Source organism: Lissotriton vulgaris, chromosome 1_1 (genome assembly GCF_964263255.1).
Source record: "Lissotriton vulgaris chromosome 1_1, aLisVul1.2, whole genome shotgun sequence".
NCBI classification, from domain to species: domain Eukaryota; kingdom Metazoa; phylum Chordata; class Amphibia; order Caudata; family Salamandridae; genus Lissotriton; species Lissotriton vulgaris.
In genome coordinates this window covers 332,693,620-333,158,429 of record NC_141685.1, presented here as the reverse complement: position 1 = coordinate 333,158,429, position 464,810 = coordinate 332,693,620, and the positions used below count along the sequence as shown (strand labels likewise).

At 46.8% G+C, this 464,810-nt stretch overlaps 1 protein-coding gene across 1 annotated transcript; it reads left to right on the top strand.

The window, feature by feature from the left end:
- The first annotated feature begins 103,726 nt into the window (after nt 1-103,726).
- Nucleotides 103,727-444,607, top strand: STIL (STIL centriolar assembly protein). Its single transcript, XM_086952397.1, has 17 exons — nt 103,727-103,953; nt 125,450-125,544; nt 125,990-126,094; nt 127,133-127,248; nt 152,321-152,508; nt 184,774-185,021; nt 199,819-199,902; nt 266,746-266,832; nt 289,713-289,860; nt 291,582-291,691; nt 319,456-319,570; nt 332,083-333,096; nt 365,424-365,574; nt 380,356-380,581; nt 439,033-439,228; nt 440,456-440,712; nt 442,632-444,607. The coding sequence occupies exons 2-17, from the start codon at nt 125,459-125,461 to the stop codon at nt 443,401-443,403; spliced, it is 3,903 nt and encodes a 1,300-aa protein (XP_086808523.1). The 5' UTR covers nt 103,727-103,953; nt 125,450-125,458; the 3' UTR covers nt 443,404-444,607.
- Nucleotides 444,608-464,810: the final 20,203 nt, after the last annotated feature.

Here is a 464,810-nt window from a genome sequence, read left to right as displayed (position 1 = left end):
CAGTTTCAGCAGAGGAGACCCCTTGCCTCCCACTGCAGCTGAAGCATTTCAGCTGTAGGAATTAACCCCCTCCTGGGAGAGTTAGCTCTTCCCAGAAAGGAGTCAGTTTCCATAGAAGTTTTAAGGCGTGGGCAAAGCGGCTCTGGGCCAGCCTTTCAAAGGGGGTGGGGGGTGAAAGAGACGGCTCTTGCAGAGTCTTGCCCTCATTACCTTGAATAATTTTTAAACACAATGTTGTAAATAGCGTTTTACTATCATTCATTTTTTAGTCTATTACAGACATTTTGCAGACAAAATGTGTTTGTGTCATGCAACATCCATTAAAATAGTTTATTATAGCTCAATACAGGACCTCACATATGAGAAATGGGAGGATGTGACAGAGATTATTTGCAGTAATATTAGTGAACTGCTGTTGTGTTACATACTGAATACAAACATCACTATCCCTGAATATTAGATGTACACACATTTAGTATTTGACCAAATAAGGCATGAAAGAGCTGAGACTGGATCATAAAATCAAAGCTGGTCCGAACAGGGACAACCAAAATACATTTCGCCCAGCGCCCCCAAAATCCCTAAAACGTCCCTGAAAGTTTCTTTTAAAATTAAACTGGCAGGCGCGCAAAATGCCAGCCAACCATGTGTTGTTTAAACAGCCTGCAAATTGCTAAATATGGTTATAAATGAGAAGTATGTATTAATTTTTAATGTTACTTTTCTGTCTTTATTCCCTTTTATTATCAGGCTGGCAGCTCTAGAAAACAATTACAAGTTCTTTCTATTTATATTTGCTGTTCAAGGTATGCTCAGACAAGTGCTGAAAATACAACTTTAGGTGTCTTCTTATTTTTATACCATCTATGACATCAAAATAATGAGCTGGCAACCCTAATCATAAGACTGGAAGTTTGTTGAGGGATCAGCACATTATTTATTTCCTCAACCCTGATCCCTGGTTACTGCCATAATAGCAATAGTTTAACACATTTGAAACCCTTCGCTGCCATCAATAACATGCTGAGTTACTTCAAGTGTCTGGTAATGCACCCTGCATTCAGACCACTCACTCCTCATTCTCGCCCTCCACTTTCACCCTCACCCTGCACTCACACTGATTCCGATGCACTCACACCATTCACCCACTTACCCTCCACTCACAGTGATCACTCTGCACTCACAGCGATCATAATGCGCTCACACTGATCACTATGCGCTCACAACATTCACCCACTTACCCTCCACTCACAGTGATCACTCTGCACTCACAGCGATCACTCTGCACTCAGAGCGATCACTCCACTCACAGTGATCACAATGCACTCACACCATTCACCCACTTACCCTCCACTCACAGTGATCACTCTGCACTCACAGCAATCACAATGCGCTCACACTGATCACAATGCACGTAGACCATTCACCCGCTCACCCTGCAATCACACTGATCACCATGCACTCACACCATTCACCCACTTACCCTCCACTCACAGTGATCACTCTGCACTCACAGCAATCACAATGCGCTCACACTGATCACAATGCACGTAGACCATTCACCTGCTCACCCTGCAATCACACTGATCACCATGCACTCACACCATTCACCCACTTACCCTTCACTCACAGTGATCACTCTGCACTCACAATGCACTAGCACTGTTCACTCTGTACCTCACTCCGCAGTCACATGAGCCCACTACTCAACCTCCAGTCATGACACTTTACTCACCTGTCCTCCTCACTGCTCAATCTGCAATCTCACTCCAATAAGCCCACCACTAACCATACATTCATTCGTCCCACTCTGTACTAACATGCGCACCCAAATTCATATGGTCACCTCATTCACTCACCCTTGTACACAAGTATGGGCATGTTGTGCCCCATAAAGGTTTTCGTCCTAAATTACAAAAGGAAACATCTAAATGCACTGCAATCCAGCCTTCCAGGGGCCCCTCGATAGAGACAGTTCGTTTTTTTACTGATGGGCTGGAATAATTCCTAAACAGATTCTTACAAATACAGTTTTGTTTAATTTCTTTTTAATGTAATTGATGTGAGGGAGTCTATTACTATTTGCAGAGAAATGTGTTTGTTTCATGCAACAACCATAAAAAAGTTAACCATAAAAAAGTTAGACCCAAGCGGATCCTCACATATGAGTAATTGGAGGATATCACAGATATTATTCACTGTAAAATTAGTGGGCTGCTGCTTTGTTACAACAGTGAAAACACATCACTATCTCTGAATATTAGATGTAAACGCTTTTAGAATTTCGACTACAGTGCCTATGCACCGTTAGTAGCCTGGCTAAATAGGCTATGGCAGAGCTGAAAGCAAATCATTTAAACTCAAAGCTGTACTGAACAGGGGCCCCCAAAATAGTTTTGAACCAGGGCACCCAAAATCCCTAACATGTCCGTGCCATCACAAAGTCTGTCAGACAACATTACTCTGAAGTAAACTAGACAACATCATTCATTTATTATTAGTTCTATTTTTTTTAAACATAAGCCTGACGTGCCCCAAACCCACACTGCTTCAGGCAAGCAACTTATCGTACCACTAAGGAATTCTCCATTAGGTGTTTGTTCAGCGCCTTCTCTGTGGGCTTTCAACAGGCTTCGGATCCATAACTGGTTGGTGGGCAATTATCCCATTATAATGCTGCCTAAAACGGTTGTTAATGATTTCTAGAGAAGATTTGTTTCTCGTGTACCAGCTCAGAGCTAGACAGTGCTTGAAACATCTGACAACACTGTCTCCCTTACAATCCCTGTCTTGACTGAAAATGTCTGCAGAATATTCAGCTTTGGGAGAAACTGCTTTCAAAACTCTCTTGCCTTTCAGCTCGTCCTATTTATGTGAGATTGGGTTCTCAGCACTTGCGGTATCAAAGACTAAGTACAATATACGACTGGATGTGGAGCACAACCTGAGGATGGCAGTAGCAAAAATCCATCCACAGATTGATTGTCTCTATAAAACAGGCACACCTGTCACATTTATGTTGGTGGTGTTATTATCAATCCATGTTATGTGTAAAACAAAGCATCTTAGTAAAAACTATTTATGAACATTTTATCTTGGAAAGTGGTGTTTTAAGCTGCATAATAAGCCTCTGTCATTTCACCACACTCACTCACAAACGTGCAGTTTACTAAAGACTCCTATTGTATTGAACATTATTTGCTGGATATGCCCGGAATGTGCGCATGGCGGCCGATTCCAGAAATTTCTGTCAGGTGGGGGGGCCCAACATCTAAAAAAAAATCATCTGGGGGGGCTCAACCTACAAAAGTTTGAAGACCTCTGCCATAAGGTCTCTCTCTCTCAATTACACAGTACTTTTCCACTGTAGGGGTTAGTGACCTGGAGGCAAAAGCAATGATGACTTCTTTCTCGTTCTCATCTATTTGGGTAAGGACACCACCTAAAACCTTGCTGATTGCATCAGTGATTACAATGGTGCTTGCAACAGGATCAAAACCTTGAAGATTTTGCTGATAGCTTCTTTAATCATTTCAAAAGCTTATTGACATTCAACTGACCAAAATAAATGACTTTACTTTTCAGCATAGCTCTTATGGCACGAGTTGTCTCTGAAAATGTGTTCACAAATGTGGAATTAAACTCTGCCAAACTCAAGAATGACAATAAATCCTCCTTGAATTTGGGTGATAGAGCGTTCACAATTGCATTAACTAATTTTTCTTTCAGTTTTATTCCTTTGCCAATTTCTTCATGTCCTATGTATGTAACCCTTCTGTCTGCATATCTGCACTTGGATACCTTCGTAGTTAATCCTTTTTGACTGAGAATGCATAACACCATCCTTAATCTCTCATCATGTTCTTGTTTATCCCATCCCATGATGAGGATATTGTTGTACACACAAGAGTGGCATGTGTTATGTCACATCCGTGCTTTGGGAGCCATTTACTTCTTTTGTTATTGTTTGAAGTGGACATGAGCCTGGCTTGTGTCTATTTCATATGATGCCCTGGGGTTGGTTAGACTGCTGGCGTGTGTTGGTATCTTTCCAATCTTCAGGGGTATGTATATATTTAGCATGTATGATGGTTAGGGGCATTCTGGATGTGGACATGCTACAGTTTACTTCTTTTTGTAATAAAGCCTGGTTTTATATATACCAGAGTCTCGTTGTTTCTGGTGTCCTCCCTGTTCCTACACTGGCGACGCTGGAGCACAGGCCGACGAGTGACTCAATTTGCAGTGTGGTTTTTTGGATTTCGTTTTTACTCTTCTTATCATTCGAGGAAAGTTCATGGATTCTTATTGGTTCAACTATGAACAGACCCGCCTCTTTGGTCTTCCTTGTTGCGTACGATTGGTTTTGAAGGAATTATAACAGCTCTTATTGGAAGCATTGCCATTTCCTTTCTCTATCCCGATTAATGGGTTGCCTGCGGCGTCGTCAAAGGAAGTTGGTCAGAATTCACCATTGGGGGTTTGTTCGGCATCACAGAGTGTTTCTTCGATGTTGGCTTCCCACTTAATGCAGCTGCTGTGCTCTGCCGACTAACAAAGGAGGATTGATTCGATTTAAGTGACGCATATTCATTCTTCCATGATTAAGCATCGCATGTAACTGCTTCTTGGCTGTTATATTATTTGTGTGGTACTAACAGTGACATACACAACTTTTCTGGGAAAGACTTGCTGTAAAGTGTGTCATCCTGCATTGAGACAACTGTGACTACCTTTTTTTTCTTTCTCTCATGTATGGCAACTTTCCATTTCTCAGTGGTGTTTTCATTTCTCAATATGAGACAACAGTGACTACTTTAACTTTTTTAATATAGCAATTTCTGAGGGCTGTGTTTTAAAAACAATTAATTTGTAGTATATCTGGTATTGTGCCTCCACATTCTTTTCTCTCAACTCCAAGAGAACCACCTATGGACTGGGAAACATGGGAGGCAGAAATGTTAGCATTTGTGGAATTGTTAGAGGGGGAGGATTGTGATCCAGAGAGGAAAGTATTGCTATTGAAACATTGTCTGGGAGGAATTGGATTGAAAGAATTCAGGAGCCTGCCTGTGTTAGTAAATCCTGCTAATATTGATCCTTTACAATATGCTTCTAAACAGTTTTCTCTATGGTAAGAAGACAAATGCTGTCATGGAAAGTTTTATATTTTATTCTAGGAAACAGCGGCCAGACAAGACCATAGAGAGTTTTGTCTACACTCAGGTCATTAGTTGTAACATGTGACTTTGAACATGTCACACATGAGCATATTTTAAGGGATCAAATACTTATGAGAACCAACAACAAGAAAATTCAGTAGAGATTGTGGTCCACGTCAGATGAGTCGCTGAATGATGCCATAGAGATAGACAAACCTATTGATCATTCTGAAAAATTTGTACAAAAGATAAGGGGCAATGAGAAAATTGAGGTGCACATTGTAGCAAAGGATGGAGATAAACCCAAAAAAATTAATGGGTCTTAAAAATGAGATAGTACAGAGACTTGATTTGAAAACAAGATGGCAAAAACCTGAATGAAAAAAAATATTGGTTTATGTTTTAGGTGTGGTAGTAGTTTCCATTTGGGTAACTCTAAAACGTGTCCTGCTGTGGATAAAATATATGTTCCAGATGTAACAAAAGAAGACATTTTGCAAAAGTCTGTAGATCAGCTCTTAGGAGAGTGAATGTGATACAAAGCTATGATGAATGCAAGTCTGCAGGGGAATATTGTGACCAGGATATCAACACTGTGTTGAATATCAGTGATGACAAAAATGTAACCACATTTCCAGCTTTTGACAATATTATAGATGGTGTGGGCATAACAAGTTTGGTGGACTCATGTGCTTGGTATACAATTATAGACTATCATTTGGTTAGGACGAAATGGCCTAATAACATTTTATTGCCCCCAGACATTGCTCCTGGAGGGTACACTGGTTTTAAAATTCAGTTGGTTGGTTATTTTTGGACCAATATGGAGTTTGTCGGATGCCAAATGTCTAGAAAAATGTATGTTGCGAAGAATGGGCAATCTTTATTAGGTTGGCCACATCAAGAAGAATTGGGTATCAGGTTGGACCCTAGAGCTGACCCTCCTGTATAGTCCATTGGGGCCTCTAATGAGGTCACATGTAGTGTGAATTCTGGGAATGACCTTGACTTTGTGCAGGAATTGAAGCATACATTTCCTGAGCTTTTCACCAATAAACTGGGGATGTACAAGGGGTTCAAACATTGTATCAGGTTGCATGATATTGTTAAATCCTCTCGCCATAGGGTGAGGAATGTACCTTTGTCATACGGGAGTAAATTGAAAGGCATGCTACAGGATATATGTGAAAAGAAAATCATTGAGCCAGTGGAATCTTCCCCCTGGGTTTCTCTGGTAGTGATTTTTATTAAATCCACTGGGGGATTGCACCTCTGCATAGATCTACGCAGTCTTAATACGGCTATATGGTTGGATGCTCATCCACTTTTAAATCTTTATGAGATGGTATTCACTTTAGCAGGAGCGCAAGTGTTCCTGTGTCCTGAAATACCCAATGCATACCATCAAGTGGTGTTACATGAGGAATCTAAAAATGTGACCGCGTTCATCACTCCTGAGGGTTTATTTAGATTTTGCAGAATACTATTCTGTTTGGCGAGCACTGCTTCAGTGTTTCAAAGATTACTGAAAGAAACCTTAGATGGTCTAATTAGGGCAGTCGCTTTCCAAGGCAATATATTGGTATTTGGAAAGGAGGCAAAGGAAAATGACTGTAATGTGAAGAATGTTTTGGCTGCTTTAGCAGCTAAGGGCCTTACTATACACTCAGACAAATGTAGATTAAGGAAACATGAGGTTGAATACTTAGGGCACTGTATCAGTGGAGTTGTAATTAAACCTAAAAGGAATCATGTAGAAAACATCAGTAAGTCACCAGTACTTATATGCAAAGAACAATTGGTGGCTTTTCTTGAGTAAATTAATTCTATGCAAAACTCATACCTAAATATGCATCCATGGTTGATCCTTTTAGATGCCTACTTAAGACACACGTGAAATTTAAATGTACTAATGTCATGACCACTGCCTTTGATACCTTTAAAGACCTGATTGTGAGTGCACAGTGTCTCAAATCTTTTGTGGTTGGTAATCATTTTGTTATCATGGTGGATGCCGGCAATTGTGGGTTGGGTGGAGTCTTAATGCATGAAGAACATGGTCAGGAATGGATTGTGGCGAATGCATCAAGGGCTTTGCGTGACGCAGACAAGAATTACTCTGTGACTGAGAGTTATTAGCCTGTGTGTGGGTGGCTAAACATTTTATGTCCGTTTTGTGGAGAACTAAGTTCACAATCAAAACTGATCACAAGCCCCTTGTGCACATGTTTGAAACAGGTGGGGGGCATACCATGTCTGCTAGATCAGCCAGGTTGGCTGCTAAGTTGCAGAATTTCCCGTACCAATTGGAGTATGTTCCTGGCAAGATCAATGTACATGCAGATTGCATGTCTAGATTGCCTTTGCCTTGCTGGAGACCATGATAATCTTGATTTGGATGAATGTGAAGTAACATTCACAGTGCAGGACATCAATTTACTGGGTTCTGAGTCTCCTATTGTGGAAGAACAGATATGGCATGGGGAGATTGAGAGGGATGGTTAACATAACAAAGTGAAACTATTTATTTTAAAAGGTTGGCCAAAGGAGAAGATGGGGCCAGGTGAATTGATGGGTAAATTTAAGGTACGTGAGGAACTAGCAATAGAAAATGGCATTGTGGTATGTGGTGACAAGTTTGGCACTCCTTTCAATTTGAGGAAGTCCATTGTGGATATTTCTCAAGAGGGTCATTTTGGCCTCTCTGCCACGAGAAAACGTATCAAAGTGAATGTCTGGTGGCCAGGCATTGAATCCTTTATGGAACTTCAAGTGAAGTTGTGTGACAAAATGCAAATAGTGACAAGTCAGCTAAAGCCTTGCCCACTGATCCTCAACCAGTGCATTTTCCTGCAACGCCGTGGCGCAAATTAGGACATGATATTACTGGCCCATTTGCCATTTTACCAAGACAAGAAGCCTTTGGAATTGTGCTGATGGACCTACTACTCTAAATGCCCTGAGAACAAGATGGTGAAAGATGGTACATTCAGAAGTGGTTATGGAGTGCATTTTGGGATGACATTTTTTGTAGAGAGGGCATTTTCCAGGAACTCATGACTTACAATGGACCCCAATTTTCCAGTAAACAAATGGAGAATTACTCGCAGACATGTGGGGTTGTTCATAAAATAATTGCTCTTTTCCACCCTGAAACTAATGGTCAGGTTGAAAGATCCAAACATGACGTTTAAGAAGCCATTCTATTGGCTGTAAAGGGGGGATTAAGTTGGAGGAACTCAGTCTATGTTGTTGGCCTAGAGAATTTCTCCCAACTCCATCACTGTGGTAAGCACATTTGAGCTATTAAGAGGACACAAACCCAGTACCAGATTAGGCCCATGGTGGTTAAAGGGCAAGAAAATGGCGCATAGGGATATTGCTGAAGTGGCCTTTAAGGAAATTTGAGAAAATATGTAATTTAAGATGTAGGAAGATTTAATAAAAAGGAAGGGCATTACAGGGAAGCAAGTGGTGCAAGTGGGCAATATGGTTAATAAAAATAGGCACAATGGTGGGCAAAGGATTTCCTAATTGGTCTGACACTGTACGTGTCATTGAAGTTTTCAGTAATGTTGTACGTGTGGATGGTGGAGGAGTGTGGAATCTCACAGAGTCTCCTTGTTCAGGGGCGAGACCATATCTTCTGATAAGCATGTCACCAATATTTTTTAGGATGTGCCAAGAGGTGAATGTTTTAGGGATGCTAGCAGGAATGGGTTTTCCAATGGCACCTGTGTGGATTTGCCCAGTGGCACCTCCCGAAGTGTGAGATCACGGCGACCACTTGTAAGACTTAAAGATTTTATTCTTATGTAATATATATATATATATATATATATATATATATATATATATATATATATATATATATATATATATATATATATTCACTCCAACACACTTCCTGGTAAGGATGATGCTCGGACACCCAGGTTAACTTGCAAGTAACGTTTTATTTTAGCAAGTAGAATAACGACGCGTTTCGCCATTACGGCTTGCTCAACTCACCAGTTCAATCTAGTCGCCATCTTAAATACGTGACCACATAAAAACACCAATGTGCAAAGTGCAAATAACAGCGGACATTTTGGCATGGACCAATGGCAGTTATAATTGCAATCAAATGTGAAATATATCACAGTTTCAGATCCAATCATTACTCATTCTGTTGTAAACATTAATACAGTTGAAATGTGAACACGAATGGTAACGAAAAATAATCAAGGCAATGTACGCTACAATTCATGTGAAGTACATGGTAAAAATGCCAACATGATTCCAATTGGCCAGGTTTACAAATTGGACATGGAATGTTATCATTTCTTATATAAAATGCCAAGAACAGGACTCCAAAAAGTTCAGTGACACGTGATAATACACGGTCAAGTAAGCTGTGCGGTCATTGGTTGTTGTCATGGTTTCGTTATATGACGGCAGTTCATTTGTCTCCCAAATTGAGTTACTTGGGAGAAAGTTCAAATATCCCCGGCTGTTACCATGGTATCGTCCTAGATACAAAGGCATCCACTACTTCCACGCCCCAGTGGGCAATGATCAGCATGATCATAATTAGGAGTCCAATATGGCCACGTTGTCTTAGTATATATATATATATATTCATATTAAGATGAGAACTGTTTTGAAAACAAAGGTGCGGGCAGTAAACAGACCCTCCAGGATATCGCGATTTCGCTATTTCGCGATTTGCCGCGAAATCGGCACTTTATAAAAAATGCCGCGATTTCTACAAAAATGCCCGCGAAATCGGCATTTTTGTAGAAATCGCAGCATTTTTCGCTATATCCTGGGGGGTCTGCTTTATGTGGCTATCGCCTGTGCCTCTGTCTCCGATGCTGCACCAAAGCTCCTCAGATACTCAGCAGCATTGAAGCGTCACAGCATGATGGCAAACCTCACACCTCAAGCCCTTGATGACATGTTAAGAGGTGCTTCGAAGGTGACTGAGAGGGAGGGGCTGCAGGTTCAGGAGCTGCGACATCTATTCACATGCAAACAGCCCTGAATGTGTCATGTCTCTGCTATTTAGAGAGGGGCTCACACATTCCATTTCTACCCAGGGCCCCAAACATCCGAGACTCGGCTAGATTACACCCCTGATTACACAGAGGCAGCACGTGGTTCTCTTCACAGAGGGTAATTACTGTCACTAAATTGTAAGCAAACCTCGGTTCTTCAAACATGCAGTCTATAATTTAAGAAAATACAGAAATGGCACAATAGCACCCACACTGATTAACAGAGTATGGAGGACAATCAGTTCAATCAGTTCTCTTAGAGTATCTCCTGTAAGTACTGTACATCACAGTGGGGGATGGCATTTTGGACAGAGAGCCTGTCTTCTCGTTGTCTTGTGCAGGAGGGGGCGAGGAGCCCAAGATGATACTAGAATACTGCATGCCCACCCCTGTGCCCACCCTGGTGGATCCTGTTCCCTCTCCTGTGATGGCTCTTGCCCTCCCCTCAGTGATGGCTCCTGTCCCCCCATGTGGTGGCTCCAGTCCACCCCCGCCTGTGATGGCTCCTGTCCCCCCATGTTGTGGCTCCAGTCCACATACACCTGTGATGGCTCTTGCCCCCCCCTGTGGTGGATCCTGTCTCCGCCCTGGGTGGCTTCTGTCCCAGTCCTGGAACGGCCCCTGCAGCGAGGGTGAAGTTCTTCTCAAAAGGGCTCAGCTCAAAATTAATATGGAAAGGTCGGCGAGTAAGTAAGTGAAGGGATGGGTGAATGGCTGGATGAATTAGTGAAAGGGTGAATGGATGAATGAAAGATTGAATAAATGGATAATGAGAGAGGATGGATGGATTGATGAGAGGGGAAGGATGGAGAGAAAATGTAAATAGCTGGATGTATGGGTGAAAGGGTAGCTGGATGATGGATGAGGGAAAAGATGGATGAGGGGAAGGATGATGGATGAGGAGATGGATGGATGGATGGAGGGGAAGGATGGATGGATGAGGGGAAGGATGGATGGATGGAGGGGATGGATGGATGGATGAGGAGAAGAATGGATGGGTGAGGGGAAGGATGGATGATGGATGAAAGGAAGGATGGATGAGGGGAAGGATGGATGGATGAGGGGAAGGATGGATGAGAGGAAGGATGGATGGATGAGGGGATGGATAGAGGGGAAGGATGGATGGATGGGTGGGTGAAAGGATGGATGGATGATGAGGGGAAGGATGGATGGATGAAGAGTGGGTGGGTAGATGGATGGATGGATGATGAGGGAAAAGGATGGATGGATGGATGATGAGGGAAAAGGATGGATGGGTGATGAGGGGAAGGATGGATGATGAGGGGAAGGACAGATGGATGGATGGATGGATGGATGGATGATGGGTGGGTGAAAGGATGGATGGAAGGAAGGATGGCTAAGTGAAAGGGTCGATGGAGAGAGAAAGGGAGGATGGATGGATGACTAAAATAGTGGATGGGTGGAAGGATTAGTAAGTGAAAGGATGGCTAGATTGGTGAAAGGGTAAATGGCTGAATGGATGAGTGAATGGATGGATGGGAAGAAGAGTGGATGGATAAGTGTACAGATGGATAGGGTGAAAGGGTGGATGGATAATGGAGATGAGTGAAAGGATGGATGAGGGGATGGATGAAGGGATGGATGAGTGAAATGATAGATGGAAGGATACATGATGGATAGGTTTGCAAACGGTTGAATATGTTTGGAAATGGCTGGGCTTACTTATATACTATTGCGCGACCTCTGATGTGTCTGTAAAACGTACCTATTGTCCTGAAGTTTTGACCTGAATTTTGAGCTCCTGTCCTGAATTTGTGTCCTGAATTTTGACCCTTTGTCCTGAATTTTTACATTCACCGTCCTGAATTCGCACTAATGCCAGTTGGTCACCCTATTCGCTGGCTTGGAGACGGAGCACCGTGCAGAGATGTCTGTCCCTCAAGATAAACAGACAGAACCACTCAGCCAAGAGAGCTGAGGCGCACACGGGACGTGGTATCTGCAGAGGCGCGCTGGACAAGGGATGAAGTCAGAGGGTTGAGCTCACCTATTGCAGACCATTTCCCCCTGGGAGTGAGCCATGGGAAAAATCCTAGAGGCGAGAAATTTAACACGGGCGTCAAGTGGCCCCATGTCATGGGTGTCAACTTCAACCAGTCCCCGCTTTTAAATCGGAGACGATTTGCAGGCTGACATTTTGCAACGAAACTACAAGTACCAACATGCAGTTCGCTACTGTTTAACAAGTGACCACTTGGCGGTTTTGACTGCTCTTTCTCTAGTGGTTAGGTCTGTCGAACGGGCATCCGGTGGGATATCAGGTCGTGTTCAAAATACACTGTACTATTTAACGTGCTTACTAATAAAAGGGGCGATAGGTATAGCCATCATTAGTGCAGCAGGTACAGTGGCACCAAGCTCTAAGGCTATTGCAAGACACAAACTGACCTGCAATGGTACGCCTCTTCTGGCGCAGGGCTTTGCAACGTGACGCATCTGGGAGATGCGTCACGTAGTAAATACCCCGCACCATGGTGCATCTTTTGCGCCGCCGCTGCGTCACAAAAGTGACGCAATGGCGGCGTAAAAGCAGCGCAAGGGGCTTGTAAATCTGCCCCAAAGTGTCTACATTGTAAAGAAACCAAATGTGCATAGCTTCATGTTGTTAAATAACTAAAAAAACTAAGATATCTGTGTTTGTTGTAGGAAAAATGGCCACATAAAATGCCGCAAAATTGCCGCTAAATTTCCATATTTGTGCCGCTAAATTTCCATTTTTGTGCCGCTAAATTTGCTAATCCATGCCGCTATATCCTGGGGGGTCTGAGTAAAGACGAGATAAGGTTAATCACAAGATATAGCAAACCGGCCAACCTTATTAAAACAATCATCAAAAAGGAATGGCCTATTATCCTGACAGATCCTATTTTTAAATAAGTTATTTCTATCACTCCCACTGTCAATTTTAGACGTGCATACTCTATGCGCAATGAGTTGGTTAAAAATAGCCCGGAGACTGTTAACACTGACAATTGGTTAACACCATGAAAAGGCCTCTTTAAATGCAGCACATGCCGGGCGTGTAAGTTCGGCATTAACACCACCACGTACACTACCCCTTTTTCAAGCAAAGGCATCGCCTTGAAAGCTCATTATACCTGCTGCACAGACTTTGCTGTATACATTCTCAAATGTAGTTGCAATCTTTATTACGTAGGCAGCACAAAATTACAAGTCCATGTACGGATTTTACAACATCTAAGAGCGATTGTTAATTCCGACCAGGCTTACCCTGTGGCACGCCATCTCAAAATTTGTCATGACAATAATCTTAACTGTTTACAATATTATTTCATTGACGCTGTGGCACCCAACAATAGGGGAGGGAATAGGGAAAAGACCTTACGCCAATTGGAGTCAAGGTACATAGTAGAGCTTGACAGTAAGTCTCCAATGGGACTTAACTTAGGGGAAGACCTGTATAATTTTTTATAGATATAATGGTGTTTATCTGCAGTGTTCCAAGGGACATTGCCATGATGTATTTTTAAACCAATAGAGGCATGTTTTTTCTTCTTTGTTTGGGCTTTACTCATGAAATTACCACTGTGTTTCATGCTATGTACATATTTTTCAAATGATACATGAGACTAAGCTTTCAGCATCCCTCTAGCTTTTACATTTCGGATGTATATAAGTAGGACAATACCAGGGATTCTCCTGACTCTCCGTAAAAGTTCTTAACTTGCACCATAAAGTAGGTGAAATATTGATTGATCCAGATATAATGAATTATCTTTCCCTCTCTGTGTATCCATGATTATAGAAAGTATAATGACCAATACACCGTCTAGTGATTTTAACATTCTTTATCATATATTGGCCCTGCTGCCATATATTCACTTTAAAATACATATGAATCCCTGAAAGTACATTATGTATATCTAATTCTTTTCCTTTTTTCTAGAGGGTTGACATTTGTTAAGCACTTTTTTTCACAATATTTAAGGAACACATTATGGACACCTTTAGCATAGACATGGTTCCATTACAAGGGCAGCCCAATGAAAGGAGGGTTGTACACATACACATTGTTTGATCCAATGGAACTCCAGGAAGGTGAGCATTTTCGTTTTACTATGCAGAGCTCAGATTAATATCACCTACCCATATAGTTTTTTTGATTAGTATTCAGACTAGTATAAGAGAATTGCAATCTATATGAGTGGGGTTATAAAGATGTAATTGCGCTGCTTAGTTGACCGATCATGTTCCCCATATGTATTTGTACTATTGATGTTGCTATTTTGGGCATAACTGTGTGCACCCCCATAATCTCTCACCGTATACACGCCAGGCTCATATATAAATATTTCTACACTACAACCAGTTCAAAAATTTATACCACAAGGAATGTACATTCCTTGTGGTATAAATATTTGAACTGGTTGTAGTGTAGAAAGGCAAAGGACCAATGGCTATATAACACCACATACATACATGTCCATCTGTTTGCACGTAGCACTTTAATGGTGCAATTGCGGGTTATCGTAGCATTATTGAATGCTTAATAACAAGTTTTTAACTACAGACTTGTCCGCACGTAGCACTTTAACGGAGTAATTGCAGCCATATCGTAGCGTTACTCAATGCACTAAAACGTGTTTCTAACATTGCATAATGTTATAATTAGGCTGTCCTGTTTTCAGTTTCTATTTTTGGTAAATTCTGGTGGGGTTTTTTCAGCGTTTTCAATATCTTAAAAAACAGTTGTTATCAGTGGTTACACATTTTCACGCCACTAAAAACAAAAGAAAAAGTGTTTTTCCGGTGTTTATGGAACGTTTTGCTTTTATCATTGCTTGCTTTCTGCACTGAAAGAACATGGTATATAGACAGTGTACGTATAGTGTATATTAGGTCCAAAGAGATTTTTGCAAATTAATCTTATTGCTTTCCTTTCCTGTTGGGATGACTCTTTCTTTGATGCCACATAAAGCACAAAATGATAAATATTTGCATTTTAGTTCCTGGGCATAAGAAAACAGTGCACCAGAATGGACTAAAAAGACAATAGCATCCCTCATTAACTCAGAAGATTGTAAAGATGCTTTCAACATACCATCTAACAAGAGGCAAGGATCTCCTACAGGGAATCACTTCAGCTTTGGTATCGATTTTGACAGGTCATCACACAAAATTTTTATATACGTAGGTGAATCACTACAAATACGAACAATATCACTCCAATCTTTGTTGAACTTGGAAATAACCTTTTTCTGCAGAGCATAACAAGTGACACTGCATTCCATGTTTTCCAAAAGTCTGGTGTCACGTTTTCACCACTATTCCAAATGCTTGGTGATATATATATTTGTCACTATACCTTGCATTTAACGTTTAAAGCCTGAGGTGTTGGATATTCACCTACTATCAATACTGACACACTAGAAACTATGGTCTGATGTATTAAGGGTTTTTACCCATTCTCTGTGGGTAAATGTGATGACACATATTAGGAAAGATTTTTATGAAACTAGCCATTTTACCGATCAGTGAAAGAATCAAATGCAGCCAAAATATCAAATGGGAGTTTGATATGTCCTGATTCTCCACAGTTTATAAAATAATTAAACTAAACCTAAAACGTGAAACTAAACCTTGCATCTTTAGACCAAAGGCCATAAAACTGAAAAAAGTAAAAGGAAGAAGAAACAATACTCTAGTGGCATCCCTAAAGAACAAAACTCAAGCAGAATAATGTTAGGCAGTGTTTCTTACTGCTAGCTTGTATAACAAAGTTACACTTTATTGACCCCTTCAGTAAGAACAAAATGACTCTTTCACATTCATTTTCCTTTCTTTGAATGACATTTAGTTTGTGTTTGTGCAGGTTTTTTTCAGTGTTTATATGTTTTCACCGGTGAGGGCTATTTTTCTTTCAGTGGGGTTTTATCAGTTATTATAGGTTTAAACCTAAAACCCCACAGCCTAGTTATAATTCATATGCATATTTTAGTGATGCCCTGTACAATAATAAAACTGAAATTAACATTTTTAATCATGTATTGTTGAACTGGCAACATGATATATAATTAATTGTATGTGATTTGTGGGCTAAGAGCAACGTATTGTTTAAGCAAGTATTTTTTTCCACGTCCATTATGCTCAGTGCCAAATGTGGGTTTTTTGTTCACCAACAAGCCTGCTGGTCAGGCGAAACGCGTCCGAGGGCGACAGAGAAATAAAACAATTTTGGTCTGCACAAGTCTCGTCACTGGTAGTTTTTTCTGCCTGGGAGGTGAAATATATATATATATATATATATATATATATATATATATATATATTTCACAACTCCCGTCTTCCACGAAGGGAATAAATCAGCACTCACAAAAGTTCCTTTCCCAATCCTTTTTATTTCATTGTCATTACTCCTGCAATGCAAAGTAAGAACCAACGCGTTTCGCAACCACCTGTCGCTTGTTCAAGCGACAGTTGGTTGCGAAACGCGTTGGTTCTTAGAAGGGAGTTGTGAAATATATTGAAGCGGGGCTCTGCTTGGAAGTCATAGCACCGGTGAAAAGAGCGCCATTGGACCGCAGAATCGAGCCAAGGCTGTGGATATATATATATATAAAGTTACCCAAACGGAAGGAGCCAACATCAGGTAAATCTGCCTTCAAATCTTTAATGGGGGTTCACGAGTGAAAGTCAAAGCTGTAGCACATACAAATAAATTCAGCCTTTCACCGACGCATTTCGTGCTCCTGCACTTCTTCCTGGGCTTGGCTGGACCTGGCGTGCACACAAGATATTCAAAGCACCTGGGTTCTCCGTAAATACCTGCCTCAGTGGGAGGGGCAAGATGGCCGCTGAAGAGTTGAGCTGAGCAGTCGCATCACTTTCCTCTCCTGCCTAATATGGACTCAACAGGTTAGGATGCTGTGCTCCCCCTGATGGCCTTCGAGTTTTTGTGGCAAGGTGGAGTGAAAGAGTACTGTTGAATCGAGAAACAGTTTCGAGTGAACAGTGCGACTTGGAACTGGATAACGTCGAGTACCTGCAGGCTCCTGAGAGCGATAAGGGGCGAAGAGTATCTGGCAAACGAGATGCCCCCCCGACCACCACCGCGACAGGAAAAGCAGAGAGAGGGTGCGGATCCAGTGACGAAAGGAGCGGTGACTGGGGAGGCAGCTGCAGGGAAAACCCCCGGAGCAATCCGCAAGGTGCCTGCTATACCAGCGAAAAGAAAGGTAGAGGCTCGCGGTAAAACTCTGGTGCTCCAAAAGAATACGTCTGACAGCCGGACAACATCAAGGAACGTTAAAATGGCGGAACTAACAGCAAAAGGAGGTGATGCGAGCAAAAGCAAAGATAGCGGGATGCGGCAGCCTACCTTGACGGAGGTTTTCTCCACGATTGCCCCCGGACAGCCTGAGGAAGCACCGAAGACGCAGGAACCAGGAAAGAGCGTCCGCGTGTATGCTGCGGGAGCGGCCGACGCCGCAGAGAATCCGGTTGCCAGGCAACCAAGTCAGAGCACAGAGGCGGTAGGGATGGCAGACGTGACTGCAGAGGCTACCGCAGCAGCGACGGAAGGAGCAGCTCGCACACCACTGCAAGCGAATCAGAGTCCTGAAACAGCAGAGTCAGCAGAGAATTGAGCGGTGGAGTCAGCAGGTATAGCGCCAATGCCGGTGAAAATAATGATAGTGGGAGACAAGGAGAGGCGCTCGTGTGTTCCCCTGGGGAACGCTGATATCCTGGGGGCTCTGATGATGGTGGAGGCCGAAATGAATGAAGGGAAAAATAATACTCAAAGCCAAATAGTAAATACTTGGGGCAGCATGGAAAGCCTGGCAGACAAGAGTGCGCAGGGGGGGAGCAAAAGAACAAGCACCTCACAGAAAAGCTTGATGGGGGCTCAATAGATGGAGAGTGCTTCTTTTCAGTAAATGAGGACTCAGAGTCAATTATATCATCTGAAGGTAGCCTGGAAGAGGATGTAGATGAGGAGGTTACAGACTCCGGGGCCAGCACTTTCGGCAAAGAATCTACGCAAAAGAAAAGGCCTTCAAAATTAAGGAAGCGCACCTCAGGGTCTCTCCCCGATTACGATAGGCAATTACTATGGGACTATTCAGCCACATCCCAGGTCTATCAGGATAATGGCAGCAGTAGGGGTCCTACTCCTGACACCCTACCCCAGCAAAACTCTTTTGAAGTACTATTTGGCACCCTGAAGGAGATGCAAGCAGAGGCAAGAACAGAAAGTCGTAGAGCAAGGCAGGCCTCAAAAAAGATACAGGGCTCACTGAGGAAAATAAATAAACTGTATAAGGAAGTGGAGGTGAGAGTCACAGAAGTAGAAGAGCGCACAGGCAAACTGGAGGACGACGTGGGAGATCGGCAGGCATTCAAGATAGAGCAAGAGAAACTGGCAGAAGACGAGCTGGAAGATGGAGGATTTCGAAAATAGGCAGAGACGGAACAATGTCACACTTTTGGGTGTGGCAGAAGGGGCAGAAGGGCAAGATGTCAGACAATTCGTTGATAATCTGTTAAAAGGAGACTTTCCAGAGTCCCAGTGGCAGTGGGAAAGGGAAGTACAGAGGGCACATAGATTCCCCTTTACAATGAGGAAAACCCGAGGCACGGGAACTACAGGAAGTGAGGGCCAGGGGAACCTGCTCAGGGCAATATTGGTTAATATTGGGAACTTCCTATTGAGAGAGGAGATAATTGGTAAGGCAAGGCCTGATAGCAGGAGGACATTCGAAGGTATTACTTTTTTCGCCAGGCCTGATTTCTGTCACGTCACTGTAGAGAGGAGATGGAAGCTTAGACAGATGATTGCTCCCTTTCAGGCTTTAGGCTTGGAAGCATACCTCCTCTTCCCCGCTAGGCTCAAAGTAGTTGTAAGGGGAAAGGCCTGGATGTTCTCTTCAGAGATCAAAGCCCAGCAATTCTTGGAAGAAATGAGGAAACAGAAAGGTGGTTAAAAGGGAAGGGCCTAGATGTTTGTACATAACGTATTCCACAAAGTTTACTTAGTGTAGGTATAAGAAGAAAGGGTAGCACAGCACATCAAAAAGAGAAGCAGGATTGGCACAATTCAAGGCGGGCACTCATAGGTCTACTGACCTATTTGCCTGTAAGGGGGGGGGAGCAGGAGGGGAGGGCAGGGAGCAGGGGGAGGTATGGGGAGGAAGGGGGGTGAAAAAGGGGCACGAAGTTTTGTTTCTTTTTTGGCAAATCACACTTGTGAAAAAATTGTACCAGAGTGCATACAATATGGAAACTGTAATGTATTAGAATTTGAATGTATACAGTACGTGAAGAGGACTGTATGGAATCAGCAGACGAAGATTTTTCTTAAACAGATAGTAGTCTCACTGGTAGGACAAGGGGTATATCTATATGGCGTGTAGGATTGCCTCGTTAAATGTATGTGGGCTTAATGAAGTAAACAAAAGACTTAGAGTAGCTGCTTTTCTTAAAACATTGCGCCTTGATCTGGTATGTCTGCAGGAGACCCACATAGAGAGTGTTAAAGGTTATCTTTTGGAGCAATTGGGTTTCTCACTACTAGCGAACTCCAAGCAAGGGACTAAGACCAGAGGGGAGGCAGTATTAGGGAGGAGCGGAGATGCAATAGTGCAAAGGAAGAAGGAAATCAGTGGGGGAGGTGGATACTATTGGAGCTGGTTTTTAAGGGAGATACTTTCACGCTGGTTACAATTTATGGGTCAACAGAGGATGACCCGGATGTTTTTCAGTACCTGGATGTTGAGTTAGCTCAGTGGCCCGAACCAATTGTCTGCTGCGGAGACCTCAATTTGCATGATCTTAGTAGCTCATTTGTTCAACCTGGGGTACACTATATAGGAAGGAAAAAGAAGGTGTATAGAGCACACTCAGACATGGTATTTCATAATTCCCTGGAAGATCCCTGGACGAAGTGGCATCCGCACTTAGACGGTAGTACATTTTACTCAGCCCCCCACAAGGTTTTGGTTCGATTGGACTGATTTTTAATTTTGAATAACTTGATTACTGGCTCAAAAATCGAAAGACATCCACGACTGGTTTCAGACTACAGCCCACTAGTAGTGACACTTAAGCTGGGTCAGATTAAAAAGAGAGAGTTTTCATGGACTTTTGAACGTACACTATTACAAGATCAGGTATATCAGGATTATATGATCAGGTGGATAAAGGAATTTTGGGATATAAATAGAGGGACAGCACCACCGGGGGTTGTATGGGATTCATTTAAGGCGGGGGTTAGGGGGGAGACATTAAGTTTTGTGTTATTTATTCAAAAGAAGGAGAAATTAAGGTCCGAAGAAATTCGACTAAATCTTTTAAAACTCGAGGCAGACTTAGCAGTAGCTATTTCCCAGAATTCCCCGCTCGACCAGCTACTGCTTAGGATTACCATAACTAGAGCCGAAGCCCTTGAAGGGATGGCTAAAAAAGTAGTGGAGAAGTATTTGACTCAAAGGGAGAAGGCATATGAATTCAGTGAGAGGGTAGGCCATATTTAAGCGGTTCGTAAGAGACAGGCGGCAGCAAATTCTGACGTCAAGAAGATTGTTGATGCACAGGGCAACTCTTTTACAGAGGCTGGTCAGGTGAGGGAAGCTTTTAGACAGTTCTATGTAGATCTTTATTCATCTGATAATGTAGGGGGTTTGGAAGAGATAGAGGGGTACCTGAGGGATGTCCTCCCTCCTGAAATTGAGATGGACGACAAGGAGGAGTTAGAAGCCGCATTCCAATTGGAAGAATTTCTTATGGCTCTTGGTAGCCTACCCTCGGGGAAGGCAGCGGGCCCAGACCAGATCCCAATGGAATTTTTTAAAGTGTTCCAAACGGTGTTAGCAGCAGATATGTTTAATATTATGTCACTAGCTCAGAAGGGGGAATCAATACCTGATTCCTGGGGGGCTGCCGACATTACAGTGATAGATAAAAAGGGTAAACCACCAACGGCCCCAGGATCGTATCGACCTATCACATTAATGAACTCCGATGTGAAAGTGTACTCTAAAATGTTGGCTAAAAGACTATCAAGGATAATTGAGAGATTGGTAAGTCCCTCCCAGCATGGGTTTATCCCAGGTAAGGGCACAACGCAACACGTCAGGCAAGTAATTACAATGTTCGATGCAGCAGATACTCTGGGAGACCCTATGGCAGCACTCTTTTTAGATGCAGAAAAAGCATTCTATAGGGTCTCCTGGGGTTATCTTTGGGCTGTCATGAGTTGGAGTGGGATAGGGGAGGGATTCATTAAGGCCACTCGAACACTATATAAAGACACCAAAGCTAAGATCAGGGTTAACAGGGGGCACTCTGCTTGGGTTAAAATCAGTAGAGGGACTAGGCAGGTCTGTCCCTCATCTCCCCTGTTATTTGCGCTTTACTTAGATCATTTTCTCTGCCGATTAGAACAAAATCCGGAGATACCAGCAATGCTGATGAATGGCTGCTCGATAAAAACTTTGGCGTACGCTGACGATGTGGCCATTCTGACACCTAACCCGGCAGGGGCTATTGGGGATGTGGAACTGGAAGCCCAAAAGTTCGGCCTAGTATCGGGATATAGCTTGAACAGTTCGAAAACGCAGATCGTAGAGAATAGATATGTAGATGTGATGGTAAGGTGGTTGGATCGGCAGTATACCTGGGAATTGCAATCTCAGCAAATTTAGAGGGCTTAGTGGGAAATAATATGACTCCTTTAATGACACGAGTAAACGCAGACCTGAACAGACTGAATAATCTACATTTATCATTAGTGGGCTGTACTAATGTAATTAAGATGCTGATCCTCCCTAAGTTTCTCTTCCTTTTTAGATCCATTCCTTTATTATTTGAAACAAGCTGGTTTAATGCACTACAGTGGATTATGAATAGATTTATATGGGCGCAGGGGAAGACACGGAGGGCCTATAGGTTCAGCTCCCTCCCGAGAGAGAAAGGTGGGTGGGGAGCACCGGATTTTAGATTGTATTATATGGCCGCTTCCTTACAATATATGCAGGGACTAATTGGTGGGGCAAACCTTGATAGAAGAGTTGCCAGCTTCTCCACGAAGGTATATGCAACAGTCCTCGGGGCAGAAGCAGGAAATTGCTTGTTAAATAGTATCGACTTTGCATATTTCAAAAGAACAAGGTTTAAAACAATAGCTGCCGCGGTAAACATTTGGAGTGCTTTTTTGAAAAAGTCAAAATTAGGGAGATACAACAGATATGTTAGGATGTATAAAAATAGGTCATTTCCTCCAGCTATATTTTCAGACACAACAATGGCAGACTGGGTGGCAAGGGGGAATCACACAAATCGGCGACTTTGTTAATTCTGATGGGATGATGCAGTTCAGTGATATGAGGAATAAGTACGGTCTGGATAACAGATGTTTCTTTAAGTACCTTCAGATTAGGAGCTTTTTAGGTAACAAGCAGGGTGGGGCTGCTGGGTTCAGTAGAAATGACGTCCTTGAGAAAATAAAGCTGTCCGGGGATTGTACAATACGATCCTTTTATGCAAGTCTGGTAAAAGGGAAAAAGGATGACTTGGAAAAGCATAGTAATAAGTGGGCTGAGAAGTTGGGTGGTGAGCAGGTTTGGTTCCAAGAATCCCTAGAATTAGGTCGAACAGTTCTGTGTTCATCCCCTTTGCAATCCCAACACTATAAAACCCTTTTCTCACTGTTCTTTACGCCAGCCAGGATTGCAAAGTGGGGTGGTAATACGGTATTTTGTGTCCCAGATGCAATTCCCTAGAAGCAGACAGTGTCCACATCTTTGCCACCTGTCCTCAACTGCACACACTATTGAGGGACATAGAGATATTTCTGAACAGGTCACTGAGAATACAAATTGTGCTCACCCCTTCTTGGATTCTCTTAGGGGTTGGTGCAGATGAGGAAGCGGTATCACGGGAATTCGTGTTTGTAGCCATGGCAGTTTACAGATTAACCATAGCCAGGGCAAGGCTTGATAAAAATCCCCCGGGAATGCAATCCTGGCTGGCCAACCTATTATCTGTATATAATTTGGAAAAGAATATCTATGCTCGGAAGGGCAGGAGGAAGAGGACCTTGGGTTTAAGAATTTGGGACCCAGTAAATAAGTGGAAAGAAAGAATGGGTAATCACTGAACATCTGGAAACATATCTGTGTGTTTTTGTTAAGACTGATAAAAGTTGAATATACTTTGATTTTGTACTGTATACAGATAAAGGTTTTGAAGTGTTGAAATAATATGTGAAATATTCATGTTGAATTGTATAAAAGTAAAAGTGTGTATAATTTGGAAAATAAAAATATATTTAAAAAAAAAAATACCTGCCTCAGTGGGAGTGGCCGACCGCTCAGCCTGCTGGTATTTGTGGTGCTTCGGTGTTACTCAAGTGAGTCCGTAGTGCATCCCTAGTCGTATATTAAAACAATAAAACCACAGTAGGTTGTTGTGACATCTTCGATCTTTTCACTCGCATCTTGCGACCTCCAGAATGGCCCTGTCCCTCACTGGTTCTGCCGGATGGCGTCATCCAGGGTCTGCTTCACTGCAGCAAGCTCCTTCCACAGCGTAGGCTAGCCGTTATATTCCACAAAAAGTTACCCAAACGGAAGGAGCCAACATCAGGTAAATCTGCCTTCAAATCTTTAATGGGGGTTCACGAGTGAAAGTCAAAGCTGTAGCACATACAAATAAATTCAGCCTTTCACCGACGCTTTTCGTGCTCCTGCACTTCTTCCTGGGCTTGGCTGGACCTGGCGTGCACACAAGATATTCAAAGCACCTGGGTTCTCCGTAAATACCTGCCTCACTGGGAGTGGCCGACCGCTCAGCCTGCTGGTATTTGTGGTGCTTCGGTGTTACTCAAGTGAGTCCGTAGTGCATCCCTGGTAGTATATTAAAAAAATAAAACCACAGTGGGTTGTTGTGCCATCTTCGATCTTTTCACTCGCATCTTGCGACCTCCAGAATGGCCCCTGTCCCTCACTGGTTCTGCCGGATGGCGTCATCCAGGGTCTGCTTCACTGCAGCAGGCTCCTTCCACGGCATAGGCTAGCCGTTATATTCCACAAAAAGTTACCCAAACGGAAGGAGCCAACATCAGGTAAATCTGCCTTCAAATCTTTAATGGGGGTTCACGAGTGAAAGTCAAAGCTGTAGCACATACAAATAAATTCAGCCTTTCACCGACGCGTTTCGTGCTCCTGCACTTCTTCCTGGGCTTGGCTGGACCTGGCGTGCACACAAGATATTCGCAGCACCTGGGTTCTCCGTAAATACCTGCCTCAGTGGGAGTGGTCGACCGCTCAGCCTGCTGGTATTTGTGGTGCTTCGGTGTTACTCAAGTGAGTCCGTAGTGCATCCCTAGTCGTATATTAAAACAATAAAACCACAGTGGGTTGTTGTGCCATCTTCGATCTTTTCACTCGCATCTTGCGACCTCCAGACTATATATATATATATATAAAACAAGTGAGTGACAATACCGTAGTAAATCTTTCTTCCATTGACCTTACCAAGGCTGAGCAACAACTTTTAAGCCTTGGTCTCTCGTTTTGCCCAGCTACTGATTTTAACTATGCTAAGACCCGCATAGATGTTTACATGTACATCAGAAAATGGAAGCTTAAAAAATTCTTTGAGATTAAGGAGGGCCTAAATAATAAAACAACACAAGGAGTTGGAACGACTATTAATGTTCTTCCCAACTTGCCCATGCTTCCGGCTAGTGACACTCGAACAGCACTTACTGTATTAAATCTTTTGGGCAATGACGCTCTCACTGAAGAACTCGCATCCACACAGGATGAATTGAGGGCAGTTGACATTCCCCAAATTGGAGCCAACACCAGTCCTTTTAAACCAACGTCTAAATTCAACCCTACCATGCCCAGAGACTCTATTGATGTGTTTCAAGACGTGGTAGTAGAGGATCTAAAGCGACTACATCACCAGATAAAGCATAAAAAGCGATATAGAAGCAAACAGGAAACGGACTACCATGCTTTGGTCAAGAAATTAAGCAGTGATCACAATATCATAGTGACCATGGCCGACAAGGGGGGCAATGTGGTCATCTGGCCCCAAGAGGAATACATTAAGGAGGCAAAGCGACAGCTTGGTGACGATACTTGCTATTCGATCACCAATATGAAACACTTTGAAGCTTCGAGGGAATCACTTAAGAAACTACTTTTCAAATATAAAAGGGAAGGTATGATTTCCTCACAAGAATTTGAATTCCTCCACGTCGAATTTCCTGTATTGCCAAAACTTTATTTACTCCCCAAAATACACAAACTATCAAGACCAGTGCCAGGCCGACCGATCATTTCGGCCATTGCAGGAGTGGCTGAACATGTCACTGAATACATTGATTACTTCCTGCAAAGCCTGGTCCAAGAATTACCCACATATGTCAGAGACACTGGCGATTTCCTGGCCAAAATTCAAAACATCCAGTGGAATGAACAAATGCTCTTGATCACTTTGGACATAGAGTTGCTCTATACTAGTATAGAGCATGTGTGTGGTATCAAAGCTCTAGAGTTTTTTCTTGGTAATAGACCCATAAATTGTTACCAGCACAACAAAGTATCGATCGAATTAACATCCTGGTGTCTCCACAATAATTTCTTTCTTTTTGGGAGTGATCTATATCTGCAAAGGCGTGGGGTCGCAATGGGGGCATGTTTCTCTCCCAGCTACGCGTGCTTGCACGTGGGCTGGTGGGAGGAACATGTCCTCAGGCGGCAACATGCCCAAATTTATTCTGATCATGTTTTACTTTGGCTCCGTTACATAGATGACGTTTTTTTGTTATGGCAGGGTGACAAACACAGTGCACAATTGTTCATTGATTCTATCAATGTGAATAATGAAAATCTGAAATTCACTAGCTCCATCAGTGAATGTGAGGCAGAATTCCTGGATGTTAAAATCCAGATCCGCAATGGCCGGATTACCACCAAACTACATCGAAAAAGTACTGCTGGCAATAGTATTTTGCACGCCAGCAGTGCACATCCGCGCCATGTGGTAGATAACATTCCCCTAGGTGAACTATTGAGAATTAAGAGAATCTGCAGTACAGACTCTGATTTGGTATCCTGCACCAATGAAGCTTTGGCGAGGTTTCGCGCTAGGGGTACCGTGAATCAGTCCTTACAACAGCCATGGCCAAAGCCAAGACTAGATCCCGTGCTTCCTTACTTGAAACCAACAGTAGTGCTAACACATCTTGCACCTCTGATGAGGATACCACGAACCCTAGGTTCCTCACACCATACAGCAGACAGGCAAGGCAAATAAAATCTATTCTATCTAAAAGATGGCCAGTCCTTGCTACAGATCCTGTACTCAAACCTCAATTAGCAGAAGTTCCCATTGTCACCTTTAGGAAGGGTCCCTCCCTCAGATCCCACGTCTGCCATGAGTTTCCTGAATTAAGAAAAAAACAGGAATGGTTGAAAACTAGATCAGGCTTTATACGCTGCACCTCCTACAGGGCTTGCAAATTTGGCAAAAGTACTCGGCAATACAACACGCCATTCAGTCCAGACCCTATTCAAATCAAGGGCCAATACAATTGTAAGACTGAATTTGCCATATATGTTTTAACCTGCACATGTGGACTCAGGTATGTCGGCAGTACACGACAACCAGTACACGTTAGGATCCTCCAGCATCTACGTGCCATAGTCAACAACGACCCAGCCTACCCTGTAGCCAGGCACTTCAAGGCAATGCATAATAATAATCTGGAGTGCCTGTCATATTTTGTCATCTCCGCAATAGATAAACCCAGAAGAGGCGGGGATAGGGTAAAGATGCTGAGAAGAATGGAATCTCATTTCATTCTTGAGTTAGACAGTAGATCCCCGAATGGTCTTAACAACACGGAAGACCTACATGTGTTTTTATAACCTAAGCCCTGTTCTGTCCATTACGCTTTGCATTACTTTGGGTGGTGGGGTTCAGTTGGTTCATGCCCCCGCCCCTTTCCACATGTCTCACAATTTGTCTCCTTGTTGGGTTGTTGCACGTATTATTTATATATTATTTCACGGTGATTGATCATTTAGGTGTTTGCATTTATCTTTTCTGGCACACTTATTTGAGGACATAGACATAATAAGTTTTTTTCTGTGATCCATGTAAAAACATGTTTTTACAACAGTCCGTTTTTTGACTATGATATTCCCATGATTAGATGCCATATAGCCCAGGCCTCTCCATTTTTGCTGCTACAGTCATATGTTTACATATTATGCTGTTTTGCACTTTGATAGTCACAGATGTAATACAATATTGTTTACATTCAAGCATATTTTGCACATAACCAATAGTACCATTACTGGTTTTTAATTGCATCTGTTACAACAACAACTATTATTTTTAAATTTGCACTTTGCACTTTAATATGCTATTTTGCACTATTAACATCTAAGATAGGCGAGGGCTATCTGTATATACAAATATTTGTTATACACAATTTTTTGGTATTTGCATTTTACGCTTTGTATAGAAAAAAGTTTTCTAAATCTTTTTAACTTTTGTATCATGGGTTTTTATCTTTGTCAATTTAACATATGGATTTTAACCTGTTAAATGAATTTTTCGAACTGTTGTTATCTCAATACTGTTTGGAAAACAGACTAGGCTACCATTCACTAGTAGTTTGTCCTCGCTGTTTATTATCACGTGGTGTACTATGAAAAAAAGAGAAAAAAATGCACTTTTTTCACTGCTCAGTGATTACTATTTAAAACGCATGCATTACCAACTCTGACTGTCTGTGAGCAAGGGCGGATGCCCGAAACGCGTCAGATTGCTTGGTTCAGCTTTTGAATAAAAAACTGTGCTTACAATTACTGGATCCGCGTGGTTTCCTGGGTCGCTGTGGTCGGAGCTCGGGAGATTGCATTTGTTCGATATATATATATATATATATATATATATATATATATATATATATATTTTTTTTTTTTTTTTTTTATATATCCATACTAATATAATAAAGAGAGAGCCCAAACCTTTGAGGCGGGTAATCTCAGGAACCACAGCACCAATCACAACACCCAATACATCGTTGGAAAGGGCAGTTACAGCAGAAGGACATAGGCTATGCAGACGCCCACCATATACATTTAAAAGTTAAAATAACCGTACCAGCAAAGTAGTCCCTTGTGGGCGTGTCTGCGTTGTGCTGTGGGCGTGTGCTGGGGGCATGACAAATGCTGTGGGGGTGTGGTACGTTCCGCCCTTCATGCCTTGTCTCATATCGTGTGCTAATCCCACCCTGCTCCCTTTAAATACCCCTGCACCCCATAATTATAACCCACCCTTAAACACTAACCCATCTTCACCCTATAAAAAAACCCTGTACCCTAAAACCCAAACCTATCCCTAAACCCTAAAAATACCCCTGTACCCCAAAACCCAAACCAAGCCCTAAACCCTAAAAATACCCCTGTACCCCAAAACCCAACCAAGCCCTGAACCCTATACATACCCCTGTACCTCAAAACCCAAACATACCCCATAACCCTTAAAATACCCAGTACCCCAAAACCCAAACCTACCCCTAAACCCTAAAAATACCCCTGTACCCCAAAACCCAAACCTAGCCCTGCACCCTAAAAATAACCGTGTACCCCAAAACCCAAACCTACCCCTGAACCCTAAAATACCCCTGTACCCCAAAACCCAAACCTAGCCCTGAACCCTAAAAATACCTCTGTACCCCAAAACCCAAACCTAGCCCTGAACCCTTAAAATACCCCTGTACCCCAAAACCCAAACCTACCCCTGAACCCTAAAAATACCCCTACACCCCTAAACCCAAACCTAGCCCTGAACCCTAAAAATACCCCTGTACCCCAAAACCCATACCTATCCCTAAACCCTAAAACTACCCCTGTACCCCATAACCCAAAACTATATCTGTACCCTTAAAATCCCTAAACACCCCAAAACATATACCTCAGTACCCCAAAACATATGCCCCTATACCCATACTTACCTTATCCAAACATTTAAAAAAACATGCTTTTACCATTCATGCATTTACAACGAATTTCGTTGTAAATGTATGCGTGGGAAAAGCACATAAAGTGTAATGCCATGCGTTATAATGGTATTGCGGAGTCATGGTACTTTCGTAATGAAAGTATGCGGAGTGATAGTATGCGGAAAGAAAGATGCAGAATAATGGGGGTTTACCCTCCTCCGGTAAGTACATTGGTGGCACGGCGGCCCACATCTCCAGCAACATACTTTCACCACCCATTTGAAAAATGCACAGGTTTCTCTCATTGATGGCCAGCACCGACATACACTTTTAGACACACCTCCCGCCACAAGTTCTAGAATTGCGAACTTTAGAGCTGGGGAGCTACGTTCAAATCTCGGCATCAGCTCAACATCCTGTGATTCCTGGCAAATCGCGTTGTCTCCCCGTGCCTACCACAAATGAATGTGTTCTTCTGTAATGTAAATTGTGCTCATGCCATGTTGTCGAGTTCGCGCTATATAATATTGCAAGGAAAAATAAAGTAGGGAAACTCGAGTTCACACACTACTGAACGTGCACTCTTAAGTGCATCAGCCGTGCACTGTGAATCAGAGCGTTTCACAGGCCTGTCACAGATAAGAAATGCTATCAAAACGAAATCCTACAAAACAATATACAACTGGCCGGCAGCAATTTATGCCCGGACAACGTCGGGACGGGCTGCTAGTTATATATATACAGGATGAGGACACAACAAAACATCGAAACAGACTAAATGATCTGGAGATCCGAATAACCTCATTTGTTTTTCCTTATATATTTTTGTGACGGGGTGGCGGGTCAGGGGGATGACAGTGATGTTATACACGCAGACGGATGGTCTGCTCTACCGTTGACCCCCCTTTCTGTCGTCCTCATCCAGACTGATGCCTCTGCTGCGGTACCTGAGGATTGGTGGTCGGCTGTCCCGCGGACCCCCCCTGTCATACCTGCACTGTCTGATGAAGCCGGTCTGCAGGACTGGGGCACGAAGGAGACCGATAGTGTATGGCACTTTGCTCCGATAGAAGAACACGGTCCCTTTAACTATGGACTGCGAGCCGGTGTAACCACGCCCCCTGCAAGCATCGAGGAGTCAAATGCCGGAAGGGAGAAGGAGACGACGGACGGCGTTTCCCTGGAGGCGGAAGGAGTATTGGAGTGGAGACGGAGAGAAGCGGAGTCGAGTTGCGAAGGGAGAGGAGGAGCGCGTGGAAGGAGCCCAGCTGAGAGCGACAAGCCAGGAGGCCACCGATTTGGCGCTTCGCCCTGCCACGGTCCCACGGGAGGAACGTGGCTGGACAAGGTACGGGGTTCTGTGGCTGGCTGGGTGGGGAGGAGTGACCCGAGCAAGCCGAGAGACCCAGTGTAAATAGTATACAGTCTGTAGATTCCCCCCTCCCCTCACGAGCACTTCGAACGGCTGTTGTTAAATGAGCACTTGGTTTCCCTCACTCCCCGGGCCCTGGCAAGTCGTGTACGGACGTCCCAGTGATTGTGCCTGTTCTTCTCTTTCTTTTCTGGGACGCCTCCGGACGAGTCCACGATACCTTGACGACACCTCCTGCCTTCCCTACCAACGCGAGGGTCGAGATAAAGGACAGCATTCTGGAGTATTCCGGATTTACAAGAGGTGTCAGGACGGAGACCTCGGACTTTGCCAAATTACGAGTGACTTCTAAAAGGCGTAAAGCTTACTTAAAAATAAAGCCTTCATTAAGAGCACTTTTTCCTGACTCTGCCTCGTTGGATCATACCTCACTGAGTCCTGAAACCTCATCCGCGGGGTTGCACGCACCTGCCCCTTTACAAGTGGTGTCAGAAGTGGGATTACCATCCCAGTCCACCTGTGATTCCGAGATGGACGCCCTGTTGCAGCATCTAATAAAGGGACAGGAAAAACTAGAATGGGCTGTTGAACGCCAAATGACCTCGGCCCAAGCTGACAGAGACCTCTTTAAGAACACTATAGCGGCTCAGATGGATAGTATGCAGAAAACAATGATTCCTCCCACCGGGGCGGTAACCCTGGAGAGCAGAGGCCATGGGCCAAGCCCGTCCGGTATCTCACTACAAAAATACGTACATGGTGAAGACCCGGACGCCTTTTTAATGAATTTCGAGCGGGCTGCCAGAGCGCTAGGGTGGCCAGAGGAGAAGTGGCCCTTCTTCCTGGCCCCGCTCCTAACTGGGGAAGCCCAGTTCGCCTATCAAGTGGCGAATCCGGCTGGGAATGCTACGTATGCCGTGATAAAGAACGTGATACTTGATCACTTGGGGCTTGATTCCGAGGCCTACCGTCTCCGGTACCGCAAGGAAAAAGGGGTTCCGGGAGAAAATCCAAAAACCCTCTTCTTTCGCTTGAAGATGATGGCGGATAAGTGGCTGAAGGCGGGTACCAGTACCAAAGAAGAGATCCTGGCCCAAATATATCTGGAGCAGTTTATGGAGGCGCTCCCCTACGGTTCCCAGAGGTGGCTGAGGCAACACTCCGGGCTTACAGTAGAACAGGCTATCGAGATGGCCACCAACTACGCCCGAGCGCAACCACGGGGCATGGGATGGGAACCGGAGAAGGCCTCCAAACACCAGTCCATAACCAAAAGCGACAAGAAGACAAAACCAGCTCTTGAGCCTTTCCGGCCTCGGCCCCTTCGGATGGAGCCTCCAGTACCCCGGGGTCCCCAATGTTTCGAATGCGGCGAGTGGGGCCACATTGCTCGCCTGTGCCCCAGGAGAAGACCTCCCGAGGAACCTATGGAGGTGGGGTACCTACCAAAGGCTGTCCTATATTCAGCGGAGCTAGGAACCTCATTTCATGTAAGTATGAGGGTAAATGGGGTTAGTATTAAAGCCCTCCTGGACTCCGGGTGTAGGCAGTCAGTGGTACAAGAGAAGTATGTTCTGCCCCACCAATTTGACCAAGATGCCACAGTACACATACGGTGTGTACACGGGGACGTCAGACCATATCCTGTAGCCCAGGTGTCCGTTGCTGCTGACAACCAACCAGCTTGCACCGTAAGGGTGGGAGTTTTAAAAACACTACCAGAAGAAATGATTTTGGGAGTGGATAACCCGGGCTTCTTGGAACTCTTCAGAAGAACCGTATATGACTTACCCCTGTCGAAACAAACAGCACAATCGACTCTGCTCACAGAGGAACCCTGGGTCCTAGATCGAAGCTTCCGCTTCGCACAAGCAGAAGATAGGACCCTCTTCAATGCATGGGAAGCGGCACAAGCATCCCAGGATGAGTCCGACGTATCGTACCCTCGCTTTGTGATAAAACGGGAGCTCCTGTACAGAGAGGCAGCGAGGGGAAAGGAGTTACAACTCTTGGTTCCAACCTCCTTCCGAGAACAAGTGCTTTTCTTTGCACACGCTCATTTGACGGCAGGTCATGCGGGCAAGGAGAAGACGACAGAGAGCATTATCAGGCATTTCTACTGGCCTGGGATATACAGGGACGTGCAAGAATACTGTCGTAAATGCGAGATCTGCCAGAAGAAGAACACCCACAAACCCCCGGCAGCCCCCCTACAACCAATGCCAATCATAGGGGTACCCTTCGAGCGTGTAGGGATGGATCTCATAGGGCCCCTCCCGAAAACCCCCCGAGGACAGCTGTACGCCCTGGTAATAGTGGACTACGTGACCCGATACATTGAGGCCTTTCCCCTGAAATCCCCCACTACCGCCAATGTGGCGGAAAAGTTCGTGGAACTGTTTTCAAGGGTGGGATTCCCGAAGGAGGTAGTTACCGACCAGGGAACCCCCTTCACATCCCGCCTCATGAAAGAAATCTGTAAATCACTGGGGATCCATCATCTAAAGACATCCGTCTACCACCCCCAGACCGATGGCCTCGTAGAGAGGTACAATCAGAGCCTCAAAAACACCTTAAAGAAAATGCTGACCTCCGAAGGCCCTGCCTGGGACCGGTTACTTCCGTTAGCCCTGTATGTACTCAGAGCCCAAAAACAGAGCAGCCTGGGTCATTCCGCTTTCGAGCTGCTATATGGAAGGATACCCAGGACCTTGCTGGAGATCACGAAAGATGCATGGGAAGAGCAAGGGGATATAGAAAAAAACACCCCCCTGGAATACACCGCACAACTGAGGTCCAAGCTGGGGAAACTACGCAGTCTGGCCTATACAAACCTCGAACAAAAACAGAAACAACAAAAGAAGGCCTATGACCGAGGGACCCGACTCCGGAAGATGAGAGTAGGTGATTGGGCTTTAGTACTTTTACCCTCTGTCACAAAGAAAACCGAGTGGGAAGGCCCTTACGAAGTTGTAGACACTATAGGTGAAACCACCTATCGGCTACGACTCTCTCCCGCAAAAACCCAGACCTACCACATAAACATCCTGAAAAAGTGGATTGGTCCTCCTCCTCAGAGGATTCATTTGACCATCCCGAACAAACAAACGGAGGAAAACACCATACGTCACTTAGTCATTAATCCGGAACTGTCGAATAAGCAACAACGAGAGCTGCATGCCACCTTGACACCCTTCATGGCTATCTTTTCGGATTTACCGGGGAAAACCACCTTAGTGGAACATAGGATTGAGACGGTTCCCGGGAAGATAGTGCGACAGCGGCCATACAGAATCCCCGCTGCCAGGAGGGAGGCAGTAAGACAGGAAGTAAGAGACATGTTGGACTTAGGGGTGATACAACCGTCAACCAGCAACTGGGCCTCCCCAATAGTTATGGTGCCCAAGCCGGATGGCACTAAGCGTTTTTGCTTGTACTTCCGGGCCCTGAATACGATATCTTCTTTTGACGCCTACCCCATCCCCCGGGTTGATAAATTAATCGAGAAGCTCGGTGAAGCGGTATACATCACAACCATCGACCTGACCAAGGGGTACTGGCAGGTACCCCTTAGAATGGAAGACCGAAAGAAGACCGCCTTCATCACGGACGAAGGGCTTTTTGAGTTCAAGGTTCTCCCCTTTGGGCTTCAGGGCGCCCCCGCCACTTTTCAACGGCTTATGAACCGCATCCTAAAACCTTTCCCGACCTTTTGCTCTGCCTACCTAGATGATATAGTCGTCCATAGCAAAACATGGGAAGAACATCTGCGACACCTACAGGCCATTCTCAGGGCCCTGCAGGAAGCCGGCCTCCATATCAACGGAAGGAAGTCCCGGGCGGCTTTCACCAGAGTCAAATACCTGGGGTATGTGCTGGGCGAAGGCACCATCGCTCCACAAGGTGAGAAAGTCCGAGCCATTAGAGACACCGGTTTCCCCTCCAATAAAAGGGAGCTGCGCGCATTTTTGGAACTGATCGGGTATTACCGGAGATTCATCCCCAGATTTGCAGAACTGGCCACTCCTTTGACGAACCTCCTACGCAAAGACGTGAAGGCCAGGGAGATCCAGAATGCCCCCAAGGAGGCCTTGAAGGCCTTTCAGTTGTTAAAGGAAGCGATCACATCAGCCCCCGTTTTGATATCCCCGGACTTTAACAAAGCCTTCATACTCGCCACGGATGCCTCAGAAACCGGCATTGGAGCTGTCCTGTCGCAGACGGACACGGACGGTGTGGAGCACCCGATCCTGTTTACGAGCAGGAAACTATACCCGAGGGAACAGAAGTACTCCACTGTGGAACGTGAATGCCTTGCCATTAAGTGGGCGGTGGAGAAGCTTCAATATTATCTGGAGGGCCGTCCCTTTGTCCTTCACACAGACCATGCCCCACTGAGTTGGATGTATCGCAACCGTTCTCTCAATCAAAGAGTCCTCAGGTGGTTTTTGTCCCTCCAACCGTTTTCCTTTACTGTGGTTCACAAGAAGGGTTCTGACAACGGGAACGCGGACTTCCTGTCCCGGGTCCACCCTCTCCCCGATCGGGAGAGTCCAGGTGGGGAGGTGTGTGACGGGGTGGCGGGTCAGGGGGATGACAGTGATGTTATACACGCAGACGGATGGTCTGCTCTACCGTTGACCCCCCCTTTCTGTCGTCCTCATCCAGACTGATGCCTCTGCTGCGGTACCTGAGGATTGGTGGTCGGCTGTCCCGCGGACCCCCCCTGTCATACCTGCACTGTCTGATGAAGCCGGTCTGCAGGACTGGGGCACGAAGGAGACCGATAGTGTATGGCACTTTGCTCCGATAGAAGAACACGGTCCCTTTAACTATGGACTGCGAGCCGGTGTAACCACGCCCCCTGCAAGCATCGAGGAGTCAAATGCCGGAAGGGAGAAGGAGACGACGGACGGCGTTTCCCTGGAGGCGGAAGGAGTATTGGAGTGGAGACGGAGAGAAGCGGAGTCGAGTTGCGAAGGGAGAGGAGGAGCGCGTGGAAGGAGCCCAGCTGAGAGCGACAAGCCAGGAGGCCACCGATTTGGCGCTTCGCCCTGCCACGGTCCCACGGGAGGAACGTGGCTGGACAAGGTACGGGGTTCTGTGGCTGGCTGGGTGGGGAGGAGTGACCCGAGCAAGCCGAGAGACCCAGTGTAAATAGTATACAGTCTGTAGATTCCCCCCTCCACTCACGAGCACTTCGAACGGCTGTTGTTAAATGAGCACTTGGTTTCCCTCACTCCCCGGGCCCTGGCAAGTCGTGTACGGACGTCCCAGTGATTGTGCCTGTTCTTCTCTTTCTTTTCTGGGACGCCTCCGGACGAGTCCACGATACCTTGACGACACCTCCTGCCTTCCCTACCAACGCGAGGGTCGAGATAAAGGACAGCATTCTGGAGTATTCCGGATTTACAAGAGGTGTCAGGACGGAGACCTCGGACTTTGCCAAATTACGAGTGACTTCTAAAAGGCGTAAAGCTTACTTAAAAATAAAGCCTTCATTAAGAGCACTTTTTCCTGACTCTGCCTCGTTGGATCATACCTCACTGAGTCCTGAAACCTCATCCGCGGGGTTGCACGCACCTGCCCCTTTACAATTTTGTATGTGGAATGCGTTGTAAAGAGAAAAAGAAAATGAAAATTAACAAACGATGTACTGTGGCTAAAACGAACTCAACCTCAACAATCGATCTGAAGAGGAGACGACAACACTGTGGTGAAAACGTCTTTTTATTTTCTATCCTTGCCGCTTATCAACGCGTTTCGCCTGACCCAGCAGGGTAGGTCACGATTAAAGTTTACGATATACAAACAAACATACAAACAAACATTTAAAGTGCATCGGTGTCACATGATACATCACGTGACATGTAAAATCATAGAACTGAACGACAGATTCACACAGGCTTCTGTGGTGCATATTTCCGTCAAAACAAATAAATTCATTACGGGGTTAGTTTCCAAACAAAATCACATAATAATTATTATGCAAAGCATGGTACAGTTATTGTTATAAGCATATTGGCGCCATAGAACGCAAAATACTCGCGCCCATTATTGCGGCCCCATATTAAAATGAAGGGAGTAATAATCAAAAATTATTACGCACAGTTCAGCCCAAGTGGGCAATTTAACCTCATCCAAACAAACTGTAGCCCATTAGCTTATATTCAATGAATCACACTTGAATAAAAACCCCAAATTTTATGGCGGATTGACCTCAAACTCCAGAGACCAATAAGTTTGCAAATCTAGTGCCAGTATATATATATATATATATATATATATATATATATATATATATATATATATATATATATATATATATATATATATATATATATATATATATATATATATATATAATCTTACGAGTTGTCCTGTCGCAGCTGGAGCGCTGATCAGTCGGTGCCAGCGATGGGACCAGGGCAGTGTCTCACGTGAGATACCAGAAAATCGCTGCACACACCTTGATACTTGTTGCAGTTCCTTTATTTCAAACGTGACAAACACCCTACGCGTTTCGAACCGTAGTTCCTGTTCACGGTAGCTTACATGCATGGTCCCTTCATTATTTCTATACATTTCAGCCTCTAAGCACGCCCTCTGGTTGGCTAGGGCATGCTGGGACATGTAGTTTCAATTAATATTTATGCCATTGTGTTTTTTAGAATGTCGTGGGTTTTTGCAGCATTGAGGAAATGTTTGACGTTACTGCATGGGAAGCGTGTCCCCAGTTTGCCAGGACAATATCGCTTTGTGACGCTCGTGATTACACGTGCGTGTATAATCAATTCTCTGTTTACCTGAGGGTTAATTACAATGCGTAACTATGTGGACTGAAGTCCATTTGGCAATAAAGGGCTGAGTGCCCTATGTCCCCAATGTATGCAGCAGCTCACGACATCTGCATTTTTTCATAGAGTATTGGCAAATCTTAATTAACAAAAATAACTCCGTTGTCGTAACTGTGATTAGCAAACAAAAAAGTGATGAAAAAGTAGAAAAAGAAGAAAAGGATATTGTTCATGAGAGCGCATTATTATGAAAAATATTCGAAGTTATAATGCTTAATGCAGTATAGTCTGTGACATAGTCCTCATAAGTGAACATAAAGTTCTTCATCGCCGTTGAGGCCAGCAGGCTGTTTCGTTTTAAACCTCATGATTAGTTTAGACTCAAGACGTCTCCGTTTTTGAATGCGATTGCCTCCTCTCTCATGCTGTGGTATAGTTGCAAGTCGAAAATATCTCACATCTAACCACGTTTTGTTTTCATGATTTGCTAGATGTTTCGCAATGGCATAGGAGTAATCGCTGTTCTGGATGGCTCGTATGTGTTGGAGTATACGTGTTTTGATCGAGCATGTTGTGCTTCCAATGTAGGATTTTCCACAGTAACATTGGATCATATATACAACAAATGACGAGTCACAATTAATGTTGGTTCTAATTACAAAGTTCTTGCCAGCCGCATCTTTTAAGTTTTTGATGTTACGTCCTATCTTGCATGCTTTGCAGATTGCACATTTATTAAATCCTTGTTTCCTGATGTCAAGCCAAGATTCCGGTTTTTTCGTTTCGAAATGACTTTGAGTTAGTTGGTCCGCAAGATTGGGTGCCCTCCTATAGGAGACTAGGGGATGATCTCCTATCGTTGTTCCAATGTCTGGGTCTTTGCGTAGTACGTGCCAGTACTTCATCATGGCTTTTTGTATCTTGTAGCTTTCTTTACTGAAAGTCATTATCATCCTGGGTTGATCAGCTGTTTTTTTAGCTTCAACTTCTTGTGTGGCAACAATGCTTTTTTTGTTGATGAGGGTATCTTCTCTTGATTTGCATCTTGCTTTTGTTTCGCATGCATTAAGATCTGTTGTTTTGTAGCCTCTCTGTTTGAAGCGTTCTTTTGTTTCCTTGAATTTCTTTTCCATTTCTTTTTCCTCAGAGCAATTCCTTTTCATCCGCAGGAGCTCACCATACGGAATGCTCTTTTTCAGTTTTTGGGGGTGAAAGCTCAGACCGTGGAGAATGCTATTGGTCGCTGTTTCTTTCCTATGGACAGTTGTTTGGATTTTTCCATCTGCTATATACACCTTTGTGTCTAGGAAGACTATTTCTTTCGCACTGATGGTATATGTGAATTTCAAAACCACTGAGTTTTGGTTGAGGATGTTGAAAAATGTCAGGAATTCTGCCTCAGTACCCTTCCATAAGAGGAAGAGATTGTCAATAAAACGTAGCCAAAGGGCCACCTTGGCCATGTGATGGTCGTTTTCCTCTCTCCAAGCCACGCCCTTCTCCCACCAACCCATGGTGAGATTAGCGTAGCTTGGAGAGAAAGAAACTCCCATCGCTGTGCCACAGCATTGTTTATAGATGGTTTTGTTGAAGAGAAAGATGTTGTTGAACAGACACAATGTGATCATTTCCATGATCATTTTTGAATGTTCTCTCTGGGTGATTGGTTGTTGATCCAAAAAATATTTGATCGCTGTTAGTCCAATGTCGTGGTTTATAGATGTGTATATATATATATATATATATATATATATATATATATATATATATATATATATCAACGTCTTACATAGTCCAGGCTTGAAGAAACCTAGATCCATTAATGTTCAACATGTAGTACCTCCGTACACAGTATATTGCTTGCTGCGCCCATGTGGGTTAAAATACATTGGGGGTACCATCCATCCAAACAAAATACGCATCTTGGAACACATGCGAGCTATATCTACAATAGGTGCATCGGACCCAGTAGCTAGACACTTTGGAGAAAAACACCAAAGCAATAGGGATCTATTGAGATTTTGGTTAGCCTACACCACTTACCCAATAGTTAAAGAGGTGGTGACAGAACCCTAAAATTGCATAGGGTGGAATTCAGGCACTAATAACACTCGCGGGCCAATACAAAGTGTTCCAACTCCAGTAGATGAATTTGGTTTTTTACGGGAGGACCGCCTGAGAAGTCTCAGGTCATGGCAACCGCGTCAGGAACACAACAAGAAAAACAAAAACCAAGGTGCAGAAGGCGCAAGAACAGAAGATGGGGCAAACAAAAAACAACAAACAACAACAAAAAAACAAACCTACAGAGCAAACAGGAGACAATGAATGACAACGTCGAGTACAACAACACAGTAATTAACCTTTCAGACAAAGCGCTCACAAGAAAAGAAGAAGAAACACTGACACTGGGTTTATCGTTCTGCAAAAGAACAAACTTTGACTACATACAAACTCGTATAGACCTGAACCAGTTCATTAGGAAATTGAAATTGCGCAAGCATTTTATTAACACTCAAGAGAAAAACATGAATCGAGATAAAGATCAAATCCCTGACAGTGCCCATGGCAGTTGGACAGTGGCTGATATGGATTTTATCCAGGAGATGGCGGAACTGGATAAGGATAGAGAAAATGAGGGACACATTTGGAATACAGATATGGCAGCACAACATGCCGGTATTAACATCCATGAGTCCTTAAGGACACCATTCAGACCAAAATCCACCTTTTGTCCATTAATGCCAAAAGACAATCTAGACATCTTTTCGGACAAAGTGATCAAAGACCTGAAACAGTTGTCCCTGGAGAGTAGCAATAACTTTTTGAAAACAAGAAGCAACGAGAGAGTCGAATATGACAAAGTAATGGAAAAAATCAAAAAGAGAAAGGACATCATGGTACGAATGTCAGACAAGGGAGGGAATGTAGTACTGGGGCCCCAGGAGATGTATAACAAAGAAGCCTTAATACAGTTATCTGACAGGGATTGTGATGTCAGAATTAGTGCAACCAATGTAACAAACATACAGGAAAGATACCATCAAAGTTTATACACTTGGAGGTCCGCAGGGTTGATCACTAAGTATGAATTTGAGTATTTAAAGAACAATTACCCAGTGACACCACATCTCTATCTCATCCCTAAAATCCACAAAAATGAACTCTGTCCCCCGGGAAGGCCCATAATATCGGCAATTGGGGGACTTTTTGAAAATACGAGCAAGTTCATTGATTATTTTTTGCAACCCTACGTACAGAAATTGCCTTCTTACATCAAGGACAGTGGGGATTTTTTAGCAAAAATGTATGATGTCAATTGGCAGTCAGATTGGGTCTTTGTAACTTTGGATGTACAGAGTTTGTACACCAGTATTCGACATCGTGAAGGTTTGCATGCCATCAAACACTACCTAGGCACCAGGAACATTGCACTACATCAGCACACTGCCATGCTACTACAAATGATAGAGTGGTGTCTCGAAAATAACACGCTCATGTACAATAAACTTCTCTACAGGCAAATTCAGGGGACTGCCATGGGTACTTGCTTCGCCCCCAGTTATGCTAATTTGCATATGGGCTGGTGGGAGGAGCAAGTACTCATGGCAGATTTTAGCACGCAAATGTCAACAAATGTGATGCAATATAGTCGTTACATAGACGGCATTTTCTTAATATGGAAGGGCAGTGAGGAGAGTGTAAGGGAATTTGCTGAAGAACTGAATGAGAACTCTTTGAACTTAAAGTTCACATGTAATACCAGCAAAACCTCGATTGTTTTCCTAAACTTGGAACTATTTGTTTCCAACAACAAGATTCAAACGAGGACCCATCAAAAACCTACTTCCGGCAATACTATCTTGCATGCCGGGAGTTTCCACCCTCCCAGCCTGATCACCAGTATCCCCTATGCTGAGTGCCTCAGAATGAAGCGCAATTGTAGCAATTATTTCATAAACCTAGGCCACTGGGAAGAGGAGGAGGGCTTGGAGTGATTTACAAAGATAAGTGGGACTTTTCCCCTTTACAGATCAATGGGGTGGCGGGGGTAGAGTTACTGGGGTTCTCCCTGCAAGAACCAAAAGGTAGGATCCTGACCGGACTGATATGTTACAGACCACCTGGTGCGGAAACACAATACCAGGCGCTGTTTGATACCATTGCTGCCCTTGCCCTGTCCCACTCCAGAATGTTGATCCTATGAGATTTTAACCTATGGGACAACGGGTCCCTGGGGAGCCATCTGAGGGATCTGAAGGACAACTGTGGAAACTGGGGCCTGGATCAGTTGGTACAGAAACCAACCCATTCAGGGGACATATCCTAGATATGGTCTTCGCCAACAAGACTGAGACTAGTATGGTTGATATCCTACCTCAGCACTGGACTGACCACTCCCTAATCCACTTCGAGATCTCCATATCTACTGAGGGGAACAGAAGTGAACGACCGGTAACCTATAGGAAGGGACGGAACTGGTCTAAATTACCGAAGGATAAAACAAAGCCTATTTTTATGAGCAATGTTTCCTATGATCCAAAGGAATCGGTAGACCTGAACTATCAAAAATACTGTAATTACATCATAAAGATCCTGGATAGAATTGCCCCTCTGAAAATTGTAAAAAATAAGACGAAACCATCTGCCCCCTGGTTTAATGAGGAGCTGAAATCCCTTCGCAATGCACGCCGACAGGCAGAAAAGAAATGGCGAAGATATTATTCAGAGATGGACAAAAAATAGCTGAAAGTGGAACAGGCTAAATACAAAGGAGCCATCGCCAAAGCTAAGGCACTCTTCAATGCCACTACTATTCTTCAGTCCCCTAACAGTACTAAAACCCTTTTTAACATAATAAGGGATCTCTCACATCCCACCTGTACGAGTAATAAGGTGGTTGCTACACAAGAACTCTGTGATGAGATTGCGATCTATTTTCAGGAAAAGATCGCTAAAATTGTGGGGGGGCTGAAGGAGGAAAGGAATAGCTGCAAAGATGCAGAGGCACAGATAGAAGAAGAGGAACCCTTACCAATATTGTCATCACTGGAAATTTTCACCCCTCTTACAGAAGAGCTCTTTCTTAGACTGGCCCAGAATGTATCATCTGGGTCCCCTCTAGACCCCCTTCCGTACAGGATCTGGAAAGAATATGGGCCAGAGTTGTTCCCCTGGATGCATCAGATCTGTTGCCAATCTCTCGAAGAAGGCAAAGTGCCGGAAGTATGGAAACAGGCAGTGGTTACCCCCCTGCTTAAGAAGCCTTCGCTGGACCCTACTATCCCGGCGCATTTTAGGCCCATCTCCCTCCTGCCCTACCCGATAAAAATTTTGGAGAAGGTGGTCAGTAGATCCTTGTCAGGTTATCTGGAAGATAACTGCCTTTTGGCTTCCGCCCAGGCCACGGAACAGAAACTGCATTGGCAACCATGCTGGACACCCTTCGAATGCGAGCCGACAATGGCAACTCCTCAGTCTTGGTGCTGTTGGACATGTCGGCCGCATTCGATACGGTCAGCCATGCAGTTCTGCTAAGCAGGCTGGAAAAACTGGGCGTGAAGGGCAAAGCCCTGAGGTGGATACAATCCTACATGACAGGTAGACAACAGGTGGTAACCCTAGCACCCTTTTCATCGCCCAAGTCCCTGGTCAGTCATGGAGTACCTCAGGGCTCCTCGATCAGCCCTATTCTTTTTAATCTTTATCTGCAGCCCCTGATCCCCATGATCAAATCCTTCGGTATAGATCTGATAAACTACGCCGATGACACACAATTGGTGTTCTCCTTAGAAGGAAGACAGGCGGTGACCATGGAGACCTTCCAAAACTGCATGAACAAGGTGTCCAGGTGGTTGACAATAAACTCCCTTCAATTTAATGAGGGGAAGACAGAGGTTGTCTACTGTTCGTCAGCCAAGCTGAGTCAACAACCCTCCCATGAGATTAGGCTCGCGCCGGGAGCAGAACCTTGCATCCCAGTTAAGACCGTGAGCAATCTAGGGGTACTGTTTGATGCGGATCTCCAAATGACCTCTCAGACCAATAAAACCATCAGTGTCTGTTATGGATTGTTGAAGGCACTCAGACAGATTCTGCCCCTCCTGCCTGACGAATCTAGACCACTAGTAGTTAGGAGTGTGATTCTGGCCAGACTGGACTATTGTAACTCTTTATATCTAGGGGCCCCCCTATATATCCTACAGGGGCTCCAGAGGGTCCAGTCTATAGCGGCCAAGCTGGCACTCAAAAGACCTCGTAGTTCTTCCACTACGTCGGCGCTAAGAGATCTACACTGGTTGCCAATCGGGAGTAGAATTGCCTTCAAGTCCCTATGTATCGTGTACAGAGCCCTGCACAATACAGGACCTATCCCTCTACAGGAAAGGCTCTCCTGGTATAGTCCTTCCAGGTCCCTGCGCTCTGCTAGCCAGAGTCTGGCAGCTACTACCAGGATCAGGAGATCGAGGATGGGAGGCAGAGCGTTCTGTACCTCTGCCTCCAGGCTGTGGAACGAGCTTCCCCAGAACATCAGACAAATCGACACCCTACTGGGTTTCAGAAAGAGCCTGAAAACCTGGCTGTTCGCCAAAGTATAATCCCCCTGACTCTATTTAATAGCTCTGGCGGCTGGTCTATATGTCATGACAGCTAGTGTATTGTTTACCATCTGATTACCATCTGATTACTTCCTGTTTGGGCGCCAGGATACCCGTAGGGTGACAGTTGCGCGTTACAAACAATAAATACAATACAATACAATACAATACAATACACAAGATAGCTTTGAAACATCTAAAGAACAGTTGTTCAAAAGACTGCGCTCTCGAGGTTACTCTGAGAAGACTCTTAAAACTGCAGAGACCAAGAGCATGACTAAGAGCAGAGATAATCTTTTATTCAAAGACACTATACCTGGAACATCTAGTAAAAAAATTGAGACACCACGAATCATTACAGGGTATAATGCCTATCATACACAAGTACGCAGAATTTTGTATAGGCACTGGCCCGTAGTACGTAGTGATCCCACACTAGAAACATCATGTGCCAAGTTGCCGCAGATAACATACAGAAGGGCCAAGTCGATGAAGCAGGAACTGGTATCCAATATCCCGAGCCAAGTTAGTAATATCAACTGGCTTCAAAGCAAAAAAGGATTTTTCAAGTACACTAAGTGCAAAGCATGTCAACATGGCATAAATACTAGCAAAGTACAGCTCCCACTTAGGAAGACACCATTAGAAATAAGAGGGAACTTCAATTGTAAAACAGACTATGCCATCTATGTTTTACAATGTACATGTAAAAAGCGTTATGTTGGTAGTACATTGCAACCAGTACATGTAAGGATTTTACAGCACTTAAGAGCTGTTGCCAACGATGACCAAAGCTACCCTGTGGCACGCCACATTAACGCTTTTCATGGAGGGAGAGTAGAAGACCTGCAATATTTTGTCATCGACAGTGTCAGCAAGAACATAAGAGGAGGTAATAGACTCCAGGAAGTGAGAAAAAATTCCCACATACGCAAATCTTCTTTGACACCCGCTGACAGACGTACACGGTGGTGAGGCAAATGCTGTCCTGCCAGAGCCCTGCCTAATCTGCGACAAAAAGTCCTCACTGCTCTCACCACCCTGCACGCAAAATTGAGGTGTCCCAGTAGCACTTGAATTTCTTTCACAAACGCCTTCCGTTTTGTCAACATAACACCCAACAACTCCAACATCTTCATTTTTTTTTCTGGCAAGCGAGCTTGCATTGCCACTGAATCAATTTCAATCCCCAAAAAAGACAAGATTGTGGCCGGGCCCATTGTTTTCTCAGGAGCCAAGGGCACCCCCAAATCCTCCATGAGCCCTTTGAAAGTGTCCAAAGCTGTCTGGCACTCCGCAGAGCCCGGGGACCCAACAAAAAAGAAATCATCCAGATAGTGCGTTACCAGTGAATGACCAGACTGGTGTGTAAAATGCCATTGTAAAAAGGTGCTGAAACATTCAAAAAGGGGCACATGATATGGAGCAACCCATCGGCAATGCTTTGTCCACGTACCATTTCCCGTCAAAATGGATACCCAGGAGACTCCAATCATCTGGATGGACTGGAAGCAGCCGGAAAGCAGACTTAACGTCACACTTAGCCATCTCAGCAGCTGCGCCTGCGGTCACAACAAGTGACATGGCCACGTCAACTGAGGAATATGAAACCAAAGCAGCATCCGCATCAATAAGATCATTGACAGATGACCCCTCCGGCCATGATAAATGTTGAATAAGTCTGAATTGCCCCACCTCCTTCTTGGGGACCACTCCAATAGGTGAAATAATCAAGTCACTGATCGGCCAGTCATGGAAAGGGTCTGCCATCCTTCCTTCATGTACCTCCTTATTCAATTTTTCTTGCACAACTGCACTATGTTGAGATGCTGATTTCAAGTTGTCAGCCCAACGTCTCTGCCTTGGTCCCAAATAGCCCAAATGAAAACCAAATTGAAAACCCTCCAGCAATCTCTGTTTAATACCTACATCCTCAAACTCCTGAAGTGCAAGTTGTAACTGTGCCAGCTTAACTGGCGTAGGAGCATTTGGGCCCAGTACCCTGTGCACCTCTACCTCCCCGACCCCCTTGAAACTGCTGGGACGTCCCAGACCCTCCTGCACTTGACTGATTCCCTTGCTGGCCACCCGCTGGTTTATAACCTCAACATCTAACCAAGGGGTGTCGTCTACCACAGCCGGAGCATTCATGCCTATACCTGCAATATTCTCTACTACATGACCCCTTGTTAAATTCCCAGCATGTGCCACTTCCTGACTGTTTATTGGACGTACTCCCCACCCCACAATGGGTGAGCTTGCCTTGAAATGGCCGGTAAATCAAGGGTAGACCACTGGCTGTAAAAATTGTCTTACCCCCTGAGGCAGCCCCCATCTTATGCTGCCATAAACCTGTATTCAGCTCCCCCCATTTAGCCTCTGGATCACATGCCATCCTAGCCCTAAATTCTTCATCATATTGGGCCCAAGCATATCCCCCTCCAGTTAATTGCGCCTTCCGAATGACATCCATGTATTTAAAAATAGATACGCTGCGCTCTGGAAACTTTTCACAGTACACACTTGCATATATCAGAAATGCTGCAGTCCAATTCTCAATAGTTAACGGAACTCTTGGACGCTTTGCAAGCTCATATTCTTCCTCCCTAGAACCCTCTTTAGATCGTGTTTCACGATGGAGGAGTTTCAGTATTTCAACATACTCACCCTTCCAAATGCGCTCCTTGGTAGACAACATTAAATGAGCGCCCAAAGGTTTAGTAACACCCATGTAAGTCAATTTTTTAATCTTCAATTCCTTGCTGTCAAGAGGTTCCTTAACGCCTCCAGTAGCCTCAGTATTCGTACTACTTTCAACTTTTCCCCCAGCAGACCCCAAAACTTCATCCGTGCCCACAGCAGTGTCCTTCACATACCTCCCTTTCAATAGCCTCCCTTCACCAACCCCAGCAAAACCAACCACCGCAGTCCCCACAGACACCATTGTAGGTTTGGCCTGTGTAAATGGCTTCTCACCTGGCAACAGAGAAACAGCTCTCACAGATTCCGCCCGTGTTGCTAAAACATCAACGCATAGGCCGCCCTCGAGGAGCCCTGACTGGCGGGCTGCGCTCTCGTCTCTCCTGAACTGGCCTTGATACAATCTGGTTCTGAAAAACACTACAAGACACATTAGAGGGCTCCCCCCCATCCACCTCACGCAGTTTACCTTCTTCAGGAGTATCGTTGTCATAATCCAACACCACCGCCTCCATATCAGGAGGAAAAGCAACACTTCGGCTCTTACCTAACCCTTCATCAACAACGTTACTTTTAAACTGATTAGAAGATCCTCCTGGCTGGGGAGCAGACTGTACACGCCTGTACCTCCCCGTGCGTTGACTCTGTAGCTCCATAGCCGATGGTAAGGTAGACCACCTAGACCTGCTATTCGGCGGGGCCAGCGAGATCGCACCAGACCTACGTGTGCTGACCGCGACGGGCTCCCTCGGTGGAACAGAAAGGGCCGCGATAGGCGCTCTCCTCACTTCACCTCGGCGAAGCTGGGCTGGGCCACGCCCTACCGAGTCTGGACCGCCGCACCGATCCCCCTCCTGAAAAGAAAAAGTTTGGACTAGTGTGCAGGGTTCCCTAGACATAACACCTGCCCCACGCTCTGGCCGCTGCAATACCACAGTACCAACTGACCTCTCCTGCTACCTATCAAGTGACAATCCCCTACCAAAACTTGTCAGATGCACCTCCCTCCCCGGAGAAGCACCTACCACATCTTCTTCATCACTCCAGTCCAATCTAGTATTGGAAATCACAGAATCACCTCCACGCAACAACCCCTCCGACATTGCCTGTTCCTCATCCTGCCTCAGTGCCCTACCATGATCACAAGCCCATGTCCAAAACTTTCTAAACCAGAGTGATGCGCCTCAAATTGATAAGGAACAGTCCTGGAAGGCCCCTTGAATGAAAAACCACCTACCTGCCCAAAACCACTACTATAGTGAGAAAAAGTACCAGGCACCACATCTCCAAAGGCAACCTCAGGCACATTCTGACAAGGCGCAGAAAAACTATAAGCCACTGGCCCACCCTTCCCAACCCTACCCTCGCCCTGAAGAGAACCACATGACTTGCTGGCATCCCTTGTACCCATGAAATCCACATCCCCTTCTCCACTGGCAGTGTGCAGCCCTAGAGCCCGAAAACTCACAACCTGCCCCACACCACTACCATGACGAGAAGAACAAGTTACCAATTGCTGAGCGTCAACAGGAAACTTTTGAAAAATATTCTGAACACCTAAAATTGACCCACCAACCCCAGCTGATGTACCTTCTGCTTCAAAAAGGGGGGCAGAACTAGAACCCCCCACCCCCATTTGAGCCCACTCCCCTTTACCCCTGGAACTCCCCAAAACAGATAATGCACCTCCCTGAGAAGCAGGGGTTGAAAACAACAAAGGGCTGCCAACATTGCCCTCCTCATTGTAAAGCGCAATCCTTGAATCAGGACCTGAAGAAACCTGACCACTTTGAAGAACAAACTCCCCAAGGCCCCCTGCCCCACCTATCTCCTGACCACCCCTACCCCTCACCGCCACAAACTGTGTATCAGCTGCAAATTGCCCCACAATATTCGGCTCAACAAGCTGCAACATCCCCTGACATGAGCCCTGCCCATCACCCAGCTGAAAAGACCCTCTGCGTGCCCCACGCTTCGAAAAACCAGAAACCGGCACAGACAAACGCTCAGACACAGGGTCGGAGGCGGAGCGCTTCTTGGATCCTCTCCGCCCTCCTCGCTTAGAGCCCGGCTTTAAAGACGGTACTTCAACGCCCCTTACCTGCGGGCGAGACGCGAAAGCCGACTGCTCCGCTACCGGCACATCAATCGGCCCCCCCGCCTCCACAGTTACAGGCGGATGCACACCGGGCATAACAAAACCCTCCCCACCCCCCGAAACAGGGCGCGCTTCCTCAGAAGGGGCCGGCTTCCTCGTGCGAGACCGGCCCCTTTCACTCACCTGACCCGCCCGGCGCTTCTTCGGTGAGGAGCACGCCGCAACCACCGCAGCAACCCCGGCAGAGGCCTGACGCTGGGGACGCGCCGGCCCCCCGCCAACCACTAAATCCATTCTGCCAGCCTCAGAAAGTAAACGCAAGGCTTCCAAAACACGAAAATCCTCCATGATGAAGAAAAACGCTAGCTTGAAAGACTAAATTTACTAAAGGCAAACACTCTAAGACTACAAATTTTTTTTACTTTCTAACCTCCAAGCCACCAGGTCACCAAACCTAAAATGGTGGCTGGGAGGAGGAGTCAGGGACCTAAATAGCCAGCCTACCAAAAACTAGCAAAATAGCCCAAACATCTAGAATGTTCTGAGCTTAAACCCCCTGCCCCCCACGCAGCCCTCCCAAATTGCCCGGGGGGGACCTCCCTGCGGTCGGCTGCCCACCCCACCCAACCCCCCCTTCCCCCACCTGCGAGCGGCACTGAGCACAGATGTCAGTGGCATCCCCCCAAAAGAAGAGGGGCTAGTGAACAATGGGTACTACCAGCACACAGACTAGAGCAAAAGGCTCTCAGGGTTGGCTGGGCATTGCGGACCGCTCCGGGGCCTGAGAAGCGAAGCGCTGTGGAGGCAGGGGGGGGACATGAGGAAGCCCTGGACTTGCAGCCCGCTCCCACGCAGGAGTACTATTGTCCCAATATTTATTTATTTATTTATTTATTTATTTATTTATTTATTTATTTTTAACACTTATAAAGCGCTACTTATACCCTTGGGCGTCAAGGCGCTAAAACCATTATTGAAGAAAGTGAGGAATGAGGGAATAAACAGATTTGACGGTTGAGAATGGGTTACTGAGAGAAAAGCCAGGTTTTCAGGAGTTTGCGGAACTGGAACAGCGTAGCACTTCGTCTGATGTTAAGAGGCAAGGTGTTCCAGAGTCTGGGGGCCGCCACCAAAAAGCGACGGTCACCCCAGGACACTGTTTTGGTACGTGGGACAAGCAGTTGGTTAAGGGTGGCTGAACGTAAAGCTCTTGTAGGTTTGTAGAGTTGAAGTTTGTCTCTTAGAAAATGAGGTCCTTGATTATTGACTGATTTGAAGACTATACAGAGGGCTTTGAAGTGGATTCTTTTTTGTACAGTCAGCCAATGGAGGTCTTTTATGTTTTTGGCAATGGGTTCGAACTTTGTTTTGCCGGTAATGAGACGGGCTGCTGCATTTTGTATAGTTTGAAGTTTTGTAGTAACTCGGGTTTGCGCATTGAGAAATAAACCATTACAATAATCCAAGGATGAGAGGACAAGAGCAGAAACCAGTGTCTTAATCGCAGATTCGGGAAGAAAAGGACGTATTTTGCGAATCATTTTTAATTTTAGGTGCGCTGTGGATACTGTCTTGTTGGCGTGATCCATGAAGTTCAGTCCATCATCGAAGATAACCCCCAGATTCCTGACCTTCGAAGACGGTGTGGGAGGAGTACCGAAGGTCTCTGGCCACCAACTGGTGGACCAGGCTGGGGATAATGGACCGAAAATGAGTACCTCAGTTTTTTCTGAGTTTAGCTTTAAGCAGTTTGTCGCCATCCAATCTCCTATATCTAGGAGCCCTTTCTTGAATTTTTCAGCTACTTGCTCTCCGTCACCTTTGATCGCCAACACTAGTTGGGTGTCGTCGGCGTACGAGGTAAGGCTCATCCCATGTGCTTTGATGGTCTTAGCTAGGTCCGACACATAGATGTTAAAGAGTGTCGGACTAAGGGATGAGCCTTGAGGAACTCCACAGGGGGCGGAGAGTTGTGCTGATTGAAAGGGTCCTAGGATGACCGCCTGCGTTCTATTGGCGAGGAAAGAGGCTATTAGGTTTTTGGCCGTATGACAGATGCCAAATCCTTGGACACGGTCGACCAAGATGTTGTGGTCGACCGTGTCGAAAGCCTCTGATAGGTCTAGCAGAACCAGTATGGCAGTGCCACCTTGGTCCCTAATAACCCTGATATCATCAGCGGCTTTGATCAGGGCTGTCTCGGTCCCGTGATATTTTCGGAACCCAAACTGCGTGTTGTCAAGGAGCTGGTGTACTTCAATAAACTCAGAAACCTGGGTGTTCATGATCTTTTCGATTGTCTTTGCAATGAAAGGTAGACTGGCAATTGGTCGGTAGTTTTTTAGCTCATTTTTGTCGAGCGAGGGTTTTTTTAACAGAGGCTTTAGCAGAGTGTTTTTGAGCGGATTAGGGTAGTGGCCTGACCGCAATATCAAATTGCAGACCTGTGTGAGTGCCGGTATGATAACGTCTAAGACTGGTCTGAGGACAGATAGAGGGCAGGGGTCTAGGGGTGAGCCTGATTTGATTGTCAGAAGTGTGTTTTTTATTTGATCCTGGGTGACTGGTTGAAAGCACGGGAAGGCATTAGCTGAGGGGGAGGTGACGGATGATATGGAAGCCGGAAGTGATTTGGAGGAAAATGCTTGATAAATGTCATCTACTTTAGAGTAGAAAAAAGATGCAAGAGAGTCACACAGAGATTGTGACGGGGGGGGGCGTGAGATCCGGGGAATTACCAGATAAAGCTTTGGTAATGGAGAATAGTTGTTTACTGGAGTTCCTGGCCTGCTCGATTTGGTCAGTGTAATATTCTCTTTTAGCTTGTGCTATCATATTTTTATATAGGGCTACGGCTTCCCTATAGGCAGACTTACTACCGGCATCATAGTCTTTTCTCCAGGTTCTCTCCTTGCTGCGGTTTATCTGTTTTTGTGTCCTAAGTTTATCGTTATACCAAGGAGCGGTGGGTTTAGCTCTGTTACTGGAGTGTTCCTTGGAAGGGGCTGATTGGTGAGATGCCTGGCCAATCCAGTCATATAATTGCTGGAGAGCTAAATTGGGGTCTGCAGCGAACTCTGGGCAGGTTTGTATGAGTGTGAGCTTCAGGTTTTCTAGATTTATATTTTTCCAGTCTTTAAACGGTAATTTGGGTACCGATTGGGGATTGTTGTTACAGTCATTGCTAGTGGCAATATTAGCAAAGATTGCAAAGTGATCTGTCCACTGCATGGGCAAAATATTAGTGATTTGGAGTCCTTCTAAATTGGAAAAAATGGGATCCAAAATGTGGCCTGCTTGGTGAGTGGAGGACATAACAAGCTGTTTTAGCCCTAAGTTGGCTAAGTCAGTGGTGAGGGCAACGGAGTCGGCAAGGTGATCAAGATCTAAATGAAAATTCAGGTCACCGAGAACCGTAAAACTGCCTTCTGTGGCTACAGATTCCATTATGGTATTTATGTTGGACAGAAAAGCAGTTTTTGATCCCGGGGGCCGATATATTAATATACCCTTAAAATTGAATGAAGGGGAGATGTTGATAGAAAATTGCATGGCCTCACAGGCGGTGGAAGGAATGAAGGTTGTTCTAACAGGGTAAACATCTCTGGCGATTATGGCCAGCCCACCCCCTCTTTGTTTGGGGCTGTCCTGACAGTAAGCCTTAAATCCCGGTGGCACGGCGATGACCAGATCTGGCTGTGAGGAGTCATCTGTCCAAGTTTCAGTAATGAACAAAATATCAAGAGCATAGTCAGTAATAAGATCGAATATTTCCTGCCTGTGCTTACCAAGAGAGCGTGCATTTATAAGGGCTATGGAAGTAATAGCACCTGCATCATGGTTAATTGGAGTGCCGATGGTTTGATGGGGAGGAAGAAGAGGGATAGGGTAGAGGCAGTGAGGACAAGCGGTGGCCATGTCTTTATGGATTTCTGAGGGGTTAATTTTTAGACATTTGAACGTGTCGAGTGGACATAAGGCAAGTAAGTTGTGGCTGGAGTAAGTTATAGCACTTCCTGATGAATTTTTGGCAGGATTTATGGCCCTGGGCCCGGTCCCGGCGCGGACGGGCGCAGACGGGCTTGCCTCTGGCGCGCCTCCGGCGCGCCGCCGGCGCGCCCGCTGCGCCCGCCCGCTGCGCGGACGGGAAGTACCTTTGATTTTATGCATGAAAGGGGCGGGAAGGGGAGGAGCGTTCGATAGACTGGAGCGCAGCCCTTCCCTGCTCAAGATGGCGGGTGAGTCACGAGTAGTCACGTGACCGCGACCGAAAGGGCAGCGCTGATGTAAATGAGCTGCAGTTGCGCAATGCAGCGCGCGATGATTTCCAGAAGGTAATCACAGGATTTAGCCACCAATAATGTATTTAAAAATACATCTACAAGGTTATAGCCCTATGAACGGACAGTAACCACAATTAGTGCAAAGTACGGTATTTAAAAACTACAACAGGGATAGAGAAGAGGTCCCCCGGCTTCCGCCTCAGGGGAGAGCAAAGTTAAATATGCAGCGGCACAGAGAGACGCGTGGGGCCAGCTCCCTCCATCCCTCCGGGACGGAAAGCTAAGCTGCCGTTTGGTAATCGGACCAATTGCGACACAGGAAGCACAGCATTAAGATTCTGCCTGGCCCCCTTACGCTTAAGTTGGACACTGGCCAGCCTATCAGGCCTTGCATCATCTTCCCTGTAGTTCAGGGAGGGCTGAGACCTCCCCCTCGCATCTATGATAGGGGCCAGAGCCAGCTGCTGGGGACTGAGCTGCCTAGGAGGGGACCCCCTTGAGGACAGCAGGCCTTGCGGAGGGGGCCCTACATACATACGGATCGTGGGTGGGCCACTTTTGCAGTTTTACACAGGCTTGCACTGCCTGGACCAAGGTTGATCATACAGGTTAAAGTCAACACCCTGGGGGGTCTAACGGGGCACTGAGCCTTCAGGCAGACTGAGGATACAGGAGGCTCGGGGGAACCCAGCTCTACACCTCCAGCTGTGGCAAGAATCCCAAGCCCCCCCCCCACCATGGCTACCGGCAAGGGTAAAAAGGACCGCTCAGTCAAGGATCTCCTTACGAAAACGCCATCCGCCAGCACAGTAACACCTGCCTCCCTCCCAGGGGTCTCAGTAGTTAATGAAGCATGGGACATAGAGGGCCCCATCACCCGCACCTTCCTGGAAGCTCTGTTTGCCTCCCTAAAAGATGAACTACAAACAAAGAAAAAGGTGTTGGCTGGAAAACTCCAGGAGGTGTGCAAAGTCGTAGATTCACTAGGTACAGGGTGGACAAGCTTGAATCTCAAAGATCTACCCAGGATGAGGAGATGGAACAACTCCAACAAGAGATTCTCTGACTCAGAGGCCAGCACCTAGACCTCCAGAAGCATGCAGAGGATTTAGAAAACTGTTCCTGGCGGAACAAAATTTGCATTCCAGGTACCCAGCGCGGAGGGACAAAATGCCACTGGGTTTGTGGAGGAACTTTTTCACTTCATATTAGGTGCCCCAACAGACCAAAAAAATTAATTTGACCGCACGCACAGAGTGGGCACGAGAAGCCCCTCCCCCAGCTGATGTCCTCACTTGTGCACATGATTTCCGGCTCAAGGAACGTCTCCTCCTCATAGCAAGAGAAAATCACCCACTCGAGTTCCGGGGGTGCCGGCCCATATTATATCAGGACCTTGCGGCATCAACTCTGCAAAAAAGGAGAGAGTTCAGGCCAATCACAACCCATTTGCGATCTATTGAGGTCCCGTATTCTTGGAGCCACCCATTTTTGCTGATATTTCGTTAGAAGGGGAAGATCCATCAGGTTTGCTCACTAAGGGAGACTCGGCAAATGCTGAATCTCACAGAGGTCCCCCCTGCGGACACCTCATTGGCCGCCACCGCGGATAGAGATCACAAATTTTTCAGGTGACAGACAGCCGGTCGCTCACCGGCTCGCCTACGCCTGGACCTGGAGATAATCGCCAGAGAGAGAAGGGCAGTCCTGGCCTCCCTGGGTGAAGAGACTGATCCCAGTAAATAACAGAACTGGCAATCCTTCACAGACCCGCAGCAGAGGGTCAGGTCCGGGTCCTTATGGTCCTACCTTTTTGAGCTCCTCGTCATTCTGGCGGGGAGAGGCCCGGGTGGCACGGGCGGCGGGACGGGACCTGCTCGCATTTTTAACCCTCTGACATTGGTCTGACCACCCAGAACATTGACTATGCTTTTCACTTACAGTTATTTATTTGTTGTAATGTTATGGGGTTGAATGGTTCTCCTCCATCCTCAGATATACGGGACCCTAACCCCAAGCATCACTTCGCTGCTGGGTCGCTAGCCTTCTGTACCCCCCCCCCACCCCCCCTGGGTAAAACACAAACAAGCCTTGTTATCTTGCCCCATAGGCAGGCTCCATATTGCTAACCCCGTAGATTAACGAAATGACCCAACCTATCAAGATAATCACATGAATGTAAAAGGCCTCAACAATCTGGTCAAATGAAGAGCCATACTCTCCTATCTCAAAAAATCAGAGGCACACATTTCTCCTTCAGGAGAAACATCTTCTTTTAGAGGACTCACGCAGATTGTGCTCCAAGGCATTTCCCTATCAGCTATTTTCCTCCCACACAACCAAAATGGCAGGGTGGCCATTCTTGTTTCATCTAAGTTTCAGGGCGAGTTGGCCCTAAGCAAGCATAGCTTAAGGGAAGGCTACTGGCCCACACCTTACAGATAGGTTCCCAAAATCTCACCATAGGCACTATGTACGCTCCAAATGAGAGACAGGAGAAGTTCCTACACAGCACAGTTTCAGATATATCTAGATCATCGGATCGGATGCTTTTAATGGGGGAGACCTTAATCTGGCCTTTGATAAGGAAGCAGACAGATTAGTCCAAAGGCAGGGTCAGTCGGGAGCTCTAACGGAGGAGGGTAAACAGATGCTTGGGGAAACTGTGCTGGTCAACGTCTGTAGGACCTTCCACCCCAGAGATAAAGAGTACACCTTTTATTCCCACTCCCCTAAGACCTACATAAGGATAGAATACTTCCTTGCTACCGAAGATGTCATATCCACGGTCCAGCAAACAGAAAAACAAGCCCATTCCCTATCAGACCACTCTACAATGTGCCTGACTCAGGCCCTCCCAAGCACCCAGACTCAGCCCGAACCTGGTGCCTTAGAGACACCCTGCTGCATTGCCCTGAGATAGTTCAACAAATTACAAAAGTGCTAACGGACTACCTAGCTGTGAATGACACGCCAGAATCCCCCATAGCGATCTTATGGGATACCCTAAATGCGGTTATTAGGGGGGAATTTATTGCAATCGCCTCATTGATAATAAGATCTATGGAGACAAAAGGGGCCAACTCACGAGATCAGTGCAGGAGCTCGAGAGCATACACCAGAGAACAGGTGCCCCCTCGGAACTGGAGACAGAGGCTGCCCGAGATCAATTAGCAGGCCTGGACCTAGATAGAGAAGAATACGCAGCGCTACGACTCTGACATACCTTCTACACTGGGAGGGACAAATGCAGGAGACTATTAGCTAATACACTTAGAGCACAAAGGCAGGCCTCCATGGTCTCATCAGTGGTCAACTCTCTGGGGCAGGAGCAGACTTCAGACTAGGGCATAGCCAAAACTTTCTGTCAATATTTCGGGGAACTATATGAAGCACAACCTCTCACCCTGGGCACGTCTGCTCAATATGCGCAGGATGTCACCCGTACCAAACTAACACCTGACTCACTGATTAAAATAGAAGTGATCTAAATATTTTCCAGACAAAAAATGCTCAAATCCCCAGGCCCGGATGGCTTTCCCTCCATTTTTTGTAAAACTTTCTGCCCCATACTGGCGCTGATACTCACAAGATTATACGACTCCATCTGGATTTCTTCCCCATTTGCACCAACAATGCTTGAGGCCTCGGTTGTAGTGATACCTAAACCTGGTAAAGACAAACGCCACTGCACGTCCTACAGGCCAATCTCCTTCCACAATATTGATTTTAAACTATTTACAGGAATCTTAGCACAATGCCTGTCCTCCCTTATCCCAGGTCTGATAGACTGAGACCAGGGAGGGTTTGTGCCCAACTGCCAGTGGCCTGATAACACAAAATGCCTCCTGCATATCATCGATAAAGAGCAGTGTTTTGATACAGAACGCATGATTCTTTCTTTTGACGCTGAGAAGGCGTTCAATAGGGTACACTGGCCATACTTGGAGGCAAACCTGAGACACTTCGGCATTCCAGAGAGATTCCTGGACTGGGTTCTAAGCAACGGTACAGAGCAGGAATATCGCCACAAAAATATCGCCTAACATAAATATCGCCGCAAAAATATCTACAGGAAGAAATATCGATGACAAAAATATCGTCTGACCAAAATATCGACAGACAGGTAAGTAATATCGTTAACATTAATATAGTTGTAATAAATATCGTTTACAAAAACATAGTTTACAATAATATCGTTTTTTAAATAATTATAAGTAATGTAGTGTTTTTAATGATTATTTTTAGTCAAAGTAGTATTTTTAGTAGTATATTATTATTTAATAATGTATTTTCAGTTGAATTTAGTTTTAATAGTTCCGTAGCGGGGTGTGGGTTTATAGGGGAGTAGGGTGGGAAGTAATTTAAATATAATGAAATAATACATTAATTAATGTTTTAAATGAATATAAATAGTGTAATAAATAATAGTTAATTAATTTCAATTAGTTAATTGAATAATAATTATGTAATTAATTATGTTAATTTTTTAATTATTTTTAGGTGTGTGTACAGGATTTTTTTAGTGAAAATGTTTTTGGGTAAAGGGGTATTTTTAGAGTTCAGGGTCAGTTTTCAGTTTTTGGGTAAAGGGGTATTTTTAGGGTTCAGGGTCAGTTTTCAGTTTTTGGGTAAAGGGGTATTTTTAGGGTTCAGGGTCAGTTTTCAGTTTTTGGGTAAAGGGGTATTTTTAGGGTTCAGGGTCAGTTTTCAGTTTTTGGGTAAAGGTGTATTTTTAGGGTTCAGGGTCAGTTTTCAGTTTTTGGGTAAAGGGGTATTTTTTGGGTTCAGGGTCAGTTTTCAGTTTTTGGGTAAAGGGGTATTTTTAGGGTTCAGGGTCAGTTTTCAGTTTTTGGGTAAAGGGGTATTTTTAGGGTTCAGGGTCAGTTTTTAGTTTTTGGGTAAAGGGGTATTTTTAGGGTTCAGGGTCAGTTTTTAGTTTTTGGGTAAAGGGGTATTTTTTGGGTTCAGGGTCAGTTTTCAGTTTTTGGGTAAAGGGGTTTTTAAATATAATGAAATAATAGATTAATTAATGTTTTAAATAAATATAAATAGTGTAATAAATAATAGTTAATTAATTTTAATTAGTTAATTGAATAATAATTATGTCATTAATTATGTTAATTTTTTAATTAATTTTAGGTGTGTGTACAGGATTTTTTTAGTGAAAATGTTTTTGGGTAAAGGGGTATTTTTAGGGTTCAGGGTCAGTTTGGAGTTTTTGGGTAAAGGGGTATTTTAATTATATATATGTATTATTGTTGTTATATAAAGTAATGTGTAAAATTAATTTATATGTCCACATTTATTAAGTTTATAATTAAAAAGTGTAGTAAATTTGTTTGAAATAGTTAAAAAATAAAAGTAATGTAATGTATTTTGTTAATAGTACTTATATTTATTTATTATTTAATGTAATTTTAATTATTTTAAAAAGTCGATATTTTTTACATCTATATTAATTACAACGATATTTTGGAGTCGATATTTATGTACTTACCTGTTTAAGTATAGGGTGTCGATATTTTTGTAAACGATATTTTTGCAACGATATTTATGTCAGCTATATTTTTGTTATCGATATTTTAACACCCTACCCTAAGCAACTATACCAAACCCGGGGCATCAGTACGAGAAAACGGGTTCACTTCCATTCCCTTTCCCATTCAGCAGGGAATGAGGCAGGGGTGTACTCTGGCCCCGCTCCTCTTCGCTCTATATATGGAGCCAATGACGCAACAGATTTGCAACAATTCTCTAATAACAGGGGTGCACTTTGGAGAGGAAGAACATAAAATGAGTTTATATGCAGACGATGTTGTGGTAATGCTTGAAAATTCTATGGTCTCTCACCTCGCCTTTATGGATGAGCTGGAACACTTTTCACGAGCAGCAGGTTTTAAGGCTAATGTCCACAAGTCCAAAGCCCTTAAGCTATCTCTATCTAATGCAACGGTAGTGGATCTGAAACAGGACTACCAAATACAATGGTCCTATACCGCTATACCTTACTTAGGCCTCTAACTCGCTGCAAGCATACACCGCACTATTACATTGAACTATACAGCACTACTTCAGCATATACAGGAAAACTTGCAAGGCTGGTGGCTGTACGCACTGTACTGGGTAGGCCGCATTGCAGTGGTTAAAATGACAATTTTGCCACAAATTGTATTTCTTTTTCAGACTCTCCCATTGGAACCCCCCTCCAGACTCCTACGCTCCTTACAGAGAGAACTGGAACGTTTCATATGGCTTGACAAGAGGCCCAACTTCATAGGGAGTTGTGCGATAGATTGCCTAAAGAGGGTTGCATGGGAGTCCCACACCTGCAAGAGTATTATTGGGTGATCGAGCTGTGAGTACTTGTGGAGTGGTCTCTTCCGGAATCGAGGAAGCATTGGTTTTTCATGGACAGGGCTACAGCTGGTCAGTCCCTCTGGGAGGCCCCTTTGTTCCCGAGGGAGGGTCGCCCGTGCAACCTCTATCTTTCGCTGGTCACTCGGTCCCACTGAGGGCCTAGGACAGGACAGAGTGGCTACGCCCAAGCTTTAACAACGCTTCCCTCACCATTGACCCCCATTGTGAACAACCCTGCCTTCACACCAGGGATGAACACAGAATCTTACAATCAATGGACCTAAGAGGGTCGCAGGTCTATTTGCCACTTCTTTAATGAGGATGGCCCTTTGATGTTCTAAGATTTCATCACACAACAGGGCCTCCCTGTAACAGAGCACTTTCGATATCACCAAATCAGACACTGGGTACGATAACCTGGTGTGCGCGAGAAGTGGCTGGTGACCAAACACTCAGATTCTCATCTGATAACAGAAATCTATGGCCTGCTCAGAAGCTCTCCCAGGGACGATAAATCACTGGGCCAAAAGAGATGGGAGAGAGAGTTGAGAAGGACACTCTCTGGAAAAGAGTGGAAAGACGTATACTACAGAGATCGGTGTACTGAGCACAATGTTGCTAGCACAGAGACCGCAACAACAAAAGTCACTTATTGGTATATAACCCCTCAAAGACTCAATAGAGGTAACCCAGCTCTGGATCCACTGTACTGGAGGGCCTGCGGGTCACCAAGTACACTGAATCATCTGTTATGGAAGTGCCCTAATATAGCTAGCTACTGGTCACAGGTATTAGACGACATTGATGCTCATTTTGACATTCAGCTCCCTTGCTTTCTGGCCTATACTCTACTGGGATTGCCAAACGCTCTCACTTTCCCGCTTCAGTCATGAAGAGGCCGGCAAATAGTCCTGGCGCCGGGAGCCACTTTTCAGAATATTCTTTCTCATTTGGGACGTGGCTCCTCCAGTTTTGGTACACATTGGGGATGGAGAGGATGTCTCTCTCCCTTTCAAACCAAGGGGTCTCATTCCAAGAACTCCGGGAACCATTTCTATCACTACTCACTTCGAAATTCCGGGAGCTCACATGTCCCAAATACCTTCGATTACTATGGCTTGCGGAGTCCCCACCAACGACACCATGAGTTGTAAACAGACCCATAATCACTCTGGATATATATATATATATATATATGTATATGTATATATATATATATATATATATATATATATATATATATATATATATATATATATATATATATATATATATATATATATATATATATATATATATATATATATTCACTGAAAAAACCATAGGTTATAGACAATATATAGTTAGGAATTCGCATTTACAAAACCTTATTTTACTCACACAAAACCATTGAAATTCCATATATAGTTAGTTGCACTAACTATATATCGCGCACCCGCAATCCACTGCTGATGATGTCACATATTACATCATTCATGACATGGTCAGTGACATCACTGATGACATCACTGATGACATCTCAAATGACATCACTGATGACATCACTGATGACAACATCCAGTGACTGTATGTTTCTGTAAAGTTAAAATATGTCTTACATATTGAAGAATGAGTGGATGTATAAGTGTCTGGATGAAGGATTTAGTAGGTGCATGACTGACTGTATGAGTGAGTGATTAAATGTGTCTCACTGAGTGCATGGGTTAGTGACTAAACTGTCTTAATTTGTGCATCAATATGTCTGTTGTCTGTAAACTGTTGCATGTGTTGATAAGTAGCTATATGAGTAACTATATGGGTTATTGATTGGTTGCCCAAGTATTTGTATGGGAGACTGAGTGTGTGTGTGGGTGGCTGGGAGGTGTATGACTCTGTGCATAGATGTGTGAGCAGTTGATTCACTAGATGTATGGTTTCAAAAGTGCATGTGGAAACAGCTGTATGGGCGGTTGACTGTGTGCATGAGTGTATTGGTGAGTGAATGGATATCTCAGTGCTACATGTCAAAGTAAGTACATATGTAAAACACAGTACATGTGAGAGTTGACATATATAAATAACTGTGCATAAGAGCCAGTGAATGTGTGAGTGGCTGTATGGATCATTGTGAACTTGTATCAGGGATTGTATAAGAGAGTAAATATGTGTTAGTATATGTTTGAATAAGTAAAGTTTGTATAACTGTATAGTTGAGGAAATGGAGGTGTGATTGATTCTTTGCATGACTGACTAGGTGTGTGAGTAACTCCATGGATGAGTGACAGTCTGTGAGTGTCTGTTTACACTGATTGTATCTAAGGTTATATTAGAGTCTGAAGAGGTTCATCGTATTATCACATGAATGATATCATCAGTGATGTGATCAGTAATGTCAAATGAGATGTCATCAGTGATGTCATCAGTGATGTCATTTGAGATGTCATCAGTGATGTCATTTGAGATGTCATCAGTGATGTCACTGACCATGTCATGAATGATGTAATATGTGACATCATCAGCAGTGGATTGCGGGTGCGCGATATATAGTTAGTGCAACTAACTATATATGGAATTTCAATGGTTTTGTGTGAGTAAAATAAGGTTTTGTAAATGCGAATTCCTAACTATATATGGTCTATAACCTATGGTTTTTTCAGTGAATTTTCAAGGTTTTGTAAATGCTAATTCCTAACTATATATGGTCTATAACCTATGGTTTTTTCAGTGAATTTTCAAGGTTTTATAAATGCTAATTCCTAACTATATATGGTCTATAGCCTATGGTTTTTTCAGTGAATATATATATATATACATACATATATAAACATATATCATCTGTATATCTATATAAATACAAACATAAATGCATGCATACATATACTTATATGCATACAGATGCATGTTATTTACATGAAAGTTGAAAAAACACTAATAAAAGCAAAGCTAAAAAGCCACCTCATTACAAACAGAATGGCTTTAACTTAAACGAGGGCGAGATCTATTGCATTTTCAATGCTTGTTTACTTTGGTTCCATCAAGAAGGCATTCAGATGTGTCACACATTTGCCATAAATTCTGAATGTTAGCACTCTAGTTGCACATTAGATCACTGTAGTAAAGCTACTGCTCACCAGGGACGTCTGCTGCTGGTATTCAAAGTGCATGTTTCAGTCTGCATGTCACAATTTTTTTAATGAAATAGAAGAGGATTTGAGAAGTCACTCAAAATGATCCCTAATTTTTCTTTCTGAAGCACTAATCATACTTTCTATGGCAAAATTAACCCCCTCATGTTGTTCCTTTTTAAATTGAGTGTTTTCAGACTTACCACTTCATTCCAATCAAGATGGCTTCTGGTGTGCCATACTTTTGTCATAAGTAAGACTGTTAGCGCTCTAGTTGTTCTTTAGAACACTCTGGGACATTCTGTCATTGGGCTATACTTGGGGTACATCTGGGTGATATTTGGGCTACATTTAGGCTCTTTTGTCTCTGGTGGCCATCTTGGGAGACTGTATGTCAGAATTTTTTAATGAAATTGAAGAGGATTTGAAAAGTCACTCAAAATGTGCCCTAATTTTTCTTTCTGCAGCACTAATAATACCTTCTATTGCATAATATACCCCCTCATTTTGTTCCTTTTTAAATTAAATGTTTTAAGAGTTACCACTTTATTCCCATCACGATGGCTCCAGGTGTGCTATACCTTTGTAATAAGTAGGACTGTTAGCGCTCTAGTTGTTCTTTAGAACACTCTGGGACATTCTGTCATTGGGCTATACTTGGGCTACATCTGGGTGATATTTGGGCTACATTTGGGCTCTTTTGTCTCTGGTGGCCATTTTGGGAGACTGTATGTCAGAATGTTTTAATGAAATAGAAAAGGATTTGAGAAGTCACTCAAAATGTGCCCTAATTTTTCATTCTGCAGCACTAATCATACTTTCTATGGCAAAATATACCCCCTCATGTTGTTTCTTTTTAAATTAAATGTTTTAAGAGTTACCACTTTATTCCAATCAAGATGGCTTCAGGTGTGCCATACCTTTGTAATAAGTAGGACTGTTAGCGCTCTAGTTGTTCTTTAGAACACTCTGGGACATTCTGTCATTGGGCTATACTTGGGCTACATCTGGGTGATATTTGGGCTCTTTTGTCTCTGGGGGCCATTTTGGGAGACTGCATGTCAGAATGTTTTAATGAAATAGAAAAGGATTTGAGAAGTCACTCAAAATGTGCCCTAATTTTTCATTCTGCAGCACTAATCATATTTTCTATGGCAAAATATACCCCCTCATGTTGTTTCTTTTTAAATTAAATGTTTTAAGAGTTACCACTTTATTCCAATCAAGATGGCTTCAGGTGTGCCATACCTTTGTAATAAGTAGGACTGTTAGCGCTCTAGTTGTTCTTTAGAACACTTTAGGAGGCTGCAGTAGAACACAAAGGAATCAACTGACAGTCTCTGTCCTTGTTGGATGTACATGTTTTACTGAGAATGTCAGACTTCATTTTCACATGACTGAGAAAGATAATGTGAATTTACAGAAAATATGCTTTCAGTTTAGCTTATAGATCCCCTTCCAAACCACTGTGGGAAAATCATGAGATATTAGTTTTCTTTCAAACAATATTCATGATATCACAGCAGAAGGTTTTTTCACATGGTAAAATCACCTTAGAACCCACCACAATTCCTAAAACGAGTATGGTACCATCAACAAATGATTTATAATGTAACTAAAGTCATAAAACCCTCTATTAACTACAATGCTTTTTAATGAGGTGCTATCATGTATATTGGTCCCAAGATGGCTGCCAACACTTCTTGGATGAAGTGCTGACAGCCAATCAGATCAGATGTGTGGTTAGGCTCCGCCCAGATATATATCTTTTTTTGAACCTAAATTACTCAAAATCCACTGGAGCACATATATTGACACCTAGCAAAGGCACATCGGGCTAAAAGTCCCTACAATTTTGCCAAGTTTCGTGCAAATCCATTCAGCCGTTCGAGCTAAAAGTGAGGCCAACTGCCCTATGGAAATTAACATGGGAAAAACGTGTTTTTGGACCCCCCTTTTTTCTCGGCCCCCCCTTGATGAAACCCCCCCAAATTGTCAGGGGCTGCTCAGAAACAAAATGTTCCATTTTCCTGAAAATTTCAGCCAATTCTGTCCACAAACGCCAAAGTTATTAGACATAGAATTTTCAAAAATCCCATAGAGAAAAAATCCTAACTATATATACCTACTGGCGACCGCCAGTAGGTAATATATATATATATAGGTAATATATATATATATATATATATATATATATATATATATATATATATATATATATATATATATATATATATATATATATATATATATATATATATATATCACATCCCAAGGTGCCCCGGAACACAAGAACGCCACTCCGCATGGATAGGAAACATTCCTTTTATTTTGCACTAACACGATCACAGCCCCAGTTCGTTTTTTGAATTCCCAACGCGTTTCATTGCCTCATGCAATTTCTTCAGGGGAAATGGGGAGACACAGCAAAACCCGGTGCAGTACTTCAAATGGTTTTATGGTTTGCACTTTTTCCCACAATGCAACGGTTTCTCAGTTACAACTGCTTGCTGGACTTTGAAGTACTGATTCAATCCCTTTCAGTCGGGTCCGGTTTTGTAGCCTTTAATGTTTTTAGCCCATATTTATTTCATGTTCATCGCCCTCCAGTGGGCTCCAGGCCTGCTTTCGTGTTTTATTTTGGCAATCCATCGCGCTGACAGGCTGCTTCAGTAACAGCCTCTTAGACCTGCTTGCTTCTCAGGAGGTGCATTCTCCGCGGCTCGGAGCCTGCCGCGTATTTATCACATCCCAAGGTGCCCGGAACACAAGAACGCCACTCCGCATGGATAGGAAACATTCCTTTTATTTTGCACTAACACGATCACAGACCCAGTTCGTTTTTTGAATTCCCAACGCGTTTCATTGCCTCATGCAATTTCTTCAGGGGAAATGGGGAGACACAGCAAAACCCGGTGCAGTACTTCAAACGGTTTTATGGTTTGCACTTTTTCCCACAATGCAACGGTTTCTCAGTTACAACTCCTTGCTGGACTTTGAAGTACTGATTCAATCCCTTTCAGTCAGGTCCGGTTTTGTAGCCTTTAATGTTTTTAGCCAATATTTATTTCATGTTCATCGCCCTCCAGTGGGCTCCAGGGCTGCTTTTGTGTTTTATTTTGGCAATCCATCGCGCTGACATGCTGCTTCAGTAACAGCCTCTTAGACCTGCTTGCTTCTCAGGCGGCGCATTCTCCGCGGCTCGGAGCCTGCCGCGTATTTATCACATCCCAAGGTGCCCTGGAACACAAGAACGCCACTCCGCTTGGATAGGAAACATTCCTTTTATTTTGCACTAACACGATCACAGACCCAGTTCGTTTTTTGAATTCCCAACGCGTTTCATTGCCTCATGCAATTTCTTCAGGGGAAATGGGGAGACACAGCCAAACCCGGTGCAGTACTTCAAACGGTTTTATGGTTTGCACTTTTTCCCACAATGCAACGGTTTCTCAGTTACAACTGCTTGCTGGACTTTGAAGTACTGATTCAATCCCTTTTAGTCGGGTCCGGTTTTGTAGCCTTTAATGTTTTTAGCCCATATTTTTTTCATGTTCATCGCCCTCCAGTGGGCTCCAGGCCTGCTTTCGTGTTTTATTTTGGCAATCCATTGCACTGGCAGGCTGCTTCAGTAACAGCCTCTTAGACCTGCTTGCTTCTCAGGCGGTGCATTCTCCGCGGCTCGGAGCCTGCCGCGTATTTATCACATCCCAAGGTGCCCGGGAACACAAGAACGCCACTCTGCATGGATAGGAAACATTCCTTTTATTTTGCACTAACACGATCACAGCCCCAGTTCGTTTTTTGAATTCCCAACGCGTTTCATTGCCTCATGCAATTTCTTCAGGGGAAATGGGGAGACACAGCAAAACCCGGTGTACTTCAAACGGTTTTATGGTTTGCACTTTTTCCCACAATGCAACGGTTTCTCAGTTACAACTGCTTGCTGGACTTTGAAGTACTGATTCAATCCCTTTCAGTCGGGTCCGGTTTTGTAACCTTTAATGTTTTTAGCCCATATTTATTTTATGTTCATGAGTGATGTCACTGACCATGTCAGGAGTGATGTAATATGTGACGTCATCAGCAGTGCATTGCAGGCGCGCAAGTTATAGTGAGTCCAACTAACTATAACGTGGGAATTTCAATGGTTTTATGTCAGTAAAATTTCCAGCTAACTATAACTGGTGTGAAACCTATGGTTTTTTCAGTGAATTTAATAGGTTTTTTAAATGCTAATTCCTAACTATAAATGGTGTGAAACCTATGGTTTTTTCAGTGAATATATATATATATATTGCTTTGAATCTTCTAGCCCTCTGGTTCCCCACCGGCAGAAGTCACGGCACGGCAGCAGGTAAGCCTTTAACAGTTCTTTATTGTTCCTTACACACCATGTGCAAAATTCAGTGCAAAATAGGACGGCCATATATATATATATATATAAGGGATTCACATCGAGACTGGAGAAGGGGGGTGGACCTTTGGGGATGGTAGTTGGGGGAGTTAATATTCACATATTAGCACTGGCGCGGAACGTTCAGCGCAGCCAGTGGGTTAAAGACAGGTTCTGTCAAGTAAATCAATAAAGAAATATAAACATAAAATACAACAATAATCATAGTTCAGTGGGCTCCTTCAGCCTCTGGGCCCTGGTGCCAATGCACCTGCTGCACCAATGGAAGCTACACATCTGCCCAACATTGCTGGTCTGACAATGTTCTTTCTTTCACAAATACATTATTTCTCTCCCTCCGTTCCCACCCAATGCAGGGCCCAGCAACAACTGCCTCATGCAGCTGCTGAATATTTATTTTTTTAATGCATAATATGAGTTGGACTACAAGCAGGTTCCATGACTCGCCATTTACTATTGCAGTGTGTACGGAAAATGATATGTGCATTGCAAACTGTGCTGATACAGTGGGAAATGAAGACAGGGTCTTCCAGTCCTATGTGCAGTGCAAAGGGATACAAGATGAGTCCCTTAGGAGAGCGCTGCCCTGGGTAAAGGGGATCCTTATCGTCGACAAGAACAGAAACAAAAGCATCTCTGGCCTTCTCTCTCATGTTGTTAATTCACTTTAGAGCAGGTCTGGGGAGTGCATCACTGAGCCAGGTAACTGCCTGCACGTCGCTCAAGAAAATGATTTCTCTGTTGGTTCCACATGCTGCAGTGTGCATTTTTCCACGGGCTAAATTGTGGGGTTATACATAGAGCACGAAAGGCAAGGCCGGACTGACCGTAGAGGGCACCAGGCATTTCCCTGGCAAGCCGCTAGGGTTGGGGGCCTATTTTGTTACAGGGTCGTTTTTGCAGCATAGCTTCAATATCTGCCGCTTTAACGAAATCGGCCGACACCGGCCGTGGCAAATAGCTCGGCCGCACCCCCAAACCACCCCGGGGGGCCGGCAGACCACTTTGCCAGGCCTGGATTTCGTTCCCAGTCCGGCCCTGACGAAAGGGACCCGTTTTGGTTGCCTTTTTAGGTCGAGCCTGGGCAGCGCATGCGCTGCTCTGCAAGGCATGCTGTATTGAGGTAGGGACTTGAAACTCTGCCCACATTTTTCATTGGCTTGTGTCATTGGCCACTGTAAACTGTGTAAACTGTGGCTGTTCATTGGTCAAAAGGCTTAGTAATCCCTCCTTAGAACCGCCTTGTATCATTTTCTAACCTCCCATGGTGACTTCCCCTGTTACCTGTGTTTTTGCTTGGTAGGCTTTAACCCCTTTGCTGCGGGGTTAATCCCCCACTGTGCTGGGGGCGAGGGGGGCGCGCACAGCGCTCCCATGCTCATGACGAGCTCAGCTCGTCATGAGCTACGGCGCTCCTGTGCTCATGACGAGCTCAGCTCGTCACAGGTGTATTGCCTCCCCGTGGAACGCTCAGCACGGCGGGGGAATTCTCCCCGCACCTGAGCGTTCCACGGGCCATGACGAGCTGAGCTCGTCATGAGCACCGGAGCGCCGTGGCTCATGACGAGCTCAGCTCATGACGAGCTTTCAAGGTGTTAATAATAGCCTTGAGCACTATTTTCTCAAATAGCTTTGTCCTGCTCACTGTTGAAGGCAGGAATCACTGTCCTAAAACCCTTTTTAGGTCTCGCCTAACCCAGCGCATGCGCTGGTCTGGCGAGACTTTTAGTGAGGGCTCAAAATTTTTTACCATGGCCAACCTAGAGCTACAGTGCATGTGCGCGGACGCGCGCTTAGGAGCAGAGGCGCCATATGGCAAACCTCGTCATGCTCATTAAGTGCCCGCAATCACTTTCACTTTCGCCCGCGATCACTTTCGCGGCGCCCCTTTGATGTTCTCGTTCAAAGAACATCAAAGAACATGTTGTGTTAATGCTTTGCTGCTGCCCGTTTGACTTACAACGTACTTAGTCTTTCCACAAACTTGATGTTTGTGTTCCTTTATTTTTAGATGCTTTTAGTATTACTGTCACACACACAACCACATAATACACTCGCAACCACAAGCACACACAACCACAACACACACAACCCCAATCACACAAACACACACACAAAACCACACAAGCACATACACAACCACAACAAACACAACCACAACTACACAAACAACCGTACACACAACCGCACACACACACAACTGCACACAACCACAACCACACACATAAACACACACACACACACCACACAACCACAACACACACAACACAACGCACACACAACCACACACACAACGACACACACGCAACCACACACACAACCACACATACAACCACACACACATACACAACCACACACAACCACACATACAACCACACACACAACCACACCGTCAGTGCACACTTTCACCAGGCACAGACACCATCAGTCGTCAGTGCACGCTTTCACCGGACACAAACACCACCAGCCATCAGTGCACGCTTTCACTGGGCACAAACACCACCAGCCGTCAGTGCACGTTTTCACTGGGCATAAACACCACCAGCCATCAGTGCACACTTCCACCAGGCACACACCACCAGACGTCAGTGCACACTTTCACCAGGCACACACACACCACCAGCCATCAGTGCACAATTTCTACAGGCACACACACCACCAGCCATCAGTGCACACATCAATTGTTAACGCATCCACAAATAACTATTGTAGAAATCGCAGTATGGCCCACTTTAATTTTAAACATATTCATCTGAAGCGCAGCATGCCACCATTGCTACAAAAATAAATACACATTTTTTTGGCCTACAATTTATAGACGTTTGTTGCAATTGGTGTTGCAATATTTAGCAATGCCAATAGATCAAACTTAAATAATGCAAGACCTATTGCATTGCAAATGCTTGTTTTTTATAGCTCCTGTAGTGTAGCGCTCTAGTCGTTGCGTTATGACGCAACAACGTGAGCGTGGCGGCCATTTTGGATACATAGCACGGAGCAAGCGAGATAGGCGGACGTGCCCCCGGCGCTCTCTTGATTATATTAAATAAAGCTATATTACCTCCCTGCTATCAGCGACCTTCCTACAATTGGTGACGAGGACGGGATAGGGGCGCGAGAGGCGCCCCCCGGAGTTACAGCGCACAACAGCCATGAGGAGCAGCTGGTTGGTTGCAGGTACAGAGAGGGAAAAGAAAGCGTGGCAGAGGAGCGTGGCCACACTACTATCACAGCCCACCACAAAGGTTGCTAACTGAGCCCAGCTAGCAGAGCACATCAGAGACAACAAAGGAGGAACAGTGCTCACTAGGGATAGTGGAGACTGTGAACCTAGTCCACCGCTTTGCCAGTACAAGGAGCACAGACTCCCAGAGGAGGTCCAGCAGGGCAAAGACCACCCACAGTGAGTGAACAGGCCTGCACAGGTGGTAAAGGGAAGAGGGGGTGACACCTACTGGAGTGGGGAGAAGCCAAGCACCACGCCCAGAGTAGTCCACTGACCCCACCTAAGGTCCTGGCGGAAATAGCCCAGCACAGCGCGCTTCCTCAGAGCCCCACACGCCAGAACGCGCAGAGAGCCCCAGGGAGTCCAGGAAGCAGCGAAGAAGCACCCGAGAGACAAGCGGAATTGTGCGCCCAAGCCTCCTCGCTCACGACACTGGTTCCCTTCCTACCCAAGCCGGGTGATCACTCAATGAAATGGGAGGACTGGAGGGAGTACTTCATGAACTATCTGGAGGCGTTAGAAGATGAGAACGGAGAAGCATTTCCCAGCATGAGAAGGAGGAGAATACTACTCCACAACCTAGGACCAGAAGGCATAAGAGTTTTCCAGAATCTAGTCCCTACGCCACGACAAGCGGCTAACGACGATGTGTTTCAACATGCAATAAAGGACTTGGAACAACCATTACAGACCAGCAGTATGCACTTCTATAGACAGGTACAACTTCCAACAAAGGAAACAAGCTGTGGGGGAGTCTATAGACGAATACGTAGCTGCGCTAAAGAAACTGGCCATCATTTGTAAGTTCGGCGCATTGCATGACAAATTCATTAAATACCAAATAGTCATGCACACCACAAATTCAGCAATCCAAGACAAGCTATGGGTAAATGGGGACGCGTCCCTGAAGGAAGTCATTTCTATGGTAAAAAAAGCAGAACTATCCAAGAGGTGCGCAGAGACAGCAAAAAGGGAGACCGCCACAAGACCCATGGTCAACAGGATCTCTGAAACCAATCCACCGGACAGAGGCAAGACAGAAGCAGGAGATACAAGGGCACAGACCAAATGGACGCCCAAATCATCGCCGATGAAGAAGCCCGTGAATGACGGAAAGAACACATGCTACAGGTGCCGCAGCCCGTCTCACGCGTCCCAAGACGAGTGTTGTCCAGCGTTCCGCGCCAAATGCATGTACTGTGGAATCATGGGTCACTACGAGAAAGTGTGCCGCCGCAAGCAGAGAAGATCTGCAGTCAAGTACGTTGCGACGGAGTCAGAAGTAGACGGAGAAGAGGAAGAAGATGAAGACAGTGTATTGTGCATTGAGGAACACATACTGGGCATTGACTGCAACCGCTCCAAAAATCCAGTGTGACCTGATCATTGGAGGAGTACAAATAAAGATGTGGCAGATTCAGGGTCCCCGTACACCATAATACAACACAAAGTATGGGATGAGCTCTTCAAACAACACCTGGGACCTCAACTGGAGCCACCGGACATAAGAACCGTCACGTTCACGGGAGAGCCCTTTCACATGGTAGGGTACCGTACATTTAAATTTGAATTCAAAGATCCTAGTGCGGAGTGCAAACTGTATGTGGCAGAAAAGGGTCCTTCAGTGCTGGGATGGATGGATCAAGGCGATCTGGGCATACAACTGAATCCAAGCGGTACGACACAATTCCTGATGACCAGTCCTAAACAACCGCCTGATGTCACTAGAATGAAGGAGGACTATCCTACAGTGTTCGGTGGCAAGGTGGGAAAATTAACGAAGTTCAAGCACAAGATCAACCTTAAAACAGATGCCAAGCCGGTGTGCCAGTAAAATTTCCAGCTAACTATAACTGGTGTGAAACCTATGGTTTTTTCAGTGAATCTAATAGGTTTTTTAAATGCTAATTCCTAACTATAAATGGTGTGAAACCTATGGTTTTTTCAGTGAATATATATATATATATTGCTTTGAATCTTCTAGCCCTCTGGTTCACCACCGGCAGAAGTCACGGCACGGCAGCAGGTAAGCCTTTAACAGTTCTTTATTGTTCCTTACACACCATGTGCAAAATTCAGTGCAAAATAGGACGGCCATATATATATATATATATAAGGGATTCACATCGAGACTGGAGAAGGGGGGTGGACCTTTGGGGATGGTAGTTGGGGGAGTTAATATTCACATATTAGCACTGGCGTGGAACGTTCAGCGCAGCCAGTGGGTTAAAGACAGGTTCTGTCAAGTAAATCAATAAAGAAATATAAACATAAAATACAACAATAATCATAGTTCAGTGGGCTCCTTCAGCCTCTGGGCCCTGGTGCCAATGCACCTGCTGCACCAATGGAAGCTACACATCTGCCCAACATTGCTGATCTGACAATGTTCTTTCTTTCACAAATACATTATTTCCCTCCCTCCGTTCCCACCCAATGCAGGGCCCAGCAACACCTGCCTCATGCAGCTGCTGAATATATATATTTTTTTAATGCATAATATGAGTTGGACTACAAGCAGGTTCCATGACTCGCCATTTACTATTGCAGTGTGTACGGAAAATGATATGTGCATTAAAAACGGTGCTGATACAGTGGGAAATGAAGACAGGGTCTTCCAGTCCTATGTGCAGTGCAAAGGGATACAAGATGAGTCCCTTAGGAGAGCGCTGCTCTGGGTAAAGGTGATCCTTATCGTCGACAAGAACAGAAACAAAAGCATCTCTGGCCTTCTCCCTCATGTTGTTAATTCACTTTGGTGCAGGTCTGGGGAGTGCATCACTGAGCCAGGTAACTGCCTGCACGTCGCTCAAGAAAATGATTTCTCTGTTGGTTCCCCATGCTGCAGTGTGCATTTTTCCACGGGCTAAATTGTGGGGTTATATATAGAGCACGAAAGGCAGGGCCGGACTGACCGTAGAGGGCACCAGGCATTTCCCTGGCAGGCCGCTAGGGTTGGGGGCCTATTTGTTACAGGGTCGTTTTTGCAGCATAGCTGCAATATCTGCCACTTTAACGAAATCGGCCGACACCGGCTGTGGCAAATAGCTCGGCCGCACCCCCAAACCACCTCGGGGGCCGGCAGACCACGTTGCCAGACCTGGATTTGGTTCCCAGTCCGGCCCTGACGAAAGGGACCCGTTTTGATTGCCTTTTTAGGTCGAGCCTGGGCAGCGCATGCGCTGCTCTGCAAGGCATGCTGTATTGAGGTAGGGACTTGAAACTCTGCCCACATTTTTCATTGGCTTGTGTCATTGCCCACTGTAAACTGTGTAAACTGTGGCTGTTCATTGGTCAAAAGGCTTAGTAATCCCTCCTTAGAACCGCCTTGTATCATTTTTTAACCTCCCATGGTGACTTCCCCTGTTACGTGTGTTTTTGCTTAGTAGGCTTTAACCCCTTCGCTGCGGGGGTTAATCCCCCACTGTGCTGGGGGCGAGGAGGGCGCGCACAGCGCTCCCATGCTCATGACGAGCTCAGCTCGTCATGAGCTACGGCGCTCCTGTGCTCATGACGAGCTCAGCTCGTCACAGGTGTATTGCCTCCCGTGGAACGCTCAGCACGGCGGGGGAATTCTCCCCGCACCTGAGCGTTCCACGGGCCATGACGAGCTTTCAAGGTGTTAATAACAGCCTTGAGCACTATTTTCTCAAATAGCTTTGTCCTGCTCACTGTTGAAGGCAGGACTCACTGTCCTAAAACACTTTTTAGGTCTCGCCTGACCCAGCGCATGCGCTGGTCTGGCGACACTTTTAGTGAGGGCTCAAAAAATGTTACCATGGCCAGCCTAGAGCTACAGTGCATGTGCACGGACGCGCGCTTAGGAGCAGAGGCGCCATATGGCAAACCTCGTCATGCTCATTAAGTGCCCGCAATCACTTTCACTTTCGCCCGCGATCACTTTCGCGGCGCCCCTTTGATATTCTCGTTCAAAGAACATCAAAGAACATGTTGTGTTAATGCTTTGCTGCTGCCCGTTTGACTTACAACGTACTTTCTCTTTCCACAAACTTGATGTTTGTGTTCCTTTATTTTTAGATGCTTTTAGTATTACTGTCACACACACAACCACATAACACACACGCAACCACAAGCACACACAACCACAACACACACAACCCAAATCACACAAACACAACCACACACACACACAAAACCACACCCAAGCACACACACAACCACACAAGCACATACACAACCACAACAAACACAACCACAACTACACAAACAACCGTACACACAACCGCACACACACACAACTGCACACAACCACAACCACACACATAAACACACACACACACAACCACAACACACACAACACAACACACACACAACCACACACACAACGACACACACGCAACCACACACACAACCACACATACAACCACACACACACACACAACCACACACAACCACACATACAACCACACCATCAGTGCACACTTTCACCAAGCACAGACACCATCAGTTGTCAGTGCACGCTTTCACCGGACACAAACACCTCTAGCCGTCAGTGCGTGCTTTCACTGGGCACAAACACCACCAGCCGTCAGTGCACGTTTTCACTGGACATAAACACCACCAGCCGTCAGTGCACACTTCCACCAGGCACACACCACCAGACGTCAGTGCACACTTTCACCAGGCACACACACACCACCAGCCGTCAGTGCACGCTTTCACCAGGCACACACCACCAGTCGTCAGAGCACGCTTTCACCAGGCACACACACCACCAGCCATCAGTGCACGCTTCCACCAGGTACGCACACCCCCAGCCGGCCGTGCTCACTTCCACCAGGCACACACACCACCAGCCATCAGTGCAGAATTTCTACAGGCACACACACCACCAGCCATCAGTGCACACATCAATTGTTAACGCATCCACAAATAACTATTGTAGAAATCGCAGTATGGCCCACTTTACTTTTAAACATGTTCATCTAAAGCGCAGCATGCCGCCATTGCTACAAAAATAAATGCACAATTTATTGGCCTACAATTTATAGACTTTTGTTGCAATTGGTGTTGCAATATTTAGCAATGCCAATAGCTCAAACTTAAATAATGCAAGACCTATTGCATTGCAAATGGTTGTTTTTTATAGCTCCTGTAGTGTAGCGCTCTAGTCGTTGCGTTATGACGCAACAACGTGAGCGTGGCGGCCATTTTGGATACATAGCGCGGAGCAAGCGAGATAGGCGGACGTGCTCCCGGCGCTCTCTTGATTATATTAAATAAAGCTATATTACCTCCCTGCTATCAGCGACCTTCCTACAATTGGTGACGAGGACGGGATAGGGGCGCGAGAGGCGCCCCCCGGAGTTACAGCGCACAACAGCCATGAGGAGCAGCTGGTTGGTTGCAGGCACAGAGGGGGAGAAGAAAGCGTGGCAGAGGAGCGTGGCCACACTACTATCACAGCCCACCACAAAGGTTGCTAACTGAGCCCAGCTAGCAGAGCTCATCAGAGACAACAAAGGAGGAACAGTGCTCACTAGGGATAGTGGAGACTGTGAACCTAGTCCACCGCTCGGCCAGTACAAGGAGCACAGACTCCCAGAGGAGGTCCAGCAGGGTAAAGACCACCCACAGTGAGTAAACAGGCCCGCACAGGTGGAAAAGGGAAGAGGGGGTGACACCTACTGGAGTGGGGAGAAGCCAAGCACCACGCCCAGAGTAGTCCACTGACCCCACCTAAGGTCCTGGCGGAAAAAGCCCAGCACGGCGCGCTTCCTCAGAGCCCCACACGCCAGAACGCACAGAGAGCCCCAGGGAGTCCAGGAAGCGGCGAAGAAGCACCCGAGAGACAAGCGGGAATGTGCGCTCAAGCCTCCTCGCTCACGACACTGGTTCCCTTCCTAGCCAAGCCGGGTGATCACTCAATGAAATGGGAGGACTGGAGGGAGTACTTCATGAACTATCTGGAGGCGTTAGAAGATGAGAACGGTGAAGCATTTCCCAGCAAGAGAAGGAGGAGAATACTACTCCACAACCTAGGACCAGAAGGCATAAGAGTTTTGTGGTAAATTAATTTACCTAGTCATTTTTTCCGTATAATTATCATTACAAGACAGCTCATTCAAATGAGAGGCAGAGTCCGTGGTATCTGAGTCATACGGGGTTTATTTGGAGAAACCTCGAGGTTGGAGATCATGTTCCGTCACCACTAGGGTTCGGGAAGGGACAGTCAACGTTTTATTAACATTACACATTATACATAGTAAAGCAACATAATTGAATCCAATACAGTAGGCGTAACAGGTGAAAAGAACGAGATAAGAACACATGTGCGTAACAGGAGGCGTGAAAAGAAGGCGTGTAATAGGCGTACACGGATGTGTGCACTGTACATGTCAGAGAAACGTCACTAGAATCGTCACATATGGGTGGGTGCATAGAGAAGGTTGCAGAATCAGCAGAAAGTGCGGATGCGCGCGCAGCTAGCATGACGTGACATAGATGTGGTAACTGGGGAGAACTTTAACACTAGTAGAGGGGACAGAAGTCTGGGATGTCAGAACGACCTGGACCTATAACATATCTAGTATCTTATGTTTGGAGGATGTATTATCTGGAGTAAAAGGTCTCTCGGGCAGAGGCTATTCTATACGGAATGCTAGTGCGTGCATATGTGTCTACGTGTCTACGTGCAGGGTCATGGGCCTACTATGGCAACGGGAACTGTAAATTACTTGCATGGAAACAGGAAGGCTTGCTCTTTGCTCTGCAGCCGGGGAGATGTTTACCTAAATCACTAGACAGGAATGTATTTTCGAGGAGGCTGAACAGATAACTTGAAGGCAAAATGCTGTCTTGGCAGGCAGGCCAAGTTGAGCCAGGCACCGCTTCGCTTGGCAGGAAGTAAGGCAGAGGTCAGGGATACGTGTCCATGCTGCAGCTTTCAGAGGCACGATGCAGAAAGCAGAAAGGGCTCGGAGACAGAGATCAGGGCCTAGCTCGGCAGAGCCAGGAAAAACGTAAAAGTGTACCATGTAAAGATGTTGGCATGGCATGGTTAGGAACTGAATTATCGATCCATTCATGGTGGATCTGAAAGAGGACATGTTAACGATGGACGCAAATGTATTTGCGTCTTCATAGTCGGTCATGGAGGGAAATCACATGTACTTTAAGCACGTACATGGAGACGCTGGGGTACACGTTAGGGGACATACTTGACCATAAAAATTTCAATTACCTCATTCCCTCCTTGTCCCCTACGTTCCCTTCAGGATATATCAATCTTCATGAGTCCATCTATCTGTTCATATAACATCATTTGCTCATCTTTTTTCATTCGGGCACGAGAACGTGAACTTGGACGGGGAATACACGATGTGGCCCACAAGCCGCAAATCGCTGGCCCACATTGTAGACATAGGCAACAACTGAATACTATGAGTAGGGCTATTCCAAGGAAGGATAGGACTTTCCATCCCCAGGCTGATAACACGCTCCAGAGCCAACCGGACCAGGTCCAGGTGCCTGGATTCTGGTGTATCTGACTTGCAATCTTGTGGAGCCGAGTTATGGCTCTGTAGACTGACGGTGCGTTATTTGGAATGAAAACACAACAACTGGATCCGATGACTCTACAAGCCCTGCCCCTATCTGCCAGGATGACGTCAAGGACGAGACGATTTTAAAGAACGACAAGTCTCATAGCAGACTGCTCTTCTGTTAAGTTACCTAGGGCAAAAGTAGTTTCATTCACTACTGCTTCAAGGGTTCTGGTTAATTTACGTATCAGTTTACTGTTTGAGACAGTTCCTAAATAAGGAAAGAATCCTTTATTGAAATCGGTGTATTGTTCACACGTTGTTTCAGTGTAATCGACAATTGGGAGTTCTCTCTTGGGTCTAACATGAATGAGATGAGAATTTCTATGGTAATCAGGTGGGGCTAGAAAAACAGGTGGCAATAGGAATGCAATGTAACAAGTGCCATCCCAGTCTGGAGGTAAACGTAGATAAGCTGTATGGCCACAAATGAAATAGGAATGTCGGGAAGCTTTGAATGTAGACTTGCCTTTATCACTGAATTCAATAACTGTATTGCAATCGCTGTGTCCTAGATGTACTGAACCAATCTTTCTAACGCATAGGTCACCTTTTACTGGCAAAACTGTAATGAGTGAGTTCGTACTAGTTTCAGACTGGACATTTAAAATCATGAGGCTAAGTGTAAAATTACCTAATCCATATACTTCGTTTTCTAGATCGGTACCTGTCATTTGGGGAAGACCCTCCTTGTCAGGGAAACATGCCTTATTCATAACTGTATTCAGGTCTCCCCATATCCAATTACCTTGGGACACTTGGGACTTATTATCTAACGAGGACATTAATGTAAACCACGCACCACATGAACCATTATGTGTAAACGGGTAAGGAAAAAGAGGCAAGGCTCCCATCATTTTCTGGTAGGGAGGGAGTCGGCCACATACCCAGCAATTAGTAGCATTGCTGGTCTGATGAGAATGATGTAACATACGGATGAAAGAATTGTTACGCAGTGCAAGTCTGTAAGAAAGTTCGTGCGGAGGCAGATCACTAAAGGTGTGGTCTGCAGTGTCATTGAAAGAAGAATGTGCTTGTATAGGAAAATATACATGTAACATATAGCTTAGGCTTATAATCGTAAGACTCAGAAAAAACATGACAAGTAAAGTAACAATACAACGGCTTCGGAGATTCTTGCAATATTTCTGTTTCTTGATCTCCTGTCTATCTCTCTCTCTATGTGGATTTAGCTTGTACATGTCAGGAACCTGTCTAACCGCTTCACCCAGGGGGGGACTTAAACAATTAAACTGTCTGACTTACTAGACCTCAACTTTAATTTGTACTCCTGGGACGGAGTTTTCTCTACCAGGGGGAGTTTAGTATCAATGATTGGAATGCGGCAGTCCTGGGAAACAGTTTTTGGTGGAAGTCCATAACATTTCTTGACGTGGCTCGAGTGGAGCCAGTTTTTTCTTCCTTCGAGTTTCACTGCAGTCCTTGTGGTCATCAAAACGATCTTAGGTTCCTTCCAGCGGGGCTCCAGAGGGCTCGACCGGTCAAAGTTGCGGACGTAGACAAAATCCCCAGGGAGGATCTTGTGTGGCTTCACCTCGGTGTTGTCTGGAAAGGCTGCTGCGACCTGTGAACGACATGATTGTAGTGCAGACATCAAGGAAGCAAGGTAATCTGTCAGCATATTACTGTCAACATCGGTTAATTTACGGGGCAGAGGCGTCCCCCACATATTCGGTGGCCGGCCAAAAACCACCTCATACGGGGATAGCCCTGTCCTAGAATGGGCTACCATTCGCATATAGAAGAGGGCAACTGGAAGGGCTGTTATCCAGTCTACTCCTTCTTCTGCACAGACCTTGGCAAGACGTGTTTTCAGAGTCTGATTGTGTCTCTCTACTAATCCAGCTGCTTCGGGATGCCGAACACAGTGGAACTTCCACTGGTACCCTAATAAAAGGGAAACCTGCTTCATGAGCTCGGACGAGAATGGCTGTCCGTTATCTAAATACACGACACGAGGCAAACCAAACCTCGGGAAAAATTTGCGAACCAACTGCTTGGCAGTGGTCACGGCAGTGTAATCCGGGACTGGATATGCTTCTGTCCATCGGGAAAGTGCACATACAACTACGAGGACATACTTGAATCCTCGACAACGGTCCATCTGGATATAATCCATCTGAAGGACTTCAAAGGGGTGATCAGGAGGATGAAATCCACCTTGCTCTACGGGAATGCCTTTACCTGGGTTGAACTGACAACAGATCATGCAAATACGCACTTTCTGTTTTGCTGCTGCTCGTAAATGCACCAAAGGTTTTGAATACTGTCTAACATAGCTTTTTCTCCTAAATGTGCAGGACTATGTGCTGTGTTAATGATAACTTGAACCATAGAGTCGGGGAGGAAGCATGTGGCTTTTCCCTTCGTCATCCATCCCTGTTCTGTCTGGATCCCTCCTAGTTCTGTCCATTTCTTGATTTCATCTGGGGTAGCATGTGTCTGTATGTCAATTACATCTAGTGCGGGATCCCTAACTGTCATGCAATGTGTTGGAACTACTGTCTTTGTCATATCAGTCGTATGAGTATGAGTCTGTGCTGTATGTTTGGCTGTTCGATCTGCCAGGTCGTTACCCTGGGAAATGGTATCTGTGACTTTCGTATGTGCCTTGCACTTCATGATGGCTATGGCTGTAGGAAAATTTATTGCTTCTAACAGAGCTTGAATGAGGGGACCGTGCTGTATCTTGGCACCGTGGGAAGTTAAGAAACCTCTCTCTTGCCAAAGGACTCTGAAGTCGTGTACAACTCCAAATGCATAACGGGAATCTGTGTATATGTTTACTTTAAGGTTCTTGGCTCGAATACAGGCTTGGGTCAGAGCGATGAGCTCTGCTGCTTGGGCAGACAGGGTGTCAATACGATGTGTTTCTATGACTTCAGTTTCAGAGGTCACTGCATACGCGGCCACCAACTCTCCTGTACTGGTTCTCATACATGAACCATCCACATAAAGTGTCAGGTCTGGATCTGGTAATGCGATATCTGTCAAGTCTTGTCTGGGCTTCGTCATAGTGTTAATGACTTCCACACAGTCATGTGCCATAGGGTCTGTTGTACTTAACGGTAAAAGTGTAGCAGGATTCAGTGTATTGCAGCGTCTGATTTCTAATTGTGGCTGGAATAACGTCAATTCATAACCTGTCAGTCGTGCTATAGTCAAGTGCTGAGTCTGTGTTCTGTTTAAAAGAACTTCCACGGAATGTGGAACCTGTACTGTCAATTGGTGTCCTAATACTATGGAATCACTCTGTCTGATTGCTAGAGCTGTTGCTGCTACAGATTTCAAGCACGCAGGCAGAGCCTGGGCTACTGGGTCTAATGTACTAGAAAAATAAGCACATGGTTTGTGTGAACCAGCTTGATCTTGGGTGAGTACTGACAATGCAGTACCTTCGCGTTCTGTGACAAAAAGTGTAAAAGGCTTGCTGTAACATGGTGTCGCTAAAACAGGTGCTTGACATAGGGCTTTCTTCAAGTCGTCAAAAGCTTGTGTATGTTCCTGAGTCCAAACTTAAATAATGCAAGACCTATTGCATAGCAAATGGTTGTTTTTTATAGCTCCTGTAGTGTAGCGCTCTAGTCGTTGCGTTATGACGCAACAACATGAGCGTGGCGGCCATTTTGGATACATAGCGCGGAGCAAGCGAGATAGGCGGACGTGCTCCCGGCGCTCTCTTGATTATATTAAATAAAGCTATATTAGGAGGACAGTCGATGTCGCTGCCTCCTGGGTTGTCAACTGTATAAGGGGCTTGGCTAGATATGCGTACTGAGGGATCCATTGTCTACAGTAAGAGGTGAGGCCTATGAAGGCCCGTACTTCCTTCTGTGTCTTGGGTTGTGGCATATGTACGATTAACTGGATGCGATCAGGTGTTAGCTGTCTCCCCCTCTTGGACAGCAAGTGACCAAGGTACACAACTTGCTGAACACAGAATTGCAGCTTTGAAGGAGACACTTTGTGTCCCTTGTCGGCCAGAAAACAAAGAACTGTCAGAGATGCTTGTTCACATTCTTGTTCACTTCGAGCGGTGATCAATAGATCATCGACATACTGAAGTAGGGCAGTGTTAGCAGGCATGTGGACACTGTCAAGTTGTCTTTTCAATGCTTGGCTATAGATACTTGGACTTTCCGTGAACCCTTGAGGTGCACGTGCAAATTTAAAGCTTCGGCCATTTAAACTAAATCCGAAAAGGTACTGGCTTTCTGGATCAATGGGAACACTAAAGAAGGCATTCTTGAGATCGATTACAGTAAAGAACGCCGCTTCGGAATCAATAGCAGTCAATAGGGATGAAATATCTGGGACCACTGGGAACTGGGGTATGATACATTTGTTAAGCTCTCTAAGATCAATCACTAATCGATAAACTGGGGGTGCATTTGGATCAGTACGTTTAAGAATCGGAATGATTGGAGAATTACAGATATTGGAGTCAGTTTCTACAACTGCTCCTTGAGCAATGAGCTCGTCAATGATTTTCAATAAGGCTGCTGCAGCCTCAGGTGGCAATTTGTATTGTCGGATTCTGGGCAGAACAACACCTGGCTTGAGTGTAACACGACATGGTGTGATATGCATACAACCTACATCAGTCGGACCTTGTGCCCATAAATGCTGTGGTACATTCTGTAATCGGGGATCAAAATCTCTCAACACATAGTGACCCTTGAAGTCACGTAGAAACAATCTCACTCCTTCCGGAGAACAACATATTACAGCTCCTAGAGCTTCCAGCGTTTTAATACCTAGCAGGTTTTCTGGACATGACTTTGTAAGCAATAAATCTGTAGTACGGGACAATGGACCAACTGCAAGGGGAACTGGATTCGATACTTCATTAACAATAGGCTTTCCTGAAAATCCAAGGGAAACATTCTGTGAGCCTGAGAGGGGTGCCCCTGGAACCTCGTCATGACTAATGGTAGTTCTGCTTGCCCCTGTGTCAATCAAAAATTTTCTGTCTTTTCCTAATACTTGACTATGTACATAAGGACCGTCTTGATCTACCGGAATCTCGATGAGAGGCAAACCCACTTCCCTCTCTAGGCTGTTTCATGAATACTGTTGGTAATCTGGATACTCTGACTGTGCATACTGGTACATCTGTTGTGTAACGTGTTGTGCTGCGGCAATGGGCTGGGGCTCTGGCACCGCTACGGTCTGTTGCTGAACATGTTGTGGAACAGGTTGCGGATTCTGTTGAATATTCTGTTGAACATATTCTGGTCTAGGCTGACGTGGTCTTTCTTTCGTTTTGCCTGTAGCAATATTATGTTTCAGAACGGCACAATCACTAATAAAATGACCTGGCTGTTTGCAATAATTGCAATTTCCTTTAACAGGACCTGTAGGACGACTAGTCTGTGTGTTCTGCGTGTTACCCCTCTTCTGACCATCTGCTGGAACAGACTGGGCAACTAATACTTTCATTTTAGTGTCTTTCATGCGTCTCTGTTCATGATCGTGTTCCTCTCTGATTCTATTCTGGTGGTACTGTAACATTTGTAACATTTGGGAAGGCGTATTTGCTTGCCATGTACTTTCGACTTTCAATACTCTGTTCTTAACCTGGGGTAAGGAATTCTCAACTAATTTGGTTACGAAAAGATGTGGGAACGACTCGCTACTTGTTTTCAGGCCACTATTAATAATGAAACATTTCTCGAATCTAGAATAAAAATCACTAGTGTCTTCGTCTGGTTTCTGTTTGCAGGCTGAGATTGCATCCCAATCTTCCTTCTTGACTGTCAATAATCTAGGCAAAACCTGTACTAACAATCCTGGTAATGCTTTAGTTTTTTCGCCAAGACCTAAACCTGGGGTACGTCCTTTTTCTTCATCTTCTAATTCGGCCCAATTAATCTTTTTATCTCCCACCTCCCAATCCTTCTCTTTCAGTTTTTCGTAAATCCCTGCTGGCAATAATACCTTTAACATTTTAAGAATGTCTGAATATGTGTAATCGCCCATAAGTAACATATCTTTCAATTCACGGTGGAACCCTGCAGGATCTTTATCGTGACAAGGTACAATTTTCTTCATTTCCAATAACTCCATTTTAGTCAAAGGAGTGTATACAAATACGCGTTCAAGCGTATCATCTGGCTTCCGGATTGGATATACTTCTCGTAAAGGATTCTGTCTGTCTAGGTGATATGGCTGTCTAACTGGGGGTGGAACTGAAACAAGACATGGAGTCAGGAACGTACTATATTTGTGACGTTGTTCTAAAATGATATCAATTAAATCGGTACCTAGGCCTCTCCATCTTCTCAGGAGTAGGTCTTGCAATAAATTATACAGCGGACCTGGATCGGACTGTTGGTTTTCATACTGGATAATGAGATGTTGGGTCAAGTATATACCAGCTAGTCGCTGTTCTTCTGGAGTAAGACTTAAAAACATTTGCACTACTAGGTCATCTTTATATATACTGTCATCCCCGGCCCATTGGACTGCTGACCGGGCTAGTTCCTGATCACGTAAGGTAGTGAGTTCATGATAACCTACTCTTTCTTTCAGGATTTTATCAGTAACTTGGAATATATGTTCAAGAGAACATTGCTCTGGTATCGGGGAAAGGTATCGTTTCTTGCTTTCTAGACGAATGGGTCTGTCAAAAGGACTATTTAAAGGATACTGTTTAGGACTTTTCGCTCTACCTACATACGCTAACAGGTCTTGAGTTACTGTAGCATTCTCTTGTTCTTCCTCCTCTGAGGTATCTTTATCGTCTGACTCGGGAGGCCTATCAGCCTCCCGTCGGGCATGTATTGCTACTATTTCTTTACGGATCTTTCTTGACATGACATCTATACAATTCTGTTTATCATGTTTACAATCTGCAATATTCTGACTCCATTTTGACAATACATTCATCTCTTCTTGATCAAAACCCGGTCGATCTCGTTCTCTTATCAAACAATTAATCAAAAATCGCAATAATAAAGCTTGTGTATCAACTTTCTGATATGCCATGGCTTCACGAATACATTCAGGGCCTTCTCCTATTTGAATAAAATGATATATCCTGTCTAGATGTTCGGGCATTCCGGGTAGTGTAATCAGGTAATCTGTAACACGTCGTAAACGTAACGAGGCTAACATCATGGTCCCAGTCTTGCCTGGTACTGAATCATATCTACAATCTGTAAGGTATTGTTTAAGCTTTTCAGAAGGGGTCGCTTTCGGGGTACGCTGTGTAGCTAATTCTCTCATTGTCAGTCGCTGTACTTGTGGCGGGGTTTGGTGGTGGCCTCCTGTGGCACCTCCCGAAGCGGAAGCATGTGCATAACCTGACTGTAGGGTAGCTGTGCCAAACGGATTATGCGGACCAGGAACAGGAGGAACAATAGGAGAAGTGATAGCAGGTGCGGGAAAATGCTGACGTGGAGGGGTCGTGGCTTGTGGTAATTGATCAGCAGGAATAAGCTGTGGCAGATTATTATTAGCAGGTTGTACGGGTACATTGGTATATGCGGGAGCTACATCATCTAAATAGGAGGAAAGGAAAATATCTGCTGCGGTCTTAGGGTGACGTACTTTAGTCGGAATCAATGGGGGTGGCAAATTACTGGATACTTCCGGGTCGGCCTTAGGCAGGCCCTCGGCAAGAACTGGATACATGCCTGTAATGAGTGCATTTCTTTGACGGTCTAATTGTTCTGATCTGACCTGTTCTCCTTCTTCTAGTAACTCTTTTTCTTTGGCTTTTTCGGATTCTTCTCTACTTCTCTCTGTTTTTCTGAATTCTTTTTCTGTTCTTCTATGCGATTCTTTACGCCACAATTCTATGGCATCTTTCTGAGATTGTCTGGCTTTCTTTTTCCATAATGCTTCTTCTACTCTCTTGATGCACTCGGCATCCCATGTCCCTGAGACAGGCCATCTAAACTTCTCTTCTAAGTGCTTGGTGTAGTCCACCCACAAATCTAAATACAACACAGCGTCTAAGCCGTGCTTGTGGTACATAAAATATCCTGGAGTGTCCCTAGGCGGGACAGGCACTGCTTCTTCGAGTATCCCTTTCCTAGTTCCTATCTGACGTAACTTTGAAAATAACGGCATTTTTACTTTGATTCGAACACAATAAACACAGCAATGAAAAGCAACCAGTCATTCATACCACGACGTGAAACACATTAAAACATTTCGAATAGATACTGTCTAGTACATAAAACACAATACTTGGAATCACGTGAGAATAATGCTAGAAGGCTTGAATACTGAATCACTGACTTACTGAATTACTAGATGCACTGCTAAACAGTACAGACCGGTCCCATAAAGAGACACGTCATACCGTGCTCACCTAAGTGAACACGTACGGACCAGGACTGTGTACCCAGACCTGTCTTTACCGGACACAAACTAATGCACCCGTCTAGATACGTCCCTAGCAACGGTACTCACCGGGAGCAATACTTGAACCTGAACTTGAAGGCCTCGGACTGGACCGGACTTCTACTGGTACTGCTACTACGCATGCGCCTCGACACATCAGAACAGGTGGGCCTCTGGATACCTCGGACACTGCTACTCTCGGCTGGGCTCTGGTCGGGATCCTCCGCACTCCTCACCGCCTCGTCTGGATGTCGACTGCAGTCTCCGTCACCTCCATAGGCCTGAGGGAGATACAGGAAAACCTGCAGATGCGCATAGGTGTCCGTCACGGCTGTGGCAGGGGGCAAGGCCTGCGACGCATCGCCGGCGCGTGGGGTGGGGGAGGGGTTCCTATTCGGGCGCTAAATTATGTGGTAAATTAATTTACCTAGTCAATTTTTCCATATAATTATCATTACAAGACAGCTCATTCAAATGAGAGGCAGAGTCCGTGGTATCTGAGTCATACGGGGTTTATTTGGAGAAACCTCAAGGTTGGAGATCATGTTCCGTCACCACTAGGGTTCGGGAAGGGACAGTCAACGTTTTATTAACATTACACATTATATATAGTAAAGCAACATAATTGAATCCAATACAGTAGGCGTAACAGGTGAAAAGAACGAGATAAGAACACATGTGCGTAACAGGAGGCGTGAAAAGAAGGCGTGTAATAGGCGTACACGGAGGTGTGCACTGTACATGTCAGAGAAACGTCACTAGAATCGTCACATATGGGTGGGTGCATAGAGAAGGTTGCAGAATCAGCAGAAAGTGCGGATGCGCGCGCAGCTAGCATGACGTGACATAGATGTGGTAACTGGGGAGAACTTTAACACTAGTAGAGGGGACAGAAGTCTGGGATGTCAGAACGACCTGGACCTATAACATATCTAGTATCTTATGTTTGGAGGATGTATTATCTGGAGTAAAAGGTCTCTCGGGCAGAGGCTATTCTATACGGAATGCTAGTGCGTGCATATGTGTCTACGTGTCTACGTGCAGGGTCATGGGCCTACTATGGCAACGGGAACTGTAAATTACTTGCATGGAAACAGGAAGGCTTGCTCTTTGCTCTGCAGCCGGGGAGATGTTTACCTAAATCACTAGACAGGAATGTATTTTCGAGGAGGCTGAACAGATAACTTGAAGGCAAAATACTGTCTTGGCAGGCAGGCCAAGTTGAGCCAGGCACCGCTTCGCTTGGCAGGAAGTAAGGCAGAGGTCAGGGATACGTGTCCATGCTGCAGCTTTCAGAGGCACGATGCAGAAAGCAGAAAGGGCTCGGAGACAGAGATCAGGGCCTAGCTCGGCAGAGCCAGGAAAAACGTAAAAGTGTACCATGTAAAGATGTTGGCATGGCATGGTTAGGAACTGAATTATCGATCCATTCATGGTGGATCTGAAAGAGGACATGTTAACGATGGACGCAAATGTATTTGCGTCTTCATAGTCGGTCATGGAGGGAAATCACATGTACTTTAAGCACGTACATGGAGACGCTGGGGTACACGTTAGGGGACATACTTGACCATAAAAATGTCAATTACCTCAGTTTTCCAGAATCTAGTCCCTACGCCACGACAAGCGGCTGACGACGATGTGTTTCAACATGCGATAGAGGACTTGGAACAACCGTTACAGACCAGCAGTATGCACTTCTATAGACAGGTACAACTTCCAACAAAGGAAACAAGCTGTGGGGGAGTCTATAGACGAATACGTAGCTGCGCTAAAGAAACTGGCCATCATTTGTAAGTTCGGTGCATTGCATGACAAATTCATTAAAGACCAAATAGTCATGCACACCACAAATTCAGCAATTCAAGACAAGCTATGAGTAAATGGGGACGCGTCCCTGAAGGAAGTCATTTCTATGGTGAAAAAAGCAGAACTATCCAAGAGGTGCGCAGAAACAGCAAAAAGGGAGACCCCCACAAGACCCATGGTCAACAGGATCTCTGAAACCAATCCACCGGACAGAGGCAAGACAGAGGCAGGAGACACAAGGGCACAGACCAAATGGACACCCAAATCATTGCCGATGAAGAAGCCCGTGAATGACGGAAAGAACACATGCTACAGGTGCGGCAGCCCATCTCACGCGTCCCCAGACGAGCGTTGTCCAGCGTTCCGCGCCAAATGCATGTACTGTGGAATCATGGGTCACTACGAGAAAGTGTGCCGCCGCAAGCAGAGAAGATCTGCAGTCAAGTACGCTGCGCCGGAGTCAGAAGTGGACGGAGAAGTGGAAGAAGATGAAGACAGTGTGTTGTGCATTGAGGAACACATACTGGGCATTGACTGCAACTGCTCCAAGAATCCAGTGTGACCTGATCATTGGAGGAGTACAAATAAAGATGGTGGCGGATTCAGGGTCCCCGTACACCATAATACAACGCAAAGTATGGGATGAGCTCTTCAAACAACACCTGGGACCTCACCTGGAGCCACCGGACATAAGAACCGTCACGTTCACGGGAGAGCCCTTTCCCATGGTAGGGTACCGTACATTTAAATTTGAATTCAAAGATCCTAGTGTGGAGTGCAAATTGTATGTGGCAGAAAAGGGTCCTTCAGTGCTGGGATGGATGGATCAAGGCGATCTGGGCATACAACTGAATCCAAGCGGTACGACACAAGTCCTGTTGACCAGTCCTAAACAACCGCCTGACGTCACTAGAATGAAGGAGGACTATCCTACAGTGTTCGGTGGCAAGGTGGGAAAATTAACGAAGTTCACGCACAAGATCAACCTTAAAACAGATGCCAAGCCGGTGTGCCACAAAGTGAGAAACATCCAGTTGGCGATCAGGGAAACGGTACAATCAGAGCTTCCGAGGCTAGAGGACAATGGCATCATTGAGCCGATAGATAGTGCGGAGTGGCTGGCACCGCTGGTGGTAGTGAGGAAACCCAATGGAAAGGTCCGCCTGTGTGTGGACCTGAGAGAATTGAACAAGAACATAATTGTGGAAAGGTTCCCGCTGCCAAGGATAGACGGAATGCTGGCGAAAACGAAGGGAGTGAAATGGTTTTCCACCATAGACCTCGCGTCGGTGTACCATCAAATAGCCTTGCATCCCACAAGCCGGAAACTGATGTCTTTCAAAACCCCGTTTGGTTGCTACCAATTCTGCAGGATGCCTTTTGGACTAGCGTCGGCAGCGGCCGTGTTTCACAAACTGATGCACAAACTGTTCCAGACCACTGACGGTGTAAAGTATTTTCAAGACGACATATTAATAATGGGCAAGGACAGAGCAGACCACGATGCAAAACTGTCCACGGTGTTAAAAGTCCTGGAACGCAATGGACTCACGGCAGAATGGGAGAAATGCTGATTTGGGATGACGTCTGTCACCTACTTGGGCCACGAGATTAGCGATCAAGGCGTCACGCCCAAGCATGCCAATACTAAAGCCATAAGCGATGCACCACCACCGAAAAGCAAGGAAGAGGTTCGCTCTTTCCCTGGAATGGCCAAACTTTATAGTAAATTTGTTCCGCACTTCGCCACGAAGACGCACCACTTGTGCCAACTCCTCCGAGACAAGACATGCTTCGTCTGGACGGAGGAGACACAGGAAGAATTTCAAAAGATCAAAGTAGACATAGCAACAGCCGTACCCCTTCAAGGGTTTTGTCATCAAGCAAGATCCATCCTAACGATGGATGCGAGTGAAAAGGGCCTGGGAGCAGTCCTTATGCAGGAAACGCAAGAGGGAGAAGTGCAGTGCCAAAATGCAGACAAGTCACAAAGCATGATGCGCAGGTCCTTGGGTAGGTTTGACAACCCTTCTAACCCATGGGAGGAGTTGTCGATAGACATCCTCGGTCCAGTGCTGGACGCACAAGGGGTTCCTAAGTATGTGGCGGTGCTTATGGACAGGTATTCCAAGTGGCCGGAAGTCGACGTGCAAGAGGTCATGGAGACGGAGAGGGTCCTGAAATTCCTTACAGTCACGTTCCTGAGGGAAGGGATCCCACGTTCCATCATGAGCGACAATGGACCTCAGTTCACGTGGGAAAAATTGAATACCTATATGGAACCCCGCTAGTAATGGATTGGCTGAAAGGTTCAATAGGGTTGTTATGGGCTCCATACAATCAGCAATAGGAGCAGGAAAAACTGGGAAAATGAATTGTGAAGCACGATATGGGCATACAGGATCGCCCCAACCTGCACAGGATACAGCCCCTCCAAAAATCCTAAGAGGTCGAGACCCTTTTACGAAAGACAATGTGGCTTGGAAGGAACGCACCGTCAAAAGCAAATGGTCACCTGCGGTGGTCCACTACAATTTGGAAAAAGCACAGAAAACATATACGGATTACTTCAACAAAAGGCGCAACATGAAGAAAGAGATGTTGGAGAGAGGAGAGTGGGTCCGAGTCAAACTGGCCCAGTTGAAAAGGAAAGGAGACAGTAAGTTCAGTGCGCCCTTACAGGTAAAGAAAGTTTACAGCAGAGCAGCCTTGCTGAGTGGTGGTAAGGTCTGGTCTCAAGTTTCAAGTTTATTTATTTATGATAACGGAACTCGATTGAGGTCCACATAATAATTCTAGCAACCAGTAAAAAGCAATAAAATACCCTAGAAAAGTACATGATATCAATTTGTCAATATAACGGTAGGAAACATTTAAAATAATGAAACAATTTAAAGCAAAACATTTCATTTGGAGGGTTAAACATTGCTTCAATAAAATCAGAGGCAGTAAGGATACCCATTTGGAGACACATAGGTCTTAACCATTTGCGTCTAAATGCCATACGTGCCGGACAAACAAAAATGACATGATACACGTCCTGGGAATTAGAATTACAAAAATCGCAAATATCGGAACAACCGTACCATTTAGACAAAAGACAATTCAGAGGGAGTAGATTTTGCCTTAGCAGAAGGGTAAATCGTCGGACTCCATGGGGAGATTCCAGGATATGTATAGCTGAGGTTTTTTCATTTGACAAAAACTACTGGTAAGAAACATTCCTCTCTTCAATTTACTCGCCCCTCTGTCTACTCTATAGCCTAGCTCCCAGGAAGCCGACTTTAATATCGACTTTAGTTGGGCCGCGGATAGTGAGAAAAGATCTAATTCATCTAACTGTAATAATGCAACTGCCTGTCGAAAGTTCTTTACAATTAAAGAATAAGCATTAAAGGTACCCAACAGTTCATTTTTTATGAGATGCCTCAGCGTACCCGGCATTCCTTTAGCTAGGTTAAAAACCCAACGCACCACACTCGCAACTGCCTGGGCCCGGAACTACGCAAACCGAATTCCTGTCTCAGGGAGGACGTAGAATTCGCAGTACTTACAGAGGTGAGGTTGTGTAATATTTTTCCTTCAATGGAATCCAAAAAATTCCAACTTATCATATCCACTGTTTCTAGTCCATACATAAGGGATGCGGGGATTTTTGCTCGGAATACCTCGAGCAATATGGAGAAGTGCCTTCTACCTGTCGCCTTATAAAGAGAAACAAGGCTCTTCCCTTGAGTGAGAGCTTTCCTGCTATTGTTCTCGATATGGGCTGTGTCACTTAGACTACTCGTGACAACCTTTCCGAGGAAAGGATAGGATTTGACTACTTCTAATCTTTCACCCCCAACAGACCAGTGGTAATTGTCATATTTGGATTTTTTACTTCCCCGGAAACACATTATTTTACTTTTTGAAATATTTATTTTTAGAAAATGGGCCTCAGCGTAGGTATTCAGGGCGTGTAGGTGATCATTCAAACCTTTTGGGGTAAGGTCCAAAATTAAAATATTGTCCTCATACATTAGGCATACTATTGGAGTTCCCCCTAAAACTGGAGCAATGCCATTACTGGATAGTAATAAAGCCTGAGGGAGGTCAGCTATATATAAAGAGAACAGCAGAGGAGCCAATAAGTAACCTTGTTTAAGTCCATTAATCGTGGGAATAACCCTAGATAGTCCTCTCTCCCCTCCCATTAATACTCTGCACCAAGTCTCTGTATGTAGGGCAAAAACTAACCTTAGTAACCTAGAGGGCATCCCTAGATCAAATAACTTACTCCACAACAAAGATCTGTCCACCTTATCAAAAGCCGTAGAGAAGTCAATAAAAGCACCATATACACCTCCTCCACGGACTTTGATGTATTTTTCTGTCAAAACCTGGAGAGCGGTAAGATTGTCTAGGGTACCATGTTGTTTCCTGAAGCCGGTCTGCTCAAGCGGTAGTATTTCTGTCGAAGATACCCAGTCATTTAGATAATTAAGTAAACATTTCGCAAAAACCTTACCAATGGCATCTAGGAGGGCAATTTGTCGGTGGTTTTGAGGTAAATCTCTTGCCCCCTTTTTAAAGAGAGGAACCAATAAACTCCCTTTCCAGGAATGCGGAACAATGCCTTTGGTAAAGCAAAATCTAAAGACTGGATATAGAATTTTTCCCCATAAAGTACTATGAGATTTTAGCACAGAAATAGGGACTTCATCAGGGCCCATTGCACCAGATGTGCGCAGACCCTTAATGGCGGAAACAATTTCCAATTCGGACGGAGGACCATAAGGTAACAAATCCTCCTGTAGCTTACCTGGGTCAAACATCACATCATTGCCACTATATAAATGCTGAATTAAATCAACCCAAGACTGCTCATTAATAGATATCGGTAAGGGTCTAGATCTTTGCCCGCATCCTTCTCCAATTAATGACCAGAAAGTCTTAGCCTGCCCACTTCTGGATGCCTCACGGAGTTTAACCCATAGGGCATCTTCTTTCTCTCGTTTTAATCTGGCCTTTATCCTATTTCTCCTTCTTCTTAAAAGAGTTATCCTTTGATTACGTTCAGGGATAAAGGAGAGGTACTGATCCCTAACCAATTTATTTATTTCTATGTTTATATAACGAAGGTCAAAGGGGATTTTTGGAGTTATTCTCCTGGGAGGAGACTTTTTTGCTTTAGATTGTAAGTTATGTAAAAAGGAAGCAAAACACAGTAATTCATTCCCTTCCCATAGGTGTAAGTTCTCTACTGTGTGTTCCAATATACTGACCAAGCTTTTAATAGCCCCTGGGTGCCAATAACAAATCCCTTTTTTAGTATTAAGATTCAATAAGTCGTCCCCGATATTCCATGCATTCCTTTGAAATAGTGTTACATTTAATTTGACAGACAAAACATTATGATCACTGAGATCAGTGATAAGTACAGCCAGATCCTTCAGAGAACTAAAAAAAGAACTATCTACTATCATGTAATCAAGGATCGAGCCACCATTCCTTGATTTATGAGTACAATGAGCGGGACTATCCGAAGGAAGCCTTCCGTTAATTATAATACAATCTACTTCGGATAAACTCTCCAAGATTAGTTTCCCTCTTTTATTAGTTTTAATGTTCTCTGGGAATATGGCTTTAGGTATCAGGAGTGTTTCCTCCTTTAACTTATTCCTGAATAGATCCAGGGCACTATTAGATATTTTGCCATTTAAATCTCCTAATAATAGAATATGAGGGGGAGACTTAGATTCCTGAAGATTCTGTATAAAAGAACAAATCGTCTTTATGCCGGCATTATAACATAAATCTGGAGGTATATATGCATTTATTAGTACAAATGAGTTCTGAGGGGCATCCATAGCTAGATTCGTCAAAGTTATTGCCTGAAATAATTTATTTGGATCCAGGTAATGAGAATAATTCCAATTAATTTTATTGGACAGTAAACAGGCTAGTCCTCCCTTCGCGCGCCCTCTCGTAGAAGGGGTGGCGCTACCCTCTAATACATAAAAATCTTTTACCACCGGGAATTTCCCCGCCAACCAAGTTTCCTGCAAGCAGATCACATCTGCCTCTAAAGATTGCAAAAATAACAACTTTTCTGGGCTCTGTGATAGTCCAGCAATATTCCACGATAATATTTTGAAATCAGCGTTAAAAATGGGAATTCATTCTAGAAAAAAACCCAGACTTGTTTGATAGAATAGCGGGTAACCAACTCCACTCCAAATCGGCGTCCTTTGCCGTAGTTTGTTTTTTAGACTGAGGGCTATTTATAATCACCTGTCGCTCATTTTTTAATATGCGTATTTTTAATTCCTCAGGCACTACAGAGGATTCATCTGAAGGACCGGAATTTATACACTGAAATGATGACATTTTTTGGGGTCTTCGGCTTCCTATTTTGAACGGAAAAAAAGGGTCAACATCAATCCCCCTCATTTGCAGTTCCTCGGCCCATTGTAAAACATAATTTGCTACCAATTTGGAGTAAAATTTTACCCGTGCTATCTTTCCACTCTCTGCATTTATTAGTGTTATTACATCTAGGTCTGCAGATTGGATTAGTTTTAGGCTCTCTATTTCAAGAAAACAATTAACCAATACGGATCTATTTAAAATTAGATCTGGGTCAAAAAGAGGTATGAAGTCCACGAAGAGGGTGGCCACATTTTCTCTAATCTTAGGTACCATCTTGGATTCATGTTCAGTTGCAACCGCATCTGAGAAGGGGATAGCCAAAGGATTAAGGATTGATTTTAGTTTAGGATCAGAAATTGATTGTGGTTTTGGATCATTCACCATTTTGATCTGCTCATCAGGACAGGACTGGCTTGAGTGAATCAAAGGTTCATGTTGTGTCTCTGTGGGGATCAACTTCGTGAATCCCACTGGGTCTTGCAACGAATTAGATTCAGAGACCTCCAGGTTAGAATTTTCCATTGAGGGCTCTTGATCGCATTCAAAGGTGATTTTCCTTTGCCTTTTTTTATAAAATCTACGGTGTGGTTTTCTTTTTTTGCCTCTTTGTTTTTTTGGTACTGCTGTTATAGATTTGTTCTCCTTTATTGGAGAGACCTTGTTCGGAAGAACAGTAGGGGTAGCAGTTTCTTTATTTGTTTGAGAAATAAAGATAGGAAAAATAGGAGGGAGAATCCTAGTCGAATTATCGTCTGGAATGTCAAAGCCTCAATCTCTTGGTTAATAAGTGCCACACAATTACCATTAGTTGGATTCACATTCCTATTTACGGGAAATTCGGAAATACCCGCTGCATGGGTGTTAATTTTAACCAGAGGATCTAAAACTATGGCCGGTAGGAGGACCTCAAGATTTGTTTTAGTATTCGTTTCCTCATTTACTTCCTTACTGGGATTTTTTGTTGGAGTAACTATTTTTAGAGGTGTAACAACTTCTGGTCCTTTTTTCTGACTCAGTAGCGCCTTTAGAATCAGGGTTACTGTATCAAATACATTATCCGACCCACTAACTAATTTTTCCAGAAGCTGTAGAATAGACGAGATAAGTTGCTCTAGAGAAGATAAGGATTTAGATATTACGTTATCGTCACATGGATAAATATTAGGGGGATCTTTATTTCGTAAGTGAACGGGGCTAGGGAAGGAATTCACTTGAGAAATGGAGAACTCAGAATTTTTAGAGGGAGTGCTACTAAAAAGATGTAACCTGGGGGTTGCTACTATGTCTTGTGTAATAATAGGGTTCTGCACTTTAATTAATCGCTTCTGGGACTCTAAGTTTATATCTGGTAAAGTGAAGTCCTCTGGTAAAAGATTTAGAGAAGGTGATGTATCAAGATGAGTTTTTTGGTCTGCCTTAAGAGGAAGAGGAAAGTTATCTACTACAGCCGCGGCAGAAGAGGCAGAGATGTTACCTAAATCTGCTACACTTGCTGCTTTGGCTTGGTTTTCACATAAATAAACAAAGTTTCCCATTTGGTTCTTATAAGGTAACTCTTCTGTAAGGGGCAGGACTGCTATACCCGATAAGGTACTATCACCTTTAGTAACAGCAGGATCCCACACCTGCTCTTTGTTGTTAATATCTTCAACATGGCCCTCCGGCACTACTTTATCCTTTCCCTTGTCCCATTGAGAATAAAGTTGACATTTACTTTTTAATTGTAAAGCTGACCCATCTCTATTCCGTAAGGGATTGGATTTAGTCTTGGAACAGGCTCTACCAACTAATACTCTTCCCGATCTTAATTTTTTTGTCGTCATTATAAACAAGAAGAAGAATACAAAGTAACACTTGAATAGATTAGGATAAAAACAAAGTATCCTACAAGCAAATAACTATAAGCAGAAGAGCTCAGTGAGTCAAAATGAAGGGGAATAAAGGGGTATGGCCCAGCCCAGCCTCAATCGGTCTCAGTCGGTCCCGCCCTTGTCCCGGGCTTCTCCCGGGACGCTCCCGCGCGCTCCCCCGCAGCGGAGATGACGTGCGCTGTTTATGGGGGGAGTGGTGAAGGGGGGCATGTCAAAACAGGGAGAGCTGCCCAGGTGACTCGGGCAGGTCAGCAACAGCAGGGACTCCTGGGAACCGGAGTCCAATTGCCAGCACGCTCGCAACCCTGCTATAACTTGCGCCCACAGCAGTTTTTGCCCACAAAAGTCAAGCGCCTCGAAGCGGGACCCGCGAAGCGGGTCCGGCGAGAAGTAGCACTTTTAAGAGAGTAGGCACTCAGGATTTCGCAGCGCCAGTGCCCTACGCCAACAACAAGGGTCCAGTCCCAGCAGGAAAACAGAGAAGAAAGACGAATCCCACGATGGATGCAGGTCCGGTGGTTTTGACTGAGATGAGGGGGGCGTGTCAAAACAGGGAGAGCTGCCCAGGTGACTCGGGCAGGTCAGCAACAGCAGGGACTCCTAGGAACCGGAGTCCAATTGCCAGCACGCTCGCAGCCCTGCTATAACTTGCGCCCACAGCAGTTTTTGCCCACAGAAGTCAAGCGCCTCGAAGCGGGACCTGCGAAGCGTGTCCGGCGAGAACTAGCGCTTTTAAGAGTGCTTTTAAGAGTGCTTTTAAGAGAGTAGGCACTCAGGATTTCACAGCGCCAGTGCCCTACGCCAACAACAAGGGTCCAGTCCCAGCAGGAAAACAGAGAAGAAAGACGAATCTTGGCCCCCACAAACGGCACCCTCGCTGGGGCTGCAGATGACTGTGGCTGTGTAACTGTGACTGTGGTGCCGGTTTAGACGACCAGAATGCTATATGCTTGCTCACCGGGCTCGCCACACGCTATTCTATCCTCTCCCACCTCAGCTGCAGGTCTTGTGCCGCTCTCTCCCGCGGACCTGCTGCAGCCGCGGGTCTCACCGGATCGCTCCCACAACTCGCGGCTCTCACCGGATCTCCCCCGCGGTCCGCGGTATGATGCGGCCGTGTTTCTCCAGCCGTTGATATCTACCGCTTTCACCCTTCAGTTCGGAGCTGCGGCTTCTCAGCTCACCGCAGCTATCGGCAACTGTCAGCAGCTCTCGCTTCTCGAGGCTGGGGCTGGGGCTGGGCGGTGCAGCGCGGCCGGCGGTGGCGGTTCTACTGCTCTGCTCCGTGAAGAGAATGGGCGTGTCTGCTCTCTGCTCTTAGCGTCTCAGCGACTCCCTCAGCGTCTCAGCGACTCCCTTGCAATCCGCACCTTCGTTCAGCTCTGGTCTCAAAATCGGATGTCCAGGTGTAACAAGATACTGCAGTGGACCAAAGCAGAAGGACCGCCGACGGAAGACCCATATGAACAACATAATGAAGATCCACTGGAGCGAGAGGAAGGAGCGAACTCAGGAGTAAGTGAGAGAGAGGCAGAGTTGGAGAAGAGTGATGATCTGGGAGGCCGAGAACACCAGGGTAGCTCCAGCGAAGCACGACCGGGGGAGAGTATGCCGTGCACAGAAAGAAGAGGAATGAGGTCCCCCCCGTGAGCGTGCGGAAAAATCCTACAGTACCCCGGTGAGACGCACTTGTGCCGGCAGAATGGTGGTAAGACCAGTAAGGTATCGAAACTTTGAGATGGGTGAGCTCCACTAGTGAGCTGTGAATTAGACTTTGAGACATTATTCTCCCCAGTTTTCCCGTCGTACTGTCCTCTGTTGCTCTTTCTGTAAAGAAAGGGGATATGTAGTGTAGCGCTCCAGTCGTTGCGTTATGACGCAACGACGTGAGCGTGGCGGCCATTTTGGATTCCTAACTCGGAGCAAGCGAGATAGGCGGACGTGCTCCCGGCGCTCTCTTGATTATATTAAAGTCATATTACCCCCTGCTATCACGAGTGCCTTAATCCTTTGGGGTCAGCGACCCTCCTATAACTCCCATTGGCATTTGTAAAACAACACATGCGAGACCAAGGGCCATATGTATGAAGCCTTTTGCGATTCGTTAAGGCCCAAATTCGCAGAATTTCGGCCTTAGCGAATCGCAAACGGCCTTTTTACTGATTTTCCAATGTATGAATGTCCGCTCATGACAGACGGCCACCGGGAACACACGGAGGAGGGATACCGATTAATAGCTCACCGCCAACCAGGAAGCACACCCGTCTTCCATGGTTTTCTTCTTTATGGATCCCCTCCCGGTTTTCGCAATTTACATGACCTGATTCAGAGGCCCTGCAGTCAGGAAATCTCTTCTACCACTAAAAAACAGACGTCACCAGTCGAGCAGCATATGACTTTAACTTCGGGATTACCGGACAACCCATCCTTTTATAACCGGAATTCTTATAATTCCATTACTTCTAGTGACAGCATCTCGCCAATTTACCTACGTGACACACCGGCATAAGGCCCAGACCTTACTCAACCCCATCATATTGGTTGATTCTAAGCCCTGAAGAGTCGTGTTGACTCAACGGCACACGACGAAACACGTGTCGGCTGACTGTTAATTCTCAAGTCTGGACCCATTAAAACTCCATCCTGCTGGGACAGGATTCACACCAAAGGATCTGCTTCTATGTTACTTTAGTGTTGTTTATCACCAATCTATATAATTGTGAAACTTTGCTTGTGGTTGCGAGAGCTTAGCTGTTCAGCCATATGTATGAAGCCTTTTGCGATTCGTTAAGGCCCAAATTCGCAGAATTTCGGCCTTAGCGAATCGCAAACGGCCTTTTTACTGATTTTCCAATGTATGAAAAAATAGCAAAATAAGGAATCGCAAAAAATTGCGATTCCTTATTTTGCTTAAGCATTTAAGGAATCGCAAATTTGCGATTCCTTAAATGCTATGTATGAAGCTTTTCCCAATTGCGATTCCAGGTTTAGAAATCACAAATTACCACTGTTGGAACTGGGGTCACCAGTCCCCTAGGGTAGCATGGCACGAGCGGGTAGGCATCAGAAAGCATATGTGTTAAGCAACCATGCAGCACACGCAACCACTGAGTCAGAAACCTGGGCACGCAATTAGTGACACCACTCCAGTGGGTTTGTGTAAAAACTCAGGTTAACTTTATTAAGATAGAGCTGGGTCAGGGTATTAGGAATTCATCATAAAATTAGCTTATTAACTTTCCACTAAAATACATGTGTGAGAACACTTGGCAATAAATACTGGATGAATAAATAATAAATATTAAATATTAAATAACCACAGGCCTGACCTTGGCCTGGTTTCTCATCATCACCTGTAAGAAATACATTGTAAGGTCATGAATACAACACTGCGTTAAGTAATGAGGAAACATTTCACTAAAGGTGTGACATCCTATTAGCCTCAGCCTTAGGCTCCTCCTCCCCTATTAGGGGTAAAACTTATGAATGCATAAAGGATGTATCATAAATAACTTTAGGCTTCAACAAATATAACACTCAAGAGGCAAAACATTTCATTATAAATAAATGACCTCTTGTGTAGGTTAAACCATCTCCCTATTTAGAAATAAAACACCTCACTGGGGAAAACCAGCATTTCATTTAGGCATTTCAACATAGTATACATAAAACATTCCCTTAAAGGCAGAGCATTTCTCTATGTAACATTCTTTGTTAGAAGTTAGGCCCTTCCACCTTACATGAGTGATAACCAGCTGCTCAATAAAGAATCAGGTATGGTCTTCTGGTTTACCCCCTTGGAGGTAAGTAATCAACTTTTCCTTGTAAAACACACTCCTGTAGGAATAACGTTTTCTTAGATAACTGAAAGGCATCGCACTAGGCAGAGTTAGACATTTAACTACCCAGTGCCAAATATTCCTATAGGGTTTTCCATCCTAATATGCAAGGCTAAACACTTCCTTATGTAGAACAGTTAGTTAACCAAGGTGAACCTCTCCTTAATCAGGAGTAAACACTCCACTGGGTAAACATCCCATTAGAACCTGGACCCCAATTCACTAGGTATGGCCCCCCATTTCCTTTAGATAACAATAACCAGTTACTCAACAGGCAAGGGGACCCATACATTTGTAGAAAATCTGCATTACATTAAATGTATGCACTTGGCCTGTGCACTTCCCACATCTCCTGGGGCTACTGAGTATATGATATCTCCCCCCCATGGCCTTTCTAATATAAAGGGTCTCCATAGGCAATTCAGCAGGGCTAAAAATAGATTCCTGGCACAGTTCAAAGGCCCAGTAGACCTGTAAGCACTTTCTTTCCCCTCCCCTCCACCAAGTGATACCCTCACGGTGTTTAGGGGTCCTGGCCCAGGTCAGGGGACTCTCCGTTAATCTGGGCCAACGGGGCCCAACAACAATCTTCCCCAGGGGAGGGGCGAACTCGAGGTCTCATGCGACCTTCCGCCCTCCTCCCCGGGAGTTTACCTGCCTTCTTCGGCCCTTCCCGGGCCCTTGCATAGGTTCTGGAGCCTCACACGACCGGGCGCGGTGCAGGGAGCAGCTACAGAGCTCCAGCGCCGGTCGCGAGGCAGTTCCGAGCGTTGCAGGGCAAATCGGAGGGGGCTCTCAGGCTTCACGACGCCCTCCGCGACGAGTGCTGGGCCCGGGCGGGCTTTCCCCGGGACTCGGGCCGGGAACTGGGAGGCTCGGCGGACAAATCCGGAAGTTAGGAAGACGGGGGCGCGGCTAGAGACGTGGCGCCCCTGTCACGTGATGCAGGCAAGGGCTTCGGGGCCTGTCAGGCCTAGCGCGGCCTGAGAGAAATTCCGGCGGCCCTCTTCTTACACCGGGGGCCGCCGCAACAGGACACAAAACAGGGCAGGAGGCCCCCAGGCAATCGGAGCGGCCTCCCCAAGACTCCGGGGGCCGCTGCAGCCACTGCACGCGATCGGATCCGCTCCACAGGCCAGTTGACAGGGCGTGCTCGTCAGCCCTTCACAGCGCTCCACAGGGGGCCCAGCAGGGGAGCAATTACCAGCGCTTTTCACACAACACCACAGGTGAGCGCTGGAGAGGAAATTGCGCGCTTGCTGACACAGCGCTTCACGAAGCTCCACAGTCTCGGGCACCACAGCGCTTCAGGGGTGGGGGAGGGCGCCAAACAGTACAGGACACAGCAGCTCGTGGCACCAGTGCCTGGGCAGTTATAGCGCTTGTAAGGCAACTTATTTAATAGCGCTTCCAGTCCTCCACGCCAGGGTACAAAGCAGAGCAGCACTCAGTGATTTTAGCGCTTTCCCAGTTTACTTCGAAGCGCTTTCCCAGCACTGTTCACAGCAGGCATTCACCACAGCGCTTCTCAAGGAGGCTGATCACAGTCGTCCAGGCACAGGTCACAGTGCTCTATAGGCACAGGCAGTCTTTAGCGCTTTATAAGGGTTCTGGCTAGGAATGCAGCAGGACAGCAGTCCCAATAATAATTCAGTTCAGCGCCTGGCAGTACAGGTAGTTTAGTCAGGGATAGCTAACACAGCTCAGGCAGAACATATAGTTCAGTAGAATCCGCAGGACAGACCACACGTCCGTGGCAAATCAGAAAGAGGGATCCCAGATGGCGTCAGGGGGCACAGGGAGCAACACAGCGCCAATACCTGGGTGGTTCTTCAAATGTCCTGTGGTGATTCAGTCTCTTCTTGGCGCTTTATGTTCCTTGCGCCTTTGTAAGTTTCTTGGTTATTGATTCCTTGATTTCTTCTTGGCGCAGCTGTTTCTTGCGCCCTTAGTTTAGTTACTTGGTTTTCCGGTTCCTTGAAGGGGGGGATAAATTGGTGGCTGGTGTTCCACGTTCTTCTCAGCCAATCCCTTCAAGGGGTCCCTGGGGGTTCCCTTCCGCGGGGCTAGGTCAGAGGGGGGGGAACAGGATACCTCAACACTTGTAAAGCAGCACACTAGGCCCTGTCATTCCAGCATTTAAGACCCTGCCCTGACCCCTACTGCCTATCCTCCTGCGTAGGTACTTCCCCAGGTCTTCCCCTCAGCTTCTCTCCTCAGGAAAGTTCCCTCCCTTTCCTTTTATAGTGCCAGTTGACAGTTGGTAGTGTCAGTTGGTGTCAGTTGGTGTCACCTCACCTCTCCCAGAAGGTTCCAGAGGCTTCCAGGAGGTTCCACCATTCTACCTGTGGACAGGCTGGCAGGCTAAGATGGATACATTGCCTGAGGGTTCCAGCCAGCCCCTGGCTACTAGAATGCGCCCACTAAATCACGCTGCTGCAGCAGTGGTCTGTGGCGGCCATGTTAGGGGTAGGAAGTACCTGTACTTTAACACTAGTTTTAAACTACACAGGGCATTCTCCACCCCCCAAAGCCTATACAGTGTTGTTTCAATAGGGGCATTCTAAATTAACAGGGGATAAAAAGCGAAAACTTTCTGGGGAAAGGGCCAAGTCTCACAACCACCAACTTGTAGTTGGTGGTAATTTGCGATTTCTTGTAAATATGCACAATTGTGCATTTGTGAGGGTGGCATATGACGCACATACATGCCCATTGGGCATGTATGTGCGCAATATGCACACACATGTAATTTACAGGGGTGCAGCAGGGTGTCCTTGAGACACCCCTGCACCCTTGAAATAATTCTCAAATTGCGATTATGAAATTGCGAATTTGCAATTTGAGAATTATTTCGCAAATTGCAAATTTATTTCGCCTCCTGGCCCATAGGAATGCATTGGAAATTATTCATTAATTGCGAATTCGCAAAATGCGAATTCGCAAATAAGGAAGATTAAGGAATCGCAAAAAAAAAGCAAATTTCTTCATACATACCATTTTGCGATTCCTAAATAGCGATTCCTTAAAAATCGCTATTTAGGAATCGCAAAAGGGTTTGTTGATACATATGGCCCCTATTGCATTGTAAATGCTTGTTAATTACTGCAGCTGCTCAGACCCAGCAAGACCACTTACACCCCTGTATGCTCTTTTTCAGCCACTTTTCCGGCCCGCTTCTACAGCACTTAGGAAATCAGTGACGATTCCTTTATTTATGCACACCAAACTCTTGATAACAGGCAATCTTTGACAGGGCTGGCTAATATTGAGTCCCCATCTCCAGTGCAGCCCAGCTCACAGTGTGCTGAAACTTGCAGGAGCCCAGGCTAAGACACACGCCAACGGGCAGCCAAATCCCTTTTAGCCTAAAAGACTTTGCGCGCTTTGTGCCTCTGTTCGTGTCACTGTTGTTAACGTGAATGAACAGCTGTTTTACGTAGCTTCGGCCACGCCCTGTGTTTCCGTAGTAACGAGGAGACGCGAAGCCGTCAGACGATATCCACCGCGCAGGCGCTGAAACCGAGCCTCCCTTTGGTTTTTAAAAGGACGGTTACACAAAACATTTCAAACCCGCGGAAGAAGTGACGCGCGGTCATTGCCGGGCTGGGGCGTCATTGGTGGAGAGATGGAGCCCGGCCGCATCTGATTGGCCATAGCTCGTCCGGAGGAGGGGGCGGGAAATGGAAGACATTTTGAGTTGTCTGTGTTTACATTGTGAACCGAGCATTCGCATTAGTGTTCTGTAAAGTTATCTTGCCGCTTTTCCTCCCGCCAGACCCACTGGTAGTTTTGGAGGGGGAGGTTGTTTCCTGTTGGTCTCTGGCTTATGGCCTTTCACCAGTGTCCCCTGAGGGAGCATCCAGTCATCCTCAGAGCCTGATGTGCGCGATCCCATGAACGACTACCGGTAAGACCCCCCTCCCTCGCCAGTTTCCTACAGAACAGATTTGGGAGCACTTCTCAGTGAATCTGCTTTCACTGGAGGCAGAGTGGCCCATACCGATTATTTGGAATGGTCTTATTTAATTACGAACGTGGATGTCTTTGATGATGGAATGTCCACATCTCCAGATAATTCATTGGGGTTTCTTGAGTTTTAACCCAAGCTACCCCCATAAGCGTTTCTGGAGGAGACCCCATATTATTATTTATGATTGAGGACTCCTAACTGGTGTTTTGCTAAATGGCTCCATGTGTGATACTGTCATTCAATTATTGCTGTGTAGCTGGCACCTCAATATGTTCTAAGACTTGTAGTACGTTATCTTTTTTGTGTTATTAGTATAGACAGGCGTTCAAACTGCAGGCAGGGGTAGTGTTGGTAGTATAGTTCACTTTTTTGGGAGAGTGCTGTTGTCATCTGAAGAGCCAGGTCTTGAGGTCCTTCCTGAACTGGAGCAGTGTGGGGGCTTGCTGAAGGAGGAGCGGGAGGTCATTCCAGGCCTTGTTTGTAAGTTAAGAGAAGGACTTGCCTCCCATTCTGGTCTTCTAGATGCGAGGGACAGAGGCCAGAGCGAGGTCGGCTGATCAGAGGGGTCTTTTGGGTGCATGGAAGAGGCAGTTGTTTAGGTATATATGACGGGTGTTGTGAAGGGTCTTGTATGCTTGGGTGAGGAGTTTGAAGGTTATTCTTCTTTTTACTGGGAGCCAGTGAAAGTCTCTGCGTGTTGGGTGATGTGACTGCGACAGAGGATCTCCAGGATCAGTCTGAATGTGGCGTTTTGGACGGTCTAGAGTTTTTGAAGGAGTTTCTTGTCGTTTTTGGCGTAGAGGGTGTTGCCATAGCCAAGTCTGCTGCTGATTTAAAGCGTGTGTCAGTTTTTCTGGATTCAAACGGGATCCATCTAAACATTTTTCGAAGCATGCAGAGGGTGTTGAGGCACGTATCAAAGCTTTTAGCAGAGCTTTTGCATAATGTTAACAGCTGCATGGAATTTGAAGCCGGAATATCAATTTATTTTGTTTACACTGATAGGAAACGAAGACATATGCCAAATTCTATTTGTGTGCATGTCAAGACCCTTCCCTTTTGCCTCCAAGAAACACATACTTATATATTGCCCACAATTTGCTTAAAAGAGTATTAATTTCTGTTATTTCATTCGAGCCCTAAAGTTTAATGTTTTGTCCAACTAGCTTAAGCTGGTAAACTGTCATTCTAGTCTTTGTGCATTTTGCTGCCAACACATTGTTCTATGTTGGTGTCAATGGCCTGGTCCGTGTTTTGGGGAACCTACTAAACTGAGCATATGTGCTATCTCTTAGGAGGAAAATTATGGTGTACATAGAAAGTAGGGGGGTTGGGAGGCCAACTTTTTTTTATTATTGTTTGGTTTTCCTGTACTCTCATTTGCCTGCTTCGTATGTATCTCAGTTGGCAATCCTTTTTCTTTCAAGCACTATTGTTTGCTTTTGTATTAAGCACCATATGAGGTTGCATGCTTTTTTTTAGCTGTCTCCTTCGTGTACTTTCTCCCACTGTTCTCGATATTGATCTGACACCCAAGTGCTTCTCTCTGCCCCTAATTGCTCTTGCCAGCGTGCTTTCCCCTTTGCCTCCTCACACCCTCCATGTTGCTACCCCTCAATTGCGCCTTCCTCCTCTCTCCTCACTGTTCCTTCTACCCTTCCGCATCTTCCATGTTGCTTGCCCCCAACCCCAGTGTTGTTTTTGCATCCTTCTTGGCCACTTGGTATCGGTAGCTAAAATTCAACAAAATATAATGGTGTGGCAGTTCTTTCTTTCATATGTGAGGGGCTCTAAGGGTCTGCTCTTCTGTGATAATTTCGGAGCAAAGTAGTCGTTTTGATGAACATGTTTTAAACATAATGGTTGACTGAGTTAGGGTAAAGAGCAACAAGGCGGGCAGGGAGAGGCGCACACGAGGGAGAGAACAACATAAGCAAAGGGAGACGCACACTGGCGAGAGGGAAACACAGAGCATGGGGGAGAAGAACACCGATGAGAGCGCAGCATGACACTTGGGAGGAAAGCAGGAGGGAGACAGCTGGTAAACACATACACTTTCATGAAGTGCTTAAGCAAAAAGAACAGCATCTCTAAAAGTGAGCAATGGTAGGAGACAAGCAAATATTTAATACGCTGAAAGTCACTGGCAAAAAGTATCCCTGACTTGATGAGTTGAGGCGAGAAAATAAGACATACATGTAACACCATGGACGTAAACCACATAAGCAAATAAAAAGTTCAAAATGATGAGGAGCCACAAATGTACAATTTACGAATGCTGCTAAACTATCTGTTGGCTAGGCAGCAAGTACTTGGACACGAAGCCAAGCAACATGTACCTTTAGTCTCAAACAATGACAAATGTGCCCCTGTTCGTTTGCTGTTTCCTGTGTCGTAGAGGCAACAGTTTTGAGTCAGTTTGTGGAATGAGCCACTGTTGCTCCTTGAGATCCAATTTTCAAATTGCCAGAACACCCAGTATGGTATTTTAGCAAACATTGACTGCCTGCCGTCTCTGCAGCTTCCCGTGGTGACATTCTTTACTTCTGTAAGTGTTCCAACTTGTTCTGAGTTGGAGTAAAGTGTTACTGAAGTTATGCTACAGCACCTCTTAGTGATTTTTTTCGGCCTCGCTGCTAGCGGTGAACTGTGCAGCAGTGCTCGCGCAGCGCAAGGCACTTTGGATGTGAAAAACTGGGAATGTGAGCTGACTTAGAAATGGTGTGTTTCCTTTTCAGCTCCCCCATTGGCCTTTGCGTGTGTCTTATTGTAAAAGACTGCACGCAATTGGCCAGAGGCACGCGCATAGCTCCTCCCATGGCCTATTGGTGTCTATTACGAGCACCAAGCGCGTAATAAACACCAACAGGCCGTGGGAGGAGCAATGATCGTGCCCAGGCATAGGCGTGACGCGCGCGCCACTTGTTTTTCTTTACTTTTGGTATAACCGCAGCACCTGCACTTCACTTTTTCATGTTATAAGAAAAGCGCGGGTGCCGCAATTATACCAAAGGTAAAGAAATAGGAAAAAAATCTATTTCTTTACTTTTGGTATAATCGCGGCACCCGCGCTTTACTTTTAACAGTAAAAGTAAAGCCCTGGTGCCGCGATTATACCAAAGGTAAAGAAATCATTTTTTTTTTCTATTTCTTTATTTGTCGGGTGGCAAGCCACGCATTACAAATGAGTGATTGATGGCGTCTTGTAAGGCCTGGTGACGCGGCAATAATACGGATGACATCCGGGCTCCCAAATGCATCTAAATTATTTGTGCACAGGCGATTTGGTCTAAATTATGGCAAATCATCAACTGCTTTAGTGTTAGATGTAAAAACGTCCACATTAAGGATCTTGCAAATGACGCAGCTATTAACACATGGTCCACTTGTTAATGATGCGACATCCGTATGGGTAGAGGCTATGGGGGCTTTGGAAAGGATGGATGAATGCCTCCACCAACCCCATAGCCGGAGAACTCCTCACATTTTTTAATTAAAAAAAAAAAAAAAGATTAATATAGTATGTATTTTGGGGGAGGGGGTGTTACTACCTAACTCGCCCCCCCACCCCACTCTCCAGTAGCCTCCATCATCCTTATTAAAATAAATATCTCCATTTACTTAGGTCTACCGCTGAAGCATAACAACCCCTTTACCTCTACCCCTCCCTTAATCCTATAATCTCCATTTACCAACCCCTATAACCATAAAATACTACTTACCCGTGTTTACCTCTATTAACCTGTTAACTCCTAAAGAAGTGGAGTATATGCTTTGTGGACTAAACTGCAGAGTAAATGGTACATACCACCCATCCCTGCTGTCCCGGATGTTGTGGTGTTGCCTCCCACGGGGCTCTGGGTCCCACGCCCTTCCATGTGACCAGGTAAGCTTGCTGGCAGGAAATCCAATGTGCGTATGGGACGGCCTGACCCATCTGGTCCCACGTATTAGTTGCGCAAAGTCAAAACAATAAAGGACTACTATACTTCTAAAGCATATACTGCTAGTTAGTGATACCAATCTTACATCTGTCTGCTGAAATCTGACCTCAATCCTGCACTCTGATTCTGGGCTCAGTGGCCCTGAGACATGACCTGTCAATCACTGCTTTCTGAAGAACAGTGTGTCCAGTTGCTTCTCTTCTATCTCCAGATCTCTCTGCAGGAGGCATGGGCAATTGGGTGTGGATCCCAGTAGCAGTGCATTTTTTGTGTAAAAATAGTGCCAGGAACCAACAGAGTCCACTGCAATTGGCATCACTCAAGGCACCTGCCCCATATGGCAGTAGTATGTTCAGTCAAGTGACATTTTGGAATTTTCCAAGTAATCCCAAACTGTAGAAAAGGCCTGGAAGAGCTAGATTTCTTACTTAAAAAAACAAGCATTTGCAATGCAATAGGTCTCGCATTAGGAAAGTTTGAGCTATTGGTATTGTAAATGACACATTTTTTATTTATGTTTTGTTTTTGAAAATAGCTAAATTAATATCTTTGTCATTTACAATGCCAATAGTTATAACTTTCGCAAATGTGACACCAACAGCATTTGTAATGCAATATGTGTTGTATTTACGTGACTTATGTATTGAAATTACAAATAATAATGTCTTTTAATTTTTTCCAATAATTAATACTTAAATCAAAGTGATTGTAATTTATAATGGCAATAGCTTAAAGATTTGTTAATAACTTTTGTGAAGATTATGTTCAGTGTATTTTATTGTGACAAATCCAAACAGAAGTGAAATATTAACTTCTTTTTGTTACATTTGTAATAAAGCTTGAAACATTGAGAGAACATATTTGAACCAGGTGTTGTTGAATGGTTGCACAGATTGATGCTGTGGTGGCGCTGAGGGATGTTGTGATGGCTAACGAGTGATGCTGTGGCGTTCAGTGATGCTGTGGTAGCGCATAGTGATGTTGTGGTGCCCCTAAGTGATGCTGTGGTGGTGCTGAATGATGCTGTATGCTATGCTATGTTTTGCTATCCGATTGTTTTTTTTTTATGCTATGCTATGCTATCCTATGCTTTGATTTGTTGTGCTATGCTGTGCTGTGTTTTGTTATACTATGCTATGTTTTGTTATGCTATGTTTTGTTATACTATGCTATGTTTTGTTATGCTATGTTTTGTTATGCTATGCTTTGTTATGCTATGCTTTGTTATGCTATGCTTTGTTATGCTATGCTTTGTTATGCTATGCTTTGCTATGTTATGCTATGCTTTGCTATGTTATGCTTTGCTATGTTTAGTTTTGCTATCCTATGCTTTTTGTTATGCTATCCTATGCTTTTTGTTATGCTATGCTATGCTTTGTTATGCTATGCTATGTTTTGTTGTGTTTTGCTATGCTATGCTTTGTTATGCTATGCCATGTTTTGTTATGCTATTTTTTTGTGATATTATTCTATCTTTGCTTTGGTATGTTTTGTTATGCTATGTTTTGTTATGCTAAGCTTTGTTTTGTTATGCTATGTTGTGTTTTGTTATGCTATGTTTTGCTATGCTTTGCAGTGCTATGTTTTGTTGTGTTTTGTTATGCTATGCTTTGTTTTGCTATATTTTGTTGTGTTTTGTTATGCTGTTCTGTTGTGTTTTGTTATGCTGTTTTGTTGTGTTGTGCTATGTTTTGTTGTGCTATGTTTTGTTGTGCTATGTTTTGTTGTGCTATGTTTTGTTGTGCTATGTTTTGTTGTGCTATGTTTTGTTGTGCTATGTTTTGTTGTGCTATGTTTTGTTGTGCTATGTTTTGTTGTGCTATGTTTTGTTGTGCTATGTTTTGTTGTGCTATGTTTTGTTATGTTGTGCTATGCTTTGTTATGTTATGCTATGCTTTGTTATGTTATGCTATGCTTTGTTATGCTATGCTTTGTTATGCTATGCTTTGTTATGCTATGCTTTGTTATGCTATGCTTTGTTATGCTATGCTTTGTTATGCTATGCTTTGTTATGCTATGCTTTGTTATGCTATGCTTTGTTATGCTATGCTTTGTTATGCTATGCTTTGTTATGTTATGCTATGCTTTGTTATGTTATGCTATGCTTTGTTATGTTATGCTATGCTTTGTTATGTTATGCTATGCTTTGTTATGTTATGCTATGCTTTGTTATGTTATGCTATGCTTTGTTATGTTATGCTATGCTTTGTTATGTTATGCTATGCTTTGTTATGTTATGCTTTGTTATGTTATGTTATGCTAGGTTTTGTTGTGCTATGTTTTGTTATGTTTTGTTATGTTATGTTATGCTAGGCTAGGTTTTGTTGTGCTATGTTTTGTTATGTTTTGTTATGTTATGCTAGGCTAGGTTTTGTTGTGCTATGTTTTGTTATGTTATGTTTTGTTATGTTGTGCTATGTTTTGTTATGTTGTGCTATGTTTTGTTATGCTATGCTGGTGAGGGTGAGGGTGAGGGGGGGGTGAGGGGGTATGAGGGGGGTGGATTAGGGTGAGGGGGATGAGGGTGAGGGGGTGTGAGTGTGAGGGGGTGTGAGGGTGTGGAGTGAGGCAGTGTGGGGATGAGGGGGTGTGAGGGTGATAGGGTGAGGGTGTGTGATGGTGAATGAGGGTGTGTGAGTGAGTGTGAGTGAGGGGGTGTGAGGGTGAGGGGATCTGAGGGTGAAGGGGTGCGAGGGTGTGTGAGGAGGTGTGAAAGGGTTTGTGTGTGAGGGTGAGGTGGTGTGAGGGTGAGGGGGTATGAGGGTGAGCGGGTGTGAGGTTGAGGGTGTGTGAACGTGAGGGGATGAGGGTGAGTGAGGGGTGCTGACGGCAGATTTCGATTGGGCAGTACTTGCTACTTGCTGCACGATCGTCAGCTGTCGGATGGGGAACACAGATTGTTGTAATTGTTGTCACCCCAATACTGTTGGTTGTGGACTGGGCAAGTATTTGATAGTTGTGGCGTGTTTAGGGTTGAGCGTTAGAAGATGTAGGCTTGTTTTTTAGGTAGGGTAGTATATGTTGGTTCTGACTTGGGCACTTGTAAATTGTCAGTAACTGGTTGAAAGGCACTGTGAACAGGCTGGTGCGGTGAACGGCACTTGGTGGCTTTGGGATAGAAACCAATGCAGTTTGCCAGCATTTGTATGTAAGTCGGGAAGTATTAGTTACTTAGGCACAGAGTGTATGATGAACAACACTTTTTGGTTGCAGAATTAGAAATGGAAGTGACGCTGTTGGTGTTGCTGAGGTAGTCAGAGTACCGTTTGTGAGATGGGCTTTAGAAGAAGGAGGCTAGACTGCAGTGGACGTTGGTAGTACTTGTGAAGTGTGTTGGGCGGCTGCGAGACAACCAGTACGTTCACTGTCAGTGTCTGGTGGCAGCGCTCTGATTTTGCGCAATTAGCTGCAGTGTAAATCTGTGCACTCACGCTCTTGTCCAGCTCTATCTTGACCTTCTTCTGTACCATGCTCTTCTGGATCCTCTTGCTAAAACTTGCGTTCCCTGCAACACAACAGCAGCGTTCTCCTCCCTCCTCCCGCAGACAACAAATCTGCCCCGCTCCGGGACCAGGGGCGGGTAGTTCGGGACCCGCAGCAAGCACCTCCGTCTCGTCGCTGCCATCCTCAGCCAAGGAAGCAGGAAATCCATTCATATTTCAAAATGATTCGGCCCGATGCGCATCTGCAAACTGAGCTGAGCACAGAACTCAGTCGCATACGAAAGCGGTGACTGGGATGCCAGTCTGCACAACTGTTCTGCAGCGTAGCAGCCTTCTCTCGCTGCACTGCAGCTCTGTTTTCGAGAAGATTGCTTACACTTCAGTTCGGAGCAACGTCACTGCGTCTACAGAGACACTGGTGTCCATAGAAATGCAGCGTGAGAACCAGGAAGCAGCGGGCCAGACATAGACACTGAAGAGGGACTAACAGTTCCAACATTACTGCTTCAAAGTGCTGTTTGTGGCCGAAGACAGTTGACGGAAATTGAAGGATTAAGCGCTTTTCGGGAAAACCCGCAAGTACGTTTTTATTCAGTTTCTTTTACAAAAGACAATATTGACCCTTATAAACGTTCCAGTTAAAGTAGGAAAAAATTATTCATTGCAACATGTTGTCATATTTTTTATGTCTTCTATAACGATATACCAATTCTATGCCTTTCTGCAAAATAGTTTTAGATCTTTGAGATAGCGAAATCCAGGGTTCAACATTTACCACTGCATGATGGCCGTTAAACGTATACCATAACCTGGCGTGGTCATTTTGTAGTTTCGAGCCGGCGGAGACCAGCCATGTTAGAAAGGAGGCGAGAGTGCGACTCACCGTCTGTTTAATCTGCAGTAAAAACAAGCTACAATAAAACAAGACCGAGGGCATTGCTGTGGGGAGGGGGGAGGAGAAATGCGACACGACGGGCAGCCGGCGGAGACCAGCCATGTTAGAAAGGAGGCGCAAGTGTGACTCACCGTCTGTTTAATCTGCAGTAAAAACAAGCTACAATAAAACAAGACCGAGGGCATTACTGTGGGGAGGGGGGAGGAGAAATGCGACACGGCGGGCAGGGGGCGGAGCGGGGAGAGCGGCGATGAGGGTGTGAAGCAGCGTGGGAGGGTGATTGATGGGCGGGGCAGTGCTGGGGAAGCCTTTGATGTGGCCTGGCGGCCATGGAGAAATGCTGCTGGCAGTGGGAAGGCTCGGCATGCTCGTCCACGAGGAGTCACATGACTCTCGTGCACTGTCCAAAATCCGCCGAATCCGCCTGTTAGGAAAGGAATTTTCTGGGTTAGCAGTAATAGGTTCGAGTAAACTCGACCTAAAAAGTATTTAAACTAGTGCAACTCCCAGTCATGAACACAGACAAATATACACACAGCGCCACCATGTGGTGAGCTCTCATAAATTAATCTTGGTATTCAGAACTAAGTGTCAGTGCCTTACACTGCAATTCCGGCTCGAATTAAGCACTGCTTGCTCACTGCCAGTAGACCCTGGTTCCTGATTTTTGGGGTTAGTGAGTAGGCAGGGGTTACCATCAGGTTGACTTGGAACAAGCGCTAGATTGCAGGCCCTCCATAGAATCTGGCAGTTTGGTCTGACTCCAGTCACTCTTGTAAATACTTATTTTAAGGGAAGGAAGGCCGTGTATGATTATTGCAGCTCCTGTTTGGCAAACTGGTGCCACATACCAATCCCCCTCCACACACAAATCAAATCTGACTTTCATGGGTTTCATGGTCACATCTGGCAGTCACAGCTGCCCTCTGTCAAGTTTCTTACTCAACCCCTTCTGGTGTCCACCGTCTCCTCCTGTTCATCCACAAGGAGGCAATACAATATTCTCCTAAACATATTTTGGGGATGTAGCCAAGAGTACGGCGTGTGCTTTGGCCCTGGGGTAAAAGGGTACTAATCTGCATGCACCCAGGGCGAACCAGTCGTTAAGTGGAAGTACCTATCCAGCCTCTCGCCCTGGCACCCTTTAATGGTTGCAAATTCCCACCCATTCCTAATCTCGACCTAATGAGCATGAAACGTCTTCAGACGACTCTGGTCTACACTTCAGCCTCAGTCCCTCGGCACTGATTGGACACTAAAGACGTCAGTCACGAGTGGGAAGTACTAACGGAGGCTCATAGTGGCAGCAGAAGGACCAAGGTAAACGGGACGCTGCTGGCGGCTGACACGTTTACTTTGAAGTTTCAACTCTTTGGCCCCTCAGTAGCAAGTAGGAGGGCAAAGGGGGGGGGCGGGGGGGGGGGTGAGGATCAGCCCACGGGTGATGTCATGGGAGAGGCACAAGTCCCTTGCCCATGGCATTTTTTAAATTAATATGCCTCCTGCATATTGCAAGGCTTGAAGGGGGCGCCACCCGGTGTTCAGTGGGACTGCTTACCCCAACTCTTTCCTCAGGCCACTGCTTTCAGTCTGGCTCTGCCCTACACCGGTGAGCAGCACCATTATTTCCTGCGTTCCCTCCACATCCCCAGGTGCCTCAAGCATTGCCTGGTCCCGTTCCACTGCTCATAAATGGCCATGGCTTGCACTTTACGCGACTCGCGTTAGAATAACGCATTGCTGGTAATTTTCCCGCATTACTGCAGTGCCGGAGATTGTCACCCAAGTTTTTTTGCGTGACAATTTCCGTCATTGTCCTGAAGTGTGATAAAGCAATAATGGCTCAGTTTCTCGCTTTACTGGGATGGAGCATACAAGCTGAGCTCTGAGTACCCGTTTTCAAAGGCCACAAGATGTCGCTAGTGTACAACAGGCGTATAAGATTCTTAGTAAGACCTGTAAATATACTGCTATCACAAACTCATATCCAAGCCAAATGAACTTCAGAGATTTGAAGACCAAAACACATGCCTAATTAATGTAAAAAAAAAACCCTGGCTCAAGCCATAGTATCAAACAGATGTGGATGTCCAGCCGCAACAAACAAGGGTTCGAGAAACATTCCAAAACTGGGTCAGTCTAAACTGTAGTAAAAGAGGGGACTGATTGGAGAACTGTTCAGGGAAAAGGAGGAGGCGGGTTGAGATGTGACCTAGCGACCAGAAATGTTTAGTTTACTGACTACCTTCTACAATAGCCTCCTAATAATTTAATTTTCTTTTGAGACCGCATGACTCGTCGTTTTCATGATGAGCTTTAAAGTAAAGTTGCAGCTGCTGATGAGGCCTCAGAAATTAGCTAGTAGGCAGCTGAGATCGTGGTCCACGCTGGGGCTCCTCTGACATCCTGTAGTCTGCCTCAGGTCACACATGCCAGAGCGCCTGGACAGACTGTCAATTGATCATGATCTGATCAGGCCATTAATTTGATTAATTTCAAGCCAGGGAGAAGCCAGGAGACGTAGTCTGGGTTGGCGCAGGCTGGTTCAGGTAGGGAATCTGTTTAATTTATTGTTTCTCTGCCATCCCGCCCGGCAACAACTGTTCGACCTAGGCTGTGCCATGCTACTACTAAGTGTGGATGACATTATACTGTTTGTGAGAAAGTGTCACTCATAATTGTTCAACGTCACTCGTAGTTGCACTGAAATTATGAGAATGTCACATATTAGCAATTTGAAACCTTGGCGGGTATGTTACACGTCTGGGCTGCTGACATGGTCTGTACTTGCTTTGTGGCACTCGCAGCAAATTCTATGGACTAGCACCCTGGTGCTGCGAGTGCAGGAGTAAAGGCGCCCTGGTGCTGTGGGTGCAGGAGTAGACCTCTCCATGGACAGTTCATTCCTCTAGAATGTCTGTTCCACAAAAGATGTGTGATTGGGGTTTAGATTGTGTGTATGAGGCAGAACTGGCACCTGATTTACTCCGCCCTTATAACCGCAATATGTGGTGTCTGCTGGGCCTCCGAGTTTGCTGCCAGGGCTCCCAGCGCCTATTCGGAGGCTGCAGTTTACATCCCAAAGTACTAAAGCTGGGAGGTGTTCGGAACCAGCGTACCTTCTGGCGGCCAGACTCTAAGCCTTCAGTGTTGGAGAGTCTCCTGCACGAATGTTGTGACTTGGTTGGGGAAATAGATTTTTTTTCTCTTTTTTTTGTCTCTATGCAGAGCAATCTCGTAGTCCAGTTACAACGTAAACAAGCATTTGCAAAGCAATAGGTCTCGCATTTACTAGAGTTTGAGCTATTGGAATTGTAAATGACAATGCCTTTTATTTACTTGTTGATTTTTATAACCTAAATAAAAAGCATTGTTATTTACAATGGCAATAGCTTAAACTCTCACAAATGCGAGACCTATTGCATTGCAAATGCTTGTTTCAATAATTGTTATTAGCATATCAAATATGCCGGAATGTGTGGAGCTGGCAGACTTCCATCTCATTGATATCACCCTTTTGGTTATCAGGAGATCTTAGTGTACAAATCTTGTGGTGACCTTTTTAGTTTTGAATCTGGGGAAGGAATAATGTTATGGCTCAGTATTACCTCCAGTTCCTTTAGAGTTTTACTGCAATACATGTGGAATACCCTGCAGTTATAATGTTACCACACTTGTATTGTCATGCATTTTTAGGTCTCGCTGTAGCCTAACAAGAGGGCTTTGGAATGCAGATTATGCCAGTGCATGTGAGGCATTCAAGCACGAAGCTGGCATCTAGACTGCTTTCGCCAGCAAACGCTCGGCCTCACTTCCTGCTCCCCTCTTACTTTCATTATCGCTCACACACCATATGCTCATTCCCTCCCACCCTTCTTTTGATGCCAGAGGGCTTTGGAATGCGGATTATGGCCAGTGCATGTGCCTCCTCACCCTTTGCTCCCCCATCAGACTTCAAAGGCTGCCCCTCCCCTCCCCCCATCAGACTTGAAAGGAATGCTCTCCCTGCTATCTTGTCCTTTTAGCCCTACACTCGCCATGCATTAGCTAAAGCTCACCAGTGAGCCTTTTGCCCCTCACTAAAAGCTCCTCTCCTCACGTCTCTTTCTTGCACCCACGCTCTTTCTGTTATTCCTTGCTCTCTTTATCTCCATTCCTCACCTGTAGGTATCTCTCATTCTCGCGCTCTCCCTCACTCTCCCCGTAAAATCCCTCTCGCTAACCTGCTTTCCCTTTCAATGCTGAATATTGAAAAATATAAGCAGTCGCCAGGTGTTTTTAACAATTTTTTTTCCCTTTCTACGTGCGCACCACTCATGTTATTTGTTTCTTCTCCTCCTACCCCTCTCTCTACGTCTTTCTCGCTCTCGCACCCACGCTCTTTCTGTTACTCCTAGCTCTCCCTCCAACTCCACCCTCCAACACTCGGGGGCACCACCACGTCACTCGGGGACACCACCACGTCACTCGGGGGCACCACCACGTCACTCAGCACCACAACAGCCCTGTCCTTGCTTGCTACCAACAAGCATTGCGATAGCCAATAGGACTCGCATTAGAAAAGTGTAAGCTATTGGCTTTGTGAATAACGATGCAATTAATTTATATATTTTCAAAGCCAACACATATTAAAAAAATGTGTCATTTACAATACCAATAGCTCACACTTTCCTAATGCGAGACCTATTGCATTGCAAATGCTTGTTTAATATATTCCTATTAGCCCGCTGCTGGGGGAAATCATTCACCTAATTTCTTTGAAGCTGTGCACTCCTACAACAGTTCTTACCCTCCCAAACTGAATGCTCTTATCTCTTGCTTGTGTGCTTCTATCCTCCTCCGGAGCGCTCTATGTTCCCATGTAGTGTATTCTTACCCCTGACCTCTGTGTTGCTTCCATGATTCTCTGTGTAGCTTACTCTCACAGGCACGTCCATGTTGCCTCCACCCCTCACAGCTCGGTGTTGCATCCCCACTCTTGCAACCTTTGTATTGCTTCCACCAACCTGTCTTTTCAGGTGTTGCCTCTCCCCACCTACTTTTAAAAAACACCGAAGTATCTAAAACTATGTATTGTATGAGTTTTGATAAATAATTGCATGATTCAGAGTACAAATCACAATCGAATCTCTCTAATGACACATGTGATATAAGCAAAAAAACTTAAATAAACTCTGACATAGATATTAACCCCTTGCATGCTGCCGCAATTCAGCGCCTGTGCGGCACATTCCGATCGCGGGTGCGGTCATGGCGGCCCCCAGCCGTCATCCGCTCAGGAGCACTGTAGTGCATGATGGCTGGGGGCCGTCATCAGCATGCAAGGGGTTAAAGATTGGTTCAACACTGGCCCCTTCTGTGTGAGTCCTTCTGGAAGTGTGCATGCCCCAAAGACATATAGGCAACACACTCCCTGTTATGACCATAGAACACAACAAAATGAGCAACACAGACAAACTAGTTCTTGGTCTGTGAGGAACTCGCAAAGTTTAGCAGTCTTGAGAACGCCCTCCTTGGGAACTACACATGATACAAGAAAGGGAACGCAAACAAAAGCAACTACTCGCAAAACAAAAAGGGGAAACACACACCAGCATGCATACATACATGCATGCGCGCACACACACACATTCACACTCAATTTAAAAGCTGGACTGTCTCTGTCAGATAATGGATGCAAAGGCCAAACCCTTCGTAGCTCCCTAGTTTGCGGTACCAACAAATTACATATTCAGAGACCAAAACATATATGTGTGTGTGTGTATATATATATATATATATATATATATATATATATATATATATATATATATATATATATATATATATATTATATACATATACAGTGAATATATATATTCACAGAAAAAACATAGATTTCAGGCCTTATATAGTTAGGCATTAGCTTTTAAAAAACCTTTGAAATTCACTCAAAAAACTATAAGTTTTAGGGGTGTTATAGTTAGCTGGACATTTCACTCATACAAAACCATTGAAATTGCTCCTATATAGTTGGTTGTACTAACTATATTTCGCACACCCGCAATGCTCTGCTGATGATGTCACATATTAGATCATTCATGACATGGTCAGTGACATCACTGATGACATCTCAAATGACATCACTGATGACCTCATCCACGTGACAGTCACATACACCTTTTCATACACTAGTAAAATCTTTCATCACTCTTTGTAAAATACAGAGTACCATATTTGAATCCATTGTCACAGCAATACAAGTATCTAAAAACCCACTCACTGATTTATAGATGTATACACACATCTAATCACTTGCCTGTAGATTCACTCATACATGCTGTCAATGAACAATAGAACACTATCAAAAATACTTATACACCTATATCAACATTAAACAGCACACGTCCTATTCACATATGAGGTCATCCAACTCACTTATGCAAATAATAGATCATATTTACATATTTACTTCACTACACACTTATACAAACACCACTTCATCTATTCATTTAGATAGTAAGTCATACGTAGTGAATTATAAAATCATTATTACAAGTATATAGTTATCCATACGGTCACTCACACAATCATTGAGTCTTATGTATACTTATTTATTTACAACAACTGACACATACACTGCCTTTTATTTTTCTAGTTTGTTGGACATGTACCATTGAGAAATATATTTGCTCATCACCACACCCATAAAGAGATTCACTCACCCAAACGGTTAGAGCATGTAGTTTTAACTTCATATATCTACTGAATCAACTATTCACACATCTTTGGACAGTCACACACCCCCCACCGAACCACACAAACTTTCACTCTCCCATACAAATACTCAGTTATCTAATCAATAACTAATATAGACTTTCACATAGCTAGTAACCAACTGTAGAACCAGTGTACACAACAACTGACAAAGTGATAGATATTCACACAGTTTAGTCCCTATCCACTATATTAGGTGAGACACTATAAATTGGTCAAGTAAACAGTCAATTACACTGCTACTAAATCCTCCATCCAAATATTTATTTATATGTATCCACTCATTCTTCAATGTAAATTGCTATATATATATATATATATATATATATATATATATATATATATATATAATGCATATTTAAATAACGAAGCAAACCACATTCACTGGATGATGTCATCAATGATGTCATTTGAGATGTCATCAGTGATGTCACTGACCATGTCATGAATGAACTAATATGTGCAGTCCATAATTTGTGCCGGAGCTTAGCACCGGCACTTATTTATGAGGGCCGGGTCTACACACGTCTGTACGTCATATGGCATTGAGCATATAATGACCTAACTCAGTTACTGACTCCGTGCAGACAGTGTTCATTTAATCTCCCTAGTGATGAATCCCGGTAAAGAGTGTTGCTGCGGCTGCTGTCAGAGCTAAGATTCATATGATCTGAATCAATCCAGACTCGTCCGGACTCCTATCATAAATATTTACTGCCAATATCCATATCGCATGCGCATTGCGAATCTGCCATAGGCGCCACCGCCGGCCCTTACTTCAGTGTTGCCGGGAGGATAGGAGGACAATGATTGGCCTAGATTTAGGTTGACGGGGGTAGGCAGCAGCGTGAGCAGGCAGCGTGCGCAGATTTCTTTTTAGGATGCCACGCCCCGGCACACGAGTCAACAGCGGATGACAATGAGGGCATGCAGCAGCACCAGCACCTGCAGACTAGGCCTATTAGTTAATAAACAAGCATTGGAAATGCAATAGGGCTCGCATTAGGAAAGTTTGAGCTATTGGTCTTATAAATGATTTTTTTTTTATTTGTGTTATTTTTCCAAATAGTTAAATTAATAGCTTTGTCATTTTCAATGCCAATAGTTATAACTTTCGCAAATGTGACACCTATAGCATTTGTAATGCAACATGTTTTGTATTTACGTGACTTGGATGTATTGATATTACAAATAACGAAGCTTTTAATTTTTTTAAAATAATTAATACTTAAATAATTTATTTAATTTGTAATGGCAATAGCATACATTTTTGTAAATAACTTTTGTGAAGATTATGTTCGGTGTTCTTTATTGTGACGAAAATCCAAGAACAGAAGTGAAATATTAACATCTTTTTGTGATTTGTAATAAAGCATGAAAGCTTGAAAACAGCTTGAAACATTGAAAGAACATATTTGAACAAGTGATGCTGTGGTTGCGCTGAGTGATGCTGTGGTTGCGCTGAGTGATGCTGTGGTTGCGCTGAGTGATGCTGTGGTTGCGCTGAGTGATGCTGTGGTTGCGCTGAGTGATGCTGGGGTGGCGCTGAGTGATAATGTGGTGCTGCTGGGGTGGCGCTGAGTGATAATGTGGTGCTGCTGGGGTGGCGCTGAGTGATAATGTGGTGCTGCTGGGGTGGCGCTGAGTGATAATGTGGTGCTGCTGGGGTGGCGCTGAGTGATAATATGGTGCTGCTGGGGTGGCGCTGAGTGATAATGTGGTGCTGCTGGGGTGGCGCTGAGTGATAATGTGGTGCTGCTGGGGTGGGGCTGAGTGATAATGAGGTGCTGCTGGGGTGGCGCTGAGTGATAATGAGGTGCTGCTGGGGTGGCGCTGAGTGATAATGTGGTGCTGCTGGGGTGTCAGTGCTGAGTGATGCTGGGGTGGCGGTGCTGAGTGATGCTGGGGTGGCGGTGCTGAGTGATGCTGGGGTGGCGGTGCTGAGTGATGCTGGGGTGGCGGTGCTGAGTGATGCTGGGGTGGCGGTGCTGAGTGATGCTGGGGTGGCGGTGCTGAGTGATGCTGGGGTGGCGGTGCTGAGTGGTGCTGGGGTGGCGGTGCTGAGTGATGCTGGGGTGGCGGTGCTGAGTGATGCTGGGGTGGCGGTGCTGAGTGATGCTGGGGTGGCGGTGCTGAGTGATGCTGGGGTGGCGGTGCTGAGTGATGCTGGGGTGGCGGTGCTGAGTGATGCTGGGGTGGCGGTGCTGAGTGATGCTGGGGTGGCGGTGCTGAGTGGTGCTGTGTTGGCGGTGCTGAGTGGTGCTGTGTTGGCGGTGCTGAGTGGTGCTGTGTTGGTGGTGATGAGTGGTGCTGTGGTGATGAGTGGTGCTGTGTTGGTGGTGCTGTGTTGGTGGTGCTGTGTTGGTGGTGCTGTGTTGGTGGTGCTGTGTTGGTGGTGCTGTGGTGGTGGTGCTGTGGTGGTGGTGCTGTGGTGGTGGTGCTGTGGTGGTGGTGCTGTGGTGGTGGTGCTGTGGTGGTGGTGCTGTGGTGGTGGTGCTGTGGTGGTGCTGCTGTGGTGGTGCTGTGGTGGTGCTGCTGAGTGGTGCTGAGTGATGCGGAGTGATGCTGTGGTGGTGCTGAGTGGTGCTGCTGAGTGATGCTGTGGTGGTGCTGAGTGATGCTGTGGTGGTGCTGAGTGATGCTGTGGTGGTGCTGAGTGATGCTGTGGTGGTGCTGAGTGATGCTGCTGGGGTGGTGGTGAGTGATGCTGTGGTGGTGCTGAGTGATGCTGCTGGGGTGGTGGTGAGTGATGCTGCTGGGGTGGTGGTGAGTGATGCTGCTGGGGTGGTGGTGAGTGATGCTGCTGGGGTGGTGGTGAGTGATGCTGCTGGTGCTGCGGTGGTGCTGAGTGGTGCTGTGGTGGTGCTGGTGCTGTGGTGGTGGTGGTGGTGGTGGTGCTGTGGTGGTGGTGGTGGTGCTGTGGTGGTGGTGGTGGTGCTGGGGCTGTGGTGGTGGTGGTGGTGCTGGGGTGGTGGTGCTGGGGTGATGCATAATAAATAGGGCTCCCGGTTTTATGGTATTTATTTTTTTGCCATTTCCGTCTGTATTTATCCATATTTATTTTTTGGGCATTTTTTCTGTATTTATCCACATTTATTTTTGCCACGAGCAAAAGACGACGCTACAGTTAGTATTTTTCCACATTTATTTAAAGTGACGCTGCACACATGCGCTCGGCTGTTATTGGTCAACACTATACATTCATCTGAGAACTTTGCCATTTGCAGAATGTCCCAAATATGCTTAAAAGTGCTATCACAAGCCATTTGCCTCAGAGCCTTGCAGTTTCTGTCATCGGCAAAGTGCCACATCCCCCCCCTGCCACTGAACACCATCCTGCCCCACTAAGAGAAATACCACTGCCTTCAGCTGCAACCCAATTTTGCCCCGCTATAAACACCTGGAAGCAATTCAATTCAAATTATGCACTTGACTACAGTAATATGCTGCACTTATGTGAGTTTAAGCTATTGACATTGTAAATGACAATGTGTTTTATTTATGTTTCAAAAATCAAAACATAAATAAAAAGGCATGGTCATTTACATTGCCAAGAGCACAAGCTCTCATAAATGGGAGACCTGGTTGCATTACAAATGCTTTTTATTTCAAGTAATGCAGTGTGCCTCTACCATTCCAAGCAGATGACCAGGACAGCACCACCTTTGCTATTCTACACACAGCGCTGTGTGTGTGTGTGTGTGTGTGTGTGTGCGCGCTAGGAAGATGAATGAAAGCAATTAGCCCCTTCATTCTTGGGGGACCCTCTGAAATAACTTTCCTACTCAACTAAGTAACTTTTTGATATTGGGTTTGAATCCGACCATTTCTGTCTCCTCCTTTCATCATTCTAAGGTTGATAACCGGGTTAGGTGATCATACGAACACTAATTATGAACTCACTGAAGGCAATTCACTTTCACACTTTCACAATTCACACTCCATGTGCTGTATAATTTATCGATATAGCGGTGTGAATGGTTAGCTGTCCTCCGTGCCACCGTTTTCCACCAATGAGTGTCCAATAACTTCCTAGTTTTGTCAATGGCCTATCTGTGGCATTGCTCGGAAAAAATACCCTCTTGGACAGCTTCCCATCTTTAATGTCGGTTATATTTGGGACCCTTACACTGTTTTTGTTTGCTGCAAGGAAGCAGTCCTCCTTCCCCACGGAGAAAGATGTGCAAAGCGCCACTGGAGGGCACCCAGTTTTCCTGAAAATAAATATGTACACACGGCCACGACAGTCCCTGTCTATCATTTGAAAATGACATGTTGCTTATATGTCGACAGCCGTACGCTGCATCTCCTGTGGGCACAAATTGCCCCTCACTGGTTGAAAATCTCCTCTGCCCCCAACAGAGGCCTGGCACTGAGGGGCACCGGGCGAGCCAGTGCCTGTATGTTCAGCTGCAGCCTGGTAAGAGCCTGGGTAATTGTGGCAGGGGAGAGGGGAATTCCGCTCCTCTTTCCCCCCCTCTGTCTTCTGCAGAGAAACAGGAGGCAAATAGAACAATAACTTGACGTAAAGGCTGCTGCCACAGAGAAATTAAATCTGGCAGCTATCAGTGCGATCTTAAGTGGTAAAGAGCTTCTCGGTGTTCAACAGTAAATGGAGCATGAGCTCTGTTTGTAAATATATCAGCTTGAATTTATTTGTGGAGCATTAAAGCTAGAATGTCGGCGGTGGGCTCTCGGTGTCCGGCTCAAGAAGACACATGAGGGGTGGGGGCTCTCACTCTTGAAGTGCGAGTAGGGATTTTATAGCAAGGTCCAGGGGGCGATGAATCAAGCAATATGGCTATTTGTAGCCAGACCACAGTGGTCCCTTCCGAGCCAGTTCCGATTACAGCCGCTCTGAGCGCCAAGCAGAGGCCTAATGGAGCAGGGGGGCTTCTGCCTTGGGTACTTCTAATCTACCCGACAGAGTTTATCGGAATTAAATGGCTGGTAGGGCCGGGGGGGGGGGGGGGCTGGCAGCAAGACAGTGGGTAGAAGGGTGGTTGGGCAGGTAGATGTTCGTTTTATAGAGAGGAAGTGGCGGTGAAGCAAGGATGTCATGTCCCCTCGTGCAAGAAGGTAACATTGCCCCTCTCCTCATTTGATAGTTAAAACCAGTCTTGATTGGATTTTAGTGTGCTACTCGCACCCATAGACCCGGTGTCACTGTGGCCCTGTTGTACGTTTGATAGGCAAGCCCTTGGGTTGGGAGAAAAATACCAACTGTAGTGACGAGTGTGCATTCACAACAGGGATGGCTACATGCACTAATTAAGTCAGTGAAAGACAAGGAATACGAGATTAAGTTTCCAGGTGGGAGTCAGTCCAGAGCAGTGAAGCAGGACCCCGCTAAATTATTACTCTTAATTAATTGACAATGATTAAAAAAATACTCGTTCTAGAATACAATGATTTAATTCTAGTGATTCTTCAGTGGCGCGCGCAACACACTGCCTGGCATTTACTTCTAGAACGATTTTATTTTAATCGTGGTTAATTATTTAAATGTAAACCTGTAATTAGCGTAGGGTCGGACGCGAAGAGGTGTTCTAAGTGCATGCAAGAATAACAAGAACGTTTGGTGGTGTGTGAGCAATACAGCTCCAAATGTTTTCGTTTTTCAATACACACACTCTATACGTATTGCACTCTGGAGAGTGAGATTAGAATGAGTTTTGGTGGTGACCGGAGCAATACTGTGAGAGTGCGTGCATTAAAAAATGAAAGTATTTAGTGGTGTATTAATCACACACCACCAAATGTTTGTTTTTCAGGACGCACTCGTCTTGGAAGAGGTGTCAGTTCACACAAGAAGATACACATATGAGGACTGCCCCGAGTTAATTAATATCGTAAAGTAAACTCCCATGTGAGTGTTTTTCCGTGTACATTGGGGGATCTTTATTTGTTTCTCTTACTTGGGTCCGCCAGCATGGTGTCAGAACTGGTGCAGAGGAGAAAGAGAGATTGCAAAGGGTCAACAGATTGGGGAATGATCGACCAGGAGCATGGTTTGATAGAGCAATTTTTCGGGTTACATCAACGTAGAAAGCAAGTCATTAGTTCACAGAAGTTCACAGAAGTTCTACTCCACAAAATTCAGATGGGTGGAACAGATCGCAGGAGAGAAGAGCTACGTTGCTACAAGCTTTAGTATTTGGTAAATGCTTAAACATAGGAAATAGCTGAAGAGCTCTCTTGATGGAGGTTATTAAGCTGGATTTATGCATTTTGTGAACACTGTACATTATAATTTATTCCTAGTGTTTGTAGCGGTGCTGAAATATATACCTGGATTCTGTGGACGCTACTGTACACGTTTTTGCAGTATCTGTGACTGTCATTGCCGCATCAATACTCATTTGGTTGTGTTTTATTCATGTATTTATTTACAGTTTTAAAAGATGAGCGTACAGGTACATTTGAAGAACCTCCCTTCCCATATCATGGAAGCAGCTTTAACCAGTGCAACAAACAACTCGAATGTCAGGTATTTAAATTCTGCACCCATATTTTGTGTAACTATTTATAATTTCTCTGGCCTTGGCTGCCTGGCTGTTCTCGGAAGGTGTTTTGTGTTGTGCTAAACAAGATTGGTTTGATGATCCATTAGGGTTTTCCACAGCTGCCCATCTATAATTCTTGGTGATGACGTCTGAGGTTTATGGGTTTCACACATTGGGTTATAGTCTATTAATTATTTTGAGTTGGGAAGGTAATGCTTTTTTAAGGCTCACTGGTCAGTACTCATTAATACCTAATGTAAATGTCTGATTAGTTTAGGATTCAAACTTTAATGCAGTAGTATTGGTGTGTCTATAACGTACAGGACTTTGCTCCGTCAAAAGGATTTTAACATTGTTCTTGTTTTCCTGGTGAAAAATTGATCTAGTTGGTCTTGATTACTTTTGCATTTTTCTAAAAACATTTTTTAGGTGTGTATCAACAAGGTCACCCCTTGCATTTCCCCTGTCAAAATCTGCACTTTGGGATCCAACTCCTATGGGGGATACCATTGGTTTACATCTTGGCTACTACCGGTAAGTGTATGTCCTGCTGCGGAACTGCAGTATATTTTTTTTTATTGAGTAACATAAGATATAAACAACATCGCAGATACAGTGATACGTAACTGAGATGCAGTTAGACGACCAAACATAGTTACCATCAGCATTTGTCAGTCAAAACATCTCAATACAAGCAAGGCATATGCAATTCTTATAGTTAAAAGTGTAACAGACACAAAACACTGAGTCTGTTGAAAATTGTCTTCGTCCGTGCGCTTGCTATTTCTTAATATAGTTTTTCCTTGTCTTTTGGTGGTGGGTTATAGGCATTGCAGTCAAACCATGTTACTAAAGTAGTTAATGGTATTGTATTTGTAACTCATGGCTTGTCTTGAGAAAACTGCTGTGTGGTTACTTCACACTTTTTGTGGCAGTAATGAAGGGGATATACATGGTATGTTTATGTTAGGACATTGGGTTAGAGTTACAAAAAGAAAATCACAGGCCTCTGCTCAGGAGGCACTCATTACCACCCATTGTCCCAGCAATGTTTGCATACTCGCAAAGTCTTGAGCAATGCTATGTGTGAAGACTTAGAGGCTTATTTTCAAACCCCTTGTGCCACTTGTATGTCAATTTTTCCCATATTAAGTGACGTGCCGCCCGCACAAGGGGCTTGTAAATAAGCCCAGAGTCTCTGTAAGTAGTATGGAGACAGACCGGACCGAGGGAGTAATTCATGCTCTGTAGGCCTTTATTTGAAAAATAAGCTTTCGAGGGAGGGTAAATGCAGGAAAACTGATAAATAGAAATTCTTATCTTGTAATTGGACATAGTGGCAAAACTAAAAGAAAAATGGATGACGTTTTGTGTTGCAAAGTTCCAACTATAATAACAGAAACAGTTGTTCTTTTGGAATTGCAGCTTATTGATGTTTACTTTATTCTCATGGAATGTTTGAAGTATTGAAAGCCTAGTGGGGCAGATGGAGTACGTGGTTGTGTGTGAAGATGTGTGCCCTTCATCCAGTTGTGAAAAAGGAATGTAATGTTTTATTTTTTATTTTCTTAGGAATCCTAGGTTGCTAGTGCTGGAAAAAGTTGTGCGTCTAGCCTATCTTCATGCTAAAAGTGAAAGGAAGAAAGCATCTTCATGCTTTTTGCTTGGCTCTTTAATGGTGGATGAAGGTATGTTTATTTTAAGTTGTAACCAAATCTCTCATTATATTTTAATATGTAGCTTGGTAAAGGACACCACTTGTGGAAGAGGATGTAGCCTTGCGGCTAGAGCGGTCGACCTCGAAGCTGGAGAACCGGGTTTGAGTCTCGGCAACGACGCTCAACATCCTGTGATTCTGGGCAAATCACTTAATCTCCCCGTGCCTAACGAAAGTGAATGTGTCCATCTGTAACAAAACTGGTGCTCATGTAAAGTGCTCTGATACTTGATTTCTCTGGTCTAGTTCGTGCTATATAAAGCTATAAAACTCTAAACTTACTTGCTCTAGTATCCTTAGATATGCCTGCATTCTAGCTTTTAAGACACTTAGGGCCTGATTACTATGTGGTTCTGAAATCATTGTGACCGAATCGGTTTGAGAATGGTTTCCGACTCGGATCGGGAGAGTGGAAGCCTATGTTCTGACCAAATGCATGGACTCCCATTGAAGAAAGTGGTGGCTAGGGAAAATCGGGCACCCTGTGGCGGGCACCCCCCTGGGGCCTGCCACACTGTGCATGGCTGGTAAGGGGTGACCCATGGGTCTGATTGGGAAGGCTTTGGGTGCTGGGGGGGCCCACTACAGGCCCCCAAAGTCTAATTTCGACTGCTGATTCGAGTCGGACGGCACGATTTGGAAAGGCTGTCCAAATCCTGCATCGTAATCGGTCGTTCAGAAACGCGGCCTGTAGAGACCTATGAGTCTGCTCTTTTACGGCTCAGTCATTCCAAATGCCATCTGGTTCAGATTAGGATATTCCTAACGCCTAACTCGCATTGTTATAGGTCGGTCGGAAACCTTTCCGATTCTGTTGGAATGACACTTTCCCGATCCGAACAGACCAAATACTGTTAGGGGGCCTTCCAAACCGCATCGTAATCTGCCCCTTCGTAGCACATCAAGCAAGTGTGCTCGGAAGACTTATTTTCCGTTACTAAATAAATATTGTAGTACGATAAGGATCATTCATACCACTCGCCTCCCTGTCAAAACTACTTGGCCAGACATAGCTGAGGTCATCCTTCGATGTCACAAGGTTAATTTCAGCACTTATGCAGGTAATACTCACTTGCCTAACCATTATGAAAGCAGAATCTAGCAGTCAAGGCCTCTCTGCAAGCTAAGCAGTCTTGAACTAAATAGACTAAAATGATGTTGCAATCCCTGGTTCAGCATAGTTAGTTAAATATTTCTCCCCTTACCTATTCCATGTGTGACTTCAGTATCCGTTGGCAAAGTGTAAGCTGCACAATAGCGCACTTTCCCTTTTCCAGCAGACATCATCCATAATCCCTGCTTTTATTTCAGGACCAGAAATGCAAGATACTTATTTTTTTCCCTTGTGAACACCTAGTCTGCTTCAGCATCAAACTGCTCAAAACGATATGTTTTGGCCTTCAGTGGGGGTGGCATCTATGAGCATGGTAGCTGTGCAGATATACCAGGTTAGTGCACCAGATATTGCCTTTATATGACCCTGGTCTGCAACGTTCCAGGCTACCTTCGCTTCTCTGTTTTGTGAGGGAGAGGGTCGCTTACATGAGAATATACATAATGTTGATGTAGGTTTAGTAGTCTGTTCTCTCCAGACAACCTGATCTCTTATGTAATGAAGATGTAAGTGACTGGCGCATTTAGTAATTCTGTTGCAAATGCATCTCTAATTAGAAGAACCAGGTCTAGCAAAATCCAGTGTTCTGGTTAGGTCGTTGCGGAAAGCTGATCCTCCGCTGTAGCAAGAGCAGAAAGTATATTTCATAATTAGATCAACTGTGCTTTTAAACAGGAAGGAACAATGCAACAGTAGTTATGTCAAAAATGGAACTGGCTAGCAAAGTGTTTCAGACGGGGTCCTCTCAAAGCATGGCACTTGAGTCGCTGAACAATGTTTTCTTTTATGCAATCCTATTTTAAATACAGCTTTTGTTGCAGCAGTATCCTGTTGGCCCCTATGCTGACATGCTAGAGGAACACAGAAGAGGATCTGTTAAAAGCTGGATTTCCAGCGCGCACTGTTTGTCAAGTGCACGACCCGGACCTCCCTGCTCCCACGTTAGGCCAAGATAGGGCACCATCCGAGACAGCCCTGCTCACCCCCTTAGTAGCTTGACACTAGCAGCCCGGCTTATCTCCAAGGCATGAGTGTTCAGTATGTGCAACCATGCCCACAGCAACCCCAATGATGTCACCACAAATGGACTCCATGCAAGTTTGTATAAAACAAGTATACCTTATATAAAAAGATATACAAAATGACCTCACAATACAACTTCCACGCATATACAATGGGTATTATTTTTTCCTGTGGGTTGGGTGGTTCAAATTCCCAACCACCGGTTCTAACCAACAGTTACGATGACTTTTAACCGTTCTCAACAGGTTAGGTACGTCTTATCACTAGATTCACACACGTTGCAAATACAAGGAATACTGCCCTACTTAACAATGGGTTCCTCTACAGTGCTACAGTGAAACAATGCAATGCGTAGAGTCAAGATCCTCGACTGAGTTAACACAAGGTATTGCAGCTCGAATTGCTACCAGCATGCCCTGTTCAACGAAGGAATACAGCAATGCGTTGCTCTGCAATTACGTACAGTGCGGTAGGAAAACCATGCAATGCGTATCACCACCAGCATGCCCTGTGATAGGAAGGAATAAGGTAATGCGTCACAGTGCAATTCAGTTCAGTGCAATAAACAATCAATGCAGTGCGCTACGCTATGATCCTGTATCCTGCAAGAGCAACATAACGTAGTGCGTAGCGCACTAACCCCCTGAGTTCGTTAAGCACATCTAGTGTCGGATATTGTTCGATAGTTCGTTGGCAGCAAATATACAAAGTGTTCTACAACTGTTTTTAGAAGTGTGCGACCGGTTGCCCCAGCACGGATCAGCAATGACACCCAAGTTCCACTCTGGGCCCTGGCCCTGGCCCCTGTACTGCCCCATCCGGGACCAGCGTGGACCGAAATCTGGGCAGGAGCAACAGGCGCACACATCTGCCAGCAGCGAGAGGCCGAGAGAGTGTCCCTCCGTGCCCTCACCCCGCCTCAGGAGATGATCCACTCTCCTCTCCTGCTGCAGCCTCACTCCAGAACCTTGTCACCACGGGCAAGGCGAGCTCGGATCATTAGTTCAGATCCTGCAGGGCTGCCTTCCACCTGACGCTGGTGCTACTTCACATTGCCTTTGAGGGCTCTTTCACCTGGCTCTCCTCTCCAGCGCTGTTAGAATTTCTTGGCTCCCTGGTGCTCATCGCTCCCCGGTACTCCTCACTGGCACCTTCGAGACACGCCCACGTCCAAGACTCGCTTTGTCTCCTGGTGCACCCGGCCTTCCGGCGCTCTCCGCTAACGCCCGGATCGCACCACGGCATGCACACTGCACGTCTAAGTTTCGCCTCACCACCAAACGCTGATCCGCGTGTCGGAGACTCACTCCTTCTCAGTGCCCACGATGTCCCGGCACTCTCCACTAGTGCCTAGACTGTACTGTGACTCGCACCTTCTGCGCGTCCCGAATCTCAGCTCTCTTCCACGTTGCCCACAATCCACGGGCACTCCAACACCTGTAGCTGCACCAAGACTCGTACGCTGCTGGTCAGAGTCTTGATTCGTTCTGGATGCCCACGATCACCTTCAGACCCTGTGTAACCTAGAAAGTAATTACAAAAGACCAGCCTGCCTAGTATCTGGTTGTTATAATACAAACCTTTTTAAAGAACTTCCCGAAGAATATCTTACACTGTGGCCAAACATTCTAGAACAAACAAAACCCACCGGCACCAAAAATAGCAAACCTGGCGAATACATGGTGCTACAATTCAGTGCTCAATCTTGAATGGTCGTTTCACTAAGGACAATCCACCGAACTGGACAAGATCAAATGGTCATATTCACTCCTTCCTGGATTACACCATCTGTAACAAGGAAATCCTCCCCGATCGAGAATTGCGCCATAGTTGCTCGAGTTGGTAACAACAATCACCGTCCTCAAGTGATCACCATGTCATTCCATTTAGCACATCATGCCGCGACAAGTCAAACCTCAGGAGGGTATTATACCGAAAATCTCAACAGCCTGAAATGGTCCGATCCAATTATACCAGTAATAATGGGCAAATTTAGAGACCTGCAAGACCTAAGGAGTACCGATGAATTATCGCCAATCATAGCATGGGACATCTTCTCTCGGGAACTGCTCAAAAACTTTTCTCGTACTTCAGGAAAAAACAAAAAATGCAACCTAGCCATAACAGATGAAATTAGGAAATTAAAATCAATACCTAACAGTATGCTAAGACAAGTTCGTAGGCACCCAGGGGAAGATCAGATATTCAATAAATATAAGGTAGCCTAGAAAGCACTTCGACCAGCAATATTCCTTGAAGAAAACAACGTTCCGAACTGTTCTGGCTAAAACTGATACATGCAAGTAGAAGCCATAACCCAAAAGCTTTCTGGTCACTCGTCCGTTTCAAAACACACAAGTAAGGAAGACAAAGTAGCGCCAACATCTCTGAAGCCCAATGGGTATTCTATTGAACAACTCATTTCGAGGAACAAGAAAAAGAAGTTGATCCACCGGCAAAGTCCCCGGTAATGGCCCAACAACGCAACTGCTGCCAACCATTAGGCACAACGGATGCTGATTCACCAAAGAAAAGGACGGCACCGGCAACTAATATTAAAACCTCGCCCAGCCCCCAGAACCATCTCAACATGTTCTTACAAACATGGGATCTATCATGGAAAAAACAGTTTGAATTATAACTGAGGGTTGTTTAAACAAGATACAGAATTCTGGGCCCATAAACTGGTACCCCTATTTCCAACTGCTGGACCAACTTGGTTTTACCAGAATCGTGGCGTGGCGCCATCTTACACCCAATCTATAAAGGAGGCAAGAGATCAGACCCGAAAAATTATAGGATGACCACTCTACTGGACGTAGAATAGAAATACTATGCCAAACTTCTCCTTCAAGATCTGGTGTCATGGGCAACAAAAAATCATCTAATACCTTTTAACCAGACAGGATTTGTTCAAGAATCAGGCACCATAACAAATTTGCTTGCAATATCTGTCTTGTTGGACAAAGCGGCTTCCTCTGGATTGTTAATGCATGGCTGCTTCGTGGATTTTAAGGCCGCCTTTGACCGCGTACCCTGAAGTCTATTATGGCTCAAATTGCTGAAATGGGAGATTCCACCAATGCCTCTACGAGCAATAATTGCGCTACACACCAACACATGGATCTGCATAAAACTTGGTGACGGATCATATACCTAAAGGAAAATCCAAACATCACACAGGGTGAAACAAGGATGTGTGCTAGCGCCCCTCCTCTTCAATCTCTTCATCTCCGACTTGTCAGTCACTCGACAAAGTTATTTCTCATCCACCAAAACTCGCCAGGGCAAGAGTTAGTAATTTATTGTACGCGGATGACTTGGTGCTGCTAAGCCACACCAGGGCTGGCCTGCTGAGACTCCTTGATCAATTGTCCCTTTAGACCACCAGAAACAAACTGGAATTGAACCTAAAAAAGACAAGGGCAATCGCCTTTGGGTCAAGGAAATACCGAGGCGGCGGTTGGCTGTACAAAGGCATAAGTTTTGCTAAAGCCATCTCATATAAGTACCTGGGGGTCCACATGGAGAGAAGGGGCTCATTCTCTAAACATAGAGATGAGGTAGACGCCAAAGCTTTGACAATCCAGGTGGCATTTAAGACCCTTGCCAGGCAACTTTAGCTTCAATGGCTTCCTGTGGCCCAAAGAGTGCGCTTTAAAACTTTGGTCATCGTCTATAAATATATCAACTTTAGGAACCCACATGTCAATATCAACTTTAGGAACCCACATGTCTGCACAAGACTCTTCTGGGACGCAAATGACATTACTCAAGGGCAAATACGTGCGGTCCCACTGGGCTTTTTCTACCCCCGTCCCACACAACAAACTACCCAAGACACAACATACAGGAAAAATACCCCAAGACACAAGGTTCAACTTGCTAACTGGGCAACTCAACCTCTAAGCTCACAACTGACCTTAGACCACAAACATCAAGTGGCTCTGACACCTGGCTTGGAGCTAAGAAACCGTTTCGATGCCCTAACAAACCTTGACACTAACATCTGACTGAGCACCCAGAAGGGGGTGAAGAAACCGTCAGGAAATAGTGTGGTCAACAGAACTGTCAAGCTAATAACATGGAACATTTCCGGCCTACAAGCCAAAAGAGATGATACACAATGGCTTGAAATCATTAAGCAACAGGACGTGGTTGCACTACAAGAAACTTGGGACACCGAATGTAACTTCTGGGTAGAAGGATATGCATCCTTCTTCAAAGCAGCACAAAAGTCAAATAGGGGCAGAAGTAAGGGAGGCTTAGCACTCTTAATTTCGGTAAGCCACATGGGGGCGATGAAAGTTATAAATGTCAACTCCCCTAACTGTTTAACTCTAGAGGTTTTGATGAATACGGGGGAAAAAATACTCTATGTAAATTTTTATAATTCAACAGAAGGGTCACAAGGAAGTGAAAATATCCTAATGTTGGCTGATTTTTTAAACAATTATAAGAAGAGTCAATCTACTTTTGTTCACTATATACTCTTTGGTGATTTTAACACACACCCTTGTCATCTAAACTGTTATAACGGTGGTTTCCAAGAAGATGATTATTTGACTCACCCGCACTTTGAACACTCCGCAAAAGGGGGCGCTCTAAAAGAACTTCTGATAAATATGGATATGTCAGAACCCGCTTTTGCGAATTCTAAAGACAGAGTGGTAACTTATAGTGCTAGAGGTAGTAATACTATCATTGATTTTATCTTTGGGTCACCTAGCATTCTCATAAACGTCATCTCATATAACGCCATTATGACGGCATTTAGTGACCATAATCCGGTCATTATGGAACTGACCAATATTAATCCTACCATAATAAACTATGGTCAACAGTCAATCTACCCCACTGCAATTCGGGCACATGACCAAGGTAGACGAGTCAAATGGTCTAGGATTAACGTTGAGGACTTTTTTAATAACTTGTGTGATAAATTAAGTGCTGAACTAAATATATGCAGGGATCCTTTGACCACAGGAGGGAATGTTATCAAAGCTTTTGAAACCATATGTAAAAATGTTGCTGAGACACTTACATGCAAACCCACCAATAAGTCACGTAAAGCACAGGGATGGTTTAATGCCGAATGCACCAAGGCACATAAAAAACTTCTAGAGGCTCTAAAATGCAAGCCACGTAACCCAACTGAAGTGTCCCAATTAAGGAAAGAATATAGGAGTACGACTGAGGCTCGAAAAAGAGAAATAAAAGACAAAGCCTGGTAAGCACTATATGACAATCTAACGTTAAGGGATAGTGCAAAATTTTGGTCTATAGTGAACTCTCCTTTGTTTAATGGTAGAGAGAATGAGTCACTAGAGGTGAATATCACCGAGAAACAATGGTTAGACCATTTTGAAACCATCTATGGAAGTAAGACCACCACTACCCCGTTTACCCCTATAGATTCCTTAACTACAGACACTCCTCTAAGGGTAACGGTAAAAGAGGTACTAAATGCCATAGAAAATACTGCCGGCGGGAAAGCCCCCGGCCCGGATGGGGTACCGGCTGATATGTACAAAGCACATCCTTATATATGGTCTATAGTACTTGCAAATGTTTTTAATTTAGCATGTATGAACACATCTGAAATACCGATCACTTGGTCACACTCGGTCATCATCCCAATTTTTAAGAAGGGGCAAAGGGGTGATCCCAGGTGTTATAGACCGATATCGTTACTTGATTCATCTTTTAAGATACTTGGTAAGGTCATCTTAAACAAAATTAACATGTGGGAAAAGGAAAATGCAATTCTATGCAATACTCAATATGGATTTAGAACAGGGAGGGGTACTGAGGAACAGTGTCTTAATTTATATATGACCATTTGTAAATATACTGTTGCTGCTAGGGGGTCGGTCCACCTTGCTTTTATGGACTTGTCCACAGCGTTCGACCTAGTAAATAGGTCGAAGTTGTGGACGATTCTCTCGGAGTTGGGTCTGGACCCTGCTCTGATAAACTTTTTGGCCTTCCTGCACAATGACTTGACTGCATCAGTCCGTATGACAACGGATGGTAAATGCACCGCTGGGTTTAGATCAGTAAGAGGGGTTAGACAGGGGTGCATTTTGGCCCCCATGTTATTTTCATTGTATATCAACTCTTTGTATTCCGTTTTATCAACAGCTACCCCAGATATACCTAACATGAGTGGGTCACCGCTGCCTGTACTGATGTACGCCGATGACACGGTCCTCATTGCCAGAACCCCTAATGGTTTACAGTTGCTCCTTGATTCTTTCGGGGCTTTTATGCAAAAACTAGACCTGGTTGTAAATATGGAAAAATCGCACGTTATGTCTATTGGGAAAGGAAAGAAAACCACAAAAACCCTACGATGTAATGGAGTCATTTTGACCAAAGTTAAAACATTTACATACCTAGGTGTTATTTTTGATGACTTGGGCACCTGGACCCCACAGATTGTAAATAAAGCAATGGCTATACGGCGGTCATTTGCAGCGATACTGGGTTTTGCAAAGAGACTGGGGGGTAAACCTACAGAAGCCATACTCACCCTGTATAGAGCCAAAACCCTGGCCCTGGCTAGATACGGGGCTGGGATCTGGGGATTCAGGGACTTAGTTCCGATACAGAAGGAAGAGAATAGGTCCATGCGCCAATTATTGGGTTTACCACAGTCTACACCCATTTTCTCTGTCCTGACGGAATTAGGGCAAGGATACATTGAGGATACCCTTAACCTGGCCCCACTACTTCTTTGGGTGAAACTATGGCTGAACCCCAGCTTGACTCTAAATCGTCAAATTATCAGTGACTGCATGGGGAGAATAAAATGGCTGACCTATATCAAAACTGTTGCTACTCAATTGGGTTGTGCTGACCTGTATAGTAACCCGGAAAGGCTATGTAAAGAGGATGTCACATGGATTAAAGCCCAATTTCTAAAATCGAGAAACGTGTATCGTGAAGCCCAGGAAATTGAGAAAATCACTGTAAGGGCTCACTACACTGTATTATCAACCATGTCCATTCAGCCCTATTTGATGGTAGTGAATAGGCCATATCATCGGTGGCTTCTCACGAAATTCCGCTTCAACCAGATGCACCTCCTTCTGGGTGAATATCCGATTTGGAATAAGCCAAGGGATCATGCCCCATGCAAATGTGACTCTTTCACTGACCAAGACCTGACTCATTTTGTATTTTTCTGTCCCTTTTTTGCGGAGGGGAGAGGAAAATATATACTACCACTTTTGAGGAACAGGGGATTTACGCAAGTGAAACCCGCTATGTTGTTTTTACAACTCATGGAGACCCCCATTGTAATGTTTGGGGTTGCAAGCTTTTTGGTAGCAGCGATGAGAGCTAAACGACTTAGATTACTGAATACCTCAACCGCTGAATGAATTATGTATATAACAAGGTTTAGCCCAGCCCAACCTATTTCCTTATGAGTTGTATAATTTTGTTCCCGGTAGTATCAGTGTAATTGAAAATGGCAACGAAGTACCTATAGAATCAAAAGTGATGGTTTAATTAAGGTACATGACTTATCGTTTAAAAAGTAAATAGTAATATTTGAACCTGATTCTCCCTGCACAAATGTTCTTTTACCGTTTTTAACGTTTTTACGAATGCTTGCTATATGTTGTACAGTATTGGTTTTAAAAATGAATGAAATGTATGTCTATTCCATTTTTAAATGTGTATGTGTTTGTAGTATACTTTTATGATTTTAATTAATCGAATAAAGTATTTTTGACCCTGACCCTATAAAGCCCTCAATGGACCGTGCCCTTCCTATCTAGCCAAAAGATTCACTCTCTACCTCTCGACCCGTCAGTTGCGATCTACCTCCAGAAAGCAGGTGGTCATCCCCAGATTTAGAAGAGCTCGCCTGGGTGGACAATCTCTGACGGTAAAGGGAGCTCAAATGTGGAACGCCCTGCCAGACGCTCTTAGACACGCTCCCAATCTGACCAATTAAAAAAAACAAGCATTTACAATGCAATGGTCTCAGCATTATTAAAGGTAGAGCTATTGGCATTGCTCATGACATTTTTTTTCATTTTCTTTTTTTAAAAAAACATAAATAAATGGTATTGTCATTTACAATGGCAATAGGTGAGCATTAGGCAGTAGTAGAGAGTATTCCCGGACACAGAGCCACACACACAGACAGAGCCTGTGTGTGTGTGTGTGTGTGTGCATGGCTCTGTCTGTGTGTGTGTGTGTGTGTGTGGCTTTGTGTCCGCGAAAACGCTCTACTACTCTCTAATGCTCACCTATTCCCATTGTAAATGACAACACCATTTATTTATGTTTTGAAAAATAAAAAAAATGAAAAAAAATGTCATGAGCAATGCCAATAGCTCTATCTTTAATAATGCCGAGCTTGGGAGGAGGGGTCACTGATCTGAGAGCTCCGGACTGTCCCTGGACCATGAAGGGGGCTTCCTGCATGCACTTTGCAAGGGGGCCCCCTCAAGTTTCGTTACACCACTGGCATAACGTTACTCTTTGATGGTAGTGGACGGGTGTGGAGAGGAGCTTTATGGATTCTGTGGTTTGAAAATAAAACGCTGCCTGTGGTGAATGGACAAAGTGGCAGGAAAGATGAGACAGTGACAACAGGGTGACAGAGTGACGAGGAGGGACCAGACTATAATGAGTGCACGTCTAGCTGTGGTGCACCGGAGCTTGTGGTTGTGAAGGCTATTAATACAGCACTGCCCAGTTCCTAGCGCCTTGAAGTGGAGGCTGGGTTTACTATCGGAGCTGATCACCCCAGATAACGTGTCTACTCTCCGAGTGTAGTTTCCCAGGGCCGGCCTGTGCGGAAATGTTGCCCCTGTGGAGTACGGAGGTCGGGAGAGCTGTCAGAGGTGGGAGCGCACGGACCCTGCTGGGGACACACGGATGTCTCTGGTGAGAGCACGATTTATTTCCTAGCCCCAGAGCTGCATACAGTGAAAAGCTCAAGGGACTATACTGAGAACACCCAGTTTCACAGTCCAAAACAAGTAAGATGTAATGGTTTGTAGAAGTGAAAATGGCCCATTGTGTGTTATCTGCTCAGAAGGGCAATGTAAAGTGAATCTTGCCTTACTAGGACATAACAAATTGTAGAAAATATTTAAATCAGAAATCTACCTTGTTTAGTCTTTGTCTTCATAACGACTTATTGAGGACTACGATGTCATCATCAATGCATACAAATGTCAACACTGATAAAGAGCAAGTCAGGGTCTAGGGCATTTACGAGACTTCAACCAGCGTAAAAAAAAATTAATAGAAAACTTGAATGCAGTAGATTTACTGTAGACCATGACCCACATACTCCAATCTGCTTCGAGGCATCCAGAGTAGTGTGCTGGTGCAATACAAATATACACCGTTGCTAGGTTTTCCAACAAAAGGGACTGGAGAATAAGAAGTGCCCCATGATGGGCCAGCAAAAACAACCCACTAGTAAGACTGCACAACAGTAATTCATAATTCACCTGCCATGGGCCCCAGCCACTCCCTTTATGGTTAGGGCATCCATTTAGAGTGGTCAACTGCCACTATACAAATCATACAATCTGAAAGGGATAGTGGTCTGTCCGGGTGAAGAAAACCACTTTAGAAACGTTAACATTTCACAGCAATGTTATGCTTGCCGATTTCACAAACCTTATAGATAGGAAATAGTGCTATTATTTTGTGGATGGGTTTACTGGCCAGAAAGACTTAAGTACCATGGACACAGTCATTCTCTTTCAAATAAAAACGCGCCAATGCAACAGGCAGGTCTGTGGGATTGATGAGGAGGAGACATCCTACCAAACTAGCCACTTGCATTTATGTAAACTAACTCCCAACCATAAATATTAGCATCAAATGAGTACTTATCGCATAGTATGTTTATTTTTGCTAAATTCTGCATTTCTCATTACTTTGACGTGCAAGGGGCTGTGCAACGCTTTATAATAAGTTTGAAATTAAACGTATAGAGACACCAAGTGGAAAGGCAAGTAATATCAAGAATTACAGAATTGGGACTCATGTCCGAGTCCGATTTCCCACAGTTTTTTGATCCATGCAATAGGCATTGTACGAACCGGACCATAGCTGCACGTCAGCACTCACATTCTGAATGGTCTTTAAATATATATTTCCAGTGATAAAAAGCAGTTTAAAAACAATGTACCCAAAAAAGCTCACTCACGACTACCTCCTCCCCTTGCACCATTCAATACACAGGGAACAGGCGATCTGTGATACTACGACATCTGCTCGCCCAACCTGCTCCCGGCTCACCACTAGGCCTGCCCATCCAAGAAACAGGACGTAGGACGAGGTTTACCTACGACGGCCTCGGTGCAAAGATATTAATTACTGCAGTGTGTCGACCCCGCACTCAGCGGCAGCAGGACCCGTTTAAGTGACCCAGAAACAAAGTGAAAAAAATAAAAGATATAAAAAAGCTCACTCACGACTACCTCCTCCCCTCGCACCATTCAATACACAGGGAACAGGCCATCTGTGATACTACGACATCTGCTCGCCCGGCCTGCTCCCGGCTCACCACTAGGCCTGCCCATCCCAGAAACAGCACTCTGTCCTGATCAGATACCTAAGTGCAAAATATATTTCTGAGGGTAAAAATATGACCTTAAAATGTACATTATTTAAAAAGTAACAAGGGCTATATTTTGGCACTGTAAGTAATTCGACTTGAAGCTTACTTAATGAGGATATGGGTCACTGATTTCAGGCCGTCGCTCGTGTAGGGCAGTCCCCCAAATAACTGCTTTCCACCAAGGGCTTGTAAAATGCATCGGTGACATGTTGGTGCAGGCAGTCGGGCATGGAGCTGGACTGCGTCTGTTAGAGGGCATCATGGTGGCGCACATCGGATCCGGGGGTGAAGCGTGACTCCTAGGGCTGGAGCACACAGGCGAGCCTGGGGATGGAGTGTGACTCCTAGGGCTGGAGCACGGCCGACAGGGAGCCACGAACAGCGGGAGCGGTTTCGTATCGCCAGAACACCGAGAGGGGGGACAGCGGGAGCCACAACAGGGAGGGGGCGGGAGGGGGACAGCGGGACGGGAGAGACTCGTGGGGAGGGTGGGGGGGGACGGGAGAGACTCGCGGGGGGGGGGGAACGGGAGAGACTCGCGGGGGGCGGGGGGGACGGGAGAGACTCGGGGGGGGGGACGGGAGAGCCTCGGGGGACGGGAGAGCCTCGGGGGACGGGAGAGCCTCGGGGGACGGGAGAGCCTCGGGGGACGAGGCGCGGGGGACGGGAGAGCCTCGGGGGATGGGAGAGCCTCAGGGGACAGGAGAGCCTCAGGGGACGGGAAAAATAAACGGCAAAAACAAAACATGGAAAGAAAAATAAAACGGCAAAAACAAAACGGCGGCCACAACGACTTTCGGATTCAGGGCGGGAACGAGGACAGCGGGAGCATGCGACCTACCTCATGTACAACAAACAGCTTAATGGCGGCCGGCGCTCCTGAAATTTTTCCGAATTGGGGGCGTGGTTTTGATGTTCTGAGTGACGGACAACGTCACTGTCTAAAGAACATCAAAAATTACGCCCCCAAATCCGAAAAGGACGGAGCTTGTTTGGAGTGACGCATCTCTCCTCCAATGGCTGGCCTCCGTTTAGGAAGCCAGCCAATGAAGGAGAGATGGGGCACGGAGGCGGGACCTTCGGCGCTACTCAGACTCATTAAATCTCCGGCCTAAGACTGCGCAAGCGCAGCCAGGCCTTCGACCTAAAAACTGCTTAAAACTCACCTCTTTCAAGTTCATGAATAGCTGACTCCTTTTTCCAATTTTAAAAAACTGCTTAAAACTCACCTCTTTCAAGTTCATGAATAGCTGACTCCTTTTTCCATTCTGATCCAGTTTCGTCCCCGCGCCTGGACAGTCTGGACTATCGGAGCGCGTTATGAATCCACATATAACATATAACAGGGGGGCACCATCCACATTGCACTCCGCTACTCCCTCACATTCCTCTGCTCTCAATCCATCCGACTTCAGTGTAATAGATGTGAAAAAAAATGCGACACATACCCCTCACTTCCTGCCCACCTCCCTCCACCCACTCCAACCTCCCAATTAGGTCGAGACCAAGTCCTTCCCCCACCCGCACATCATCCCCATTAACCATCCAACGCAACATTTGGGGAACACCCGTTAGGGTGAGAGGATCGGCAACGAATACTCGCACCGGGGTGCAGTTGCTATATTAGAACCATGTGTCCCATCTGTGCACATTAACAAAGTATGCGACCAAGTGTCCATAACCCCATGAAACATAAAACACATGTTTAGGAAGGTATCACCCGCCCACCACACGTTCTGCTCTCAATAACACATCAGCTTTTGTTTGCAATCAACACCAACAAGGAATTAGAAGAAGACAGGCCCGCCTACGTCCGGCAAATCAAATATAACCTCACCAACATTAGTCTTTTTCCTCCAGGCCTGATGCCCCTGCTGCGCCGTACATCAGGCCCAGCCGAGGTCTGGATTTATAAATATGCTTTGTGAATTTCAGGGCTGACTTTGCGTCCGTCAAGAAGTGTGCCTGCTCCTCATGCATTATCTTCAATTTGGCCGGATATAACATTGCATAGGGCAGTGGTTCTCAAACTTTTTCGGCCCACGGCTCCCTTAACTGATTGCCTATTGCCTGTGGCTCCTCATTATGTACATTTTTTTGTTAGGTGGGGGGAATGTAAGCCCAGCCTTGCTAGTACTTCCATTTTTCATCCCTGAAAATAATTGGGATGAAGCAGATGAAGGTATTATAGTCATAAATGTAGGAAAATAAAAATACAACAGGCTTACTCAGGTGCGCCGTCTTTGAGAAGCACTTACATCAGTTTGCACTCAAGGTTGAGTATGAAGATGATCTTTTCCATGATGTGAGCATTAGAAGTATTTACTTATGAAACAACCTAAAGTGGAAGCTAACACTGTTATGTTCCAAAAAATATTTGCACATGTTTTATATTCATTAGGAATTTATGATCTGCCACTGCACTATGTTGGTATTTACCTTGTGAATGCTCTTAATTTTCTGTTACCGAAGTTCCTCTCCTGGCTTTGCTGTAGCAAATGTGTTCTTTGCTCTGCCACCAAAAGCTACTGCTTTGTCTGTGGTCGCACATGCAGTGTCTGCGGGTCTTGCAGCGATGCAATAGGCATGTGTATCTACTACTGGCCTTTGAGGTTTCTTTGTCAGGACTGCCAACACTTCATGGTTATGTTGAATGTGTTTGCTGGGTGCACCCTTTAATTGCGCACCTGCATAATTACTGCCTGTACAAAGGCGTGAATGGTCTAGTTTAGTGTGTTTGTTAAAACGTTTTTGAGGGCTAATACCATTTTCCGAGTCGGTGTTAGCCTCGTAAAAGGTGTAAGCGATGGTAATGCTTAGAGTTTGTTAATTCATGGTTTCAGAAGTTTACTCTGAATATTTCCATGCTTTCTTCTAATTTGGTTTTGCACAAACTTAGAGGACTGCTTTAAATTCGAGCCTTTCCCTTTTGTTACCTGTTCTCAGTGCGGTCTGTAGTCTGCTAGGTCAGGCAGGACTCGTGGGTCATTCTGATAAGGAGCATAGCAACATCACACTAGTGGGAGACTGCAAATAAACTGTCCCAGACTTCCAATACATTATTTGGCCTTGGCAAAAACGACGGAATAATAAAGGTGTCGGAGGATCGTATTCACTGAATAGACGGTCTGTGGTGTCACTACGTGAAGCCAATGGAGCATTTTTCAGGCACAGGTTTTGTTTTACACTTTGTATTTAATACGAGTCTTTCACTGAAGAAAAAGGTTGCTTACGCTGATTGTTCGTGAAGTAGGTTGCTTACTAGATGGCAGTGTAAGCAATTATTTATACAGCATTCCTCTTTACACAGATGAATTAGAAAGCCAGCCTGCGTCATTAAGTATATTAATAAAATGACTTCTTTTTAACTTAAAAAGCAAGCATGAATTTGCTACTTGCCCAAAAGCATTCAGAAAAATTGATGGGTTAACACCATTATTCAAAGCAACACTGCTTATTAGTGATTAATAAAATGAACTTTTTCATGTTACTGTATGTGGTCCCAATTATTTTGGTTTTCCAAGACAGCCAGAAAATCAGGGACCTGCAAATTTAATAGTCTTGCTCAGATCGCACAGCTTTCCAGAAGAATGATGACCTGGCAGCGGCCTCGCTACCAACTGATATCTATTGTAGAATGAAAGAAAACCAAAGCCTTTCAAATCCCGGGCATGTGCTTGATAGCAGTGTGTTTGCGGCGCCCCAGGCTAGTTTTGACGGCGCACTGGGGTGCCGCGGCGCACAGTTTGGGAACTGCAGGCATAGGGCACTGAAGCAGCCTGCAGTAGTTTCTTCGCTGGTACAAACTCCCTCCTGGCCGCCTGCACTACTGGGGTGTAGTCTGGGAAAAAGGACAGTGTATCTCCCTTATAAACAACTGGGGCCTTAGCCCTAGCCTCCCTCAGGATAGCGTCTGTCAGCATAATTCATGAGGCGCGCAAATATCAGGCGAGGCGGGGCACCAGGCTTAGGTCTTGGCCCCAGTGAACCTTGTGCCCTCTCCACTATCATTACTGTGGACAGCACTGAGCCAAACAGATTACGCAGTAACCCATCTATAAATGTCTTCATTTTGGAAATGGCGGTGGATTACGGCAGGCCAATAATGCGAAGATTGTTGCGCCTCGAGCGCGCTTCGAAGTCCGCATTTTTCGCCGTATGACTCCCAGTACCTTCTCCATCTGTAAGATTTGGGTCTGTGATTCAGCTTGCGAGTCCTGCGTGTCAGTCTATTTTCTAGAACGTCTAACCTGTGCTCATGCTTATCCACTTTCTTCTTTACAATATCCAGCCCAGTCGCCAGCGCGTCTATTTTACTATCTATCGACTTCATGCCGGCCCGTAGCACCTTGTGACTCCGATTGTTCACCCATTGCTTCTGTGGCGTGCGTGCTGCGTTTATTTTCAAATTGCAGTTTGGTTTCTTAAGGGTCCGCCTTTCCCATTTTGGTAATGATAGCCGTAGATCACTGTGGAATGATCAGCCCTACTGCCCTGCACAAGCTCAGTCACAGTAGTCCCCACTGTCGTGAGGCCAGTCAGTGCCACCCTCTCGCATCACTTTTGCAGCAGTTACAATAGGGGGGGGTCGACCAATCTCCAGGTCCATATGCTATCAGCAGCGGGTCAGCTTTCCCCGTCCGCGCCCAATCAAATCTGGAATTGCACCACAACTCGGGGCAAGTCAAATGTAATCCTAGCAGTGAATCCAATCAGACCAGCGTTTACTGTAGCGATGCCCCAGCTCAGCCACAGGTGCAGCCAGTCATTCCCATCAAGTGCTAAACACCGCTCGTCCCAAGCGACAAGCCCGCGGGAGACTTAAAGGCACAATTGGACCCTCAGCGCACCTAGAGCGGCACACACACAGGGCACACCGTGGGGAGCGTCGGGCCGCCGCACCCTCAAAAGCCGTACAGCCCCGACCCCGCCTGGCACCACCACGCATATACACTAGTGCACTCAGACAGGACCGCACCGCCTGACCAACTCCAGGGCCAGCCCGCACGTGTACTCCACTTACTGCGACTCCCTCCAGTCGTTACCAGCTCTGCGCTCCTCGGCGGGCCCATCTGCTCCTCCAGGGCCAACCTCACTCGTCACTGCAGCGGCTCTGGATCCTCAATCCATTCTCGCCCTAGCCACCTCGCGCGCAACACTTAGCGCGGCGGAAGCGCACAGGCAATTGCACTCCACAGTGTTTTTTTTCCTTTAATGCCAGCCGATCGCCCGCCGCGTTTTCAGATCTGCCCAGTCTTGCCCACCGCCAGCAACCCCAGATCCAGCACTTTGTTGAACCTCCCGGCTCAGTTCCGACCAGCACCCCACAACGCAGTGGCTCAGCTCCACCGAGCCCGGTAACTTCCGCCGCCACACGGTGCGGGCCAAACGTACAGATGTCCGCCGTCCGCTCCACTCTGCTCTCACTTCTGGGGCTGGTTCACCTCACCAGTATCAGCGCCGCACTGAGTTGAGCCCCGCACTTTCCGGCTTTCAGTAGCACACTTCGGTAGTCGCGACTTAGGCCAGCACTATCTTCCCCCCGGCCTCATCGGTGAAAGATGGATTTTTTTTTAGGTGGTTACACGGCGGTCGCGGAAGTGAAAACCTCACCGCTTATAGACACCGTCCCATGTGGGTTTGGCAGTTCACAGACGGTCCTGAAAGGGTGGTATTCGTCGGATTGGGAATCCGGCTTGCGGAGCTCCCTCAAGAGGCAGCCATTCCGCCTCGCGTCGAAACCACACCCCATTCATGATTAATTTTTATAGCACTTCCAAGACTGCTATCCCCTGTCCCCTGAACACCCTCCGTCCGTTAATGGATACGGTGATTCCAGTTATAACTAGAATATGCAACTTAATGTTTCATACAGGCATCTTTCCAATCCACCTAAAGAAAACTTTATTAAAACCTCTCCTAAAAAAACCTGGCCTAGATAAAACAGAATTGAAAAACTTTAGGCCCATAGCTAATCTACCACTCCTTGCAAAAATAGTAGAAAAAGCCATGAATGTTCAACTCACGGAATTCATCGAACAAAACCATCTGCTCGATGAATCACAATTCGGCTTCCGTAAGTTTCATGGAACGGAAACAGCGCTTATTAAAGCGGCGGATGATATCCGATTAATAAGAGACCAAGGTGGTGCAGCACTTTTGGTGCTTTTGGATTTATCGGCCGCCTTCGACACGGTTGACCATAAGATCTTGGTCAGCCGTGTCGCAAGGATGGGCGTGCAAGGCCTAGCTAAAAATCTTTTAGCATCTTTTCTGGCGGAGAGAACCCAGGCCGTCACTCTGGGTCAATTCAAGTCCGCAGAGCTGACACTGCCATGTGGGGTACCACAAGGTTCATCCCTTAGTCCGACACTTTTTAATATCTACGTGTCGGACCTCGCAAAAACCATCAAAGCGCACGGGATGAACCTTACCTCATATGCTGATGACACCCAGCTGATCCTAGCAGTCAGACATGATGGGGAAACAGTAGCAGAAAGTTTCAGAACAGGTATGCTGGCCATCGGACATTGGATGTCAGCAAATTGTCTGAAACTAAACTCTGAGAAAACGGAGGTGGTCACTTTTGGCCATCTCAGCCCCAACTGGTCGCCATCATGGTGGCCTTCATCATTTGGAACTTTGCCAAAACCAGCCACAAAAGTAAGAAATTTGGGCGTCATTTTTGACGACAAACTAAATTTCATGGCCCATGCCAATCAAACGGCTAGTGTAGCATTTTTTAAATTACGCTTGATAAGGAAGATTCTCCCTTTTCTCCCAAACAATGTAGGCAAAACTTTGGTCAGTTCCTTGGTCCTATCGGCATTGGATTACTGCAATGGACTGTTTTCCAATGCCCAAGTGAGGGTCATCAAGAAAATGCAAACAATTCAAAACGCTGCAGCCAGACTTCTTTCAGATACCCCCAGATTTAAGCCAATAGCCGAGACCTTAAGAAGTTTCCACTGGCTCCCCGTTAGGAGCAGAATTAAATTTAAAACATTATGTATTGTCTATAAATCGCTACATCATCAAGCACCCCAATTTTTTAGAGACAACCTTGTTCATTATGCTCCCCCACGAACACTTCGTTCAACAACACAGAATGATTTGGTGGTACCTCGGACCAAGCTGGTCAACTGGGGAGACAGACGCTTTCTGGTCACGGCCCCAAAGCTGTGGAACACTCTCCCGCAATCTATAAGATCCTGCACAACCCTCATCTCTTTCAGGAAGAAACTGAAAACTTGGTTATTTAGCCTCTAATAAGTTTAATAGAGTAGCACAGGAGAGCAAACATATGAACAGCGCCGAGACGCCTGCGGGCAATTGTTCGCGCTTAACAAGTGTTAAAAATAAATAAATAAATAAATAAATAAATAAATATCACAAAGGCAGTATCCTTTACCCAATTTGCCCCTAGGCTGCCCCAGCAGAGTGGCATAGAAGACCCAGCCAGTAATGGAAGCATCTCCCTACAGTTAGAAAACAGTGGAGTTACTGATGAGCTGTGTAGGGATCATTTTGCCACAGTGCAGTTGTTCTGCTTATTGCTATTAGCCAGGTGATCCAAAGGTGGGTAGTAGCCTCCATTCACAAGTACTTGACAGACAGCGCTAGTATCCAGCCAAACAATTGTGTAGGTGTTTTTTTTCTTGGTCAGGATTTCTTATGGCCTTTGCAACATCCGAGGGAGACTCTTTGTGTGGGAGTTGGCCTGTCCAAGGCACAAAGAGAACTTTGTGCTGGGCCGGTCTGATTTGATATAATGAGGACCTTTCAATGGACTGGTTATTGTCAGCCTGATATTCTTCACTCACAGAAGACCATGACATCCCAAGAGGTTGGCTGTTTGATTTTTGTAAGAAAATAATATTGACACACTTCAGAAACGCAAAAACCACAGTTGATGGACAGAATGCAGAACAATGTCATACATTCACCCCAGTACAGAGATCTGGGCCTAAATCCATCATTTTTTTTGCATTCCACACCACCCCATTTCAGACATGGCCATATGCAAATCAGTCTGACCCTGTGCCTCATGGGAACAGTCCAGCCCGAACTGCCAAGCCATGCCTTCCCTGGACCGGAAACAAGCTTCCGAGGACCGGTTTCTGGCATTCCAGCCGTCTTCAGCCCGGCTTGCTTGAATCCAGTGGTGTGGAGAGCATGGGACTCACGTCTGAGCATACCCATCCCACTCGGGGCGACAAATGCAAAAACCACAGTTGATGGACAGAATGCAGAACAATGTCATACATTCACCCCAATACAGAGTTCTGGGCCTAAATCCATCGTTTTTTTGCACTCCACACCACCCCAGTTCAGACATGGCCATATGCAAATCAGTCTGACCCTGTGCCTCATGGAAACAGTCCAGCCCGAACTGCAAATCCATGCCTTCCCTGGACCGGAAACAAGCTTCCGAGGACCGGTTTCTGGCATACCAGCCGTCTTCAGCCCGGCTTGCTTGAATCCAGTGTGTGAAGTGCATGGGACTCGCGTCTGAGCATAAACATCCCACTCGGGGTGACAAATGCAAAAACCACAGTTGATGGACAGAATGCAGAACAATGTCATACATTCACCCCAGTAAAGAGACGTGAGTCCCATGCTCTCCACACCACTGGATTCAAGCAAGCCGGGGTGGTGTGGAGTGCAAAAAAACTATGGATTTAGGCCCAGATCTCTGTACTGGGGTGAATGTATGATAATGTTCTGCATTCTGTCCATCAACTGTGGTTTTTGCACACTTCAGAAACAGTAATGAAAGACCGTAATCTTCAGGAAAAAATTATCCAGCTCCTTATATTTTGAGCGAAGGGAACACTGAATTGCTTTTTAATTTATTTTTGATTTCATTTGTGGTAATTATGCAGCACACCCCTACCTTCATGCTTCAGTGGACAGCTATACATGAATGATCCTAACAAAAGGACATGGGGTAACGCACAAGTCAAAGTGCAAGAAGGATACATATTTCCAGACAAAAGAGCTGAGAAGGAAGGGACTAGGCTTATGTTCAGATATATGTTGAGTTGGGTTGGGCAAGGATGTAGTTAAGTCTGACAGAAAAGGAGCCTGGCGATCAGTATCAGATCAATGTCTTCCAGATTATGAATGCATGACTTGTTTACTTGTATTTTTTTCTTTCTTAGTCTTAGCAATATTCAGCTTCATCAGGTAGCTGGTATGGGCGACCTTGTCAATGATCTGAAGGGCTTTTAAATGTATTTGTGTGCCAGAAGAGACATCCATCATTGATGTGGCCGAGCTCACCTTGGCCAGTGCTGAGTCAGGTGGCAGCGTGGACGGTGGCCTCCAGAGGTTGCAGAGGGTCTGGAGGACTGTTGGCACAGCTTTATCACCATAAAATATCTTTTTTCACAGTTCCATCATGTGATACTGCTCTTCCTCACCGCATTGTGTGCCCCCCTCAGAGCCCGCTATATACCTGTTTTTTTGTGTCACTCTCCTTTGTGTCATTTGTCTGTGGATCATGCGATTATTCTTGTTGTGTATTCTTACTTGATGTAGATATTGGGTTTTTGACCTTCCTTCCACCCTTTTGTAAAGCGCTCTGATAACCTTTGGGTTCTTGTTCGCGCTATATAAAACTTTATAAATAAATAAATACATGTTAATGTGGATGTGAAAAGTTAGTACACCACATTAAAGCAGAAAATCATTCTTCTGCTCGCTTTGTTTCCATTTTTTTGTTTATATATTCTTTTTACAGTTGGAACAATATATCAAGCATTGGCATAGCCAATAGGTCTCGCCTTTGGGACCTTATAAGTGTTTAGCCATGCAACGGTTGATGTTGTTGCACCAAGGATATTGTGCTGCATAACTAAATACTTATAAAGGCCCCAAAAGCGAGACCTATTGGCTATGCCAGTTCCGTGTGCCCTAGACATCCCAGTTCTCCAGTCTTTCACTCTTACGCCATATTTCTTCCGACATATTTCTGATACCCTCCAGCTGCATATTACACACTTTCCCACAATTTCAATTGCCACATATGCAGCTATCTTGTTGAAGTAGACTTTTGTCTATGCAAGCTTTGCTGTGCATTGGGAGATAACTTTCACTGTAATCGAACTGAGCCTAGATGGAAAACTGTGACCCCTTTTATCTTCAAATTTACCTTTGGCAAGTTTTTAATAAGCGGAGGCAAACCTATACCGAGTTTGTTTCTGCAAGTTTACCTTGTGTTACATTAATTATTGAAGCAGTTCCAATGCTCACTCCAAGGCAGAGAAAGCATAGCATTTTGCGAAGTCCATGGAGTGTGGCTAGAAAAAGGAAACCTCAAATGCACCCCGGAATTCTACGACCTCAGCAATGAGCGTAACACTCCATGGTTTATGGCAGTCCACGTCTCATTACAGGTAGTCTAATGGCTGGATTTCCCCGGTGCTGTAAGTGATTCATTCTGCCCTTTTCTGTGGTGTTCCGGTCACGCACACATCTCTTCCGCAGGCCCGCGATCCACAGCCCAATTTGGCTGGAGCTCAGAAGAGCCTGTTTGTCCCCTGTCTTCTGACAATCCCTGCCTAAGCCCGGGTGAGGGACTTGGCAGAGGCCGCCGAAGTGTCGGAATGTATGCAAACACTTGTAACCAGGACTAATGTCATGCTTAACGTGATAGCCAAACAAGGCCTTCTCGCAAGATTTATATGCTAATTAAGGACTTCTCAGAATCCCGCAGATCCATAAAGAGGTTTCCTGACAAGTGGCCCGAGGGGCTGCCAGATTTCTCCTGTCGTCAATTCATCATGCCTGAATGGGAGAGATCGCTGGAGAAAATGTGGCAGTGGTATGGGGGGTGGTGGGAGAGGTTGCTTGGGGGCTGGGCGGGACGTACTTACGAGGGGGCGGTGGAGTAATTGGACAGGAGATCTCCAATCCAATAGTGTAAAGTAGAGAGATATAAAATAACATGCACTGCGCGTTTATTGTAAAACAAGCGCTGAAATGCAAGCGGGGCTGCGAAAGTGAAACAGTACTCGTGCATGCGGTGTGGGGAGTGTGGCCATAAGCACACACAGCGTTTCCCTTGCGGGAGCGAGCAGGGGCTCCGTGTGTTGGCAAGTTGATTACAAACATATGGTGTCAAAGCTCGCTCCCGCAAGGGAATCGCCAAACGCGTTGCCATTGAAAGCAATTCAACACATGCACGTTTTTAGTGCAAAAACTGAATCAATTCCAAAAGGTGTCCTCCTATGCAGTGCGTGCGTAGGCGAGACCTAAAAAGCATCTCTTACACTGACGTCATACTGAAAGTGAAACTATTCTGTACCGACTTGTTTCACTTTGATCGGTGCTCAGGTAGCATAGTGCTGTGTCCCAAGCCACAAACAAAACTGGAAAGAAACTGTTTGAACAGGGACATTGTCCCCTTTCCAACAGTATATCTACCAAGTAGATCCTTCTTTTGCAGAGACCCACCCACTGGTTGCCAGGATTTGCATTTGTGGGGAGAGGTGGGCTCTGTTATTGGCCACAATCACCCTCCCTCCCCATGGGCAGATGGAAAGCCCACTGGATCATCCAGGATATAATTAAAAATAAGTGTGGCAATCCACCCTGGGCTAGGGCTGTGACCTCACTCTATGAAAGTTCTAAAGAGGGGTCCATTTAAGGGTATTTACCAACAATCTGAAACCTTTTGGATGCCACGCCATTTAAAGAGGGGGCAAAATGCCAATTTCCTCTTATTTGTCATACTTGATGGCCACACTGTACCCTACAGACACCTGTGCGTTTCTGAAAACTAGAGACCCCAGTGAATCCAGGGTGGTGTAGCCAACAGTATTTCCTTACCCAGGATTCCCTGCCAACGTCCAACATTGGCCAAAATCATGCATTTTCCTCACATTTCTGCGAAGGAAAGTTGTCAGAATCTGAAACATTGTGGTCCAATGGTTCTGATAAAGATGGTACCCCGCTTATGTGGCTAATCTGATTACTAGAGACAAGAGCGGACCAAACCAGAGACCATGAGCAGACCACACCAGAGACCATGAGCAGACCACATTGACTTCAGATGGTCACAGTTTTAATCACTTACACCTCTGTTTACCCCTCACCCTTCAATTGCTACGGATCAGTTTCACGCTTTGTTACTGTGTTTTCCTTGGTGCAATTTTTTATGTTTTTAGAATGAAACCGTTTTTGTTTCTAACCAGTCTTCAATGCTGCTGTATCCTCTGTATTATGTGCATCTATTCAAAACATAAAATGTGTCTTGCTTGTAACTTTCTCCTTTTACTGCTTTTTGCCCCCTAGATGAAGAAGGTATAACCCTAACTGTAGATCGCTTTGACCCTGGCCGCGAAGCAACTGGTTGTGTGGGTAAAGTCCCTACTGCAGCTCCTCCTGGAGATATCATAATCCCTTGTACAGTGAAGACTTCACAACATTCTTCAGGAGAAATTACGTGGCATACATCTGAAAACTCCAGTGCCACACTTAAGGTGATACCAGAGTTCATAGTTAAACATGTCTGTTAAGTTATCCTTATGTTACATTTGTTTGAGATCATTATTTCCCCGAAGTTTTGAAGTTTGTTCAAATAAATTGTTTAGTTTAGCGGGTACAATTAATGGCAGGGTGTTACCTCCTTTATTATTAACTTTTGGGAATGGTATGTTATTATACTGTGGAATTATTCCTCATGGGATCTTCGTTTATAGACCTGAATTGGTATAACCAACTTGTTGAATGCTGGAGAGGCTTTAAAGTAAAGAATGTCTTTAGTGTAAAACTACATTTTTTTAAAGTAAATGTCAAAGTCTATCTGCAGGTTAAATTTGGTAAATCTGATGTGTTTGTTCAATTTAAAAGAAACCAATTTTAGATTTAAACAAAGTCATGGAAGGAAATGAAGCGTTTAGAGAGTACCATGTGAAGCTGCAGAAACAACACCACCTCCTTGAGAGCAGCCACACACCCTGTGTCAGAAAATGGCCAGTAGTGGCAGCTGAAATATCATTTCTTTCTCGTCACAGAAGGCAGAATCCTTGATCACTGGGATCTACCCTCAAAACTATTTTTGATTTGTTTAGATTTTTTAATTTTATTATTTTCAACATGTGTGAAGTTCCCAGTTTCCCTTCTTGTAACACGCAAAAATATGTCAAGGATCCTAAAGGGTTCTACAAATGAATCCTGCCTGATATGTTTCACTGAGTGCCCTTTTTGTGAAATAAATATGATGGCACACCCTCGATGAAAAAGGGGAATTCAACTTGGGGGTAGACAAAGTTGAGGCGGAAAGGTGTCCATGCAAGAAAAGTAGAAGTGATACCTAAGGAAGAGCCTGTATTTACATCAGCAAAGTCCACACTCCGAAAGAACATCCCCTTTGGGAGATATGAGGACATGTTGTGAGTATTGCTGCCAATCCTAATCTGCTTTTGAAGTGTTCAGCATCACTGTGCGCTTCTTCATATTCTGAGATCCAGGTTGGCAGTTAAGATACTTTCAACACCAAGTACTTTATGTTAAGAACTACTAGAACCGTTGCAACTTGTAGTGATGCCAAACCCTCCCTCCCTGCACTGAGAATGATGCTAAATCCTCCTTCAATGTTAGAGTTGTCTTTGGCATCAAATTTTATTGATGGCAAGCCAAGTCCGGAGTTGTGTAATAATTTCCAACTAGCCCTGTTCATCCATATATGCGCTATCAATCTGTTTTAGATCCATTGAACAGTTTTCATGTTCAAACACTGACTTCTCTAAGCTGCCACATACACAAACTTGCCAATCCATGAGGAATTCCTTTCACTTATGCAATCTGAACCCTAATGTTTTAAGAAGGGAACTTCTAAGGCTGCTTCATATGTGGAGGGTTATTTGGACATCGATAATGGGATATAGCCTAAGAATCCAGAGTTAAGGAGTCGCCATAACGCAGAGGTCTTCAAACTTTTTTGCTTTGAGCCCCCCTAAGCAAAATGTTTTGAGGTCGGGCCCCCTCCAAAACATTATGTATAGATTGGGGGAGCGGGCAGGACATTGCTGCGTTCACGGGCAGCCCCCGCAAACAATTAATCACAGAGCTAAATAAACCATGTTTACAATACTTGTGCCTCAGTAGGTACTAGTACTCTAACAAAACAATGGCATTCCTTGGTACCATTCTGAAAAAAAAATCAAATACTCAGAGCAAATTTAGCCGTCACATGCCAATAATGCTCTCCACGAGTCTCAAATATATCTAGAATGTGTTTCTGAGGAATTGTATCAATTTCCTCAGTGCACAATAACAGTCACATGAAACACTTGATTCACTGAACATAATAAAAAAATTAGCCAAGTGTCCCCACTGAAACAGAACCACAAGGAAAAGAAAACAAAATCTTTTGAGGCCAGCAACTTTAACAAGAAACCTAACAATGTGGGGACATTGAAATTAACAAGGTGGTGCCATTAAAAGGCCAGGAGACTACTAAAGATGATTTCTTGTAGTTTGTTATGAGAAACACACATGTACTGGAGTATGCTGCATGGAAATCGATCTGCATTTTCCCCACATTCTTTCATTTATTCCCTTGTTGCTCTGCTAGTGTACCTCTGACATACCTACCGACAGTCTCACATTTCTGATTTCTATAACCTCTTACAATTTTCTATTTGCCTTTTCCATCCATAGCCTGTTCAATTCATCTTACTATTCTACCTCATGCCTCATCTTTTTCCACCTAAACCTTCGTTCGCCTTCCTCCTCTTCCTGTCTTCATTTCCTCCACCCCAACTCCTTAACACCCCAACTAATTCTTATAATATTGTATTGCTTGCACTTTTTCCCTTAAATAATGAATCCACTACTACAGACCCAAAAAGTAAATAACAAACATTACACTTTATGACACCAATAGCTTTAACTTTTACAAATGCGAGACCTTTACTGTAAAAACACAAAGCACTTACTTTTTTTCTTTTTAAGCAACCTCCAGCACATTTACTGACCCCGTAATCACTGTACTCCGGAATAAATGAAGACAGCCTGGAAATGCGGGAAATAAATGTAGCCACACTACCAGGCCATCTGCATTTACATGCAGAGACATTTGTGCCCTCCTGGAAACCTATTCACGCCCCGCAGGGGGGCGCACCCCCCAGTTTGAAGACCTCAGCCATGCACTTTTTCCCTTAAATAATTAATCCACTACAGACCCAAAAAGTAAATAACAAACATTACACTTTATGACACCAATAGCTTTAACTTTTACAAATGCGAGACCTTTACTGTAAAAACACAAAGCACTTACTTTTTTTCTTTTTAAGCAACCTGGAGCACATTTACTGACCCTGCACTCACTGTACTCTGGAATAAATGAAGACAGCCTGGAAATGCGGGAAATAAATGTAGCCACACTACCAGGCCATCTGCATTTACATGCAGAGACGTTTGTGCCCTCCTGGAAACCTATCCACGCCCCGCAGGGGCGCGCACCCCCCAGTTTGAAGTCCTAAGCCATAACTGTATCCTTAATGTTTGTGTGTGTGCGTGTCATCGGCTCTTCCATGACTCGTTTCCTTTAAGTTTTTTTCTGCAAATCTTCCTCTTGGGGGGGAAAAATTGAGAAAAAGGAGCATTTTGTCTCTCGCTTATGTGCCTTGCATTCATATTCCTATCCATTTGCACTCTTAAATTTAGGAGCCTGTGTTTTTGCCCTGAATCTGCATTTACTCCACTGATGAGTGTAGGAAGCTGGCGCTGTATGTACTATACCAAAATGAGGTATAGTGTGCATAGAGTCCAGTGGACCCCCAAAAGTAGGCAGAGGTAAAAGTAGATACCACCTTACTCTCTATTTGTGGTAGTGTGGGCTTTATTAGAGGGTAGTTTTAATCATGAGTTGTACACTCCCAGCCAGCAAATTATGTCACACACTCAAAGCCAGAACTCAGACTTGTTTTTATAAAATTATATTAAGTTATGTTATTTTATTTCTTGAACCAAGCCAAGCCTGGCACAGGTAAGTGAAATATATGCTTTGCAAAACATTATGCTGTGCTTGCAAGTTCAAATGCATTTGTTTGAAATACAGGTAAGTCAAGGTATTGAAATTACTGTACAGATTACTTTTCAGTTACTTTTTAGATGACTGTTTAAGTTACTTTTTCTACTCCGTGTGATATGCCTAGATATCACACTGGGACACTCCTAGAGCAAAGGTGAGTAAAATCAGTTTTGCACAATTGACGTTTTTCAGGTTTCCATACAAATCGTCTCCAAACTTCGAACATTTTTCAGAGAAAAATAGTCAATGTATTCCTGTAGACAGAAATGAAGTTATCGGTTACCAGGTAAGTGCTCAGTCTTTGGTGCTGAGTTTCTAGGGTTAGAACAAGGGTTCCACCCAGAGTCAAGGATTTACTCTTGTTACACCCTTAGCGGCACCAGGGCGGCCGGGTGCAAAGTGCTGAGGCCCAATGTTAATCAGTGGGGGATAGGTGGCCTCCGGTTGGTGACTGCCTACGGGCAGGCCACAAGGTTGTGGGAGCAAAGTTCCTGGGGTTTAGCTCTGGACAGTTAGCACCCAAATACACCCACAGTGGCACAGGGGCCGCTGGGTGCAGGGTGCTGTTTTGACGTCTGGTGTCCTGTTGGTTTCAATGGGGATTCTCCGGTTTCAACAAAGACTGCAGGCTCTTCAACGAAGATCTTCTGGAGGTGACCACGGTTTGGAGAGGTAATTTGGGATGCTGGGACACCATCAGTTTGGCCACCCTAGTCCGTGGGGCTTTGGGGCAGGGGTGTCTATAGGCGTTTGGTTTCTACTACCAGCTCCGTTCGCGTTCGGGGTGGGTCTCAAGAAAGAGGCTGCAGGCTTCGCTGGAAGATTCGAGGTAGGTCAGAGATCACCAGATCTTGGGTCAGGATCACCAGGGAGACCTCCTCGTGGTGTTGGGCCACTTAAACTTGGGCTGTGGGCGACTGGAGCAGAGTGGTGCAGACTCGCGGATTTGGCCCGAGCCAGAGTCTGTGGGTGAACAAATCCGGTGTTCACAGGAGACAGTCTTTCCTGTGGATGGCAGGGCGGGTTCTTAACGTTGATGGCTGCAGGACACACTAGCATTTTGCTTCTGCAGGTTCGACGTGGGGACAGGCCGGTAGGGCTGGGGCCAAGTCAGTGGGTGTCCTCCTCTTCTTAGCTTCAGCATGGCTGTTCGATCCTTCTTCTTGGTCGGTTCATGTCTGAGGAGGCAAAGTTCGGGGTGGCCCCTAAATACTAGCTTTAGGGCTTTACAGGTAAGTAAAGTTTGGGACCAATGGGTCTATTCCTTGGGGTGGGTACACCCCCTATTTTGCCACCCTCCAGTGAGAGGGAACCATGGGCCCGATGTAGGTAAACGGGATTTTCCGATTTCAAAATACCGAGGCGGGCCGAATCGGTATTCTGAAATCGGAAAACGAGATGTAGGAAATAAATACCGACTGAAGACCGATTCGGTCGGCATCGGTAATGAGATTCGGTACGTTCCGATTCAGCTCGGTCCGAATCGGAAAGTACCGAATCGGCCAACAACGAATCGGAAAATACCGAATCGGCTACCACCGATTCGGATATTTCCGATTCGGCGAATACCGATTCGGTAAAAGCCGATTCGGTAAAAACCGATTCGGCAATCATAGACCCATGGCGAAAAAGCCCATAGGAATGCATTGCATGACCCGAATCGGCTTTTACCGATTCGGATAATACCGAATCGGATTTTACCGAATCGGATTTTACCGATTCGGATTTTACCGAATCGGTAAAACCAGACTCGGCAATAGGCGATTCAGCCAATGAGGTGGCTCCCCCTCCCCCACCCAAACAGGGAGTGGCAACCCTGGCAGGTGCAGCCAATTAAGAAGTTTCTAGAAGTTTCTGGAAAGCCTGCCTGAGCCCAACACACAGTTAGCAGCAGTGGGAGAAGGAGGTTGCAGACTGAGCAGGAGCAAGAGATTATGGCAGATCAGGCAGGAAGCCAGAAGTCCTCCCAAAAGAGGAAGCCCAAATTCACCACCACAGAACTACAGGTGCTGGTTGAGGAGGTGGTGAGGGTGCACCGCCAGCTCTTTGGCAAGCTGTCCCTCAACGTGCCAGACAGCACCAAGAGGCGATTGTGGGCAGAGATCGCCCAGAAGGTAAATGCTGCTGGAGTCACCCCCAGGTCCATTGAGGAACTTAAGAAAAGGTTCTATGACCTCCGCAGCCTCACCAAGAGGAAGCTGGCCGACCTCCAAAGGCAGGCAGGACTCACCGGAGGAGGCAAGAACCCGGCGCCACCCCTCACCGAGCTGGAGGAAATTGTCTCCAGCACCATCGAGAGGGAGAGCATTGTAGGGATCGGGACCCTGGACAGCACAGCGATGGCCACAGCTACAGGTAAGAAGCATGCGCATCATGACACACCCTACCAGACACCTCCCCATTATACACAATGCATAGGCAAACACCAGCACTGTACTGTCACCAACATACAAGAGACAAGCATCATGGTACATGTAGTCAGCAGGAGTTAGCCAAATATGTCAGTGCAGAATCACAAGACAGGAAACAGTGTGACACGGTGTAAGGAGATGCAAGGACATGTGGAATGCCATAATTGTACTGACTGTAATACATCGGCACTCAGTTTACAAATGCTTCTTTGTACCTAGGGGCACCATCAGGCGGCACCACTGTGGCAGCAGAGGGAGCTACGACTTCACATACTGCAGTGGCAGGGCCGAGCACCAGCCAGCCTGGCCAGGAGGAGGAGGAAGAGGATGAGGAAGGAGACACCCCAGGGCTTGGAATGGAGGGAGTCCTGGTGATTGATTTCCAGGCAGTGCACTCCCCAGTACTGCCCAGCTCACCCCCCTTGGAATTTTCCCCATCCAACTCCCCAACACGGCAGACCATTCCGCCGACAACATCTCCTGCCACAACCGTGGCCTTGCCACCCGTCCTACCTGTCCTGGGAGCAGGGGCTCCGGGACCGGCCAGCACCACACCACCACCAGTGGCACCCCAGCCCACTCAGCAGGCCGGAGGCAGCAGTGCCAGACGCCGTGCCACCACCACCACCACCACCACCACCACCACTGCTGCACCAGCACGGGAGGGCAGTGTGTTCCTGGGCCTGGAGGGCCAGATGGTGAAAATCCAGCGCCAACAGGCCAGATCCACCATGGCCTGCCAACGCCAGCTCCTGCAGCACAACCTGCAGATGGGGGAGTTGGTGAAGGGGTTCCAGGCTGTTGTGGACAGCAACAAGGAGGTGGCAGCAGGGTTGGGCAGGCTGACCACTGCCATCACCCACTCCTCTGCCAGGCAGGAGGAGCATGAGGTTGCGCGCAGGAGGGATGCCCGGGTGCTCAACCGGGCCATGGCCCGCCTTGCAGCGGCGACTGCACAGCTGTGCCAGCGTAGCGCAAATCAGGAGTCGGTGCAGAGTCAGCATACTGCAGAGCTGACCAGGGGGATGGCCAAGATCACCACGGCCATGGAGGCCATGTTAATATCGAACGCCGCCTCCAATCCTGCCCTGGACCTGGGTGATGCTGGTGACAGCAGCAGCCGCAGCAGCCCGGCCAGCGCTGCATCAGAGCCAAGGAGGAGCACCAGGCGCTCCGCTGATGCTGCTGGCCATTCGGAGGGGGCCGAGGGACACCCCAGTGGGTCTGGAAAGCGGGCCAAAAAATAGGCTGGCAAGGGGGGATGATCATACCAGAAGCCTGGACTTTATTTGTTTTGACAGACTCCATTTTTTTATGCACTTCAGTGATGTAACTGTGGTGCATCACTATTAAAAAGTTTATTTTCCAACCAACATTTAGCTGTCTTTGCATCTGTACTCAGTCAGAAATAGTTCTCAGTGATCTCCTCACGTCTGTATCTGCCATCACATGGCGTACACGCCCCAGCTGGCTGTGTCAGTGGCACAGCTTCGTCGTCGTCATAGTCCTCGTAGTCAGACAACTCCACCTCAGTGCCCTTCTTGACCGCAAGGTTGTGTAACATTGCACATACAGCTATGATCTTGCAGCAGGTGGGGGTATACTGCCTTGCACCTCCACTCTTGTGCAGGCATCTGAATCTACTTTTCCAGATGCCAAAGGTCCGTTCAACAACATTCCTGGTGCGTATGTGGGCACGGTTATACCTCCTTTGGCTGGGTGTGGAGGGGTTGAGGTAGGGGGTGAGTATGAATGAGCGGAGGGCATATGCACTGTCGCCTGGAAGAGAAAGGGGTCACATTAGACACATGCATACATGTATTACACCTACCTACTATGTGTTATGGGGGTCTGATGATGTGGCTCACCTAGGAGGTATCCTTCTCCAAAATCGCCAGCCATCAGCCGTGCATATATGCCGCTCTGTTGGAATATATAGGAGTCATGGGTACTCCCTGGAAATTTTGCTACCAGGTCTGTGATGGTGCACTTGGCATTGCAGATCACCTGCACGTTGATGGTGTGTGTCGATTTCCGATTGCGGTATATGTATTCGGTGTCCGCTGGTGGGCAAATCGGAATATGCGTGCCATCTATGCAACCGATGACTTGGGGAAAGTGTGCCATCTGGTAGAAGTCCGCTTTGGTTTGTAGCAGTTCTGCGTGGGTTGCAGGGAATGAGATGTATTGGTCCATCCTGTCTATCATGGCGTCAAGGAATATGTGGAAGAACCTTGACAGGCTGCTCTGGCTCACCCCTCCTGCTGCTGCTGCTCCACTTTGATAGCTGCCAGACGCTACCAGGTGTAGGCTGCATAGCACCTGGACGTGCGCAGGGATGGCGTGTGCCCTTGGGGTGTGGTGGTCCAAGTATGGCTTAAGGTCCCTGATGAGCTCAAGTATGGTGTCAGAGTCCAGCCTGTATCTCTGTAGGATCTCAGCCTCAGTGAGCATGAACAGGGTTATCCTCTGTCTGTAGACCTGTTCATTTCTTAGCCATTCCCTCAGTCCTTCCTGCTGTAGCCGTAGCCGCCTCGCAATGACATAGAAAGCTGCCATCCTGCAAGTTGCAATGCATTTTGGGACTGTTTATATGGGTTGGAGTTGGTTACCACCTGATTGCAATCCATGGTAAATACCGAGTGAATTCTACCGATTTTGAGCCGATTTCGGTGTTTCTGTGCCTCCCTACATCTCCCCAACTGTCGGAATCGGGGAATTTCCCGATCGGAGATTTATACGAATCGGCATGTTTTCCGAATCGGATCATGTCCGAATCGGTATTTTTTCCGATTCGGTAGTGGGACCGAATCGGTGATTTTCCGAATCGGTGTCGCTAACGAATCGGTAGTGGGACCGATTCGGTGATTTTCCGATTCGGTGTCGCTAACGATTCGGTAGTGGGACCGAATCGGTGATTTTCCGATTCGGTGTCACTAACGATTCGGTACATGGACCGATTCGGTCTTTGTAACCGAATCGGTGTTTTTCCGATTCGTTACATATCCGATTTTCGGTATGTACGTATCGGATTCTTTCACATTCGGTACACATTCCGAATCGGTTATCTATCCGATTCGTTCTGTTTTTGGTCCCCTACATCTCGATGGCTGTTTACCGATCGGTAAGGGCCAAAAATCGGTATTTTCGGCCGATACCGATCGGTAAAGCCCTACCTACATCGGGCCCCATATGCCTCACTCTGGTTGGCTAGGACCCCCTATCTGCAACATGGCGGTAACTATGATTTGGGCTTCACCTCTCCTCCCCCACTTCAGGGGTGAGGCTGGCAAAGGTGGGCACACTTCTCCACCTCACTTGGTTTTCCTGCCACTTCTCCCGCCCAAAGTGTGGGTCAGAACTGGTGGGAGCCTTTTACTGAAAGCAGCAACAGGCCTGAGGAAGCTCACAAAGGCGGCATGCCTTTGAAGCTTCCCCTTCGTGGACCCTGCCCATCCTGGGAGAGGATGCTTGGCACCTCATCCCAGGATGTGCATTGTTTCAGGCCCCTGAGAGCAGCAGGCTCTCGACCCAGGGGTCCAGAAATAGATCTGGTGGGGGCAGCTGGCGAGCAGCCACTCAGCCTGGACACTAGGGTTAGGTCGTTTTTCAGAGGGCATTTTGAAGATGTTATCTCTGTGTGCATTTTTAATTAAATCATACACTGGCATCAGTGTGGGTTTAATATGCTGAGAAGTTTGGTTCCAAACTTCCCAGTTTTCAGTAAAGCCATTATGGTACTGTAGAGTTCGTAATGATTAACTCCCAGCACTTACAATGTCTGAGAATTGACCTAGACACTGTAGGGGTTCAGGGCCCATGCACCTGTACCCTCCTCACTGGTAAAGTGCACCAAGCTAGAGGGGTGCCTGACCTATGGCAGGGCAGTACGTTGCAGGCATGGCACACATGGATGTGTGCCATCTTGACTCGTCACTTTGTTCTGCACCAAAACATACAGCCTGCAAAAGGGTGTGGGGGGTGGTGTGTGTGCGTGTGTGTGTATACGTGTGTGTGTGTGTGTGTATACGTGTGTGTGTATACGTGTGTGTGTGTATACGTGTGTGTGTGTGTATACGTGGCCTCTAAGGCTGGCACAATATGTGCAGCAGCCCTTAGAGGCCTTCCCTGACCACAGTTCCCTTGGTACTGTGGTACAATTTACAAGGGACAGACCTGTGGCCAAAGAGTGCCAATTGGGTTTTGTTTTCAATACAGTTTTAGGGAAAGAACATAGGCCCTGGGTACCTGTTTGACAGGAGTCCAGGGCACACTCAGTCAAAGTACATCAGCAGTTCAGCAAAAAGTGGGGGAACCATGCAAAAAGAGAGCACTTTCTTACAATGAGTCAGTGTTGTGAGCACTTGGAGATACCCCAAGCCTCTCATTGTGTCATTGTTACTGAACTCTGGCAGTGGACAGAAGATAGTTTGTTTTTAGCTTTGTCTTTGCTCTGTCTTTCTTCGTTCTCATCCATACTCTGGTTCTCATGACGCACTTTATGTAGATGTTGCTAGGTAAGCATGCCTCACCCAAGGCAACTGTTTTTTTTCTTCATGCTGCAGTAACCCCAAACTTTCCAAGCCTACTCTTTCCATTGATGTCACTGATCTGTTGTTCCAGCCCCCAGACTTTTCATGGATCTAAGTCTGTACTGTACTTGCACCATGTTGCATCCATATAGCTTGTGCTTCCAGCGTTCAGAAGGGAAAGCAGTTGGCAGTAATGAATAGTTTGTCTCCCAAATTTAGTGTCACATATGTGAGGAGACTTTAATAATCTACATCCCACGGTCCACTCGCAGTGGAAACGATTCTGCTCGTGGACATACAGGCATAATATAAGCACCTTGCTGTAATTCCAGTTTATTGCTAATGCTTACTGTGTGACCCCTTTTATTGCTCACCAATACCAGAGAGGTTTGGCCCTGAAGAAAGCCCCCAGCACCTACTTTGGGCTTTTAAGGGCTGAAAAACGTTCATTTAGGCTTCATATTAGTGATTGTGCGCGTCCTTAAACCAGACATTGTGTGCATGTTGTTGGGCTCTGATCGCTAACAGTTTACTCTGTTTGGTCTCCCTATCTGTCCTGCTGTCATGCTGTCATGCTGCATGTACTCCATTTTATGTTTGGGGACACTCCTTTCCTATTTTATGTTTTGGATAGCCCGCTCTCCCTAAACTCCAGCTCAGTGTTTACTTTCGTTCCTTGGTTCCTTCGTTGAAGTGTGCAGTAGCAGCCCGGTTCTCACCTACCGCCACCACCACCGCTACTGTTGGGCCCTAGAGAGTGTCCTTTCACAGAGCAGGGGGCAACAGTAAGCCAGCTGCAAGATCTATGACCAGAAATTGGTGCAGATTAATTACTCTCTGAAATGCCAAAAAGTTTCCAGAAGAAGGACTGTAAACCTCCAACAGCCATATTTACTGACTTAATCCTAGCAAACTTTGTGAGTACCATGTGTATATCTGCTCATAGGACAATCTACTGAGCAAGTGCAAAATCCACTTGCTAAAGTTATCAATTTTTTTTCTCCATGTGAAACATTTCTGATAGATACATCTGCCAGTGGATTCCTCACCTTGTGAACAAGGTGAGGAATCCACAGGCAGATACTGTATCTACCAGAAAAAGCGTTACCGAAGGTAAGTAACTTGTTCATTTCCCCTTTGTGCAGAAACACCTTTCTCTGCCTCCCAGCCATTTCAGGGGTGTGACCTTCTCACCTTGGAAAAGGTTTTGCATCTGCTTTCTAAGGAAAACATTTACGAATATCTGTAGAGTGCACACACTCAATCCACATTTCAGCTCTCTAACACCTACTTTTAAACTAAACTTACACTAGTGGAAAATCTGACACATGACATCTGGCTCTAAAAATCATAGTGAATTTAATTTATTTGTAAAATGTAATTCCCCTGCTACAGTTGCAGCACTTGGCATAGCACACAGATGTTGTAAGCAAGGAAGCAGAGGCAGAAGTTGAACAATAACATCCTCTCTTTGTGCTGCTGCTTCATCCAACAGCATTTAATCTTCATGCACAGCAAAGACAGCAGCCATTTGGTATCCCTGTGAAGCTTGAAGACAACACTGCTGACTTTAAAAGTCTGATACACATCTTGTATTACAGTGATCACCTACTGGTTAGTGTCATCAAGGGTAACTTCTCCTTTGGAGAGGCTAATACAAAACCATCAGGCCTTCCCTCAGTCTAGAAGTTGTCCCAGACTCTCAGAAATGTGGCTAAATCACCCATTTTCTACAAAAGAAAACCCTGATCCTGAACTCCATCAAACTACTGCCCTATGTCAATTCTTCCCTAGTTGGGTAAGAACCTGGAAAAGGTGTCTCACTGCAGCTTACTAACTGCATCAATTCTAGACCTCACCTTGCAGATACAAGATAGCAGCAACAGCTGCCATCTTTGCCAGCTTGTCCGGACAACAGCCTCCAATACCATAGATAGGCTGTCCTGTTTTTAGTGTTTATTTTTCTGTGCTTATTGTTTTCCAATCCTTTTGCAATCAGTGTTTATCAGTATTTATTCAACTGCCTAACCCCCAGATATACAAAAACTGTGTTTTTGTTTTTTGCGGTGATTGTTATAAAGCACCCAGTTCATTTAAAGGAGAAGTAATGCTGGGTATGAATTGTCTTCCCATTGGCAGTGTGTGCAATGGAAATATGTCAGACTGTCTGAAGCATAGACATCCTGTGTATTGTAGTCTCCCTCACACTCAAATTTTAGTACCTTCACCCACATATTGTTACCTCACACTCACCGTCAAGACACGATCTTGTTTACAGGACTATTAATGGATTAAAAAGTATGGGCGTTGCTTTCAATTTCCTGGACACAATTGGGGGTCATTCACCTAGTCATTACTGTACATTGTCTTTGTATGGGTGGTCAACCCTGGCAACAGCATTGTACCTTGTGTAATCTTTAAAATTAAGATTTACAACAGATTAATTTGTATCCCTGCATTTTAAAGCACCTGAAACTTGATACTTAAAACATTTTTGCAGCAGCTTGTCTTCACTCTTTGCCTGACCGCATTAATGCTTTGCTGCGGTTGTGTGGACATTCATAGCTGCCATGGCTAGCGTCTCGCTTTAATTCAGCCCAGACCTTTTAACCGACATCACTTTGTATTCTTGGGCTAACATTGCAACTATGGCTCAAAACACCCAGCAATGAAGTGCAGTTGGTTAAAAAAGCCAGGATTAGCTGATAGTACTGTGTGGAAGTCGTGTCAGGGTTTCACTACTATCCCATGATGTGACCACTCTTTTCACCGGTACCTGTCACTATGCCTTGCAGTGAATGCTTAAAGACTGGAGTGTTTGGTAGTTGACCTGCTATCAATATATACTTTTAGAAAAGGAGGCTGATGAATCAAAGGGTTTTACCCATCCTTTGTCTGGATAAATGTGATAGTACATATTTGAAAGATTCCTATGAGCCTGCCATTTCACCACTAAGCAAAATAATTAAATACTGCCATATGATCTAATAAGATTTTAATATACCCAGATTCTCTGCACGGTATAAATCAGGCTTAAAATCTCCTTCTAAACCTTTGACCTTTAACTCAAGCTCATATATCTGGAGAAAAACAAAACAAAAATAACCCCAATATTTTAGTGACATCCCTTAACACAAAATCAAGCATCATAATCTTAAACAAGTCTTTATTGCTGCTACCCCCCAGAATATTGCAATTAGCAACAAGACAAAAATTGTGAATTCTGCACTTTCGTGTAAAAAAATAAAAATAAATACCTTGGTGTTTACGAAAGTACCTGCACACTTAGTAGCACAACAAGGATGTGGGCTTGGAAGACTTATTGTCTGTTAATAATAATAAATAAATATGAATGCGGTACGATAAGGATCATTCTTCTTGCCTCCATAGCAAAACGACTTGGCAGTCTTACTAATTTAATGCTGATCCTCCTGTTATTGGCTCTGCTCTGTTCTCAGCCAATAAAAGTTAAGTTTACTTTATTTTTTATAAGACAAAAGTATGCTTACAACCTGCAGATCTAACGTCTAGTAATGCTACCACAACTTTTCATCTTATTTGAGGTGGTTAAATCATATTAAAAGTAGTCAGCTCTTGCCTTAATACCACATCCTCTCCTCTACCCAGCACACCTTTCTGTGCCTTTGCTGTTATTGTGGTAAACACGCCTCCCTCAACAGCCCCAGGGCAGTTATGGCACGCCTCTCTCCTCTCCTCCATTGCCCTACTGCTTCCGCTACTCCATTGTACCCTCCCCTCCCTTTGCCCCCTACAGCCCTGCACTCCTTGGGAATACTGGCTGTCAAATACTAGAGCAGAGTTTTCAAATTTAAATATGCACTCTCTGGCATCAGGTGCCCTCCTGTTCTGTGGCATGGTGCTGCTGGACACACTGCCAGGTCACAGAAAGTAACTTGTCAGTCTCCAGTAGAGACTGAGCGGTACTTTTGTGACAAACACAAGTTTTACCTGACATAAAAATACTGCAAATTTTGTGTTGTGGGATTGTACATTTTGCGCTTTTCCCCACAAACCATGTGCAAAATCCAGGGTGGAGGGGAGTCTGTTGTTTCACTATGTTACATTGTGTTAGCCCCTTAGGAAGAAATACAAATGACTCCTCTCTCGCTTTCCTTTATTTGAATGGCATTTTAGTTTGTGGTGGTGCAGCTGTATATCAGTGTTTGTATGTGTGCACTGGTGTGGGATGATTTCCTTTCAGTGAAGTTTTATCAGATCTAGGTTTAACCCTAAAACGGATAGTCTAACAATAGATCATGTGCAAAGTCTCTCCCCTCTTGATCAGCGATTCGCAATTAAAGGATTTGTGCTAAAGTGGTTTGAATCCTTTTCTTGCCAACTTTCTAATCAACAATGAGAAGTTGCCTTGCCGCTGGTAAGTTCCAATTCTATTAAGGACTCGGAGGCGAGGATTATGCCTTACTTTCTTCACATTATTCGCACAGCAGCGAGAAAAAACATACAAAAAACTACTTTTCCCATGAACAGTTGGGAAAACAAAGAGTTTCAACGGTAGTCCTTCTTCACTCTCCGCACTCCAGCAGCTCCCAATATGCCCTGCAGCTGCTCTCTCTCTCTCTCTCTCTCTCTCTCTCTCTCTCTCTCTCTCTCTCTCTCTCTCTCTCTCTCTCTCTCTCTCTCTCTCTCTCTCTCTCTCTCTCTCTCTCTCTCTCTCTCTCTCCGCACGCGAAGCCCATGCTCCAGCAACTTTACGTGTCTTGTTTGGTACCATCGTTCCCTGCAAAATACACAGTGTCAGATACCGACCAGCTAAGCAGCTCAGAGAGATCACAGTCAATAGCATACATAGCCAGTAAGAATGGTAAAAACAAGTTACTTACAGTCCATACAGGGAGGGTCCACTTCCATGAAGTCATTGGGGGGATAATCCTCTCCTCCGAGTCCTTAATAGAATTGGAACTTACCAGCACCAAGGCTAGGCAAATTCGCATTCTATGGCAGGACCGGAGGCTTCGGATTATGCCAGTTCAAAGCTTGTCGACAACCAGCCAAGCCACTTCTAACACTGGCTTGAAATAGAACATCTTAAAGGTGGAGTCCGAGGACCATACGGCCGCTCTCATCAAGTCCTCCAATCTAGCCCGAAGGGTAAAAGCTTTAGAGGCCATCGCTTCTCTGGTCGAATGAGCGCAAAACTGCTTGGTATCGATCCCCGCCTCCTGCATCACCCAACGTACCCATCTGGCGATAGTTGGGGATGAAACGGCCTTAAACGGTTTACATAGGGCAATGAGCAATTGTCTTTCGCCCGGAGGGCGAGTATCTTCAGTCAAGTCTTCATAGGCACGGAGGCACTGTACAATACACAGTTTCGGGGAATCCGGAAAATCCGGATAAGAGATCACTCTCGAGAAAGACTTAGTCAGTCTACTCACAGTAAATGACACCCCATCCGGGGAAAAAACTCTAGCAGTGATGTCAAGAGCTCGCACGTTGGAGACGCGCCTGCAAGATACTAGGCACAACGACATTGCCCTACATCCGCCCCCACGGGATCAAAACGCCGTCGAAAACACCAGCGACGCCACCTATGCCAGGCTGATCGATATCTCCTGGTCGTGCTATCCGCCCATGCCTTGGAGAGCAGATCCTCTGCTTTTCCCGAAAGGCCTGGGAGCATCCAGCGACGCCCGAGATCCGCCCAGCCATCAGACGCAGTGATCCCTCCTGGACTAGTCGGTGGGGAAACCCATCCGGACTGAGCAGAATGTGAGGAGAGTGGGGGAGTAGGATTGGAGAATCCCAAGAAAGTTCCAGAAGAACCGGAAACCAAACTTGAGATCTCCAGCATGGGGTGATCAACGCCACCTCCGCCAACTGACGGCGAAGCAATGCCAACACTCGCGTTATCATTGAAAACGGGGCAAATGCGTACCCCTGCTCGCCTGACCAATCCTGGAGAAAAGCGTCCGTCGCCTCCGCCAACGGATCTGGGCGCCAACTAAAGAACCTCGGAAGTTGGTGATCCAGGCGAGACGCGAACAGGTCCACCGAGAAGGGACCCCATTTGTCCGCCAGCCGGGAGAACACCTGAGGGTCCAGCTTCCATACACTGGCGTCCAACCGGTGGCGGGAGTGCTTATCGGCCACTTCGTTCTGCCGCCCCGGCAAGTACTCTGCCGTGACCGATAACTGCCGATCCAAGCAAAAATGTCAAAAGTCCTTGGCGAGGTCCGCTAATACCTTGGACCTGGTTCCCCCGAGATGGTTGATATAGCGGACCGCTGATACGTTGTCCATCCGGAGGAGAACACAGGACTGAACCCTGTCTTTCGTCCAGCTCTGGACCGCAAAGGAGCTGGCTAGCAACTCCAAACTGTTGATATGTAAGGACTGCTCGTGGGCCGGCCAGGCGCCTCCTGTGGAAAAATCCCCGCACCTGGCTCCCCAGCCAGAACGACTGACGTCTGACTCTATATTCACATCCAGAGTGCACCCGAAAATCGCACAGCAACTCCAGGCCTCCATGTGCGTCAACCACCACCGCATATCGTCTCTCACTTCTTCCGACAGCGGAATCATCTGAGAATACTCGGGCCCTTCCTGAGGTGGTGCGCCTTCAGGCGCTGCATGGCCCGGTAGTGAAGAGGCCCCGGGAAGATGGCCTGAATCGCAGAGGACAGAAGACCCACTAAGTGCCACAAGTGGCGCAACGACGTGAACGGCTTCGCCAGAGTCTGGCGTAACTCGTGCCAGATCTTCGCCATCTTCCTGGCGGGAAGACTCCGGGTGGACGACACAGAGTTTATGTTGAACCCCAAAAAGGTTGCACACTGAGCGGGACTCAGAAGGGATTTCTTTTCGTTGATAACGAAGCCCAGCCCTTGAATAAGGTTGATCGCCACCTGAAGCTGGGCTGATAGTCGCTTTGGACACTGGTCCATGAAGAGCATATCGTCCAGGTATACGATCATTCTGATACCTCGAGCCCGCAAAGCCTCCACCGCCGGGCGTAACACCTTTGTGAAGCTTCACGGCGCTGAGGAGAGCACGAAAGGTAGCGTGGTGAACTCGTAAACCTTTCCGTCCCAACTGAACTGGAGGAAACTACGGTGGGGAGAGAAAACCGGCCCTGCCAAGTAGGCGTCTTTTAAGTCTAGCCTGACCATCGAGTCGGAAGGACGCGAAACATCTCTCAGGAGATGTATGCCTTCCATCTTGAAATGGCGGTCGACCAACCATTCGTTGAATTCCTTCAGGTTGATGACCGGGCGCCGGCCCCCGTCGACCTTGTCGACTAGAAAAAGATTGCTGAGGAAACCCCCAGGGTGTTCTTGCACGGCACAAATCGCCCCTTTTTGGAGGAGGGCGGACACCTCTTCGCGCAGTAAGTATGCATCGCGCTGGCAAAAGGTAACGGTACGAGGAGGCTGAACCGGACGGCCATGAAACTCCAGCTGGAAGCCCTGGACCGTCTGCAGCACCCAGGCGTCGCTCGTGAGAGAAACCCACGCTGGAAAAAACTGCACCAAGCTCCCCCACCCCCTCCCCCTACCCGCAAACTCGCTGAAGGCAGCACACTCACCTCTTCCAACACCTTGTTGTTGCCCTCTCTGGCTACCGCGACCCCTGAATCGCTGTCCCCAAGTAGGGTAGAAATTGTTGAAGCAGGTACTGTCGTGTGCCTGCCCCCGATCGGAGCAGTTGCCACGACCGAACGAGCGGCCACTGCCACGTCTGGCCTTGTCAAAAACCCGAGGGGGGAAAAACCTTTTTAATGTTGGACTGAGCCCTGTTCAGCGAAGTAAATGTGGCAACAAACTTTCCAAGTTCCTTAATGAAAAGGTCCCCAAAGAGGCCTACTTGTGCCACAGCGCCTGCCTCAGAGGAAGCGAGGTCACCCAACTTAGGGTCAATTTTGATCAACAGTGACCTCATCCTCTCAGTAGAGAGGGCACAATTTGCGTTGCCCAGGAAGACAATGGCCCGTTGAGCCCAGTTGGATAGAACCTCCGGGGATATGGGACCGCCAGAGAGTTTGGCCTCCTCTGCCATGTCCAGGATTTTAATCATGGGCCCAACTGCGTCCAGAAGCTTGTCCTGGCAAGTGCGCCAGAACCTGTCAATACCCTTCCGGGGATCTCTAACCAATTTCGCCAAGAACGTCGCCATCTTAGGGTCGATGTCGGGCGTTAACGTCACCTTACCCTCTAGGGTGGGGGAGGGCACTCCGCCCTGAGGCGGTTACGGGAATCCTTCTCTACCGGTTTGCGCAAGTGACTTGCAACATACTGGGCTACCTTGTCACCTGGAACCCAGTCCGAAGACCGGGGGTGGACGATCTCATCCGGGTCCAACATGTCAGATGGATCGGCAGAGGAGGTGGCCTGGGACGGGAGCCACGACCTCGAGGAGCAGGCCTCCTTGTCAGGGTCTGGGGAATCTCCGTCATCCTGGGGCTCAGGTGACATAGTGCTTGGCGTCGGAGAGGGATCCTCCACCGGGACAGAAAAAGATGGAGTCCCCTCATGTGCCGCAAAGGCACTCTTAATGCGGGCGAAAGCCTCTGAGTCAACCCCCTCAGCACAAGGCGTCTTAGGTGGAGGGGTTGGGGTGGGCGAAGGGGAAGGGACAGGGGCAGGGGTCGGCGCAGGAATCAGGGCCGCCAACTAACCGTGCAGTGAGGCGCTGTTCCAGCGGTACCATGGCTTGGTCAACTGCCCTATAGATTGAATCGTCCACCGCTTGGTAGAAGTAGTCATCCCAAGGGGCGTAGCTGAGAGGGTCTTCTTCCACATATTGGCCATGGTCCCCCTGCATATTGAGGTCAATTAGGCTCTGCTGGGAAGAGAACTAAGGCACAAGCAATGAATAATGGTCCTAACAGGCACCAATTGAAGCTGGGAGGGAGCCCAGGCTATACGGGGTAACACAAAGGCACCCAATTCACGGGACAAGCCCTGGGAATGCTGCAGCCTTTAATATCGCAGGGCGCAAAGCGTCCCCTGCACCAACACTGGCACTTATTAAGACCCCTCGGGTGTCAGGGAAAAGCACAATACAACCCAGAGCAGGCGTTTATAAGTGAGGGGAGAACCTAAAGATTGCGACCCCGCAGGGTGTCAGGCCGGGAGGGAAGGGGCACCGCCAACAGACTGAGGCCAAAAAGCTCCCAAAAAACGCTCTAAAAGCATTCCTCAAGCGCTCCAGCCAAAGAAAGAAGTTCGCCCCCTGGCGGCGAAAATCTCGCACCGCACCACTAAAGGGATCAGGGTCGCGTGAGGAGGGCTGCCAAGCGTCCCGCGATCACCAGGGGACTCTGTGAAGAGAAATCAGGGCAGCGCTTCCCCCAACCACAAAACGCTACCCACACAGATCCCCAACACTAAGGAGAAAATCAAAATCCACTTAACTTGCTGCTGAGCAGCAAAGGAAGAGGAAGCAGCTGCAGGGCATGATGGGAGCTGCTGGAGTGCGGAGAGTGAAGAAGGACTACCGTTGAAACTCTTTGTTTTCCCAACTGTTCATGGGAAAAGTAGTTTTTTGTATGTTTTTTTCTTGCTGCTGTGCGAATAAAGTGAAGAAAGTAAGGCATAATCCGAAGCCTCCGGTCCTGCCATAGAGTTGCAGAAGTGCTTGAAACTAATATTAATGTGAAACATTGTTGAATACTTGAAAAAATAATTGTTGAACTATCAAAACATCAAAAAAGGTATGACTTCAAAACCAGGCTATTATTCTGAAGCAACTATTATTCATGAAAGCTGAATTACCATCCTGTAAAGAAACCAATATCAAAGAAGAGTGCTTGGATTTGGTATTTGAGAAAGCGTGTATTTTAATACAAGAATATATGGGATGCAGTAGGAGACATATAAATAAGAAAAATATTAAGATTACATCATCCCCGGAATGATAATGAAGCATTAACTAGAAAATATATTCTGTACACCGTGTTTAAATTACATAAGCTAGGCAATCATGCCTTGTGCCTAATTCAATTAAGTTGTTGGGTATGCGAACCAAAAATAAATCCAAAAAGTCTTTTTAACGCACCTATGCATACAAGAAGCTGCAGCTTCTGGTTGGATTTCTCTTTCTTTAACCGCATCGCTGCGGCGGCTTTTCCCGCTGTCTGTGACGTTTTTAAAAAAACCCGCGTTGTAGGAGAGTAGGGTCTGCAATCCTATGATCACCCAGATTTTTCGCTTTTGTTTCACTGGTTTACGACTTTCTCTGGCTGTGGGCCTGCTAATCAGACCCACAGCCTGGCTGTTCTCTTTCTAAATTACGATATGTACCCTAGGTGCATCTACCAATTGGTACTGGGCCACCTTATCAGACCCCGTAACGCAGGGCATAGGTGTACCCAGGGCCGCCAGGGGCTGCAGCATGTATTATGCCACCCCTGGCTGGCCTCCTAAATTTGACACAACTGGCTGCATGACAGCTGGGGCGAAGTCGTGTAATCACACTTTGCTTTAGATATAGTAGCCCTATATCCAACCATACAATGGGCACTCGAGTTCCTATCAGTCACTCCTATGGCAGGCCTTGACAATCCTGAAGGCAGAGTGCATGGGCTCGTGTGAACTAGGTTCTGGCCCGAGCCGAGCCCGGTTGCAGCTTGCGGAATCAAGACCCAATGGCTGTTCCATGATAACGCGTACCACATCGGTAACTTCGGTGTCGCGTTATCAAGACATGTCGAGTAAGGTGTCATACGAATCGGGATGCTGCCCTCTCACCAACTCTGGCGGTGAGGTTAGCATTCCGCCCTTCTAGAGGGACACGACATGTACGTAACTGTGAACCCCGGTTAAAGTTAACTAAAGCCTCAGCTCCTAAAAATGGGTGCTGCCACCACAGACACGAGTCTGACCTCCTGCTGCTGGGAGTCCTTCCAGCGAGGAGAGCTTGGACAAAGGGTTTCCTGTCGAGGGCGGTGTTCGCACCGTCCCAGACAGGGTTTGTGTATTCTGGGTAGGTAGGGCTTCTGCGAGAAGGTGACTGCGGAGTGGCACCCCGGTGCTCACTACGCATCTGCCGGTTAGAACCAGTTCCAGGGGCGACAGCCCTGGCCTGGGGAAAGTCCGGCAGGGGAGAGGGGTGTAACTACCCCCCTTCCTGGTCCCACCCTTAGGGCAGGACCTAGTCATGTACCCACCCCTTTCTTTAGAATAAAGGCCGGAGCGGGGACCCTTCCAAATTAGATCATCTTTGAATCAAGAATACTTTCTACGAAAGGACTTCAAGACTCTTCTCAAGATTTCTCCCTTGTGACTAAGGAGTAGTCACCCTGCATCAGCGGGCACCATCTAAGAACTCTGCGGTTTGCTGCAAGTCCTTCCTCAAGGATCCGACGGCCCAGCTCGACGAGAACCGGCTTCCCTGGCACCTCTGACCTCTACCCACGTCATCAGCTCAGCTGTGATCTGTGGGTGCGACGAGACCTCGAGGGACCGGCCATCATCAGAACCTGCACGCTCTTAACCAGCACGACCATCGAGGTAACTCTCTGGTGAGTGCTCTGGGGTCCGAGAAGCCCCGACCCTGAGCCGCTCCAGCCCCGAAGTGCAGTCTCCCAGCATCTCCACGATCTGCGTGGGGCCCTTCTGCTCGCTGCTCAGCACGTTGTCTGGTCACTAGCCGCTGGCTTGTGCCCGTCCTTGACAACGACCGACAAACAACTCCGCTGGTCTGGTTGCTCCAGACTGGCCCTTGCTTCCATCTTTGCGAGAAGCACCCCGGACCCTCCGGGTCCTCTCAAGACGCCATCTTAGGCCCACCACGTGGCCCTGAGATTTGCCAAGGCTTGTTGCCCCATCCTGGGCCCAGCGACGCCGACAGCATCATCCTTCGTGGGACAGCTCGCACCTCCACCGTGGTCGCCGACAACGCCTCCTGGTCCGTGAGACTGCAGAGCCTAGCGTCGCCCACTCACCTAGTCGAGGTGACGGCCAACCGGTGCCCTCCTGGTACCCTCTGACTACTGGCTAGTAGTACGAACTTGGTCCCCTCTGCTTTCAGGTGTCAACGATCTCTGATCCAGGCTTGGATCTCTACGAACTATTCATCACTGGTCGCCGGCCAGCAACTCCTTTTCTTCCGGCTCCTGGCTCGTCAGCGAAGACCCCGACGCCTGTAAGACTTGTGCAGCCGCAGCCCTCGTGGCTAGGTAACTCGGCATTTCGGTGCCTGCATAGCCTCTTTACTCTAGGGTCCCGAGTCCCTCGCTTCCGACTTGCCTTATCGGGTCCGCCCGAGACCTTAAACTTTCCGTGTCCTCGGACACTTGTTTTAATTGTGCACTTGAAGTATCTGCCTAAAAGATTTGGTTTGTGCTTAGTACCCTGTCCTCACAAAGAGTACAGGGCTGTTGTGATTCTTAATAAATATACTGTTTATTTTCATAACACTTGTGTGGTGTCCTTTCACGGGGTGTTCAAGGGGTACAAGTGTGGTAAACAGCTGGCTTAACACGCCCTCTCGAGTCTTTAGCCTTAGACTGCTCGTATCCACGCTACTAGGATAGCTGGTCTATAGGTTGACTTACAACCAAACACCATAAGGGTCGTTGGAACGATACATAGCGGTCGCTAGAATAGCGAACGTTGCATATCGGGCCAACGTCTCACATTGGTGAGCAGCGGTTGGGATTTGAGCTTGCTGTTGTTTTACCACACGTATCCTAAGAATATCTTGTTGAAAGATCGCACAAGTACTATTAGTACATATAACTAAAGCTTAGAATACTCTGAGTTCTACTGAACCAGCTGTTGTAGCTCCTCAAGGCTTAGCACACCTTGGCTACAACTCTTAGCAGGGGAACAGTAGATAAACACGTAGTGTAGGGAGGTGCATCACTTACACCACACTAGAAGCAGTATGTCGGACAAAGGAGGAAACTCTGGGTCTCCCCTTGTGTCAGTTGACCCTCCACAGGTCATCCCTTCAGGATATACTGTGCTGAACTTCAAGGAGTTACGACAGCTGTGTCACTCCATGAAGATCAAGCAGGGGTCTAACCCCACAACGTCCTTTCTGATTGGTCTCTTGGAGACTTATGATGCCAGAAGGGCTGAGAAACTTCTTAGCTCTTCTAATCCAGAAGGAGACATGCCTCCCCTCGAGGGAACCAGAGACGATCCTGACCTCATCCACCTCGCAACTGAGAACGAAGATGTGGAGGATGATGAGGATGAGGATCCCTCTGGGGATGAGACAGATAAGGGACAGGTAGAAGTCGTCAGACTAAGCAGGTCCAACTTAAGCAAACATGATAGCGGTGCTGGGGGACCCCTGGGGCCACTATCAGGTCAGGTTAACATTTGGAATGGACGAGCCCGATCTCTGTCAAGAGACTCTGGCAGATCCCTTCAAACCAATGGCTCTCGCAACTCTTCGCAAAGAGGGATGACGTCCCCTCAGCGGAGAGTGTACGAAGCTAAGGAAAGGGCAGCTAATCTGAGGATCGAAAGGGAAGAACTTGCCCTGGCCAAAGAAAGGCTTGCCTTTGCGAGAGAGCAACAGTTAAGTGGGGTAGTCCCCACTGGTGGCAGCAATGTACCTAGCAATAGGGAAAAGAGTTTCGATACGAAACACCTTGGTAAGATAGTGCCCCCCTTTAAACAAGGGGACGACATCCACAAATGGATTACTGCTTTGGAGAGGGCCTGCACGGTGCAAGGTGTTCCCCAGAGTCAGTGGGCAGCTATCTTGTGGCTCTCCTTTGAAGGTAAAGGAAGAGACAAGCTCCTCACCACAAGGGTGGAGGATGCGAACGATTACCAAGTCTTGAAAAATACACTCGTTGAAGGGTTCGGCCTAACCACTGAGCAGTACAGGGTGCTGTTCAGGGATACCCAGAAAACGCAGTCTCAAGATTGGTCTGACTTTGTCGATTGTGCCACTAAGGCTTTTGAGGGCTGGTTGCTGGGCAGTAAGGTTACTGATTACAAAGGATTGTATAATTTGATGATGAGAGAACAAATTTTAAACAATTGTCAGAACCAGTTGTTGCATCAGCATCTTGTCGACTCGGATCTGACCTCTCCCCAAGAATTGGGAAAGAAGGCAGACAGATGGGTTCGTACGAGAGTTAAACAGAACCAGGGCCAGAATCAAGGTGGTCAGAAGAAAGCAGACCAGAAGGGTAAAGATTCTAAGGGGGAACAAAATGACCAGAAGTCTTCGACAGGTCCCCAACAACCCAAAGAGGGTGGGGGTCAGGCTCCCCAAAAGAAGAAAGAAGGCCAATCCAAAAGATGGTGCCAGTACTGTAAAAGTAAATCTCACTGGTTTAGTGAGTGCACCAAGAAAGGAGGAGGGCAGACTCCTGCCACTGCAGCCCCTAAGGCACCTGTGCCCCCTAGTACAGTCAGCAGTGGTAGTGCGCCTCCCAAGGGTTTAGTAGGGTTAACCCTGGGTTCTGAGGGGCGTGACAACTTAGTTGGCACACTCACTCAGGCTGTCCTTGTCAGTACAGGGGACGCGGACGTGTCCCCTGACATAAGTCCCAATACCCTGGGCAAATACCGACAGACGCCTTTCATAAATGGAAAGATGGCTCAGGCCTATAGGGACACTTGTGCCAGCGTCACCATGGTGACGCCTAACTTTGTGGACCCTGGACAGATCATGCCAGGTACAGAATTCCTGGTGACCAATGCAAGCAATGTCACTACCAATCACAGTATGGCAATTGTAGCTTTCTCCTGGGGAGGGGTAACTGGCCAAAAGAAGGTTGTAGTTAGTCCAGACCTCCCAGTGGATTGTTTGTTGGGCAATGATTTGGAGTCATCACAATGGTCAGAAGTGGAGCACCGGACTCGCATGGAAATGTTAGGTTTGCCAGCACATGTGTTCGCTGTGACTAGGTCACAGGTCAGGAAATGCCCCACTGAACAGGTGCTGGATCCTGGAACAACGGACCAGACGCCTCCCAAGAAAAAGAGCGGTAGGGTTAAGGCTGCGCCTTCCCCCTTGCCCCAGGTCGTGGATCAAGTCTCAGAGGAGGCTGACCTACAGGAATTGAGGGAAACTGAGCCTAGGGAGTTCGAACTTGATCAAGTTGAATTCTTGGGTTCAGGGGGACCCTCAAGGGAGGACCTGGGGAAGGACCAGTTAGACTGCCCTTCTCTTGAACCCCTCAGACAGCAGGCTGCTGCTGAGGCTGCTGGGAACGCCACAGGTACCCACAAGGTATACTGGGAAGACGGACTCCTGTACACTGAGTCAAGAGACCCCAAGCCTGGCATGACCAGGAGGCTGGTTGTACCCTTGTCTCAGCGTGGTTTCCTACTTACCTTGGCCCACGAGATTCCCTTAGCAGGTCACTTAGGCCAGACAAAAACGTGGGACAGGCTTGTCTCACACTTTCACTGGCCCCACATGAACGAAGATACCAAGGAGTTTTGCCGCTCCTGTGTCACCTGCCAAGCCAGTGGTAAGTCAGGTGGCACGACAAAGGCCCCCCTTATACCAATGCCTGTGGTGGGGGTGCCCTTTGAACGGGTGGGGATCGACATCGTCGGTCCCATGGAACCACCGACAGCCTCAGGGCACAAGTTTATACTGGTGGTAGTGGATCATGCCACCAGGGGGAAGCTATTCCCCTTAGGACCACTACAGCGCCTGTTGTGGCAAGAGCCCTAGTTGGAGTATTCTCCAGAGTGGGCTTCCCTAAGGAGGTCGTCTCCGACAGAGGTGCAAACTTTATGTCGAGCTACTTAACTGCTATGTGGAAGGAATGTGGTGTCAACTACAAGTTCACTACACCCTATCATCCACAATGCAATGGGCTTGTTGAGAGATTCAACAGGACCCTAAAAGGGATGATTCATGGACTACCTGAAAAGCTTCGGCGTAGATGGGACGTCCTGATCCCCTGCCTCTTGTTCGCCTACAGAGAAGTCCCACAGAAGGGGGTTGGCTACAGCCCTTTTGAACTTCTGTACGGGCATCCTGTAAGAGGACCCCTGTGTTTGGTGAAGGAAGGATGGGAGAGACCTCTCAAAAAGCCTGCAGCCAACATAGTGGACTATGTGCTTGGCCTCCGCTCGCGGATGGCTGAATACATGGAAAAGGCATCTGAAAACCTTAAGGCCAGCCAAGAACTCCAAAAAGCTTGGCATGACCAAAAGGCTGTCTTGACTGTTTATCAGCCCGGACAGAAGGTGTGGGTGTTGGAGCCAGTGGCCCCAGCAGCACTCAAGGACAAATGGTCCGGGCCCTACACCATCCTGGAGAAAAAGGGAGAGGTCACCTACCTGGTCGACCTGGGAACTCCCCGGAGCCCCCACAGGGTGCTTCATGTCAACAGGCTAAAAGCATATGTCGACAGGAAGGACATGAGTTTGCTCATGGCCCTAGATGAGGGACAGGAAGAAGAGAGTGACCCTCTCCCCGACCTGCTCACTCAGAATCCTGACGATGGATCGGTAGATGGTGTTGTCTTTTGTGGCAGCCTCTCCGAACATCAACAGAGCGACTGTAAACAGGTTCTTCAGTCGTTCCGACATATGTTTTCTCTAACACCCAGTCAGACCGATTGGTGCACCCATGAGGTTGACACTGGTGACAGCTTGCCATCAAGAGTAAAATCTACAGGCAGCCTGATCACGTTAGAGACTGCATCAAGAGTGAAGTGCAGAAAATGTTGGAGCTGGGAGTCATTGAACCCTCGGATAGCCCTTGGGCTAGTCCCGTAGTTCTAGTGCCAAAACCTCACACCCAGGGTGGTAAGAGAGAGATGAGGTTTTGCGTAGACTACAGGGGTCTCAATGCAGTCACTAAGACTGACGCCCACCCAATACCAAGGGCAGACGAGCTTATCGATAGATTGGCTTCGGCCAACTACTTAAGTACGTTTGACCTGACAGCTGGGTATTGGCAAATCAGGTTAGCTGAGGACGCCAAGCCTAAAACCGCATTTTCAACCCCTGGTGGGCATTATCAGTTCGTGGTGATGCCCTTTGGTCTGAAAAATGCACCTGCCACCTTCCAAAGGTTGGTGAATCAAGTCCTTGCTGGGCTGGATGACTTCTGTGCGGCGTATCTTGACGATATTGCTGTCTTTAGCTCCACCTGGGAGGATCACCTGGTCCACCTGCGGAAAGCGTTAGAGGCTCTGCATGCAGCAGGCCTCACTATCAAGGCCACCAAGTGCCAGATAGGGCAGACACAGGTTGTATACCTGGGCCACCTTGTAGGTGGAGGCCAGGTTCAGCCCCTGGAGAGCAAGATACAGTCAATCAGGGACTGGGCTCCTCCAACTACCCAGACTCAGGTTCGAGCTTTCTTGGGCCTGACTGGTTACTATAGGAAGTTTGTCAGGAACTATGGTTCAATTGTGACACCATTAAACGAACTGACAAGTAAGAAAATGCCAAAGAAGGTTCAGTGGACAGCGAGCTGTCAAAAAGCATTCGATGACCTAAAGCAGGCCATGTGCACGGCACCTATCCTCAAGAGTCCGGACTACTCCAAACCATTCATTGTCCAAACAGATGCTTCTGAGTTGGGTGTGGGAGCTGTTCTTTCTCAACTGAATTTTGATGGTCAAGACCAGCCCATTGCTTTTATAAGCAGAAGGCTGACCCCTAGAGAGAAGAATTGGTCAGCTATTGAGAGGGAGGCCTTTGCTGTGGTTTGGGCCCTGAAGAAGCTGAGGCCATACTTGTTTGGCACTCACTTCAAGATTCAGACCGACCATAAGCCCCTCTTATGGCTAAATCAGATGAAGGGTGAAAACCCCAAACTGCTTAGGTGGTCCATTTCCCTACAGGGGATGGACTTTACAGTGGAACATAGACCTGGTACTGATCATGGCAATGCCGATGGGCTCTCCAGATATTTCCACTTAGAGCAAGAAGACTCACCTGGTCAAGGTTAGCTTATTGTTCCGACGTTTGGGGGGGGGGGGTCATGTAGGAGAGTAGGGTCTGCAATCCTATGATCACCCAGATTTTTCGCTTTTGTTTCACTGGTTTACGACTTTCTCTGGCTGTGGGCCTGCTAATCAGACCCACAGCCTGGCTGTTCTCTTTCTAAATTACGATATGTACCCTAGGTGCATCTACCAATTGGTACTGGGCCACCTTATCAGACCCCGTAACGCAGGGCATAGGTGTACCCAGGGCCGCCAGGGGCTGCAGCATGTATTATGCCACCCCTGGCTGGCCTCCTAAATTTGACACAACTGGCTGCATGACAGCTGGGGCGAAGTCGTGTAATCACACTTTGCTTTAGATATAGTAGCCCTATATCTAACCATACAATGGGCACTCGAGTTCCTATCAGTCACTCCTATGGCAGGCCTTGACAATCCTGAAGGCAGAGTGCATGGGCTCGTGTAAACTAGGTTCTGGCCCGAGCCGAGCCCGGTTGCAGCTTGCGGAATCAAGACCCAATGGCTGTTCCATGATAACGCGTACCACATCGGTAACTTCGGTGTCGCGTTATCAAGACATGTCGAGTAAGGTGTCATACGAATCGGGATGCTGCCCTCTCACCAACTCTGGCGGTGAGGTTAGCATTCCGCCCTTCTAGAGGGACACGACATGTACGTAACTGTGAACCCCAGTTAAAGTTAACTAAAGCCTCAGCTCCACAAAATGGGTGCTGCCACCACAGACACGAGTCTGACCTCCTGCTGCTGGGAGTCCTTCCAGCGAGGAGAGCTTGGACAAAGGGTTTCCTGTCGAGGGCGGTGTTCGCACCGTCCCAGACAGGGTTTGTGTATTCTGGGTAGGTAGGGCTTCTGCGAGAAGGTGACTGCGGAGTGGCACCCCGGTGCTCACTACGCATCTGCCGGTTAGAACCAGTTCCAGGGGCGACAGCCCTGGCCTGGGGAAAGTCCGGCAGGGGAGAGGGGTGTAACTACCCCCCTTCCTGGTCCCACCCTTAGGGCAGGACCTAGTCATGTACCCACCCCTTTCTTTAGAATAAAGGCCGGAGCGGGGACCCTTCCAAATTAGATCATCTTTGAATCAAGAATACTTTCTACGAAAGGACTTCAAGACTCTTCTCAAGATTTCTCCCTTGTGACTAAGGAGTAGTCACCCTGCATCAGCGGGCACCATCTAAGAACTCTGCGGTTTGCTGCAAGTCCTTCCTCAAGGATCCGACGGCCCAGCTCGACGAGAACCGGCTTCCCTGGCACCTCTGACCTCTACCCACGTCATCAGCTCAGCTGTGATCTGTGGGTGCGACGAGACCTCGAGGGACCGGCCATCATCAGAACCTGCACGCTCTTAACCAGCACGACCATCGAGGTAACTCTCTGGTGAGTGCTCTGGGGTCCGAGAAGCCCCGACCCTGAGCCGCTCCAGCCCCGAAGTGCAGTCTCCCAGCATCTCCACGATCTGCGTGGGGCCCTTCTGCTCGCTGCTCAGCACGTTGTCTGGTCACTAGCCGCTGGCTTGTGCCCGTCCTTGACAACGACCAACAAACAACTCCGCTGGTCTGGTTGCTCCAGACTGGCCCTTGCTTCCATCTTTGCGAGAAGCACCCCGGACCCTCCGGGTCCTCTCAAGACGCCATCTTAGGCCCACCACGTGGCCCTGAGATTTGCCAAGGCTTGTTGCCCCATCCTGGGCCCAGCGACGCCGACAGCATCATCCTTCGTGGGACAGCTCGCACCTCCACCGTGGTCGCCGACAACGCCTCCTGGTCCGTGAGACTGCAGAGCCTAGCGTCGCCCACTCACCTAGTCGAGGTGACGGCCAACCGGTGCCCTCCTGGTACCCTCTGACTACTGGCTAGTAGTACGAACTTGGTCCCCTCTGCTTTCAGGTGTCAACGATCTCTGATCCAGGCTTGGATCTCTACGAACTATTCATCACTGGTCGCCGGCCAGCAACTCCTTTTCTTCCGGCTCCTGGCTCGTCAGCGAAGACCCCGACGCCTGTAAGACTTGTGCAGCCGCAGCCCTCGTGGCTAGGTAACTCGGCATTTCGGTGCCTGCATAGCCTCTTTACTCTAGGGTCCCGAGTCCCTCGCTTCCGACTTGCCTTATCGGGTCCGCCCGAGACCTTAAACTTTGCGTGTCCTCGGACACTTGTTTTAATTGTGCACTTGAAGTATCTGCCTAAAAGATTTGGTTTGTGCTTAGTACCCTGTCCTCACAAAGAGTACAGGGCTGTTGTGATTCTTAATAAATATACTGTTTATTTTCATAACACTTGTGTGGTGTCCTTTCACGGGTTGTTCAAGGGGTACAAGTGTGGTAAACAGCTGGCTTAACACGCCCTCTCGAGTCTTTAGCCTTAGACTGCTCGTATCCACGCTACTAGGATAGCTGGTCTATAGGTTGACTTACAACCAAACACCATAAGGGTCGTTGGAACGATACATAGCGGTCGCTAGAATAGCGAACGTTGCATATCGGGCCAACGTCTCACACGCGTTACATGACGAGCTCAGCTCATCATCAGCATACGAGCGCCGTAGCTGATGACGAGCTGAGCTCGTCATCAGCAGCGAAGAGGTTACTGAGTTTGTATCGTTATCAAGCACGGAAACCTTCAAACACGCTGCATCACTACCCAAAATGGGATTGTTTTTCTTTTGAAATTGATCAGTTGTCTTCAAGTGTTCCCAAAGACCTGGCTCAACCTCAGCTGATGCACTATTACCTGGGGTAAGTTAGTGGAGACAATTATTTGGAAGGTTTTCAGGATTTCTATACCAAAGTATGATTTTCTAATTTTAAGACTAATATTGATACTCGCTTCCTCTTCTGGCCCTGCATTATAATTACCCCACCCGCCCTCCATCCCCCCCAAGTTCTCCACCTTGAAATCAACCTTTAGTGTACAGGTCTCCCCAACAGTTTTCTCTTGGTGGCACATTGGTTGTCACTGATACAGTGCTTATAAATGACAATGTCACCAGTGTATAATCGTGTGCGTTTGCTCAATACGACAAATATTGCATTGGTTGGAATCTTCGTGTCCAGGGTACCTGAGGATCTTATTTGGATAGGCTACTTTTCCCACTAGCTTGGTTATGTTCCTTAATGTGCACTTAAAAGTGAACGTTTTCAACTCGCCATGGGGTCCATGATCTTCATTGCCGTACTGTGCACGTGTTGCCAATTGATTCCATGTCTCTTGGATGTGTAAAGGCACCACAAGGATTATGGTGCAATCTAAGATAAAACAAATGCTTCATAAGACTGCAAGAGATATTACCATTCTTCTTCCACCTTTGGCCGGCGTTTTTATAGATCACTGCTAACTCCCGTTCTCTGCCATTCACCTCTTTATTAAATGCATACCCGTCCTCTGCAGTAGATCAAAGTGTGAAAGCAAAGATTTAATTTTAGATCACACGTCCTTCAGGTGAGTGTCAAAATTAAGGGTGGGGTAGGGTTGCTACTACCCCGAAAATACAGCAATGGTTAGCATTGAGTTAAAGAAAATAGATGTTTTTTTCTGTTCTGTTGAATGTTCTGAGTGCTGCACATATGCATAGATAGTCATCGTTTACAAATATGAGGGTGCCCTTGATGGAGACTTAGAGTTACCGTTAATTAGCTTTTTTCAACTGCATTTCAATGTACTTGGAGCATTTTCCTATATCTTAGTTCTTTCAACTGCATCAGCCTAATGAAACTCTATTGTTTTGTTTTAAAAAAAGGAATTTCATTGCACAATGAAGACCTAAATTACACTGTTTTCTTGTTAATGCCATATTGTACATTGTTTATAGTCCATTATAAAGTAGTTTCTTCAGTTGCCATTTTGTGTACAATGAAAATTCTTTTTTTGTTTGTAGTGTCTGCAAAACCATATATGCAGTAGAGATGCTTTGGATGTTTCCAAACTACTTGCTGTTCAAGCAGTAATCGTTTATACAGAGAACATGGACCACCTCAATTTTGATCTTCATTGGTCCGCTGTAACAATGGCAAATGTCTGTGAAAGCATTCCTGTGAAGCCTGTCACAATCATTCCAACTGCTCTGGCCAGAAACTTAAGCAGTAATATAAATATTGCTCATGTACAAGGGAAGCACAAAAGCGGGTGAGTTTTGCATCCAAATGTGATTTGAATGAATTGTTTTCTTAATATGAGGAAAATGGTGTTGGGGACTGTAACATGGGGGGCAGGGAAAGGCAGGAGACATGTTTTCGTTAAAGTACTACCAGGCTTTATTTAATGGAAAAGTATGTCGGTAGAGGTTTTCCTGGGAACGGCTCTCCTGGGGGATCTGCTCCTCTCCAGACGGTTCTTTCTCAGCACACCTTCCTCTCTTCGCCGCGTCAAACTGGTTCTCTGTTTTCCTTCGTCGGGCTCCGTGGTGACCCAGTCTCCGCCGGTGGGGAAACACAAGAGATGGATGTATCAGGGTACACGCTTACTCAACCTTTGTGCTCTGGGTTTATTAGTGAAAGTGAGGGACGTGGAAACCATAAATTAGAAAGGGCTCAAGGGGTGCCTTTTACTCTTCCCCTTTCTTCCAACCCAGCCCGCTATACATTCACGCACCTCTGTAAGCCACACCCCTCCTGGGGAGCGGCTGGACGAACCGTAGTGCCGTTGGCCTCCTGGCTTCTGCTTTACAGCTGGGCTCCGTTGGGTCTCTGCCTCCTCAGCGTACTCTTGTCTCTCCCCTCCGCTACTGATGTTCCCCGCGTCTCCTCCTCCGCTACGGATGTTTCACTCGTCTCCTCCTCGTCTGCTTCCAAGTACCGATCTCTCCTGCACTCTTGCTCCACGCCGCACCTCTCCACTCACTGACCGCTCCTCCGGTGTAAAGACACACCTGTGCATTCTCTCTGACTTCTTTTAAGGCAGCGCCGGACTCCTCTGCAACACTCCCGCCAGACCAGTTAAAGGGCACGACACCTGCGTCCTCAACATCGCAACTGTACCACTCCTTGTGCCCGCTCCACGTAGGGGGTGGTGTGGGCTGTGGAAACAAGAGGGAGGGGTCACAGGCTCGCACGGGGGTACAGGGGCCGGAGGCCACCCGTCCCCGTTACAGAGACGTCCTTTGATAAATGTGCTCCTGTGCTGAAGAACGAGAAAATACAATTGGATTGGTTGGCGTATCTAAAAAATTCTCCCTTTTGATTACTGTACAGTAACTTTCATTTCTGTTATCTGTGAGCGTGGGGTGACGGCTGGCAGTTTTCTGGGATGCTCTTTGGGTATTTCTGTCCTTGAGCTGGTGAGACTCCTCATCTACATATATCCAACCCTCTTACCTGCCTGAAGGTTTTGTTGCACACTTGTTCCAGTCCTCCCTTGGCAATGCGTGATGGTATATGCAGTACAAGGCAGTCCTTACTTAGAGTATTTGTCTTTGTTTTCGCCATAAAGTGCTGGATGCATAGCCATTGACACAAGTGTTGCATCATTATCGACTCATCGAAGGTAAAAATTATTTTGGGTGTCTGCTGAATTTGTTCCCAACAGCTCACAGGTGTTAAACACCTGGCTGTAACAGACAACCACCAGCCCCTTATAAGAGGGGAGTACTGTGTGCAACAGTATATGAAGGTGGAGCTGCACTATTTTCAAAACCTATTCTAGTCCTCTAACTTACCTGTTTTGATTACCTTTTACCTTCCACTTGAGCTTTCTTTCCTTTTTGCTTTAAGGCTACTATAAACACGGCACCGCAAGGACGAATTAACATGCAGATGGCAAAAAAAATACTGACAATCTCGTACACTGAGGAATTTTTGCTACACTATTCTGAGCCCCTTAACAATACTGCTCGGAGCTCCGCCCCACTGCTGACGCAGTGGTGACGTAGGCCGAGCCCTAAAAAGAGACTAGTTTGCAAAACTGGATGGATGAATGCACCAAACTTGTGATAACTTTGGGACAAGTAGGACCAATCGCAAAGTTTCTGCTGCCAATCTACTGCACCACAATGTGCAGCATGAACAGGTATAACTTCTATTTGTGGATGAAAGTCACATCTATAGTTGGCTCTGTTCCTTACCCTAAAGGAAGAACTCGCAAGCGAAAAGCATCCAAAGAATGCAAATCTACACTCTGAACTAGAGCAACGTTCCAACTTGCTCAACCTCTTCAAAGTTCTGATGCACTCAAATACACATGTAGGAAACTAAGAAGTAAAACAAGCATTTCCAATGCAATAGGTCTCGCATTAGAAAAGTTTGAGCTATTGGTATTGTAAATGACAATTTTCATATTTATGTGTTGGTTTTGAAAATAGCGAAATTAATAGCTTTGTCATTTACAATGCCAATAGTTTTAACTTTCGCAAATGGGACACCTATAGCATTTGTAATACAATGTGTGTTGTATTTACGTGACGTAGATGTATTGATATTACAAATAAAAACGGCTATTATTTTTTTGAATAATTAATACTTTGAGGCATGTGTGCTACTGAATTCATATCTTGTGCATAGATCGCCGCCTAGTGTTGGGTCCGGATGATTGCACTTTGTTGTCTTGGAAGAGTCTTCGAAGTATCACGAGATAGGTGACTCCTCCCCTGGACTACAGTGTGCATGGGCATCTTCTCCATCCTCAGATTGTTTTTTTTCCGCCATTGGGTTCGGATGCAAACTCCTATACTCCAACTTTGGAATCAAAAACAAAACTTTTCTAAAGGACTTCGATTCGACAGTATTGTTCTCGCTCGGTAACACTCTACTCGATCCAGCCTTCCATCTCGAAGCGGTCGTCGACTCGGGCCGTTGGGCCTTTTCGACGTGAGCCGACCGTCGATGGAAAGAAGCCTGTTTAAAAGGTGCCCACAATGCCAATCCAAGTTCCCACATACTGATAAGCACTCAGTATACAACAAGTGCCTTTCCCCAGACCATAAGGAAGAAAGCTGTCCAGCCTGCGCACAGTTTCGATCAAAGAAAACTAGTCGAAACCGATGTGCCGCTAGGCAAGAAATGCAGCGACAGGCACCGGACCCGGACAACATCTTCGATGATGACTAGGATCTACAAAAAGCTCCAGACTCGGACCTAGAGATCGTCCCCGTCGAGGACTACTCGGACCCCGATGACGACATCCCACCGGGGCAAACCGTACGTACCCTGCCCCCGACTCCTTATTCTCCTTCTCCAAACGGGGACAATGAAGTTAACACAGGGGATGAACCACAGCCTCAATATGATTTCCCACAGGATCCTGAACCACAAGAAGAACCATGGGAAGAGCCAACAGACCCTTACAACACCCATCCCATCCCTGATATATCCTCTTATCCTACTAAGCCGTCACCTACTGATGACACCGTAGTTTTTAATCAACTCATAGACAGGGCAGCACAATTCCACAACGTAGATATGCATAACGACCCTGTTGAGGAAGACTTCTTGTTTGACACCTTTCCTACATCAGAAAAATGTGTCAAAACACTTCCCATGTTAAAGGGAGTTCTGAAACATGCACCTGACCTATTTAAGGATACAGCCAGGGCACGGTAATCGACCCCAGGATAGAAAAAAGTATAGGGCAGCTCCTACAGACCCTACTTACATCAGAGGGCAGTTACCACTTGATTCCCTGGTAGTGGCCAACCCCAAACCACTGGGGAAGCACCTCCCCCCCGACAAGGAGTCAAAAATACTAGTGGCATCAGGAAAAAGGGTAGCAGCACAAGCCTCCAACTCATGGAGGATCTCTAATACACAAGCCCTACTGGCTCGTTACGACAGGGCGCATTACGACCAGCTAGAAACCCTAATGCAACACCTACCTGAGCCTTTCAAAGCACAAACCCAGGATCTCATACAAGAGGGAAAATTCATCACAAACGCCTCCATCAAATGCGCGCTTGACGCAGCAGACACTGCAGCTAGGTCAATCAACACTAGCGTCCTACTACGCAGACATGCATGACTGCGTATTTCTGGTTTTGAAAATGAGGTGCAGTCCACCATTCTTAACCAGCCTGTTAATCAGGATTTTCTATTTGGCCCTGCTGTTGACACCATTTTGGATAAAATGAAAAAGGACACAGGCGGCAAAATCAATGGGGGCATTGCAATTTCAGCAACAAAGAGGCTCCTTTCGTCGCTCCTCATACAGAGCGACTACACGAGGAAATACCTCACAAACAACGGCCTCATACAAAAGTAACACACAAGGTTCCTTTAACAAGAACACAACCAGAGGAGGTTACAGAGGTAACAATAACAAGGGGAGAGGACGTGGAGGCAATAACACCAGAGCCTCCACTGCCTCAAAACAGTGACTCCATTACGCTACCTCCAGACCACTTAACACCGGTCGGAGGCAGACTCCAACAGTTCCTGCCTGTCTGGAACGCAATTACCACAAACAGGTGGGTGAGAGAAATTATCCAGTCGGGCTACTGCCTAGAACTGACTTCTACACCACCAAACATACCACCCAGACATCATCCAATGTCCAGAGAACACATCACCCTGCTACAACAACAGGTGAACTGCATTCTAGAAAAGGGGGCCATAGAGCAAGTCCCTTTCCAACAGCAAGGGACACGAGTGTACTCCCTATATTTCCTTATTCCCAAGAAGGACGGCTCTCTCAGACCAATATTGGACCTCAGACCCCTAAATCAATACATACTGTCGGAGCACTTTCATATGATAATACTTCAACAAGTGCTCCCGTTGCTACAACAAGGAGATTTCCTAGCAACACTGGACCACAAAGATGCGTATTTCCACATACCCATCCGTCCAGCCCACAGAAAATACCTCAGGTTCACAATAGAACGTCCACACTACCAATTCAAGGTTTTGCCCTTCGGGGTTACCACGGCTCCAAGAGTGTTTACAAAATACTTAGCGACCGTGGCAGCGCATCTCGGGAGGCAGCACGTCCATGTGTACCCTTATCTGGACGATTGGCTAATACAAGCAAAATCGTACCAACAATGTGCAGCACACACTTCTCAAACAATCCAGTTGCTACACAGCTTAGGCTTTTCAATCAACTACACAAAATCACATCTGCAACCGTCCCACACACAGCAGCACCTGGGAGCCACCATAGACACCTCAGTGGCAAAGGCATATCCAAACTCAGCGAGGATAGCCAGTATACAGACACTCATTCGCAAATTCCTGCCAAAACACTCTGCCAGCTCAAGTCTTCATGTAGCTCATAGGCATGATGGTCTCCTGCATATTCATTGTCCCCCATGCCAGACTTCAAATGCGCCCATTACAGGAATGCCTAGCACGGCAATGGAACCAGGCTCAAAGACAACTAAAAGACCTAGTGTTGGTAGACAGTCGCACTCACAACTCTCTGCAGTGGTGGAACCCACAAAACCTTTCCAAGGGGCGACTGTTCCAAGAGCCGGTTCCACAACTAGTACTAACAGCGGACGCATCACTGACAGGCTGGGGAGCCCATCTCCTTCAATACACAGTACAAGGGCTCTGGACAAACGAACAAAAAAGCTGCATATCAACCAACTGGAATTGCTAGCAATATTCCTAGCCCTAAAAGCATTTCAGAAATACTTGTACAGCAAGACGGTGTTGATCCGGACGGACAACATGACCGCGATGTACTATATCCAGAAACAGGGAGGAACGCACTCTCCACAGCTGTCCCATCTGGCACAAAGCATATGGAAGTGGGCGATTCCCCAAAAACATTTTTCTCCTAGCAGAACACCTTCCAGGGAAGGACAATCAGGTTGCCGACCTGCTCAGCAGGCACAGCCAACAACTACACGAATGGGAGATTCACCCCCAGGTTCTCCAGCCATTCTTCGAGGAGTGGGGTCACCCAGAAATAGACCTGTTCGCCACAAAAGAAAATTCGAAATGCCAATACTTTGCCTCCAGGTTCCCACATCCATTGTCACAGGGCAATGCGATCTGGATGAACTGGTCAGGCAGATTTGCGTACGCTATTCCCCCCAGCACCACTGATCCCACTGGTGGCACGCAGACTGCGGCAACACTCCCTCACACTAATCCTAGTTGCTCCCACATGGGCGAGACAACCGTGGTACACAACGTTCCTGGAACTCTCAGTAGTTCCCAATCAAAGACTGTGCCTTGCATCTCATCTTCTAACTCAGAACCATGGAGAAATCAGACACCCAGATCCCAATCAAATGAACCTAGCAATCTGGCTCCTGAGGTCTTGGAGTTTGGATACCTTTACTTGCCCCCAGATTGCATGAACATCATTAGGGAGGCAAGAAGACCAACCACACGAGCGTGCTATGCAGCTAAATTGAAGAAATTTGTTATTTACTGCAACAATAATCAAATCAACCCCTTCAACGCTTCAATACAAAACATTATATGTTACCTGCTGCATCTACAAAGATGTAACTTAGCATACTCTTCAATACGACTACACCTCGCTGCTATAGCAGCACACCTTCAAAATAGGCAACACCTTTAACTGTTTAGAATACCAGCAATCAAAGCCTTCATGGAGGGTTTAAAAAGGGTGATTCCTCCTAGGCACCCCCCTTCCCCAGTCTGGAATCTGAATATAGTACTCACCAGACTCATGGGCCCTCCTTTCGAACCTTTACATTCATGGGAACTACAATTCTTAACGTGGAAAGTTGCATTCTTGGTTGCCATCACCTCACTCAGAAGAGTGAGCGAATTACAAGCACTGACAATTCAAGAACCTTTCATGCAGGTAAATGCCAACAGGGTGGTTCTTAGAACAAACCCTAAATTCATGCCTAAGGTTGTATCCAATTTCCATATCAACCAATCAATAGTGTTCTTTCAAAATCCACAGTCAGTAGCTGAAAGAGCCCTGCACACACTAGACGTAAAGAGAGCTCTACTTTATTATGTGGACAGAACTAAATCCTTTAGGAAAACAAAACAACTGCTTGTTGCTTTTGCACCACAACACATAGGGAATCAGTTTCAAAATCAGGAATAGCCAGATGGATAGTTAAATGCATTCAAATATGCTATCAAAAGGCAAAACGCAGTTTAACCGTCCCCCCCCAAGAGCACACTCCACAAGAAAAATGGGCGCATCCATGGCTTTCCTAGGAAATATTCCTCTTGAAGATATCTGTAAGGCAGCCACATGGTCCACCATACACACTTTCACAAAACATTACTGTGTAGATGTGCAAACAAAACAGCAAGCTGCTGTAGGCCAGGCTGTCCTCAAAACTCTTTTTCAAACTGCTGCAGCTGGCACAGGTAGCCACCGCTAGAGGAGATACTGATATACAGTCTATGCACAAGATATGAATAGAGCAGCCCACATGCCTCAAACGGAATATGCTACTTACCAGAATGCATCTGTTCTTGGCATGTAGGGCTGCTGACATTCATATCGCCCGCCCTCCTCTCCGGTGCCTGTAGCAGCTACAGCATTATCTCTGGCATGGCCATCTCTTACTTTACTATCTCCATCTTTGCCACAATGGCGAAAAACAATCTGAGGATGGAGAGGATGCCCATGCACACTGTAGTCCAGGGGAGCAGTCACCTATCTTGTGATACTTCGAAGACTCTTCCAAGACAACAAAGTGTAATCATCCGGACCCAACACTAGGCGGCGATCTATGCACAAGATATGAATGTCAGCAGCCATACATGCCAAGAACAGATGCATACTGGTAAGTAGCATATTCCTTATTGTAATTTATAATGGCAATAGCTTTTGTAAATAACTTTTGTGAAGATTATGTTCATTGTATTTTATTGTGACTAAAATCCAAGAACAGAAGCAAAATATTAACATCTTTTTGTGACATTTGTAATAAAGCTTGAAACATTGAGAGAACATATTTGAACTAGTTGTTGTTGAATGGTTGCGCAGATTGATGCTGTGGTGGCGCCGAGTGATGTTGTGGTGGAGACGAGTGATGCTGTGGCGTTCAGTGATGATGTGGTAGCACATAGTGATGTTGTGGTGCCCCGGAGTGATGCTGTGGTGGTGCTGAGTGATGCTATGGTGATGCGATAGATAGATAGATAAAGTGTATCTATGTTGCATTGAGTAGAGTGTAAGTATGAGGTGTGTAATTATATGCCCTGAGTGGTGTTATATGGAGTGCATTTACGTTGCATTGAGAAGAGTGTAATTATGTGGCGTGTAATTATGTGGCACTGAGTGGCAATATGGGGATTGTATGTTGTATTCAGTAGAGTGTAATTTTGTGGCATGTAATTATGTGGCACTGAGTGTTATTTGGAGTGTATGTTGCATTGAGTGCAGTGTAATTATGTAGCATATAATTTTGTGGCACTGAGTGGTATTTTGAGTGTGTTACATTGAGTGCAGTGTAATTATGTGCCGTGTAGTTATGTGGCACTGAGTGGTACTTGGAGTGTATGTTGCATTGAGTGCAGTGTAATTATGTGGCGTGTGAGGGTGCGCAGAGTGTGAGGGTGCGCAGAGTGTGTGAGGGTGCGCAGAGTGTGTGAGGGTGCGCAGAGTGTGTGAGGGTGCGCAGAGTGTGTGAGGGTGCGCAGAGTGTGTGAGGGTGCGCAGAGTGTGTGAGGGTGCGCAGAGTGTGTGAGGGTGCGCAGAGTGTGTGAGGGTGCGCAGAGTGTGTGAGGGTGCGCAGAGTGTGTGAGGGTGCGCAGAGTGTGTGAGGGTGCGCAGAGTGTGTGAGGGTGCGCAGAGTGTGTGAGGGTGCGCAGAGTGTGTGAGGGTGCGCAGAGTGTGTGAGGGTGCGCAGAGTGTGTGAGGGTGCGCAGAGTGTGTGAGGGTGCGCAGAGTGTGTGAGGGTGCGCAGAGTGTGTGAGGGTGCAGTGTTTACAGTGTGTGTGTGTGTGTGTGTGTGTGTGTGTGTGATGTGCCCACTATGAACTGAATATATGCAAGCACAGGTGTACAGGATCTGGTAGTCCACAAGGCATGGCTCTTTGTCACAGAGAGGTCGATAACCTAGGTAGGTGTCAGGCCAGTTTGCCAACAATTAATCATGCTTGGGCCCTAGAGAGCACACACGCCTGAACTGGAGAGTCTCGATTCAGCACATGGAGGATATTCAAGGGGGATGACTGTTCTTGTGTGGGCTAGACCTCCTGAAGTGCAAAGTGCTTTTAGAAACTCAGAAGCCTCCTACCCTCTGAATACCTGAGAGTTCTAGGAAACAAAAGCGCACTGTTTGCCTCGTCTCCTACTAATGGCACATTTTATACAGATCTTAGACCTGCCAACCTGTATATAAAATGTCACTGTGTGAAAAGGGAGGGGGGGGGGGCAGAGCTTCCTGGCGAGATCTCCCTAAGAGACAATCTGCCCTGCACCAAGTGCACCACCTCTAACCACACAGACAAAAAAAGAAAAAAAAGCAGCCAGGACTGCCATAAGTATTAAAGTAAAACAGGGTCAAATGCTGCGAGACACAGGAGTCTGACTTCTAAATGGTTGATCATAACCCATGCCCTCTCGTCAGTCCTGGATATGCTTACAGAACCGCAGAAGAACACACACTGTTAGTGTCTGTGCAAAGCGCATTACCAGCACCCTAATTCAAGCAAGTACTGGTGCTGTGAATTGCATGCGAAAGTATTTTGAAGGAATGGGATAACAATAGCAAATGTCCATTAGTTTAACGCCTGGTTGACCCTTGGCAGGGCTGCAGTCTAACCGCGGGCACTTACCTCCGTATCCTGCTCCACTCACGGACCCCAGACATGCTGAACTAGCTTATTGCACGAAGCAGCCATCCAATCAACAAGGGGAACATCGTTGGTACTATCTTGCTGTGTGTGTGTGTAATACAGAACATAGCAAATACACTTGCCCCAGTCCGTCCTTATTACAGCGGGACATACATTGCAGAAGAATTGACGAAATACACAACACTTTTTATATTAAAAACTACTTAAGATGTGTAATAGAGATATGACCAAAGAACCCCTAGACCACGAGGAACCCTCTACCAGTAGAGATAACTGATTTTGCGTTGTCTGGCTTTTACATAATATGGAGTGGAGAGACGGATTAGTGCCGTAGCCACATCCAACATTCACATGTGAAAATTATTCAACTTGCACCTTCTCATGACCTCATTATGTAAACAAATTAATAAAACTGAAATGCAATAAAATCAGCTTCTGGCACTATTCTTATATGTTCAAGATGCCCCTTTCTCGTTTACACACACACACATCAAGGGTGGTATCAACAGATTTTCCCTGCGTGTTAGCACCGAAGCAAGATGTGGAATAAAGGACAGAGTTGTCACGGGATTACCAAGGAGGTTAAGTAGCACGGGATCACCTGAACTCTTGTGTGGCATAGAATCACAGCGCCGTGCTCGTATGGTTTCCTGACGCCCCGTAACCCACTCAACCAAACTTAAACTTTACACTCCTATAAAACCCCAAGCCGCTTGGTGTCAGCGCCAGGTGGATGGGACCACAATGCCGCTTTATATATTCAAGTCAGGAGCGATTTCCCATTATCTGCTTCTTTTTTACTTAGGGGCATCTAATGGAAAGTTTGTTTGGTCCAGGAAAATGCAAGTGTCGCCCAAAAACAGGCGGCCTGCCTCCTCTTTCGAAACCTATTCAGAGGCCGGGGCTGGGCTATTCAGCATTTCGGACATCATCCGTTGAAGCCCACGAAAACATTGCTTCAGTAACTGTCAATGAACAGCAAAGATTGCAGCCTCGGTCAGTGTGACTCGCCGAAGAGGCGCTTCCACGCCCTGTCCGGGTTAGTAAGCGCTATATAAATGCAATTACAATACAATACAATACAATACAATGACTACTTTACAGATATTGAGGACTCTGGAAAGTGCGGCCTGCCTCCGCTGCAGATGTGAAGGGCCGGCATAACGGTCAGTGGGGTAGGTGGGGCTTCAGAGTCTGCTGGGTGTCTTCGTCCCTAAACGGGATTTGAAATTCTCACATGAGAGTAGGCTCCCGTCTTTTGCAGTTCATGAACACCCATTGAAAGATAAGGGTCCGCAATTTCACTTTATTTTGATCGCGGTGCTTGTACTTTGATATGTAACAAGTCCATGATATTTAAACAAAACAAGTGGAATCAAAAACCATGGAAAAGTCTTTTTGCGACTCACGCTGTATAAAAGCAACTGAAATAAGTAAACGTTCAGTCTGTTGTTAACCTTTGAATATTAGCAACGTAAGCCTTTAGAGAGCCGGTGACAAGGGGATACCAAATATTACACAACGCCGGGGCAGCTGAACATTTACCCTGTGAAAATCCACAACAATAAGCAGCTTACGGGGAGAAGTTTAAATAGCGGAGATACAGGGTGCGTGTATGATTAATGTAGAGCATGTCCGTGTGTAGTGTACAGTAGGGACTCCCTGGCCATCTGAAATACAACTGGTAATGTAAAGTAAAGTGCGCTGTTACCGTCAGTCGAGTTTGTTTACCTTCGGTCGAGTGTTTACCTTCGGTCGAGTTCATACTAAACAAACACGCACTACAACAGGAAAAACTAGAAAGTCATCAAGAATTAGGTGGACGACGGAAGCGAGAGTAACACAGCTGGGGGAGTGGGAGAGGGAGGGGGCAACAGACATGGGTGTGGGAGTAGCTGGTGGGGAGGAAGGGAAAATAAGGACACGGTGGAAGAAGCAAGAGGAGCTTGAGGGAAGACGAGTCGGTTGGGTGGGGGGCGGGGGAGAAGGGGAGTGAGCGAGTGGGAGGGAAGCGCTGGCTCTCGGCATTACGTGGGCAGGGGGCGCATTCCTTGGAAGTGTGAAGCAGGCAGGCGGCTCGGGGAGCAAATGGTAAGCGCGTGCACAAGCACATGCACTCTAGGAAATCCGCGATGGTTTCAGAGCTTGGTTGAACCACTATACTCTCGTCCTATTTATCGCTTGCGCGATTAATAGGACAAGACCTAAACATATCGCCCAGAGTCCACTGGTTTGGAAAAACCTTAGATGCGTGAAAGTGCAACAGAACCCTATGAAAAGTTATCACAAGAAGAAATGGAGCTCTTAGCTCAATATAATAGTCCTTAGAAGAATATAACGCCAAGCAGAATAGGACATGACTGTAGAACGGAGAGATTCTATAGTAGAAACATACGCTACAAATACTCGACATAGAGTAAGTCACATACCCATAAAAGGGGTATAATCTCTTGAGACTAGCTGTTAAGGAGTTCGAGGCTAGCTCTTAAGCAGAGAAAAGTGAAAATAAAACTAAACCAGCTACCCAGCTGCAAATACCATCTGGGAATTAAAGACCCAAACCCGTAGACTAATAATCTCATAAGACAAAAGCAGTGCTTTACACTTCAACACTACTAATTCAATGAAGGCCATAAACATAGGGACCACAGGATAAATTACCAAGACCTGATGAGATCCAATCACAAATTGCCAGCAATGTGGCGCTGGGCTGCGGAATAAGCATGGCTATCAAATACATTGATTCCTTCAAAAGGTAAGTCGTTTAGACCATCCAGAATATTCACGGAGAAACTGGAATCACACAACCAAGTGTGCCTCTTCAGAGCTACTGATCTAGCCATAGCTCTACCAAAGGAATCCATTGTGTCCATCGCCGACCTGATAGAGAACATGGCCATTTCACGACAATCTTCTATCCGCTGAGAAAGTTCAGCTCTAACTTACTGCGGGAGAGAAGGAAGTAGGTGGTCAACAGAATTCCAGGCAAAAGAAGCCCTTCCATACACACAGGACATGTTGAGCAATCTTCCAGCTGTACTAGTGGACACAAACATATTTCGGCCACACGTCTCCAACCACCGAGACACCCTGCTCGGTGGAATACAATAGGAGTATCTAAATTCAGCAATATTAAAGCTGCTTGCACAACAATCATTTTGAGCAGGTCGATGACGGTGTGCAATGGCACGCCCAACAGAAACTCCTGACATTGGCCTTGCCCAAGTTCCCAGAAGAATGTTGTATAGCAACTCTCCAAAAGGAAGTAAAGACTCAACCCCAGTTCCTCATTGGTGGAGTAGACCCAACAAGGGATCAGAGGACATGGACACCAGAAGAAGCTGCAACTTTAAAATATCAGCAGCCTTTTTAATGACCCCAACAAAAGCTGCACTAGCCTCTGTCGCTATTCTATTTGGTTAAAGTAAATCATAGGTAGGGGACGGTTGTAGACTAACGTCCCCACCAAAAGCCAAAGAACCTCCTGCATGAGGTTGGCCAAGAGCACCCAATTGCTTAACTCTACCCCAGTGTTGCAGTCTCTTCCTGCAACACTGAGGAAATGGCAACCAAGTTAGCCTCATCCTCAATTTGTAGAGGAGAAGGTGCAGAAGCCTCAGTGGCAATAAACTGCGCTTAATGGCATAGACGCGGCGTCGTAAGTCCACCGCACAGCGTTGAGGAGGTGATAAATCCCCCTCTGCGTACCCCATGACGTCATAACAGGAAGCCGCACCTGGTTGTTTTCCAGCGTCGTAGGGACTCCAGCTATGGAGCTAGGGTCCTTGATCGGCGATGAGGGTGAACCCCTAGTCAGTCTCTTCAACATCTTTGGGGTCCTAAGGTGCACCAGGGAGAGATATTGAGTCAAAAAAGACTTGTAATGCTTGGAAATATATTTCCATTTGGGCCATAGTTACCCCTTCACCAGGATATGGTGGAAAGCTTGGGTCGACTCCTGCACAACTGCCTACAGTAAGAACCGGGGGGAACTGGCAACGGTGTCACGACATCGCGAGGCTGAAGGCCTATGTGACTTTGATCCCTTCCGATGAGATTTAACGGATTTTGGCGAGCGACGACGACTGGAACAGTTCCTCAACCTGCCACCAGCAGGAGCCTTAGAACGGGAAGGAGATCAGCATTTGGACTCTGAACGGGACACCCTATCCTGCAGCAACTTCATCCGACGTTCCCGTAAAGCAGGGGTCTCCAAACCGGTCCTGGAGGGCCGGATCCATGCCAGATTTTTTAAATAACTACATGTATCTCAATGGGGATATCCCAAAAATCTGGCATGGATCCGGCCCTCCAGGACCGGTTTGGAGACCCTGCCGTAAAGACTTGGGCTTCAGCCTCTTACAGGCATCTAAGTCACTACAGAGCTGTACAACACCGCCCCCTAGTGCGCAGAGGTACTGCTGAAAAATCTCCAGTTCCAGAATGACGCCGGGGGAAATTCGACGTTAAGAACTGTGTCACTACCAGATATAGTGTTTTCGAGGGTAAGTATATTTTCCTTTTTAGCCAATGTTTGGCACAAATGCTGTAAGGTTGTACACTAGCGAGAGTAAGATTACTCCCTTCTTAGAATCAAATTCTGATGGCAGGGGATCGTGCCACTCTCTTCAATTAGATCATATTGATGTACGCCTACCAAGCTAGGTAAGGATACATTAGTTCTCTGCTAGATGTGCACAGATGTTATATTAGAAGAATGCTGCTGTACGTCTCATGGTTCCTGAAATATTACATCATCACTTCTGCCTTTAAAAAAAAATGCTGTTTAGAAAAATTCGGTTTGGATTAGCAATGTCTTCCCAAGCTAAATTACTTCTCTAATGATACAACCACATAAATGAAAATCTCTCTGTACCAATTTTTTTTAGGGGGGTATTTCAAGGGGCCAGGACTATCAAGAGGAATAAGGTGAGTTTCAAGCTTTGGAAGGGATATGTGGTTACACAAGTGAAACTGGAGGGAATTACCATGTTTTAAAAACCTGCTATAGATCTTATAACTATTATGTTCAGAGTGATTAGACATCCAGTCAGGGCAAGCAAGGTCTGGCTTACCACCTATGTGCCTAAAACATTTTGTGTAATTACAGAAGCCCTTTGTGATGTGAAGTAGATACAATGTTTTGCTTCTTCTCCTGCCATGGTTCATGATTAAGCGCTTTCAGTAGTTATCCTTTAAAGCATACTCACCCATTAATGGCAATGATTTTTATTTTTTAGGTATCTTACCATGGACCAAACGCGAAAACTGTTGCTGGTGTTGGATTCTGACCCCAAAGTTTATACCCTTCCACTCGTTGGCATGTAAGTCCATCGATATATTTGTGTAACCCCTTAATTGATGTAACTTAGTATGTTTATTTCAGTTAGTTCACACTGGCCCTGCTGGTTTTTGTTTACTAGATCATATTATTTGCTGTGATGTTCAGGTTAGATTTTCAGGCCAACATGTAAACTTTCTTGGGATTTCTGTTAAATTATTTAACTTTTATATATCTTTGCCTATATCGTTGCCTAGGTGTTGGGAGCTAGCTCTTTATATAGTATACCAAAAAGAACTATAATGTGCAAAGAGTGCAGGCATTCCTTATAAGTGGAATGAGGCTTGCTCTAGCAATCCAAAGGTGCTCTTAAGGGGTTAGTGTGATCGAGCAGCCTTAGGCTTATCAGAGAGGAGTGTTGGACATCTGCTGCATGCACAGTGTCAATAAATGATACACACGACTCAATAAGATCGCACCAATTTATAAAAATAACATGTATGTGTGAATATATATATATATATATATATATATATATTACCTACTGGCGTCTCGCCAGTAGGTATATATAGTTAGGATTTTTTGTCTATGGGACTTTTGAAAATTCTATGTCTAATAACTTTGGCGTTTGTGGACGGAATCGGCTGAAATTTTCAGGAAAATGGCACATTTTGTTTCTGAGCAGCCCCTGAAAATTTGGGGGGGTTTCGTCAAGGGGGGGCCGAGAAAAAAGGGGGGTCCCAAAACTCGTTTTTCCCATGTTAATTTCCATAGGGCCTTTGGCCTCACTTTTAGCTCGAACGGCTGAATGGATTTGCACAAAACTTGGCAAAATTGTAGGGACTGTTAGCCCGATGTGCCTTTGCTAGGTCTCAATATATGTGCTCCAGTGGATTTTGAGAAATTAACGTTCAAAACAAGATATATATCTGTAACAGCGCTCCGGGCTGCGCTCCGGTCCGCTTACTTTTCGCGAAACGGTACTTTGCGATGCGAAGCTGATTGGCTCCCCGGTGTCTGTCAACATTCTAAACAGTCCGGAGCGGCCGCCATCTTATCTCTCGGTAGGATCGAGAGAGAAGAAGAGGTGAAAAACGAAGGGGGAATTTTAATGAAAGGGGGCAAGGTATACCCCTCTTGACCCCCTAGGAATGTTGTTGGGGTTATTAAAGGGTCCCGTGGGGAAAATAAAAAAAAAATTATTTTTCACGGTAGAAGCGCTTCACGGGCCGCGAACTGGGCCGCAAACTGGTAGCGAAACGGGAATTCGCCATTTTGTGCTTCGTTTTAATTAAATTACTAGGTATAAGGGGGTGCGGGAGACGTATCCTAATCCCTTATGTTTTCTGAGGGTGGCTGAGGAGGCTCATATATGTTGATACATGTCTTCCAGCGGCTGTGCGTGAGCTTTTTTTTTTTTTGCTGCGTGACGTCTGTTAACGTTCGATTCGATGGAAATCAGGAAGTGTTGACCGCCAATTTGTCAGTGCGATAAAATATTTTGTTATAAATGAATCCTTATTGATAAACATTGTCTGCGCCATCTTGCCTTTTTTCCAATGCCACAATTTTGTCGTGCACGGCAGCCATTTTAGATGCCAGGCCGGTCCCAGGCTATCACCTAGCCCTGCGGATGTAGTTTATGGCCCCAGCTGTAGAGAATCCAGACATGCCAACCCTCCCGATTCAGGCGTGAGACTACTGATTTCAGTGCTAGTCTCCCGCCTCCCGATTTCTGCAAGCGAAAACCCGGGGGCATATTACCAACAACTAGCGATAATTTTTGTCTCTAACTTGTTTAGAGACAAAAATTATCGCCGCACATCGGCGATTTTTATCGCAGATAAACCTTGCTATTAGCAAGGTTTATCGCAAATGCGATAAAAAACGGCCGCAATGCATGAATATCGCTGAAAAGTCAGCGATATTCATGCATTATCGAGCAAATGCTCTTAGCCATGTTATCCACCTCCCATTGGATAACATGGCTAAGAACTGCTCAGGGCAGGTGTTAGCTTTTTGAGATATTCGCGCTTAGCGCGAATATCTCCAAAAGTTGGTAATAGGAGATAGCGATGTTAGGGACTGTTTCCAGTCGCTAACATCTTGGCACGCCCACTTTGCATGTCATTAGTGATAAATATCACTGACCTGCAAAGCGGGGCCCAAGATGGTCGCTATCTCCTTTTAGCTGTCACTAACTGGTGTTAGCGACAGCTTGGTAATAGGGAGATAATTTTATCTCCGCTTTCTTGGCTTTTAAAGCCAAAAAAGCGGAGATAAACCCCCTTGATAATATGCCCCACGATTCCTCGGGGGTTTCAGCTGACAAGGCTTGGTATTGTGTTACGTGGTAATTCTTCCAGGAAACGTCAGAGGGTCGATGCAGGGGTTCTAGAAGGGGTGATAAACCATTTAAGCCTCATGAACAAGCGCATGGTCTTTTAAAGATCTGTGAAGTACTCGGGGCGGCGGTGTGTGTGTGTCCTCTTTCAGGAGCGGGCGGGGGGGGGGGGGCACTGCCAGCAACTTGCCAGGCCAGGCAGTGTTCAACACTTGCATCACCCTTTCTCTGCCTGCTATTGCGCTCCATGCTTCGGAAAGGTAAGAAAAAGAACGTGCATTTGAGTTTGAAATGTCCGATCCTGTAGCAGTACACTTGCAAAGCCCACACATGACAATAACCCGATTCAAGGCCCCATTCACCCGATTTTTTAAAAATATATAGCACTCCAACAAAGTAGGATTATAAAACTTTATTAACTTTTAAATATAACGAACGGAACAAAAACTGTAAATACATTTAAACATTTTTTGACAAAAAAAACAACAATGGTCAGAAGCTGTCTTTTGTGCGAATAGTCCCAAGGCAGCACAACGTGCAGACTTCTGGACGGCACCCAGGTGATGTCACCTGGGTGCGGCACTGGTTTTTGGGATCCTACAATGCAGCTCAGAAAAACAGCGTGGGGCGTCCCGGGTGGTGCGGGGGGGAGGCCTCGTCAGTAGCGGTCTGTTGTGCGAATAGTCCCAAGGCAGCAGAACGTGCTGAGATGTGGATGGCACCCAGGTGATGTCCAGTAAACTGCCGCACTGGTTTTGGTATCCTACAATGCTGCTCCGAAAATTGGCGTGGGGCGGCCCGGGGGGGGGCGTGGGGGAGGCGGCGTGAACGGGCCTCCCCAGGTGGCGGCCATCCAGCTGAGTTGCGCCCGCTCTTGCGGCTACAGCGTCTCGCTCACCATGTAGTTGAGTTGCTCCCACTCTTGCAGTGCAGCGATAGGCGGCTGCCACAGGACTCTTAAAATGGCGGCCGGCTCTTCGGTTTTGGGCCTGGTCCACTAAAATGGCCCTGGGACACCTTGGAACTCGGACGCTTGCCTGCTAGGGCTTGGGCTCCATTCTCGAAAGCGTCCCCTCAGCCGTGAAGATTCTACAAAAGTCTTGGGGGCCCTCGACTCCTGCATGCTTCCGGTGGGGAGCGGCTGCCATGATTGCTCGCGGAATGACCACGACGGAGCCACGAGATGGTGGTGCTCTCATGGTGACGCCAGCTTCAGTCTGAATCATCCAGAAACAAGGTGGGGCTTTCATCGTTTGGGAAAAAAAAATGTTCTAAACCAATGAAAAGTGTTATTTTTAGGTCATATGACCAAGCCTTCCATCTTTAGGAAACCAAAAGTAAAATGAACCAATGAAAAGTTTTATAAACAAGTCACATGACCTGTTATGCGGCATAGGGCTACAAAAAGCGTAGAAAATCCGTTGGCACGTGAGGCGGCGTCAGTAGCGGACCGGTGTGCGAATAGGCCGAAGGCAGCACAACGCGCCGAGATCCGGATGGCACCGAGTTAGTGTCCAGCAAGTTGCTGCACTGGTGTGGCTATCCTACAATGCTGCGCCGAAAGACGGCGTGTCCAGCTGAGTTCCGGTCACTCTTGCGGTACAGTGACTCGAACGCGCCGAGATCCGGATGGCACCGAGGTGGTGTCCAGCAAGTTGCCGCACTGGTGTGGCCATCCTACAATGCTGCGCCGAAAGTCGGCGTGGGGTGCCCCGTTGGCTTATGAGGTGATGTCAGTAGTGGACCGATGTGTGAATAGGTCGGAACCAGCACAAGGCGCCCTGCACTGTTGAGCCTTTTTCAATGCCTGTTTTTTGTTGTTTCCCCTCCATCAAAAACAAAAAAAATATATAAAACTGTGCAAAAATACAAAAAAATTAGAAAAGCAGTGCTTGTAAGACTGTCTGAAGCTTATTTGCACCTGCTGCAGCTTCACTATTGCCCTGGTGTGGCCAAAGATCGCCCATGACATAGGCGGCCGGCTCCCGAGGTCCGGCGGAACTTTTTTCCTTTTCCTTTCTGCTTCTTGTCCCACAATCCGTTTCACCTGAAGACAAGACCAGGTTCCTGAATGTGTGCAGGGGGACGCTATTGATTGAATGAAAATGGCGGCTTGACACAAAGCTGACTCAAGCGTTGCTGTTGATGCCATACAGACAAAAATTGGTTTTCAGTTTGTACATTCTTCAGGATTTTTTTTTCCATCCAAGGCTGATTGAGAGTTTGTAGAAAAATGGCTTCAGATTTTCCACATATTACTCTTCAACATTCTTCCTAAATGTAACAATGTGAGACTCACTAGGAGAACGGCTGTTTATCTTTCCTTTCAAAATGCTGCCAACAATATTTTCTGAATGGAAGACACCATCTTGTAGCATAAAGGGCCGAAAGGGGTTCTGGTCTGGCCGATTGTTGGTGGAGACATTTTGACTATATCTTGGACCTGCCCGGCCTCGCCTAAAATGGCGCCGGTATAAATGGGACTCGTAACTCCTTGTTGTGTACTGGTTGAACAACCTTGATATCACGAGATATGAATGCAGTTTTGATGCTCATGGCGGGCGGGGACGAGAATTGATAGAATATTTCTACATCCCTATTGATATTAAGTTCTGATGTGTTATTTATTACTGTACTATTGAAAGTTCGAATTAACGTCACCCATGGTACTTGCACGCAAATGTATATCTAGATAACTTTTTTGTAAGTGGCCCTGTCGTATTTTAATTACAAAATGTACGCCCACCTATTCCGCAACTGTTAGAGATCTTAGTTCTTGCAACCTAATGGCTCGCTCGTTACGTTCCTCTATAATGTAAATGCCTCCTCATCATATACGATTTCAGTTTGCTCCGTGGCCGGCCCACGTGGTTATAGGCCCGTATTTGTATACTGACATTTTCACAATAAATGTTTTTAAAACAAAACATGGTAGTAGTATTTACATTGGTAAAGTTTTTACTTTTAGTCACTGTTTTCGAATCAGTAAAAGGCAAGTGAAATAAAGCAGTCCAATTACATGACGGATAAAAGGTATAATATGTAGGAACGCAGTAAAGATAAATGGTCAAGGGCAGTTGTGTTTTCCACTCCTGCAACATAAAGTGATCGATAAGAATCTGATAATCAGGCGTATCGGCGACTAAGACAGCAGGCCGAGTCTCTTTTACTCAACGGCTCCGTCATGGAACGAAGAAACGCCCTTTTTCTCGAAAAAGGAATATATTTTACTTGCAGGACAGTTGTAAATTTCCGGGAAAGTACATTAGCCTGGAATATTATAACATATATGTTTAAAAAAAAATAATGTTCGAAAACAATAAAAAGCGTAATTTTTAGGTCATATGACCAAGCTTTTCATCATTAAAATAACAAAAGTAAAATGAACCAATGAAAAGTTTTATTAACAAGTCACATGACCTGTTATGCTTACGTTACGCGCTGCGCGCCGCGCCCCGGATCACTTCCCGGTGCGCTAACGCGGCGTGTCATATAACGCATTACGCGACAACGTAGGTCAAGAATATAGTCAAAATGTCTCCACCAACCAGCGTTCGGAACACAACCCCTTTCAGCAGTCCAAAAAGTTCTGTTAAATGACAACAGAGGGGACAGGCAACAAGAACCATCAGTCAAAGAGGGGAGGGCAAGTTCTTCTCTACCGGGTCATGTTGGGGCGCTACCGGAACTGATCGAATTGGTAGTCTACAGTGTTTCTGGATGTTTCAGACTAAAGCTGGCGTCAGCATGAGAGCACTACCATCTCGTAGCTCCGTCGTGGCCATTCCACGAGCAGACATGGCAGCCGCTCCCCACCAGAAGCCTGCGGGAGTCGGGGGCCCCCAAGACTTTTGTAGAATCTTCACGGCTGAGGGGACGCTTTCGAGAATGGGACCCAAGCCCTATCAGGGAAGCGTCCGAGTTCCAAGGTGTCCCAGGGCCATTTTAGTGGACCAGGCCCAAAACCGAAGAGCCGGCCGCCATTTTGAGAGTCCTGTGGCAGTCGCCTATCGCTGCACCGCAAGAGCGGGAGCAACTCAACTACATGGTGAGCGAGACGCTGTAGTCGCAAGAGCGGGCGGTAAACAGCTGAATGGCGGAAGAGGCACAGTGTAGCAAAAGCGGGCGGAATGGCAACTAAAACGGTAAAGGGGCGCCCCACTACAGCGTGTCTTCAGGTCAAACGGATTGTGGGACAAAGTCCAGAATAGAAGAGTCATCAAAAGGCAAAAAGTTCCGCCGGACCCCGGGAGCCGGCCGCCTATGTCGGGGGCGATCTCAGGCTACACCAGTGCTATAAGACTTGGGGAGGGGGTCGGAGCCAAGCGTCTTCTCCGAGTCCGTGCCATCACACCGCCCCTCGGGGGGCCTCCGTCAAGCGGTTTAGGGAGGTACCATATAACATTGTTTTCAAATGCAGTCAGGTCCACAAACGACCCTCACTTACTTTGAGAATAGTGAAGCTGCAGTAGGTGAAATAAGCTTCAGACAGTCTTACAAGCCCTGCTTTTCTAAACATTTTTTGATTTTTTTGTATTTTTGCAGTTTTATATATTTTTTTTGTTTTTGATGGAGGGGAAACAACAAAAAACAGGCATTGAGGGGGGGCGTGGCCAACTGCCGAGCATGGCGGCTGCTTAGCGAGGGAGCTCCGCAAGGCATAACGGCCTGAACACATATCCGCAGACCCATCCGAGACATCGCCCGCTCGAAGGAGCTTCATCGGCTGGGGGACTCAAGCGGCACGCACCGACCCGCTCCCGGCAACCATCTGATGCCGAGAAGTGCTCCGATCGGAGGCGGACTGCTGCGGCCTTTCACTACACTGCAGCACCGGACTGCCGTACTTGGCGGATCCGGGCGGAAGTGCGCCCTGGGCGACTAAGGCGCACTGACTCCAGCCGGCACCTGCAGACACCCGGAGTAAAGACACGATCCGACGCTCCATGCTACCAGGCTGAACCCTTGAGGAAGCGGCATCGGCTGCAATACCCCGGGCGGGCTGAACACCCCCGCAGGCGGGGACGTCCCTGACCATCGGCGGAACCGTCTATGGGGAGAAAGAGAAACTGATATCGCCGCCCCGGTTGCGAGGTGAGACAGCAGCGCGCCCGCAGATCCGTCCAGCAACCACTGGCTCAGGCCCACCTGGGGGGCTGGGGCTGATCATTGTCCCGTAGAAAGCGGGCGCTGCCCTGGAAAGACGTGTGCAGTGCAATCGACACTACTGGTGGGGGCTACGACCTCCCGGATACTGCACCCCCGGCAATACAGCTTGAACCGCAGCGTGACCCTGCCGATATTTACAAGACACTACCTGTCCTGAGGGCACAGTTAAAAACCACGAGGCACAGACGACAAGCGTGCTGTGACGCGCAGAGGAGCGGAGTACACGCGTGGTGGGCCACACAGCAGGGACACGGACGCAGATCTTTTAACGAATGCGACCCCTCGGTCGCGGTGAACTGGAAGACTGTAACTAACGGTGTAAGAATCTACTGACGGTAGGAATCCCGTCAGGCCGCGCATAGCCTGGTGTCCGGGGAACGGCTCGACCCTCGAGCAGTCTGAGTTGTACATATATAAGGGACCGGGTCGCACGACGAAGAGCGCGACGCCATGGCGGGCAAAGGCTTGAGAAGTACATCGACGCAGGCAAAACTTGATAAATTTGCATATGGTCAACAGGGCCATTCTCAGGGAGGCGGGCGCCACTCCACTGGTACACCTCCGGACACAGAAGGGGTGAAGAGAGTAACCCTGGAAGACATTATGAAAACGCTCACTGATGTACAGGCGACAGTGGGCACTATTTCTTCCGAAGTAAATTTACTGAGGGCGGACTTTAAGAAGATGTCAGAAAGAGTGTCCCAAGTAGAGGTGGTTACGAAATCACTCATTGAAGACACTTCAGACCTGCAAGTGGCGATGGAACGAATGGAAAAGGTCACGAAGCAACTACAAGACAAGCTGGATGACCAGGAAGGGCGCTCCCGAAGAAACAACGTTCGCATCTTGGGCCTTCCGGAGTCGGAGGGGAAAGGCGCCATGGACCTGTACGTAGAGGACCTTATCAAAAACAAGCTACAACCGAAGGGCCTGTCCAATTTTTTCTCTGTTGAAAGGGCGCACCGGATCCCTGGAGGTGCGGCCAAACCGGGTGCAACGTCGCGGCCTGTCCTGGCCAGGCTGTTTAACTTCAGAGATAGAGACGCCATCTTGCAGGCAGCGAGGGTCGCACCGCCTGTAAAAATTCAGAACTCGACTTTGGCCTTCTTTCCAGACTATACGGCTGAGGTGGCTAGGCGCAGGAAGTCATTCACTGAAGTGAAAAAGACGCTCCGCGATGGGGGCCTACCCTACTCGATGCTTTTCCCCGCTAAATTGCGGATTGTGGCCGAGGGCAAGACATGGTTCTTTGACACACCGGAGGTGGCACGAGAATGGCTGGATGGGTGGAGACAGGTGGGCAAACCCCAACGCCCGCACAGGGACCGCCAGAACCAACGTAGCGGGAGGACGACGGAGCACCAAACTGATAGCCCTACAACTGAAGAGGGAGCCGCGGGGCTGGACTCGGATCTAGAGAGAGACCCTCTCGACTCAGGACAACCTGCTAAGAGTTGAATGAATGTGATACATATGGACCGGCACATCTGCTGCCGTTGGGACCTTGTAGCTGATGGAGCTGAGTAGGGCGGGCATTGGCCGATGCCTGTAGGGGACTCACCGACCCCACGAGCAAGTAAGATAGATAGGGAAGGGACTAAGCACTCTGCCAAGTTGGGGATGCGGGCGGGTTATCGTCCGTGGAGCAGGGGAGCAGGGAGGGGGTGGGGGGGACAAGTTGTAATGTTATGGTTATCGTTATTGGTCATCACTACTTCTTGCAATTCTACTAGGCATGGCTCCGTCACTAGCCGACAACGGCAGGCGCCGCATCAGTACACTGGCTTCACCATATTGCTGCACACTGATACCGTGGGTAGTGAACTCGAATGGCACAACACAGCCAAGCAATTCCCGTTGGGGGTACTCCTGTAGCGACACTGGTGCCCCCACTGAAGCTCCTCACGTGGAATGTCAGGGGGTTGGGGGACAAAATTAAGCGTGGTCTAGTGCTGCAAACTATTAAACTGCATAAATCTGAACTAGTGCTGCTGCAGGAAACACATCTAGCAGGGTCCACATGTAAAGCACTAAACAGGCGTGGCTACACCATGGCAATACACTCCGAATTTACCTCTGGCTCCAGAGGCACCGGAATACTCCTCAAAAACAACTCATCCTTTTTGGTCACAGGTCACAAAAAGGACGACCAGGGGCGGTTTGCGGCACTCTCAGGCCAGTGGGAGGGAAGGGCCCTGAATGTGGTATCGGTATACATCCCCCCAGCACTACATTCTACAGCGTTGCCAGCTCTCAGCCAATTTCTTATCGACCTCCCGGAGGGGGATATGATACTAGGGGGAGACTTCAATGCTATAACAGACCCCCTACTGGACACCTTTCCCGTACGGGATCGCCACAGAGGGGCTGCCACACTCCCTGGATTCATGACGGCCATGGGCCTCACGGACGTATGGCGTCAACTGAATCCCACCGCAAAGCAATACACACATTACTCGGCACCCCACGATAGCCTCTCCCGTATTGACTACTTCCTTTTTCTGGGGGTAGAACTGGGCTTAGTGGACGGCCTTGAAATTCTGCCGAGAGGCATTTCTGACCACTCCCCGATCTCCCTTCACCTTTCTACTAGAGAACGTAAGCGAGCTAGGCTGTACCCGATCTACCCCAATTATCTGCAGATACCGGGCATCAGGAAGAAACTGAAGTTGGTTACGACACACTACTTCCGTGAAAACACAGGGTCGGTCTCCTCACCTTCAGTACTGTGGGAGGCATACAAAACGGTCATGCGAGGGGCATCCATATCGGCCATTACTGGGTATAAAAGGGAGTCCAGAGCTGAACTGGCTAATTTGGAATTGGCGTTGCACGCGGCGAACACTGCGGCCATGGCAGACCCCACCCCTGGCACAGCACATGAGCTACAGCTCCGTCAGCAGCAACACCAGGCCCACCTCACTACAGTCACTAAAGGGCACCTTGCAAGCACCGCGCACCGCATCTACGATGTGGGTGATAAGGCAGGGAGGATGCTGGCATGGCTGGACAAGCGGGGAGGCAGTAACAAGGGGATACAACGGCTATACGATGCAAGGGGGCACCTGCAGACCCACCCGGAACAGATAGTCCAAGCACTGGCTCACCACTTCCAAGGGATCTATACGCCGACACGAACGGTCACTGAACAGGAGGCTGTAGCATCACTCAGTCACATTTCCATCCCTGTGCTTACACCTGAAGCACGGCAGGAACTTGATGCCGATCTGACAGAGGAGGAGGTACAGTTAGCGATACAGGCGCTGCAGTCCGGTAAGGCCCTGGGCCCCAACGGAATTCCTGTGGAGTGGTATAAGGCGGTGAGCTCGGTGCTGGCCAAGCCCTTATTAGACATGTATAAAGACAGCGCAAAAAGGGCACTGCTTCCACTCGACCAACGTACGGCCACTATAGTAGCTATCCCCAAACCGGCCAAGCCACCGACGGAATGCGCCTCATACAGACCCATTTCCCTACTCAACACAGAAGCAAAGGTCCTGGCGAAACTCCTGGCCAGTCGTCTGACCAAGCACCTGAGTACCCTGATACACCCTGACCAATCGGGCTTCATGCCACACAGGAGTACAGCGCTGAACCTGAGAAGGGTACATGGGGTGCTGGCGAGGGCACATCTTCTCACGGAACAGGCTGCGATACTCTCCCTAGATGCTAAAATGGCATTTGATCTGGTGGAGTGGGAATACCTGTTTGCTGTCCTAACCCGGATGGGTTTCGGCCCCCTATATCTAGCGTGGGTGCGACTACTTTACACCCTACCAATGGCGCAGGTGGTTGCAAATGGCCGTACATCATCGCCCTTTCCACTGGGGAGGGGAACTAGACAAGGATGCCCACTATCGCCTCTACTGTTTGCGATAGTACTGGAACCGCTGGCAATCCTGCTCAGAGAGACGCAGCTATTCCGGGGCATCACTTGGGATGAAGGATGGGAGGACAAGGTCTCCCTATATGCAGACGACATGTTGATCTACATGTCCGGGCCGAATGAGGGGGTCCCCGCCCTGCTGGCCGTCTGCGATGAACATGGCAAGGCCTCGGGCTACACCCTGAACTGGTCCAAGTCTATACTCTATGTCCTCAAAGGCCCGGGTCCGGTATTACCGGCTGACTGTCCCCTCAGGATCACCACCTCCTCGTTTAAGTATTTGGGTATTTTTGTGACGACCGATGCTAAACAGTTCTATACCGAAAACTTGCAGCCACCGCTGCAGCGATTGCGTGCTGATGTCAAATACTGGGCTGCACTGCCACTGACCCTTCTGGGGCGGGCGGCACTCTATAAAATGATGGCTCTCCCTAGATTTCTGTATGTGCTTGAAAACTCCCCGTATGTGGTTAACCCACAATACTTTCGACAGGTGGCGGCTTTGGTTTCCAGTCTGCTATGGAGTAATGGTCCAGCACGGATAGCACAGACTAAATTGGTGAAGAGCTGGTACGAGGGGGGGATTGCATTACCTAATCTCCAACTATATTACTGGGCATCGCAGCTTAAGGTTATTAATCATTGGATCCACGTCACACGGGAAGACCCCGCTTATAAGGCAGATTGGTCACAACTGGGGACGGAGGGCATGCTTTCGGTGCTGTACAATTACCCGCAAGTAAAAGCCCTACTTGGCCCAACATTCCACACGGTGACACTTTGGCACACGGCACAATCACGCCTAGGATGGAAGGGTAAAATCACCAGGCTAACCCCGTTATGGGACACTAAAACACTGGGTAACCTGCGGACTTGTAAGGGGTTTGCGAGGTGGGACGACCTAGGGATCTTGGTGGTAGGGGACCTATGGGACAAAGGCACGGTCATTCCTTTCCCACAGCTACAACAGCAGTACGACCTGCGCCCCACTGAAACATACCGTTATATACAGGTTAGACATGCTCTATTACAGGCAATCCCACCAGACACCACACTCCCAGAATCATCGCCATTAGAGGACAGGCTACTCACCGAATTCATGGAGCAGAAAGCGACATCGCTCACATACAAAAAACTGATTAATAACCTGCCAGATCCCACGCAGAGCCTTAAGGAAAAATGGGTGGGGGAGTTGGGTGACATGGTTGAAACGGAGTGGAACGAGGCAATGGCCTCGCCACGGGAAGTAGGAATTTCGGCTAGATTCCGCCTAGTACAGCTTAAGATATTGCATCGCACCTACTACACACGCACACTACTACATAAAATACAGAGGGCACCACACCCATACTGCCTCAGGGGATGCGGGGAGGAGGGAACTCTCATCCACACGTTATGGGAGTGTCCACAAATCAGGGAATACTGGAGGCAGATCATGCGTACGGTCTCACAAGCCATCAAGGTATCTGTCCTACCGGAACCACGTAAATGCCTGCTGAATATCTGGGACCCTACAGATCTAAACAGATATGGACAACTGTGGGTCACACTGGCAGTGACAGTGGCCAAACGGGACATTGCACAGAGGTGGGGTGCCCCGGAGTTGCCGACGAAGGCAGGATGGATGAGAAACATGGACCTCCTTATGGTGAAGGAAAGAGCAGTGTATGTTTTAAGGGCCTGTCCCCGCAAGTGGAATCAAGTATGGACGCCATGGAACAAATATAGGGGCGAACCATGTGAGGCTTTGCCGGAGGGTGAGGACTCGGAATCCGAAGAGGATGAGGACTAGTGGTAGAGGAAGTGTCAGCATAATGTAGAGGGAGGTCGGGAGGCGGCGGGTACACACTACTAACGAAGGGGAAGTGCTAAATGACTGAGCCTGTAGAATGCTGAATGTCGATAGACGCACCCAATTGCAAAATGATGACCATTATTGGGTTTAATGTTTGTTTTTTCTTTTGATTTTTGTTCTTTTCTGTTTCTCTAGGATCTCGTATAGTCAATGTCGGATAAATGTATTAAAATTGCATTGCCGAGATACTCGTTAGGGACGAGGGACACAACTGGGCCATGTTATGCATATACTTGCTTTACTCACTGTTCTGATATTAGGCCGTCACTGAAAATGATACTTACTGATGCAAACTGTGTTCAATCCTTGCCCTCCTCAGGGCATGTACCACTGATGTGTAACAGCGGCTATTGAATGACAGTATGAATATCTCTTTTTGAACTCCTGACAATAAAGAATGTAAAAAAAAAAAAAAAACAGGCATTGAAAAAGGCTCAAACTCAGAACTCTGAACTATGGCACCCAACATCCAGGACTTGCCATCCGGATCTTGGCGCCTTGTGCTGCTTCCGACCTATTCACACATCGGTCCACTACTGACATCATCTCATAAACCAACGTAATGTAAATAGTTATTTAATAAAATGTTTTACCCTGTTACTTTGCTGGTGTGTTGTCTATATTTTTAATATTTGCATAGGGTTTGTCGTTATTTTGGGCGGTGTGGGTGACGGAGCCGAGCTGTCTTGCAGACCTCATGGTGTGGAGCTCAGTTCATCTCACTATTTTCGTATTTCTCATGAAGGGTTGTTCCTAATGTTTCTATTTTAGCGAGGTCAAAAAGAGATCCAATTAGTGGCCTGATTTTGCTCGATTACTTATTTTTTTACACAATTTTTCACGATTTTTCACTATCTGCAAAGACTAAACAGAGTATTGCGACTTTGTGCTTGTTTGTAAATAGAGAATGAACCAAAGAGAATCAATTGTAAAACAGTAAATGCTTGGATAACAATCAATCAAATGGAGAGACAAGCAGGCACGACGGATTACAACGGGGGTAAAGGCCTGCGTTAACTACTCTTCACTATCTGCAAAGAGAGAGTACTACTAAGAGAAAAGAGGGGAGGGGGGCAGCGTTCAAAGCACATCAGCGTGCATAAACACGAAAAAGTTTTTACCTATCACGTACTTGACATTTTACAGCTTTTGATATTTGCTATTAAAAAACCAATGAAATTCACTGAAAAAACCATAGGTTATAGGCCATATATAGTTAGGAATTTGCATTTACAAAACCTTGAAAATTCACTGAAAAAACCATTGGTTATAGACCATATATAGTTAGGGATTAGCCTTTTCAAAACCTTATTTTACTCACACAAAACCATTGAAATTTCATATATAGTTAGTTCCACTAACTATATAACGCGCACCCGCAATCCACTGCTGATGATGTCACATATTACATCATTCATGACATGGTTAGTGACATCACTGATGACATCACTGATGACATCTCAAATGACATCTCAAATGACATCACTGATGACATCTCAAATGACATCACTGATGACATCTCAAATGACATCACTGATAAAATCACTGATAACATCTCATTTGACATGACTGATCACATCACTGATGATATCATTCATGTGATAATACCATGAACCTCTTCAGACTCTAATATAACCTTAGATACAATCAGTGTAAACAGACAGTCACAGACTGTCACTCATCCATGGAGTTACTCACACACCTAGTCAGTTATGCAAAAAATCAATCACACCTCCATTTTCTCAACTATACAGTTATACACACCTTACTTATTCAAACATATACTAACACATATTTACTTTACTCTCTTATACAATCTCTGATACATGTTCACAATGATCCATACAGCCACTCACACATTCACTGGCTCTTATGCACAGTTATTTATAAATGTCAACTCTCACATGTACTGTGTTTTACATATGTACTTACTTTGACATGTAGCACTGAGATATCCATTCACTCACTAATACACTCATGCACAGTCAACCGTCCATACAGCTGTTTCCACATGCACTTTTGAACCCATACATATAGTGAATCAACTACTCACACATCCAAGTACAGAGTCACACACCTCCCAGCCACCCATACACACACACTCAGTTTCCCATACAAATACTTGGACAACCAATGAATAACCCATACAGTTACTCATATAGCTACTGATCAACATATGCAGCAGTTTGTAGAACAACAGATATAATGATGCACAAATTAAAACAGTTTAGTCACTAACCCATGCACTCAGTGAGACACATTTAATCACTCACTCATACAGTCAGTCATGCACCTACTAAATCCTTCATCCAGACACTTATACATCCACTCTTTCTTCGATATGTAAGACATATTTTAACTTTACAGAAACATACAGTCACTGGATGTTGTCATCAGTGATGTCATCAGTGATGTCATTTGAGATGTCATCAGTGATGTCATCAGTGATGTCACTGACTATGTCATGAATGATGTAATATGTGACATCATCAGCAGTGGATTGCGGGTGCGCGATATATAGTTAGTGGAACTAACTATATATGAAATTTCAATGGTTTTGTGTGAGTAAAATAAGGTTTTGAAAAGGCTAATCCCTAACTATATATGGTCTATAACCAATGGTTTTTTCAGAAAATATATATATATATATATATATATATATATATATATATATATATATATATATATATATATATATATATATATATATATACGAACCAAAATCTTTATGATCAGGTAAGTGCATTTCGAGTTAGAAATATTGACAGTTTTCAGCAGTCGACACAAAGCAACTGTTGGAGCAGTGACGTTATCCTATAGAGGAAAGATATATACTGCATATAGGTAGTTTACAGCGACTTACAGGACCAATCTTCCGGACTCATGGTGAGTGAGGCATTGCTGAAGGCAGCGCCAATAGGTGGCCTTGGGCAGCACTGAGGTTAGAAAGAGGCTGCAAGTTTGGACTGGGGGGCCAGTCTGGCTGAGCCAACAAGGGGGATCAGGTCTCATGATGCTCGGGTACGTGGGGACATCTTAGGTCCTCTTCTACTCAGACCGGGTTGGCCGGGTGTAGAAGTGTCCGGACACACTCTTGGTAGAAGGGGCCTGCACAAAGAGGCAGCAGGCGACGTCTGGAAGCATAGTTGGCAAATCCAAGGTGAGCTTTGACTCTCGAGGGTCTGTGGACCATGCTGGCTTCTTTGGCCCACTTCAACTCTGACTAGGAGGCACGGGTGCAATGGTGCTTTCCGATGTCCGGATTTTGGCGGTCTGGAGTCCTTGCAGCTCTTCTGGGGTGCCTGCATGATGCAGGGGAGAAGCTCTGCTACTCCATGTGATTTCTTGAGTCTTGGCTGAAAAATGTAAGTCCTCCCAGGCTTTTGGAGGCACAGGCATCTGCAGGAAGAGTCCTCTTTGGTGCAGATGTCGATGGCTGCAGACAGACCGGCAGGGTTGAAGCCAAATTGCTGGTCTTGTGTTCTTAATTCTTGTGACTCCTCCACATCCGTCTTCTTTCAGGTCAGCTGGATTAATTTCCTGGTGCCACAGGCTCCCCTAAATACTAGATTTAGGGCTTTATCACCTCTGAGGGAAGCCAGTTTCACGTACCAAAGAATGCAAGCCCTTTGAAGCTCCTTGCCTTGGAATTAGGGAGTGTAAAACGACCCCTGCTGGAGCAGGCCTTGTTCCTGACCTCCTGAGAAAGTGTACTCTCATTCTTCTGTGATGGCGGGCCGGTTAGAATCAGTCAACCAGCACAGTAGTAGTTGGTAGATGTTCAAGGGGCACCTCTTGGGTGCCCTCTGGGTACTTGTATTAATAAATCCATCACTGGAATTGGTGTGGGTTCCTTAATAGAAGATGTTTGATACCAAACAAATTTGGTTTCAGTGAAGCCATCATGTAGCTGGGTTACTAATTTTATTTTATTTATTTTTATCTTTATTTTTCAGTTTTATACATACATGAACAAGATATACAGTAAATTGCAACGGCAGTAACAGCAGGTATATGCAGTATGACATGTAGTATAGGCTACAATTACTGGTGCAGGCGATCATTGGAATGTGGGTGAAACTCCAATACATATAATAATGCGTTCAACAGTGTAATATACATAAACATTTTCGTTACTCCGAGCCTCTGCCCAGTCCAATAGGAACCACAGTGTGAGTGGCGGAAAAGAAAGACCTTTCAACAGCACGGACATTTGTACAAATAGTGCCTCTTGCCGACCCCCTCAGGCACGATACAACTTGCTATTAGTGATTCATGTCGGTTTGTTTCTTAGCGATGTAAGTCTCGTATAGACCCCAAATGTCCACTGGTCTCGAAGAGCTAGGGACAAGCGCAGAATACTCCTTGCAATTAGTATTGCAGAACTCTAAACTGCGAAGCCATGACTGTAGTGAAGGGGCCCTCTTGCTACCCCATAGTAGAGCAATCTCACGCTTGGCTAATCGGAAGCCCAAAGCTGCCAATTTCCTGACCCTCTTAGGGAAATTAATCACGTAGCCCAACAGTGCGATCTCTGGAGTGGGTAACAACTGCATGGAGAATATGTCCCCTAACGTGGTGTGTTCCTGAGTCCAGTATTGATGTATTTCAGGACCTGTCCAGGAGAGGTGGGCATGTCGGCAAATGGAGCCAAGCAGTTCTGGCAATGGTGGGGTCTGGACTGTCTATCCTATGGGATCGTGCAGGTGTGTGATACATTCCACGTAGAAATTTCAAATTGAGCAATTTATGCCTGCTATTCAATGAGACCTCTTTAGTTGCCCTGCAGCATTCTTCCCACTGGTAGTCTGTGATAGGCCTGCCCAAGTCCATCTCCCAAGCCGTGCGTACTTTAGCGTCCGAGAATGGTCTGGACGTCTACATTGTTTGTATAGTTTTGAAATCAAGTGTACGTCTGTCTGTCTGGCTGTTGATAAGCAGTGTCAGTGGTGGCGCCGGCTCAGGGGCCGATGGAAAGGAAGGCAACGTAGCCTGAAGCATGGAGTACATGCGCTTCAGAACAAAGGTGTCCATAAAGGAGCGTTCACCGAATCAAGCTTTCTCCGACACCGGGAAGACATGCCTGTCAGGAAACAGGTCGCCTATCTTGTGAATGTGGAATTTCTCAAGTGTGCGTTGAATCAAGACCTCCTCCATTATGTTAAGCAATGAAGGGTTTGGCAGGGGTAACTCCGGAGAATATAATTGTACAAGGCCCAACAGTCTACGCAACCTGTCCCATGCCCAGCAGGTGGTGGAAACCATCTGAATGTCACGGGGATCTCTGGGGAAGCCCATGGGAAGGATAGCGGAAAGTTTCAGAGGGAGTACTAGGTCAGCCTCAGGCTTCAAATACCGGACACGTACGTCTGGGTGGAACTAGGCGTATGCATAACAACATTGTGCTGTCCGGTAATACAAATACATGTCCGGAATCCAGTGCTTAATTTGTGCCGGTGCTTTCCGGTGCTTAGCACCGGCACTTACTTTTCAGGGCCGGGTATACACGTGTCTGTACGACTGGCTGTACATTGTTGTCACATTTGATCATGACAATAAATTACCTATACTGTCTGTGACTCGGAATGGGCGCACTGGCACAGAGTGTTTTTCTGAGATTCCTGATTCCAGTGTGCTTCGGTTCAGTATGAATTTAAGCCGGAGCAACATCAAAGTGATTACTGTCTGCATCATCATTAATCCTCCTAATGATACTGATCATGTGATGGCGTGGCGACGGCGTCATCATGGGGGCGGCGTACGGGCGTGCCCTTACTTCAGTGGACTGTTGCTGGTGGTGGGGTGGGCGGTATTCGGGAGCAATACTGGGCAGGAGTCAGACATTTATTGGCTAGGTTGGATTTGACTGTGTGCGCGCTGCGCGCAGAGTTTTCTTTCTGCTTGTAAGTTGCCCTGCTCCAGCACACCCGCAACCCGCGAATTAGAGGAGCCCGGCCACATTGAGGGCAGACAGCACCACCAGGGGCCTATCAGTTAATAAAAACAGTGGCCTGCAGCCCCGGCCGAACACAAGTGTAACTGTAAGTATTAAAGTAAAAACTTAAGTAGCAGTCGGAGACCTCATGACGTCATGCCACAATACTACGACATGCCCAGTGGTGGCGTGTCGAGCTCCGGCTCCATCCAAGATTCGATGACGGTAACGCACTCCACTGTTCCTGGCCCAGTGGTCCTGACCCGGCCCGCATTTATTTAATTCTTCATTACATCAGGAAAGGTTAGGTACGTTGGTAAAGAAGGGAAGGCCCTGCCCCTTGAAGTAGTATCCTTCCTCCCAAGATTCGAATTCCACGATGATGCATGGGCTCAGCTGGCTTGGCCTAGTAGCAGCCGCCAGCCATGCGTACACATAGCTCGAGCCCACATGCCACAGTACCTATTAAGTAATTTGTTAAATGCCAGTATGACAAGGCGGGGTCAGGCACTGTGACAACCCAGGTGGTGGGGGAGTGACGCTGGGGCAGTGACATTCAATAGTGCAAGAGTGGGGGCACAGGCACACTAACTACTCAGGGGCGGGAGCGGGCACTACTGCACTGACATCATGGGGTCATCCCAGGCCTAGGGTGGCAGGCTCGGACGAGCTGGTAGAGAGTGACAGCCTGAGGGGGTCTGGAGGATGAGGGGAGTAGTAGAGAGTGACAGTCTTACAAGGCTTGTAGAGAGTGACTCTCTTACGGGTTTGTGGTCTGGTAGAGAGTGACAGTCTTACGGGTTTGGGGGCCGGTAGAGAGTGACGGCCTGAGTGAGCTGGCAGAGAGTGACAGTCTTATGGGTTTGAGGGGATTGTAGTGACAGCCAGAGGGGGGCTAGAAGAGAGTGACAGCGTGAGAAAGCTTGTGGGGGCTGGTAGAGAGTGACAGTCTGAGAGGGGTGGTAGAGAATGATAGTGTGAGTCAGCATGAGAGCTGGCAGGGGGTGGCAGCTGTACGGGACTGAGGGGGCTACCACAGAGTGGAAGTCTGAGGGGGTTGCACTGGAGTGACAGCCTGACTGCTAGAGAGTGGGCGGTAAGAGCAGTCGTCTCGGAGGGCGGCTGGCACAGAGTGCCAGTCTGAGGGGGTTGCATGGGAGCACTGAGCAGTAAACTGCCAGCACCAAGCAACAAATACTCTGCTAATACTGCCAGCACTGACAGCATGCGCATGGACATTGTGACTGGGAAACTCACGTCCTGAGACGCTATATGAGTCACTAGAGGAAAAGAGCCCGCCCGTCTTGCAGAGGGCCCTGGGGTAACCCCCCCCCCCCCCCCCCCCCTCCACCCCCAACACACACAAAGACCCTGGGAACTTGCCACACACTAGACGAGCTATACTTTTTTGTCAACAACATTATGAATGCGTTAATGAGTTCAGAACTTGTGTGGCTGCTACGGTCGGTGTTATCTTTTTTTTATCCTGCAGCCCTTGAATAATTTATCTGTATATTTTTAAGCTGTGCATAGTGTGTAATATTTATTGTTGTGATGCGCCCTGTGCGACCAGTTATGCTCACTATCTGTCAGCATTCACAAAGTGACGTTTGTCCTCACCGGATCAGGTTTAACCGGGTGTTTAAGCTGAATTGTAAAATGCAAACCCTATAATTCCCTTTCTGAATCAATTTCACAACCGACACACTATTCAACGAGGGTCTTAGCGCTGATGAGGTGGGGTGTCTTTGATGAAGGCGGCTCTCCCTACATCTCCTCACTCACACAAAGCTCATTTGTGCCCACTCTCTGCCACGGGCCTCTTTCACTCCTGTGTGTTCTGGGCAGAGCCTGTCCCTTCCCTTCCTCAATTGTGTCCCACGCACCTCGCCCAGAGATTGTGCTCTTTTGTAGAATCTCCCAAAGTTGGCATTTTTGAGAAAGTGGGAGGGATGTGTGATTTAAAACAGATTTAAAAGTTATGATTTCCTTCCCCCAGCCACCTGGATGGTAATAGGCTAAATACAAAAAAACAGAAAATTAGTGTAACAGTTCTTGAGCGTTATATTTTTTTAACGTCCCTTTTCTATGTCAGTAGCCTTTTCAAGGTGTCATCATTCTGAGCATTGCTAAAATTCATCTGACTTTTCGCAGTGCCAGTTGAGGATGTGGGAGAAGCTAATATAGTAAGTGGGTGGAGCCAAGTGAGGAAGTGGGTGGAGCCAGATAAACGTAGGTGTGGCCTCTTACAAAAATTTGAGCACCTGCACTTCATATTTTACAAATTAAGCACTGCCGGAATCCCAAAGCCCCCTCTCATACGGAAGGGTCAAGGTCTGCCAGTTCACACGTGGTGTCTTGTCCCCCCCCAAACGAGACGCAGGAGAAGTGAACGCAGCTGAAGAAAAAAAGTCTGAGAGAGGAATAGGAATATTGTTAAAAAGATCTAAAAACCGGGGGAGGACCACCATTTTTAATTATAGCCACTCTCCTGGCCATTGATCGAGGCAACCGCAGCCATTTCACAATCTGCGATTACAGGGAACTAATATCCCTACCATAGTTCAGTCTGATCATAGTAGCAGTGTCTAAATGGATATAAACTCTGAGATACTTAACTGTATCTTGGCACCACTCAAGCGGGAATTCGCACTCCCAGGAAGTCATGCCAGCAGTCAGCGGGAAAATAACAGATTTGTGCCAATTGACGCTGAGACCTGAAAACTTACCGAATCGAATGATTTTCAGAATCGGGTTCGAGGTTAAGATGGGGCAGCCTAACATACAAAACGGTATCATCCGCATAGTGAGACCAGAAGGGGACCAGTGCGGAATTGTAGGCCGTAGTGTAAGTGTTTTTCTTGAAAGTGTCGAACTAGTGGGTCCATTGCCAATATACAAAATAATGGGGACAGTGGGCATCCCTGCCTCGTGCCGCGAGATAGAGTAAAAGGATCGGAAATAGTGCAATTCAGGCGCAGTCTCTAGCTGTTGGTTCGGTGTAGAGGAGAGCAAGGGTAGAGTCACAACATTCGGGCATACCCATATGACACATGACAGACAGGAAAAAGGGCCATTCAAGGGAGTCAAATGCCTTCTCGGCGTCTAGGAGTACGACGGCGGCCAGCGTGTCGGGATCAATCCTGTGCAGCACAGTGAACAGAGTTCGCAAGTTAAGTGAAGTGGATCTATGAGGCACGAAGCCCGATTGGGCCGGAGAAATGATGGATTCCATTAATAAAGATAACCGTATTGCGATTACCTTAGCCAATATTTTGTAATTCAGATTCAGTAGGGACAACGATCTACAGGAGCCACAGATTTTAGGGTCTTTTCCCGGTTTGGGAAGAAGAAGAATGACCACTTCTCTGAAAGTTGGAGGCAAGATACCCATTTCTAGCGCCTCAGCATAAACCTCCACCAATCTTGGGACCAAAATATCTTTATAGGCTTTATAAAAATCGGATGAGAAGCGTCAAGACCAGGAGCAGAAGAGCCCCGTAATGCCTCAATTGCCTCTAAAATGCTGTCCTGAGATATGTGAATGGACAAAAAGTCCTGCATATACCGCTCTATATAGGCCATTGCAATTTCTGCCAAATATTACCCCTGTTCACTCAGGTCACCCGTGACTCTGGAGGTGTATAATGTTTTGTAGTAGGAAAGGAACGTGTTGCATATGTCTGGGGTAGAGTGCAATAGAGTGTTGTTTGGCCCCATGAGTTCCGGGATGTTAGCCTTATCCCGCGGAGGGTGTGCGCTAGGATTCTTCCTGGTCTCTTGCCCTCTCCCTTGCCCTCTCCATATCGCCGAGCGACATGCTGTTTATTAAGGAACAATACCTCTCGTTCCGCTGCTTCTCTAAATTCGAGCAGCAAAGCTAAGCGCCGGGTTTCCCCGGTCCCGGACACCGTTGCCATTAAATCTCGGTCCAGGGAAGCGATATCTGTGGGTTACTCATTTTTAGCAGTGTCCAGCACGTGTACTTAAAATTACTTCCCTGATCACATGCACTGGTAGTAAATGAACTGGCCAACAGAGGCACATCATCTCATGGAGATATTTTCACACATGTTGTGTGGTGCACTGTGCTTTAGGGCTGTAAGGCCTGCTGCAGGGGCGATTCACCTATACTGCATGCAGTGCCTGCAGGCATGGCACACCAGAATGTGTGCCATGTTGTGCTTTCACTTTAGACTGCACCAAGACACACAGCCTGCAATGGTAGTCTGCATGAGTTAGGTGAGGGGACCCTTAGGGTGGCACAATACATGCTATAGCCTTTGGGGGCCCTCTTTGGTATCCCTAGCCTAGGAACCTAAGGATGCCATTTAATAGGGACTTACAGGGGTGCCAAAAGGATTGCCAATTGGGGAAACAATTGTACAGTTTAGGGAAGGAGCTCTGGCCCCGGGGACCTTGTTAGAGGGAACCCAGTGCACTTCCTGTCAAAATTGCATCGAATACCTGAAAATGGTGAGAACACACACTCCGAATTGTCGTTATTTATGCCATTAAAGGGGCACCTTATACCATATTATTTGGGAATGTACTGTCATACAATCCTACTGGAGGGCTGTGGTAACAAAAATTAATGAGGCATGGGAAGCATCGATAACCCCAACGCCAAAATGGTGCCTCCTGAACATCTGGGAGAAGGTAACCATTACAACAATGGTGAAAATATGGAATAAGTTGGGCCTGATTGTCGCCAAACATAACATAGCTTGCAATTGGGGAGTGGCAACGCGCCCATGCCTCAACTACTGGGAAAAGGACATTGACACATATAAATGGTGGCAGAAACACTAATGGAGGATGCCCTGGAAAATGGGTGAGAGTTTGGGGTAAATGCAGCGATGCATGGGGAAGGTTGTGTACACTACCACAGCCCCCTAGAAGAGTGCTAGGAGACTAGCAGGGGATACAGAAGGAGGGAGAAGTATCATGGATTGATAACGATGTGTCACTCAATCAAATTGTCGAATGATCCAATTGCAGTGTGCTGTCTCTCAGTGCAGTACTGCTTTGTTTTATTGTATAACCACTATCTTTCTTTTGCCACAACTTCCCCGTCCTTTGGACCCTTTTCTATTCTCAATAAAAAGATTTATTAAAAAAATTAGCATTGAATACCAGGCAAAAAGTGGGGATGACCATGTCAACAAGCATTGGAAATGCAATAGGTCTCGCATTAGGAAAGTTTGAGCAATTGGTATTGTAAATGACACTTTTTTTTATTTATGTGTTGGTTTTGAAAATAGCAAAAGTAATAGCTTTGTCAGTTACAATGTCAATAGTTTTAACTTTCGCAAATGTGACACCTATAGCATTTGTAATGCAATGTGTGTTGTCTTTACGTGACTTAGATGTATTGATATTGCAAATAACAATGGCTTTTAATTTTGTAAATAATTAATACTTAAATAAAATTTATTGTAATTTATAAATGGCAATAGCTTAAACGTTTGTAATTTAATTTTGTGAAGATTATGTTCAGTGCATTTTATTGTGACGAAAATCCAAGAACATTGCATTTGCACCTGGTGGTGGATGTGGTGGTGGTGGTGGATGTGGTGGTGGTGGTGGTGGTGGATGTGGCGGTGGTGGATGTGGTGGTGGATTTCATGGTGGATGTGGAGGTGATGGTGGATGTGATGGTGGATGTGATGGTGGATGTGGTGGTGGATGTGATGGTGGATGTGGTGGTGATGGTGGATGTGGTGGTGGATGTGGTCGGTGGATGGGGTCGGTGGATGGGGTGGTGGTTGTAGTGGATGTGGTGGTGGATGAAGTGGTGGTGGGTGTGGTGGTGGTGGTGCATGCGGTGGTGGTGGATGCGGTGGTGGTGGATGTGGTGATGGTGGATGTGGTGGTGGTGGATGTGGCGGTGGATGTCACGGTGGATGTGGAGGTGGATGTCGTGGTGGATGTGGAGGTGGATGTCGTGGTGGATGTGGAGGTGATGGTGGAGATGATGGTGGATGTGGTGGACAGTGCACACAGTCAGAGCAGCGTGCACCAAAAATAAACACAGCCCATACAAAACCGAAACAGCATGTATCCAATGCAGAGACGGTTCACACAGAACATGAGCACCGTGCACCTAAAGAACACACAGCCTATGCACAACTGAAGCAGCATGCATTAATAGTTCCGACAGTACACATAACACGAGCAGTGTGCATCAAAGTACACAGGGATTAAGCAGTATGCAGCCAAACCAGCATTTCCCAAACAGTGGGTTGTGTGACCCACAGGTGGATCGTGCGCCAGTTTAGTCGAGTTGAAAAAGTCCCAGCATATGCAAGCTATTAGCTTTTCGATATTGCTATTTAATAATAAATGTAGCAGTATTGGAAAAAATGACATGGGGGGGGGGGGGGCACACCACATGTCCATTAAACGTAGGTGAGTCGCAATGGTTGTCATTCTAAAATTTAGGACGCTCCAACCTAAAGAACACACAGCTTATGAAAAACTGCTTTTGCTGCACCCTGTTTCAGAGCAAGTACACCGCTAAAGCAGCATGCACAAATGCACACATGGATAAATAAGCATACACCTAAACACCACACAGCCAATACAAAACTCGAGCAAATCAAATGCAAAGACGGTAAAGACAGTGCCAGGTCAGCGTGCACCTAAAGAACACACAGCCCATACAAAATCAATACAGCGTACATCAAATGCAAATACTGCACACAGCCAGAGCAGTGTGCACCTAAAGAACACACAGCCCATACAAAACAAAACCAGCGTGCATCAAATGCAAAGAGGGGGCACTAAGCCAGTGCAGTGTGCTCATAAAGAACACACAGCCCATACAAAACCAAACCAGCGTGCATCAAATGCAAAGACTACACACAGAGCAGTACGAGTATCCATGCACTGCCACAAAATGTGACAAACCTAGAATGTCCTTTAAGTGTTTCCTAAAAAATATTTAACAGTAACGAGGCTTCTCAGCCTGCACCGATTGCTCGGTGCGACTATAAGAATAAAGAAAATTAATATTGTCGACTTTAGTGACTGAAAAATGTGTGATCCAATAATTTTAGCCAATGCACAATGGCCTGTTTCATTCACTTAGTAATATCGTCGATAAACGCATACAATCACATGCCTACCACCCCCATTCATCCACCCTTCTAAAAATAGGCACGGGCGCGCACCCCTTACCAAACCTAGTCTAAAGGCAAGTTTAATGATACTGTATAGAGCTGCGACAGCTGAGTGGGCTAGCGCATCTGTTGCCGGCATCTATGCCTACCCCGCAGGCTGCGGGGTCCAATGTTTACCCTTGTCAATGAGAGGAGTGCTGCTCATTTGCCCGACATCTTTAATTGATAGCGCTGCATAGCCGAAGTACTGAACAGCAAGCGCTTTAGGGGCATGCAATATATTGAGTCTGTGTTTATATTACCGCCTCTAGGGCGTATTACTGAGAACCTGCTCTAGTGCAAAGCAGCGCAACTCCAGCAGCACAGTTTATACCACTTAGGCAATGGAGGTAAAGGGAACGATGTTTGCACCACTTGGAGTGTGTCACCAACGGATACTGACATATGTTGTGTTTCCACATGATGATGTATAGAAAATCAGGTGTTTCAGGCTTTTCAAATGTGAAAGCCTTTATTGTCTTTCAGGCAAAACGAAAACAGTGCATTACTAGTTTGCGCTGTGTTTTTTCTTAAGCTTACTTTGCTAAAGACGGTTTACATAAAAAAGTGCATTTTATATGCAGAATGTTTTTGTAGTATGTATGGAACAGAGCAAATTTAAGGCGCACAGCCCATACAAAACCAAACCAGCGTGCATCAAATGCAAAGACTACACACAGAGCAGTACGCAACTGAAAAACACAAGGAAAAAGGCGAATGCACCGAAAGAACACAGCCTCTGCACAACTGAAACAGTTTGCAACATACAGCGCAACATGAGCCAGAACTGAGTGCAGAGAACACAAAGAGGCGTACACACCCGATTCCTGGGGCGGTCAGACATTGTGCGCGACGTACAGCTATAATGATCGTTGCACCCTGGCATGCTGCCCGTGACGTGTTCAGACCAAACCTACTGAAGCCTCAACAGGGCTGTACGAAAAGAAGTGCACCCAACATGTCAAAGAGGTGAATTCACGGCTGGAGACATTCCATATGTCTGAGCTGGCAATGGATGATAGTGCACCTATAGTGCAGTGTGCACGCCCCTCACAGACCTGTCCTGATGTGCCCACAGCCAAGGCCTGCACAGTACCTTGCTGTCCCCAGAATAAGTGAAACTTTATGAATTGCAAATAATTAAAAAATATATATATGGAAAAACAGTCACACAAAGTTAACTAAATATAAGGGTGAATGCTGCAAAAAAAATGATAAAACGTTTAGGCATTCTAAGCCAACAACCCAGGAGTATTGCGCTTTGCTGCCAGGTATATTTTGGTGTCGAGTGTGCCTGGTAATCTTGCAGGTCCATGCGGTGTCACGTGGCTGCTAACGAGCTGACAAGGGCTTGGCATGAGCCAGTTACCGATGCGCTAAGTGCACGTCATTTATTTTCCCTGCCGCCAGTCAGAATCCCCGGGAGCACCGGGAGCACTGGCTGCCGCGAGAGGCGGAGAATTTATTCCGCAGGAGAAGGTTTCAGACTGAACAATTAAAATGCATTATTTTCATAGAGCAGTGAGCAGACTAGCAGAGAATGCGGGAGACTTCTCGACGGCTTAGTTCCATGCGTGACTGACACGGCTGGGGCCGAATCAGTCACATGCTGGGCGAACCCGATTTGGGAATTGATGAGGAAATGTACATGACATTGCAGATACCTTCTAAAATCTAAAAGTATATGATTAAGGATGGAAGGTATATGATGTATCACAGCGGATATCAATAAGATAATATAACATTTGGTTTAAGAAGCGTATAAGAAACAATTAGGCATATAAAGAGATCCGTCGTAGGGACTTCATCACAAAGGTATTCTCAGCCATAAAATCTATTTATGGCTGAAAATACCTCATGTACGTGGGTTGCCAATCAGAGAGAAGGGGAGGGTTGAGGACAAATGCGACACGGCGGGCAGGGGAGGGGGCGGAGCGGGGAGAGGGAACAGACGGAGGGAAGGCAGATAAGGGGAGGGGGGAGGAGAAATGCGACACGGCGGGCAGGGGAGAGGGCGGAGCGGGGGCCTGGAGTGCGGCTGAGGGAACTGATGTGCACGCGCTTTTAAGCTCAATGCGCATGCGCATTGAGCTTAAAAGTCACGGGCACTGCAAGGAATCGCCACGATTCCTTGCAAGTCAGTTAAAGAGTGGTTAAGCCCCCATAGTCTCGCAAGCTCGATGCGCATGCGCATCGACAGGCGAGACATAAAAAGGAGCCCATTCCTACACTACGCGCATGAACCTGGAACATATTTTTTATTAGGAGAAATATTTCCACATTTTTTAAAGCAAAACCGAACTTAAAATGGGTTCTTCCTTTTCGCAGCATGCAATAAAATGCTGTCCTGCACATAAAACTGGGCTGTTTTAGACCTTTTAAATTCCCGGCTTCGAAAAGGAAAAAGAAGGAAATATGATTAGACAGCCGTCTACAAGAGGAGCTTGACACACTTTATGTGAAGGCAGACCTCCTTTTCCAGATCCCCCACAGTATACAGTGATGTCAGTAAACCTGCTTCTCTTACGATCAAGTATTTCACAACACTGGCTTAGTTCACATTTTGAAGCCGTTTTTGCTTTGGTTTTTTTATGGAGTTCACTTTCCTTTTCTGCTTTTCCGTACCTGCTTTTTATGCAAGAATGCTTGTGCTCTTATCCAATGCCTGTTCTCTGTAGTTAAAATGTAAATTGTTCGACATGCCTAGTATGTTGTATAGTTGTGTGATGTTTGGCAAGGGAATCTGATTTTAGGCAAAACAAATTGAAACTCTCAGGAGATCCTACCGGTACTTACTCCTACTAGAGCCAAGATGCAGCCTAACAAAAAAGCAATAAGCAGAACTCTTTACTACCTCGGCCTTCCTGGAATGAACTAGACTCTACTGGTCCAGCAGAGATGTGGCACCATAATTTCTGGCATCCTGTCCGTTCATTTCATACTTTATTAATGTTTAGACCCCGTCTTCAAAACATACATTCCTTAAAAACAAAAACATTTTATATATAATTACACCGTAAAGTACCAATTCATCATACTTCATTTAAAATCCCCAAACCCTACTATGTACACTATAAGACACTAATCCAAACATTTTATTAAGTAATTTTGCCACTGCTCAAGCCAAATCAAAGAATTCCACCCTTAACAAAAGTGCGTGTGTCATTCTGACAATACATATTATATTTTTTAAAAAGAGGTTTTAAAATCTAGCCACAGAGCCTATAAAAAATAGCTACAATCAATTAAAACATGAACATTAAAATGATGAGACCGTAGACCACAGGTGCTGTTATTATCTGGATCTAGGGAGGGGTTTCAATTTCTCGGCTCTTACATAACAAACTTTAGTAGTAGTTATCGTAGCTGGGCATCTGGGAATGCAGATACGTACAGGAATACATTTGTTTTTTCCCCTGAATCTACCATGTATTTTGCGGAGAGTTTATTCCTTACATATTTCAAGTTCGCCAACCTAGATTCTTTTTTACAGAGTGAGGCTTCAGCTATTTTTAATTCTAATTTTTCCTGCAATGTCATCCACTCTTTTCTTGACCTTCTTTGCCCACTGGCATCCAATCTAATTTAATTTATCTTTTGAATCAACTGGTATCTGCATGTTGTCATCGGTCTATCTGAGACAAGTTGCATAGGCCTTAATGTCCAACATTTCTCAGTAGTCATTGTCGTTATCTAATTATTCAACTTGGTAAAATACTAGCGATGGCACAGGCTCTCCTTTTTAACCAGTGGCTGTTAGCAAGCCAATTTAGCTTTGCTTACCTGTTCTGTGCTTTCCTTCCGCTCTCAGCAGGACTACAATGCCCAATCCACACTACTTCCTATATAGTCATGCAGAGATATATAAATACATATTGAAGTGTTAAAATTAGGGACCATCTCTATTGCTCCTTAAGCCTAAACTACTAACATGAGTGTAAAATTTCACATAGGGGAAACTGTACTGTGGATGTTTCTTTGGCAGTCCGGGAGTGCGGAGCCCCGGAATGCAGCAGTCGGACAATTAGTCCTTGAGTTTTATGTTATTAAAGTAGTATCTTCGCACAAAAGGTTCTGCCCTTAATGTATTTTCTTCCCTAAAATATTTTTTGTTAAACAATTTGCCTTTTTTGTTTCTTCATGGATTTTTATACATTTTACATTCATCCCAGAACATTTTTTCATAGGTTGTAGTTTGATATCACTGTTCTGTCACCCCCTCCCCGCCCTCTTATTTGTGCTCTGCGGAAAATCCTCTTTACAACATGAATATGGCAAAAGCCAGGTTTTCAAGCTGTTTTTTGGTCTTTGGATGTTATATTGTTTGTTGAAGTGTTGGGAGGGCACATGTGTTTTTTTAGGGAGGGCACATGTGTTTTTTTACTCCAAATGTGAATGAGTAATATGAATAAGAAATGTCCACAACCATTGCTTGGCTTAGGCAGGTATGACTGAATTCTTCCACCTGATGTGAGGATTGGTGTACAAATGGTATAGTGAGGAGCAGCGCTCCTGCTGGCTAAAAATGCTACTAATTTTCACACCCAATCAGTCCATGGTACAGGCTTTCAGAGATAAGAGCTCACAAAACATACGTGACCGTGATTATGATGAAGAATAATTTACCTGTTTTAAACCTGAAAAAACTGTCCAATATGGCGAGCCATTACTTAAAGAGGGCTTTCTCCAAAGTTCTGCCTGTCTGCTCTCGTCCGTTCTCCATTCAGATGAATATTCAGTCCAGCGTATTTCCAAAGGATTACCTTTATAAAAACGATATGACCCCACTATATAGTGCATACTGTTTAAACCTATGCCTTACTCAATCATGATGCTCTCCCAGCTTCTCACTCTCACCCCCCACCAGACCAAGTAACCCACAGATTTTTAAGAGCGGGCTGAATAATTCCAGATCTCTTGCCAAACTGCACAAGTGTCCTTTTTTTCCAGCACCACAGCGGAATGTCCGCCGTGGTGAAGGTGTTAATTTACAGTCTTTTTAGGTCTCGCTCTCAAACCTATTGTCGTCGAGATGCCTCTCAAGGGAGACAGACCGCGGCACGCGCAGCGATTCTGGTTTGTGGACGCGCACGTGAGACGCACCTGCCACAAAGCGTGCACAGCTGGCTCGAGTCAACAGTGTGAACGCGGGAAATTGAAGTGCAGCATGAAACTAAACAGGCCTTCGCGTTTAGAGCTTCGTGGCCTACCTGGTGCTGTGTTGTGTAACACTCCCCAGCCACACATCATGTGTCAGGCTGTGTGGACAGTCTAGACACATTATATAATCACACAGCCTAGACCACCACCAAACCCATCCTTCACTCTCCCTTACAGCTACGCACGTTTATATTGACAACAATAAACTATAACGCCCGTCTGACTGCCCCATCCTCACCCTTTAACTGGCTGGTACTGAAAAAATGTCTGTACATACAAATTAGACATTTTTAGATGATTGTATTTTTCTCTCCTTTTTAAGTTACTATGCATTATATATACTCGTCACCTAACCCGTGAGATCTACAAATGCTTTCCTGTGTAAAGCACTTAAACATGCCTTGGGGTGATGTCCAGTCTATGCAAAACAATTGACTAAATACTGCTCTGTTACTCTGTGCATGACACCTGTCATACGTGTCGTGTGTCCCTATACACTTTAACACAATTACTGAATATTTACTCCAACCCCAGCATCTTGATAATAGGCAGCCCTCCACCTCGGGAACGTCTCACCTTCCACCCCTGCCCAATATTCCCCCCTCCCACCCCCCCAGCCATGGCCCAGTGCTGCTCCTGCCCCAGGCGTGCACTCAACTGCGTAGGTCTGCGCCGCGCCGTTGGCCCAGGACGCAGCCGCACCTGCTCCTGCACGCGGGCGTTCTTCAGCTGCTAGCGGTTCTGCTGGTGGTCGGAGGGCAGCGCCAGGGAAGAGATGTCCATGTTGGGCTGCGGAGCCGACATGAGGAAGGTGCCGCCGAGCGCGCAGCACCCACCGACCGGAGCACGGTGAAGCCTGCAGGCGCCGCCACGGGGCACGAGCCGCAGACCACGGCAATGTGCACGCCCACAATGCGTGCGCGTCTCTCCCACCCCTCCCCATTCAAGCAGCAAGCTGCCCATTGTATTTTTTTATTTATGCGTTTTAATATAGCGTGGACTGTACCCGAAGGTGTCCGAGCATTTTACAAAAGGAACAGAACTGATCTAAGAGAACAATACAAGTTAACAAATTGCAAAAGTTACATTACATGAGGCAAAAGTGACATTACATGAGGCAAAAGTGACAATCGTGAGTTAACAAAGTACAAGTGGTAGCAAACGGTGCATTACAGGAGGAAAAAGTGACATGTGTTCAGGTTACAAAAGCGTACAAAGTACAAGTAGAGGTATAATACTGCAATAAATGGAGGACACTCGAACACAAGAACAAACTTTACATAGGCAATGGTGGCACTTGTGCAAGTATCGAGAGCAAACAAAAAGTAAGAGGTAGCAAACTGTGTGAGCCGGTACGAACAAAAAGGCACACCACTTCACCTGCCTGGAAGTGTACACACAAATATGGCTTATTGTAATACCTTCCAAGTAATGCAGACCAGTGCGCGAGCAGACTTTGGTCTGTGAACGCGCGCTTCCCACGAGCAGGTCTGTGAACGTGCTTCACATGAACAGCTTTTGCGCGTTCATTCAATTTGAGTGCTCCTCTCCGGAAGACCTGCTGCGTTAATTATAGGTCCTTTCCGGGAGAGGTGCTATTATTTAGCAGCATGGGGCGCCTGTCGGCATGCTGTTTTAATGACTTTCTTTTTATTGGCATGCAGCCTGTTTCTCTTGCTCTATAAGATAAATGGAATGCTCCGAAATAGTTCTTAAATCGTTCCTTTTCCTTTAAATGCCATCACAGCAGACCTTTCAGTTTCATCAAGTTTTTTGAAAAGGACAATGCTTTCATTTTCACAGAAACGTCTTTGTTCTCACTGCATTAGGTGTCTGCTACGTAAAGTCACATGGTGTAACCATTTGCTTCCTAAAATGTAGCTCAAATTGCCTCCAACCAACTTCCTGTTGTGATGTGTGTTTTTTTCGCCCCTTGCTGCGCTCGTCCGCTCGGGAAACTTCCTCCCTGCACCAACAAATAAACAGGACTGGCAAGCAACTACCTCAAAGGGTGCACCCACATCGGAACTTTTTATTTAAACAAAAACTTTATTGAAAATATCTTCAATGGTCAAAATCATGGAAGGACTCATGCGTACACTAGTTTATCGCAATAATAGACAAACATGAAGGTCCCTTGCAGTCTGCCAACTAGTGCTCAGCACTCACCGTGGATGTGCTGTCAGAACTTCACCTGCCGCCGACTGATTCGTCGTCATTTGTTTTTTTTTCTTTTTTCCCTCTGGCTTGTTCCAGCACGTCAGCCATATAAGCCCCGCCTTCTTGCTTGCCGGCGTCTCTTTTCATTTACTCAGTCGTCATCTCGATGCTTCTGGTGAGTCTATTTCCAACCTCGATTGCCCTTTTGATTTGTGCACAGACCTCAGTTAATTTTTCCTGCTAGGCCTCCATAGTGCTTATGGTTTTGGCAATCTGCTACGTCCCCTGACCTCCCAGTATTTTGCCCAGCTGTTCTCGAGCTCCGCACTCCCACCTTAATTTGCATGGGGTCACACCGCGAGATTACAAACACAACACAGCATTAGTACTTACATTCACACGGCCCATTGACTAAGTTTTGATTTTTTTAAACTGCTCTCTTCCCTGCTCTTTCTGCTATGCTTAATTGTGTCCTGCGTACCAATTGGTATTGGACTTGGCCTTGAAGGCTCATTATTCCTGTAACCCCACCTGCATTCAGTGCTTTTCTCTTTTCACAACACAGAGACCCAACGTTGCATGGTCGTGGTACTCGCCGTACTTACGTGGGCTTATGATGTTTTGTACCTCCTCCCAAAATGAATGTCTCTTATTCACGGAAATCCACCTGTACACGGTTGTGCTTCACACAGTGTTTATACAGGATTCCTTTAAATTACCCTATTCACTAGCGTTTCCCTGGTATTTTATCACCTTCAGGGGGTCTGACATTCAGGGCGCAGGGTTTTGATAACATTAATAATGCGTTTTCAAACCCAGTTACCGAAGCCTCCCCTTTGTTTTAAGGTTTCCGCCCATTCTGGTTATTTCTCCTCATACTCACAAGGGCCTGTGCGTTTGCTCAATCCTCCAAATAATACTCTGCACCCATCTGCTGTTTTCGTGTGCCTCTGTTGCCTGCTTGTGATCGGGTTTTCGTGCGCCTCTGTTGCCTGCTTGTGATCGGGTTTTCGTGTGCCTCTGTTGCCTGCTTGTGATCGGGTTTTCGTGCGCCTCTGTTGCCTGCTTGTGATCGGGTTTTTGTGCGCCTCTGTTACCTGCTTGTGATCGGGTTTTCATGCGCCTCTGTTGCCTGCTTGTGATCGGGTTTTCGTGCGCCTCTGTGGCCTGCTTGTGACCGGCTTTTCGTGTGCCTCTGTGGCCTGCTTGTGACCGGCTTTTCGTGTGCTGCCTCTGTGGCCTGCTTGTGACCCGCTTTTCGTGTGCCTCTGTTGCCTGCTCGTGATCCGCTTTTCGTGTGCCTCTGTTGCCTGCTCGCGATCCGCTTTTCGTGTGCCTCCAAATGCAATAGGTGTCGCATTTGCGAGAGATTAGGCTATTGGCATTGTAAATGACAATGCCATTTATTTATCTGTTTTCAAAGCCAACACATAAATAAAAATGTTGTCATTTACAATGCCAATACCTCTAACTTTTGCAAAGGCGAGACCGTTGCATTGCAAATGCTTGTTTTGTTTGTTTTTGGCTGTCAGACACCTTCAATCCTCACTTTTACATCCCCATCCCTGATGGCTTCACCATCTTGCATACAGAGCTTGTTGGGAACGCGGCTATTGACCATCCTAGCTGGATTTGCATTGAATCACGCCTACCATGCTACGTTGTCAGACTATTTGATTATCGGTTAAAAGAAAAGAACAATCAACCCTAAAATCACCTGGTCTTTATTTCGGACCCTGACGCGCATACCATTATTCAACCATTTTTTGATACTTGTGGGTCACCTTCCATTGTCATCTTCTAAACCTACCATACTTGGTGACTTTAAACTCGGAGGAGGACACAACCCGCTCTATCTTTCATAAACTGACAATATTGTTTGCCTTGCTAGTACTACCCAGATAGTCTTCAATACCACTCATACTGCAGGAAACATGTTAGATTTAATCTTGTATGAGACCTTGTAAATTACCACGGTTGACTTCCCCTCGAACCTGGCCTGACCAACACCTAATTTGTTTTGCGAGTTTAGCTACAAGGACTGCACAGGTGATCTAGCATAATCGCCCATATAGGACTAGAATTTGAAAATTGAATCAGTTCAGTACTAGTGTGACAATTGAGGGGATTGCTAGCTTCTCCTTTGTTGAATATGAGTTGTCAAGCTCTGCACCCACTAGCCGAGCTGAACCATCAACTTATCTCGGTCATTGACTGCTTTGTGCCCTTCATCTCAAAACGGGTCAAGTCCTTTGCAGGCAGATATCCCTACAGAAGGTTCACCAGAAACTGTAAATGGAATGCCTTTGAGAATGCTCGTGTCCGTTCCTTTAAATTCGATTCTGGTCAGACTTTTTTAGTAGCCTGAGAGGAAAAGGGGTTAATAACAATTTAAATCTTATTGTACAATGTGATGTTTAGGACCATACAATAAGTCTGAAACAGTAACATGAAGTTAGGATTTATTAGCAACTCGCAGCAAAAGTAATGTAAATCAATCTCAAGAACATACTGTAAAAGTAAAAAATGATTAAAGGAAGACCAAAGCGTTTTACAATATTGGTCCTCAAACAACAAAGAGCATATAAGGATCTCAGATGCTGGGATACAAGGTATGAGGAAATTAACTTGATGGCTGTAGGAATGATTCCAATCCCCCCCCCCCCCATACATTGAAAAGATTTGCAGCATCTAATAAACCCTACACTAGCCTATGGATTTTGAAAACTATTAAGTCAAAGAAGCAGGAAAGGTGTCCGCATCAGAACCTCTAGAAGTAAAAAATCATGCATAGCATGAAGCCACACAGTCCGATATCAAGAGCGGTATGTATCACTCCAAGTATAAAGGGAATTTGACTAAACCCAAGGTAGCTTCACTAATTAAAAAGGCACAAAGAACATTTGAGAAAACATGACTTCATACACATCATAATATATTTTCCAGTTCCCAGAAAAGAACTTGGCGCCCATATTCCAGTCTCCGCTTCCAAACGTCATTGGTTCTTCCCTTCGTCTGATAGTATCAACTGGTATAACTCCCTTTGTTCTTCAATTAGTCATTTGACTTTGCCAGTTCTACCTTGCCTCACCATCTCTGAAATACAATGGGCCTCTCACGAACTAACAAATGCCTTTATTCTGCACAAGCAAAGGAGACACATATGCAGAAAAACGTTTCGCATTAGTATTAACTATTTCGACTGTAAGCTTAAGGCCCACAATCACGCTAACTTTACATTTCTCTTAAAAACATATTCGGTATACAACCTGCATATAATCCAATAAATTAAATCTTTAATAATTAATCCAGCTATATCGTGCAGTACTCTTACATGTGACACAATAACTAATTTATGTAATTCTAAGCAAAAATGATAACTGGTCACAACTTATAAGGAAAGCATTAACACATATTATTCGTTCTCACTAATCACTGGCGAATACAGTGCATTAAATGCATTTTAGCGCACCATCTTTCAATCTAAACCTACAGAAAATTAATAATAGCGATCCAGATGTCCCTGAAAAGAATCAAACTTTAATATGCCCAAATGCATGTGTCAAAACCCACAAGAGATACACTTTCTTGACCTTTGGTGCACAACATCTAATCTGTATTATTGCGCCACAAGAGTACATAATGCCAAAAGTAAATAAATATGTGGCCTAGCCAAACCTAAAAGGAATGAGCCAAAATGATGCTACTGCACCTTCAAACCTGGCAGTCGGAGAGCCTGCATTTGGAACTACTCATCATAACTATTATATACATTTAAAGAACGTTTGCGCCACTACAAAGCCAGTGTCCTTGCTGCTAAAACAGTAGTCATCTCCTACTATTTGGCTTCGTTGTCGATCCCATCGCCGAACCCATTTGAGTTTACTTGGTCTTTCATGTCTTCTGAATGTGCAGCCACCCCAGTGGTCACTTTGTACTTTGAGACTGTAAAGCACTCTTCTTCTGTAATAAAGTAAGAAAATATATGAGGATATTTAGCACTTGCGTATTCAGGGTCTCTCTTTAAGGCCTGTTGAGGATCCCATTGCCAGTCCTGATGAGCCAGCTTTCCTCCAAGACCCTGACAGATATTTTTAAGGTGCTTAACAATATAAAGTCTGGTTCACCCGACATACCTGTCCACCAACCATCTTAAATTCTGTCTCTAGTCTTGAACCTGATCTTTCGTGCAACCATCCCCCCTTTTTAGGTCTCGCCTAGAGTCAGCGTCCATGCGTTGCTCTGCGAGGCATGCAGTAATTGCTCTGTGGAGTTCGAAAACACCTACCAATTTTGAATAGGTGGCTTGGTCAGCCTTTCCAAATTGCATTGCTGTCAAAAGTATGCACTTTTTTCCTACCTTGTGGCTGGTTTGTTAACACCCTAGCGAATGACCCTGCTACATGGATCATTTCATTAGAGGCCACATGATTATTTTTCTTTGGACTACTTTTTCTTTCTGCCCTCTCCTCCCAGCTCGCCCGTGTGTGTATTTTTATGTATTTCTGTATTTATTTTTTAAAGCAGAGGTTTCCCTCATGACCTGAGGATCCTTTTACAGTGTTTGTTTACTTTAGAAACATGTGGCCTGTTTCTTATGCTTTCCGTCTCCAGATCATGGTTTAGGACTTTATTTCATAAGGCTTTTGACACAAACATGCCGCTGCAAACCCCGTGCTCCTTGTTTCAGTGGCTACATGCATTCATGTTATCTTTGTTTTTCCCTCAGGCTCTGACTGGGGCCAAGGAGGGGGTGGGGAACTGCCAGGACCGCTCTGCAGGCTTGTTTTTCACAGCAGGGCTAATCATATAACACAGACCTAACTGCTACCTCCCGCTTCACCTCAGCCCCCACCGGCCCTAGCTCTTTAGAGGCATAACATTCCATGCAGTGTGACAATTTATTTATTTCTGAAAGGAAAGGGCTGTGCAGTCCTGTTTTTCTTATACATAAATAGTTCAACCTTACAGGTTCCGTTTTGGTGATGGCTTGCGTCACTTTTTGGTGACTGACTCCGTTCACAAGATATTTTTTTGTTGTGGTCTTTGTTGGGTGATGTTTTCTGTGGCAGACACAGTGTTTACATTTTGCACTATGCTTCTCCACATCTTATATTTTTAGTTGGTTTGTATAAAGATACTGACAAAATATTTTTTTCCACACTTGAGTAAAAAGTTGTTTATTTGGAGTTTGCATTTATTTTGCCTTACTATTACAGTGAATGGACACAGCACTGGATAAAACTCCCATTTCTCTCCAGCTGGACCATTAATCACCAAAGTTACCTTTACATTTTTATTGACGGGAAACCTCTGAACACACAAGGACATGTTCTTTGCAGCAGGCATCTTAATCCTCTGCGCTACTTTAGGATCAAATGAAACAGCCACTAGATAAAATTCTGCTCTCTCTTCAGCAGGAACATTAATCGCCAAAGTTACCTTTACATTTGTATTGCTGCCTAAAAAACTACTGCAGGGTGATCTCTTACCAACTCAGCTAACATGTTTAAACCCTGGATCGCCAACAATAATTTTGTACTACATAAGTGTCCTTAGTAATGCACAGGTCTAAGGGAAAGTGATCTCTCCCCAGCCAATCTAACATATCCAAAGTCTTAATATGCAGCAATCTGCAAAAGAGTTTAAGCTCCTTTCCCTGGACTTCTCCCCGCTAGATGTATACACAATGAGCGTTGTTACAAGGTTACAGCGTTGCTGCAAGCTGATCTTTTCCCCAGCTCATGTTACGTGTTTAATTTGTTGCAAAGTAAAAAATATAAAATGGGCTTTACATTTCTTCATTTTTTCACAAACCATAAACCTGACTAGTTAAAAGCGCTCCTGTTCTTATTTTATTTTTTTATCCAAGGACCTTTTAATTCTAATGTGCACAACTGCTTTCTGCACTAACAGCTGGTGGCGGATTTGAAATTGTTGATATTGTTCTTAATAGTGTTACAGAAAACAAATGATGTACGGAATGCTAACAATGCAAACATTCTCGCCCAGTCAAAAGATCAAGGTTAAATCCATTGTTCTTTTGCTCACCATGCCACCCCAGTTTAGACCCAGCCATATGCAAATCAGTCTTGACCCTGTGCCCCATGGGAACAGTCCAGACCGAACTGCCAGGCCAGGTCCTCCCTGGACCATAAACAAGCATCCTGGGGCCAGTTTCCGGGTATGTCACCCTTCTTCAGCCAGACTAGCTTGAACACAGTGGCACAGTGAGCAAGGGACCCACATCTGAGCATACCCATCCCACTTAGGACGAAAAGTGTTACAGCAAACAAATAATGGACAGAATGCTGACAATGCAAACATTCTCCCCCAGACAAAAGTTCTGGGTTAAATCCATCGTTCTTTTGCTCACTAAGCCACCCCAATTTGCCCCAGCTGCTGCAAGCTGACATTTCCCCAGCTCATGTTACGTGTATAATTTGATGCAAAGTAAAACATTTTAAATGGGCTTTAAATTGCTTCATTTTTTCACGAACCATAAACCTGGCAAGTTACAAGCTCTCCTGTTCTTTTTTTTATTTATTTATTTATTTATTTTATCCGAGGACCTTTTAATTCTAATGTTCATACCTGCTTTCTGCACCAACAGTTGTACAGTTGGTGGCTGATTTGAAATGTTTGCTATTGTTGTTAATAGTGCAAAAAGAACTATTGATGGACAGAATGTCATACATTCACCCCAGTACAGAGATCTGGGCCTAAATCCATCATGTTTTTGCTCACCATGCACCATTAATAGTGGCATTGTTTTAATATCCTGGTCACATCACTGACATTTTCCATCCAGGTATGTTTAGGTATGCTTCTTTGGACGCCTCTTTTTTAAAATTACATTTTTTATCCGAGGACCTTTTAATTCTAATGTGCACAACTGCTTGCTGCACTAACAGCTGTACAGTTGGTGGCGGATTTGGAATTTTTGATATTGTTATTAACAGTGGCATTGTTTTAATATCCTGGTCACATCACTGACCTTTTCCATTTAGGTCGTTTTTAGGTTGAGGATTCTGTCGCACTGCGTAAGCAGTGTGGGCGGAGCCCGAAGATTTTATGTTCCTTAGAGGTGGCTTGGAACCCGCCCCTCTCCTCCATTGGCTGGCCTAGTAAATGCTGGCCAGCCATTGGAGGAGAGGGGCGTCACTCGGTTCAAGCCCCGTCTTTTTCGGATTCGGGGGTGTTTTTTTAAGCTTCTTTCTTGTTTTCTTTCTCTCCTCTTCCCATTGGCTGGAATTTTACCTTCCAGCCAATGGGAAGAGGAGAGAACGAAAACCACGCCCCTGAATCTGAAAAAGACGATGCTTTCTCCGAGGCATTTCTGCTTCGCCTCGGAGAAAGTCTGACCGCAAATAAGAAACCGGTTTAGGTACGCATGAAACTGGAAAAATTAAGAGTCCTAGAAATGTATCTGTAAGTGAGTGTGTTTACTTTTGAGTGTATCTCCGAGAACCCAGTCTATTTTTTTTTCTCTTTGTGGGGCTTGTAGACTTGTTTTATAGTGGGATAAACACAACTGCAAGTTCCATGTGAGTACCATATTCTTCTGAATGCGCGCGTAGAACCTACAGCAGACCATAGCAAAACTGTTAGATTTTCTTTGGGGACTTGTCAGGAGCACGCGCAACTGGAAAGGTATGATGCACAGACACCGACATGGCGTCATTCCAGATTACTCCACTGCAGCGAATGCACGTACTTCACATTGCCATGTTGCGGGGTGACAGTCATGATTGGTCAGCCATTGTCGCAATGTGGGTGTCCCTGTTTTCCTAAGAGCCGAACTGTGCTTCTGGTTACTCCTGCTTCCTCCTCGTAGAAACAAAACACAGACCCGGCGCAGAAACAGCTGTGCCATTCAGTCAGCCTCAAGTACGAGAAGCAGAGATGATTGCGAGCACTGTTTATACGTGCAGTGTTATTGTTAATGACTCACTTGGAGCGGCGAACTTAATTTGAACAAAATCCCTCACAATAAGGTTTCGATAGTGTTAACTTGCCAGATTCTACGCTTAAGGCTAAGGTGAGCCGGTATTTCGTATACAAAACCCATAGACTCATTTATAGCTAATTGTGACTGTCAAATACTTGCGCCGATGTCAGAGTGCAGAGAAATCCCTGCGTCCGCCGTCTGCCGGGCTCACTTCGGGGCTCCCTGGCTGCAGAAGGTGAGGTAGGAGTGACTGGGGAGGGACGTAGAGGCAGGCGGTTCGTTCAACAGAAAATGGTTGACCATAGTGGCAGGCGACACAGCACACGTCTGCCGCCTAATAATGCACAAATTTGAACCAGCCCCAGATGCCTTTAAAACAGACACAGTGTGTTGTACAATGACCAAACAGAAATTCTGAGCGTAACTTTTTTTCAAGTAACATCTGGTTGAATTTCGGGTTTTTATTTCTTTTTTTTTTCTGTGAAGTATATTGTTTTTTTTTTGTTTTTTCAGAGTAGTCTGAGTTGGTTTGATTTGGTTCTTTAACTTATTGACTTTTTTTTTAAATCGCGTTAGTGCTCGTTTAAGAAAACATACAAAGCTTATATTTCCCCCCACTGCCTGATTTGCTTCCTTTCTTTATCACATATTTGTGAGGTAATTTACGGTTCAGGGAAGTGAAGTCACAACGTCAGATCGCCTTCAAGATAACTTTGAACATTCATTCTCTTCAGGAAACAAAGCAAGCAAGAAGAGTATGCGGGAGAAATAAAGGCTTGCATAGTTAAAATGCATAGTTAAAAAGCAGAAATAGGTGTTCAGAGAGAAGCAATGCTGCACCCTAGTAAGAGTTGATATCACTTTTTCGGATTTCGGCCACAGTCTGACACCTGGTTCATATACTGATTCCATAGTTTGGTGCCAGGTTCCCAGAGTGACATTCGCAGCATATCCAGGTATTAACATAATTAGTATGTTCTATTCAAAGCTCCAAGTTTCCCAGGTCCATGTGTGATGTTCAGACCCAGTCTTTTTTTTTTCTTTCTTTTTGTGGGGCTTGTAGACTTGTTTATAGTGGGATAAACAAGACTACAAGTTCCACAATTCAAAGACAAAGGCTGGGACCGTAACAGCACATTACACATTGACCTGGGAAGTTTGACAGGGCTATATATTCTCTCACTGTAGGTAAACACTGGTAGAATAAAGACACACAGCTGTACGTCTGAGCTGTACACATCTCATGCACACGCAAATCACCAGTAGGAGCAATGGGCACTTAAATTACTGCTACAAAATATCCCCAGGGCTATGTTCCCTTTACGCCCGGAGAACTAAGAGATAATTTGTAATGGGCTAAACGTTCCTATAATGTAATTTTAACAATTTTTTTCTTAAATTTTTTATACGGATTAACGTTCTATTGATGTGATGTTAGCGAATGACCTGGGACACTGTGTCCCCTGCAGCAGTGCATGTAAGGCTGAGACTTTCCTGCCAACCATCTCTGTGGCATGGGGACAGGGCGGTAGGCAATACCACTTGGATAGCACTGACTAGACTTATTTTATCTTAAACAGCTAAAACACGGTCTGTAAACATTAAAATATTTTAAGGATCTCACCAGACCTTTTTTTAACAATAAGATACTTTGGGGCAAAGATAAGCGAGTGATCCCTAATCAAAAGATCCACAAACCATTTTGCATTTCTTCCTTATCATTGTGAAAGAAGGGGGTGATTGCAGTATATTTAAAATGTGAGATTAAAGCAGACCCCTGTCAAATCTCTTAAATGCCACGTCCACTGTTATAGGAACGACCAATCAATTGATGCAATTACTGTGGCTTGGGAGACGGCCTAAACTGCTCCGCTAGGACAGGTATCGAGTGGTAGCACAATGCAAGTCAGACATTTTCCCTTGTGAACAAATTAGTGGGTAATGTTGAATTTATATAGCGCTTACTTGAATTTTGTGTGCCAGTGTCCACGACTGCTTGACCTCATATGTTAAAGCTCTTTGTAACACTGCACCCCTTGCTCGTCTCGCGCTTGCCCTGAGATCACTCGATTCTCTGCCCTGCCATGCTTGAGCATCTGATGGACTGCTACTCTCCCATGCGTTTTACTTTCTGCCCTGTATCTCCTATGCCTTATGATGCAACATTCCTGTACTCTCCCGAGCCCTCCACTCTCGGCTCTTTCATGCTAAAACTCCATGTATGCCACTCTTCGGGCATTCAGCCCCCTCTGTGGTACTTCGTGCCCCCGAGAACCCTTTGCTCTCTGCCCTCCAATGCCCAGAGCTCTTTCACGTCATATGCCCCTATCACTCCGTCTTCCATTGGCACAGTTCAATGCCATGCCCCTCATTCTGCACGCTGTCCTCTCTGCTTGTCACTCACTTGATCCGGCAGTCCATGATCATCACATTGCGCCTCAGACCGGGCAGATGGAGAAGCCCGTGCAGCCGGCGCCGAAAGCCTCCCAGTTAAGCCGGCGGATGAAAAAAAAAAATCTTAGCCCTGCAGCAGTACCTATGTGCTACCTTTGAAGTAACTTCAAAGAGACTTGTTATAGTTCTTTCAGTCTCATGATTTCAGAACAGAAGTATTTTCAATATTCTACTCAAGAAAGCCATAGTTGTTGCTTATGCAACTAACAACCATTGGCAAAGCCAACAGGCCTGGCTAGTTGTAGGTGTAATGTTACTTGTATCATATATCTGGTTTCTTTTTCCCTCGCGCTACCTGGGAGTGCAACTATTTTCGCTCTTTCTTTGTGTGCTGTTTTCCCCTCATTTCCCTAAGCTAATCCATTGCTTTCCTCACTCCTCCCCATCAAGAGAGTGTGTGTTCACCCGTGTATGCATGTGTGTGCGCACATATATACATGTGTGTTTTCTAATTATTCGATCCCCAAACCATTCAATGTTGCTGCGAAAACTCTGAGGTGCAGACGTGATGGTGCATGCATGTGTATATGTCATCATGCTGAGGTAGCCGTAGCGTCAGGAAGCAGAAATTCTCTACACAATCATTTGTTACCATATTGGGACTTTCTTTTTAGTTTATTTTTTATCTCTTCCGCGTTGGGAATACAGCTTTTTTGTTTGTGGCTACTACACAGCATTGGCAAACAGCAACTGGCTTGCTAATGCTGTCTATATATCAACTTCTGCCTCACATTTGCTGTTTATAAGTACTGTCAATAAGAGATTATAGTCTTTTCAAAATCATTGCTGCTAAGTTTATTAACATCAGAAAAAATAAATGAGTTGATCGATTCAGCCACATTCTAAACCTAGATCTCCAGCTGATACACAGATCTCATCAGCAAGTCCGTAACTCACTGACCTGTCCAAGAAGCATTGATCTTATGTATAACACTAACTCCCCAGATTCTTAGCGCCTTTAAAAACTGATGTTAATATGCCCAACTGAATGATGCTCATTTTATCAGCCCTAGAAAGATAAAAGCATGTGCCAGCTACACCAGGATTCAAAACCAACCTAAAAGTTAAACACAAATGTCAACAGTAAGTGCGTCGGTTTGTGAACATATATATATTTTGAAAATTTTACAGTATCTGGTTTCCACAAAATTTCTCAGGGCCAAAGTGCAGGATTAAACAAATCTGTACATTTCCATTCAGGTGATCGTTTGCTAATGCCTGGTACTCATTTTAGGTTTCACCTGTATAGCGCTTGCACTGTGCTTGAGAAAAAGATTGTGTTTAATGTAAACCTACAAGGGACTTATATCCTGCCTCACTCTCTCACTATATAATACTCACTCTTTCACTTTTTACTACTCGCTCTCTAATACTCTCTTTACTAATAACTCTCTCCTACTCACTATCAACTACTCACTCAACTACTCTACTACTTACTCTGTGTGTGGATGCTAATGCAATAGGTCTCGCATATGCAAACGATTAAGCTATTGGCAATGTAAATGACAATGCCATTTATTTATGATTTTGAAAAAAAAAAAGTCATGAGCAATGCCAATAGCTCTACCTTTAATAATGCAGAGACCATTGCACTGTAAATGCTTGTTCCTGTTTATCACCACAGCATCACCTCAGCTCAGCTCAGCACTCCGTGAGCATCACCTCAGTATCACTCTGCATCACAATCTCACCATCACGCCACCACCTTAGTCTCACTCAACACCACATAACTATCAGTCAGCATCATCTCCGCACCAGCACCCCACCACCTCAGCATCACCTCAATATGCCCTCGGAATGTTGCATCTGTTGATTAGCCCCAAATATCCCTCTGCTGCTTATGTTGTAATTCAGGTACTATTTCCCAACATCCACGCTTCCATGTTTATGCACCCCCCCATAACAAAAAATATATATTACAAACAAGGATTAGAACAATCAGGAAGAAGTTGCCAGCATTTCAAGGACAAAAAACTAGAATTTTTTTGTTAATTTATTTTTTTATTTACTCGTTCAGTTGTACATAATGTCTTCTTTGTAATATACAAGTTAAAAGAAATGCTTAGAAAACTATTTTATTGTAACTTTTCAACTTACTATACAGCAGACACATAGCTCTACAACATAGCCTAACAAGCATTTGCAATTCAATAGGTCTCGCAGCATTAAAGTTTGAGTTATTGGCATTGTGTATGACAATGCGTTGCATAAAATTTTTAGCATATTTTGAATTGGTAAACAGTTTAGGTGTGTGCAACTGCGAGACATATGTTTTTAATTATCGTGCCCGTGTCTAGGCACGATAATTGAAAACATATGGGCTTTGGCACGTTTGGAGGCTACTAATTTCCTTTGTGATCATGCATGTATTTTTGTATACATGCCTTCTGTTAATGTTCTGAATCATTCATAGTTCTACATGAATTGTTCTAGAAATGATGTTCTATTATACATTATTTCTATTTTAAACCCTAATCTCTGTTTTTCACAACAAAATGTTTGTAATCTTATATTTTATATAACTGTGATTAATAAGATGTCTGTAAAACTCAAACTAGGTAGACTTTAGTTGTTACAAACGTTTAGAAATGCTCCATTGCCAGCCTGTGGTCCCATTTCCACAGACCCACGTGTACAGGCGGGTATGTCCATGCCAGTTGTACTCATCCAGGCGGGCAGGTGATGGTTGCCGATCTGCTTGGAGATGGTCTCCCTCTCCTGCTCCAGCAGCTCGTAGGACACAGTCAAGTGATTCAGCTTGCTACCCTTGTTCTTCTTAAACCACATCCAGAGCAGGAGGTCAAGCAGCACCCAGCTGATGCCCAAGAACAGGTATCCGCACAGGTAGACGGGATGAGGTAGAAGATGGCCCTGCACAGGTAGGACAGCATCTCCAGGAGCAGCAGGTTTTACGGCAGTGGGGGAGAACTCCGGGCTCCCCCCCTCTCTGCTGGCACCTCTGGGGGCCCGGAACCCTGCTCCCCCATTCTGCTGCCAGAGTTCACACGAGTGTGGTGGTGAGAAAAAGGACCAGGGCACTGGGGTAAACCGCCAGGTGAGGTCCTGAAGTGGGAGCTAAAGAACTCCTAAGAACAGTGGAGATCAGGGACTGAGTGAAGAGATGCCCTGAGGAGATCCGGCTGAGGGGCGTGAAGCCTGTCAGCGGAATCACTATTGCAGGCAGCGCCTGGAGAACGAGTGCTCAAAAACCAGGCACTGACCTCCGACACCTATGGCCTCAGGTGTCAGTGTACAAGTAGAGGCCCGACTGCCAGCACTTATTTCTTTCAAGCCACAGAGGGTCGGACACACATCCACAATCCAGGTAGTAGGGTCCGACTCCCAGCTGCTCAACTCCCCGACCGGACACTCTGGCAGTGCTGAGAACCGCACTGCACGGGCACACACCTGGAGCAGTGCACAGACAGGGGCCCCCGCACCAAGCCGTACACCGTGCTGTGGTCCAGCAGCCCTTCTACTTGATGACGGGCACACACCCCTGCACCAGTTTTGTGGAACAGAAACCCCTGGGGTGGCTCTGCCTTGTTTGGACCGTTGCACACCACTGACTGGGAGTTGTGCACCACAGGAGCCGTTCCTGAACCTCTGTGGACCGGGGGAGTGTTGTGTCTGGTCAGACAGCCGTATACCTGTCCCTGGCTGAACCCGGACAGGGAATTGTGTACCTGAGCCTCGCTACACGGACAAGGTGGTGTGTACGCAAGCCTCTCCCTCTGCTGACCCGACAGAGGGGCAAGTAACTGCTTCTGATGCCCGCACAAGGAGTGCTCTGCCAGTGATGTTGCAGGAGCCGGAAGCGCTCTCCCTCTCTGAGCTGCACAGCCCAGGGCTCCGCTGTTTTATTCCTCTCCGGCCTATGTCTCATCCCGCACCCGCCATCGCAGCAGCTGCCAAGGCTGTGAGTCTCCCGATAAGTATGTCTACCTCCGGACAGGCGGACGAGGAGGCAGGGCCGAGTGACACATTAAGCACGTCACCCGGGGCGGGATGGGGGTGACGGGCTGCGAGCCACGGGTGCATTGTTAAAAGTGTGCACCCGTGTTATATATAAAGCGTGGTAGGCGTTCTCGGTATAACAGAAAAGTAAAACATAAGGCGTGCCCGCTTGTATAATAAACCCGGCGGATGCCATTACTGAGTTTGCGCGCACGCAAAACGTAACCTATCGTGGGGCGGTACTTCCGTTTTGTGAAGCCCACGGAGTGCCTGGAGGAGCAGTGGTGACGCGGGGCTCCCATGCCCGGAGAGCCCCGCGGTCGGAGGCTGCACAAGTCCGGAGTGCCGGTGAGCGGGGGAGGGGGTGTCTGTATCTCTGTGTGTGTGTGTCTGTGTGTGCGAGGGGGGGGATGTCTCTCCGTGCGTGTATGTGTGCTTGTGTATGTGTGTGCGCATGCGTGCCGGGGGGAAGTGTGCCTGTGTATGTATGCTTCCCAGGAGACAGACGGTTCGCGCGCGCGTGGCCTGCACCGATCGCCTTTTGCGAGATGCGCGCGGCCGCCACTGTCTCCTGGGAAGCAGAGTCAGCAACAAAAGATCTCTGGCGAGACACAGCGCTATGCGCTGTGTCTTTCGCTACGAGACCTAAACAGCAAAGCCAATAGCTCTGGCTAAATGCATATAAGGTCACAAAGGTGAGATCTGTTGGCTATGCCCATGCTTGTTTTATGTAGAAATGGGTACACAGTTTGGAAAGATGTCTCTCCATTACTTAAAATGGCTTAGCTGAAACCTAATATTAAACTTGAGACCGATCACGCTTCCAGTCCCAACAAATGTGATGGAAAACTGAGTAGCAAGGTGGCTTGCTGATAGACTAGATCATCTCTTATGCATTGAACAATCCGATTTTGCCTTTGGAGTAGAGATATGCATGGAGTCCAACCTAGTGATAGTTCTGGACTTCCACCGCAGCATGTGGGTTCTGGGTGTCCCGATTGGGCTTTTACTGCTTGACCTGTCCTCTGTCTTCAATGTGGTGTACCACTCTGTTTTCATCAGTGTTCTGAACAGGATTTGCCTTTCTGCAGTGGTTCCCAAACTGTGCACCAAGGCTCCCTGGGGAGCCATCAAACCTAGCCAGAGGAGCAGCGCACCAAGCACTTTAATGCATTTAATTTTGAAGGGTCTGTTGGCTTCAGTTAAAATAATTAGGCTTAAACGCATGATGTTGATGATTTGTAAGTGACATGCCTAAAGCTGTAAACGTTGTGCTTAAATGATGGCTTGTCGAGGGAGATGACCTCTATATTTCACTGGATCCCCACGTTCCAACACTCCCAAAGCACGCGGATGATGCCTAGTTTATTTTGTTGGACTTGTTAATAGTTTCGTCTTTTTCGAAATGCATTTTACACCAATGCAAGGTTATCAGGAAAGTACAATTGTCCTGTCTATTTAAACACTAAGTATTGACATTTGTCCTTGAATCATAGGTACTTCCAGTACACATTTCTTTCAGTACATGCACATTTCCAGACAGGCCTCCTCTCGCCTTGAGCACAGGGTAGTAAAAAAAAACCTATACGGCATAATGCCAACATCTGAATGCAAGAAAGGGGGACATTTAAGAAAAAAATAATAATAATAATAATAATCTGAGATATATATTTTACTTGCATTGATTTGGAAGCCATTTTAGGGAGGAGAATATAAAGCTGAATGTGGTTTAAAAGATCGTGAGTCACCCTGCTGAGACCGGTAGGTTGGCACGTATGACATGGGTAGAAATGGAAGTGCCTGCAAATATTCTTCAAGCACAGAAACACTTTGGCAATGGGGCCTACATGCATATGGGTGGGATCTAGCACTGTAAGTCGGACACAAAAGTTTGATAGGGTACTCTAAAAAAGGCATGGGCAAAGAAGTGTAACTAGGGATATTTTATTAGAGGCGCCTCCTTAGTAATACGAAACACCCTGCGTATATGATTATAATATCTTTATCAGCTTCATCACAATTATTTTCTGGGGGGGAAAAGCAAGTGCTCCCGATGCCTGGGCTTACATCTCCGACCCCCCTCCCCCCCCCCTCCAAAAAAGTAACAGTGGGGACCCAAGGGAAATGGGCAATTGGTCGAAAAAGTTTGGGAACCACTGCCTTACTAGGCTAGCGCTGAATTTGTTTCCTTCCATTCAGGCCAAAAATGAAAGCCTGGGGCGTGCAGCCAAAGCTGTTGGGAGCAATCATTGAGCTCTACACAGATACCTGGGTCCAAGTGAAAAAAGGAGATGGTCGACGCCTGACCAGGAAATTCCACACAACTAACGGTTTAAAGCAAGGCTGCGTTCTGGCCCCAAGCCTCTTTAACATCTACACTGTGGACCTAGAAAGTGTCATAAGCACCATCCCGGGGGGATCCACCAAAATTGGCCCACTCGCCTATAACAAGTCTCCAATACGCTGACGACATTGTTCTCCTTTCAAAAACCCCCATCGGTTTACAACGTTCGATCTCTAAACTGTCGCAGTACCTTGTGAACGCACAATTGACTATAAACCTAAAGAAAACCAACATCATATGCTTCTGTGGCTCTAGAAAAAAAAAATAACTTTGTCTGGAGGATTAATTCTACCCCTCTAATCCAGGTAAATCATTACAAATACCTGGCAATCTTACTAGACCACCGATTAAAGTTTAAACTGCACCAAGACCAGGGGGAATCCAAAGCAAAGCAGCTCCAATTTGCCTTCAAAACAGTCCAAAAGCAATTAAAAGGTCATTCCACCGGCCACATTCTCAACATCGTAGCTGCCAAATTTTTGCCATCACTGACATACGGTTCCGAACTACTGGCAACCCCGGACGCTACAGCGTTAAATCTCGCCCAATCTAGGCTGTTCAAAACTCTTTTCTCAATTCCGAGACACATTTCGCAAGCCCTAATCCGTTTGGAGTACGGTCTCACTAACCAGCTCCCAGCAAGACAAGGAGCACTCGTCAAATATTACTGGCGCATGAGGGAGGCAGAAGAGGAATCCCTGGCCCACCTTTGCTGGTTAGAAGTCGAAAAACAGGCCGGGCAGCCAGACTCAATATACAAGATCTTGAGGCAAGCGCTGGAGGCATTAAAACTAGATGAATCTTGGCGTCTGCCCATGACATATTCTGCCTTTAAACTGCTAACCAAGAAAGCAGTCAAGCAATCATCACTATTCATGGACAAAGCAGCAGTGGCTGACAAAAGCCATGCCTGGATCGTCTTGCCGTCATATACCCACCTAAAACCACAGGATTATTTGAAAGAATGCTTCAGGGACCACTATAAAAGGAAACTAAGCCTTCTAAGGTTGGGCTGCTTCTCGTCCAAAGACCTCACTCCCAAATGGCTACGGCAGTGGGCAACTCCCGATTGCCGCCTATGCGGCAACGGTGCAGAGTCCTTACTGCACCTCATATGTATATGCCCGGCACTCCAAAATCTAAGAAAAACGCTCCTTCGATCTCCCTTAAGAGAAGCCCAGGTGAGAACTTGCAGGGCGGCGGTGATAAAATGCCTAAGCGGGTCTTGGATTGAACTATCATGCAAAACCATAACATTTTTGAACCTTGCCTCCATAGAGCTGGAAAAAAGAGCACCATCCAAAGAGGTTCCTGGACAATAGGCCAGGCTTTGGCAGACCACAGACTCTTCCTCCCTTCTTTCCAATGGTTGTTTTTACACAGCACAAGTTAATAATAATGAGCCTCTTGTTTGAACAACCATTATTCTTTTATACTTTTTCTCCTCTTCTTAGATCTTTTTTTCCGCCACTTTTGCAGAGCACGTTATTAACTTTTATCTCGAGTCAAAGTTTATTCTGTGTTGTTTTTATGATGTAAATATCTCTTGCATGGTGGTAAGTCCACCCTTTTATGATTTGTTTTCAGGCCAGACTCAATTCGTCTCCATTTCTGTATATAAATTGTCCATTAAAATATGATGTGCCTCAGAGCTGTGCTGTATCATCCTCAGATGTGTGCTGTATCTTCAATTCTTCTAAATCTGATCAGGAGTGTGCGTTTTTAGGTCTCGCTAGACCTATTGCTGCCAAGTTCCTTTTCAAGCGACCTAGATCTGGCCACGAGCGCCGATTACACATCGTGACCGCGCATGCCCCGCCCCCCCAGCCGTGCACATCTTTTGCTCCACATTCACAGGGCAGCCTCTCACAATCACGCACGCACACAGCCACACACGCGCACACACATGTTGACACACACACACGCTGACTGACACACACACACACACACACACACACACACACAGCCCCCACCCTGCCCCCCACCCACTCACCTGGCTCTTTCTGCGTGTCCCTCTCCCTCTGCAGCGGGTCAGTGTAGGCAGCAGGCAGCCTCGGAGATCGGCGTGTCTCCTCCGGTGATCCGATGTGCACGCTCACGGCGACGTGCGCTCCCACTGCTTTCGTGCCCGGCTTGTGGTAAACCTGCTTGTGTTCGCGCGTGCACTGCTCCGCCCCGGCTGCAGAGCTGCGCGAGCGAGCACGTGGTTTTATTGTTGAGCACGCGTGCAGCGCCGAGAAGCCCGCCGGCCGGCACACAACCTTGACACAAGGCCCTGGTCGCATATGCGTGTGCGTGACACTTTTCCACATGCAAACATTAAATATTTTTTCTCCAAGTTAGACCGTGCAGGACTGTAAACAGTCTGTGCACGGAGGACGGGTCTCTCCGGTTTCTGACTTTTCGGACATGGAGGAGCGGGGCGGGCCTGCAGGCGGTCCCGTGCTGGTGAGGCGGGCCTGGCCTGATCCCTCATCGCTCCCAGCAGCCTCCTGCGCACACGCTGAGGGAGACGGGTGCATCGGAGCCGGTCGGACCTGGGAAGCTTCCAGCAGGTAGTGAGAGCCTAGGGAGGAGGGCGGGGCCACGGGAGGCTCCAGGGAGCAGTGGCGGAGGGGCAACAGAAACATCCGGATTCCTGCAGCACTTATTCGTGTTATTTATCACTGCAGTTTAGCTTCTGAAAGTGTGTGTGAGTGTTGTGGCTAGCGCAGTCTCAGTGCTTGGACTCCAGCAGCCCTCCGCCTCCATCAATCTGACTGGACGTTTCCTCCTGGTGCACACATCTTGCACTGTACATCTATGTATTGTATTGCAATTGTTATATAGTGCTTACTATCCGTATGTGGGGTTCCGAAGCACTTGCTAACATGAGTAGCACGCTACACCGTCTGCGGTGGGTGATTGGAAGGGTCGTGTCTTTGTTGTTATCCCTTGTGGGAAGTGTTTTCTTATCGTGCATGAAGGCCACCGAGGTTCGGTTGTGGGACACAGCATTTAGCACAGTGTGAGATGAAAAAGTGTGAGACTGGTGCACCGGTTCTAGAAACCTTGCAGCCTTGAGCAGCTCTGCAAATCCCTTTATGACAGAACTCTTTAAACTGTGCTTTCAAAGAATGCCTTTTAGTAATGGGTAATCAGGCTGTACCTAGTGAAAACATTTTAATAAGTCCAGTAAAAGGACACATTCCCATTAGTGGAGGAAACAAAAGTGTGAATGGCCGACTGCATCCCAATTATGACTCCTATTTTACTAAAGATGTATGGGGGCTCGTTTTCTTTGCTTCATTAGGTCTGATGGCGCCCTTATTGCAGAGAGGCTGCAGCGTGTGGGAGATCCTTTCTTTAGGTCGAGCCTGAGGCATGCAGTAGTGGAGTACGGAATAGAAGCCCTTCCAACTCTCCGCCCATGTTTGTAATTGGCTTGCGTCATTGTCCTTCGTAAACGCTGGCTTCCAATTCATTATTAGGCTTATTAGTCCCTCCTTGGTACCGCCTAGTCTGTATTTGTAACCTCCCATAACCGGACCTTTTACTGGTGTTGTTACCTGGTCTGCTTTATAAGTTGGTGAGCACTATTTTATTTAATGCTCTTCCCCTATTGCACCCACTACCTCGCAGCATGCTGCCCGCTTTTATTTTAATGTTTACTAAAGGCGGTCCACTTTACAGTCGTGTTTCTTTCCTTCTTTCGTTTAGCAGCGCAGTCCGCATTTATTGGGCACACGTATTTATTTAAGCAGTGCAGTCTGCATTTAGCGACTGCGCTTATTTATTTATCTTAGCAGCGCGGTCCCTATTTAGCGTCCGCACTTATTTATTTAATTTGTTTACTGACACCCATGCAGCGCTTACACATTCATAGAGGCTGCGCCCCTTTCTTTACACAAACTGCTTCTAAAGAAAGGTATGCGGCCTACATGAAAGGGAAAGCGCGGCTTGGGCGCTTTTACTATGCAAAAAAAGACACAGGGAGTCTGTTTCAAGAGTGGAGTCATGGTCAGGCATGATGGGAGAGGGGTAAGGGAGGCAGAGGTGTCATTCAGTCTGCTACTCTGGGCTTCTTTTATTTGTGCAGCAAGTGCAGTTGAATTGGTCCTCAGGAGTGTACGGAGCTCTCAACACCCCCGTGTACGGGGAGTAGAGTTTTTGGTCAATTTCTGAGGAGTGGGGGTGTCTGCGACGCCTAGTGGTGGCCTTAATTGAATGTAAAAAAGCTCCAATCTTCCTATTGAAATTACATATTTTTTTGTATTTGTGAATTAAATAAATGTTTCCTCATCTGTAGATTTTTCATCTGTGTAAAATGTTTCATCATCTCTGTATTTGATGAATGTTTGTTGTGTCTGTATTTTTGTGTATTGCTTTGTGGTCCGAATCCTTGAAATTGCTTATACTGGGGTCCCTGGCATTCAGTAATCACTCTGTGGTAGTCCCCAGAGTTCAATAATGTTATGTGGGGGTCCCCGGAATCCAGTCATGATTTAGTGGGATTGCTCTGAAGTTAAAGGGTTAAAAATCACTAATGCAGATAGTTGGAACCCACAATGGTGGACTACATTCCCGTCCTCGTTGGCCAGCGGCATGTGGTAGATCTTTTCAGTTATCGATGCCTGTCCAATTGATGATGGGTGTTTTATTACTGTGGAGCGGTACAGTTCTGGGTGATGGGCGTGGCCTACAGCAGTGCTGTCTGTCTTATGTGAGAGAGTGTCAAGAAGTATAAGGAAATTATAATGTAGTCTGCATGAACTACAATCGACTGTCCAACTGCGGCGTGTTATGGTGTGTGTGTGTGTGTTATATGTATTGTACTGTAATTGCCTTTAGATTGTGTTTACTACCCTATATGAGGTATTGTAGCGCTTTATGTCGTGTCAGATTTCTTGAGATTTGTTTGTTTGAATTGCAGCTTTACACTTAGGTGTGTATGGCCATGCAAATAGAATGATCTCTGTCAGTCTTCGGCTCCCATGTGTGTTAGTGAAGATTGTTTATGTGGTTCAGGAATGCTTGCTTGCTTGATGGAATGTATTCTTTCTCTGTGGAATTACCGTTGACTTTGGGTACCGCATTTTCTGTAATTGTAGTAGCTTTGCTCTATCAGACCCATGAAGTCCAGTGCTCAAAAACCCACATGCACGACTCGATTCAGCCAAAAATCTCATGCAACAGAATTTTACACCAGCTAAGTGTGCCACTGCAGATGAAGTGACTGTGTACTGGCACCATCAGTTGGGCTGGCAGTCTCCCTGGTGCTGTCTCCAAGGATGCCCTGGGGATAGCGCTTTATTAGGTCTCGCCTGTCGATGCGCATGCGCATCGAGCAAGCGAGACTATGGGGGCTCATCGACTCTTTATCCAACTTGCAAGGAATCGTGGCGATTCCTTGCAGTGCACGAGAAATTTAAGCTCAATGCGCATGCGCATTGAGCTTAAATGCGCGTGCACATGCCCCCAGCCGCCTGCCTTGCCTACTCTCTCTCACAGCCTCCCCCAGCTCCGCCCCCTCACTACTTGATTGCACGGCCGCTAGGCCGTGCCTCCCCTACTCTCCTCCCCCCTCCTCCTCTCCTTCCCTGCCTGCCTGCCGCTAGGCCGTGCCTCCCCTACTCTCCTCCCCCCTCCTCCTCCTACTCTCCTCCCCTGCCTGCCTGCCGTGTCGCACCTCTCCCCTCTCCGCCCCCTCCCCTGCCCGCCGTGCTTAAACGACAACTTGTTTTTGTAATGTCACGCTTCCAGTAAAATGTGTAAGTCCGATGAAAGATTTGTTAAACGGGGCATCTACAATGGAGCCCTTCGGCACACAATTGATGACTTGAAAAAATCCACACGCTCCCATCTACCATGACCTGATCCAGGCATGGAGTGGAGCTCGGCCCTGATTACAGGGCTTTAGGACCACCACTGTTTGCACACGTGACACTACAGCACGCGCCACAGCTCTGCGGTGGATCCCGGAGTGGACACTGCAGTCCTGCGCCAAGCTTCGCCTTCTGACACGTCTTGTGTGAGCTTGTCTTTTCCAACTCGGACTCTGCGTTCAAGCTGCGGACCTTGATCTGCTTGGCTGCTCGTAGGAGCAAGTCTGACAGCATGATGTATAATGTACACCGTACGTTACAGCGGCACCTGCTGTTTCAAGATCGATGCCTCGGTGTTATTAGAGATGTTGGTGTTAAGATGCGCAGCAGTAGGGGCAGCTCGTGCGTTGTTAACAGGCTCACAGCCAGTACATCTTGCATCAATCCGTGCCTTACACGAATATATTACTCAATTTAGACTGTACGGTACCGTGAGATGGAAGGCATGTAGTCCAGGGTCGGACTCAGGAACAAAAAAGTGTTCGGAAACCACAATAAAGTTGCCTCCATTTGCGAAAAAAGTGACCAATGTTTGCCTATCTGGCCACTTTTGAACGTGTAAAGACACGCTGTATGGGTATTTTGTAAGGTGTGGGAGACTGTGTATGTGTGTTTGCTGCGAGCATTTTTGTAGTAACATCATGGAAATCGGCGTTACAAACCCAGCCTATTTGGCCATTTAACAAGCACACCACCAGCTAAAAAAAAAATCGCCCCTCGTCCTGATCAGTCATGCTGCCCATCAAGCACTGAGTGCTTTCCCATAAGGCCATTCTGACCCTGATGCAGTGTCACCCGTTTGCTTTACAACACCCCCCCCTCCCCCTCCCTACTATGTTCCTTCCGTACCTGCAATTGTGTTGCTTCCACCAGCCCTGCTATGTTGCTTCTGTCCCAGTGGTCAAACCTGCCAAACCAGTGTTACATTCCCTCACCCACTTAAAAAAATTCACACTTCAACCAATTCAATTCCAATCAGCTCCGCCCCCTCCCCTTCCCGCCGTGTCGCATTTCTCCTCCCCCCTCCCCTCTCTTCCCTCCGTCTTCAGTAGAAATCGTGGCTGTAGAATCAAATAAGCTTTATTGCATAAAGACTTCCCGTGTCCAAACAATGTTACAATCACTTGAGGTATTGAGGCGGGGATTTGCAAATTGATGCTAACAGCCGAAGAGTCAGTCTTGAAGGATCTGACTGGTACAGGTATTCAGTCTGCACGGCACCCCACCCCCGCATTGTCCAAAGTTGCCAAGTTTTCAGTCTTAAGTGTGACATTTGCACGTTTTCAGTGTGCTCCTGTGTGATATTTCATTGCCTTATAGTCTGTGTCACTTTCTAATGGCGAGTAAAGCGGTTATGTCCGTGTAGAGAAACGTTGCACAGTAATGGTATAGAAATAGTCTTGAAACAATTGCAAACTCTTTAAACGCTTATGCTGTAACACAAATTACTTTCCTTTACGGACATGATCGCCATGAAACAATAGTGGTGTTATTTATAATAATATAGATGTATTTTATTGGTATATCTCCAGTTTGTTTAAACTGTGTTATTTTCATAAGCTACATCAGTTCTATTCAGTGATGAAAAATTATCATTCTCAGTATTCATCTGGACATGAAATGCAGCTGTGCAAACTTAAAATAACTCTGTGGGGGAGTGTTCTTGGAGGGGAAGGGGCTCATGCTAAGTATTGCCTGAGAGGCACTTATGCACACATCAAGCCTCTTTACATTCACCCCCAAAATCTTGCTAAACCCTACGATCGTCAGGTTTTTAGGTCTCGCCTCAACCCCTCACCCTCAACCCCTCACTCACCCTCACTCTCACTCATCCTCACTCACCCTCAACCCCTCACCCTCACCCCCTCACCCTCACTCACCCTCAACCCCTCACTCACCCTCACTCTCACTCACCCTCACTCAGCCTCAACTACTCCCCCTCACCCTCACGCACCCTCACTCACCCTCACCCTCACTCACCCTCAACACCTCACTCACACTCACCCACCCTCACTCACCTTCAACACCTCACCCTCAACCTCAACCCCTCACTCACCCCCACCCTCACTCACCCTCACTCACCCTCACTCACCCTCACTCACCCTCACTCACCCTCACTCACCCTCACTCACCCTCAACACCTCACCCTCACTTACCCTCAACACCTCACCCTCAACGCCTCACCCTCACTTACCCTCACCCTCACTCACCCTCACTCACCCTCACTCTCACTCACCCTCACTCAGCCTCAACTACTCCCCCTCCCCCTCACTCACCCTCAACACCTCACCCTAACTCACCCTCACCCTCACTCACCCTCAACACCTCACCCTCAACGCCTCACCCTCACTTACCCTCAACACCTCACCCTCAACGCCTCACCCTCACTTACCCTCACCCTCACTCACCCTCACTCACCCTCACTCTCACTCACCCTCACTCAGCCTCAACTACTCCCCCTCCCCCTCACTCACCCTCAACACCTCACCCTAACTCACCCTCACCCTCACTCACCCTCAACACCTCACTCGCCCTCACCCTCACTCACCCTCAACACCTCACCCTCACCCTCACTCACCCTCACCCTCACTCACCCTCACCCTCACTCACCCTCACTCACCCTCACTCACCCTCACTCACCCTCACTCACCCTCACTCACCCTCACTCACCCTCACTCACCCTCACTCACCCTCACTCACCCTCACTCACCCTCACTCACCCTCACTCACCCTCACTCACCCTCACTCACCCTCACTCACCCTCACTCACCCTCACTCACCCTCACTCACCCTCACTCACCCTCACTCACCCTCACTCACCCTCACTCACCCTCACTCACCCTCACTCGCCCTCAACACCTCACTCGCCCTCACCCTCACTCACCCTCAACACCTCACCCTCAACGCCTCACCCTCACCCTCACCCTCACTCACCCTCACCCTCACTCACCCTCACCCTCACTCACCCTCACTCACCCTCACTCACCCTCACTCACCCTCACTCACCCTCACTCACCCTCACTCACCCTCACTCACCCTCACTCACCCTCACTCACCCTCACTCACCCTCACTCACCCTCACTCACCCTCACTCACCCTCACTCACCCTCACTCACCCTCACTCACCCTCACTCACCCTCAACACCTCACCCTCACTCACCCTCAACAACTCACCCTCACTCACCCTCACTCACCCTCACTCACCCTCACTCACCCTCAACACCTCACCCTCACTCACCCTCAACACCTCACCCTCACACAGTGCAATAGGTCTCAGACAATTTCAGTTAGAGCTTTTAGAAATGTTTATGGCTTTTTTTTATTTGTAATTCTTTAGCATTGGCTACAGGAAACAAAAATGCTAAACATTTACCAAAAAAACCCATAAACAATTCTAAAAGCACTAACTCTAATGGTGCGAGACCTATTGCATTTCCAATGCTTGTTTACAACTGTCTCTGGGGTGTTATGAGGCTTTTAGGGCCCTCACATACTCGGATGAGTGTCATGCTTCATCATTGAGCTGCTTCTCATTGGGTCGCCGCTGCAATACCAGACGGGCTCCCAAGGAGGGGCACTCTGGCCGAGATATTTTTTCCAATAGCCATTTAGTGCCGTGGGGGTGAGGGGCCTGGTGAGTGTACATGATAAAAAAGTGTTGAATAAGTGAGTTAAAACAGGATTGGGAGTGCCAGCAACAATTTTAAGTTTAGAATGTCTGCTTTCTGTTTGAAGCCACGATTTATCCAGCTTTTCTGATTTCACTTAACGCTTGGTTTTTACTTTTCTATTTTCTGCCGTTTTTAAGTGGCACAAACTAGACCCTATGGTATTGGAGCACTTTACATAAACACAAGTTCTATTATTACACAAGGTCTCAGTCCATGTTTATAGGCACTTGCAGATTACATGATTTGCCCAGGATGACAGGCTGCTATTGAGGGAATGCCGAGACTAGAGCCGGATTCCCCAGCTCCAAAGGTGCAGCTCTGGCTATAATGCCACATCCTGGGTAGAAGAAGGGTGGCAGACAGAAGTCACATGAAAACTTGGCTTGTTACAGGCTTGAGATTCCAACTAAGCTGTGGAGCTATGGGAGAGTCAGACAGAAAAAGAAGACGCCATCCTTTTTCCGGGATGCTTGATACCCGAAAGAAATGTATATCTGTGTAATTGGTTAACCAGCAGATTTAAAGGCTGCTTGGGAGCCAGTGTATGTGGCTTTAATTGGTGAAATCATTTGAGGCTCCCTGGTGTCTAAACTGTGTTCTTTTTGAGAGGTACTGTAAGGGTTTTAACAGCTGAGTTCTTGTAATGGAAACACATAAAAAGAGGTTTGCACTAGGTGCAGTATGATTGTGTATTACTAAAAAAAAAGATATTTTTTAACACAATTGTTTCACCCTAAACTCTAAATCCCTGCACATTTGGTGGCAACTGTATACTGTATCTAATACAATTTTAAAATAATCTTGTGCATGTTTTCTGTTTTCAGTTACAGGCTGGAGCTTTGTAGCGCTATAAACATGGATGCCACTATTCCCTAGTTCACCAATCTGGATTGACTTAGTGACGGTCTGGTTACACGTGCAGACATCTGGTCCGTGTATAACGGGACACGATCGAGCGCTTTGGGTTTCTAACTCTGCCTGAAAGTTGGTCGAAATATTCGCCCACTCGCCTCACCACTTTCAATATACAAACAGCCGCCACTGATAGGACATGCACTGTCCTAGAGGGTAACACGCTTTAACAGGTTGGCCCTCTCCATGGTACTCACACTGGCTTCAGGATGGCTCTTGTCCTTGGTCTCTCGTTATGGCCTGGATACTACACTTCTCTCCTACAGGCCAGGACTGGAACTTGCCCTGGGCTGTCACTGTTTTTGGACCTGTTCTTTTTTGGACTGTCACACCATCTCACCCCATGATCTTTGAACAGTCGCAGTCATCTTCTAGGCCCCATCCTTCACCCTCATCCCTTAATTGATGTCAAGAGATAGTCCCACTTTGGTGAGATTTATTTCAAGTTTAATCTGTCCAGTAGTGGCGTTTGAATCGGTGGGGTAACGCAAACTGATGGGACCCCACCCCCCTCTCTCTTCCTCCCTCCCCCCCCAAGCAGAACGTGAAGAGGGCCCCCTTTTTCTACCCCTCTCCCAGATCTTAATTGTTCTTGGGCTAAATGTGCCCCGTCCGTTCTCAGTGGAAGGTTCCACTTCTTCCCAGAAGAGAGGAGAAGTTTGCCCCGCCAGTTACTTCAACGGCCCTTTGTTTTCTCTGTGTTCATTGTATGCCGATATATGTAAAAACACACTCACTCACTCTTTCTTACTTTGAATGGTGGATGCTGCAGCCTGGCGTGTCGGAGACGTTTCCCTCATTAGGGTTTTTGAAAGGCCACAGAAAATGTGACTTTTTTACCAAATGCATATTTTATCAAATGCATATTTTATCAGCGATAATATTGCGCTAAAGAGTACATAGGGTAAAAGTCAAGAATGAAGCCGACATGGGAGTAATTAAGAAACATTCTATTTTTCTTGGTATTTTCTCACAAAGAGTGTTTTTTTTGTTGAGTAACCAGCATGAAGAACACATTTAGAGCATTAAAAAAAATATTGTTTTGTACTTTGCATTATTAAGTTCTGAAATATTTTATCTGAGGCTTGGATAGCAGTAATTTTCCCCTGGTGACTACTTCTCTCTGTTTTCTAAGGTCATTCAAGTGCGCCTTATCTCACGCTGAAGCGATGACGGATTGTATGTGTATAGTTATAAACTCTGAGCAAGGAGAAAGGTCACAATGGAAACGTTTCCAATCCCATTGTAAAAGCAACGCACTGAACCACCCACGGGTTCCACCCATTGCTTAAAATACAGAGGCCAGGATAGCTATCTAGCTGTGAACATTTTTGCAACCAGTAACGACTTTTAAGAACCAATTTATGTACTAATAGGTAGGTTCTTAAAAATCCAAATCATAGTAGGTCGATTCCGACCCACTATCTCATAAATATTATTAGCTGTGACTCACTACGATTGTAAATGTAAAATGTAATGTAAATTGATACTTGTATAGCGCACTACTCGCCCGCAAGGGTCTCAAGGCGCTTGTACGAATACCGCTGTGAAACCCATCCTGGCTTTCCCTGTGAGGCGTCCACTCCTGGGCACCCCCAAGGTGGAGGCTAGGCATCCTTAGCGTTGTGGGGGCCGTTGTGGAGATTAAGCAAGCTATTGCCCAGAGTTGCAGAGTGGGACTCAATGATTGTAATAGGCACTGAGGCGAGAATGATCAGGTCCGTGGAATTTTGAGCCCAAGACCCACCAAGGCGGGGAATTGAACCCTGGTCCCGGGCTAGACCTCTGCATCAGGGTCTGCCGCTCTAACCATTGAGCCACACTTCTCCACGATTGGATGCCATCACAAGGATGGTGGCCTGCTGGGGTCAACAGACCACCCTGTGTGGGATCACAGTTCAATAAAGAAAACTTTGTAAAAAATGCAGCCCATTTGCAGTGGTCTTGTGGATCACTGCCCGTTGCCAAAGAAACTTTTTTTAGGTCTCGCCTAAGCCATTGTGTTAGCAAAGCATGGCGAGATATTAAGTAGAGGCTTTAAAAAATGCTCCCAAAGGCTTTTCCAGGCGGATTGCCTGCAGTGCATGTGTGCGGGCGCATGCACTTCGCACACCATTTGACAGCCTATGAGCCACTCTCCACACTCCTGCTGGTTTACACTTCAAAGAAATCCGCTTCCCCGCCCCCCTCCGCGCAATGCAAGAGCTTGTTGTTTACAGACAACACCCCAGCTGCTCTTGACCCGAGGCAACGCCGAGAGTTGAACCCAGTTCCTGACCTGCATGCCGCCATGTTTTTTTTTTAACCCACCACTTCCTTTTCCGTGCTCTGTTTTACTCAGCCCCCTGCTTCAGCCATGTCCTGCGCCCTCACTCGTGTACCTGAAGGCACTGGAGTGATTTACATGAGCGCCATGTACATTATACTGACACTTAGACACACTGCGCACTCACACACTGCGCACTCACACACTGTGCCCTCACACTACTTTAGGCCACACACACTGGGCACTCACACACTGTGCACTCACACTACTTTAGGCCACACACACTGAGCCCACACACTAGTTTAGGCCACACACACTGCGCCCTCACACTACTTTAGGCCACACACTCTGCGCCCTCACACACTCTGCACCCTCACACACTCTGCGCCCTCACACACTCTGCGCCCTCACACACTCTGCGCCCTCACACACTCTGCACCCTCACACACTCTGCACCCTCACACACACTGCACCCTCACACACACTGCACCCTCGCACATTGCATCCTTACACACTGCACCCCTGTCCCCCCCCCCCATCTGAAGGCACTGGAGTGATTTACATGAGCACCATGTACATTATACTGACACTTAGACACACTGCGCACTCACACACTGCACAGTGACACACTGCGCACTCACACACTGTGCCCTCACACTACTTTAGGCCACACACACTGCGCACTCACACTACTTTAGGCCAGACACACTGAGCCCACACACTACTTTAGGCCACACACACTGCACTCAATGCAACATACACTCCAAATACCACTCAGTGCCACATAGTTACACACCACATAATTATACTGCACTCAATGCAACATACACTCCAAATACCACTCAGTGCCACATAGTTACACACCACATAATTACACTGCACTCAATGCAACATACAATCCAAATACCACTCAGTGCCACATAATTACACTGTAATCAATGCAACATACACTCCAAATACCACTCAGTGCCACATAATTACACTGCGCTCAACGCAACATACACTCCAAATACCACTCAGTGACACATAATTACACGCCACATAATTACTCTACTGAATGCAACACACAATACCACTCAGTGCCACATAATTATATGCTACATAATTACTCTACACTCAACGCAACATACACTCCAAAACCCACTCAGTGCCACATAATTATATGCTACATATTTATACTGCGCTCAACGCAACATACACTCCAAATACCACTCAGTGCCACATAATTACACGCCACATAATTACTCTACTGAATGCAACACACAATACCACTCAGTGCCACATAATTATATGCTACATAATTACACTACACTCAACGCAACATACACTCCAAAACCCACTCAGTGCCACATAATTATATGCTACATATTTACACTGCGCTCAATGCAACATACACTCCAAATACCTCTCAGTGCCACATAATTACACGCCACATAATTACTCTATCGCCCTCACTCTATCTATCTATCGCCCTCACTCTATCTATCTATCGCCCTCACTCTATCTATCGCCCTCACTCTATCTATCTATCGCCCTCACTCTATCTATCTATCGCCCCTCACTCTATCTATCGCCCCTCACTCTATCTATCGCCCCTCACTCTATCTATCGCCCCTCACTCTATCTATCGCCCCTCACTCTATCTATCGCCCCTCACTCTATCTATCTATCGCCCCTCACTCTATCTATCGCCCCTCACTCTATCTATCTATCGCCCCTCACTCTATCTATCTATCGCCCTCACTCTATCTATCTATCTATCACATCACCACAGCATCCCTCAGGGGCGCCACAACATCACTATGAGCTACCACAGCATCACTGAACGCCACAGCATCACTCGTCGCCACCACAACATCACCCAGCGCTACCACAGCATCAATCTGTGCAACCATTCAACAACAACTGGTTCAAATATGTTCTCTCAATGTTTCAAGCTTTATTACAAATGTCAGAAAAAGATGTTAATATTTCACTTCTGTTCTTGGATTTGTCACAATAAAATACACTGAACATAATCTTCACAAAAGTTATTTACAAAAGTTTAAGCTATTGCCATTATAAATTACAATAGCTTTTATTTAAGTATTAATTATTAAAAAACATTAAAAGCCATTGTTATTTGTAATATCAATACATCTAAGTCACGTAAATACAACACATATTGCATTACAAATGCTATAGGAGTCACATTTGCGAAAGTGATAACTATTGGCATTGTAAATGACAAAGCTATTAATTTCGCTATTTTGAAAACCGACACATAAATAAAAAAATTGTCATTTACAATACCAATAGCTCAAACTTTCCTAATGCGAGACCTATTGCATTTCAAATGCTTGTTTGCTGGTGTCATGCTGTTGACAACCCAAATCCTTCTTAAGTTTTATAAAACCACTTCTGACGCTGTGCTACCCTTTCAGAATTGCCTCCTTGCAGTTCAGGATTAGATAGCATCTAATGTTCTGAAGTTGAATGGATGCAAAAGGAAAATTCTTCTGGTTGGGGACAATCCATAATCTGGAACAAAACAATTTGGTCTTCCTGCTTGGGCACACTTTTGATCCTGCAGAAGGAAGTAAAAAAGAAGAATCTGGGTTTGTAACCCTCAAAATCCAGATACCAGAAAACATACATGTCATGCTTTGCTCTTTTGAGAACACTGGGGATTTTGTTTTCCATTTCTTTGTCCAAACAGCTCGACTCACCTTAGCAACACTTCAGTATTCTCTCACCTAGGCTATGGGAACACTCTCTACCTCTGCCTCCCAAGACTACCAAATTGCCAAGCTACAGAGAACTCGAACATGTCTGTGCATTTGGATTTTTGCATGAAGAAGTCTGTGCATGTCTTGGATGCATGCCACACTCTCCACTAGCTGCCGATCAAAAATAGATTTCTGTTCAAGGCTGTTTGCATTGTCTGCCCAGCCTTTTACAAGAATTCCTAAAGCTGCTATAATCCGGGTCCCTCTATAAATTCTGACTCGGTCATTTAGGTAAAATGATAAGTTATTCTAGCAGGTTGCCAGTTTTCATCATACTCTTGTAGTAGGTGGTCCATTCAGGGTCGTTCCTTTTGTTCCTCAAGGTTTTTCCCATCACTCCTAACACCAGGATGCTCTTGGATGTAAATCTATGCTTTAAAAATAAAATAACAATTGGTGTTTCGTGTTAGGGTGCAGGTAGTAAAAGTGAAATTCCACATCCCTGCATTGGCGATGCCTACTTAAGCTTCAAGAGCTACTGGTCCTGGAGCACCTAAGAGGCTACCTTCCCTGACCAAGTGTGTCCCCCCTCCCTCCCCTCCTCCCGTTTAAAAAAAAAAAAAAACAAGCTAGCTCCTATCTTTGCTGAAATACTCCTACACCTTTTTTGGTATTTTTAAAAGGTGATTTATTGAGATGACTTTAGTAATATGCACTTTTGATCTTTGTGGTAGACATTATGGTAAACATTTTACACCAGAAATAGTCCATTCCTTTTTGCACAGCAACTCTCTGATGGTGAAATTTTATTTCATAACTTCCTCAGAAAATGGCTATTAGAATACTATTAAGTTATGTTGATCTTGCCTATGCATTTTATCGTCAAAATGGTCCACTTACGTTGTTGTTTAACACTACTTTTAAAAGGGTAAACGTCTGTAATTTGGACAACTAAGGATATTTTTCTTAGTGCTCCCTTTCAGGGGTTATTGTAGCGTGTGGCTAGAGTCAAATTGTTTATTAGTAAACACATTGAGCAAGAATTGTTTTTACTTAATGACTTTTGCTTTTTTTTCTTTCCGTCTAGTTGGTTGAGTGGAGTTATACATGTCCATAGTCCACAGGTGTGGGCATGTTGTCTGCGTTACTTGTACAGTTCTGCACTCCAAGAAAGGCAAGTGGTTTTAAAGTTGTTAATAAGTTCATCTAATGATGCTAAAGATTTTTACCTCCATCTAAACCCATTTTGTAGTCGAACCGGTACTTTGATCAACAGTGCAAAATCCAATATGCTTCTGTTTTAATTCTAAATCAAGATCCTAATACTGTGTATGGTCTGTGCTTTTCTTTTGAACTGCTTCTCAACAAAGGGCTATAAATGTTGTGTAGTATGTGTTAACTGTTTTACACTTCTAAAATCTGTATTGCCTTTCTTTTGCAAAACTGGTGTACTGTCCTAAACCAAAAATATTGTTTATCACTTGTAGCGTCGTCTGGGTTATTACTTGCTGCATTGAGCAAGCAGTAAATTCGCAGAAAGGGCAGAAAATACCAAGATCAACAGTATTATGCATACTAAATTTACAGTTACCTAACTTACCAAAATTCTCACAATAATGTCATTTTATATTACTAAAAAATACAATTTATTGAACAATTAATTTTATATTTCAAAATGATTTAAGATCTTGCAGCTCATTCCTTCTCTGAGATACTATCATACATGTTATTCATTCTCTGTACACAAAAACAGTCTCTTAAATTCAACATCTTAATACTACAAAATTCATGTGTTAGTATAAGTATTATGGTGAGAGTTGTAAATCACACCAACACTGTATCACTGGGTTCTTATCCTTACATCCGCCTTCTACAGGATGCTCAAATATTTCTTCATTGAAAATGCAGTATTTCTTTTCCAATCTGCTTTCAGCATGCGAGGCATCTGATAGAGACGTCTAGCTGCAGATTCCTTACCTGTGAATTTCCCAGGCATCTGACTGGATCCGTAAATATTTGTGTGAACAGTCTCCCTGCGCACCGTCGGATGGCTCTGCTCTGTTTCACACGATGGCGGCATTGTTGGCGCTGGACGTGGCATTGTGGTCACCTATATAGCTGCCACCCAGGCTCACAGACGTTAGTTATTTTCTTTCCGCACTCGTTAGCACTGATCTGGAGAAGAGCTACCCCTCTGTCTTTTTGACAGTTTTTTTCGATGTTTGTCAAAGATTTTTTTCTAGTGTGTCCAGGGAAGGTCTTCTAGAAACATAGGGTTCAAGCCATGTGACGCCTGTCACTGTGCCATGTCGGTTACCAACCCGCACCTTGTGTGTGCTTACGGTTTCTCTAATGCGACCATGACTGGAAGTCGTAATTTGACTGCTGGGCCATGGCGCAAAGGCTTTGAGGGAGTGGTCCCTAAAGCTGTTTGCGGCCCGGCAGTCGACGCCTTCTAGCGTGATTCCTTGGAGGTCTCAGTCCCAATCCAGGAGAAGGTTGCGAGACTGCTCCAGAGCCCCAAGTCTTCTTGGGCGCACACCAGATGCTCTGGACACTCTGGGAAGAAGCACAAAAAGAAGTCTAGACGGACTTTGAATTGATCCAATCTGTCAGCTGGCAAGAGAGTGGGGAATATCATTGTTCCAGGTACGGTTCTGCGGAGCCGTTATCAGGTTTGATTCTGTGCCTTCCCCCATTTCCAGGAGACAAATTTTACGAGACCATGCGTCGCATATTTTACAGGGCCGACCCCATAGCTGCTCCCTTGGGCCCTGCGGGGTCGGAGGAGGCCCGATCCGTTTCCGCACCACCTGCTCCGGTGGGGTCTCATGAATCCGATTCTGGATCGACAACTGTCGTGCCAATACAACCTTCTCTGGTGCCGATGTCTGCGCCCACCGGTGGCGTCAGCCCCATTCTCATCCCTAACGACTAGGAACAGCGTCAATCGATGCCGATTCTGGTATCAACAGGGCCTAGTCTTTCTAGGTTGTTGCCTGAGCTTTTTGAAGAGCAGACAGGCATGGGGTAGAATAGAAAGCGTTCACTGGACCCTTTAGAACACCAGTCAGACACCCCTTGTGAGAATTTGGACTGGTATGAGTAACTAGCAAAGGCTAGTGGACTGGACACCTCTCCAGATTCTGGTTTGCTCTCTCCACCTACTTTGGCTATGGAGGAGGGAGCATCTTATACAATGGGGGTGAAGCGGGCAGTGAAGGTCCTTGACCTCTAACTACCCGATGTGGTGGTCAAGACTAACTTCTTGAACGAAGTGCTTCAGCTTAGGCCTTCCTCATCCGAACCCCTATTGCCCTTTAATGGAATCTGACTGATGTCCTTCTAGGAACATGGTCGAAGCCTAGCACAGGAGATCCTCTGAACAGGACAATTGCCCACCGCCATTCCCCTGCCCTGGGTGATCCTAGTTTCCTCAACCAACACCTCACCCCTGGGAGCCTGGTACTCCAAGACTCTGCTTCCCATGGCGCGTTTCCTGCCACTCCCTGAGACCGGGAATCCAAGAGGCTAGACACACATGGGAAGAAGTTTTCTACCACCCGCCTAGCATTGCAGTCCATAAACACATTATGCTTTTTGGGCCTTTACTCCCATACCCTATAGGAAACTGTTGCACAAGCGGTGCTACAGGCCCCAGAGAAGGCCCAGGCCATCCTCTCATAAGCAGTAAAAGAAGAGAGGAATGCAGCAAAGTTCACCACTAGGTGTGGTCTGGATAGGACTTAATCACTGGACAGAGTGGTTTAGCTGACTGTGGCTTATGGTGCCATTCCTGGCTGAGAACATCTGGCTTTTCTGGGGATGCTCTTTGATGGGACTCAACTCTTCGGAGAGAAAGCAGACATGGCGCTGGATCACTTCAAGGACTCGCAGGCTACGACCAAGTCCTTGGGTTTCACATTGACCCCTCGCTCCCAGTCTGTCTTTCGCTGCTTTGGAAGAGGCTTTCAAACGCATCCGCCATGCCCCAGCCACCTTCCTGCGCAGGCTTCCTAAGTTGTGCGAGGACGTAAAAGTAGTGCATTCCGATCCTGTGGGAATGGCAGCTAGAAGTCATCTGCCACCAACTCCTTGGCAATCTGCTGGTCTGGGGCTGCCTGACCAACTCTCCTTATTTAAGTCCCCTATTTAAAATAGGTTTCTGAAAAGGCTTGTACATGTATGTTTCCTCCTTCGCCCTTCATCATATCTCAGTGGGATCTGCACCTGGTTCTCACTTATATCATATGTGCTCCCTTTGATTCACTTCACGGTTGTCCCCTTCAGCTGCTTACCTTCAAGACAGCATGTCTAGTGGCAATCACATCTGCAGGAGGGTGAGTGAGCTGTAGGCTTTATCATCCAAGCCTCCCTATCTTATGGTATCTCCAGACAGGATACTGCTTTCACCTGTGCCTCTTTCCTACCTAAAGCGGTGCCCCCTTATTCCATTTGGGACAATCTGTCACCCTGCCCACCTTTTATGCTCCTCCACGTTCCTCTAAAGAGGAGGAACAACTCCACCGCCTGGACCCAAAAAGAGCGTTGTGGTTCTACCTTAACCACACAAAGCGTTCTGGGTGGACTTCGATGGCTATGTAGGAGGTAAAAAAAAGTTGGGCAGTTCAGAAACCGAACATTTCGCTCTGGGTCATTTTCTGTATCAAGATCTGCTATGCCCTTGGTGAAAAGAGAGCCTCCTGAAGGCGTACAGGCCCATTCCACCCAAGGAAAAGCTGCGACCATGGCCTTCGCTCCTGGTGTATCAGTGCTGGTCATCTGTCAGGCAGCAATCTGGCAAAACACTGCCAGTAACTATCCTTTCATGCCGCATAATTTACTCAACCCTGACGCATAATTTAACCCTCCATGCAGCATGATACCATGGCCCTGGGCATGGCCTACCAGAGAGCACGAGCTGCCTGGTTGTGAAAGATCTCTTTTAAGCTTACATTAGGCTTACAAACCAGCCGTTGCTTAGCATTGGTTGGTTTTGCCTCTCGTTTGCCAGTGGTCTTCCTACACTTGTTTTTGTCTCTCCCCACCATGAGCAAAACTTCTTTATGATCCTTTTGAGTGGCTGACTTGCATCCTTCCACTGCTCACATTTAGGAAACTATTTTCTTTTTCATTAAGCACCTCATTTCTAGCTTTCCCTTGTGTGCCTCTTCCTCCACTCAAACAACGCCTTGCTGCCCTCGTTGTGCAGTGCTGTTCACCCACCCATCACAGCTAAGCGCAGCAGCAAAATGGCTGAAGAACAGACTTCATGAACCGTTTTTATCACGACTTCGAGCTCCGGCAGCGCTGCAACCAGACTGCAGGTTTCCGTAGCGCTATTCCACAATACTGCCAAGCCGACTCTCCCCATAAGGCCCTGTAAGTAGGTAGACTTCTCTTATCCTTGCAAAACCCTATGTTCTGCACTGACGCAAGCGCCTGCAGTTGTTTAATGTGCCAGAAGAGGGAACTATTTTACTACTAAACGTGGAGAAATCGTTCAACACACGATGTTAATTACAGTTCTTAAAAGTACCTTACAATTGTTTGCTTGCCTTTAGGAAAATTCATGGAAAATATTGTTGTTAAAAGAAAATTAAATGTAGCTGTAATTCACCAGTCCCTCAACTGCTTCCCAAGATGGTGTGTGCGTCATATCTTCGAAATAGACATACATTTCTTAATTCTTAAGAGGCCTTGAAGTTGGTGTGGGGTTTGACCAACATGCCATGCCCTAATAAAAATAAAGGTGATTTTTTTTTTTTTTTTTTTAGATAAAGCCACGAGGTAAATACAAATTTAAAAGAAAAAAAAATTCTCACTGATGCTGATTGGTAGAGATCAGAAGCAAAAGTTTGCATAGATCCCATCAACCTTTATAGAACACAGACAAGGTAGTAAGGCTCATCAAATCCGAGAGGTTACATGCTAGCATTTCACTACCCTTTGTTGTCATGTGATATCATGATTAATTTGATTCCAACTTCCTACTAACTCTTTCAGCTGTTTGCCTGCTGCACATTTAATTGTCTGAAAATGGAGAGATCGCGGCTGCTTTAGCATTTTTGTGTGATAGTGTTTATATAACGTCACACAATCGGGTTCATCCCACTAAATAAAGTAAGTCACTTCTAAACTGACCAGAGATAAAGTAGATCCGTATCTTAGTAGAACTTGGAAAATGTGATTTTGGAACAACTGAAACTGTGACCAAATGTATATAGGAGCTAAAAGGCTGAGGGTCCGTCCGAAGAGTAATTCTAGGATTATCAAGTTAAACTGCCTGCTTAAGGGGCGCCAGTTTTGCAGAAACCCTCTCACTTTTAACACACGGAGTTGCCTGGTGTATCTGTGCCTCAGTTAAATTGTCCTTTAGCGAACTTGGCAGCCGATGGAAAATGCCCTGCTTATAAATAAACCCATGCTCCTATTTAATGACGGTTTATTTATTTATCCATTTATAGAGCGCATGGTTACACTACCAGTGTGTCCCCGTGCTGCGACAGGCCCTCTGAAAAAGATGTGACTGCAATCTGCATGTGCCACCGAGTTGCACAGACTATCCGAGATCTTACCTAATATTATGTTTTACGAACAGCCAGGTCTTTAGCTGTTTGCAGAATCTACTTTCGCATGGTTCTATTCTTAGGACCATCGGTAGGGTGTTTTGTTCCACGTTTTTGCTGCGAGGTACCTGAGCTTTATTGAATAACCTCCTTTACTGAGACTTTAAAAAGCCAGCAATGGCAATGTCGATAGTTCTAATTCATAAATGAAATTAAATAATCAAGGAATGAAATTCTATTAAAAAATCCTAAAGGGTTCCCCGGTTAGGAGAGGTGTTATGATGGCTCCACTCCTCTTTGATTATTTATCGACCATCGGAATTTGAGGGATGCCCTTCCAATACTTCTGTCTCTTCCTTTGATTTTAGATTATAAATGAAAGTGCCTCTCCAGCCATTAATAAGGTTAGGCTCTCAATAAATCATCATTCATGCACTGTGCCGCTCGTCTCTGTATTCATGCATCCATTTAACCAGCCTGTGACTAATTTTGTGTTCACAACTTAACACACCGACAATAAAACACTGACAGCGCTGGGACGCCCATGGGCAGCCATGCGCTCTATAAATCTGTAAAAAATAAATAAAAATAAACACACGAGCTCATCTGCGTTTGTAATATAAATTGTAAGAATAAGGACCATCTTGCAGTGGTTTTGTGCATATTGTATCTTGTTTTAAAGTTCTTGCATGACTGCCACGCTTAGAACCAGCGTACTACCCATATTGAATTTGTGAAAGCGTGATCCAGTATATGAAAGGTACCATGTCATAATGGTTTCCTGGTTTAGATGCTGTGGCCGTGTGGTGCTTTACACTACTGATACAGTGAGCAGCAAACAAGGAGACTCTTAAGTACTGTGGGGAGTTGCAGTTTGCTCTTTAAAAAATGTATATGGCAAGGAGAATGAATGACAGGAAGCCTATAAAAGGAGAAATTGTAAATAAAGGACTAGCAACCAGCGCTGGCTCTGAAGCTCATTCATTTTCAAGTGGATGTGCATGTGTTTTCAGTCAAATTAGTCACTTACATGGCTAGAGAGCCAGTGGTGGAAGTGGGCTGACCCATTGCCCCATCCTGGAATGGATGTAAGCAGAGTGCACGGCTAATCCTGTAAGGCCTTCTAAAGAGATGGTAACAAGAATTATTACAGCATAAATCTTGTACACCTGGATCGTATCAAAAGTGAGTTATCTACACCAATATCTCTGCCTAATTGGATAATCTGAGATTTCATGTTTCAAAATACGTCTGCAGCTTTAACCCAGTGCAATAACAATCCCCTCTTTAAGGTTGGTTTACTTTAACATATGGTTTTCATATTCAATAAATCGGGCCTTTTTCTTCTGTCTGAATGTTTTATAATAAACAGATCAGAACAATGTCCTCTATAATGGCTTGTTCCAAAAGACCAACCAGGTCTGTAGCCCTTCTCATTGGCTTGTCTCATAATCATCTTAAACCTACTGTATTGAGCATAAGCTTTCCTACAAGGCAAACATCAGGCAAACTTTAAGATTACAGATACCACAGGATTATAACCTCTTAAGTGTGGTCAACAGCCTCACTACCTCCCCAGTGCGAGTGTCGGTCATTGTGTGTTCTTTATTTTAATGACGATCAGCACGCTGGACGTGCTGCAGTTCTTGCTTTGAGAGTGGAAGTAAAATGAGCCAGTAGGCTTCTTTTAATTTAGTGTTTCCCCCCCCATACCCTTGATTCCTCGAATTCTGAGAAAGATTTGCCAAGACTGGGCCCAAGTCATATTGGTTGCTTCGGATTGGCCAAGAAGGGTGTTGGACACAGACCTCCTTTATCTCTCATCGCACCCTCCGCTCCGTTTCCCTCTCGGCAGAGCTAGTCTCTCAGTCGCAGGGGCAGGTTCTACACCCTGACCTCCAGTGCCTGCACCTTCATTCCTGGAGATTGAACGGGACAGCCTGACCTCTTTCTCTCTTCCCTCCTGTTGTGGTGGATGTTATTTTATCAGCCAGAAGACACTTCACCAAATCTGTCTATTCCTGTAGTTGGGCCAGATTTGTTAAGTGGTTTGGAGAGAGGTCTATTGATCCTTTGAAGGCTCATTTGTCTGATGTCTCTAGTTTTGCCCTTTATTGGCCCAACAGGGTTGTACTGCGGCGACTGTTATGGGCTACTTGTCGACTTTATCAACCTTTCTTTGTTTGCCAGACCAACCATTGTTGTTTAAGTCTTCCATAGTCATGTGGTTCATTAAGGGCCTCACTAATAGAGTCCCTCCCACTCCTTATATTATACTTAAGTGGGATTTAAATGTGGTTCTTACTTTCCTGATCCGGCCTCCTTTCGCGCCTTCATAGTTTGTCCGTTGAGGCTTCTTACTTTCAAAACAATTTTTCTGATTGCTATTACCTCTGCCAGGATGGTAAGTGAGCTTCAAGCTCTTAGTTCTAACCCTCCTTTTACAGCCATTTATGCAGGTAAAATGGTTCTCCGGACCAGAGCTGCTTCCCTGAAAAATACCTTCTAAATCATATGCTAATACTGGTACCCACAAATTCAGCGATGTAGAAATAACCACTGCTCCTTAACTCCTTATCTTGGGCCCTTTTCAGAAATACATATGCTTATTTGATACTTGTTTTTCACTCTACATATTTCACCATATGAATCTGTCTATACTCAGTACAAAATGAAGAGCCATTGTACAGTGCAGCTCAGTTGTTTGCTCTGGTTATCTTGGGTTCTTGAGAACCTACAAACCTTATAAATCCCTGCAACCAAAAGGGTCTACAGGGGCGGCTGGTGCACACGGGCGAGATGGGTGTTACCCTGCCACACTGGGAGATTACAAAAATGTGAGATCGATCACTGAGCAGCTAGCAATAAAGTTTGCTGGCTACTCGGTGGACAAACATGTGCAAATACGTTTTTTGAGGGGGTGGGGGAGGAAGGCCTTGGGTCTGTTGCACATGCTTTTGGCTGGGCGAAGATTTCTTCTACCTGGAGCCAAACAGCCGAGCAGTGAAGAGACACAGGTGGGCAGGATCTGTGTATCACTGCCAGAATAGCTTTTGATTTGGGCGTTATTTGTATAACCCTGGGAGGAGTCAGAAACTCCCCATTAATTCCAATGGCAGGGGGCTGGGCAGTCCGTCTGAGAATGACATAATAGGTTGTGGCAGTGGCCTCTGCGTCTTCCACGAGACCCAGGCAGCAACAGTTGCTTACTGGTGTGCTGGGGTCTGTGGGAGGAGTGGCCCAAATTCAGCATTTTCCAGTTTGGATTGTGCGTGCTTATCATGCTGTGTCTGCACTCTGCAGTCACGAGGAGCCCAGTTCGAGTAGGTGACTGTTGGGTAAGCGCACTATGGGCACTTTTTTATTAGATCTCGCTGAAGAAATGCGTTAGCATTGTTTTTTTTTACGAGATTATAGTAAGCTGCTTTCAAAAGTCTACCCACTGCGGATCGCATACAGTTCATGTGAGCCAGGCGCATGCACAGGAATCCGTTCCCCATACCCCTCTCACAAAGCAAGACAGGACCAGAACATCAAAGCGGACGTTTTGATTCCATTTGCCATCCACCAGCTACTTCACGCACTCCGCAGGTCATAAACAGGACCATCTGCTCGTGAATCGGAATGCTGGCATGGTTGCCCAGCCCCCCTCCCAGCGCTGCCTTTCCTCTGCTGAGCTTCAACCGGTGCCCTTGCATTGCTCCCCATCATTCGCTCTACACACCGCACCCCTTTTCACTCCCTATGCAGCACAACCATCACTCAGTCACATCTGCACGACTGGACCCTTCCTCCGCATCCCCACCGTGCCCCAGATGTCTTTTTTTCCATACAAACTCCACCCACTGTTTCGCTGCACTCTGTACTCTTTTTATACACTGCTCCACCTCAATATTCATACACCCTACTTATTTTAAATTACAGTGTCTCAATTGCAGGCCAATATTTTCGCCCCTTTTGTTTCCCCACATTCATGGAGACCTGTTTCTGTTTCTAAAATATCCGTTATCAGTTTTTGAGGCCTGTTTAATGAAGTCTGTGTACAAGGTATTCGGTTTCCAGCTTGTATGTATACTGCTAAGAGCATGTATCAGTAGGATGTCTACAGTGCTCCTTAATTTTCAGTTCTACAAAAGTAAAGTATAAACCATTCTCGTCCTCCACAAACAAGTGTATAGTTATAGGTGCAATGTATATGTATTTGTGCAAGGTTTCTGTTTCCTTGTGTTTACCTTTCAGAAATTCACAAGCACCTTTCAGAGCATATATCGTTGCTTACCATCTCACCCTCTCATCCGCACACACCCTCCCACACCCTCTCACCCTCACACCCCCTCACACCCACCCTCTCACCCTCACACACCCTCTCACCCTCACACACCCTCTCACCCTCACACTCCCTCTCACCCTCACACCCCCTCACCCCCCTTGTCTAGACATGCACTCTCCACCTGTGCGGGGATTTGTATGTCACAGGGTTCCATTCCTACCCACGATTACGTTGCAAATAAGGTAAGTACCCCAAAACACTTGTGTAAAAACAACCAAATGTAAACATGTTACAAAGCAACGCAAAACCTGGGGTTACAGGCTGTAAGTGTAAGAGGAGTTTAGAGAAGGGGAAATGTATCACCACGAATTTTTGTTTGGTTAATTGATTGCTTATGTGATTCTTATCTTTGTTGATGTTTTAATGGTATGTGTTGATTGACTTTATTATCTAGGTATAGATTTTAACACTTTTGGTTTTGTTTTTCATTTTATTGATGTAGTGTAAAATAAGGGGATGCTGTTAACTTTTATATTTACAGTAAATACAGTTCATGATAATTCATCCCTAACTTTTACGCCTCACCACTTTCAGATGTCACCAGCCCCCACTGTACTAAACTTAATGCACATTGCTTTTGTAAATCTGCTATTGTGACAAAAAGTTACAGGTGAAAACATTGTTTCAAATGTTTTTTGCTACTCATTTTCAATATTTCTTCATTTTAACAATTAGTTTTTTTGGAATAGCCTTGAGGGATCTACACATATGACCCCTTGCTGAATTTGTATTTTTGTCTACTTTTCATACATAGCATTTTTGATTCAGTTCCGCAAGTTCCTGAAAGCTGGGAAGATGTTAACCAAAGCATAGGAAACCGTTTGTTGATGCCATTTTTAGGAATAAAAACGGATACTTTTATCCAGAGCACTGTTTTCCCCCTCCAAAATCAAAATGTAGCTATATTTAACTATTTTCCCTATCCCCTCCAGGGGAATCCACAAACCATGGGTACCTTTGGAATCCTCGGGATGCTGGGACAAAAGGACACAAATTTGGGGTGGTTACCTTATGTGGGCAATAGGTTATGGAGGCCTAAGCATGAACTACCCCAAATAACCAGAAGAAGGGCTCAGCACTTGGGTGTGGGTCTGTTGGGTTTAACATAGTTTTTTTATAATAAATAAGCGATGCCAACTGCCTTTTTGATAACTTTTCATAATACAACAGATCAGAGCTCTAGCATCAGACATAACATTTACCAGTGAACTAATCACTCAGATTGCCTTCATCATGGGCTAGCCACCATTAACAAATCAAGCCTACTTTAATGCATGCATGCTTTCCAATAAACGTTCAGATATACAGTTAAAAAAAAAATTGCGAATGCATACAAAATAATTGATGGCGAAGCAGAATACTGCCTCTGCAAAGAGAACAACGAGGATGATCACTGTGTAATTTAATGACACATATTGAGAGTATCAAGGGACTGACCTTTGACCAAATATGATGGTCCAGTGTAAGTAAATTTGGAAAGTGAAAAACACTTGGCTAGTGCGGGGGGGGGGGGGGGAAAGCCGGGGCTGGACAGCTCTGATTTTCTAACAATGCAACACATTAATGCCTAACACTTACAGGGTCTTGTTATGTAGATTTGTAGAGCACACTATCATCTGGGAGGGTATCCGGGCACTGAGCATGTGTGAGCTTAGCCAAATCTAGGCCTTAGTGGGACTGTTTGAAAAGCCAGTACTTAAACTTTTTGCAGAATTCAAGAACGGAGGCGGAGGCTCTTATGTGTAGTGGCAGATCGTTCCACACTTTAGGAGCAATGTGGGTTAAGGCTTGACCGCTGAATCTCGTTTCCATATATGTGGGATGTGTGCAAGCTGGAGTCCAGACAAGCGAAGGGGTCTAGAAGAATTGTGGAAGCAAATGCAAATGTTGAGGTATGCTGGGCCAGTGTTATGTAGTATCTTCAAAAGTGTGGTTGAGAAGTTTTAATTGTGTTTGTTTGTGTACGGAAAGCTAGTGGAGCTCCTTCAGGTGTTGTGTGGTGTGATGCGAATGTGGCATGTGTCGTTGAGTGATTCTGGCCACCACGTTCTGAATAGTCTGCAGCCTTCTGGTAAGTTTTTAGGTTGCACCCGGGCAGCGCATGCACTACTTTGCAAGTCGTGCTGTAATTATACTGTGACTTGAAGCACCTCCAAACTTTTCATTTAGTTCCTGTTCGTGCCCTTCATAAATGCATGCTTTTGGTTGGTCAGCGTGCCTTATTAGTCTTGTCTTTTTTGTGTTTCAAACCCTCCCAGGAGACTACCCCCATTTTACCTGTTCGTGCGTTTTTTTCTATAGGTTCCGTTGTGCGCACTATTTTTTTTTTCTTGTTTCCCTCGGCTTGTGCATCTGCAAAGCACCCGCTTCATGGACGCTGTGCTTCATTTTTGGGCCAGCATTTGTATCGCAGGTTTAATTGTTTTACATTGGAGGCCTTGCACCTTTTAACGATGTGCCCACTTTTATTTTCACCATCTTGTTTTGTTTCCTGCTTGTAGCAGCCTGCTCCCCCTGTGCTGTCTCTCCCTACCCCTTCACCCCGCCCCCACCACCCCTCAGAGAAGGCTGCTTGTATTTTAAATTATTTTCCCAAAATTACAGATGTTGTGCCGACGCCAAGACCCAAACTCCTCGGTCGGCAGCTTTGACTGCACACCCTTTGTTGCTGTTTTTTAAATGTTGCCAAATGGAGTCCTTTATAAGCTCAAATGCTGTTCCAGTCACATTGTGTGCTGTCTCTCCCCACCCACTCACTGCTTTCATTTTCACCATTGCGTCTTGTTTCCTGCTCGCCCTGTGCCATCTCTTCCAACCCCTTCACCCCACACCCACCACCCCTCGAGATAGTTGCTTGTATTTCAAGTGATTTGGCCAAATCATAGGTCACGCTTTCATTTTCATAATTGCGTCTTGCTTCCTGCTCGTGACAGCCTGCTTGCTCTGTGCCTTTTCTTCCTACCCCTCCACCCCACCCCACCACTCTCCTGAGATCGCTGCTTGTATTTTAAGTAATTAGCCCACAGTCACTAGACACTGTATGCTCACATGCGACTCTGCACTCTGAATGCTCCGAGGTTGCATAATATGCTGCATTACTAAATCCTTATAAGGTCCCAAAGGTGAGACCTATTCCATTGCAAATGATTGTTTTTGTTGATTTCAACCTAGACAGTGTTCCCGTAGTCCAGTTTGCTTGTTACCAGGGCGTGTGTTACAGTTTTCTGTGTGCAACAGTTTTCCGGGTGATGATTGGGAGACATTTGAAAGTCTTCCTCAGTATCTTCACGGTATGAAAGTATGAGATGGGGTCTGTGTTGACTTGGGCGGGCATGTCGAATTTGCTGTTGATGACCATCCCGAGGTTCTTTGTGCGTATGCCAGTCCCAGCTCTGTTGGCCACCAGGTGGAGTTTGACAGTTAAGTGCTCTTCCCGAGATAACAATATTTGGTCTTGTTGGTAGTCCACTTCAGACAGTTGGTCTTCATCCAGTGGGTGATTTAAGTCATGCAGGCATTGACCTTGATCCATGAACTAGGCGTCTGGTCTGAGAGTGAAAGAATTATCTGTGTGTCATTGACGTATGAGAGGTATTGATCTTGTGAGAGCGTATGATGCAGGTTAGGGGATGATCATGTGTTGTGTTTTAGAGATTCGGGCTCAGGAAAAGTCCTTGGGGAGCTCTGCAGACGAGGTTGTGTGTATCCAAGTTGTAAGATGGAAGGCTGACTGACTGGGTCATTACAGTCATGAAGGAGCCGATCCATTAGTGTGTGATGCAGTATAGGTGTTGGATGAGGACGCAGTGGGACAATGTGTTAAATGCTGCATAGAGAACCAGGCGTATGAGGGCTGTGCCAGCAATGAGGAGAGTTGCCTTGCTGTGGTACGAAACCAGATTGAGTGGTGAGTCTTGAGTGAAGGATGTAAGACGTGGTGACAGGCTATGGATCTTTTCAGAAACGTTGGGGGCAGCAGGATGCCTGGAAAAGGTATTTTGGTGTAGAGTAGTGCTGAGCTATGTTCAGAAAGATGAACATGATGAAAAAGTGATACATTGCAGTCACAGAATTTATGCAAAAATGCTTCACAATTTCCATTTTAATGCTGCAAATATCCTGGGCGGGGGCATCTGTCCATGTAACGCTATACCACTCTGCAGACTTTAATACAGAGTAATAGCAGTCCACCTTTTTATGTTTTGTTTCGTAATTCTTTATTGAAAGTTAAAGAAGAACATAGCAATGTAAGTAACTCACAGCGTGAAAACTCGCTTGGGTCTATTGTTACAGGTTCATTTGTGCTATTACAAAGGAAAACTGCATAGATCAAAGGGGAGGGAGGGGATTGGGGGTACACAAGGAACAGAAAAGGGAGGGACGGGGAGGGGATGGGGTACATGTCCACTTCAAGGAGGTAGGCTCTGTTCATAGAGTAGAACATTAGGGTTGATTATGCGGGGGATAGACGCCAGTATTATAACCTGTAATAGGTAGTAGACTAGTTCAGAGGGATTGATTACAGTCAATGATGGGGATCTACATCCATCTGAGGGAGTTGTACAGTATGTTCTAGTGGCAATTTCACTCAAAGGAGGAAGCGGGGGGAGACAGGGGCAGGCAAGCGTCTCTTAGGATAAAGCTGGGTTGGGAGCATGCTGTGTGAAGCGACCAGCACCTCTCGTCATACAAAATCACGGGGTGAGTTAGTCAGAGTGGGTCTTGGAGGAGGAGGCGAGGTTGGACCTACGGAGGAGGGGACATGTAGGGGGGCGGTTGGTGACGCTAGGTGGCCAGGGATAAGTGAGGGGAATGCCTCCTTGCCCAGGGGGGGTAGGGAGGGAAGGAGAGGCTGGAGTTGGTGGTTGGTAGGGGAGTTTAAAGGGGGAAGGAGATGGGGGCAAATAGGGAGGTGCGCAGCAGCGAGGGAAAGGGGGGGATGTGACGGGGGAACATTTGGGAAGGAGAAGTGGTTGGAAGAGGAGAGGGCGAGGTAGGGGCGAGGTAGGGGGGAAAGGGTCTGCAGACATTCAGGGATATCGAAGGAAGGGGGCCCATGTTTGTTGGAACACCTCCTCCTGGTCCTGCAGGCCATATATTACACGTTTGTGGGACACCATTTGAACCATTGCTACCATTCAGACCTCCTGATCTCCTTGGGTGACTCTCACCTTTAAATCTTTTGATTTTGACATATCCTTCTCGTAACGCATTCGCTTGCAACCATAACCAACTCTGTTCTGATGTATTGACTCTTTCTCACACAAGTCAAAAAATGCATTTTTTTCCTGTAGAAGCACACCATGTCTGCTAAATCTGATAGAGCCATCTAGCTGAATTATCCCCAGGCGTCAGACTGGATCTGCATTTTTGTTTTTGCAGCACACCTCTGCGCGCCGGGAGACAGTGCCATACGACCCTGCCCTGACGTCATTTACGGGCGCGACGTCAGCGAGGTCACATAAGTCCCTCCCGGCGCTCTGACGTCAGTTTCCTTCTTTCCTGCATACAATGCGGATCTGGAGTAAGCAGTTCCTCTGGCCTATTTTCAGGCCCCTTTTGACGCTTTGCGTTTGGAACAGTGTGCAATACCTTCGGGCTTTAAGACATATGCCTCCTGTTCGTGGCAAATGTCTACGAAGGACCCAAACCTTATCTGCTTGTGGAGCCTGATTGCGACGCCTCCCAACAACACAAGCCACAGTCCCGGCGATAGCGCCAGATGAAGCTACCTTTTGGCTCGCCTGTCCCGGTCGGAGTCGTCACAGCCCACGGCCTCCTCATCGGAGGCAGATCCCTGTGGCAGTGGGTTCCGTTCCGTTTGTGGCGGCGGTCGCTGCCTGGTTCCCGTGTGCGTTGCTTGCCCGTTCCTGGTAAGTCCTGGTGCCTGTTGCAGAGGTCCTCGACCTCCCTTCCTCCTGCTGTAGGGGACACTAGTGCCCGTACGTGCACCCTTGAGAGTCTGCCCTCCCCTATCCACCAGTTCCTGGCGCAGGGGTGACTCGGACCCAGATGACGTTTTTTGCCGTGGCCCTGCAGGCCTCCGTTGGGTCCCCTCCTCTCCCTGGAGCATCCTCTGACCCCCTCTGCGTGCGCAGTCTCCGATGGACTCGCCGGTGGGTTGGCCCCCGGTGCCGACTGAGCCCCGTGCCTCTAAGTATGGCGTCGTCGGGGCGCAGCCCGGCTGGGTCCCCCTCTTCGGCCCATAGTACCCCTAACACGCTGCATAGTCCTGTGGGGCTCTCTGTGGCATCGCAGGTAGTTGCTGGTACTCGCAGCTTGTCTCCATCGGCCCTCGGGACAGGTGTTTCTTCGGAGGCCGACCCGGCACCGATCTGGCGCCATAGACTTGCCATCCTGGCTCAGAGTCTGTTCCTTACTTCGGAGTCGGAGCCTGTTGTGGTTGAGGACTAGTCTGCGCTGGTCTGGCGTCGTAGACTTGCCTCCCCAGCTCCGGCTCTGTTTTTTGCTTCGGAACCGGAGCCTGTTGTGATTTAGGCCGAGTCTGCGCCGGACGAGGATGCCCTAACGCCCCCTTGACGCCGGATCATCGACTCCTCTCCCGAGGAAGTTCAACATCACCCCGACGTCAGTCAACGCCGGATCCGTCCTTGCCTCTCCCCACACCCACCCCCCTTGGAGTTTGTGGCTCAGGCGGGGACTCTACCTCCTCAAGAGCCCCCTTCAGTACCCTCATTAGTCCATGGGGCTTCCTCCCTTTGGACATTGGTCTGCTCCTCCTTTCAGCAGACAATCCCCTTGGAGTGGGCGGCTCTGCTTACAGCCCTCACCCACGGATGAGCTACTGTCCCTTCCTCGGAGGGCTTCTGTGGCTGCTGTTTCATTTATGAGGGTTGTTTCCATGGCTGCCCGCTTTCTGCGTATCCAGCCCGCTTCAGTTCCCCTTCCTGTTGACCCGCTGTTGGATGTTCTCCACCACGGCTCGGGGAATGTAGAGCTGTTTTGCCTTTTGAAGCCTCCCTTTATGATGCTCTTCTGGGGACCTGGGCTCGACCGGCTTCGGGTGATCCGGTGGCTCATTCCATCATGCACCACTACCGCCCTGCCCTGAACGATCCGGTTTGCTTGTTTGTCCAACCAGACATTCAGGGTCTCGTTCTGCAAGCTGCCCTTCCTTTCTTGCCTCCGCTGCTACTTCCTCCCTCCCGGGAGTCCAGATGCCTGGAGTCGTGGGGTCGTAATATTTTCGCCTCCACTAGTGCGGCTCTTCGCTCCCTCAATACAGTGTGTGTCTTGGCTCGGGCTACTTCGGCCCTTTGGAACTTTGCCAAGTCACTTCTCACTTCCACCTCTGAGGCTGCTCGTGTTGACCTCCTCCATTATATCGCGAGGTGCGTGATCTGGCAGAATTTACTATCCGATCGACCCTGGATACCGCAGACTTCTTAGGGCGGGCTATGGCCGGTTCTGTTGCACAACGCCGCCATGCTTGGTTGCGGGATGGCGTCTTCCCGGAGAATATTTGGGAACACAGGCCCTGGGCACCTGGTTGGCAGGAGCCCAGGGCACACTCAGTCAAAGCACATCAGCGATTCAGCAAAAAATGGGGGCATACCTATGCAAGAAAGATTTCACTTTCTCACAGGTGCAGTATATATATAGAGCCAGTTTCTTACAGCGCCTTATTGACCTGCCTTTTGATGGGGTCCTTTTGTTTAATACCCACGCCGACTCAGCGGTTACGCTCTTCCTTGTGGTCTTTCTCCCCTGACCATAGGCCTGTACTTGTCAGGTCGTCCTATCCTGGGGTGGTTATCCCTCCTTTCTTTTTGCAACTTTCATTTAGCGTCCACAAATTGGACTGTGCGTTTTTGGGCCTACAGTAAGCCAACTGTAGTGGTGATCCACAGGTTGTTCGTGTCTTGACCTCTTACTGTGGTTTACCCTAAGAGGTTTTTTTCTTAGGGGCGTGATATACCCCAGGTGGGGTACCTGTATGCTATTGTGTAGCTCTGCTCCGCGCCAGGCGGGCGTTGTGGTCCCTTTGGGCTCCCCTGTCTCCTGGCGTCATTATCTTACCGTTTGGGCGTTTTTCTCTATTGTGCCTTCTGGTACTGCCTCCCACATGTCTCGCCCTGCTTGCGCCTTGCGTGTGTGTCTCATACTCCTCTTCTAGAGGTTTTTTCTTTTTACGAACTCTTCAGTCTTTTTCAACACTCTTCTTCCGAGGCTGCCACCCTGCCACCGGTGCTTTAGGCGGGGTCCTGCTGTTGCGCTCGCAACTGGGTTGGTCTCATCCCTTCTATACATACCCGCATGTTGCTGACCACCGGTACCCTTTGTATACGCCTCCGCCTATCTTCGCTCTGCAAGGTCTGGCCCTATATCCCCCTTTTTCTGGGAGCAGTTGGGTGCCTTGTACTCAGGTTTGCCATCGTTCTGCACGGCGGCGTTTTTCCTTTGCACGTTTTATTGTACACTTTGGTGCCTTTTCATGCTGCTTCAGCAACAAAGGTTCCTATGGTTCCCTCCCTGGGGATAGCCTGCTCTTCTGCATGCTCATCTTCTTGGTGGTCTTGTCTGTCCCGTTCATGTACTAAACAGTCCCTCTCTTCTGAGGGGGAGCATTTCTCCTCCCGGTTGGAGGTGGTGATTCCAGGCATCTGATGTTGTTCTCCACAGCTTTGCGTGCACTTATTCACAGTTCCTATAGGCTCCTTCGGTGCCTCGGATGACACACCCTTCAGATGTCTTTTTTCCTTCGGGTGTCACCCTTATCAGTGTCTGGTGTGCCTGCGGGACACTTCCTCTTCTGAGGGTTGTCCCGGGTGCTGCACCCAACATCTGTCTCTCTTTGGGTGCATGCTTCCCCTTGGCTTTCAAGTTGCCTTGTTGAACAGTCCTGTACTCTTCATAACTATGCTTTCTTGTTACTTAGTATTGCACTTTGCGTGTTTTATGTTTCACACCTGTGGTTCTGAGCCGTTGGTCAGTTTCTGCATCTTGCCCTTCACTTCCTGGCTGCTGCCTGTCCGGCCTCCCTTGCGTAGGCCCCCCAGGTAGGCTCTGATTGTCACTCCATATTGTCCTCTAGATCTTGGTTGGTGCCAACTTAGCGCACCATTGGGCTCTTGTAGTAGTTCTTTCTTTCTTCATTATGAACTCTCTTCCGTTGTGGGATATAGCTTAGTGCCGTTATGCCATCCCGTATTCACACGAGTGTGGTCTCGCGCCCTTCAGGTCGTCTTGTGGTGCCTTTGCTTCCCATTGTCTTTTGCTTTTCCGAGCTGCTTGGTCTTCTTATTGGCTGCTCTGCCATAGCCTTCCCCATAGTCCGTCACCCTGTTGCCGGCTCAGTGCTCTCGGGCACTTTGTGTTGTTCTGTCGCAGACCTACCTCCTCCCTTGGTATGGCTGTGGTATCTATTCTAAGTTAAGGAATCTGCGGCTAGATGTCTCTATCAGATGTACGAGTTACTACGCTGTCTAGCCGCAGATCCTTAACGCCCACCCTTCCTCCCCGTTCTGCGAGGACCTTTCCAGGTGGGGTTCTCCACCTTGCCTCCTTTCAGTTGGCACTGGTCTTCATCCAAGGTGCTCGAGTTGGACTCAGACTTTGCCTTCTGCAGCCGCCTCCCTCTAGGTTGCTTCTCTTCCACTGGAGCGGTGCTTTTCCTTCAAAGGGGATTTATTTTTCCCTTTCTCTGTATTCCTCCACTCTGGTTCTTCCACTGTGGGGGTCTTCTCCTGTTCTTTCCCTCCCTCCCGCCTTCACCAGTGGTTTAGGGTCTCTTTTCTCCTCTGCAGTCGCCTTCTTTGGAATCTGTTGGGCTGTGCCTCGGCCCTTCGATCTCTACAGGGGATAGCGCCATTCCTTATAAAGTCATCTCGCAGTGGATTGTTGTTCTTCCTGTGCTCCACCCTTGTTGGCCGGCACAGTTCTGCGTTCTAATGGCAGTCTTTCTGTTATCTGTCAGGACATTTTTCACTTGTTACTTAGCATCTGGGGAGGGTCTCTGCTTCGCTTTGCGGGGTTGTTTCTCAGAGCGATACTCTGCCTTCACTTCTTGGTTTCTTGGTATACAGTGTCTGACACTGTCCTTGATGATGATATTATGCATCATCCGATTTCTTTGTTTTACAGATTTTTCCTTATTTGCACACTGTTCCCATACTTTGACAGTTTTGTTGGTGGCTCCGCGTTGTGCAGCGGGAAAGTTTCTCCGAAAAAAACTGACGTCAGTGCGCCGGGATGGACTTATATGATCTTGCTGACGTCCCGTCCATGGACGACGTCAGGGCGGGGTCGTGTGGTACTGTCCCCCGACGTGCAGAGGTGCTGCTGCAAAAAAAGAATTCCGGATCCAGTCTGACGGCTGGGCTTAACTCTAAGTTAAGGAATCTGCGGCTAGACGAAGTCTCTACCAGATACACCGTTACCGAAGGTAAGTAACTCGTACATCAAATACTGTTCACAAGATAACCAACAGTTGGGCAAAGCTTAAGCCCTTATCTCAGTAGTATTTCTGAAATCTTTTTTTTCTGTTGATCACATAAGGTCTGGTGATAGCAACACTATAAATCCAGTCCTAAAAATTAGGGTTGTTTCATAGATGATGGGAACAGCACAGTCTGAAAGATTTCATTTCTGTGAAAATAACATTTTTTCACTAAGTTCTTTGTCTTTGGAAATTCCACAGTATCCTAAAGAGCTAAAACAATGTAAAATTTGTCAAACCATATGGTGCTTGGGCAAACACATTTTTAAGGTCTAAGTTTGGGATTTTTAATTTTAAATTAGACGTTTGGGTGTTCATCCTGTTTACTTTAAAACAAAAAAATGTATTGACTTTTTACATTGGCAAGTACTTAAAGGCCACATTACTAACCAACAGTACAATCTTTAGCTTACCAATTGCCCAATTTGCACCAGCACTTCGATAATATGGCATATTATATAACTACTTCATGGCGTAGGTCCAGGCCGGCAGATGACATTATACTAACTGAGCTAACAACTGACCCTGGGCTTATTTATACTAATAAGTGGGTTGTAATAAAATACCCAGGGGCACACTGGCAAGTGACCAACCTAAGTCCCTCACGTCTGTGTACCTGGAGGTCAATTACAACCAATAGCGCGTGACCCCAGTCAGTTTGTCCCTCGTGAGGAACTACCCCCCACCAATCTCGTCTCCTGCCTATGGTTCTTTTGGCCAAGGTGAACCTAATTTACTTCATGTTAAGAAAAAAATCCTCGTGCTGCACCATGCAAAAAGCTTATGAGAAATCTGGGTTATCTTGGGTTTCTGATGTGTAGATCACTTGACACAATTTGCCTAACTTTTTGCAGCTTTTCTGGCTTGAAGCAAATTGTTACTGTTCGGCACTTTTTATGATGACTATTTTGCATCCTAGTTATTCATTTCAAATCTTATTACTAAGTCTTTACGTTTGTTTTCCCCTCGATTCTACTAGTTGTATTACCTTCTGCTTAACTTGGTCCAATTCCTGGTTCAGGAATAGGCTTTCCATCTCTGTCATCTGATCTGTCTGTTGCCCATTTGCTTTATATTTTACCTGCCAACTGTGGCCCCCTGAAAGTCGTGTTACTACTTTCTTTTGAAGCATACTGTAAAACATAAGATTTGACTTCTTATGGGAGTATCCTATATATTTGCTTTTACATCTTGAAAGCTATTCTCCAATAACTAGAAAACGTCAATTTATGTACTCTACAAATTCTGCAATTAGCTAGGTAGAAAGCTCCGATGAACATGCTGCGGTCTGAGGGTGTCCTTGGAAGATATTCAATCTAATAATGCTCTGGGCAAATTGTTAAGCATATTGTACCTCTCCCGCATCCTTGATTATTTCGGATTTGAAATCTGATTTGCAGTTTGGTATTGTATGGAGAAGGAATTAAGAGCAAGGGTTAACTACCTCTGTGGTTATGAGGGCAAACTTGGCTCTTAGTTCACGTTTTGCATCTTTCACAAAAGCCACCCATCTCCATCCTACCCAAATTCAGAACCATTCCTTGCTTCAATCTTGAATATTGGAAAACACATATAGAACCTGGGTGTGGAGGGTTCGTGATGTATTGGCAGGTGGTACCTGTTCATGAGGGTGGAGATTTTTGTTGTGTGGGAAGTAGGGAGAGTAGGCCATTCCCAAAGTGTGTCACCACATTGCTTTGCTCACCATCACACTGAAGCTGGGTTTTTTTTTCTGACCCCGGCACAAATTCTTTAAAAATAAATAAATCCAAGAGTAAGTCGGATTTTTTGGGGATAAGGCTTACCAGGCACTAAAATAAAAAGCACGAACAGTGGGTGATGTACCTTAGTGAGCCGCTGCCTGCTGTGAGATTGCGGGCCTACATTCGGGTTACCGACAGTCTGCGATGTGGATATTTTGATTAATTGCCAGCAGTCTGTGAGATTGGCCCTAACTCAGGGCCCTATTCTTATTGATTAAAATGGTGTTCTACCTGAATTGGTAAAATATTCTGCATCATCCAATCAGATTGACCACCATTATAGCCAATAAGAATTGATTACTTTGTTGGGACCTCTGGGAATGCCAATAATCTCTTTGGGTATCCCATATTTAGCTGTAATCCTGGGAATGTCTTATTTTTCTTGTGTTTGTGCTCGAAATCCAACTTTTTCTAGTACACATGCAGAGCATTTTTATTTGATTTTGAAAAACTAATTCCACTCTGTACTTAGTCTAAAAGGAAAGGCCGACTTCTGATATTTCACGATTTGGCAAATAATTTTGCTCGATCTCATACTTTTTATAATAAGAGCACAACCAAGTCCCCTGTCAATCTGTTTTAGCAGATTAGTGAAAAAGGGTAAGCAGAGGACATAGGTCCAATTGAAAAACGCTGGCGCCTAAATCATCTACATCATTTAGAGGTTTCTCTTCATTTGTCCACTTGACGCCCAAACTAATTATGGTGCTAAACGCGATATCTGCTTTAAAAGTAGCCCCAAGACATGAGTTGTGTTGGGCACTTAATTCAGACTAAAACCTCTGGTATGCACCTACTTGACTGCGTATTAGCCATTGTGTGTGTGTGTGTGGTAAAGTGTGTTAATGTGTGACATGCCCCCATACCCTACATTAGTTCCATGACTGGTAATTTATAGCTTGCCCGAGTTTTATCTTTTTGTTTTTGGTTTAGGGTACTTTCTGAGACTGGAAGTTTCCTCATCGTGCTCTACTCGCAAACGCACAAAGAACCCGAATTTTATGAATGCCTGCCTTGCAGTGGAAATAAAGAGTTAAGTTTCCAGCTTTTGAACTGCAGTGAGTCATTGCATCTGTACAAGGTAAGTCTGTTTTATTGTAGGTGCATGATGCATTTTTTAAATGCTGTGTTTTTTTAATTTTGATTTCCATGTCGGGGTACCGGTTTTTATTTGCACAGATTTCTGTGCAGAAGACGTAGATTTACTCCTTCGGAACCGGGTGCTTGTTTAGTAGTTGTAAAACACACTCAAAGATGACTATGTGATCTTATTTGAGTGAAAAACATTTAGGAAACAGAATATTAAGTGAACCATTAAAATATCTGCAACAATATATGTAACAGATGCAATTACCGTGTACAAATATTTTTATTATTTATTTAGCGATGTAAATATTTTTCTCATTTTTTTGCCATTTAGTGCTGATAAAAATCAACATTTATTTTTAATTATGTATATACAACTTAAAATACAGTACCTCTCATTTCATTCCATAGGTACGATTCTTTAATGACCTAATCCTATTCCCACACTTTCCTCCACATTCAAGCTCTATAGATCAATAAATATCTACACATACCTAATTTTGTATATCGTGCTCAATTTAGAATAAAGCTCTAATTATCCATTTAGTACATAGATGTCAATGATGACTAGACTTGTACATGATTTGCATCATCGCTTAATGTCGGATTTGAAGAATAGGTTTTCACCAGTGGACATACGGGATCTGTTTTATTCGAGAACTGACTGGTGTGATTGACCAAATGCTTGACGTAGTGCAAGTAATTAAAGAACCAATATGAATCTTCTTGAAGGGCACCAGTCACAATTGACGAATAAAAGCAGCACTCTACATCCCTCCACCCCTACACATAGGGCCTCCTGGCATTCTTGTTTAAAGACCTCCGGCAAAGAGCCCCCCTGAGGGGCCCATTGGGCATTGTTGCACCGGCCCAACGAGGAGCTGCTCTATGAGGAAGCTGACACCTCTCTGGGTGTGTGAGGGCCCTTGCTCCTTATTAGAGCCCTTCCCCTTTCTTATCCTTCTCCCACCGGGGTTCCACCATCTTCCCTCTCCCCGACCTTCTCTTTTCTTTTGTCCCTCCTTTTCCCTTTTAGGAACCGCATATCCTTTCTTGCTCCACTTGTCCATGGCCATGTATGCTGGAACTGTCTCTTGAAAGCCTCCGTTCCTCTATTTTTCTTCATTACTTCAGTGCCATAAGCCATTGAAAGATTTTTAGGAGGGACATTTTTTTGTGATGTCTTCTAATCTGTGTATGGTGCCTCTATAGTGTCAAGTGGGAGGCCAGCGACTGTTGTCATGGCACCCATGTGAAGGAAGAATCTTTGGGAAAAAATCTACAATATAGTTCCAATAGTGCGGAACCAAAAAGCATTCACTATTCTTCCAAAGTAGATGAAAGTATTCCTTTTTATCTGATTTTAGTTTCCTGTTTAGACCATCTAGGTGGCTTTTCTAACCAGTTATTTGAAAGGGATCATTAAAAGAATCCATGTAACCCACCAATCATTCCAAAATGCTATATTGCAGTGAGGTCAAAAGGTCAATAATCATTAAATGTGCTGTTCGTGTAGCCCACAGATTTTACGACTAACATTTTAGATTGTCAGGCTCAGAAAAAAATTGTACACATTTTTGTTGCACCAGTATAAGTGGAAAATAGTCTGATGCGAGATCAATTTAGAGATTGTTATTTACAAAAGAAAATTTATAAATTATTCAAATTCTTATTATAAATAGGTATCCATGTTTATACCCTGTTTTTTTTCTTCAGAATGCTGATGTTTCCCATAAATCGCCAATCCAATATGAGCTGAGCGCAGCAACACAGAGTGCAGAAATTGACTTTTTTAATGGGATTTCCAAGGAGGTTTCACTGCCAACGTAAGTGTACCATGTTTTTGCAGATTACATGCATATGCTCGCCAGCCTTTTCAGAACTGGCATAGAAACGGCTTCACTTTTTTTTCGATAGCCTCACCAAATTAATTCATAAATAAAGTATACATATATAGAGGGGGCTTTGGACCATCCCTCTTCATCCATCGTTCTGTTCCAGTGGGATTTGCATTTTAATTCTCCCACTATAGCATACAGCATGAGGCACAAGGAATTCCCAACTTCAGCCATTGGTTCTTTTGCACCATTAGTGATAACATTTTCCCTGATTACATGTATACGTTCTCCCAAACAGAAGCAACCTAGTGCTTTGTGGGTTATCTTTTTCCTTCAGTTTCATTCTTAAATCCCTTTAAAAAGAAATTCATCCTAGTCTGTTTAAAGTATGTCTTCAGGTTCCAGTAATTCAAAGCCATAGTGTCTTTTCTCTTCACCAATAATCATAATTGCGTGGGATGTTCATTAAAATTAAAAAGGTTTTTAGATACCTGTTCTAAGTGTACTTGCCTGCTTAAAGTACCTGTAATATTTAAAAAATATTTAAAAAGTGATTGCATTTAGTTTTAATAAATTTGAAATTGTAGTACAAGCATCTTGCCAGCACATTTAGGAAGTGGTACATTTTTCTGTTTTTTTTGTGGCATATGCTTGCAATAAAAGAAAACATAACCATACCACCATCTTGTTAAAGCCAAACCTGTTGACTGTGCCAGTGCTTGTTTGAGTTTTTTTTGTTTTACTAAATTCAATTTTGTATGATTTTAAATTTCCATTGCACTGGATAACCTAGTGTGTTCTGCAAATAAAGCCTGAGTTCGGTCTCCTAAATGCCTTAATTACAATGGCAAGAGAAAAAGTAAACGTTTGTTTGTGTTTTTAATCCGTCAGCACCTTGTGTACTTCAGTACCACTAGCTGAACTGTGCAATACACAGAAAGGGACAGTGCCAAGTATGGATATTTAAACCCCCAATATTTCCCTACCTCCTTAATCTTGCAAAGGTGGCCCTGCTACATGCTTACTGGAGTGTTTTTAAACAGTTGTGTCTCATTTTAGGAATAGGATAAGCAAGGTGTATTCTGTTTAACCGACTGCTTCCCAAGAACCTCTTTAAGGGACCATACAAAATTAATCTTCTGGCTCTGATGTGCGGTATTAATTGATTCGTCATGTTCTTGTGATTTCTTCAGACTTCAGATACTTGGCATGAAGACTGCTTTCCAGGTACCCGTTATTTCTGCCACGAGCCAGGATTATTCCTGACCTCATTGGAGTTTTCAATCCATTAACCAAGGTCCCACCTGATACCCACGCAGAGTATTTCCTTCATTGAGGCTGCTGTAGGCACTGCTATATTCATTACCTTTCCACCTACATAGCTAGTCCGGGACATTCAGAATATGATCCCGATGTTTCAGGCTCAATCCTGGGTCACGGTGAGGACAGCTCTGTGGCTTCTTGACTCTAACCTCATGCATCATCCTCAACCCAGATGCCAGATACGTTTGCCGGTCCTAAAGTGGAAAGTCAGACTTCGGTGAGCCCTGTATCGGAGCTGCCTTTCCATCTCTGTCCAGATCTCAGGGGACGCCACTCTACCTCCTCCCATATAGGCTTCACTGCTGGAATAAAGTGATTACCTCTGGGTTGGGGTCTGAGGGGGGGAAGGGGGCGTCACCTAGGAGAGGTGGGCTCAGTGGCCAGTCATCTCTGGCAGAGAACCTACTCCGCAGCAAACCTTTTGGAGCTTCAAATTACCCATTTGGTCCAGAAAGTGTTCCTTCCATTCATCAAGGAGAGGTTGGTGCTTGTCTTCACAGACACTGGTAAGTTAAGATTCCAAAACAGGGGGGCTTCAATGAGCCTACCGCCGTTGGAATGCAAATCTGGCTTCTCTCACAGTAGAGGAAGCTGACACCCTTTGTCAAGAGCCTTTTTGCACCTGGACAGGCGGAAATTAGCCTTGTAGTAGGTGTGTTGCACTGCCAGGCTGTGCACACCTGTAGGGCGACCCAGTCTGACGTGAGCACGACTTTGGAACTTCCAACATATAGTGTGTGGTGAAATTAGGAGTTCTAGGACAGGGTGATTCCCACTCCCCAAAGGAAGTGGTCATCTAAGGGATGTAGTGACCCCAAGGGTAAGTAGCCTACTGGTTACTACCCCTCACTTCCCTTAACGCCACTAAATGTAGTATTTCGGGAAACCCCTGATACCAAGACTATAGATTTTGGTGGACACAAAAGAAGTCGACTGAGAAGACTGCTGACTCTAGAACCAAGCTGCACGACTGTCTTGGCACCAACCCTGCCAGCCTGCCTGCTGCACCCAACGCTCCTGGAGCTCCGACTCGTCCTGCTGTTGTGCAGACTCCAAGACTCCCAGGTGGATGCCAGTGCTTGGCCAATTGCCAGAGAAACTCCCTTTGGAGTAGACAAGCTACTCCCCTGCAGCCGCAGGCACCAAAGCAGCAAGACCCAGTACACCAACCTGCCGCCAACTGGGTCTACAGACACAGTTGCTGCCCAGAAAGAGGTAGCAGTGCTCCTACAGGTCAAATCCGCCCTCCTACCAAGTATGGGCACGCCAGGACAGACCTGAGCTGCACAATACCAATCCCTGGGGTAGTGAATCCATTTCAGCAGCCAAGGCTTGTTGTACCCAGACCAGATAGCAATGGCGAGGAAGACCAATCTGCATGAACAGTGAGACTCACATGGAGAGCGGCTCAGCTGTCCTGTTTGCACCCCCCCCCCCCACCCCCTGCAGAAAACAGACAAAAAAGTGAGTCTGCGACCGCTGCCACCCAACGTCTCAAAGCACCTATGCACCCACACTCCAGAGACCGAGTGCAAGAGAGTTGTCGGAGCCAACAGGGACCTCGGAGTCACAAGAGCTAAGCCCACACTTTGGTTTGCCCAGACTGGAATACCTGTCACTGTCTGCAGCCTCTTTCTGCAGGCCCCCTCCAACCACGAGAGCGTCCTGCACTAGTTCTGACACTACTGCACCTGAGCCCCACGGCTTGAGAAGAAGTGGACCAAGGGTGTCTGTGGATTTCAAGGGTTGAGCCCCCCGGTCGGGTCCCACAGATGTAACCGGACTGTTCTTCCATTGAAGTAAATGGGACATCTGACACTGACACCTCTGCAGACGAGTGCCCCAGAGCCTCCCGAGGTGATCTGTTGGTGTGGCCTTGGACCTTGCCCCATACTCTGCTTAAGTCCGAAAGAAAAGTCCTGTAAGTCACTGACAAGTGACTGAATGCAGTACGTTTTTTCTCCATAGGATAGCATTACTGATCCAGAAATTGCACTGTGTCCATTTTTTTAAAACTGTAAAAATTCATAACTCGAAATGTACTTGCCCGATTCCGATGATCTTGATGTTTAAATGCATATAAAAGTACGTGCTATTTTGATAGATTTGTTTCGGATTTCTTTGAGTGTGGTTTCACTTACTGCCTTTGTGTGTGTAATAAATACTTAGCACGACCCTCAGATATGCAGAGCTGCTCACCCACACTACCACAAGAGACCATTTGGAGTGTCATTTGTGCCTCTAATTCCTTTAGGGTTTGCCTGGACTCTGCATACTGTCCCGCTCCCCACGGCGCTCTTTCCCGCTCCCCACGGCGCTCTGTCCCTCTCCCCACGGCGTCTGTCCCTCTCTCCACGGCGCTCTGTCCCTCTCCCCACGGCGCTCTGTCCCTCTCCCCACGGCGCTCTGTCCCTCTCCCCACGGCGCTCTGTCCCTCTCCCCACGGCGCTCTGTCCCTCTCCCCACGGCGCTCTTTCCCTCTCCCCACGGCGCTCTTTCCCTCTGCCCACGGCGCTCTTTCCCTCTGCCCACGGCGCTCTTTCCCTCTCCCCACGGCGCTCTTTCCCTCTCCCCACGGCGCTCTTTCCCTCTCCCCACGGCGCTCTTTCCCTCTCCCCACGGCGCTCTTTCCCTCTCCCCACGGCGCTCTTTCCCTCTCCCCACGGCGCTCTTTCCCTCTCCCCACGGCGCTCTGTCCCTCTCCCCAGGGCGCTCTGTCCCTCTCCCCAGGGCGCTCTGTCCCTCTCCCCAGGGCGCTCTGTCCCTCTCCCCAGGGCGCTCTGTCCCTCTCCCCAGGGCGCTCTGTCCCTCTCCCCAGGGCGCTCTGTCCCTCTCCCCAGGGCGCTCTGTCCCTCTCCCCAGGGCGCTCTGTCCCTCTCCCCAGGGCGCTCTGTCCCGCTCGTCTTCCGTGCATGCTTCAAAGTCATCAAGGAAGAAGCACTAGAAGAGATCTCCTGAGTCTCGACATCACTCTGAGAAGGACTCGAGCTTGAGACCGAAGTCGCAGGTGAAGTTGCTTCGCAAGGATGTGGAGGCTCCGACTCCGGATGTTCAAGTCTCCGATGGCAAGGCTTCGCCTGTGAATTCGCCTGTTCATTCTCCGAAGCCGATGTCGAATCCTTCTCCGGCTCAGACTCGTTCTTCTGACCAGGAGAGTGAAGGAGTAGAAGAAGATGGAGGAGAAGAGGAGGCTCTGTTGCCTGCGGGTTAGTCGACCCCGGTGTGTCTGCCTGAGGTGGAGGCCAAAGTCGAGAAGACTCCGCTCCCTCGAGAGCAGCCTGTGGGCTCGTATCCAGCTTTTCCTTCTCTAGGTCAGGACCCTACTCAGTTCCTGAATGCCATGTATGGAGTATATTCAAGAGCTATATACCCCTCTGGTGCACCGGATGGTCCCACGGGTCCTTTAGAATACAATCTGGGTATCCCCCAGACTTTTATGCCATTCATGCCGGCTCCGACGCCGCCTTTGCTTATCTCGGCGCCGCCAAAGCCTTCGATGCCAAGACCATCGAAGCAGACTCCCTCAACGCCGATGCCGAATCCAATCCGACCTCTTGTTCAGCGGTCTGGTCCTCCGGCTTCGGGCTCGACGCCGGCGACTGCTCCAACGGAGTCGATTCCGGATCCGTCAACTTCATTTATGAAGGAGAGGTCGAGGCGTGAGGCACATAGACTTCTGAAAGAGCAGAGGTATCTTGAAGCAGAAATGGAAGAGGGTGAGCTGCATGATTCAGAAGATCTTTTTGATGATCTGAGAGAGGCTAGTGGTCTTGAACTGTCCCCTGATTGGGATTTGACCTCTGTCTCTGACGCCCCTTCTAAGGATGTGACACCTTATCACGTGGTTATAAGGAAGGCTGCAGACTTGTTGAGTTTAACGCTTCCTACTGCAGAGTATAAAGCTAATATACTGACTGAAGTCCTTCATTCGCCTACCTCTGTGGTCGAGCCTATGCTCCCTTTTGATGATGCTTTGGCAGAGCCTGTTTATGAGGTTTGGAAAAGGCCGCTAACAGCCCCTGCTGTTTCAAGGCCGGTTGCAAGAAGGTACAGGGTGGCGCCTGGTGTTACGGCTTTTTTACCCACACACCCCTTACCAGAGAGCTTGGTTGTGCAGGCGGCCTGCTCGAAAAAATCTGCGGGCGCTCTCCCACAGGTTCCAGGGGATAAGGAATCAAAGAGCAGGACCAGGCTGCTAAAAAGTCTTTTCCTCTGCAAGCATGGCGCTCAAATCGACTAATGCTACTTGTCTTATGGGACGCTATATCCATGCGTTGTTGGATACAGTTAAACAGCTGGTTCCACAGCTTCCTGAGGGGGATAGGAAGGATTTTCAAGAGGTTATTGTTGACACTCAGGCTGCCGCTAGACAGGTCATTCAGAGTGGTCTGGACACTGCTGACTCTGTTCTGCAGTGGCCACAAGAAGAGCGGCGTGGCTTAAATCCTCTGAATTCTCTGCCTTGATGGATTTGCCCTTTGATGGGTCAGGATTGTTTGGAAAGAAGGCTGATGCCGCTTTAGAAAGGTTCAAGGACAGCAGAGAGACAGCGAGATCTTTGGGCCTACAGTCCAGAGGTGCTGCGGTGAGGAGGTTCAGAGGTTTTGGCAGGTCTTCCTTTCGGACCTACAGGCAGCCAAAACAGCAGCAGCAGCATCAAAATACGCTGTACAAGTCGTACAGAGGCAGGCAAAGAGCTCGTCTTACGGGTCGTCAAGCCTCCTCCTCCTCTACCTCTTCCCAACCCCCTGCCACCACAGCAAAGCAGTCCTAGATCCGCTATTCCGGATCATGTGGGCCCAGTGGGGGGCCGGCTTACCCATTTTCTACGAGATTGGGAATTGATTACATCGGATCTTTGGGTTCTCAATCTCGTGGAGAATGGGTAGGGAATTTCCCCCCAATTACCCTCCTTGCCAAGGTTTTTGTGTGGAGGACCACCTACTGCTCTTGCAGGAAGAAGTCCTGGCTCTGTTCAGAAAGGGTGCGATAGAGGTGGTTCCAGAGCAGGAGAGGGGTCAGGGATGCTACTCCCGGTATTTCCTGATCCCCAAGAAGGATGGCAGACTTCGTCCAAACCTGGATCTCAGGATCTTGAACCTTTACCTGAAGCAGGAGAAGTTAAAGATGCTCACCCTTTCGCAGGTCCTTCAGCGCTGCTGGAAGAAGATTGGATGGTGTCAATCGACTTGCAGGATGCGTATTTCCACATCCCCATTCTGAAGTCGCACAGGAAGTATCTCCGTTTAATGATGGGGTAGCAGCACTACCAGTTTGCAGTCCTTCTGTTTGGTCTTACTACTGCGCCTCGAGTCTTCACCAAGGTGATGGCAGTGGTGGCTGCACATCTCAGAAGGTCAGGGGTTCCGGTATTCCCTTATCTGGACGATTGGCTGATCAAAGCGGAATCTCCAGAGAACATGCTCCATCATCTGCAAGTCACAACTCAGTTGTTGTAGAGGTTGGATTTTTCAATAAATGTACCCAAATCTCACCTGTTGCCCTCCCAGCGCAACCTGTTCATAGGTACAGTACCGGATACTACTCCACCTCAAAGGATTCGCGACATACAGGAAATTATTCCTTTATTTCACAATGGGGCGGTTGTTCCAGTCCTGAAGGTCCTTCGTCTGCTTGGTCTGATGGCTTCATGCATTCTGTTGGTCAACCATGCACGCTGGCATATGAGGGCACTCCAGTGGTGCCTCCTCAGGCAGTGGTATCAACACAAGGGAGATCTCAGGGAGTCTGTCAGGATCTCCAGAGAAACTGCAGCGGATCTATTTTGGTGGAGTGTGGAGGGCAATCTGTCTCAAGGAAAGCCTTTTCAACTTCTCCCAGCGGTGGCCACAGTGATAACAGATGCGTCCACTCTAGGGTGCGGTGCTCATCTGGAGGATCTGGAGATCAAGGGTATTTGGTCTCCTGATGCAAAGGTTGCTTCATATCAACCTTCTGGAATTGCGGGCTATATGTCTGGCGCTCAAGGCCTTTCTCCCTTCCCTTCGCGGGCGGTCGGTTCAGGTCCTGACGGACAACACCACCGCGATGTGGTATGTGAACAAGCAGGGAGGAGTAGGGTCGCAGTGTCTCTGCAGAGAGGCTCTGCGTCTCTGGTCCTGGGTTCAGGATCATCAGATTTGTCTGATGGCAAATCATCTGGCCGGAGTTCTGAACGTACGTGCAGACAGTCTGTCGGCAGTTCTCAGCCGACCACGAGTGGAGGCTTCATCCAGAGGTGGTACGTCACGTCTTTCGGACGTGGGGGACCTGTTCGCCACTCGAGAGAATTCTCACTGCCCGTCGTTCTGCAGCCCCCAGTTTCCGATGCATGGAGCCTTGGGGGACGCGTTTCAGTTGAGTTGGGACTTGCAACTCCTTTACGCCTTTCCTCCCATACCCTTGATTCCTCTGGTTCTGAAGAAGATTCGCCAAGGCAGGGCCCAAGTTATATTGGTTGCCCTGGATTGGCCAAGAAGGGTGTGGTACACAGATCTTCTCCACCTCTCCTCATGTCCGCCGCTCCGTCTCCCTTTCAGGGCAGATCTCCTCTCTCAGATGAAGTGAAGTAGTGTGGCTCACTGGTTAGAGTCGGCAGACCCGAGAGCAGAGGACGGCCCGGGACCAGGGTTCGATTCCCGGCGCGGCAGGTTTCTGGACCAGGGTCAGCGGACTCGATAATTCTCTCGCCTCGGTGCCCACTCTGATCAGCGATCACACTCGGCAACTCTGGGCATTAGCTTGCCTCATCTTCACTAACGGCCCCACCAGACTGCTGGGGATGCCTGGTCTCACCCTGGAGATACCCATTAAGGGACCATCTCTCAGGGAAGCCAGGAAGGGTTTCGCAGTGGTCGAAGTGCCTTGGGACCCTCCGGGTAAGTAGTGCGCTATATAAATGCCTATACATACATAAATGCCTATACATACAGATGGAGGGGCAGGTTCTACATCCCCACCAGGCAGGTTCTACATCCCCACCTCCAGACCTTACACCTTCATGCCTGGAGATTGAACGGGGCAACCTGAATTCCTTTTCTCTCCCACATTATGTGGTGGATGTCATTCTGTCGGCCAAGCGTGACTCCACTAAGTCAATCTATTCTTACAGATGGTCTAAATTTGTGACTTGGTGTGGGGAGAAGTCCATTGACCCTTTGAGGGCTCGTTTGTCAAATATATTCCTATTTGCTCTTTCCTTAGCGCAGCAAGGTTTTGCTGTTTGCTACAGTGAAAGGTTATCTTTCAGCTTTGTCGCATTTCTCTCCCTGCCGGATCAGCCGTCCTTGTTTAAATCTCCTATTGTTTTAAGATTTCTGAAGGGCCTTACAAATATATTTCCTCCTGCTCATTTTATTGTGCCTCAATGGGATTTGAATCTGGTGCTTACTTTTCTAATGGGTTCTCCTTTCGCACCTTTACATAATTGTCCCTTGAGGTTGTTGTCTTTTAAGACTGTTTTCCTAGTTGCAATTACCTCGGCAAGGAGGGTAAGTGAGCTTCAAGCTCTTAGTTCAAAGCCCCCTTTCTTGACCATTCATGCTGAACAAATGGTTCTTAGGACCAGGGCTGCTTTTCTGCCTAAGGTGTTAACTCCCTTCCATCTAGGACAGTCTATTACCCTTCCTACCTTCTATCCTCCCACTCACCCTTCCAAGGAGGAGGAGCGGCTGCACCGTCTGAACCCTAAGAGGGCGGTGAGCTTTTAGCTTGATAGGACTAAGGACTATCGAGTTGATGACCAGCTGTTTGTTGGATTTGCTGGTTGCAGAAAAGGAAGAGCTGTGCACAAGCGCACACTTTAAAGATGGATAATTCTATGCATCAAGATCTGCTACGCCCTGGCTGGTAAGGAACCTCCAGAGGGTATTAGAGCCCACTCTACTAGGGCAAAGTCTTCTACTTCTGCTTCCTCTAGGGGTGTACCTGTTGAGGACATTTGTAAAGCGGCAACTTGGGTCTCCCTCCACACTTTCGCGAAGCATTACTGCTTGGATACCGAAGTGAGGAGGGAGGGCCACTTTGCGCGTTCTGTCCTCCAGGATTTTCTGGTATAGGAGAGTGGACACCCTCCTCCGAGAGTGGGGACTGCTGTGGGACTCTATTCACAAGGTGAGGAATCCACTGGCAGATGTATCCATCAGAAGAACAAGTTACTTACCTTCGGTAACGCCTTTCCTGGTGGATACAGTATCTGCCTGTGGATTCCTCACTGACCCACCTGCCTCCCCGTTGTCCACTCTTCTATACCTGAGTAACTGTGTTGTAGATATGTTTTATTAGTGTTGAAGGAAAAGTTTTATTTCTATTGCTTTTCAGCTTGGTTTCACACTGTGTGTTATCTTGACATCTGTGTACTATGTATACTGTGTAGATTTCTACTGATGTTGGTCCGTCCGTGTGCCTCGAAGGCACGGAAAAAAGGGTGGAACTGACGTCATCACGCCGGCGTGGGCCTATTATGGAGTCGGTGACGTCAGCGGAGTGGCGCGCGGTGTCGTGCCTCTGTGACGTTGCCCACGTCGGCGCGAAGCTACAAAAATAATTTCCGAATGTTGCTGACGCAAGGGGATATTCACAAGGTGAGGAATCCACAGGCAGATACTGTATCCACCAGAAAAGGCGTTACCGAAGGTAAGTAACTTGTTCTTTACTAATACTTCATGTTTAATATTAATAATGTTTTGCAGCGTGAATCTTTCTGGATTCACTATGCCGTGCATTATTCCGCCATCTCGTGGCTGGGTCTGAAATTGTAGTATTTCTTCTCTTTTTTTTGTTGTTTTTGTTTTGCTGGGCGTCAAGGTCGTAGTACCATTTGGTGTCCTTCTGTGACGTCGACAGGCTTCCTCCGGAAGCTCCCACCTTTGGTAGCCATTTTCAGATTCTTTTTTCCACTGTTGGGTCTGGATTGTTACGGAGAAGCTCCCAAGATTGGAGCGAAGAATCGCAGAAATAACGAAGATAAAACATGAGGAAGTCCTGTCGACTGCCCGTAACAACAGGAGATCAACGAGGAGCCGAAAATTGAGATCTTAGATGATCGAAGAATGCGCATGCAGGGTGCTCCCTGGACGCAGTAATGGACAAGACAGTTCAAATTTAGCCAGAACTGTCATCACAAATACACAAAGAAGGATCAGCACCCAGTCTGTAACCTGTGCCTGCCGCTGGATCATCAGAGCAACAACTGCAACGCCTACGCGGTCTTCACCCCAAAGACTTTGAGGGTGAGAGAAAGTTAGTGTCGTGCCAATCACAACATTCAGGGCGAAGGCCCACCGCCGTCGTTGTGAGACCTGGGCCTTTCCAGCAAAGAGGAAGATAATGTCGCCAGAGGGCGCCGAGGAAAGAGATATTCTGGCTGTGGACGTTGAAAAAAAGACGTCAAAAGAGATAAGGGAGTCGTCGACCCTGAAAAAACCCAGAGTCCCAGAAAACGGGCTTGAAACTGTCTAAGGGAGCCCCAGCGCTGAAAATGTCATCGACTGCGTCAGCACCCAAGCCAAAACACACCATAGAATCCTTTGATAGGGACTCCAAAATGGCAAAGGTCCTTCAGAGGGCAAAAATGTCGAAAGCCGCTCGACAAAAGAATGCTTCTGCGCCAAAAAATAGAGAGACACAAGCAACCCTTGACAAACATTTTCGGCGTCGACGGGACAAAAACGAAAGGCAGAGAATCTCGACGCCTAGACGCACGCGGCCGAGATAGAAAGGAAGAGGAAAAGGCAGAGATGGCAGATATACTGCAAAGAAAAAGAGAGTTTGACGAAAGCCTGAAGCTTTTCAAAATCCCGCCGAAAACAAAATATACTACAGGGGAGACAGTCGCCGAGGACATAAATCCACCGACAACCCCTGAGCCAGTCGAGGAGGAAGACGAACAAGAGTCATTCTAAGGAGACCATGTCGACGAAGATGACCAAACATATGCGGAATCTGCGATCTTGGAGAATCAACAATTGCAAGATCTTGACGCTGAATCACCGGAGGAGGCTGTGGAGACCTATCCTGCTAAGCCTTCACCTCCAGATGACATCGGCATGTAGTAAAGAAGGCAGCAGACACGCATTGGGTGCCTCTGGAGGAGGAAAAACCATAGTCGTGTTTTTTATTAGAAACACTAATACCTACACAATAAAGAAACCAATTTCTCCCAATGCGACCAACCGTACTGGATCAGCGAAAGGAGGCATTCAAAGAGCCAGCTACATGCTAAGCTATCACTCCAAGAGCTGAGAAGAAGTACAAACAATTTTCTAAAGACCCCTTATACATCAGGGGATCAGTGCCGGCTGACTCCATTATTGCATCAACGGCAAGGAAAATAGATAATGTTCCAGCTACAGTAGGTCCACTTCCAGACAGGGAAATTAAAAAGATGGACCTGGTAGGAAGAAAGGTGGAGAGGAGTGCAGCCAATCAATGCCGCATAGCCAATTGAAATGCACTATTGAAATGACACGCCTACCAACATTGGGAAGAAGTAGGAGAGCTGCTGAAACACCTCCCTGAACAATTCCAAAAGCGAGCTACCCACCTGGTAGAGGAAGGGAAGAACATGGCACATACTTGCTTAAAATCTGCCTTCGGTGCTGCTGAAACATCCAGCAGGCAAATGATGATCGGAATCACAGAAAGGAGAAATGCATGGCTTCGAATTTCTGGATTCAAGCCTGAGGTGCAAAGCAACATCATCCACTCACATTTCAATGGAGAGCAATTTGGGAGTGTGGTGGGTGAGAAACTCCATCAACTCCAAAAAGACAATGAAACTGCAAGATCCATGGGGGCGCTCCAGTTCAGATGCCTACGAAGAGGAACACCATCAAGGAGACCAACAGGTGAGATCAGGTAGTGCGTGCTGCTTGAGAGACGGATTTGGGGTACACCATCTCGGATGATCAATGGCAGTGGTGCTGTAGAGCGACCAAAAACGTCTCTATCAATAGCAAACACAAAATTTTTCATTTTAAGTTTCTGTGTAGGCTGTACTTCACACCAGCGCGACTCCACAGGATAGACCCATCAAGATCTCACGCCTGTCCCAAATGCGGTGGACCATTCGCAGATTTCGCTCACCTCTCATGGACCTGCCCTAAGTTGCATGAATATTGGTCCCGAGTGCACAGCACACTCATTGACATGCTACGCTTAACCTTGGCCCCAATCCCGGAGATCGCGCTCCTGGGAAACGTGGCTGAATTTCCAAAGTCAGTGCGCAGACTGGCGGCACTGAGTTTTCTGCTAGCCAAATGAGAAGTTGCACTGAGATGGTGCGACCGACGACCCCCGCTACACAGCTCCTGGCTCCGGAGCATGGCACATTGCAATCTTAACAGTACCGAATACTCAGACATGGTCCCTGCCACATCCAGGCCGGTCGACATTTGGGGCCCATACCGCGCATATATAGCAGGCACCATTGAGAATAGTCAACACACCCCTACACCTGTGATGGCCCCCGAGGGTATTGGTTGAGAGATGTGGGCGTACCCGATGTTGACCATTTGATCAATGCGCTCTTTGTGGGATCTCCCCGCCCCCCTTTGTCCAGGCGCCTCGCTGAACTGGGGAATTGCATTTTGTACATGCACGGATGGGAACGTTGAGTGGTAATGTTGCCTTAAGTGATTATGGTAGATATGTTTCCCCACTGTGGGCCTTTATCCCTATCTTGACCGTGCAATTTGAGTATGTTCAAAAGATTGTACAATTAATGATTGAGACTAGAGTGACACCTTATGAAACGTCATCGTATATTGAATTTGTATACTTCTCTTTATTTTTGTATATCTTTTGGAAAATAATAAATAAAATTTTTAAAAAAGGAGACCCAACAGGTAGAGGTACACATCAAGCAACTATCTCTCATCAAGGTTTCCAACAAACATACCAAACAGGAAACCAGGATACACAGCAGGGACAACAGCAAAACTGGAAGTACGGGGGCAGAACATCCTTTCGTGGGGGCTTCGGTGGTAGAGGACAGCCACAAAGGAGAGGACAACAATCGTCAACAAAGTGACTTCAAGCACCAGACCATGCACTCCCCAATGCTGAGTGTACACATAGACACTACTTTACAGATCCTCCAACTTACCACCCCAGCAGGAGGCAGACTACATTTTTACCATAAAAAATGGAAAGAAATAACCACAGACAAGTGGATTTTAAACATAATATATTACGGATACTGCATAGAGCTAAGCAAACCACTTCCAGACAAAGCACCAAAGAAAAGGAAACATTCCAAAGAAGAACTATCTCACCTACTCAAAGAGGTGCAAGATTTAAAGGAAAAACGGGTAATAGAGAATGTACTACACAGAGAAAAGGACAAAGGAGTATATTCAACATACTTCCTAATTCCAAAAGTACACGAAACACTAAGGCCAATATTAGACCGAAGGTTTCTAAACAAATTCATCAAGATTCAGTAATCAAAATGACTACGCTACAGGAAGTGCTTCCTCGGATACAAACAGGAGATTACATGGCAACATTAGACTTAAAGGATGCGTACCTGCACATTCCTATGAACAGAAAACACCCAAAACTATTAAGATTTGTAGTAGACAACAAACACTACCAATTCAAAGTTCTAGCCTTCGGCCTAAAATCAGCACCAAGGGTGTTCACAAAGTACCTGGCAGCGGTAACCGCACATCTTAGAAGACAAGGAATCCATGTTTACCCCTACTTAGACTGGTTAGTAAGGGCAAACTCATACAGCATATACAACAAGCGGTACAGACACTAGGTCAGCTGGGTTTCTCCATACACGGCGAAAAATCATCCATGGAGCTGGAATGCAAGAAGGTGTTCTTGGTGCAAAGATAAACACTGTGTTAGGGAAGGCATTCCCCAGCAAGAAGAGGACATCTTCCCTATTGAAGGAGACGCATCTGTCCCAGAAGTGCCATCATCTGACAGCGAGGACAGTGGGGAGACTACTAGGGATGATGGTTCCAAATATTCGTCTGCACATGAGACCATTTCAAGAATGGCTCCAAGCACAATGCTCACAAGCTACAGGGAGTTGGGAGGATCTAGTCGTTGTCACAAACTGAGTTCATCAGGAGATAGCATGGTGGAACAAAGGAAACCTAGCAATGGAGTGACCTATTACACCTCCAACTCCGACAATGACCATAACAGATGCATCCTTAGTGGGATGGAGAGCACACATGGACAATCTCAAAGTAAGGGGATTATGGACACCACAGAATGAGGTGAAACGCATCAGTATCTTGGAACTAAAAACTGTGTTCTTAGCCTTAAAAGCCTTTCAGAAGCAGCGATACGGGAAAAGGGTGTTGGTACAAACGAGCAACCCTGCAACGATGTTCTACATAAACAAAACAAACAAAAAAGGAGGGACTCACTCTGTCGCGCTTTACACACTAGCACAGCAGATTTGGAAAAGGGCAATTCCAAGGAAAATAGACATCTTAGCGATACACCTACCAGAAAAGGACAATCTAGAAGCCGACAAGCTGAGCAGACAAACAGCATCCCACGAGTGGGAACAGAACCAAGCAAAAGTGCAAACAATCCCTTCTTGAGTTCAGAAAACTGAAGACCTGGCTCTTTTAGTAGCAGTAGCACTGAGCACAGTATGTAGCACTGGAAGCGCCAAGACACCTGACAGTATTTATGCGCTGTATACATTTTACTAACATTAACAAAAAATGGGGCACACCCCAAATAGACCTATTTGCAACATCCCAAAATGCAAAATGCCAAAACTTCTCATCCAGGCGACCCTGCAAGCAGTCCCTAGGAAATACGCTATGGATAGAAGGGTCAGGGAGATTTGCTTAACCTTTTCCCCCCAATACCATTACTGAACAGTGTAATCCGCAAATGCTCATTGCTCCACAATGGGCCAGACAAACATGGTTCTCTGCACTAATGGAAATCTCAGAAGGAACAATACACAAACTTACAAAAATAATAGATTTGCAAACAATGCATAGCAGGAAAGTGCTTCATCCGGAACCAGAGAGCCTAGGCCTAGCAGCGTTGCTCCTGAGGCCATAGAATTCGCACATCTCAAACTACCGGAAAGCCCAATGGAAACCAACAACAAGAAAATGTTATACAGAAAAATGGAAGAGGTACACCCAATGGTGTCTTTCAAAGGAGTCTTTCAAGAACGATTACAAAGGAGAGAACAGTGCTCAAATACCTCACACATTTACTACAAAGTAAATTAAGTTTTTCATCACTGAAAGTACATTTAGCTGCAATGGTAGAGTATACAAGAGGATAAACAGGGGAAGGCTTCTCCTCTTGTATACTCTACTCATGTAGTACAAAGGTTCCTCTAGGGTGCGAAAAGGATCGCACCACCAAAAAATGGTGCCAGCCCCTGCTTGGAATGTGAACATAGTTCTAGCACAAATGATGAGGGCACCTTTTGAACCACTACACAAGGCAATGCTACAAATGATAACTATAAAGACGGCCTTTTTAGTGACAATAAAATCCTTACAGAGAGCTCTTATTTCTAAAATGGTAGTGACTCTAATCAAAACAATTGCCTTACAGCATAGAATCTCAACACAAAAATTTAGTTTCTCTTGATTTTTGTTTATTTATGAAAAATATTTTTCTATATTTGTTTTTGTATATTCACCCTCTTTTTGTATTGTTATTAGCAAACATTTTTAGCAAACATTTTGATACAAAATCACATTGTTTCAATTAGAAAAAGACATTATTTTTTTTTTCAAAACCATTTTTATTAGAGGTTCAATCAAGTGCAGGCACAGCCCTCCACAATCAGGAGGAGACTGTCAACAGTGAGTATGAAAAGGCACATTTATGGCATAGCATCGAGCCCCTCGTGTACAGCAATTTAAAAAAAACACAGAACACACATCCACCCACCAACCCCCCAGAACTCCCCCCAATCCCCAACTACTGCCCACCCCTTATACCACCCTAACCCTGTGCATGTGATCATTAAGCAACCAGAATAGAAGATGTACATAGGTGGGGCCGGCCAACGGCCTAAGGTGCAGGGTCCACATCCTGAGGCAATGCATCGTCCATGTCCATAGGAGGGTCGAGGGGAAGGCCCCTATAGTCCGCCCACCGTTTCCATATTTTGAAATGCTTGCGGGGGCACCCCCGAGCCTCAAAAACAGGCTGCTCCAGTCCCATGATGAAGTCCAGGCCCGCCTTCCAGGCACTAAGGGGAGGGGCTCGCTCGCTTTTCCAGGCCTGCGCCAGGTCCCTCTTTGCCACCACCAGTCCCAACAGCAGTAGGTGGCGCTTGTAGATGTTGCCCCCAATATTTTCTAACACATGCAGAAGGCCCAACCGGGGCGTACGGGGCAGATCCCATCCCAGCACCTCAGACAGGCAATCCCAAACCCCGGCCCAAAACCGAGTCAACCGCTCACAAGACCATACAGTATGAAGGAGGGTGCCCCTCTCTGAACCACACCGCAGACACTCCGGGTTGGCAATCAGACCCGCCCGCCACAGTCGCTCCCTCGTAAAATAAGCTCGGTGCAGATATTTGAATTGAATAAAGCGGAGGCGGACTGCAATGGCAGTCCCCCGGGGGGATTCGAGGGCTTCGCGCCAATCGTCTTCGTCCAAGGGACCGACATCGGCTTCCCATAGGGCCTTCAGTGTCGAGAGCGAGGGGGAGCAGTGCGTGACCAGGGATCGGTAGATCTAGGAGACTTTTTTGTCACCCAAGTCACCCATAAACAGCTTTGCTTCTATGGGACTGAAGTCTGGGAGCTGCTCCAGCCCTACCAGGCTAGGAGTAAGGGCGTGGCGGAATTGGAGGTAGCGAAAGAACTGGGACCTGGGCATGTTGAATTCAGTGCTGAGCTCCTGAAAGGATTTAAGAGTGGTGCCGGAGAGGACATGCCCCAAGGACGAAACCCCGATTGCGTCCCAGCCGTCAAAGCCCTGCAGCGACGCCAGCGCCGGCAGCAGGCCGTTACGCCACAGCGGAGTCTCCGCCGTAAGTTTGCCCCACCACCCCATGCGGTGTAGGGCCCTCCGCCAAACGGCAAACACTAACTGGGTAACGCGGGGGAGCAATCGTCTCCTCCTGGCCGAGTACAGCAGAGTGTGGAGGGAGGCGTCGCCCATCAGAATGTGCTCCAGGGCATAGGCCGGGTCACCACGGTCCCCATACCACCACTCATTGAGCACCAGGAGATGGGAGGCCTGATAGTAGGACAGCATATCCGCGGTAGCCAAGCCACCGCAGTAGGTAGAGAGGAAGCACGTACGGAGCGCCACTCTAGAGGCACCTCCAGCCCACAAGAACCTGCCTAACACTGAGTCAACACTGCGAAACCACTGCGGGTCAATCGGGTAGGGATGATTCTGCAGCTGGTAAAGAAGACGAGGCAAGGCCACCATTTTGAAAATGGCCGACCGGCCGTAGATGTTAAGGGGCATACGTGTCCACGTTTTGATGTCCAGCTGGACCCGGTCCCAGACCGGCTGAATGTTCCGGCCCCATGCCTCCGTAGGCGAGGCAGAGAGAAAAACTCCCAAGTATTTCACTCCCTCCACTGCCATCCGAAGGGATGCTGCCCATGGAAGGTCCACCGCGCCATCACCCAGCACCCAGAGAGTCGATTTGCGCGGGTTAAGATAGAGTCCCGACGCCTGGCCGAAGCCCTGCATCAGCTCCAGAACCCGGGGGCCTGTAATTCGAAGGTCGGTCATAAAGAATAGCACGTCGTCCGCATATAAAGCAATGCGGTCCGTGTGGTCCGAGCTCCAGACGAAGCCCCGATACAGCGCGTCAGCGCGGACCCTAGCAGCCAGCGGCTCCATGGCCAGCGCAAATAGGTAGGGAGAGAGTGGACACCCCTGACGTGTGCCCCGGGTAACCGGGAATCGTGCCGAGGCCGCCCCCGAGATCCGCACCGAGGCAGTAACCTCCGTGTAGAGCAGGGGTACTCATAGTACGGCCCGCGGGCAGGTGGCGGCCCGGCAAGCCTTCCTTGGCGGCCCGCGGACCTTACAGACATGTGCCACTTTAAAAAAAATATAAAAATTCTCGAGTGTCAGTAAACACCACCGGCTGCAGCAGCCTGGAGAGGCTCTGCTCTCTGGGGGCTGAGAGATTACAGCCATAGAGTGGAGCTGCAGGGGCCTCAGAAGAGGTGAAACAGAACAAAGACTCATTAAAAAGTTAATGGTCTTTAAAGACGTGTGAAATGCTCCGGCGCGGCTGTGCGCGCGCCGCCGCCAGGCAAGCTGTCTCATCCCGGGCTGACAAGGGGGTGGCAGGGGCATAACACAGGCCCCCCCCCCCCCCCCGCAGTCCCCACATTGCGGGGTGCCCCTGCGCTCCAGGGGCCCCATCAGTGAGCCAGCAGGCACCACGCACCCGTCAGGTATTATTTAAGAATTAAAATGTTTCGCACATTGCCGTCGTTCTTTTCACCAGCAGCCTGCACCCAGGTATACTTGTGTCCGCTCAGGCATGTACACCCTGCTTTGCACTATGATGTGGTAGGAGTAGCTCCATTCAAGAAAACAGTGCGAGTCTGGTGCACAGAGTTATTGTTTTTTAATGACATGTCAATCATTTCGTGGCACTGGTAAGGTAACGGCGTGTTTTAGCTTTTTTTCCAGGCTCTCTGGTGGAAAATCTTGACAGGGTTTTACAGGCTTGTTCCCAAAAGCAGTTTACGGCAGTACGTGCAATGAGGCTTCTTCCAGTCTGCCACAATTTCCTTTCTATTACGGTGCTTTTGTTAAGAACTTCAGTGTATGTCGTCTTTAACCAGCAAATGTTAAACGTTGTGCCAAGTACATCTGCACTTGAAAGAATTACTTAAATAACGTGCTTCGCAACAGGAACCAAACTGCCAACTACAACTCTGAACACTCTTTTTCTTATCACGGTGCCGGACACAGGCACAGGGAAAGTGGGTGGCCGGAGTGTGCGTGTGCTGCTGACCAGCCTTTACATTGCTGTCAGAGCACGACTTGCAGAGTTGCTAAAATGCATATTTTTAATTTTACCAGCCTTGCTGCCCTTTGCCCCCAAGAAGGCATTGCTGGGGCTTGGCGGGCTCCCGGGAGGGAAAGTCAGGGGAGGGAGAGAGAGGGAGGGGAGAGAGAGGGATAGTCAGGGGAGGGCGATGGAGGGAGAGAGGGAGAGTCAGGGGAGGGCGATGGAGGGAGAGAGAGGGATAGTCAGGGGAGGGTGAGGGAGGGGGAGAGAGGGAGAATCAGGGGAGGGCGAGGTAGGAAGCGAGTCAGGGGAGGGTGAGGGAGGGGGAGAGAGGGAGAATCAGGGGAGGGCGAGGTAGGAAGAGAGTCAGGGGAGGGAGGGGGAGAGAGGGAGAATCAGGGGAGGGCGAGGTAGGAAGAGAGTCAGGGGAGGGCGAGGGAGAGACAGGGAGGGAGAGTCAGGGGAGGGCGAGGGAGGGAGAGACAGAGGGAGGGAGAGCGAGGCTGGAGGGAGAGTGAGGGAGAGCCAAGGCGAGGGAGGGAGAGCCAGGGCGAGGGAGGGATGGAGAGTGAGGGGAGGGTGAGAGAGGGAGAGAGACAGGGGAGGGCAAAGGAGGGAGAGGGAGGGAGAGAGTCAGGGAAGGGAGAGAGTCAGGAGAGTGAGAGAGGGAGAGTCAGGGGAGAGTGAAGGAGGGAGGGGGAGGGCGAGTCAGGGGAGGGAGAGAAGGGGGAGGGAGGAAGGCAGAAGTAGGAATGGAGAGAGAGGTAGGGAGACAGCGGGAGGGAGAGAGGGAGGGAGACCGAAAGAGATGGAGGGAGACAGCGAGAGAGAGGGAGGGAGACAGCGAGAGAGAGGGAGACAGAGAGAAGGAGACAGAGAGGGAGGGAGGGAGGGAAGGAAAAGGAGGAAGGGAGGAAGACAGAGAGCAGGAGGGAGGGAGACAGAGGGAGGGAGGGAGACAGAGAGAGAGAGACGGAGGGATGCAGAGGGAGGGAGACAGAGAGAGAAAGACAGAGAGAGGGGGAGGGGGAGGGAGACAGAGGGAAGAAGAGGGAGGGATGGAGACAGGGATGAAGACAGAGGGAGGGATGGAGACAGAGGGTGAGAAGGAGGGAGACAAAGGAAGAGGGAGGGCGACAGAGGGAGGGAGGGAGACCAAGGGAGGGAGGGAGACCAAGGGAGGGATGATGAGAAAGAGAGAGAGGGAGGGAGACACAGAAAGGGAGGGAGACAAAAAGGGAGGGAGACGGGGAGGGAGACAGAGAGGTATAGAGGGAGGGAGACAGGGAGGGAGGTATGGAGGGAGGGAGATGGGGGAGGGAGAGAGGGAGGGAGGGATACAGGGAAGGAGAGAGAGGGAGGGAGGGAGACAGAGAGAGGGAGGGAGACAGAGAGAGGGAGGGAGTCAGAGAGGGAGGGAGGGAGGGAGGGAGACAGGGAGACATGGAGGGAGGGAGACAGGGAGGGAGACAGAAAGGGAAGGAGGGAGACAGAGAGGGAAGGAGACAGAGAGGAAGGGAGACAGAGAGGGAGGTATGGAGGGAGGGAGACGGGGAGGGAGGGAGACAGGGAGGGAGGGAGACAGAGAGGGAGGGAGACAGAGAAAGGGAGGGAGACAGGGAAAGGGAGGGAGACAGGGAAAGGGAGGGAGACAGAGAGAGGGAGGGAGACAGAGAGAGGGAGGGAGACATAGAGGGAGGGAGGGAGACAGGGAGACATGGAGGGAGGGAGACAGGGAGGGAGACAGAAAGGGAAGGAGGGAGACAGAGAGGGAAGGAGACAGAGAGGAAGGGAGACAGAGAGGGAGGTATAGAGGGAGGGAGACGGGGAGGGAGGGAGACAGGGAGGGAGGGGACAGAGAGGGAGGGAGACAGAGAGGGAGGGAGACAGAGAGAGGGAGGGAGACAGAGAGGGGGAGGGAGACAGAGAGGGGGAGGGGGAGGGAGTTAGAGAGGGAGGGAGACAGAGAAGGAGGGAGACAGAGAGGGAGGGAGACAGAGTGGGAGGGAGACAGAGAGTGGGAGGGAGACAGAGAGAGGGAGGGAGAGAGGGAGGGAGACAGAGAGGGAGGGAGACAGAGGGAGGGAGACAGAGAGAGGGAGGGAGACAGAGAGGGAGGGAGACAGGGAGGGAGACAGGCAGGGAGGGAGACAGGCAGGGAGGGAGACAGGGAGGGAGGGAGACAGGGAAGAAGGGAGAGAGAGGGAGGGAGGGAGACAGAGAGAGGGAGGGAGACAGAGAGAGGAAGGGAGACAGGGAGGGCGGGAGGGAGGGAGACAGAGAGGGAGGGAGACAGAGGGAGGGAGAGGGAGAGAGGGAAGAGGGAGAGAAAGACAGGGAGGGAGGGAGAGGAAGAGAGAGAGGGAGAGAGAGAGAGAGAGAGAGAGAGAGATATGTGTGTATGCTGGATCTGGTGAGTCAGTGGACGAAGACGTCTGCTGCAGGGGCCTGTGTTCAACCTCATGGTCACAATTTTTTTTTTGCTCTAGCCCCGCCCCCTCTCTCACTGACCCCGCCCCCACCGGTGCGGCCCTCGGCCGCAAACCACACTGTAAATTTGGCCCCTGTGAGAAAGTTTGTGAGTACCCATGGTGTAGAGCAAGCGGACGTAGGAGATGAAAATCGGGCCAAGGTTCAACAGCGGTAGAAGAGTGAATAGGAAGGTCCAACTGACTGAGTCAAAGGCGCTGTCTATGTCGGCCAGCAACAACGCCGCCTGGTCCTCTGAAGCACCGATAGCATCAATCGCCGCCTGCGCCCGCCGAATGTTGTGCAGCGTCGCCCGGCGCGGCATAAAGCCAGCCTGATCAGGATGTACGAGGGCAGTGATGTGGGGAAGCAGGCGGTTCGCGAGTGCTTTGGCCAAGAGCTTGGCCTCAAAATTAATAAGGGAGATAGGTCGGTAGGAGTCGTGGCGGTCCGGGGGTCGCCCCGGCTTCTGGAATACAACGATCTCGGCATGCCGCCAGTCCGGCGGGAGGCGGCCCTGCCCACGCGCTGTCTCCAATGCACGTAGGTAATGTGGCCCGAGCTGCAGATGGAATTTTCGATAGAACTCACTGGGGAAGCCGCTTGGTCCAGGTGCTTTGCCCACATTCAATTGACCCAGCGCGTCTCCAAGTTCCTCTGCCGTCAGGGGGAGGTCGAGAGCGTCCCGCACCTCATCAGACACCGCAGCTGGGGGGACCGAGGCAAGCTAGTCGGCGATGGCAGCGGGAGCGAGAGTCTCCCGGGAGGCGTACTGACCCCTATAGTAATGCGCAAAGCTTGCGGCCAGAGTAGCCGGGTCCGTGATAGCCACACCCGCAGCGTCCACAAGGCCTGGGAGCGTAAGGGGCTGCAAGGTTTGTTGACATAGCCGATGAAGCATCATGCATGATTTGTCGCCCCACTGATATACCCGGCTACGGGTGGCCAGCCACGCTTGTCGAGCCTCATTCAATAAGACTGAAGAGTGCGTTTGCTGCGCCTGCAGGAGTTGTCGCAGGGAGATGTCATCCGCCGCAGTTCTGTGGCGCGCCTCTAGTTCTTCCACCCGTTCCGCCGCCGCGGCTATGCCCTCTAACCGTGCCCGGCGAGCCGACGCGCACCAAGCCAGATCGACACCCCGCAGTGTGGGTTTCATGGCTTCCCAAACTGTCACCGCGTCCACCCCCACATCTAGATTACCTTGCCAGTACTGGGCAATAGCGCCACGAATATGCTGGGAGTAGTCGGGTCGCTGCAGATGCCACGTGGACATCCGCCATCGGAAGGGCTGGCGCGGTCTATGTAGGTCTATCTGGACCGCCACCGGGGAATGGTCGGAGAGCCCGCGAGGCCGTATCGCCGCCCCTTTCACTCTGGCAAGGTAGGCCCGTGGGACGAAGACATAGTCTAGGCGCGAAAGGGAGCCATGAACCGCTGAGACGTAAGTGTACTCGCGGCGCTCCGCGTGTAAATGCCGCCATACATCAGCCCAACCCAGTACATCCAACATAGCGCCCAACCGCGTAGGAGTGGGGACAGGCGCCACCCCGAGCCTCCGCTGCCGGTCCACAGCCACATTCACAACATCATTCCAATCGCCGCCAATCACCGCCAAAGAATCAGGGAGTTCAGCCCATAAAGCGAATAACCGTTCAGCCAAAGCCCAATGCAGAGGGGGGGGAGCATACACACACCCAAACACCACCGGCTCCACACCAACTCTCCCCTGGATGAACACAAAGCGCCCCTGAGGGTCAAGCCATTGGCGCTCGTGTGTGTACGCCAGGCGCCTATGAACAAGAATAGCCACCCCCCTGGAACCCCTGGCAAACCCGGCATGGAACACCTGATGGAAACCAAAGCGCTGGAGACTGAGGGCCTTCGTACCTAGCATGTGTGTTTCTTGGAGCATGAGCACATCTGCAAGATCCCTTTTGGCCCAGCGTAGTACCGCCCCCCGTTTTATCTTATCCAAGAGACCCCGGACATTCCAGCTAAGAATATGCAGAGCGGCGCCAGTAGGCGCCAAGCGAGGGACGTCAGCCATCATCTCGATACATCAAACCCCACTCACCCCGGCCCCCGGCCCTGGCCCCAACCCCCACAGTAGCATAGGTCAGAAAGATCACGTGCACCCCAACGAACAGTACCCCAATTCCCTCACCCCCCACACTGCCAACCCCCCACCAAACCATCCCAGACCCCCCCACCCCCACCCCAATACCTCGAGAAACAATGAAGTACCTGTCGCGGCATACGGTAGTTTAGGCACAAAACAGAGCACCAAAAGTTAGGCACGCCAATGGATCCCACTTAACCCTCAAGTACTAACCAAGCACACACCCCAAAACACGAACCTCCCCAACCCCAACAGCAGGAGGCAGCCCACCAAACATGCCCCCCCCCCCATCAATAAGCATCAGCAATAACATCGCAAATACAGTGCATTGGTCCACAGGAGTCCCGCTGAGGCCCGTAAAGGCCAAGTAATACTGCGCCAGATCCGGCCTGGACCGTTGAACAGCAATCCGCCGTGTCAGCAGGTGGCCCCAAACGAGAAGTAGAAATCAAGGGTCAGCCGTTGGGAGTCACGACCCCCCGCCAGAATGATCCGTCTCCGGCTGCGTGTCGCCCAAAAGAGGGTCCCGAGACAGGGATCTCCGCCTCGATCGGGACTTGCGGTGCCGCTCCCCTTTGGCCCGCTGTTCGCCCCGCTCCTGAGAAGAACTGCGGGAAGAGCCGGAGTGGAGCCCCGGCTGAACATGTGGGCGAAGCCGGACCGCCTCGTCAGTCCAAGCAAAGACGGCCTCCGGGGTATCAAAGAAGTGTGTCCTTGAGTTGTAGATGACCCGAAGGCGGGCCGGGTACAGCAGGGAGTACTGGAGTTTCAGGCCCCGGAGCCTGGCCTTGGCCGCCAGAAAGGAGTGTCGCTGCTGTTGAACCAACTTTGTATAGTCAGGGAAAATCATGATTTTGCAATTATCGAACAGCAGGGTGTCCTTGAGCCTCGCCTCCCGGAGGATGACCTCTCTGTCGTGGTAGTTCAGGATCCGGGCTATGATCGGGCGAGGCCGCTCTCCAGCCGGAGGCTTCTGCGTCAGGGCCCGGTGGGCTCGTTCCACCACGAAACAGTTTGATAGGACGTCCGGGGGCAGCCAACTCTCCAGCCACCGGGAAAGGAAGACGTCCATAGGCCCCTTCTCGCATCCCTCCGGAAAGCCCACAAAGCGGAGGTTATTTCGCCGTGCCCGCCCTTCGGCGTCCTCCACCCGGAGCGCTAGGCCACGCTGCGTCTGTTCCAGATCGGCGACCCTCTTCTTCAGGGCATCAACATCGCCTTCCACCGTCGTGACCCGGGTTTCTGTCTCTGTGATGCGGGCCACCGCATTGCGGAGGTCTTGGCGCAGCAACATCACGTCGGCGCCCACCGCGCCGATCTTCGCGTCCAACATGTCCCGGGATTGCGTGATGGCCGTGAGCAACGCTGCATTGTCCGGGCCGGCCGTCTGACTCCCCCCGGCCGCTCCAGCACCATTCCCCAGGCCGGTAAATTTGTCGATGGGTCCCGTTGTGGCCGCGTTGAGGCCGCCTCTGCCCCTCGTCATGGCCGCCGATGGGGCGGACCGATGGAAAGAATCCGCTACGGGTCATCTCGCAGAAGCAGGCAGCCGGAGGGACGGATACAGGTGCAGGCCGTCCCACGTCGTCGGGAGAGAATGCAGACCCTGGAGCGAGGGAGGGCTCCTCCTTCCACCGAGGCGCCGGGGCCACCAGGCCAGGGCCCAACGCCGGATCCTCCGTCTCCGGGCACGCCTCAGCCCCGCTAGAGACAAGACGGGGCGATCAGGATATGCTGTAGGTCCCCACCATCGACGTGCCGGGACCCTCTCTCCAGCGGGCACGGTCACGAGCCCCTGACTCCGGCTCCAGTGACTCCGCCCCGACAGCGCGGGCCAAGATGACTGAGACCCAGCCGGCCTCGTGGCGCCACCAGCGGGCGGATGAAAAATCGAGGCCCCGGCTCGCCACGCGGCAAGTAGGCCCAGAATGAACGGCCCTCGATGGTCGCGCCAGCGGGCGCCCGGAGCTCGAAGAAGCACACCACCGGGATCCTCTGGACTCCAGTAAACTCCTGCACTAGCAGAGATGGGGGAAGAAGAGGTAGGGCCAGGATAAGTTAGCGGATAAAGAACGGGCTGGCAGGAGCTCTACAGAGCCGCGTCCGCCATCTTCGCCCTCGAAGCCACGCCCCTCGAAAAAGACATTATTTGAATTTTCTAAGCAGTGATTTGTATTTTAGCAACCCCCAAAAATTGACTCCATCATTCTTCCATTCTCACCTTTCATTCTACTCATACATCCCAACTAACATACCACACAAGCAAGTTCACAATAAAAACACATCTGAGCAATGATCCTACTCGTTGATTCAGTTTGTATTTTGTCAAAAGATTCCACAGTTCGAAAACAAAACACAAGTCCATCAATTTAGTTACGGCTAGTTCTTCTTTTGGCTTGGTTCTTGAGTAGGGCTCACAGATGCATGTCACTGGCCTACGTACGTTTCGGTGAAACACAAATTAATATCACCTTCTTCAGGACCAAAAAGATACAATTTCCATCTTAGGGGTGGTCTGGGGGTTTATATGTCTCTCAATGAACTGAAGGTGTGTATAGATCCTCCAGGATATAGAGTAGTCCACAGGATTTTTTGGTACAAAGGTGAATCTGTTGGTTTAAGTGGAAGGCAAGAAATCGACGAACCGGTGATAATTCCGACCCGGTTGCGGTCAAGTGGGTGAACGATCAAGGATAGAAAATCTGGAGAGTAAATGCCAACATCTCCTCAAGTCTCCGAGTAGGGAGATACGTTTGCACCGGACAGGTGCGTCCATGACGGTAGGAGATCTAAGCTCCGGCTTCAGTGAGTGTGATCCGTTCTGTGGTTCCGGGTAATGGTGCTAGGCATAGGTCACTGCCAAGGGTATCATGACATGCCTAGCCCTGCTATATGCAGCGTCATTGATAGGAGACTGGTACTGGGCATGGGGTGTGAGTAAACCTATTTGTATTGTACTTCCTAGGTCTAGCGAAAGGGTTGCATAGCAGGTATTAGTGTGGGTATAGTGCACTCAAAATGAGGGCGCAGATGTGGCTTGATCTGCGAACAGCAGGTCCCTGAAGTGTGGCATATTGATTCCAAGCCATGGGCGAAAGCCACGCACTGTGCTACAGATCAAAGGTCCTCAGAGCTGTGGCATTAGATGTAAGGCCAGGGGTCTGACATGAGCAGAAGAAAAAGCTCTGAAAACCTAACTTCTATAAATCCCAAGTCAAAGGGTAGGTATTACAAGTTAAAACAAATCGTTGAAATTTGTCAGTTACGTTAATCTATGCAATACTAACTCCCTTTCAGTGTACCTCTCAGAACCTTGCACATAGTGGTCTCCTCTCAAATACATTAGTGAAATTAGATTACAACTGACCTCATACGTGACCTCACTGAAGCCTCAAATTATGATGCATCTTTTGACTTGTAGAGTAAAACAGTCTTGTTTCAAAACAAGCATACAATTAAATAATGTGTTGGTACGGTCCTTTTATGTTGTTCTATTTATAATGACCATCGCCAATGACCATGCTTTACAGACTGTGTAGTGTAGTTCTGGGCACAATGCCTGTCCACAGGATAAGTGGTGTTGAGCTTCTGGCTAGTTGAAGGCCAAGACGTTTATTCACTGTATGGCCAAACGGTGAAGCTAGTAAACTGTGGGTTGAAGGGGTGTTCAGTGGCTTCAGTGGTAGTATTGGTGTAAATGGTGAGGTGATATGTAATATCATTGATGTCCTTTATGATGTCCTGTGTAAGGTCACTATTATTACTTGGTGCGAAGGTGTTTAGACTAACTAGAAAACAAACGTTCCTGGGATTTGCTTAGCATTGCTGTGAAATCATATTGTAGTCCATGATGTTGGTTTTAAATCTGTTCTGAATCTTTAGGCTCAATCAGAGATCCTCTCCAAACAAACTATCAGCAAGTGATCATGACTCTGGAGTAGAAGATGAAGACTTTTCCCCGCGACCAACACCTAGCCCTCACCCGTCAAACCAACAGGTAATGATTTGCCACTTCTAATACAGGGGAACTCTAAGGTTTAAGGCTGCCACATTGTAAGCAACATGCAAACTGTTTAAATAGTTTTGTTTTCAGGAGTTCGAAATGCTTTATAGTGTGTAATATAGGCACTCTTGGTAGGGGCAACTGAGTTCGAAGCAAGAGAGTTGCATGCAACTCTCTAGAATTTCAGAATGACCGAACATGCAGTCTGTTAAATTGGCCAAATTAGAAAGAATTCTTATCCGTATATTTTGTGTGTATGTGTTTATGTATGTGTATAGTATTCGTTGTTTGTGTAGTTGTAGATGCACATGCTTACCTCATACTCCTGCAATCTAGTTGTGGGCTCACATGTTTGCAAGTTGTTTTTCTTTGAACATGCGATCTTGTGCTTTTCATGGGCCATTTTACTCACAGTTCTCTGATTAGTATTTATCTGAGGGCCAGTCTTCAACACCGGCACCACCTCTTGATCGTCGTCTGATTCTCTGCACGACTGTGGGCTGTTAAGTCTTTGAGCGAGGGTCAGCCCAATGGTTCATCCTCTTTGTGGGCACTGAGGGTGGCTCCCTTCTTTTCCTCGAAGAGGTCCGGTGTTCCCAAGAGGTCTTCCCACTGTATGGTGAGCGCCCACAGTTGCGCCCTAAGGTATCAAAGGGTTTTGTTCAACTTAAATGCTAGGCACACAAGACAGATGACTTAGTCTTGATCAGGCAACACACAGATTGCCTATAGATTGTTGGTACACTTGTGTCTGAAAGAAACAGTTAGTTATAGATTTCTTACCTTAGAATTACCCCCAGGCGTCAGACTGTATCTGGAAAGATTTTTCATCAGCAGTACCCCTGTGTGTCGGAAGGTGGCGTCAGTCGACTCCGCATTCGTCGTCGGTGTCGCCGAGATGTTGTCGCAGTAGCTACATAGATGCCACCCTCACGCGCGGACGTCAGTTCTGTACACCACTTTCCACGCCAGAAGCGCAGAGCCATGCAAGACACTGACCACTGGTGCACAAATCTAGGGCCCTGAAAGGAATTCCTTAACCCTAGAAGTCTGTTTGCAGAATGGGGAGGGTTGGTTGGCGCAGTAAGGAATCTATAACTAACCTATGTTTGTTACAGATATATCGTTACCGAAGGTAAGTAACTTGTTCATCTTTAAGAACCAGTTAGTTATATATTTCTTATCTGAGAATAGATACTCCAGCAATACCAACCCCGGTGGTGGGTCTGCAAACTAAGATCACACCAGAAAGTCCTGGAGAATAGAATGGCCAAAGAAGCGGTCTCTCCGGACTTGGCTGTCCAGGCAGTAGGGTTCGGTGAACGTGTGCAACAATGCCCACGTAGCTGCCTGACAGATGTCATTTAAGGGAACTCCTCGTCCCAAAGCAGTAGTAGCTGCCGTCGCCCTGGTGGAATGGGTGCACAGCCCCACTGGAGGCTCCTTCTTTGCCAAAGAATAGCCTGCTTTGATGCACAGAACGATCCACCTGGAGATGGTCTGTTTGTTCATGACCCGACCTTTCTTAGTACCCACGTAACCAACAAAGAGCTGGTCGTCCACCTGGAAATGTTTGGTGTAATCCAAGTAGAAGGAAATCGCACGTTTTGATTTCTGACGGTGTAGCCTCTCTTCCTGCTTCAAAGGATGCGGAGGCGAAAAGATGGTGGGCAAAGTGATGGTTTGGCCACTGTGGAAAGAAGGAACCACCTTGGGAAGAAAGGAAGGTCTAGTTCGAAGGACAACCTTGTTCGGATGGACAGCCAGAAAGGGAGGCTTGGAAGAAAGTCCTTGTAGCTTTCTCACCCTGCGTGCAGAGGTGATGGCCACCAGAAAGGCAGTGAGAAGTCTGAGAGGACATTTATGTAGCGGCTCAAAGGGAGCGCACATAAGATATGTAAGAATCAAGTTAAAGTCCCACTGAGGCATTACGAAGGGAGCAGGAGGAAAAAGATGTGCGTTTCTATGAGTGATTGTTTAAGACAGTAAGTATGTGTTAGTATCTGTATAAATAAGTGCAGTGGTGTGTGTGTTTATGACTGTATAAGCAAGTAAATGGGTGTGTGATAGTTTCTTTGCATGACTGACTAGGTGTATGAGTAACTCTTTGGGTGAGTGGCAGTGTGTGCGTGTCTATGTGGGTGTTTGAGTGGATATATCAGTGGCTGTATAGATGAATGACTGTGTTTATGAGTGACTGTATGGGTTAGTGAGTGTATGTGTGTGTAGGCGTATGAATCACTGAGCAGTTATGTACTAACTGCTATTGGTCTGTCTGGTTTCGATATTGGTGGTCTGTATTTTTGAGTGGGTGTATGAAAGGTTTTATTAATGTATGAGAAGGTGCATCAGATCACGTGGATGATTTCATCAGTGATGTCACTGAGCATGTCATGGGTGATGTAATATGTGACGTCATCAGCAGTGCATTGCGGGCGTGAGTTGTAGTTAGGTCTACTAACTATAACAGCCGAATTTCTATGGTTTTTGTACGAGTGAAATCTCTAACTAACTAAAAAGTCCCTGAAACCTATGTTTTGTTTCTGTGAATTCCAACAATAACGTAGCAGTCGCATGTGCAGAGTGGTGGAGAAAGGGGAGCGTGGCCTCCAAACATCTCTGTTCCTGTTCTAAGTGAAGAAAGCTTGCACTGCTGCCAGGCTATACCTGTTCTAGGTGAAGGAAGCTTGGGCTGCTGCCACGCTGCACCTGTTCTAGGTGAAGGAAGCGTGACCTGCTGCTGCCACGCTGCACCTGTTCTAGGTGAAGGAAGCTTGCACTGCTGCTGCCGGGCTGTACCTTTTCTAGGTGAAGGAAGCTTGCACTGTTGAGACATGGTTAAGGGGCTACTGATGTTGGTGGCAAAATCAGTGATTAAGAATTTAATGTGACAAACAATGTGATAATTGAGTGTACTTTTCTGATGTTAAAAAAAAAAAAGTCCTTCATGCATTCCAAATACTGCACTTCCTGGAAGGCGGAACGATGCACCAAAAATGGCAAGAACATGGAATGAGACTGATAGAACTTTTAGTGGAGCCAAAGCCCACTCCACGTATATTATAATAAGAATAATAACAATATGTGTTGTAGACAGCTGCGTTGTCCAGACATACTTAAAATGAACAGAAGAGGAAGGAGGAAAAGAAGATGGCAAGATATCACAAACAAGTAATAACCAGAAGCAGAGAAAAGGACATGTGTGAGAAACAGAATATGGTGAAGGTAAAGAAAATATGAGAATTTGTAAGAGATAAGAAGGGGAGAAGGAAGTGAGGAAAAGAAAAAGGAGAAAAACAGGAGGACAAATGGAGGGCTAAGTGAGGGGAGTTAAAAGAAATTTAAGAGATGAAAACAGGATAAAATCAATTGAGAGAAAAACGATAAAAGAGAGAATGCAAGGGGGAGATCTAGAGAATGTCAGGAATACAAAGTAAGGGTGTAGGAAATTCACAGGTGCTAAAATGCGTGTTTCACACTAAATGTACTTATCGGCACCTGTGTTTCCCTATCTATGTTTCACAGGGTGTGATAGAATGTGGAACTGTAAATACTGTAAATTGAACAGCATAGATTAATCGAGCATAGTCTGTATAATTTTTATGCAACAGTGGCAATCTTACTCCCGTACTAGTAGTTCCAGACCAGAAACCAAAATCAGCCCTGGAAAAAACTTTCAAACCAGGACCAGTCGAGTCTAGATTGGCGTCATTGTGGCATGGTTGGGTTATGACAGCCTACCCTACAATGCAAGCAGTCAATTGGCTTGAATCCCACAGAAGAAATGTCAGTGGCACAATACTGATATGCATTATACAAGCCAAAGATCCTAAACCTATTTTGACGTGCACTCCTATCTGCTGTCTAATACATAATTTCACGTTATATGAATGTTGATTACAGATGGAGGCACAACCATACATATGTTGCACATATGTGTTCACTTAAGAAAATAAGATGTTTTACGTTTACATTTATTTAAAAAAAAAAAAAAAACTTTTGAAACTCATGAAATTTTTACGGTACAACCCATGAGTATAAGTCTATTCCGAAACCTGGTGTAAGGTCCCCAGCGTGTTTAAAAAAAAGAATATGTGAAAGCAACCTCCAGCACAAAGGTGGGGAGGTTCAGGCTTGCTTACTGCCTTTGTTCAGTGCAATGGAAGAGTGAAGAAGAATATAATACTTTATTTATTGTTCAGTTAATTAAAACTTCCACTACGACAGAAATAAATTGCCATATAACACGTTGTCATAAACGGTTAGAACCTTCATGATGTATTAAAAGCTTTTAGGTAGGAACTAGTTATAAAGGTACCAATCTACAGTTATTAAATTTCGTAGATCTTATTGCACTTACACCCAACATTTCCTATTTACACTGTTGCTTAAACCACAATTCTATTTTTTCAAAATAGTCTATAAAGTCCAACATACCTTAATAGGATCCTCTGTCATCCTGATAGTAAATAATAATCATGGATAAAACCTTTGCTCATACGCTAAGGCTAATTATTTGGGCAACAATCTACATTTTTTACATTCATAAGCTTAGTTGTCCATAGTTCAATACCATTGCACCTAGGGTATACTACTGTCATGGTTGTTACTTAATCAAGGATTTAATTTACACAAGGTAATAATTAAGGTGCAGCATCCCTTTAACGGAATCCTTTCTCACTGTAATACTATATATTATTCATAGTTCAAACCATCCTGATGAGTCATATATCAGAAATGTCCATTGTGCAAAGTAAAAATTAACTCATTGTAGCTATGTCCCATACAGTCCACTTGCGCTCCTGTCAACAGCAATTACTGTTCGCACTTTGACAGTTTCCCCCTCAGAAATAGACATAAATAAAAAAAAATCCAGAAAATATGGAAAAAGGGTTTTTCAATAATACGAGGGCAAATTTTATCTGTCAGACATAGTAATATGTATTACGTTTGTTTATGACAACCAGCTGATAGCCTTCTGAAACAAACCACAACAAATTAGGCTGCCTAACTTTTTTGAAAGGAACCGTGAAGCACTCTGTCAGGAATGAATGGCAACAGCCAGGTGGTGGACCTTGGCAGGGTTGATGCAAAGTAATATTAGAGGACATTCAGAGATCCCGCTTCCGGGAGTGCAAAAACCAAAGCAACAAGAAACTGAAACAACGGAGATGCGGACAAGTTTGCTCTTGTACTTACATGTCAGGTCAGCTAAGCACTGAAGGTGTCATGTCTAGCAGAGACGTCAAATCTCACGCATCTCGAGTAACAATAACACAAAAAATTGTACTAATAAACTATCATAAGGACAGGGCAGATCTCCCACAATAGGAGGGAAAGAGAGAGATGATGTGACTTCCGATGCCCTGATTGTACCGAACCTGCCGGGTCCCTAGTTTCCAACCGTAGTCATGGGCACACCAGTAACTGCTGGGTGAAGCAATTTAAATAATTATATCAGCACTGCTGCTCAGCCACGCTGGGGAGAGCACCCAACCTGGAGGCAACAGCGTGGCCCAGATAGGACACTGGATTCCACCCTTCATGTTAAGAGGTACTGCCGGCACCTCACCACTGGCACAGAACTTACATGCAGGCCATACCGTTTTCCGTCTGCAGGCGGGCTTCCCTACTCTTTGGTGGTTTACCTCCCCCTACCCGTAAACCGCCTACGAGCCTGAGCCAACTGGAAGACCCCCGTGATCGGGAGCGGGCTGGTGAGTGGACATATGCCAACAAGGGCCACCCGGGCTGTACAGTGCGTCAGGGGCATCGGTGCTGTAGCCCCATGCAGCACTCCCTTCCATGCACCGTAACTCTGCTACTAGGGTGCTGCTGCCTTTCAGTTTACATTTTAAGGAGTGAGGAACCCAGTCTTTCAAGCAGCGCCACCAGTCTCACAGTAAGGGTACTGAGCAGGAGACCTGAACAGCATTTGGTTTGTGAGGTGTTTCTGACAATACACTGCCTCTCTGACACACGATTTACCTGCTGCAAGCCCGGCCTCTGTCCATTGACCAGCTCCCTGACTCTTCACTTTGCCAGCCTCTGTTAACTCCCCCGGTGTCCAAGCACGGGACAGCTGGAAGCCCCATGAACACTAATATTAACCATGTGAACAGAACCAATGTGTTCGAGGCATGTGGGCTGCTGAATTCATATCTTGTGCATAGATCGCCGCCTAGTGTTGGGTCCGGATGATTGCACTTGTTGTCTTGGAAGAGTTTTTGAAGTATCACGAGATAGGTGACTTCTCCCTTGGACTACAGTGCGCATGGGCATCTTCTCCATCCTCAGATTGTTTTTTTCCGCCATTGGGTTCAGATGCTAACTCCTATACTCAAACTTCAGAAGCGAAAACAAAATTTTCTAAAGGCCAAAAGGCCTTCGATTCGACAGTATTGTTCTCGATCGGTACCGCTCTACTCTATCCAGCTTCCATCTCCAAGCGGTCGTCGACGCGGGCCGTTGGGCCTTTTCGACGCCACGTGAGCCGACCGTCGATGGAAAGAAGCCCATTTAAAAGGTGCCTGCAATGCCACGCCAAGTTCCCACATACTGATAAGCACTCAGTATGCAAAAAGTGCCTTTCCCCAGACCATAAGGAGGAAAGCTGTCCAGCCTGTGCACAGTTTCGATCCAAGAAAACTATTCGGAACCGACGTGCAGCCAGGCAAAAAATGCAGCGACAGGCACCAGACCCGGACAACATCTTCGATGACGACCAGGAACTACAAGAGGCGCTGGACTCAGACCTAGAGATCGTCACCGTGGAGGACTACTCGGACTCCGATGACGAGATCCCACCGGGGCAAATCGTGAGTACCCAGCCCCCGACACCATCTACCCCAATAACAACGGCTCCGGTCAAAGCATCGCCGAAAGGCCTTAGCCACGATCATAAAGTTTTGATTGCCCCGCCATCCGGCTTGGCTCCGAAACCGAAACTTTGAGAAGCCCCAGGGCCCAGTAACATCGTCCCGAAGAAGGTTTCAGAGCCAAAGAAGGTCGCCGACCCGAAGGGCGTAGATCCGAAAGCGGCCGTACAGCCAAAGAGCGTCGAGCCGAAAAAGACTGTCGACCCCAAGAAGGCCGCACAGCCCAAAATTGTCGACCCAAAACACGTTGTCGAACCGAACAAGGCCACACAATCCAAGGGCGCCGAACCAAAGAAGGTAGTCGACCCAAACAAGCCTTCGGCACCAAAAAACGTCGACCCGACAAAAGGCGCCGTACCGAAGCACGCGTCCAAGCCAGAACGTCCTCTCAAACCAAAAACACCAGATCCGAAGACACCAGTCGATCCAAAGAAGCCAATCGACTCAGGAAAAGACGCTCAGCCGAAAAAACAAAAGACTCCAGTCGATACCAACAAAAACATCGACTTGGGAGACAACACTTCTCTGAAGAAGCCTACGGAGCACAAAAAACGCGTCGACTCGAAAGACAGTCGACCTGAAAAAAGGCCCTGAGCCGAAAAAGGCGGTTCCTAAACCTGAAGTCGTCTACAAACCAAAGCCTAAGGCGTAACCCAGGACTATTGAGGAAGAACTCTTCCACCCAGATCCCTCTGACAACCAGGCAAAAAAATGTATTGACCCACAGACTGGTAAAGTTACAATCCTGCATAGGAAAAAGAGGCCTTTGGACTTTGAACCTCAGTCCCCTATTCCAATGAAGAAAAAGGGCTTTGGGACTTCTCCCTCTAGACCCTTCATTCCTTTTCAACCTTTCATGCCTACTACTCCTTTTAATCCATACACTCCTTATTCTCCTTCTCAACACGGGGACAATGAAGGTGACATAGGGGATGAGCCACAGCCTCAATATGACTTCCCACAGGATCCTGACCAACAAGAGTAACCATGGGAAGAGCCAACTGACCCTTATAACACCCATCCCATCCCTGACATGTCTTCTTATCCTACTAAACCGTCTCCTACTGACGACACAGTAGTGTTTAATCAGCTTATAGACAGGGCTGCACAGTTCCACAACGTGGATATGCATAATGACCCTGTTGAGGAAGACTTCTTTGACACCTTCCCTACATCAGAGAAAAGTGTCAAAACACTTCCCATGTAGAAGGGAGTTCTGAAACATGCACCTGACATATTCAAGGACACAGCCAGGGCACGGGTAATTAACCCCAGAATAGAAAAAAAGCATAGGTCAGCCCCTACATACCCTACTTGCATCAGAGGGCAGTTACCACTTGATTCACTGGTAGTGGCCAAAGCACGTAAAAGGGCCAACTCCTAAACAACCAGGAAGGCACCTCCCCCAGACAAAGAGTCAAAGATACTAGAGGCATCAGGGAAAAGAGTAGCGGCACAAGCCTCCAACTCATGGAGGATAGCTAATACACTAGCTCTACTGGCTCGGTGCGACAGGGCGCATTACGACCAGCTAGACTCCCTAATACAACACCTACCTGAGCCTTTCAAAGCACAAGCCCAAGATCTCATACAGGAGGGAAAATTCATAACAAACGCCTCCATCAAATGCACTCTTGACGCAGCAGACACTGCAGCTAGGTCAATCAACACTAGCGTTCTACTCCGCAGAAGTGCGTGGCTGCGTATTTCTGGTTTTAAAAATGAGATACAGTCCACTATCCTTAACCAGCCTGTTAACCAGGACTTTCAGTTTGGCCCTGCTGTCAACACCATTTTGGATAAAATGAAAAAGGACACAGAGACAGCAAAATCTATGGGGGCATTGCAATTTCAGCAACAAAGAGGCTCCTTTCGTCGCTCCTCATACAGGGCAAACACACGAGGACATACCTCACAAACAACGGCCTCATATAAAGGTAACGCACAAAGTTCCCTTGCTAAAAACACCACCAGAGGAGGCTACAGAGGTAACAATATCAAAGGAAGAGGACGTGGAGGCAATAACACCAGAGCCTCCGCTGCCTCAAAACAGTGACTCTATCACACTACCTCCAGACCACATAACACCGGTCGGAGGCAGACTACAACAGTTCCTACCCGTCTGGAACACAATTACCACAGACAGGTGGGTGAGAGAAATTATCCAGTCTGGCTACTGCCTAGAACTGACTTCTACACCACCAAACATACCACCAAAACATCGTCCAATGTCCACAGAACACATCACCCTATTACAACAAGAGGTGAACTGCATGCTAGAAAAGGGGACCATAGAGCAAGTCCCTTTCCAACATCAAGAGAAGGGAGTGTACTTTTTCCCAAGAAGGACGGCTCTCTCAGGCCAATATTGGACCTCAGACCCCTAAATCAATACATACTGTCTGAGCACTTTCATATGATCACATTACAACAAGTGCTCCCGTTGCTACAACAGGGGGATTTCCTAGCAACACTAGACCTCAACGATGCGTATTTCCACATACCCATCCATCCAGCCCACAGAAAATACCTCAGGTTCATAATAGAAGGTCAACACTACCAATTCAAGGTTTTGCCTTTCGGGGTTACCACGGCTCCAAGAGTGTTTATAAAATGCTTAGCGACCGTGGCAGCACATCTCAGGAGGCAGCACCTCCATGTGTACCCTTACCTGGACGATTGGCTTATACAAGCAAAATCGTACCAACAATGCGCAGCACACACTTCTCAAACAATCCAGCTGTTACACAGCTTGGGATTCTCAATCAACTACACAAAATCACATTGCAACCGTCCCGCATACAGCAGTACCTGGGAGCCACCATAAACACCTCGGTGGCAAAGGCGTATCCAAACTCAACAAGGATAGCCAGTATGCAGACACTCATTCGCAAATTCCAGCCACAACACTCTCTGCCAGCTCAAGTCTTTATGCAGCTCATAGGCATGATGGCCTCCTGCATATTCATTGTCCCCCATGCCAGACTACAAATGCGTCCATTACAGGAATGCCTAGCACGGCAATGGAACCAGGCTCTGGGACAACTAAAAGACCTAGTGTTGGTAGACAGTCCATTGTCCCCCATGCCAGACTATATCTGTGTCAACAGGTCAATTCATAACAGTGCATCAGCTCCAACGATAACAGAGGAAAACCAAAATCATAAATGTATCATGGTGTCCTTCAGTACAAACAATGTTGAGGAGTTGATGTATTAGGTCGACGTTTCGGTCTTGTATGTTTTCATCTGTCAGACCATCATCAGGACTAAGCTTTTCATAAGGTAAAAAACCCCTATACAAAAACAATTATGTACAATTAGATCTATTTACAGAAAGTCAAAATAGCATCATCCATTAGTTAGTTATTTACATATAACACAATCATGCTGTGTGTAAATAATATTCAACCAAAAAGAACTGTTTCTTGGGTTGGAAACTTCTCTTATCAGACTAATTTCTCCAAAGTTAATTAGCGGAGGGCTCACATTATTTAGACGAAAACTAGTTAGAATTCATACAAGGATTCTTGACATTTGGTAAAGAAATCGTACTCTATTTTCATAGGTAGAGCTATGTTTTGGAGTTATGGTAGTTTCGAACTAGACTTTCATTGTATATGATGTCGCTTGATAAACAGCGGTCTCAGAATATTCAAGTAGATCCACATCAATTAAATACAAGTACAGATTTGTAAACGACATACTTTGTATCCACTGTCTATGTTATACTCACTATGGTGCATCAAATGGAGTGAGCTAATTCTCAAGGATGGACACTGGTACAGACCGAATGCACAAAGTCGATCGGATCTAAAAGAATGCAAGGATTAATTTAGTATATAGGCTATTATGATTTCAAAGTATGGTTGACGGACCTAGAGCCAAATCCTAGGTTACATACCTTTATAAAGCTCTGCGTGCTATTTAGAGAGCTTGTTAGATGGTGATAGGCTGCTTTATGTCCAGATATATCGGAAGTATTCTTAATATCTGCGATCAGAAGTAGCGTTTTGGCACATTCACCTTTTTCCATTCTGAAAATAAAAAAACTGGTTTGAGGTCGTATCTCATTAAATAAGAGTTCACCTGCCCATTGGACAGTAATTCATGGCCATTGAAAACTGAGCATTTCTTCTTCACTTGAGTTACATGTCCGCCATCACAATGTATATTAAAAAAAGCACTGGTTGATCCTTTGAGCGCTTTTGCAGCCACAAATTGAGGATTCCCAATAAATGCTGGAAAGCACAAATTGAAGAAATAACACACTGTGAACTAGCCCGCACTCGAACATCATGTACAAATAGTTTTGTCCTTAACCTCTTAGCTGCGTCGAACGTTCAGCACCCAGTGCTGAACGTTCGAATAACGAGCGCTGACCCGTCGGCCAACGGTCGTGCGCAGCACTGGCAAGGTAGTGCTCGCGACGACTGTTGGCCGACGGCAGCGCTTAAGGGGTTAACAGTGGCATTCGTCCCGCCGCTTTTCTCGGCACATACCTGGAAGCACCAGATTAGTAACCACTACTTGACATTTTGTAATGTCCCAACTTATGTTGCCAGTAAACCTGCCAGACAGAGGCTGATGGAAGAAAACCTTAACACAAAAGACCATGAATTGGGCAGGCGTCTTTAGATGTCACATGAGGTAAAACTGTTGGAACATTTATTTTTCCACCCAATATCAGCCTGCTAGTTTTTTTAAAGCCGAAAAAACAAACCAACTCACAGCTGAGGTATGGTATGGCACCCCTTGCCAAAGCACTCCCTCTCCCCTTTTTGGGGAAGGATCCAGTATGTAGGCCTTGGAGTCTCAGAGACCCCTCTGAGAGAGTCCACTGAGTAAAGGGAGCCTCCCGCAACAGAGATAGGGAAGTGATACCACTTCCCCTGGGATCACAGCTTACTGGAGTTTGGACGTTGCTTTGACTCGTCTACCGGTTTGTGTCCCCGTCGCCCTTCCCCTCCTCTTTCCTGGTGTTGTCCTTCACCCTCCCCTCCTCTTTCCCCCCTTCATTACCTATCTACTTAACCAGCTCCTTCCCCCTCCCCTGAATCTTTCCCCCTGCTTGCTTTTCCCCTTTCATATTTGTGCTTATTGTTTATCTTGACCTTACAAGTAACTATGTTGCCATGCTCTAATAACTGTGTAACGATGTAACCTGTAACTATGATCTGATGCTCATGTAAAGCGCTCTGATACCTCCGGGTCTAGCCAGCGCTATATAAAACCTTTAAAATAAATAAATAAGGGATCTGGGGATATTCCAGAATTTAAATGCCATAGTCGGTTTTCCAAAGTCCTATAGTCTAGAATAGGAAAACTTTCCTGCTTTCTTTTAAATACATGTGGCTTGAATGGTGTTTGCAGACAATTGCGCCATCTAATGTCTGGTTTGGAAAATTGAAGTATGTTTTTTTTAAAAGTCACACAATTGTTGCTTGGACTTATTTTGTGGTAACTACTACTATTAATTTAACAGTGTGTATTGAAAAACCTGCTCCTCAAGCCTGTACATGCAGAAATAATATATTCTACCTTTTGATAACCTAATTTTTCTAACCAGTGGCAGCTAGAATGCTTAAAAATCTATTTAAAGCTTTCTTAAATATCTCTTTTCTCTTAGGTTTCAAGAATTCACCCTTCGGTTCCAGAACTTTCTATTGTTTTTGATGGTAGTTTTGTGGAGTCTAAAGCCAGGTCCAAGCATGCAGTGAATGTAAGCAGTGGAAATCCACTTTCACCCCATTCTGTGCCTGTTAGAAACTCATACCCACTTGGAAATGTGCACAATCAAAATCAATGCTTCGATATTGATCAGCAAAACTTTGTCCCACATATTAAAGAGCATTCAGTGAGGAGACTGTCCAATCAATCGAGTTTGGAAACACCATCTTCTCAACAATCCACCATGAGGAAAAGTGGCCCAACAACAAGGAAAAGCTGCAGATCCTCCTCTTCTTCTTCGTCGTCTTCCTCACCTTCAACTCCTAGGAGTGGAGTTTCACCAGACGCTTCAGTACTTCAACAAAGAATGCAATCTCAGCACCATGGTCCTACCATAGACACTGCCACTCCTAGGCGAGGGCCACCCCCAATAAGAAGATCCTCCCCGCATTCTAGGCAGGCAGTTTTTGCGCCTCCCTCTCATGTAACACTCCAAAATGGGCAAAGACCAACAGATAGACCATGCTCCTCTCCTATCAGCGCCTGTGGCTGTTATCTAAATGGACATATTCAATATTGCCCATCAAATATGTGGCACAGTGTGGATAATATGGGCTCCAGCAGTACACCTGAAATCCATTCTGATGTCCCTGCCGAAACTTCATATTCTGTGCTTCCTCAAAATTTTGCATATCCTAATGTTTGCTGCAGCCCTGTGTGTGTTACAAGCAGCCCAACTAACCCAGGCCATCAAAGCAAAAGGGAAAACTGTTATGCTACTACTAATTTAATTTCACCTAGGAGAATGCATTCTTCACAGGCAGGCCCTTGTAGTGCATCTTGTGCAGCTCATTCTGCTTGTATGCAGTCTTCCTTACCTGCAGTATTGGGAAATGGAATGATGGGATTACCTCCGGATGCGTACAGACTCCTTGCAGAACAAGACCGGCAACTGAAATTGCTTCAAGCTCAGGTTTGTGAACTGTTTGGCCTTTCACCTGCCAATAGAAATTAGATAAACCAACTAAATTACAGCTAATTAATTTTCTTTTATGGGTACTGTTGATTTGGTGGTTAATGCCTACCCATTTGCCAGTGTCTTGCATGCTTTCAAAAATGATAAACCCTGGTGTATTGCTTGATTCCTTGCATGGTGATAAAAAATCAGAAACATTTGTATACCGATTTAAAGTGTTCCTTCAGTGGTGTTATTTTCATCTTCTGGCATGCCCTCCTTCACCTTTCCCTCACATATCTTGCATTACGATTGCTTTTCAACTGCTCCCAGTCCAGGTATTCCCTTATGAACAGGCAGGGGGCTTGCTACGGCAATCTCAAGGTATTCTATTATGGGTAGTGTGGTCAAGCCGCCTTAGGTTTAACACAGAGTGGTGCAAGACGTGAGACACACGACTTAAGAAGAAGATCCAACCCATTTATAAAAATGGAAAGTATCTCCATATATATTTAAGCATCAGAAGAAAATCGTTCAGGTAAGTACCTTTTTAAATAGGAATATTTTTCAGTTCAACACGTCGACACAGTGCAATTTCTGAGTTCTGCAATGTTAGCCTATGGGAGGATAATCTTATGTTGTTACTGGTTCTTGTCAGCAACTTACAGGACCCTTCTCCAGGAGTTAAGGTGAGTGTGGGCAAGGTCCAAGGCAGCACCAACAGAACACCACCAGCGGCTCTAGGGCGGCTGGGTGCAGAGGTGCAAAACTGCATTGGGTGCCCAATGTTATCCAATAGAGAATGGTCGTGGTAGGAAGAGGCTTCAGTAGGGGACTGGGACACCAGTCGGGTGAAACCAGCGATTGGCTTTGGTTCTTGAGATGTTGGGGACACCTTTAGTCCTCTTCTTGGGATAGGCCGTCTGGGTGCAGAGGTTCTTTGTGGTGTCTGGTTTCGCCATCCTGCAACACTCGCGGTTGAGGGGGTAGCTCAACATAGAGTGCAGGAAATGTCTGGAAGTTCACAAGGAGTCATGCCAAAGTGCATTCGGTACCTTGAGGGTGGCAGACTGGCAGAAACCAGTCAGAGAGCACACCAGAGCCAGGTAGGTTTTCAAAGGTGCCCTCTGGGTGCATGTATTGGTAAATCCATCACTGCAATCAGTGTTTGTTAATCAATATGAGATTTGTGATAGTAAATATCCCAATCGTATCGTCAGTGAAGCCATTATGTAGCTGGGGTACATGTTTTCACCAGTCTCCAGCAGATGTTTTAAAATGGCTTCCCTGGCCACTTTTACTGGCATTAATAGGACTGACCAGCACAGGGGCATATCTGCTCATTCAGGTGTGTTCTCATATGTAATGTTCAGCACCCTGCCTTAGGGCCGTCAGGCCTGTTAGGGTGACTTAGAAATATTACATGCAGTATTAAGGGACATGGCACACAGGGATGTGGGCATGTCGCTTTTTCATTTTTGTCTGCACCAAGCTATAGCAGCCCAGCATCTGCTTGGTGAAGGGTTCCCTAGGGTGGCACATATTGTGCTGCTGCCCTTAAGAACCCTCTTTAGTACCTTAGGCACCAGGGCTACCATTTACTAGAGACTTACTGGGTACTAAAGGTTTTGTAGCGTGAATCTTTCTGGATTCACTATGCTGTGCATTATTCCGCGGTCTAGTGGTTGGGTCCGGAATCGTAGTTTTTTTTTTTTTTTTTGTAGCCCAAGTGGGCGTCGACGTGCCACCCTTTGGTGTACTTCCTGTGACGTCTGCATGCTTCCTGTGGAAGCTCCCACCTTTTGTGCGCCATCTTCAGATTCTTTTTTCTCCAGTTGGGTCTAGATCGTCACCAAGAGGCTCCAGAGTTTTTAGAGGAAAGAAGAGAGAAAAGACCGATTTCTACACGAAAAAGATTGGAGAAGGAGGAGAACTTCGAGAATTTCGACGTCCGACGGAGAATGCGCACACAGGGGACCTCCTGATCGTAGAAAATGGACAAAACACCCTTTAAATTATGCTGGAACTGCCACCACAAATATGCGCAGAAGGACCAGCACCCGGTTTACAACCTCTGCCTACCGGTCGACCACAAAAGCAAGGATTGCAACGCCTGTTCCGTTTTCACCCCGAAGGCTCTCGGGGTTAGAGAGAGACAGAGAAGAGTAAACCTCCGTCGCTTTGGAACCTGGGCCTCTCCAGCGACGAAGAGGACAACATCGCAGAGGGACCAGATGACTACATGTTCGTAGAGACCGATAAAAAAAACATCAAAAGAGGTAGGAGACACGTCGACCCCTAAATCCTCAACAGACTCTCGAAAAACAGAGACGAAGCCTACGAAAGGAGCACTGGCGCCAAAAATCTCGACGGCCGCAGTTGCAACCAGGGACAAACAGCCCAGCGGAACCTTAGAAAAGGACTCCCAGTCGGCGAAAACAGGCGAAAAGCCAAGGTCTTCTAAGCACGTTCCCGAAAAGGACCGCTCGACTCCGAAGGAAAAGGATCCGAAGGCTACTTCGACGACTACGTCGAAGAGATCGGCCGAAACACTCCACACCGAACAGGCCGCCGAAATGGAAAGAAAAAACAAAGGCTTGAGGCTGAAATGGATAACATCCTGCAAAGGAAAAGAGAGTGCGACGAAAAGGTTCACGATTCCGTCGAAACCACCGTCGACAATCGTCGAAATCGAAGAAGAGGAGTTCGACGCCGAAGGGGTGCTGAAAACTCCCGAGCCCTAGGAACACAAAGAGAAAGAGGGCCTATACTATGATGAGGAAGGCGAGGAAGACCAGCGGACGAGTTTCAGCTCGCATTCCTCGATGGCACAGGACCTGGATTGGCAGGACCTCGACGCCGAAAGCTCAGAAGAGGCCGTGGAATCTTACCCTTCGAGGCCTTCGCCGCCAGATGACATTGGGGTCTACAACATGGTCGTCAAGAACGCGGCAACGGCTTATGGAGTGAAACTGGAGGAAGAAAAACCAAAGGCCTGCTTCCTCTTAGAGACCCTGCTCCCCACTCAAACAAGGAGTCAATTCCTCCCCATGCTTCAAAGTGTCCTGGACCAGGAAGGGAGGCATTCAAAGACCCAGCGACCTGCAGGTCTGTCACACCTAGGACAGAGAAGAAATATAAACACTCCTCTACAGATCCTCCCTACATCCAGGGATCCGTCACGGCTGATTGCATTATTGCAACAACAGCCAGGAAGAAGGCAAACGTTCCAACAACCACCGACAAAGAAAGCGGGAGGATGGACCTCACTGGAAGGGAGATAGAGAGGAATGCAACAGTACACTGGCGCATTGCAAACTCTAATGCCCTACTAAACAGACACTCATACCAACACCGGGACGAGGTCGGACAGCTGCTCAAACACCTCCCTGAGCAATACCAACAAAGAGCATTACACCTGGTGGAGGAAGGCAAGAATATAGCAAATTCATGTCTAAAATCAGCTTTGGATGGGGCTGTCACATCCAGCAGGCTCATGCTGATAGGAGTCACAGAAAGAAGGCTGGCCTGGCTGAGGATCTCAGGCTTCAAGCCGGAAGTACAAAACAACATTCTGAGCACACCCTTCAATGGAGAAACCCTGTTCGGGGCACCGGTGGATGAGAAACTCACCCAGCTCAAAAAAGAAAATGAGACTGCAAGGTCCATAGGGGGAATGAGAAGGGGTACCCCGGCATGGAGACCAAACGGAAGAGGGGGAAACCAGCCGGGAACCTCATATCCGACATTCCAGCAGACCTACCAGAGCCACAATCAAGCTCAGCAGTGCCAGCAAAAACAAACCTGGCAGTACCAAACTCGAGGCCAGTCCTTTCGCGGGAGGGCGAATGCACGAGGGCAAACAAGAAGAGGGGGCCAGCAACCCATCTCAAAGTGACTCCGTCAAACCAAGCGTGCCCACCCACACGACGGGTGGGGCACAACAAGGTCAACAAAAGAGGGTTACATGGACTAAACATCAATGAACATGTAACACAGTAGGAGTCAGGCTAAAACATTTCATCCAGGAATGGAAGAAAATAACTACAGACAAATGGATACTCAACATCATACAGTTCGGATACTGCATAGAACTGGAAAAGAAGCCACCAAACAGAAAACCAAAAAGAAAGGGGCACTCGGCAAAACTAGCGCTACTCCTAGAGGAAACACAAGAACTCTTCCAAAAGGAGGCCATCGAACAGTACTATTCAGAGAAAGGAACAAGGGGGTGTACTCAAACTATTTCCTAGTGACAAAAGTGAACGAAACCCTAAGACCGATCCTGTATCTAAGGTTCCTAAGCCAATACATAAAGAGAAAGATTCAAAATGACGTCCCTACAAGAGATCATTCCTCAGATTAGGGACGGAGACTTCATGTTCACCATAGACCTCAAAGATGCCTACCTACACGTTCCAGTGAACAGGCAGCACAAACATCTAAGATTTGCTATCAACAAAGCACACTTACCAGTTCACAGCCCTAACCTTCGGACTAAAATCCGCACCAAGGGTCTTCACCAAATGTCTCGCTGCCGTGGCAGCACACCTACGGAGGGAAGGGATTCACGTATACCCTTACCTCGACGACTGGCTAATAAAAGCAAGTTCCCACAGGACATACAAGGAACACGCATGGCGAATCACAGATACGCTGACAGACCTGGGATTCTCCATACACTGGGGGAAATCCCCAAAGGAACCAGAGCAAGTGAAAACCTGCCTAGGCGCACAGATCAACACCATACAGAGCAAGGTGTTGCCCAGCGACAAGAGAACACTTGCCCTGCTGAAGGAGACCCGCCACTACCAAAAGGGGCGAGCTCTGACAGGGAGGACAGCGAGCAACATCATGGGGATAATGGCGTGCTGCATACACCTGGTCCCCAATATACGGCTCCACATGAGACCATTCCAGGGATGGCTGCAACAACAATGGTCACAAGCTACAGGAAGTTGGGAAGATCTAGTGGTTGTGACGCACGCAGTGCAGGAGGAGATAACGTAATGGAACAAGAAGAACATAACAAAGGGGTAAGCCTTTAACACTACAAACCCCAACGGTGACCATCACCACAGACTCACCCCAGACGGGATGGGGAGCACACATGAACAAGCTCAAGGTGAGGGGGTCTGTGGACTCCAGCAGATGCGATCAGACACATGAACTACCTGGAACTAAAGACCGTGCTCCTCGCCCTGAAGGCCTTCCAGAAACAACTGTACAACCAGAGAGTGTTGATACAAACAGACAACACAACAAGGATGTTCTACATCAACAAATAGGGAGGAACACAATCAGTCGCACTATCCAACCTAGCGCAGGAAATATGGAGGTGGGCCATCCCACTCAAAATAGACCTACTAGCTATACAACTACCAGGAAAGGACAATGTGGAAGCAGACAGGCTCAGCAGACAGACATCAGCATCCCACGAGTGGGAGCTTAATGCACAGGAAACGCAAAGGCTATTCCGGAGGTGGGGAACAACAACAATAGACCGATTTGCAACACACCAGAATGCGAAATGCCGACACTTCGCATCCAGGCAACCAGAAGAACAATCCCAGGGGAATGCCCTATAAATAAGCTGGTCAAAAACATTTGCCTACGCTTTTCCCCCGATACCACTGATACACAAGGTACCCAGCAACATGACACTGATCCTGGTGGCACCACAGTGGCCGAGGCAGACCTGGTACTCACAAATAATGGAAATGGCACAGGGACCACCCCACAAGTTCGGGAAAAGAAAGGACCTACTCTCCATGCAAAACGGAGAAGTACTACACCCCGAGCCAGAGAGACTCAGTCTAGCTGTCAAAATGTCAGTTTAAACTGCACACATGGATGAAAATGGCAGGCCTGGCACCTGCTTAAACGGCTACTCAAGTGGGTGGCACTATTGCTGCTACAGTCCCACTAATCGCATGTAATTTATATGCCATGGGTATGTATGCCACTTTTCTAGTGACTTATAAGTAAATTAAATATGCCAAATGGGGTTAAGCTAATATTACTATGTTTTAAGGAGGTACCCCACTAACTTTAGCACCGGTTAGCAGTGGTAAAGAACGCAGAGCCCTAAGTCGAGCAAAAACGAGATCAGCAAAAAATGAAGGAGGAAGGCAAAATATTTGGGGGAAGACCACCTTAAGGCTAACAGATCTAACAAGACAGTTCCTAATGGCCATTGTTTTAACCCCTTCCATGCTCACGACGAGCTCAGCTCGTCATGAGGCAAAATTGAGCTACACTCATGACGAGCTGAGCTTGTCATGACCACACCCGTTTCCATTGACCTTCAGAACAGGAGGGGAGATCTCAAAGCAGCGATGGTGTTAAGAAGCTGAATGATGTAGTAAACAAATGCTTCTCTATATTTATATGTGCACTAAAAGAGTGCGTCTTGGTCACCTATGCAAATATATACACGCAGGTACAGGGCTAATGGAAACATAGCGCATTAGTGGTGTGGAAGCAGCCCCCGGACTACCAGAGAATCTTCCTGCTGTTCTAGTAATCTATTCAAACTGTGCTTAAATATCTACTTGTGCCTCCCAACTGGCACCTTCTGGAGGGGACCAAAAGAATCCATAATAATAAGTGTTGGTGGGGCCCACTGGGGCCCAAATGAACTATAAGTTCTGAAAAGTTTTGTTTTTGTGCCCAGATTCTTTTTATTTTCATTTTTCCCCCACACCATAATATCTTTCCCAAGTAGACGATTGCTTCTACACAACTCAAGAAATTTACTCGCCCGCTTACTATTGAGAGTCAGATGTTATCAATGTGAGCTATTTTTAGAGACTACTGTCTTGGTCTGGAGGGAGACTCCTGCTGACAAAGAGCAGGTGTTCTTATAATTAAGAAAGGGAAAGAACAATAGAGGTGCCTTTAAATTCTGTAACATATGCTGTGCGTTCAAAGACTGAGGTCAGATGTTGGCTTATGTCTTCTTGCTGATTGTTCCTAGTTTTGTCCTGGAGATTGTGTTTACAAAATCCTTTAACTTTGCAGTTAGAGAAAGTAAAGTGGATATTAATGTGAGTTTTAAAACATATAAATATATCGTTAATGAACTGTACACATTTTTCAAAATGCATTTCAGTAGTTGTGAAAGCATTTTTTTTATTTCTTACGTCTGATACAAATAAATATTTTAATAGGATCAATACAAATCAGAATGTTTACTTGGTGATTTGCAGATGATAAATATTGGCTGAAATCCAATTTCCCATTATCATTTGAATGCTAATTAGTTTTATCAGTAAAGCTGTTTATCAGTGGGAAGCTTTGAGGCCATTATAATAGAAATGTGCTGGCTGTAAATGAAAGTGCTCTACCGCATCATGCTTTAGACGTATATCTATTGAAAGTGAGTTTTTGAACATGAACATTAACTTAGAAATATTCATGCCCCCGCCCTGATAAGAATGATGTTGATGAACCAAGAAGCAAGTGAGGAGTTGTGTACCTGTTATGTGGCCAAATTTTATTATACATGGTGCAAATGTTTAGTCTATTAAATCAAACAAGAGTTTTTGTTCAGCAGATAAGATGAACTTACTCACATATTTGAAATATTTAATAATGAAGAGAAAGGTGACTCAATGAAATAAAATATTTGCCTATAATCACTCAAATGATGTTGATGAACCAAGAAGCAAGTGAGGAGTTGTGTACCTGTTATGTGGCCAAATTTTATTATACATGTTGCAAATGTTTAGTCTATTAAATCAAACAAGAGTTTTTGTTCAGCAGATAAGATGAACTTACTCACATATTTGAAATATTTAATAATGAAGAGAAAGGTGACTCAATGAAATAAAATATTTGCCTATAATCACTCAATTTGGACCAGCTTATGGGTCAAGCACATTAAAGTTAGCTCAAGTAGATAATTCAAGTCACTAGACTTGCAGGTCTAGTAACATTTTTATGATTTTTCGACACCTGACCTAATATAACCAAAACTTAGGGATAATTGTCAACTCTCCTTTCTATTGCTGAAAATCTAACATTTGCCTCCTTGAGTCCTGCATAATCAAATATTGTTTTGATATGTGGAGGCAAAAGAAACCTCACCAGATATCAATATGTAAACCGTCTCTGTTTTTATCATTGGCCTCTTGAAAATCTTAGCCTTTTATTAAGCCACTTTAGATGGCCTCTTAACTTGAATAACGGACCTATTCGGAGAATCCTTGTTGATTGCAGAAAATAGTTGGTCTAATCACCTTCTTGTTGCCCCTACCCCTGGTTACTGCAATTTTTAAGAAATATGTAAAAGCCATCCTTATGGCCTAGTTCACCTGATCTCTACTGTTGCTGAACATAGACGCTGCACCGTTTTTGTATTATTAGTTACTTGGTCGTTTACTGGTATTATATCTGTACATGATTGCTATCCTATTATGCTACTTTATTGTACCCAATAGTATATTTAATCACCCTCCTGTTGCCCCTACCCCTGTCTCTGTAAAGCGCTCTGATATCTGCAAAGATCTTGTTCGCGCTATATAAAACTTTGAATAAATAAATAAATACCATTCTCTCACATAGAAGGCAGAGGGATGTTTTCGTTTTCTTTATGCCAATCTCATCTGCAATGAGGTTTGATGAGCTTTAAGCTGTTCACGCAAATGAACCATAGTTGGTTTTCCACAGTGACAGATTAGTGCTGACAACAGACCCCTCTTATTTTACTATTTTGGCAGAGGACCAACTTCTGCATCGTAGCATCTTAATTAATACTTCTAAACATTTAACTTGTACAAATGTGCTCCGAGGGCACTTTCTGTGCATGTATACTGTTTATTACCAATGTTACATCTGGCAAAGGCCATGACTAGTAAGAGCTTAAATATGTCCTAATGCCCCTAGCCTCCCTCAGCAGTGATAATAAATAGCATATTACACTGTACACGTCCATTACCTGGTCTGTCATATTCTTTTATTTCAATTGCATTAGCTATAAACAAGTTTTTAAGAATGTGAGTGCAATCTACTTGCATAAGTCCATAGTATGAGCACTGGTGATCTAGAGGATGATGTAGAAGATGCAGCAGACGCACCTCTGACAAAACATTGAGATTTGAACTACTTTGCACTGTGATACTAAATGTCTCAATCTGCATTTGTTACACATAGTTAGTATATACGCATATGCACAATGTGTAATATGGGATTTATTGTCATTGTTGAGTGTGGGGAAGGGAGCATGATTCGGGGCAAGCACCTGGCTCTCGTCTGTTCCTTTCTCCACCCATCCAACATTCGTTATTAGCAGATGGCTGCAACAGCACTATTCCTTTGGAGTGGCTGGCTTCTGAGATCGTTCTTCAGCTTGTTGTTCTGAACTGTCGTACGGCATCCACTTTCTCAGTGGGAACTGTTTATTTGTTGGACAACATAAATGTTGGGTTTGGTACCAGACCGATTCTATGCACCCCTTTTGCATATGTTGGCCTTTAGTCATGCTAGCTTACAGTGCCTTGATAAGTACCCCTAAACCTAAGAGGGTAACAATTGGATGTGACAACCTCAGAACATAGTTTTATAAAAAGGGGTGAGCAACCCAATGTACCCTTGCTGGCTTGGGCAGATAGTATGTTTAAAAGAAGGGGCCAGCAAGGGATTTTGTTTGAAAATTATCAATTACAGCAAAAAAGGGACTCCGGTTGAATGGGGTACCCACACTATCATTAGTTAGTGGCTGGATATAATTTCTTGAATACAGATCAATGAAGTTACCACACTAACACAATGAATTGAAAAAATACAATAACCAGGTTGTTGATTCAAAAGATTATTATTTTCTTTAGAAAAGGAGAATTCAGTCAATGTTAAAAATAGGGTACAAAGAGATGCATTTAGGACATGGAAGGAGTATCTTATATGCTCCAATCAAACATCATAAGATAAGTCTATGCTTCTGGTAAATAGTAACACAATGATTTCAAATCAATACAAGAAAATAAATGATAAGTGATAAGTAGTAAGCAGGATTAGACTTGGTAGTCGACGTTTCGGTCTTTTGGGAAGTCGTTTCATAAGACCATCATCAGGACAAAGATTTTATGCATTTGTAATTGATGACCCTAGAGGAAACTGTAACAGAATGACAAAGCGTTGCAACCTGGTTGTGTTAAGACATATAAATTAAATGCATGTCTGTTCCTAAAGAATAGAGTGAAAAAAACACTTTTATAACACTTTTAGTAATGAAATACAAAAAACACATTTTTAAAAATGTGTTAAGTCGGTGTGGCGACTTAATTTCAAGTTAAGTCAACATTTCATGACAGATAACTAGCTTTTAAATATAGTTGGTTGTGAATGAAACTCACATGAATTGAGGTAAAACAACATACACCTCCAAGAATGGTCAGATGCTTGGTGAAGTTAATGGAAGCAACAGGGAAACTCTGCCAATTGTCAGGTCAGAAGTTTAGGGCAACAGAATTGCTGTAAAACAAGGATGGCAGGTTAACTGTATTGTAAACTGATTATTTCATCTAGAGCAGTGAACCAATTTTATGGAGAGTAATACCTTTGTGCTTACAAATCTGATACACAGCAGAATCATGCAGGTATCAAGGGTTGGCTTCAGTGGCAGCCGGTGAAGAGTCACGACCTGTATGTTTGGAAAAGATCGATCTTATTATAGCCTAAGCAGCTTTCTATTCCTAATTATTAAAAGTAAATGGGCTTGTCTTGACAAAACAAAGCTAACATCGTTATGGCCCAAAGATTATGCTAAGGATCAGTGAGGAGTGGACAGACCAGAAGTTATAATGGTACCGGGTGATTGTTAAAAAAATGGTCATACCATTAGAGCGATCTGTGTTGTATTTTTTCAATTCATTGTGTTAGTGTGGTAACTTAATTTATCTGTATTAGAGAAATTATATCCAGCCACTAACTAATGATAGTGTGGGTACCCCATTCAACTGGAGTCCCTTTTTTGCTGTAATTGATCATTTTCAAACAAAATCCCTTGCTGGCCCCTTCTTTTAAACATAACCTCAGAACATGGCAACCCTGACTCCTCAAGATATCGCGGTAACCGATCAAGAACCTTTCGCTCAGTCACTCATGCATACCCAGAGAGAGCTTAATTGAACCATTGTGATTCTTGTGTGGAATATATGCACTGCAATGATTAATAGATAGAAGCTGGTGAAAGTGATTAGCAGTATGAGAACAGTGAAAAGGATAAACAATTACTCAATTGTGCTAAAGCAGTATATGTATGCTGCTTATAAATACTGTGTGTAGTGTACTCTTATTATGCGCTCCCTAACCTAGTTTCCTAGGGTGGGTGAGCTGTCAAACACACCTACTGGATGATCTACCTCTCCATTACCTGTGGATGAATGTGTTCAGGTCCCCGTCTTGGTCACACATTGGACATCCCTCCTCACAGAGAGAAAACTGGAATCAGCTGGGCTGAGACTGACTAACAGCGACCTCGCAGTGACAGCAGAGTGTACTTCTGATTTAGACACGTTAAACGTGTGTTTCTATATAATTATCCCATCTATGCTTCCGTGCAGAGGCCTCAGCCAGGCTGTCTTTGTTTATCCTCTTGTGATAACTGTGTCACCATACGGACAAATAACGAACGGCAACATTTGCATAATGGATGTTTAGGAAAAGAGACACAATTGATGGACGGAATGCAGAACAAATCAAAACATTCAGCCCCAGTGAAGAGATTTAGGGTAAACCCATCATTCATTTGCTCACCATGCCACCCCAGTTTAAACCTGGCCATATGCAAATAAGTCTTGACACTGTGCCTCATGGTAACAGTCCAGCCTGAACTGCCAAGTCCGGTCCTCCCTGGCCCGGAAACCAGCATCCTAGGACCTGTTTCGGGGTTTCACCCCTCATCAGCTAGGATAGCTTGAATCCAGTGGCACAGTGAACCCAGGACATTGTCTGGGCATACCCGCCGCACTTAGGGCAATAAAGCAAAAACACACAATTGATGGACTGAATGCAGAACAAATGAAAACATTCACCCTCAGTCAAGAGATCTGGGTTAAATCCATCATTCTTTTGCTCACCATGCCACCCCAGTTCGGACATGGCCATATGCAAATCAGTCTTGACCCTAAGCCTCATGGGAACAGTCCAGCCCGAACTGCCAAGCCAGGTCCTTCCAGGACCAGAAACACGCATCCTAGACAGGTTTCGGAGTTTCACCCCTCATCAGCCAGGATAGCTTGTATCCTGTGCATTTGTCACCCTGAGTGGAATGGATATGCCCAGACGTGGGTCCCGTGCTCTCCATGCATCAAGCTATCCTGGCTGATGTGGGGTTAAACCCCCAAAACGGTCCTAGGATGCTTGTTTCCTGTCCAGGGAGGATCTTGCTTGGCAGTTCGGCTGGACTGTTCTCATTGGGCGCAGGGTCAAGACTAATTTGCATATGGCTGGATCCAAATTGGAACGGCATGGTGAGCAAAAAAAGTGGATTTAGGCCCAGATCGCTGTACTGGGGTGAATGTATAACATTGTTTTGTATTCTGTCCATCAATTGTTGTTTTTGAATTTGTCACCCTGAGTGGGACGGGTATGCCCAGACGTGGGCCCCATGCTCTCCATGCCCCTGGAGGCAAGCTATCCTGGCTGATGAGGGATGAAACCCCAAAACCTGTCCTAGGATGGTTGTTTCCAGTCCAGGGAAGATCTTGCTTGGCAGTTCCAGCTGGACTGTTCCTATTGGGTGCAGGGTCAAGACTGCTTTGCATTTGGCTGGGTCCAAACTGGAATGGCATGGTGAGGAAAAAAACAATAGATTTAGGTCCTGGTCTCTGTACTGTATGTATGACATAGTTCTTTATTCTGTCCATCAATTGTTCTTTTTACAATGAATGTTTAGGCCTTATAATAAATGCTCAAGTTGTCATGATAGTGTGCCTACGAATTGGAAATTCAAGCAAATGGTTTTAGAGGAACTAATACTGCTCTGTCACACAAGCAAATGTGTTAATTCATTGTGTAGAAAAGAAGCTGATCTACTGAGCTACTCCTCAAATTGTCTTTCCTAGCACAGACATCAACAGACATCAACAGTCTATAAGATGCCAACAACATGAGGACCAAGGCTGTTTGGCTAATAAGGATGAAGATCATGCTCAATGCACCAGATTCTGCCTTCCCCTCACATTCTCATACCGGGGTTTGGGACATAGGGAAATACAGATTTCTTCCCAGCATGATTGCTGGGATCTGGATATTCTCTTCTGTGGACATGCAGTAGAATTAGTTCCCAAACCGCCATCGAAATCTGCCACAGCTTAGCACCAGCTGGGTTCAGCAGACAGAAATACTCAAATTGCTTTGCAAGTCTGTGAGGCTGTCAGTGCTGAAGACGAACCACACCAAGGTGTTTACTTAAGGCTCTGACTTGTTTCCAAGTACTTTGGGGAGTGTTGTACATTTTACCCCAATTTTACATACATGTGGCTGATAGCAGCCAATCTGCGGTGTCGGAGAGTAGGTTTTTACCTTTCCTGCACCACTAGCTTACCAATGATGCTTCTGTCTGACTGCACCGCCCTAGCAGGCAAGACCTCACCCTTAATTGAAGTCTATTCTTATTTTGTTGGCAGGCTTTATGCCTTAGAACTTTATGCTCAGACACACAAAGTTTACCCTTCTCCTGATTCGAGAGAAATACCTCTGACACAAAACCTACATGTGGAGCAACAGATGATGGTCTGCTGATACAAGGTCTTATGGGGCCTAATATCATTCTTCCAGCCAATTTCAGCAAAGCGCGTTCTCTCTCTCTCTCTCTCTTTCTCTTTCTTTCTCTCTCTCTCTCTCTTTCTTATTTATTTATTTAGACAGCTTTATGTAGCGCGAACAAGATCTTTGCAGATATCAGAGCGCTTTACAAAAACAAGGGGTAAGAAAACAAGAGAATGATTAACAGACTTTTGAGCAAAGAATAGTTGTAGGTAATAAAAGAGTAGCAAAATAGGGTAGGTACGTGAGGGAGCATAGTCAATCAGCTAAACCAATAATACAAATAGACAATCAGATAAACAAATAGTACAAATAGGTGCAGAGTCTCAAATAGATCCAAAGTAAAAGTTCAGGTGAATTTAGCCATGAGGATAGCTTTTACTTCTTTCTTAAAAAATGTAGTGGAGGAGATAAGCCTGTTTTCTGGAGGGAGTGAATTCCAGATCCTGGTTGCCATTCCTGAAAAGGAGCGTTTATATGTTTTTTCCTTCTGGAATCTACTAGGTTTCAGAAGAAGATTCTTTGTACTTCTAGTGGTTCTTGAGCCACCAGATATTGTCAGCTTCTGAGTGAGGTAGCCGGGTGAGTTGTGGTGTACAGCCCTGTGTGTCATGCAGGCTATTTTCAGATGTATTCCGGCTTCAAAAGGCAGCCAGTTCAGGGATTTTAGGTCAGGTGAAATATGCGAGTGTTTTTTTAATCCAGTGATGAGTCTCGCTGCAGGGTTCAAAGAGGCTCTCAGGGGTGCAGTTGTAGATAGGGGGGAGTCCGCAGAGGGCGACGCTACCGTAGTCTAATCGAGGAACGACTAGGGCTTGTACTGCAGTTTGGAAGTCCTTGGCTGGGAGGAAGGGTTTAAGTTTCCTCAAGGTGTTGATTTGGAAATTAGCTCCCTTAGTTGCCTTGCTGATATGCTGCTGCATGTTGAGATTGGCGTCCAGTGTTCTGCCTAAAGATTTCGCTGAGTCCACGATGGTAGGTTGGACATTGAGTGCAGTTAGGTGCTTAAGCCAAGTTTGAGTGGTGGAGATTTTCGCGGGAGGTGAGATCAGATGGAACTCAGTTTTCAGAGCATTGAGTTTGAGGTGATTATCAGCAAGCCATGATTGGGTGTTTCTGAGCGTTGAGTTCAGAAGTTTGATGTCTTTGGGGGATTGTAATTTGAGATATAGTTGGGTGTCGTCGGCGTACATGTGAAAGTGTACATTAGATGCTTGTAGCAAGGTGGTGAGCGGTTCCATGACCAGGTTGAACAATGTTGGGGATAGGGAAGATCCTTGTGGGACGCCTAATGTTACAGGCACTGGTGGGGACATCAAGTTGTTGCTCTTGAATTTCTGAGACCGGTTATGCAGAAAGGAAGTGAACCACTTGAGAACAGTCCCAGATAGACCCATTCTGGTGTTTAACAGCTCGAGTAAGTTCTCATATTTGACTGTGTCAAATGCTGAGGAGAGATAAAGAAGAATGAGGGAGGCAGATGTCGTTTTGATCTAGGATTTGGAGGGCGTCATCAATTATGTATATCATAGCAGTTTCAGTACTGTGCCCTGCTCGGAAGCCTGATTGATGAGGGTTGAGGAGGTCAAACTGATCAATGTGTTTTGTCAATTGGAGTTTCTTTTTCTCTTTCTCCCCCTTTCTTCCTCTTTCTGTCTCTTTCTTCCTCTTTCTCTCTTTCTTCCTCTTTCTCTCTCTCTCTTTCTCTTTCTCTCTCTCTCTCTTTCTCGCTCCCCCCACACCAACCAGGGTATAGTCTACTAAATGATTTCCTTCTGCAACTGAAAATTGAGAGTGCTTGTTGTGGGGAATTGGCAATGTATTTCATGTTCCTGTTCAATGTAGAAAAGTAGCTCTTTCTGACATGGTCACCTCCACCTTTTGCCTGGTAAATGATGTGATTTTGGCGGAAAGTGCAATGGGTTCCTGCTGACCAGGTCCACAGTGCCAGAGCTTGTTCCCAAAACTGTACAATTGTTCCCCTAATTGGCAAAACCTTCAGCATCCTCTGTCATTCACTAGTAAATGGTACCCTGGTACCTAGGGCCTGAGGTACCAAAAAGGTCCCTAGAGGCAGCAGCACTTATTATGCCACTCTGAAGGACCACTCGCCAAGCACATGCAAGGCTGCCACCGCAGGGTGCGTGTCTTTGTTCCAACAAAAGTGAAAACATTACATGTCCCTAACAACTGCATGTAATATTTGTAAATCACCCCTACAGCAGGCCTAATAGCCCTAAGGGAGGGTGGTGAATATTACAAGTATAGGTTCCCCCACTGGGGTCAGTGAAGAGGAGCAAGTGGTGGATGACTGACTCCATCACTACCCCTTCAGACAGTAATGTCAGTGGGAGCACTCCTAGTAGAGTCCCAGAAAAAGTAGACACTGAAGATGCAGATCTTCAGAAACTAGCCAAGAGGATAGCATTAGAGGCTAAATTCCTTATTATAGAAAAAGGAAAGAGCTGCGCTGCACCTAGGACCCATCTCTAGTGGCAGCATCATTATAAATAGGGAAGAAGGATTTAACTCTAAAATACCCAAAGGGACTGTTTCAAAATATTCAGAGGGTAATGATGTCACCAAATGGTTTACAGCCTTTGAGAAGGCCTATAAAATGAGCCCGCTAAACAAGAAGTATTGGAGCTCTCTTCTTTGGGAGCTGTTCTCAGGAAAGTGTAGGGATAGGCTCCAGACACTGAATGAATGAGATACATTCTCTTATGAAATCATGATGGGCACCCTGATTGAGGATTTGGAGTCCCCACTGACAAATTCAGAATCATGTTCAGGGAGACTCAAATAAACTCATTCAGCCTGGATTGATTTTGCAGACAAGCTTACAATGTGCTTGATTATGATGGGCTTTATAATTTAGCATTTGCTGTGGTTTGGTCCCTGAAGAAGCAGAGGCCATACTAGTTTGGCTCTCACTTCATTGTTCAAACTGAACACAGGTCTCCGAGATGGCTAATGCAAAAGAAAGGTGAAAACCTCAAACTGTTAAGATGGTCCCTCTCCCTACATGGGAGTGGAACACAACCCTGGACTGACCATTCCAATGCAGATGGCCTCATTCCTGTGTGCTATGTCCCCTACCACTGCATGTAATATTTATCTGAAAGAGACACGTTAGTGATAGATTCCTTACCTTAGAATATCCCCAGGCGTCAGACTGGATCCGGAAATTTTTGCGTAGCAATACCCCTGCGCGCTGGTAGGCGTCGTCTGCGGCTCCGCGTCCGTCGTCGGCGTCGTGAGCGCCGGGATGACGTCATCGGAGTATATAGACGGCGCCCATGCGCGCTGACGTCAGTTCTTATTTTTTCCGCGCCAGCTAGCGCAGATCCGGAAGAAGCTCTACCCCCAGTCACTTTTTGACTGAAAACTTTTTTGATCTTTTTGATCCTCTACTTAGTCGATTCTCGACTATCGGTGCCAGGGATGCCCGGGTTCAAGCCTTGCTCGAAGTGCGGCCGACTCATGTCGGTCACGGACCCCCATCGCCGGTGCCTGAAGTGCTTAGGCCTCGACCACGACGATCGAACCTGTGACGACTGCCGGGCCCTGACGTCGAAGGCTAGGCGGGAGCGGTCCTGCAAGCGTCTCGAGCTGAGGCAGTCGGCCCGCGCCGCTCCAGGTCCCGGTCCCGGTCCCACGGGAGGTCGAGGGACAGGTCGCGAGGTCGGAGTCATCGACGTTCCGGGAGTGGTCACCGATCGTCTGGTTCCAAGTCCTCAGGTAAGAGGCATGAGAGGTCGGAGCGACACCATCGGTCCTCCGACCCGCCCCGTCGCTCGCACGATGCGGCCGGGGATTCGGGCGACACCGCCCACGCGGCTCCGCGGGAGTCGCAAGCGTCGCCGCCTGCCCCACACCTTCGGGTCCCTGGGCACGGCGCGTCGCAGGAGGAGGTCGAGAGGTACCTCATGGCCATGAGGGCCCTCCCTCAGTCGGTTCCCGTGGTGCCTTCGGGCCGATCGGCTCCGTCTGGAGGTCCTTCCGGGTCGGGCGCTTCGGCCCCGACGACGTCGGGTGCTTCGGCCCCGGCGCCGCTGGCGACTTCGGTCCCGGCGCCGCGCTGGATCCGGCTCCGGATCCGGGACCTCGCCGGTCGACCCTGCGACCTCACCGGCGACGTCCCTTCAGGTGTCGTCCCCGGCAGCCGTAGTGGTTGCCGACCCCAATGCTTCCTACGGTCCGCCTCAGGCGTCGGAGGGGCGCCGCTGGGCGCCGATTCCGTCGGCCGTCGGAGAATTCTATCTCCACGAGGAGGCCCTGGCTGTTAATCCTGGTCTCCAGGAGCTGGGTGACGAGGAGCAGTGGGAGGGGTCCGAGGACCCTCTGGCACGTGATTGCCAGTCTCATCAGGACTGGACATATGAGCTTGGGGAGGCCAGTGGTATTGACACATCGCCAGACACTGGATTTACGTCGCCCCCGACTGTGGCTTCGGAGGCGGGTTCTGCTTACAGTGTAGTGTTGACGAAGGCAGCTAAGGCCCTAAACCTTGAGCTCCCCGTCGCGGCCGTGAGGACTAATCTCCTCACTGAGGTACTCAAACAGCAGTCCGGCTCCGCGGAGCCCCTTCTGCCGTTCAATGAGGCCTTGTGTGACGTTCTGCTGGGCACTTGGTCCAAGCCCGCCACAGGTCCCCCTGTGGATAGGAACGTGGCCAGACGCTACCGCCCGGCACCGGGCGACCCTTGCTTTTTGTCCACCCACCCCACCCCCGAGAGCCTGGTCATCCAGGCCTCCAACTCCCAGTCCGCATTCCCGTCGGCCCCGCCCGACAGGGAATCCAAGAGATTTGAGCAGTTCGGGAAGAAGGTCTTCTCGTCTGTGAGCCTAGGGCTCCGGTCAGTGAACACCAACTGTCTCTTGGGCCGCTACACCCACACTCTGTGGGACACGGTTGCGGAGGTGCTGCCACAATGCTCTGAGGAGGTCAGGGCTAAACTCAGCCAAACCCTTGCGGACGGCCGAGATGCGGCACGCTTTTCCATCCGGTGTGGGCTGGATACCACGGACTCACTGGGCAGGGCGATGGCAACGACGGTGGCGGTTCGACGCCACGCCTGGTTGAGGTCCGCCAACTTCTCGGCCGATGTCCAGGCCACTCTCCTGGACATGCCGTTTGATGGCCGTCGCCTCTTCGGCGACAAGGCAGACCATGCGCTGGAACGTTTTAAGGACTCCAGGGCCACGGCCAAGTCCTTGGGCCTTGCGGCCCCACGCCAGCAATCGGGTGCCTTTCGCTCCTTTCGTGGCCACGGAAGGGGCGCCCCACCACCGACCGTCAGCCACGCGCCGCAGAATGTTCAGCAACGCGGTGGCGGCCGTGGGAACCGCCGTGGCGGTGGTCGGGGCCAGCGGCGAGGCCAGTCCACACCTCCCTCAGCAGCCCCCGCCTCAAAACCTTCCTAGTCCGAGTTTTCAGGCCCATGTGACGCCTGTGGGAGGCAGGGTTCGCCATCACCTCCCCCACTGGCATACAGTCACTTCGGACAGGTGGGTGCTGCAAATTGTCCGAAGGGGTTTCTCCCTCCCCTTCGAGTCTTCCCCTCCATCCATGCCACCTCAATGCCACCGTGTGTCGGGGGATCACTTGCGACTTCTGCAAGAGGAAGTTTCGGCCCTCTTGGCCAAGGGGGCCATCGAGCGCGTTCCTGGGCCAGAAGTAGGACGTGGCTGTTACTCCCACTACTTTCTGGTACCCAAGAAGGGCAAAGGGGGCCTACGCCCTATCTTGGATCTGCGGAACGTCAACGGCTTCCTCCGTACGGAGAAGTTCAAGATGCTCACTTTGGCTCAGGTCCTGGCTGCCCTGGACCCAGGAGACTGGATGGTAGCGTTGGACTTGCAGGACGCCTATTTCCACATCCCCGTCCTGCCGGCCCACCGGCGTTACCTGCGGTTCACGGTAGGCCACGAGCACTTTCAGTTTACCGTGCTCCCCTTCGGCCTTACCAGCGCCCCACGGGTGTTCACGAAGGTGATGGCGGTGGTCGCAGCCCATCTGCGCAGGCAAGGGGTGTCAGTCTTCCCCTACCTCGACGACTGGTTGTTGAAGGCGGGCTCGCCCCAGACAGTCGTCAGCCACCTCCAGACTACGGCCGACCTCCTGCACTTGCTGGGGTTCTCCATCAATGTGCCGAAGTCACACCTGTGTCCCTCTCAGAAGCTCCTTTTCATCGGAGCGGTTCTCGACTCGGCGCAGTTTCGGGTTTACCCACCCGAGCAGCGGGTTCGGGATATTCAGGCTCTGATTCCTATCTTCGGGCCGTTATCCCGGGTCTCGGTCAGGTTGACGCTGCGGCTTCTGGGACTGATGGCCTCCTGCATCCTTCTGGTGCGTCACGCCAGGTGGCGGATGCGGGCTCTGCAGTGGGACCTGAAGTTTCAGTGGGCCCAGCATCAGGGCAACCTGTCCGATCATGTCCTGATCTCGGAGGGCACTGCGAAACAACTGCAGTGGTGGCTCACGGACCGCGACTGGGTCAGTGGCAGACCCCTCTCTCTACCCCAGCCGGAGCACGTAGTTGTGACGGACGCGTCCCTCCAGGGCTGGGGAGGCCACATGGGAGAGGCGGAGATCAGAGGCCTCTGGTCTCCGGCGGAGTCCCGGCTCCACATCAACCTTCTGGAGCTGCGGGCGATTCGTCTTGCACTGAAGGCATTCCTCCCCTCTGTCAGGGGGAGCGTGGTGCAAGTGTTCACCGACAACACCACCGCCATGTGGTACTGCAACAAACAGGGCGGTGTGGGGTCGTGGACCCTTTGCCAGGAGGCTCTGCGCCTCTGGCAGTGGCTGGAACATCAGGGCGTGACTCGGGTGGTTCAACACCTGGCAGGTTCTCTGAATGCCAGGGCGGACGAACTCAGCCGCCGGTGCATGATGGATCACGAATGGCGTCTGAACTCGGACGTGGCGCAAGGTCTCTTTCGACAGTGGGGAGAGCCTTGGTTAGATCTATTCGCCACAGAAGAGAACGCGCAATGTCAGCAGTTCTGCGCGTTGGAGTTTCCAAGGCGGCACTCGCTCGGAGACGCTTTTCGTCGCGAGTGGAGCTGCGGCCTGTTGTACGCCTTTCCGCCTATACCACTTCTGCCCAGAGTGCTGAAGAAGATCAAGCGCGACCGGGCCCAAGTTATCCTTGTGGCTCCGGACTGGGCTCGAAGATACTGGTATCCCGAGCTACTCAGCATGTCAGTCGATTCCCCCGATTCGTCTGCCTCTTCGGGAGGACCTTCTGTCGCAGCAGCAGGGGACGGTCCTGCACCCGAACCTGTCCAGTCTCCACCTACAAGCTTGGAGATTGAGCGGCGGCAGTTGAGGCCATTTGACTTGCCTCCCGAAGTCTGTGACATCATTCTGGCAGCCAGGCGTCCCTCCACTAAGTCGGTATACGCCTGCCGGTGGAATAGATTTGTGGCATGGTGCGCAGCAAAGGCTGTGGATCCCCTCTCTGCACCCCTTTCGGAAGTGCTGCTCTTTCTTCTTTCCCTTGCCCAGCAGGGCTCTGCTCTGGGCACTCTTAAAGGGTACCTCTCTGCTCTTTCGGCCTTCTTGAGGCTACCAGATCAGCCTTCTTTGTTCAAGTCCCCTATAGTGAGTAGATTTCTGAAGGGCATCACACACATGTTCCCTCCTGTTCCCTTCGTGATGCCCCAGTGGGACTTGAACCTTGTTCTCACCTTTCTGATGTGTGCTCCCTTTGAGCCACTTCATAACTGTCCTCTTCGTCTCCTTACGCTGAAGACGGCCTTCCTGGTTGCCATCACCTCTGCCAGGAGGGTGAGTGAGCTCCAGGCTCTTTCTTCTTCTCCGCCTTTCCTGTCTGTTCATCCTGATAAGGTGGTGTTGCGTACACGACCTTCCTTTCTGCCCAAGGTTGTCACGGCCTTCCACATCGGGCAGTCCATCACCTTGCCCACCTTCTTTCCGCCTCCGCATCCCTCGAAAGAGGAAGAGAGGCTCCACTGTCTGGATCCAAAACGTGCGCTCTCCTACTACCTGGACCGCACTCGCCAATTCCGGGTGGATGACCAACTCTTCGTTGGTTACGTGGGCGCGAAGAAGGGAAAGGCTGTACACAAGAGGACCATCTCCAGGTGGATCATCTTGTGCATCCAAGCATGCTACTCCATGGCGAGGAAGGAGCCCCCGGCTGGACTGCGGGCTCACTCCACTCGGGCCACGGCGACGACAACTGCCCTGGGCCGCGGTGTCCCCCTGCAGGACATCTGTCAGGCAGCCACGTGGGCCTCGCTGCACACGTTCGCAAGACACTACTGCCTGGACAGTCAAGTCCGGAGGGATGGCTTCTTTGGCCGTTCCGTCCTCCAGGACTTTCTGGTGTGATATTGGTTCGCAGACCCACCACCGGGGTTGGTATTGCTGGGGTATCTATTCTAAGGTAAGGAATCTATCACTAACGTGTCTCTTTCAGATGCACAAGTTACTACTTGTGTAACGATATATCTGTAAGAGACATTAGTTAGTGATAGATTCCTTACCGCCCTCCCATCCTCCCCGTTCTGCGAACCGATATTTAGGGTTAAGGTCATCCCCTTTCAGGGCCCTAGTTTCAATGGCACCAGTGTTAGTTCTATCATGGCTCTGCGTATCTGGCGCGGAAAAGCTGTGTTATCAGAACTGACGTCAGCGCGCATGGGCGCCGTCTATATACTCCGATGACGTCATCCCGGCGCTCACGACGCCGACGACGGACGCGGAGCCGCAGACGACGCCTACCAGCGCGCAGGGGTATTGCTACGCAAAAATTTCCGGATCCAGTCTGACGCCTGGGGATATTCTAAGGTAAGGAATCTATCACTAACTAATGTCTCTTACAGATATATCGTTACACAAGTAGTAACTTGTGCAACAGACCTAAGGCAGGGTGGTGAATATTACATGTGAGCGCATACCTATGTGAGCAGATATGTCCCTGTGCTGGTCATTCCTATTACTTCTAGTACAATTGACCAGAGAGGACATTTTGCAACATTTTCTAGACACTGATGAAAACGAGTTCCCTAGCTACATAATGGCTTCTTTTAAAATAGGAATGTTTGGTATCAGATTGGGGGAGAGGAGTTGGCTTAACAGCTAGGGCGGTCGACATCGAATCTGGGGAACCAGGTTCAATTCTCGACAATGACGCTGAACATCCTGTGATTCTGGGCAAATCACTGAATCTCCAAGTGCCAAACAAAAATGAATGTGCTCTCATGTAACGCAACTGGTACTATGTAAAGCGCTCGGATACCCGATACCGGGTCAAGTTCGCGCTATATAAAACTCTGTTAAAAAAAAAAAAAAAAGACATCTTGTATCGGTAAACACACACTGATGCCAGAGTTGGATATGCCAATACATGCACCCAAAAGGCACCTTAGAGGTGCCCCCTGAAAACCTACCAGCCTCTGGTGTCCTTGCTGACCGGTTTCTGCCAGCATGCCACCAAGACACTGTTCTGACTGCCTAAGGGGAGAACATCTGCTCTAAGGAAACCCAGAACAAAAGACTGTCCGGAAAGAGGATGACCTGCTGATTAGCCTTCTTTGGGTGACAAGCCACCTTTGAAATGCGAATCTGGCTCTTCCCATGATAGGAAGCCGACTCTTTTGTCCAGGGCCCCTTTGGCACCTGGACAGGCGGGAAAATTGGCCAGTAATGCCACCCCTAAGGTCGATTTTCTCTGAAGCCCAAACATGTATAAAGATACTTGCTATTTTTAGGTCTTGCCTAGGCAGGGCATGCACTGTTTCAGAGACATGTGGTATTCAGTTCTAGGTACTTTGTAAGCGCCCAACGCTTTCTATTAGTTCCGTTGTCTGCCTTTTACAAATTCCTTCGTTTTCATATGTGAATAGTATACATTTGTCCCGCCTTTTGACTGTTTTGTTCCCCCCTGCAGACTGTCACTGCTACATGGTTCCATTCACTAATATTGGCCATATGTTTATTTTCAGTGCACTACTTTTCTGTTCCGCTCTCTCCTAGTTTCTTCCATCCGTCCTGCACACTGTTACTTGTTTCCTCCATGGTTGCTGCTCTCATCTCTCCCCTTTTGTCTATCTGTCCCTTCTGGCCACATCACTCATTTTTGTGAGCTCTCCACACACCTGCTGGAGTTACCGTTGCATTGCAACTTGCCGTATCGGTCATCCCCCCCCCCCCCCCCCCCCTAAATCCCCCACCCGTCCCCTCATCATCATCATCATCTGGCACATCGTTTAGCAGTTATTAGCAACATTTCAGAATCCACTTCCACTATGTTACCTTAACCCCTTCGATGCTGAGCTCGTCATCAGCCACGGTGGTCGTGTGCGGATGATGAGCTGAGCTCTTCATCTAACGCGGCTTTTAGAAAAAAGCCGCGTAGCGGAAAAATAACCGCTGCAGCGATGCGGATAAACAGCCACACACCTACTACCAACTAACGCGCACATCACATTGTTCGTGTAATTTGAGTTTTTTTTAATTTGGTTTCAGTTGCTTCTCTGCTCTTGTGTGCTGCTCAGTAAGAGTGCATGCAATTCGAGAACCTGTCCCTCTACCTTTCCCTTTTCTGGATGCGTGGATGTAGCCGTTATACATAGGTGCAACTTTGTGTACAAATGGCACGTTACAAAGGGCCACCCGACTCGCATCATAACCTCAGGGGACCGTCACCCAGAAGATATGGAGGCTGCGGAGGGAGTTGGTAACGCCAGAGTCTCAAGTAAGGCTCCGACTCCCCTGTTAAACGATAATGGGAGGTTCTCCATTACCACCGGCATTATTGCTGCATGTGTCACTACTGGCCTCTGTTGTAATCACAGCTGCTGCCGCATGCAATGAACACGGCACGCGATAGTAACTGACTTGTGACTCACCTGCACTAGAGCAGGCGTTACGTGTTCATACCTTTTCCTCCCCATTGGTTCCCCCCACACTCCACATTCCACTGTACAACGTTATTGCCGTTATGAGAACGTTGACTTGACAGTTGCTTGCCTGCTGCTGGGCTGTGCAGACGTGTATGGGGCTGTCACAATAAAGCTTCATTCAACAAAACCCTGCTGACTTGCTTCATTATAACAGCCTCCTTTAATTTTTGACTAAGCAGTTCACCGCATACCCTCATTAATGTTGAACTGTGAACTTGCTGGAGTTGCCCGGAAGCCAGCCATCCGCTCACCAGGAATGGTGCAGAGAAGAGTGAGCCAGTACTTGTGTGAGGATCTCCATTGTGTGTTTCTTTAAAATTATTTGTTTTATTGGTATGGGACGTCGCCATGCTGCTGCAGCACACAAAAGCTAACAAATGAAGCTAGTTGTCTTAGGATAGTCTGCCATAGTCAATTAATGTGTACTTGAGTGAGTGCAGTATGGCAGTTGTGCCGAAATAAAGATCTAATGAATGAATGAGTGAGTGCCCTGAAGCCTATGTATAGAGTTGTGTGCATCTGCATGTCATCATTAGAATGTTTGCAAAAAACACAGTTGATGGACAGAATGCAGAACAATGTCTTACATTCACCCCAGTACAAAGATCTGAGCCTAAATCCATCGTTCTTTTGCACTCCACACCACCCTAGGTCAGACAATGGCTATATGCAAATCAGCCTTGACCCTGTGCCTCATGGGAACAGTCCAGCCCGAACTACCAAGCCATGTCTTTCCGAGACCGGAATCAAGCATCCAAGAACCGGTTTCTGGCTATCAGCCTTCTTCAGCCTGGATAGCTTGACTCCAGTGGTGTGGAGAGCCTGGGACTCGCGTCTGAGCATACCCAGCCCACTCGGGGTGAAAATTGCAAAAAACACAGTTGATGGACAGAATGCAGAACAATGTCTTACATTCACCCTAGTACAAAGATCTGGGCCTAAATCCATCGTTTTTTTGCACTCCACACCACCCTAGGTCAGACAATGGCTATATGCAAATCATCCTTGACCCTGTGCCTCATGGGAACAGTCCAGCCCGAACTACCAAGCCATGTCTTTCCTAGACCGGAATCAGGCATCCAAGGACCGGTTTCTGGCTATCAGCCTTCTTCAGCCTGGATAGCTTGACTCCAGTGATGTGGAGAGCCTGGGACTCACGTTTGAGCATACCCAGCCCACTCGGGGTGAAAATTGCAAAAAACACAGTTGATGGACAGAATGCAGAACAATCTCTTACATTCACCCCAGTAAAAAGATCTGGGCCTAAATCCAGAAACCGGTCCTTGGATGCTTTGGATGGTTACATTGAAGCTATGCCATCTTGCCTGCTCTCCTTTCTATTACTCTGCTGCATAGATGCGATTTACATGACTTGCTGACAAGCGAACTGCTCTCTTAAGAGCACTGGAGGTTAATCTCTCTATGTACTGCTGCAGTTTTCACCAGAGCCAAATTCACTCCCTAACCAAGGCTGCACTTGGTGTTACTCATTGCCCCCTCACCCTGATACTTTCAACTGCATGTCGGTTCACTCCATGTTGCGCCTAATGACAACCTAAATTCCATGGTGCACAGTTATTCTAGCTCCTAGAATTCCTCTCACCATCATGTTTTGCAAATGCACATTCAATGCAGCTCCCGCACATAAACCACTACAGCTCAGTAGTACTACAAGCTTCCTGCACATAAATCACTACAGCTCTGCAGTAGTGCAAGCTTCCCGTACATAAATCACTACAGCTCAGCCGCAGTGCAAGCTTCCAGCACATTATTATTATTTTTATTATTCATTTAATTTGTAAGGCGCAACAGCTACCCAAAAAGGGTTTCCTGGCGCCGGCCAGATCGAGGAATGAATAGCAGCTTAATGATTATTGGTTAAAAAGCCAGGTTTTTAAGGATTTGCGGAATTGGACATACACCGTTTCATTTCGAATTGGGGTGGCGAGGTAGTTTCATAGGGAGGGACGAGGTATGCAAACGATCGTCCACCCATCTGGGAAAGTTTGACTCTAGGCACAATGAATTTCCCTTGGGTAGATGAGCGAAGGCAGCGAGGAGGCACATAGGGACTAACTAGAGACTGCAGATACTGAGGGGCCACAACTGTTTTGATTTTGAACATGTAGTTCAAGGCTTTGAACTTAATACGGTTCTCAACCCTTAGCCAGTGCAGGTCATGCTGGTGACCGGAAACAGAGATAGCTCTGGGAATACGGCAAAGTAGTCTTGCAGCGAGTTCTGAACCATCTGCAGCATACGAGTCTCCTCCTTATTGGCCCCCAGGTAAAGAATGTTACCGTAGTCCAGTCTTGAGGTGACAAGTGCCTGGACTACTGTTCTCTGGGCAGGCTCCGACAGCATCCAAATGACCTTTTTTTAGCTAATTCAGAATGGTAAAACATGTGGCAGCTACCTTAACAGCTTGATTTTGCACAGTCCGTGAATCATCAATAATGACGCCCAAGTTACGAACTTGGCGGGAGGGCTGAGGAAGTACACCCATCTCGCTAGGCCAATGTGGGGAGGGGAGGTGGCAGAGTTCCTTATTTTTTCTGAAGACCAGAACTTCGGTCTTCTCTCCGTTGAGTTTAAGGTAGTTTCCTGCATCCATGGGGCAATTTTACCCAAGCCCAACTGGAGGAGGGAAGAGCCGTGCTCTCCACTGACAGAGAGAAGATAATCTGGGAATCGTCTGCGTAAGAGAATAGGGACAGCCCAGCATCTTAAGCAACATCAGCCAAAGGTTTGACATACAGAGATGGGTATCAGAGCTGCAAGTGGGAGAGACGACTTGGAAGGTCTGATCGGCAAGAAAAGAAATAAGCCAATCTAGGGCTGAGCTACAGATGTCCAATGATCTTAAGGTTTCCACTAACACGGTGTGGGACACCATGTCGAGTGCTGCGCTCAGATCAAGCAGTATAAGGACCACTGTGTCTCCAGCATCCAGATGACGATGCAGTCTTTCCGTAACCCCAAGGAGCCTTGTTTCATTTGAAAAACCAGCTCTGATGCCCGATTGAGATGGGTGTTGGAATTTTTGTGACTCTACAAAGTCTTCAGCCTGGCTGAAGACAGCTGTAATGCCAGAAAGCGGTCCTAGGATGCTTGTTTCCGGTCCAGGGAAGGCATGGCTTGGCAGTTCGGGCTGGACTGTTCCCATGAGGCACAGGGTCAGACTGATTTGCATATGGCCATGTCTGAACTGGGGTGGCAGAGTGGGCTAAATAACGGTGATGGATTAAACCCAGATCTGTTGACTGGGTGTGAGTATTTGATTGGTTCAGATGCTCTGTCTATCACCACCCCCTTTTTGTACCGCTTTGTTCGCCATAAGTTTGCAGGGTATGCTCAGACGTGAGTCCCTTGCACACTTTGCCACTGGATTCAAGCAAGCCTGGCTGAAGACAGCTGTAATGCCAGAAACCGGTCCTAGGAAGCTTGTTTTCGGTCCAGGGAAGGCATGGCTTGGCAGTTCGGACTGGACTGTTCCCATGAGGCACAGGGTCAGACTGATTTGCATATGGCCATGTCTGAACTGGGGTGGCAGAATGGGCTAAAGGACGGTGATGGATTAAACCCAGATCTTTTGACTGGGTGTGAGTGTTTGATTGATTCAGATGCTTCGTCCATCACCACCCCCTTTGTGTTCAACAAAGCTGGACAGCTGTGCATCGATGTGCTTTTCTAAAATCTTGGAAAAGGCTGGTAACAAAGAAATAGGCCGGTAATTAGAAGGCAAATCAGGATCCGCGTTGGCCTTCTTCGGAAGGGGGTGCACCATAGCATGCATCCACTCTGGTGGAACTTTAGCTTCCTGTAAGGAGGCATTCAGAGGGTCCATAATAACAAGCAAAGATGGCGGCTCCAGCTGCTTGAGCACAGAGATAGGAGTGGGTACCTGGATTATCCTGATTTAACGCTGTCTAGGAGACATTTTAAAGAGTCTGTTTAATAGAGGCCAAAATGCCAGTTTGTTTATGGGTATATAAGGCTCCCTATCCTGGTCAAGGTGGGTATTGTCAACTGAAAACAGTGTAAATGCTGACTGTGGTGGATTTGTAGTTTGCAGTGAAGAGGGACTGTTGTGCTGTAAGCTCAATATTTCCGAGTATATTTTCTCTACTTTCTGGAGAAAGACATTAGCCAGATCTTGGCATTGACGGTTGTTTAGTGAAGGGGGCCTAATTGAGTTTCGGAGCCTGAAATCTCCTTGACCACAATGAATATTGTTTTGGAGAAGTTCAGAGCACCAGAAATAGTTGGCGATCCATGCTTCACACGAGCAGATCTGCAAAGATTGATATTCCTTTTTCTCCCCTTTTACATGAAGTTTTGGAGTCCACAGTTCCTCCTCCAGTGCGTTTCCAGCGCCTTACGTTTGGCCTTCCCTATTTTGAGTTTTCAGTGAACCAGGGCGCTGGAGGACGATGATTGTTAACGCTTTTTAGGGATAGAGGGAGGCAGGTATCAATTGCATTGAGAAGCCACTTTTGTATGATACCCCAGTGAGTGCACACCATTTGTTTAGAAACTGGCGTGTTAGAGGATAAAATCTTATTCAACATGATCACATCTAGCTTTTTCCAGTTCCTTGTTGGTTTCCTAATGATGTGGGTAGCAGTCCCAGAACTTGCTGGAGATTCCAGATGAAAGCCCGTAATAAAGTGGTCAGACCAGCATAAAAGAAGTTCTTGAGAGCAGTGAATGCTAGATAAGCTGGAAAAGATGAGATCTAATAAATGGCCCGCCACATGTGTGGGGCCAGAATTATGTAAATCAATGTTCAAGCTGCTAAATCAGAAATAAGAGTAGCACTAATATTACATGTCAGATCCTCCAGGTGCAAGTTAAGATCATCCAAAATAGAGAAATTACCAGTACTCCTAAGCAAAGGGGTTATCAGACCAGGAAACAAGGAGGCCAAGGGCGCGGGAGGGCCTGGGGGGGCGGTACAATAGTATCCCAGAGAAGGTAAACTTCGGGGTTACGGCCAACTTAAATAATGCTGCCTCACTATTCCTAAGTGGTAAGTCTTCAAATTTACACTGGTAGTCTTTCCTAAATATGATGGCAATGCCCCCACCTATTTTGGGGCTCCTATCTTTCCTAACTGTGGCGTAGTTGGGCGGCAGAGCAGCCGCAACATCAGGGCCGGAGCTTTCATGCAGCCATGTCTCCGTAAGAAATATGGCTTCTGATTGATAATTGACCAAAAGATCAAAAATGTCAGCTTAATGCTTGGGAAGGGAGCGACAGTTAGTTCTAAGGAAAAAATTATTTGTCATCTAGTGCAACATAGTTACGGGGGTGAGTTTTGTGTTTGATGACCACTGAGCCCGGGGTAATATTGAAAGAGAAGCCACAGCATGAACATTTTTGCCCTCCCTCCTCAAGATGTAATAGGGTGCAGTCTGGGAGCGGTGGATTAAGGTAAGCCATTAATTGGCTAATGGAGTAGCATGGCCTAAGTGCCCTGTTTGGACATGGGTTCATGGCTCCTGGTCCCTGTTGGGCGCAGACGGTCTTGCCTAAGGCACGCCTTGGGAGCGACAGCGGCGCGCCCGCTGCTCGTTGGCTCTATCCCTTTTTTATAGTTAAATGTCAACCAGTCAGGGGAAGACTAGACCGACACACAGCCAAGATGGCCACGTCTAGGCATGCCACCAGAAGTGAGGAGTACCAGTATGCGTTTGAACTCCCTCCACACGCTGCGGTGGAACGGGGAGAAAACAGCGACCAACAGAACGGCACATAAAACTGCTGCAGTGCAGCTGCTGACTCACAAAATCGGTACGGCTCAGCAGCAGTGAAAACTTCCTGCACATAAAACGTCTGCAGCGCTGCACTGCAGCTGCCCACACATAAAACTGCTACAGCACAGCAGCAATGCAAGTTTGGTAGGTGGTAGAAAAGATGTTTCAACAGGGTGTAAAATTATGCGTGACACCACACAATACCATTCAACATGATTGCACTCCAAATCACATAATTACACCACACATATATGTACTTCATGCCACATAGCAGCACTCCACATAAATACGCTGTAGATTATGCAACATAATTCCTCTCAACATAATTTCACTCAATGCCACACAATTCAATGCAACACAATTTAACTCCCCACAATTCCATTCCACAGCACAAATTTCCACACACCACACACATCCAATTCACCCCACAAAATTCTACATGTCATATAATTCAACACCACACCACATAATTCCACTCAATACATGCCGCTCCTCGACACAAAATACCACTACACTTAAGTCCACTAACTTAATACCACATAATTACAATCCACATAATTCCATTTTGCACAAACACCTGATCCAGCATTTCTCCTATTGCTTCTCTACAAGGCTTTCAGCAGTTTTTTACCATAAAGTTTTAAAAAATCCAAACCGCAAACACACATTCCTCCACTTCTTTCAGTGTCTTGTGCGTATACAAGCTCAGCCTCTTTATGCATCTGTAACCTTCTCTCCCCTTCATTCTTTCTTTCTCACACGCTCTTTCTACTACTGTGTATGAAGTGGTGAACGAACTGCAGACAAACAACCTATCACTCTCAATATTACTTTCTATCTATTTTACAAACCTCTCACCCCTTTCGATTCATCATACCACTTATTCCAATACACAAATACCCTATCACCACACAATTCCACAACTAAGAATTACAATTTAAACCACATACTTCCACTACAAACGTACATCCACTACAAACAAAAAACAGAATTAAAAAACAATATCATTTAGAACGCCAATCGCTTTAACTTTCACAAATGCAAGACCGATTGCATTGCACATGTTTTTTATAAATAGGTGTAGTTCTTCTTCTTGAGTTGTGTGTGTCATTGATCATTGTGCGTAGTTGCAAATGTCTTGCACTCCTCTGTGTTAAGCCTAAGGCTGCTGGACCACGTTACCCCTAATAGAGCACTTGGGAATTGCAGAGCTAGCCCCTGTCCATTCATAAGGGAACCCCTGGACTCTTTACACAGTATATCAGATTCATGATATATCGTACAAAGAGCCAGATTGCTACATTCACCCCCTTTCCAACTCCATCCCCTCATGCCTCTCAAACCACCCTCGCCACATTTAAACTGACCCAGTGTCCCCCACCTGCCCGCTCTAACTTTGGGCACTCAGAGGAAAGGAAATCTGCAGGACGAGCTGTGCCTCTCACTACATTGAGTAAATTACTTGTAGAATTTGTGTAGTGTTAAAGGTTCAGAACACTTGATGTAGTGGTAGGAATTATGTACTCTACCCACATAGTAGCAATGGCACTTCAGTCAATAATCCTAATTATTGCTGTCAATAATATGCATCAACTCAAAAGCAGAGCATTCTTTAGTGTCTGGATACGGGAGTGGGTAAACCCTTGTGTGGGACATCTTACGACAGAGTCTACAGGAACCTGGTCAGTTTCCTATTAGAACTGAACATGGCACCATCTGTTGTAATTAGGAGAGCTCTAACTAGTAGCCCAGAATCATTGTATAAAATACTGCATATTAAGGCTAAACTCTCATTATCGTATGCCTCACTAATGGAAATACATCTGGTGATTAAATTACGTACAATGTTCACAATTTCCTTTTGCATTTATTCAGATTCAGCGTTTGCTAGAGGCACAAGCTCTGCAATCCTCTTCCACAAGCACCAATACACCAGCACAGAGACAAGTGGAATTTATTGCCATGGAAACGCAGTCTACTGCGGGGCTGCAAATGACAAAAAGTGTTAGCATTGCAGTAAGCACAGGTAAATGTTTCATCGTTTTATTTCGATTCTGCAGTTTGAGCTTAACAGCCAGATGCTTTTATGCTTAATGTGTTTTTTTAAAATTATTTTTTATTTCTATATGTCTTTTTTTGTTTGACTATAATAACTACAATTGACGGTCTACACCTCAATTTTCAGGTGGATCAAGGTCACAGAAAAGTCCAAAATGTAGTCCAAATGTAACTTATTCCAATGTTATCTGATTCCTTGGAACTCTTTCAACAGCTGTCACCAAATGGGTAGTACATTTTTCTAGCTGTATCATCGAAAGGGATTCTGGTGTCTCCACAAATCGGTTTGAAAAATTCAGGAGCTTAGACATTGCTACTGAGCTCCATTGCTTTGGACGGCAACCTATTTTAAATCTCCTTAGGATTCCCTTTTTACATAGATCTGTCAGGTAAACAATTTCTGCAAGATATATCTTGCAGGATATTACCATCCTGTGAATACTCCTCCTGGGCCTCGGAGTGGTTTGGAAAACTTATTTCCCAGCTATGACTTTACAGCTCTGCCACAAGGTGAAATGCAACCTCAGTCACAACTCCACATCTGGTGTGACGCCAACAGAGTTTATAGGCACCCACCTGCATGTATACCTCTGTCATGTTTTTGTGCTTTTCATTGAAGCGGCCCAGTGCCCTGCGTTTGACTTATGAAATTCTCAGTTCTTAAAAATTGGATCTTTTATATATTCACATGCATGAATCATTCCCCATCGTCAGGTTGGGAATCCCTGGAACATTAAAATATCAGTTTACTCTGTAGAAAAGCCATAGGCCTGAAACAACATTGTACATTTAGTAGCACATTGACCTCATTATGAAAACACCCAAACTCCAGCCAATGAGGTGGAAACTTATGCTCACCTACTCTCCCTTGCCTCCAGAGGCCACCATAGCTCAGATTTCAAAGCACAACAGTGATAAAATGTTTGGATGCTCCTCGGAATGGGGAGACAAGGAGAGGGTCGCATGTGAATATATTAAAGATATTAATATTGGAGAACAGTAAGTAACTCATTAATTCTCCAAAATTGGATCTTTTATATATTCGCATGTTTGAATCCGAATAGCAAGCGGCACACAATTTAGGACAATTAAAAAGTGGGAAGCAGGCTCGCCTTTACCGAAACAGGTTTCTCTAGATTGCCTGTTCCACTGCTACATCAGCTTCTACGTCCACGTATTGCTTCATGAATGAGTGCCGGCTCTTCCACATGGCTGTACGGCAGATGTCTTTTAAGGATACCCCAGCATAGTGTGTCTCATTTGATGCCATGCTCCTGGTGAAATGCGCCCTCACTCTCCACCGGAGGGGACGCTTGTCCTTGGCATGACAGAAGGAAACACAAGCTGAGAGCCAACGAGGTATCCTTTACTTGGACAGGGTATGACCTGGCTGTGGCTGTCCATAAGGCACAAACAGCTGAGTCGATGTTTGTTTATCTTTCATTTTGTCATTTACAAAGGTCTAATGAATGTAATGCTCTGCTGACATAGATAGATTTGGGAAGAAAGATTAAATAATGACTGGTTCAATTTAATGAAAGTCAATAGGAAACTTGGACAAAACTTTGTGTTGGTTCTCAAGATTAAGTTCTCCTTTGCAGACCAAAGGAAAGATTACTTGATGATGAATGCTTGAATCTCTCCACTCTCCTGACAGATTTATAACCGACAAAGGACAATTGACCCAAAACTGGTAACCTCATCACTCCACATTTCTGAAAAGGCCACTTTTAGAAAGTTGGAATTTTCTTGTCCCAACTGATTCGTGCCTTTTGACTGTGTCCTGGTCATGTGTTGAATGGCTCCGCTTTTGAGGGTTTTTGTATTACTTCGACACTGACACAAAGGGGGATTAGGGGTGGACAGGATGGGTCATTTTAACAGGGTGACGAGGGAAGGGCCACTTACCCATTCTCATTTACACTTCACCGTGCTTCGCCTCCTCCACAAACACAAAGGAACATCACACTTGCCCTGCCCTGCCTTTTGTCACCTTGACAGGGGAATAGGAAGAACTTTCCAGACCAGATGTGGGTGTAGAGTAGGGAGTCAACCAGATATAAACACTGGACCTCTAGAGCAACTTATCAGAACACTCCTGGACCTGTGGAAGTTGTTAAAGTACTGCCCTGCTGTTTGAAGGACTGCCTTGCTGTCAGAAATGGAAGATCCCAGGCTACCCATAGTGACAGCAAGAGTCTGTTGGCTGAAATCCTTTTCGAGCTACAGGGACAAATCCAGGTTCAGAGGGCCTCCTTGCCCAGATAATCTGCTACAACTGAACTTCCTGAGCCCCAGTACTGGCCTCTGCTATGTGTCCTCATCCCCAAGAGGTACCCTCCAAGTCCTTGACCCTTGGCTAGCACCAGAGAGGACTGAAGGTTCCATCAAATCCAAGGTGAAGCCCTACAAAGCCTCTCCACACAGCTGAAAGCATCATTTGATCTAACGTCTGGCGAGGCAAAGCCTCGCCGCACAGCTGAAAGCTTAATCGAACTAATGCAGAGTGACACAAAGCAGTGCGGTATAGACCCGCACATAGGACCTAAAGTACAACTCCCAGTGGGCCGAACATGGTCTTTTGCCTGCCTGTGCTCTATTTCAGTTTGCTTCGAATTTGACCCGTTCCAGCGCATCCAGAAACCTTCAGTTGGCGCTTTGTACTTTTAATCTGATATACTTCTAGCTGCATATGCCTTACCTTTGAATTTCCAAGGCATCAGGCTGGATCCAGAAACTTTTGCTGAGCAATACCCCTTCACGTGCGCCGTTGAGTGGCTTCAGTCAGCTCCACGAGACGTCGCCAGCGTCAGTTAAGATGTCCCAGTCACCTTTATAGGTGCCACCCGAGCGTGTAGACGTCAGTTTTTTTAAGTTAAGCTCCAATCCGTGAAGACCTACCCTTCTGTCGCTTTTTGACACGTGTTAGAACTGGGATTTCTGGTAGGCTAAGGCTTACGCCAAAGTCAGGCAGAAACCTCCATTCTAGTCAGGGCAAGGGAGTCACACGCCAAGATAACCCCTGCTCACCCCTTTGGTAGCTTGGCACGAGCAGACAGGCTTATCCCGGAGGCAATGCGTAAAACATTTGCACACAACAGCAACAACATCCTAGGCACACCACGAAAGGAACTCCACACAAGGTTATATGAAAATAACACATCAGATAGTTATCACACAATATACATTGTGCCAACTGGCACGGGCAATATTCACAAGGGATTATTTACACCAGGACAGGACCACGTAGGCCACTGTCAGAATCAGCACTTAGTAGAACTAGCACTTAGAATAGCTGTAACACCAAATAAAAATTAAAAACCACAACCAGTAACCACTGGTAACAGGTAGGTACACACTACGCAATTCTAATAACCAGAGGCCTAGATCACGCATGGACACATAACCTCTCTAGTATAACATACTAGGCAAAGCAAACTTCTAAGCATGAGCACCTTTAGAAGTATAACAAAAGCATAAAGGCAAAGCACATTACGCAGCAATCACATTTAGGCCTAAACAGTATAACTACAGTAGGCAATCTCTCACTAGTCTAAACACATTAGACTCTGCCTCACATTTAGGGGCGTAACTCATAGTGAAACACAATCTCACTAACACAAACCTCCACAGCAAAAACCATCTCTAGAGGTATCAATACAGGGTGCGTAAAACATACTAAATGCATTACATTTCCTAGCACCTCATCACTTAGCCTATAAATTACATTAGGCAATTACCATCATAAGCATAGTAACATCACATTGCGCAAATATCACATACCAGCCCCCTGGCCAATTGGCCATCTCAAGGAGGGCTCAAATGCCCTGTGTCCAGAATGTCAGGGCGCGCTGCCAGGCAGCGCCAGTCAGGGGTGCGCCACCGGCGCAAACCTAAACGTTGCAGCTGCCCACTAATTGCTGGGCAGCTGATGACAATCCCAAGGGCCTAAACGCTGCAGCTGGCACTAAGTGCTGCGCAGTGCCTGTGGAAGGCCTGGCACCTCTGTGCCATCTCCGTCCCTCACAAGGACTTTTACTCAAATGGCGCCTAAATGGTGCAGCTGCCCACTAATTACTGGGCAGCTGAGACATCAGTAAAACTGCAGCATGGGCTCTCCCTAGCCCTAGAACAACACTGCGCTAAATGCTGGAGCCACATGCGGCTTCGGGGAGCAATGGTGGGGCCTGGAACTGCCCCATGGCCACTTTGGCCCCTTTTAGAAATAAATGTCCCCTTGGTGGAGCCACACGGGCTCTGGAAATCACTAATAAAAACGTTGGGGCAGCCCACTGCCATCCGGGCCGCCCTGAATGCACCTCTGCCATCGGGGAGCGCACGGGCTCCTAAAATCAGCGTGACCCCACGGAGCTTCGCAAACTCTACATACTGCACATCACGTGGAAGCAGACCTCTGCCCGGCGGGGCTGCTCACTAGAAACTCTGTCCCGTGCCTCCAAGGCACCATGATGCACCCCCGGAGCTTCCCCCCCTCTGCCCTTCGACACTCACCGGGCGTTCCCTGGCGGGCCGTCTTCTCCATACCTGCGGGGCTCTCTCTGCATGGTAGCCCCGCGTCCACATGCTCACGCCTGCCCCTTCACCCAGTCCCCCATCTCTGCACCGGGGCTCTTCACCGGGACTCGAGGAGGCGGGGTGGGCTCCCGACCTCCTCTCTCGCAAGCTTCCTCTCCTGCCCCGGGTGACTTCAGACGGCGGGCGGAACTTCCTGTTACACTACAGGCCCCGCCCACGTCTCTCTCACTGTGCCTGACTTCCTGGTCGCGCTGTAGCGGCCAGGAGCATGCTTCTCCCTCAGAAAGATTGCGGGGTGGGCACCCGCCCTGAATTAAATGCACATCGGCACGGCGGCCATCATGCAGGGTGGGCACCTGCTAAAATATAAACTAACGTCCCATAAGCGGGGTGGGCACCTGCGCTGCACTCTTAGCTCGGCCCAGGTCCCGGAAAGCTGGAAACTAGCAGTGGTTTCCCCTTTACTGAAGAAAGAATCATTGGATCCCCTCTGTCCCGCCAACTACAGACCTATATCGTTACTTCCCTTTCCGATCAAGATCTTGGAAAAACTGGTCACAAGACACCTGTCCAGTTTTTTGGAAGGTAACGAGTGTCTGGATGCGGCGCAGTTCGGTTTTAGACCAGCGCATGGAACCGAAACAGCATTGGTGACTGTCTTGAGCGACCTTCGTTCGCGTGCCGACCATGGACGAGCAGCCTTTTTAGTGCTGCTCGACATGTCGGCAGCGTTCGATACGGTCAGCCACGCCATCTTGACCAGGAGATTGGAGGAGGTGGGGGTGACGGGTACCGCCCGGGATTGGCTGGTTTCATACCTGGCCAATAGACATCAGGTGGTTGCCCTCCCCCCCTATAAATCCATCGTTAAGAGGGTTGGTCAGGGAGTACCCCAGGGCTCGGCCATCAGCCCCATCCTTTTTAATCTATACCTCCGCCCCCTGATCAAGTTAATAAAAACATTTGGCATTTCAGTCACCAACTACGCTGATGACACCCAGCTCATCTTCTCCTTTGAAGGGGAGAATGCGGTGTCATTGGAGACCTTTCACCATTGCATGGTCACCACGGCAACATGGCTGAGCAACAACTCGCTGCAATTAAACAGCACTAAGACAGAGGTGTTACACTGCTCAGTGGACCGGGTCCCTCGATCTTTGCCACAAGATTTTTGGCCTTCCTCCTTTCAGGGCACGGCGGCAGTAGCAACCTCGGTTCGGAATCTAGGAGTGACAATGGAACCAAGTCTTCAACTGGACGGTTTCATTGATAAAACAGTATCCACTTGCATGGGCCTTCTGCGCTCTCTCAGGAAGATTCTTCCTTTGCTCCCTGTTAATGCCAGACCAGAAGTAGTGCGCAGCATTATCCTTAGCAGACTGGATTACTGCAATGCACTACTTCTGGGGGCACCTGCCACGGCGATAGGTAAGCTGCAAAGAGTGCAGAACTTTGCGGCTAAGTTAGCACTCTCCCGCCGCCGCTCTGACTCCTCCTCTGCAGCTCTCAGAGATTTACACTGGCTCCCTATCCCTCAACGGATTGAATTTAAGGCGCTTTGTTTGGTCTTCCGGGCTCTACATGACTCTGGACCGTTGCCCCTGCAGGAGATGTTCACATGGTACACCCCCGCAAGAGCTCTCCGGTCTGCTTCCGCCTATTTGGCGGTTGTTCCTAAGTTCCGGAGAAAGCGTATGGGTGGCCGCTCTTTTGGTTTCACGGCATCTAAATTGTGGAACGACTTGCCACTATCGCTTAGATGCGTGGGAGACCTCCTTTCTTTTAAAAAACTTTTTAAAACTCATTTATTCCCCAGGCTAGGATAATCACTCTCTGACCCTTCTCTTGATTGTGCTTCAGGACCTGTTAGATCTCAGCGCCAGGATGCCCGTTGGGTGACAGCAAGCGCTTTACAAGTGTGTTATACATACATACTAATCACGGGGGAACCCCTTTAAGAAGTATTGCAGCCCAGCGCTGTGAAGGCAAATAAAAATAGAAGCGCTCTCAATGCGCTGGGGGCATAGACAGCCCCAAAAGTCCCCAGAGATGACCCCTGCAAAGTGGAGCAAAGGGGACCCCATGCAAAAAGATCCTCCAGGCATCCAGGTCCATCAGCAGTCCAGGGGCTGGGCAGGACCCAGGGAGGCAAGCCTTCCCCTGGGCCCATGCAGCAGCACGCCCCTGGTAGATTCTAGTTAGGAAAAACAAGAACACTGACATGGGGTCACAGCCCCTCATTTATACAGCAGATCCTTTGTCTAGCAGGGTGCAGGAAATGTGGGAACCAGCTACAACTGGTTATGGGGAACTCCTTTCACTGGCAAGGCTAGGGACATCAGAGGCACCACAGGGGGTGGAGCCAGCATTGTGGAGGGAAGGACCAGCCCGTTTCAGGTCCCAGGTGTACCCCTACCTCACATCAGCATGCTAATCTCTCCATTCACCACCGTGGCAGACCCATCCTGACTCCTGGAGCCAGGCTCACCAGCCAGTTCCAGCCAATCACACGCCAGACACAAATTACACAAACATGCCAACTTCTAGAAGTGGCACTTCCACACTAGACACAATCATGCCGCATACATCATTGCGCAGCATTCAATCTCACGAGTTTGCACATACCAAACTCGACCCTGCACTCCCCACACATCAGGAACTACCATGATCACACATATTCCCCATGCATTTCTAAGGGAGGGCAGGTCCCTCTCAGCACACACACAGAGAGCGCACGCACTTTACACTGGACCACAGTGAAAAAGTGCGTAGAGACCTAAAATCACCAACACCAGGCTACAGAAACAGGCTAGGCAAAAGCAAAAAGTTTCGGGGTGAATCTGCCAAAAGGGCCGGGTCCAACAACACGCCTTTTTTGGACTTGAAAAAAAGTTCAACTTGTGAGAGGATATCTTCGAGGAAGACAGGATTCAAACCGTGCAGTGCCTATCACCACATGATGTCAGTTACCGACCCCCACCTCGTCTGTCTCTGGTGTCTTGAGCGCGACCATGATTCAAAGTAGTGCTCGGACAGTCGTAGTATGGCTCCGAAGGCCTTGCGGGAGCGGCTATGAAGCTCTTTGCTCCTGGCAGTCGACACCGTCCAGAGAGACTCCATGGAGGTATCGATCGAATAAGAGGTGGTTGCCGGACTGTTCCCAGAGCCCGAAGTCCTCTACATCCCACTCAATGTCTTCAAGACACTTGGGGAAGAGGCAGAAGAAGTCCAAGCAGACTTCATCTTCGCCTCGACTGTCGTCTGTTGACGAAAGAGGTAAGGAGCACCGACGCTCTAGGCACATTTCTGCTAAGCCAGTGTCGATTTTGCACCTCTCTCCCTTTCTCGGAGCCAGAGCGACCCCCACTCAAGTAAATGAACTTCACGAGGCCAAGTACTGTGTTTTTAAGCGGGCGAACCCCTCTGGTGAGCCTTCGGGCCCCACGGAGTTAGAGGGGGACTCATTAGATACAAAGGATTTGACTCCGGCTTCTGTGCCGGAGGAGTTTCAGGGAATCAATCCAGTACAACACCCGTCGTGTTTCCACAACCTCCCCCGGTGCCAGCCCCATCCTTATCCCTGACAAAACTGCGCCGGAGTGATTCTGACAACGATTGAACCTAGTGGTTCTATGTTGTCGCCTGAACACTTTGAAGATGTTTTAGGCTATGAAGAGGAATAGGAAGGGTCTTTGGACCCTTTATTTATTTATATGTTTATTTAGCGCTTGAATTGACTCCCAAAGGAGTATCTCTGCGCTTAAGCGGGCTCGGAGGAGGGTTGAGGACACTAGCATGCCTAATCAGTGTGAAACAAAAAAGTCTTTAGCAATTTCCTAAATTTTGTGTTCTGGACAAAGTCTAAGAGAGTCGGGGAGTTCATTCCAGAGGCATGGGCCGAGGTAAGAGAGGGCCTTCCCCTCCCAATCTTAACCCTTTGGAACAGCAGGATGTTGCTGCAGAGCAGATGGATTAGTATGGGGAACTTAGGCCAGTGGACTGGACACTTCCCCAGATACTGGCATGCTCTCTCCCCCCAACTGTGGCTACTGAGGAGGGAACATCTTATGCCTTGGTGGTTAAGAGGGCAGCTGAGTTCCTTGGACTAGAGTTGCCCTCCATGTAGGTCAGGTCTAATCTCCAGACTGAAATGCTTCAACCTGGGGCTTCCACTTCTGAACCCCTTTTGCCATTCAAAGAAGCTCTAACTGATGTCCTTTTAGGCACATGGTCCAAGCCTAGCACAGGGGCTCCTGTGAATAGGACAATTGCACACTGCCATCGCCCGACTCCGGGCGACCCAAAATTCCTCAGCCAGCACCCTACCCCTGAAAGCTTAGTGGTGCAAGATTCTACATCCCAAGGCGCAATCCCTTCCGCCCCTCCGGATGGGGAATCCAAGAGGCTGGGTTCACTTGGAAAGATGAGTTTTTTTTTGGCTTTGCGGTCAGTGAATAATGCATGCTTATTGGGCTGTTTCTCTCACTCCCTTTGGGAGACGGTTGCGCAAGTCCTGCCACGAGTCCCGGAGGAGCCCGGGCTGTGCTCTCTCGGGCGGTTAAGGACCGGAGAGATTCACCATAAGGTGTGGCCTTGACATGACTGATTAGTTTTCTCGACAGTGGCATTGAGGCGCCATACCTGGCTTCTTGGGCGATGTCCAGGCAAATTTGACAGACATGCCCTTTGATGGATCCTGTCTTTTTGGGAGAAGGCAGACTCGGACCTAGTGAAGTTCAAGAACCCTAGAGCTACCCCAGATCCTGGCCTCTCTACTACACCTTGTGGCCAGTCTAGCTTTCGCCCCTTTTGTGGCAACTGAAGGGTTTCCATCCGTGTCAGCCCTATCCCAACCACCGTCCTGCACAGACTGCCCAAGTTGTGAGGACGTGGACGTGGTTTATTGGGATCAAGGAATGTAAGCCAAAAATCTTCGCCCACCCTGCCATCCGCAGCCTCTAAGCACTCCTAGTCGGACGCTGCAAGACAACACCACTCCAGTTGGTGGGAGAATCCATCATCATCTCCCCCGCTGGAGGTGCATAACATCAGACAAGTGGGTCTTGCAGATCATTCAGGAGGGCTATTCTATGCCTTTCCTTTCTTTTCCACTTCACATTCTGCCAACTCAAGAAATGCTGGCAGAGGATCACTTGAAATTGATCCAGGAGGAAGTTACAGCTCTCCTGACTAAAGGAGCTATATAGAAGGTCCTGGGTTCAGAAGCGGGCAGTGGCTGTTATTACAGCTACTTTTTGATTCCGAAGAAAAACAAAGGGTTGCAGCCCATTTTATGTCTTAGGACCGTCAATCTCTTCCTCAAAAAGGAGAAGTTTAAGATGCTTACTTTAGCTTACGTCTTGTCTGCCTCAGACCAAGAAGACTGAATGGCAGTGTTGGAACTGCAGAATGCGTATTTTCACATGCCCATCCTGCCGGGCTACAGGCGTTACTTATGGTTCAAAGTAGGCTATGAGCACTTTGTTTACCGTGCTCCCCTTCAGCCTTACCAGTACCCCTCAGTGTTCACCAAGGTGATGGCGGTGGTCGCAGCTCATCCGCGCAAGTTAGGGCTGTCGGTTTTCCCCTACGACTGGCTGTTGAATGCAAGCTTGCCCCAGGCTGTCGTCTTTCCACCTTCAGACTACAGCAGACCTCCTTCATTCACTGGGGTTCTCTATAAACATGCTGAAGTCACATAGACGCTCCCCTTCATCTCAGCTGTTCTGGACACAGTGCAGTTTCGTGACTATCCTACTGAGAAGCGAGTCCGGGTTATTCAAGTTGTGATTCCGATGTTTCAGCCTCTATCCTGGATTTCAGTGACAGTGACTCTGTTGGGCCTCCAAGCCTCCAGCTTACTGTGGGTAAAGCATGCTTGGTGGCGTATGCAGGCTCTGCAGTGGGACCTGAGTTTAGGGAAATCTCACTGATGTGGTTAAGACCTTGGAAAGAACTGCGAGAGATCTGCAGTGGTGGTTGACGAACCACGATTGAGTCCACGGCAGAGCCCTCTCCCTTCCCCAACCAGATCTTGGTCATGACAGATGTCACTTATGGGATGAGGCGACCATCTAGGGACACTGTTCTCCGGCGGAGTCTGGGCTCCACATCAGTTTGTTGGAGCTTGGCATGATTTGATTGGCATTGAAAGCATTTCTTCCCTCTGTCAAGGGAACGTTGGAGCAGGTGTTCATGGACAACACCACCGCCATGTGGTACTACAACAAGCAATGCGGGGTGGGATCGTGGACCCTTTGTCGAGAAGCCCTGCGTCTCTAGGCATAGCCGGAACAGCAGGGCATAACCCTGGTGGTTCAACACCTGGCAGGTTCTCTGAACGCCAGGGCTGATGAACTCAGCCGTCAATGATTAGTAGATCACGAATGGCGTCTCCAAATGAAGGTGGCGCAAGGTCTCTTTCAGCAGTGGGGAGAACCTTGGTTAGATCTGTTCGCCTCTGAAGAAAACGCGCAGTGTCCGCATTACTTCATGTTTGAGTTTCCAAGGCGGCTATTGCTCGGGCACGCTTTTCGTCACAAGTGGAGCTCAGGCCTGCTGCAGGCCTTTCCGCCCATACCAATCTTGCCTAGCGTTCTGATGAAGATTAGGAGTGACCGGGCCCAAGTCATTCTTGTGGCTCCCGACTAGACAAGGATCATCTTAAAATGAGCATTGATCCTCCGATCAGGCTACCCCTTCAGGAGGATATTTTGTTGCAGCAGCAGGGTAGGGTTCTCCACCAGAACCTGTCAACTCTTCACCTCCACGCGTGGAGATTGAGCAGCTGCAGTTGATGGCTTCTGACCTTCCTTCCGAAGTATGCAACTTTATTTTGGAGGCCAGGCGTCCATCCACTAAGACGGTATATGCCCGCTGTTGGCAGAAACTTGTATTATACTATGCAGAAAAGTCTATTTACCCTCTTTCCACTGCTCTTCTATTTATTCTAACCCTTGCCCAGCAGGACTCTATTTTCGAAACTTTCAAGGGTTATCTTTTTGCTCTGTCTGCTCTTTAGCGGCTGCCAGACCAACCGTCTCTTTACGTCTCCAATTGTAAATAGGTTTTTGATGGGGCTGGCTCACTAGTTTCCGTCAACGCCATTTGGTCCTCACTTATCATATGTGTGCACCCTTTTAGCATTTACAGAGCTGTCCCTTCTGGCTGCTTACCATCAAGACAGCCTTTTTAGTGGCGATTACATCTGCTCGGAGGGTGAGTGAGTTGCTGGCGCTGTCTTGAACGCCTCCCTACATGATGCCCTTTCCAGACTAAGTGGTGCTCTGCACCCGTGCTTCGTTCTTGCCAAAGGTGGTGACCCCATTACATCTGTGTCAGTCTATCACGCTGCCCTCCTATTTTGCTCTCCCGCATCCCTCTAAGGAAGAGGAATGTGTCCACTTCCTGGACTTAATGAGCGTTGTCGTTCTACCTTGACCGCACAAAAAAGTTCTGGATGAACAACCAACTCTTTGTGGGGTACATGGGAGCTAAGAAGGGAAGAGCAGTGCAGGAAAGGACCGTATCTCGTATTTAGTTCTCTGTATTATGATCTGCTATGCCCTGGCTAGGAAGCATCCCCTATGGGATTAGGGGCCCATTCCACCAGGGGAAAGACTGCGACTAGGGCCTTGGCTCGGGGTGTCTCAGTCCAGGACATCTGTCCGGTAGCAACGTTGGCATCTTTGTACACGTTTGCCAAGCACTACTGCCTGGACAGTCTGGTCCGCAGGGACGGGCATTTTGCCTGTTCGGTCCTGCACGACTTCCTACTGTAAGGTATTGATCTACAACCCACCACTGGTATGGTATGGTATGGCTTGGGTAACTAATTCAAAGGTGAGGAATATGCAGCTAGAAGTCTCTATCAGATGAGCAAGATACTTAGTTCGATAATGCATTATCTGCTAGAGACTCTATCTAGCTGCAGATTCCTTACAGGCCCACTCATGCCTCTCTGCTTTGCGGACCGATTTGGTTAGGACTAAGGTTGCTCCCCTTTCAGGACCCTAGTTTTGCACACGTTCTCGTCAGTTACTTTGGTGTAGAAAAAAATAAAAGTACTGACGTCCGCGCGCCTCGGTGTGTGTATATATAGGTGACTGCGACATCGTAACTGACGCCATCACGTGGTGCCAACCTGAGTTAACCGATAACTCTTGCAAGGGGTACTGTTCAGCAAACGTTTCAGGATCCAGCCTGACGTGTGTGAAATTCCAAGGTGAGGAATCTGCAGCTAGATAGTCTCTACCAGATAATGCTTTACCGAAGATAAGTAGCTTGTTCGACTCTAACTTAAAACTTTAATGTCAAAATCTATGGCGCAACTGGATTAATATTGTTCTTTTATCATTGTATTTGTTAAAAGGTAATCTAGTTTTCCCAATTTATTTGGATTTTGTATTGTGTTGTGTTTTCACTTTTGATAGTTTGTGTGCTGCATATGTTCTTTTTTACATTGCCTCTAAGTTAATCCCGACGGCTTTTGTGCCAAGCTTCAAGATGCTTAAGCACACGTTAATTTAGTGAAGTTTTATGGTCACTCCGCCAAGAATTATTGTTCTTTCCTGAGTGAGGCTTGCTCCACCCTCAACCAGTAGACTCAAAGTATGCTACACAAGTGCAGTTACATATTTCACTCATATTTTTTGTTCTATAATAAGGTTTGCTGATTCAAACTATATGCAAAACTATAGGTTCAAAATCTGTATCCTATTTTAACATGCAATTTAGGACAATATTTTTACAGAAACAATGAAAAGCACTGCTAACACAAATAAAGGAAAAGAACATGGAACATAACTGTGCATCTCCTATCTGGTAGCCGTATTTGAGTCTCACTCATGAAAATACCCTACACTTCAATCTTTGTGTAACATTGCAGAATTTGGAGGAAGGGATGCAGGTTCAAGTTACTTACCAGAGTGACTCTTTTGCTTGTTCTCATACCTCCTCACTCCATCAACCCCTTCCTTCAACTGACCTACCTACCTGCCTATTCTACTCAAATCTATTATCACACCTGCCTTTCTCTTAATAGAAATTCACAAGTGTGGAAACCAATTTGTTGTGCTGGGAAGGAGCATGACTGTGGATGAGGAGGGGTTCCTAATGCGCGCAACTAGCTATTGTTTACAATGGGTTTTCTTTTGGGGGAAATGCGATCCATACTACAGTTGTTGGGCCTGGGCATTCAAGTAGTCTGTAGAAGGCGATTTAGGACTATCAGAAAAAGTCACTAGTAACTTGTACCTTCTTGAAATTGGACATTACCCCCTCCCACCCAGCCAGTTATGTTGTGAAGTTTAGGCTGAAGGGCTCCCTTCAAACTACAACAACAAATAATCTCCATAAACCCAAAATTCATGACCAAGTTAGAATGTTTGTTAGGATTAGCAAAAACTTGTCTATCAGAATGCGGAAAAGATTTTTTGCTATTCGAAATGTACAAAAATAAATGTGTTGTGTATTGTTAATGCTGCCATAGGTTCATATCGATTTCAGGTTTTGTAGAGAATGCCAGCAGTATGCTTATGGATTTTTTCTATTAAATTCTTGGCCTTTGTTCTGGATGATAAGTAGCATAATGTACATTTTGAAACAAAAATGTTTGGAAATAAACGCTATGTTTCCTCCAGTGGGAAAAACAATTGCTCTTTAAGTGCAGTTTAACTGAAACTTTTCTAGAAAAGAAGATACATGTTCGTAAAAACATATGCGTGTACCTGATGTCATCAATATTGTATATAAATGAAGTGTTTTCTTTGAAGATCATATTTTAGTGATTATGATGTATTAGAATTGTTTGTCCAAAATACCTTTGAGGATTTAATGCTCTGAAGAGAGTGAGTAAATCTTTGTGCCATCTTAATTATAAATTCCTTATTTGTCTTCATAAGCACTCACTCTGAAGCCAAATCTAGGCTTTATAAATGGCTGGGACACATTTGCAGTGCCTGCAGATGAAATGTATATGTTTCCACCATTGCAGTTTCTTCTTTTTGATCTGCAGTGACTATGATCTGCAGTGACTAGGTGAATTTGAGCTCCCAAAAGTCAGCATCTGTCAATGATATTGATCATTGACAGTCATGAAGTAGATAATATGCCAAATCAATTATTGTTCACATGATAGGAAAATAGCATTTGATGTTAGTTACTGGTTTGTTTATTTTGATTTTTGGTAACAGAAAATGTGCTTCTCTAAAAGGTGCCAGTCTCTTTTGGAACTCTCCATGCATTGATCAGGAAGATTCTGCATCGCCTGAAAAGCAAAATGTCGATAATGCAGATGACCTCACTGTTTCAGTCAACCTTGGGGAAAATATTAGTCATGCCACCATATCTTCTTCATTTAAAGCTGTTGACATTTGTAGCTTCGCAGAAAGCACCCAGGATGTAGAGGATGAACCCGGTCACTCTTCTGATTCGCTCAGGTATGATCTGGTCTTTGGAAAAATTCCCTTTTTTACAAGTTATAGAGGCTAGTCTGTCATACTATCCCACTCCTTTGTCCAGAAAACGGTGGCTACTTAATGATTGAAACTTTAACATGTCTATCTTTATCATCTGAGGTGGAACAGCATTTGCTGAGGGTGGTGTGCAGGTTTTTTTCTTTTCTTACTCGTAATTTATCTTTTGTTTGAATGCCCAGATACTCGGATGGGAATTGCCTCCGCTGACAAAAAGGACTGGAAGAAGCTTCTCTAAACAAGTATTTGCAGAGCTAATGGGTCTCAGCTGTGAAACCTATTGGCTTTGCCAATGCTTTCTTTGGTTCGATAACTGCTGCAAATGTAGATGCATCCACATCAGTCAATTTGGAATGTCTTTATAATATTTTTACAAACTCATTTAAAGATTACTGTGGTGGATGCAATGGGTTTAATAAAAGTTTCCAAAAAGTCCTTTTCAAAAACCGATCTCCCCCATTATTTTGTATTGGGTGCCCAACGCCGTGTTGGCACTCTACACCCGGCCGCCCCTGTGCCGCTGAGGGAGTACGTTTGGTACTGCCTTGTAGCCCTCCCTGTCCTTACCTTAACTCCTGGAGATCAACACCTGACAACGCTTTACTTACTGCAACTTCGATAACCCATAGTCTGCATTGGCTACATTGTGTGCCCAACCCAAGACTGGATCTGTGAGTCACGTGCTTACCTTCAAAACTGCATTCTTGTCTTCCTCCCATAGGTTAACATTGCTAAACTTGAAAAATTGCAGTGTCCACTTTTTTAAGAGAAAATTATTTTTATTTAAATACATACTCGCCTTTCAACTTACATCTTGGTCTTAAACTAAATATTGAAAGAACCTTAGTTTTATAAAATTGGTGTGGATCTCCTTTTTGAGCAGTGTGTCGTTTATTAGTGACTGTGTATAACAAAATGTCTTGATGTCTCTGTGTTAGGCCTTAGGCTGCCCGACCACACTACCACAAATGGAGCACTTTGGCTTTACATGGAGCCCTGTACACTTCTGGGGGAATCACTGGACTCTTCACACGATATAACCCCGTAGTGGTATTTCACAAAGTGCCAGCTAGTGGTATTTCACAAAGTGCCAGCTTCCTACACTATGCAAAGGCTGTATCAATGTTGGACACAGGATCATATATGGATCGTGTCATGTGAACAAAGTTAAAAGTAAGGTTCAAAATTGCAAGCCCGTTTAAACTATGATATAAGCAGCGTCCACACTATACTAAATGAAATTTAACTAAATCCCCTCAGATAGGATTTACATGTTCATGAATTGTGTAATGAAATCTAAAAAAGAATTCAAATAACATGAATTCTCTTCCAAGGGATCCTCATAAATAGTCATAAGCACTAGAGTATTCCCGCCCATGCGCAGGACCCCGGAAACACAATCGTTTATGTGCCCCATATATATATACACCTACTTAGTCTGGTCGATACAGTGCATTCTGGGATTTGAAGTTCTATATACAGATCATGAACCATCACAGGTGTGCCGACAGCATTAGGGGGAGGAGTTTTGGGTGCAAGCACGTATTTCACACGGGACGGAGCTAAGAGGTGAAGGACTCGCTACAGTGCTGGGCGCTGAGGAAGGCTGTTTTGCCGAAATGCATTCGCCACCACTGGGATCATATGAATAAAACGTGCTGTCAGCCCTGAAATCCCCTCTGGCCTCTGATTTCTTCTCCTAAGGAATTTATCTTCATATATACTGCGCCTGCCAGGGGCGCAGCACAGCAGGCCCTGCTACACCAAGTGTCCTGGATTTACACTGGCACCCGCTGTTTCCAGCGTTATCGAGATCGAGGAATCGATATATCCGGAGACCGCCAGGAACCACAGGCTAGCATGGGAGGACTGAGGTATTTTATCTCTATTGGGCGCAATGTCTCCATTTGACAGCACATACCCATTGCGAACCTGAGCGGAACGGCTGCAGCAGTACGAGGGGGCTCAGGGCAGCAGCCGTGGACTTTTTCTTGATCTGAGGCTCCCTTCATCACTCACCTGCAGGCTTGCACAGACCTACTGTCTCTATTCACTCTCCTACGCCACCTACTCAGTCTGGCCGATACAGTGCATTCTGGGATTTGAAGTTCTATATACAGATCACAAACTATCACAGGTGTGCTGACAGCATTAGGGGAAGGAGTTTTGGGTGCAAGCATGTATTTCACACAGGACGGAGCTAAGAGGTGAAGGACTCGCTATAGTGCTGGGCGCTGAGGAAGGCTGTTTTGCCGAAATGCATTCGCCGCCACTGGGATCATTTGAATAAAGTGTGCTGTCAGCCCTGAAATCCCCTCTGGCCTCTGATTTCTTCTCCTAAGGAATATATATATATATATATATATATATATATATATATATATATATATATATATATATATATATATATATATATATATATATATATATATATATATATATATATATATATATATATATATATATATATATATATATATATATATATATATATATATATATATATATATATATATATATATATATATATATATATATATATATATATATATATATATATATATATATATATATATATATATATATATATATATATATATATATATATATATATATATATATATATATATATATATATATATATATATATATATATATATATATATATATATATATATATATATATATATATATATAATCTCCTGGCGGTCACCAGTAGGTAGTTATAGTTAGGACCTAGTTTCCATAGGAAATCCTCAACATTCGATTTGAAATAACTTTGGCGCCGGTCGACGAATACACGTGAAATTCTCCAAGAAAATGGCCTGCTCCGCTCCTTCCCTGAAAGTTTGGGAGTGATTTGTGAAGCGGGGGTTGAGAAGAAAGGGGGATCCCAAAACGTGTTTGTTAGACCTGTCAGCCCTTTGGGTGGTCCCTCCTATCTTTTATCCCCTTTCTGCCTCCTATATTTTTCTTGTGTGTCCACTATATATATTTTTTTTCTCTGATGTTGACCCTAGGTCTCTGGGCGCCTCATTATGACTTTTTAGTAATGCAGCGCAGGGGCCCTTGTAAAATGGAGGGAGAATGGGTGCTTAACACAAAATGGTGGCCTGTCAACTGTCAACGTTTTACCTCATAGTTAGGGCCATAGGTTAATATTGGAAGAGATCTAGAACCTTCCGGCCCATTCTAGTGACCGGGGCCTAGGGTATATAAGGTCAGAACCTGGGCGGCCATTTTGAGCATCATAGGGCTAGCAGGAGTGCAGGCTGTGGTGTCAGGGGGATAGGGCACTGAGAGGGTTGACTTCTCTTGAGGGTTGCTTCCTTACCGCTGTCATCACCCCTCTACCCGTAGACCTGACCTTGCCTAGGAAAGTTACATGATGAGCCCCGCCTTGGTGTCTCCACGCGAGAGGAGGAACTGTCCCTTGCACCAAGTTGATCTAAATAATTGCTGGGGCCTGTGCTGAGGGGGTATTGTGGCCCCTTTTTAGGTCTCGCCTGTTGATGCGCATGCGCATCGTGCAAGCGAGATTATGGGGGCTTATCCACTCTTTAACCAACTTGCAAGGAATCGTGGCGATTCCTTGCAGTGCCCGTGACTTTTAAGCTCAATGCGCATGCGCATTGAGCTTAAAAGCGCGTGCACATCAGTTCCCTCAGCCGCACTCCAGGCCCCCGCTCCGCCCCCTCCCCTGCCCGCCGTGTCGCATTTCTCCTCCCCCCTCCCCTTATCTGCCTTCCCTCCGTCTGTTCCCTCTCCCCGCTCCGCCCCCTCCCCTGCCCGCCGTGCAAAGGAAAGGATTAAAGCTCTTGATATTACATGCTTACTCTCTGAAGCACCTTTAACACCCGTAAACAGAATGTTCGACATCTGCCCGGACCCATTGTTTGATTTCCCACTTGACCAGATATGTTTCGTTACAACTGAGAAGCTTCACTGGATCATACTTGTTAGTAAACGTCCTTTAATCCTGGTTTTTATCTTGAAGATCTCGCTGCTCCTTGTTTACAACAAAGGAAAGGATTACTTATTTGCTGTATTACAAACGAATGCTACCAAGAGCATTTCCCGCCCGGCCGCTTTTAATTTCATTTCGCAAGCAGTTCCCCCTCCTCCCTCTCCTCCCTCTCCTGACTTTCTCCTGCCTGCCACACCTCCCATAGATTGGAATATATTATCTTATTCACTGAAGCTTCATTATACTCATTGCTAGGGTATTTCAGCAAGATCAACGGGAAGCTAATTTAAAAATTACATTTCAAGTTCAAATACTATGTAGAAATATTTCCCTTTAAATTGAAGCTCTTGATATTACATGCTTACTCTCTGAAGCACCTTTAACACCCGTAAACAGAATGTTCGACATCTGCCCGGACCCATTGTTTGATTTCCCACTTGACCAGATATGTTTCGTTACAACTGAGAAGCTTCACTGGATCATACTTGTTAGTAAACGTCCTTTAATCCTGGTTTTTATCTTGGGCATTGTTTATCGCTACCTTTCACGCAGTGCTGTATCTACAGCGCGTTTCCCTCAACTGTTCTGTCGGAGTGTTTCGTGAGCGCCCTGGTATTGAATTGCCTCGTCTGCCCAGCGATTACTATTTGTAGCGACGCTCTCACCCTGGAGTTGTGATGTTATCTGAACTCACCTTGCCTAGTGATTGCAATTGAAGCGACATTCTCCCCCTGGTGCCGCTTCCGTCAGTTGTAGCCAGTGGTTTTGGACAGATGGCTGCCTAACCCTCCCCTGCCCGCAGTGTCGCATTTCTCCTCCCCCCTCCCCTTATCTGCCTTCCCTCCGTCTTTTTTTTTTTTTTTACCCGCTCCGCCCCATCCCCCAGCTCACATCTCCACACAGTGATTCCTCTCAGCGGGAACTCTCTTGCCAGAGCGTTCGGCGGCCTCCCGCCTAGTGTGCGCTCAGCTGTTGGGCCTCAGCGAACGTTCTACCCGCTGTCTTCCTTCTGGGACTGAGTTTTTACACGTGCAGAGCGGTGTTCTGCACACAGCGGGAGCTCTGTTTTTCAGATTTCTTCAAAGGCAGTCACGAGTTCTTAGGCCACATAATCTTATCTATTTATCCTCGCAGCTGGAGCATATTTCTTCAAGTGGCAGTCACGAGTTCCTGAGCCACTGAATCATTATCGATTTCTTCGACCTGCAGCACGGTCAAGTTACCTTACTCATGTAATTGCCTGCCAGTTCTACATCGCTGACAGGCACAGCTCATTCTAGAGTGGATAGTTCTTACTTGGCTGGCTATTCTGACACTTGTTTTCATTCTTAGAGGCTCTCTTTAGGTCTCGTGACCTATCAATGCGCACCGCTCTTCCGCAGTACTGCAACCTACACCCTCCCTCACCCTCACTCACCCTCAACCCCTCACCCTCACCCTCACTCACCCTCAACCCCTCACCCTCACTCACCCTCACTCACCCTCACCCTCACCCTCACTCACCCTCAACCCCTCACCCTCACTCACCCTCACTCACCCTCACCCTCACTCACCCTCACTCACCCTCACCCTCACTCACCCTCACTCACCCTCAACCCCTCACCCTCACTCAACCCCTCACCCTCACTCAACCCCTCACCCTCAACCCCTCACTCACCCTCACTCATCCTCACTCACCCTCAACCCCTCACCCTCACTCACCCTCACCCACCCTCAACCCCTCACCCTAACTCACCCTCACTCACCCTCAACCCCTCACCCTCACTCACCCTCACCCTCACCCTCACTCACCCTCAACCCCTCACCCTCACTCACCCTCAACGCCTCACCCTCACCCACCTTCACTCACACTCACCCTCACTCACCCTCACTCACCCCCCCCTCACCCTCAACCCCTCACCCTCAATCCCTCACCCTCAATCCCTCACCCTCAACCCTTCACCCTCACTCACCCTCAACCCCTCACCCTCAACCCCTCACCCTCAATCCCTCACCCTCAATCCCTCACCCTCACTCACCCTCACCCTCACTCACCCTCACCCACCCTCAACCCCTCATCCTCACTCACCCTCAACCCCTCACCCTCACTCACCCTCAACCCCTCACCCTCACCCTCACTCACCCCCCCCTCACCCTCAACCCCTCACCCTCAATCCCTCACCCTCACTCACCCTCAACCCCTCACCCTCAACCCCTCACCCTCAATCCCTCACCCTCAATCCCTCACCCTCACTCACCCTCACTCACCCTCACTCACCCACACTCACCCTCATTCACCCTCAACCCCTCACTCACCCTCACTCACCCACCCTCACTCACCCTCACTCACCCACCCTCACTCACCCTCACCCACCCTCACTCACCCTCACTCACCCTCACTCACCCTCACCCTCACTCACCCCCAACCTCACTCACCCTCAACCCCTCATCCTCACTCACCCTCAACCCCTCACCCTCAACCCCTCACTCACCCTCACTCACCCTCATTCACCCTCAACCCCTCACCCTGACTCACCCTCAACCCCTCACCCTCACTCACCCTCAACCCCTCACCCTCGAACCCTCCCCCTCAACCCCTCACTCACCCTCAACCCCTCACTCACCCTCAACCCCTCACCCTCACTCTCACTCACCCTCACTCACCCTCAACGCCTCACCCTCACCCTCACTCACCCTCAACACCTCACCCTCACTCACCCTCACCCTCACTCACCCTCAACACCTCACCCTCACTCACCCTCAACCCCTCACCCTCACCCTCACTCACCCTCAACACCTCACCCTCACTCACCCTCAACCTCTCACCCTCACCCTCACTCACCCTCAACCCCTCACCCCCTCACCCTCACTCACCCTCACTCACCCTCACTCACCCTCACTCACCCTCACTCACCCTCACTCACCCTCACTCACCCTCACTCACCCTCACTCACCCTCACTCACCCTCACTCACCCTCACTCACCCTCACCACCACTCACCCTCACTCACCCTCACTCACCCTCACTCACCCTCACTCACCCTCAACCACTCACCCTCAACCACTCACCCTCAACCACTCACCCTCAACCACTCACCCTCAACCACTCACCCTCAACCACTCACCCTCAACCACTCACCCTCAACCACTCACCCTCAACCACTCACCCTCAACCACTCACCCTCAACCACTCACCCTCAACCACTCACCCTCAACCACTCACCCTCAACCACTCACCCTCAACCACTCACCCTCAACCACTCACCCTCAACCACTCACCCTCAACCACTCACCCTCAACCACTCACCCTCAACCACTCACCCTCAACCACTCACCCTCAACCACTCACCCTCAACCACTCACCCTCAACCACTCACCCTCAACCACTCACCCTCAACCACTCACCCTCAACCACTCACCCTCAACCACTCACCCTCAACCACTCACCCTCAACCACTCACCCTCAACCACTCACCCTCAACCACTCACCCTCAACCACTCACCCTCAACCACTCACCCTCAACCACTCACCCTCAACCACTCACCCTCAACCACTCACCCTCAACCACTCACCCTCAACCACTCACCCTCAACCACTCACCCTCAACCACTCACCCTCAACCACTCACCCTCAACCACTCACCCTCAACCACTCACCCTCAACCACTCACCCTCAACCACTCACCCTCAACCACTCACCCTCAACCACTCACCCTCAACCACTCACCCTCAACCCCTCACCCTCACTCACCCTCAACCCCTCACCCTCACTCACCCTCAACCCCTCACCCTCACTCACCCTCAACCCCTCACCCTCAACCCCTCACCCACCCTCAACCCCTCACTCGCCCTCAACCCCTCACTCACCCTCACCCTCACTCACCCTCACTCAGCGCAACCACAGCATCTTCACTAAATATATTTAATAAACTTTAAGCTATTGGCAATATAAAATAAAATCCATTTTATTTACGTATTAATTATTAATTGTTTTTTAAAGCCATTGATTTTTTTTATATCAATACATATAAGTCACATATAAGTCCCGTTAATACAAAACATGTTGCTTTACAAATGCTAGAGGTGTCACATTTACAAAAATTATAACTATTGGCTTTGTAAAGAAGAAAGCTATTAATTTAGCTATTTAGAAAAAACAACACATAAATAAAAAACAAAAAAATAAATAACACCTATAGTTCAAACTTTCCTACTGCGAGACCTATTGCATTTCCAATGCTTGTTGATCTTTGAGGGTGAGAGCTGCCCCGAGGCCACTGGATAGTTCTGGGGGTCAAGTGGAGACTGGGAGATCTTGATTCCCCCCCTGTTCTCTAGTGGTCTCACTCCTGTGCTGGCCTGTCCCATCTCAGCTGTGTCGTGGTCTGCCGGTAGGTAGAGGTCGCCTGACTTGAGACATTGATCCGGGAAGTGCCCCGTGTGGGAAGTGGGACTCCCTCCCAAAGTAAGAAGCCGGAGGGGGGGAAATTGTGCCGCTTGTACCGCCGCCCTCGCGGAGGTGATTGCGGTTGAAGCAGCGGTGCGACATCGAGGTGTCCCGACCCTAGCGCCGACCCAGCTCGTCAGTTTCAAAAGGGGCGGAGCGGCCTTGAGGCGTCCCTTCTTACACGCAGACCCAGTGAGGGCTTGTCAGCCTCATTGAAGGAGCAGCGCGATAGCGAGACGCCTTCCTCCTGCGCAGGTCAGCAGGGGGAGGCGCGGCATCACAGAAGAGGTGGCGCTGCGCTGTGGTGTTCTTCTGACCGCGCAGGCCCAGTGGAGGGTTCGGCGCCTTAGCTGGTGAGGCGTATCTGCAGCGGAGCTGAGGAGGAGCAGCCTGAAGAGATCTGAGAGCCTCGGCAGCCGTGCCTGGGTTCTCCCACAGTAGTGTCTGCTCCCCAGAACAGGTAGAGGGTGAAGGCCTGCCTTTCTGGCGTGAGGGCAGATATTCTCACCGGAGACCTACCGGTGAGGAAGTGAGCTCTCCAAGTTGCCGGTTGACTGATACTAAAAGCCTCGAGCCTACAAGTAATCAGGGGAATTGAGGCTGGTGCGGGACACAGACTCAGGGAAAATACTACAGGGCCTAGTGAATGGCTTAACTTCCTGTTCCCTGGTAGAAGCCGGGACAAGAACCAGGAGAACTTTAACTGATCAAATTACACCACACATTCCGGGTCCTGCCAAGCATAAAACCCCTGCTGGATCCTTACTAAGGCCATTCAGAGGCCAGAAGGTTGTATGTACTAGACAGAGTGTATGAATACTGGCCAAAATTAATGCCTATTCCTGTCCACTGGGGATACCCGAGTCTGATCGTTGTCTTATTACTGCAAATACCCGCTTTACTAGAAGAAGGTTGTAATTCTGTGTCATGATCCAAGGGATGTGCATACTTGATTCACTATGAAAAAGTAATAATTTTGCTGTCTAATTTATTGGAACTGTGAATTATCTACGGGAAGATTGAGGAACCAGGGTTCCTGCTGGGCTCTTATCTTAATGTGTTAAAATTTTACACTGCTAAAGGAGTAAGCTAAACTAAAGAATTTTATAAAGCATTCCATATTTTTCTAACAAGGTGTGGTGTGATTTGTTTTTAGTGGAAGTACGCTGGGCTATTGTATTAAGCGTGACGCAAATGCAACAAATTGCCTTAGAGATAGGCCTTACCACTTGAGCCAGGTGGACCGGTAACCCCAGGTCCACAGTGTTTTCCCCATGCAATTTTCCATAGGGACATTTAGCCAAAGCAATAGCCCGAATGGCTGAACGGAATTACACCAAATTTGGCAAAAAGGTAAAGTTCGGTTCGCAGATTACCCTTTTTTTTAAATGGTGTAAATCCGTTCAGTAGTTCCTGAGAAAATTGAAAGTAAAATCATAGATATATCTGTAGATGAAGTACTGTACTCTGTACCTTCCCGAGAACGAGCTTCATGCTAATTGGCTGTCAACACTCCAAACCAGGAAATGTTGGCAGCCATCTTGTGCCTCGGTAGAACCGAGGCACAAGAAAGCAGTGAAACAAACGCGCAAAGGGGGCAGGGTAGAAACACCCTGACCCCCCTAGGCCTCCTCAGGGGGTCCCACAAGGACCCCCAAGGCCCAAAAATGTTTTTTTTTTTTTTTAAATCACGGGGTACGAAGTACATTACTCTGTACGGTACTCTTTACTGTACTCTGTACTGTACTCTGACCCCCAGGGACCTCCAGTATGCAAGGGGAATTAGTTCCCCCTCTGCAAACGTGCCAGGGGGCTGCGTTGCAGAGAGGTGTAAAAAGGGGAGTGGCCTCATTACACCTCTCTGCAATGCAGCCCCCTGGAGGTTCCTGGTGGGCTTGTTGTCCCCGAGGGACCCCCAGTATGCAAGGAGAGTTAGTTCCTCCTCTGCAAATGTGCCAGGGGCTACGTTGCAGAGAGGTGTAAAAAGGGGGTTGGCCTCATTACACCTGTCTGCAACACAGCCCCCTGGTGCATACTGGAGGTTCCTGGTGGGCTAGTTGGCCCCCAGGGACCCCCATTATGCAAGGGGAATTAGTTCCCCCTGTGCAAACTCGCCAGGGGGCTACGTTGCAGAGAGGTGTAAAAAGGGGCGTGGCCTCATTACACCTCTCTGCAACGCAGCCCCCTGGTGCATACTGGAGGTTTTGCAGCGTGAATCTTTCTGGATTCACTATGCTGTGCATTATTCCGCGGTCTAGTGGTTGGGTCCGGAATTGTAGTCTTTTGTTTGGTTTTTTTTTTTTTCGTAGCCCAGGTGGGCGTTGACGGCCCACCTTTTGGTGTCCTTCCTGTGACGTCGGCATGCTTCCTGCGGAAGCTCCCACCCTTGGGCGCCATCTTCAGATTCTTTTTTCCACCTTTGGGTCTGGATCGTTCCCGAGAGGGCTCCAGAGATTAGGAGAGAAGAAGCAAGACTCAAGTTTATGGAGAGAAAAACATTGGAGAACACGAAGGAAGACTACACCATCGAAAGGACGACGAAGAAAGAAAAGATTTCAACACAGTTCGACGTCCAGAGGAGAATGTGCAATCAGGGAGCCCCCTGAACGCAAGATATGGACAACACACCAAATTCTGCCGCAACTGTCATCATAAGTACGCACAGAAGGACCAACATCCAGTCTGTAACCTCTGCCTGCCGGTCGACCACGTAAGCAAGGACTGCAACGCCTGCTCCGCATTCACGCCGAAGACTCTTCAAGTGAGAGAGAGGCAAAGAATAGCAAACTACACCATGCAGGGCAAGGGCCAACCACCGTCCCTTCCAGACCTGGGACTCTCGACCGACGAGGAGGATTACGTCGCCGAAGAAGACATCGGCTACACGGTCGCAGAGACCGATAATAAGAAGACTACAGAAAAGGTAGGAGACTCAACGCCCCAAAAAGGCCCGAAAGACTCTCGACAGTCTTCCCAAGACTCTCGTAAAAACGAGGGCAAGACCCAGAAAGCGCCGACGCCGAGAACTTCGGCGTCCGCAGCAACATCCAGGCCCAGCGGATCCTCACAGAAGGACTCCCTGGCGCAGAGGGACAGCGACCAACCAAAGTCGTCGAAAAGCGTCCAAGAAAAGGAGCGCTCGACTCCGAAAACATCTTCGAAGTAGACGACGAAAGACGCAAGACCAGTCTCTATGCCGAAAACAGCCTTGCCGCCGAAACCAGTCTCGACGACGAAAACCATCTCAACGCCATCTAGCGCACCAAAGAGAGCGGCACAAACACTCGACGCCGAACAGGCGGCGGAGTTTTAAAGAAAGAAGAGGAGACTCGAAGCAGAGATGGAGAACATCCTGCAGCGAAAGAAAGATTACGAAGAAAAAATGAAATCTTACACAATTCCTTCGAGGCCCAAGTCACCAGTAGACATTTGGTCGAGGAAGTAGAGGAAGAATTCGAGGTAGAATCTGCGTCGGAGAGCTTGGAAGATCTGGCATATCAGGAAGATGATACCCCCTATTACGAAGAGGAGGGAGATGACGACCAGAGGGCTTACCAAGAATCGACATACTTGGATACACAGGAGGTAGAGTGGCAGGACATCGAAGCTGAGAGTCCAGAAGAGGGAGTGGACACATATCCAGCGAGGCCCTCGCCATCGGACGACATTGGACTTTACAATGAATGCATCAAGACCGCAGCAACAGTGTTCAGAGTCAAGCTCGAGGAGGAGGTGCCGAAAGGGGATTTCCTAGTAGAAACACTACTCCCAATGCACACTAGGAGCCAGTATCTACTAATGCTTGAAAGCATCAAAGGGCAAGGTAGAGAGGCATTCAAGGAGCCTGCTACTTGTAAACCCATCACGCCAAGGACGAAGAAAAAATACAAGCACTCCTCAAAGGACCCACCCTACATACAGGGGACAGTCGCTGCTGACTCCATCACTGCAACAGCAAGAAGAAGGGCCAATGTGCCAACTACTTCAGGTCCACCCCCTGACAAAGAGAGCAGAAGGATGGACCTAACAGGAAGAAAAATCGAAAGGAATGCCGCTATGCTGGCTATGTTGGCTAATTCCAACGCACTGCTCACCAGACACCTTTATCAAATCATGGAGGAACTGGGGCAGTTGGTGAAACACCTCCCTCAGGAATACCAACAAAGGGCTTCGCACCTGGTAGAGGAGGGGAAGAACTTGCCAAACTCTTGCCTAAAAACAGCACTGGACAGGGCAGACACGGCCAACAGGGTTATGATGCTGGGCATCACAGAAAGAAGACAAGCCTGGCTCAGAATATGAGGCTTTAAACCGGAGGTGCAACACAACATCCTGAACACCCCGTTCAACGGTGAAACACTGTTCGGAGCACCAGTGGTCGACAAGCTCTCACAGCTCAAAAAGGATAATGACACCGCAAGATCCATGGGGGCCTTGCAATTCAGGGGAGCGAAGAGAGGGACCCCGTCACGGAGACCACACGGGAGAGGGGGAAACCAACCGGGAACGTCGCATCAGTCCTTACAACAATCCCACCAAAGCGACACCCATGCGCAACAAGGCCAGAAAAAACAGCAGTGGCAATACCAACATAGGGATAAACAAAGTGGAATCCACTCAGAGTGATAGTGATCCCTAGAGTGATGGGGAACACACAGTGTTGTTTAAATGCCCCTCACACACCAACAGGCCCCTTGGTGTCATGCTTCATCATCGGGGCCTTCGCACCCCTCTACGGGATGCGGCGTGCTACGACTCGCGGATACGCAGGAGCACTTGAAGTGAACTATGTGTGGGGGGGTGTGTTTTTTATACAAAGGTGTGAGTGAGGTGAGGTGAAAAAAGTGAGTGGTTAAAAAATACCTGGCACGTGGGAAAAAAAAATACTTTATTAAATCCCCGGCTGGTATTATTAAAATAAAAGTGCAGGGCGTGGTTTAAATAGATACATATTAGGGTATCCAGACCACTGTATCAAAAAGTCAACATGTTTCGGAGGTCAAAGCCCCCTTCTTCAGGACAATGGTTAATGCACTTACCCTCGTCTTACTCACATGTAAAATGTAAAAGTGTCAATAAAAATCACCACAATGTGTAATGTTCCTAACAATGTTAAATGTTAGTGAATGTCGTTACGCCCAATTGGCGTGAGAACCTGTGGAGACAAAATCATAGATAAACATACAGATCTATAATTCACAAGTTAAAGGAGAAGAATCAAGCTTCTCTGAAAAAACATCAGGTTGAACCAAAAATAATGGGACCCTGGAAAGGAAAAAGAAAAAGGACACTACAGACACATGGACACACACAACAACAAAAATACTCTCTGCTCAGATGGAAGGAGAGCAAACATAAAGGAATAAAATCTTACTTAAAGTTCCCAAATACAGGACTTCATGAGCCTTAGCGTATATTGGGGGATCCTTCCTTTCTAATCAGAAAACCTAAGGAATCAATATCAGGGGTTCAGTAGGAAAACTCTGTAATCAATGCGCCAATAGTCCAGAGAACAACTGCTTCTCTCAATGGTCTATAACTCACGGTTACTGCACCAGCTAATCGCCTGCCTTCCCTCAACGTGGCTCCGATGAAGTGAGCTACGAAGAATTCAAATATATATATATATATATATATATATATATATATATATATATATATATATATATATATATATATATATATATATATATATATATATATATCCAAGGCCTCTTGTAGGCCGAAACGTTATGCTGTCTGTTGCGGAATAAAAATCACTCACAGAAATCTGGGTCTCCTGTTTCTTGGTGGTACTGCGGCTGGAGTTGAGTTCGTTTGCTGTTGCATTCGAAACAGGGAAAAACAACAGCAACACATGTTTTGAGTGTTTTAATGCATATCAGTCAGAAGAAACTCTCACATAAGACTGAAAGCATATACAGCTCCCAGGCTGCATTGCGGAAACATAGTCTAAAAAGACTCAAATGCTAACTCATAGCAACATAGAGCTAAACTGGCACCGTGCCTTTTAAGGCAGTCATGACCCCCAGCTTCCCATCATGCCTCAGGGGTGACAGTTAGGTCAGTTGTTCTTTCCGGCTCCTTCAGGAAGGGTCCTGGTTACACACCTCTACTTCTTTCTGATTTTAGTCAGAAATAATCTTCACTTTTTTGAAATTTTTTGACTTACTTCGACGTCTTCCATCTTCTGATGTAAGGTTCTGTTTTTTTTTGACAGTTTTGGGCATTTCTTTCTACTCAAATTGCCATCCCTTTTTGACCCCTGCCCTTCTTGTGGTAAAAAGGCCAGGTCAGACTCTCATGAAGTCTGTATTCTTTGTTTGCCTAAGGACCATGACCGTAAGGCTTGTCCTCATTGTCAGACCATGTCCAAAAGGACTTTAAAGGACAGAGAAAGAATCTGTCTTTATGGACTGGCAGAAAAGTCTTCCAGAGGCAGGTCACGGATGAAGAAGGGCTCCAAGAGGGCTAGATCTCCATCCAGACGCAAGATCCCTCACCCTTCTACCTCAGCGTCGGGCTTGGCACTGAAAAATCTACCACCGGTAGGTTATCTGTCCAAGGAAAGTGAGTAAATTTGCACGCGACCAAGCCGACTATACAAATGGCCAAATCTTCACATTTGCACGAAAATATAATGACACCAAATGCCAACAATATAGCGACCAGGGAAACGAACAAAAGCCTCCTCAAGCTGCAGCAAGAGAAACTGGTAACAAAGAGGATGAAATTTCCAGTTTGAGCTCTGTTTCACTCACCAGCGAATCGAGTTATGATTCAACAAATAACGAACAACCTGCAAATATACAAAAAAAGAAGACAAAACAACCTTGGCAGAAGAGGAAGTAGTAAATGAAAAATCTATTATAAATCTCTCTGACGTCACATTAACTAAAGCTGAACAGCAACTCCTAGCTCTCGATCTGAACTTTTGTCCTGAGCAACCATTTAAATATGCCTCTACAAGAGTCAATGTATATTGTTTCATCCGGAAGCTCAAACTTAAAAAAATTTGGCCCTACAACAACTGAAGTCTAATTCCGATAGAAGTACCTCATCCAATCTAAGTACCTCTAATGAAGAGAAACAAATATTGGCGGCGGATGTCCCTGTACTCTTAGATATGCATGATCTTAATCAGGCAACCAATTCGCAACCTATGGGATTGACTCTGATCTCAGTACTCAAAGAAGACTCAACAAAATTAATATGGCACAAAAGGGAGCAGGCGCGACTCCTTTTAAAGGTAAATCTGATTTTGTCCCACTTATGGCCAAAGATGCTTTGGACACATTTCATGACTGCATTACGTCTGAAATTAAACAGCTGTACATAAAAACAAACAACCACAAAAGGCATACATTTAATCAAATGCGGGCCAACTACCACGCATTAATGAAAAAGTTAAGCAACAACCCTGAAATTGTGGTGAAAACGGCAGACAAAGGTGGAAACATCGTTATATGGCCCAAATCTGATTGTAAATTGTTACTTGTATAGCGCACTACTCACCCGCAAGGGTCTCAAGGCGCTTGTATGAATACCGCTGTGGAACCCATCCTGGCTTTCCCTGTGAGGCGTCCACTCCTGGGCACCCCCAAGGTGGAGGCCAGGCATCCTTAGCGTTGTGTGGGCCGTTGTGGAGATTAAGCAAGCTATTGCCCAGAGTTGCAGAGTGGGACTCCATGATTGGAATAGGCACCGAGGCGAGAATTATCAGGTCCGTGGAATTTTTTCTTGAGCCCAAGACCCGCCGAGGCGGGGAATTGAACCCTGGTCCCGGGCTAGACCTCTGCATCAGGGTCTGCCGCTCTAATCATTGAGCCACACTTCTCCACACTTACACCACTGAAGCTTACAGACCATTAAGCGACAATGCTTGCTATATTAAATCGAGCAACAAAGAATATTTCAAGGCCAATGAAAACTTGAATAAGCTCCTATTAAGATGGCCTCATTTCTGGAGATGAATATAAATTCATGTATAACGAATTCCCAGTCCTTCCAGCTTTTTACCTAATACCGAAGGTCCATAAAGGAACTATGCCCAAACTCGGTAGACCGATTATCTCAGCGATCAACAGCATGGGAGAAAAAGTTGGGCAATATATTGACTTTTTCCTTCAAGACCTGGTAAGCAACCTGCCCAGCTTTGTTTGTGATACGAGTGACTTTTTGAAAAAGATAGAAGACCTTGAGTGGCAGGACGATATGTTGCTAATAACTTTGGACGTTGAGTCCCTTTATACAAGTATAGCCCATAACTGTGGTCTTAAGGCAGCAGGACACTTTCTAAGTCTCAGACCTGTGGAATGTTATGAGCATAATAAGGCTGTATTGAGTTTAATGGAATGGTGTTTATATAATAACTATTTTGTATTCGGAAAAGAGGTGTGGAGGCAACTGAGGGGCGTTGCGATGGGAGCCTGCTTCTCCCCCAGCTACGCGTGTTTACACATGGGCTGGTGGGAGGAGCGGGTTCTCAACGCAACGCACCAGGTGTGGGTGAAGGGAAAGATCATCAAATACCTGCGATATATAGATGATATTTTTATGGTGTGGCAGGGAGACGAGAAAGAAGCATCTGCCTTCATTGAAGAAATCAACAACAACTCCCTTAACCTGAAGTTTACATCTCATATCAGTGCTAAGCAGGTTGAATTTCTTGATGTCAAAATCTATATTGACGATTACAATAGAGTACAGACTACACTGCATAGAAAGCCTACTGCAGGTAACGCCACCTTGCACGCCTCCAGTCTCCACCCCAAACATACTATTAACAGCATTCCTTTTGGTGAAATTTTACGGCTCAAAAGAATATGTAGTTCCACTGACGACTTTGATAGATGTGTGGGGGAACTACGAGACCGGCTGAAAATTCGAGGCTATTCAGACACTATGTTTGAGCAGGCATTGGTCAAAGCCAATTTAGAACGAGGGCCAGCCTTTTCCCCACTGACACTACTAGCAGCCAGGCTGTAGTGTCTACCCCTGCTGTAGATGAGTTACAAAATAATTGTCCTAGATTTATAACAGCCTTCAGTGATCAAGAAACTAAGATCAGACAGATCATTAACAAGAATTGGTCTATTGTTCTCACAGACAATATATTAGGGTGCATGCTACCGAATAAACCATTAGTGACGTTTCGCAGAGCTCGCAGTATGGGGGCAAGTCTGGATCAAAGCAGTCCTGAACTCAAACATAAGGCGAATTGGATGCAACCTGCAGCTGGGTTTCGCAAATGATCTAGTTGTAGGGCCTGCAAGTTTGGTGTGAAAGAAACTCATTACCGCACCCCTTTCAGTTGCACTGAAATTCCCATCACAGGCAATCACACCTGTAAAACAGAATTCGCCGTCTACGTCCTGGATTTTACAACCCCTCCGAGCCATCCTTCATAGCGACCCCTCATATCCGGTGGCTCGCCATTTTCAAAGCAAACACAATAAGGATGTGAATTGCTTAACTTACTATGTAGTGGCAGCGATACCTAAACTACTAATAGGAGGCAATAGAGAGCTCAAACTGAGACAATATGAGTCTAACATGATCCTTGAGTTCGACAGCAAGTGGCCCAACGGACTGAATAACACTGAGGACTTGCATATCTTCTTGTAATATGTTCTGTCTGGGCTCTGGTATTGACTCCCCAAGCATGCACCCATAGCCCCCAGGTAGTCAGGTTCCCTGTTGCCTGTGGGGATGATTACCTGTGACATATTTCTTGACCCTTTAGATGGTTTTTGTGCTCCACAATGGCTAGTCAGGCTCCCTGCCATTGTAATGTATCCATCAGTTCTCCAGCTTCTTCATGTGTACATACGTGTGCATATATATCCAATATTCTGTTTTTTTATCAGATCCTTGCTATCACTTTTTTATACACAGGGTGTTTTATTCACTTTTAACCATGATAAATTATTAAACCAATATGTAATGTTTTAATTAACTTTTTTTCTAACAAAAAGAGGTCTTGTTTAATCCCAATTGTTAAGATATCATTTATGCATTACAGTTACAGGTTGATTTATCATGCACTGCAGCACTTTATCCCGACTGTTTGTACGTGTCATATAACTTCTCGCACTTTAGGCATCGACCGGGTGTCACCATTAGCAGCACTATAAGTTTCCCTGCCATTTCTTGCTATTATTCTCCGCTGATAACATAACATTTACTATGTATTACACTGAAATATGACGTTATGTTATAGATAACAGAAAAGAAAGGATTTATCCTGCTATAACAAATGAATCGGTAAAACAAGAATGTTTTTTACTAGATTGTCAATATGTTTATTTTCATGTGGCGCATTTTACATTGATATCTGCGTATTTTGCACACAGAAGTCCTATGCACAGTATGTTTTCTATCTTTATGGTCACATGACCAGATTGGAGGCGGGATGCAGGCGGGTCACTAAGCATTATAAAAAGAAAAAAGTTACATTTGGTCATTTGCATGTGAACAAGGGCTGTCCAAGCTCGAAACGCGTCTTGCCCTTTTATCCAGCTGAAATGCAATATAGAACCTGTAATTCGACTTGGTGGCCAGTCTCCTGCTTGCTTCGCTGATCCGAGTTGTGATTGGAGGTGGCGTTTTGGAGGTTTCGCGCATATATATATATACTAGCAGCCTGTCCCGACGTTATCCGGGTATGAATTGCTGCCGGCCAGTAGTATATTGTTTTGTAGGATTTCGTTTTGATAGCATTTCTTATCTGTGACAGGCCTGTGAAACGCTCCGATTCACAGTGCACTGCTGATGCACTTAAGAGTGCACTTTCAGTAATGTGTGAACTAGAGTTTCCCTACTTTATTTTTCCTTGCAATATTATATAGCGCGAACTCGACAACATGGCATGAGCACAATTTACATTACAGAAGAAAACATTGATTTGTGGTAGACACGGGGAGACAAAGCGTTTTGCCTGGAATCACAGGATGTTGAGCTGATGCCGAGATTCGAACATAGCTCCCCAGCTCTAAAGTTCGCAATTCTAGAACTTGTGGCGGGAGATGTGTCTAAAAGTGTATGTCAGTGCTGGCCATTATTTAGAGAGACCTGTGCTTTTTTCATATGGGTGGTGAAAAAATGAGTATGTTGCTGGAGATGTGGGCCGCCGTGCCACCAATGTACTTACCGGGGGAGGGTAAACACCCAATATTCCGCAACTTTCTTTCTGCATACCATCACTCTGCATACTTTCATTACGAAAGTACCATGACTCCGCACGCAATGCCATTATAACGCATGGCATTACATTTTATATGCTTTTACCACGCATACATTTACAACGAAATTCGTTGTTAATGCATGAATGGTAAAAGCATGTTTTTAAAAAAATGTTTGGATAAGGTAAGTATGGGTATAGGGGTATATGCTTTGGGGTACTGAGGTATATGTTTTGGGGTGTTTGGGTATTTTAAGGGTTCAGATATAGTTTTCGGTTATGGGGTACAGGGGTAGTTTTAGGGATAGGTATGGGTTTTGGGGTACAGGGGTAGTTTTAGGGATAGGGATAGGTATGGGTTTTGGGGTACAGGGGTATTTTTAGGGTTCATGGCTAGGTTTGGCTTTTGGGGTACAGGCGTGTTTTAGGGTTCAGGGGTAGGTTTGGGTTTCGTGGTACAGGGTTATGTTTAGGGTTCAGGGCTAGGTTTGGGGGTACAGGGGCATTTTTAGGGTTCAGGGCTAGGTTTGGGTTTTGGGGTACCGGGGTATTTTAAGGGTTCAGGGCTAGGTTTTGGGCTACAGGGGTATTTTAGGGTTCAGGGCTAGGTGTGGGTTTTGGGGTACAGGGGTATTTTTAGGGTTCAGGGCTAGGTTTGGGTTTTGGGGTTCAGGGGTATTTTTAGGGTTTAGGGATAGGTTTGGCTTTTGGGGTACAGGGTATATTTATAGGGTTAAGATGGGTTAGTGTTTAACCCCTTCGACGCGGATGACAAAGCCAGCTCGTCATGGGCGTTACCTGCGCTACGCGGATGACGAGCTGGCTTTGTCACGTTACCCGCGATTTTCAAATTTCAGCGCACAGCGGGAAAACCCGCTAGCGCGCATGCGGTTAAGGGTGTTGGGGTATTTTAAGGAGTACGGGTGGGTTATGATTATGGGGTGCAGGGATATTTAGTGGGAGCAGGGTGGACAACCGGAGCTGGAATGTACAGAACCTGGGAAGAAAAAACAATGAAATATGGGCACAATGCTCGCTTTTTTTTTGTAGCCGTAATCCCGTGCCCCGCACACGCCCCCAGGACAGGCCCACAACATACGTTATGAGACATGGCATGAAGGGCGGAATGTACCACACACCCCCAGCACACGCTCACATCACAATGCAGACACGCCCACAAGGGACTAATTTGCTGGCACTGTTCTTTTACCTTTTAAATGTATATGGTGGGCGTCTGCATAGCCTATGTCCTTCTGCTGCAACTGCCCTTTCCAACGCTGTATTGGGTGTTGTGATTGGTGCTGTGGTTCCTGAGATTACCAGCCTTAAAGGTTTGGGCTCTCTTTATTATATTAGTATAGATATATATAGATGTAGATAGCTATATAGAGATAGATCTAGATAGATAGATATAGATATAGATAGATAAATAGATATAGATAGATAAATAGATATAGATAAATAGATATAGATAGATATAGATAGAGATATGTGGGGCACATATATGATTGTGTTTCCGGGGTCCCGCGCATGGGCGAGAATATTCTAGTGCTTATGACTTTGATGAGGATACCGCTGGAAGAGAACTAGGATTACAGGTAAGTGCTTAATCCCAATGTACACTCGCCCTCAATCTATCATTGAATTCACTTAGGAATTATGTCCTAAAGTTTGACATCATGGATATTTTTTCAAGTATTTAATTTGAAAAAGTTCCAATTGACCAATATTTCTTTGTTTTTTTTTTTTAAGTTGACATTTGACAAAATGAGCTTTCATAGTGATGAATATATTGTCATCTTTTTAATTATTAAATTGTAGTCAACTGTTAAGATTTACAGCCCTGAAAAAGGTATGTGAGATCGAAAGAATAGCGTTGGCCGTTTTTGTGGTAATTTTACAGCACTAGCTATTTTGAATAAAGTTTCTACGTTTGTATTCTTGCCAAGACCACAAGTTGATTTTTCTCTGCTGCTCACAAGGGAACCTTTTTTATGTATTGTGTACTGGTTGTTAGAAAGTGCCTCTCTCAGCCACGGTTTATTATTATGTGACCATTTTGACAGCTAGCTCCTGAAAGTGGGGTACTCATTTGCTCATACTTGTATACACTATACCAAAGTAAGGTATCGTGTGCACAGTCCAGTGAGTCCCTAAAGGTATAGCAGAGGCTAAAGTAGATAATACCTTACTCTCTTTTGTGGCAGTGTGGTTGAGCAGTCAGGCTTATCAGAGTGTAGTGTTAAGCATTTATTGTACACACTCAGGCAAGAAATGATGCCACAAACTTAAAGACCTTATTCAGACCAACTATTTGTATAAAAAGTTGTTACTTTGTTATTTTAATAGAACCCAGAATTACTTAGTTGCAGGTAAGTGATACATTAAAAGCAATACAACTTTTCTCAATATGGTGTGTACTGGTTTTGTATAAGCATACAAGTTACTAGTATAGAAAATAAGTTGTAAACTTTTTGGATTACTTGAAACTATTTCTGATTATTTCTAATTACTCCTCAGTTGCGTTTCTCAGCTTAGTGCAAAACAATACAGTTTAGGTGCTGCAGTACATTAGAAAGCAGGACAGTTCACTTGTAGACACTGTTACTTTGTTGCTATGGAAGGCAGAGCCAAAACTTAGACCATTTTTCAGTAAAAGGCCACACTACGCAATCCTATGGGAAAACGAAGTTAGTAATTGCAGGTATGTACAATGACTTCTGGAGTGGCCCTTTAGGGGGTAGAACCAAGGTTTCCCAAAGTTCAATTCTGCACTCAAGGTGCACCACTAGCAGTACTAGGGCGTCTCGGTGCAGAGGGCAGGGGTGCCAATGCTAGTCAATGGGGACTAGGGGCACAACAGTTGGGGGCTGCTCACAGGCAGGTAAAGCAGCCTTGGAAGTCATTCTTTAGAAGTTGAGGAAAGTACAAAGGGGGACCCAAGGCAGCACTAAAATTACTACGCCAGCCTCACAGGGGTGGCCGGGTGCAGGCGGCTCACACAGCGTCAGGCGGCCAATGTTACCCTAATGACATAGTCGGTTCCTGTTTTAGTCTGCAGGCTCAGACCAGGGGGTCTCTTCGACGGAACCAGCAGCCAGGGGACGAAGTTGAGATGCCAGGCGACGTTGGGACATTGTTGGTTCTGGTCCCCACAACGCAGGGCCAGAGTATGCAGTGTTTCTTCAGATGTCTCGTTCCTCCCTACCACGCAGGTCGCTGTCGAGGGGGGGGGGTCTTGGTGCAGAGGCTGCAGGTGTCGCCAAGAAGGCTGGGAGATGTCACCCCTCAATGGATTCAGACCCGGGACCTCTGGCCAACTTCTTCTGGACCCAGGCTGTGAATGTTTGGTGCAGAGGTAACGCTGGAGTTCTTTTTGGCAGTCTTGGGTCTTTTTCGAAGCTGACCAGTCCTGGGTCTTTTTCGAAGCTGACCAGTCCTCCCAGGGCTTTTGGAGGTCACTGGTCTTTAGGCTGGAAGCCATCATGCTGCAGGGGTTTCCTGAAGGTGCAGGCAGGCCAGTAGAGCTGGGGTCCCTGCATCTTCTACTGCGTCGACATCGCCACCCTTCTTTAGGAGTCAGGAACTGAAGAGTGGGCTTCACCTTGCCTCCCCCACTTGAGGGGTGAGGTTAGCAGAGGTGGGCACACCTTCTGGGCTTTCCTGATATTCCTGCCTGTCTTGCCACTGAAAAGGGAGTGAAGAGCGCTGGGGGTAGCTCTGCGCTTAATACAATTCTGTTTATTAAGAGAGGAAGGGAACCTGTTCCTGCTAGCAGGAGTGGCTGGGGGTCGCGTTTCAAAGGTGGCAAGGCCATTGCCACAGATTGCTCTTCCACTGGAATCAGTGCATGTTTATTATTCTGAGATGTTTGAAACCAAACATCCCAGGAGTCCATAAAGCAGTAATGATGCTAGGAAACTCCTAATGACAAGTTTCTGGACAATACACGCAGTATAGTTTTACTGTGCACTTATAGTAGATAAGAATGGCCTTAGATTTTATAGGAGTCTGTCTGTATATGCAGATCGGCCCTCACATGGGGTATAGTGCTCCCTGCCTTAAGGGTGACTTATCTAGGCCTCATGAAGTGCTAGCAGGCATTGCAAACCAGGATGTGTCACCCTGAATGTGTAGCCAATGGGTCATTGGTTACATCCCCTCCAGGCACACTAATGTAGGTTCCTCTTAAGTGAAGACTCCAAGCATTCCTTGATTCTATGTTTTTATTAATTATTCTTATGATCATAATCCTCTTTTCATCATGTTCATATAATCATTTTAGATACATTTTACTTTTAGAGCTCCAATGCATTTCGGGCATTTCTTGCCCTTCCTCAGGGAGCCAATCTGTTGAGAACGTAAAGAATAACTGTAATGCCCGAAATGCATTGGAGCTCTAAAAGTAAAATGTATCTAAAATGATTATATGAACATGATGAAAAGAGGATTATGATCAAAATAATCGCAAAAAATCATAAGAATAATTAATAAAAATATAGAATCAAGGAATGCTTGGAGTCTTCACTTAAGTGGAACCTACATTAGTGTGCCTGGAGGGGATGTAACCAATGACCCATTGGCTACACATTCAGCGTGTTATTCAAAGACGCCACGGCACGGAGAGCGTCACCCAACAGAAGCACCTTCAAACCTATAAAACATAAAGGAAATTGCTCAAACAATACAAAGCTGCGCATCAATCCCAAACTAGTAAACCAGGATGTGTGCCGTGTCGACTCTACACTTTTAGGGGCACCAAAACATGCAGGATGCAATGGCAGTAGGGCATATTTGTAATGAGAGGTCTCTGAGGGTGGCATAACACATGCTCCAGCCCTTGGAGGCCTTCCCCATGCTACCATGCCCTTGGTACCATAGGTATCCCTTACAAGCGAAATTAAAGGTATTCCATAGTTTTGACAATTGTGGAAACAATGGTACAGGTTAGGGAAAGAACACATGCCCTGTGAACCTGATTGGCAGGGACCCAGGGCACACTCAGCCAAACTGCATCAGATATCTGGAAAAAAAGTCATGGAGGAACCATGCAAAAAGGGGCACTTTCCTACACTTGACTGCTCCTGGAATTAGGCATGTAATCCATAGCTATAATTGCAAATTTGTCTAATAATTATTTAGCTAGCCAGGGTGTCACTGTTCTGCCGCTATATACTAGTTCTTGGCATAGGTTTAGCTACAAAAATGAAGTTGCAACTGTTAAGAATTAATCAAATAAAACAATGAATACGTTCTATTGCAGCCTTATGCCTAGGTTTGGAGTATATCCGAGAGTTTTATGGAATTTCCACATAATATTGGGAAGCTCCATCTTTAAAGAAAACTAGCTTGTGTATTTTCAGAAGTGTCAATCTAACTTGTGTAAGTAGAGATGAACTTAATAGAATATTTGTTTTCATGATAGGGAAATGTTTCATCTACATTCTTACATCTGATAACTTATTTTTTCAAACCCTTTGTCATCTTATAAACGGAAAACATACAACAAAGCAGCAACATAACCGAAGGTTGCATTACAAGAGCAGCACAGTCAAACATGGGTTATATCATGATGAAAAGTATAGTTGTGGAGCACTACAGGGGAGTCAGAGTTTTATTTAAGTGCAAACATAGCCAATGTATTTATATCCCGCCACCTGCTCTGACCTATACATCGCCATCCGATAGTTGCTCCTCACTATCCTTGGAGTCCTCCTCCAAGGTGTCTCACTAAGCCCCAAAAAGCTATTAATCTGAAAATAACTACATCCTTGCAATCTATCACTATATCCACAGTGTAACTATGTATGTCAAATGTTTGTGAATACCCACAAGTGTGTGAATGTTCACCCACTTGAGTATTCCAGCCCAAAATGTCCACGTTCTAGGAGGCTATGTGCTCACACTGATTACAATGTGATGATTACATGGAAGTACCTCAGGTCAATCCCCACGCCGCACGGCTCCTCCTGAGACTCTGCCCCACTTTATCGCCGCTGGTGTGCCCGGGGGGACTGCTTCCTCGCTGTACTGCTAACCTTTGTTTTTCCCACTGTACATTATTTCTTTATTTTGTGCATTGTTCTTATTTAGGCTGTTTCCTGTGTCTTAGGCGTTCCTTTGCGCCCTGCAGCCCGCCCCCTTTTGCCTTCTGCTGTCCCGTGCCTCGCCCATTGGCCGCCCCGCTCCCGCCTCCCAGCTGCTCCTCCCTCTCACTTGGCCTCTTACGGAGGCCGCGCAGCGAAGGTGAGTGTGACCTGACATTAGGTCACTCCCCACGCCGCACAGCTTCTCCTGAGACTCTGCCCCACTTTACCGCCGCTGCCGAGGGTTCGCCGCTGGTGTGCCCCGGGTGACTGCTTCCTCGCTGTACCGCTAACCTTTGTTTTTCCCAAAGACGCAAGCCCTAGGACCCAGAACCGCTCTCGTACCTCAGCATGAAAGAATGGGAGAACCTGCTGGTGACCTACACTCGGGACTCCCCAGCTAAACATAACAGCAACTCCCCAGGTGAGCCAAAATAACAGGGGCACCAGGAAGCAGGAGAGACCCATGCATTGGACAACCCAATAACCGACACAGGATCAGGAAGACCATCCGAGGAGGTGCACAAAACAGACCCTGGAAGAGCCTGGACTAGCCTGCTAAATACAGTGCAACTCCTGGTGGAGGTCCTTCATATCAATCGGACAAAACGGACACGCAGCTAACCTTACTGAACACCATGGCAGTTTTCATGGTAGCTATGACTGGAAGCTAAGAGCTTTAAATACTCTTCTTCAAAACACACAAGATCACACAAGCCTACAAATTAAGCTGTGGATTCAACCCTATTGGTGACAAACTAGCCTCTCTCCCCTCCATGCTGAGCAACCTGTCCACACAACCCAAAAGAGCATCCCATTGCCCAAACACGCTGCCTCCAGAAGACAAACCCATTACAGCGACACAAGAAACCATGGCAACACACCAGGCTACAGCCCAGGAAGAAACACCCTACTCCACCGATACTCCAGCCAAACATAATGTAATAAAGTGGGCCACAAAAAAGCAACAACACTTAACCAACCTGCAGGTTCTTTCCTTAGCCACCTACAGGATAATAAAACAAAACGCAAGGCAAAGACCTGCCCAAAGGAGAAAAGCCCGAAACCAAAAACCGGGCCCAAATTAGGAAGGCTTGCTGCGTCTATTTAGACCACTATCATCTCCGACGTCAGACCAGACAACGCAAGAAACTACAACTACACCCGAAGGGAGACAGTCACCCCATAGATGTCGAAATGGGATCTAACCAAAACTACATCGGAGACATGCTCTGTGAGGGAATGTTGCAGCTACCCATGAAGTGCGTGAAGGGAGATATAAAACCTTTCCACTTTAATAGCAACATCAACAACCTCCGAAGAGATGAAGATCCAGCAGGAAATACCACTAACCGCACACTGGCTGAAACAAATTTACTAGATCCGTAATCTAGCAACTTATTAACAACACTTTCTAACTCCCGAGCTGCAAATGCACCCCAGGCAACTACGACAAGCCCAAGTAGACACAACCACTTACTCTCAGATTCCGGGGAGCCAAACTACAGCAAGACAAGTAAAACCTACCTCACAAGTTATGTTATGTTATGTTCTGTTATCCGGATTTATTGAGCGCACAGATGCCCCAGCAAAGGGGCGTCCTGGCGCTTGAACAGAACAGAGAGCCGGACAGGTAGTCTAACAGAACCACAACACAACAGCACTAAGGAGCTAGGGGGAAGAGAAAGGTTTTAACGGCCTTCCTGAAAGAGAAGAGCCCATCAATAGCACGTATGTGGGCAGGAAGGGAATTCCATAGCTTGGCGGCAAGAACTCTAAAAGAGCGGCCGCCAGTCCTGGATCTCTTAAAGCGAGGCACTATGGCTAGGTGGAGACCAGAGGACCTCAGAGAGCGTGCTGGAACGTAAGGGGAAATGAGATGCTACAGAATCTGAGGGGGTGAGTGTTTGAGGATTTTAAACGACAGACAGAGAGATTTGAACATTATTCTCTGAGCAACCGGGAGCCAGTGGAGTTTGTGAATGGTTTTTCTGGCTGAACAGAATTTGGGTAAGCCAACCAGAGCCCTGGCGGCAGCGTTCTGGACGCGTTGGAGACGGGAGAGTTCAGCCTGATTAACTCCAAGAAGAAGAGAACTGGCATAGTCTAGCTTAGACAAAATCATGGCTTGTACAATGAGTTGTCTAGTGGGAGCGTCGAAGAATTTAAAGGTGGATCGAAGCTGACGCAGAATCCCAAAACACGATGCAGCAATCTTTTTGGTGTGGATAGAGAAGCTCAGTTGGGAATCAAACCATACCCCAAGATTTTTTACCTCAGTGACGGGGGTAGGGGTAGGACCAAGCTCGTGCGGCCACCAGTTATCGCCCCATAGGTGAGTTTGTTTCCCCACAATGAGCAAGTATAAGTATAAGTATAAGTAAAACTCCAACTGCTTCATCACACAACCAAGCATTCAAGGGAGGTCGAAGGTTCCAGCCCTACCAAAGCAAGATCCGAACAGCTTGGGAACCCTCTGGCTGGGAAACATTGGCAACCACTTGAAACCGAATCCAACCTAAATAATCAAAAAAGCATGGCAGACATCAGGCACCTGGCTTCATAGGGAGCATCTGCTAATGAGATTAACTTTCAGTCCTCAAAAAAACACAAAACTACCTCGACTGGAAACTCAGGCAGGGAAGCCAACACCCTCAAGTTCATACCTGAATATACATCAAAAGGTCCACATCCAAAATCGAGAGAACATTCTCCGCCTGCTGTCTCACATATCAACTCTGACAGATGTAACTACTTCGGATCTGGTCTCAATAGAATTCGTCCGACGTGAAGACTCCTTGGAGGGTGTAGAAACAAAGACTACATGGAGAACGTCATCCACCGCACAAAAATACTCTCAGAAAGCTGCATCTTCAGAAGTCTACAAAACCGGGAAAAAGGAGTACATCATAATAATAAAAGTTTATGTACACCCAAAAAGGAAAGCCAAGGCAGCAAAGCATCTGAGCAATTTCCTGGAGACATGCATAAGCAAAGGGGCAACAACAGACATTATTCTTCCTGGGGACCTACATCTTAATCTAACTGGCTCCTTGGTAGACGATGAAGTGTGCTTTCAAAACTCGATCTCGAACATTCCACGGCAGTGAAAAACCCCACCAGGCGCCCGGTAAGCGCCTACTTGAGGACCTTGAACACCTCAACGTCAGGGCGATCAACTGCAGATTTGCCGGCGATAACCCTCCTGCAATCACTCACTATTCGTCAACAGTAATCACTATACTAGACTACACTTTACTCTCCTTATCTCTATTCAACCAAAATCGCCTCATTCCAGCTGGGCGATAAAGCGGACAGCGATCACCGCCCTCAAGAAATTACGTTCAAACATGCCTATGTTCGATTGATCTCGGACCCTCCAAGGGTCAGTTTACAACAAATTATAGAAGAATCAAGTTCGCACATGCAGCAGGCAGGTGTCTATTGCAAAGCACAACACTCCACTTTGTGTCACAGGCTGAATCGAGCGAAATTGAGAAAGGGGAGAACTTCATCACAACAATGGCAAAATCCTATTCCGGCCTGATTAAAACAAGGGCACCACAAAGCCACAGTAGCATGAAGCACATGTCAAAATCACAAAAAACTGAAACCAAACTCATCAAAACCTCAATCAATTGCACGCTGAGATACCGCTGATACAATCAAACTGACTAAAAGCACTCAGCACTGCTACGACAGCAAACGGTGCAGTTAAGGAGACAACAATGGGAAGTCAACAGATCCATAGAAGATGAGCTCTGGGCGAAACTACACGCCGATACCAAACAGAATGATCGCACAAGATTCTGGTGAACAAACCTCTTTGTCCGCCCCTCATACGAGGGAATATCATTCAATATCTCAGAAGAAGACTGGGTAAACTACCTCAGGGTCCATTTCCATCAAGAAAACTAACCCCTGGCCACAGGAACAAAACCCACAATCCACTCAGGAAGTAGTGTGCAAACGGAGATCCACCAGGCTAAATGTAGTGCCTCAGACCCCAAGCATCAGGGGGGAACCTGCCAATGTTTGCACCCTCAAGCAGCAAAATTAGGACAATCAAGCTGCAAATTGGAAAGGGAAGAAGAGAGGGGGCCCCGGGCCCCAACGAAATTCCACCGGTTCTGTATAAACAAGATGCAGACCTCTGGGCCAAGTCCCTTGAACATCTCTTCACCGAAATAAGACTACTGGGCTTACGTCCACGCTCCTGGAGAGGCTCAATAATCTCCCCAATCTTCAAGTCAGGAGACCAGTCCGTGGCTCTCCTGGACAACAAGGTAAAATATTTGCGACCACACTATTAGAAGAGCTCCAGGCTTGCCCGCGAGAAATCAGTTATTCTGCTAAGCCAGACTGGCTTTGCAAAATCTTTCGGAACAGCAACAAATATCCTAGCCATGGCAATGCTAATCGACAAGGCGGAATCAACAAAAATGCCATTACACTTATGCTTCATTGACTACAGGGCCGCCTATAACATGTAAATCTCAACAAACTGTGGGCTGAACTGGCGAGCTGGGGCATACCACAGACTGTTGAATTTGATAATCAATCTGCACACAGACCCATGGATCCAGATAAAGCTGGGCGATGGATCCTTTCTGTCAAGGCGCATACCAACTGAGAAGGGGCTTAAACAGGGATGTGTTTTAGCCCCTACCCTGTGCAACCTGTTCTTAGCAGACCTCGTCCCGGCACTGACTGCCTGCAATTCACACGCACCAAGATTAGGAGGCTTAGTACCACCATGCCTCCTGTACACAGACAACATAGTTCTGTTCAGCCACATTCAGGTGGGCCTACAACATCTCCTCACCACCACGCAGGGTTTCTCTGAAACCAACAGCCTATCCATCAACCTGGAGAAAAGAAGGACTATAACGATCAGGAAAAACCTAAAGAAATCCCCTACTTGGTTTTGGGGCAGCACGCACATTGAATCTGCACCAGAATATAACTATCTATGCGTGATTATTGACAAAGGAGGTCACTTCACTGCCCAGAAAAACTGCATCAGACACAATGGCCTCGCCCTGGCAGTCTCATTAAAGGACCTTAACTCCAAACTGAGAGGCCCATCAAAACTGCCCTTGGCTCAAGTGATAAGTGCCAAACTCCTACCAACAATTGCCTATGGCACCGAAGCACAGAGGGGCAGGGATTCAAAAGTACTGGACAACACAATCACAACAGTGTACAGGATCATTCTCTGCCTGCCCAAATAAACCTCGCCCGCACAGATTAGGCTAGAATTTGATCTCCAGAAACAGTCCCTGGCAAGACAAGGGGCCTATATTATCAATTGGGACAAAGTCCTGAAAGCCGCACCAGGAACTTTCAACCAATACTTGTGGAAAGAGCTACACTGACTGGCAAGCTGCATCACCTGCTTCAACCCTGCTCTGGGACACACCTACCAGTAATACTACATTAGAAAAAACTGGAAATGAAAACAGTCAAGGATCTTTCATGGATTGAGGACAAGGTTTCCCTCTCAAAAAGGGCTCACGGTTGGATGACTCTGAGCACCTACACAGCCCCTCTTCTCAGAAATACTTTGACCTGGGGTATGCCAAAGCCACCAAAATTAAGTTCTGGAAGCACCGACTAGGCCTTTTACCCTGCATACAGTGCCTCCCTCACTGGCTCAAAGAAAAAGCGGCTTTGAGCCAGTGAGGGCTGGTGCCACTTCTGTAGTAGGGGATCTCTGTGTATAGTCATAATCTAGTGAATAGTCCCGCCCATGTGCATGGACCCCGGCAATCAAAAATAATCTCTTAAATTGTCAAAATAATGCAGAAACTGCAAAGACACTTAAGAGAGAATTTAAAGACAAATAATGCAGCCTATATCCACAGGCTACACTGTCCAGTACTTCAACTAGAAAATTCCACCAAAAAACACCACACACAACACAGCCTGCCAGTTTCTACCATAGAGAAACTTGCCTCCCCCAGTCAAAGACTCTGGAATGATAGAGAGGAAGGTAGGGACAGACAAGCCCGTAGGCTGCCATTATGTGGCTTAAACAGGATACTGTGCCTTTAAGAGAACTTTCCAGAACTTCTCCCAGTATCCCAGAATGCATAGCAGGTCCCTCTACTTCCAGTTCTTTTTTCCGGCTCCTGCTTACAGGACCCTGGCATTGAGCTCTCCCTTTTTCAAGGGTTTATTGGATATTTTGGCACTTTTGAGTTCTAAAAGTGTTGCAGTTTACTTCTTGGTGTTTCTCTTTCTCCTGTTTGTGCTGTTTTATGCGTTTTAGGGCAGTGGAATTGTCCAAAATTGTCCAAGAACATCTGCAGCAGCCTACCTTTGGTTGTTTATTTTTTTGCATAGTTACCAAAAACCGTTGCAATACAATAAGTCAACCAATAAAATCATTAATACACAATAATAAAAATACGATGCTGCACGTTCATATCTGGTAATAGGTCCTTTGCAAACTCAAGGCAACTAAAAAAACACAACCCTTCGCAAAACATTCTGTTGTTGCTTCAATGTGGTTAAAGGGACTAACGTTGTCGGTTGCAACCAGACTTCACATATGGCTGAATGCCAGGACGGTTACAAAGTGCTCTTAGTGTAAAAAGTGCTTGAGGTTTTTTTAAAATGCTGATCTCGTGTATCGGTCCCAGCGCGATTTACTCGGGCTAAGTGAAGTTAATCGGGGCTGAGTTTTGTGTTTTGAACTGCCCCCCACTACAATGCAGACTGCCTAATAAGTACATTTGGATGAAGTAGATTTGCTGCATGATTGATGGAGAACAATGCTTTAAGGATAAGCAGTTTACAATTTTAAGGATGCACAAATTTATAATTTCCATGGTTAAAAAGTCAATTGAAGCATCTTCTTTTGTTTTCTTTGTGCCTTTGCGAGCATGGGCATTTCGCTTAATAATGTTATGCTTCGATCACCATTTGGAAGTAGTGCGTCGTGAGGCCCAATGCTCACTGCGGGGGAGGTTTAAGATTGTTCCAAAGAAAACTTCCCTTGGTCGAAGACTCATCCGTTATTCTGGCATTTTTTTCCCCCCACCAGTCTCAGAAACCTTACAGACAACAGTTCAACTGTGGGACTCCAGGTGCAAAGCAAGCCAGCTTTGCTGGTTTCAGAGTGCGTATCCCTCGTTGGTTTAAATGAGGTTTTAGTAGTTGTATCAGTTCTTACAAAAGATCTTTGCATGTGCATAGGAGGTGCAGCAGGTCTTCTGGTGCTAAGCCACATAAGGAGTAGTTTCTGTCCTGTAACTCCAGTTCTGTAGTAGGGGTATCTCTGTTATAGTCATAATCTAGTGAATAGTCCCGCCCATGTGCGTGGACCCCGGCAATCAAAAATAATCTCTTAAATTGTCAAAATAACGCAGAAACTGCAAAGACACTTAAGAGAGAATTTAAAGACAAATAATGCAGCCTATATCCACAGGCTACACTGTCCAGTACTTCAACTAGAAAATTCCACCAAAAAACACCACACAAAACACAGCCTGCCAGTTTCTACCATAGAGAAATTTGCCTCCCCCAGTCAAAGACTCTGGAATGATAGAGAGGAAGGTAGGGACAGACAAGCCCCATAGGCTGCCATTATGCGGCTTAAATAGGATACTGTGCCTTTAAGAGAACTTTCCAGAACTTCTCCCAGTATCCCAGAATGCATAGCAGGTCCCTCTACTTCCAGTTCTTTTTTCCGGCTCCTGCTTACAGGACCCTGGCATTGAGCTCTCCCTTTGTCAAGGGTTTATTGGATATTTTGGCACTTTTGAGTTCTAAAAGTGTTGTAGTTTACTTCTTGGTGTTTCTCTTTCTCCTGTTTGTGCTGTTTTAGGCGTTTTAGGGCTCTAAAATGCCTGGCCTTTTTGATAAGTGCCCAGCATGTGGGAGGAAGAAGGCCAAGACTGATCCCCATGATGTCTGCATCGTGTGCCTCCCTGAAGATCATGTCCCTGAGGATTGTGTCATCTGCCAGCAGTTTTCTGCTAGGACTCTGAGGGACAGGCTGAAGATCAGGCTTTCTGGCCTTGAGGAGAGGCGTCTGCAGGCTGCAGGTGGGTCGAGGCAGGCTGGGAAGGCTCCCTCTGCCTCTGCTGAGGCCTCAGGGGGGCTCCCCAGGGGCAGGAAGTCCAGCAAACGGCCCCGGTCTCCGTCGGCGTCGATTGCTTCGACGACAACGTCGAGAGGGATGACGGCGGTGTGCTCTCCTTCTCCCCGGGGCTCCGGGTCGAGAAGACGTGACGGCTCGACGTCGAAGATCATGGAGAAGTCGCCGTCGAAGCCACCGTCGACGTCATCGTCGACGTCGAGGTCTTCCTACCGACGCCGAAGGCGGAGTGACCAGCATCGACGCTCGCCGTCAAGGCGACACCGACGCTCGCCGTCGAGGCGACACCGACGCTCGCCGTCGAGGCGACATCGACGCTCGCCGTCGAGGCGACACCGTCGATCGTCGTCGAAGCACCGGTCGACGTCGAGGGGCTCCTCGACGTCGAGCGCATCAAGGAGACGGCGACGTTCGGCGTCGAAGACGGAACGCTCGACGTCGAGGAGGCGGCGTACGACGTCGCGGAAGAAGAGGTCGACGTCGACGTTCGACGCCGAGGACAAGAGGGTCGGCGCCGGAGTCGAGGAAGCGTCGTTCGACGCCAGAAAAGCGACGCTCTGCATCGAGCAGACAGCGGTCAGCGTCTAAGAGTCGGTCAGCCTCTCCAAAACGGCGCAAGAAGGATTCTAGTCCCAGAAGTCACGCTGCTTCAAGTGGAGGACGCAAGAGGAAGCGGTCACCTGCCGATGGGGCTGGCTCTCCGCACCCTTCGCCTAAGGGGTCACCGGGCTCGGTGTACTCAGAAGTGTACACACCTTCTCGGCCTAGGACTCCGACTCCTCCTCCGGTTCCTAAGGAGGATCCTCCACCCAAACCTCCACTCCCTTCAGGAGACCCTCCACCACCTCCGGTCCCTCCGCACGGGCCCACCCCGCAACCGAAGGTTCCTCCGCCGAGGTCCACTTCCCTGCCGTCTCTGCCTGTTCCTCCGAAGGGGACCCCTAAACCGAAACCCCTTGAGGAGCCGAGGAAGACCCCTCCACGTAAACCGACGGAGTGGCCGCGGGCGGGCAGGTCTCGCTCTAGGAGAAGGGAGAGGTCGCGACACAGATAATCCACGAGGTCGAGACGCTGCCATAGGAGGCGCGAATCTCGCTCACACACGAGGTCCTCTGGGACCAGGGATTATTCTCCTACCCTATCGGGGTCACCGGACACGAGAGTATCCCCGATAGATGACCTGGTGGCGTTCCATGACGTCCTTTTAAGGGGCGCTGCGAAGCTGGGCATATCCCTGACGGTGCCTACTCCGAAGACGTCAGTCATTTTTGAGACTTTACATCAAAAACACCGGTCTCGTCCTCTCCTGCCTTTGGTGCCGGGCCTGGAGGAACCGGCTATGGCCCTGTTTCTCACCCCTGCGGTGACGAGGGCGGCTCCATCGAGGTTGCTGAAGAAATACCGGGCTCCGGATTCGGATCCGGCCTTCCTGAGAACGGAACCCCCTCCTGACTCTGTCATTGTGACGGCGGCCCGCAAGCAGCATGCCACCACTCCGTCCTCCACGGTCCCCCCGGATAAGGAGTCCAGGTGGATGGATTCGGCGGGGAGGAAAGTCTGTGGAACCTCCGCTACCTCCATGAAAGCTGCGCCACGGCGCTGTTGGGCCAATACGACCGCGCCCTCTGGGACTCCCTCGAGAGGTTTGCAGAACATTTACCTCGGGAGAAGCGTGAGGACTTCATGGAAGTGCTGAGTGAGGGGATGCTGGTGGCGAACCAGATTATTAGCGCTGCAGCGGACTTCCCTGTTGGCTGCTCACGGATTTTGCCATGGAGTCAACCAACGACGCCACGCATGGCTCCGGCTTACGTCCCTGAAACCGGACGCACAGCAGAGGGTGGCCAACCTACCATTCTCTGGTGAGACCCTCTTCGGCAAGCACGTGGACGATGAGATGGCCCGCATGAAGGCGGAGGCCGAGACGCTAACGGCTGTGGGCTTGGAGAAGCCTAAAGAGACCAAGAAGACGTACCGCCCTTTCCAACGGCGGGGCCAGGCTTTGGGGCAATCGCAACAGCAACACCAGTTCCGTAAACCGTTCCAGAAGCGCCAGAAGGGCAGGGGAGGCCAGCAGTCAGCCCCGGCGCCCAAGGGCCAGGCTGGGTCTAGGCCCTAGGAACCTACTTCCCCCGGATCTGTTACCCACTCCGGTAGGGGAAAGCATTCAATTTTTTCTGGCAGAGTGGAGAAAAATTACTCAGGACAAGTGGGTGCTGAATATTGTTTGCAATGGATACAGTCTGCGGTTCACCAGCCCTCCTCCAGCAATTCCCCCGGTCAGCTCGCAGTTTCAGCTGCGCGAGCTTCAGGCGGAAGCGGATATCCTGTTGAGGGAAAGGGCGATAGAAGACGTACCTCTGTCTCAGAGAGGAAGAGGACTGTACTCCAGGTTCTTTCTGGTTCGCAAGAAGGACAAGAACGAGTTCAGGCCCATTCTGGACTTGCGGCAGGCAAACAAATGGATTCGCAGGGAAAAGTTTTGCATGCTGTCGTTGCATCAGATTTACCCTCAGTTGCAACGGGGAGACTGGCTATGCGCTATAGACCTACAGGATGCTTACTTCCATGTGCCCATTGCACACAAACACAGGAAGTTCCTGCGGTTCCAAGTCGGCACCAATCACTATCAATACACAGTACTCCCATTCGGACTGAAGTCTGCGCCGAGAACATTCTCGAAGAGCATGGCCGTGGTAGCAGCACACCTGAGGAAGAACAAGGTGTTCGTCTACCCGTACTTGGACGATTGGTTGATCAAGGCATCCTCCTTCGCGGAAGCGCGAGCACACTTCCAGAAGACATGCGTTCTTTTGAACAAACTGGGGCTGCACATCAACATGGCCAAGTCTGTCCCGACTCCGGTCCAATGCATACAGTACTTGGGGGGCCTCCATCGATACGCTGTCAGCAAGCGTGTCTCCTTCGAAAGAGCGACGATTATCACTCCTTCGGAAGGCTCAGGCTCTTATGACAACTCCATCTACAACAGTGAGGACGGTATCTTCTCTACTGGGATCGATGGCCTCTTGTATCTTCCTGACGCCACACGCACGGCTGCACATGAGACCGCTGCAGGAGTGCTTGGAGGACCAGTGGGATCAGAGGAATGGATCTTGGGACGACAAGATTCGACTGTCGCTGTATGCTCTTCAGTCTCTGAAGTGGTGGTGTTCGGCGGAGAATCTCCTCAGAGGGGTTCCCTTTCACAAGGACATTCCCACGCAGACTGTCGTGACGGATGCTTCTCTCCTGGGATGGGGAGCGCACTCCGGGACTCTACAGATTCAAGGTACATAGTCGCCGATGGAGGCCACGTATCACATCAATTTCCTGGAACTCAGGGCTGTTCATTTGGCGCTGAAGGCCTTTCTGCCTTCCTTCCAGACCAACTCTCTGCTTGTACAGACGGACAATACCACCACGATGTATTACCTCAACAGGCAGGGGGGCTCGAGATCACGCACTCTGTCACAGGAGGCGCAGACGATCTGGCACTGGCTCCTAGCCAGAGGACTGACGATAACGGCCACCCATCTACCAGGTGTGCAGAATGTTCAGGCGGACGCACTGAGCAGACTGGTTCAGGAAAACCACGAATGGGTCATAAACGACGAAGTACTAGGAAAAGTCTTCGCAAGGTGAGGAACTCCAGACGTAGATTTGTTCGCCTCCGCCGAAAACAGCAAGTGCAGAGACTTCACCTCCAGGTACTTCCAGCAAGGGACGCTGGGGAATGCGTTATGGATCGACTGGACGAACAGCTTTCTGTACGCATTTCCTCCCATTCCCCTGATTCCGGCGGTGCTCATCAAGCTGGCCCGGTCCAGGGCTCGGATGATACTCATCGCCCCGGAGTGGCCCAGGCAGTGGTGGTTCACGGACCTACTTCACCGGTCTCTCCTTCCTCACATTCGGTTGCCGTGCAGGCCGGACCTTCTCACGAAGTTCGGGGGACGGATGTTACACCCCAACCTCTCGTCTTTGAGTTTGGCGGCATGGCTCCTGAGATAGTGCAATATGGCCATCTGAATCTGCCCGATGATTGCATGGACATACTGAAGGAGTCTAAGAGACCTTCCACTCGGACTTCTTATGCTTACAAGTGGAAGAGGTTTTGTATCTGGTGCCAGTCTAAGAACCATGACCCTACGACCTGTAAGGAAGATGTCATCCTCCCTTACCTTTTACACTTGGCTCAGTCTGGCCTTAATGTGCATTCCATTAAGGTTCATCTGGCTGCATTGACTGCCTACAGGAAATGCCCTTCACAGACTTCCTTTTTCCAGATCCCTGTGATCAAAGACTTTCTGGAAGGGTTGAAGAAAGTATTCCCTCCTGTCCGGCTTCCCTCGCCTTCATGGGAATTGAATGTGTTGCTGTCCAGGTTGATGAAGGAACCTTTTGAACCTATTCATAAGGCTTCGTTGCAGCACCTGTCCTGGAAGGCGGCGTTCCTCGTGGCCATTACATCGGCCCGCAGGGTGAGTGAAATTCAGGCGTTGTGTTGTAATGAACCTTATACTGTATTTCATGCTGCTAAGGTTGTTATGCGTACTCACCCTAAATTTCTTCCCAAGGTTATTTCTGATTTTCATGTCAACCAGACCATAACTTTGCCTACGTTTTTTCAGAACCCTTCATCCCCAGCGGAGAGGTCTCTCCATTCCCTGGATGTTAGGAGGGTGTTGAAATTTTATCTGGATAAAACCAAAGATATTCGTAGGTCTGACCAGTTGTTCATCAATTATGGATCGGTCAGGACGGGTCTTGCGACCTCTAAGCAGTCCATCTCTAGGTGGATTGTGTCCTGCATACAATTGTGTTATCAAAAGGCTAATAAGACCTTAGGAGGTAAGCCTAAGGCTCATTCCACCAGGGGCACAGCTGCCACGACGGCTCTGCTCCGTAACGTGCCGATTGCTGAAATCTGCAAGGCAGCCACTTGGAAGTCGGTTCATACCTTTGCTAAGCATTACTGCCTGGATACTAACGCCAGGGCAGACGCTCAGGTTGGGTAGGCTTCGCTGCGGAATTTGTTCGCACAGTAGTGGCGTTATGTGTTTATTCTCCACCGCCGCTTTGGTGTGGGGATGGGCTTGCCATTCTATTCACTAGATTATGACTATACACAGAGATCCCCTACTACAGAAGGAGTAGTTTCTGTCCTGTAACTCCAGTTCTGTAGTAGGGGTATCTCTATTATAGTCATAAGCGCCCGCCCTCCTCCCCGGTGGAGATATTTCATCATGTAAGGAATGCGACAGGTCTGGCGTGCTTCGCTTTCAAAAGGAACTGAAAGTAGAGGGACCTGCTATGCATTCTGGGATACTGGGAGAAGTTCTGGAAAGTTCTCTTAAAGGCACAGTATCCTATTTAAGCCACATAATGGCAGCCTATGGGGCTTGTCTGTCCCTACCTTCCTCTCTATCATTCCAGAGTCTTTGACTGGGGGAGGCAAGTTTCTCTATGGTAGAAACTGGCAGGCTGTGTTGTGTGTGGTGTTTTTTGGTGGAATTTTCTAGTTGAAGTACTGGACAGTGTAGCCTGTGGATATAGGCTGCATTATTTGTCTTTAAATTCTCTCTTAAGTGTCTTTGCAGTTTCTGCGTTATTTTGACAATTTAAGAGATTATTTTTGATTGCCGGGGTCCACGCACATGGGCGGGACTATTCACTAGATTATGACTATAACAGAGATACCCCTACTACAGAACTGGAGTTACAGGACAGAAACTACTCCTTATGTGGCTTAGCACCAGAAGACCTGCTGCACCTCCTATGCACATGCAAAGATCTTTTGTAAGAACTGATACAACTACTTAAACCTCATTTAAACCAACGAGGGATACGCACTCTGAAACCAGCAATGCTGGCTTGCTTTGCACCTGGAGTCCCACAGTTGAACTGTTGTCTGTAAGGTTTCTGAGACTGGTGGGGGAAAAAAAATGCCAGAATAACGGATGAGTCTTCGACCAAGGGAAGTTTTCTTTGGAACAATCTTAAACCTCCCCCGCAGTGAGCATTGGGCCTCGCGACGCACTACTTCCAAATGGTGATCGAAGCATAACATTATTAAGCGAAATGCCCATGCTCGCAAAGGCACAAAGAAAACAAAAGAAGATGCTTCAATTGACTTTTTAACCATGGAAATTATAAATTTGTGCATCCTTAAAATTGTAAACTGCTTATCCTTAAAGCATTGTTCTCCATCAATCATGCAGCAAATCTACTTCATCCAAATGTACTTATTAGGCAGTCTGCACTGTAGTGGGGGGCAGTTCAAAACACAAAACTCAGCCCCGATTAACTTCACTTAGCCCGAGTAAATCGCGCTGGGACCGATACATGAGATCAGCATTTTAAAAAAACCTCAAGCACTTTTTACACTAAGAGCACTTTGTAACCGTCCTGGCATTCAGCCATATGTGAAGTCTGGTTGTAACCGACAAAGTTAGTCCCTTTAACCACATTGAAGCAACAACAGAATGTTTTGCGAAGGGTTGTGTTTTTTTAGTTGCCTTGAGTTTGCAAAGGACCTATTACCAGATATGAACGTGCAGCATCGTATTTTTATTATTGTGTATTAATGATTTTATTGTTGACTTATTGTATTGCAACGGTTTTTGGTAACTATGCAAATAAATAAACAACCAAAGGTAGGCTGCTGCAGATGTTCTTGGACAATTTTGGACAATTCCACTGCCGTGTGGTACTGCGTAGCGAATTAGGGTCCTGGTTCCCGGGAAGGAGGATTTACACCTCTGGATCTAGCTGGATCAAAAAGTTATTTTCCTTGTAGTTAAACCAACTGATATGATCTTTAGACATAGGGTGGACAGACTCCGGTACAGGCACTAAGCAGATCACAAATAGCAGTTGCATCCGAGGGTATGCGCAGCGTCTTTTCCCCACTTTGAGTAAGTGCAATATCCGTACTTTTGCATGTTGTAGTTTCCAAGGTAACTCTTTTGGAGACACCTTCCCCCAGAGTGGAGCTCAGGGCTCCTGTATGCCTTCCTGCCCCTGCCTCTCTGACCCCGAGTCTCAAGAAGGTCATCAACGATTGACTCAAGTCCCCTTATGGCACCAGATTGGGCCTGAGTGTAGTACCTGGAATTCTTGGGCCTGAGCGTCCATTCTTCAATCACCCTGCCGCTTTAGGTTGATCTTTTGTCGCTGCAGCAGGGCTGGGCAGGGTGTTGCAACCGGGCCTGCACAATGAGGATCTACATGCTTGGAAATTAAGCATCTGCAGTTCGACCTTCCTCCAGAGGTTGTCATTCCTGGCAGCGAGGTCTCGCCCCACAAAATCAGTGTACACCAGTCATTGGGACCAATTTGTGGATTGATGCAGCACTCAATAAGCCGTTTCAAGTTAAGTTACGTGACTTTTTTTGTTTGTTTTTTCCAGAGCCCAGCCAAGGTTTTATTGGGCACTGTTATGGGCTACATGTAGGTAAGTGGGTTTCTGTTGCTGTAACCCCCCACTTTTTGCTAGATTTCTGATGCACTTTGACTTGATGTGTCCTGGGTCCCTGCCAATCAGGTTCCCAGGGCCGGTGTTCTTTCCCAAAACTGTACTCTTCCCCCCCCCAGTTTACACCTCTCTGGCCACATGTAGGTCCCTTGTAAAAGGAACCATGGGTACCACGGGCACTGTGACCAGGGAAGACCTCTAATGGCTGCAGCACATTGTGCCACACTTAGAGGTCCTGTACCATAACACTCCCACACACTGCCATTGCAGGCTGTGTGATTTGGTGCCATGCCTGCAACCCACTGCCTATGGTAAATTTAAGACACATCTCTAGGTAGGTGCACTATATCACTGGTGAGGGTTCAGTTGCGTGAGCACTGTACCCCTATTGTGTCTAAGTCGATTATTAGACCTTGTAAGTGCAGTAAAGCCATAAAGAGTATATGTTCTGGGAGTTTGTCATTAAGAACTCCACAACACCATAATGGCTTTACTGAATTCTGAGAAGTTTGGTAGCAAACTTCTCAGCATAATAAACCCGCACTGATGCCAGTGTGGGATTTATTATACCACGCACTCGGGGGGCATCTTAGAGATGCCCCCTGAAAAACGACCAGCCTCTGGTGGGTTCCCTGACTGGTAAACACGAGCCTGCCACAACCAAGACATGTTTCTGTACCACTGGGGTGGGAGCCTTTGCTCCATAGGCCCAGAAACAAAGCCTTTCCTGGGCGGAGGTGATCACACATCCCCCAGGTCAGGAAGAGCCCTCCTTGGCAGTGGAGCTTTAAAGGCCTTGCCGCCTTTGTAACATGACCCCAGCCTCTCCTGTTATCAGGAGCAGGACCCCTTCCTGTCTCACCTCCTTTTCGGTGGGCGGACAGGAGGGAAAAATTAGAGCAGCTCAGGTGTGCCCACCTCTACCAACCACTCTTCAGTGCCCGCCATCTTGCAGATTGCAGGCACTCCAATCAGTGTTGGGGATTGTGCCCGCTCACTGGTGTGGGGTGGCCCCACACGGGTGTGCTCACCCACAAGGGTGTAGTCACTCGAAGGTCAGTGGCCCATTGGATACTGACCTCAAGACCCCTAAAATGCCCCCTAAATATAATATTTAGGGGGCAGACCTGAACGTAGAAGGCAGATTCCTCAGCCTACGAACAAGAACGGCAGCTCTTTTCAAACGAATCTCCAAAGCAAGACCCAATGTGAAATCAGCACTCGGCTGCTCCTTTGCCACTGTGGGTGCTAAAGGGATTCCCCTTTACCCTGAGCTAAACCCTAGGAGCTTTGCTCCCAAATCCAAGTGGAGTGCCCGTGAGCAGTCACCAACCGGAGGTCCCCTATACCCCATTGGATAACATTGGGCCTCAGCACTCTGCACCTGGCTGCCCTAGTGCATCCTTGACCATAGGGGAACCCAAGTTCTAACCCCAGAAACCCAACGCAACCAAATACTTACCTTTAAACCGATAATTTAATTTCCTCCCTTAGGACTGCATTAACTGCTTTTCCGTGAAAAGGTTCCTAAGTTGAAAATTGTTTGAGTACTTAAGACACTGTGTGTTTACAAAAACAGACTTGCTTACCTTTTATTTAGGAAATGTCCCAGTGTGATATCTAGGCATATCACACTGAGTAGAAAAGGTAATTGCAAAGTAACTGAAATGTAATTTCAACAGTTTCTGAACATTTGACCTACCTGTATCTACATTCAATTGTATAATCAGAAAAGTACTGTTTTTACTTACCTGCACCAAGTCTGGCTTGGTTCTCAAAATAAAATAAAATAAAGAAATATTTTATACAAAACAATTGGTCAGAGTTCAGTCTTTGAGTGTATGAAATCATTTCCTGCCTGAGTGTGTAAAATAAATGCTTAACACTACCCCCTGATAAAGCCTTACTACTCGCCCCTACTACAACAAATAGAGAGTAAGGTATTATCTACTTTAAACTCTGTAAGCCTTTGGGGATCCACTGGACTCTGTGCACACTACACCTAACTTTGGTATAGTGTATACAGAGCCAGCTTCCTAAACTACCCATCTGCTTTTTTGCTGTTGTTGTATCCGCCTTCACTATTTAAATCACCTGTTATGAGATTTCTTGAACTTTTTGAACATTTGTTTCCACTTAAACCCTTTGTGATGCCTAAGTGGGACTTAAGCTTGGCTGTCGCCTTTTTTAATGTGCACTCCTTTTGTGGTACTGCCCAGTTGTTCCATGAGACTTCTGAAGTTGAAGATAGTTTTGCTCATCTCCATAACATTGGCTAACTGTGTAAGCGACCTGCAGGCTCTTTAGGCAACCCACTTAATACTTTTTTTGTTTTTTTGGCGATACGTTTATATTGAGGACCCATTTCATGTGGGCCAGGCTATCGCCCTTCTGGCATTCTTTGCTTTACCTCATTCTTCTAAGGTGGAAGAGAGACTCTTTCTTTTGAGACATAAATAGGCACTGAGATTTTACATCGATCGTACCAAAGAACATGTACAATGAGCTCTTCAGAGCCTTTCCCTGAACAAAGTGAAAAGCAGTTGAGAAAACAGAAGCAGCATCTTCCAGAAGGCTTGTGGTTTCATTCCACCAGGGCTAAAGCTGTTATCACTGCCTTAGCACACAGTGTGTGTCTCTCCTGGATATTTGTCAAGGGGCCTAGTGGGCATTGGTACACAAGTTCACAAACCACTATTGTCTCGACAGTGAAGTCCGTTGAGAGGTATTTTTCTCGCTTGGTCCTGCAGAACTGTTCTGGTCAGAGCAAATTAGCAGACATCCACCTAGGGATGTACTTCTAAATATTCAGGAGAGGAGGAATCCTCAGAAGAACCAGTTACTTGCCTTAAGTATCAGTCTTTCTGGTGGATGCTCTATTTAACTGCAGACTAATCACTGACTTTGCCAACCTTCCCGTTCTGTGAACGGAACTTTTTGTTTTCTACAAAAATTCCCAATCTAGAGATCTGCACACGGTTTATGATAATCTGCTCATGTCCTCTATGTCTTGGGGTGCGGAAAGCTTAAAAAAGCAACTAACGTCTGCACGCTTGGTTATATATGTGGCTCTGTTTGTCACTTGTGCGGATCTGCACAACGTCACGTACTGATGCTCGGGAGTACTGCTTTAAAGTTTTCGATCGAGTGTGGTGAACCTGGGAACTTTTTACAAGGTGAGGATAGAGTATCTACCAAACACTGTTACCAAAGATAAGTAACTGTTCATTAAGACCATCTTTTTTTACGCTTGAAAATAAGGAAATGCATAGATGTGATTGTAGCCTGTTTAAGTGGTGTGACTCCCCAGTTAATGGGCTGTGGCTAATAGATTAATTACATGTTCAAATGGCTGTTAATGAAAGTTATCCCATGCAGCATAGTTTTCATTCATGAACAGTCTATTTCTCCTTTTTAAATTTCTACGATTTTACTTACTTGTGCAATACACTTTTCGAACTTGGTAAGTAACAAATTTGACATGAGAGCATTAGAAAACATTTTCCATTGAAAGATTTCTGTATGTATGAATTAAAATGCGATAGAAACAGAAAAATATGGATTAAGCAAAATGTAAACCTGGAGTCTATGTAAAGTCTGCCTATAAGGAGGTGGCAAGCCCTGGGCTAATGCTATTCATATATGTAGGAATCTGGACTTCTTTGCATATCTCCCTCCCCCTTTTTGCCCCTCATATGAACTGCAAGATTCTGTTTTTTGACTGACCCTGCACTGAAGCCTACTGACTAGGCTCCAGTGTCTAATTGTAAGCTAATTGGCAAGGACGTTAGCACCCTTGTAAGTCCCCAGTATATGGTACCCCTGGTACCTAGAGAAAGGGTACTAAAGAGGGTGCCTAAGGGCTGCAACATGTCGTAGGAACCACCTAAGGGACTCTTGCAAAAACAACATGCAGACTGCCACTGCAGAATGCATGAAAGGGTGCAAGCCCTTCTAAAAACACAGCATTGCAGACTGTCTGCTTGTAATACCAAAGTACATTGCAGGTACTATATGTAAGTCACTCCTACACTCCTTAAGAGCCTTAAGGCAGAGTGCATTATAGCACTTGTGAGGACATATTTGCATCAGCAGATATGCCCCATGATGTCTTGTTCTATTGCTAGATATTGCAAGTGAACAGGGAAGCAATTTTAAGTATATGTGCTGGGCACTCGTCATTACGAGTTCCTCAACTGTAGAATGGCTTCACTGAAAATACGGATTTTTGGTATCAAACACCTTGTCTTAATAAATCTGTATTGATGCCAGTTCAAGATTTATTATGACATGCATCCAGGGGGCACCTCATAGGTGCTCCCTGAAACCTTACTAGTCTTCTAATGTGCTGTTTGAATGGATCCAGCAAGTCAGCACAGATGCATTTCTGACCCCGTGCAGGTTACAGCCCACGCTCTCAGGAGATCAGAAATAATGCCTGATCTGACAGGCGTTATCACGTCCTCCAGCAGGATGGCCAGTGAATCTGCATACCAAAGGCAACAAATCTTCTTCCACCTTTGATATGCGACCCTGGGTTGGGCACCGGGAACATAGTTAAAGGGGCCTCTAAGGGACGCTTTTGTTTTGGGAGGCCCGGTAAATGTGTCTTGCCTCCGCTCCACGGCAAAATCCCGGGGTTAGCAGCGCCATCAATTCTGCTTCAACCGGCTTGATGCGACCTTCAGCATTCGGGGGACACGGCGACAAACCATCAGAGATAATGGGGCACGACCCCGTCACTCGGAAAAGCTGAGTTAGAAATCGGGAGCAGAGGGTCAAAGCCCCGCAACATGACGACCATGACTGGGGAATGACAGAGCAGCCCCAGAAGATATACGGACTGCGACAATCCCAGAGGAGGACATCAGGGCATTCTCCGGTCACCGCCTCACCCCTACAGAGCAACGCGACTCACCAAGCAGGGTCGGATTGAGGTACACCCTGGCGGCTGCGGAGCACTAAAAATGGCGGCCACCACCTATGAAGGAGTGGAGATCACCCGCTAGTGATGTCAGCTGCTAAGAGACTCACTGCCTCATAGCGGAGCCTACACCGAAGCACCTTTTTCGGGAGCAGCAAGAACTGCACCACGGCTGGAGACCTCTGACAACAGCCCATGGGAGAGCAGAAACAAACCTAACACAACCACGTTTCTCCGAGGCGAGGCAGAAATGCCTCGGAGAAACAGTCATTTTGGGATTCGGGGCGTGTTTTTAGGTTTGAGTGACTGAAGACGTCACAGAGAAAGAACATAAAAAACACACCCCCGAATCTGAAAAAAGACTGGGCTTGATCGGAGTGACGCCCCTCTCCTCCAATGGCTGGCCTCCGTTTAGGAAGCCAGCCAATGGAGAAGAGGGGTGGGTTCAAGCCCCCAATACTGTTGACATTAAATCTCGGCTGCGCGACACTGCTGCACAGTGTACGCTAGGCCGAGACCTAAAAAGCAAAAGGAGACGGGTCCTTGAGCAATTGGGAGTGAACAGCTTCAAAAAGAGGAGGACCAGGAAGCCAAATTTTCCACTATCAAGGCAAGAATTTTCAAGATCACTGAACAGACCAATCCAAAGAAGTGGGAGGAGTCCAGCCCCACAAAGTATATATTCAACAGACTAGCTTACAGTCTAGGCACGACCTAAAAAGGAAGCTTAGTGAAAGTGCTTGCCTAGGATCGCACATTTTGTCAAGCAGAGGAATAGGGATTTATGCCGTTTTTCTGGAGTCATATAGTGCAATTCAGCCAGTTGATGGGTTTCTTTCTCTCTCCCTTTTACCATCAAAGGTTAATGCTTTGCCATTCTTGTTGCATGAAATTTCAGTGTTGGATGCAGGCTGAAGCCATGTGAACGCTTGGCTCCCTTTGGGCTCGTGGGTCCTAAAAGTCCTCGAGCTCAGCCAGGCATCTAGCTCGCGCTTTCACTAGCACACCTCTATACAAAATGCAAGTGTTCTGGAACTCTCTAAAGGAAGGACTTTACATAAAGGGAATAGCCACGTCGGGGGTATTTGTTTATTAAGTCATGTTTATATGTCTTTATTCGAAATCATATCAGATGTTCGTGTTGCTCAATGGCTGTACACTGCATTGATTTCTGGCCTGCTGTTTGGAGATAATAATATTGTACGTTCGTCGTTGTTAAGACCTGTTCTTGCTTTGTGCTGACATGGCAACATGATGAGTACATTTTCCTGGTTGGTTGATTGAATGTTCTATTGAAGCGCCCGAAAAGGGGGATTGAAGTTGCTGTAGGAAGCATAGTGAATGTACCAAATAACTAAATGCATCAGTCCCTGTAGAGATGAGCTTGCACGGAAGGGGCTCTGAGGAAGGACACAAAGCAGGTTGGATAATCTGGGCCTGTTTCTACGATCCAATTTACAGCTGGTGCACAAGATCACCTCGAGTGTCGGCGGCAGACGCTAGCACACAAAGAGAACGATTCACAAAGCGCGTTCTGTTCACAAATTACTTGAATAGGAAAATGCCGGATAGCTGGTGTGCAAACCTGACCGGAGAAGTGATCCACAAAGCCTTTTTTACATGCTGCGGTGCAACTCTCGCTCCCTTCTAGACCTACACATTTCACTCATTTGTAAGTGGCCCCTAAAAGGGTGGCTATCGACATCCCCCGGCGGGGCTAGGGCTTGTGTGCAGGGGCTGGTGATCCAGAAGTGACATGGAAATTAGGTGAACAGTGACACTCTTTTCGATATTTGCAAACCTTTGCACTTCCTTCTCACGCGAATCTGCACTTTCTAAGCTCCCGCCTAAATGTGTCCGGTGTAAGCAGTGCTTTAAATGGGCAGATACTGTCCTGCACTTCTTTAGTTTTAGAATGCAATGCATATAAATTGGAGAGAACCGGCACTTCCTGACACATCGTGACATATCCTTTCCGCCCCTTTAATTGTGTTATGTGTGTGAAGTAGTGTGGCTCACTGGTTAGAGGCGGCAGACCCGAGAGCAGAGGACGGCCCGGGACCAGGGTTCGATTCCCGGCGCGGCAGGTTTCTGGACCAGGGTCAGCGGACTCGATAATTCTCTCGCCTCGGTGCCCACTCTGATCAGCGATCACACTCGGCAACTCTGGGCATTAGCTTGCCTCATCTTCACTAACGGCCCCACCAGACCGCTGGGGATGCCTGGTCTCACCCTGGAGATACCCATTAAGGGACCATCTCTCAGGGAAGCCAGGAAGGGTTTCGCAGCGGTCGAAGCGCCTTGGGACCCTACGGGTAAGTAGTGCGCTATATAAATGCCAATACATTTACATTTATATTTTATTTACAGGTGTTGTTTTTCTGTGCATGCCAAGCCTGTGATGCTCGCATGCAGCTTTTCTGTGCACAGTTTGAGTTGTGGCTGCATGTAGCACTTTCAGTGTTCGAATCCCGGCACGCAGTTGAGTTTTCAAGTGCGGCTTGTGGGATACCTATGTGCACATATCTTGCATACATTCAATGTATGTGCTGTTACTTTAGAATCAAACAATTTTATTCGGCAGAAATGCAAGAATAAACACAGCTGGGCTGCCTACATCCTCAGGCCGGCAGAGCGAAGGCAAGGTACACATAACACAGCCACAGGGTCTACAACCCGGAGGGCGACCCGGCGAAGATGGGCTAGCAGCCATGCGGTGGGTCCATGTAGGAGGCGATACTGCCTTTTATCAAAGCCAACAACCGAAACAACCCGCAGGAAACCCAACCCTCCCACCCGAGCCAACTCCCCCCACCCAACCCACTCTAGTATCCCTCCTCCCCCCCCCCCTTTTGTCCCCCCCTCCCCCCCCCCCCTCCCCAAACCCCCTCCCCGCATCAGCACAGTTCATTCAATCCACAGAGCCCAGTAGTCCAGGGATCCCCGCCCGCCCCTGCAGCAAGCCAGAGACAATCATGTCGTAGCCCCGGGTGGTTCCAAGGGGATAAGCTGCAAAATCTGGAGGAATTTGGGGCATGTGACCTCGCGTAGGTCCCGAGACAGCAAGTGTATGAAGGGTGCCCAAAGCTTAGCATACGTGTCCCCTTTACCATCCACACATAGGGAAAGGCGCTCCATCCCCAGAAGCAACCACAAACGCCTAATCCAATCTCTAGTATCAGGGGCGTCCGGCGAGCGCCACCGTGAAAGGATCACCAAGCGTGCCGCCAGGAGTGCTAGCGCAATCTGCCTACCCTGCGGGGAACGCAGAGGAAACGCTTTAGGGTGGGGCAGGCCCAGTAACACAAATTCGGGCGCTCTGGGAAAGGTGATACCAAAAGCATTATCTATATCATCTAAAACTGCTTGCCAGTAGCGCACTAGCTTGGGACAATGCCAGAGCAGATGGGTAAGAGTGCCTGTAGCGCCGCAGCCCCGCCAGCAAAGACTCGAGCACTTGGGGTCCCACCCATGGAGCCTCGCCGGTGTGTGATACCAATAAGTGACAATTTTAAAGGCCGCTTCCGCGCCCGCTACATTAGCCGCTGTGTGGTGCGCTCGGTAGAAGATCTTGCCCCACTCCTTACTCGTCAGGGGACGGCCCAGCTCCGTTTCCCAACGGACTTGCGCCCTGGAGCGCTGCTGGTGATGGCGTTTCATAATGAAGGCGTACAACTCGGAGATAAGTTTGCGATCATCCTTCTTGAAGACCACCCAGCGTTCCAGGGGCGTCATTGGCCGAGACATGTCTGCTACATTATCGGGAAGTGTCACCCAGTGCGCCACCTGTGCGTAGTGAAAGGCGTCGGCCGCCGTTAGCTCGAAATACTCCCGGCACAGAGTGGCGAATGGTATCAGCCCCTCCGGCTGAAAGAGGTGACCCACCCGTTTGCATCCCAGCTCCCTCCAGCGCTGGAAAACCGGCGAAGCACACCCGGGGGGGGAAGTCCGGATTGTCGACGATAGGCGTCAGCGGAGATGGGAAGGTGGTCCAGCCGCGTCTGAGTGCTAGACGGTCCCACGCTGCAAGGGTCGGCGCGGTCACCGGGGAGGAATAAAGGCCCCAGGATCTGTGTTTGCGCGGGAGCCACAGTTCGCGCCAGATGTTGCGGCCGGCCACAGTCTGATCCATAAAAAGCCAATGTTTGCTGGACATGGGTCTGTTCCATTCCAAAATAAAACGCAGGCACGCAGCCTGGTAGTACGCCTCCACGCACGGGAAGTTAAGTCCTCCGCCGTCTCGCGGCGCCATGAGGCGATCGATAGCGATACGGGGGCGTTTGTGGTTCCACAAAAACGTGGTCAGCAACCGCTGAAGCCTACGGAGGGACCCCGGGGGGGGGGCGCAAGGGCAGCATCTGGAACAGGTAGAGGATGCGGGGGAGGATCGTCATTTTGATCGCGGCGAGGCGGCCAAACCAGGCCAGTTGCAACCGGGACCAGTCTGAGACCGACTTCGCTGTCTGGTCAAGGAGCAGCCTATAATTGAGTGCCACCGTTTGGGTGATCGTGGGCGCCAGTTGGATCCCCAGGTATGGGATGTCGGTCTGAACCCACTGGAATGCGAAGTCGGCTCTGAGGTCGACGACCTCCGTCTCCGGCACTGAGAGGTTCAGTATTTGGGACTTAGAGAAGTTGACCTTGAAGCCGGAAACCGAGTGGAACTCTTCCAGTTCCCGGGAAAGGTGCCTCAGAGAGGAGCGCGGGTGCGTGATGGATAAGATGACATCATCCGCGTAGAGGCTCACCTTGTGTTCCTCAGCCCCAAAGCGCACCCCTCGGACGCCTGCGTTGTCCCGGAGGCGCTGCGCGAAAGGCTCCATATAGAGCGCAAACAACAGGGGCGAGAGCGGGCATCCCTGCCTCGTCCCTCGAGTAATCGGAAAGCAAGCAGACCTACAGCCATTGACTCGGACAGCTGCCCGCGGGGAGGCATAAAGACAGCGGACCCAGTTGATAAACGTGTCTCCCAGCCCAAATTTACGCAAGACAGCAAACATGTATGACCAGTCAACCCGGTCGAAAGCCTTCTCGGCGTCGATGGATAGAAGGCATGCTTGTGTCCGTGAACGGCGGACCAAGTCCATCAGATGTAGGAGGCGTTTGGTGTTTTCGCCACCCTGGCGCGTCGGCACAAAGCCCACCTGATCGGGTTCAATGATACCGTCCATAAACCGGCTGAGGCGCGTGGCTAGGATGCCCGAGAACAACTTCATGTCAACGTTGAGGAGTGAGATGGGCCGATAGGAGCCACACTCCTGGGCATCCTTACCTGCCTTGTGAATAACCGTAACCACAGCTTCGGCCATGGACGGCGTCACAGTCCCGGACTCCCGGAAAGAGTTAAAGAGGCGCGTCAGGAAGGGAGCTAGGGTGACACAAAACTTCTTGTAGAAGGCAGCTGTGAAGCCGTCCGGGCCAGGGGACTTAGCCACCTTCAAGCGCGCAATTGCCGAGACGACCTCCTCTATGCGAATCTCGGCATCTAGGGCTACAGCTGAACTCTGGGACAGGGGGGTGATGGTGCAGGACTCCAGATACTCGAGCACCCTGTCCGAATCCGAGGGTTCGGCCGTGTAGAGAGCGCGGTAAAAACGCTGAAAGCTGTCCGCAATGTGCGCGTCGGCCTCCTGTACTTCCCCATGCTCGTCCTTAACGGACGACACCATCGTTTGTTGCGCGTGTGCCCGCAGGCGGTGCGCCAGCATCTTGCCCCCTTTGTCGCCACTAAGATAAAATTTGTGGCGCAGTCGGAGAAGCGCGTATTCGGCCCTGTCCAGGTCAAGGTGTTTCAGCATACGCCGCTTCGTCTCCAGTTCCCTCCAGACCCTCTGTGCCCCAGTTCGTTTGTGTATCGCTTCCAACCCACGAACATCCCGCTCAAGCTCCTCCCGCTTCTCCCTGCGCGCCTTCGCCAAGGAAGCTGAGATCGCAATGCATTCACCCCGCACCACCAATTTAAACGCCTCCCAAATCGAGGCGAGCGGCATCCCATCGGTCTCATTAGTGTCGAAGTAGCATTTGATCGTGTCCTGCAAACGCTCCACCACAGAGGCAGAGTTAAGCAAGGAATCGCGCAACCGCCAGCCTCCGCGCGTCGGCTTCCCGGGCCCCACCGACAGCACCACCGAGACAAGCGCATGGTCCGAGAGGGAGCGCGGCGCGATCTCCGCTGAAGAAAGCTGAGGAAGCAGGGAAGTGGAAGCAAGGAAGTGGTCAAGGCGCGCGTAGGATTTGTGTGCCGCAGAGTAATAAGTGAAATCGCGCTCATCTGGGTGCAGGTGTCGCCACACGTCATGGAGCCCTCCCTCTTCCAACCAAAGCAGACCCCCTTTGGAAAGCGCGCCAGATGCGTGAGAGCGCGCCTCAGACCTGTCAAGCGTTGGGTCCATCACCACGTTCAAGTCACCACCCACCAGGACCCAGGGATCAGGAGAGGCTAGCACCTCCGCAAGCGCTGAAGTTAAGAAGGGTTCTTGTTGCACATTGGGGGCATAAATAGAGCCTATCGTGAATTGGGAGTCCCCCCATTGGATCCTGACCGCCAAAAAGCGCCCCCTTATATCGACCACCTGAGACAATATCTTACAGTGTGCTTTCGCGCTAATCAGTATCGCCACACCCTGCCGTTTCGTACCACAGGAAGACCAGAGTTGAGTGGGGAAGCGCTTATCTTTCATCCGCCTCGTGTCTCTGGCGAGGAGATGAGTCTCCTGCAAGAGACAGATGTCGCCCTCCGATCCCTCCAGCAGGGAGAGGATCGCTGCTCTTTTGACAGGGCTATTGAGACCCCGGACATTTAAGCTGACAACCTTCAGATCTCTCCCCATCTGAGAGGCAGGAGAAACGCCCCGCTAAGAGACAGTGGCGGCTGATGCGGGAAGCCCCCCTCCCTCCCTCCCACCCCCAACACCCCAACTACCCCAACCCCTCCCGAAACCAACCTCCCGGAGCCCCCCCATCCCAACAACAACCAAATCCCGACAAGGCCCCAGAAGAGAACAGTTACAGGGGCACAAAAGTCTGTCATCGGAGTCCCAAGGGCTGGGGGCATGGACTTACTCCCACCAGCCACCCAGATCCTGATACAGGACAAAATACACGGGGGACGTGTCAGTACATTACCCATCAGTGTCCAGTGGGTCGGTCCCTCCACTGCCAATCACTCAACAGGTGCAGAGGGAGAACGGCCAGCCGCTCCGCTCAGGGCCCCTCGAGCGACTCGGTCACCTTTGATACCGAGGCCACCGCAGCGTCACGTTCTTGGAGTCTGACAGACCGATCTGGGCCCGCCGGCCTGGAAAGCTTGCCCACGATGTGCCAGTCCCCGGAACCACGGCGAGCTCTTGAAGAGGGCGACGGTTGCGCAGCAGCAGGGTCAGTCGATTCCAGCCCCAGCAGGTCCCGGGCCACCTCCACGGAGCGCACTTGTATCAGCTTCCCCTTCCAACGAAAGACCAGCCGGAAAGGGTGCCCCCAGGAGTAGGGGACTCCTTGCGACTTCAGAAAAGCTGTGACCTCCCGGAAGCCCCGTCGCTTGGCCAGGGTGGAGGCCGCCAGGTCCTGGTAGAGCACAGGGCGGTGGTCTCGGAACAGAAGGGGGTCATGGTCACGGGCTTTCCTCAAGATCCTTTCTTTAAGTTGAAAGTTGTGGACGCACACCAGGATGTCCGGGGGGGGTGCGTTGGAGCCTCTGGGCAGGCCGACTCTGTGGACCCTGTCCAGTTGGATCTCGCCGAGCTCCTCCTCTTGTAGGATGTGGCGGAACAGGCCGTCGACATACTCGCGCAGGTCCGACCCCTCACCTTTCCAAGGGACTGCGCGAATACGAATGTTATTGCGCCTGGATCTATTCTCCAGATCCTCTGTGTGCGTCTGCAGGTCGAGATGCTGGGTGTTAAGGCGAAGGATCTCCTGTTGGAGCTTATGGATGTCGCCCGCCGTGTCCAAATCATGCTCCTCGAGGGTCGCCACCCTCTCCCCAATGGCGTCGACGTCTCGTCGCACTTCCCGGAGGTCCGAGGCGAGCTGCGCCCGAAGTTCTTGTATGTCCTCTTTGATGGACGCAAAAAGTTCTCGCATGAAGGCCTTGGTGGCAGGCGCCTCGCCCTCCTCCGGTGTCGCCGCTCTGTCCGTCGCCGCCGCCGACCGCAGCGGGGAGACTTTCTGTGCGGCCTCTTTCAGGGCTTTCTCCCTCTCTTTATCCTTCTTGGTTCTGTTGGCCGCCATGGCGGCGACAGGTCCCCAACTGCCAGGAGCGCGCCTCTGTGTAGGCTCCAGATGGCTGCAGGCGCTGTAAACGTGGTGCCCCCGGAGGCTCGGTCAATAGCTCAGCCCAGGGGTCAGAGAGCGCCAAGTCCGCAGACCCCAGAAGGGCTCACCACCCGTGAGCCCCGGACAAGCGATGGGCGCCAGAGATGGGGGAAGGGCCCACTGTCCCCACTCACTGCGGTCGCGCTTCCACCGCCGCTGGTCCGGGCAGGAGGGGGGTGCAGAATGGCGCCACGCGATCTCTCTCCGCCAGCCGGGGTCCAGGCACAGAAGCACCCCCTCAGTGCCAGAGCCGTCTCTTCAGGTCCAGCTTGGGGTGTCCTTCAGGCGCTCAGCGCCGCCGTCCCGTCAGGGGGGGGGAGGGAAAGAAGATGGTGCCACGTGGGCCTCTCCACGCTGGCACAGGCTCGGGTCCGCAATCTCCCCCTCACTGCCAGCGCTGCCTCACCAGCCGCAGCCCAGGCTGCCTCGTCAGGTGCCCCTATAGGGCGCTGGGGGACCTCCGCCGTAGGGGACCTCGCAGTAGTGGAGGCCGGCGCGAAGCGGCCCCGGCGTAGGCCTCCGAGCCGGGGCCCACAGTAGACGGCTCACCGGCCGCGCGCACCACAGTCTCCAGGCGCCGCTCCGTTCCCGGCCACAGGCAGCGTCGCGGCCGTTTCCTCGGGCCGAGGCGTCTAAAAACACACCCGCGGGTGCGGGACGGTCTCCTGACCTGTCCGCTCCGTGTCGGGACGGCAGCAGGGTCCTCTGCAGGGCTAATTCAAGGCGGTAAAGCAGCGGCAGCGGAGGGACCGAAAAAGACGTCCTACACCGCCGCCATCTTGGCCACGCCCCCCTGTGCTGTTACTTTAAAGCTGCACATGCATGGTTTACATGCGCCAGGCCTGTGTGTGCCTTACTTTATCTATCCCCCTGTTACCTGGCTACTGCTGGAGGGCGTGCAAACCGAGCCAGAGGGGAGCTCTGGATCTCACAGCGACCTCAATAGAATATCTTATATCCTGAAATGTTACAAGGATGCACTCTCACCAATGCCACAAGCGATCCTCAAACGGTGACTCTTAAAAGAAAGGGCCTGATAATAGGAAAGATCAAGCATTGGCTCATTCCATATGTCTCGCCTCGTGGCTTTGCTCGCACAGAGGTATTAGCTCTCACAGTGCTTTTTGCTGATGCTTCTCAAATCGGCAACAAGATGTAGGTTACATCTGACTGAGAAACTAATCTTCACCATGTTTTTGGAAATCGGGGTGATCATCGGTTGCTGATCTCTGCTTCAAGTTTTCCAAAGGGTTGAGTCATGAACGGAGAATGCTGTGTCACGGGTCTTCAATGAACTTAATCAAGATACTTCTAGACTGGGCTGAGTAAAGTACTCATTTTTTTTAAATTAGCAAACTAACCTGTCCTGTTAAAAAAAAATTCTGTAGTACAGCAAGTCTTTGCGGCTTGATGCTGTTTGGGAGGTGGGAGGGGAAGTAGGAGAGTGGGGGAGTGATCAGGATGAAAGCGCTAGCGGCCGCATGCTGGCAAATGGTGACCTGCAGAACGCGTGAATGGGAAGAGCGGCCGTGGGAGGGGAAGTAGGAGAGTGGTGGTGTGCGATGTGCACGCGGGGGGCGGCAGCCTTTGAAGTGTGATGGGGGGAGCGGCAGCCTTTGTAGTCTGATGCGAGGCACAGACAAATGGTGGTGTGACGTGGCTGGCCTCGTGCACGCGCCTGTCTCACATGAACTGTGTATAATCCGCTGTTGGTAGACTGTTCTTTTGCCCTTACTATAATCTCGCCAGCAATACGTAAGTGCATTGGCAGGCAGAGACCTAAAAACATAAGTTACTAACTTGTACCATGCAGTTTGCAAGAAGCTCTTTGATGATAGCTTATAGGTCACTGTGCTAGATTACGATTGTAACTTATGAACTGCACGGTAACAAAAGAATCTCTGTGACAAAAGCAGTAACCCACTGACCTATGCACCTAAAATACTGTTTTTTAAAATGCATGGTGCACTTTCTTTGCAGTAGGCATATTAACCCTCTGTGCTACATTAGATAAGTCATAGATGCCAATGGACAAAACTCTCATCCCTCTCCAGCATTAATCACTGGTGTTATCTTGACACTATTATTGTTGCTCAAAAACTGCTTATTATACACAGAACTTTGCAGTGCTTTTAAAACTGCTGCCTGGGGACCCCCTAGGAATGTGTCAGGGGCCCCTGGGGTTCCGCGGACCCCAGTTTGTGAAACACTGACATAGGGGATGTATTCACCCCAGGGGTAGGTAGGTAGCCCATTGGCTACTACCTTATAGTCCTCTTAACACCCCTAAATTGAGTATTTAGGTGGCCCCCTGACACCAGGAACTTTGATTAGTCTGACTGAACAAAGAAGACAAAGAAAAACAGAAGAACCGAGAACTGCAGACTGTTTGGCGTCAAACCCTGCCTTCCAACCTGCTCTTGTCCCGACAATCGTGACAACCCGAATCGTCTTGCAGCTGTGCATCCTCCAAAAGTCTTGGAGGACCTTTAGCACTTCCTTACAGTGGAGATGCCACTTCCCTGCAACCCGCAGGCACCGACCTCAATGCCAGGTTCACGGTTCTGCTGTTCACCAGTTTCCTGATGCAACAGCCACCTAGGAGGAGGTCCCTGTGCTCCCAAAGGTCAGATCCGTCTCCCCACCAAGTGTGAAGACACTAGGACCAACAGGAGCCGCCCTGCATCAATACACTGGGTACCGGACCCCTTTCAGCAACCAATGCTTGTTTTAGTCCAGTGCGGACTCCAACACCTCAAAGACCGACCAGCTGATGAGGAATGTCAGCATGGCAGAGGCCAGCACCGAGTGGCCCCGATGTCTTGCTTTGCCCCCCTTTGCCGGTTTAATCAAGAACTTTGGGTGCCTTTGACTCATGGGCACCAGCCGACCAAAACCTTCTGCACCCAAGCTCCTTGGCCTGGGTTCAAGACAAAAACAACAGTGCTCCCCTGCTCCCAGGACCCCCCATAAACCGAGACTCCCGTTGGGACCTCCCGGACTTGTCCCAAAGTCCCACCTCTGCAGCCTGCCTCTAGGTGTAACCCCCCCCCCCCCCTCAATCCCCCTGCCTCCTTTCCTAAGGTTTAGCGTGCAAGACTACCAACCCGTCCAGCCCTCTACACCTGGACACTCCAGGGCAGGTAAACTTGAAACCTTGCCCCCCTAGCAACTTAAGTCCTAAAGGGAGGGGGGAGGGGGGGGGCATGAAAATCATTGGAAATACCTGTACGCAGTATGTTTCTTTCTGCATAGGAAAGCATTACCGCGTAAAAACGAGCTTTTGGTACACTTTTACTTACCTGTAAAAGTAGCTATATCAAAAAGTACAATTGCGAAGTTCTTGATGTTAAAATATATATAAAAATACCTGTAATTTTTCAAAATTGGTCTAGTGTTTTTTCTTGTGTGTGTCGTATTTATTGTGCGTTCAACAAATGCATTAACAGTACCCTCTGCTAAGCCTAAACTGCTTGCCCAATCTACCACAAAAGAAAGCATTTGGTATTGTGTATTTAAGCCTTGTAAGCCAATAAAGGTAGTCTAGACTTTCTACATAGTGTAACTCTTTTAGGTACACCACATAGAAAGCCAGCTACCTACAATATATATACTTAATTAAATTACATATTGCTCTTAATCTTATTTGCTGTATTGACTAGGGCATTATAGCCATGATTTGAAACGTGTTTTTAAAGATATTTTAAAACCTCCTATAAATAAATATAAATTTTAGTTGCAGAAATAGTATGGTTATAATTTATTAGTTTAAAAAAATACATTGCTCTCTTAAACCATGTTTTTTTTCTATGTCATAAGTTCTCTTACTTATCATTTGTTTTATAAAATATGCTATTTTAAATCTTTACCAGTGTGTATGGTCAATCCCTGTAGCTCATTAACCTTCATGAATGCTTTTTCTTTTAACCAGTGTTTCTCAGCACTTACCATATGGGCCACGCTCTTCTGTCTTCCCTGAGCATACCCCATCAGAAGAAATTAAGGGTTTACAAACTGAGGCCTCCGAACGTGTTGATAAATGCATTGATGATGCAAATAAAATTCAGCAGCCAGTCCAGACTTTGGCTAATGTTCCTTCCGATCAAATTCTTTACCAAGATTTACTGGTAAGGATACAAATATTGTAATACTATTTTTCTGATATTTACTTTTTGAGGTTCTGTTACTGATCCATTATAGTTGTCTTCATTTGGCAATTTCCAGTGTTTTCAATAGCTGTGCTCTTTAGTTCTGATGGACAGTCTGTTGTAGGTAGCATTGTGATGAATTGACTTGTTGTAGGAAGTCTGAATGTTGTAGCAAGCTGTGTGTGGAAAGGCTGCTCCCAGTTTCCTGCATTGAGAGCCAAAATGGGAGCTACTGGAGAGTATTCTCTGGAAATACCACAGAGTCGTTTTAGAGGCCTGTGAAATTAATCCTTGGGGGCAAATGACAAGGAAACGAAGCAAGGAGTTGGAAAGCCTTTAAGCATTTTGTGGCGTAGGGCAGGGAGGATGTAGTAAGTTCCCAAGAGCAGTGTGGCTCTTCTGTGGTCCCTGAATGGAGGCAGATTGCTAATGACAGCAATGTTGCATTCGCTGAGATGGAGCATTGGGTGTAAATGCTACACTTCTAATCCCAGTCTTGAGGGAAAACCAGGGGGTGGTTCAGGCCTGTCAGGCAAGCTGGCAGCCCTGGAAAGGTTCATCAAGAAACTAAATCAAGTGGAAATAACCTGTGGAATTTGTCTATGCAGCAGGTTGCTGAACATCTATGCACACTTCATTTGAAAAGTAGGATTTTCAGTAAAAATGCTAAATTTGAAAGGTCAGCCGTAGAAAACATGGCAGCCTTCAACATACTCCTATTTCACCCTAGGCATGCTAGTGTACTTTCTATTGCCTCTATTTTGAACACTCGCCTCGGCTTTCATTCTGAAACGCTTTGGTAAAATATGCCCTTTTTGGATCCATAATCTATTTTCAGGATCATCACACACTTTGTAAATGGTTCCAGTTTAGAATTGCATGCAAATATATCTGATTTGTTGAATGTCAGAACAACTGGTAGGACTTTGGACCGCATAGATCACCGTTGGATAGCTCTACTGTAGGCCTAGAGTGGCACTTTGAGCCTAATTCATACATCATTGACTGGTGACGTCCATCAAAGTTGCTTGCCAATGCATGTTTGTTGAACTTTGCACCTACAAGGTTTGCTTGAAAGCGTCTTTAGGGCTTGAAAATGAAGAACATGGGTCTAGAACTCACTGAACGTTCAATGGAAACTATTGTCTATACTTTGCCAACGTCAAATTTTAACATTGTTTTTTCATAAATTTGCTTTGTGATCAGGGTCAAGTCAACCATTTACTTAAATCGTCTGAAGAGTGCGATGAGCCATCAGTAAAATCAAACACATCAGATGAACATGGCACATCGCAAAGCAGTACAAAGGCTAGGAAAAGGAGTTCCCAACCTAATTCGAAAGCATACGAGCAAAATGATGTCCTGAGTGCGACTCTCAAACAGTTAAAGAATCTTGGTGTGCACATTACATTGGACTCCTCGGATACCTTGAAGAATAATACAAATAAAGTAGAAAATGCCAGGTAATATGCTGATATGTTTTGTTGGGTATATGGATTTCTGTACCTTTGCCCTGTGGGATGGTAATAATACTTCACTTTACAAACGCTTCCTTTTTTTATACTGTTTAAATATTCATCTGTGTAGTTTTGACAGACCCTAGAGTCAGGATTTCACATTAGCACATCTGGCTGTGCAGTGTTTTATATATTAATCTTTGGCTGTTCATTTTTTTGGAGGGGGATGAATGCATTCCTTTTGTATGCAGTCTGTCGAGTAAAGCTTTACACACCCTTATCGATGCAAATTTGATGTTCCTGCAGTTTAATGTATTCCTGCTCAAGACGAGCATAAGCAATGTGCTTGGTTGAACGTCATGTCTTTTAGTAGTGTGTACTTTTTTTCATGAAATGCTGACCACACACGGGGTCTGCAAGAAAGTCAAAAGCTCTGAATATTCCCACTTCTATGTAGTACCCAAGAGCAAGTTGCACAATAAAAATGTATACTTTTTCTTATCTATAAATGCCAGTTTTTTTTAATTCTTTAAAATGGAAAAATGACACCTTAATTAATGCTATAGTGGCCTGTTTGTTTCTTTAAAAATTAGTCCATTTTAGTGTAAAAAAATATCTCTATGAAATGTCATGAAACCATTTTTAAACAAGAAAACATTTCATAAAACCTATAGGAAAGATGGAAAGTAGGCTGAAAGGAAGCACACTTCTACAGTATCCCAACATGTCCTGTCCGTGACAATTGCTCCAGGTGTTTTTGAAAAGGACTTAGTATCCTGATCTTTCCGAAACCCTGTTTCTATTTTTCCACTGGGAAGGAGATTGCAGAGTAGTGCGTAGTAGAGTAGAGTGGAGCAGAGTGCAGTGGCATAAAGTGGTGTAGAGTTGAGAGGCTTAGAGTGCAGTAGCGTAGAGTGGAGTGGGGTAAAGTGAACTATGCATGGTGTGGTAGTGTACTGCCATTGCAGACCACATCTGCAATTGAAATGACCATTACATTTGTACAGGCATACAGTTTTACTGATGAAAGTATACGGCGCAAAACGATAATGTTTGGAAATGTCACCATCTCCAAGTGTATCGATTTGGTTTGATAGTACGAGAAGGAAGAGTAAACACCAAGCTCCTTGGAAAACCGAACCTGACATTTGACCTCTGTCTCTGAATGCACAGCAAATCTGACCAGATAAGTACAAGACTTAAAGGCCTGTGTACGGAAAAAGAGCACTGTTGCAAGAATACAGTTTATATGGTTTGGACAACTGAACGGACGAACTCAAGCTCGACTGCCTAAAAGAGATAGATCCAGTAAGATGTTGTTAGCAAACCAGTTAGCCTTCGACCTAAAAAACCATTTGTAAAAAGTCACCGCTGTACCCAGTCATTAGATGGTGGAATACTGCACAGAATGTAATGCTAGAAGAGCTTTGCACTGTAAAACCATTCCTAGATTTAAGTGACTTTTTTGTTCAGGTTAAAAATCTTATTTCACTTTCATTTTAATTAATTGAATTGTAGCTGTCTGGTTTGAAATTAAGTTGTATTTAAGCACCAATATGTACTGTTGGTAGTGTGTGAGATGCCTGAAGAAAGCAGTGTGGGATACTGACTGATTCTGAAAATCTGTAAATTCGAGAGTCTTAATGTCTAGAAAAAACTGGTGATATAATGGATGCTTACAACATCAGATAACTGAAATGGCAAGTAACATCTTCACTTTGGTACATAAATCTCCATGTCTCTTCTTTCCCTAGTTTTGAAATATTTGTTCGACATTGATAATGTGGTGAATTGAAGCGGTGTTTTGAGCTAACTGTATCATAGACTGCTTACTGGCCCAGATATTCAAGTTGAGATAATGTCAATATGCAATGAAAATGGTCTTTTGCCAAAGTAGATGAACAATTTTTTGTTTGTTGTTTTAGTGTTCTGGCATGCATCAATCCTGAAGCTGTGATCCCCAGATTGAACCACTTGTCCTTTGATAATGTTGGAATGAGTGGGTTCAGCCCGAATGGAGTCGATCTGAGCATGGAGGCAAATGCAATCGCTTTGAAATACCTAAACGGGTCTCAACTCTCTCAGCTCTCGCAGAGTCGGACCAGCCAGAATATCTCCCTGGAGTACTCGTCCTTCCAAAGCCTCTTAAATTCAAATACTGAAAAGAGCATGGTGGGCCTAAGTTTAATTTCACCCAGTGACATGTCCTTTGCAACGAAAAAGTATATGAAGAGATATGGGTTAATAGAAAGTAATGACAGCAGCGATGATGAGGATGAACTTTCGGATTCTTCTAGAGGGGATAATAGCTTGTTGGATATAAAATCAAGACCCAATCCTGAAGGACTTAGTTGCAGAAAAGTGCCTTCAGAAGAAGCAAACGTAAGACTGAACACCAATATGGAATCACCCACTGCTCACTTCTTACATAAAGTAAATGTGAACAGCTTGAGAAATGTCAAAGACGACCTCTCTTACAGGATGGTACTGCAACCTTCTGATCCAAACTCATTTCAGGTTATCAGAGAGATGTCCCATAGTCCAAAACTTTTAACATCAAAAGCACAATACACCCGTCATCCTGAAAAAGAGAATGCAAGGGAAATGCAAATGGAAGTAAAGCCCTCAGAAAACCCTAAATCACTTGGCGACTTCCTAGATGTGAACCGTCTCCGGCAACTTCCGAAATTGTTCTAAACATCCAGCAAGATTTTCCTGCAATAGCAATGTATTAAATGATCAGGTTTTTAATATTTTTAATGAGGAACCTCTTTCTGAAAGCTACACCTTTTTCTTCCTGTGGAAGTATATCTAACAAAGGATCTTCTGCGAATGTGAAAAAGCCATTACGGTTATTTTGAGTTGGTCAGCATTTACAGAGGAACCTTCTATGCATGGCTTCATAAATTACAATTTTTTAATGTGAAGACTGTTCATTTGAGAAGAAATAATCGAATGCCTTTACAAATAATTTACTTTTATTAAAGTGTTTGCACTTTTTTTTTAAATTGCCTCTTTGCAGAGAAAGTGTTCTGGCTGGTGCAGTCTTTTGTAAAAGTAGGCGCATGATAAAGATTTCAATTCAAAATGTTATTTTGTCCCATTCGTGTTTTAAATGTAGGCCTCTTTATAGGTATTTGCATTCTACTTTCATTACTGTCCCACTTCAACCACATGCAGCCGTTCTGCTGGCAGCATTTACATGGAAAACCATGGGAATTTGGATATTTATTTTCTAAGAAACTAGAATGTACATTGAGTTATTTTTTCCTAAACTCCTTATCAGTGAATTTCAAAAGAACCTCCTGTCTAGTATCATGATCGCTAGCCTAATCGGGTGTCCTAACTTGGGATACACATTTGCACTTATCTTTTTTGTGTTGTGTTTTGGTCTGTAGTGTTTGTTTACTCTAAAGAACTATGGTTGGCACAAGTGTTGTGTGACTTGCTCATTAAAAACTATTGGGGGGAAAAACAATCCGCAATCGCATCGCCTGGCTTGGGAAACATGAATTAGCCAAAGCAGAAATGATTTTCTTTGTGATGATGGGACTGGTTATGATCACTGATCGGTGTTTATCACGTTAACCAGCTGCAACATAAAATAAACATCTGATCACCCTCAAACGTCACAGTACTCCGAGCTTCTACTGTGATGTTTTTGCATCTGTGCTTTTCACTAGTTCCAAACTAATTCTGTGCACATGCCCAACCTAACGACTTTGAATAACATTTAAACTATTAATGTGATGTTTTTTGTGAAGGTTTTATTAAGAAATTTATAAACTGAGAGACTTTATATGGGTGGCTAAATTATTGACAAATCACAGAAATGTGTTTGCAGTGGCAGCCTTTAATATTTTACTATGGCAACAGCTTAATAAAAATGTGTGTAAAATAAGTTGTTTTGGGTTCCTCTTTATGGGTTTCATTGTATTGTTTTGCCACTAGTGAACGGAATAGTACTGGCATTTGTGTGTGGCTTTCAGTATCCCTTGCAGAGCCTAAAGTTCTTTCCGGAAGTGGCTACCCCATTTGTTGTGTGTGGTTGGAACTGTTGTTGCTCCCATTTGAAATAATTGTCTGTGCAGAGAACCAGTTGTGATCAATTGTTTATTGCAAGTGGATATCTGCATCAAGTACTTTAATTAAAATGTCTCTTTAGCAAAGGAAATTCGGAAAAAGATCTATAAATACATTTTACATCTTTAATCACAAGAATCTACAAGTTTGAAAAAAATAAATTACCCAGGAACACATTTCTAATTACAACTGTACAATCTCCTTCCTACACATCATGTATATGCAGTCCTGAAAAGTTTGCAAAATTTTAATGATTTTTTTCCATTTCTTATAACCTTTTATGATTCAGTTTTTCATTTTATTATTTCAGTCCTGTCCTACCAGGGCTTCGCTCAACCGCCATCTTTGTGCTATCTGGAAACGAGCCACGAAGGTTGCAGAAAAATCTAATTTCCAGTTGATAATTTCCTGTTCATTTTTTAATATTGCCCCAGTAAAAGCCACATAAAAGTCTAGATTCAGCTCTTCTGCAAACCTTTTTCTAAATGAGCGTGTACAGCAGCAGAAACAACAATATTGCTTGGGGCGTTTCCATAAGCCTTGCATTCTGTTTCCCACTGAAACAGGACACCGTTGATCAGGGCATTCTTCCACAAACTTGTGGAATTGCTCCAAGGTGGAGAAGTCATCTAGCAAACCAATATATTTGACGAACTTTGGAGCTGACCAGCCTATGGTACAGCACAGAATTGATTTTAACCCAATCTTTGCCTAGGTATTGAAGACCCAGGGATTTGAGATAGCAATAATTTTTCCAACATTGGATCTTTCATAGAATCACATGCCTTCATAGAATTGGCATGGTGGAAGTCTACAGTAATCAATGTAAACATAGCAGTGTATGCAGACAATAAATAACATCGAAACAAGCCATAGGCTGCATGTAGTTTAGTCCCCTAATATTGTGACGTCTACTCTGACCAAAGAGGTGAAGACACACAAAACACCCATCAGAGGCTTCAACTCTCAGATTTCTTCTAGCCAAGCTCATGTGAGGGAATTCTCAGGTGCTCTGCTCCATATTTCTTCCTACAACCCACCCATTAATTATCTATTTTTTTGTATTGTGGCTTATTACATTTAGATTTGCTTGCAGCATTTTTCCAGATTTTGTTCGGCGAGTAACTGACTTTTGAAAAGACCTACAAAATGTCAGATCCCACTGTGAAGGAAACTGTTTCTCAAAGCCTGCACCTTCTGTATTTAAAAAAAAAAATTACTTCAGGGGATTTCATTGATCATCATAACCACTGAATTGTCCTCCCTATATTTGGGATCTCGGATCATGTTTTACAATTTAAATGTAATGCATTTTTCTTTTTAAAAAGATAATACATTTAGAAAACTGACTAGATTAGTAAAAGTGACAAACTTTTTCACAAGCCTGTTTTATGATTAAAAAAAGAGAAAACTTGCTGAATAGGTTGCTAAATTGGCAGCAGCCCAGATAGGGTGGGCACTAACATTGCTCCTTTAAATAAGCACTCCACCAGTATGTCATCATTACTGACAGTCGCTTCAGTTTTTTTTTCTTTTTTGCAGCTCCTGTTAACCGGGCCGTGAAGCACAGAACTCTACTGTTTAGGCTTTTTCTTCATGGGAGCCTAAAAAAATTCTAATTTGATTTCCCTGAATGTCTTTACAGACAGAGAGAAGGCTTTGAGCTTTTTCTGGTTAAAAAAAGAAAAGCAAAAAAAAATACTTTTTGATGAGTGTCCAGCCGGAGGCAGGAAAAAAGCAATACATTAATCCTCACCCTTTATGTATTATTTACTTTCCTGTTGCTTAAGTTTACTAGGGAGTATGAATTCGGCCAGAAGATGTTACGAAGAACCTTGAAGGATAAGGAAAAAATTAGACTTCACAGCAAAGAGGAACACCAAAAACACAAAGAAACACTATCTGGAAGATGCAGTGAGAATGGAGAACAGGCTCCTATCTTTGCTTGATCTACTCATCTCTGTAAGCTCCCCTGGTTAAGCGCAGGCCTTCTGAGACATTCTTCTCGATTCCTTTTAGTTTGATGACGAGGCCTCTTTCCTCCTATTCCCACTAAGTCCAGAATGGTAATTGGTTGAATAGTCGCAGACTGAAGAACACTTCAGTTCTTGGAGGAAAAAAGAATTCGCAAAAAAGCTCTGCAAATACTGTAGCTGAAGCAATAGAAAAAATTAAAGTATTCTGGAGCGAGCAACATGTTGAGAGAGCAGTTGCGGCACATCAAGTGGACTGACCCGCTCTCGCCTATTCTGTGTTACAATTTACCTAAAACAGAAAACCGAGAAAGAATAGGTAGCAATATCTCACCATAATGGATTGGGAGTGCCACAGTAGTAGCAGACGATAACGTAATTTAAATTCCCATGGAAATATCTGGGCCTGAATCATAACTAAATTTAAAAGGAAAGGATCTGGACTCTAAACTGGCAGACACTCTGCACTAACTACAGCTTTCCCTAACAAAAATCTGTGAAAAATCTCCCTGCAACCCTATTCTGCATTCCCTGCAAAACCTCTCAAGCTGCACCCTGGAGCAATGTCAACCGTGAAACAACCCTGCTGGCCAAGGTAGGATATGAAATTTGCAAGGTAGTTGGCATGTGCTGCCCCAATGTCAAGTCTGCCAGATCCTAGCCCAAGCTTTATTTATTTATTTATTTATTTATTTAATGGCATTTATAGAGCGCGTGCAATTACCCGTAGGCGTCTCGGCGCTAGTATGCAATGCTGTCTATCCCTGATCAGAAGATTGGTGGCTGGGTTTACTGGTTGAATAACCACGTCTTCAGTTTCTTTCTGAACTGGAGGAGTGTGGAACTTGTTTTAATGTGGTTCGGTAAGGAGTTCCAGATTTTAGGAGCTGCGATAGAGAAGCGGCGATCACCCCATGAGACTGTTCTGCTTCGTTGAACCACAAGTTGGTTAAGCGAGGAGGAACGCAGTGTTCTGGACGGATTATAAGGAATTAGTAACTTTTTGAGGAAGCGCGGTCCTTGATCCTGCAGGGTCTTATAGACTATGCATAGTGCTTTGAATTTGGCCCTATTTTGAATGGTAAGCCAGTGGTAATCTTTCAAAGTGTCCGAGATGGGAGCAAACTTGGGTTTTTTGGATAGCACGCGTGCCGCTGCATTCTGCACAGTCTGAAGCTTTTTTGTGACTCTGTTTTGTGCATTAAGCAATAGACCGTTGCAGTAATCCAACGATGTCAGGACCAGAGAGGTGACTAACGTCTTGGCTGCTGAATCTGGTAAAAAAGGGATGATCTTTTTTATTATTTTGAGCTTAAAATGGGCGTTAGCTGCCACCTTATTTGCATGGGCCATGAAACAGAGCTTGTCATCAAATGTCACTCCTAGGTTTCTAACCTTAGCGGTGGGGATAGGAGGGACACCAAGAGCCGATGGCCACCAAGCTGCCGACCAGGCTGGCAGAAGGTTGCCAAAGATGACCACCTCAGTTTTATCGGAATTGAGCTTCAGGCAATTTCTTGCCATCCACTCACCGATAGCAATCATCCCCCTTTGGCATCTTTCTGCCACCTCCTGTCCATCGCCCTTTATGGCCAAAACCAGCTGGGTGTCGTCAGCGTATGAGGTGAGGCTCATCCCGTGTGCTTTGATGACACTTGCAAGGTCCGACACATAGATATTAAATAGTGTCGGACTAAGGGATGAGCCTTGAGGGACCCCACACGGCAACGACAAATCCGCTGATTGAAAAGAACCCATGGTGACCGCCTGGGTTCTGTTGGCCAGGAAAGAGGCAAGAAGGTCCTTGGCAGTAAGCTGAATACCCATCCTTTCGACACCTTCACCGCATTGCATCAAAGAACACCACCCTTAAAAACAAGACTAGAGTTAATTGCATCCTTCATTATGAGTAGACCCAAACGTTTTGTCAGAAAGGGCAAGGCATTATGGTCATTGTCGTTCTTTGTCAACTTCAAGATCATCCATTAGGGCAGATAGAGTTGCTACTTTTTTATCATCGAGGTCTGGTTAAAGTTTGAGTTAATTGAGGTTGAAGAGGTTAAGACCATTTATGTTGAAAATCCAAAAGGGCAACTGCGAGCAAATGTTTGAATTTATGTTCTTTATAGATAATAATCGAGCTTACTACCAGCAACCTCCGATTGGGTACTCGAGGGTTTACTCTCAGTCTTGAGATGTCTCCCGTGCGATTGTTTTTTCTGTTTCACCTTCTTTACGAAGATACTCTCCATCAAGACCTACTCCAACTGCTCCGATTGTTAATACTACAACTCTTTAGACTACAGCATTGGGGAGAGGTACTGATCTTGGAATCTGGGGCCCCAGGATCGAATCCGAGCCTTTACACCAGGTTCAACCTTTTGTGATCCTGGGCAAATAGCTTAATATTGCTATGCCTAAATGTTTGAAGTGAATGCATGTGTAATCCCCACTTGATGTACACAATATTGTAGCTAGTCTCGCAACCTACATGCCATTGCCTCCTAAATAGGTAAATAAATAAATATATATATATATATATATTTTTAAATCCACAGGTTGCTCGTAAGCATAACGCGCACTCGGTAGTTTGTATGCTCAGATCATTTTATTCCTCAGAAAAAAAAAATTCTGAGGAATAAAACGATCTGAGCATACAAAATACTGAGTGCGCGTTATGCTTATGAGCAACCTGTGGATTTAAAATTACTTTTTCGGCACTTTTGGTTCGCCGACGAACGCGCCACCTGACGATGGGAGCAGGATCACGGAAGAACCCTTCCTTTGAAACAGACTGATATATATATATCAATCATACATTCCTCCGTGAGCAGTAGGTCCTTTATGATCACCTGAGCAAGATTTTTTCTAGTTGGACTGTCCCCAGATTCTCATCAATTTGGCAGCAAGAAAGGGTCTTGCAACGTCTACTTTATTGATGGCTCTCCCATATGGCAAACGCCTGTATTCAGCAGAGTGCAAAATGTGTGGCACGTTTTCTGCTTCACGTACCTTATTTGAATTTTTATTTTTTATTTGATTTAAATAGAGCGCAAAAGATACACAAATCTGTCTTCCCGGGGCTATCAGGAGTAGGTAACAGTGTCTAACTATGAACTAAGGCTTTATCTGAAAAGCTAAGTTTTTACTTGTTTCCTCAAACTTCCTCAAACTTAGCAGATAGTTGTTGGACTTGAGCTGCTCAGGAAAAGAGTTCCATAATTTGGCCGTGACGTATCCAAATGAGCAACCTCCTCTAGCTCTATTTAGTGCAAGAAGGGAGAGATCATTCGATCTTAATGCTCTTGGGACTTAATAAGGTGTGATAAGGTGTTGCAATGCATGCGATCTGGCTGAATATTTTATCTTGTGGGCAATGCAGAAGGCCTTCAAATTCTGTAAGTTTCTTGATGGGTAGCCAGTGCAATTGCAGGAGAGCTGGATGTACTGTATTCATCTTGGGCAGACCCAAAAGAGCTTGTGCTGCTACATTTCATTTTATATGATCTGCAGTTTATTTGTAACATATGCTGGACTGCCCAAGTATAAGGAATTGCCATAGTCGAGGATTGACCAAATCAAGCCCTGAACCTCTGTTCTAGGACAATCCATTGAAAGCTACCTAAACGTCTTCCTAAGTGATCTCAACAGTCCAAAGCAAGTGCCTGCCACCTTCTTGGCCTGTGAGATCACGGTCAAATCCTTGTCCAGGGTGACCCCCAGGTTGTTCACCTCAAGTTTAGGAGTAGGGGATTGTCCCAGACAAGGAGGCCATGTACGTTGTTCCCAGAGTGACAGGTTGTTACCTACCACCATCACCTCCGATTTGTCCTTGTTCAACTTGAGACCGCTTGCAGTCATCCAACTAACCACCTGTTCTAAACATGTATTTAATCTGTTGGAGGAAGATTTGGTGTCGTCCGCGTAGGCAACCTTAGTAAAAATATGGTCACAGATTATTTCTGAAAGGGACTTAACAAATGTTAAACAGCGTTGTGCTCAACGCCGAGCCCAGTGGCACTCCACATTCACACTTGTAGATTTCCGATAGGAAGGGCCCTTCACTGATTTGGAAAATTCTGTTAGATATAAACGTAGTTAGCCATTTTAGTGCTTTCCTTGTGATATCTCTTGCCTTTATCCTGTCTGTTAAAATTGAATGAGAGAGTGTCGAATGCTGTGCTCAGATCGAGAAGAATGAGAGTAGCCGACCCTGCTCGATCTAAATTCTTTCTCATGCCTTCTGTGGCCAGCAAAAGGGCTGTCTCCATACTGCAGCCAGGGCGGAAACCAGTCTGCCTTTGATGCAGCAAATAATTGGTATCCAGGAAGTTGGAGAGGAAAACATGACAATCTATTTGGGACCCTCCGCAGAGATTCACTTATAAACTTTCCAAAGATGGTAAAATGTTTTAGCAAGACAAGATTATTTCAGAGGGAATCACCGCCTCAGATCAAATAATTAGTACTGCAGCAAAGCCTTCTGGTGTCTTAGCACACCGATCTTGCTATCGCGAGGCAATTAGGTGTTGTCTGCATGTGGCCGGTCAAAAACCCGAACCACAGCAACACCATTCTAAACCTCACTTCTTTTACTCAACAGTCTTTGAATTGCATTTAGATGAGGGAATGGATAGTAAGAAGTCAGAAATTGAGACTGATAGCTGTTGCTCTGCAGAGAAAGAAAAATGTAGGAAGGAAGCATTCTTATAGACCACAAGGCCATCTTTTCTCCACAGAGGTTTCAAAACCATCCGTGTCCTCAACAACCGCTACAACAGAGGCAATAACACTAACTGCGGTGTCAGTCAAAAAGAAAAAGTTTATATTCCTTTGTGGCTGCAGGACAGGAAGAGTAGCATGACTTTCCTGCAGCTTCTGTGGTGGGGAAGGCACAATAAAAATTCTACAACAGTGACTGACGAACACTACAGATAGATGAGTGCTGAATAGTGTGCCATGTGTTCACAATCTAGGATAAAACACAAACCTCCAACATCAATACCTCTGAAAAAGTAAATTTCCCATAAGGAGCAACCTCAGAAGGAGGCGGATACGTGGTTGCAAAAATTACCGCTGGAGAGGTTCCCAGTTCCCAAAAAGTCAAGACAATGTATTCTCGTTTTTGTTTCGAAAGATAGGGCCATAGCACAAATTTAGTCTCCGTCTCTGCCTTGAGCTAGCCACCAAATGGATAAAAGAAAATTCAGTATTTCAGCCCTCCATCAGATCTATCTTCAGCCCCATGGAGGAAAGTAGATATATGCCTTGAAGATGCCTTTTTCACATTCAGATTGCTGCAAAACATCAGGTTTCTGATGTGCACAGAACATTTCCAATACAGGGTGTTTCCTTTTGGGCTGCAAATCGCTCCACGAACTTTCTCAAAAGGTATGGCAGTAGGGGTTGCACATTTGAGGAGAAAGGGGATCTTCATCTATCGTTGTCTAGATGATTGGATGACAAAAGCTTCTACTCCTGAGCAAGCTCATCTTTATTTCAACCTGATGGGAGAGACACTTTAATGCTTAACATTACAGGTCAGTTACACCAAGTCAATCCAGACTCAAGTTTGCATCATTCACTGTCTAGGGGCCACTCTAGATGCCCAGAACGCAAAAGCTTTTCCTTCAGAGAAGACGGTCTCCTTTACTACTGAAATATTTAAATATGTTGAAGCACCCAAAAGCCAGACAAGACACCTATCTCCAAGGCTCGATAGCTTCTGGCATTTTCGTGGCTCCTTGTGAGACTTCTCCAATAGGGTCTCAAAGACCAGTGGTCCCAGTTCACAAGCAAATATGAAGATTCAGTGAAGCTTCTGGCAGTGAACCTGTTATTCTACTGATGATCCTGACAAATCTTTGAAGGGTATCCCTTTCCATCAGGATTTCCTCACCCAAATGATAGTGACATGTTTCTCGCTTAATGATTATATCCAGGTTCAGCAGCTTATTCCTAGAAAAAAACAACCTACTACATGAGGGTACTAGAACCCAGAGTAGTCATCTCAAGTCTTTTCTCCCTGATGTAAGGACAAACTTCCTCGTTCAGAAAGAAATATGTATTGTTTGAACAAGCAGGGAGGCACCAGATTGAGGTTTGTAAACTAGAGGCCAGGTTAATTTGGAAGTATGCATTAGCCAGAATTCTTCAAATCAAAGCAGTTAATCTCCCACGAGAGCAAAATTCAGACACAACTTGGCAGAATTTTTCAAAAGAATTACGAATGAGTCCCAATCAAAATGTTTAGAAGATATCACTTGTGAATGGGATTGCTCCTCAGTTAGACCTTTTCGCAAATACCCAAAACAAGAAATGCCCTAGACTCGTGTTCATTTACTACTAATAAGGTCCGAAAGGGATGCATTTTTGATAGATAGGCCAGGAATATTCAATTGTATATTCCCTCCGGTTCCAGTGATTCGAACTGTCATTGTTAAACTGACTTACTCCCATACCTGAGTGATCGTCTTTGCTCTGAAAGAGTGTGTGGCGGTGGGGAAGCCGAACAGGACAGTACGTAAGTTGTAAAGTAAGGAAGTTTATTTCTTTTGATCAAAATAGGGATTTCTGGGAATTGTAGTCCTTATTCCCGCCTTCGGGCTCCTTCTTTATTGTTCCGCTCGAGGGAGTCTGGCGAGTGGTCTTCTTTTTCTCTCACGGAGCCTGGTATGCCATAAAAGAAGGGGAAAGAAATACAAGAGTCATCAGGAAGGTAGTTTGCCTTCTGATTTTGATGCAAGGAGCATGGGAAGTGCAAGGGATCACCAACTATCCTTCACTAGTGTTTTACGAGTCGGAGCGCAAAGAGAGTTTAAACAACGCTGGTCTGGTCAGTGCAGTCACTCTAGGGCACCCCCTCCATTGGAACCGTCAGTCATACGCCCACAGACTTGCCCAAAACTCCCCCGTACCTTGTACAGCCACGACCCTCTAGGGCCGTGGTGGGCTTCCTCGCAGTGCCAGGTAGGGTCTGGCTGCCCGTCTGTTTCTCCGCCGGCAGTCTCCGGTTCCGGGGCCACTCTGCTGGTCGTCACAGGATCCTCTTCTTCGGACTAAGCTTCCAAGCTGCTCCAAGGACGAACTGAAAAGGTCTCCACCCGCCGCTGCTCCCGCGCTGAATCCACCACCTCAGAGAGTCCAAACGAGAACGCTGCGTCCTTGGGGTTTTCCGTCTTAAGCCCCTGCAGGTCAGATGATCCCGTCACGTGACCAGGAAGTCTTATAGGCTTAAAGGCGCAGTGTTCTCCGGTGACTGTCTGCGAATATAGAAGGGGACAGGGAGAGAGGTAAGGGGCCAAAACCGTGGAGGTTCACAGATGTTAATCTTTTAGAACGCCCACAGCACAGAGAAGGTGGCTGTGCGAACTGGATCTTCTTGACAAGTTCAAGGGACATTTTCTTCATCCTATTCTACCATTGTTACACTTGTTTCCTGAACTCATCCAATATTGTAATTTGAGTCTTTAATAAGATTGCATGGACATTCAGAGAGACGTCAAACACCTTTCCACCAGGGTGGCTTACTATTTTAAAAGAAATCTGCTGCTTATAGTGCAGTCAGTAAAACATTGACCCGACAAAATTCTTTGAAGAAGTGTGCCTTTTCTGTTCTACGTGGTCACTGTGCATTTTACCTCTGTTGGGGTACATCTTTTAGCCATCACGGTTTATAGAACCTTTGTCCATTTTTTGATTCACAACATTTAAGTACTTATTAGAAGATATTAAAGTGCATTTTTTTCACTAGTCAAGAGAATCTTTCCTCTCTGGGAAATTCATTGATTTCTCTCTAAACTAATGGACTCTCCATTTGAACCATTTCACAAGGTTACCTCTGTCATATTTCATGAAAAGTTGCTTTCTTGGTTGCGACAACTTCTGCTTGCAAAGTTCCAAGCCCTATGTTCGCATGAACCCTACACAATATGCCATAAAAATAAAGTGGTCATTAGTACACATCCAGGTTTCCTACCTAAAGTGGTTTGGGGCTTTCACTTTAATCAGTCCACAATGCTTCCAACTTTCTTTCAGAATCCTTTCAGTCCAGTGGCATGGTCACTGCACACATCAGATGTTAAAATACCCAAGTTAGATACTTAAGTTTTAGGTTCACAAGCAAAGGATTTTCTTATGTGAAAGCATCATTTGTTAGTGAATTATGAGGCTGTTTGGATCGGTGTAAGCACTTTCAAGCAGGGTTTCTATATGGAATTGGATATATGGATTGTGTTGTGTATTTTTCTAGTCTTTGCTGGGCAGACTTAAGGCTCAATCAAAAAGAGGTAAAGCCACTACTACTACAATTTTAGAAACACCCGTACAACTGAAAATTGTAATCTGGATGTTCGTGCATACCTTTACAAGACACTACTCTTGTGAATCCTGCTCTGGAGCTTATTCCGCATTGGGGAAAACATCCATTAGAAATCTCTTTGGATAAATGTTGTAGGGTTTTTTGCCTTTCACTGCATTTCAAAAGATCGGCTTGCCACCTATTTAGTGCACATGATAATCATTAGAGATTCCCTGAAAGAGAAGGAAAAGTTACTCCCAAACCAGGAGATTCCCTGTTATATTTACAAAAGTTAGAATATCTCTGCACATATGAGTGAATTTTCCATGTTTCCGAAACCAATCTAATAAATGTTAACATGCTAAAAAAAACATGTTTTTATTTAGATAGCCAAAATGTTCAAGGAGCTGTAAATGTGGTTGTAAAATGCCACTTAACATGTTTTGATCTACATAAAAACAGGAACCTGTGACCCAGTAAAAAAACACCTGAAAGAAACACGTTGGTGATAGATTCCTTACCGTAGAATTACTCCCAGGCGTTAGACTGGATCCAGAAAGTTTTCATCAGTAGTACACCTGCGCGTCGGAAGGTGGTGATGGTCTGCTCCGCGTCTGTTGTCGGCGGTGTCCTTGGCGGAATGACGTCACAGCAGGTACTTAGACACCGCCCTCGCGCGCTGAAGTCAGTTTTTTATTTTTCGGCGCCAGCAAGCGCAGATCCGGGAATAGCAAATACCCCTAGTTACCTTTTGACAGTTTTTGAGATTTTTTGTCTCCATTTTTCGAGTCTATCGACTCCTGGTGCCGAGTAGGGATGCTCGGTTTTAAGTCCTGCGGAGCCTGTTGCTGCATGATGTCAGTGACCGTCCCCCACGACGTGTGTCTCTACTGCCAGGAGAGCGACCATGACCCCAGCTCGTGCTCCGAATGTTGAGCCATGGCGCGGAATACTTTGCGGGAGTGGTCCTGAAAGTTAATAGAAGCCCGGCAGTCTGCTCCGTGCCGTTCCAGATCCTGGTCAAGGAAGAAGACAAGGGACCGGTCGCAGAGCCACCATCATCATTCTTCGGGTTCCAAGTCCTCGCAGTTGGGTAAGTCGAGGCACTAGAAAAAGAAGTCAAAGAATCGTCATCGGTCTCCGACTACCCCTCGCGCGATGCGGCTGAGGGTGCGGGCGGTGCCACGCCTGCGGCACTGGCAGAGCATGTGCATTTGGCCCCGGCCTACCCACCCTTTCCGGGTCCGTAGCGACTCCGGCCCGGGTGCAAGACTCGGCCGGTTTGCCTTTCGGGTCCCGCGGGCCCAACTAGGGGTCCTTGCCGTGTGCTGCGGGTCCTTGCCCTGTGCTGCAGGTGGCTTCGACCTCGGTACCGCTGATGACTTTGGTCCCGGCATTGCAGGACCCCCTTGGATCCAGGCCTGGATCGGTGTCTACGCCGGTTGACCTCACGACTCCTCCACCGGCGTCGACTCCCCCGGTACTGCCAGTGGCGTCGTCAGATCGTTCGCACGACGTCGGCCCCTTTTTCAGCCCCAAACTGAACACAGCGCCAGTCCGGCTTCGTTCGATGCCCCCATCTTTTCAACCTGTTCCTCAGGCCGTGGAGGAAGGGGAGGACTGGGAGGGGTCTGAGGACCCTCTCACACAGCTGTGTGAGTTGGATCAGGACTGGGCAGAAGAGTTAGGGAATGCCAGTAGTTTTGACTAATCGCCTGCCCTTGGCTTCCTGTCTCCTCCTTGTGTGGCTTTGGAGGGAGCGACTTATAGTGTCGTTTTGCTTAGCGCAGCCGAGGCCCTTGACCTTGACCTTGAACTCCCTACGGTGGCCCTGAGGACTAACCTCCTCATTGAAGTGCTCCAGTCGGCAGTAAGCTCTTCGGAGCCTCTGCTGCCGTTGAGTCAAGCGCTAACTGACGTTCTTATGGACACTTAGTCCAGGCCCACCACAGGGGCTCCTGTGGATAGGAACGTGGCCAGACGCCACAGCCAAGCTCTGGGTGATCCTGCTTTTCTGTCCACCCACCCCAGCCCAGAGAGTCTGGTTATCCAGGCCTCTACTTCCCAGAGCGCATTCCCTACCGCTTATCCGAAGAGGGAATCCAAGAAGCTGGAGCAGTTTGGTAAGAAACTTCATCTGCCAGCTTAGCTCTGCGATCGGTGATCACTGCATGCCTCTTCAGCCGTTATTCCCACTCTGTCTGGGATATGGTTGTGCGAGTGCTGCCTCAGTGTCCGGAAGAGGCCCGGACAGTGCTCTCCCAGGCTATTGCTGTGGGGTGGGATGCAGCGAAGTTCACCATATGGTGTGGACTGTACACTGCCGACTCGCTAGGCAGAGCGATTTCCACGACGGTGGCGTTCCGCCGCCACGCCTGGCTGTGGTCCCCTGGCTTTTTGGGGGATGTCCAAAACACCCTTATGGACATGCTCTTTGATGGCAGTCGCCTTTTTGGCGACAAAGCAGAATATGCGCTTTAAGGACTCCCGGGCTACGGCCAGGTCCTTGGGCATTTCCACATCGCGCAAGGCCACTTTGACTTATCGGCCCTTTTGTGGCCACGGAAGGGGTGCGCCTACACGTTCGTTAAGCCACAAGCCGCAGAACTAACCTTGAGGCGGACGTGGGCCCCGCCATGGCGGGGCAGGAGGCCAGCGAACGGGTCAACCTCCACCCCCGCAACCTCCGCCTCAAAACCTTTCTAGTCCAAGCTTTCACGCCCATCAGACACCAGTGGGAGACAGGATTCGCCATCACCTCCCCCACTGGCGCACCATCACTTCGGACAGGTGGGTGCTGCAAATTGTCCAAAGGGGCTACTCCCTCCCCTTTGAGTCTATCCCTCCAACCATGCCACTCCAATACCACCTCATGTCTGGGGATCATCTGCAACTTCTACAAGGGGAAGTTACGTGCCCTCTTGGCAAGGGGGTCATCGATCCATTCCTGTGCCAGAAGTAGGTCGTGGTTGCTATTCCCACTACTTTCTGGTACCCAAGAAGGACAAGGGCCTGCGTCCTATCTTGGACCTCAGGAACGACAACCGCTTCCTCCGGAAGATGTTGACACTGACTCAGGTCTTATCTGCTCTCGACCCTGGAGACTGCATGGTAGCGTTGGACTTGCAGGACCCATATTTCCACATCCCCGTCCTGCCGGCCCACTGGCATTAGCTGCAGTTCTCTGTAGGCTAATAGCATTTTCAGCTCACCGTGCCCCTCAGGTCTTTACGAAAGTGATGGCGGTGGTCGCCACCCATCTGCCAGATGAGGGGTTCCAGTCTTCCCCCATCTCAATGACTTTTTGCGGAAGGCGGGCTCACCCCAGACAGTCGTCTCCCATCTCCAGACTAAGGCCGACCTCCTGCAATTGCTGTGGTTCTCCATCAACATGACGAAGTCGCACCTGATTCCCTCCCAGAAGCTCCCTTTCATTGGGCGGTTCTGGACTCGATGCAGTTTCGGGTTAATCCTCCCGAGCAATGAGTCTGGGATATTCACTCTATGATTCCGATCTTTCAGCCTATGATTCCGATCGTTCAGCCTCTATCCCGGGTTTGGGTGAGGGTGACCCTCCGGCTGCTGGGCCTGATGGCCTCCTGCATCCTGTTGGTAGATCATGCCAGATGGCAAATGCGGGCTATGCAGTGGGACCTGAAGTCCCAGTGGGCACAGCATCAGGGCAACCTGTCCGATCACGTCCAGTTCTCGGAGGGCACTGTACGAAAATTGCAGTGGTGGCTCACGAATCGCGATTTGGTCCATAGCAGATACCTCTCCTTTCCCCAATTGGAGCACACAGTGGTGACAGATGCGTCCCTCCTGGGATGGGGTGGCCACATGGGAGAGGCGGAGATCAGCGGACTCCGGTCCCGGCGGAGTCGGTGCTCCACATCAACCTTTTGGAGTTTCGGGCGATCCGACTTGCACTGAAGGCATTCCTTCCCTCTGTCCGGGTACGTGTGGTGCAGGTGTTCACGGACAACACCACTGCCATGTGGTACTGCAACAAACAGGGCGGGGTGGGTTTGTGGACCCTTTGTCAGGAGGCTCTGCGCCTCCTGACATAGCTGGAACATCAGGGCATTTCCTTGGTGGTTCAACACCTGGCAGGTTCTCTGAACGCCAGGGCGGACTAACTCAGCCGTCTGTGCATGATGGCTCACGAATGGCGTCTACACTCTGACATGGCACAAGGACTCTTTCAGCAGTGGGGATAGCCTTGGTTAGATCTATTCGCCACCGAAAGGAACGCTCAATGTCAGCAGTTCTGCACCTTGGAATTTCCAAGGCAGCCCTCGCTTGGCGACTCTTTTCGTCACAAGTGGAGTTGCGGTCTGTTGTACGCTTTTCCGCCTATACCACTTCTGCCCAGAGTGCTGAAGAAGATCAGGCGCGACCGGGCCCAAATCAACCTTGTGGCTCCGGATTGGGCACGAAGATACTCCCCGATCCGACTGCCTTTTCGGGAGGATCTTCTGTCGCAGCACCAGGGGACGGTCCTCCAGCCGAACCTTTCCAGCCTCCACCCCCATGCGTGGAGATTGAGCAGCGACAGTTGACAGCTTTCAACCTTCCTCCCGAAGTCTGTGATGTCATCTTGATAGCCAGGTGCCCCTCAACTAAAACGGTGTACGCCTGCAGGTGGAACACATTTGTGCATGGTGCACAGCAAAGGCTGTGCATCCTCTTTCTGCTCCTCTATCGGAGGTTCTTCTGTTCCTTCTTTCTTTGGCCCAACAGGGCTCTGCTCTGGGCACTATCAAGGGCGATCTTTCGGCCATCTAAGCCTTTTTAAGGCTTCCTGATTAGCCTTCTCACTTCAAGTCCCCTGTTGTAAATAGATTCTTGAATGGCATTACGCACATGTTCCCTCCTGTCCCTTTCGTGATGCCTCTGACTTGAATCTTGATCTGATCTATCTGATGTGTGCTCCTTTTGAGCCACTTCACATCTGTCCTCTTCATCTTCTCACTTTAAAGACTGCTTTCCTGGTTGCCATCACCTCTGCCAGAAGAGTGAGTGAGCTCCAGGCTCTTTCTTCTAAATCTCCTTTTCTTTCTGTCCATCCGGACAAAGTTGTCCTAAGAACACGTCCATCTTTTTTTCCAAAGGTTGTCACTGCCTTTCACATCGAGCAGACCATCACTTTAGCCACCTTCTTTCTGCCTCTGCATCCCTCAAAAGAGGAACAGAGGCGCCACCGTCTGGACCCAAAACGTGCACTCTCATTCTATCTGAGCCGCACTCCACAGTTCTAGGTGGATGATCAGCTCTTTGTTGGCTAAGTTGGCTCCTAGAATGGTGGGGCCGTGCACAAGCGTACCATCTCCCTGTGAGTTGTTCTGTGCATCAAACCATGCTATTCTTTGGCTAGAAAGGAGCCTCCAGTGGGGCTATGCGCCCATTCTACCAGTGTGACGGCCGCCACTACTGCCTTGGGACAGGGAGTTCCCTTGCATGACATCTATCAGGCAGCTACGTGGGCCTCGCTACACACGTTTACCAAGCACTATTGCCTGGACAGCCAAGTCCAGAGAGACGGCTTTTTGGGCCGTTCTGTTCTCCACGACTTTCTGGTGTGATCTTGGTTTGCAGACCCACCACCGGGATAGGTATTGCTGGGGTATCTATTCTATGGTAAGGAATCTATCACTAACGTGTTTCTTTCAGATGCACAAGTTACTTACCTTCTGTAACGAGGTATCTGTAAGAAACATTAGTTAGTTATAGATTCCTTACCACCTCACCCATCTTCCCCGTTCTGCAAACCTATTTCTAGGGTTAAGGTCACCCCTTTCAGGTTCCTTGTTTCATTGCACCAGTGGTCCGTTTCTTGCATGCGTCATCTAAGTACTTGCTGCGACATCATCCCAGCGACACCGACGACTGACGCAGAGCAGACCGTCGGCACATTCCGACGCACAGGCGTAAGTCAAGTCAAAATTTGTATAGCGCACTACTCACCCAGAGGGTCTCAAGGCGCTTGGGGGAGGGGGTTTCGCTATTTATCAAACAGCCAGGTTTTGAGTTGTTTTTTGAAGGAGAGGTGGTTCTGTGTAAGGCGGAGGTGGGTGGGGAGAGAATTCCAGGTTTTGGCCGCTAAGTAGGGGAATGATCTTCTTCCCATGGTGGCTCTTCGGATTCTTGGAATCGTGGCGAGGGCTTGATTGGACGATCGTAGTTGACGGGTGGGGTGTAAAAGGTCAGGCGCGTGTTGAGGTAACTGGGTCCTAGGTCGTAGAGGGCCTTGTGTGCGTGGGTGAGGAGACGGAACTTGATTCTCTTGTTGACGGGCAGCCTTTAAATGTCTCTCAGGTGACCGGAGATGTGATTGTGGCGGGGTATGTCTAGGATGAGTCGGGCGAAGGCGTTCTGATTGAGTTGGAGTTTTTTCTGCTGTTTGGCTGTGGTTCCGGCGTATAGGGTGTTTCCGTAGTCCAGTCGGCTTGTGACAAGTGCTTGGGTGACCGTCTTTCTTGTTTCGGTGGGGATCCATCGGAAGATCTTTCGGAGCATGCGTAAGATGTTGAAGCATGATGACGAGACGGCGTTGACTTGTCTGGTCATTGAAAGGGAGGAGTCTAGAATGAATCCCAGGTTGCGAGCGTGGTCCGTTGGTTTGGGCGCGCTGCCAAGGGCTGGTGGCCACCATGAGTCGTCCCATGCAGAGGGGTATGATCCTAGGATGAGGACTTCCGTCTTGTCTGAATTCAGTTTTAGGCGGCTGTTCTTCATCCACTCGGCTACGTCTTTCATCCCTTCGTGTAGGTTGGTTTTGGCGGTGTTTGGGTCTTTTATGAGGGAGAGGATCAGCTGTGTGTCGTCCGCGTAGGAGATGATGTTAAGGTTGTGCTGGCGTGCGATGGAAGCGAGGGGGCTCATGTAGATGTTGAAGAAGGAGGGGCTCAGGGATGATCCTTGTGGTACTCCACAGATGACTTCGGTGGCCTCTGATCTGAAGGGGGGGAGGCTGACTCTCTGGGTTCTTCCGGCAAGGAACAAGATGATCCAGTCCAATGCTTTTTCTTGTATCCCGACGTTGCTGAGGCGTTGTACAAGGGTGCTATGGCAGACCGTGTCAAATGCTGCGGAGAGGTCCAGGAGGATGAGGGCCGCTGTTTCCCCGTTGTCTAGTAGTGTTCGGAGGTCGTCTGTGGCTGCGATGAGGGCGGTCTCGGTGCTGTGTTTGGCTCGGAAGCCGGATTGTGAGGGGTCGAGGGAGCCGTTAGACTCGAGGAAGGCGGCGAGCTGGTTGTTGACAGTCTTCTCTATAACTTTGGCAGGGAATGGGAGGACCGAGATGGGGCGGTAGTTCTTAAGTTCGGTGGGGTCTGCTGTAGGTTTCTTCAGGAGGGCACTGAGTTCCGCATGTTTCCAGCTTTCTGGGAAGGTAGCGTTGTAGAGGGAGCAGTTGATGATATCCCGGAGTTGGGGTGCGATGATGGAGTCGGCCTTGTTGAAGATGTGATGGGGGCATGGGTCGGTTGGTGATCCGGAGTGGATGGAGTTCATCAAGCGGATGGTGTCTTCGGTGCTGATCGGGGTCCAGGCGCAAAGGGTGGTGGTGGGGGGCTTCAGATCGGTGGTGAGGGGAGTGAGTTGTTCGCCGAAGCTGTTATGTATGTCAGCGATCTTGCTGTGAAAGAACGAGGCTAGAGAGTCGCAGGGGTCTTGAGAGGGAGTGATGTCGTTGGTGCCGGCGCTGGGGTTGGTAAGCTCTTTGACAATGCTGAAGAGTTCCTTGCTGTTGTGGGCGTTGTTGTCGAGTCGATCCTTCAATGCTGATTTCTTGGTGGATCGGATCAGCTGGCGGCGTTTGCGGGTGGCGTCCTTGAGGGTGGTCATGTTGTCTGTGGTTGTTTTTCTTTGCCGGGCTTTCTCGGTGTGGCATTTTTTTTTTTAGTTTTTGAGGTCGTCATTGAACCAGGTGGCTCTTTTGCTTCCTGGCTTGTTGTGGTGGTTTTTCAAGGGTGCTAATTCATCGGCGCAGCGGGTGATCCATTGTGCGAGATTGATGGCTGCATGGTTTGGGTCCGATACTCTGGCGGGGGGTTTTGGTTTAGCGATGTGGTGAGCTGGTCGGTGGTAATTTTGTTCCAGTTTCTGCGGGGAACTTGTTGTGGGTGGTGGTGTGTCGTGGTTTTTCTGAAGCTGAAGTGGACGCAGTAGTGGTCCGTCCAGTGGAGTCCTGTGTCGTGGTTGAAGGAGATGTGTTTGCTGGAGAAGATTGCGTTGAGCGTGTGTCCGGCGTAGTGGGTGGAGGTGTTTACCAGTTGTTTGAGTCCGAGATTGGCGAGGTTGTCCAGAAGGGTGGTGGTGTTGCTATTGTTGTTCTTTTCCAGGTGGAAATTGAGGTCCCCGAGGAGAATGTAGTCCTCGGAGGGGAGGGCGTGTGGGATGATAAAGTCAGTGATGTCTTCGCAGAATTGTGTGCGGGATCCTGGGGGTCTGTAGACGAGGGTGCCTCTAAGTGTTGTCTTGGGGTCGGTGTGAATCTGGAAGTGAAGATGTTCGGCAGCTGCGAGGGTTTAGTCGGAGCTGGTCGTGATGTGGATGGAGTTCGTGTGGACGATGGCGATGCCTCCTCCTGTTTGGTTGATGCGGTCCCTTCGGATGATCTTGTATCCTTCCGGGATGGCTATGGCTATGTTGGGCGCTGATGAAGCGTTCATCCAGGTTTCCATGAGAAAGGCGGCGTCCGGAGTTGTGGTGTCGAGTAGGTTCCATAGTTCAATGGTGTGTCTGTGGACCGAGCGGGTGTTGAGCAGGATGCACTTCAGGTGGTTGTTGTTTGGGCTCTGTTTGGTGTTTATGGTTGCAGTGTGGGTTCTGATGCAGCAGAACTTGCAGGATTGGCAGGTGAAGGGTCCATGGGCACGTCCTGGGGCGGCTTGGTGGCAGTCGGGGAGGCGGCCGGTGTTGAGTGCAGTGAGGGTTGCGGCGTCGTATGTTAGTCGGGTGGAGTGGTGATTGCTGGGTCCAGGGGGTCTGGCGCTGGGCGCGGTCCAGGTGCGGACGGGCGTAGACGGGCTTACCTTTGGCGCGCATAGGGCGCGCCTGCTGGGCATGAACGCTGCGCGTATGCTGTACTGCCATAAGTGGAGAGTGGAGGGGGGCGGAGCAAGGGAGGAGCAGCTGGGAGGCGGGTGCGGGGTGGCGCGCGGGGAAGGGATTGCTTGAGGATGCTGTAGGGAGCGGGGGTGGGGCCGCGGGGGAGCAGCGGCAGGGAGCGGGGAGGAGAGATGGGCTGGGACACAAAATGGCACCAAACAACAACAAAAGGCAATCCAGGGCGAGATCGGGGCACAGGCTGGCACAAATGCTTAATTAGTGCAGCAAATACGATATCAGCAACAGAAACCAAGGCAGCAACTCAATTAAGGCAGTAAACGCGATATCAGCATCAGAAATTAAGGCAGCAACTTAATTAAGGCAGCTAATACGATATCAGCAGCAGAAATTAAGGCAGCAACTTAATTAAGGCAGCAAATACGATATCAGCAGCAGAAAGCAATGCAAGGCGAGATCGGGGCTCAGGCTGGAACAGATGCTTAATTAGGCAGTAAATACGATACCAAACAGAGCGAGGTCGGGGCACAGGCTGGCAGGGCACGATGCTTAATTAGGCAGTAAATACGATACCAAGCAAAGCGAGGTCGGGCACAGGCTGGCAGGGCACAGAGTGGGGATGAGATGCGAGGACGGCCTGGAGCGGATCCAGTCTGACGCCTGGGGGTAATTCTATG

What these genes read in the sequence shown, in the direction of transcription:
- STIL (XM_086952397.1), top strand. Translation starts at nt 125,459, where the DNA reads ATGAGCGTACAGGTACATTTGAAGAACCTCCCTTCCCATATCATGGAA. An exon ending in TTACATCTTGGCTACTACCG is followed by an intron (nt 126,095 to 127,132) that starts GTAAGTGTATGT and finishes TTATTTTCTTAG; the next exon opens with GAATCCTAGGTTGCTAGTGC. An exon ending in ACCCTTCCACTCGTTGGCAT is followed by an intron (nt 199,903 to 266,745) that starts GTAAGTCCATCG and finishes CTTTCCGTCTAG; the next exon opens with TTGGTTGAGTGGAGTTATAC.